At 42.0% G+C, this 576716-nt stretch overlaps 5 protein-coding genes, 3 long non-coding RNA genes and 1 pseudogene across 17 annotated transcripts; 6 read left to right on the top strand and 3 right to left on the bottom strand.

Moving 5' to 3' along the window:
- The first annotated feature begins 132132 nt into the window (after positions 1-132132).
- On the top strand, positions 132133-138250 carry LOC120408978 (annotated as a pseudogene).
- Positions 138251-242680: 104430 nt separating this feature from the next.
- On the bottom strand, positions 242681-282829 carry LOC120409244 (SEC23 interacting protein). Its single transcript, XM_039546973.1, has 19 exons — positions 282404-282829; positions 272255-272793; positions 271112-271328; positions 268153-268346; positions 267292-267381; positions 265867-265987; positions 264880-264969; positions 264077-264218; positions 262904-263112; positions 262087-262205; positions 261134-261304; positions 260697-260792; positions 257290-257487; positions 256492-256647; positions 255531-255633; positions 254288-254473; positions 253130-253292; positions 247776-247876; positions 242681-244289 (listed from the first exon to the last, which is right to left on the bottom strand). The coding sequence occupies exons 1-18, from the start codon at positions 282807-282809 to the stop codon at positions 247795-247797; spliced, it is 3282 nt and encodes a 1093-aa protein (XP_039402907.1). The 5' UTR covers positions 282810-282829; the 3' UTR covers positions 242681-244289; positions 247776-247794.
- Positions 246411-277959, top strand: LOC120409246. Its single transcript, XR_005601225.1, has 3 exons — positions 246411-246486; positions 273306-273381; positions 277697-277959. It is a non-coding gene; the product is annotated as an uncharacterized LOC120409246 (long non-coding RNA).
- Positions 282792-321333, top strand: LOC120409245 (minichromosome maintenance complex binding protein). Of its 4 annotated transcripts, none has more exons than XM_039546976.1 (16): positions 282792-282920; positions 284981-285066; positions 288663-288803; positions 289217-289258; positions 290975-291093; positions 291337-291455; positions 292484-292635; positions 293427-293527; positions 297468-297640; positions 303080-303203; positions 310805-310922; positions 311500-311665; positions 316975-317108; positions 317937-318101; positions 319731-319819; positions 320400-321332. In XM_039546976.1, the coding sequence occupies exons 1-16, from the start codon at positions 282863-282865 to the stop codon at positions 320524-320526; spliced, it is 1914 nt and encodes a 637-aa protein (XP_039402910.1). In that variant the 5' UTR covers positions 282792-282862; the 3' UTR covers positions 320527-321332. The 4 variants fall into 4 exon arrangements, with proteins under 4 accessions (XP_039402910.1, XP_039402911.1, XP_039402908.1 ...); XM_039546977.1 differs by having other exon boundaries at positions 290975-291076; positions 291326-291455; positions 320400-321239; XM_039546974.1 differs by having other exon boundaries at positions 282817-282920; positions 284969-285066; positions 320400-321333.
- Positions 321334-329154: 7821 nt separating this feature from the next.
- Positions 329155-427308, bottom strand: INPP5F (inositol polyphosphate-5-phosphatase F). Its single transcript, XM_039481809.1, has 20 exons — positions 426977-427308; positions 405315-405395; positions 381234-381370; positions 369102-369230; positions 364132-364299; positions 363711-363767; positions 360505-360703; positions 358815-358994; positions 356608-356675; positions 355974-356098; positions 354677-354754; positions 352858-352978; positions 349892-350020; positions 347207-347324; positions 345800-345998; positions 344125-344196; positions 343877-343950; positions 340218-340346; positions 339331-339418; positions 329155-331870 (listed from the first exon to the last, which is right to left on the bottom strand). The coding sequence occupies exons 1-20, from the start codon at positions 427071-427073 to the stop codon at positions 330721-330723; spliced, it is 3399 nt and encodes a 1132-aa protein (XP_039337743.1). The 5' UTR covers positions 427074-427308; the 3' UTR covers positions 329155-330720.
- Positions 427309-427316: 8 nt separating this feature from the next.
- On the top strand, positions 427317-483394 carry LOC120368985. 2 transcript variants are annotated; one of them, XR_005582872.1, is made up of 4 exons: positions 427317-427809; positions 434222-434284; positions 482477-482653; positions 482810-483394. It is a non-coding gene; the product is annotated as an uncharacterized LOC120368985 (long non-coding RNA). The 2 variants fall into 2 exon arrangements; XR_005582871.1 differs by lacking the exon at positions 427317-427809 and adding an exon at positions 429323-429844.
- A 14146-nt stretch (positions 483395-497540) lies between these two features.
- On the top strand, positions 497541-507279 carry LOC120409204. The gene is made up of 3 exons (XR_005601196.1): positions 497541-497564; positions 498495-498604; positions 507087-507279. It is a non-coding gene; the product is annotated as an uncharacterized LOC120409204 (long non-coding RNA).
- BAG3 (BAG cochaperone 3) lies at positions 498725-520951 on the bottom strand. Its single transcript, XM_039546841.1, has 4 exons — positions 520529-520951; positions 506391-506747; positions 504055-504441; positions 498725-500012 (listed from the first exon to the last, which is right to left on the bottom strand). Exons 1-4 carry the CDS (start codon positions 520703-520705, stop codon positions 499254-499256), a joined length of 1680 nt encoding a protein of 559 aa, XP_039402775.1. The 5' UTR covers positions 520706-520951; the 3' UTR covers positions 498725-499253.
- Positions 517349-576501, top strand: TIAL1 (TIA1 cytotoxic granule associated RNA binding protein like 1). 6 transcript variants are annotated; one of them, XM_039546844.1, is made up of 14 exons: positions 517349-517447; positions 529921-530076; positions 530173-530385; positions 558383-558479; positions 562369-562518; positions 562776-562830; positions 564693-564780; positions 566737-566812; positions 569568-569676; positions 569985-570080; positions 570185-570269; positions 570930-571053; positions 571851-571990; positions 573180-576501. In XM_039546844.1, exons 4-14 carry the CDS (start codon positions 558468-558470, stop codon positions 573295-573297), a joined length of 1053 nt encoding a protein of 350 aa, XP_039402778.1. In that variant the 5' UTR covers positions 517349-517447; positions 529921-530076; positions 530173-530385; positions 558383-558467; the 3' UTR covers positions 573298-576501. The 6 variants fall into 6 exon arrangements, 5 of the variants coding, with proteins under 5 accessions (XP_039402778.1, XP_039402777.1, XP_039402776.1 ...); XR_005601195.1 differs by lacking the exons at positions 517349-517447; positions 529921-530076; positions 530173-530385 and adding an exon at positions 548888-549386 and having other exon boundaries at positions 573180-575259; positions 576141-576501; XM_039546843.1 differs by lacking the exons at positions 517349-517447; positions 529921-530076; positions 530173-530385 and adding an exon at positions 548887-549386 and having other exon boundaries at positions 562420-562518.
- The last annotated feature ends 215 nt before the right edge of the window (positions 576502-576716 follow it).

Raw genomic sequence — 576716 nt, 5'->3', positions numbered from 1 at the left:
GATGTACAATCAAATGTCATCCTCATAAATATTTATAAAATCTTTACCAGACAAATCCTATTTGAGCCTTAATTGTTTATGAATATTAAACCCCCACCTTAATAGAAGTCATGCAACTTCTGAATTCTCTTGGTATACTAGCTTCCAAACTCTGTACTTGAAAAACCTGATGGCAATAATGGGTTTTCCATCATGGGGTTACAGGGGTTAGCAAATGTAATTTTCCAGGCTCATCCAAAATATCATTAATTATGTTCCCTGCATACAAAGTGATTTGAATCATCACATTCACCATTTGTTTAACCTATAAGGGAGGTGATTGTGACACCCAACTTTTAAAAAAATTTGTTCTTTGGGACAACTTCGGGAAGTGTTTTTAAGGAATTAAACTGGAACAATATAGAAATGAATTGGGAAGATATACATAAAACCAAAATGGGAGTTAATACCCTATCAAACTAATGTGATGATGATGATTATTATGAACCACATTCTGTCTTATACTGAACCCATAACAATGTTGTTGGGGCCAGTCCTTTATCTGGTGTAAACAGATGTAGCTCCATTGAAGTCAATTTACAGCAGATGAGGATCTGCTCCCTGAAAGCCAGTGCACACAGTGTTAGTTTAAGTCCTGCCTGTCTATTTTCATTTGTTTTCTCCATTTGGACTAGACGGAAAGAAGCTGTGCTATGGATGCTTTGTTTAATTTGGACCTGTGGCTAAAGGAAGCCATTCTGTGACTTTTGTTTTCCTGTGGCTAAGATTAGAAGTTTTGTTCTCTTTTTTTTGGGACCTGACTTAGAGGGGCTGTGACTCCCAAACTGGTGGTCCCATTAGAGTGAGCCAGAGTAGCACACAACTTTCTCCCCCTTTCTGTGTTGGCTCTGCAGTGCTAAGAGGAATGAAATGTAGTAAACACTTACTTTAGTCAGTAGTGACAGGTTTCAGAGTGGTAGCTGTGTTAGTCTGTATCAGCAAAAACAACAAGGAGTCCTTGTGGCACCTTAGAGACTAACAAATTTATTTGGGCATAAGCTTTCGTGGGCTAGAACCCACTTCATCAGATGCATGGAATGAAAAATATAGGAGCAGGTATAATTACATGAAAGGATGGGGGTGCTTTACCAAGTGTGAGGTCAGTCTAATGAGATAAATCAATTAACAGCAGGATACCAAGAGAGGAAAAATAACTATTGACAAGAATACAGACCGTTACAAGAAGGTGTAAGTAACAGTAGGGAGAAATTAGTATTGGGGAAATTAAGTTTAGGTTTTGTAATGATCGACCACTCCCAGTCTTTATTCAGGCCTAATCTGATGGTATCCAATTAACAATTTAATTCCAGTTCTGCAGCTTCACATTGGAACCAGTAGGAGAACACTTCAATCTCTCTGGTCACTCAATAACAGACCTAAAAGTGGCAATTCTTCAACAACAAAAACTTCAAAAACCTACTCCAACGTGATTATTTCTAATCTCTTACCACTTCAATAGTTATTTTTCTTCCCTTGGGTATCCTGCTGTTAATTGATTTCTCTCGTTAGATTGACCTCACTCTTGGTAAAGCACCCCCATCCTTTCATGTATTTATACCTGCTTCTGTATTTTTCAATCCATGCATCTGATGAAGTGGGTTCTAGCCCACAAAAGCTTATGCCCAAATAAATTTGTCAGTCTCTAAGGTGCCACAAGGACTCCCCGTTGTTTTAGTCAGTAATGTCACTGAAGGAACAATGTATACCTTGTTGATTTTCAGAGCAGGACTGCACTTTTAAAAAGCATGATTTCCGCTGGCATGTTTGTCCTGTGAAACTCAGGATGTTCTAGATTATTTTGAAACACTATGAAAAGCTGCAGTTGTGGCCCCTGCCACTGATTTGCAATATTATTATTGAGCAAAACCATCCTTTCTCAACTAGGGCTCCCATTGTTCTTCATGGACATTTTGTCTTGAGTACATCACAGAGGACCAGACTACGTCCTCTTAAAAATCCCAGGGAGGGTAGGAAAAATGAGGAAAATGCACTCCAAAAATGAAGTACAATCTATCGTCGGAAAAGGGAATGTAACTGAAGTAGCATCATCTACCAGCCCTCTCCTTATTGAAGTCCCCTCTGTGAATTTGGTCTTTGTAAGTCTGTGAGGTGAGACAGTAAAGGCAATGGTTGCTTTTCACTGTAACATCTCTCCTGGACCCATGGAGCATTTCTAGCACAAGGCAGAGTAGATCCTGTCACAGCTTAATGGGTTTTTTTTTCCATCCTAAGCATCCTCAAGGGAGTTTCAGGGTAGCTACTGCTAGGGAAAGCATGGGGAGCAGTCAGTGCTCCTGAGAAAGCCCTTTTACCATGGGTGAGGGAGGAAGGCAGTGAATGGTGCTTGGGAACTCGACCACCATGCATATGCCCCAGCCTCTGCAGAGATCCCAAGACCTCCAACTTTTCCCATGTATTCACCGGCTTGGTGAGCCATGCCACATGTCTGTTCTGTTGCCAAAGATGACATTTTGGCAACATGGCTTTTCCAAAGGGTTTTCTTCCTGGATGGATGATCCAACTCTGAGTAAGAAGACTTTGCCCGTTAGCGATTCCTGGACAAGCTGGAGCAGGAGGTCGAGGCTGCCCGGGCCCAGGTTGCCAAGACCCCAGTGAACTGAGACCCTGAGCAGGCTGGAGCTGCTCCCCACTTGGAATGAATCCAACTGGAACTGACGAATGTGCCAGGGACCCTCATCAGCCCGACTCCTCTTGGGTTGCATCTGCCTTTGACATGCCAGGCACTCCCTAGGGTGGGCTGAGTCCCCGCTCAGTGGAAGGTGGGGAGGCTCCTGCTACTTCCAGTTAAACCTTCAGGTTGCAGTTGCAGACTCTGGTGGAACACCACCAGGTTTGTTTCCTGACATGCTCATCTGCTATTCACCCCCTGCAGCAGGTGGACCAGGGCCTCAATAAACCTGCCTAAATGATTTAAAAAAAAAGGCAATAATAAAGATAAAATGGTGCAGACTATCAGCCATAATTACTTTAACAGAACAGCTCCAATAGATGTGTGCACTAGCTGGGAGTGTATAATTTAGATGTATGGGATTGACTACATTTGGAAATTTCCCAAAATAATTAGCTATTGGTAAATTTCCAAACACACCCGAGCCCAAGGATTCAATCCAAAAAGGATTAAATTTATAACAAGAGTGTCCAGACGGGGTCTTACACTAAAATAACTATTCCAGAAAATTATTATGGAACAGCTATTTTGGTCAGTTTCTAAGTGTGAAAGCCCTTATTACATTGTGGGGCTCTCTTATTATTAAGAAGAAGCATCAGGCAATAAACATCCCATCCTTCAAGTATCTCTAATCTGTTACAGATTGGGCATTCAAATATTAATACATCTTTCACAATTACTAGTGTTTGAGGAGAATACACCTATAGCCAGACTAAAAAAACCATGGAATTGTTCTCTTCACAGGTCTTTCAATAGACTCCTAGAAAGTATGAGTTTTTGTTTCCTTACACTTGCAGTTGCTAGAGTTTCTTCATTAATCTTTGATAATTAAATTGAACTGACAAATGACTTCATGTTGTTTGTTCTCCCTTTACTTCATTTATTAAATTACAATCCATTTCTCAGGATGTGTTATTAATTCAGTCAATAGGAAACTTGATGGTGAGGGGGTAGGTTAAGGCCATTTTTTTTTTTTTGCAGAAATAGAGGAACATCTCTGACAATTAAAGAGATCTCTTGCTTTCTAGAAAATGATTTGATAGTTCTGAGGTCATGTGATCTGCACCATAACTATAGATATTATTGTTTATTATTATTTTATGGGGGCCCCAAAGTGTGTTAGACTCATCATAATACAGGTAAGAAGGCATGTTTCACCTGCCCTGAACATTTTGCAACCAGTGGCCTTGACCCTTCTGATACTTATGGATGTGTTTATCTTCACATGCAAATAACACACAAGAAGGTTGTGGGTAACACACAAGAGGGTTGTGCCCATGGAAATCAGCTCTGGGAGGGTGTACAATGCATACACACTGCATAGAAAAATGGTTTGTGATGGTTGTAGGGGAAGGGAGCAAACAGACCACTTAGGGTGGCATTATTGGTGAGCAGTAACAGTGGGACACCATGATAATGCTGGGTAATCTCTTAGGAAGAGATAAGTAGGGAAGGGCACAGTTCTGCCAATATTGTCAGCATTCAGGAGCATTAGACTTTCACCAGTGTAGCACCAATCCATTGGGATGTAATTTTATTGACCCTTTGTTATTGTTGTGAGGAGCTGTAAGGAAGTAACAGTGTTAATGGTAGAAGGTGTGGTATGAAGTGAGATGGAATATTGTCTCCTGTACATTGTCCCCCTCACCCCATGCTCTGGCTGTTCCTAAACCTCTGACTGGCAGAAGCTGGGACCGGATGACAGGGGATGAATGACTCAATAATTGCCCTGTTCTGTGCATTCCCTCTGAAGCATCTGGCACCAGCCACTGTCAGAAGACAGGATACTGGGCCAGATGAACCGTTGTTCTGATCCAATATGGCCTTTCTTATGTTCTTACAGACTAATGACTTATCACATTGGTTCAAGGGCAATAGCCCATGCTAGGTTTAGTTAGGTGACTGATTTTGACTCAACTGCAATGCTTCAGAAAAGACAAATGGCTAATGAGTCCACCCACTGCCTATTATACACCAAGGCAAGTTTGACACTTGGAGGAGGCTGGCCAGTGCAGTTTAAAACTGAAGGTAAGTTGATGAAATTAGTCTAGTCCCCAATAGGAATTTTGGATGCAAATTTATCTCTTCTATATTAAGGGTCAATGACAGTAGTTACTCATACAGTTATACGACCTAATGCTAATAAAATCCCCTTTGAATAAGTTGGCTGACCTACAACAGGCCAGCCAGGTGCTGCTTAATCTCTTCTCTGTGAGTCTATGCAGTGAGAAGTAATTGTCTCCTCTTTTTCTTCAGTGCTTGTGTTTTTCTCTTGCTCTTGGGTAAAAAAAATAGTTGGCCCCTCTGGTAGCCAAAACGGGGAGTTCCAGCTATGTTGGGAAATGGAATTTCAGAATCAAGATCCACTGTGCAGAGCTGACAGCAGAGTTTTGCCCCAGATACGGAAGTCAATGCAAGCTCCTCAAGCTCAGTCCATTCCTGACTACAATTGCTCACTTTTCACTGTAATGCTTTATCTCACTGCAAACACCTTTTGCAGAATCATAAAAAAGCCCTGGCTGTCTAGTTTTTAATGGTCAGGAAAATGAGACTTTGCATAGAAAGATCCTGATAAAGCACAGGGAATGATACTCGGCTGTGTAAATCAGTGTCACTCCATAGAAGACAATGGAGCTATGTTGATTTACACCAGCTGAGGACCTGGCTCAGTTTTCATTCATGTGGATCCTGTCCTATGGATCTATTTAGAATTCTTTGTAAAGCTGCTAATTCCCAGAAGCTTGTTTTCTGGTTGTTATACATAAAGTGTTGTTTTCCCAACATGCGGATGGAGCAATTGGTCAAAGTTTAAATTTCTAATCCAACATAAATCTCAGTATCATCTCTGCATATTACCCACATTTTTTTAAAAAATTGCCTGTAAAAAACTAACTGTATTATCTTAACAATTCCCTTGGAATACTAACATTTTGGAAAACACAAGGGTCACATGACACTGTCAGGTCATTTCAGTTCATTCCAATAACTGGCTGATTTTTGTCTATGTGTCAAAAGAGTGGATGTGGGTGTGTGGTGTACTATTGTCATTTATGAGTTCTATGGCCTCTACTTCCAGGTGACCTGATATAACAGAAGAATACAACTCTTCAAATTCAGCAGCAGTATATTTTCTGTGAACCATCTATCCCTTAATCTTTCTCTCTAACATGTGTCTTCCAGACTCCATACATCCTCCGAGTCAAGTTTAATGAGTGGCACCAGAAATGTTGAATGGCAGATTTTTGAGGACTGTTTGTTTGTCATTATTTTCACGTAGCAAGATCACTGCCATTTAAGTTAGACCAGAGATACAATGTCCCACAGATTTTTCTGGCCCATATCTTCAGTCTTTAAGGAAACAGTAAGAGGTTTACCTTCATAGGAACTGCAGTTAGGTTCTTATAATTATTATTATTTGCATTGCACTACTACCTAGATCCCCTCAACCAAGATCAGGGTCTCATTATTCTTGACACTGCTCAAATACAAAGTGCCCCCAGGGGCTTACATTCTGATTAGACAAGACAGATAAAAGGTAGGAGGGGAAACAAAGGCACAGAGATGAGAAGTCACTTGCATAAGGTAACAGAAAAGCTCACTTGCAGATCTAGGATTAGAATCTAGGTGTCCACAATCCAATGCCCTGATTACTAGACCATACAACAACACAGAATGGCCAAATGTTACTCTGCATGTGATAGGATTACAGCTGGTAAGACCTGATTTCTATTTAACTGCTTTAGTACTAAAACTAGTGCTGCTTTAAATACTGCACATAGTTGGGATCTGAAGTCAGATCTTCTGTAGTAGTCAGCAGTCTTGTCTGCAAGGAGGGTGAATGATCCTGCTTTCAAAGTGGTTCCTCAGATCAACCCAATGGTTTATAGTGCAGATTTTATTCTGATTGATTATTTTTATGTTGGTAATAAATGCTATTTAGTAAATTATCAAATGGACTGGATTCTCTGACCTGCTGAACAAGAAGCTCAAAGAGAGCACCAACTGGTTGATTCTCTCTACTTGTCTCTGTAGCATGGAGGAATCCCCAGTCAGCCTAGACCTGCAGTAGCCAGAGCCTACACCACCTCAGCTACAGGTCTGGCATGAGGGACATGCCAGGGGTGAGAAAGGGCATGGAGAAGGCATGATGCATTCAGTTATCAGCTGGAAGATGGCTCTATGAGGACTGTGGCCAACTGTTGAGTTTAGTGCAGACCCAGAACTCTAAACTTCCTCAGCAGCTGAGGCTAACCCAAAGAAACAGGGGCCTGTAACAAAATCCTTGAGAGCCTTCCTTCTCTCTGGGCACAGTAGGCAATCTGGGGCAAATGAGTGTAGTAGTCTCACCTCTTCTATTTCTTTATAATTTTTTATTAATTCCTCCAAATACAACAAATATACCCTCACCTATTCTAAAATTACAGTCTTGAGGTCGATACCAGCATGTGTCTGGCCATCACAGAAGTTAAAAGGCTCTTTCTCTTTCAAACCTCCTTTCCCCTGACTTTCCCCACCGTGTCCTTAAGGGCCAAAATATAGCTCCTGCTTTGACTGGCGACCCGAGGGTAATGTAGTTGATGTAGTTCCATTGTGCAGGGGGAGGTGGCTGATGTCAAAGGGTGGCATAGAAGGTGCATATCCTCAGCCCTCTGCTGAACTCCAGCTGAGGTAGGGTGACCAGATGTCCCGATTTTATAGGGACAGTCCTGATTTTTGGGTCTTTTTCTTATATAGGCTCCTATTACCCCCCACCCCTGTCCTGATTTTTCACACTTGATGTCTGGTCATCCTAAACTGAAGTGAGATATGGGAGGCAAGGTGAGCCATAAGGGTAGCCTTGAGAGATGAACTCTTGCATGAATCCTTCTCCCCAGCCCTTCTCTGGGGGGAGATGGCAGAAGAGTAGGCTCTGCAGAACACTTGCACAAGCAGATTCCTCCCTCCCTTGTCCCCTGCCCAGTGCGTAGGTGTGTTATACAGGCTTCTGGGCAGTGTATTTAGCCTAAGGCCTAAAAAAATGTATTTTACTGTAACTCAGTATAAACGCTCAGCCAGTTATAGTACAATACATTCTTTTCCCACAGCCCTCTGGCTTTGTCTGTGAATTTGTTACATATAAATAGGGGCGTGTTGTTTATATTGCAGAACGTGGTGATGCTTGAGGGAATTAACAAGAAAAGGCATTCCCACTGAAGAGAAGCACATGTCATGGATTCACTGGCCAGAAGGGACCATTGTGAACATCTAGTCTGACCTCCTGTAAAACATAGGCCAGAGAACTTCCCCAGAATAATTCCCAGAGCATATCTTTTACTAAAACATCCAGTATTGATTTTAAAATTGTCAGCAATGGATTATGTCTTTTCAAGGACAGAGCTGAACATTCTATGCATACCAAGGGGCATGATTAAAAATATTGGACTTAGCTACAGACACGGAGGTGTTTTAGGAATCTACCCCAAAATAATTGTTGTATTTGCAGCATTTCCTAGCTTGGAACAAGGTGGTTAACTCTGATAGCAACAGGAGTTCTATCAAGAAAGTTTGTTTCTTTATTCCCTTGTCTTCTCCAGACTGGGTATTAACATACAGGCTCTTGGCAGGGCTGCAGTGATTGTCATTCAGAATTTACTTTTGAGCCAAAGGAGACTCAACATGATGTCAAAACTTTGACCCCAGCACTACAGTCTGAAAGAAATAATAAGCAAAATGCCATCTGCTGATCACATCAACCCCTCTCCCATTGTATAATTTCTAATTATCTGGAGTGCTTGTTGTTGAGTTTCTAACTGCACTGTGTGTGCAAATAAGATGCTGAACATTAGGAATATGTGGTCCTGAAAACATTGTCTATTTCATGATTCTGTCCATGGCTCTGGGCTTGATTGGCATCTCGCAATATACCATGAGCAGGAATGCAATCCCTCACTGCACCACCCCAGTAATAAAGCAGGGATGAAATTGTAACCTCAGTTTCATAAAAAACACCCTAGCACTCTAACTGCCTAATTCCACACCCACTGGAGTCATTGGCAGAACTTCCATTGATTCCTATAGTATAGGACCAAGCCCTAACTCAGAATTAAATGGTCAGGCTTACAGCATGTCTACACTTTGAGCAGGAGTAAAACCCAGCTTGAGGAACATACCCACATTATCTCTGATCCAGCTAGCACACTAAAAATAAAAATGCAGTTTTGGCGGTGCAAACAGCTATCTGCTCAGCGTCTCTAATGGGATTGTATTTAGCTCACCAGCTCGATGAAAGGTGCAGCAGGATGGATAGCCTTTTCTGAGTAAAATCGCATTTGAGACCTTGGTGCATATTTGCATGGCTAGATCCTCATGCCATCCTGGCTACACTTCTATTTTTAGTGTGCTAGCTCAATCAGAGCTAGCGTGGGTATGTCAGAATTGACACCTCCAGCTCGAAGTGTAGACATACTGTAAGAATCACAATTCAACCCCTGCTTCCTCTTGTCATGCCAGCTCAGATACCTTGGCTGGAGTAGTGGGAGACAGAGCCAAGGGTTTACCTGCTCCCAAACCCTGCCTATACTCCTGCACGGGGGAGTTAGCATTAGAACTAGTCAGGACACTTTCAATTAAACGTTTTGTCAAAATATGCTGTTTTGTCAAAGCTGAAATGTTTTGCAAAGATGTACTGATTTTTTTATAACATTTTTTATGAGAAGGTTTCTGAGGTCCAGTGTGAACTAACCATTTCCGGGGATGGGGGGGGGCGGGGGAGAGAGAGAGAGAGAACAAAGAAAAAAATGAACTTTTACAATCCAAAAACAACTGTTTTGATTCTGTGATGAGGTGTTTGCCCCACACTTGCCTGGAAAGGGTTAATGCAGAGTGAGAAAGGGATTAATTAATCCAACAAGCCACAGCAGAGGCGAATCAGGTGACTAAGTAATTCCCTGACTGAGGGAGCCCAGCAGAAGACCAATGAGCTGGGCTGGGACTAGGAAGACAGGAAATTGGAAGCAGACAGAGGGAAGTCTGCAGTCACTCCTTGGGAAAAGAGAGGAGTGTTTGAAGGCTATGGGAACTGATAGCCTGCAGTTACTCCCTGGGTTGAGAGAAATTAGGAAGATGACAAACCCAGAGATGGGGGAGTGCCAAATGGTAAGTCAAAGACTCATGGAAAGGCAGTAAGGTACCTGAGCTGGAACCTATAGTAGATGGTGGGCCTGGGTTCCCCTGCCAGCCATGGAGGAAGTGAATGGGAAGAGTGCCTGAGACTGATAGGGAGAAACCCTTTGGTACCTCAGAAAGTGAAAACATGTGTAGTGACCTGGCCAGAGGACTGAGTCATGGAGAGACAGTAGCAGACTGGAGCAAGAAAGAGCCTGCCAACCCAGAATTAGAGAGGCAAAGGATGGCATGCAACTGTGGAAAGAAGTGTTGACCTCACAAGCTAGAAGAAGGTTCCATCCTGATGGTGACTGGACCACTCCATCACGGACTTTATTTCATGTTTGCAAATTGCTAGAAAGATTTTGTTTTTATTCCAGTGCAGAATGAAAACAAACTTCAAAAGTTGTGAAACAGAATTGTCATTTTCTGAGCATATTTTCTTTATGCCATATCACAATTTGGCCTCATGTGTCTTTCAGTTGGACTCATGCCATTATCTTTTGTCATGCTGTCTCTTAGTAATTGACTTTGGTGACTCCACAATATGGCACATCAAATGCACATTATGTGTGCATTGTCACAGCCTCAATGTGTGGAATTTTTATAGTGAGGGTTCTTGGCTTCCCTTTGTCTTTATCGGTTTATACAGGAGTGCAAGATTCATGTACATAAAATTGTGCTGACAGGATTACTCATGAGTGACAGAAGGCAATGGAGCCACAAGTGATCATCCCAGATGAATGTAAATAAATGTAAGATTTTGAGACAGATACTGTGCACGAGAGGCATAAATCAAGCATAAATATGCTAGGCATTTTCAATTATTTTAGTCTGATCTTGTCAGAGAATGTCAGTACTCAAGTATCAGAGTAGCAGCCGTGTTAGTCTGTATCCGCAAAAAAAACAGGAGTACTTGTGGCACCTTAAAGACTAACAAATTTATTTAAGCATGAGCTTTCGTGAGCTACAGCTCACTTCTTCGGATAGTACTCAAGTAGAACAACAAACCCTAGTTTTTCTTCATGCAGACATTTACACTGGTGAGTAGGCCTTGCTCATTGAAATACATGGGAAAACTCATGTAGTAAAGGGTTCTTGAACTTTCTTTAAATTGTGTCCTCTCTCACCTGCACTCTGCTCTCTAATCTCTCCGGGGAGTTGAGCTAACATCAGGCTCTCTCCAGCAACCACCACTCTTTCTTTAAATAGGTTTAACAAAAAATGCAGGGCTGACAAATTTCAGTGGCCAGTGATCTCTTTAAGGTCAATATTTAGTGAACTGTCAAGGCTGGAAGCAAGTGGTGTCACCCATGGTAGAGATGAGAATCCAGTCTTTTCAGGGGTTCACGATGATGAGCTGTAGGGCCTTTAAACCAGAACAGCCTGACTTGTAGATTGTTGCTGAAAACATTCAAATTTCCCAGCACTCATTCTTTTGGCATGTGAGAGCATGGTATTAAAGGCTCTGGGAGTATGGTGAGAAAAAATGTTGCCAAATAAATTTTTCAAATAAAATGATGTAGCTGTTCCTCAGAATTCAGCAATGTTTACATAGCGAACACATGCAGAAACATGCGTTTTCAAATATGTTGACTTAAAAGCCATTCTGGTGGGAAAATAGTCCTATTCTGCATGAAAATAGGCTTGCTTGCAAAGGAAAGTGGGTCTTTAATCCTCTCTGGAGTAATGTAGTCTTCTCATATGTATGCTTTATTGCACCCAATGGTGCAGTTCCCATCTCGCCTATGGATGACACCAGCTGTTTCTAGCCTTGACAAATTATTTATGCCACATCTTTTGCAGAAAGATTGTTTTAGCAACATTTTAGAGGATTTTTTTTAAAGAAACTGCTAGTGTTCTGACAAAGGACGAATAAAGTTATAATTAATACAATTCAGAAACTGATAAAAATTATTGCACGCAGCCTTCTGACAGATTTTGCAATTTTAGGGTCTAGCACCTGCCAGAACTAGTGCTGCAACTCCTGGAAAAACAGGGTCCTGATCCCCAGTGGAGCTGGTTACAAAAGTCAAAAAATAATTTCAATGAGATTTTTTTTCCTTACAGTTTTGAATTTCAATTTTTAAAACAAATTAAACAAAATTGTCACTAAACTTTTGATTAGCTTTTCAAACACCTCTAACTTGTACTGCTATAAACTAAGTATGGGAATGGCTACATTGCCTAGGTCTCACCACCCCCAAACTTCTGCATGTCTGTGTATGTACCCAGAATCAATGCTAATTTTTGGATCCTTATTTCCTGGATGGTCTTGGTAGCTGAGCTACTTTAAAGAACTCAAACGCTGGATCCAAATCTTGCAGCATAGGTCCCTTTCTAGGATAAAATCTTGGGGCTAGATCCTGATCCCCATTCCATGCGCTTTGTGCTTCCAGGGTAGGTAGAAAGCTATCTTGACTAATCAGCTAGGGATTCTCCCTGTGCTAGATTCTCCCTGTGAGCAGAAGGGACGTGGATACTAGGGATCTATGAAGTTAAAGCCAGGTTTTTCTGCATGACAGTAGAGAGTAATCTCCGGAAAGAAGTCCTCATAGATACTGACTCAAAAGTCTCCTGTGATTTTTAAATACAGGGTTAGAAAATCTGGTCCTATGAAATTGATTAATGAAAAGTACTAATCAAATGCTAAGTATTATCATTGTAGCTTTGGCTTGTAGTGAAAAGAAATTGGGGAGAATCCCACAATGTTTGAATCACAAAAAATATACCCCCAGTATAGTATAATATAACACTATAATAGTAATTTTACATTTCAATTCTGCATTGCCAATAAGTTCTGTAAACTATTAGGTAATCAATGGTGGCGGGTTTCATCCTATCCTTTGGGAACTCCCTCTGTGGAAAATCACTCTATGGACAAATTTAGAGCAATGAATTAGCCTCTCAAACAGGGAACAAATTGACTGGGATTAGCTTGAGGGTCAGTGCATGCCAAAATATTTTGCATCTCAGCAAGAATAAAAATCAGCTGTTGACCCAAGACCCTAATTAGGATTTGGCCTGTAGAACTTCCCCAGTCAAATTCAGAGCTAGCATGGTGAGTCCATCCTAATATGTATATATTGTAAAATCTTAAGTCTGCATATTCACCTGTTTCACAAGGTATAATTTTCCCCACATTTATAGCTAAATTTACATCAGCGAGCAACATTATTGTTGCACAAGGGGAGGTGGGGGAAGCTATGTTTTAAAAGGTACGCAAGAGAGAAATTAGATAATGACCCAGTTGTGGTTTTGACTAAGAACTTGAAAGCTGTTGGCTTTGTTTTAGTTGTTTATGGCGGTTATAATTAATATCAGGGTTAGTTATGAGCAGATTGTAATGTAACTAATTTTTGTTGGGTGACACAAACAGCCCTGGAAATAAGTCATTAAATAGCTGCAGTAAAAATACAATGTTACTTTTGCACCAGTTATAAAGCAGACATGAATAATTAATAAATTATACTTTTAGTCTTACTAGCATATATTATATAATACATTTTAGGCATAAATATTTTATTTCTTTATGGATATACATAGTGTAAAATCACCAAAATTGGGGTTGGAGGATCATCTTTTCCATCTCCTCTCCACTAAAGAATTATTCCCCACAGTATATTTTCTCATGATTTGTTTAGTCTAGTGTTAGATGTCTCTAGTGACGTCTTTTCCTTTAGGAGACTATTCTTCAGTCCAATAGATTGCACTGGTGAGAAACAACTTCTGATAGCTACATTTTCCTTTTCTCAATTTCATCTGATTATTCCTGGCGCTATCCCTACTTCAAAGGGAAAACTACTGTGCTTGAGGTTGGGGGGGGTCTGGGGTGAAAGGTAATATCCCTATGCTGTCATCCATTCTAGAGCACTTTCAGTCATATTTTCAACCCTGGGGCCAATAATTTTCTCCTATAAGGATCAGCTCCCATTGGTACACTGTAATATACTAGCAAAGACATAGGCACAGATTTTTTGTGCTGGAAGCAGGGACGTAGCACTTTATCTAGATAATGTTCCCATTTGGGAGAGAGTCTACCAATTACTATTATTTATTTGTATTGCAGTAGTGCCTAATTACCTCAATGGAGATTGGGACCCTATTATGCCAGGTGCTGTACAAATACAAAGTAAGAGACCATTCCTGATCCAATTAGTATTAATATGTATCACTTGTATTGCAATAGCACCTAGCAGCTCCGGTCATGAACCAAGACCCCATTGTATCAGGTGCTGTTCAAACGCAGAACAAAAAGGGTCCAGGCTCCAAAGAGTTTACAATCTAAATAGATAAGACAGAGTGGGAAGGGAAATGGAGCACAAAGAAGTAAAATGGCCTGTCCATGATCACACAGTAGGTCAGTGGCACAACCCAGGATAGGACACAAGTTTCCTGACTCCTAGTCTTGTTCCTGAGGGCTGCTGCCTCCCAATAACTTTCCACATTTCCAGCTTTTCTATGCATCTGAGTTCTGGATTCTTAGTTATTTTTAACTGGCTTATTCCATATTTACATAGACCGAAACATCAGTAAATCATATGGAATAGGGGACATGAAAGTAATTGGGATAAATGATCCTTTGGATTAGTGAGCGAGATTTTTTTTAATATAAATGATGCATGTTGGGCGAGCCGGGACCACAAGGGAGCTTCCCTGATTCATGCCAGCTGAGAATCTGGCTCCAGAAGGTTGAGACAACTGTGGTTGTAGATCACCAGAGTGAGTCACATCTATGCCCCCCAACAGTCCTACAATATGGGATTCAGAATATATTTAGCCCAATGAGAAAGAAGACTGAGAAAATAGCGTCTTTGCATCAATCTCTCAGACATTCTAGTTTGATGGTCGAGGGGAAATATATATGTGAAAACTCTTAAATTTTTAAAATCTGCTCTCTCCTCCACACACAAAACATTTATACTAGTAAATAATTAATTACTTCAGAGGTTCCTGGCAACTTTAATTATAAAAATCATGATTAAATTATATTTCATTTCCCAGTTAATACCAAAGAGTTAATCAAGGTCAAGCCAAGCTTCAGCGAGTTTGGAAGGAAACTTGTCTCCTATTTGCTAGCTAACAGTTATATGAAAGTAAATCGATGGTTATATCTACACAGCAAAGCTGTGCATGGGCTAGTCTACCCATGCCAGCTAGCGCAGATAGCTATAGTAGAGAAAACAGTGTAGTGTGGAAGTACAAGCTTGGGGTACATACTTGGCTCACTAGCCTATTCTGCTGCCCATGCTACACTGTCTTCACTGCTACTGTTACCAATACTAGTTGGGTCCAAGCTAGCCCAAATAGGCTAGCTTTTTGCTGTGAAGACCTAATCAGTGTCAGTCAGTCAAATTCTCCTCAGTGATAGAAAGTAAAACTACAAGTATCACCTAGTCAGAAATCAGCCCATTCATAGAAACATGGGAGTTGGAGGAAGTGAATAGCAGAAGCCTCTGTGCTTCCAGCACTTTCATGATGTACAGAAAGCAGTCACATGACCATGAGCGTTCTAGTAGCTGGGCCATTGAGATGCTGCTGTTTGATGCTTCCTTGAGGGTTTTGGTTTAACTTCTCTGCTGAAGGGATATTTTAATCTATATTTAATGTCTTGGGTCCCTGACTATCCTTAGTATTTGGCATTTGCTGATGATGTACCCCTGGGGTTACTCAGGTCTTCCAAGAGGCGCATCCGCGCATCTAGATATTTGCCTAGTTTTACAACAGGTTACATAAAAACACTAGCGAAATCAGTGCAAACTAAAATTTCATACAATGACTTCATTATATTGGCCTATATACTATACACTGAAATGTAAGTACAATATTTATATTCCAATTGATTTATTTTATAATGATATGGTAAAAATGGGAAAGTAAGCAATTTTTCAGTAATAGTGCTGTGACACTTTTGTATTTTTGTCTGATTTTGTAAGCAAGTAGTTTTTCAGTGAGATGAAACTTGGGGTACAAAGACAAATCAGATTCCTGAAAGGGATACAGTATTTTGGAAAGGTTGAAAGCCACTGGACTAAATGACGTGGGGTAGAGGCGAGGTTGAATTAAGGCAATTTGGGCCTCTAGGAAAAATGCACAAAGCACCATACAAAGCTTCAACCCAGGGCTGTGGTCCTGCAGCTGAGTTGTCGACCCAGATGCACTTTGGGTGCAACAGGTTTCATTGATTAACAAGACAGTTCCCACCTCTTGGAGCTATTGTTTCAGGCTCTCTGCAGACTCGGACAGGTTATACTTTGGTTATACTTGATCACACTTTCAGTCTCTTCTTTGCATTCTTGAGGGTTAGAAATATAATTTTTTAAAATTAAAAGTGAGAGTCTGATCTCATCATGTGACTCCAGGAACTGGAGGCCTGGCTGTACATTAATCCAGCCCTGGGTGGAGGCTGGGACTCTGGGACAATTCTGAGGTGCTGATAGCACTACAAGAGTAATGATAGAAGCAAGGCAAGGAGATTACTGGAGTAATCTCATGGTACCTTTGGGCTACCAAATTGCTACTGACCTATTGGTTAAGTAGCACAAGCTGCTTGTCTACTGGACATCTTAAGGCTTTTTTTGGGGTGGGGGGTGTATGCTTCTCTTTACTCAAGTAAATAAACATATATGGGAGCTCCCTGGTAGCATTCTCTGAAATGCTTCCAATTCCACACGCAGGGATGGAAAGACAGGCAGAAATGCAGAGACTGAGTGCATGGATGAGACAATGGTGTAGGGAGCAGGCTTTTAGGTTTATTAGGAACTGGGGAACCTTTAGGGGAAAAGAGGAGCCTCTACAGGAATGATGGGCTCCACCTAAACTAAAATGGAACCTGACTGCTGGCATATAACATTAAAAAGGTTGGAGAGGATTTTTTTATATAAAGGGCTGGAGGAAAGCCAACAGGTGTGGATGAGTTTATGGTTCAGGCAAGACATCCCTTAGGAATTAATTAACTAAAGGGGGAACTCTCTATCCTCATAAAGAGGATAGGAAAGAAGCTGGTAAAGCTCCAGGTAGGAGCTAATGAGGAACAGTCAAACTCAAGAGTCCCATTGAACTAGAACATGAGAAGGTAAACAACTGAATATTGACAAAATGTACAAATGCCAGAAGTCTAAATACTAAGAAGGATGAACTAGACTAGAGTGCCTGGCATTAAATGAGGATATTTATGCAATCGGCATCATGAAAACTTGGTGGAAAGAGGATAATCAATAGGACATAGTAATATGAGGGTACAAAATATATAGGAACGACAGAGTAGGCATGCTGGTGGAGTGGCGCTTTATGTGAAAGAAAGCCTAGCCAAATAAGGTAAAAATCTGAAATTACTCCAACTGTTTCATAGAATCTCTATGTATAGAAGCTTGAACAATGAAAGTACAGCAGCAGGATTATATTACTGACCACCTGACCAGGATGGGGACAGTGATTGTCAGATGTTCAGGGAGATTAGAGAGGCAGAAAAAACAATAATAGGGGATTTCAATTATCCTCATATTGACTGGATATATGTCACCTCAGGAAGGGATGCAGAGATAAAATTTCTAGACACAATAAATGACTGCTTCTTGGAACAGCTTGTCCTGGGATAGCCAGTTCTTGATTTAGTCCTAAGTGCACTAGAGGATCTGGTCCTAGAGTTGAATATAGCTGAACTGGTCAGTAATAGCAACCATAATGTAATTAAATTTAACATCCTTGTGGGGGAGGGGGGAAATCCCAAGGAAACCCACCACAGTAGCATTTAACTTCAAAAATGAGAACTACATAAAAATGAGGAAGCTAATTAAACAGCAATTAAAAGGAACAGTCACAAGGGTGAAATGCCTGCAAACTGTATGGAGACTATTTAAAAATACCATAATAGAAACTCAAACTAAATGTATACCCCAGCCTTAAAAAAAGAGGAGCAAAAAATGTTAGGATGGCTAAACAGCAGAGAAAAAGAGGTGGTTAGACACACAAGATTTCCTTTAAAAATTGGAAGTCAAATCCTAGTGAGGAAAATAGAAAAAAGCATAAACTCTGGCACTTTAAGTGTAAAAGTATAATAAGGCAGGCCAAGAAAGTATTGAAGAGCAACTAGCTAAAGACACAAACTATAACAGCAAAAAAAATTAAGTACATCAGAGGCAGAAAGCCTGCCAATCAGTGGAATCACTGGACATTTGAGATCCTAAAAGAGCACTCAAGAAGACAAAGCTGTTGTGGAGAAGCTAAATTAATTCTTTGCAGTGGTCTTCACTGCAGAGGACGTGGGAGAGATCCCCACAAGCAAGATACTCAGAGGAACTGTCCCAGATGGAGGTGTCATTATAAGAGGTTTTGGAACAAATTGATACGGATTAAGTCACCAGGACTAGATGGTATTCACCCAAGAGTTGTGAAGGAACTCAGATATGAAATTGCAGAACTACTAATTCTAGTACATAACCTGTTTCTTAAATCGGCCTCTGTACCAGATGCCTGAAGAGGTAGCTAATGTAATGCCAATTTTTAAGAGGGGCTACAGAGGCAATCCTGGATATTACAGACCAGTAAGCCTAACTTCAGTACGAGGTAAACTGGCCGAACAGAGTGAAGAACAGAAAAGAATTATCAGACATAGGTAAGCAGGATAAGTTCAGGAAGAGACAACAAGCCTTTTATAAAAGGAAACCATACCTCAGCAATTTATTAAGTTTCCTTGAGGGTGTCAACAAGCGTGTGGACAAAGGTGATCCAGTCAATATAGTGTACTTGGACTTTCACAAAAGCCTTTGACAAGGTCCCTTATCAAAGGCTCTTTAGCAAACTAAGCAGTCATGAGATAAGAAGGTCCTGTCCCGGATCAGTAACTGATTAAAAGATAGGAAACAAAGGATAGGAATCAATGGTCAGTTTTCACAATGAAGAGATCCCTCAGTGATCTATACTGGAACCTGTGCTGTTTAACATTCCTTAATGATCTGGAAAGGAGATAAACGGTGAGGTGGCAAAATTTGCAGATGATACAAAATCACACAAGATAGTTAAATCCAAAACTGACACTGGGGAGTTACAAAGGGATCTCACTAAACTGGGTGACTGGGCAACAAAATGGCAGATGAAATTTTGTGTTGACAAGTGCAAAATAATAAATTCCAATTATACATACCAAATGATGGGGTCTAAATTAGGTGGTACCACTTAAGAAAGATCTTGGAGTCATTATTGGTAGTTCTCTGAGAGCATCCACTCAATGTGCAGTAGTAGTCAAAAAAGTGAACAATGTTAGGAAACATTAGGAAAGGGATAGATAATAAAACAGAAAATATCACAATGCTACTATATAAGTCCATAGTGAACCTACATCTTAAGTTCTGTGTCCAGTTCTAGTTGCCGCCATCTCAAAAAGATGTATTAGAATTGGAAAAGGTACAGAGAAGGGCAACAAAAATGATGAGGGGTATGGAACAGCTTCCATATGAGGAGAGATTAAAAAGACTGGGACTGTTCAGTTTAGAAAAGATGACTGAGTGGGTTGGGATATGATGAAGCTCTATAAAATCATGAATAGTGTGGAGAAAGTGAATAGGAAAGTATTATTTACCCATTCATATAGCACACAGAACTAGGGACCACCCAATGAAATTAATAGGCAACAGGTTTAAAACATACAAAAGGAAGTACTTTTTCACACAATCTGTGGAACTTTTTGTCAGGGGATGTTATGAAGGCCAAAAGAAAAACTGGGTTCTAAAAAGAATTAGCTAAGTTCATGAAGGATAGATCCATCAATGGCTATTAGTTATGTGCCAGGTGTCCCTAAAACTCCAACTGGTAGAAGCTGGGACTTGACCTCAGGGAATGCATCTCGAGAAATTTCCCTGTTCTGTTCATTTCCTCTGGGGCACCAGCCACTGGCCACTGTCAGAGACAGGAGACTGGGGCAGATGGGCCACTGAGCTGACCCAGTATGGCCCTTTTTATAGTCTTATATAACTACTATCAAGGAACAGGAACGGCTTACCAAGTTTATACAGGGACTGCCAGCTTGATTACAGATTTGGAGGAATCATGGTTCCCAAAAAGAGAAACAAAGTCCCCAGAGAAGTTCTGAAGGTAGCCAAGATTTTATGGCCATTATTTCTAATCAGGACAATGCTGTTAAGGGGTAACATCCTCCTGCTTTGGGTATAGGCCCCTCTGAAGGGATCATAGCTGCTGCTATTAAAACACTGGCCTGCTAAACCCAGGGTTGAGAGTTCAGCCCTTGAGGGGGCCATTTAAGGATCTGGGGCAAAAATCTGTCTGGGGATTGATTCTGCTCTTAGCAGGGGTTTGGACTAGATGACTTCCTGAGATCCCTTCCAACCCTGATAGTCTATGATACTTTAATGGCTTTTACTGTGATGGATAATCACATTACTTCAACTTCTGCTCTATGTGATACTGGTGTAAATCTTGAGTAATTCAGAGCAGATTTACACTGGCATAGCTGAGAGAATAATTTAGCACATGGACAAAAGGAGATTTAGGTCCTGGAATTTTGTCTTTGGAACCACCACTGGACAAAGACAAAGATGGACTTTCTGTAAGACCCATTATATCATAAAATCTGAAATTGATTATCTGAGATCAGTTTCTTCTGTCATTGTTAAAGGAAATGCTATGTTAACTCAAATTGGTAAATGAAAAGTCATAGGAGATTTAGGAGTCTCCATATCCTACATGTCAAAAAGAGAATGGGCGCGGGGGCAAATGTACAATTTGGGATTTAACCTCAACACTATCTGCAATTATTTACATACAATAATTATCAGATGTGCTCAAGCAACACAACTACAGAACTGGGAAGGGGGATGCAGAACTTTGGCTCACAATTAGAGAAACAGGAGGCAGGAGGCTGGATCAACATTTGGATTCTGAACTGCTCTAACATACAAAGATGTCCAGATCCAGAATTTGGGTTCAAGCCCATTTGCACTCTGCATACATGATTATGAAGGATATCAACTAGGATCATCTGTTATAAAGTCACTTCTGAACTGCATTGCTGTTCCAGTGCCAACTGTCAGAAGAACTGAGTGTCTCTTGACCACTGTAAAGAAAAGTGGCAACTTTTTCCCTTCAGCTTTCTGCCGTATTAAACTGTAAGTGCCTCACATGTCAGAAGGATTCATTCCAGATCAAGTCTCTGATATCATATCAATGTTTGATGCTAGACTAATGCTGCACTTTAAATAACTGAGCTTTATCAAAATGTATATCTGTGGTACAAGAGGCAATGCATAATTAAAGACATGACTCCCCATCAAGAATGCTTAGCTTCAGTTCAGGCTTCGTTGTTATGTTTCATACCCTAACTTCCTTATTTTCCTGAATGTTTTGCTTGCCATTTCCGTACTTGCTGTGACTAGTAGTTGGACTTGTTACTAATGTTGAATTTTACTTGTTTTTTAACTTTTCATCGCAGCCTAGACCGTATGGGTTATTAATATTCTCTCTCTTTTCCAGCCCAAGGAGAGGATTTCAAGGCAGCTGAACAATGGTGCTTTGATTTAAATGGCTCTTATTTTCAGCTCCCATTGGGATCTACTTTGCATTTTCTGTTGGTTATTATATTGCTGACACCTTCACTGGTTGCTCTTTTTGCTCCATATCATTGTTTTAAAAATCCATGCCAGCTCAAGTTTCCAGCACTGGCACTCTGGTTTGTTCACTTTTAGAAGGGCTTGTGCAAAAATGCATAATATAAAGAAGTCTGTTTCCATCTTCAGAAAATGTTTTCAAGTTTTCATATCGCTTCTTACTAAGCTGTCCTATAGTAATTAGTTTTCTCTATTTGTACTGTAGGTCTTGCCTTTGAATGTGTTCTCCTTTATGACATCAATTCCCACTCACTCATTTTGTGTATATCTTCCTGAGTCCACCAACAAATCTAGGGGGTGGATTCATGGATAATACCAATATATTGCACTGAGTTCAGACATTATCAGGGCCAGTTTAGTGGATAGGCTCTATACGTCCATTCTTAGGCCCCCAACTTCTGGAGTCCCATAGTGTGATCTTAGATTTCATTTATTTTAATTGTTTCTAGGACTCATGGTTGCAAAGACAAGCTTGAAAATGTGGCCCAAGTGTAACCGATGCCTCTGAGTCTACAAAGAGCCTAAAACAATAGTTCCCAAACATGTGGACAGCTCTGTTCCTCTTAACTCTAAAAGTTGCTGCCACCTCCAAGCAGGAGTGAGACCTACCATGGGAGTGAAGCTATAGGAGCCTCATGTGGATTGTGCCTAGCCCCCCAGATTGCTTTAACTGCCTTGGTTATTACAGCTGTAGTTGAGATGTAACTTCATGTAAGCCATTGGTGTTTTATTGATGTAAAACCAGTGTAAGTGATGGGAATAATACCATTAAAATATTCTGGCTTGCATACATGAGGCTACACCCATTTTTAAGCTTCTGTGCCAATACTGTCTCAACTGCTACCACTGATCAGCATTCAAACTGTGTTCACTGCCCACCCGATCCAGAAATTTGTTTTGTTTCAGCTTACTCTGTTTGCTGCAGCCACAGTATCTACTGTAAATTCATTGTCTTAGCTAGCAAAACTATTTATTGTGTTTCTGTAGAAATGCAGGGGCCTGATATGCCTCTCCATCACTGCCAGATTCAAAACAGCCCTTGAACCTCGCTCTTCAATATCCCAGGTGAGTACTCTAGCATTGGGTTATAGAGTCTCTCTCTCTCTCTCTCAAGTATATTTAATTATTTATTCAAGGTGGAATAGTTCCAAGCGGAGGGGAGGATCGGGGGGAGGAGAGAGAGTGTGTGTGACTGACTGGATAGCCCAGAGGTTATGGCCCTCATTGCCAAACGGTGAAATTTTCACTGAACTAGAATTCCTGTTTTCCAGCCATACCTACTGGAATTTGCCATTTTGGCTTTAAACATTTAAACTTACATGCTTAGAAGCTAAACAAACACAATTGCCAAGGCAGTATCCAATCTCCATTGAACATGGTCAAAATACAGTAGTCCAGACTTCATGTTACTTTTATTTTTGGACTAAAGCATTAGTCAGTGAATTATTAGACATCCCACTGTATAATGAGAACTTTTTATTATACATGTGAATGAAGCTAAGCTAGTTTCTACAGGGGAAACATAGTGTTTGCTTGGAAAACTTTCATTATTTCTGCCCATTTAATTCACGTGATCAAAATACGGCTATTTAGAGAGAGATTTTTCATAGCTTAGGGGGAAAATTACCCAAAGAGTAGCTTGTAAAAACAATACACACAGTAAAATGCATAATGGCAAGCACATTGCTGGGCCAAGGGACATACAGCACGTCACCAAATACCAGCTCAGTAATGATGGAAATTATAATGCATGGCCTCTTTGCATTTACAGAGCTGAGCCAAAGAGGTGGTACTTAATTTTAACCATCATAGCAGAGTTGCAAAAATTCTCATGAAAGTAATATCTAGTACAGTTCACTATAAACCAGCTAATGTGTCTGAGGTGAAGATCCATTTTGAATTACCTCCCTACATGATAAGAGGTTTGTTTAGCTCTCCAAGGGCTTTGCTTACCTCTTCTAACCATTTTCTGCTGGAAAATATGATATAGGGCTAGAGGATAAAGATGAAAAATTTCCTTAAAGGAGCTTAAAATCTTGATCCCCTTCTAGTGTTTCCCATGCACGTCCCCTTCCATTAGCCCTCCCATATATGTACCTGTGTGACCGGACAAGCCAGGGGATGAGAACCAAATCATTGATCATTCTCCCATTGCTCTTACTTCAAAGGTGTAGGCCCTCCAACCCATACAGCAGAGGTATGGTGCAGTGATTTGAGGACAGACCTGGGAATCAAGAACTCCCAAAATTTAATCTCAGCTCTGACCACGAGGGCCAACTCCTTATAATTATTTAGGTACATAACTCCCATTGATTTTACTGGGAGTGAGCCACCGAAACACCTTTGAGGACCTAAAGGTCAGTGACTTGCCACAGATCTCTCCATCTCAGTCTCTCTGAAAGGTGGGTTTCCTATTCCTCTACCTTCCTCTGAATCGATGAAGTCCAAGTAAATGAGCTTCATGAACATTTGCTGCATTGGAGCATATATATATTGAATATATAATTATAATTCATCCCCCCTCAGTGGCTACTATTGTTGCCTATAATCTAAGATTGTGGCAACATTCACTAGACATAGTTTTCCATTCATTGAATCTGCCTAAGTATGGATCCCATTTCTCCATTCCTTGCTCATGCTGCCCTATTCACTGGCAGAGTGGAGCTCACCTTTTTAGCATGGAAAAGGAGAGAGAAAATATTTTTAAAAGCTATGCTAATTTGTCAGATTTGATTTACCTTCAGGATTTCATTAATTGGCTTAATTTCTAGTAGTGCTTGTGCCTCTCCCTTCTGCAGGGGAATCATGGGGTATCCAGAGTACATAGTGCCTAACGGGTGCCCTCCATGAAGTGGTGGATTTTATCCTTAATTTGTATTAAAAGTAATTGTTTTCAGGTTGTCAGAGACATATAACCAAGTTATCTGATCAGCTTATTATTTCCCTGTGCGGTCTCAAACCATGTGCTACTGCTTAGTTTGAAGTACTCCAGGAAGGTATCTCATAGTTTCCTTAATAAGCAAGACAGGCATCTAATCTAGTCCTCTGTGAGATGCCTGGAATAGCAATATTTAGGACAGGCACCTGTGGCCTCACTGAGCTGTGAAATGAATCAGGCATGGATAGCAGCTTTTCTATCATCCTGGTGTAAGTCAAAAATACTCAGTCCCACATCATGCTGACAGTCGTAATTTATTCTTTTCGAGTTTGGGAGAAGAGGGTCACTGAGCAGTTAGCATTCTATTAGGAATTATAACACAACCGCCAAATATTCAGAGTCCAGAATATTAAACTTCCCATTCCAGATGCTGCTTCTGCAAACAGAGAGAAAAAGAAACTTTGAAGTTTAACCTTTAGGGAATTGAGAAAGTTGTTTCCATATCACTGCTCTTTTATAACAGCTGCTGGAACAATGCAATTCTATCTTACATTTTAGTACTTCAGTACCATATGTCATCCTGCTAATTCCTTCAAACAGCAGTGGCTGGAGTGCACAACTGTTCTTAGAGTGAATAATTCAGCCAGTCTATTTAAAGTGGGTTTGATCAAAATTAGCCATATGTTAATGATAATAACGGTGGGGTGTTTTATTGAGTTTACCTTAACAAATTTAAAATTTGATTCCCAGAGTTTCCTCTCCTATTATCTGTGGCTGTGTGATGTTTTAATAGCTTTTTATTTTGTAAGGCGTGGTATTGGAAGTCACTAAATGAAGGGGAAATGAGACTACTACTCTGAGAGAATAGTGTGGTTAGGAAAAGGTGGACTTCATGATATGATTATGGATCCCAGAAACACAGAAAATGAATCGCCAATCAAGAGAAGCTTCAATTGCAAGGGAATGATAAGAAACCAAGAAGAAGAAGAAAAAAAGTTAGTGTTTTGAAGTGTTACTATGTGAACTGAAATCAATTGAAGCCACTGAAAATGCTAAAAAGGCACTATTGGAAATTAAGCCAATTAAAGATGTCCTGAAGGTAAGTAAATTTTGATAAATTAGCATAGCTTTCTACAACAATATTGCCAAACAAGTACAGTCATAGGGTGATTGTTGTCAGAGAAGAAAATTAGCATCAGCAAAACACACAAATTTACAAGTGTTACAATTCAACTGCTATGAACTGTGGTGGAAATGGGATACAGTGAATACTATTATGATAGCTTTGTTTTTCAAACAGTATATGCAAATCAATTGTATTGCCTTGAACACTAGGTATTATATTTATACTATTGCACTTTGATTACCCAGAGTAGAAAATGACCTTTTTTGGCTCAGCTGAAAAGTGTAACATTCATACATTGTATCACTTTCAGTGGTCGCTTAATACAGAGTGAATCTCTGCTGACTAAGGCCTGATTTAAAGCCCAATGAAATCTATGGAAAGATTCCCACTGAAGACCTGATCCAATACCCTTTGAAGTCAGAGTGAGAGATAATAGCTCAGAAATAGCTTCCTACCAGTTTAAGCGTTCAGCTTTTATATTTTAACATACACTTGCCTACAGAGGCGGCTCCAGGCACCAGCACGCCAAGCACGTGCCTGGGGCGGCAAGCCACAGGGGGCGCTCTGCCGGTCGCCGCGAGGGCAGCAGGCAGGTTGCCTTCGGCGGCATGCCTGCATAGGGTCCGCTGGTCCTGCGGCTTCGGCGGACATTCCGCAGGCGTGCCGCCGAATCTGCGGGACTGGGGACCTCCCACAGGCAAGCCGCCAAAGGCAGCCTGCCTGCCATGCTTGGGGCGGCAAAATACCTAGAGCCGCACCCTGCTTGCCTAGCAGGATTGCCATTTGCAGTATCAGCAGAAAGGTCAAGGACTAAATGGGCATGAAGACTGATTTACCCTTTCACCAGCAGAGGTGGCCTTTCCAAAGGCCTGATCTTGTTTGCAATGAAATAAATGGAAAATTTGCCAATGATTTCAGAAGGAGCAGAATTATCAACAGGCCAGGCCTGAAGTAGTGCAGAGAAACTTGCACTTGTGACTGACTTGTTCTGTAGATAAATATAAGACTTCAGTCTCTGTCCATCCGGTAATTTTCAAGATGAAATAAAGAATTTAAACAGGGGGTAGACTGCCAACGAGTGCTACACAATGGTTGCAGTTACAGGCGGCCCCATCAGCTGAAAAACGTATCAAACTTGCACAAAGGGCTGGGATTCCTACTACTCCCTCTGCCAAGACTCCCAAAGGTTCCAGCAAGAGTTTCAACAATAGTAAATGCTTGTTTAAGTTTGGATTTGGTCCACAGGAGCCTGGATTTATGTATGCTTTGGGACTACATTCAAACGTTAGTCACTTCAATCATATCTGTGTTCACTAGTTTCAATCCTAACACAATTCACTTTGTGCAAACAGTATCTTTCTTACTCAGTAGCTATTCTTACCTTGTTCAGAGGGAAGATTTAAGAGCTCCCCACTTTTAGCTCTACTAGTTATAAATGTGTCCAGTTGGTGATGCTAAAGTTAATAATGAGCTACCAGGGGAGGAGTAATAATCTTCTAATCTTGTGAACTTCACCAGCAATTAGCTGGGGGGAGAAATAGTTAATGAGTTGATTAATGGTCCAAGAAGAAGGGTTAAAAGATGGGCACACTCTACTGATTTCTAAGAACATTTAATTAAAATAAATTACTTAACTCCCTTGTAAACAGGGTAGATCAATCTGAGCTGCAGTCAATATTCTCCCTGACCGTGCAATGAAAGAAAAAGAAAGATAGTGATCTCAATGGCTTCGTGAAGCCTTAATATTGGATACAACAGATCATCTTTTCCTTAATCGCAGACATAAGAAAATAAAAGCAAGGGCAAAAACTAAATCTTAAACAGTAAAGAGATACATTCATTACACAGGAAAAGGCCTCACTCTACTTATCACAAGGAGAGCAGAATTATGTTACTTAAAGTTTGGTCAAATGCCCACCTATATTTTACAGCATTAATTGGTTACTTTGATACATATGGGGGAGGAGGGATAGCTCAGTGGATTGCGCATTGGCTTGCTTAAACCCAGCATTGTGAGTTCAATCCTTGAAGGGAGCCATTTAGGGATCTGGGGCAAAAATGTGTCCAGGGATTGGTCCTGCTTTGAGCAGGGGGTTGGACTAGATGACCTCCTGAGGTCCCTTCTAACCCTGATATTCTATAAGAGGTTCCTTTCCCCTGCCACCCACTATAAATAAGGTCTATTTTAAATAGATCATTAAAACAGGACTATTGAGTCCATTGATAGATTATGGAGCAAGTACTAAAGTACATCACTTATGTGATTTCACTTAGATTTTGATTTATGTGGCTGAGTTAGAGTCTGAACAAAAGCCCAATAAAGGCAATGGAAAGATTCCCATCTATTTAAATAAGCTTTGGATCAGACCCAACACAATTAGACTTACAAGTACCACATTAATAGCTAAAGTACATGACAGAGTTCCTCAAAACGGAACCTACAGAGCCAAAGAATGCTGCTTAGTGAAACCCTCTCCAGATAAAGAGCACCCTAAATATGGCCCCCACAGCACTAGGGCCTTGAGGTTTCCTTTTGGATTTGGGTGAATACCATTTTTTTCTGCAAAATTTAACACTTCCTTTTAAAAAAAATTCTTTTAGCTCCCTTCTGGCCTATACGCAGAGATATCATCATCATCATCATCATCATCATATTCCCATTACACCTCTGGCGTTTAGGGCAGCGATGAAGCTTCTCCACTCCTGTCTGTTTCTGGCAAGTCTTTCAGTTGGTCCGCAGCTGTGCCCCAGGTTTTTCAGCTTGGCTTCCACAGCTCTTCGCCATGTTGTTTTCGGCAGCCTCATTTTTGCTTGCCTTCAGGAGTCCATCTTATTGCTACTCTGGTGATAGAATCAGTTTCCATCCAAAGCACATGGCCAATTGATCTCCTATGCCTCCTGGTAATGATGGTACTCATATCCTCTTGGCTGCGGTGTGTGAATAGGTCTTGGTTTGAGATTGTTCTGGGCCAAAAGATATGGAGGATTTTTCTGAGGCAGGTTGTATGGAAGTAAGACAGTTTGGACATGTCATACTTTTTTCATTCCCCAGCATTCTGCACTATAAAGTAATATTGAAATATGTAGCTCTGGTAAATCTTGAGTTTGGTTTTGGTGTATTTTGATGATTTCCAGACTGTATTTAAGCTCCTGAAGGTGTGCCTGGCTTTATTGATTTTGTTCGGGATGTCCTGGTTTGTTCCACCATCCTGGCTGATGGTGCTGCCCAAGTATGTGAATGTTTTTACATTGGTGAGAACACGATCCTCTATCCATACTGGTGATGGTGAGGCAATATTAATGGTCATGATAGCTGTCTTATTGCGATTGATTTTCAGTCCAATTTGATAGCTGAATGTGTTGAGTCGAGTTTGTTTTTTCTTGTATATGGTGTTGAGTATGTGATAGGAGAGCGAGATCATCTGTGAAATCCAGGTCTTCAAACAACGAGAGAGGTGTTCATTGAATGCCTCTTGGCATATCTTTTGTTGTACGCCACATTACCCAGTCAATGGCAATGTTGAGGAGGATTGCAGAGATGACACACCCCTGACATACTCCTGTTTTGACTTCAAAACAGAGTTCACTGTAATCGACACTGCATGTAAAGTTGAACTAAAAGCTTAAGATGTTGATTATATGGAGAGGGATTCCATATGCCCGCAGAATGCGTCATAGGCTGCTCCTGTGAATGCTATCAAAAGCCTTCTCAAAGTCTATGAAGTTTATGTAGAACTGCTGTTGCCATTCTAAGCATTGTTCATTTATGTTTCGTAGAGTGAAGATCTGGTCTGTACATCCACGCCTTTTCTGAAAACCGAATTGCTCTTTTCTGAGAACCCTATCAACTGCCTTTGATATACACTGGACTATGATCTTACACAATACTTTGCTTGGCACAGATAAAAGTGTGATACCACGCCAGTTATTACAATCACTGAGAGTTCCTTTTTTTGGTATCTTCACTATAACCCCATTGGTCCACTCATCTGGTACTTTTTCCCTTTCCCAGACTGATGTAAATAGAGGGGCCAGGATAGATGCTGCTAACTCAGGATTTACCTTGAACAATTCTGCATTCAAGTTATCCTTACCAGAAGCTTTCCCATTTTTTAAGGATGTGATGGCTTCCTTAGGTGAGGTATCTGTATTGGTATCAAGATCTTCTTCTGCCTCCTGGATGTTTGCTTCCTCTTTAGGTGGCTCTCTGTTCAGCAATTCTTTGAAATGCTCCCTCCAGCATATTTCTTGTCCTTTTTCTGTTGTTAGTAGGTGGCCTTGTTTCTCCCGGATGAGAGTGTTTGTTGGTGTCTGCCGTTTACCACTGATAAGCTGCGTCATTTTGTAGACGGTTCCTTGGTCACCATGAGCAGCTGCATCCTCTGCTCGTGTTGCCAGATTATCAATATAATGTCGTTTGTCTGCTCTCACAAGGTGTTTAATTTCCTGGTGTGCCTTGCTACGCTGCTCGCGGTATTTGTCCTTTAGCTTCTGGAATTTTGTGTCTAAAACTTTTTTCTTCAGGGCTCATCCAGTTTCTATGGCGTTCTGTGTGCTGGGTGTAATCCGCTGCTTCCCTCTCTTCTGCCTGTAGCCTGGACAGGCTTCACTGCTCTGTTTATAAATTCCTGTTACTTTGTCCCATTTCTTGTTGATCTCCTCATCTGCATTCCCCTCCTCTTCATCATGGTCTGCAAGTGCCTGAAACCTGTTCTTTAACTGTAGAGTGAAGGCTTTCTGTATTGTAGGGGACTTTAGCTTGTCAATGTCCTAACATCTCTGTCCCTTGTTTGATGGATCCACACTTCTCAGTTTTAGCTTGATGGACGCTGTCACAAGGTGGTGGTCACTGCCAACATCCGCACCTCTTCTCACTTTCACATCTATCACTGAGCGTTGCCATTTGCCATTGATCATCACATGGTCAATCTGGTTCTTATCTCTGCCATTTGGAGAACACCATGTCAGCTTGTGGATTTCACGATGTTGGAAGAGGGTTCCACCAATGACTAGGTCATTCTTATTATAGAACTCATCAAGCCTCTCTCCGTTTTCATTCATGGTGCCGCACCTATGTCTTCCCATTGCTCTGTCATTGTTTGTGTTGTCCTTACCGACCTTGGCATTCAGGTCTCCCATGACAACAGTTAAATCATGGCATGGTGCTCTCTCTAACTCTGCCTGTAGTGTAAGGTGGAATTTGTCCTTTACTTCTTCATCACTGTCATTTATCGGAGCATAGCACTGAATCAGGATGATATTATTGTATTTCCCTTTCAGTCTGGCTCACATAAGTCTGCTGCCGATGGACTTCCATTCAAGCAGGGAATGCTCCACTCCCTTTTTCAAAAGGATGGCAACACCCTCATGGTGTTGTCCATCATCCCATCCAGAAAACAGCAAAGTTTCTCCCAAGTCTGATGTTAATCTGCCTAATCCTATCCATATGCTCTCGCTGATGCCCAGGATGTGTAAACTGTGGTGTCTCATCTCTGCCATGACCTGAACTAGCTTCCCTGTTTCGTACATTGTCCCTATGTTCCAAAAACCAAGTTTGGTTTTTGTCTTGGGGTTGAGCACTTCAGTCTTTATTCCAGTGGCTTCCTTTTGGCTTTCACCACTGGCAGTCATATGGGTCATTGATTCCTGAAGGCCATCACACACAGTAATGGTAGATTTCTCCGTCGCTGTTTCTGTAACATATTTTGTTTTTTAAGGGACAGGGTTGTTAACCTTGTGCCTAACCCCCAACCTTGAGGACCAGGGTGTCTGTTTTGTCTGGCCCCTCCCCCACAGACCAGTCCGGCATGGTTGAACCTACCAGGAGCTAAAAGCCCCCGCCGACACAAACTCTGGGGATCGTTAGAGCCCACAAGCTATCCCGCCACGACAAGGCACGGACATCATAGGACAGATAACTGGGGACACAGAGATATGGGGGGGGATGCAGAGATATGGGGACACTGTTAAAGTTGATATTGGAATCTTAACTGCAGATTCTGGAGTTTCTAGTAATTAGGTTTTCTCTAACTCCTACTGCTGTTTTAAAAGGCAATATATTCTTACCCCTCTCAATCGCAATTAAGTTCTTTTCCCCCTCTGTGAATAAAATTCTGAACGCTGTTCTTTTTCTCCTCTCAGTTGCTAGAGGGTATATTATGGATCATACTGCTGCTCATAACTAAAGCATACAACTCCTAACGGTGAATGAGACTAAATAAATTTTGTTCTTTGCCTGCACAGCACAGACTATGCACACTATGTTCTTTTCATTTGTACCTTTCTAGGGCTTCTGTGGGAGCTGCTGCTCCCTTACTTTGGTTAGCTGCAATTTATAGTTATGAAACTATTAGGTAATTGTAAATAAAGTGGGTTTTTTTCTTATCCTGAAGAATGTGCTTTGTAACATGGAAGAGGGGAATGGTACTTCATTTGAATAGCAAATTCATTTTGCTTTAATATATTCTGTTTCGGTATTTAATATGATAGCTGTGTATTTATGCTGGAAAGGTATCTCTGTTTTACAAGGAAGCAGAGGGGAAGTGCCTTTTGGAATGAGGAGTGAGTGACAGAAATAGAAATTAGAGTTGGGAAAGATGGAATACAGGCCAAATCCAGCTTGCCGTACTTGCATGAATTTTCCTCACTGACTAATCAACAGAATAAGGGACTAGGATCAAATTCTGCTCTCATTTGTTGCCAGCCAGCCAGTTCAGGATTCTTCCCCATACTATATTCTTCAGTCTCTCATGTATTCTAATTTTAAACCACTCAAGTGGTGGCACTTTTACCAAATCTCTTGGGAGACTCTTCTACAGTCACAGGCCTCACGGTAACAAAGCATTTCCCTACCTGGACCTAGAGAACTCACTTTCCCCTTTATTTTCACAAGCTATTTGTGCTTTTAAATCCTTGGCATCTGAGAGGTTTGCACTTAGTTTTGATTGCACAAAATTGGTCTCATTTTTTTTAAAGCCTATACAGTTTTGCTTAAAAAAATCTGATTTTGTTTAGCGTAAAAAAATAGCCTATCCACTCATAAATGGTCCTGGGTTCAAGGGAAAAGCTGACATTACGAAATACATTTTTTTTTTTACTTACATGCCCCCTGTTACCATAATAACAGAGACTTTGCCATCTTTACTGTACTTATTTATTCTCACAACACAAAATATGGACATTCTATTATCCCCATTTTATAGACAGGGACTGAGGCACAAAGGGACAATTTCAAAGGTATTAAGGTTCCTTCAGATACTTGTGGTTGAAGGGAATTTTCCTCCATGATAAAGGGCAAGAGTATCTCATCCAATACACCCACAGGGGAGTAAGGGGGCTCATTCGCCTACACTGGCCACCCATATCATGAGTAGAAGCACAAGGGAAGAGCAACCTCTGTGGGGATGTTATGCCTGCCTGACCAGGCAGGCAGAGGCACTAAAAGGATTTGGCAGTAAACTTCCAAGGGACCAGCCAGTGCTGCGGGGAAGCAATCTGCACCAGGTGTATGGCTGGCACAGACTACTAGCACGTTGCTACTAGAAGGGAATCAGAGACCAGCTATTGGGTCTCTAAATCACAATACATTTCCTTTTCTGTGCTGGGCAGGGCAACAACACTGCACCCCTTACGGATGATCCAGCTGAGCCCCAGGTGACTGCTTGTAATTCACATCGATCTTTCCAGCACATTGGTGTTCAAGAACTTCAGGGATCGCAGAGAAAAGGGGAGTTTCTTTCTCACTTGATTCATGACTGTCAGAGACAAAGATAAACTTCCCTTCCCCCGTGCAGCTCAGCAGTGAAAAGACAGATGAGGAGAAACCAATTGCAGGGAGGGAAGACATATCATTCAGACTTTATTACTGAAAAGCAAGCGGAAGGCGAGGTGGATCGTTTAATACATACTAGGCTGAAACACACCATGTACAGGAGCAGGCTGTAATCCAGCTGGCTTTGGTTGGTTAGCTATCATTTACACTGGGGGCACTGGTTTCAGAGTGGTAACCATGTTAGTCTATATCAGCAAAAAGAACAAGGAGTACTTGTGGCACCTTAGAGACTAACAAATTTATTTGAGCATAAGCTTTCATGGGCTAAAGCCCACTTCATCAGATGCATGCAGTGGAAAATACAGTAGGAATATATATATTTATATATATATATATATATATACAGAGAACATGAAAAAATGGGGGTTGCCATACCAACTCTAATGAGACTAATCAGTTAAGGTGGGCTATTATCAGCAGGAGAAAAAAACCTTTTGTAGCGATAATCAGGATGGCCCATTTCAAACAGTGTGAGTAACAGTAGGGGGAAAATTAACATGGGGAAATAATTTTTAGTTTGTGTAATGACTCATCCACTCCCTGTCTTTATTCAAGCCTAATTTAATTGTGTCCATTTTGCAAATTAACTATTTCCCCATGCTAATTTCCCCCCTACTGTTACTCACACCTTCTTCTCAACTGTTTGAAATGGGCCATCCTGATTATTACTACAAACGTTTTTTTTCTCCTGCTGATAATATCCCACCTTAATCAATTAGTCTCATTAGAGTTGGTATGGCAACCCCCATTTTTTTCACGTTCTCTCTGGATGTATATCTATATCTATATCTTCCTACTGTATTTTCCACTGCATGCATCTGATGATGTGGGCTTTAGCCCACGAAAGCTTATGCTCAAATAAATTTGTTAGTCTCTAAGGTGCCACAAGAATTGGGGGCACTGTACATCTTAGTTTTCTTTTGATGTCTATTAAAAATGGAACCCGCAGATGTAAAAAGTATGGTAAGAGTGCTCGGAAAGTTACAGCTTATAGTAGAACTCCTACTGTAGGCAGAACCTTAACATTTATCTGGGAGTATTCCTGCTTCAGTATCTGCTTTGTGGTTGAACTCAGTCTGTCTAGCATTAAGGATTACCTTGAGAGGTGTATTGAGAGCAGGGTTGTTACTTGAGCAACATGCCTGCATTCAGCAGTAAGTGGGCATAATATACCAGGTGGTGGAGAGAGCAAGCATTACCAGCTGCTATTTCCCCACACCTTATTGAATGAGAATGCCACATCTGGGGTCAGAGACACTCAGGTTTATTAATTCAACCCTTTATTTGCACTAATAGCATGCCTTGCAATTAGTGCAATTATTATTAAAGTGAGAAATGACAGACATTTAGAAAAAGTCAATGGCCAATTTCCTTCTCCTGGGGTGTAAGTGGGTCACAATAGATTTCTCTTACTGTATTCTGTCCACCTCTTAATCTCCCACAAATTATACACATCCAAAGTACATATTCATTAGTTCTCTTCCAATCAACATTAAGAATTGTGTCTTGTGCAACTATGCATGAGTAAACTTCAATTGCCAGGACTGTTGCTGTCCTTGCTATTTTCACATTTTCTCTTATCTAATTCGTTTGTTACCACTGATTGCACACTGGTGTTGCATGCTTGACCAGGCCATTGTTACCCTTTACCTGCTATTAGGGACTTGGGTTTTTTTAATTGCTTTTTCCCTAATTGCCTTTTGGACTCACTTCATCAGTCGTCTTCTTGACATTATGCCAAGTAAGATGGCTGCTGCTGCCTCCACCCATTACTCCACTGCAAGAAGGTGCTGGTTACTGAACTGTTTCTGAAGGTTTGCATTCACCATTACAGTTTTGGATATGCAGTTATAATTATTTAATAATACTGAAATAACCCCACCACTAGGTGACTTGCACAAACAAATATGGTAATTTAACAGTGTCCAAGAGAGCTGTTGAGTGGTTTCTTTTACAGAACGTTCAAAAAAATGAGTAATTGGTGATCATTATAAAACATTGCCAAAGCTGAGTGATTGAGTTTGGGGCAGGGAAGAGGTGGTGCCCCACTGGAAGAGTTTTGTGTCAACTTCAGAAACAGAGCTGAAAAGTAAGTCAGGGACAACTATAATCAGACTGCTCAAGGAGTGTTTGTGTGTGTGGCTTTGTGGCTCTGTGTGTGTACGCACACATGTGTGCATGGTGGATGCATGTGTGCCTGTGCAGCCAGACAATACTGAGTATTGGTAGGGAACAGGGAATTCTAGGCATTTGTGACTAAATCCTGTTCCCATGGAAGTCAGTCTCCATTGCTCCAAGGTTACTTTAATGAATATTGCATATTTCAAGGTTGTATGAAAGGTTATATGAAGGCAGCAATAAATCAAGTCTTGTGTATTATGTCAGACTGAGTCTGTTTAAAGGCATGCAAATTGATTATTGTTTAATTTTATTTTCTTAGAGGTAATCCCAGCCCTTTATCCAGCCATGGAGGGCTCCAGAAATGGTGCAACCTCAGGAGTATTTGGGGAGTCTGTGCAGGGATCCCCACCCAGGTGCTCCACAGATCACTGCTCTATTGGGAATCCAAGACTCCAAGCATGAAGGAGCTTTTGGGAGTGTGATAAGACAGGTCAGGGGAGTGGGGATGGTTGGTCGTCGATTATGTGGCTCCACAAGCCAATCCTTCCCTTACCCAACGTATAGAGGCCCTAAGGAATTTTGAAACCCTTATTCTGCAGCATTAACCATGGAGGGGAATGGCCTATTGGGAGCATTCCTTCCCACCAGAGACTCCGATGGAGATCTTCAAAGCACAACCAGATATGTATGCTGAGGTTAGGCTTCAGCCCTGGTAAATATTCTGTTCATTCAGCTGGTGTAAATTGGTATCGTTTCATTGACTGCACTGGTGCTACACCAAATTACAGCACTGAGGAACCGGCCCTTCAAGGGTTACTCTTTTGGGGGAACGTTTTGTAGATATTACTGCTTCTTAATTTAGGTTTTATTGCTGGTTGTTAAATAACAGTTGGATAATGTCTCTGAGCCCAGGAAGAGAGGAGGGGTAGACTGCCCCTTGTGTGACCTACATATGGGCAGAGCAGAACTCCAGTCCTCCCTGAGTCAACACAGTGTTTTAAAGATGGTGGAAACGAGGTAGAGCCATAACTTTTCCCAGCCTTCCCTGCCCCAACCATTGGAACTGACCATCGGCATGGGAAGTAGAGTGAGAATTTTGCATGGCAGGAAGAGGAATAGTAGTGTACATGCTCCCCTTGCAGACTGGGGAGCATTCAGGTTCCCTGACGCAGAGTGCCTCATAGTGCTCCCTGTGAGGCAGTGCAGCTCTGCACTGGCCCTTGCTATGTGCAATTTGCAGCATCTATCCCCAAAGAGTCAAAACAATAAAAATGAGCCTGGGCGGGCTCATTTTGTTTCATTTGCACTGTTGGTATTTTGTCCATCCAATTTCTTCCTCTTTTCCCTGTGGAAAGAGATTCAATTTCTCCTTCTCCCACTGCCCAAAGTGAGACAAATCACCTAGCCCACCCACGCTTGACTTTCAGTGGCCAGGTTTGTAATTACTCTTTCCATTTTCTTCCCTCGCCACTTTGGAGGGGGAGTTTGTATCATTTTATTTGCATGGCTGACGCGCCAATACTCCCTCCCCTGCCATGCACCTGCATTTTCAGTGTAAAAACAAAACAGAATCAAAAAGAGTCAAACGAGGAAATAAAAAGTGGCCCAGAGCCTGATGCCACATTTCACACACAAACACTAGACCTGGACATTTTTCTTACTAACAGAGGCTGAAAGTGAAATGTCAAAACTATGGCTCAGTCTCCATAGCTGACCTTAAGCATGTTTCAGTCCCAGCATCACCACCTGGGGGTGAATCCACTACAGCATTAATTAATGACAAGTGCAACTGCCAAGTGAACCCACTGCCAATTGCAACAGCACAATTGCATGTTGATACATCTCTTTTCCCACTGTGTGGATCCATCACAAGTTATTAGGTTTGTCCACACAAATCACAGTGGTGCCACTATTTCAAAGGAACAGGTGGGCTGACTGGGAGTCAGGTAGCTTGGGAAGCCATCCACTCAGGGAAGCTGGGCAGCCAGAAATCCAGACAGCCCAGCAGCCCACCAAGTAGGTTTCTGTCAAAAGTTTTGACAGAATTGACATATTCCAGCAAAATGTTTCCAGTCCATCAAAATTAAGATTTTTCTGCTGGAAAACTGTTCTACTACTGCACTTCCTGGATCAATGTTGCTCCAGCAGCAATTTCTTCTACTCCTGATTCTGTTCTGCTAGAACAATGCCAAGGAAAGCAAGTCTTTTGCTGACTGGAGGTGCCAGAGACACTGATACATTCCTAGGTGTGCGCAAATGGTTTGGTGAAAAAGTTTCAGTGATATTGGTATCATAAATTACAGTACCTGATAGTAAAATAATATGACTTGCTCTAAAAAAGATGCAGTCCAATATTTGGTATCTGTTTACAACCTTTTATTCTCAGGGATTTTGCTTGGCATGAGGGCATAAATTCAGGAATTAGAATTTCAAAGCTCTGATCTCTTAATCCAGCATTAATTCACATCAGTTTATGACAGTAACCACTGTGATCCATTTCCCAGTGGATATATATGGTTGCTATCTTCACAATATGTAAGTCTTTTAAGCTGCAGCAATTATGATTCGGCATACCCTTTCAATATGAACAAATACATTCTTATCTTGAAGCCAAAACCATATTGTACAAACGGCTCATTGAAAACACATTCCAGCTTTAGATGCTCTTCATTTTATCTGACACTAATGTATGCATGGATTCAATGTTTTCCATACTGAGGCACAGCAGTCCTTGCTTCCTTTACTTTTCTAAGATAACCTGTTGCTACTGCAGAATATAAACACAGGGCCTGAATCTGCATAAATCAAGAAAGCCTCCATGAATGTCAAATGGTGTACAGTCAATGTGGAAGGAGAACAAGGCCTACAGTGTATTGTCAGACACTACACCAAGAGTCCAAGTTGCATTCTTATCTTTGCAGCTTCAGGTTAATGGCTTCTGAGACATACCTAATTTCTATCACAGCCGGCCTTTTTTATAACCTGCTCTCTTGAGACTAAAGGGCTGATCCAAAGCCCTCTGAAGTCAAACTGGACTCGAAACTGACTGCCACTCATTGCAGACTAGGTCTAGACTAGAGTTTAACCTAACTTGCATTCAAGAGCACAGTTGAGTGCAGTCTACATGTAGGTGCAAAAGTCAAGCACTCTCAGCTGTACACTGGACAAGGACTTGCAGGAGACTGGATGGTTTAGGAATCCTGCTTACAATGGAAGCATAAGGGACCGGGGAATAGACAATCTGGCCTAGCAGTCAGAGCTGGGCTGAGGTCTGCCCAGCAGGGACAGGAATCACCAAGCAGTAGATGGAGGAATCACAAAGCCTGGTCCAGTAAACGAGAGTCAGAGTCTGAGTCAGGAGATCAGAGGTAGTATCAGGTTAGAATCAAGAGGCAGGAATCAGGATCAAAGTCAGGCTGGAGTCAGATACTGGAGATCAGGAGACAAGGCGAAGTCTGGCATTACAGCAGGCCAAAGTCTATGTGGTTGCCCAGACATCTTTGTGGTACAACCTGTGGGGTTAAGTATGGGCACTTGGCCAATCAGAGGGCCACAGGGTACTGTCACTCTGGGTCTCTTGGGAGGTACTTCCTGTGCATTCTACTCTCCACATTGCTCCCTTGCTGTGCCTCTACATGACTTCCTAGTGGCATTCTGGGACTATCAGCCACCGCAGGCTCTACAGACTCAGGTTCTAGTCCTTGGGCTCTTACAAGAGGTTACCAAAAGTCATTACTAACTGCTGGATATTTGTTAGCCAGTGTAAAATAAGTCAGCAGTCTTGGGCCAGCTATATCACAAAACCTATCATCACGGTTGGCATTATTTGGTTGGTTGGCCCGGAGAGAGACCAAAGGTTGGATGAATATAGAAACTGAACTACCTATCCTCTAGAGTATCAGAGGGGTAGCCGTGTTAGTCTGGATCTGTAAAAGCAGCAAAGAGTCCTGTGGCACCTTATAGACTAACAGACGTATTGGAGCATGAGCTTTCATGGGTGAATACCAACATGCATCCGACGAAGTGAGTATTCACCCACGAAAGCTCATGCTCCAATACGTCTGTTAGTCTATAAGGTGCCACAGGACTCTTTGCTGCTATCCTCTAGAGATGGTTCTTTTAGTGCAGATGTAACCCATGCTAACACAGTGTGACCCTCAGTCTCCCTCTGATGGCTAGATCATGTGTAGGAGTTTATGAACAAGGCTGGTCAGAAAATAAGGGGCTTTTTTCTGAGTAAATTATTTACTTTTTGATGGAATATCAAAAACTGAAATATCCTGGCCATAATCCAAAATATTTTGATTCAAAATGGCACCTCTGTGCCTCATAAAAGTTATAGTTTCAGTAACTTATGCTCCCATTCACCTTTGTGGACTGGGTTCTGAACCTCTCCCATGATGCATCACTTTCTCCCCCTGTTGATGATAGAAGGGGGTGCATCATAGGAGTCCCTGGTCATACTGCATCATGGGAGATGTAGTCTTACCAAATAGCCCAGCTGATAGACAAGAATCGAAGCATCAGACACCTGAATTATAATGCTGAGAAGGCAGTGTGGTGCCATTTTGAATTGAAATGTTTCATTTTTTTGGGCCAAACTGAAAAACTTTCTGATTTTCAGGCATTCTAGGTGTGGGGTATTTTTGTGTTTGTTTTGGGGAAATACTGAAATTTTCCACTAGAAGCAGACATTAGTGGAAAAACATTTGTTCAGTTGAAAAAACAATTTTCCATCACTAAACAGTTTTGACAGAAAAATTTCAACCAGTGCCACTTATGAATTTGTTATTGGCTTCAAGCTAGCATGCCAGTGTCCTTAGTTCCAGGAGTAACGTCTCTGCTTTTAGATCGAGATGGCATGGGTTCCATCCTGACAGATGACCATCCAACATTACTAAGGTTATAAAAAACATTTGCAGAGAAGTATGGGATTCTCTGGCATTTTGTGGGCATAGAGGATTTTAGTACCCAGTCTAATCAATACAGTGCCATTCCTGCTCCAAATGGAACTACATTTGAAAACAAAAATCCACTATGTTTACTCCATAATTTAAAAGCTTAAAGTTTCATATTTTATTAGGAAGCATCTTAAGAACCATTATGGAAGTCTGTTATTTAATATGCAGGTCACAATAAACCGTTAAACTACTGTTAATTTAAAAACTGGTGCAAAAGCAATTTGTTACCCTTTGACTGATGTCATAAATCTGTCCGCTATTAACGAAATGAAACACTTCACATACACTAGGCAGTAGAAAATTATGTATTACAGTACTTAACTAATATTAACCATTATATAATACACTTCTCCGCGTCCCTCCCCCCAACCCCTACAGCACAAATACTGCAAGATTTTTGTGGGTAGAAAATAAATAAATCTTCTGTGTTTACTTTTTGCAGAAAAAATGTACCGAACTCAATTCTCCTCTCACTTACACTTGTGTAACCTCATGGATGTCAGCTGAGTTAATCCTGATTTACACCAGTGTGAGTGAAAGGAGACCAAGCTCATTATCCTGAAGATGCTTCAGCTCTGTCTGTGGGAGAATTCACAGTTCAGACAGCAGTGGAAGATTTACTGCTGCTGCAGATCAGCCTTTAAAAACTTAAGAAAACCTTTGTTGTGATTTGTTGTTTTTAATGTGGACATTTTTAAAGTTTGTAGGTGGAACGCTCACCATGAATTATCTGGAGAAAATACACAAACAATAGAGAACTGCACCTGTCTTGCCTTCCACTTACAGTGGGTCTGCAGAGAGTTTTGACAACACACATACAAAATGGCCATGATTAAGCCCTAAAGCCTACCTTAACTTTCACTCTAGTGGCAATGGACTCTATGTTCTGTTGTACCCCCATGGAAGAAAAGAGCCACAAGAATGATTTAAGTCTTACTGCACATGCCTTATAGTGATAGACTCAAGAAGTTCAACCTATTTAGCTAAATAAAAACAATGTTGGGGGTGACTTGGTTACAGTCTATAAGTACCTACATGGGGAACAAATATTTAATAATGGGCTCTTCAGGCTAGCAGAAAAGGTATAGCAAAATCCAATGGCTGAAAGTTGAAGACAGACAGATTAAGACTGGAAGGCATAAATTTTTAATGGTGAGAGTAATTAGCCATATGGAACAATTTACCAAGGGTCATGGCAGCTTCTCCATCCCTGACATTTTTTAAATCAAGCTTGGATGTTTTTCTGAAAGCTCTGCCCTAGGAATTATTGTAGGGAAGTTCTATGGCCTGTGCTATATAGCAGGCCAGACTAGATGATCACAATGGCCCCTTCTGGTCTTAGAATCTGTGAATCTATGAATAGCTGAGCCATGGGAATGCTTTAGCCACCATCCTTCCTACCATTGGCCCATTTGAAACATGCCCCCTGAGCCAGGGGCAGCTATAGAGGTGGCATTTAGCAGACTAAGTAAGCTCTGCACTTGTCAGTGAATCTCTTTACCCTGAGGGTTTTTCTGAGGTCCCTTATGACAGGGCAAAGAAGCTTCAGGGTATGTGACATTATTGATATAAATGGGAACCATATGGAACATGGGTTGCAACCAAGGTCCTGTGGTGGCACCAAATCCTAAGTAAAGGGGGTCATATAAGGTGTCTAAGACCAGGTTCTGGGTTGCTGGTTATGATTATGCTGTCTGTATGTCTGTGTATCATTTTGTAGTTTAAGTATAAGTATTGGCTCTGTATCTGGTATTATGCTCTGCCTCTGGGAAGTGTCCCAGACAAAGCTGATGTTAGCCCGGCATAGCTGGCTTGATGGCCCATTAAAGGGCCATCAGCTACACAATTGACCCATGGAGAGAAGGCAGACACGCCTTGTGACTCAGCAAAGTATGCAGGGACTGGCCCATGTGACTCCAGACTCCATATTTTTGCTGTAAGTTTCCACCGTGAGGACAAAGGGATTCTTACACCTGGAAAAGTCTATATAAGGCTAATGCCTCATCTCCATCTGGTCTTCAATCCTGCTTCTGACCTCTGGAGGGACTTTGCTACAAACTGAAGCTCTGCACGAAGGACTGAAGGACCCATCCCAGTGGGGGATGTTTTCCAGAGACTTAATCTGAACCTGCAGTTTACTCCAGCACTGCTGCAAGCCTGAACTAAGAACTTTGCCATTACTGTATGTAATTGATTCCATTTAACCAATTCTATCTCTCTTCTCTACCTTTTTCCCTTTGTAAATAAACCTTTAGATTTTAGATTCTAAAGGATTGGCAACAGCGTGATTTGTGGGTAAGATCTGATGTGTATATTGACCTGGGTCTGGGGCTTGGTCCTTTGGGATTGAGAGAACCTTTTTCTTTTATTGGGGTGTTGGTTTTCATAACCATTTATCCCCAGGACGAGTGCACTGGTGGTGATATTGGGAGACTGGAGTGTCTAAGGAAATTGCTTGTGTGACTTGTGGTTAGCCAGTGGGGTGAGACCAAAGTCCTTTTGTCTGGCTGGTTTGGTTTGCCTTAGAGGTGGAAAAACCCCAGCCTAGGGCTGTGACTGCCCTGTTTGAGCAATTGGTCCTGATTTGGCACTCTCAGTTGGGTCCCGCCAGAACAGCTCCGTCACAGTGGCGTAGTCGGCAGGATCCACAGAACCAGGTCAATTAAGCTTTGGGTCAGAACCCCACGCTATCCAAATTTTAACTGTGGGATTGAGAGTTTGGTTGGTTAAAGATCAGTGACCATGAGACAGAAAGCATCAGGAAAAGCAAGGAAACTGCAAGCCTTGAGAGACAGCCTGCAGTTTGATTATGAGCAAGAACTGTCAGAAATTCGAATGGAGAAAGAGGCTGATGAGAGAAAGAAAGAAGTTGCTAAGAGAGAAGAAAAAGCTCGTAAGAGGCGTCTGGAGCTGCTGGCTGCTGAGGAGACAGCTAGACTCCAACCCCAAGTCAAAAAAGCAATGGAAGAACAGCAGAGACTGTAACCTCTTGAAAGTCCAGTTTGTAACAATGTTGGTATGTTGTATAAATCTGAGCAGTTGTCTGGGGGTAACCAAATGTACCCCAACAATGCCACCTTTTATGTCAATGCTGTTACTGTGTGTTCAGTAGGGGGTGGCCCCATAAATTGTGCCAGTGCTATGGATGGGAATGGTAATGGAAAATTCATAGAGTGTGTAAAAGTCAATGGTAAAAGCTGTTTAGGGCAAATTATGGCTTCTAACATCACTCTTGTTAAAGCAGATCTGGTCAAAGAGGAAGATTATTTACCAAATCAGAGTGTGAATGTTGTGATACTCTGTGAGTTTACTGTCCGTGTGCCTTTAGCTAGAATCCACCTTGAGTGGAAAGGGGCTCAGCATGAAGTGATAGCTGGCGTCAGGAAGTTATTGCCTAAAGATCTTTTGATTGGGGAGAATGTTAAAGCTTTGTTCAGTCCAGGTAGCCAGTCACAGGAGAGGAATGATCTTAAACCTGTGTCTATTGTGGGCAATGATTTGCCTGAGGAGGGTTGCTCCAAAGGTTTGTCTGTGCAAAAAAGCAGTATTTCTGGGAATGAAGTTTCTGAATGTCTGATGTCTCAGAAGGAAATCTGGAGTTAGATCAAGAGCAGAAAGATCTCATTGGTGAGGAAAAGGTTTCTCAGGAGCAGATTAAAGTAAATGGTCAGGTTAAAGCCCTAACTGAGGAAGGAAAGGGTAAATTTGTAATGGGTAATGGATTAGTGGCTAGTGCAGCTTGTAGAAGTAAACCTGAAATGGGTAACTGTGATTTGCTAAAAGTAGCTCAGTGTAGTGAAAAGAGCAGCAGCTTATCTGTTGGGAGAGGCAATGTGCCTGGTAGGGAAGGTTTGGAGGAGCCTAGGCAGCCTTGTGAGCTGATGGCTTTGTCTAATCAGCAGTTTGGGAAGGGAGGGATCGTGGAAGATGAGTGTCCATATCCCTTACCTGTTTCCTGTGTGGAGAAATGTGACAGTGAAGGGAATGTGCCTGTCTCTGTCAGGGGTATTGACTTTCCTATGAAGGGAGCTACCTCGGTCTCCAAGCAGTTGTCTGTGAACAGCCCTGTGTGCTGGGACAAGGGAAATGAGATCCCAAGCTGTGTGTCTGGTAAAGGAGAATGTGTCTCCGGCTCTTCTGTGTCAGTGGAGCAAACAGAAGGGGCCTTTCAGCCTGTGATGGTTGAGGGTGATTCAGTTGTCTCGGAGTTGGTTGTAAATACAGCTAAAGCCCAGGAAGGGAATAGTCCTGAGTTTGTGTCTGCTGGGGAGAATGGCACTGTGACTAGGTTGCATCCAGTTAGTTTCATAGCAAGGTCCCAAAGACCAGACAGTTCTGGTGCTTGTAGTTTGCCAGTTGCTAATGTGTGGTTGGAAAAGGGTGCAGCAACTCTGTCTGATCAGGGTAATACCCTAGCCAGGGCACAAGGAGAGCATGAAGGTGATTTAAGTGTGTTACCTACTGACAGTTTGACAACTTGTAGAAAAGAAGGAAAAGATTCCTGAACTTGTTCATGGCCAAGGGAAGGAGACTGCTTCTGACCTGTTATCTAGAAAGTCTGTAGGTGTGCCTAAAAGGGGATTGTGTAGAAATCCGCCTGTGGGGCCTGAAGTGAGTCTAAGTGTAAGTGAGACCCAGAAAGTGGCTGTGGTTGCTCAGGGAAGTGTTCCTGTAAAGCAAGCCCTAGGTGGAGAAGGGAAGGGCAGAATTTCTGTGAGGGGTGAATTGCTGCTTAGAGAAGCTCCTAGGGAAAGGAATCCTCATGGTAGCCTGTGCAAGCAGTTTACTGCAACTGAAGGGTGTAAAAGTGATTTAATCAGGGAAGTTTCAGTTCCTAACAGCCAGAAATTTTCTGTTGTGAATGGATCCACTGACTTTCCTTTTGAAAGATCCAGTGTGGGCAGCTTTGAAAAGGTCTCAGGTGGAGTAGAAGCTGTTAAGGAAGTTGAGCAGCCCTATAACCACCTGGCTGTGTGTAGCCAGCTTGTTGGGGAGACAATGCTGTTGGGACAGGAATGTCTCCATGCTGAATCGGTAAGTGAGCAGTCTGTGCTTCAGGATCTGAGGACAGATTCAGTTACTGGTATTTCAAAGCAGAACAGTTTTATGGCTGAATGCTTAAGGAGGCAGGGGAGAGCAAGCCAGCTCTCACCCTCAGACTCTTTGGATTGGTGTGGTATCTCTGTAAGACAAAGTCCAGCCTTGGAATCCATAGCAGCTAAGAAGTTAAAAGCTAGTGTCTGTGTTGATGCGAATTACTTGGCTGGCAGGGAGAAGAAAGACTTGGTAATAGCTGTTAGCACAGAGGGCCCACCCCATCAGCCAGTGAATTCTGTTAAGCAAGAGAAATCAGGGTTTAATCCAGAAGGAAAGAGAAGACTGAATTTTGCAAAGGGAAGCCACAGGTTAACCCTAAAATGCCCAAACTCCAATGGTATTGAGCCAAGGGTGTGGCATGACAAATATGATTGTAAATGGACACTTGCAACGAATTTGTTATTACTAATGCTAAATTTTGTAACTAATGTGTTGCTATTGCCAAGAACTGTAACAATGTACAATGTGCCTAATCTTTTGGGAAGTCCCTGGAACATGTTGAAAGGAATACATGAAAACACACTTTATGTTAAAGGGCCTTGCTATACTGATGTTTCACAGTTAATGCATGTAAACAGTGTTGGAACGTTTCACAGGGGAAAATACATTCCAGACCTGATGTGCTGTATGAAAGGGGAAACTGAGGCACACTACCATATTGCTTTCATGGCTAAATGCCAAGAGTCCTGTACTATGAACAATATCAATATCTACATTGGTTTAATGTTAATTGGGTTCAAAACATTGGCCAAAGCTGGTATGGATAAAGTAGCTGTTTTCTTTAGCTCTTGGCAAGATCACATGAAACATACAGGAACCATGCTGCAAAAGCTAACCAAGTTATACCTTAAGTTTGTAAAGAGATCCATTCATGTTATTGAACATGACTTTGATAAACCATTTCGGTTATACACTGGTGCGGCCTCTAGCCCAACACTAGCTGTAGTGAGACAGACCCAAGGAAAGGGGGCTCTTGGGATGCAGTCAGCGATGTTTTGTCATCCCTTCCTGCATCAATTTTGCGTTGGGGGTGTGACGTTATTGATATAAATGGGAACCATATGGAACATGGGTTGCAACCAAGGTCCTGTGGTGGCACCAAATCCTAAGTAAAGGGGGTCATATAAGGTGTCTAAGACCAGGTTCTGGGTTGCTGGTTATGATTATGCTGTCTGTATGTCTGTGTATCATTTTGTAGTTTAAGTATAAGTATTGGCTCTGTATCTGGTATTATGCTCTGCCTCTGGGAAGTGTCCCAGACAAAGCTGATGTTAGCCCGGCATAGCTGGCTTGATGGCCCATTAAAGGGCCATCAGCTACACAATTGACCCATGGAGAGAAGGCAGACATGCCTTGTGACTCAGCAAAGTATGCAGGAACTGGCCCATGTGACTCCAGACTCCATATTTTTGCTGTAAGTTTCCACCGTGAGGACAAAGGGATTCTTACACCTGGAAAAGTCTATATAAGGCTAATGCCTCATCTCCATCTGGTCTTCAATCCTGCTTCTGACCTCTGGAGGGACTTTGCTACAAACTGAAGCTCTGCACGAAGGACTGAAGGACCCATCCCAGTGGGGGATGTTTTCCAGAGACTTAATCTGAACCTGCAGTTTACTCCAGCACTGCTGCAAGCCTGAACTAAGAACTTTGCCATTACTGTATGTAATTGATTCCATTTAACCAATTCTATCTCTCTTCTCTACCTTTTTCCCTTTGTAAATAAACCTTTAGATTTTAGATTCTAAAGGATTGGCAACAGCGTGATTTGTGGGTAAGATCAGATGTGTATATTGACCTGGGTCTGGGGCTTGGTCCTTTGGGATTGAGAGAACCTTTTTCTTTTATTGGGGTGTTGGTTTTCATAACCATTTATCCCCAGGACGAGTGCACTGGTGGTGATATTGGGAGACTGGAGTGTCTAAGGAAATTGCTTGTGTGACTTATGGTTAGCCAGTGGGGTGAGACCAAAGTCCTTTTGTCTGGCTGGTTTGGTTTGCCTTAGAAGTGGAAAAACCCCAGCCTAGGGCTGTGACTGCCCTGTTTGAGCAATTGGTCCTGATTTGGCACTCTCAGTTGGGTCCCGCCAGAACAGCTCCGTCACAGGGTAATAATGGGCCTAATGCAGCAAGATGATGTGTAAGTCACATGCTTGGTATTAATGGAGCACCTGAGGTCAAAATCTAGATAGTATCTGTGTGTTTATTTGACATAGATTTATTGTTTGCTAAACACACTGAACATAAACTAAGATTCAAAAATAAATCTTTGCCTATACTTCCAATTACAAATGAGTGAAGAGCTTTTAAAACATTAATCGCTTTTTAGATTATAATATATATAATATATATATATTAGAGCTAAAAAGCTCTATATATATAGAGCTGTGTATTCGTTAGGCCTGTTGCATCACAGAGTAACATAATCCATTCTGGGTAGGATTATGTTACTCTGTGATGCAACAGGCCTAACTAATACACATCTTTGCCATAGTGAATTGTCTAGCTCAGTGGGTTGGACAGTGCTGACAACAAACCCATTATTGTTTAGTTACTCCATAAAAGTAGTTGAACTGCATGCCCAGCATGTTTAACAGAGATAATACACTTATGATATTTAAATATACCTATAAATCAAGTTATAGCTGCATTTATCTATCTTGTCTTCTGAAGGGCAGGCAAGTAATACAAACCAAGCTTAAAGGGCTTCTCTAAAACAAAAAGATCAAAAAAGGGGTTAACAAGACTCAGACACTACAGAGATGGGCACCAGTATAAAACCATACAGATAGATTCCTTCCTGGATACTTTATTTCCATCATGTTATGGTGCTTAGCGCATCTGTCATCCTGCTAAGGCTAGATTAGTAATCCAAAGTGAGGGAAACAAAACATACACTAATTCAGGACGTTTAGATTGGGATTTTCCAGAGCACTCAGCATAGGCTTAATTATACTTCACTGAAGTCAGGCATTTTATCATGGACTTCAGTGGAATCAGACTTTGGCCAACACTGAACACTTTTGAAAATCCCACCCTTAAAATGATGTGAGATCAATTTAAAAAACAAACAAACAAACACAAGTAATATTTTCTAGCCTTCAGATTTCATGATTCAGCATCCTGGAGAATGAAAAAATAAGAATGAAAAAACACTGATTGTGTGCGGTGGAGGTAAGTTTGACATCCAAATAACACGTATTTCCCAGTAAAAAGTGATTTCATTCTATAGTCCATGGACTGCACGTGGATGGTCATCACAGCCCTCCTCTTTGGTAGTCCATAGAATGAAAATTTTGAGAACCAAGCAGTGAGGCTCTGGGAGAACTGGGAGAGGATCATGTGCACTTTGAAGCATTCAGTAGGCACCATACTTCTAAGACAGTGGTTCTCAAATTCTTTCAAAGAAAATATTGTAAGAGTGAGATCTTCTGATTGACCAATTCCCTGAGAGCTCCAGTAATTCATTCCCACTACCAGAGAGGACTCTGCTGGCTACTAGTATCCATTTGAAATAGAGCAACACTTTGGTAGGTAAAATGTTCACACAAATTGGAATTTGAACAGGAAGGAGGAGCTAACACCATTGTTCTTACCACAGGTTATTTAATAACCACAAGTGGTCCAGGACAATGGTTTGGTTTTCTATCTCCTATGAAAGACAGCACCTTCAGTAAGACCCCTGTAACAAATGTGTGACACACCAGAGTGCTGAGAAAATACTGGTCTTTATATCCAGTAAAGATGGTGATTACAAAAGATTGATACCCCAGTTGCATGGCAAGGGTCATTATCCACTGACTGAAGTGGCTGCTGTTAACAGCAAGAGCTGGTTGGAAAATACTAAATATTTTTCACAAAAAAATGTTGTCAAAAATTCACAAAGGTTCTAGTTACAGCAATGCCCCCTAATCTTTTGCTTTGTAGCATTGGTACACAACTATAGCGATGCAAAATTCTACATTTTTCTCCCAGGAAATTTCCCAGGAAAATTTTTCACCTTTTTATTTCCAATTTCCTAAATTTGGCTTTATTTGCAATTTTGACAAAATGACTATTTCTACTTGAAAGCAAACAACATTTTAAATTGTCAGATGCTTGTGATGCTAATGTAATTTTTAGTAGAAAATTGATTCATTTTAACTTCAAAAGGTTCCATTCAGTTTATTTGCAGTTTTGCATTCAATTATGAATATTTCACACATCTCTATTCTGGTTACTCAGTGACCAGCAACACTATCAGTAGAAGCTGGCTTTTCCCTGGAGATTTCTGATCCAAATACTAAATCTGTCCCCATGGTGCTTAGTTTATAAGATCTGAGGCTAGAACAGCCAGAAGATGCATGGCTGCAAACCAAATAGCTCTTTTCCTGAGCTAACTCTCTTTGCTTAAATAAAAAAAAAAAAAGAAAGAAAAAGAAAGATTAACCACTTTGATAATAAAACTTTCCAGCTAGTATTCTGACATTTCACAACTGGTTCTAAATGCCTAATGCAAAACATATCTTGGGAATTGAATAGAGAAAATATTTTCATTCCAAGCATTCTGAGGCTGGAAAACTGAATAGCTGCTGCTAAAACTTACATATATATGGTCTGATGAATAAGCTGACACTTTGTCAGTTTTCAGTTGTTTATTTTCCCCCTAAAATGTTCATGATGCTGTCTAGCACAGCTGCAGCACAATCACTGGGCCTGATTCTGAGCTCAAATTATACCCAATCTATGCCAGGCTAGATACAGTGACCTCAATAGACACCAAGGTAAGTGAGATCAGAATCTGGACCATTACTTTACTATTAAGTCTGCCAATTACGTACCCCTTATCAGTGCCTTTGAAATTTGAAATACCAGAGCAGCAGTATATTATGTTTATTTTATACTTCAAAAATATACTGAAATACATTAAATCTTAATTTAATGTTATCTGTTTTATGGCCATATCAAGCTTGGGCCCAGATCAACAGAGATATTTAGGTGCCTAACTCCCATTGGTTTCCTTTGAGGATCTGGGCCTCAGACCTTAGGGCTTATCTGCACTTAAAAATTTTACTGGCATAACTATGGACTGGTCTACACTACTGCTTAAGCTGATGTAATTTATGTCATTCGGGGGTGTGAAAAAGACACTCCCCTAAGTGACATAAGTTACATCAACCTACGCACTGTTCACACCAGCACTACGTCTTCACCAGATAAGCTACAGCGGTGCAGCTGCATCGGTGTAGCTGCACCAATGTAGCGCTTTAGTGTATGCCAACAAAGTGACAACACAGTTATGCTGTAAAAGCCATAGGGTAGATTCAGTTATACCAGCATAAGACATTTTATACTGCTATAGTTCATTTCGGTTCCCAAACTAGAAAAAGATATACAGATATTAGCCCTCTTATATTGATATAACTGCATCTACATGAGTGTGGTTTGGGGATACAATTAAAGCAACAAAACGTTTAAGTATAGACAAAGCCTTATATTTGGTAAAGGAGCATGGCAATTGGTGAGCTTTCTTGTGCTAATGAAAAGGAATGGGGTTCAGAGGATTGCTCTTTCTCCAAATAACCTTAATTTAGCCTGTAAATTATTATTTTAACACCAGAAATGCTGAACTTTAATCTCCAGTTATTATCTGTACGCTTTATTCAAGCAACTAGCACTGCAAATAGCACCATTGTACCAAGAGACTCTACACGGGTTATGAATTAAAGTGTGATCTATCTAGAAGGGAGATTCAGATCTCCATCCTTCTCTTTGCTTGAGTTGTTGGCTTGCTGACTACCAAGATAGTTATTTTTTATTTTCCTTGATCCATTATTTGGGGATTGCTTTGGCAAAGAGGTGAGTCTTGCAATGCACCATGAATCCAGTGAATGTCAGACTCATCCTGTCCTTCTGTTGGAAAGAATTCCAGGGACTTGGGTTTGTTATTGAGAAGGCCAAGAGATTTCAAAGGCCTGATACTCAAGACATACAGACAAACAAAGTGAGAGCAGGAGCCAGCACAATCCACACTCACTCCTAGAACCACTCACTGGAATAAGGTGACCAGATATCCCAATTTTACAGGAACAGTCCCAATATTCAGGGCTTTGTCTTATATAGGTGTCTATTACCCCCACCCCCTGTCCTGATTTTTCACACCTGCTGTTGGGTCATCGAATGCTGGAGCTATAAATCCTAGAAGCCATGAGTGGCTTGGGGGAGTGGCAGCCAGATCTAACAACCCAAGCACAGAGGCAGTGATGGAGGATAGTCACCTAGGATCCCCTGTAGAGCTTTGGAAGGCCTGTTGGTTTTGAGGGGGCGGGTTGAAGTAAGATGGAGTCTAATTTCCTTTCCAAACCCCAGAAGTAGATATTGGCCTTTTACATATTTTAGATCTGGTTAGATCTAAAATGCTGACAAAGATAGATCTGGCATACTGGATCTGACTGAACACTCCAAAGATCCAGTGTCTGGGTTTCAAACCCATCCCTAATAAAAATAAGATGGAAGATTAAACATTTTCAGATTCAAGTGATGAGCACATGACATCTGTTTAAATGTCATAGATAACCATGATCCTCACCTACTGCCATCTCAATTTAAGCCAGTGCATCTCAACCTTTTCCATACCGTGACCCCATCTGACACCAGAAAAATTAGTTTTTGGACCCTTATCACACCTAGCCATAAACAAAAGGGCAAATGGCTGCAACTCCAAAGTTGGGAACCCACGATTTAAACTATACCTCTTGATACTCCCCTTAATATACTTGGGACCTGATCCAAAGCCTATTGAAATCAATTGAAAGACTTCCATTGATTTCAGTGACCACTGGAACAGGCCTCTGGTCATCACACCATTGTGTTTCACTTGACAACCTGCAGAGGCATGGCTCACCTATCCAACGTACAGTCTGATGTCATTCGCCATTCCCATGTTTAATTTTACATTTCCAATAACAGATGGATGGAGATTTCTCTACAAATGGCTGATGTGCATGCCCCTGCTTTGACAGAAGTGATGAGAGGGGGAGTCAGGGGCACTGAAGACTTCCCAGAACTGAGCTCTTTGCTTAGGGTTATTTATGTATTTGACGTTCCTCTGCATTTCCTGGTGGCAGGCATGGTTTGAAGAATAAGTGCTGCAGGAAATACAATCTAATGAGATTTCAGACCCACCCAGAAGCAGTAAATATAAAAAGTCTTAAAGGAAAGCCTATTCTTATGAGATTTTTCCAGCCCAGTATCTAGACCAAATAGATTCAGTGCAGATAAGTATTTCAGTAGTTATTTAGATGACTTAGTTAATGTCGGCACTGCACTTTGAAGTTGAAAAATGTATACACAGGATGCAGTGAACATAATGGCCTAATTCTGCTGTCAGTGTCTACCAGGAGTAATTATGCCAGGATAAATGAGAGCAGAATTTGGCTAAGTGTATGTACATTTAGTAAAGCTTTCTGATTCTACAGTAATAAAAATATTAATCTGAATAAATAATAATATATGATGATGTATGAGATTCACTTAAAAATCTGAAAGAAATCTGGATAAAATATATCTATGGTATACAACGAAGGGTATTAGTCCATAGACAAAGAATAGCTAAAGTCTTCAAACCACATTTAGGTGAAAGGGGTATTCCACTTGTATCTGTTAAGGGAACAATACTGCATAGTACCATCATAAATAATCTGGAAAATTTAGGTTACTGTACAGTAATTAGTACATTAATCCAATCTGAAAATGATACCGAATGATGAGGGATTGTAAATAAAGTGGGAAGATAGTGTGAAATTCCAGAAGGACCTGAAAAAGTTTAGAAAATTGTGCAAAGCCAATTGGATGAAAGTCAGTGTGAATTAAATGTAAAGAAAACAATATCAAGCAAACAAAATGGGACAAACTTGGCTGGAGATCAGCATTGCTGTATGTTATTGCTGAATCAGAGTGGAATTCTTAGTACTCTATCCCACATTAGGGGAGAAAGAAGAGATAAGCAAATCTGCCTTTCCTAAGGATTACAACATAATAACTAGAAATGTGTTTACCTGTTACACTTGAAGTTTTTTGATGTTGTAGAACATGTATTCACCAAATTGGGATTTGCTTCACTCCTCTCATATGTCACATCATTATTTTAATTGCTCCAAGAAGCACACTGCAGAGAGGAGAGAAATGAATGGCCACATTTGCACTAGAGAAAAGTAACAAAAAAATTACCATCATACCTGGTTAAATATTTGCATTGACTGACTTTATTTTGAACGTCATTGCAATGTGCTCATTGATTTGACATAAAAAACTGTGCTCAGTGATTCTGACTTCATATTATCCTTGCTTCATTAGAATGAATACTGTACTTTCATTAAGAAGGTTGGGATCATTGGCTTCAGACCTACTGTGTGGATTTGAACCGTTCTACCTAATGCATGTCCATATTTTATGGTAATGATACATAATAAATGTTTGATATCCCAACAACATCTATTATTATAAGTTACTAGTTTACCTTGGAGACTTTTAATAAATTATATATACTATACATGTAAAAAATTACTTTAAAAGAATGTCTGCAACCTAAATAACAAACACTCAAATGTTAGGAAAAGCCAGATTTATGGTTGTCCACGCAACCTTAGGTTCTGCCATTTTATGCATTCATCCTGTGCATAGAAAAAAAAGTGTGTGATCATGTAATAAAAGAGTGTATCATAATGTACATGCACAAGGGGGTGAATTAAGATTGCACTGCCAACTGAAAGTCTGGCATTTCCTATCTTTTTAGTACTTGACTTTGGGACCTAAATAATGTTTCTTTAAGGTAATTTTTTGTGTGTATTTGTCCTCGGGTGTGTGATTTTGTTGTTTTGGGAAAAGATTATATTCCCTATTATTTATTTGCAGCTGTAACCACCACCTCACCCACATTGTGAACCTTTAGCAGGGTTTGAATCCTGAACCTTCAGCATTATAGTACAGACAGATACTACTTGAACTTCAGGACTAACAATATTAGCTGTCAGCGGAAGAGATGGGGATAGGTTGTTGGATCCAGGTTCTAGGTCCAGAGAGTGGCTGTGGGGAAGTAGCCTGGACTGGCGGTCTCTTGTTCCCATCCCCCAAGCTGGGGAAGCTCTTACCTCATTTTTCGACTGAGGTACTGGCTGTGGATGCTATGTGGGTGGGGAGGGCCAGCAATTTACAGAGGTGCAGAGAGTCCAGAACAGCTATCTTCTCTGCATCCTGCTACAGCTGCTATAGCAGCTCTCTAGTGTTCCCAAGGCAGTGTGTGCTGCTGCTGCTGATTTGGTGGTGGCCTGAGCCCAGGATCAGAATGTTCAGTGATTTTCTCATGCTGCCAAAAATTCTTCCAAGGACTGCAAGCGAGAGACAGGAAAGCAAATCAGTCAAATCTGAATGGAATTACAAGGGACAAAGAAAATGTGCTTCTCAACCTGAGGGGTACCTCCTGGACATCAAAGGTCTGCTGCAAACAATGGAGGTATTGCAAAGAAAAGATGCACGAAGCCTTTATAATGGAACATGTTAGGCATCCTAAATAGAGGGGTTTACCCTGAAACCTCCCAGCTCCCCCTCTAATACCCTTCTGAAGTTATCTAGATACAAAATAATATTAGGCAAAAGAACTATAGTTTTTAGACCTGATCCAAAGCTTGTTGAAATAAATAGACTCCCATTTTTTATTTTCCTCCAGGAGCCACGTGCAATCTGTAAAGCCCTGTTGTGATGGGGTGCAGCTAATCAGAGCTCTCAGCAGGCTCAGTTAAAAGGAACTACAGGGCCTGGGCTGATCAGTTGCTGGCTGGGACCAAAAAGGTGAAGAAGGATTAAATGGGAGGCTGCGGAGAAAGCCTGGTCAAGTAGGATAGGACTAAGAAGCTTTCTAGGCACAGAAGCCTGGGATGAAGACTCCTGACTAAAATGGGGCAGAGACAGTTACAAGTGCTTCAGACAAAGAGGCCTGAGAGAAGACCCTGAGAAATCAGGACAGAGAATGAGAAACTCTCCAAGAAAGGAGGCCCGAGTAATAGCCTGCTTAAACAGAGAACAGACAGAGAACCCAAGAAGGTGGTGAACAGAGTGGGAAGTAGCTCAAGGAATGCAGCAATAGCACCTAGTAAAGAAAGCAGCGCATGGCTTCTACTTGTTGGGACCCAGAGTAGCAGCCAGGCCCAGGTCCTCCCACCAGCCACTGGTGGAGTGGCCAGAGCCCCGAGAAGGGAATAAGTTTAGTTTTGGAGCCCGAGAAAGGAGCTAGAGTTTAAACAGGCCCAGAGACGGAGCAGAAGACCCCGGAGAGTGCCAGCTGTTTGTTGGACTGTGTTATCTCGGAAGGGGGTTCCTTCCTGTGTCTTTAGACTATGTGTGACTTAGCTGGAGGGCTGAGCCACTGAAGACCCGCCTGAGGAAGGGAACTGCCAACAGAAAGCACCAGGAACAGAAAAAGGGAAGAGTGCAGGATCACACCCAGCTGACAGGAGGCACCCGGGAGAGCTGAGTGCGTCCCGTCACAACCGTATACACAGGGCTGTGAAGCATGTTTGAAATCAAGCTAAGCGCAGTTTGAAGTAAAATGGTTTCAAACATGGTTTAGCTGCCTGTGTGTTCAGAAGACAGTTTAAATACAATTTTCATGAGCCATTCCTGAGCCTTGCATTCCATCCACACTTCAAAATACTGGGGAGCAACCATGTTGTCACCTGACATGGTTGCATTTGCAGAATAGATAGTGCCTTAACCTTCAAAGACACTTCTGCTGTAATACCATTCCTTACAATGGTAATAGCATGACCACATAGGCAAGAAAAAATTGGGGCACAGTCATATTTCAACATGATTATTGTTAGTGGGTGCAGGGGGGTTAGTTATTCAGGAATCTGAGGCATAAGGAAGACCCCCCACACACACACTCCTTTGATGAATGTTAAGAATCCAGTGGCTGAAGAGGGAAGTGGCTGTGTTGATAGCTATGTCCAGAGAGCCTGAAAAATCACACTACAGGGTGAAGAGAAGCCTCACCTATAGCAGGTAAGCAAGTTCTAGCTGTATTATTGTAGGCTTGAGGGAAAGCGGATTTGCTGTTGATATATTTGCTTTCAGGATGCATGTGACTCTCTAATCCTGTTAAATAGCAGTGGGGAAAATATGTGTAGGGGGATTGGAATAAGAGACAAAACAGGACAATTGGAGGGAAAAGTAATTTAAAATGCCTAACGCCTGGCCCCATTCACAATTCTCTCCAGTCTCAGACAAGTTGATGATTGTCACTTCCTAAGTATCTAACATCATAATTCATGTAACTAAATCAATACCTGTCTTGTACCACAAAACACCTGTATGGCCAAGGGAAGTACAGGAATTTCTGTTTTTGAAGTTAGCTTGTTATGTGGTGATAAAGATGGATTCACCCATGTATTCTGCCTGCACTACAGTGAAAAAATCTTGCACTGTCCTAAATTTCTCATGAGTTGTTGTCTGTGTGAAGATCTCCTACATGAGAAGCAAGGTGACCCATTCTCCCTCCCTGCATTATTTCCCCTCCCCTTGGACAGACCAGCTATAATTCCAAGGTTATGTGCAATGTGGAGATGGGGGACTGAGGGAAGGGTAGAACGGAAACAGGAGGGAGCAAACTTGCATTATCAGTCCCCAAGCCCCACAGGGGAATTTGCTGAAAAGGTAAGACAGCCCCACACAGCTATAGTACTTCTTCTCCCTCTATCTAGGAGGGCTTTCCCCAAGCTGACATCTTGTGTGAGATCCCCCTGGAGCCACACCGAATGGGACCCAGACACAAGAGCAGGTTGCCTTGGAGCTGATGCAAAGAGAATCTGTACAGGTGGCCTTTTGCCTTTGACAGATGTCGAAATCTGGGGGTTTGGGGACCAGCCCTTCTTCACGTATTTCTCCCCCACCCCAACATAATAATCCAGAGGGAACTCAGTGAGGGGGGATGTTGTGGAGCTTTAGACCCCTCTACACCTCCTCCAAAGGATTTTTCCAAGGGAGAGGATGATCTGGCCCTTGGCTACTTCCTGTCTCATGGAAGACATAGATTTGTCTTTGTCATGCAAGTAGCCATAAATGGATCAATACATTTTAACGTAGTAGACTAACAACTGTTTTGCCTTTTATAAATTGTAGGAAGAAGTATTCTAAAGCAGTTAGTTAAATTTTATCAAGAAAATTATGGTTTCTATTGGTTTAATTTCTCAAGTTTCCCCACATGGATTTTGGAATAGTCTGATTATTGCAAAATACTTGCTCTTCAATGAGATCAAGAAAACTATGTCTGTTTCTACAAATCCTTAGACAGTTAGTTACACAAATGAAACTTATTCAAATGGCTGAAAAGGACAAGGGGTTGCTTTCCTGCACAGTGTTGCAAAAAAACAAAATAAAGTTTCTGAGAGAAACTGATTCCTTCTAGAGGAAAAAGTCTTTCTGCAGAACCTGAATGACAGTAAACTAGTTCTGATTAAATCTTCTTTTTCTAAATCCAGATTGGTGAATCAGCACTTTCTTGTGCCTCAGTCAAATTCAAATTTTAAAAGTAAAAAAGGTAAAAACAAAATACTGGTCCCTGGGCGTACTCATTTCTTTTTGCAATGAGTAAATCACAGAAATCATAGAAATGTAGGACTGGAAGGGACCTTGAGAAGTCATCTAGTTCAATCCCCTACACTCAGGCAGGACTAAGTCTAGACCGTCCCTGATGGGTGTTTGTCTAATCTGTTCTTAAAAACCTCCAATGATGGAGATTCCACAACCTCCATAGATATTATTGCAGTGCATATCTCCTCTGACATGACGTTTAACCTAAAGCTCCCTTGCTGCAATATAAGCCCATTCCTTCGTGCGCTGTCCTCAGTGGTTAAGGAGAATAATTTATCCTCCTCCTCAGGGCTTACATTCTCAGATTATTTCCTAGAGCCCTCCCCACCTCCCCCACACACACTCCTTCCCATTTGGGGCTCAGGACATTAGCCCTGTGGGTCGCGGGGGAGGGTTGGGGTGGTGCCAGGGCTCCCACGGTTTTGAAAATATTTACCGGAGCTCTGCTTTGGATGGCTCTGGCTCAATTTAAATCCTGACCTCTCCTCTTCATAAGAATATTTTATGTACTTGAAGACTGCTATCCTGTCCCCGCTCTCAGTCTTCTCTTCCCCAGACAAAACAAACCCAGTTTTTTCAGTTGTAGGTCATGTTTTCTAGACCTTTAATTATTTTTGTTGCTCTCCTCTGGACTTGCTCCAATTTGTCCACATTTTCTGAAGTATGGTGCCCAGGACTGGACACAGTACTCCAGTTGAGGCCTTATCGGTTTTGTCTTGCTTACGACACTCCTGCTAATACATCCCAGAATGATGTATTTTTTGCAGGGGTGGCTCCAGGTATTTTGCCGCCCCAAACACAGCAGACAGGCTGCCTTCAGTGGCTTGCCTGTCGGAGGTCCCCTGTCCTGCGGATTCAGCGGCACACCTGCGGGAGGTCCGCCGAAGCCGTGGGACCAGCGGACCCTCCGCAGGCATGCTGCCGAAGGCAACCTGCCTGCCACCCTCGCAGCGACCAGCAGAGCGCCCCCCCGCAGCTTGCCGCCCCAAGCACGCGCTTGGCGTGCTGGTGCCTGGTGCCGTCCCTGATTTTTTGGCAACAGTTTTATATTGACTCATCTTTAATTTGTGGTCCAATATAACCCCAGGTCCTTTTCTGCCATACTCCTTCCTAGGAAGTCATTTCCCATTTTGTATTTGTGCAACTGGTTACTCCTTCCTCAGTGTAGTAACTTACATTTGTCCCTACTGAATTTCATCCTGTTTCTTTCAGACCATTTCTCAAGTTTGTCAAGATCATTTTGAATTCTAATCCTATCCTCCAAAATGTTTGCAACCCCTCCCAGGTTGGTATCATCCACAAAGAGTACTCTCCATGCCATTTTCCAAATCGTTTATGAAGATATTGAATAGAACCAGACCCAGGACAGATGCTTGTGAGACTCCACTCGATATGCCCTTCCAGCTTGACTGTGAACCATTGATAACTACTCTCTGAATACAGTTTACCAGTCAGTTTGTGCACCTACCATATTGTAGATTCATCTAGGCTGTTTCCCGGGTTTATTTATGAGAAGGTCAAGTGAGACAGTATCAAATTCCCTTTTAAAGCCAAGATGTAGTACATTTGCTGTTTCCCCCTATCCACAAGGCTTGTTACCCAATCAAAAAAGGATATTCGGTTGTTTTGACATGACTTGTTCTTGACAAATCTATGTTGACTGTTATTTATCACCTTATTATCTTCTAAGTGCTTACAGATTGATTATTTGCTCCATTATCTTTCTGTACTGATGTTAAACTAAACTAAGGGGTTAAGTATCAGAGGGGTAGCCGTGTTAGTCTGGATCTGTAAAAGCAACAAAGAATCCTGTGGCACCTTATAGACTAACAGACGTTTTGCAGCATGAAAGGGGTTGTCCTTATTCCCCTTTTTATAGATAGGTACTATATTTGCCCTCTTCCAGTCGTCTGGGATCTCTCCTGTGTTCCATGAGTTCTCAAAGATAATGGCTAATGACTCAAAATATCTCTTCAGCCAGTTCCTTAAGTATTCTACAATGTATTTTGTCAGGTCCTGCTGACTTAAAGATATCTAACTTGTCTAAGTAATTCTTAACTTGTTCTTTCCATTATTTTAGCTTTGGATCCTACCACATTTACACTGATATTCACTATGGCAGTCGTCCAATCATTGCTAGCCTTTTTAATGAAAATGAATAATGAAACACTGGACTAACATGGCATTCAATGACTACCTCACACACACAGGCACCAACATTTTTCTGTGCCGGTGGTTACTCACGCCCCTAACCCCGCCCCGACTCCACTCCTGCCCCAAAGTCCCTGTCCTGACTTTGCCCCTCCCTAAACCCTATTGAACCCCTCCCCAAATCCCTGCCCTGGCCCCGCCTCCTCCCCTGAGCGCACCATCGCGTCCTGCTTCTCTCCCCTCCCTCCCAGTGCTTGCGCCATGAAACAGCTGTTTTGCAGCACAGGCACTGGGAGGGAGAGGGGAGAAGCAGGACTCGGTGGCGTGCTCAAGGAAGGAGGCGGAGCGGAGGAGGAGGTGAGCCAGGATAGGGCAGGGAGCTGCCGGTGGGTGCAGAGCACCCACCAATTTTTCCCAGTGGATGCTCCAGCTCCGGAGCACCCACAGAGTTAGCGCCTATGCACCCACTACCCCGGGTGAAATCCTGGCTCCTTTGAAGTCAATAGCAATATTTCCATTGACTTCAATAGGGTCAAGATTTCATCCCCAATTTACATCAGGTCCAGGATCTGTCTTGATTTTACATCATTGCCAGTGTAATCAGTGCCTCTGAGAGTGTCATCCTTCTGTACACTATAGTGTGTGCATTCCACTGCCATCTACTATGTTGGATGTCAGACCTGCACAGGAGTTGGTTACCATCTCACTCGCTCTAGTGTCTAGATAGGATAAAAGGCTTATTATTGCTACCACTAATGGAAATTCTCCTTTAGCTTATGTGGTAGGACCCATTTTATTTTATTTATTGAGCAAAATGTCCCAAGTTTTATCCCTACTGTCAAACACAAAGTCCATGTGACCATGGTGAATGGTGGAGCTGATGGCTAAGAACTCCATGAAGGGGTTATTGTTACAGAGTCTGGGTCTGATTCTGCTGACCACTCCTCGATTCACATGGGGGTTGTGTGCACCCTGTAGCATCTTCTATTAGGTAAGCTATTAGTCTGTCATTAGCACACAGTCACTCTTTGTTTGAAGCATCCTGTTATTTAGTAATGTTCATATCATTGTAGGATTAAAAGATGGTTAAAAATAGAAAAAAGGAAAATGAAAGAAAGGTGAAATAGGGTTCAAGCAGTAAAAGACTTCATTGGCTAAACTTCTCCTTGGTCTGATCATTAGTTAAGTATGTTCCTATCCATTAATTGTGAGGAAAATTTAATTCATGAGCCATAAATAATTAATATAAATCAGCTGGCGCCTCACTGACTGTAATTATCCAAGGAAAACCCCCATCATGGCTAAATCTTGACAATGAAAAAACAAATATAAACTTAAACAGTGCTCTGATACGGCCTGGCTGACTCATAGCCTATTGAGATCTATGGGAGTCTCTCAGAACTGTACTTAAAAGCTTTAAGTTCTTTTATTCATACAGTGATTGCAAATGTTTCATGCAACTATGTACAATCCACAAAATCGAAGCTACGTTAACACTTCAACACTTGAATAGCATATCCATTTAGCCTAGCTCTCCTGCTGTCAAGTTTTTTTTTAAAGCCTTTTCACATTTTCTCCATTTCTGTTCATTCCACATTGTATTCTATTCAACATTGCAACTGTACCACACATCTAAACTCCAAGAATAATATGACAATTCCATTTACAACAGAAACCTGGGGCCTTTTGTAATCTGTCACTTTGTCACAGTAGATGTAAACCATACCTGCATGGTGTGGTGCTCTATCCCCCTCTAGAGATGGCGAGGTCAACTCGAGAGTGATGAGCCTGCTATCTCCACGGCTAGTAGAGACTCATGCATTAAGATCCAGCAGTCCCAGGTTCGGTCCCCATTACTGACAACCCACCCTGGGGTGTCGGCATTACAAGTGCTAACCTTACAAGAAATTGAACTAGGAAGCCTCTTGAAGCTGGCCCCCTCCACTGGTGGCTTAACTAACAAGAGAGTAATGAGATTATTACAGCCCTGGCTGAGAAAATTGGGCTGTTTAGTTCAGGCAGTAGAGGTGCATGCATTAAGGTCCAGGTCCAATTTCCTTTACCGATAACCCACGCAGGGGTGTCAGCGCTACATAGAGAACGCATTTCACTGATTTTAGGGAAAATAGTCAGTGCTGACTATGTTCTATAAATATGATATTCTATCCAAATTACAGTATTTGTGCATTCTAAGTCTCAGTGTAAAAGAACTGTAACTAAAAAGAGGTTAATTACAAAGCAAGTATAAAGTAGTATAATGTAACTGAAGACTGTGTGCAGGGCCGCCCGGCTGGGGGGGCAAGTGGGGCACTTTGCCCTGGGCCCAGCAGGAGCCCCCACGAGAGGCTTTCAGGGCCCCTAGAGCACTTGCTCCGGGGGCCCTGGAAAACTCTCTCGGGGCCTGGGCCCCCAGAACTTCTTCCGCTCCAGGTCTTTGGCGGCAATTCAGCGGCGGGGGGTCCTTCCGCTCTGGGACCTGCCGCCGAAGTGCCCCGAAGACCCGTGGCAGGGGGTCCTTCCGCCCCAGGACCCGCCGCCGAAGTGCTGCGTCTTCGGCGGCAATTCAGTGGTGGGGCCCCTGCCACCGAAGACCCCAGGCCTCCTGAATCCTCTGGGCGGACTTGACAGTGTGACAAAGCTGAGAAAAACAAAGAAAATCAGAAATGAGCAGATAAGAATCATGAACCTCTAACATTCAACAAGATCCTGGATCAAAATAATCAGAGACAGAAAGAGAAATCTATATTCACTCATTGTCAGGATAAATAGCTCCGGCAATGGTTTAAATTACAAACCAAACCTGGAAACTCTGGTGATATGACTTTAATAGAATAAACACAGTGATCATTTCTCATAATTACCCCTCATTTAGTTCTCTCTGACTCCATGGACTACTAAAATTATTTATTAATGAAACATTCCATACGCTTCTCAGCTATGCCAGCACAGCATTTATTTTATCTGCCTGACTACAAAAGCTCTGGAGTTTAGCTGCAACACAAATCACCTCAGCCATGGTGCTCAAGAGATTCTCTTCAGATTTTCTAGCTGACATTGCCCGTGGCTGTTATTTTGCTAGATGCCTGGGGCTGCCTTGAATCCTTCTTTTTATTTGCAAGAGCTGACTGCTGTCTAGGTATAAAATCATTGTGTATTTCACTTCCTTTACTCCTCACCTCTCCTGTTCAACAATTTCTTTCTTCTTTAACTCACATTTAAAATAGTCCCAAACCAAACCCCATGATCTGGATACCCCCAAACATTTAGAAGTTATGAGCCAAGGCTGGAATTTTCAAAAGTGCCGAAGGGAGTTAGGCAGCAGGCCAGAATTACAGTATATTTCATCTTATGTCCTAAGGTACTTATATGGCCTCCTTTACCATAGAGTCTGAGCACCTCACATTCTGTCATGTATTTTATCCTCACAACATCCCTCTGAAGTAGGGCAGTACTATTATTCCCATCTGTCATATAAGGAACTGAGACAGCAAGAGGTTAAGAGACTTGACCATGGTCACAGGGGAATTCTCGAGCAGGGAAGGTCAATGGAATGGGAGTTTGGCACCAGGGAATGCCTGGTTAGGCACTTTTGAAAATTTCACCAGGTGCCTATCTGTGTCTTTTGGTGCCTAAATATCTTTTTTTATATCTGGGCCTCAATTTCTATTGAATTTCAATGGGATTTGGGTGCCTAACTCCAGAACTGAGCTGTGTGGCTTGGACCCATCTATACCTACGGTACGTTGAGCAAAAACTTTACCTGGGAGACTAGCCTGCTGTTATAGTGATTTATGGCAGAAAGAATTGAATTCTCTAGCATTTGTATTTTATACAGGTTTTGTATTTCATATTTAGAGCAGTCCTCAGGCCTCATGAACAGTTCATTCGGTCTCTGCTGAGCCTCGGCCAGATATATCATCCTCCAGTGGATGTATCCGGACAATAAAGGATGGGGTATGCCTACTGTCACAATTCACTTCACCATTCTGCACTCACCTTTACCTTGCACTTGGGACCTAATGCTGCAGGCCTCGCGCAAGCAAAGCTCTGGCTGCTTTCATTGGAATCTGTGTTCAAAAGAGCTACAGAATTAAGTTCAAGTGATTTAGGGAGCAGAGACTACATGTAGTCTGAGACTGACAGAGAACACTGAGGGGGAAGGGTTAAATAGATTTCTATACCTCTAGCATTACTTCTAGCTGATAATATGTATATGTAAAAATCTAAGGTGGAGGCCCCATTATAGGAGGTCAAAAGGCCGAATAACCCCCAAAGGCCTGAGAACTCAGTTTATGCCAGGACAAATGTCCATCAGCTGATACTTTGAGAAACAGGAAGAAAAAAAGATAAAAGCATTTACTTGTTGTCTTCTAGGTGCTAGAACATGCAATGATGATTATAAAGAGGACAGTGTTTAGTCCTCATTTCATTCTCTTTCCTCCTAAATCCACAGCTGTTCCTGAGGATCACAGCCTTCTTCTCCGCAAAATCCATATACCTCTCCCCTCCCAGGAAAAGAATGTACCTTAAATAGTACTTGTGAAGTCCTTGGCAAAAGGCTTCTTCCCAGAAGTCCCCTGCCTTTATAGTGTATCAGGACATTACCAAAATCCATATCTGCCAGAGCATTTCAGGATCGCTCCTACCTTCAGGAAAATAAAGCAAGAGGCTTAAGAATATTGTACTCGCATACTCAGAGGAGGCTGCCAATATAAAGAGAGAGAGGGAGAGATCTTCTGGGTGCTGTGCTGGTGCTGAAAAATGAGGCATTATCTCCAGTTTCTTCTCATGGATAACTGAATAGAAAGAAAGAAGCAGCATACATTAGTCAGTGGCAAAGCGTAATTCCTTCAGACAAGGATGATTAAGAAATGAACCAACAGTTGGGCACTATAGTCTGTCTGATCTTTCCACAGCAACATACATGCTGCCAAGCGGGAAGTATATTAATAGCTTGAGTGCTAGGCTTTCTGAGGCATTGGCCACAGCTCATAAGAATCCTATATTGATTGGCATGTAGCTGGGAACTTTCTATGAAACATGGCTGTATGTCCCTTTTTATCCCCAGCAGACCCTTCTAAACTAGAGATGAAACAATATGGAGCACTGTTGCCCCATCCCTGCCACTCCAATATAGCAGAACCACTCCGGTTGTGCTGCATAGGAGGTAAGGCCATTTCAGGGAAGGTACTCAAGGGGATTCTATACTTCCACATACAGCAGAGCTGAATTCACATGTAAATCTTAGCACAGAGCGGAGTTTGGAGAAGGGCCTGAATGGATTGTGACTATCGAGACAATAATTATGGAATCCAGCAGCCGCAAAGCCACAGGGTCAACTCATTGCATGAGTCAGCACAGAAACTTAGTCTGTTGCCCTGCATAGACACTGTCCATCTACTCTGCTTTATTTCCCAGATGGCAGTCCAGAACAGCTTCTGATTTGATTGCTTTTAAAAACAAGCAAACAAAAATATCTAACTTTCCATCTTTAGTGTTTTTTATTCCTTTACTAGTCAGTGTCAGAGCAAATTACCTCAAATCCCTGTGAATAATGTTCCTGACTTTGTAATGCCAGCTCTCATTTGCACAGACACTTCCTTATCTAATTTCTCATTTTGTGTTGGAGAAGTGGAACAATTTCTGTGTCTAGTTTATAATTGCCATCATTCAACTTAGTCTAAAACAACCTGTGTGACGATAATCATAAGTACAGGACCCGACTGGACTCTCACTGACACTGGTGCAAGTCAGGAATTCCACCAGTGAAGTCAACTGAGTTACACAGATATAAACATGGTCTGAAAAAAGAATCAGACCCAGTGTCTCATTTGCTGCTGTCTATATATCACACCAGAAGGATGTCGTGTCACATAATAATGAAGAGAGGGTTGGGTCTGCAGAAGACCATTGTGATGAGTAGAATTTGGATCTTGGCAAACACTAATGTATGTGTTGAGTGGGATCACATGTCTTGATACAAAGTCAAACAATCTGTTAGTCAAGAGGGGTAACCCAATTCCCCCTCCCCCAACTATGCAGCAACTGAAAGGTTCTGGAAAACAGCTTCTGAATGGAAGCTGAAGAAATATTAGGCTAGAGCGTGCTGAGAAGAATGTGAGCACCTGTGAGGTCAGAATGATAGCGCCAGTCACATGACAGTGGCTAGCCAATCGACAATTGTCACACTGTGTCTGCACCTACATTCTAATTTTAACAGATGTGACCATATAGTTAAAATGGCCTCTGATTCTTAGAGAAGGGGATACAAGCACCTATGACTAGAAACTCTGTTATTCCTTACTGGCACTGGACACAGGAAAAGGAGGAGTGAAGATGGCTTTAAGTCACCTTTGTGACTTCTGAATTCTGTTCTGGGCTGGGGGAAGGCGGCCTCTCCACCCTGTGGTACAACTTTGAGTAGCTCCAAGGCTACTCTAAAATGCACACACGCATGCTGCAGTCAAAGACCTGCAGCACCAAGCTTCAGGGCCAGTTGACTCTGGCTCATGGGGGGAGGGGCAGTGTGACGGTGCTGCCCGTGGGAGCCAGCTGAGGTCACTCAATCAGGGTGAACTGCAAACCAAACGGGGCAGACAAACCCCAAACGCTGGTGGTTATTCCAATACTTAGATTTACCAACCAGCACAAAACAGCTTCTACAGTACCTCACTGGTTACTTAGAAGTCCAAACCACGCAGTTCCCTTAAAGTGCCCAGCCTCAGGCCTCTGTCCAGACACACCTGTCAGATATGATGATGATTCCTGAGAATCTTACTTCATCATATAAAAGAAAAGGTTCTTCCAATCCCAAAGGATCAGCCACATACCCAGGTTCAATTATAACTTAGATCTTACCCAAAATACACGCTATAGCCAATTCTTATTAACTAAGCTAAAATTTATTAAAAAAGAAAAGAGAGAGAGTGTTGGTTAAAAGATTAATCTACAGACAGACTTGAATTCAATTTTTGAGGTTCAGATACATAGCAGAGATGAACTTGTAGTTGCCAAAAGTCCTTTTAGAAATAGTCCATAGGTTATAGTCCAATGTCCATATTCAGGGTGGCTCCAGTCAATGACTGGGGATCTCAATCCTTATGGCTTAAGGTTCCCCTTGACCAAAGCAGATCTGAGATGAAGAAGGATCGGGTCCCAGGGTTTTTATACATTTCCAGCAGCCTTTCGGCCTGAGAAAACAATAGGCTCAACTCCTTCTCCCAAACATCCTGGCAATTAGCACAGAGTAATTTATCCATTAAACAGTTCAGATACAGGTTAGCATAACCTTCAAAGAGACACATAGACAATAATACTGTTTCACTCAAGTATCATCATAAATGTTAATATTCCTTTTTTGATCTTTGAATTAAAACTATAGCAATAGACAAGACTTGTTTGCTGACATCACAAGACATGAGCAAACATCTCCCCTTCTACCTCTAACAATGCAGACTTGCATTTCAAAGCTCTAGTCATTTACATATCTTTCTAACCAGTCCTCAAGGTTCACCCATGGGTTAGGTCAGTCTATGAGTTAATTAACTCTTTCTGGCCCTGTCACCTTTCAATGAGATATTATATCACACTCATAACGTCACAGGCAGGATGTGGGGCTAAAAATAACAGTATAGACATTCTAGTTCAGGCTGGAGCCTAGGCTCTGAAACCCAGCAAGGTGTGTGGGGGTAGGGGTGGCTTGGAGCCCAAGCTTAGCCCAAGTGGGAACAATCGACCCTGCTGTTTTAAGCACCCAGCCTGAGCCCTGGTCAATTGATTGGCGTTCTGAGACTTGGTGTTGTGGATTTTTCTTTGCAGTGTGGATAGACCCAGAGAGCCTTTTTAGCAGTGCAGAATATTCAGGCACACTACTCCAGACACATAGCCTCTGGTTCCCTCCCTCTGGTCGTTTCCCCACACCCAGCACATTCACTAGTTTGGAGCTTGCATGGGGACTTGCATAAGCTATTACACTGGCAGGAGCATTGTGTAGTAGCTCCCTTATAATCTGTAGGTGGTATTTCCAGACTAGGGTTGTGGGATAATGTGCTGGGAAGTTTATACTGCACTTGCCAATGCCTTTCCCATTCTGTGGAGGGTTTCATTTTCAGAGGGGTCAATCTGGCACATTGTCTATAGCTGAATTTTTTTGAGTGAAGTTATTTTGTGATCTTGTAGTGGGGTGCTTACCCTGCTCCTGTCCTGAAGGGCTTAAAACAGCCCTGGGAGAAGGCTGTGGCAGGGAAAGCAGCTACTAGGCTGATTGGGGAAGCAGCCGCAGCTGGGCCACGCCCCAATCAGGCCTCAGCTGGCCCTATATAAGAGGCTGGGAGCCAGGAGCTCAACAGTCTCTTTCTGTATTCAGAGAAAGAAGGGCTAGGCTGCAGGGAGGTTAACCGGCTATCTGGAGTGGAGCAGGGCTGGAGGAAGGCCAATGGCGTCAGGGAGCTCCAGCCTAGGAAAGCCGAAGGCGGTAGGCCTGATAAGGCCTATTAGGTACTGGGTCGCAGAGGAAAACCCCTTTGCCTTTGATGAGTGCCTTCCTTGCAGTCTGCCCCAGTGAATGGGGGCTAGATGGAGACTGTGCAGTAGCCAAGACTGAGGTGAAGTGGGGATAGTGGGTGAGGGTTTCCCTGGGAGGGGGAGACCCAGAACTGTGGTGGTACTGCCAGGGGCAGCACCCAGTTAAAGGGGCACCGGGGTCCTGGGAGGGACACGGTAGCCCAGCGGTAGCGGGTCACTGGCTGGCAGAGGGTGCGCCAGAGGGCTGGTGAGCTAATTCCCAAGGACAACCGGCAGGAGGCACCGCAGCGTGAGTCCACTCGCTGACAGATCTGAATACTGTGCTTTCGAGTGAGGTCCATAACTCCAAGAGTTTTCCCAGTATTTGCAATAAAACTTATTTGCCCATTTCTACTATTAGGGCTCAAACAAACATGTTTGATGAGATGAAGCAGCATCAGGCTGAAAAACCGCAACAGAACAATAAACCTGTCACCTACAAAAAGTAAGATGTGAATCCACTCATAAGATCGAATGCATACAAACAGAAAATAACTCAGAGCCAGGGCCAGTAGTCAGTGGGGCACTGGCAATAACAGATAAGGAGCTTGGATAAAAAAATGAGAAGTATGTGATTGACTGGATAAATAATAATACTGATGCCAACACAGAAAAGAGTTATGAGAAATGCATAGAACAAAGCTGACCAGACTTGAATGGTGATGGATCTGTTGAGTAGCTGTATTATGAAGGGAAAGAGTTGCCAGGAACAAAGAAATCACACCTGCTTCAAATCATCTTAAGATAGATTTAAATCACACATCAAAGCAGTTTCATTTGAGTGCAACATGCTTTCCTACGTTCAGACTGATTTATGAGACAGCCAGCTACACATTGTAATAGCTAAAACAGCCGAGACACCACAACATAGTGAAGGATGCTTGAGGTAAATAGGAGATTGACGACAGGCTTGTTGTTAACTAGCGCCAAAGTAACGCTACCAAGAAAGTAAATTACTGTTTTTCCCAGACTAATCAATGCTTTCCTGTCATCAGTAATTATGTACCCTATACTTTAAAATATGCTGTAAAGAGCAAACAGAAGCTAGAATAATAAGTTAATAGATGTTTACGATCAAAAGCATTAGCAGCGCTTTCCACAATTCATATGCATTTCAACAAATTCAGCATGTCTCATATGTCGAACTAGCACAAGACCCCTTTCTGCCATGCTATTTACCAAACATACTGCACCATCTCTGCAAATGTTTCCATAAATTAAACTCAGTTAAATTGGGCTGTTGGATAATGAACCAAATATCAGGTATCAGCAATGTTTCGGTGTCAGCGGAGCTGGAATTATGATTTAATAGATCAAATAAATAATGTACATCATCTTACTCAGGTTTTCAGATTCCTGAGACTGAAACCTGACAAATGCCAATCTAGTAATTTTACTGGAGCTGAAGGGAACAAATGGCAGATTCCCCTCACACTACTAAATTGAAGCTTTGAGCACATTAGCTGCACTGCAGGCCAGATTTGCCAGAAAGTTCAGCTCCAACAATGAAGGCCAGATTTCCAAAATAGCTCATTTCTAGAGCGGGTCCAAATTTTTTGATTAAACTTGTTTTCTGTAGAAAATTGTCATTTCAACAAAACCGAAAATGCTTGGATGAAATGCTTGCTAGGAAGGTTTCTCAGGTTCAGGGTGGAGTTTCTGGTCTAAAAAAGAGACAGCAACTCTACAGCCAGTGTCTAGGGCAATGGTTCTCAACCAAGGGTCCGGGGCTCCCTGGGAGGACCGTGAGCAGGTTTCAGGGGGGGTCTGTCAAAATAAACTAGAGAGCGGGGCCAACGTTTGACTGGCTGGCCTCAGGGCAAAAAGCTGAAGCCTGAGCCCTGCCACCCAGGGCTAAAGCCGAAGCCTATGCCCCTCTTCCCAGGGTTGAAGCTGAAGCCTGAGCAACTTAGTTTCATGGGGCTGCCTGTGGTGTCAGACCCCGGGCCATTGCCCTGATTGCTACTCCATAGTGTTGGTCCTGGCTTTTAATCTACTGGATATGCAGGAAAAACAGTTGTGGCAAAGATGAGCCGAGGAGCTTTTATAGCATGTTGTGGGAGGCCTCAGAAAGAAAAAGGTTGAGAACCCCTGGTCTAGGGTGCTTAGCTGGGCTGTGAGACACCCAGGTTCAAGGCCCTGAACCTAATCAGGCAGAGCAAGGACTTGAATCTGAGCATCCCACAGCCCAGGTGTGTGTCTTAACCAGCTGGGTGTTCTGGGGTTAGGGGTCACATTCTTCCTTTTGTTTTTCACAGAAAGGGTTTTTTCATTTGCATTGGAATGAAAACAAATTTTGAAACATGAACATTTTTTGCTACATGGAATTGTTGTTTTCCAGCCAGCCGTACTCATTTCTCATTTAAGCCCCTAAGTAGCCGGGCAGTTTTTCAAAAGATCTCAGAACATTGGGTTCTGAGCTGTTTTGAAAATCTGACCATCGAGGTTACAATGGGATCTGCTGGGTGCTGAGCTCTTTTGAAAATCTGGACCCAACTGTAGCTTCTGAGAACAGGAAAATCTGGCCCAAGGGTTATTGCAATAGCTGAGATGACACGTGAAACAGGCCTGAGATATTCTGAGGCATCGGCTGGGGCATGCAGTGCAATTTTTACCTGCAACTAATTTGACTTGAACCAAATGCAGCAACTTAACCTGAAATTTGGAAATTAAACCAAAAATACAGTAATAAAAGCATCAGGTGCATCCCCGTGTATATACAATACCCAGTATATATAAAATACTGGAAATAGACTCGTTTGGGTCTCTTAGGACGAATCAGATTGCCACTTTAACTTGTAGACAGAGATCTGGTTTGCAACTCAACAGATTTTTTCCTTAACTGAGCAAATTAGCTGCACTGGGAGCCATATTTGCCAGAAAGTTCAGCTTCCACAATCAAGGCCAGATTTCCAAAATAGCTCATTTCTAGAGCTGGTCAAAACTTTTTGACCAGGAAAAGTTTTTGGGAGCATCCTGAAGATGCTAAGGAACCCTCTCATTATTGCCCTTCCATTTCTTCTTAGCAGAGGGTCTGAAATTATTATTGAGCCTTAGCACTGCTGTTCATGTCAGAAATAATGAGTGTCCTTTTGTTTTTAGTTTTAATCTCTAAAATTAGTCTATTCCATATTACTTTGATCTTTGTATAAATGACACGTCATTTTAGGTACAGGAACTGATATGATGACTCTTACCATTTAACTGGAAAATAAACAGCCTACTCTCTACAATGTTCTTTCGTGAGAAAGAAAATATCCCAAGGGATACTTTGACTGCAACCAAGAAAGTTGCTTTAATATCTAATTTGTGACTTCTAGTTGTCCTACTTATTTTCAATAGGTCAATTCCAAATAGTTTCACACTGCCTGGAATGCCACTCATGGAATATTATCAGGTCTGTAAGCTTCGCCATTTGCCTTCTCTCAGCACTTTTGTTAACAATATCTCATTATTTAGGAGAATGAAACACTTGTAATTTTCTTTTGTTAGTATTTTCAATAAATACAACTCAGTGCATGGATACAAAATCCACACATGACAAAATTGTGTTCTTGAGACAATTCTCTGTCTCCATTCATGGACTAGAGAAGCCTTTTGCTATTTAAATCCCTCTGAACTTTAAAGAACTTCTGCAGTAAAGTATCTCTCAGAAGAATTCTTCATTGCCCCTTCCCAGTGAATATTGCTCTAACTGACTGTGGGAGCCAGGAGTGCTGTATTACATGGTGGAGGGAGTTATAATTCTATGGCACTGACAATAACAATAAATTCCTGTAGAGGAGGAAGCACTGGCAGACCTGTAGCATAATGAGGAAAAAGCACACACGCACAATCCTTCCAGCGGCATCACAGATGGACAATGACTCCAGGAACCATTACTGCATTCTCGTTCCAAATCTGATCAGCTGCCTCAATCCTGAATCACACCTAAATTAGGGCAGATGTCAGTTTAAGGGCTTGATCTGATAATGTGTTGAGCACCCATTGGTCAACCCTTATTCATATGAATAGCCCCCACTAACATCTATAGGTGCACTTGCCTAGGTAAACATTCACTTAATAAGGGTTCCACAACTGGATCCTGAGAGAAGTAATAATCAGCTAGATTTTTATTGGGAGTGGAAGGCTCCTCACCAGAGCTGTGGAGCCCCCTTGCAGGATCAGGTCCAGTGAAAATCTGTTCCGATACATCTTGGCATCTCAGCTCAATAGTTCTTAATAGAGTAAATTGATAGCTTTGAGTCTACAGAAACTCAATAATTGAATGTGAAAATGTATAGGATGAGTATCAAAGTTATAATGTGAACTGCTGGAGTGGAATATTTATCTGAAGCCAAAATCCTAGGACTCAACATCAACAGAGTAACTTAATTGATCCTGTTAAAAGAGAGACATGAATTCAAAAGCCCATTTTTAAAAGTGAAAAGGACTAAATGGCTGTCTGAAGGATTTATTCTCCTGTTCCAGGAACTACTATGAAACATTAAGAGGAGGCACTCCAAACAACTGCCCATTCCAATGAAAAGGAGGAGTTATATCAGCACTTCCTAAAACTTTCAGTGTCTCAAATGAAGTGACACAAATAAAGGAGAGAGGGAAGCTGTCATTTTGATTTGAGTATAAGTATTGTGGAAGACACTCTCCTTCTGACAAAGAGGGCTTTGCTTTACAGAGTTCAAAGATACTTTATAGTCTCTTTTTTATCTGTGACAACATTCATCTTTGATTTTGATCTCATGCTAGTTTTTTACCAGTATAACTCAGCCGAGAGCAATGAAGTTACTCTTGAAATATACCAGTATATGAGAGTGCAGAATCAGGCTCATCGACTCATTATTGGACATGCTCTGTGTACTTGAAAAGGAAGAATGTTGCTTAATCTGTATTTGTAGCTGTTGGACTCAAAATCCTGAACTTGGACATGAGAGGGACCGCTTAAAACTTTAAATGGAGTGGAGATTAGGGATAATCTTGGAATGGCACAATATCTATCTGAATACTTTTTGCCTCTTTTCTTAATGAGGCTAATATGAAGGAGAAAAAGTATAGAGGGAGACCGATGGAAAAAAGAAGATATGGGGAGACATATACGTGGTAGCTAGAAGCCAAACTGGAACAGCTTAACGGAAGAAAATGGGATCCGGATAATCTAATCAGAAGGAAATTAAAGGGATATTGGAGGATATTGCTGCCCGTAATCGATAATAATCTATAATAAATCCCTAAATTGCGACTGACTGACTGATACTGATTAGCTCTTGTGTAGTTCAGAAGGGGAAGGGGGAGAAAAAAAAACCGGAATTAGTCTAGCATTAGTAGTGTACATCTATAGTAAAAAAAAAGAGAGAAAAAAAAAAAGAAAGAGAGAGATGAGTGGATGGCATGAGGCGGCATGGATGGATGGGATGGATAGATAGATTAGAGATCGTGCCAAACAGATCGTGCCAAATTTGAGAGAGTAACAGTTTTTTAACAGATTTTTTTTATTTGGATGAATGGGTGGATCTCATATATCTGGTTTGTTTCAAGATGCGTTTGATGAAGAATCATTGAAAGAAAAGAAAAAGGGGATTGAGGAAAAAGATGGATCGGATGCTGAGAGCTGGTTAGGGAGCAGACTGTAGGGTTGGAGGGGGGGGTATGAGGTAGGGGAGGGGGAGGTTGTTTGGGTTCCCAGTGGTTTGTTGTTGGGTCGATTTTCAAGATTATTTTTATTGCTGATGGGGATTTATGAGTATGGTGGGCTGATAAGGGTGGAGTGGGTTTGGGGAGGATTTGAGGTTTTTCAAGGAGGGTGGATGGGGAGGGAAGAGGATCGTATTGATAACAGGGAGATTTAGACAGGATGAGTAAACTGGAGATGCATTACAGGATGAAATGAGAGGGTATGTTTAAAGATGGGGTAGTTATAAGCTGGGACAAGTAGGAAGGGAAGTAGTTGAGAGCTGGGGGAGTGGAGAGTTGGAGTTGGAGGGAGTGGTTGATGGTAGAAGATGACTATGTAACAAGATGATGTGGGTGGTAAAAAAATGTGATTGGTCTTAGGTTGTTAGTAGGCGTATTTCTAGTTCTTAGTTGGGAGTGGGAGTAGTGATTTTATAGTGTAGAGTGAGTGAGAATTTTGGTGTTATTGTGTGCAGTTTGAGACCCACTGTTAGAAGGGCCACTAGAATGAACCGAGAAATGAAAGGAGGATGAAAGAGGAGGAGAAGAAAGGGGAATGAGAGGTTGTTTGTTTGAAAGAAAGAAGGATGAGAGGAGATATGATTACAGGATTAGAAGGATATCAGAGGATAAATACCAGGAAGGAGAAAGGATAAGAGGAATAATACTAAAATGGGAGTATCAAGGAATAAGGGATAGGAACTGTCAGTCAGGAAATTCAGAGAGAGAGAGAGGTTGGCAAAAAACAGCAATAAACAATGCAATTGCTGGGATGGGGAGGCAGAAAGTAGCAGAGGCAGCAGTGATGAAGTTTATTGGGTACTGAAGAATCCCTCCCAGTTTTTCAATAGCACGGACTTTCCCTAGTGTACAGAATGGCACTTGCCATAGTACTGCACTCAATACCTCCTCCTTACTCGCATGTAGGTCAGGCTGTCTGTTTCTGCTCAGGCTTTACTATGCTTCCTCTTGACAGCTGCACTAGCTAACTCACACTCCTCTCCTTCCTTCTCAGCTCTCATACATTGCTTGAGGGTTGTCTCAGGCAGCCTGTGGAGCACAACAGCAGAGGAGGTGGGAGAGAAGCACAGATATCAAGAGGGAGTTAGCTCTCAGCTAGTGCTGGATGAATACAAAATAGGTTTCCCCCTTTTGTTTTTGCTTTCCACAAAATAATTGAACAGTTGAGTTTTACTTGCGCAAGTGCTGGCAGAAAACCTAATTGAAGCTTACATGCTCACAATAGAAAAGAGAGATTTATATGCGAAGGGAACAGAGGTAGGGGAGAGGGTTCCCAGAACTCCGGGCCAGAGTCCTAGCAAGAGGCAGTCTCATGTAACCCTCATTTGGCAGGCTGCATCCTTCACAGATAAGGACGTGCATGGAATTATTATGTATGAATGTGCTGAGAGAACATGTCATTTAAACTCTGCAACCTGTCACAGTTCAGGGCAATTGCACCTGTATTTCCCCTCAGCAGTCCAGCCAGGACACCCACTCTTAGACTTCCAGCTTCCTAGCCATTGTCCTGCTCAGGTCGAAACTGTATCTCTCTCCCTTCTGACTGGGGTACCTCTATGCTGAACAGTTCCCTGCTTTTTTAGTGTGTTGTTCCCAGCCTAAGCAGACCAGCTTGCTTTCTCTTCAGAGACTAATAACAGTGTAACTACCCACAGATAAGCTATTGCACAGTTCTTCCAAGAAAGCCTCTTTTATTCTTAAGGTAAAAGCATTACAAATGAAATACATTAAAAACAATAAGAGCCATCACACATGCTAATAATCTTACCAGATATCACCCCTCCAACATGGGGTCTGGCAGGATCAGTCCTTGAGCATCTCACCCTGGGGCTTCCCCATGGTTTCAAGTTCATCACGCTCTTTGCTCCAAACAAAAATACTCATTTATCCAGTTTGATTCTTTAAAGTGACCCCAAAAAGGTAATCACCCAGACAGTGGGTCCCTGCTCAAAGTGTAGCTTCAAAAAGATGGATTGGGGGTGGGTGCATTTCTGTCAGTCCCCCACCCACCAATTATTTCCTAGGAAATACACTTCACACATATGTCCCCCAAACGTCCTTTGAAGTCCCTAATATCTTCAAAAGATTGCATTAATCATGTCCTGCCTCCTAAAGAAGTTCCATACAGTCCCACAATGGTACATAAACATTTACATGTTCAATACAATTGAGTCCCAAACTGCTTAAACTTAATTCAATATGGTTTGTCCAGGATATTGCAGGATTGTCACCAGCCAATCAACACATCTTGGAATAGTTTAATTGTTATTGCAGTCATGCCTAAGAAGTCTCCACGGCCTAGAAAGGAAAGGTTTAACATCTTCTAAAATCTCAAATCTGGCTTCCATGTTCCCCTTCCCTAAACTGCTGCTTCTCCTTGAGAAAGTCAAGTGGTTTCTTCAAACCCAACTCCTAAATAGAAGAGTTATGCTTAGGCTTGGCAGAATTTTATTTTTTATATATCATTTTGACTGATAATATTGACGCTTATTTTTAAGCACTTATTCCCATTTGTATTGGTTTAAATTTTCACAGTTGTGCAAAATAATGGGTTTTAAGCATTTTTTTTTATTTTTCTGATTTAAATTTTCACAGTTGTGGGACATTATGTGGGACTCAAACACTAATTATGTAATTACTGTAGATGTTGAGATTCCAAAAGTTAAAGTTTTATAACTGTTAAAACATAAATTTTAAACATCACATGTCAAACTATACAAAGTAAACCTCCTTAAATCAAAATCTAAAGTTCTCAAGCAGCATTTTTCTTACTTTGTCTATCTGTAAATTTTGATTATTGATGGAATTATTTTTTCATCTGTTTGTGTCTGTACAGTTAAATCAAGGTTTACCAACATATACCCATAAAAATCTAATCCTTCCAAGCCTAGTTATCCGCATCATATAAGAGAACAGACACTATCATGTGACTTATTTGACCAATCACAACTAACTAATAAAGATCACATTTTAAATGTAGAGAATTAAATAGTTTCAAGCAGCTGTTCACAATCAACATATCAAGAGGAAAAAATCATGCCAAAAGTCTGAGTAAATTCAAGTGACAGATAAATTGAAGGACATTCCAACAGACTGAGACATTAAACAACCTGTTAAGGAGGCTGAATTCATCAAGTAAATTATTCATTGCACATTGTTCTCTCAGTTCTGTCAGCCTCCCCTGTCTTGTTACTGGTCTAGAAATTATAAAGGAAGATGACAAATGTTGGGGCCCCAGGAACCTCAGTCACGAGCCCTCCCAAGAAAGATCCCATTACAGTTTGGAGAAACACCCCTGGTTGGCTTCATATGGAAAACATCAGGGTTCTGGTCACCAGTAAGAGAAGGTTAGAATGGCTTGTGGAAGGAGGAAAAAATGTTACTACCTGCCTAACTGGTCTGGGCCCAGCATGAGTCCACTTGATCGAAAACCAGCAAGAAACTTTCTTCCTCCAACTACTTTGGAAATCCTTTCATACAGGTTGTACTCACTTGTTCAGGCTGGCCTCAAGTTACCCTTATCCCCAAAAGGGGAGAAGCTGTGCACTTTACAGGGAACCTTCTTTGACAAGGTTTTGTGTCTTGTCATGAATGAAAATAAGCTCCGGATTTGATATAACATAATCAAAAGTAATTACAGTGGATGAGCACTTTTTCCATATTAATGTCTAAGACATATTAGACTATTAATAGCACAGAGAAATCAATCTTGATTTCCCCACTAAATATTAACAGAGAGTCCTGTGGCACCTTATAGACTAACAGATGTATTGGAGCATAATCTTTCGTGGGTGAATACCCACTTCGTCAGACACCTGACATGCGTCTGACGAAGTGAGTGTTCACTCACAAAAGCTTATGCTCCAATACATCTGTTAGTCTATAAGGTGCCACAGGACTCTTTGTTGCTTTTTACAGATCCAGACTAACACGGCTACCCCTCTGATACATGCCACTAAATATTTTTACTCTGGGAATCCCACAAGGTGTATTTTAGGCCCAATAATATTTTTCATGTATTTTATATTTCATATCTTTCATATCTATGATCAATAAACTGTACACTCAGTATAGGTAGCTGGAAACTTAAGTTTATCTTCATGCCGATAATACCTTTTCATATTCTGTAGAGATTTCTTTGTCCTGTTATGAATAAATTGCAACACAATTTTAATAATATTCAAGACTTGTATCTGCTAATACATGCAAAGAAAGCAAATTGTATGTCCAAGTCCTCAAATATGGCCATGTAAAGCAAAAGTGTCTTTATGCCACTTTTGCGCTCCCCCAGCATCACCAGAGTTGCCATGGACCAATTCAACCCCTGCCTGGTATTAATCGCTGCTGACAGATCTGAAATAATCAGTGTGAACACTTGAACTTCGTGTATCACCAGAAGGAGATTATTAGACCTATCCATGCCTGAAAGATTATTAATTGAGGTCAAGGGAAAGGGGTGTGTCAAAGTTACAGGGCTAGCTGCACCTCCTACCCCTGGTTGCGCTCTCCTGACTGCACACCCTTATACCTTTCCTGGGGTGGAATCACACGATTGTGTCACTCTTAGACCAACCCTTAGTCTACTGTACCCTGTGGATCAGCCATGCTTACCCCCAGCAGATCTATCTGGGCTCAGTACTTATGGTTCTTCCTTTTGGAAGTCTCAATGGATTACAATGATCCAGAACTGCCTTCTTAAAACAAAGTATTGTTTAATCATAACAGTAAGAATAAGGCATATGAGAAAAATGGTTTAAAAACAAAAAAGTCTATATGTGTCTATCTTACCTAGAATCTAACCATGCTCTTAAAGGGGACCCCAGCAGTTCTAACTTTCCCCAGGCCTCTTGTAGCCAATTCTGAGTTCTCCGCCTCAGAAAAATTGTTTCTGTCCTTGCGGGAGTGTATGTCTCTTTAAACCCTTCTGGATTCTTTGATCCCTCACCTCCCAACAGGGACTGAGTAATTTCTGGAGAAACCTGTCTGACAGGCCCAGCAGTGAACCAAGCTGGGCATCAAAGTAAACAGTGCTTACATTATCCCTCAAGTGTTTGCTGAGAATTGTACATTAGGATCCGACTGCCACTTCCTGGGAGCATTTCCTGATAGCCGTGCTATTGAATTAACTCAATACATGCATGCAGTAAACATCAAAATAACCAGGTCAAGATACAGTATTCTTAAAATATTACACATAGCTCCAAAACCCTTATAGGGCTCCCATTTAATTAATTACTGTGTTTATTATGATGTGTAAAGATAAATGTTAATTGTTCAAACAATAGGCAACTGCCCTACACTATTGTTATCACACAGTTCAAACTGACACATAAAATTTTCATATAAATATCACATAGTAACATAATAGAGTGCTCTCGGTCCTCCACAAAGAAATAGGATCCAGAACAAATATCCCTATCCCAGATAAAATGCCCTAATCCTTCTGACACCATATTTCCCAGCAGCATGATCCAGTCCTCGTTGAACTCAATGGAAAGATTTCAACTGACCAGTGAGAGTTGGATCAGGACCAAAATGCCTGGGAGGAGAGATGGGATTTGCAGTGTGTACCGTGTTACTATAATATTCATTTATCAGACTTGGTGTGTCAAAGCATCAACTTACCTTCAGAATTCACTCCAGTTCTTCTGATCCATGCTTCACTTATGATCGACTGTAGTTATTATCCTGGTTGTTCCAAAAGTCTCATTAGCAGATAAAGATCTTTGAATTTTCTGCACTGACATTCTAGACATAGATTGATCACGTTTTGATATAGACATGTTGCTATTATTAAAGACCTGTCTGGTAGTGTAATGAGTTTTTCTATCTTATGTCTGACTGATCTTATATAATTGGTTTTGTGAATAGTAAGATGTTGCGACTTAGAGGCCATTTCTCCCGTGCTGCCATTGTAAATTAGAAGGTGTTCTGAGTTTTTACTTGTCCAATTACTTTTTTTATTAATTATTTATTATTATGGAACACATTTCATTTCCTAGAGGTCACTTGCATTGGGGTGAATCAGAAAGCAATTAATGTGTTTTTAAAAATTAAAAAGAAATTAAATTACTATTACAATATTAGAAAAAAAATCTCTAAAATGGCTGAGTTTGAGCCATTGGATGCCAGGTTTGAGCTTTGAAGGAATTTTTGAGCAATAAGGGCCTGATTTAAAACCTACGACTCCCCATTGGTTTATAATGGAAGACTTGACACAACCTTGAAGATTTAGTGCAATCATTACTTCAAGAATCCACACAGGACTACCCACATCAGACTAAGTGGGAAATAGATATCTTTCAAAATGCAGGCAACTAAGGTGACTAGACATTCCATTTTTGTTTGAAAGAGACACCATATTGTTTGTGGCAAGTGTTTTATGCCAAGGGCAATACTATTTTTAAGCATCTACTGCAGTTACTCTGACTTCTGTCCTCTTAATACTGCCATAATTTACAAGCTATAAATGATGTCTGGCTTACAGCTAGAATTGCTTTTTAAAATATTGTGGCATTCTACAACAATAGTCTGAAACACTGTCACTTACAGTAGTACCTATAATGAATCATAGAATATCAGGGTTGGAAGGGAACTCAGGAGGTCATCTAGTCCAACCCCCTGCTCAAAGCAGGACCAATCACCAACCAAATCATCCAAGCCAGGGCTTTGTCTAGCCTGACCTTTAAAACCTCTAAGGATGGAGATTCCACCACCTCCTTAGGTAACCCATTCCAGTGCTTCACCACCCTCTTAGTGAAAAAGTTTTTCCTAATATCCAACCTAAACCTCTCCCACTGCAACTTGAGACCATTACTCCTTGTTCTGTCAGTGGTTTGGTTTGGATCGTTACTGTAGAATATTGCTGTAATTTTTTCTCCATAAGAGGATACCTTTCTGTTACATAGGTATTTATTGTTACTACTAAATGCAATCAAACAGCAATTTATTTGAATCTTCTTTTGAATCATGCCTTTTGGAACAGATTATTTGTATTCAGTAGATTTCATTCAGTCATTGTCGTCACTATGAAGATAAGAAAGTAAAGTAAAAAACAAAGAGAAGATGGTGAAGCTCTAAAGAATTCAACTCATTTGAACAAGAAATTCAGAGTAACAAATTGTGAGGTATGCGAGTGCACTAGGGAACTTTTAGTGCACTGTAGCCATGTCTCCACTAGATATTACTGTGCAGAAAGCTAGTGTGCTGTAGATTCACACCCTGGCTTGCCACACTCTGATGTCCAACGTAGACATGATCTTAATAGGAGAAGGATTTGAGAGAGCTAGAATGGGGCTTTGCCATAAGCCATGAGCAAGGGGAAGTACATAGTTGTTCTACCCCAACCGCAAACCAGGAACTCAGAGAATAACAGTCTGTTCCAGGTTCTCCCCTTGTTTGGATGGGTGGAAAATAATCTACACCAGTCCTGTCCCAGGGGTACATTACTTCCCCCCCTGCTGTAGCTCAGCACATTGGAAGCAGAACCAAGGATTCATCCCTCTCTTGCCCTTGTCACCCATTTCCTGCCTATCTGCACAGGAGAGACAACAGTGGCCACAAAGGAAATTCTCACTCCCACACGCTTCACTCAGTACAGGTAATGCAAGATTGTAAAGATACATTTTTCACCTCCTTAAATCCACAGCATGGGCACAATATGTGCCCATGTTGATTTTTAAGTGTCCTAACCAGCACGCCCATGCTTGGGGACCTGCTCCCTGAAAGGCAGTCATCTGGCATTTGAAACATTTACATTCCTTATTCACACGTGTTATTCTCAAGGCAGAATTAAAGAACCTTTTGAGTCCAATCTGGATATTTATTCCAAAAAACATGAGCTCTGAGAAACCTTGCAGCCAAATTTGCATATTTCATTTGAACAATAAGCTTAAGGGCAGCTTTTTAAAAATGTCAGGATTTTATCTTGTGCAATCCTCTGCATTTTTTTTCCAAATCTGTTACATCCAGCAAGGCTTTATGGCTTTGTTTGTATCTTATTAAAAATAACCAACAACATCCAAATTCTTGGTATTGTCCTGCAAGCATAGTGAGCCCTCTGAGAGAGGCTGAGTGACTTCGATGCCCATTGACTTTGCTGGGAGTTGAGGGTACTTAGGACTTGTTAGGAGCTGATGAGAACCTTGCAGGATTCAGCCCTCAGTAAATTTAAACTTAATTCCAAATTGGTGCATGGTGCATTTTGTTTAGCTCCCTGATATGGTTGTGGGGGTAGAAGTTGGGAAACTGAGTCACAACTCCACCCCATTTGGGCTTAATCAATTTTTGCCTTTATTTACAGAATTTCAGACAGAATTATTGTCACGTATAGTGGCTGGACGTACATTTATGCCAGACAACTAACAACAGACAAGACAGAATTGGTGAATAAGCCCAAGTCACCACATTCCAGGTCATTGGGAAGTCGTTTCACCTTCCAGGATAGTCACTGCTTTGTTTGATCCCCCCGTGGGGTCCTTAAGTCCAATCCTTCAGTTTCTGCTCCAGAGCTTCTCCAGTTTGGGCCCATGTTCACTTGGGTCTTATACATTTCTACATTACAGATTACTTACTGTTTATCCAATTGGCTTTTAACACATTAATCTTTTGGGTTTAAGTAACCCAAACATTATGCATGTGCAAGCTTCTGCATTTCTTCTAGTTTTGCAGTTTCTGGTTTGTCTCATTTTATGTCACCTTGCCCTGGTCTTCCCAGAAAAAGAGCTTTTTGTTGTTACAGGTTTGTGTGTTTTTTATCTCATAACTTCCAGCACAATGTTACCTTGGGTTCTGCCAGCATTAGCTTCGTTTTAAGCAGGCTGGCAATGCAATGGAAGAGGAATTAGCAAAACCTCACTTATGCCACCAAGGCCTTGGCCTAAGTGTTACCTCATCTGTACTCTTGCACTGTACATAATTACGAATCATTAAAACTTAGCTAACAAAGATCTTAATCTTAACATTTAACAATTCCTCATTTTATATTTCAATGTTATAAATCAGTTCGTTATTCCCTGAATCAATTCGGGAGTTAGGAGAGCACGCTATGATTCTTTAATGTCAATATTTCTTATCTTCTTTAAATATGGGTATTTCATTCAAAGTGCCATTTTGTTTGTGAATATTTACAAAGAAACTTCATTAGATATTTTCCTGTGAATGCATTTTGAGGAATGTCTCAGTTTTAGGACCTTAATATTTAGTTGGTAGCCCAACAGGTAGGGTGGGTTTTTTTAAAGTCAGAATGCAGTCTGTTGTGGCTGTCAAAGGCTGTACTTAGATCTTACATGGAAGGCCTGCCTTTCTCAAGTCCTTAGGGCATGTCCATACTGCCCCGCGTATTGGACTACGGGGGTGTGAATTGCAGGGTGCACTGAAGTGCTGGACTGGAATTCCCCCCAGGTGGCTGCTGCAGAAACAAAGTAAAAGGTGGGGCAGGGATTGTCTCTTCCTATGTGTTTATAGGATGCTTAGGACAATGGGGCACTGATATTAGTTAGGGCTTGTAGGTACTACCATAATAATAATTATATTCCAGTTTAAATGACATCAGAAGGTATTAGATGATTTTCTTTAACCTGCCTTAAGAAATTTCATATTGCACTTAAACCCAGCTGAAGTCGTATAGCTGAAAAAAACACCTTCAAAACAGACCCTGAAGCACTGTTTTAATAGCATCAGAAGACCAGGGTCAACCAAAAATGAGTCAGGACAGTAGCTGAATTCATAGTATGGACAATTTCCCTAGGAAAATGCACAGAACCAGCCTCTAAACTCACAGTCCACTGAAGATATACAGCCTGAGCTAGCCAGGATCAGCTAGGCTAGTGGCTCATTGGGAAACACCGCCCATATTCATTCAATTGACACAGACCCCTGAGTGGGGGCTCGAAGTGCTACTGATCGATAAATAGTAAAATGAAATGAGACTAATGATCTGTGCCTGACAAATGACATGTGCCAAATGCTGCATGAGTTCAAGCTATGTAATATTTCTCAGTGACCAAAGTATGACTGGATCTCCAAACCTCTTGACTCACCACCTATGGTTAAACCACTGGACCACATAGTGTTTCAGTTCCCCATAATTGCATGCACACACACACCACACCCCTTTCTAGCCCTCAAACAGCTTGTTTAAAATTCACAAGTTTGTATGTTTGTGCAGAAGTGATTTTTCACAAGCATTCAAAGACTCCGACAAAATTTCCACGCAACGTATTATAGAAAAAATGTCAAAATTTCATATAATTGCTCCAGTTTTGCAGAAGCTTCATGATCTCAGAAACAGGCATAGAACGTAGAAGAATTTACCAAATAGATGCTAGGTGTGGATCATAAAATCAGAACAGTAAAAATAATACCCTGGGCTATGAATCCTAAACCACAGCTGAAATAGGCTTCATGTGATTAATTTGCCAGACAGTTGAGTTTGGGTTTACTGAAGTCTATCTAGGAAAGCTGAGGAAGAAAGCTGCAATGCTAGGGTCTGGGATATGGTAAAATTCAGAGTAAGATCAATCATAGCTTGAGTCTGAGAGAGGTCCCTGGAGAAATCATTTGCTTTTGTAATATTTTACTCTCCTGTAGATTTATACACCTAGCACATAGCCAAAATTAACCAAATCCAGCAAATGCAGCTAAAAGACCCCACCACAGAGACCTCACTCTAAATGGTAGGTACTTTTGATATGTGACTCAAACCCGGTCCAGTTGAAATCAATGGTAGCTGAGATACTCAAAGAGCTGTAAGTGCATCTGGTGTTTTGAAAACCTCAACTACATGCAAATGGCTGGACTCCACCATCTTGAGATATCATCTGTGACAGAGTATCAAGACACTGGTAGCACCTAATAATTCCAACTGAGATCATGGCCTTGTGCTAGGCACTGTACAAACTCATAGTGAAAGAGAGACCCTGCTTCAAAGAGCGGACAATCTTAAAGAGGTCGATGGACAAAGGGTCGGAGAAGGGAAGTAATAGAGCCCCATTTTACAGACAAGGAATTGTGGCACAGAGAGATTAAGTGCTTTGCCCAGGATCACACAAGTAGTCTATGGTAGGGCCAGGAATCAAACCTGTATTTCCTGTCTCCGTTCCTTAACCCCAAAACCCTCTCTGTCTTTCTCTCGCTCTCTCTTTAGAAGCACTATTGCTAGGGGTAACTAAAAGTATAAGGACCCTGGCCTACAGCTCAAGTAATAAAGGCAGCAAGAGGAAGATATTGCTAGATGGGTATTTTAATAACAGCCCTAGTTTGTAGTCTGAAGAAAACCAATTATGATGTAGGAATCCTGGAGGATTACAAGACTCCTTGTACTAATCTGGGGGAAAGAATCACTTTACTAATTAATTAAAACTTTGGTTTTTAATATAAAATGCTGCTTAAAAGATCCTTAGCATTGGGTAGCTGCGGTATAGGAAAATCAATGTACAGTTCTTGCACATGGTTCATTAAACCTGAGGCTGCACTCAAATTATTTTTTCAAATAAAATGTCCATTACAACACTACATGTTAACTTAGCCAGTGAAGTGATGTATTAAGACCTGTAATAACAGCTCTGCTGCAGAGTGACAGTAATTGCCTGTACTGCAATAAAAGTTCAGAAATAATCCCAGGCATAACACATTAAGGAAGTCTTTAGCATTGTGAAACAAAATTACTCTGTAATGTTTGCAAGCCTTATATATTTGGATGCATGTTCTTTGTGATACACTAAGCCTTTTCCTCCACACACCAAGGAGACACTTTTTCATTCAGCAAAAAGGTGGGGAAAATTTTGTTCTTCAAAAGGTCCTCACATCTGCTCCATTAAGAGACAGGTGAAGCAGGGTGCCTGGTGTATTCTTGAGTATCCTGACCTCCAGAATGCCCTCCTAGTCTGTGCTTATTTCACAGCAGTGCAGGCCCAAACCCAGAGCACTGGATGTGCATAGGTTTACAGTGTGTTGTACTGTGCACTTTACAACAAAACAGGGTCGAACACTGGTTCCCATCTTCCCACAAAGCTCAACCAAACAATCTTTGTCTATAGTACCGATACTGAGAATCTTCCCCACATGCCTCATATGTGAGGCTTAAAGCTAGTGGATCTGTGTAATCTGAAAATACACTATCCCATCTTCATGCTACCTGCACTCCCTTTACAACTCCTACAGCTGCCACAGAGCTCAGCTCCATGGCACATAAGGAGTGAAATGCAACCACTGCCTTGTGACTTCTTTCTGTGCAGTGGAATCTCTCCAGTTAAGCCATTTCAATCTTTCCACATGCCCATGGCCAGGGAAGCAGCATTTGTCCCACAAAACGTTACTAGCTGTATTTCCAACAGGCCTTCCTAACAGTACCCACAATGCTTACAGTTCTGCATTTGTATGTACAAAGGAGCATTTTCCTGTTGTCCACCTCTTATACCACAGTGCCCTTCACCGTGTGTCTTGCTGCCTTGGCTTTCTGCTTTTTCAGACTTCAGTCTATTAATTATCCAGCCCAGCTAGATAAATGCTATTCCTTAGCCACTCTCTGTTTGCATAGTGCTTTGTTTGTTTCCTTCTTTGTTTTACACTATACAAATCTTTAATTTGCTGAAAAATCCTTTGATATCTGTAGCATCCATCTTCCCCTCAGGTGTCTGTAGGGTGTCATAAACCTCTCAAGGAGCCACTCTCTGCTCATCCTAAATCAAATGAGTGAGCAGGGTGATCTGATGATGTCACCTGGTACAAAGTACCACCTTGGACACTGCTGTTATGTTTCCATTGGAAACCAAGAGTTCCTGCCTTATGTAAATCCTACTTAAGGCAAGGAAATAAGGCAAACAGGACTCTCCTCTATTGCCTGCCCAGGAAGGAAGATTGCTAAAAACACCTGAAGGGAAAGGCAGGGTTGAGTCCAGGCTGACACAGGTGTAAAGAAATACAGAAATTCTGCAACTTGCCTAAAACAACATTTAGGGTGAGAAATTACATTCTGTAATCTGTTTCTTGAGTGTATTAGTTTAGTTTGCGTGTTTTATTTTATTTGCTCAGTAATCCGCTTTGTTCTGTTTGCTATCCCTTATAATCACTTAAAATTTACCTTTGGTAGTTAGTAAACTTATTTCTTGTTCATTTCAAAACCCAGTTTGTGCAATTCATATCGGGGGGAGGGGGCAAAAAGCTGTAATTATCTCTTTACACACTGAGGGAGAAGGCGATTTTTATGAGCTTGTGCTGCGTAGATTTTTCTATACAGCACAAGACAATATTATTTTGGGTTTACTCCCCAAAGGGGTGTGAATCTCCAAGCTGATTCATCCCACACAGAGCTGATCTCAGTGTCTCTGTGTCCATTTGCAGCTGGGTGGAATGGGCGGAACCAGTGGGACCCCAGCACATCAGGTGGCATCCCGGATGGGTGGTCCAACCCGTCACAGATGAGCCAGTGTTACACGTGATTTAGCTGCAAACCCAAAAATTTACATTCATACATGTCCATCCACCTAGCTTTTGAATAACAATTCAAGTTGCATTTTCACATGTTTTCTTTGTTTGGGTGTGGGGCAGACTGCAGTATCAGCCCACTCATCACAGGCAAGGGGGTTTGGACCTGCCTGCCTTGTCCTACCCTGGCTGCCCTCTGCAGCCCACAGTACTATACATAAGCCCCAGGGCTCAGTTTGGGCGTGGCCTCTCCTCTGCAGCCACCCCAATCAGTCCATCATTTGGAGCAGCCTGCTTGCCTCTCAATTGTCTGGGGTCCCCACATAGACTTCTTCCCTCTATGTGGGTTCCCCATCAGCTTTTATGTGGGCCTGGTGTGGCAGTGGAAGCAACTGTCTTTAGGCCTCGGCACTGGCCTCCAGCCTAAGGTGCCTGGCCCCCATTGAGGTAATAGTCTCGGTTCTTCATTTTTCCAGTCTCTCTCAAGTCTCAAAGTCCAGGCAATCGTCCCGTCCTCTGGGCAACTGTCCCCCCAGTTTGCCCAGGCCCGCTGTATCAGGGGCGTTCCTATCCCCTTGCCTCAGTAGTGGCTACTGTCAGTCATGGTCTAGCCCCACACCCTGGGGGGAGACTTATCAGCCCACCCCTCATCACAGGCCTGCCCTCTGCAACCACACAGGCTGGAGCTTCCCAGCCTCGGCCTGTTTTCCAGCCCTGCTTCACCTCAGTACCTTGTCTTTAAGCCCTAGCCAGCCCCATCCCTCTCTCTCTCTAGAGAGAGAGAGACTCTGTGGGCTCTGGCTGCCTGCCTCCTGCCCAGCCCCAGCTTTTTTTTGGGGCCGGGGCTCCAGCTGCAGCCACCACCCCCAATGGGTGTTTTAAATGATGTAGTTTTCTCCACCCTTTTATGAAGACTGTTTAATTCTTTCTCAAGAATGAGTTGCTTACTTTAGAGAGGATTTTTATAATTTGACTCAAATGTAATATTAGTGTCCCTCATTTCTCTAATCCCCCATAGCAGGGGAGGATCAACTCTTAAATGTTCTGTATTACATCCTATACATTTTAGCTAAAATTTTAAAATCTTTTTATTACTCTAGATTTTCTAAAAATCATCACATTTCATAGATATTTTGAGTATTGTTAACCAAATTATACTTCTTTGATTTTCTCTGACTGATCCATAGAAATAGCGGAGTCCTCTGTCTTAACTGTCGACCATGAAAATGTTACTTAGAATGAAACACATCAGTTCTGAAATTCATGTGATGCCTAGAGAAATAAGGTGAAAAACCCTCCTTTATCCATGTTGATTACAATAACGTGAGCAAATTTGGTGGAATAAAATAAGAAGTAACCTGAAGATTTGGGCAAAATGCAAACTGAGCATTTTCTGAGGTTTGGAAAAATTGATGAAACACTTGCTTTCAATGTATGATTGCACTCAAAGAGTATGGTCAAAATCAAGCTTGCAACAGTGCCACTCAGAGCATCAGATAAAGATGCTGTATCAGAGGCAAAATAATAGCATCCTACATTGGTGTTTGTGAGGTGCACAAGTACTGGTACTACAGTGATAGGTGCTATAGAAAACCATGCCTTTTCCTATGGCAAAGATAGGGTCCAACTGCAGAACAGAGGTCTGATTCTGATTCCAGGACAGAAGAAGAATATTTGTGGAAAGGAGCTTTTGCAAAGGGGATTTGGGGTTCAAGCACATATCTAGTCTAGACAAGCCTTCAAACTTTGGAATGCATCAGAATTGAACCTTTTTAGCACTGCCCAGGACTGCTCACAGCCGGACAAATTGGGGCCACAGTCCACTGCACACTTACTTTACGAATGGGAATAGTCATACTGATGCCAAAAAGGGGAATATAGGCTTAAGGCCTTGGTTTAACTGTTCATTTATTATCCTGATATCTGAAGAAATGTTCTATCTAAGCTTCTGTTTCAAAAGGGTGTTAATTAAAATCTTCATCACTTTTTCATTGAAAATGATCAGCTACTTTGGATATGCTTGAGCTCAACCTTAACCTTCATTTAAAAAGGGATAATAACATGAGAGAGAATTCTGAACCAGTTGCCTATTTGAATATGGTGGGCAGGACAGAAATCAAGAGAACACATAATTGGAGTGGAATTGGAAAATGCTTGGAGACTGGCTTGGATACGACCTCAGTAAATTCTGAGCACTTCAGTTGTGGGAGGAGAGCTTGCATGGCAGCTTTTTCGCTGTGCCATAACTTTCATTTCAGATAAATGAGAATTCCTCATATCTGATTAAAAAACAATCCCTCCGCCATCACGGCCAGTTTGTGCTTTAATGAACAACCATCTGTTCTTCTTATTGTCTTTCCTCTTGACTATTTGTGACCCTTGCTTGTAAAGGGTCATGTCATATCAAAAATCCCTTGTGGCAAGGACCTTGTCTTTACTTGTTTGCCTTACATGTTTCTGGTAGCTCAAAAATAGTTAAGAATGCCACCGTATTATGAGGAGGAAGCAATCTCAAGGAATTGATAGACTGACCCCAATCCTCCAGCTGGATTGATTATTTATTCCTGTGACACAGCTCCTACATCAAGCCAAAGATTGGTATGGGGGTATGCCCAGGACTCCCTTACCCCCAGCTGATCCCTAGCTGATGGAATGACCCTTTGGCAAACAGGTATAAGTTAGAACCGCCCCTTTGACTCTTCTAATTCACACCTGGAACCTGCCCAGCCGCAGGATGCCACTAAGATAGGGAGATATAAAGAAGTGTGTGAGTCTATGACCAGTAAACTAAGATGTGAGATGGTTTGTAAATGAAGGAGCAGTTTGCTAACTGCACACAGGCAGGGTTGAAGCAGGCATAAGTAGTTTAATGATTTTAGTTAAGAAGAAAATATTTTATGAATCTACTGCCTCATATATTTGAAGCAAAAATCAGTAGGAAAAAAAGGTGAGAGAAAGCAAAATTATGGGTAGGAATGTATTTGATCTGCAGGGGGTGATAGAGATACTTTTACATCAACAAAAACTGAAGTGATCAGAAACATTAAGAGCCTCAGTACAGAAGTCTCACAAGGCAGACTTGTGATCTCTGGAGAAAGAACCTTCCTAGTACTATGGAACTCACTGCCTCATACAATAAGAATAATCATGCAGCTTGCTGCCTTCAGGCCAAATGTGCGCACACACACACACACACACACCCTCTCCCTGCTTCCTGCCAACAAGGAGGAAGAGAAACACATAACTGTTCCTGGAGCAAGAGTGAGATTAAAAGAGCAACAGTAAGTTTGGGGAAATCACTTGAGATAAAGAATTTTTGCCTGGGCAGTTCCAACCAAAAGGAAAAATAAAAATAGAAGAGTGTGCTACTGCTAATTCCTTTCTCGCTGTCAGGACCAAGCGAATACAACTCAGAATTCATGCTCACATGAGATGTATTAGTGAAAGAAAATGTATGCAAAGATAATACACAGTTTGCACATTTCTCAGAAAAACAAGAGACCTGAGCAAGTAAAGGGGAAAAAAAACAAAACAGTGACATACTTCTCCTCATCCTAGCCCTAAATAAATTACACACATCACTAGATCAGCAACAAGAACGAGGTATGAGTGACACACCATCCAGCCTATTTGTGGAGCATTTCCATTCAGAGTTCACACCTAGATGTGGCCTGATCGTCATGATATATGAGCTCTTGGACAAAACGAGGTGCAAGAATGTGCAAAGATACAACCAAGTCTCCAGGAGACAAGCTCATTTTGCCCCAACCCTTGCACAGGTGGTCAAGAGAACGGCTACAGTGGAAAGCACTGAAAAATAAGCTCTTATTAATTAAATGAATGCTGCTCCTTAATTCAACTTGATACAAAGTGTAGAGATATGGATATAGATACCAGAAAGTCAAAGTCTCTGGGATCATTCACAGACTCTTTGGTGGATGTCTTCACAGATGAAGTGGGGAGATGCCAGCATTTACCCTGCCTGCTCTCGTTCCACGTAGGGAAGAGAAGCAGTGTCATACAACTTTGCACCTTTATTCATTCTTCTTCAGCCATCCAGTGCGTTAGAGGCTACTTTCTACCAAATTCATGAGACTCGCTGCTGTTGAAGTTAGTGCCCAACTCTGAACTAATTCTCCTGACCCTATGGTCACTTACACCACCACCACTACCACCCAAAAAACCTTCACAGAATGCATATCTCAGTTGCCTTGGAGACAGTTGTAGAGATTCTACAGTGTACATCTGGAGACCACTTGCATCCAAGAATACCTGACAAGAAATAAGTAAAACTTTAATTTCATGCTGGGATGATACTGGAAGCCAGCACCAGGGATTCTAAGCAAGATACTACATGCTGCAAAAAAATGAAAGAAATTAGCACACGAATAAGAAATGCAATGGCTAATTGGTTCAAGGACTTTCAGTAATACATCTCCATTTTCTTCAGTCAATTTAAAATAAATGTTCTAATTTATTCCTCATTCTTATGAAACAAGAGTTGTAACAGAGCTGTTTAAAAAAAATCAATGCAATTACTATAACTAAAATTGCTATGTTCAATATAGATGTTTCTGTTAATCTGAAATTTGTCCTATATTTATATCTAGTGGGACTATATGTACAGCACCATTTATATCATTATATCTGTTTTCATGTCAGTACTTTGCAGAGCAACAGAACTACAACTCGAAGAGCATTCGGAAGAACAGTAATAGTGTCTATTAACAACTTTGCTGTCAATGTTTGTGGAAAAGTTCATGATTTTTAACATAAATAATACAGTCAAAGAGAGTGATCGCCTCATACATTCCAAATCCAAACTATACACCAAATCATGGCCTTGGGTCAGCAAAGTACTTACACATAGGCCTAACTTTAAGCTGTCTGTCCCTTTGATTTTACTTATATGTTTAAGGTTAGGCATATAGCTAAGTACGTTTCTGAAATGGGGCCTGTAGCTGTAAACCCAATGGTTATACATCAGACTCCTGAGTGAATACCAAGGTGAATCAGGAGAGGTTCCATTGATATTTATAGGTACCTTCACAGGATGAAAATATCTGTTACTGACTCACTCTTTAATCTAGCGGACAAAGCTCCAGTGGCTGGAAGTTGAAGCTAGACACACTCAAACTGCAAGTAAGGTGCCTATTTTTAATAACGAGGGAAGAAATTACCAAGGAAAGTGTCAGATTCACCATCACATGAACTCTTTAAATCAAGGCAGGAAGTCTTTCTAAAAGATCTGTTCCAGTTCAGCCACAAATTATTGGGCTTGATGCATGACTTTCTGAGTGAAATTCTATGGTTTTTGTTATGCAGGAAACGATAGAATCATAGACATGTAGAGTGGAAGGGACCTGGAGAGGTCATCTAGACCAACACCCTGAGCTGAGGCAGGACCAGGTAAACCAAGACTACCCCTGACAGATGTTTGTCTAGTTGGTTCTTAAAAACCTGCAATGGGATGGGATGTGGGGGGGGGGGGGGAATTCCACAACCTCCCTTCTCCAGAAATTAACTATCCTTATAGTTACAAAGTTTTCCCTAACCTAAATCTAACCTAAATCTCCCTTGCTGCAGATTAAGCAGATTACTTCCTGTCCTACCTTCAGAGAACATGGAGAGCAAATGATCGCCATCCTCTTTATAAAAACTGTTGTGAATTTCCACACTCAGTCTTGTTTTCGCAAGACTGAACACGCCCAGTTTTTTCTTTTAACCTTTCCTCATAGGTAAGATTTCCTAAGCCTTTTATCATTTTAGTTGCTCTCCTCCGGACTCTCTCCAATTTGTCCACATCCTTCCTAAAGTGTGGGGCCCAGAATTGGATACAGTACCCCAGATGAGGCCTCACCACTGCTGAGTACAGTGCGACAATTACATCCTGTGTCTTACCTGTGATTCTACTGTTAATACCCTCCAGAATATTAGTCTTTTTAGCAACTGAATCACATTGTTGACTCATATTCAATTTGTGATGCACTATAACCCCCAGAACCTTTTCAACCCTACTACTGAAACAAAAATCTAGACCCCATTCCATTCCCAGAAATTACTAGACATTTTGTGTTTCGCCATATTAATTTTCCAACAGATGTCTGGGTAGTTAAAATCCCAGTTCTTATGTTTTGGATATTTCTGTTATATATTCTAGAAATGCCTCATCCACCTTCTCCTCCTGAGTGGTGGTTTATAGTATTCCAGTCATGAGATCTATCCCACAAAGTCTTTCTGATGCCAATTAAGTCATAATTTAGCTTATGCACTAAACCTTCATAACAATCCCTTCTGGCCTTAAAAATCTATTAATCTATCAAATTATGGGGCAGTGGGAGGCACGGGAATGTGTCAAGGGAGGCGCAAGCTGTGGGTTTTTTGTTTTTTTGTTGTTTTTTTTAAGGGCTCTGGCTGGGGCTCATGCAGAAAGGCTGTGCACACCTGAGTGGCAGGGATAAAAAAGACAACCAGAGCCCTGCTGCCCAGGCTCGCCTTTCTCCCCCCCTTCAATTCCTCACCATGAGGCAGCCCGGGCTCAGGCTCTCCTTTCCCCCTCCCCCACCAATCCCTCACCCAGAGGTGGCGAGGCTCCAGCTGTCAGCCCCAGGGGGGCAGCAGCAGCATAGAAGTAAGGGTGGCAATGGGGCACTAAGGCCTGGTCTACACTGGGGAGGGGGGAGTCGATCTAAGATATGCAACTTCAGCTACGAGAATAATGTAACTGAAGTCGACGTATCTTAGATCAACTTAGAATGACTTACTTTGTGTCCTCGTGGTGCAGGATCAAGGGCCGCCGCTCCCCCGTCGACTTTGCTTCAGCCTCTCACCGAGCTGGAGTTCAGCAGTCGACAGGAGAGCGATTGGGGATCGATTTATCGTGTCTACACTACACGCGATAAATCAATCCCCAATAGATTGATCGCTACCCGCACTGCATCCTACTCATATACTTACCATGCTTAGAAATTGATATTCCCAGTATAGAATAACTTGTGGGCTATTCGTTATAATGATACATTATAAGATATTTAATAAATGCTTTTTTCTAAACCTAAATATTTTAAGCTATGTATTGAAATGATTTACCTGTGAGTTATAATGAAGTTATCTTACTTAATGAAGCAGGTGTTTGTCTGGGCTTTACCAGCTGTTAAAGCAGCAAGGAGAAAGTAAATTTAATTTCTAAATGGATTTTAGCTCCCTTACCTCCTCCTAAAATACAGGAGTTAAAACACGTATCTTTAGACTGCAGGGTTAGTGACATCTTATTTATTCTCTACATGCTATATTTTTTCCCAACTATATTTTTTCAGCACAACATTCCATCTTTTAAATGGTATAAAATGTGTGCTCTTCAAGTGTGTATAATTAAACTGATCAACTGCTGATACGTCTTTCAAGCTGACAGATGTATTGAGGGAGTTTGACTGGTCAAGGTGACTTGCTTTTTTCAAGTGAGTAATGTTTAAATTGATAAAGTAACCAAAAAGATCTAGTGAAAGGGAGAGACTATTATATAACATTCAAAGCAATACAGATAATAGTCCCTAAAATGTTTCCCTAGCAAACCCAGTCTTATCTATTACAAGCAATAGCATGTTTTTCACAGTGTAACGCACAAGGCTGTTCCCAATATGAGTACTTTCCAAGCAACTCATCCCAGACGAGGGTTGGTTTACAGGTTAGGATATTCACAAGTAAAAGGGCTCTAGGGGTGATCCTGGCAATTACAGACCAGTAAGTCTAATGTCGGTACCGGGCAAATTAGTTGAAACAATAGTTAAGAATAAAATTGTCACACACATAGAAAAACATAAACTGTAGAGCAATAGTCAACATGGTTTCTGTAAAGGGAAATTGTGTCTTACTAATCTATTAGAGTTCTTTGAAGGGGTCAACAAACATGTGGACAAGGGGGATCTGGTGGACATAGTGTACTTAGATTTCCATAAGCCTTTGACAAGGTCCCTCACCAAAGGCTCGTACGTAAATTAAGCTGTCATGGGATAAAAGGGAAGGTCCTTTCATGGATTGAGAACTGGTTAAAGGACAGGGAACAAAGGGTAGGAATTAATGGTAAATTCTTAGAATGGAGACGGGTAACTAGTGGTGTTCCCCCAGGGTCAGTCCTAGGACCAATCCTATTCAATTTATTCATAAATGATCTGGAGAAAGGGGTAAACAGTGAGGTGGCAAAGTTTGCAGATGATACTAAACTACTCAAGATAGTTAAGACCAAAGCAGATTGTGAAGAACTTCAAAAAGATCTCACAAAACTAAGTGATTGGGCAACAAAATGGCAAATGAAATTTAATGTGGATAAATGTAAAGTAATGCACATTGGAAAAAATAACCCCAACTATACATACAACATGATGGGGGCTAATTTAGCTACAACGAGTCAGGAAAAAGATCTTGGAGTCATCGTGGATAGTTCTCTGAAGATGTCCACGCAGTGTGCAGAGGTGGTCAAAAAAGCAAACAGGATGTTAGGAATCATTAAAAAGGGGATAGAGAATAAGACTGAGAATATATTATTGCCCTTATATAAATCCATGGTACGCCCACATCTCAAATACTGTGTACAGATGTGGTCTCCTCACCTCAAAAAAGATATTCTAGCACTAGAAAAGGTTCAGAAAAGGGCAACTAAAATGATTAGGGGTTTAGAGAGGGTCCCATACGAGGAAAGATTAAAGAGGCTAGGACTCTTCAGCTTGGAAAAGAGAAGACTAAGGGGGGATATGATAGAGGTATATAAAATCATGAGTGATGTTGAGAAAGTGGATAAGGAAAAGTTATTTACTTATTCCCATAATACAAGAACTAGGGGTCACCAAATGAAATTAATAGGCAGCAGGTTTAAAACAAATAAAAAGAAGTTCTTCTTCACGCAGCGCACAGTCAACTTGTGGAACTCCTTACCTGAGGAGGTTGTGAAGGCTAGAACTATAACAATGTTTAAAAGGGGACTGGATAAATTCATGGTGGCTAAGTCCATAAATGGCTATTAGCTAGGATGGGTAAGAATGGTGTCCCTAGCCTCTGTTCGTCAGAGGATGGAGATGGATGGCAGGAGAGATATCACTTGATCATTGCCTGTTAGGTTCACTCCCTCTGGGGCACCTGGCATTGGCCACTGTCGGTAGACAGATACTGGGCTAGATGGACCTTTGGTCTGACCTGGTACGGACGTTCTTATGTTCTTATGTTCTTAAGTACTCAGATCGCTGTTGTGTATTCATGAAAAGGCTATACATCCAAACAGTTTCATATATGTTAGCGCAAACAATCATTCGCACAAAAATTCATATGGAAATACATATTTTCAGTTCCCTAAATAAGGGGTAATGTTTGTTTGTAGACAAATACCCATTTTCCTTTGTTTCTTTTTCTCTAGGGTAGGCATTTGTGATACCTTTTTCTATCTTTCACTCTAGACTTCTGTTATACAGAGTCGGATTATGCTCACCTTACTCATGTTGAAAAGGACCTTACACCATGAGCTGCTCTACTAAAAATCAGTGGAACTATTACAGAATAAGGTACTATTCAACGTCAGTAAGGTTTTCACAATCTTCCACATAGATTTTTTTAATGTTAATCTTTAAATTAATTAGAGCTGGATAATAAATTTCATACAAGAAGGTTTGGCCAAGTCGTGATGAAATTGCCATTAAAGTCATGAATTTGAGTGGCCTTTTCAAGATGGTGATAGAAACAAAAAATGCAGCATGTGAGCAGCGACTATACAGTACAATGTTAGCTCATTTGTAAATGGATTGAAGTAGTGAAAAGAGATGATGAAAATTGATTTATCACTGGGAAGATAATCAGCACATCTAACTTTGCATAAGAAGAGATCGCCAAAGTTCTCAGTTACAAGCATAGGAATTGCCTGACCAGTGATCCATCCATTCCAGCATCCTGCCTTCAACAAGGGCCTGTACTAGATGTTGCAGAAGAAGATGGAAGAAATTCCACAGTAGGATGTTATAACTGCCCCTAGGAAATGTTTCATCCTTACCCTCTAAGAATTAGTGATTGGCTTATGCCATGAAATATGAGGGTTTACATTCCTTCCAAAATTCTTGTTTAATTTTTTTTTAATACTCAGTATTATAACTCTATTTCTGGAACCAACACAGCTACAGTATATTAGAGAGACAAGGTAATATCTTTTATTGGACCAACTTCAGTTGGTGTGTGTGTGTGAGAGAGAGAAGCTTTTGAACTCTGTGTAAACTGATTTACACTAGCTTAGCATCAGGCCCATGGAATTCCAGTTTAAGTCATATTTAAGGCAACAGGCTTACTGGCAGCTAGTATTATATAATATGTACATACTGTTTATGAAAGGCCATACTGCGTGTTGGTGTAGAACGAAGTATGGTGCATCACGTTTTGAAGCTTTACAGCATTTTAGGGTTTCATTTCTGTTCTGTTCTCAGTTTGTTAACCTCCAGCTTGCTAGTGATGACACACACAGCTCATCTTCCTCCTAGCATCCAAAGGAGAGGAATGCTGCAGCTCAGGTTGCCAGGTGTCTGGTTTTCGACTGGAACACCCAGTCAAAAAGGGACCCTAGCAGCTCCATTCAGCGGAGCTGCGGGTCTAAGGCAGGCTAGTCTCTACCTGTCCTGTCACTGCTCTGCGCCCAGGAAGCAGCCAGCAGGTCCACCTCCTATGTGGAGGTCCCACAGGGCTCCGCGTGCTGCCCCCACCCTGAGCACCAGCTCCGCACTCCTATTGGCTGGCAACCGTGGCCAATAGGATCTGGGGAGGAGGGTGGTGCCTGTGGACAAGAGCAGCACGTGGAGTCTCCTGCCCCCTTCTCCCTTCCCTCACCTGGGAGCCGGACCTTCTGGCTGCTTCTGGGGCACAGCGTGAAGCCAGGACAGGCAGGGAACCTGCCTTAGCCCTGCTGCACCACTGACCAGGAGCTACCTGAGGTAAGTCTGAGCCCCAACTCGGAGCTCCTACCTCCTGCCCCAGCCCTGAGCCCCCCCAAACTTGGAGCCCTCTTCTGCACCCCAAACCTCTCATCCCTAGCCCCACCCCAGAGCCCACACTCCCAGCTGGAGCCCTCACCCCCTTCACCCCAACCCCCTGCCCCAGCACCATCCTACATCCCAAACCCTTTATCCCTGGCCCCACCCTAGAGTCTGCACCCCCAGCCCATACCCTCTCCCGCACCTCAACCCCCCACCCCAGCCCAATGAAAGTGAGTGAGGGTGGGAAAGAGTGAGTGACAGAGAGCGGGGGGATGGAGCGAGTCGGGGCGGGGCCTCAAAGAAGGGGTGGGGCATGGGCAGGGCCTTGGAGAAGGGGCGGGGCAGACGGCAGGGCAGGGGTGTTTGGTTTTGTGTGATTAGAAAGTTGGCAACCCTACCACTGTAGGCCATGGTGATGGAAACCAGCAACTTTCAGGTCTTGGTTACTCAGGGCCTAGATTTCTAACTACATGTAATGGTAATTGTAAGTTTCTGGCAGCTCAGTAGATGCTTCCAAAGGAAAACTGTCCTCTGGCTGCACTGTGGGTGCCTTGGAAATCCTAGGGTAAAAGGAGCTATGAAAAATGCAAAGAATTGTTCTTTTAATTTCTAAATTTTACAAAATCTCTTACTTGGATGGGCAATAGGAACCTCCCTACTGCAGCCTGGCCCTTTGCACCTCAGAGGCATTCACTCCTGAGGCAGGGTAAGCAATGTGTGCAACTTTGTCGTCATGCAAGGGAATTCCACTGTGGAAGGGGAGCTTTAGATCTCAATGGGAACTCCATTAGTAGAGACAAATGAGGGGACATGATGAAGCACAGCATCACCCAATCACCCTGGCCACACTTCCCCCCATGCCAGTACTTTTGGCATGCACTGGGCAGCTATAGACCAGCTAGCAAGGGGATGGTGTGGGCACCTTGTACCACTATAATTTCTTACTAAAGCCTACTTTCTGCAGCCAGCCCTCCTCCCCGCCCCCCAAAAGAATTTAGCACTGTGACTAAACCTGCAAGTTGACTGTTTGCAATCACATGTTAATTGTGTCAAGTATCAGAGGGGTAGCCGTGTTAGTCTGGATCTGTAAAAGCAGCAAAGAATCCTGTGGCACCTTATAGACAGACGTTTTGCAGCATGAGCTTTCATGGGTGAATACCCACTTCGTTAATTGTGTTAGTTCTAAGGTAAGTGAGCAGTACATTGCCCCTGTAAGATAAAGACTCTGTGCCATTGCCATAGATCTATCTGCTGGGTTGCAGTAAAGCATTTGGGTCTCTAGTGTGTGTGACAAGAAAACTCTGATTCCTCAAAACCAAATGTTTCCTCGAAGTGTATTAGTAGGGTGACCATATGTCCTGTGAGGGAGGTTCATGCAAGCATCTCGGGCCAGCCCCACACAGGGGTCGGGGGAGGGCTCAGGCTAGCCCCACCCAGTGTCCCATTTTCCCTTTGGGAAGCATGGTCACCCTATGTATTAGTTTTGATAAACTTCTGATGAACCAGAGGGAGGGTTCTGTCAGAAACCTGCCTGGTTTCCAGCCAGCTCACCTGGCGGGCTGCTGGGGAACCCTCACTTCCAGGGTCCATGGCATTTGGGCAGCCCTGCCATGCAGTCTACCCCAGGGGTTCCAGGGAGCCTGGGAGATCACAGGCACCAAGACTCCAGGCTCACTCATGGCTCCCAGGGCTGCTATTTTTTCAGATTTTTCCTTCAAAATTTCTACTTTTCATTCTGAAACTGAACAATTTTTTTCAGAATTTTGGAATTTCCTGGAGACCAGAAATTCTGACTTTCAACCTGCTCTAACAGTAAGTAGCAATAACATCCCCCTATGAACTCATAATATGACCTCTAAATCTCCTGTGTGATGGTTCCCAAAAGTTTTATTTGCCTGTGTAGTCCCACTTTGTTAATTCAATTTGGATGCCCGTGAATTGCTGAGCACTTGACATAACAGAGATGGACCTGAGTCATGATGTTCAGATCCAAACTTCCCAGTGTTTTGGGGAAATGAGGGACATTTGCATCTGAAGCTCTGGCACAAGTCCATCTGTAACCAGTCAGCACTGGACAGGGGTAGTGCCTAGTGGTTATGGGATAGTAGGGGAGCCCAGGTGTTCCCGCTCCATCGGACCCTGACCCAGGGCCCTTTGGGGATAGCCAGGGTCAGGCACCCAGGAGCACCTTAAGACAGTCCTCTCACTTCCTACCCCTCCCCTCTCTAGTTCAAGCCTTTGCCGTCTTTGACCAATAGTCTTTGACCAGGTAATAAGTAACAACTACTGTCCCTTCTGTCAGTCTGGGTTCTAGCAGATTGGTTCTGTTCTTCTCAAAGCAGCAGCTTCCACGTCCTTCTCCCTGCATGGTCAGCCCCCTTCTGAGCTGTATGGGTGTCTTAAGCCCGCGTCCACCTGGAGCATGCTCTGCAGGGCAGCTGGGTGGGGTTGTTCCTTAACCCTTTCACTCCCAGTGTAGGGTTTATACACCCCATCACAGCATCTTTAAGGCAGTCATGAAGGCTAGATCTAAGAAAACTTCCCCCAAACCACTTCAGCAATTCACTATAACCCCAATTTGCAATGCCCTGTTGTCCCAGTGATCTGAATGTACCACTCATACCAAATGATGTGACAGTTTTAAGATCTGAGCAGATATATTGTAGGAAGGTATTGGAATGTCTGACCTATTTATACTGTTTAGAGATCAGTATGGAACCAGACGATACCTCTGAATTACAGGAAACCCTTCAATGTGACTTTATAAGCATCAACATTTATTTATCTACAATAGTACATATCAAGAATCTCTGGATTTTAAAAGCAAATTGACAGGCTGGGACAAGCATTATATTTCAGTGTCTCACTAGTATTAGATGAAGTGTCACACACAGACAAGCTTTCAAAGGTGCCTCTCTACAGACTCAGCACTTACATGTCTTGATGTGCAGATGGCAACTTAGTGAAAGCAGATGATTACATACACTGTCATCCATCTTTGTGATGCTGTTGGAGAAAACTGTAGCGCTTGGTAAAGATATTGACAATCTGTCCTCCAAGCGCAGCAGCTTGACCTTGCAAAGTGAAGAGCAGCAGTGGTGATCTCCAGACATTCCCTGAATGATTATAAAAATAGGCAAAAAGCTCCGAGGTCTATTTAGCCTCCGTGAAATTTGTATCTACCTATTATATACAGCTTTCAAAAAACTGAATGAGATTCATCTTCTCTACAGGGTCTCTAAAATATTAACTGATGGTGCAAGGCTGATTGTCGTGGAGTGGAAAAAGGATGGAAATGAAACGGCTGCCTCCTTCCATAACAATAGATATTACCCAGCACTTAGCTGCATGGGTCCAGAAATGGAACATAGCTCTTCAGCCAAATACAATCCTGCTGATGAAAAGGAGAGTGCTAACTTGTATACCTTTGAAGGTCAGGCTTCCCCCTGTGATCCAGACCTACAGCCATTTTATATGTATATATATATATATATATATATATATACACACACACACACACACACTGTGGAGCAGCTTTCTTTCTTTTGAACATCTCACAGTATTATACATTACCCAGGATTTCTATCAAGTATTTGTCCACAGCTGGTTTTGTTGCTTAGGATGTGCACAGAGACTGGATACCACAGAAAGCTTCATTTTTGCAAATTAATTCATATCTTCATTTTTATTTTAAATTTTTCCTATACCACCCCACTTTCTCTGGCTCTGTCAGAAACCAGTCCTAAGTATTCCATGTAATCATCTAACATATTGCAATATCATTATTGTACATGGTCACATTGGGCACTTTATCTGCAGAATATTGTGGTACTTTCTTATAAGTGCTCCTTACATCACTATTATCAGTGTTTTATATAACAGTAGTGCCTAAAACTACCAACTAAGATCAGGGCCTCGTTGCACTAACAGCTCTATGCACACATAGTAAGAGACAGATCCTGCCCTGAAGAGCTTATAAATACAACCAACATGGACAAGAGAAAAGGGGTGGGGGAAATGAAGTATCATTATGTACTACTTATGGAAAATTGAAGTTATGTGTCTCATGCAAGGTCACACAGGAAGTCTATGGCAAAGCCAAGAATAAAACCAGTGCCTTAACCATAGTGCCATCATTCGCCTTTACCCTCGTCTCTTTTTGCCCCAGCTCAACAGAAATGTTTCATTTAAAATTACTAAGGCCAACCTGTCCTCGTCTCTTCCAAGATTTTCCTTTGCACTGATTTCTGTTGATTTTCCTGGTACGTGGTCAGACCAGAGTATTTAATGATCCACATTCAAAACACCCAATGGGAGTTTCACATGGCAGAATCAGGTGTCACAATTACTTCAAATTAAGTAATGTTAAATGTATGCAGCAGAAGATGATCAAAGAGATTGTATTGTTGTCAAAACCTCCAAAAGTTTTGGATAGTCTTCTTCTTATTCTAAGTCTGGCTTTCTACATCTCCAGCCAGTGCTTTTCAGCTCCTTCAGTGCCTCACTGGACCCCAATCACATGCAACTATATCCTAGAGGTGAGAAGATTGAAAACTGACTCTGAGTTTCTGCAGGTCCCTTAGAGCTGACAGAACAATGCACTGTAATAGAGATGTTCAAAAGATTCTGCAAACCTTTTCCTGCAACATTCCACAGAAAAACATCTCTTGCAAAACATCTCTTCACTGTACACTTGTTTAGGTATATTCTAATTTAAAAATCTTATCTCGGGGTGAATGCTTAACTCCTTTCAATGAGACACAAATACTTGAAACCAAAAGGGCAGTGATTGAAAACAGAGTATTAGCATTCCTACAGAACTCCAGTTCTTATAGAAATACAGCTAAGAAAGCATAAACAGAGATGTGGGTCATGAAATATGACTTTGCTACTGAAACCATAATCTAATGGCAGTTCTGCCAAAGTAGCAAAAGCCTGCTGATAAGGAGGCACAAATACTCAGGGCCAGCAAACTTTTTATCAGATAGTTTCTATACCTTTCAGTGGGAAAGAAATGAAGAGCTAATCTTGAAATCAATAAATAAAGTCAATGCCAGTTCTCTTGCCTGATCCGACAGACATTAATTCAAGCCAGTTCCTAAAGAAATAAATCCAGTCGCTAAGGTGATGAGTAGAAACTCAAAATAGATTAGGCAAATTTAAATCTATTTGCTGTTTGGAAGTACATAGCAGATAGAGTAAGCTGTAAATAACAGAAGGTACCATGATAGAACCTAAAGAGAAACAAGGAATCTTGTTTTATTATATTTGTGTCTGTCTTCTAGATTCTTGGGTCAGGCTTGTCTTCATTTTCATCCTGTACAGTGCTCAGCACATCCTCAGTGTTTAAGAAATAATAAATAGTGACAGTATTCCCAAAATATATGTCAGGTAGTTGATACCAGGATCTAATAAGCACCAGCAAAAAGCTCCCACTGAAAATGGTCAGTGTGTGACTGTGAGAAAGATAATTCCTAGCCTTCAGCAGTGCTCTTAGTGCATTTATGTGCATCCTCCAATAAACTTTTCTTACTCATTCCACATAGTATACACAATAATTTTACACAAAGATAAAAATCCTCTAGAAAGCCAACTATGGACAATGGCATAGAAATCTAATTACAACTGGTCAAAATCTAGCGCTGTGACCTAAACCCCATTGTCATGAATGGAAAGACTCCACTGATTTCAATGAGGGACAGACAGACATTTATTTTTTTAGAGAAACCTTTTGAAAGGTCATGCATCATAATTTCCTCACGTGAAAGAAATGTGATGTCTGCAAAGTGTGTTTGTGGAGTTTTTGCCCCATTCTATAGAAGCCTGTGTCACCTTCTCAGTGATATAAACAACATCTCAAATATATTACCATGTGCTGAATACAAATACCTGTCTGTCATGTCAGATGAGGGTGGCAAAATGTTGTTTGGAGGGTAAGTCAAAGACTCAAGAATCTCCAAGTTTACTAACAACCTACTTAGAAACATAGAATGTTGGGGTTGGAAGGGACCTCAAGAGATCATTGAGTCCAACCTGCTGCTCAAAACAGGACCAATCCCCAGGCAGATTTTTGCCCCTAATCCCTAAATGGTCCCCTCAAGGATTGAGTTCACAACCCTGGGTTTAGCAAACCAATGCTCAAACCACTGAGCTGTCCCTCACCTCCCTCTTCCTACTCTGTTCCATCCTGGCCTTCAAACTCACACTTCCACCTCCATTGTTATGGTGGCAGGTTAATGTTCATGTCTGGGTTATAAGACAAAACACACGAGAAATCTGGTTGGCCGAAGCTCAAGGTTTTTCTCTTTTCACTTTCAATATTTTCTTTCTTAATTTTTAGGTGAGGTTATTTCTGATGAGAGATGGTGGCTCGACAGCTCTGAAGAATGGGTTCCTCTTTTTTTCCAGCCAACAGGAACAATAAAAGCAACTAAAGGACAAGTTTCCCCATAGTGCCCTGCCAATTTGCATTAACTCTGCTTTAAAGGGACCCTTTTGGGATGAAAGGATAGTTAAGTCTCTGTGTTGGTTATTTTATTGAGACGATCAACAAGGGGGTGAGTTATTGCCAACTAAGAAAGTGGTTTTTATGGCTGTCAGGAATTGTACTGGGCCCATCTACCCATTTCACACAAACAATTTAAACTCATCAAACAGTAACAGCTTTCAGTCATTACTAACTTAGCATTGATTCAGTTCAATCAGCTAACAGAAAATGTACTACCACTTATCTCTAGAGGCATTTTATCTTCTTCCAAATGAAGTATATTTAAAATAAACACAATCAGATTTACAAGTATGTTGCATTTTGGAATTTCCCATGCTGTAAGTGCATTACTAAGTATACCGCCTGAAGACATGAAAAATATGATTGCAAGCAGCATAAATGATTGTTCTACACCCATGCAACACAAGATCAGGCCTGCAGAAACTGCAAGAAACTGCTGATCACGACCAGCTACTCAGGGTTGACAAGGTTTCTTTCACATATCTGTACCTTTAATTAGGAACGAAACGAAAAGGCAATCTAGAAATCAATAAATATATAAAGCCAATGCTAAAACCATCAACCAGTCCTGCAATCAGTAATTCACTTCCTAATATGAATGCTGGATATTAAAGACAAGAAAGTAAACAGAGGGGAAGGAGACATGTATTAATGAATGAACAGGGCAGCATGCTCAGTGGCTCTCAGCAGTGGAACAACAGGTAAATACTTTGTTTCAAAAAATTAATAAATAAATTTCATTCCTGAAAAACCTCATGAAAGAAAGTCTGATCTTCTGATGTTTCCAGCATGATATTCAAAATAAAGAAGCTTTGATAAACTATGAAAAGCACAAACTTTTGAATGCTTATCCAACCTGAAACAAATGGCCAGAACATTTGAACTTACCCATCACTGCGGTAAGTTACTCATATAGTTATCAGTGTTTCATTACAAATGCCAAAGGTCTAATTCTACATCTCTCACACATATTGAGTAGTAATCTGTATGCACACCTTTTTGTATTATCATTAGAGATATAGTCTATTTATTAATGATTATTTTATTACTTTTCCAGAACTATACACATGAATAGCCACAATTAATTTTGTATGCAGTGTTGTTGTACCCATGTTGGTCCCAGGATATTAGAGAGCCAATGTGGGTGAGGCACTAGATTGTATTGGACCAAAATCTATTGATGAGAGAGAGAAAGCAGCTTTTGAGCATACACAGAGCTCTTCTTCCGGTCTGAGAAAATAGCTCAGAGTGCCACTGCTAAATACACATTTTCTCTACCTTGTATTTAGCAGTGACACTATGAGTTAGTTTCCTAGACCTGAAGAAAAGCTCTGTGTAAGCTCAGATATTCGCGTAGCTGAAGTTGAAGTATCTTAGTTTGACTTACCTGTCCATCCTCACGGCGGCAAGTCGACTGCCGCAGCTCCCCATCGACTTCGCTTACTTCTGTCGAGGTGGCGTATGGGGGTCGATTCAGGGATTGATTTATCGCATCTAGATGAGACGCGATAAATCGATCCCTGATAGATCGATTACTACCCACCGATCCAGCGGGTATCACCTCAACAAGGGAAGAACTTGAGAACATGCTTACTGCCCTGAACAATGCCAGAAAGAAATATGGAATGACGATTAACATTAGAAAGACAAAAAGTATGATAATAAGTAAACAAAGTAATGCACAAGATAGGTAACACCTATTTCTTGACAGTCAAATGGTGAAACAAGTGAATAGTTTCCCCCTATTTAGGGACTCTAATAATATCAGACAGATGATGCAATGAAGAAATCAAGAGAAGAATACAGCTTGCAAAAAATGCATTCGACAACTTCCAAAGACTTCTGTGTTGTCAAAAGATAAAACTACACATCCTCATTAGATTGCTGAAGTGATACATATGGTCACCCCTCCTGTACATGTGTGAGAGCTGAACGCTTAGAAATGAAACAGATGATTCAGATGATGTTCACGTTTTGTTGTTATGGAAGAATGTTAAAAATTAGCTGGATAACCAAAACTATGAATGATGAGGTGATATGAAGTATTATTAAAGAGCACAATTATTTTAGGCTCTAGATAAGAGAATAGCATCTTTCTGTGGTTGCTGATCGCAGAGTAACTTTATTCCAGCACTCATACTATCAGGCAAAATCACAGGCAACCCAGGAAGGGAAAGGAAGAGAGCCAGCTACACCAGATACACTGCCAGATGGACTGGTATCCAAAAGAAAGTGGCAGTTTTATACCTCTTTCATGATTGTGAAAGATGAAAGGTGGTTGTTGACAGCCTTTAAATTGTATCACTTGAAAGACGTCCCATTAAAGGGAATAGCACTAATCACATGAGTAATAATTATAGTGTGTGAGTAAGGCCTGCAGAATTAAGTCTTCAGTTATTTCGGCCGTGATTCATGCAAAACTTTAAGCAATGTGATCAATTGTTTTGATAGACAGAGATGTATTTAAGCACACATGTAAGTACTTTGTTGAATAAGGACCTTAATGCAGTATCCTGGAACCTGGAAGCCTGAGATGAAATTTGAGTTAGGACATTAGACAAAATTCACAGAAGACGCAAAATTCAGTGGTACACAAATTGTTGTAACCTAGGTATCTGGAATATAGTCATCTGACAAGACATTAACCCAGTGAGAACTCAGATCTGCACATTATCACCCCTTTCCCATTAACAGTAGAGGGAGAATGATAATTCAATCTAATTATACATACAAAAGGTAGTAATTAATAGCACAAATTAGCTATTAAATGATTCAGAAATTCTTAAGTGGGGAAATGACCTTTTCATTTTTTATCTGGAAGTGATACATTGGCTGCTGATTTGGGAAAGAAACAAAGAGCAATATAACTTGATACAGATCTTCCTTAGTCTTAGGCAGGCTCAGTGCCAACCTAATTAAAAATCTGGTAGAAACACTTTATTTCATGATGTACCTTGGCATCTCACTGTTACACAACCAGTTCTGAGGGTCACTTTCTTCATCTACTGAACCATGAAGCTTTCCTAATACTCCCAGTGGAAAAATAAAAATGAAGTTTTAATACTTAATATCGACTATAATTAACTTAGAATCATTAGAAATTTCTATATTCTGATTAAGTATTACCTACTGTAGATCAAACTATATATTATTCATTACTTGGTTTAACAAATAATTACATTACAGAGTTCCGCATTTCCACTCTTGATGGCTTCAATTTACAAAATGCTACAAGTTTATTCACACGTATTTAATATTGTGCCTGCCTGCTGAGGCGTGTAATATACAGAACATAATATCTAATGTTACTTATGCTGTAATATTAGCTCTTACTCTTATTGTTAAATTAATTTTAGTACCATGATAAAGATTTTTAACACTGAATTTCTCCTTTCTCAGGAAAAGAACTTCAGATTTTTTATTTGTAAATAAGTTTTATAATTAATTTCTGACCTGGTATGATAGCGGATAGTCAAATAATAATTCTTTTATGCATAATATATATATATATATATATATATATATATAGGGCAGATCGTCAGTTGGTTTAAAGCAGCAAAGCACCACTGAAGTCAGTGCAGCTAAACCTATTTACACCAGCTGAGGGGCTGGCCTACAAATTCTCCTTAATAAATAAAGTAAAATAATAATGGCAATGAGCTTGAATAGCAATTTACATTTGCCATCTCATACTTTTTCATGAACATAAACTAAGTGCTTTTCTGGATGGGGATTAAACATAGTTCATCAGTTTTATTGTGATAGCTGCAGCTGTTACCTCTTGGTTTTTTTTTTTCTTTGATCTTCCTGACTTAGAAGCTACCCATGAACACCTCTGAACCTTCTGATAGTCGGGTAATTAAGCATACAACTTTGCACTTTTCTAATACTAGTTATCTTCAAAGGCACTTTACAAATATGAGCTACACCTCACGATAAGCCCTTTGAGCTAGGTGGAAGAGAATGATGTTCCTCATTTTAAAGATAAAGAAAGTGAGACACACTTGTTACCTCCCCGATTCAGCAGTCCATCCCTACTGAGCATGTGCTTAACTTTAGGCACATGCTTAAGCTCCACTGAAGTCAAAGGGACAGATCCCCTGCAGTTGTAATTTGTCATAGCGCCGCACTGGAGCTGTGGCAATTTACACCAGCTGAGGGTCTGCCACATACAGCCTAACTATGCTACCTTTGAAGTCAATGGGACCTAAGCATAAAGAGAAGCGCATATGCAAGTGCTTTTACTCACTGGGGATGGCATTAAGTATGTTCTTAAATTCTTTGGTGACTTGCGCAAGGCAATAGAGAGAAAGGCAATGTCAGAGCTGATAATAATGTGAGCACCAGAGCCAGAAGCTTAGAGGATGGAACGCTCTTACTCTCTCTAGAGTAGGAAAGCCAGCTCTGGACAGCTTCATTTCCATGAAATAAAATGTTGCTTACCCTTGTGGTTTCACATACTGTGTTTTATTGCTTCAGCCGGAATTTATAGTCGGATTCTGTAAGTAGTAATAGATTGTTCCTGTGACTGTACTCATGAAAGAGCACAGAGATTGTGCAGGATATTGTTAGGGGATCTCCCGAACTTCGCAGAGAACTAGGAACAGGACGGAAGGTGGTAGAGGGCTAGCTCCCACAGACCAGCAGCTCTCTCCCAGGGAGCAGGAACTCTGTCCAAAGACTCTGTTCTGCTCCAGGTTCTCCACCTGGAGACTCTGAATGCCCTGAGTGGACTGATTCTTTGGAACTGGACTGGACCGGACCAACTGAACCAGTAGCAGCACCAAGCTGACTTCATAGTGACAGCCAGCTTCACTGGTGACAGTTGTACCCCCAACAGGTGATGGCTGCACAAAGGTCACCTCGAAGACAGCCCCTACCAGACCAGCAGTGGCACAGCTGATGTCCCATAACTGTACCAGAAATCTGCACATCAGAGCAGGTCTTGGTGATGCAGACTTCTCCAGACTGGACCAGCCAGGTAGAGGACAGCCATCCCCTTACGCCTCTCCTAGTACCACTGCATGCAATTGGACCAGTTGGTATGTATCTAGGTAGGTGGGGATTGCTTTGAGACTGAGTCATACTCCTGACTCAGCAGGTGAGTTTTGCTCATCTTATTATAGATATAGATACAAACACACATACACACAGAGAGAGAGCGTTATCTTGTTTCTAGTGTTTGGTTTTCCTTTTCCCCAAACAAAAGGTATTTATGGTTCCATATTCCAAAGACTTCTGGGTGCTGATAAGTAGGGAGGAACAACGTAGAAAGGTGACCAGGGAGTTTATATTTTAATTTCCCAGAGCCAGAAATAAGAGTACAGCTCGGGGGGAGGGGGGGAGGTGCTCAAGCCATAGTTTTATTTATTCTAGAAAAGGACCCTGAGACAGACTGAACCCAGCCCTTGTTGCTGCCATTGGCAACTGGCAGAATTGTCATTAGAATTCAGGAGATCCTGACTCAGAATCCTGTGCTCAGACCACTTTTCTATCTATACCCATCACTCTAGTGCAGGGTTTCTCAAACAGGGGTCGCCGCTTGTGTAGGGAAAGCCCCTGGCAGGCCGGGCCAGTGTGTTTACCTGCCCCGTCCACAGGTCCAGCCAATCGTGGCTCCCACTCCCTGCTCTAGTGGACAATGTCTCTCTTTTCTCCTCCCTGTTCCTCTGGGGATGGTAGGAAGAAAGGAAGGAAAAGTTATCTAATATATTACTATACAGTACTTTTGTGCTCAAAAGTATTTCAAAGCACCTGAGAGTTACTGTATATATAGTTCAGCAATTTAAAAATTAGCAGTGGGGGGTAGATATTAAGAGACAAAGAAAGGAAATAGATATATATATAATTATGGCAGAGGTTTGAAATGGAGAATATCAAGGTTGTAAGGGACTTCAGGAGGTCATCTAGTCCAACCTCTTGCTCAAAGCAGGACCAATCCCCAGACAGATTTTTACCCCAGCCTCCTGAAAGATTGAACTCATGACCCTGGGTTTAGCAAGCCAATGCTCAAACCACTGAGCTATCCCTCCAATTGAAAAGGTTGAAAGATGCCAGAAGATAGTTGTCATGGGATCTCACCCCCACTTTGAGCTTGTGGGTTCAAAGATGGGGACCCGCAGGTATTCTCCCCCCACCCTAACCCTTAGGGTAGGATTCCTTCTCGCTGCCACCACCCGATTATTCGGTGAATCGGGACACCCCTCTGTTCCCCCCTGTCTCCCTTCAAAGACACTCCCTGGGAACACAGATCCACTCACAGAGGAGGAACCTTCCCCCTCCCTTCTCCCTCCCTTCTCTTCCCTCTCCTGCTCTCTCTCTGCTTGGAGACAACCCTTGTCTCCACAGAGTGGCGCCTAGCTTCCTTCCCCTGAATCCACAGGTAAGGAACTTAACCAAGTCCTGAACTTAAAAGAGTTTATTAAAAGAATAAAAAAAAAGAAGAGAAAAAATACACAATCTCTATGAATCCAAGATAGACATTCATAGGGTCTAATCTTATTAATGCCTGGAGAAATTTCTCCCTTTTCCTCAGTACAAACAATACAGGCAAAATTACGAATAATCAATACAAATACACAGAATTGCAGACACAGGATTCTTAATTGAAATTACCCAGTACTTCTAATACTCACTAGCTTGAATAGAAGAAATTAGTTCAGAGAGATGAGCAGACTTGATTAAGCGTCTGGTCTGGTGTAGGTCCAGACGGCTAAGAACTCAGAACAAAGAACACAGAGACCCAAGTTCCCGCTCTCTGGGATTTTCAAATTCTCTTCCCTGATTGGTCCTTTGGTCAGGTGTTTCACCAGGTCTGTGTTAACCCTTTACAGGTAGACCTTAACCCTTACCTAACTACTTATGACAATAGTTCTAGATGGCAAGACCAGAGGAGGAGACGGCAAGATTCTGTGAATGGACAGAGCCTCTAGCCAGTGTTAGCTTAGCAGAGGAAACAAGGAGAGGAGCAGAGAGATTCAGAAAATCAAGGGCAATTTTGAATAGTATCTTGAACTGGATAAGGCAGCAATGAGGTTATCTGAGGTTGGGCCAATGGGGTTGTACTTTGTATTCTTGAGAAGGCAGGGTACAGCTTCCCACAACTGCTGACCTCTGGAGAGTTGCTATTTTAGGATGTAATCACAAAGGGAATTGCAATAACCTAGATAGCAGGCAATGAAGGCACAGGTAAAGACTGTGAGAGTGGTGGGGGCATGCCAGGCACTGATAACCACTTGGTGATATGGAGATTTACAAGTGCGGTCAATTTGGGAGAAAAAACTTTCAGCATTAAGGTTATCACTGCAGCTTCACATTGTGGAGGTAAGTGGAAGGCCTGTGTCACGCAGGAGATAGAAGAGGGCATTCCCACTTGAGAGGATCACTACGACATGTAAGATATTTAATAGAAGAAGTTTGAGATAAAGCCAGAAGTTCGCAAACTTAAGGCAGGCAGAGAAAGGCAATAGTAAAGAAGTCATCAAATAGGGACAAGTTAGGATAACCCCATAACTCCAGTAGCTATGGCAAAAAATCACCCAATCCTCTGGTTCCCTCTTGTAGCACAAAGAAACTGTAACCCCAATTTAAATGGCCCTGGGAGTATCCATCTCCCTTGTGCAGGGAGCATGCAGGATCTTTCCCGCCTCAACACAAGTTAGCAGAAATGAAGGGGAAGCATGCTGCATGCACCGCCTTAAAGCCTTGGGCATACCCCACTGTCCACTGGAGACCTCTATGGGTGCTGGAGCACAACCCATCCCAGAGCTCCTCCTGAGGCAGCTCTGCCCACCCCTTGCTCAACTCTGTGCCTACGGGACCCAGCTGAAAGGGATTCAGTATTTGCGCCAATGGAATATACCCCACAAGTTGTTTCCCAAAGTCAGATTTTGGTGAATTAAACACTGGCCTTTAACAAAGCGACTGTTGAGCCATATGATTCATCCATGTGCTTGATCACACATTAAAACCAGAGACAGCTTTTCTGTCCCCCCAGTGCCAGAATTATAGCTTTCTGCTCCAATGTATTCCACCTGAGACAATAACTACTGCAACTGAGGATGCTGTAAATTGTGCATCATCAATCCTTACCTCCTCTGCAACAAGGAAGTCCTGAACAGAAATTTGCCACCAGACAAAGCATCAGAAGCTTGGAGGGAAAACACTAGTTTAAAGAAAAGAAAAGAAGAGAGAAAAGTAAACACAAGCTCTTTGGTCTCACAAGTCTAATGCTTAGTTAAATGTAATAGAGGATTGTGGTATCCAGACTCAGGCTGAGTAGTGCCTCACGCTGAGAGTAATCTCATAGATTTACATGAGACTATTCACTGAATAAATTGCTACACTCTGAAACTGCAGAACAATCTAGCCATGAATGCAATTACCAGCAGCTTTTGGACTTTATTTTTCAACACAAACCTAGGACTGAACTGTGCCTCTTAAGCACTATATGGGGCAGTGTGAAGACGCATTGTTCCATGGGGAGCACTCATTGACAATGTGTTTCAGAAAGGAACGTCTAGCTGCGCGACCTGATTGCAAACTGGCCGGCGGAGAGCAAGGAGTGAAGCCACAGCTCCATCTACTCTTCACCCTCTTTCCATCATGGTAGCCATGCCTACTCCACCCACTGGCAGAGGCTTTGATTTTTGGCTGCCTTCGAACAGGCCAAGCAAAGGTTCTGAAGGCTTCTTCCTCTCTGCTTCTCTACTATATGCAGCTGTGTGAGGAAACCACAATCTAATTTGACATGAAACAGACGGCAGTTTTACTGAGAGTCGTGAGTACAGCTGACTAAAATTTTTTTGACTGAAACATTTTCCCATTGAAAAATGTAGTTTCATTGACATTTTCCACAGAAAAATATCAATTTTGATTTTTAAAAATTTTCAATAGAAAAATTCAAAAACAAATTTTTAGTATAATTTCGGCTTAAACTGTAATTTAGTTTCTCACAATTCTTGCCTTTCACCCTGGTAAAAAAGGGAAGAAAATTTTAGAAAGAGAAGAGTGGGGTGGGGGAATCCTGAAAAATCCAAAACTGACGATGATTTAAGAATGGTTAAAGTTTCCATCTCAGCTGGCACCATGCTAATATCTACTCTGTGAGCTTGATTCTGTGGCAGCTTACTCCATGAGTCATCCTTTTGCTTTCAGTTGATCAGAAAGCAAGAGTCCTGTACGTTTTGATAGCCTGTCTCACCACAAGAACAGAGCAAACAGGCAGAGATGCAGACTACATGCCCTGAAGTCACATGCACACACCAAACCAAACTGTGAACCAAACCAAAACTGGCTGATCTAATTTTATACCTCCTACCCTTCCCCCCACCCCATTCCTCTCATTACAAAAACTGAAGGGACACATGACTTTCTCACAAACTGCTGAGTTGTATTTTGCCAGTTAAGTGTGATTACAAATTCAGACTTTAGATAAATTATTTCTTCCAATGCATCTGTCAGGTAGGACATGTACAGCACAGTATATTTTAAATTAACAGCTGTTCCTCAGCAAAGCATAGGAAAAGAGGGTAAATTATAAAATGTGTGATGATTTGCTGCTGTATGTTCAGGGCTAGATTGTGACTTTAAACACAGCCCCAAGTAGGGGTGTGCATAAGCTCCATCAATGCAGGCGAGCTCCAGGAGGTGTTATGACTCCGAGACACCCCTCTGAGTCACAATACACCACCTGCTACCCCTTGCTCCTGGGAGCTAGCAATTTACTGCTGACCCAGACTAGCAGAAATCATCACCCACCCTGCACTGGCTCAGTTAATGTACCCAGTGAGTAGGGGAGGAGGCTGAGGCCAGGGCTTTGCCTATTCCCTAACTTTCCCTGCCCACCTGCTCCAAGGGGAATAGCCCCACTTACACTGAGATTCCTGGACCCAAGATCTAGGTCGCTCACATTTGGGAAGGGGAATTCTTACTCTTACTCCTTTATTCAGGCACATAGCCTGAGTCACAGCCATTCCCTCAATAATTAGTTGCACCGACAGCTTCAAGCTTCTCTTGAATATGGTTCTCTGACACTGCTACAAAAAACAGGATCAGAGAATTGTATTCAAGAGAATCTAACTGAAACTCTGTAGAATTCCCAGACCAACTGAAGGCAGGGTTCTGCCAGGCCCTATCACACGTGCACAAAGGGAGGGTGGAGGGAAATCAAAAGGGACAAGCAGCTTCCTCAGCCACTTGCAAGGCCTGCATAAGGGCCAGGCAGAATTTCTGTCAAGATGCAACGTCTGTTGTCCTCCATACTCATCCAGGAGCAGTGCCTCCAAAGGGAGCAGGAAGAGATGGGGAGGTAAGAAACCCCGGACGGCTTCCCCCTGCTCCCGGTGGGGAATGGGGTGGGGGGAAGAAGCTCCAGGCAGCTTCCCCCGCCCCTGTGGGGAATGGGGAGTAAAGGGAGGGAAGCCTGGCAGGAATCTGGGAGCCTGTTGGGTGGTGCTGCCAGCAGAGCTGATAGGCCAGGCCCTCAGCTCCCCACACTGCCCCTCTTAGGTCAGTGCAAGTGCAAGTGCTCGTGGTGAGGATGCTCACCGCCAACCCAAAGAGGGTAGTATGGACATGCACCACCACACTAATTACTGTGTTGGTTGTAAATCGACCTAATATCGGTTGACTTAAGTTTGTAGTGTAGACATATTCATAGTTTGTAATTCCAGACAGTGGCAGTGATGTCCCTAAACTGACTGTTTCCCAACAGTCCTTTCAGGGTTCCCAGATTGAATTTGGGGATCTGCGCTATGCATCTGGTACACTTCCTTGTAAGAGTCCAAACAGTCCGGAGATGCAGGATCTTTCCTTGAATCCATACTTACAGCTTCTGCTCACAGAAAACAAGCTGAGAGTGTCACTGCCCACGCGGGCTTTTCCTTTGCTGACGGAGAATGAGGATTGCATGTTGAGTCTTTGACCTCCGAACATCACACACAATGACCACTCGCTTTGAAGTTAGCACTTTTCTGTTAAAGTTCTTCATTTGCGTTCCACAAGGCTTCTTTCTTGTTTGATGGATTATTTTGTTACCGGGGTACACACAATGTAAATGTTTGATACTACATTATAAGGGGATACAGATAAGTGAAAACAATGCAAGTAACATCCCACTAGTTTTCATGAAGTTTAAACACCAAATACAGTCTCATACATTTAACAATCACTTTGATCTGTACTAATACACAAATGAATTGGCCTGGGGCTCTGGCATGAGCTGGCACCTGGTCTGCCAGCATCACACACCCCATCTAGTATTTACTAGAGGTGTTAACTTCCTACAACATGAAGGTTAACGCTTCTTCACACTGTAGCATTTCCACATAATACATTTAGTTTGCTGTACTTAGGGACAGAACATCAATAATACATAAAAATAACAGGACAGGAATCTCAACCAATTCTCACTTGCTGTGTATCTTCCACATGTTTCCATCAAGAGAGCATAGAGCACCTGAACCTGTGGTTCCTGCCAGATTTGCATGGATGTTGAGAGATTTGCAATGGTCAGGGCCATGGAGAGCACTTTTCTTCCACCAGATCTATTCCCTTGGCCTCCTTAGCAGCACGTCTCCTGCAGGGACAGGTCTCCTTTGGGCTGGACACCAGCAGGTAGATGAGATCATTACAGTACTTGTCTGTCTCTTGTAACCTTCTGAAAGTAAAGGAGTCTAGAGACTGTTTTAAATAAAGTAGCTCACAAATTTCTAGCTCTGGCAAACAGTATCTTCCCCAGTTAAACAGTGTATGATGTCAAGTGGCTGTCCTGTGTGCCTTCACAGTCATTGCACTACAGGCATTTAACTCATAACTATGCTTTGTAAAGCACTCCTGTATTCCAAGAGCATGAAAAGCCCTGTGTAAATGCGAGTCCATCCGTTGTGTGACTATCACTCACAGATTATCTCATTTGTGACAGGATCTATTGCTTTTTTTCTTTGATTTTTCTTTGATTTTCCTAATCAAACCTATTAAGTAAACAAATAAATAAAACCCATACTCATTAGAACACATTAACTTTCCCACTAGACCTCAGAGCAAAAAAGCCTGTGTATGGAGACACAGCAGGAGGAGGAAAAAAACAAGACAGGAGCTACAGTAGATGTCTAAAGAAGGGCAGGGGGGAGGACTGAAAGCTTTCAAAAAAGGGAAACATTAAAGATACTTAAAGATGTGTGTACAAATACTAAATTAAACCTGACAGCACCCAGCAACTTTGAAATGGAGAAATACTAAAGTTGATTTCAGGTTGGCAACTTCAAAGGGCAGGGAGAGGGCAAAAGCAATCACCTTTTAAATAAGAGATGTCTGGGAGGAAGCAATAAGCAATCAAATTTCAAATAGAGGCCTGGGAGGAAGATAGTACAAAGCGTTGAGTGTATAATGGAAAGTGAAGGGTGAGGGAGGGAAGTTGAAGAAAGAACATACCATGCTGAAGCATATGTGGAAGCCCAGGCACAAAGATGCACATTATTGGTGTTTCTAGGCATTGCTGCAGTGTTGCAGAAAGTAAGTGAATTTGGGTGTTTTATGGGTTTTATGGTGGAAATCCATATTGTTATAAATACAGTGTAGTTGTGTTGGATTGTTGATATCTGAGGGCTTTTGAAATTACATTGCTATCACCTAGATACATCAGTGGAAGGTCAGTTGTGGATTACTGTGCCGTAGTATGCTCGCACTTGAGCCATGCACACAAAATTGCTATTGAACTAAATCAGTCCAGGAGGACCATCAGAGGGACTTTGAAACCGACTTCCACACTGTCACTATACTGCCTCATAGGGATTGCACAACCATTAGTAAGGTAGGATGCCTTCAGTAAAAGAGAGAGACAAAAACAGGTGCATGATCCAGGACATCGACTGCATGGACACATGCAAAGCACATTGTCAACATCCGGTACTCCCAAGGAACTATTCAAGATAAATGATAACACCAGGTCTTGGCTGCCTTTTTTTAATGACAAGCTGTGGTGGTGACGATGATGATCAATGATGGAAGGTCCATGGCCCCAAGACAGCAAAGTTCTTCACAAATACTTAATCTTAAGCATGTGAATAATGTCACTGAAGTCTGAGAACTGCCATCATGCCAGTGATCCAAAGCCCACTGACTTACACAGATGTTAATCAAGAGTAACTCTACTGAAGCCAATGGAATTGCCCAAGTGCTTAATTCTAAGCACACCTGCATAACACCACTGAATTCAGTAGAGTTGCTCTGGATTTACACCAGTGTTAGTCATTGGGAGGCTTTCCGCTGATTTCAATGGGCTTTGGATCAGGTTCTGAGGACACAAAACAAGGATTTTCAAAGTTGCCTAAAGCGTTTGTTTATCCAGTTCCCATTAAATTTACTTGGAACTGGGCACCCAAACTCTTCTAGGTGTTTTTCCAAGACTCAGCCTATGGCTGCTTCATTTCTTACTGCTATTGGAATTTTCAACCCAAAACATGAAACCTGAAGAGAAAGAATTTGATTTGTGGACACCTAATCTGGCACAATGGTCACATCAGTGTAACACCGGTGTAAGCGAGATGAGAATCAGTTCTATAGCTTTCCAAGTTGCTGTAGCACTATATTAAATAACAAAGGTCCCAAACACCACTCACTCATGAAACCTTATAATCCTTCAGAGGAATAAATTTATGGCTTTGGTATATTCAGTGCAGCATCCAAATGACATTGTAAAATAGAAGGGGCTTGATTCTCTCACAGCATTTTTCCATAACTTCACTGGTGTAACAGTGGAATTACTTCTGATTTACTGCAGTGCAATAAGAGATTTAGGCATACGATGTCAAAAAAGCATGTTTCTCCCAATAAAGTATGGAAATAAACTTATGCTCATTTGGGTTAGAAGATCTGCTTTTAAAGAATTTTAGCATTAAAAAGAGAGTTGCCAATTTCAAAAGGATATATGATCTCAAAAAGAGGCTATTATGGAGCATTTTCACAACACTGCTGCTTTCTGACACTGTTATAAAGAATTTGCAAGAACTGTGCTGCATTTCTTACACTGCTATAAAGCTAACATGGGCTCTTAATTCATACTGTGATAACCCGAGAGCTTGCAAAATAAATGTTTTTAGCCACATGATGTCCGCGAAGCTTCCAGCAATTTGTAATTAAGTGTTCACTAATGAAAATTGAATTTGACATACAAATGCCATGTATTCAAGATTATTTACCTTAATTAGTGAGTCTATTTACTAATTAGCAATTAATAACGACTAACAAATGCTAATTAGTAGTAAATTAGTGATTGCTAATACCTTCACTATTAAATTAATATGATTGTGTTAAAATTATAGTTTCAAATAATTCTTTACTGGCAACAACACTTTCGATGTTTTCAAGATTAAGAATTTTAATAAGGAATTTAAGCACACACTTAATGTAGAGTGTGTGCTTATGTGCTTTTCTGTATCAGTGCCCAACACATTGCAGGACTGAACTCTAATTGCACAAATTATCTGCTGGGTTTGTTTTGTGGACAAATACTCCCTCCAGGCAAGGTTAAGACCACAGAAACGACCTGCAAACCTAGATCTCCAGAGGTGAAAGACTATTTCATTACTACACCTACTATCTCTGTGTTGTTTCTGTCTGGCTATCTGAAGAAGCCTCGGTAAATGTATATTTTAGGGGACTTTCTGAGCAGCATATGTAGAGCGATAATTTGCCTGCTGCATTGCACCATACGAATCTGGCTCAGTGCACAAGGTCTTCTTAGGCTGTATCAAATGAAATAAGTGTTGTATTGATCTCACTTACAGAGCAGTGACATTTATTCTATTACGCAAAGCACTTTAGAGAGATTTTAGCTTCCTTCTAATTACTTAACTGTCAAGTCTGAGCAGGTTTGGGAAACAGAGCCTGGCATCATTCTCTGGATAGTAACAGATAGGGGTCTTAGAGTGTCTTTAGACTGTAGAGGAAGTAAACCTACTACAGCCAAAGAGAATTTATTCATGTATCAGGCACTGAAACCAGCCTGTATTTTTGATTACAAGGAATTAAGATAATCACAAACTAAATCCTATATTCTTATTAGGCCGTTGGCATTAAGAGTAGGGATTTAATAATGCTAACCTCTGGGGTAATAGCACTGGGTAGTCTGCATTACTGGGTAGCTCAAGGGCTAATTTTCTAGTCCCAATGAGTTAATTATTTCAATGAAACATCTTTTACTTCTCCCTATGCACGCACAGTATGTGTCTTGGCCAAATAAGTATCAGCCAGGCAAAATAACTACTGATATCCTACAACACAGAATCAAATGAAGAGAACCTTCCACAGCAGCACATCTTTTCTGAAAGAGAATCATTTGCAGCAACAAAAACAGAAGCCACATCATTTAGTTCTTATCCCTAAAACCTGCTGTCTTGTTGGAAAAAATCAAGTCAACACAGAAATCAAATAAATTAAATAATGTTTAAAAAATCTCCTCTTCTGTGTCATAAACCCTGTGTTCAGATATTGACTGCTTAGATTATTAATTCTTAGGCAGTAAACTCTCTAAGTCCCTGATTCTGCAAACTTATGAATGTACTTAACTTTAGACTGGTGAGTCATCCCATGGAATTCAAGGGGCCTGCACATGGCAGTAAATTAATCATGAGCATATTTCCAGGATCAGGCCTTAGAATGCAAACAATTTAGGGCAGGGACCATCATGTCTTTATATGTGTTTACAGCACTTAGCCCCACAGAGCCCCAGTCCCTCACCAGGACCTTTAGGTGCTATACATAAAATATTAATACTCAGAAAATTCAGTCAGTACTCAAACAGTAAATGCTGTAATTTTAGGATGGATACACACTATTTTTAAGTACCAAACTCAGCTTTAATTATGGAGCTGCTACCAGTACTGCCATAATACTTATAATAACACTAACTCTAACACTAATGACGTTCAGAATGAGATCTTACTTATTCCAAAGCTCTATGAAATTCCCAGTATATGTTTTTATTTAGTTTGGTCACATTATCCAAAAATCAAATCATTCCAATTCCAGAACATAGCTCTGCTATACCTTATGTGTCAAACAGGATTAAGTGTGCTTGTTTTTAAAGTCTGCAGTTCCAGGCCAATGGGGGCTGCAGGAAGCAGCTGCGGCCAGCCCATTCCTCAGCCCGCGCTGCTTCCTGCAGCTCCCATTGGCCGAGAACGGCGAACCGTGGACCCTGGGAGCTGTGATCAGCTGAACTTGCAGACGTGGCAAGTAAACAAATTGGCCCGGCCCGCCAGGCGCTTAACCTGAATGAGCCACGTGCCCCTAGTTTGGGAACCACTGATTTAAAAGTTGAAAAAATACTTAAAACTTACCATGTGAACCTTCAAAGAAAAAAGTTTGCTGCTTAAATTAGAGAACAAATTGGGGTCAAATTGGGTACTCCTTGCCCTGGTTTTTAACAGAAGACTGACCACTTTGTATTAGCAAAAGCCACTGAGCATATCCCAGTTTAATTGGCTCCATCAAGTGAAGTTTTACTTCATTAAACCTCTAGCTTAGAGATGGTAATATTCCATTCACATCCTGCCATGATCCTTCCCCACTCCACCATGCACACGAGACATGCAACTATGTAACCTTTAGGTTTCTTAAATTCATAGTCTTTAGCAAATATTTTTCCATGCAGTTGAAGAAGGTGAAGTCAAGTCCTGCTCATTTTAAACATGGGAAATAACTTCAGTGGGACTAGTCAAGGCAAGCAGGATTTGGCCACTGTTCTGCTTCAGCTTTGCATCCAAGTTCATAAACAAGATTATATTTCAATATTACATCTGTTGCATCAAATAAAAGCAACCATTGGGGACTACCTATGTACTCAAGTCACTAGGATTACTTGTGTAAGCAACCTTTTCTTTTTAGTCCAACTCTTTAGCAAGCTGCCAGTCTGACTCGGGCATTTAGAGTAACCTTAGTCATGTCTCATCTTCCAGGATTTAGAGTGTACAAATATTTGATTTAAATATGTCGAGCCTTGCAGCTGTCTTTATAACAGTCAATTCCTGGTCTCACTGAAGTCACTACAAGATTTGCTGTTACCGTCAATAGGATCGGGATTTGCTATATATAAGCATTGCTTGGTAATACAAGTATGGCTAATCTGCTGTACTATCATGCCTACCTACTTGTAATATTCTTACATAAAAGTTACCTTTTCTTGGAAGTGCATACTATATTTTGGGCACTAATTAACTTTTTTGAATTTAAATGGACCAAATTCTAAGTAGAGTTACTCCAGTTTAACCCAACTGAAGTCAATGAGGTTGCACTGATATCACTGGGAGAAGAAATTGGCCCACTGGGACTTAAATCATTGTAAATAACCACCTTGTAAATAACTTGGATTTTTAAAATTCTTCACATTGTAACAATCAGAAAAGTTAAACCTATGACCCTGGTCCGCAGGCCCATCTGAACTGCACTCAGGATTGGATGTCTTTCTGAAAGACAGACTCTAGTTTGACTACACGTATTTGGGCTTGAAAGACAGAACCCAAGGTCAGCTTACCAACTAACTGAGTTAGTATGGCTTTTCTAGCACTACCTGCACATTCTCTGGGGATAGAGAATAGACTAGGAATGGCTCTGAATTACCTGCAAATAAGCTCAAGTCATTTTTTTTATAAATGAGCTGCATTCGTTTTTGTTTTTATAGGTACATTTTCGGGTTTTTTTATTTTTGTCTTCGCATGTCACAGTTGCAGCATCCTAGAACGTGTTGCTGGGGCCAGATGGTTGTCAGGGAAATGTTGCAAAGCTTGCACATAACTTTCATAAAGGTTTATTCATGAGAAAGTCTTTAGCTTTCCTTTTATTATACCACTTCTGACTCAAGTCCTACATGGATTAACCCAGGTGAATGATGCATTTCTTTGCATGCGTGGGAGAGTTTACTGAAAAAGAAAAGGTCAGAAAACTTTTTTTAGGAGATTACATGCAGAAATATTGACCTCTTTGCTATCCACCACTCCCAAAGAGAGCAGAGGCAGCTTGGAAGAGGGTTACAGTCTGGGGCCAAGATTTTCAGAAGTGATTAGTGATTTGGGGGACCTCCATTTTTGGGTGTCCAACTTGAGACACCTTAAAGAACCCCCATATTCAGAAGGCACTGAGCCCCTCCCTCTGAAAATTAGGCCCCTTTTTTATAATGATTGTTACTTAGTCAGAGCAGAAGCACCTTTATCTCTTAAAGGTTGAACTTTTCTGTGTCAATCAGATCACAATCTAAATGTCCCTGTTGTAGGGATAACAGCATAATTGTATGGCTTTATAGCAAATACCACTTGCAGTACAGCCTAGATTCTCCCGCAATGAGTTGATTTTATGAGTCTGCAGTGCACTAAACGTAATTGTCAGCTAATTTTCCTAAATGAACACTATGAATTCAACCTACTGAAGCACAGTGAAATGTCATCTGCATCCCAACTTGCAAAAGCTGACCTCACCATATACATCAAATAGCAGCACTTCGTTCTAATTGCACCTTAAGTAATGATGATAAAGCAACATGTGATTCCACGTAACTATCAAATGACCACATTCTAATCAGTGTCTATGAATATAAATTATAGTTTAAAAGATTATTACATACATTAAACAGCCGCTGTCAGGTCAAGTCTGGCTCCAAATGCATGTTTTGTAGAAATAAGCTTTTACAAAAGTTAAGCCATTAGAAGTGGTTTCATAGTGTTTGTTTGTTTTTTATTTCCACTGCAAACAGGTTTTTAAACAAATAAGCATTCACTGGAAGTGTTTGCCACGTAGGGCTTCATCGTCTGAACATGCACCTGCTTAACTTTGCTAATGATGCAATCTCTGAGATTGCATCTATGAGGGAAGGAGGCAGAGATAGCTCAGCAGTTTGAGCATTAGCCTGCTTAAACCCAGGGTTGTGAGTTCAATCCTTGAGGGGGCCATCTGGGGCAAAAATTGGTCCTGCTAGTGAAGGCAGGGGGCTGGACTCAATGACCTTTCAAGGTCTCCAGTTCTAGGAGATTGGTATATCTCCAATTATTACCTTTAATTACTCTCTATTTGCACCCATATAACTGAGATCAGTAGTTGGGGCCAGTGAAAGTCCATTGAAGTAAAACTGATCAGACGTGGTGGACCATATCCACAGCTGATAGATCATTAATAAAGTTCATAGATGCCAAAATGGGCCACATTCTCCTCTCTTACACACAGGTGTAAATCAGGTGTAATTATGTTGCCATTGACAGATTTGCAGCAGTGTAAAACTGGTGTAACTGGGGGCAAATCAGGCTTACTAGTCTACATAATGTATCAATCTTCAGTAAGTATAAATACTCTTAACTTATTCTGTGCATTTCCCTGAAACTGCATGTATCAGTTCAACAGATGAGTCTATGATGTATTTCATTTCATAGGGTGTGTGATTTGGTAAAGTACTGTATGCATTTGTAACTTTAGCTTTTAAAAAGTGGGAGAGTTACTATATACATACTTCTTAGCTACTTTAATTGGGTTTGTATTTAATTATGCTCACGCAAAGCAAGCACACTCCCATAGCAGCAGCAAGAAATTTTTTTACAAGTTAAGAAATAGAATTAAAATCTTCTCTTCACAAGTAGGTGAGTTATCTGGCAATCAGGCTCTTGGGGATGATGTCAAGGGAATCCACTGAAAATGCATAGGGAGTTCACTGATATCCTAATAGGAAAGATGGGGTGTTCTCATTCAGTGGACCATGAATCAGTTGAAGAAGAAGCTTAAAAGACCCATGAGGAACTAGGTACCAGGGGGTCCATGCCTGAGAGGAACCATCCAGTGGGTTGTGACCCAAAATCTGAAATAAAGCTATAAATGATTAGGAATGAAGAGATCTTACTATAGCAGTCCTCAGAATCTGGCAGACCCAGCAGCGCTCTGAAGATACAAAAGCCAGGAGCCCTCAGCCCCAGTTCCAAAAGTCACTAGTTCTTTAAAGAAACAAAACAAAACTTAGTTCATAGGGTGGGACCTTAGAGCCAAACTGCTCTGGCCCCACTAGGCTGTTCTTACAACCTCTTCAATTAAAATAATATCACTTTGACCTTATATATGTGTGTCATAGGTCTCACCCCCACTTAGAGCTGTTGGGTTCCAAAATGGGGACCTGCATGGACTCTTCTAAACTAAAATCCTAGTTTAGATCTGGTAAAAGCTGCCACCACCCAATAATGTACGTGTATTGGGACACAGTCCTTCCCCAAAATCCTTGGGGATCCCAAGAGCCCCAAATCCATGGAGTTCTTACACCTAGGAGAAATAAACCATTCCCCCCTGCTTCCTCCCCCCTCCCTTTTCCTAGGAGAGATACCGGGCTCCAACTACAGAGGGATGCCGTCCTCCTCCCTCCTCCCCTTTCCCTGAGAATTCACCCAAGGAAAGATCAACCAAGTCCTTAACAGAAAAGATTTATTAAAGAATAAAAAGAAAGTAACTGTCTCTGTAATACCAAGATGGAACAATACACAGGGTCTAAACTTATCAATCTCTGGAGAGAATCCCCCCTCCTTTCTTTCTCAGTAAAAGCAATAACAGTACAGAATTAAAGAAATTCTATAGCAAAACACAGAATTGCAAATACAGAAATAAAAGTATAAGAATACTAGTTCCTTGCTAATACTCACTAGCTTGAATAGAAGAATTTATTGCAGAAACCTGGGAGGACTTGATTAAGATGTCTGGACTCCCTTAACTCCCAAGAGAGACTCTCTAACACAAAGGATACAGGAAAAAAAACTTCCCTCCACAGGGATTTGAAAATCTCTTGTCCCTGATTGGTCCTCTGGTCAGGTGTCCACAGGTACTGCTTGTTAACCCTTTACAGGTAAAAACAAACCTTAACCCTTAACTGTTTATGACAATGTGAAATATGGAGTTCCTGTCCCTCAGCATTAAACCTTAGGTACACATTGACTTGTCCAAAAGGTTCCTAGCATCTAATTTGTTGTGAAGAGTTCTAAGCGTGGTCTACCCTTAAAATTTATATTGTCATAGTTATGTCGGTCAGGGGTGTGGAAAGCCACACCTCTGAGTGACACAGCTATGCTGACAAAAACTCCAGTGTCAACACAGCTATGTTGATGGAAGAGTGCTTCTGTCGGCATCACTAACATCATTCATATATCAGCATTTCTAGATCAGCAGAAAATCGCCTTCTGTCAGTATATACTGTCGCTACTCAGTGGCGATGCCAGCATAGTTATGCCAACATAGCCCTAGTCACTCACCTTCCATTAAAACAAGTGGAAGTCCCAAAGCAAAAGCCATGCGTAAGTCTTTGAAAGTTTACCAGCAAGTATTCAACTCAAATATTAACTCTAAAGAGAGGGAAGATTTGTAACTCTTTTGTTAATGAAAAATCAGCAGAAATTGCTTTTTTCCCAATAAGTTAATCTGACATGTTATAACATGCTGTAGAGACAGGAAAGCATCATTTAATGCATTGGCATTTGTACTACGTTTTGTTACAGGTCCTATCACAGGAACTGCTCAGTATATTAAAGTCACTGTGCCTGATCCCTACAATGTGTTAGGCAATACAACTCCTAATAAGTTATTGAAAACAAAAGCAATTACTATTTGTCATATATTATCGTTAAACTATTTATAGACTTGCAAGTGTTGCCACCATCTTGTTTTTGGCTTTGAGAGCAATGTGTATGGTATGTTGTGATGCATCATGGTAGCTTCCGGAAACAATTCAACATGACAAATCATACATTAGAGTGAGGCTGCAATGGAAAGCTGGAGCATGCACATTAACACATCACTTTTCTGGTTATGGGAATCTAAGCAAAAATGAAACTATCTAAAAGTTAAGCTGCCAGAATTTATTCAGAAAGTAGCAGTATGAATGGCTGGGTGAAGAAAAAAGGATACAAACCCACTGGAAAGTAGCTATGGAAGTATCGATCCTGGCTTGCCACACAGTAACTCCCCACATAGACAAATCTTAAAGGTCTGGAAAAGGATCATGAAGAAACCCCTGGGAAAAATCCTATACCCACTGAAGTCAATGGCAAAACTCCTGTTGATTACAGTGGGATCAGGATTTCACCTCCTATGTTTTAAATATTTGTGCTCAATGGGTTAAATTAAAAATTAATGGATGATGGAAACAAAAGGACAGATTATGTGTGTTTGCTTTTGGGGTAGGCAATGAGTTTGCACAGAAATCCTCTTCCCCTTCTACCTTCTGCCAATGCCAGAATTCTCTATGAGAAATTATTTCTAATTTTCCAAGATAGTAACATAATTACTGTCAACAGTGACCTTAATTCCAGTTTTGTCCTGCTTCAGACTAGATTGCGAGGCATAATACACCAGCCAGATACTAATAGTTATCTACAGACGTGGAAACCACTGTTACACAATGTTCAACTTATTTCCCTGACAGACATCCCTTGTTTTTCAAACATTCAAAGTAGCTTCTCCATCATTTTTAAAGGTGATTAATCCCACCTTTTATCTCATGCCCCTCAGCAGAATCCATTTGCTTTGGACACAGCCTTTCTCTGGGACGTATTTGTCCCTTTCTTCTGACTGTTGCATTATTTAGGTCAAGTTCCAAATACCTATAGCGCTTTCTGGTTTATTAAGTTGTTGCTGCTGGCAGCCTTTCAAGAACTAGCTGAAGGAAGTAGTTATACAATGGCGATATAGATTTCCTTATCTTGATTATTTAATTTTAATTACTGCCAGAAAGAGCTCTCCTTTGAACTCATTTTATACCAACCTTAAAGTCAAATCACCTATCGCCTTAGTCTCTACTGTCACAAACTTTAAATTCAAAACAGATATCCTGCTGCTTTCTCTGAAATAAACATTGGAAATGAGACATTAAAAGAAAAGAAATGTCAAGCTGCTACACTTTGATGGCTAGTTTATTTGTTCCGTAGGAAGCTGATGGCTTCTCCTAATAATATTCAAAAGCAGTTGTAGCTTCTTGTTTCCTTACAGGCAATTTCTAATTTGTAGAATAAGAATTGAGTTTGCAGTAAAAAAGAAAGATGCAGTTTTCACAGTGATTTTCAACCATAGAGAAAATTGTAGTGATCTTTCTGGAGGCTTTACACAGTCCTCCTTTTATCAGCACACCATATGAATTACCCAGTGGCTCCATCCTAACCCTACACAATACCTGTGCATGGTCACCCAGTTTGATACATTTTACTTTTCTTCTGGGATAAAAAAGAACTATCCAATCATAATTATTTATTCTTTTGAACTTGCCTGCACTGATCCTCAACACATTGCCCTTCTGTCCAGGGCAGGATGAATGCCTCAGTGCAGCACCATCCAAATGTAACTGACTTAGCCAAAATGCAGTCATGAAAGTCACACAAAGTTACCACTTGATTTTCATCTCTTTGGCATAGCTGCTGTTTATTGATATCCATTCTCTTATAAGAGTTGTCAATATTTTCTCTTTTCCTGCCAATCCATAGCTATTATCATTCCTCCAGTGTTCAGTATCTCCTTCACCATGATTTACTCTATTTTTGAGTTGTCCGCCCCACTGGGCCAGATCTTTCATCTATTTCCTGGAATGATTTAGCCCTCCATGTGTTATTCACCATATTATCCTTCAGCCCATGGGTTCTCCAACTGTAGATCCAACAGCATCACAAACACTGGCCCTTTTTTATGGCTAGAGCAGAGAAAAGTCCTGAAACTATGTGGGTCCGTCCCCAAACACAGTTTTTATTGTTGTTGTTGCTGCAAAATGGGGTCCTGGCATGGCAAAGGTTTAGAATTGCAATAGTTCATACTTGGCTAGCCAGCCATTAGCTTCTATCCCATCTTCTCTCAATGTCCATTTTCTTTCCCATATAGTCTGTACAATGTGTTAAAGCATCGGCAGTAGATCATTTGTGTTTCAGTATGAGATGTGGTCATCAATTCATTCAGATGCTTTTGTTTTATTCACACACTAAATGAAATCATGCACTATTTTTATTTAAGTTCAGTTTTGTAAAAATCAAAAACTTTCATGCTCATAGTCTAGCCAGCATTTCTGACTCAAAGATATCTTTGCATCTACTCTCTGAGAACCCACCATGCAAGCTGTACATTTTTAACATTAGGGAAACATAAGAGACCGCTCACAGAGTAAGGTACCATTCGATGTAAGCAAAGGTGGCAGAATCTGGCTCTTAGAGAGAATGTTTGCTTTGGTATTGTCCTGATTCTAACTGGTAGACACTGAGAATTATGTAAGTACAGAAAAGAAATGCCACTATTTTGGGATTCATATTTCAGAAACCTCTTTCTGTGTTGCACAGTTTGTGTGGTTAAAACTAAAATATCCCAATAGGAAAGAGATCTATAATGTTACTAAGACATAATTTCTGTTGACTTCGTGGAAAGTGTAATTTGCTTTTTGTTTTTTTAAGTGAAGTAGTATATACCCTTCTTACAAACCATGGCTAGATTCTCAGTTAGTATAAACCACTGTAGCTTTCCCAAAGGCAGTGACGCTAAGCTGATTTACACTGGTGGAGAATACAGCTCCCTTTCTATAGAAGACAATAGCTATGGTATGAATATACAGAAAAACAAACAAGTAGCTCTAGATTCACACAATTTTATTATAATAGAATTTAGCACCAGGCTAGATACAACATGAATTCCAATAAAAAGTCTCATTTTGGAAGCATGGGTTGGCTGATTTTCATTAGTAAGTTATAGATTTGCAACTTTGCTCTGATTGGGCAATAAAATGAGGAATAAATTATAATGGTATGAAACTCAGCCAGCCTCAGTTGATATGCGCTCTGAATAATTATTATAAATGAAGCAGCCATGGTAAGTAGTTAGTTTCTCTCTAAGACTTGATTCACTCATGTTGTACCAACTAAGTGCCTCTTTTGCACTTTCTTTTACACTTTACTTGTATTTATTTATTTATTTATTGTTTTGCAGCATGAAGGAAAGTATTTTAAAACATTAAGTACTATGTGTATTATCCCGTACTAGGATAGCACATTATTCTTCTGACAATCAGGTTGGAGTTCCTGTAATGACAGTATTGAAAAGCTCCAAGTTTTCTTATGCAGGGTCAGGCCCCAGTCCTACATCAGGATCCATTAGCATAGATCAGGGGTATCCAATAGGCAGACCACAGGCCAAATCTGGACTGGCAAATGGTTTTGAATGGACCTCAAAATCTTTTTATTTACTTATTATTATCAGAGAATCATAGAAGATCAGGGTTGGAAGGGAACCTCAGGAGGTCAACTAGTCCAACCCCCTGCTCAAATGACCAATCCCCAACTAAATCATCCGATAAATCATTATAAATTAATCATATAAATCATCCGATAAATAAATCATTTATTGTTGTTGTTGTTTTTCTATTATGTATTAATACCTGGGGGAGCAAACAACTGTGCATCTCTCTCTATCAGTATTATAGAGGGTGAACAATTTATGAGTTTACCCTGTATAAGCTTTATACAGAGTAAAACGGATTTATTTGGGTTTAGACCCCATTGGGAGTTGGGCATCTGAGTGTTAAAGACAGGAACACTTCTGTTAGCTGCTTTGAGGTAAACCTGCAGCTTTGGGGCAAGTAATTCAGACCCTGGGTCTTTCTTGGAGCAGACGAGAGTGTCTGGCTCAGCAAGACAGGGTGCTGGGGTCCTGAGCTGGCCGGGAAAGCAGGGGTAGAAGTCTCAGACATCGGGTGGCAGCTTCCAAGGGGGTTCTGTGATCCAACCCGTCACAGCAGCATATAGGCTGAGTCTCTGGCTCTAGTTACACCTTCTTGTATGCTCTGAAACATTTACTCAAGTGATTAACATTACACACTTCAATAGTATGTAAGGGCCTAACAGTTTGCAGTATTAGAGTCATGTGAGTATGCAGGAAAATGCATCTTCCAGCTTGTGAGGATTAAAAAAGTCATGCAGGGCAAAATGGGAGCAGCTGTCCATTATGTTTCCTAAAAAAAAAAGGATAAATTCAGTTAGAATCTTACCACTACAATTAATGACATTTATTCTCCTAACTAACCACCAACCTTTAAGGTGTTAATTTACTACTGAATGTACACTGCATAAAATATAGGAAAAAGCCCTTCTGATATTTAGCAGCATCACAGACTAACTACAACTGATACGTCCCATCCAAATTAAAAATGTTTAGCAGTACGTTCCAAGAACCCTTCAGGAATTTCCCGCCACACAGCTCAAGATAGGGACAAGTGGGACAAGTTCTCATTACTCCCCATTCCAAATTCTGCTCTGGGCACTGGAAAGGGCTCTGCTTGCCTGCAGATTACTTACTACAGGCTGAGAGAAGATCAATTAACTGACGCAGCTGTGAATGGGCATGGGGTATAAAGGGATTCGGAGCAACAACCTTTGTGTATGGTGCAATTGCTCGGGTGAAATAGTCAGAATGGGTGAAAGTAGGAAGCGGATCTTTCTGCTCCTGATAATTAATACAGTACCGTACATTGTTCTAACCTCTGGGATTTGTCTCAGAGTGTTTTAGCAGGGTTGGAGACTCTCAAACAGAGTTAATATTTCCCCAAGACGGTCCTATGTGCCATCACCTGCTCCATCCCTTCTGTGGGCTCTAGCTAGAGCTGTGCCCTCATGACAATCTGTTACCTTGCAATGCCAAAAGTCTCAGATGGTAGCAACTGTGCACCAGGGCCTCTTTGGAACAGGCCACCTGGTCAAAGCTACTGATCTGAGCCTTGGCCCAGCTGCTTGCCAGCACTCTGCTTTGAATGCTGCAGCCAACAGGGTTATCTTTCAGATGGGGCTGCATGAATGTGGCAGTGTTCTACAGGTAAGGACTGGATTTGCTCTCTCAAAATTAAACTGTTCAACTCTAGTCCGCTTGCATGGTCAGTATCTAATGACTCCCCCCTTAGATCTGTCTAGCTGTGGATAACCAGAAAACTCTTCTGGCTTGCGTAATGCTGACATCTCTAAAACAACAGAACCTGGAGGTATTATTGGTGTGGCAGGGTTCTCAGCACAAGTGCAGTCACAGTGCTAGCTGACCCGTGCAAGGTGGAACAGGAAGCACAGTACAGACAGTCTGTGCCCTTTGTTTACTCCTCCTGTGAAGGTGAGAGAAGCTGCTGGGATTCTGCTTCTCCCTACAGGCAGCAGGGAGTCCAGCTGTTGTGCCACCGCGTTCTGACTAGGGTGACTGTACGTCCCATTTTGGCTGGGACAGTCCCTTTTTTGAGCCCTGTCCCACCCATCCTGATTTTTTTTTTCAAAAGTGGGCATTTGTCCTATTTGCTCTTGCCAACTTGATCAGTGCCCACTTTTGCCAAAAAGCTGGAGAGCAGAGGAATATGGGGGTGAGTGGCAAACTCAGCCCTGCACAGAGAGGGAGGCAGGGTTTGAGCGAGCAGCGACGCCAACCTCGTGCAGGGAGGGGGAGACGTGGCTTAGGTAAGTGGCTCACCCTAGTTCTGAGAGTGCACTGCATTGTGATGTGACTTCAGTACGTGACACTGGAGTGAGATAGACACTTTAATGGGTATTAGGGGTGGGATCCTCAAAGGGACTTAGGGGTTGCAACGTTGGGTGTTGTGGCACGTAACTTTTAGGCACCTTGAAAATCACGGGAACATCACTGCAATCCACAAAGCTGCACTGGGTGTCTAGGTTCACTGTACACTGCATGCGGAGGGACAGGCGCCTTACAATGTGATCCAAAGAAGCCAGCATGCTAGTTGGGGAGGCTTTTTAGCTAATCAATGGGAGATGCCCAATGACTATTCCACTGTGGATAAATCATTAAATGGTGGTTGGGCCAGCGAGAGACAGGGACTAATTCTGTAGTCTGGTGGTTACGGCATCCACCTAGGAAGTGGGAGACTCCTGCTCCACTTCCTCTGCTCCAGTCCCTCCTTCATTATTTATCCACATTGGAACAGCTTCTACAGAAGAGATGGGAGCCCCATACCAGAATATCCCATAGCTCAGTGGGTAGAGCACTCTCCTGCAAGGTGGAAGCCGTCTGTCCAAATACTTTCATGCCCTCAGGTGGAGTGGGGTGAACTGCACCTCCCAGCTGAGTGCTTTAACCACTGAGCTAAAAGTTATAAGGCGAGAACCACCAACACTGTCTCCTCCAGCCAGATTTTGAATGGGACCCAACCCAGTAGGCATAGTCAGAGGCCACCTGCTGGATCATCCCTGCCCTCCCCCTCCCCCCCATGAAATAATAGCTAAATGCTTATCTTCCCCTGGTTTTGCAATTTGCTCTGAGACTTAGGCTGGAAAGAGGCATCCAGACACCTAGAGGGAGGCAGCAGTGCACATGCTAGAGGCAGAAATGTAGGTGCTGCAGCTGAGGGAACCTTTACCTTGAAAACTTAGGTGCCAAGCGAGTCTAGGTGGCTACAATGTTCAGTGGAGGGTTGGCAGATCACAGTGGAGCCAAAACTGGGACTTGGGTACCTAAACCAAAACCTTAGGTATCTAAGTACCTCTGTGGATCCCACCCTCAGTCTGCATCACATCTACCTTTTGGTTCTCAAACTAATTAAAATACTCTGTTACTTCTATAACATTCCTAAAGACTACAACTTTATACAAACCAATCTGCTTAGGGAAATGAATAGGGGTCTCATTTATCTAATTCCTTCTAACTGGTGCCTGTCCTTGTTAAAGCAGGTTAGGTGTGAATTCATGTAAAGCTGCTGGGATGAAGTCCTCATCCACTTCACACGGCCATCCAAAATCCAGATCAGAGTTTACTAGGGACTTTCTCAAGTGTCAGAGTAGCAGCCGTGTTAGTCTGTATCCGCAAAAAAAAACAGGAGTACTTGTGGCACCTTAAAGACTAACAAATTTAAGCATGAGCTTTCGTGAGCATCCGAAGAAGTGAGCTGTAGCTCACGAAAGCTCATGCTTAAATACATTTGTTAGTCTTTAAGGTGCCACAAGTACTCCTGTTTTTTTTTCTCAAGTGTGTCATGCTTGAGAATGAAGAGGCCTCCCATATCTGAGATGGGGATCAATTGACTAACAAATTCACTTAAAATGAAATTGTGCCACCCTATACTGGCTCAGGTACATCTCTGAAAAGAAGTCTTGGTGGTAGTTGCATGTCTATTCTCCCACTTGCAATCCAGAGTATTAAAGTAACTTCTTCCCACAACTGAAAACTGGAGTAACTAGTAAATGGGACCTTTAAAACTGCCAAAGGAGCATTTACTACATTGGTGACTACCTGGGCACCTTTCCTTTGCTTTGGGGTAAAAAGACAATCTCTGAGGGTGACCTGATTCCAAACAGTTGTGGGTCTACAATTTGGGGAAAAGAACCTGACTATCACTATTTCTAATACTTCCATAGAAGGCAGAAGAAACTACTGAATGCAGTTTATAATCTCCTCAGGGAGCTTCAGATTTCCATGGCATATTGTGACAAATGTTTCTGCAGGAGTTACCCTGCCATGGAGCTAACACTTAAGGCCAAAACATAGCCTGAGTGCTAGATGCCTTGCTGATTTGATAGTCTTTAAATGAAGGATTAATTATACTAGATTCTCTCCCTTCAATATGTGAATCTTTCCAGATGACACCAGACAGCACAAACCTTTTTTACAAGCCATCCCCTGAAAACAACTCTATTATCTTAAGAACAAATCCAGCTGTGATTCCTATTGAGTGTTGTTATCTAAGGTGAGTCAGGCACTTTAATCTCATCTTTCACATTTCACTTGCCAGTCTTGGTTCTGCTTTAGCAACTGGCGGGGGGAGCGGATCTAGACGTGGGCATTGCAACATTGAGTGTCTTGGTGTCTAACTTTTATGGCTAGAAAGTCACAGGAACAAAATTTCAAACAACCCAAGTTAGGGAGCCTAGGCGCCTAGACAATGACCCTGCCGCCTCTTGGGGAGCTGGAGTATGTCAACGGGAAAAGCCCTTTTGTCAACATAGTTCTGTCTGCACGGGAGGCTGTCAGTATAACTGTCACTTGAGGGTGTGGATTTTCCACACCCCCGAGTGACGTAGTTATACTGACATAGGTTGGTAGCATAGACCAAGCCTCATAAGTCTGGGCTGCAGGAAGGTGCCTATCTCTGCTAGTGTTCCACAAACAGGAACCCGCTGCCTGGAGTCAGACAGCTTAAGCACCTAAAGTGTTCCTTGCAGGAACAAGTTCAGCACCTGCCTTGCTCCACACACAACCTTCAGAGGAGGAGATGGTAGTGCTGGTGCTGTTCTGGGCCAGAGAGAGAGAGAGTGTCTATAGTCCAGTTGCTAGGGCTCCCACCTGGGAGGTGGGAGACCCTAGGTCCCATCCCTCTGCTCCAATCACTCTTTCATTACTTAACCAGCTTCAGCAGGACAGATTGAGGGAGCCCCACATCAGACTATCCCATGGCTCAGTGGTTAGAGTACTCACCTGGGATATGGGAGACCAGATTCAATTTCCCCTTCCCTGCCTGAGGTGGGGGAGGATTTGAATAGAGACTCTATCTCTTTTCTTCCAGTCAGGCAGAGAGGGGGAAATTGAACCAGGGTTTCCCACATCCCAAGTGAGTGCTCTAACCACTGGGCTAAAAGTTAAGGTTGGCATCACCATCTCCTCCAATCAAATTTTGAATGAGATCTCTGAGCTCATCTACTGGATTTGCCCCTGCATGCATCTTAGGTGGCTACATGCCTATCTGCCCCCTGTTTGTGAATTGCTCTGTAGCTTAGGCGGGAGATAGGTGTCCAGATGCCCAGAGGGAGGCAGAAGTATGCATGCCCCAGAATTTCCTAGGCAAATTTTGCAGTGGCAAGTTAGGTCCTGAGTTTAGTGCCTACAGGGTTAGGCGACAGCCATGCAGGAGCCTAATAGATCCCAATGGTGATGCACATGGGGGACTCTGGGTTTCTATATTTCAGGAGAAACAATGTGAGCAGAAAGCAATCAAGCCAACATGGATTCCCTTCAGGCCTATGCTATCTGCAGAAGAGAGGCTGGGCTTTTCCTTGCATCTGATGAATGGTAGGTGATATGAAAAATGTGGGGACTTCCTTGGCAGTAGCCAAAATCATAGCAGCATAAGGCAGATGACATGCAAAAAAGACTCCTTACTGGGTGTCTTAAAGGCAGAGGAGTCTAGTATGTGTGTGTACACATTTGGGTTTCCAGTTCAAGTTACTTTCTATGTGGGGGAGTGATGAAAGCTTCCTGGGGGAGTAGCTCAGTAGGGACCAGCACTTATCCTGGAGCATGCACTGCTTCTTGCTCCTGATATGTCTGGCTAGAATGCATGGGCTTTCTTCTGGAAAGAGAAGATGCTGCATCTTGTAATGATCACTGTAGTAAATACCCCCACTCTCCTCCTCCAACACAATAATAGCTGGAAACACTTTCCCTTGATTCACCTTTGTTAAATCTAAGCACACAGCTTGTCGGGCTTTTGCAGATGACTGGGCAGCTGAGAGGACCTCCAGTGGATTCCACCTGGGGATATGATTCACATTCAAGCTGATGTCAGTACTGGAAGTCATGTTGTACTAAAGTGCTTTACTGACAGTTGTGTAGCTACGCTAATTCCACAGCGGGACTCCACTCTCCAATATGTGATCAACTTCAATGGGTAGGATCTCGGCGGGAGGGGCTTTCGTGGCCTGACATACCTTGTAAAGAGCTAATGAGTAAAGGATTGCTCTAACCAGGATCTTTTCAACCTAGCTATCTAGTAGATGGGAGATCAGATGATACATCCTCAACTTTCCTATCCCCATGGCCTCAGCAAGATACCCTTCAGTTCACAGTTGACATTTTCAGGTTTGCTGGAGATACTAGAAGATCTATTTCCTTTACTCCAGACTAGAGGCCTAAGTTCCACAACATTGTAGTGTTACCTTGTCCCACTCTGACAGTTTTGATCCCTCTATTCACAATTGCGCCTAGATCTATATTACATGCCATATAAAGGTCACTGCAGCCGACCAAGCTCCAGATTCTCTGAACAAGGCTTGTTACTTCAACAAAGCAAACAATACATGAGTAAACTTTTTGGGGGTGGATGGGGATGGGAGAGGGAAATGGAAGAGCAGTTGAAAAGCCAAGGTTTCTCCCTGTAAATGTTGCCATCTCTCCCCCTGCAGCTGGTCACCTGTGGAAGGCCCCAGGAATATCTGTAGCTCCTGTGAAACTGGGAACTGTGGGTCACCTGGAGGACAGAAGACTTACCCCTCTGCATAGACTCTGGAAGAGAGATGTGCCTTCTAGTCATGGTATGTGTGTTGCATGCATCTAATCAACAAACAGGGAGCATGTTTATCTTCAGGCAGAGCCTGTAAAGCTTTCACTTGGTCTGATTAAGTGAACTATCAGGTCTCGCAAACATGTCTGATGCACGAGTGGACTAACTCATAACAAGCTCCCTAATACTGTACCTCTTTCAGTGAAGCAGCACCTACTTTCAGGGATGCTGAGGCTGATAGTGTGGTGGGACCTCTTTCCATCCTTGATGCAGATCAACACTCCAGGAATTTTCCAGAAAACATAACCAAAATGGCAAAGATGGGATCACAAGGAATGAATTTGACTGTGTGACATGGCTGCCAAACTCATGACTCAAGTCCTAAACCTGTGTTTTCTCCTACAAGTCTAGCAGAGAAGCTCTGATGGTGCTGTGGTTATCATTGCTTGTTGAAGCCATTCACTTGCCTTCACTTTCCTGGGAATTTTTCATGTGTACAAGAAATACAGGGATTATTGGTCTGTCTTTCCTAGTCTGTACAATAAACAGGAAACTATATTTCAATCTCTCTGGTCAATCCAGATCTTCTAACGGGGCAGAAGTGTCGCTGTGTGTTCTAGTGGGCACTCTGATTCAGTAGTTATCTCTTGGTTGAAGACTGTGGGTAAGAAACACCTAGACTGAAAGAAGGATGGAAACTATCACCGTAATGATTAATTGGCACTAGCCTGGATCTTAAAGCCCAGCTGTTGCCTTCTTTGGGTAGAAAAATTCAAATAGTCTCTAGTGAATAAGTACTTTCACCAGAAAGTACTTATTCACTACAAAGCTACAGAAAGTACAAAGCTGTTCTCCTGGACAGTATTTCCTTTCATATGGGAGTCCCTAATACCCAAGAGTAGGTATGAATGGTGGCTGTGTACATAGGAATAGAGCTGGTTGCAACACTTACAATTCAATGAAATGTCAAAATGGGCTGGTTTGTCTAAAAGTTGGGGGAGGGCAGGGAGGTTGAGAGTCTGAGCCTGGTCATTAGCATATGGGCCTAGGATGTGGGAAACCAAAGTTCAAGTCCCTGCTCTTCCTGATTCAGAGTGATCTGGGATCTACTGGATGCCAGCAGAAAGCCAAGCACTCAGTTGATATATTCAACAGAAATCAGAGGATGGCCCTCCCCAAGGATTCCTGAGATCAGAGTATGTAGAACCAAGGCCACCCTGTGGAACCCTAGAGTTGACTGAACCCAGTAAGAAGCTGGAGAATCCAAAGTGCACCAGTCTCTTAGAACAGCTGTGCAGAAAGGACTCTTCCCCCATCCCAAATGCTGAGATCTCATTTGAAAGATTGTATTTCCCCTTATATTCTTTAATATAAGTAACTGTAGGTTATCTTGCTAAGTCTATGCTCTCTAGTCTGACCTCAAGTAACCATATTCTAGATTTTAACTCCTTATTAAGTCCAAGCAAATTGGCCTAAGCGATTTGAATCATAACTTTAAGCAAGTGCTTTGGATATTCTAAAAACTTGTCCCTTTTCGACCAATCCATTGAAACAGAAGGGACCAAACACTCAAAAGTGCCTTAAAAAACACTTTGGCTTCCTTTGCTTTTATTTGGCTAGTACATCCTTCCTCCCTGGAAAAATTCTGCAAGGGTGATAAATGTGTTAGGTATTAAAGAATTGATTATCATAAATAAATTTAACAAGAAATCTTGGTGATTGGCATTGTTCTGAGGTGTAACTGCTGAGCCTCAAACTTAGTTATGGACAAGTGCTCACACTGGTTTGTTCTAGCACCTAGAATATTGGTTGCATGAATTTTTAATTTTCCATTTAAAAACCCAACCAATGGCATTTGCTATGTTTCTTTTTCCCTCTCTTCCTTTCTCTCTAGCCCCTCTTCAAGGGCAAAATGGAAAAGGGAGGGGAAAACTAATTTTTTTGTGGAATAAATGAAAAAAAATCACTTTTATAAAAGCTGGAGAACAAAAAAAATTCAAAATTTTGTGAAAAATCTTTTCAATGCAGGGCTGCCCAGAGGATTCAGGGGGCCTGGGTCAAAGCAATTTTGGGGGCCCCTTCCATAAAAAAAAGTTGCAATACTATAGAATACTATAGAATTCTCGTGGGAACCCCTGTGGGGCCCGGGGCTGGGGCAAATTGCCTCACTTGCTGCCCCCCCCCGGGCAGCCCTGTTTCAATGTTTTGAGTAGCTCGAATAGAAACCCTACTAATCTAAGGATATGTCTACACTCTAATCAGAGGTGTGACTGCAACTCATGTAGTCAAACCTTCATAGCCGTGAAGACATGGTGGCACAGATCCTGGCACAGGCAATCAATGTAAGTACGTACCCAGAGTCCTGGATGGACTTATACAATCCATGCTGGAGCTCATGCCACAAGCTAGATTAAAGCCAGCATGGGTATGCCTACCTAAACTGCAATCATATCACCAATTGCAGTGTGGACATAACATAAGTGAGCCTGATCTAAATAGCCTTTTAAAGCACAAAATATCCCCCAGATGTATCCATATCATAGCAGGATATTCCTCTATAATGTGCTGCATTAAGCGCTACAAAAAACAGATTGCCAATTGTGAATGTCCATTGAGGTGTGTCTGTAAAGGCCCTGAAAAGAACAGCATGAACACGTGGCTGCTAAAATAAAAATCAACGTTGCTACACAGAGCACTCTGCATTGCAGTCTGTGCTTATGAAAAGCTCAGAGCTAGACTGGAAGTGTATGGCGGAGGAGGCCAGAAGACTGGAGGGTGCCTGTCCATGTTATGCCTGGCTGAAACTTCACATTTTCATGAACAGTGAGGGTGGGGCTTTCAAAAGTGTCTGTGATTTAGGAGTATAAATCCTATTGAAAGTGCTTTTGAAAATCCCACCCTCAATCCAGCCAAAAGCATTTAAAGAAAGAAAACCTAGCAAATCCTTGATTTTTTTTCTCTCATCTTTTCATCATAATGTTTGAGCTAAAGGACTTTTAAAATTAGGTATATAAAAGCCATTCCTTATAGCTCACTGTAGTAAACTATGTTGAAGGCAGTTGCAGGAAATGTATTTAGTCTCCCAAAGTATTTGTCTTTCTCAAGACTTTCCATTTGTTTTCTTCTGGGGGGCAAAAAACCCCAGATAAAATGACGCTGACTTATTTTTATAAATACAGGGAGTTGTATATAATGCGATGGAAAACCTGAAAGCTATCTGGTGTATTTATCTATCATCTCACTGCAGTTCTCCAAGACTTCGCTGAAGCACAGAAAATTATTGCCCTAAAGCAAAACTAGATCTGTGCAGCAATGACAAATGATATAGGGACCCGGGACTCTCCTGAATCAAGTTTTTCCAAAGATTAAAAAGACAAACAAAAAACCAAACACTTAGCAAAGACAGTGCTGCTCCATAAGGAAAAACAATTATCTCCCAGATTGATAGGAAACTCTCTTGGTGAGGGCAATGATCCTTCTGAACAGGAGTCTTTTCTGCAGCTATGAAGATCCTTATAGGTTGTCCTTTTCCTAACCGGCACACAATGCCATGCGTCAGTAGTAATTTATCTTATAATAAAAAGGATTTGTTATTATTTCCAACCAAAGTGCTGAGCATTAATTAATTATGTTGAGATGAAAGTATTTGCTGTATTTGGGGAAAAAAAATCTTCTGTGCAATGTTTAAAAGATCATCTGAAAAAGGAAGCGAATCAGTTTGTATAATCAGTTTGGGACATTGTTTTGTAGCTAACATCATATTAATTAAAGCACAAATCACACAGAAATTAGAAAAAGAGTTCTTGGCTTATAAAGGATAGAGTATTTTAGAGCTTTGAGCAAATTTATTTTGGGCTGTTTCATTAATGCGCTGATTTTTCTTCCAAATGTCACGAACACTGCCCTTATGTCTGCTTTTGCCTTCCTTTGTCTCTGTCCGTGTCCCTGCATAGACCATTCCTGGGGCCAACCGATAACAGTAATGACTTTATAAAGGCCAGTAGTCCTGGCTACATTTCTTGCACTTTTCATTATCATCATTATTATTCAGGCCCCGAAGTTACATAAAAAATAATTCCTAATCCCATCGCCTGCAAACAGTCTTTCCGGCACCCAATGTAAAACTAATGGAGCACAAAATAGCACTTTTTAAACACCATGCCAATGTTGCGTTTTGGCTGAACGACGTGAGGCTGCGACAATGGATTAAAACAGCAAGCATCCAAAAAGTTTAATTGTTAGGAGCTAGGGAAAGTGTACAAGATTCACATTTTAATTTAGTTGCAAAGACTTTCATTATTGACATTAATGGAAGTTCAGCAATTTACACTGCTTGAGGATCTGGCCAAGGTAGGGTGACCAGACAGCAAATGTGAAAAATGGGGTGGGGGGTGGGGGGTAATAGGAGCCTATATAAGAAAAGGACCCAAAAATCAGGACTGTCCCTATAAAATCGGGACATCTGGTCACCCTAGGCCAAGGAAGACCAAGAAGCCTTTATTATGAAGAGAAACATTGGGCTTGATACTTTTTTGGAAAACACATATGCATACACTTAACTTTAAGCATGTGCTTAAAACTCAGTGAACTCAAAAGGGACTTGCATCAGAATGTTTTCCTGAATTGGAGCCTAAATCAGGAGTAACTTTATTGAGTCCAATAGCTACACCACTGTAAAACCAGTGTAAGTGAGAGAAGATGCAAGTCCAGTATTCATAAATAAGGCTGTGAGCCTTTCACAGAGGTCATGGAAGTCACGGATTTTGTGACTTTTTGGGACCTCCGGGACTTCTGCAGCGGCTGATGCGACTGACCCCAGAGCTGCCCACACAGCTGGGGTGGCCCTGGGGCCAGCTGCACTGGCTGCTGCTCAGGCAGCTCCAGGAAGCTGACTCCAGGTGCTGCCCCAGAGCAGTGGTCTGGGAGCAGCAGTGGCGGCCTGGGCCACTACCCCCGCCTGGAGCAGCAACAGCAGTGGCATCGGGGGGAACCTGGGCTGCCACCCCCTGCCTGGACCAGCAGCGGGGGGACCTTGGGTTGCCTCCTTCTGCCCCCCACCCAAAGCAGCAGCAGCAGGGCCCCAGGCCGCCCCCCGCCCCCAGCAGCAGCTTCGGGGCCCTGGGCTGCCCACCCCCAGAAGCAGCAGCAGGGCGCCAGGATGCCCTCCTCCCCAGCAGCAGCGGTGCTGGGGCCCCGGGCTGCCACCCCCAGGAGCGGTGGTGGTGAGTCCCCAGGACCATCTCCCTCCGCAGCAGCAGCAGCGTCCCCTGGAACCACCCCCAGTACAGCAGCATACATGGGAGCGCGCTCCCCCACCCTCAGAACCGAAGATTTAGTTAGGGGTATTTTTAATAAAAGTCATGGACAAGTCACAGGTCATGACTTTTTGGTTATTGCCCGTGTCCTGTCTATGATTTTTACTAAAAATACCCGTGACTATAAATACCCGTAGAAGGAACAGAAAGTTGATTACATCATGTGAATCCAGAGGGTACCAGAGAGAGTTGCATGCCCAAAACCTCACTTGTGATCTCAAGCAATAATGTGCCTTTTACAGTTAAACTACTCTCTGAATCAGGGCAGCATAGCATCCCATAAAATGCTGATGAACTGTTCCTTAAGGCTGCTTGATTGCAAGTGACTAGCAGCAGAAGGTATAATGCATGCTAATGAATAGATCGTTGCTTTTTTTAAAAAGCTATTGTATACATATAAGTACCTATTCTGAAGCCAACTGCTGATGTGGAAGCTAATTATTTTATGTGCAAGAAGATTGACATTTATTTTATATTTGGATTTGATTAAGTTATATATTGTCTACAGTAAAACAGAAGTCCAATAAAGCACAACTAGGGTTAGGACTAGATTAAAAAAACTAATTAATCAGAGACAAATTATTGTGGTCAGATTATATGCAAAGTTTGGAAAGGTGACCAGAGTTGTCAATGTGGGGCATTATGGGACAGCTCCTGGAGGCAAGTGACAGTTGACGGAGGTAACACAGTGTCTACACTATCACTGCATTGACCTAACTACCTCGACCTTGACTTTATGCCTTATGTGGAGGTGATGTTATTAAGCTGGCATAGTGGGCAGCAATGAAATTTAAGCATGGTAGACACATACACAGCTAGGTTGACATAGGCTGCCTTTCTTTGACCTAACCGTGTAGTGTAGACCAGGCCTTAGACAAGTTAGATGTCTTCAAGCTGGCAGGGCCTCCACAAAATACAGCCTAGAATATTTAAGGAACTGGCTGAAGATATCTCTGAGCCATTGAGAGAACTCATGGAGGAAGGGAGAGATCCAAGACTATTGGAAAAGGGCAAATATAGTACCGAGCTATAAAAAGGGGAATAAGGACAACCAGGGCATTATAGGCCAGTCTGTTTAACTTCAGTACCCAGAAAGATAACGGAGCAAATAAAATCAATGTATAAGTTCCTAGAAGATAATAAGCCTATAAGTAACAGTCAACATGGATTTGTCAAGAACTAATCATGTCAAACTGAGCTAATCGTCTTCTTTGAAAGGATAACAAGGCTTGTGGATGGGAGAAGCAACAGACATGAAATATCTCAACCTTAGTATCAAAAACCTTACTGTCTCATGTGACCTTCTCATAAGCAAACTAGGGAAATATACCCTAGACAAACTTACTCAAAGGTGGGTGCACAACTAGTTGGAAAACTGTACTCAGAATAGTTATCAATGGTTGATAGTCAAGCTGGAAGGGCATGTCAAGTAGGGTTCTGCAGGGATCTGTCCTGGGTTCAGTTCTAATCAATAACCTCATAAGTGATTTGGATAATGGCATAGAGAGCACACGCAGCTGATACCAAGCTGGGTGGGGTTGCAAGTGCTTTACAGGATTAGAATTCAAAATGATCTTGACAAACTAGAGAGGTGGCTTTGTGTTCCTGTGAAAATCTGCTGAAATTTGGGGTTTGTGATTGAAGGTGTGAGAAAAAGAAGTATGGGCCCAGGTAGTAAGCCCCTTTGAGCTAGGACCCTCTTTTAGTTCTGTGTGTACAGTGCCATCCAGAACGGGGTCCTGCTGCATGACTGGGGCTCCTAGAGGGCTACTACAGTAGAAATAATAAACAAATAATATTGTGCCATTATTTTTAAGTGAAACTGTACAATATGAGCCATAGTTAAGGTTGTGTTCTGTTATTTAAGAAGTTTCAGCTATAGTTTTTGCTCTTTGCGGAAGAGTGCATCTCCTTGTGGTTAATATTTCCATGCTTAGATTCAGAAAAGTCGTTTTCGTTATATATTTACCTAAACTTGTTCCTCTGGGTGGCCTGTAATGAGAAATGTTATCATATTCTCATGTATATTAATTTTTCTTCCAAGGATATGTTTTCTGATAGTCCTCATCAGTGGATACCCTGTAGGCATTTTAACATTTAAACTGAGGGACTTTGAAATGCCCCTGCTAAAAGTTAATACATTTTGTATGAAGTCTAACTATTCTTAGTCATAGGAATGAGAACCAACACCTGGAGGAAGCGACCTATAGATAATCTAGAATGCAGTGGTTCATCTGTTCATTTATGCAGTTTACTGGGACCACATTACCACCTAATCACGGCTCCTATGGTGGCTCCATCTGAATAGGGAGTCCAGTTCAAGGTCATTGTACAAAACCTCTGCATCGGATTGGCCCTAGATACCTGAGAAATCATCTCTCCTTCCATGATGATGACCTCACATGGCAGCTGCGCTACACTACAAAATGATGCTGTCAACAAACAAGGAAAAACTCTCATCCACAGGAGGTAGGCCAAGATTATGAAACTCACTGTCAGATGAAAGGAGAATGACCATGTGCAAAACTCACATCTTCAATTCAGTCTTTTCCCCACAAAAAGCCCTCACCAGCTGAGAAACTGGCACTATATATTTTTAAAAAAATCTTAACAATAAACTTTAAATTTTCTCTTGCCAGCAGAGCTGAACGTGGGAGTTTGTGTTCACTTTCTGTGCCAGGAACTGAGATACCTTATCAAACCTAGATACATGCTCAGTGGTTTTTAATTCATCTAAATGTGCCTGGTCAGAAATGGAAATTGCAAACAAAAACATTTATAGAAAAATATTACATTTAAATAGCCATGTTCTTAGAACTCTAACTCTCTCCCACTTCCAAGGAGTACAGAACAAGTCAAGCACATATATGTAGTCTGAGTTTAAATCTATCACGCACAATATATTGGACAGCCAGGTGTGTGCACAGCCACCTAGAGTTTTGTTTTGTTTTGTTTTGTTTTTAAACATATGCATGGCAGCAGGCAACATTTTGAAAACCTAACCCACAATTGTCATGCTGAGACTAAATCTCTGAACCTAATTACAGGAAACGCAGCTCAGGATTGTTTTAAAACATTCAGATTACCCTATTTTTCTAGGACATTGCCTATAGGATTTTAAATAGCATCATACTGTATGAAGATGACTCACTTACACTGTGCATAACTTTTCCTAAACATGTCACAAAGACCAAGTAATTCCTAAGTGAGCACTCCAATGGTCTCCTGTTCTTCAAAAATACTTCAACTCACACTTTACTTTTTAAAAAAGGCAAAGCCATTAAAATAACATATAATCTGGGAATGACTGACAGGGAATGGATCACTTGATGGATCACCTGTTCTGTTCATTCCTACTGAGGCACCTGGCATTGGCCACTGTTGGAGGACAGGATACTGGGCTAAATGGCCCTTTGGTCTGACCCTGTATGGCTGTTCTTATTTTCTTAATAATTTAAATTGATTTAACCATTTTAAAAATTAACATGTTAAAAGATGTAAAAAGAAAAACCTTCTGGGGCCAAATCTTCAGCTAGTAAAATCTGTGTAGCTCCATTGGTTTCAATGGGGCTACATCTTATTACACCAGTGAGGATCTGCCATGTGGTGTACAATAAATTGAAGCAAAACTTTCGGGTTACAAAAATCTGTGGAAGAGACTGACCAATCTTGCACTTTACAACAGATAAGCTAGATATCTTTTTTCACCTCTACTGTAATTAATTACAATGCACAACATTGAAATTAGCACTAGCACAGTACTAGTTATAATTATAGTATAGCATAGTACTAGTTATAATTATTGTGTAGAGTCAGTCCATCTCTTCTACAGATTTCTGCATCTAGAAAGGCCATGCAAGAGATGTTTGTGGGTGTGTGCGAGACCCATCCGTTGGGTAGGGCGAATTGGGGCAACCGCTCCAGGCCCCGTGCTTTGGAGGGCCCTATAGGCCAGAGCAATTGGCTAGCGCAGTCGGTCCCGGAAGACATAGGCACGGAAACTATGGGTGTGGGGGGTGCTGCAGCATCCCCCCGGCTCCTGGCTGCCACCCTACACACCCGGGGCTCTGCCCAGCTGCCGATGCAGAGCAGGGGCCCAAGCTGCAGAAGCTGATTTGTCCCGAGCCCCGCACCCCCCAGAGAACAGCCCTGGCGTGTGCATATGTGTGTGTGAGAACTCATGAAGAAACATGCAGATCATGTCTAGGACAGGGGTTCTCAATCTTTTTTCTTTCTGAGCACTCCCCTCCCCAACATGCTATAAAAAAACTCCACAGTCCACCTGTGCCACAAGTGTTTTTCTGCATATCCAGTAAGAAAAACAGCAGTGCAGTAGCAGGAGAGACAGGCACAACCGGACAGTGGTAGTAGTACAAGGAGCATTAAATTGTCTCGTAGTTCTGGAGTGTTTAGATTGGAGAGACTGGCTAGGCCCATGTAGAAAAATAAAAGGGGCCATCTGCAAACTTTAGATTTCAATCCAGACCTCCTCAGTGTTGCATGGTGTATAGATCTAGGGTCTTAGTGCAGGGCCAGCTGTGATCAGGAGGCATATGAATAGCTGTTTTCAAGCAGCACACATCAGATCATGGTCTAGAGATGAAGGTGCGGTAGGCCAGAAGAAAGAGCAACTAGAGTAATAGGGGGTCTGAAATCCAAGCAACGCAAAACAGAGAAAATGTTGACACAGCCTGAGAAATACATCGTCATTATGTATGTGACACAGATGGAAATAAACTTTAACTTAATGTCAGTTCAGTCAAATATGCTCAACTATAAAATCTCTGGAGTTGGTGCTGAACAGAGACCTAAAAAGTTAAGGAAGCAATTTGTGAAAAGTTTAAAGGAAAACTCCAGTCATCGATCACTAACCATTTAATAGATATTTCCTAAATACATCAATCAAATGCCTCAATACGAAATAATATGTAAAGGATACCTGCTGAAGAGTGGGGATCCCTGTGGCTGTGCCCTTAGAGCATGAAGGACACCATCAGAGTGTCTGATGATACACTAAATTAGAATATGACGAAACACAGCGTCTGCTAGAAGCAGAGAAGTGAAAGAGAATCTTGGGTCCTGTTCTGAGGAAATCTGGTATCCGTATTAAATTTGTATAATATTTTTAGGACTAAATTCTGCTCAAACTAACACAGATTATATAAGGGACTTAGATAGCCTCCATTACCATCGCATTGAGCACCTCACAATCGTTAATGTATTTACCCTCACAAGCATCCCTGTGAGGTAGAGGAGTGCTATTATCCCGACTTTAGAAATGGGCAATAGAGAAGCTAAGTCACTTACACAAGGTCACAGAGAAAGTTTTTGCAAAGCACAGATTTGAGCCCAGGCCTCCCCAATGTAGTCTAGTGATTTATCCACCAGACCATCCATTCTCTCACAAACCTTGCCAAATCTGGGGCAGCACCATTGAAATCAGCAGATTTACTGCGGATTGGTACCTGGTTAGGCAAAAGCAAACGCTTCTCTATGGAGTTTTGTTTTCCCTTTCTAGTGAGGTAAATGCTATGCAAAATCCAGCTATCATCATTTTGTCAATCTTTTATAAGGGAGTGGGCTAGCGTGTGTACAACCTTCTGACACATTTTATTTCTGTATGCACCTGTTCATCATCCCAAAGCTCCCTTCATAGGCTACTATTCTGAGCAGCAGTTCAAAACATCCATGCCCCCCCTGTGCTGGTTGCAGTTCCCACAGTCACTGGTGGGTAGAAGGTATTCTGGCCTTATAACCGTTAACTTTATGATACTGTTCTTCTCCCCACGTCATCTTCCCCCTTAATTTCTATTGCAATGAAGAATGATTTTTGACATCCTGCCTCATGTGTCCTGGAGTTGATTTATGGGTTTAAGATTCAGGAGAGAAGGCAGGCTTTCAAAATCAGATGAACAAGAAGAAGAGGGGACATTTTTAACATCCTGACAAAAATAATTAGGTGACATCAAGCCGTTCCGTTCAAAGCCAGCATTGTCTCAGTCAAACCAGCATGTCCAGCCTCCCAACGGGCTATACGAGGGGTGGCCAAACTGTGGCTCTCAAGCCACATGAAGCTCTTTTACAGTTAAAGTGCGGCTTGCGGAGCCCCTTTGATGCCTCCCCCCCATTCTCCACCTATCAGACTGCAGTGTGGGGAGCTTGGGACATCTGCCTTGCAGCGGGGTGGTGGGGTAGGGGTTTCTGCCCAGCAGGGAGGGGGTTCTCGAGGCTTCAGCCCGGCCCCTGCAGACAGGTGAAAGTAAGCCAGTACGCCCCAGTGTGCCCTACTGGGGCAGGCCAGCTTCCTCAGGTGGCAATTTGAAAGGCCTGGGGTTCCCAGCAGCAGCTGGAGCCCCAGGCCCTTTAAATTGCCACCAGAGCCCCACTGCTGGAGCCCTGGGGTAGCGGCAGTGGGGCTCTGGGGGTATTTAAAGGGCCAGGGTAGTTGAAGCAGGGGAGTCCTGGGCCCTTTAAATAGCCCCTGGAGCCAGAGCCCTGGGGTAGCAGCAGCAGCAGCCTGGAGCTCTGGCAGTGGTTTAAAGAGCCCAGGGTGGTAGCGGCAGCTGAGCCGTGGGCCCTTTAACCTGCTGCCAGAGCCCCCGGTTGCTGCTGCTACCCTGGCAGGGGAGGGCACTTACCGGTACAGGGCAGGCCAGGACTGGTTCTGACCCCCCACATCCCATCTGCCCGAGGCCCCGCCCCTTCCAGGGGCCAGAGCCGGCCCCAACCCAGCCCCGTACCGGTAAGTCCCTATTTCTACTTACATCCCTGCCTGCGGAGTGCGCCTGCCAGGGCTTGAAGTCCTGCTGAAACCCTGAGCCCCAGCAAGTGCCTCAGAGCACCTGGCAGGTGTGCCCCAGCTCTCGAACTTCTGAAGATTGTTGTAGGTGGCTTTGTGGGTCAGCAAGTTTGGCCACCCTTGAACTATACACAGGTTATTTTCAAAAGACCCATTACTGCAAAAGTAGAAAAAGCTCCATGTTATCATCTCCTAGCTTTGCAAACATTCCAGTAACATCTGGTATTTCATAATAACTGCTGCAGTCAGAGCCTATTGCAGGGACATCTAGTGGTTATTGAGGAAGACCTGGTCTTTGTTCTACAGCGATAGTACTTCTGCTCTAATTTTGTGCCACAACAGTGCTGGAGAGAAGAGTATAACAGAGCAATAAAGCAAAATGAGCCTATTATCCCAAGAAGAACAGTTATTTCACATATGTTTGTTTAATTATGAAAGATGGCAGGTGAGTAGGGAGCCATCTTCTACACTCTTATCGCCTTCATCAGAACACTGAGCACTTACAGTGCTTTTCATCTTCCAAGCACTTCAGACACATTAACCAATTAATCCTCACAGCATGGGTGTGAGGTAAGTGACTACTACAGTCATCAGCATGGTTCTTAAGTAATATGCCAGAACACAGAAGCTTCTTTTAAGGAGTTATCTGGAGACTAAGGATTTAATGTTGATCTCACTTATTCTGATATAATTCTGCTGACAGGAATATTCCTGATTGACCCTGATGTAATAATTTTCCATCAGAAAATGCAGACTTCAAATCTAAATGTTTTGCAGAACTACGTTCATTTCATTAAAAAAAAAAAGTATATTTTATTAAAGTCAAAATGAAGCTCTTCATCCTTATGGAATGTTTTGGCTTTGTGCTTATGGAAATGAAATGTTTTGATAAAATGATTTTGATATTTCCACAATGAAATTTTTCAGTAAGTTTGTTTTATGGGAAATTTTGAAATTTGACTTTTTGAGCCAATTTGGGATTAAAGTAAAATTTCAAAATATCTGAACTTCCCATGAAACAGAAATTCCAAATTTCAGCCTCCCACTTAAGAGCAACTGAGCTAACATATCACCTCAGAAATTATTCAATGAGTCACATTAAGATGTACATAACTGTCTCTTACACACTGGTAACTGGGAACCACCAATTTTGAGGATGTCTGCTCTATTTCTTGCAGTCTGCCATGAGTGAGCAAGTCACAGCATACCCCTGTGTTACTGGAGGATTTCAGCAGGGCACTGCAGGAAGAGGGTGTTTCCACACACAGATTGCTTTACAGAGAAGGATCAGGCTGCTGCCTAGAATTTATGGGGATTGATCCTAACCCAGCAGATCCTCAAGTGTCTATTATTACTAAAACAAGGGCTTTATAATTTTGTCTTTTGAACAGCCATAGTATCATTTCAATTGTGGTTTAACTTACGTGGCCTTATCATATTGATGATTAGATGATCGAATAAAAAATGATCAGTATTGTTTATTTAGAATTTTGCAGGAAGCATAAAGTCAGGGATTCTTTTTTGCGTTATTCATTTACAATCACCTACACCTTCATCAACTTTAAGTTTTACTCATCATACAATTTTTAGCAGGACACAATTTCTCTGAGGGTGAAAGAACTGGAAAAGCAATGTCAGTTGATTCAAACAACTAACTTCTGTTTGCCTCTAAACTATAGAGAAGGCAAACATGGGCTCTTTGTTATAGTGTTTATCTCTCCCACTGGCTTTCAATGGGATTTGGGTGCTTAACTCACAAGGGTTCCTTTGAAGATCTCAGATGTAGCTATGTTGTGAAATCTATGATCTCTCATTACTTTGGTCTGAAGCAGGGCCAGCTCCAGGCACTAGCGAAGGAAGCAGGTGCTTGGGGTGGCCAATACAAAGGGGCGGCACTCCAGCTGCTATTGGGGCGGCATGTCCGGGTCTTTGGCAGGAATTCGGCGGCGGGTCCCTCAATCCCTCTCATCCTCTTTGAGTTGCTGCCAAAGTGCCACCAAAGAGGAAGAAAGGGAGTGAAGGACTCGCCGCCAAGCTGCCACCAAAGTGCCACCGATTAGCTTATTTTTTTTCCGACGTTTGGGGCGGCTGAAAACCTGGAGCCGGCCCTGGTCTGAAGTGAAAAATAAAGCAGCCAGTATGCTGCACAATTTTGTAGTTGGTTTTTATTATCCTCCTTAGTTCCTTGGGGCCTGATACAGTGACATGCTGTGAAACTTGCAGTTTCCACTGAAATCAGCGGGAGCTAAGGATGATCATATTGTGAATTTGGGCCATTAAGGCAAAGATAACAAGGTCCAATATATATGGGGCACTGGACTGGCACCCATGAGTGGCATTCCTGGCTCTGCCACTGGCTTGGTGTATGATCTGGTTCAGGACATAAAGGCCTGGTCTACACTACAGAGTTCGGTCATCATAAAGCAGCTTACCAAACTCTCTAAGCATCTACACTGAAATGTAGCTCTCACCAACATAACTCGCCCACTAAACCGACTTAATAACTCCACCTCTGTGTAGTGCTTAGTTAGGTCAACGTGGTGTCAATGTAGACAGTGCATTGCTTATATTGACTATTGCTGCCTTTCAGAAACTTCCCCATACTGGCAGTTAAATCAGTGCAAGTGCTACTGGTGAGGATGCACTCCACTGACTCAAGGCATATAGTGTGGACATGTAAAACCAATTCAGTTACTGTGGTGGCCGTACGTCGACTTAATTTTGTCGTGTAGACTTGCCCTTAATCTCTCTGGGTGAAATCCTAGTCCCATTGACATCTATGGGGTTTAAAAGGAACTTTCTCCAGAAGCAAGTTCTCATTACTATCTCCTGCAGGGTTTCTTGTGCCTTTCTCAGAAGCTTATGGAACTGGACATTATTAGTGAATAAATATGAGTAGCTGGACCACCGATTTGATATAGAATGGCAATTGCTATCTTCAGAATCAAAATTCCCTGTTGTCTCCTATCTTCATAGCAGGCTAAACCAAGGAATCCCCATCCCTGGAGGTTTTTAAGAATAGATTAAACAAACATCTGTCAGGGACAGTCCTGCCTCAGCATAGGGGGCTGGAATAGATGACCTCCTGAGGTCCCTTCCAGCCACACAGTTCTATGATTCTAAAACTCCTAATACAAACACTTCCCAAATTTACCACACAGGGGTTCGACAGCAGGATCTAAGTGGTCCTGAGTCCATCTCTAATTGACCATCATTATGTTAAAGCAGCAAATAACTTGAAACCTAAAACCTAACATAAGAAGTCCAATATTTGAACAAAACATCCAAACTGCATGTGCGAATAATTCTGCACAAGCACATTTCATTGCTTCTCATATTCAGATCTAAGATGATTTCTCTTCTTGTGAATTCAGACAGCCAGACCAGTGTGCTGAGATGTAAAATATTCATAAAATATACAGGCTATTTAGAGACCCAAAAAAACCCTCATAACCATAAAGAATTATACATTATCCTCATTTCATTCCCATGGGATCACTACAGCCCATCCATAGAGATAGCCTGTTTCTTCTTCTTACTCTGAATGCCGTGAAAGCATGTTTGAGAAGGAAGAACTCTGTGTGTATATGAAAGAAGACAGGCAGGGGGGCGTGTGCATATGCATATTGGAGCTGTCTTACTCACAGGAAAACATCTGAGATCTCACTAGCATGGTAGGAAATCTGTTTATAGGATAACTTAAGCTTCCTAAGATTTTACTCATCTCAAATAAGAAAGGAAATGATCACTGCAGCAAAGTATTAGAGCACCAAAAAGAAGTTCTAGACAAAATCATTTTGGTGCGTAAAGTACTACACTGCAGTTAGAGCTTTTCAAATAATAATTACCCAATAATGTATTTAGCAAGTGTCATGATATTTTTCAAATAAATTATTATTTTATTTTTTCAAGTTATTCTCACAGTTAAGATCTGGACTGATATTTTGATGAGCAGATTCACAAATAGGCCTTTGACCAGTCATGCTGTTTTTCCAGTCATTTTTATACACTTTTTTAAAATTAGTCACCCGACTCTAGTTGTAGTACAGATTAAAGCAAAAAACAAATTTGCCTGTATTTTTTTAGTGAAAGTGCTAATTGCTTTTTCTGCATAGCAAATATACACCTGTATAATTACACATACACTGTCTTTTATCTAATGCCTCCCAGTTTACTTACCTTTCTATAAAATTTTGTAAGCCTAAATATACACTAGTAAAAATATCAGTTAAATTGGGCAAAATGTGTCAATGGTGTATCCATCATTGATATCGATGGTGTTACATCAGAGAATACTTTGCCTCAAGGAGCTGTCCTTTGCAGAGACAAAACATCTAAAACTATATTCTTGAAAACTTTTATGGAGGAAGTGAATTTGCTTTTTATGGCTGCATATAAGGAGCTGTGATACATTTTATATTGTCTGACCTTCTGGAGCAGACAATACAACATTTATCCTAGATCCTGGGAGAGCGGGGGCAAGGATCAGCGTTGACGTCGCACTCCCCATCAATACACAGACCGAGCCGGGGAAGCTGATGATCCAACCAGTGGACCAAGTTCAGTGACGAATCCTGGTCATGTGCCACCTGAAGCACGTTATGTATATGCTAAGAAGAAGATGACCTTCTGGAGCAATAAAAATAGATGAATCAGATAGCATTTTGCATACTGTAATTTGCTAGGCAGGTTCTCACTCCAAACCACAAAGCAGCAGACTTAGTTGAACTTATTTCCCTGGAGCATATTGACTGCTGGGTGACACTAGGTACTAACTAGTTGTGAGTGCACTACAAAAGCAATGGTTTTATAAGGATAACCATTTGCAGAATTGGTGTATTAGCGGTTGGATTCAGTACAATCTTGTCCTTCTTTTCCTTGAATGCAGAGGGCCAATCTCAGGGCAGTTGGCCAAAGTCAGCGGACTTATTTCTCACTCCAGCACTGCACTTGGCACATCGGACACAAAATAATACTGGCACATCCCTATACAGAGCCTTACAAATTGTCAATGTTTCTAACAAAGAAATAGGGACACATTTTCTTTTGGTGTGAATCTATTAATGACAGTGGGATCAGCTGGTGAATAATAGAGCCCTATTTTTTTTGATTCATTGTGGTGTCATTTATAACAACTTCTTGGACCTTAGTAATTTTGTTATATCTCACACCAAGTTTATCATGCTTACTAAACATGGGCTACAGCAATATCCACTACTGAGTTACTGCAGTATCAGTGTGTTGATATCAATGGAGTTACTGCTGTACAAAAGTGGAATAACAGTAGTAAATCAAGCCCATAGTTTCACAGGGGAAAACTGCTAAGAAGCATTATATTTTGCAATTAAAAAGTTGTTATAAAAGGCATTAGGTTCCTAAATATGGAGATCTGAAAGCCTGCAAACAGTTCAGAAACCATAATAAGTTTTGGCTTATAGTACAATTCCTATGGACTCACATCTTGCAGTGTTATTTATTTAACCGTTAGATGTACCATGATTCCCTCATTATCTAAGAAATGAAGATATACAGGATACGTCTGAATTGTTTCACTGATTAGAAAAACAGACCAATGTTATGAATGACAGGATGGGCTAGGTCTGTCACAGTATCAAGTTTGAAATGGCCTGTTATTTGAAAATAGGGAATTACCAAGGAAATACGATCCCGGTAATTTTAAGCCTATGACTGAAAGAGACACACCTACAGTCTCAGAATTAAGCAGGGGATGAAGAGGAGGACATCACTATGCAAACAAAGCTGAATCTGACCAGCAATAAGCTAAGGAAGGCTATGCATAATTAACCAACGATTCCAGCTTTGGAATTATTTGAGCTGGTCCAAAAAGTCGGGGGGAGACAATTTTTTTCCACAGAAGTGTCCTTTTTATCAAAAACATTTGAATTTTGAAAATATCTGACCAATTCTAGAAATTAATCTGGGAGGAGTCAGAATGTGACTCCCAGTTTACTCTGGGAAACAGGTGCCATAGGTATTGCTTGAAACTAGGCGACTATAGATGTTGGAGCCCACAATCTTTTTAGACATGTGCACAACTATCTTTGTCAGCATGCTAACTACAGAGGCTCCCTGCACGATACTGAGGTACGAAAAGAGAGAAGGAGGATAGCGGATGATTGCAGAGGAAATGGGTTTTAAACCCCTTCTCCATGATGCATAAGTATCTAACATGGTGAAAGTTTCACAGACAAGAAATGAGTGTGAAAGGCCAAGGTAATAACAATATTTAGACTCTGTAAAGACATTGACCAGCCAGTGAGAGAAGATGGCAACCGAATGTACTGTCGGTAAAAACCTAAGAAAGTGTGTTATTGACATATTTTGTGCATCTCATTATATAGCCTGGCTCACAGAATGATGGCATGTGCATCTGAAATGCTGCACTGAAAGTTGCTCTGACTTGTTCCAAACACTGGTTATTTACAAGCTTTGCAGAGTTTATTTTGGTCATTGACATCTATTCATATGAAACAGTGATAAAGATTAAAAAACAAATTACAATTAGTGTTGCTTCAGCAAGCAAAAACACAAAGGCTTAACAGCAAAGTCTGACTGTTGCTAATTAACGATGGCTTCTGAACTTTTTTCACTGTGACGCATTAAGGAGCTGCTGATGCTTCACTGAAATTTTGAAAAACATTCTACTTGTAAACAGCTAGGAATGAAGCCAACTCTAGAGAGTTTATAGTTTTCAAAACCTTAATAACAATTTCCTTGGACAGAGCTCCCATCTGAGTAAAAACTGAATAAAGAATTCAGGATTGTCAAGTGCAAATAAGTTTATTTTATATACATCTCTACCCACCGATCATCACTGCTAGGAGTATTACTAAATCTAACTATGATGCATAGATTAGATGTGGTAGTATCCCCAGCAATGATTATACAGCCTGAGACTATACTATCTTTTCCATTAAGCTTCTACCTGGGTGTCCCAAATGCAGCTGTGGCCAGGGAGCTATGGGAGTCATGAAGGGTCAGAGCAGGTGGCCTTTGCCTCCCAGAGATCCCCCAAGATCCATATAACTTTCCAAAGATCTGCCATGTTTTGGGTTTAAGCCCATCAAAACAGGGCCTTCAGTGGGATTTAAGTGGTGCTTGGGCCTTCTGCTGAGAATCTTTATGCCAGGTTCTGATGGCAAAATTTAATAAGGTTAGAGAAAGTAATGGAGGGAGTTAACATGGCCCAGTTACCTTTGCTGTGTACATATGCCAGGTAAGCAATACCACACCACAGAGAATGCATTGTAATCTGATCATGGCCCATGTGAATTTAATATGAACCAGCTCAATAGCTAATTATACCTTTCTCTTTGACCCTGATGGGCGATATCTATCTCCAGTAATATACTGGCTGGTATACTTTTCTATTACAATTTGACAGATCATAACCTGTAGTTAGTTCCACTGAGCCAACAAATAACCAATTTGTGCTGTATATAATGACACAATTTGTCTTATACAAGAAAATGTGATGACAAGCAGGAAGACTTCTTTTCACACATTACACTACAATAATTCTTTTAAAGCCCTAACGTGAAAAACTAACAAATGCACTAAAACTGAACTTGGGATGTCTGCAGATTGCAGTACAATATTAATTGGTGTCCTTGTGCAAATCCATTTACAGCCCGACTGACTCATCACAAGAGGCACCCGTGTTCCTTTTTATACAATTAAAAGACAGTCCATTTCTGGGGCAAAAGTACACGCAGGAATGTTGATGACTTGCCCCAAAACAACAAACCACTCAATCTTACAACATTAAAATTTATAACAGCCCAAGAGTCTTCCACTCAAAAATCCTTAAAAGACATCAGCATTCTATTACAAGCCAGCAAAGTGTAAATCAGATCTGACCGCCAACTTTATGGCTCAAAGGTACCTGGAGAGCAGAACCCACAGATAACAGAGTTGAGAATAGAAATAAAAAAAGCCACTGACTGTCAGTAGGAAAACAAAAGGAAAGCCTGTTGGTACTTGCATAAAAGTAATAACGCAGTAACTAGCAGTCTCCTGTGGCTGAAGGCACACATCCACAAGTGGTCAATTCAGTCGGCAGTATAGAAGTACTCAGATTCCTCGCTGATCAGTAGTGAAAGTAGGATGGTACTCTCCAGTATGCAGTACCGGCAAGTGATTTTTAGGGGGTACCGCAAGGACTTGCGGCTTGCCACCCCCCACCCAGGGGTAGGGTGGGGCTGCGCTCTGGAGCTTAAAGGAGCAGAACACGGCTAGGGAGAGCATTCATTCTTTTATATGGCTTTAATAGCACAATGCATATGCTAACACACTTAAACAAAGGCTTTGTTTAGGTTTGTTAGCATAATGTATTGTGCTGTTAAATTGGTCAGGAGTCCTCAAGAGGGAAAGGGTGGGTTGAGGGGACGGAAGATGTTTAAACATGTTTTTGATTCAGTTTCTCCCTATTGGTCTGAATTATCCAAGACATTCATACTGCATCACATCAAGTCCAAATCATTAGAGGAATGCCTCTGCTTGCACCGACCAGAAGATGTTTGGATTCTGATGTCAGCCCAGTTCTGCAGCCTGACAGGAATCAGATGTTGTCCCCAGTGTACACAGAATTCTTCTTTGCAGCCAAACTAGTCTAACATGCACTTTGCTAACTGGAATTGGAGCAGCAAAACAAAGAAAACATATGCCTCATTTTCCAGCTTTGTGGGTGAGAGAACTACAAGTGAAGATTATAATGCCAGACACTGACGACCTTAAACCAGCTGCCTCAGGAATCTGCCAGGAACTTTGCTGAAAATATGTTCCTCATCTCAGGGCCGCCCAGAGGGGGGGGCAAGAGGGGCAATTTGCCCCAGGCCCCGCGTCCCGCAGGGGCCCCCACGAGTGTTTTCCGGGGCCCCTGGAGTGTTTCCCGTCTTCCCGCGGCTCCGGTTGAGCTCCCGCAGGCATGCGTGCGGCAGGTCCACCGGAGCCCCCGGGACGAGTGAACCTGCCGCAGGCATGACTGCGGAGGGGGCGCTCGTCCCGCGGCTCGGGTGCACCTGCCGCAGTCACTCGTCCCGGGCTCCAGTCGACCTGCCGCAGGCATGCCTGCGGGAGCTCAACCGGAGCCAAATGCCACCCCCCAGGGAAAGGGCCGCCCCACGCGCCTGCTTGGTGCGCTGGGGTCTAGAGCCGCCCCTGAGCGGGGGCCCCCCGCCGCCGAAGACCCCGGGCCCCCGGAATTCTCTGGGCGGCCCTGCCTCATCTTAGCAAAGGAGCTAAGACTTATCACACGTCTGCCCACCTTTATTCGAATGACCTTCCTTCTGATCTGACAGCTCAAGCATTGTCAGTTTCATCTAGAACAATTTACAAACTTGGAACCTAATCCTGTAAACCCTTCATCATTTGATCAATACCATTGAAGACAATGGGACTATTTGCATGTCTACAGACCACTTTTGTGGTAAGAGTTTCAGGAGTCTATTCTGTTCCTATAAAGGAAGTTGAATCTCCCATTGAAATGCAATGTTTGGGTATGATACCATAATGCAGTTTAGGATACGGTTCTACTTAAAATTTGTCTTTTAATAAGTCATACATATGCTGAAATGGCTCCTCACCAAACTCCCAAATTCCATATAAACAGACTGAAATACTTCATATTTTGGGGGAAAGTGAGTAGCTAAGTATGTTGATGTTTGTATATACAAACATCCATTTCATCAGTGTACTGGAAAATATAGCTGAATTTAATCTATGGACTCAGCCCTCCAGCCAAGTCACACCCACAGTCTGTATGTGAAACAAAACAGACCTCTTCCAGAGTATACACTACACTGGGGACATTTCCCAGTACCCCTCCACTGGCAACATCACTGTAGCCCTCCCCAGGCTCAGTCTTTAAATAGTGCTGGCCCTGGCATGGAGCCATACCCTCAGGGCTTCATTCCTGGAGACTCTTCACCTTTTCTGGGCCTTTCAGGCCACATGTTTCCAGTTCAGTTCTATATCCCAGTTCAATATTCAGGCCACTTCCCCGGTAGCTAATGGGGGGAGGACATGGGCCCACACTACTCCAGGTTCCAGCCCAAGGACCCTACAGATAGCAGCCACCCATTGTATCCCTTTAACTATATAGTGTTTCTGTTGGTTGGGCCACTTTCCCATGGTTCCAGCACCTTTTCAAAACCTTTACCCTTACCACAGGGCTGAAGTCCCAGGAGCCAGCCAAAAGCTCCTTCTTGCTCCCCCAGTCCTTGCCAGCAACTGCTTTGTCTGAGGTCCTGCGAGTCCTTCAGCCAGCCAGGAGCACCACTTCCACTCCTTTGGCTCCAGGCAGCAACTGACTATCCTCAGGTAATACAGCTCCTTGTATATGGCCTTCTGGGCCCTGACTGACTGCTCCTTGCAGCCTCTCTCCAATTGGTTGCTTCCCACATAGCCTCTCTAGGCCATTTGGAGAACTCAGCTCCTCTGCTCCTTTCTGGGATGGGTTATGGTAGGACAACAAGCCCTCCAGCAGGGAGCCTCAGGGACTGCAACACCCCATCACATATGGTCATTCTGAAAATCAATATAAGCAAGTTAATTAATAAATGCCTTCTTTCTTTCTGCTTGTTGTAATGTCATGTTGACTTACCGTATTATGGTACCTAATAGAAAACAGTAATTTGCAATTCCTTTTTCTGCAGTGGTTGCAAAGACTGACAAAATTATTTATATGGACTTATTACATTTTCACTTTATTTTTAAAATAGTTGTGATTCTACCGTGCAGAGATCTGAGCACTAACCCACACAAGTCCACCATTTGATGGGAGGGAAATCCTGTCTCATTCAGACGACAGCTAGTATTGTCTTTCCAGTCTACTTTTTGAATGGTAATAAATCCTAAGATTCTTGCTGGTTCAGTCATAAGTGGAACAAAAGGAATAAAATCCACATTCCAGATGCAAGCCATCAAGGGGTAAAGGAATTATTATGAGGATGTAGACTAGCAAGGCAAGACATGACTGTACAGCTTGCCACTTAGGGCACTCTCTTACCTAGGGGTGCGGTAGATGTGCTCACGTATCAGAGGGGGTAGCCGTGTTAGTCTGGATCTGTAAAAAGTGACAAAGAGTCCTGTGGCACCTTATAGATTAACAGACGTATTGGAGCATGAGCTTTTGTGGGTGAATATCCACTTCGTCAGATGCATGTCAGATGTAGACGCTTGTAGATGCTCTGTAACTTGAAGTCTTTATGTCAAGATTGGGTGTCTTTTTAAAACTATATGGTCTAGCTCAAGATATGGGCTTGAAGCAGGAACCCATTAGTGAAACCAGTGCCCAGGGAACTACTTGTATTTTAGCAGCTTTATCATTTTGTTAGTTTGTACAGATGGTGACCTTTCCAAGTCAGAGGACTGCTGTGACACTTATTATACTGCTGTGAAGCTAATTTAACAGGAAGAAGTCTGAAATGACTCTTTGATTAGAGTTTTTCTATAACAATCATGCTTTTTTTTGGAGGTGGTTTATTTAGTTACTCTTATTAATTTGAATTCTATGTTATGTGAATTAAAACTCTGTACTCCTTTTATTATCACTAGCTCTGGAATTTATGGTTTAATAATAGTAGTTTCATGGAAGACGCTTCATATGCTTCCAATAAGGATTTTCAAGTACAAAATTAATCTCCTAGTCTTTTCTCTTGAGTTTAACTCATCTTTCCAGAGATTGGAGTGGATACCATCAAAAAGGACATATGTGCATATAGGTGTAAGATTACTGCATGCCAATCTGGTGGAAACTTCTATTAAGATATTGAACTAAGACCAATGATTGAATAGTATTTGAGTTTAATGGGGAGACTAAAAAAAAAAAATCGAAGCCCTGAATTAAAACTAGTTTGCTAATGGGCTTTTTGAAGTATTGATCATATGGTTAGGTTATGCTATTATAAGCATATATTAAAACCTGTTGAGAAATTCATACATGTAACGAAGTGTATACATCACATATAGTAAAATGATTGCACAGGATTGCATATCAATAGCCTGATTCACTGCTATCCTGAGCCTCATATATTCATTTACACCTTTGCAAAGTGGGTGTAAAACACTACTGTGACAGGCTTTGCTTCTGGGAAGCATTGCCTAGTGGTCAGGGGCGTAGTCTCTTGACCTGCAGACAGGGCCAGATTATGACATTCTGAGGGCCTAAACTATGTCACGTGTAAGAGGCCCCATACCATAAAAAACATTAATTTATTATTTTCACAGAAAGGACATTGAATATATAAACACAAAAGCTTTGCATATATACAAAGGCAAAGTTGTAAAAATAGAATAATAATTTAACTAAAACACGTCTTGCAATATGCCTATTTGCATTATGAAATAGTTTCAAATTAACATATTTTCAGCTATGATTTCTTAATTAGTAGATATGAAAACTTTATATCTACAGCAACACAAAAGCAGTTACAGGTACACAGACCAGCTTACTTAATGGAAGCTGTACAACCTGCAGTATATCTGTTTGCACATCACATTAATTTTAACACTGAAATTTAAAACATTTTCTTTTGTGATTTTTGGAGAGCAGTCATTGATGTCCTCAAATGATAAGCTACAGTGTTCGTCACTTTCGATGCACAGAATGCTTAGGGCAGATAGCTTTTCTTGCAGCAATTTCTAGGCAGACATCTCTCTTTGTGTTCGCTTCTCTATCATGTGTGCACCCCAGAACCACATATTAATCTCAAGTAAACACCTCGGACACACATAGTGACAACAAGGTATGTGCGTGAAAGAAATAATTTACCAGAAAAAAGACTAGTAATCTCTAGGCAGGCAATGAGAAAGTGAGAAAAAATAGCCTATAGTCAAGCAAATACATGAATATTATAGGCTTTAATAGCCTATAAATCACATATGCACATAGTTTGAAATTACTTGCTCACCAAGTACTCAGAATATTTTGATATATATGTATATCTTCCTTCACTTCTCTCAAAACCCTCTATTTATCCTTTCATCAGCACTCTCTGATATTTACCGGGAAGGTTCCCGAAACTGATGGAGGGAAGCCAACACAGATTTATCTTTCTCAAGATCCATTCAACCCAAGTCCATAAGATGATCACCTGCAAACTCAGTCATGTGAAGCATGGACAGCACATGAAGCAGAAAGCGGCATGTGCAATAAAATACAGAATTGTACGTATGTACAGATCAAAAGAAGAAAGAACACACTAACACTTAAGAAAAGGAATAAAAACAGGAGCAAAGGCACTATACACTGAGCGTGCTGGATTGTAAACAAAGGATGGTGGCCTTCTGGCTATTACATGACGTCACTCCTAGGACGAATCCCATACGAGTATGAGCTTGTCAGGATTCCTTCACAACACTGCCATCTCTGACCTCACATTTCCCCCCGATTTTATCAGCAGTGAGATTATTTAAATGTAAGTTATAAAGGCACGGTCAGAATTTTACCAGCAGCAGCTGGCCAACAAAACACTGCCTTAGGAAACCGATAGACTTATTCGTAGAAATACTAATTTTACAAATGCAATTATCGGGTTTTTTCTCAGCCCTGGCCTCCCATCTGTCCATAATGAACAATTAGTGAAGGGTAAGAACAGGGTAAGGGGATTTGTGTAGCCCAGATGTGTATATTTGTAATATCTGAACGAAAATGTCTATATTTAGAGAGAATCTTCTTTTTCCCATATCGCCTTTATTTATCAACCAGTTTTGATAAAATTTGAAATGGAGTCCGTTTTTTTTTCTTTTTTAGATGACCCTCATATTGCAAGGCCCTTAGCTGTAGTTTAGTTCGTTTATATCTTAATCTGGCACTGGGGCCATAAACGACTTGGGCTCTAGCCTGCAACCGGTAGTACTTATGAAGGCCGGGGCCCATTCAGAACCACTAATTCCCTCTTTGTTTTTTAATTCCTTTGGGAGAATACTCTAGCAGACCAAACTACGAGGAGGCATGACAGTGTCAGTAACTCCACATTGCCCAGTGAGAGATTTGTATACCCCATTACAGCTCCATTTGACTGGAATGGCAGCCACAGAGCAGCAACACACCCATTTGCACCCATCCTGAGGATTTTAGCCTGAATGAATGGAGGACAAATCCACTCCAATTTCCCCCAAAACTGCTCTCTGCTCAGCAGAAGGGATGGCAATATGTTCCATTTTGATAGAGAACAGCGGATAATCTGAAGTAGGTTATTGGAAGTATTCCTAATCAGTTCATTTTATTTAGGACCCAAGATCTACAATCTGGGGACTCCTTGCCAATAGTACATTTGAAACACAGCCCTTATAAGAATCCCATAGTACTGATTAAAGTTTGTGCAAAGAAACGAAGTTTTGTGTAATTTAAGGAAAATTAGCCATATATGCCATAGAGATTACAGCAATATGTTGCTGTTTCCTTGTGTACTTTAAATATTCTTTGTGAACCAAGGATCTACCAGGCAGAACAATGTAATATATACCAGTGAAGGTGCAAACCCGTCAGCAATTAATGGTTTTTTTAATAGTCATTATGCCTTTTCTGCAACAATAAAACCTTTTGAATATTATGTCTCACAGCAGATTGCAGTGCATCTCATCTGTAAATTCCCCAACGTGTCAGTTTGAATCTGTGCATGGTATTGCAATTATAATGAGGAATGTTCTGAATTTATAAGCATCTACCTTCAACCATCTGGACTGGATCCTTTATTAAATTTGTTTTCTGTATTTATATAGTCTCATGGTAATTAATTTAAGATATAAAAGAAATTTATCACTGTGTGCAGAAGCCTGTCATTCTTCCATTTAATGGCAGTGTGAAAAATTAAGGACTAAGCAGGATGTATCATTACCAGACACACTGCTGCAGATAGATGCCAAAGCTTTTACCTAGAAGAACTGGCACTGTGAGAAACTCCTGATGCTTGATACACAGAAAAGAGACATAATATAATTTATCCTTGTTAGCAAGGAGCTTTGAACCAGATCTCAGCACCAAGTGAGGTCATTCAGAAACTAGCACTACTGCCATATTGTGAGGATTATGATTTGTGGGCATAATGTAGGAACATTGGACACACCATAATGGAATACCCAAGTGGTTCATCTAGTCTAGGTTCATATTTCCAGCCGAAGCTGATGCCATTAGGTGAAACTCACCCCTGTGTAGAGGCTCGATACCAGGCCTATGCAACACTGATTCCCACTTAACTCCACAAAGTAGGGCTAGCATTAATATTAGGTATTTGTATAGTGTAGTGACTAAAGGCCCCAAACAAGCTCCAGGGCCCCATTATGCTAGGCACTGTGCACACAAACAGAAAGATGGTCCCTGCTGCAAAGATCTTACAGAGCCTGAATAAGGAAGAGTTAAGCAGTGTATAGGCTCGGGCAGGTCTTCTGCCTAAGAGTGAATTGTATCTATCCAAAAAAAAGGTGTAAAAACCCACAAAATGCATGGAATTACTCAATAGTACGCACTGTCTGTGTGGGGCAGATTTCTTTTATAATCCTGGCTAGTGATTACTGAAGTATTAATAGCTTTGGTAATTTTAGTCATTTGCATTAGTTTGTCTTTGCATTCTTGCCTACAAGCAGGGGCGGCTCTAGGATTTGCGCCACCCCAAGCAGGGCAGCACGCCGCGGGGGGCGCTCTGGCAGTCGCCGGTCCTGCGGCTCTCGTGGACCTCCTGCAGACGTGCCTGCGGAGGGTCCGCTGGTCCCGCGGCTGCGGTGGACCTCCCGCAGGCACGCCTGCGGATGCTCCACCGGAGCCGCGGGACCAGCGGACCCTCCGCAGGCATGCCTGCGGGAGGTCCACCGGAGCTGCCTGCCACCCTCCCGCGGGACGCCGCCCCAAGCGTGCGCTTGGCGCGCTGGGGTCTGGAGCCGGCCCTGCCTACAAGAGTCTAAATAAATTTCACTAAACTCCTTCCTCTAGATACTAGAATTGATCCATCTAGCTGTAAGGAATACTATTCACTTTGAATGTAGTCCCTACTTTGGTTAATGAATCCTTCCTGAACCCATACCAGATTAAGTGAATGTAAGTGCTCACCAAGTAGGCTGGGTGAATAGTTTTCAGACTATGTTTTGTTCTCTATTCCTTGTTTGCATTGTAGGCTTAGTCAGTTGAGTCGCAAGGTATTGTTTCTGCTTCTTAATCCTATCTGAAACATCTTAAACCAGAGAATAACAAAGAGCAAATACTGAATAATGCCATTTCCATTACACATTTTCAGACAATTGTTGGGTTAAAATTAAGGAAATTTACTAGATTTGCATGAGTTTTCATGAATAAATATTTATAACTAACATGATCCCTAGATCACAGTAAAATGAACTGGGGACTTCTAGGTCACAAAAATGTTGATGTTTGCCAGCTGTACTAGATGGCCAGGACTAGATCTTCAGCTAATTTAAAATCAACATACAATCCGGCATGCTGGGGGAATAGGTGTTGCGGGTTAGTCAAAAATTCCGGTTAACTAAGAGTTGTACTCACTAATGGAGGAAGTTTGGCTGCAGGAGGGGGCTCAGAGCTGAGGTTTTGGGTGTGGGAGAGGTCTTGGGGAAAGAGGTTGGGGTGCAGGAGGGGTTTCGGGGTGCTGGATCTGGGCAGCACTGACCTCAGGTGGCTCCTCGTAAACAGCGACATGTCCCTGCTGCTCCTAGGTGGAGGAGCGGCCAGGCGGCTCTGTGCACTGCCTCCACCCACAGGCGCAGGCACCACAGCTCCCATTGGCTGCAGTTCCTGACCAATGGGATCTGCGGAGCCAGGGCTCAGGACAGAACAGGGGCAGCGCACGGAGCCCCCATGGCTGTTCCTCTGCCTAGGAGTAGCAGGGACATATCGTTGCTTCCAGGGAGCCATGCAGAGTCAGGTAGGGAGCCTACCAGCCCCGTACCAACCAGACTTTTAATGGATATCAGAAATGCTGATTTCTAGAGCTTTCTGGTTGGTCAAGGGCCGGATAACACAGCTTGGCCTCCACTGAATATGAAGAGTAGACAAGAGAGAATCCAGATTGTTTCTTGTTGGAAAAACTCACTTATTGAGCTCAAGGGAGAGGGATAGCTCAGTGGTTTGAGCATTGTCCTCCTAAACCCTGTGTTGTGAGTTCAATCCCCATTTAGGGATCTGGGGCAAAAACCTGTCTGGGGATTGGTCCTGCTTTGAGCAGGGGATTGGACTAGATGACCTCCTAAGGTCCCTTCCAGCCCTGATATTCTATGATCAAGTTATTTCCCTTTGAGGCTCAGATAAAAGCTGGGTTTGGCATGTTTGTCCTGAGTGGGGGAATTTAGAAGCATTGCCCAACCCCTTCTCTAGTGCACCTCCCACCCTTTCTATACTCCCACTTCCTATAGCAGCTAGGTGAGATAATGAGGAGAAAGGCAAGAGGAGCAGCTTCCTCTGAAGTCAGCATCAGTGCTGTGTACTGGATCAGTGAGCAGGGTGCCATGCCCACTCAGAACCAGTCCAATGAGCAAGAACGATGGTCAGCAGTAAAGTCTTACAAAGAACAAATCCATTTCAGTCATGATTACATTAGCAAGTAACTAACCTTGCATGAAAGCAGAACACACACTGTTGTGATATAAGGATGTGTGTCATCACACCAGAAATCCTGCTCTTTACAAGGGGAGCACCATCCTTCATAGGCATTTTCACACCTCTGGAATATTGTTCAGTCACGAGGAGCCCAATCCTGCAAACCTCTGAGCATCCTCATCCACAATTAACTTTTATGGGAGTTGAAAGCACTCTGCCTTCCACAACCAAATCCTAATGTGTCCTACCACATCTCCACATTTTCAGGATAGTTCAGGTCATGTATTCTGCCATTACATTTTTGTTTCATCCTTCTGTAGCGAAGAGTAGCTCACTGACGGCTGTTATCTGAGATCAGAAGGTACTGAGGGCACACAGCACCTCACAGGATCAGGCCTTTAATAGTTTCTTTTTAACGTATCTGCAAACACCGTTTGTGAGAAGCTGACTTCACAGAATAGAGTTTCTATTCAGTATTCTCTTTTCAATAGAAGATTTGAAACTATAAGCACTATATAAAAACATTCATAAAAAATAACCTCAGATTTCAGCTGCTTTGTTCTCAACCATGTTTCAAAAAACACAAATACTTTTGTTTATCCTGTGGCTGCCTCTTAGCTAGACCAATACAGCAGCTGTAAGTAAAGTAATTATACTGACTCTTCATTACAATAGAGTGAAATGAAGATTTAAAAAAATTCCCAGCAGAATACCTAGGCCAGAAATCTCCTGAAAACTTTGAGTGTGTTAACTTGCAAAGAGAGATCCGTCATTTGGTCTTTTTTTAATGAGTGGTATAAAGCTGTAGAAGCGTTTCTCTATGCTACAGGGTGCTAGTTGAAGTGTTGTTATAATAATATATAAAGATGTGACTATCTCATAGAACTGGAAGGGACCTTGAAAGGTCATTGAGTCCAGTCCCCTACTTCACTAGCAGGACCAAAGCTCAAACCACTGAGCTATCCCTCCTGCCCATTCTCTCAGAGCTGACGGATTTAAAATCCATTTACTTTTCTTTTTTTTTTACTTTGTCTTAGCAGCCAGTCTTTGCTATTGGCCCAGAACCCTGGAAAGGAATTCATTGCCATCTGAAATCAGACTGTGCTTATTTAACACTATGAGAGACATCAGTATGCTATGGAGTTGCTCAGGTGAACTCTGTATGCCACATAGAGTGTATGTAACTCACAAAATGTAGTGCATTATTAAAACATTTCCATCAGACTGGATTGTATTGGAATTTCCATCAGACTGGAATGCACTCAAAAGTATACTCCAAGTAACCCACATTCGCTGAGGTTATGTCTACACTGAAGTTGGGAGTACACCACCCAGCACGGATAGACAGACTCATGCTAGCACTCTAAAAATAGCTGTGTGCACATTGTGGCATTGGTAGCAGCTCAGGCCAGCAGGCTGAGCTCAGGCCTGTCCTACCCCTGACTCCAAGTTCAGGTAGCTAGCCCAATCCTCCACCACTGCTGCAACGTACACAGTTATTTTTAGGGCAAATCCCACTAGTGCCAGTCTGTTTACCTGCACTGGTCAGCTCACTCCCAACTGCGGAGTAGAGCTAATGTGAGGCAGAATCCTGCTTCCAGGAACGTCAGAGGCAAAACCCTTTTTAACTTCAGTGGGAGCATGACTGAGGGTCTATGTACACTGCAGACGGAGACATGGTTGAGCTAGTTTTAACCTAGCTAAGATACTGATAACGATGAAGCTGCAGCAGCAAGGTCTTCAGTCCCTGAATAAGTATCCAGCCTGCGCTGCCACAGCTTCACTGCTCTTGGTACCTGCACTAGCTAGATCAAAGCTAGCCCCGGTATGTCTACATGTGCCCTAATCACACCCCGCATCTGCAGTAAGGACCCACCCTGAGCCTATAATGGCTGCTGTCTGCTTTACAAACAGAGGGGACAGATTCCAAATTGAAACTGCAGGCTATTAAGTCCATGGGAGAAGAGGGCACTCATCGCTTTTCAAGATCAAGCCTTCTATGACCATGACTTTCATAAACAAAACATACAAAATGAGCCTTTAAATCATAATATCTTTTTAACATGAAGAAAAGAGGAAATGCAGTGTGAGACATTGTGCTATTTAAAATTAAAGACATTCCCATCCATCAGACTGACTTGCATAGACTGTTTATTAGATATTTTAAAAGTAACGAGTCATAACAATGTAAGGGAAAAGCTGCCCAAGCCAGCAATCAAGGAAGATGCAGCAAGAAATATCAGATCTGTAGACTGGAGTGTGTCATCTCATGCTCTAGAAGATTTGTGTTGATTACAGCACATTTGATATTTGCCAGAAAAGTACCACATATTTTGAATATTTAATATTATACTCAATAGGGCCTGGGTTGGTTTGTGTGGGGATTTTATTTTGCTTTGCTTTTGTACAGTTGTAAATGAACATCGTGGCCCTAAATGATATGAAGAGAGAGACATGGATAATTATTTGACTCTTAGATTTAAGTGTTGTGTAATTGAGCTTTTCCCCATTAACCAAACCCCTGAAAGGAGAAATACAGTGTAAATAGGTGTGTAGCTCCATTAAAGATGATAGGATCTTGTCCCTATGTTTTGTTTCGATTAATTATTATTATTGTTTCAGGGTAGCAACTATATGCCTCAGTCAGGAATTGGGACCCAAGAGTTCTAGGCACTCTACATATGTATGACAAAAAGACAGTCCCATCCTCCAAGGAGCTTACTCTTCAGGTTCAACTTACGTGCGTGTAGTCTGTCTAAAAGTAAAATTGCCATCTTCTCATACAGTTGCGTGGAAGATAAATCAACTGTCAACTAATTTCATTTTTTCTATTGAAAATAAAATTACTCTGACTACAGCAGTAGCATCAGGATGAAATCCAGCCCCATACAGCGGGCCAATGCAAGGACTATTCATCACTTAAGGCGTATTTTGGTGAGCATTCATGTGAGTAAAATGTGACCCCTTAAATATCTGAAGAGAGCAACCAAAAGGTGGGGAGCAAACATTTCTTTATGCCACCAGAGAGGCTCAAAGGGGCCATACCTCAGCTTCTGAATCTGCTCCATAATGCTTACTTCCTTTTCCTTTCGTTTATACTTTTTGATCAGCTTAAGCTCACTCATCAACAAAAGCAATCTATTTCTTTAGGTGCTTGATAATATTTTCCACAAACTCTCAGATTTCTAAATTATCCTGCAATTTAGAATCTGATCTATTAGAGGGGAAATCCACATTTTTTTATTGCTGCTGGCCAAGCAGCCTTCATTATGCTTTTTGGTTACTCATGGTGCTAATAATGCGGCATTGATATGTTTTAGATTTACTGGTTTGGGGAAATAATGCACTGTTCATTTAGGATCTGATCCAAAACCTAATGAAATCAGTGAGAGTTTTCCCGTTGACTTCAGTGGGCTTCGGATCAGGCCCTTAAGCTATTTGTTAGTACCAGTCGATGGATGGAACAGAAATTGTGAAATTAGTTAACCGATGCTTGCTAGATGCCTCCAGCCAGGGGAGCTACAAGGAGTGCAAGTATAAGTATGTTCCTACAACCCTTTCATGTAGTTTTAGTATGCACTCCCAAGTACCAAGCCAGGTATCACAGCCGCATAAAAGGCAAGGATATTGCCCCATCCTTTTTTGGGACATCTAGTGCTGCAGGTAGCAATGGAGCATCTCGGGTGCTTGGGTTCAGCGAATGCAAGCACCAGTGTTCTAGCTGCCCTCAGCCTGGGTATGCACATAGCCAGAGATGACTCCCTCTGCTCCCTCCCATTTTGGGCACCCGTGTAATCTGAACCTTAGTCTGATGATAGGGAATGTGTAGCTTTGATACCACTTTCCCACAAGTGTGAAATACAAGGCACTTCCGTGAAGACAATGGAGTAAAATTCATGAAAATGAAAGGAGAATCAGGCTAAGTATGTGTTTGTCACATCATAGAAAATAAAATAGAATTCAGAGTTTGAGTAGAAATACACTGTTTTTAAAAACACATAAATATAGTGATCTGCATGGAACCTGGAGGGAGGAACACAGAATGTGTGTGGGGGGATGGAGGTTGGAGTCAGCTGTGTGTATATGGCTAAAATGCTCAACTGCAGTAGCTCTGTAAATAGTTGCTTTAACAAAGAGACAGTTTAGTTTAGGAAGAGTGGAGTACTCTCATGTGATCACTGAGCATGCAGTATATGAAACAATAAGGACAAATTCTGTTCTTTACACATGTAACTAAAGATGATGAAGATGTGCAAATTAGAGCAGACTGCTGTCCATTAACCTTACCTTATGGCAATTTGTGTACATTTTTGTGACTGAAACAGCCCAGTAGAATATAATTGAGAATAATAATCCTTCTCTAGATGTTTCAATCCCAGCTCTAGAATTCCATAGCACAGATCTCATTCTCTGTTAAATTATCTGTGTTTTACAGTAATTTCCATAGAACCTCATTTACTTTCTGTAGAACCTCATTTGTTTCATCCCTGTTCAACTCTAAAGACTCTTTTTCTAATAAGGAAAGTCTGAGGAACTCTCACTCATACTGATGAGCACATAATGAGCATATTGATGACCACATGAAAGTGCTCACCATCAGTAGCTACACTTGTAGTGGCTACACCAAGCACAACAGAGTCCAGCCCCTAATTGAGGTTCTGGATGCTGTTGAAATACAAATATTAAATAATTTTCTCCTGCCATTCTGGGCCACATCTTGTAAAATGCTGAGTGCCATCAAGTCTCATTGACATCAGTGAGAGATGAGGTACTTAGCACCTTGTAGGATTTGGTGATATAAAGACACCTTATGGAAAAGTCCCATTGCATTGAATAAGGATGAAACCAACAGGATTTGATAGAGAATGGTAATCTGTAGAAATCTATAGGATTTTTTTAAAATAAAATAGCAGTGGCATAATTCTCTTGTTTTAATGCTACGAGATAGTCCAAAATACTATAGAAATGTTACCATTTTCTATTAAAAGCTATCAGAGTTTTCCATAAGGGTAATTCTCCACAAGACTCTCTATAAAAATGTCTTTCTGCAAGTTTTCCTTTGGTTTTTAGCTTATCATGTATTTAGCAGGCAGCCTCAAAAGGAAAACTATTTTCAGTGCTATTGATAGTTCTAAGATGATTCATTTCCAAATCACCTGCAATTTTTCCAATATGTAGTTCTGCATTAGAAAGCTAAAATTACAGCAGTTTCTCAATAGTGTTGTTGTGGGGGTAATGCAGTCAAACAACCACTGAAAGTTATCTGTTGATAAAAAAAAAAGGAAGGCATGACATCAGGCCATCTGGTAGTCTATGAACACTCCCCACAAAAAATTGTATTACTTGTTTAGGTGCAAACGAACAGCTGTTTATTTCACTGAAAATCTAAACACCGTCTGCACCAAAAGACTGCAGCCCTACAAAATGAGAGGTGTATATAAAACACATAAGAAAAGAAATCACTAGCAAAGTGGAGATAACAATAGAAGAACTTTAGGATAAGTTGAAAAGGCCCCCCCAGCTTTATCGGCACTGCTCGGAAGAGGTTCAGCTTGCCATCTCTCCCGTTCGTGTTCTCTTCACTCTATGAAGATTGAGTGGTCTCCTGTTCTCCTCACCCCTCATCTTACCTTGACACAGATAGTCTATTATGGATGGTAGCCCTGTTTGGGGCCTATATTTTCCAGCCTGCCTTGTCACAGGAGGGCCTACCAAGAGGATAGTCATGCCGGACTACTCTTCCCAGCCTCTCTTGCTTAAGGAAGAGGCCATTTCCTCAACCATGAAGGAAGAGAGGAGTTCCAACACATGCTACTTCCAAAATGCTGGTCTTTGCTGCTAAAAGCAGGAACAGGATAGATTTCTATTCTACACACACTCTACTGCTTACCTGAGACCACTTCCAACCCCTCAGTGGCAATGCCTTCCTGTCACAGAGCAACTTCCTCTCATTGCTGTAATTGGAATTGAAATTGCTTCTGCCAGCCCTTGCCACCAGGCTATCTTTGGCTCATATCCTCCAGCCCCTGCATGAAATTCTCAGAAATTGCAATGGGAGTTGCAACTGAGAATAGATTGTATGCTTTGGCCCTAGCGCAGGACAATAATATAATGTTATTTTATATTGCATTAACAGAGCTAGATAAACAGTATATAAAGTTGTAAAAAAAAAAATCAGGTTACTTCCTCCTTTAGCCCCCGCCAAAAAAAAATAATCCTAGGAATAGCTTCCATATTTGGTTATTTGAGGAAAGTCCTACAGAATTCAGGTGCCCATGGCAAGGGATCTTAAAATTCTTTTGTCATGTGGATCACATTTTAAACAGACAGATTATTTTGATCACCAGCTCCCCACCTATTCAAACTGTATGGACCACTTGTTCTCCCATTCCTGATCAATCTAACATTGCTGTGGCAACAACAGATGTTACTTACATGACAAAGTGATAAGAGGAAAGTGCAAATGTATTTTTAGCTGTCTTTTAAGGTAATTTAGCAAATGGAACCAAGGAAGAGGAACCAGCATTCCACAAAGGTCAAGATGTGTTACTTCCTAGCCTGCTTTTCATCTCCATCACTGCCTTGCTTATCTCACCTCTACTTTAGCTGTTAGTTTACAGTATCTATCTTCTGACACCACTGAAGACGCCTCCTTGAGCACTCACTCTCTACCCCTTGACCAAGTACATTTGTAGCTTCTTCTCAACTTGGTTCAAATAAATGTATCAAAGCAGGGCCAGCTCCAGGGTTTTTGCTGCCCCAAGCAGCAAAACAAAAACAAAAAAAACCATGATCACAATCTGCTTTACCTCCACTGCTTCAGTGTTTGGCGTCAATTCAGCGGGGGTCCTTCCCTCCAAGAGGGACTGAGGGACCCGCCGCTGAAGAGCCGGACGTGCTGCCCCTCTCCATTGGCTGCCCCAAGCACCTGCTTGCTGGGCTGGTGCCTGCAGCCGGCCCTGTCTCAAGGACAGGAGTTCTCCCCTTTGACAAGAGGACTATCTTAAAAACACAATTCCATCCTATTCCTCTCCTTGAATCCAGTCTCTCATTTGCCAGCATTGCCTATAACCATGGTGTTCTTCTTGAACCATAATTTCCTTTTCCTCACATATCTGTTGCCTCTATACACCACTGCCTTGGTGACGCCAGTTTTGAACCCTCGTCCATACGTTTATCTCCTCTTACCTTTACTATTCTAATGGTTGTTAAAATTACAAGCATTTATTGGGTGCCCATCACTGCATTATGAGACTATTGCTGTGCTCTTTAACATGGGCAGCCCAAATCCCCCAGCTCTCCAGGTTTCAGTACATGCTGAATGATGCTGCTTGTCTCATTATACATACAAAAATCCACATCATCCCTTCCTCAAAATATTCTACTGACTCCTGAATTCAGTTCAGATCCAGTTCAAAATGACCATCCTTATTCAAAAATAAAATACCCCACTAGTGATAATTTCCAGTTATCTCAGAGACTTTGTCGCTTTCCCCTCTTCTCCACTGACCTCATCTGTCTCTGCACACTACTTTTTTCTCCTCTGCTTCTGCTATCTGGAACAGCCTTCTCAAATCTCTCTGCATCATTCACTTTCCATCTATTTTTTAAATCTCTCCTGAAAGAACCTTCTGACCTTCCTTATGGCTCTTCATTTTGCTCTCCCTTCTGCTATTGCCATCTTTGCAACTCCACAAGGTGCTTTGGGATTCGGTGTGTATAAAATGTGTACAAAATAAAGCTTCATTGTACTTTTGTCATTTAGTAAAAGGGGCTGTGTTTGAATGAAAGGGATCGCTCGCCTCCTTATTATGACCTACTGCATGAAAAACACATTTCAAAATTAATATATGGACTTAACATAAATCTTATTCTGCTTTTATTGCTTTCATTTAAGATCAGTGTAGACAGACTAAGCAGCACATGATTAGTTATACGGGTTATATAATTCTACTTCCCCATGAACTCAAAGACACAAGGAATTGCTGTCCCAAGAAAGGCTGATTTTTACTAAAATGTTCTTGGAAAAGACTATAATTTAGATGAAGACTACTCTTTAGTCTAACATAAATAAGTATTTGGGATTGATGTAAAGATTACTCCAAAAAAAGAGGCCTGATTTTGCAGAATCCCCTGCTGTGTAGGTACTACAGGTACACATCAAAGCTGCATTTGAGAATCAATGTTCCTTCTCTCTGCTTATTCATGCCCTTTTGAACCTACATACCTTCTACAGTATGCAACAGGAGCATCATGTTAAGCGGTGATCAATCCACCCCAGTGGATACTGCTCTCTAATCTATTAGGCACAGGGCGGGCTTCTTCAGCATTAGCTATGCTTCTCCTCCTCCTATTCCAACCCTTTCCCCTCCCTTAGATTAATTCACTCACTCTGGCACATACAGGGAGATGTTCATTCTTTTTTGTGGCTCAGCTGCCCTGTGTCTCTATTACAGTGCCGCAGGTTATTACAAAAGAACATCCAACGCACTTGGATCTTTAGTTAGACTTCAGTGCAATGGAACAACTTGTGCTTAGCAAACCTTTGTAACAGTGCCAGCATGGGAAAATTTAAACTGATTTGACTACTTGTCTAATGTGCACATCGGGAGTGATTTCTGTCATACTTTTGCCCATGCAGGTTCAACTTTTCCAGCCACGGAGGAGACAGCCGCTCTTCACAAGCTTCAGCAAAGGAACCATCAAGTGTAAGTGAATTGTGCTACAGCAGTTCTACAAGTGTATGTTATGCACCTGTTTCTATGCACCACATATGGATAGCCTCTGCCTCTTTTCTCTGCCATCATATTGCTGACAACTATACTCAGCTGAGCAGTAAGCTTTCACTGATCACGGTATCAAGGAAAGTTGGGGCTAAGGGCAGATTGCTCATTAAGAGGGAGTCTTGTCTGCTGGGTAAAGTAGGGAGTCACGTTTCCCTTTCTGGCTCAGTCACAGACTTGCTCTGTGACCTTACTTGAATCATTAAACAGCTCAGTGCCTCAGTTTCCCCTTCTGTAAATTATAACATGTCTAAAAATAGCTAATTATACTTATCTACCTCACAGGACAGTTGTGAGACTTAATGAATGTTTGCAAAGCACGGACAGATCTTCACATGGAAGGCACTGTATCAAGAAGAACCTGGAATGAGAGTAGGTTTGAACAATAACTCCAGCATGTATATAACAGGCTGTTGGGATGTCTACTAGAGAGCACCAATTAAGGGATACGAACACTCCTCTGTCCTACTCCCCTTAGTATTTTTAAATGTAATTCACGAAGAAAAGGCAGAAAAGAAGGCGAGCCGATAAATGTTTTCTTTGCAAGCCCTGACAACACTAAGGAAATCTATCAGATTTCTCATAAGCACCATTACTTGCCAACTGTTTTAGAAGCTAACTGCCTTCTTGTAATTCAGGTAGAATTGCAGAGCAGCTGGTAATTACCTAGAGTGTGTATTTTTAATAGAAACATGCACAATAGGAATGCATCAAACCATCATATTGATCTCAAAGGCCACCTGCTTTCCTCAGCTGAGCAGGGCAGAGGAGAGCAAAGGAACGGGAAAATTATAGATTCACAGACGGCAGAAGGAGCCAGTCTGACCTCCTGCACATTGCAAGCCACAAACTTTCCCCATCCTGTAATAGACCCATAACCTCTGGCTGAGTTCTGAAGCCCTCAGGACATGATTTAAAGACTTCAAGTTACAGAGAATCCACCATTTACTCTAAACCATCATTTACAGTTTAAACCTGCAACTGACCCATGCCCCATCCTGTAGAGAAAGGCAAAAAAAAAAAAACCACCAGGGTCTCTGCCCATCTGACCTATTGGGAAATTCCTTCCTGACCCAAAATATGACAGTCAGTTGAACCCTGAGATATTGGCAAGACCCACCGGCCAGACACTTGGGAAAGAGTTCAATATGGTAACTAAGCCCTAACCATCTAGTGCCCTATCTCTGGCTGTTGGGGATTTTTGCTACTAGCAGCCACAGATGGACCACATGCCATTGTAGGCGATCTCATTCATAAACTTATCAAGCTCAGTCTTGAAGTCAGTTAGGGTTTTTTTGCCCTCACTGGTCCCATTGGAAGGCTATTCCAGAACTTTACTCCTCTTATGGTTAGAAATCTTTGTCTAATTTTAAGCCTAAACTTGCTGATGGCCAGTCTATATCCATGTGTTCTTGTGTCAACATTGGCACATACTTTAAATAACTCCTCTCCCTCCATGGCATTTATCCCTCTAATGTATTTATAGGGAGCAATCATGTCACCCCTGAGCCTTCATTTGGTTAGGCTAAACAAGCCAAGCTCCTCAATACCTCTCATAAGGAAGTTTTCCATCCCTCTGATCACCCTAGTAGCCTAGTAGCTCTTCTCTGCACCTGTTCCAGTTTGAATTCATCTTTCTTAAACATGGGAGACCAGAATTGTACCAGATGAGTTCTCACCTCCGCCTTGTATGATTGCAAGAGCACTTCCCTATCTCTGCTGGAAATACTTCACTCAATGTATCCTAGGACTGCATTAGTCTTTTTTCATGGCCACATCACATTGGTGGCTCATCGTCATCCTGTGATCAACCAATACACCCAGGTCTTTCTCCTCCTCTGTCACTTATTATGATTACCTGAGTGTGCTAGGAGCTTTATAGGTGGGAATGGAAGGTATGCACCCTGAAGAGCTTACAGTCTGAACAGGCAAAGTACAAAAATAGTCAAAATGGGGCCATGGGGGCTGAAGGTCATGGAACAAGAACATGGAGTCTCCACACCATCCCTCCCCCTGCCACCAAGCCCACAGAATCTCTCTGCACAATCACCACCATAGTTGTAGGGGGCTGTGCTGGGTCAGGAAGCAGAGGCAGAAACCAGCCACCCTTTGTGGTATGCTCCATTAGCCAAACAAAGGAAATTAATTCTGCTCCTCACAGCATTTAGTACTCCCTGACGTCCATGCCCTCCAGAAAGAGGGGGCGGGTTGTGCAGCCCTGATGTGGAGCCTGGCATTCTAAGTGAGAAGAAGCCACCAGTGGACAGAATATGGGAGCAAGAACTGTGGGGCTGGAACTAGATATACTTACAGACCCTCACACGCCACAGCCTGCCCTCTCAGCCTTTCTTCCTGACGGGAGAATCCAGCTGCAGCTCAGTGTGTTTATAATCGGAGTCTTTTTTCCCCACTTCCCAAGAGAATAGCACGTTTGACCATAAAACATGTTCAGAGATGGAGCTCATTTCATAGATCTAAGGCAAGAGGGATCATTATACTTATATAGTCTGCCCACCTGCATCAGAGGCTGTGGAATTTCACCCGGTGACGTCCAATCCTGATTTAAAGACTCCGCGTAATGGAGAATTTGCCACGTCCCTTGGTAATCCATTCCACTAGCTAATCACCCTCACTGTTTAAAATGTGCAACTTATTTCCAACTTGAACTTACCTGGCTTCCATTTCCAGACATGTAGCCTTTGTCTGCTAGATTAAATAAGCCTGTGGAATCAGATATCATCTCCCTGCCTAGGAGGTACTTATTGATCATGATCAAGTCACCTTTTAACCTACTTTTCAAAACCATTTGTTTTCCATCCCCCTGGGCGGTAGCTCCGCTAGTGAACTAAAGGAGTGATTCTAGGTTATCTAGGCAGCAACAGCCATACATTTGATGCAATTTGAAGAGCTCCCCTTTATTTCTGCCAGTGACTAAAAACAGCTAATTCCTTTAAAACCACAGGAATTGGGAATGTTATTGATGAAATCTGACTACTGCTTTTAGAAGCACAGGTCCTCTGAAAGCAAAGAAGAAAGATATCAATAGAACTAGTAGCATTAGAAAAATAGATTAAAAGGGATTTAATTGATGCTTCTCGCATGTTTGACATTGAAGACACGCTGCTTCTTAAATCTGATTCTGACATCTGTTCAAAGGAGTTTGTTGATAAATGAACTAGAATGGAGTGATTCTGTGTTTTGTTTTGTTTGTTAAATAAAAATGTAACAAAAACAGCCCTCAAGTTACGATTTATTTCATCATGCTATTAGCTGTCAGCTTTCTATGGTGTCAATCATTTGGAAATTGAAATAATTGGGACCAAATTCTATTGGATAGAATCAATTGGCTTGCACAGATGTAACTGAGGGCAGAAGCTGATCTATAGCAAACAATAATTGCATGAAATCACTCAAAGTTTAAAGCATCATATTTCTGTAGTTGGTCAAAATAAACCAGAAAATGATCCTAAGAAAAAATTCAACATTTCAAAGTTGTTTGTATTTTTCAAAGTTCAGATGGATCCATTTTCCATTGTTGCTGATTTCTTTAACCAACTTTTTCATTGAAATAGCTTCAAAAATTTTGTTTACCAAAACCTAGTAAGAAAACACATTTTATTGTAAATGAAAATGTTTTAAAATGATTTTGTGTTAATTATCACAGAAAATTGCATGAAAAACAAAACATATTGATAATGTTGACAATTTTGAAAAGCCACATTTTTGAAAATAGGCCATTAAAAAAAAGTTTTCTGATGATCTACTTGCACCACCACAGTAACTGACTGGCATGTAAACAGTGATGAATTTATCCTCATAAAAGCATTGTTGGATAGGGAAGCATTTACCTCCATTACAGATAGAGAATGGAAGGTCAAAGAGATAAAATGACTTGCCCATGGTCCACAAAACTTCCAGCAGAGCTGGGAAAGGAACCGCGGTCTGTGGCATTCCACTCCTATAGCTTAACCACAAGCCTATCCTAAGTGTGGCCACAGCTATATGCTGAATGAAAAGAGTTGGTATTTTAACAGCACCAAGTACCTAATCAACCAGGCTGTGAGTTCTTCTCTGGCCAGTTGCCTTTATACCCTTTGCAAATGCACTGAGTAATTCTGGTGATCTTCTGCATGCTTTCCATGCTGTATGCTTACAACTATTTTGACATCTTTTCTTTCTGATCTTGCTCTTTACTATTTTCCCAGTTTCCCAAAGATACTTAAACATACTAGAATGGTTTAATTAATGACCAAGAAAGCTTAGCTTTTGGCCTTTTGTTTTAATATTGGCAGATAGTCACAATTATCCTGAATTTATGGGAGTTAATTTACATTTTTATTTGCAGATAAAAAAAAAAGATTCATTTATACTCTCTGCATTAACATACCAGATAGGGATGACAACAAGAAAAGAAAATTACCACCATTGGGTCTTCTGCTCTAGACAGTTTCATTGGCACCAGCAAGATTTATCTTATATGGCAGCAGCATGGTTGGCAAGAGCTTCCACGTCATGTGTGGAGTGGCGGTCTCTCCAACCGTGATAATGAAATGAGCAAGATCATAAGAGCTCCTCTAGGATTGTTTTGATCTCTGATTACCCCATATTTTTTTTAAATCTACAATATATCCAAAATGCCAGTAAATTCCTATATAAGAATTTATGTTCTGTCTTGAACCTTTAATATAAACCTTGAGAGCAAGTCCTAGGTCCTTTCTAAGTTCCCTTTGCACTGCTACAACAACTCAAAGGACACTTAAAACTACCTTATAGTAACTCTTCGGGATTTCTCTAGTTCAGAGGAAGATCCAACTGCCAAAAGCTGGGCCTGGACGACCAGAGAAGGATCACTCGATAATCGCCCTGTTCTATTCATTCTCACTGAAGCATCTGGCACCGGCCACAGTCAGAAGACAGATGATCAGGCTACATGGACCATTAGTCTGACCCAGTATGGGCATTCTTATGATCTTAAACTCTAGGGCTGGTGGAAGGACAGGAAGGGTGCATGTCAGGCTCAGGAGGGGCTGGGGCCACAGCAGCTCCAGTCTTGGCTGGCAGATCAGCTACTGTTTAAATCCCAGCAACCTTTTGGACTGGGGAAGAGGGAACAGCAAGGTGGCACCTGCATGCACCAATCACTGGCATTGAGACTTTTGATCATGAGAGAGGGACATTAATAATGTGGAGATTTTTAAAAGAGTTTTATTATAATGGTAACCAAATCCATATTTTTTAGGTATATCTAGACCAGGGGTCGGCAACCGGTGGCTCGCGGCTCGCCAAGGTAAGCACCCTGGCGGGCCGGCCCGGTTTGTTTATCTGCCGCGTCGGCAAGTTCGGCCGATCGCGGCTCCCACTGGCCGCGGTTCGCGGTCCCAGGCCAATGCGGGAGGCAGGAAGCCGCGGCCAGAACATCCCTCGGCTCGTGCCGCTTCCTGCCTCCCGCATTGGCCTGGGACCGCGAACCGCAGCCAGTGGGAGCCGCGATTGGCCGAACTTGCCGACGCGGCAGATAAACAAACCGGGCCGGCCCGCCAGGGTGCTTACCCTGGCGAGCCGAGAGCCATCGGTTGCTGACCCCTGATCTAGACACACTTCATTCCTCCCCAACCTGTAGGCTAAGAGTAAAAAAATTCTAGTGCTGCAAGAAAAATTTTCTTCATTTTGAATCCTTGTTTCATTCTTTTCCCTGGACAAACTATATCTTATTAAGGATGCTTTAAAAAAAAGTATCTCATGATTATGATGAAGCACTGAATTTCTTGAATAGCCAAATTAAGGAAGAAGTGTTGTGATAATTAGGCCTAAAAATTACCCTAATTGTGAGCTCAACTGTAAAAAGTATGTGAAGGTTTATGAAGTGTCACAATAACCAATATCAATTTTGATGGAAAAAGTGCAAAAGGGAGACAGATTAATACAATCAGCAAGGCCTACATGATATCACTCAAGCACTGTGTTAAGATACAGTACACAAGAAAAGTGTGGAACCAGAAATCAGTCAAAATTGGTATGTTGGATATTAAGCCTAATTAGCAGACAAAATAATGAGGGATTGGGCTGTTCAACCAATCATTCCCTTTTGGGTTCTTAAAGACACTTTGGGAGAAAAATTGTTTACTGGAGCAAGTTTCATCATCATGGTTGCCACACCTATTGCCTCTTGGGACCCTAGATTTTCTTCATCCCAATCTTGAAGATATCCTGACCAAACCGAGCCAGACAGAGAGAAAGAGGCAGATGACATCGCCGCCTGTGTAATGCCCAGGGTACAATCCAGACTACTGAGTAGCTGTGTCATCCATGTCCTCTAACCAGGGGTGCCTTTACACTGCCTTGCTTCTGTAGCCTCCAGTCTGGATTGCTCACAGTCTCCAGTGTGCAAGTCACTCCCAGCTATATCTATGTGTGCGCTGCAGCCAGCCACACCTTGGCTGTTACCTGCCTTGGTTATACTGCATGGAGGGTGACCCAGCCACACCTCCAGTCTTAGATTTCCCCCAAAAAATGTATATCTTGTATTGCCCGGCCCTCTCCTAGGCAATACGAATGCATATAAAATCCATATTTATTTAATAGGAATAATATGCACATACATTGTTACCTCAAATGGAATTTCACAGGCAGTTCAATTTAAGCAAACTGGATTAAATAAAAAGAAAATCTCTTTGCAGACAGTTAACAAACTTGTTTTATTGTGAGATCCATTCTGTGCTAGCAACATTCACTAGACTATTTTTAGCTACAAAAATGAAGCCTGGGAACGACTTACATCTCTGAACTGTTTGGACTAACAGGAGGAATGGTAAGCGATTGGACAGAGGTCCTCAAAGCCATTTTGGGAAATCCTGAGGGACTTATGGGGAACTAGCAGATATTACATCTCTGCATCACTTGGACTACAAACTCTGATCCACCTGTAATGTATTTTATCTGCTTTAACCTCTCAATAACTCTCACTTCCTTTCTTAGCTAATAAATCTTTAGCTAGTTTACTAGAGAAACTGACTTCAGCGTTGTCTTTGGTGAGATCTGAAATGTATCTTGACCGGGGGTAAGTGACTAGCCCTTTGGGGCTGGAAGAATCAAATGTGTGGTGAATATTGATGTTAATAACCTTTTATCATTAAGTCCAGTTTGCCTGGGTGGCAAGTTTGGCTGATGTGCCTAAGGGGTCTGCCTGTGTTCCCTGCTGAGTCTGATATAGTAATCCAGGAGCACACATTTGTTACTTGGTGAAATCTAATTATAGAATATACCACCAGTTTGGGATGTCTGCCCTGTTTTCTGACAGTCTGACCTGAGATTGGCCTCTCAGTTGTGAGCCACATACCAGGCAGCGTGACACTGTTCAAACTTTACTTAATTACTTTACATTTCAAATGTTTTTCCTTCTCTTCTATATCTTTACTAAAAAGATTTAAAGGATTTTTAATGGTGTATTTGCCACAGTACTAAGCAGACTGAGGTCTCTGTATACCAAACCCCAAGTCTTGTTTAACGGTATCACTTTGAGCCATATATTCCATCTAAATGAATACAACGGAAGATAGGGTGGGGTAGACCTGAAGCTAGGGATGAAGAACTGAATGGTTCAGATGAGGATCATTTACTGGATTCACTTTTGCCAAAATATGAATAAAATAGTTGCTACTTAGTTTAATTTTTTTTTCTCTGAAACTCTGATCTGGAAAGTGACGTACTCATATTTACGTACCAACACATCAGTAGGGGCCTACATTTGTGGGCTTTCTTTTTGAACAATCTGCTTTGATTTAGTTGGAATTTGCCTGAAATAAAAACCAACTTTGACTTCATTTTCTGCAGTATTAAAGTATTGCAGTCTGGAAAATAATAGTTTAATTACTTATCATCTCAATTCCACCTCTGAATAACCCGGTGAATATAAAAAACAGTTTTGACTTACTGACTTTTTATGTTTAAAGTCTATGGGTCATATGCGGGACCATGAGAGAGCCTGTTGGTGCCCCTTCACCAGCACAAAGGAGTTGTGAAGCTTCCCTCATGGGTAGAAGAAGATTACGCTGGCATGGCAAAATCTCTGGTTGGCACAGAGACAGCCACATTGGCTCTATGTGATCCCATCCTAGCATCTCTTGCAGAGGAGGACCAGGGTGGGGTTGTTTTCTTCCAGATGAAATACTGCAAAATCAGTTATTGCTTTAAATGTAAAAATATTATTAGAACTATTTGAAAGTTTTTAGGATAAACCAGACAGAGCTTGTGAAGTTTATGCTAGACATTAAATTAGGTACAAATGCAAGTGTAGCCCATAAATGAAAAAATGAAAATCAGGCAAACCCATTTTAGACAGTAAATGAACATCAATTACATATGCAGATGTCCTTTCCTCAGTCATTTTTATTAGGCAGACCACATTCATCGTACTGTTTGAAATAAACAATATCTATGACTGTTTTTTTCTTGAGATAGATGGGGAATGGCACAACATGTTTGTAACCTACATACAAACAATATTTACTCATTTCCCACGACAGAACGAGCAAAATTTTAATCTATAGCAAATTAATCAGAATTGTAGGACTGGAAGGGACCTCAAGAGGTCATCTAGTCCAGTCCCCTGTGCCGGGGGAGCTGAGAGGTTCCCGCCACCCTGCAGGGCAGGGGAGCTGAGAGGGGCCCCCAACTGCAGCAGTGGGGAAATCTTCCATTACCCTAGCCACTGGCCTACTGTGGGAGGGTCCCCCACTGCCAGCAGTGGCTGGGCTGCTATGAGGCCCCAATCTCATGGAGGTCTCTGGAAGCCATAGACTCCGTGACATACTCGTAGCCTTAACTATGACCCCCAGATCCCTTTCCACAGTACTGCTTCTGAGGCAGTCATTTCTCATCTTGTATGTGTGAAACTGATTGTTCCCTCCTAAGTGGAGTACTCATAGAGCTGTATAATTGTTTTTCCATAGGAAAAGCAATGTTTCCAATCTGCCAGTACAAGGTCATTTCCATTTGAATTGTCATCTAGCACAACTTTGCTTTGTTAAGCAATATGGTATTTATTAGCCATCATGCAGGAGTAACAACAGTTAGGGCTGACAAGGTTAAGATGATGACAAGTTAGGAACTGTAACAGTTAAGGTTCTCACCCAGGATAACCCAGGAACCTATCCCCTCTGCCATGTACTTTGGCCAAACTGGACAGTCTCTACGTAAAAGAATAAATGGACACAAATCAGATGTCAAGAATTATAACATTCAAAAACCAGTTGGTGAACACTTCAGTCTCCTTGGCCACTTGATTACAGACCTAAAAGTCGCAATATTACAACAAAAAAACTTCAAAAACAGACTCCAACGAGAGACTGCTGAATTGGAATTAATTTGCAAATTGGACACCATTAAATTAGGCTTGAATAAAGACTGGGAGTGGATGAATTATTTCCCCATGCTTATTTCCCCTTTTTCCGGTTTTGCGGATACAGACTTACATGGCTGCTACTCTGAAACAAAGAAGTATGTTTGAGTGCCCTAACTGGATAATATTAATTTTGATGCCCCTTCAGATGTCAGGGCTCAGTAGCCTTCTAAACAAAATATGCCTTTGCGGTGCAAATGAAGTGAAGCACCTTGAACATTACATATTTCAATGTAGCTTTTACTCATTGAAAAATGAGATTTCTTAAATCTTTTCAAGATCATTGATTTGTGTATCAAAGAGCAAACAACTGGTTGCTGCTTTCAGACTGAAGTAACATTCTCAGTTTGCATATCTACAGTCTCATCCGATTTACATACATGTAAATGAGGAGTAACTTTCCGGAGGCCAATGGAGCTACCCCAGTGTAAACGAGATCAGAATCAGGCCCTTTGGAACTCAGCATTTGTGCTGAACTACAAAGTTTTTCTATTTATTTTGACTCAGATCTATTAATAGGTCTATTTTATTTTTCATGTTATTATTTTAACTTGACCTCCCGTAGCAAAAGGAGCTGAAAAGCTGGTGGATCTCCCCAGCTGGGCATTCCCTGAGTGTAGTAGAATTCCTGGTTGTCACAGAGCCAATGTAGGGGGCATTCTGGGGAAAGGGTAAGCATGGCCATAGCACACTATGATCCCTAGCTGGTGAATCTGCCCCTGCATGCCATGGCCAGCTGTGTGTAGTTTAGAGCAGTCTCAAGGAGTGAAACAAATCCTCACTGAGTGCCAGGATCAGGAAGTTGCACATGGATCCAAATAAGCAGCTAAAACTAGTAGATACTGGCTGCAGCTGAGGATGAGGCGAAGATGTTTATTTGGTATGTGCTAAAAATGATAATGTACTTGTTAACTGAAATGTCTAATAAATAAATAGAACTTTGCACTTCTATATTTCTTTGCATTCAAAGATCTCAAAGCACTTTACTGATATTAAACTTTAAACACCCACAATGTGCACATATTACTAACAATCAGTACAGATCAAATGCTCTGAACCTACTTCCAGATATCTCATATGCACTGAAGAGAGTTGACAATAGATCCCTAAAATCAAGTAGGCCTCAGAATCATTAAATACAAAATAGCAAGGTGCACCCTTTGTCCTAAGTACTATTGAATGGTGTAAGCGGCTTGCAATGAAACCTGAAGCCAACTATTATTATTCATCTGCTTTCTGGTTTTGTTATAAACTCAAAAGGCAGCTGAGACTCATCTAAAGGAAAGCAAAGGCTCTCAAACCTTTTGGATGAATGTGACCCAGGTTCAAGGAAGTTCAGCTTTGCATCAATTCGTGAGATGCAGGGATATTCTCATGCTTTTCCATGTAACACAGTTCAAAATGCAGAGTTTTGCAGTAAGATTTTGGGGATCAGTCGAACCCAAAATTCATAGTGAAACAAGAGGAGCTATAGAATCAGAGAAAAGGAAATGGAGTGAGGCAGGATTTGATAGCCGCCCTCAACTATCTGAAGGGGGGGTTCCAAAGAGCTGTTCTCAGTGGTGGCAGATGACAGAATAAGGAGCAATAGTCTCAAGTTGCAGTGGGGGAGGTCTAGGTTGGATATTAGGAAAAACTATTTCACTAGGAGGGTGGTGAAGCACTGGAATGGGTTACTTAGGGAAGTGGTGGAATCTCCATCCTTAGAGATTTCTAAGGCCTGGCCTGACAAAGCCCTGACTGGGGTGATTTAGCTGGGGTTGGTCCTGCTTTGAGCAGGGAGTTGGACTAGATGACCTCCTGAGGTCTCTTCCAACCCTAATCTTCTATGATTCTATGAAATGTTTGCATGTGGAGTGACTCTGCCAAGCTTTGCACAGATCTCATTCTAAAAGGGGCACATTAGAAATCAGTCAGTAGAAAGAAACAAGAACCAAAAAAAGGCTCTGATATGTCATGAGAAGATATTGGGGGTAGTTTAATTGGATCAATTCTTCCAACTTTTGTCTAGGGTAGTGGTCCTCAACCATAATCCTGAAGGCTCCTGAAAGTATTTTTTAGTGTATTGGACAGATGATACAAGATAACATATGTCCATTTGTTATCCTTGTTGTGCTAAGCTCAGAGAACTAAGTATTTGTCTTGTCTCACAGCAACAACAATTTTTAAATGACCTGATTAGAGATTCTCATCAGTTCAGTTATAGTTTGTAGTATCAATGTACAACTAATCTGTTTGGAGGATACAAGAACCTTGTGCATCAAACCTCCTTGAACTTAATGTACAAGTCCCTTCAGTATGCACAGGACATAGTACTTTGAGCTTAATGACATTTAAAACCTGGGACTCCCCAGGCTTCCTTTATAAATAAAGGCTATAAAAATTAAACTGTTTTATATGCCAATAAAACAGCTTCAGATCCATACAAATTTATGCAATGAAAAGTGAAATGTGTCTGTTTATAAGCGCTCCAGGCCTATGACCGAGAACAAAGGTCTGGGGAAAGAAAAATACAGCAGGTGATTTTGTATCTCTTTGCTAAGTGAAAATCCTCATATAAGATTTAATAGAATCTGTTTTATAAGCACACAAATGTGACCAACCTCAGTGGCAATGTAATGGACTGACTTTGCATGCATGAATGAAATGTGGGTCTGGTTCAGAGAGTAGTTATTGGACCTACTAGAAGGCATTTCCTTAGCATAGGTGGGGAACTCTGTTTCTTGAGTGAAAGCACCTGGGTTCTAGTCTGTGCTCCTCATGTGTGTGTGATTTATATAGTGATTTTATCTGTGTGCAGCACATGAATTAATTATAGTAGTTCTCTTCCCAGAAGGAGATCCAGGATTCAGTTTTCCCTTCCCGACACCAGCACGAGTATCATCCATTGCTCAGGAAGTATTGCTTTAAGTTGCTAAGCAGTGAGCCCCTTGTCTGATACCCTCCCAAGCGGCTCTGTTCAGTCATTCTCAACCAAGGGAGATGGCAGCTGTCATGTGGGAACTTAAGCTGGAGGAAAATGGTAATCTTAGCACTCTCTTGGTAATACAGTTGCCAACCCAGAGAGGAAGGAAGGAAGGATAGCCATATAGTGATGAATGTCTCCTTTCTATTTCTTTAGCTCCTTTTGTGGAAGCCACATATGGAGAAAATCATTACAATGATGCTGAGTGAAAAAACTAGATACTTACAACCACAGAGTAGCATAAAATAACCTCCAGTGTCCTTCCTGAATATTTCCACAAAGTGTCTTAACTAAATTGTTTATTGATAGATTATTCTTTCCAATATAGTGTCTGTTGATAACCCAGATGAGACTGGTTTGTCAGCCCCTCCCCTGCACAAACACTCTAGGAGATTCCTTGCTATTTAGAATAGCAGCACAAGTTCCACTATTGATTACAAAGTCATATCAAGTGAGGTATGAAATACTCCCAGAGGTTACCCACCTAGAAAACATTGACACCACATAGAAAAGCTTTCTGTCACACTGCTAAAAGAAAAAGCTAAATTAACTGAAATCAGTCGCTGAGTTTAAAGAGGAAATATATAATCTATAGAATTTAATACATATGTATAGATCCATGTTCTGTATGTGTGTGTAATAAAAAACATATCAGAAAATAAATTTATATGGCAAAGTCCTTCCAGTACAAATGTTGAACCCTAAAAGTTCACCACCAGATGATCCAAAGTTTGCTATTTCGAATGCATAACACCACAATGGTTTTTAGGGTCTGATCCAAAGACAGCTGAAGTTAATTAGAATCTGCACTGACTTTAAAGGACTTGGAATCATCCCCTTTAAACATGATTACCAAGTTGGTTTAGTTTCATGAATGACACACTACAGTCACAAACACTCTGTGATTATATTAATGTATGCAACTTCCACTCACAGCTCAGTGGGGTGCATGTACATGTGAAAGTGATGGAGAGAGAGAAAGACATTTCCTTGTGGTTACATGGTGTAGTGATTATTAATGTAAATTGCTGTTATCTCCACATAAGAAGATGCAAGACAGTTTCCAGGCTTTCCATGCACAAGAGCAGTCAAACATGAGGGGATATTAACAAAGCCTTTTATCTCCTGCATATATCAGGCACTCACCATGTGTTTTTCCTTTATTAGCATACTCCTAACAACGGTACCAGAATGTGGAACGAATTAAATACTTTTTTCAGTCTGTGTGTTTATTGAGCTTTGGTAAACTGGAAAGTTTTATACACAAAAGACCTAATCCCTCAAATGCAAGCTTTGAATGAGCTTTGAAGTTTTCAAAAGGCTCAGATTCTCTATTGAGCTGTTTTTCTCTATATATTCAAAAATAAAATATTATAGTTAGTCGCTAACTGACAGCACCTACTGTGCTGTGTTAATTGCTGAACCTCAAGAGTGATTTAGAACAAATCATATGAAAATAAGTTATATACATAACATTACATGTCATTCTACAAGACAGTCAATGTGGCAAGAAATATGATGTAAAAAGTTGTTAAAGTGTTGACATTCATTATTTAAAACTCTGAAAAGTTTCTCACAGAGAAAACAAATTTTTAAATATTGAAACTATGTGGAAAACACACAGATGGGAGATGTAAAAAAAGCAAATGGAACCATGGATGAGCAAACCTAAAATCTGCAATAAAATTGAAAGTGAAACTCCTAACTGCATCACTGCAGCTGAATTGAATTTCTATATATGTCTCCCTTAAAACAGTTTCCCATTGTTTCCTCATTTCTCTTCATCTGTTGTCATTGTTTGTTTATGAATACAGATGAGTATGAACCAAAACTCTACAGCTATGTGCACCCAAAGTTGGGAAATCTGGATCCAGGTCTGAATTTAGGACTTGGACCCAAATCAGGTTCTGGTCATCTACCTGGGTCCACAGCTACCTTTCCCCTTCTAAAAGCAGGAAAGAGGACCCAGTCCCCTCCCTCATGAATACCACCCCCAAATTGCTCCCCATTCTTCTTGGCCAATCCACCTCCTGCATCAGTCTACTTTAACCACTGATCTGCCTAATGCAGGCTGCAATCCTTCAGTGGGACCTTAAATAAGCATCCCGTTGAAACTGATCCCTGTGTAAGACGGGTCCTCAGACTGCAAGCTCCTTAGGTTTGAGACAGTTTGTTCTCAATTACATGGCTGTAAATCCAGAGTAACTACTTTAACTTCAATGGAAGAGGTGTAGCCAAGAAAAAAGAGTAGATAAGAAAGGAGAGTGGTAGAGATGAGCCATAGGTACCATAGTGTCCCAAGGTGGGAGCACAGCACAGGTGGCAGCATGAAGAAAAGAGAAGGAAGGGGAGGGAAATGTGACACAGCAGGTAGAGAATGAGAATGTAAATTCTGAGCAGCTGCTGTTTCTACTGCACCCCACCTAAAAGAGATAAAGCAGTGAGGGGCAAGAGTATGAATTCCAACAATGATAATAAGTTCAATGCCTCCTTATGTGTATTTCCTTAGAAATAAGAAACAGTGGGATTTCTACAGTGATCCTATAAAACACAACATTGAGCCAGTGGTAACTAAAGAATCAGAACTTGTAATGTATACATCAGGAAAAGAAAAAGGGAACCTAGTACAAATAACTAAATAAAGCTAAATAAAAAAAATTCATAGGCCAAAACCCCTTAAACATGACATGAAAGGGTTAAATTATGATGAAAAGTCAGATGTGTATGAGCTGGCACAGAGGTTTGTGAATGGGATACTAGCTTTTTATCTCCAAGGACCAAATCCTGGCCTATCCTTCTGTGCAACAGGGTGTCAGTCAGAATCATGTAACTCGGTCAGGGTCTGGCACCACACAGCCTGTGTGAAGTCTGTGGAAGAGGAGAAATCTCTGGGGAGTGGAGGCCATAATTTGGCCCCTCACACATACACACTTCTACAGGCCATATATGGCTGTGAGGATGCTGGAGAACATCATGCCAAGCAGAGAGGTAGGGTACTGCTTAGTTAATTGACATAGAGGACCATGGGGACCAAAGCTAATGTCTCATTGGAGCTGTCCACCAGAAAGAAGAATGGGTTCCCTGGGACAGAGATCAACCACCTCCCATCATGGCAATGGCGAACAGAAATAGACAGCCTCCCACATGGCCCTGCTACCCTCTGCCCAAAAGACGCATTTTAAAAAATATGCCGTGGGCCCCAGTCCTGACTCCTCTTGTTCCCCTCCTGTCAGTGACATTCGGGAGAGAGGGGAGACAGAATGTGCAAACAAGGAGAACCTCTGTGGGACTAAGCCCTGCTTAGGAGCAGGTGCTGAGCCTCTCTCTGCTGCTTTCTGATAAGGGTCCAAGTGCCCTCTGGATAAGGAGAGTCAGGCTGCAGCCTGTGGACCTGGTGTCCCATGCTCCTTAGGGTTTCAGTAGCAGCCCTCCTGGTTTGGTCCTGAGGAACCAGTTCAAATCTGGCTCAGTTTAGTAGTGGCTGGAAGTCATTGACCTCTGATGAGTGTTAGGTGGCCTCTGTCAGATAAACTAATTTCTTAGTCTAGCGGGCCTATGTACAGCTGGGACCTAGGACGGGAGTCTTAGTTGTGAGGCCATAGACACAGAAATGATGACAAGGTTATTGCTTTTCATTTACAGGGCTCCTCTATGTTCGGATCAACTTCCATTGAAATCAATAGTTGTCTTCCTATTGAGTTGACTAAGAGGTCTTAGGGTGAAAGGCCATTGATACAGCAATGTGGGCAGCTTTCACGGCCGTTGCTTGTGCCCTCCCCATTCTGTGAATATATAAAAGACCTCACTCTCCAAAGCTGTCAGATTTGAGCCTTACTCTTTCAAAAAGTAACATAAGTTTGTGCAATACTTAGGCTACGTTATGGTCCATGACTGGAATGAAATTGCAACCTTTATTTTGAACATCCTCAATGTTATATTGGAGTGGTTTTTTGCTTTTGAACTGCCAATTACTTCTCTTCCCACACCCAAGACTAGAACACTTGCATCTGGAATCCATTATATCCAGAGTACCTTGAAAATTTTGATTCTCTAAGTAGTGACTGAAGTAAGCTCAGTTTGTCGTGGCTCTCAAGTGCTCCTGAGCTCAGTCAGCTATGCAAAACTGCTATAAGCTACAAGGTGTTTTATTAATCAAAAACTGAAAGATAAAATATGAACAGAACAATTTATGTGCAGAACATAGTTTGTTTCCCTAGCCTCTCTTCCTTTATTTATATTAGTTCCAAGTCTAACCTTTCCTCCTGGTGAAAAATTCCAATTACACCTATAAAAAAACATAATCCTTTTAAGTTTAATTGAATTGAAATAAACTGAATTATTTTAACATATTCCCAAAAATAATTTTAATATGACCTTGACATGACATCTTTGCCTTAAATTGCATTAACATCAAACTGCAAACTGCAGCAGAACACTTATCTCAGACAAGTAATTCAAGGCAGGAGTGGCAAGCAGCACTGCTGTGTTCAAAGAACTTATTTCAGTGCTGGCTTTGCTCCAGTGTGAATTTAACTCTATGGACTCGATTCTTAAATGAATGCTGCATCCACTAGGAGGTTTCTTTCCCCAAAATTGAACTCATAAGTACTGCAAGGGTCAAATTTTGTTCTCAGTTACATCAGTGTTAATCTGGACTAATTTTTCTGAAGTGACTCCAGATTTATACCTGTGCAAAGGAGATCAGAATTTTGCCCAATATCTGACTGTGTTCACAAGTGAAGTGCGTTTGGTGGTCTGTTTCCAACCCCCATGTGGACATTCATTCACAAAAGATCTACTCCCGCTCTTCATTTTTAGAAAAGTCATCAAAATAAGCAATCTCGGCTCAGTATAAAGTCAGCATTGGAAAAATAAGAATGCCCAAGCACATCAGCACATGTACTGGCAAAACTGTCTGGGGATCACTATAGTCAGTGTCAGTGTTCTCTTCTTTCATGAGATGAGTCAGAGAATAAAAAGTTACAATGCAAATTTACTCAATGTTCTCCTTGTGCACGGTGGATGAAATTCACCCAGCACAGGGCTTACATGCTATTTAGGCCTATGTTCTGTATAGGGGTGAATGCTCCCTGCACATGTAAGCTGTGCAGAGTTTGGGTAGGATAGAATCTAAGGAATCTGGGTGTATCTCACAGCTTCTGCTGCATCCTTGCCACCAGAAATCTCCCCCACATCCGTACACATGGATGTGCCTCCATGAGAGGTCTTCTACCCTCATCCCCAACACTTCCCCCCACTAGGACAAAGGAAACCACAATGGAACAATGTCCCACATCGCACATGGGTACCCTGCATGGGCTCCCCATACTTTGCCCCCGTCCTGTGCAGTAGGGACCTACAACTGTTCTGTTTCACTTAGAGCCTTACATCGTCCTTAGTAGGATTAGGCCCTAACTGAGTCATAGCAGTTTTCTCCCAAGCATGAGGTGTAATTGGTTCTAGGTGTGTCCATCCCCAAGGAGGGCAAGGGTAAATTACTGCCTCAGATAAATAAAAGACACCTATACAATAGAAACTCCTGCCTAGCTGTGCAATGGAGGCTTATATGGCAAATGGACCCAGAGGCTGCTCCCATGTCTACTACAGCCACTTCCATGCGTTTTACATCCATTAGTCGTTCCTGTGTTCAGTACACAAGAAACTTACATAGCAAACCCTTGCAAGATCTAGATTTTCGTGGATCACGTGAACTCTTATGGCTTTTACCTTGCTCTAAAGAAAAGCATTTCCCAGTTTCCTTGATTGTTCAGGGGCTAGCACATTGTATGATCAGTTGTTTAATTTGTCCTTGATTAACCAGGACAGATCTTTGCTACAGGAAACTGGAGCCAGCCATCCTACAGGCAGATACCATGCAAGTGTTCTGATCTATTTTGGCTCTCGTTTCTGATCTGTCTCTTCGTTCTCTCTTCTCAGACCACCTAGTGTTTCCTCTTCAGAGAATTCAAGCTGTGCTAAACTACATGGCAGCTTGCAGGTGTGTGCTCATGCATTCACTGGAGTCTACGCAGAGACCAGAAATATATTTCACTTGCCACCTAGTTCTAATTTGAACCCAGATTTCCACAGACCAGATCATTACCTCACGGAGATACAGAACCAGGCCCCCAGATCTGATTATTTTTAATTGTTCTTTCCTGTCTTTCAGCCAGGCCTGCTGACAGCAACTCCAGGCCCCAGGGCAGAACAGTCAATAGGCCCCCAGGCACACAGAAGCCGCACCCACGCAGATGTGGTCCGCCTGACATTTGGGCGGTGCTGTGGCTGTGCTGCTGGTGGCCAGCAAGCTGCTGGCTGCACTGATAGGCGCGCTCCTCTGGCACGGCCAGGACTTTCACATGCCCGCTCGGAAGGATTGGCAACTGTCTAATCACTCAAACCCAAAGACTCTTGCCCCGTCCCTTCCCTGAGACCACGCCCCTGTCCCACCCTTTCTATGAGGCCCCACCCCCTGCTCACTTCATCCCCCCTCCCGCTGTTGCTCACTCTCCCCCACCCTCACTCACTTTCACCAGTCTGGGGCAGGGGGTTGGAGTGCAGGAGGGGGTGCAGGATGCAGGATCTGGGAGGGAGTTTGGGTGCAGGGTGCAGGCTCTGGGAGGGAGTTTGGGCATGGCTCTGAGCTGGCACATACAGGAGAGGGTCAGGGGGCTGGCACATACTTTGGGCGGCTCCTGAAAGCGACCAGAACACCCCTCTTACAACAGCTCCTAAGCAGCGGATCCAGGGGGTCTCCACGCGCCGCTGCCCACAAGCACCGCCTCCACAGCTCCCATTGACCGCAGTTCCCAGCCAATGAGAGCATTGGAGTCAGCACTCGGGGCAGGGGTAGCACCCAGAAACCCCCTCCTCAGGGGCAGCAGCAACATGCCGGCTGCTTGCAGGAGCAGTGCGGAGCGAGGGCGGCCAGGAAGCCTGCCTTATCCCTCTCCCCCCATCAGCAAGCCTGCTTTCAGCAATGGGGGCTGGGACACAGAAAGATGGAAAGTACTGCAGAAGTTCATTTATACAATGGCATTTAGCTATTTATTTATCTGCAGTATCTCTGACGAATGTAACAAGTTGGGTAGCGCAGTCTAAATGCCCAAACTGAACTTGAAGTAATAGCACAAATATCTTTTGTGAAGACTCTCCCTTGCCTTGTCCTGGTCAAACCCTATTTAAAATCACTATAAAACCTGAGAGCAGTCAGTTTGGATAATCTGTAAGTTAATGGACAACAGTGGGAGTTCAGCACCTAGCTGTTTTTGAAAATCTGCATCTTTAGGCACCAAAATACCTTTGAATACATTTCCCCTAAGTGCCTAAGCCACTTTTGAAAATAGGACTTAGCTGTCTAAGTCACTTAGGCCTTGCAATGCTCAGCAAAGAAACACCTACATGCCTTTAAAAATCAGGGCTTCTGTGCCTCTATTCCCCATCTGTACAATGGGGATAATACTTCCCTACCTCACATATGTGTTGTCATTGAAAGATTGATATATGCTCAGGTATTATGGTAAGGGGAGCCATGAGATGCCGAAGATAGAAAGAACAGTCCCAGCTCCGTTGAAGTCAATGGATGTAGGTTGATTTACACAAGCTGAGGATCTGACTCTGTGTTTATAGTAGCAGGTGGAATGAAATGGAGCAAATAAAATATCCACACAAGTTGAAAGTTGTTTTATTTCTTAAATTAAAGGGACATAATCTGGTTAAATTTGGCCCAACTATTAGCTGTTGTAAAAACAAACTTTTACTACATCTTTCGAAATGTTTTCAAGCTTTTTTTTGTTTTACAAAATATAATGGAAGCATTTTTTTAAACAAAGTCTCATTCAGCATTTGGAACCCAAACATTACAGCACAGTGCTACCCCCTGAGAACAGACAGATTGGATTAGTTAGAACAGGGGTAGGCAACCTATGGCACGGGTGCCAAAGGCGGCACGCAAACTGATTTTCAGTGGCACTCACACTGCCCGGGTCCTGGCCACCGGTCCGGGGGGCTCTGCATTTTAATTTAATTTTAAATGAAGCTTCTTAAATATTTTGAAACCTTATTTACTTTACATACAACAATAGTTTAGTTATATATTATAGACTTATAGAAAGAGACCTTCTAAAAATATTAAAATGTATTACTGGCATGTGAAATCTTAAATTAGAGTGAATAAATGAAGACTCGGCACAGCAAAAGGTTGCTGACCCCTGAGTTAAAAGTTGATCAAAGTGAAACATCAGAGTCTATTTATGTTGTAGGTACCAAGAGAAATGCAAAATGAGAAGAGATATAGTATAAATGGTAAAAGTTAAGTAGAATTCTAAGAGAGTACCTTAATAACCAGAATGGTTATCTGTGATAGCTGATCAAATATTATTTCAACAATATATTGCTGAATAAATTATTTGAGAAACATTTATTAACCAGCTCTATTTGTTGTAGCACATAAGGAATTATTTTCTCATATCTCTTTTTTTAACCTAGCAGTGTCCCTTTAAGCAGTAGGCACTTTAGAATAGCCCTGCAGCAAAATACTGGGGAGTTATTAGAACGAAAGCAAAAAGCTTTTAGATTGCAGGTGTGTGCTGAACTTGCATTGTGCTTAATATGCTGATAAATGTATCTTGTTAGGGATAGTTTTCTCTAGATAGGTATTGACCTTTCCTTGGTTTTTTTAGCAGCAGCTTCAGAGATAATGCACAAGATAATTAATGGCACAACTAATCACACAAGACATTGCATGGGAAGTATAGAGGATAAAGGAATTAGGGCTAGAGTAAGTACAAATAAGTACCCTGCAGCCTTGTATATTGCAAACATTGTGCTGGACTGACAGTAAAATTTGAAAGATCCTTGGTGGAAAAAGACAACTTTGTTTGAAAACCAGATGTAATTACAGAGTTATTTCAGCAGAGTGCCCAATCCAGAAAGACCCATAGTGAGTGACCCCCTAGGGAGGCCCCTACGAGTTAGGTTTGAGATGCTCACAGGACAGTATGATCAGTGTTGTTTGTACTGATGTTGCTCATGTTGTGGATCTAGCTCTTGGGTTTCCAGGATACCAGTCTGCCACCTTCTTACTAAATTCACTTAAAATTAGAGCTGGTCAAAAACTGCAGAAAAAAAACATGAATTTTTTTTTTTAAGTTTCCATGTCTATAAGTTCCTAGGGGACTGTGTGGGAAGCCATCAATTCTTTTCATGGGCAGCTTTGAAAAACTTTTGCAAACAATTTTAGTTGACATTTCAAAAACTTTTGACCAGCTCTATTTAAAAATGTTTTCTTTCAAACCTAGTTAAATGTATGTTCAACAAGGTTTGGTCATCAAAAATCTATCACTTAAAAAGACCAAGCTATGAATCTTCAACTCAAATGTTATTACTAGAGCCGGTTGGGAATTTTCCATCGGAATGGTTTTCCAGAGGAAAATGCCCTTTTCATAAAAATAAAAAAAAAATTCTGTGGAAAATTAATTTTGCTAGAAAAATTTGATTTTCCCATAGGAAAATTGAAATGAGAGCTCCCTGGCTGCCTACCTGCAAGGCTTTTATCAATTTCAATTTCTGCCTGCAGAGGGAGAGTGAAATTGACAAGACTCTTCCAGGCTGGCAAGCTGAAAAATTCCATTTCTGTTCTCCCCAAAGTGACATTTTCTGGAAATCCCTTTCCATTAAAAATTTTGCATTTTTGACTTTTCATCATGATCTGAGATGAATAAATTAAAAAAAAATTCTCAGAAGGGATTTCCATTTTCTGGCCAGCACTAGTTATTTCCGTTATAACATGTGGATGTAAAAACTGGATATCCACAAGAGGAGTAGACAGGCATCTACATATCTTTGAAAGCAAATGCCTCATGAAAATAACTAGCTATTAAACTGAATACATGTATAACAAATGCTGAGATCCATGGTATCTCAAAAGTTGAAAATAAGATGAAACTATCTGGACCTCATGTTAAAAATAAAGCTAGAGCACTTCTCATGGCAGAGATGCCATTGGGCAGCTGGAGAAATACATAGAAGGGACCAACCAAAAGAATCCCTCCATCAAACAGAAAGGGAAAACTTATGGGACTTGACATAGAACACATGAGAACAGTGGCCTAGGATAGACAGGGATGGAAGAGTCTTGTTTGTGCAGGAAGGATTCAAAAACATGTTGCTAGTATTTTAGCCAGGGTCTTCCAAAAAAAAAAATACCATACCATTCTCCCCCCCCCCAACAACAACTTAGCTTGTGATAAGCCTGTGTACAAATGAAAAACAAAAGAAACACACATAATCAAGGAGAGATGCAACACTACTTGGCCAAATAACTTATATTATCCTGCAGTTTACTTAACTTATTTATACTTTGTTGCTGGGTATATTAATAATTTTTTTGCTGAAAAATATGCTGGTTACATTAGCAGTGGTGCAACTCCTGTACCTTAGTGACAAAGCTGGTGGCAAAGAGGTATTATACAGAGGTATCTTCCACAGGTTTCTTTTTTAAAAAATCTGTCATTTAGTGCAACAACTTCATTGGAAAATATTTGCTCTTCTGAAATATTTTTAAAATCCCCCAAGGATAAGTTCTGTCTAGCAAGGAAGATTTAGCAACATCCGGAGGGGGGAAGACTCTAACAGAGGAAGAGAAATCAGACAATTGGTCCCTTCTCTTGTGTCGGAGAATTTTAACAAGGATCTTCCACTTGCCGCCTCCAGCACTTCAGTGAGTTAAAATTAAATTAAAAACTTGAGGCTAAATTCTGTGCTAGCATATACTGGTGTAGCTCCATTGATGTTTGTAGAGCTGCACCAATTTACACCAACAGTGAATATGGACCTTGCATTCTTTCTGGCAATACTCTCCCTCAGCTTTCCATCCAAAGTTTTAATGTGAGAATATTGTACCTGGAGATTCAGCAGTATTATTGATTCAGTTAACCTGTCATTGTTAATATACACAAGAGATTGACTGGCAATCATTGCTAAAAGCAAACTCAGCATAATGACAACACTGCTTGTCATTCACACAAGTTCATTGTCACAGTTTACCAAAAAAGGCCCTGATACTGAAAATGCTCAGGAATATGCTGACTTCTTGAGTTCAGCGGGACTATTTCCAGGAGCAAAGTGTAGCTCACTGGATTGCACCCAATGCATTTCAAAACCAAAAGTCATATTCTGAACCCTATGGAATAAATCCCATTCTCCTTTATAAACAATAATTGCATCTATGGAATAAGCCCTTATCAAAAACAATTAGTTGCATGTGTGAAAAGTTGTGAGGCTCAATCAGTATTATTACTATATTATGCCCTGTCAAATAGAGAGATTTGATGATTATATTACTGCATAATGTTTCTCTAAACAAAAAAATAAGTTCACTGTTGTAATTATTACAGATTTGTTTCTGATATTTATATATGATTTATAAACCTTATAAAACTTCCTAACTAAATAGTTATTTTAAAAAAATCTCAACTAATGACTGAGAAGTTAGGGGCTGCCCCTGCAAACATGGCCTAGCCAAAGCATTTGTATCCCCACAGAATTCCCCACTGGGGATTTGCTCAGAGTAGTGAGCTAACACCCACTAAGAAGTGATTGAAGGATGGGCCCTTAGTCATTTGGTGATGAAGAGAGAATTGCAGATATATATAATCTGGAATATTTTTCTGCTTCTTAAAGGTACCTGGGCAATTAGCCGTCATGTCAGCCATCCCTGATGCCTGAGAGAAAAGGTGATCAGTGACAGGGACTAGCTATTTATTTCCCTCCACGCCCCCCAACAGAAACAAAGTGACAGGTCCATAAATGAGAAATGGGAAAGTCACATCTGGTCAGTCTGTGCAAAGAATCTCATTAAGAATCTCGTGCAAAGTAGGGAAATATTTCTCAACTTTCCCAGCCTGTATTATAAGTGGCTTTTCAAAAGGAGGAGAAATACATGCCGCAATTACGCATTTCCCTCTGTTATGTGTTATTTATTATGCATCTGCTTTGTTGCAAAGTGGTGGAGGGGAGAAGTAATTTGATGCAGAATGTCAACCAAGCATAAGGAAATAATTAGTAGGAAATAAGTGCAGCTATAAGACTCATACTCCAAAATACAGTTACAGATACAGAAATACAGAACAGGCTCTGAAACAAAGCTGACAGACTCAATGGCCAGATTCTCAGCTGCGTAAATTACACCAGTTTACTGGAACCAAGACCCTCCTTCACTGTTTGTCCCATTTTTCTTGTACAAAATAAAATATGGCAGTTCCTCACCCACTTTATCAGCACCTTTTCTTTGCATGCAGCAAACACAGTAAAAAGGGGAAGTTGTAAAAAGGGGGACCTTGTAGTTTGACAGCTAGATGGCTGAGAAGTTCATTATTTATTGATAAATTTCAGGCCTGGTTGGCATCTCCTTGAGGGACCATTTCTAGGGATGTGCTTATAGTCCTGTTTCCATGATGTATGCAGTCCATCACCAGTCTGATTAGGTGTCCAAACTGGACAGTCTCTAAGGAAAAGGATAAATGGACACAAATCAGATATTTAGGAATGGCAATATACAAAAACCTGTAGGAGAACACTTCAACCTCCCTGGCCACACAATAGCAGATCTTAAGGTGGCCATCCTCCAGCAAAAAAACTTTAGGACCAGACTTCTAAGAGAAACTGCTGAGCTTCAGTTCATTTGCAAATTTGACACCATCAGTTTAGGATTAAACAAAGACTGTGAATGGCTTGCCAACTACAGAACCAGTTTCTCCTCCCTTGGTTTTCACACCTCATCTGCTAGAACAGGGCCTCATCCTCCCTGATTGATCTAACCTCGTTATCTCTAGCTTGCTTCTTGCTTGCTTATATTTACCTGCCCTTGAAATTTCCACTCTCGCATCCGACGAAGTGGGCATTCACCCACGAAAGCTCATGCTGCAAAACGTCTGTTAGTCTATAAGGTGCCACAGGATTCTTTGCTGCTTTTACAGAACCAGACTAACACGGCTACCTCTCTGATACTTTATTAGGCATGTCACAGGGGAGAATGGTTCCATAGGCCATTGGGGAGTTCATAGACCAAGCAAAGCTCAGAGTGAATTAACTTTTCAGTGGATTCCTCACAGGTCTGGTGGGGGGAGAGAGGGATGTTACAATTGGTGTCTCCCCATACTGGAGAGGCACAAGCTAAAAGGGAGGTGTGACACTGCACCCCATATTCTTCATAACTGTATGATTCTAATATAATTATGATGCATCTGGTACAAGATATGTCTTTTGAGGTGTCATTGGAAAAGTTATGATTTACTGAATATGGTTATCCTATTTGTATGCATGTATCATTTTTGTATCTGAAGTTATAAATATTGACTATGTATTTGTATTTCAAATGTGCTTACTCTGGAAAACACCCACAACTAGCCTTTCAGATACAACAATGAAGAAGCTAGACAGTGCTGATGGTCCATCAGCAAAGACAATGGACCATGGAAGAACTTAGCCTTCCTGTAAAGATTTCAGCCAGCCTGTAAGTAATGGCTGTATGACTCAGCAGGACATTCAAGGGCATGTGAGCAGACCACATGACACTAAACTCCATTATGGTATCTGTATTTTTCCACAACCTGGACTGGGAACTAAGATTGGAACAAAGGGTTCTTGCCATATGGAGAAGTTATATAAGGTGAGGTGTGACATCATCTCAGGGCCTCACTCCCACACAAGAGACCTCCTGGAAACACCTGAGGAACAAAGATTGAACTGGAAGAAGTGTTGGTCCCAGGCTAAAGGGATTTCTAGCCTGTGGATGGAAACTTGGTGGACTGCTTGTATCATCAGTCAGGGTGATAAATAGGATTTGAATTAACAATTTATCTAATATGTTACACTTAATTTGGGGTTCTTTTTGTTTATTTGCTAGGTAATCTGCTTCGATCTGTTTGCTATCACTTATAATCACTTAAAATCTATCTTTTTGTAGTTAATAAACTTGTTTTATGCTTTATCTTAACCAGTGTATTTTGAGCGAAGTATCTGGGAAAAATCTCAGCTCAGCTAACAAGGGCTGGTGTGCATATTCCTCTCCACATTGAGGAAGGGGACAATTGGGCAATTAATTCATACTGGTTGGGTTTTTGATCAGGGCAAGAAAGTACAGCACTGGGATCCTAGGCTGGAGAACTGGGAATATTTTGGCTGTAGTTTCTCTATTGTTGGCTCATGCAACTGCAGCTGGGTGTGTGTCTGCCTGTGTGGATGCTGGTGGGAGTGTAGAACCAGGAGCAGTCTTCAGCTTGTCACATCAGCACTGTGTGAGAGGGAGCCCAGGCTAGTGAATCAGAGGGTTCAGTGGTATCCCAGTTCCAGGTGGTATCCCAGGAGTAGAACCCATCACTGGAGGACACATGATCTCCCCACGTCTCCTCCCCTCCCAGCCTAGGACCCTGTGCTCTCCTGGTCCTGACCCCATGTTACTGGTGAGGAGGGGCTCTATCATCCTGCTGCACTGGCTCTCGCTCCCCCCGCTTCTCCCCCCCCACACACACACACACATTCAGCAACTCTCCCTGGCAGCCAGGCCCGGGCAGGGAGCAGGACAGAGCCGCTCCCAGTCACTGCTCTGTGCAGAGTAGCCAGCTGCCTAGGAGAGACCCTGGATGGGGAGGGGCAGCGGCTGGGTCCCTGCCTGGCCTTGGTTTCCAGGGACAGGGACTGAGCATGCTGGGGTGGGGGAGGACTGCGGCTTGCTCGGCTGCTGTCCACAGAAGCCAAGCCTGGGAGGGAGGCAGCCCAATTGCCAATAAGGTCTCAATTAGCTTTTGTTCCTTTTTCTAGTGGCTGTTCCAAGAACGTGATGGCATTAGCCATAACACCACCACATGACACTGTCTTCCCCAGCACAGGGAAATAAGCTGTGCAACCTCCCAGTCTGACAGAGCTGGAGTTTATTGATTTACAGGGCGAGTATAAGGCCCGCATGTTCATTCAGGCTTTTCCTAATGGGGTAGGTTGAGTGGAGAGGGTCTTAGTCTGTGGTGGTGGTGGACCTGGATGGGCCCAGTATGTAGTATGGCTGTTGAAATTGATTTTGTGTGTGCTGTACGTGTGCTTTAATTTTTAGTGTGAGTTACACTGCCATAAGAACATTGAAGAAATAGAATATATTCATCCGAATCAATGTGGGTGGATAAGACTGATCACAGGCCTCTTGTCATGGAGCTTAATGGGTTTGTGAGAGTCTATGTGAAGACCCCTGCTGCGACTTCCTACAGCCCTATGCCAACTTCCTTTTATACAGAAAAGAGAGATCCCTTCACAGAAATCTACGATCATCCATCTTGTAGTGCAATATCTCTTTGAATGCTCTGCCTTAGTTTTGGAGATAAAATGTCCCCGTGGCCTGGCCAGCCTTCCATAGCTACATCTAAATTGACATCAGACCATTTTTTTGTTCCCATCAAGATGCACAGAAATAAGGAAAGGAAAAGCAAGAACCATGTCAAAATGCAATTCACTCATCCCTCTTGTCAACCCTGTGCAATCAGGATCTCTCACATTTCTGTAGGCAGCATGAGAGCCATTTTATCCCTCGAAAGAAAAAGGTGATGAGCCAGAAAATGGATAAATTATAAGCAGGTGCAGACAATCCATGGGAGAACAATAGATGTGATGTGGTTCCTGCCATCCGACTGTGTGTGTGTGATGAGAAAAATATCAAACTTTTTGGTTGATATTTTTCTTCCCCTTCACTTTTAACTCCAAAAAGGAAAGAGCTGCAAGTTCAGAATTGATTAAAAATGGCCTATTTAGGGGTAGCTTTCCACAGCCTACCCTCTGAGCACACACAGCATCCATTAACATTTTATAAGGAAACAGGCCTGAATTAATGTTAAGAAAATTAAATATGATCTTCCAGGTTGACTTTTTAAAAAATGGTGGCACCCATTTGACTTTTGCTGCTATCTCATTGTTAACCCCCTTTTCCTACTTGAGTCTGTCTTGTCTATTGTAAATTGTCTACTACTCTGTGTTTGTATAATGCTTAGTGCAATGGGTTGCCATTCTTGGTCATTCTCTAGGCAACACTGTAATAAATATGATTATCAATAATAATTTAGGCTGCACTTTCCAAAAGACCCTAAAAAAGTGAGGCACCCATTGAAATTCAATAGGAGTTGAATACCTCCTACTTATCAACTCCATTGAAAATCTCATCCTTAATTTGGTAGCCATAATAGTCCATATGGACTATTTTCAATGCTGTGTGTGTATTCATCAGATACATATAAATACCAAATGTGCTCATACAGTTCAAACCACTGAACATGGCTAGTTTGATGATTAAGGGCTCAATCCTGCAGCTGGATTCACTTCACCGGACCCTATTGGCCAGGCAGTATAGCACTGAAGTTAGGGGTCCACCCCTGTGGATCTGATTCCAAAATCAGGGTCTATCTTGCTATGTGTGCCATAAATATTTATTACCATGTAGACTGCATATTTTCACACATAACATAGGCACATTCAATTGAATGGACATAATTGCAAATGCTAAACTGTGATCATCCGACCTAATATACGGGCCATTTGATTGACTAAAATCCTATTACCGAATCACGATTTTAAAAGATTTCTTTGTCTACCATTCACCAATTATCTTTATTTAGGAACATTGCTTTTCTTAAAGAACTAAAAGTAATCATTACTAAAAGCATGCATCGATGTTTTAAAAGAATTTGATATATATACAGGATGCATGTAATGATATAAAACATATAGCAGAATAAGTGATTTGACACTTGGATATACTGACGTTTGTCTACACAGAGAAATTTACTGGCATAATTATACTGCTATAATTACACTGATATAAACCTCCCTTTGTGGACACTTTTACTCCAGAATAAGAGTCTCTATATGGGGAGTTATATCCATATAATTATAGCAGTATTTTTTGCTGGTATGCTTCTCTGCTTTGACAAACCCTTACTAAATATTGTTGGTTTTTTGTTTGGTTTGGTTTTGTTAGAGATTAACCAGATTGCTTTGGTTTGGAATATAAAATGAGGCCAGCAGATGTCAAAATTATGTGCCTGTTGTGGGCACCACTCTATTATGAGTTTCTTACAGTGACCACTGGATAAGTGTCAGGTTTTAAGAGAGAAGAAATAACTGACTGTCTGGTTTACAGATACATGTGGAAGTGCTTGGAGGGGTTATCTAGGCATTGGCACATAAACATTTTCTTTTGGGCTCATCTAAAGTTCTAGTACAGTGTGTGATAAGATATTATAGTATCATGCTTGTGATGCCATCAGACCTTCCTATAAAACCCATTTTTTAAGTGTTCGCCTCTCAAACTTTTCAAATTGGCTCCACTGAATTGTAAATTGTAAGTGGTCCTTAAAGGGACCCTAACAGCTCATTTAAGTTTTCTGAAAACACCTGATTTACACCTTTCATTGAAAACTCTTTTTCTGTTTGGACTTCAAATGCCCCTTCCACTTCTGCAACCCAAATATTGCAACACTCTGCTAATGCAGGACAACCAGAAAGTGAAACTGACTACGGTTATTTTTATTATCCAAGACAAAGAATGTGTGATAAAATTATTTCAGATTTAATAACATAGGGTATTAACAGTATATGTAAGGATTTTGTTTTAATGAGATTTTTCACCTGACAGTTAAAAAACAATTTACAGATAGGGAATTAAATTTTCTGTTTGAAATGATAATACGTATTTCATTTTTAGACCCATCCTTAGTAATGCTTAATTAAAACAAACATTCTTCTCTTGATTACAACTTATCAGTTAACCATAAAATATTTCCCCTTCATGAATCTGAGACTCTTTTGTCATGTTGTGTAACTGCTATTATTCACTGAAAACTCAGCACAGTTATGTGCCCATCAATCACTGCTTTTTATTCTTGATTTTCCCCCCTTCCTTCTCCAGGATTATTGGTTTCTTAGTGGATGTGGAATATTGCATGACAGTTTCGTTTATATCTGATGTGTAACATAAAAATGTGAAATTTCTATTCTCTTGTAAGGCTTAAGGTACAGTACTTGCTACATATTCTTGCAGGACCAATACAACTAAACCCAGCTTCTTTCCAAACACTTATATGGAAAAAATGTAGCTGATCTAATTAAGAGAACAAATTGAATTAATCTTAAAATTTGATACATTTATTAGATTTTAGCTAGAAAAGCTTGAGCAAAATCCTCAAACCACCCAAACTATTCACCAATATACCACTGCTGCAATGAGACAACCACAGGGTATGTCTACATTATGAAATTAGGTTGATTTTATAGAAGTCGATTTTTAGAAATCGATTTTATACAGTCGATTGTGTGTCCCCCCACTAAGCACATTAATTCGGCGGAGTGCGTCCACAGTACTGAGGTAGCATCGACTTTCGGAGCGTTGCACTGTGGGTAGCTATCCCACAGTTCCCACAGTCTCCACCGCCCATTGGAATTCTGAGTTGAGCTCCCAATGCCTGATGGGGCAAAAACATTGTCGCAGGTGGTTCTGGGTACATGTCGTCAGGCCCCCCTCCTTCCCTCCCTCCATGAAAGCAACGGCAAAAAATCGTTTCTTGCCTTTTTTCCTGGGTTACCCATGCAGACGACATACTACAGCAAGCACAGAGCCCGCTCAGTTCACCGTCACCATACGTCTCCTGAGTGCTGCTGACAGATACAGAACTGCATTGCTACACAGCAGCAGCTCCTTGCCTTTGCAAGTTAGCAAAGATAGTTAGCAGTCGTACTGCACCGTCTGCTGCCATCTCCTGGTTGCTCCTGGCCGACCTCGGTGATATCGGTCAGGGGCGCCTGGGCAGACATGGGTGCACCTGGCTGACCTCTGTGAGGTTGGTCGGGTGCACCTAGAAAAAAAAGGAAATGACTCCAGGTCATTCTCTTCTTTAAGTTTCGTCTAATGGAAATTCAGTCCTGCCTGGAATATCATGCCAGCTGGAGGCTTCTGCCTCAGGCTGCTCACCCAGACGGCAGCACTACGCGGTCGCACCTACCCCAGCCTATCCCTTGCTCCCATGGCTCATGAAGCCTGGACAGTAGTAAGGAGCAGTTCAACTATAGGCTGAACAAGTGCAGAATGGTGGTAGAATGTGCCTTTGGATGTTTAAACGCTCGCTGGCGCTGTTTGCTGACTAGGCTATTTGCAATTAGATTAGAAGAGCACAGCAAGGAGCGCTGCACATCACAGAGGCTTTGAAAACCAGTTTCATGACTGGCCAGGCTTCGGTGTGACAATTGTGTGTGTTTCTCCTTGATACAAACCCGCACCCTTTGTTGATTTTAAATCCCTGTAAGCCAATCCCGTAAGCCATGTCGTGAGTCGCCCTCCCCCCATGAAATCAATGGCAGACACTCATTTTGTGCCTTTTTTCTGCGGAAAAAATACCAAGGCAAGCATAGAGCCCACTCAGATCACCGCGGCAGTTATGAGGACTGTAAACACAACGTGCATTATCCTGAAGTATATGCAGCACGAGAAACTTCAAAAGCAGGTGAGGATGTGACAGCAGCCCGGCGACAAGAGTGATGAGGACATGGACACAGTTCTCTCAAAGCATGAGCCCTGGCAATTTGGACATCATGGTGCTAGCGCGGCAGGTTCATGCCATGGAACACCAATTCTGGGCCTGGGAAACAAGCACAGACTGGTGGGACCGCATAGTGTTGCAGGTGAGAGATGATTCCCAGTGGCTGCAAAACTTTCGCATGCATAAGGGCACTTTCATGGAACTTTGTGACTTGCTTTCCCCGCCCTGAAGCACAAGAATACCAAGATGAGAGCAGCCCTCATAGTTCATAAGTGAGTGGCGATAGCCCTCTGAAAGCTTGCAATGCCAGACAGCTACCGATCAGTTGGGAATCAATTTGGAGTGGGTAAATCTACTGTGGGGGCTGCTGTGATTCAAGTAGCCAATGCAATCACTGAGCTGCTGCTATCAAGGATAGTGTCTCTGGAAAATGTGCAGGTCATAGTGGATGGCTTTGCTGCAATGGGATTTCCTAACTGTGGTGGTGCGATAGACGGAATGCATATCCCTATCTTGGGACCGGACCACCAAGGTAGCCAGTACATAAACTGAAAGGGGTACTTTTCAATGGTGCTGCAAGCACTGGGGGATCACAAGGGACGTTTCACCAACATCAACGTAGGATGTCCGGAAAAGGTACATGATACTAGCATCTTTAGGAACTCTTGTCTGTGTGGACGGCTGCAGCAAGGGACTTACTTTCCAGACCAGAAAATAACCGTTGGGGATGTTGAAATGCCTATAGTTATCCTTGGGAACCGAGCCTACCCCTTAATGCCATGGCTCATGAAGCCGTACACAAGCACTCTGGACAGTAGTCAGGAGCTGTTCAACTATAGGCTGAGCAAGTGCAGAATGGTGGTAGAATGTGCATTGGGATGTTTAAAAGCGCGCTGGTGCAGTTTACTGACTCAGTTAGACCTCAGCGAAACCAATATTCCCATCGTTATTACTGCTTGCTGTGCGCGCCACAATATCTGTGAGAGTAAGGGAGAGACATTTATGGCGGGGTGGGAGGTTGAGGCAAATCGCCTGACCACTGATTACACGCAGCCAGACACCAGGGCAGTTAGAAGAGCACAGCAGGGCATGCTGCGCATCAGAGAAGCTTTTAAAACCAGTTTCATCACTGGCCAGGCTATGGTGTGAAAGTTCTGTTTGTTTCTCCTTGATGAAAACCCAACCACTTGGTTCACTCTACTTCCCTGTAAGCCAACCGCTCTCCTCTCCTGCCTTTGATCTCTGCTTGCAGAGACAATAAAGTCATTGTTTCAAATTCATGGATTCTTTATTAACTCGTCACACAAATGGGGGGATAACTGCCAAGGTAGCCCGGGAGGGGTGGGGAAGGAGTGAAGCACCGGGTGGCGTGGCAGAGGAGGGAAGGACAAGGCCACACTACATTTCAAAACGTATTGAATATCAGATTTCTGTTGCTTTGGCAGTCCTCTGGGGTGGAGTGGTTGGGTGGCTGGAGGCACAGCATTCTTGGGCGTCTGGGTGAGGAGGCTATGGAACTTGGGGAAGAGGGTGGTTGGTTACACAGGGGCTACAGCGATGGTCTGTACTCCTGCTGCCTTTCCTGCACCTCAACAATACGCCGGAGAATATCAGTTTGATCCTCCAGTAGCTTAAGCATTGCTTCTTGTCTCCTCTCATCATGCTAACGCCACTGATCATCTTGCTCCCACCATCTCTCCTCTTGCTCCCAGCACCTGTCCTCACATTCATTTTGTGCTTTCCTGCACTCTGACAATGTCTGCCTCCAGGCATTCTGCTGGGCTCTTTCAGTGTGGGAGGATTGCATGAGGTCAGAGAACAGTTAGTCACGAGTGAGATTTTTTTTTGCCTTCTAATCTTCGCCAGCCTCTGGGACGGAGATGATACGGGGAGCATTGAAACATTTGCAGTTGCAGGAGGAAAAAAAGGGAGAGTAGTATTTAAAAAGACATTTTAGAGTACAATGGTTAGACTCTTTCACGGTGAACCAAGCTGTTAACATTACATAGCACATGTGCTTTCTTTACAAGGTCGCATTTTGCCTCTTATATTGGAGGGCTTGCCAGTTTGGTGTGAGAGATCACACATGCAGGGCCGGCAGGCAACAGAATTCGGCTTGAAGGCAGACATGGTAAGCCACAGTCTTTTGGCTTCTTTAACCTTCATAATATGTGGGGATGGTTTCAAACAGAAGCGCCCTCATTTCCCATACCAAGCACCCGTTAGGTTGGCCATTTAAAAGGAGGGTCTGCGGTTTTCAGGTTAACATGCAGCACAAACCCAACTAAACCCGCCCCCACACACACACACACCCTATTCTCTGGGATGATCGCTTCACCCCTCTCCCCACCGCGTGGCTAACAGCGGGGATGATTTCTGTTCAGCCACAGGCAAACAGCACAGCAGGAACGACCACCTCTGAATGTCCCCTTAATAAAATTCCCCTATTTCAACTAGGCATCCCCATACACGTTAACAGACTTTTCCAGTAGCTGTACTGGCCGCCAATGCATCCCAAGTCTTCAAGGCAAATTAATCATTAAACACGCTTGCTTTTAAACCATGTATTATATTTACAAAGCTACACTCACCAGAGGTCCCTTCTCTGCCTTCAAGGTCTGGCAGCCCATCTTGGGTGGGTTGGGAGGGTACTAGATCCAGGGTGAAAAACAGTTCCTGGCCATTGGGTAAAATGGTTTCTCCGTTTGCTTGCTGTGCGCTATCTTCCTCATCCCTGTTGCGTGAGAATCCATTGACAGAGTCCATGCACAGGGGTGGGGTAGTTGTAGGGGCATTCCCTAGAACGGCATGCAGCTCATCATAGAAGTGACATGTCGGGGCTCTGACCCAGAATGGCCATTTGCCTCTCTGGTTCTTTGGTAGGCTTGCCTGAGTTCCTTAAGTTTCACATGGCACTGCTGCAGGTCCCTGTTATAGCCTCTGTCCTTCACGCTCTTGGAGATTTTTTCAAATATTCTGGCATTTCATCTTTTGGAACGGAATTCTGATAGCACGGATTCATCTCCCCATACAGCGATCAGATCCAGTACCTCCCGTTTGATCCATGCTGGAGCTCTTTTGCGATTCTGGGACTCCATGGTCACCTGGGCTGATGAGCTCTGCATGGTCACCTGTGCTGATCAGCTCACCACGTTGGCCAAACAGGAAATGAAATTCAAAAGTTCGTGAGGCTTTTCCTGTCTACCTGGCCAGTGCATCTGAGTTGAGAGTGCTGTCCAGAGCAGTCACAATGGAGCACTCCGGGATAGCTCTCGGAGGCCAATACCGTCAAATTGCATCCACACTACCCCAAATTCGACCCAGCAAGGTTGATTTCAGTGCTAATCTCCTCGTCGGGGAGGAGTACAGAAATCTATTTTAAGAGCCCTTTAAGTCAACAAAAATGGCTTCGTCATGTGGACGGATGCAGGGTTAAATCGATTGAACCTACATTCGACCTAAACTTGTAGTGTAGATCAGGGCACAGATTCTACTAGTACCAACAAGGTCAGTAAATTTTCACTCTACTACTGGTTGGCTCATACCTATGAACTTCTCTGTGCTAAGTAACTGTGACAAAACTCACTTTCTAAACTGTCCAAATATTGTGATTGGATCTAGAAAATGGCTAGATAATTTTATTACTAATAGCAAAATGTGTAGTAAATCAAGCTCCAGTAATAAGGGCTAACCAAAATGCATTCTTCAATTAAGTCAACTGCCTATAAGGGATTGGGGGATCAGGAAGGAATTGTTTCCTGTCCCATGTTCAGTATTGAACTACTGACTAGATGTGTTGGAGTGGGACACTGGGCGGGATGGACCAGTGGTCTGATCCACCACAGAAACGTCTTTTAAAAGCAGAATAGTATCAGTGTAGAATGGGTATATTAGAGCCAAAGACAGCTGTTTGTGCAGGCTATGTAAATGTTCTTTTCTAATGAATGGGTCACTCCTAGAACTGGCCAGATAGTTAAAAGCATCAGGTATTTAAGTTAGGAGCACCTTTGTCTTGCAAACCAAACAGCCAAACAAGATAGCTAAACAGGTCAGACAAAGTACTCAAGCTGGTCTTTGCAAAAAACAAAACCAAAAAACCATCACTACCATCCCCGTTAATACCAATAACCTGTTCCTTTATTTTCTCTCTGATTTTCAGCATCATGAAAATTATCAACGACTAAGCTACAGTTCATTATGCTCTTAAATTGTTAGGACTGGCAGGAATTTTCTTGCAAAATCTTAAAAGTTAGTAAAAGATCTTCATCGAGCTGGAATAACGAGAACCTTGACCCTGCGTCTTCTGTCCCCTGTGTTAGCAACCTTCCGCAATGTTAGAAACAGCTGGTTGGCAGAGCTGCTATGGTGCTTTCAGGGTAATTGTGTATTCTGTGGCTATCTTTAAGCTACAGCTGGGATACTTTTTCTTGTCCTTTTTCTCCCAATTAATGTAACAAATCATCTTTGTGACTCTCCTCTGATCATTCATGTCCTTGCTATAACTATTAAAAGTTGAAATCTCTCATCATTGTCTCCGTGGTATGGGCAGAATTCCTGGTAGAAAAGAGGTAAAACAGGTATGGATCTACTGGAATCTGTCTTATTCTCCCTTCTTCCTCCCCCTGCTTTTGAATATGGCTGAAATATATTAAAATTCTAATAATATGCTTACATCCTCATTTCTGGTTTTCTAGACGAGACAAATTAATATAATGGACCAAATCTTCAGCTGGTGTAAATCGGTGTAACTCACAGAGCTATGCTGATTTACACCAGATGAAGGATCCTGACCCAGATAGTAAGAGGAGAACAAACCTCCTAACTCCACCTGCATTCTTACAGCAAGTTTCCTTTTCTGCAAGGAAATGCAATCTAAGGTCATATAACCAGCAATACACTATTCTTCCAGCACTGCACTATTCATTCAGATGCTGTGGAAAAAAAACCATTTATTTCAATGGCTACAGTGAACATTTTAGCATAATTGATACCCTTGAGTGTATTTACAGAAGGCCCATTGAGCTAGGCAATATGGCCTAGTGGATAGAGCACTGGACAAAGACTCAGGATGCCTGCGTTCTACTGCTGGATTGCTGGGTGACCTTGGCAAGTCATTTCACCTCCCCATGCCTCAGTTTCCAGGTCTTTATGAAGGGAATAATAATGCTGGCCTCCTTTGTAAAGCCCTTTGAGATCTATGTATGACAATTACTATATGAGAGTTACGTATTTTTATTGTTATTATCCAAACCTTAGACTCAAGAGAGACCAGCTTGATAGCACTACTATGTGAAAATACCCACTTGGCAATTAAAGCCTCACTAATGAATGAGGTATTGACAGAATCTCTCACCACTGACAGCAAAATAAGGAGCCTAAATCCTAGATTAGGGCGGCCAACCTGAGCCTGAGAAGGAGCCAGAATTTACCAAAGTTCATTGCCAAAGAGCCACACTAATATGTCAGCAGCCCCCCATCAACTCCCCCCACTCCAACCTGCAGGACCTCCTGCCCACTGGCAGCCCCACCAATCAGTGCCTCCCTCCCCACACCTCTCACCTGCCGTGATCAGCTGTTACACGGTGCGCAGGAAGCTCTGATGGGGTGGGGGAAAGAGCGAGGGCATGGCAGGCTTGGGGGAAGGGGTGGAGTGGGGGCAGGGCCTGGGGCAGAGCAGGGGGTTGAGTACTGAGCACTCCCTGGCACATTGGAAATTTAGCATCTATAGGTTCAGCCCTGAAGTCAGCACCTATGCAAGGAGCCGCATATTAACCTATGAAGAGCCACAGGTTGGCCACCCATGTCCTAGATTTTACCAACAAATTAATCCTAGCCTAATTCCAACATAAATAATAACCAGGAGCTAGAATATGCCTAGCCATAGAGGAAGACACTGTCAAAAGCAGGAAACACTATGAGTGTCACCTGGCATAGCTTCAGGCTCCCAAAGGAAGGAGTTTGGGGACTTGCAGCACCCAAAGGAGCCTTAAGTGACACCCAGATCTATGAAGGCTGGAACCATCCTACAGGGACAGATCTCCTCTTGGGCTTTGACCCACCTCACCCTTGGCATCACAGCTCCTTCAGCAGGATGGAGCCTCCCAGTCTCTGTGGGGTTGGCAGGGGACGATGCCATGGAGAACACTGGTGCTCTGTTTCTGGCCCTCCCCTACAGCTCTGCACAGAAAGATTCCATGGAGCACCAGTGCAGAGGCTTCCTCAATGGGAATGATGCTGCTCAAGAGAGACCGTCCTCCACTGAGGGTTCTGCCTAGCTAGGATTCCCCCTTTGTGTAAGTCCCAGGGAGGATCAAAGTCCATGTAATGATCACGCACCTTCATCATTCACTGTGAACCAGACTGTGATACGTTTACACGCAATAGGCAGCACCTTCCTCCACACGTAGCCCTGTTGATTCGGTGGGATTGCTTGTGATGTAAAGTAGTATTCATCACAAGTACAGATGCTACAAACTGGTCCTGTTAGTGTGTTTTTCCTGTGTTCTCTTCCCTTCCTAAACCTGGCACCCTTATAAGGAAGCACTGAGAAATATCATATCCATGCAGTATCAGGGCTAATGAGCATGATGCATTGAGATATAGAAGTAACTGCACTCCAACCATTTCTTTAATCTACGTAGCACCTGTTCCAAAACTGGCTCCCAGTAAAGTCAGTGGCAAAAACTCCCATCAACTTCGGCAGGGGTAGCATTTTCCCCAGTGTTGGGAACTCTTTCCACCTCTCATTTCAAAGAGCCCTATTATACTGCCGTAGCTGCTCTTGTGCAGCTACTTTAGATACAATTCCCACGGGTCAGCTGAATGTTGAGCGTTAGAAAAAGCATAAAAGTGTCAAAACCCATGAAGCTACTCCAATGGCTGGTGATACTAGAAGAGATTAAAACCAAGCAGAACATCCTGGTTAAATATGCTGATGCATCATCATGTCAATAAAACTGAAAAAATGTAGGAGGCTAGCAAATTGCTAAAAGGCATGTTTGTCACATCCGTAGCAACACACACACACCATCAGTGATGGCTCATTTTAAGTTCAATCTCTAAAATTCCTTCTAAACTCATCATAAAGTATATGCTCTGCTGCTGACATTTAAACCAGAGCAGCATACTAATAAGTCCAGGAAGAGACACAAGTTTTCAGTATCAGATTTGAAGCTTCTGTAGATTTAGCAAGAGAAACAACACTGATTTAATAGCCAGCTGCTTTGCCAACCTGTAGTCATAGAAGAATCTAGCAATCTGATTACTGGCACGGAGTTTGAAAAACAACTGTGTGGTGGCTCAGTTCCAAAATCATTTCATGATTGTTTTTTTTCTATTGCTTCCTTTAACAAAATTGGCTATTAGGCAAATAATACATGATTAAAAACAGATTGGGCCAGATTCTCAGCTAGTTTAAGTCAGCATAACTCCAGTGATGTCAAAGCAGCTACACTAATTTGCACCTGAATCAGAATCTCTAGTTAGTTCATTTGCCTTATTTATTGACAAATTCCATACACACGCATGGCAAAGCATGCAGAATTGTAATTCCATGAGCAGGTGGTTTCTGTGTCTCCTCCAAGCCCACAAATGTCTCATTTGCAACAATTAACCACCTAAACCAAATCTAATGTTCCTTAACAGCTGAAACTAATACAGGGTCTGGTGCAGGCTATGTATTACCACATTGCTTAAATAGAATATATAAATGGGTCTCTGTTGTGTCATGTAGGTCCAGCCCTACAAGGGAAGTTGGTTGGAGCTGCACCACCACAGGAAGAGTTTTGCCCCCACCCCACCCCGACCTGGGGCAGTGGGGCTCGGGCTGGCTCAGGCTTCGGTCCCCCCTTCTGGGGTCATGAAGTAATTTTTGTCAGAAGGGGGTCGCGGTGCAATGAAGTTAGAGAACCCCTGTGCGAGACACTATACAAACACGGAACAAAAGGGATGTTAATAGAGACGATACCCCCGATCACATTCCCTTCCTAGCACCACACTACTGACAACTACAACAGACTCCAAAACAACAGTACTAAGCTCCCTCAATCAACCACAGACACCCACCACCAAATAATCTTTCACTCCCGGGAAAAGCCTGGGAGACCATACAGGGCTTGCAGTGTGAACAGATGTGGACTCCGGAGGAAGCAAATTCTGCAGTTGAAGGTCCTTCACTCTTCAAAAATTCCCTGGCTTCATCAATCTCATGATTAAACTAGTAGAGTTAAAGGGATTGCACAAGAACGTTCAAAATGATTTCAACTGCTGCAGAAGCACCCAGGCCATCCCTGGGGTAACCATAGACCAAACCCACTTAATGGCCTAGAGGGTAGCACCAAATCCATGGCCCTCTGAACTTGGGGAAGTTTCATGTATGGATGTGGGGTCGTAGCTCAAGCCATTTTCTCATGGTAAACACCTGGTCTCAGTGTTGGCCGGATTAGCTCTTGCTTCCTGATATCTAGATTGTAGACGCATGGGCCTCATTAAAATATCAGCACACACCATAACTTGACTTTAACATAATATTTGTGATATTCCTTATATGTAGAATGGGTAATACCACAAATATATTGTTGGTAAGCTTAACTACCACAGTTGGCAAATATTGATTTTTATAGTAGTCACTGCAACTGTTGTTCATTTTAAAAATATGATACATCTTTGTTTTCTAAAAAGACTTGGTCATGGGGCATTTGGTTCCCCAGCACAAGTGATTCAGGACCACAGAAGTAAATATTAAGTATGGATGTGGAAAATGGACTTTGCACATAGGAAACGCAGCAGAAACAGCTATGTATGAAGTTATCTTCATGGTTTGCAGGAAAGTGCCAAAAATCAAGTATAAATGGAGCAAATGAAAAAAGTGCTGATACTTAACACTACAGCTCCACCAACAAAATAGATTAGAAGTCCAGTCCTGAATTTTGACTTTAATGAGTTTCTCTATTTTGCACTGAAATGCCTTTTTACCTTGTTTCCCCCTAAAACAGAAATAATGTCCCTTACTATAGTTATATAGACCCATGGGCCTAAAGCTGAATGCTGTATTTACCCAAACAACCATAGGGTTTTTATCTGGGAAATCAGCCAAAAGCCAAATGTCTAGTGTTATTTCTAAATTGCATATAAATAACTCCTATAACTGCTTTAATAATGTTAATGTTGCTGCCCCTGCCAGGATTGTTGTTATTTCAAGGTTGGTGTTTGATTGGATATGTTTCAATGTAAATCAGGAGCATCTGCCTTGTAGTTACTGGAGCTACTATAAATTTACACTCCCATAAGTGAGATCAGAATCTTGCCCCTTACATTTTTTGTAATTTACAGAGTTCTTCTGCAAATTACTTCCATTACCTTATCAAGACCCAGGAACCAAAATTCACAAACCACCCACTCTTATCGTTATATCAGAAACTAGGTAATTCTTATCATCATAAAAGTGAATAAAGCAAAATTAACATTCTAATTCTGGGGCTACAGCCAATCACAAAAATAATTACCATGCACTTGTGTCCAATTTGTGAGGAACAGGAAAGGATTTAAAACTATATATGCCAGTGTCCTAAATCCCAGAGCAAGATACTGTTATGTGATCCCCCACATTCCTCTGCTTTTTTACATTTTCTTATTAACATCCAATTTTCTTTCCAGTATGTTCCTCCTTATGCCAGCCTTGCACTTAGGTAACCCCTGTTGCAGGAGGAAAAGAGTGGATTTAATTCTATGGGTTTCTAATTGCCAGCTTACAAACAGTGCAATGGATGGAAGTACACTGGCCTCTGGGTAGATAAACCCATTTTTTACTCAGATGTGGGACTAAACTATTAATCTTTCTAACCACAGAGCATAAAACACTCATCATCAACTGAGACTAATCTCTCTTGACTGTATTCAGGGCACCTCAGCTACTTGTGCTCAGGCTTCAGGATCAAAAACTGGTATGTTGTAGCTGCCAAGTTGGGATGTTAGCAGTGACTCTGCGCTGCTTAAATCATCCCTCTGTCTGCTCTGGGAGCCTCTATCTGCCCTTTCACTCATGAGATCTCGCTGCAGAACTCTGAGACCAGAACAGTGCCAAGATTCTAGAGCAAGCAGCTCAGCGGCGATCTACAGAAATGAAGGGGAAAGGGGACTGAGACCCCTGCTGATGCTTGGGGGATCTCGCCCTAAACATCTGCAGAGCTACCTCAATATCCTCCTTCAAAACCCTCTTTAAAAAACTGTCCTTTGCCATGATACCTACAAAAAAATTGACAATGGTGAGGCTGCCTATGCCGTGAGGCCATTGCCCTACCATTCTGACCAATAATGTCTCATTGTTTTCTCATTTTCCCCCATCTTTCTGTCTGTGTCCATTGGTTATCTCGTCTTATATTTAGATTTAAGCTCTTTGGGGCAGGGACTACATTTTTGTACATCACCTAGCACAGCGGGTCCTTAGTCCATAGCTGGGGCTCCTAGGCACTGTGGTAACACAACTACATAGTAATAATGAGACTTAAAGAAGAACAAAAGCACAGCAGGTGACAGAGACAGGAGACAAAAGTAATAGTTTCTATGTGTTCATACACCAATAGGGGCCCCACACTCCCCGTTATACAAGCAGGTCTGCATGCTGAGTAGCACTATTTTACAAGGAGCGCACAGGGCAGTGGTAGAACTAAAATTGGAGTCCTCAGCAGTCCCAGATACTTCATCTTACAAGGTGCCAGGTGCCCTCAAATGCCGCTGAAGTCAGGAGCTGCATCTTGTAAAATTCAGCTCTCAATCTGCCAGGGAGACAATTCTTACACATTGGCTGAGGAAAAGGAGCATGCGCTTCACTAAGGTAAATACAACTGAGGGGAAGAGAGAGGGCAGCTGTTACAAGGTCATTTCGGTTAGTATCCAGTAAAAGTCCAGGAGCCAAGAATTTCACCTGGGGCAGCAAAAACACTAATGAAATCCAGGCAAAACTTGCTCTGCTTAGTTAATATAGGGAGTAAGCCCACAGGAGAAACTATTAGAAGTATCCAAGGAGTTGGATATACATATTTAATGAGAAAAAACAGGGTGAAAATGCACTTATTCTATTTAAAAAAGGGCTGTACTCATCTGGGTCTTCTGAGCTTCCTTCAGTTCAGTGGGCCTAAGCTAAAGCCCATTAAATTTAATGAGACACTTTCCATTGACTTTAGTGGAGCTGGATTGAACCACGTATTCCTTGGATGAAAGGTTTGTACAGTAATTTAGGCAGAGTTTGTTCTGAAGTCCCATGTCTATTTTCCCCCTTTAAAAAAATTAATTGTTTTCTTCTTAATCAAATTCTTATTCTTGTGGGGAAATTATTCACACTTGGAGGAACACAGGTACACCTCTCCTAATCAAAAGACCCAAGCACACAGCAAACCAATATTTTGGCCCTTCTTCAATGTCTACATTTCTGTTTCTATAGCTTAAAATGAATATACTATGATGTGTCCTTTCTGTGCCGATGGGCTAGCCCTTAGTTGTGTCCTCTTGTGATTGTTCTCAGGAGAATGGGGGAATTCCTGCCAGTGTAGCTTCATATTTATTAGCACTGAAAGACAGCTACTTTCAATAAAGTCAAAGTATCTGGTCTTTGATGCACTTTAAATGGAGAGCTAATTAAAAGTTCTCTAGCAGACAGTTTTGGTTATAGTCAATCTCTATCTACTTTAAAATGCCCTTTTTTAGTATGGTCTTTTGCAAATTGATTGGTTTTGTTTTATCTTGCTTTTTGCTTGCAGAGTAAATCCATTTAGACATTTTTAAAGATATAGTGACATTTTTGACAACACTGTGCACCTGAGCTTTACTACTGAATGGCAACTTTGCTTGGAGGGGGGAAAGAATCTTTATTGCACATCATTTTAACATTCACTATTTTATAAAAGGTGCATAAAAAAGTTAATGTCATTTTTACTTTGAGTTGCCAGCTCTGAGAGATGGGCCCAGTTTGCAAAGCTCAGATCCAGAACCAGCACTGATGGTGTTCAGGTCTAGGGTTTTGGTTTGGGCCCTTCATCTCTAGGATGTTTTGATTGAAAATACATTTATTTTACACATCTAGCTGATGAAGATCTTGGGAAGGGATTGTCTCTGCCTATTTTTCACTCATTAAAAAATTAAGGTTAACTTTGTGTCATAAATACTATGTATTACTCCTCTATTTCACCTGTGGGCACATTCAGCATTAGCTATTTGGACCCGCTCCTGCGAAGTGCTGCTGAATGAATGACTTCTTCCAGGTGCTATTGACTTCCTGTGACCCTCCAGTCTGCTTGGTATCTTGTAGGTTCAGGGCTTTGTAGCTTCATTGAGGGGGCATGATTCTGACCTCACTTGCACTGGTTTTACTCCATTGTCATCATTGGAGTTACTCCTGATTTACATCAGCATCAGTGCCATCAGAATCAGGCAAGTTCTATCCTTTTTTTTTCTTCCTTCAGACGCTTAAAGAAAGGGTCTGTTGTAGCAATTTACATTTTAAATCCCTATGCTTCAGGGTTACGCTAATTGATTCCAAAGATCTCACTAACAGAAAGCTCGACTCCCACATCAAACTGGGGAAAACTTTGATGCGCACTCTCTTTCATTATTTTCTTTGTCACAAGACTCTTATGCAACTTTTGCCTGGCTACTGGGTCAAGAGAGAGAGAGGAGTGACTATACGGAGAGCAGAGACAAAACATTCATGGAATAGGAAAATGACTAATAGGGAAATAGAAAACCACTCAAGATGACAAGAAAATAACTACCACAGTCCCTGAAGCCTAACTGAAAAGAAAAAGAGATGAAGTGTATAAGTTATTGTTCTGATTATGGCAGGGAACGCTGGTATTTAGCAACTAAACTATTTTTAATTATGTTTACATAACTAACACAGGGCCGGTGCAACCATTTAGGCGACCTAGGCGGTCGCCTAGGGCACTAGGATTTGGGGGGCACCATTTTCTTCAGCAGCGACCACGGCTGCCAGATCTTCGGCCACCCCGGTCGCCACTGGCATTTAGGCGGAGCAAGCTGGGGTAGGGGAGAGCGGGGAGGGCCGCCTGCAGCAAGTAAAGGGGGGGGCACTCAGGGGAACTCCCCACCCCAGCTCACCCCTGCCCTGCCTCCTCCCCGAGCACTCCATGGCTGCTTCAGCTGATTGGCACCACAAGCCTGAGAGGCGGGAGAAGTGAAGCAGCCACAGCGTGCTTGGGGAGGAGGTGGGACAGGGGTGAGCTCCTTCACTTCTCCTGCCTCCCAGGCTTGCGGCACCAATCAGCTTAGGTGCCGCAAGCCTGGGAGGTGGGAGAAGTGAAGCAGCGACGGTGTTCTCTGGGTGCTCGTGCACAGAGTAGAAGTGAGCTGGGGCACGGGGGGGTGCCTCAGGGCGGAGGGATGGGGAGCTGCAGCAGGAGGGGCGCCTCAGGGTGGGGTCTCAGGGATAGGGGAGGGCGCAAGGTGGAAGTTTCGCCTAGGGCGCGAAACATCCTCGCACCGGCCCTGAACTAACATAATAGCAACCAGCTCCATAATCTCCCCAGTTCAGAAGCCTGGCTTACAAAATGAAGAGTGATCTTTGGCCTCTGTAGCCATTACCGCCATCCTTATATAACAATAATAGCAGGCCTCAAATACGTATCAGCAACAGCATCTCCTTTTTCTATTAACGGGCAGCTTTCTTATTTCCCTATCCCTTTTGAACAACAATTATTTACTGGTCTTATTGTGGGAGCCTAGATGCTGCCCTGAAAGTGGAGCCCCACTGTGCTTGGCACAGCACAAACACACAGTAGGAGACCGTATCTGACCCCAATAATTTTACCCTCTCAATAGACGAGGCAAAGGCTGGGAGGGGAGAGAGAGAGGCACAGAGAAGTGAGGTATCTTACCCAGAGTCAGAGAGAAGGGCAATTGCTGAGTCAGGAATACAACCCATTTTCCTGAGTCCTAATCTAGTGCTCTATCCACTAGACCACACTGCCTCTCATAAGTAATGTCACTACCCATTATCAACGAGGTGAAGGAGAAACTCAACCATTTAGCTGATGCCCAAGGTGAATTTAGTGGTTACACTGCACAGCAGTGAACTGCTGGGGTAAAGTGGAATGACTTGCAAGCACCACCAACATAATGTCTTAGCCTTGCTGTACAAACTTGTGTTGATATTACTATGCTGCTCAGGGATCTGGAAAATCCACACCCCTGAGTGACACAAGTATACCGAGATCCCAGCATAGACAGCGCTGTCATCACTGTGTCACAACAGGAGGGCTTCTCCGGTCGACAAAGCTACCGCCTCTCGGAGAGGTGGAGTACCTACACTGATGGAAAAACCTCTCCTATCAGCATACGTAGTGTCTTCACTAAGCACTAGAGCACCTTAGAGAAGGTGACCAGCTATATTTATGTCTAAGGTTCCCCTTTTCTCTTCAAGGTGCCCGAGTACCAAGGAGGAAGAGAACAACAAAGATCTCAATACCCTATGCGCTTCCGATTCAAAAGCAATTGGTCAGTAAGGCCAGGGAAATCCATACTGTGACACTGACCATAGCAGAGCCACATGGAGAAGGCAAGTAAGCAAGCCTCAGAGAGAAGGCAAAATTCTATAAAAGCCTCATTCTTGCGCAACACCTTGTGTCCTCTCACAGGGTGGAAGCTAGTGTAAAATTATGTAGAAGTGATGCCTGTATAAACAGTTTCTTCTGTGGCCAAGGCAATGTTTAGTTTCTCTTCAGCTGGAAGCCCTCAGTGCTGCCTTACCAAGCAATGGGGTACAACTCACTTTACAGAGGTAAGCAGCCCTAACAGCCACCCTGACAGTACAAGATGGAAAAGGTACTCATCCTGCATTCAGGTTGACAGGCGGTTCTGCTGAATTCAGTTTGAATTCAAACAGTTTCCAATAGGCTGTTACCTTTTAGAATCCCCTTAGGCTTTAAAGGGCACTAACATCACCTTGGGCATTTGCTTCAACTCATTTTCCCTTCTTGCCATGCCAGCCTTGGGCTGACCTCCTGTCATGGGTTAAAGATTCCACACTAAGAGTTGCTCGCTATTTATTGCATGGGTGAGCTTAGAATGTTAAAGCTTATTTCACTACTTAACTTTGAAACAATGGCTTCTTATTCGTCTCAGGATGCTTTGCTTTTCTTCATAAATAATCAAAAGGGAATATTTCTGGTCTCTGCAAGGAATTGTTTGACATGCCTGGTCAGACTTCAGTAACTTTGTGTCAGGTTCTTACTTGGGAGCTTTCCAACTCTAGTAGACAAGATTCACATGCGGCTTTGTGACCTTCCAAACACAAAAGCCCAGACTTTTCTCTGAGCTTCTCTCCCTGGGTCGGGTTTAATTGGTCTCTACAGTAGCTGTCACTGAATGCAGCGAGGAGGGCTACCAGGGAGATTACTCATATGTGTTCATTAGCATGTGTGGAGAAAAAATCCTTTAGATACAAAAGTAACAAATAGACACACTTGAAACATTTAGTACACATGCCTTTTGAGGGCCTAATTTTTTTAGCCTGTTGAAATCAATGGGCGTCCTTCCATTGACTTGGATGGATGTTGGATCAGGTCATTGGTTCCTTACTATACGCTCAACCAGCTCTGCGTAGTTTAAAAAAATAAATGAGTGTGACCCTAAGAATCCCTCAGTGCCAACTGGCAATAGGTTCACTCTTTTGTAACAGTAACCTGTGACAGTCCTAACTCACTACTCCCAATACATTGCTTTCATAGTATTTATCCAAAGAGGGTCAAGTGACATCTCAAATGAAAGCTTATATTGTTACCCAGCTCTGGAAATGCATCTTTGGAGATCAAAGTCAAGCTATGCTCTTCATGACTTATGCAGAACCCAAAGCAGTGGTAACGTCACTGTTTTTCTCCAGATGGTGTTAGGAATAAATCAATGGGGACATAGTTCCTCCGTCTGATATATGATTGATACAAACCAGAGTGCTCTTACCTAAAATTACTTTTTATTAGATCTTAAGCACTCTCACACACACATGCTATCACAGTAGGTTCAGAGCACCTTATACCTTTATATTTACCAAAGTTAAGATGGTTTCAAGGAGTCAACAGCCAGGCTTCCCCCTCCTTCCATCTAGCTGCTGGGGAACGTAGGTGTCAAATCCTTGCCCAAAGAAAGCTTCCCCGGACTGCTCCAAAACACATGTTCTAACTAAACTTTTTATAAATTTTCTCCAAACAAAGCGCATAACTCATAAAATCCCCTAATAGGCTAACAATTTCCCTAGCAACATCCAATAACAATTCATTATTTTACTTATCAGCAAAGCATTTCTAGTCATAACAATAGTAAAACTTACATGTCAAAGGCACTTAAAACCAAGGCTGTGCAAACATTCCTTCTGTTTTCATGAAACCTTAATTCCCTGTCCTAACCTCCCATCCTGATAGCAAAACTGCAAACATGCAGTTGCCTGGCCTTGCCTTCACAGGGTCCTAAAAAGATTGCTAGCTATGTGATGTTTGACTTTCAGCTGGCTGTGATTGAACATACAAAATGGCTGACTGCAGCCCTGTCAAATTCTGGGGTACATGCAGGAATGTCAAATTCAGGGGCGACAATGTCCCACTGATCCTCATAATCATTGTGAGATGGATGGATGATATTTAAGCAGTTGTGTAAATACTTGTTAAGGGGCTTATTCTTTCACCCTCTCACTTTCCTGGTCCTTCTCGCATGAACAGAGAGCAACATTACCCAAAGTCCAGAGGCGAAACAATTTGATGTTTATTGGGGTGAACTTTTAGCAAGCATGATTCTAGTTTCCTTCCTCAGTGTCCTCCTTCCCAGCTCTGATACCACAGACCCTTGCCTGTGTCCCTGTTTCTGTTCCCATCCCCTGTTCCCATTCCCCCCTTTAGCAAAACATGATCCCAATTCCCACATCCCCATCCCCAGTCCCTGTTCCCATCCCCCTTACTTCCCAATTAACCGCAGACTATATAGTAAAACTTGAGTTCTGCTTAGCTATACCTTAACCAATCATTTTACTGAAATTTAACTAACACATTGGTTATTTAACCAATTATATCCCACCACCTTAATTGGTTTACACCCAACAAAATTAATTATACAGCAGACAGAAACAATCACAGAACCAGACAGGAGCTTATACCGACAAACAATAGGGAAGTGGAGACTACAGTGATAGAACAATACAGAAATGAGGATTTCACATCCCAGCTATTGATAAGTGTGAGTTCTTGCCAGACAGGATGCTAGTAAACTAAGTTTCCTTTTACATCTTTCAGGCTCTTCCCTTTCTTTGGAGGTGATAGGAATACAATCCTGTCCTGATATTCCTAACATCCTAATAGTACCTTATTTCAATGTGACTAGTTTGGAATGTGAGGATGTGACCATACATTTCCCAGTTTATGGCTGGCCTCTGCTGCTTAGCTGAAGAACCAGGCCTTAGACTGTCACAAGTAAGAGAAGGCCATTACACAGACAGACAGTGATTTTTGATTCTTTCTTTTATACCTCTATAACTAGCTAAGTGACAAGAATACACCTAAATTCTTAAAGTATAGGCCTTTGCAGACAGGCCTGAATATCTATATCCTAACAATACTTTGGAAAATATGTTTTAAAATCTGAATCAAAGCAGGATTGTCACGCAGGTTTTGACCAGACAGAGGATGTATAGTCACATGTCTGCCTTGGTTCACATGTAAAATAGGTACTGTAAACCAACACAATGGACGGCTATTTGCATACGATGTCAACATAAGAACATGAAGGCAACATGGAGCCAGCACACCAGGAAATAAAGCACAGGGTCTTCCTGACTCTGGGGACAACAAAAAACTTTCAGGGATATAAGAAGAAGGCAAAAGAACACATCTTTGTCCTTCACTGAGGAAGGAAAAAGAACAGCACTTTTGCATTCTGGAAAGAGGGATCCCAGCCATGTTGGTTGGAGATGCTGGCAGATTGCTGTAGGTGACTACTTCACAGGCTAAACCTTGTTTAATTCAGTTTCGGCTCTAGGAAGCGTTATACTTTTTGTTTTATATGTAACTTTTTCTGTTTCCATTGTTATCTTTACTCAGTACCTCTTAAACGTTAGCCTTTGATAACACATTTTCTCTGTAAATATCTCAGAGTTCTGATGTTATATTGGCGCTGATCCTCAATGGACTCACACAAGCTGGTGTGTGAATGGTTCAATTGGGGACTGCTTATATAATTTCTGGGAGCGTCCAGTAGTTAGGAGCTAGACACTGCAGAGGAACACTTCAAGGGAGCTCATAGATTATGATGCACTTGTATAGGCAACATAATGACTGGCAGAGCCCTGAGAGTGTCTGGGTAGCTAACAGACTGGTGGTATTAGGAATCTGACCTCTGGTTAAGCATAAGCAAGTCTGTATCATTAAGGCGGGGTGGGAGGCAACAAGATGACTTTCAGTCCCAGGTACCCTGATAAAGTGTCACAATGAGCAACCCATTTAGAGCAGGAATTAAATCACAGGATTTAATATGTGGTACTTGGCAGAGTTACTGTATGTTTAAAGTATGGTTCTTCTCTGAAAAGTCGTGCTGTACATCTGGCATTGTGAAAGGACATATGTATTGTCTCAGATACTCCCAAGCAAATTTGCTTAGTTTACAAGCAAAAGGAGTTTCTTTTGCCTAGTTACCAGCTCTGCAAATGCATCTTTGGAGATCAAATTCAAGCTATGGTCTTCATGACTTACACAGCTTGGCAGTGACCCTGGCCACACTGAGGTGTATCATAGGTATAGTTAAAAGTGACATGTACCCCTCTGTTAACCCTGAGTTAAAGATTTGCAAATGGAAGTGAAACAGGATTCTTTCCATTTACTTCAATAGCCTTCAGGTCAGGCATTTAGACCCCAGTCCTGCAGACATGTATACACATGCGTAGCTTCAGTGAGTTGTCCTATCAATAGCTAAATGTCCCACCTAGCTTTAACATTTCAACTTTTGAATTTCTCTGTTGATTTTACAGCCTTTGACTGGAGAAACCACTCCATTTAACAAAAATCATCCCAATTTTTATATATTAGGGCTGTTAAGCGATTAAAAAAAATAATCGTGATTAATTGCACTGTTAAACAATAATAGAATACCATTTATTTAAATATTTTTGGATGTTTATTACAATTTCAAATATATTGATTTCAATTATAACAGAATACAAAGTGTACAGTGTTCACTTTATATTTTTATTACAAATATTTGCACTGTAAAAAACAAAAGAAATAGCTTTTTTCAATTCACCTAATACAAGTACTATAGTGCAATCTCTTTATCATGAAAATTGAACTTACAAATGTAGAATTATGTACAAAAACACTGCATTCAAAAATAAAAAAATGTATAACTGTAGAGCCTACAAGTCCACTCAGTCCTATTTCTTGTTTAGCCAATTGCTCAAACAAACAAGTTTGTTTACATTTGCAGGAGATAATGCTGCCCACTTCTTGTTTACAATATTACCTGACAGTGAGCCCAGGTGTTCGCATAGCAGTATTGTATAGCCAGTGTCACAAGATATTTACCAGATACGCTAAATATGCCAGATACACTAAAGATTCATATGTCCCTTCATGCTTCAACCATGTAGCAGGGTAGACCCCTGCTCCTGCCCTGAAGGGGTTAAAAACAGCCCTGGGAAGGGGCTGTGGCTGGAGAGAAGCAGCCTTTAGGCTGGGGCAAGAAGCTTGGGCTGATTGGGGAAAGTAGGCTCAGCTGGGGCCATGCTCCAATCAGGCCCAGCTGGCCCCTATAAGAGGCTGTGAGCCAGAAGCCAAGGCAGTCTCTCTCTAGCTATAGAGGGAGATGGGTCTGGCTGCAGGGAGCTGGACACAGGGTACCTGAGTGAAGCAGGGCTGGGGAAAGGCAGAGGAGCTGGGGAGCTCTAGCCTGGAAAGCCCCAGGCTGTGGCCTAGCATTCGGCTAATAGGTGCTGGGGTTGCAGAGGGGCAGCCCAGGGGTAGGCCAAGGCAGCAGGTCCAAACCCTCCTTGCCAGTGACGAGTAGGCTGATACTGCAGTCTGCCCTAGGGTGTGGGGCTAGACAATGACTGGCAGTAGCCATATACTGAGGCAAGGTGGGGATAGAGGGTGGGGGTTCCCTGGGGAGGGGAGACCCTGAGAGAAAGGGTCCAGGGGGAAGCACCCCATGTAAAAGGGCACCGGGTCCAGGGAGGGACACAGGGAGCCAGCAGAGGACAGGCGGATCACTGGCCTGCAGAGGGCGCTCCTGGCTGGAAGTGAGCTAATTCCCGAGGATGACCAGCAGGAGGCACCGCAGGGGTAAGTCCGGCCCATCTACACCACCATTCCAGAGGACATGAGTCCATGCTGATGATGGGTTCTGCTTGATAACGATCCAGAGCCGTGCAGACCAACACATGTTCATTTTCATCATCTGAGTCAGATGTCACCAGCAGAAGGTTGATTTTCTCTTTTGGTGGTTTGGGTTCTGTAGCTTCCACATCAGAGTGTTGCTCTTTTAAGACTTCTGAAAGCATGATCCACAATTCGTCCCTCTCAGACTTTGGAAGGCACTTCAGATTCTTAAACCTTGGTTCGAATGCTGTAGCTATCTTTAGAAATCTCACGTTGATATTTTCTTTGAGTTTTGTCAAATTTGCAGTGAAAGTGTTCTTAAAATGAACATGTGCTAAGTCATCATCCAAGACTACTATAACATGAAATATATGGCAGAATGCAGATAAATACAGCCGGAGACATACAATTCTCCCCCAAGGAGTTCTGTCACAAATGTAATTAATGCATTATTTTTTTAACTAGCATCATCAGCATGGAAGCATATCCTCTGCAATGGTGGTCGAAGCATGAAGGGGCATATCTGGCACGTAAATACCTTGCAATGCCAGCTACATAAGTCCCATGTGAATGTCTATTCTCACTTTCTGGTGACATTTTGAATAAGAAGTGGGCAGCATTATTTCCTGCAAATGTAAACAAACTGGTTTGTCTTAACGATTGGCTGAACAAGAAGTAGGACTGAGTGGACTTGTAGGCGCTGAAGTTTTGCATTGTTTTGTTTTTTAGTGCAGTTATGTAACAAAAAAATCTACATTTGTAAATTGCACTTTCACATTAGACTGCACTACAGTACTTGTATGAGCTGAATTGAAAAATACTGTTTCTTTTGTTTATCATTTTTTACAATAAATATTTGTAATAAAAATATAAATTGAGCAGTGTACACTTTGTATTCTGTGTTGTAATTGAAATCAATATTTGAAAATGTAGAAAAACATCCAAAATATTAAACAATAGAATACCAATTGAAATTTAACAGTGCAATTAAAAATGTGATTAATCACAATTAATTTTTTTTGAGTTAATCATGTGAGTTAACTGCGATTAATCAACAGCCCATATATAATTTCCCAGCTGTGAACAACATTGTGGAAAGAGGGGAAGGAAAGGGAGTGATGCATACTGTAAATGCAGACTCATAGCATGGCTTATTTTGTCCATTCTATTGCAGTATCTTGGTCTCTTCATGAACATTAAAGGCTTGATCTAATGATCATTGGAGCCTCAACACAGCATGCCTCCCACAAGTTTTGTATGGGACATAGAAATTCTTGATCATAATCCCAGCAGGGAATAGCTATGGAATGGTGAAAAACAGTCAGTCAGTTACTGAACTGCAATAAAATTTAGAGAAAGGTAAACTGCTGCTACTCTCTATGGTTGGGGCACTGCAACAGTTATTGTTCTCGTACTATTAATTACTGTAAGCCATTTGACTTAGTACTCCACATTTTGATTAAAAAACTAAAATGATACAAAAATTAACATGGCACATATTAAACAGATTAAAAACTGGCTAAATGATAGCTCTCTAAAGGTAACTGCAAACAAAGAATCATCAAACAGATGCATTTCTAGTGGGGTCCCACAGGGATTGGTTCTTGACCCTATGTTAGTTAACATTTTTATCAATGACTTGGAAGAAAATATAAAACCATCACTGATCAAGTTTGCAGATAGTACAAAGATTGGGGGAGTGATAAATAGTGAAGAGGACAGGTCATTAATACAGAGCAATCTGGATTACTTGGTGCAAGCAGATAAAATGTGTTTTAATATGGCCAAATATAAAATCAGACATCTAGGAACAAAGAATAATTACAGGATGGGGGACTCTAGTGACTGGAAAAAAAAGTGGGCATCATGGTGAATAATCAGCTGTGCTCCCATTGTGACACTGTGGCCAAACACAGCTAATGCAATCCTTGGGGATTAAATAGGGAAATCCTGAGTAGGAGTAGAGAGGTTATTTTACCTCTGTATTTGGCACTGGTGTGACCTCTGCTGGAATGCCATATCCAGTTCTAGTGTCCCCACAAGGATATTTTAAAATGGAAGAGGGTTCAGAGAACCACAAGAATGATTAAAGGATTAGAAAATATGCCTCATACTGATAGGTTCAGCTCCTTGAGTCATTCTAGTTTAACAAAGAGATCACAGTCCATAAGTACCCTTCATGGGGAGCAGAAATTTGATAATAGAGGGCCCTTCAGCTAGCAGACAAAGGTACAGCAAGATCCACTGGCTGAAAGTTGAAGGTAGACAACTTAGACTATCAGTAAGGCACACATTTTTAACAGTGAGGGTAATTAACCATTAGAACTATTTCAGGAAATTCTATGGCCTGTGTTATGCAGGAGGTCAGACTAAATGATCACCATTGTCCCCCTAGTTTTATAACCTGTCTTACAAATTGGTTGTAATTACTTGCAAGACATAAAATTCCCTTGGTATTTTATTTTAAAGAGAAGGCATAAATCTCACTCATTCAGCAACATCATAAATTCTTATAGACCAATCTGAGGGTCTCAAAAAAATTAATGTTAATAAATTAAGTCTCAGAACACGCAAGTGTGGTTAAGTATTACCCACAGTTTATAGGTGAAAAAATTGAAGCTGGAGCTTTGGGTGACTTAACCAAGATGACCTAGTCTGTTGCAGAGCAGAGAACATAGCCAACTCCTGGTGAGTCCCTCGTAAGAACGCTCATCTTCCCCTTCCTCTTTATTAACAGAGTCAACTTAATAGTAATTCCAGATAAACAGCACTATTTGTTATGTCTTTGTACAGTGCATAGCCCAATGGGGTCCTGGCCTATGGCTGGGGGTCCCGGCCTATGGCTGGGGGTCCCATACACTATCGTAAAACAAATAATACCTTTATTTGTATTTATTATTTGTTTCTGATGTTATACTGTGCTGATCTCATCACCTGATAGGGGTTGTCAGGGTTTCCTCCCCACTCTGAACTCTGGGGTACAGATGTGGAGACCCGCATGAAAGACCCCCTAAGATTATATTCCACCAGTTTAGGTTAAAAACTTCCCCAAGGCACAAATTCCTTGCCCTGGGATGGTATCGCTGCCACCACCAAGTGAGTTAGACAAAGATTCAGGAAAAGGACCACTTGGAGTTCATGTTTCCCCAAAAATATCCCCCAAGTCCCTTCACCTCCTTTTCTAGGGAGGCTTGAGAATAATATACCAACCAAATAGGTACCCAAGGTGAGCACAGACCAGACCCTTGGGTTTTTAGGACACTAACAACCCAATCAGATTCTTAAAAAGAGAACTTTATAATAAAGAAAAAGGTAAAAGGAACACCTCTGTAAAATCAGGATGGAAGGTAATTTTACAGGGTAATCAGATTCAAAACACAGAGAATTCCCCTCTAGGCAAAATTTTAAAGTTACCAAAAAACAAACAAACAAAAACAAAAAACGGAATAAACCTCCCTCTGAGCCTAGGGAAAATTCACAAGCTAAAATACGAGATAATCTAATGCATTTCCTTCCTATTACTTACAATTTGTAATCTTAGATGCTTAGTTCAGGTATGGCTTTAAGAGAGATATTTTTGCTGCCCTGGTTCCTCGCTGACCCAGAGAGAACAACAAAGAGACAAAACAAAAACCTTCCCCCACAGATTTGAAAGTATCTTCTCCCCTCATTGGTCCTTTTGGTCAGGTGCCAACCAGGTTATTTGAGCTTCTTAACCCTTTACAGATAAAGGAGGGATTTCATGCTACCCTTAGTTGTATGTTTATGATGGGTAGAAATTAGTATTTAACGAGTATTTAGGAGGCTCCCAACTTCCACTGAAATCCCTGGAAGTATTTAGACTCCTGAGAATCTGGGCCCTTGGCACTATTTCTGCCATCATTACCTCTTTCATTTCTCTCATCACAAGACAATGAAAATCAGTTAAAGTCAACTTCACCTTTGACATTATTCAGTTTTACTTTCAGGTTTTCAGCCCTGCCATCCTTAGATTATAGATCTGACAAGGAGAAGCCAGTTTAGAATTAAAATGCATCAGCACATTTCTATTGAGCTATGGTTTTGTAAAAACTTGTTAAGACCAAAGTTTAAAGAAACAATGTTCCCTTAAGCTGAACTCCGCAATTTGAAGAGAGCAAAATAGAGAGACATGACAAATCTTTGAGGCATTTAGTTATAGAACCTTCACAAGCTTTTTATTCATCTAGAACAGTGAGACTGAGACTCACGAGCAACAAGTGGTTCTTTGCAGCACATGATATTAAAACACGGTGTGATTTAATTATTAACCAATCTAAGTGATTAAAAAATTTGGATGCTTTTACTATGTTATTAACCAATTACAGTTGATAAAATAACGATGCTTGGGCAGTCATTTTGCTGTGCGAATAATATATACACACACTAAACATTTCCCGTTGTATTGTTTAAGTATGAATATATAGTACTATAGTAGAAACAATGAGTTCACACTACTGCAGCTTTTTGGGGTAATGTGGTTCACTAATTAGGCTCCTGAACCACGGAGTGTGAGTAAAACAGATCTAAACATACTCTGTATTGCCCTCTTCACCTAAACAAAATGCAGATAGTTTTACTGTGGCTATTGTACTGTTCGGGGATACTTAGCACTACTGGAATTAAACAAAGTAGAAAAATGTCCATTTATTAAAAACAAAAGAATTTCTCATTCTTCAACTTCAAAAGGCATGCCGCTTAGAGAACTTAAAATTGGCTCCCTGATCAATAGAGAGGAGTACACCTGCTGTCTGACCAAAGAAACCAATTACACAGTGGCTGTGCAGAAGCCACAGGAAGAATTGGGAATGACACACACTAATCAGCTCATTTCCCCTCTACTATTTACCTGCCAATCAAGAGGAGTTAGTGTTGCTAATTCTGAGAACCCATCCTCCACAAAAGCCAGAGCCGGTTGAGAACTATGGCACAAATGATATCTGGACACAGCAATAATGAGCAAAGCAGAGAAAGAAAAGAAAGAGGCAATTAGTTTTAATAGTACCAAAGGTGTAGGAGGAACTACAACCCCAGCAGTTATTAGCGCAATTATTAAATTAAAGCTTCAAGAGGCAGCACGATCAAATAAATAGAGTACTGGACTGGGACCCAGGATTGCTGGTTCCATTCTCAGTTCTACCACAGACTTCTTGGCTAGCCTTGGGCACCTCACTGTCCCTCTCTGAATGAAAAAAACAGAGAATAGGTGGGAGAGGAAATGGGCACAAACTGCAAGCTCTTTAGGGCAGGGGCGTGCTCTCTCTCTGGGTTTGTACCGTGCTTAGCATCATGGGGCGGGGGGAGGGAGAGAGAGATTGATTTATTCTACAGCCTTAGCTAACAGCCAGGGGCAATTGGCTTTTAGCTCATGCACTAAGCTCCAGATGCCCCAGGTACCACTTACGAACAACCTTACTCTGAATATTTTGATTATTCCACTGTATGGCCAAGATTTCATCAGAGCAGACAAATAAATTATAAATTGATGCATAGTATTTTGGCATCTGCTGTAAATTCAGATGGGATCTTCCATGATGGTTTTCCAAAAGGCTGTTGCACCAATAAAATTAGACAGGATGCCAGCCATTAACAACATGTTGCACTGATTGAGGGGATTAGAACTATATTCCTAATTCAAGTGAAACAATATCAACAGCTATTGCTGAGGCAGCACAACAGCACATCCCATAGGGGATAAATTATTCTGAGACTTTCACTGAATTTCAATTTGATTGTGTGCACAACCCTTATTGATGGCTTCCTAGGGTGAATAATCAAATTTTACTTGCATGAATTGTCATGAAATGCAGATTTAAGTCTGATGACTCAAATATTCAATACAAATAAACGTTGAACTGTGCATTCAATTGGGATACTTGAAATGTATGCTGTGCTGATTAGTTATGTATGTCATCTGGAAACAAAACCAAATACCGTTGTTACAATTTACTGTATGTTACTAACCAACAGTGCAAATTTCAAAATCTAAATGCTGAATATCTAATTAAGTAAATAAATACTTACATTACAGGAATGCCCAAATCTTCAGACTACAAACTATTTCCAAACTATTTTTATTGGGGATGGGGGTAGAGGGGAAGAAGACACCATCAAAAGTTAGAAAATTATTTTAAATAATAGATTCCAGAATTTCACAGGCTTTTTTAGTGTGAGTTCTTAGCTCTAACCAATAGTTTCTCTTAATACTAAAAATCCTTGTAGAATTCCAGCCATGCATACCGAGAAAAACTGGTGGAATCTTACTGTCATTAAAAGTGTTTAGCTTGTAAACTTCTTGGTTCAGGGACCTTCTTTACAAACTTCTCTTTAAACCATCATTCACATGCTTAGCACTAGAGGCTACCAACTGTTCCACATCTGATTGTTCCCTCCCGCCTCCCCAACATCGTCATTTCACATAGTCATTTGCCAGTTATTTTGTTCCAGTTGTCTTTTTTCTGGAACTGAAAATAAAGTTGGTTATACCTCCAGTGAACATTTTCAGCAATTTCTCCTTTCAGTTCAAGTTACAGATTTAAGTTCACTGAATTCTTTTTGGTTAGTCTTCTGCATTTCATTCCTTTTAAAAAATATTCTCTCACCTTCCCCGCTTAAATTCTTTATTGCTGAATGCCAATACCACCCATATGGCAGCTGTCTCTGAAATCATCCCTTTATTTCAGTACTGGGTTTCTTACATTGAATGCACTAATTGGCTTTTTACCATCTGACTTTCAACTCTGCATGATAGATCTTGCTCCATTAAACCATCTTCTTCACTTTCGCCCCTTTTCCCATTTCTTCTGCCTAATGTATTTCCTTCTCATTAGCTTTTTTCCCCATTTTGGTTTACCCTAGGCTGCCCATATAGATGGAAGAGTATTTCAAAGTAACATTTCACCCAACTTTATTTGCTATCTGGGGAAGCACCTTTCAAGACTGGTTGCCAGATCCTCAGTTGCTGTAAATTTGCTCTTAACTCCAAATGAGCTATGCAGATTTACACCACATGAGGATCTGGCCCATGAATGCACTTTCAGTTAACTCTGTGCTTGCTGTACACTTCCCGCATTTATTTAGCATCTATCCTATTCACAGCCATTAACATCCACTCAGGCTATTGTTTTTTAAAGCGTGAGCTCATAAGTAATAATTTGTATTTGAAACGGTCAGATTCATTATCTAAGAGCAACCGTAGGAATTTTTCAGCTGCTGAAAAAAAGCATCAGAGGTTTCATAAACAGTCTCCTTTGAATGATAAAAACACACTTGTAAAGGAAATAAGTGCCACTTTCAAATTAGTCACGTCACATCTTGCACGTTTGAGACTTACGTGTCAGGGGTAAAGACATAACCCTTTTCTGAATATTTGTGAGCAATGATTCATTAGTGATTTAGACCTACTCCCACCTCCCAGTTTACTGAAGTAAGATGTGCATTTCATAGTGAGCATTTCAGACTATATAATCTGTTGATAGAAAGTAACATCATATGGATCTCATTATTTTTAAAGTACATATCCATTTCCCTGGGTGCTTTCACAATAATTTAAAATGCAGAATATTAAAAAAATCAAGTTGTTAATAAGGAAACATCCACACTTAATAATTGTGACATATTGGCTGGATCCTGCAATATCTGGAACAAACCTTATGGAATTAACTTTACTGAATTAAGTTAAATCTTATTGAATTTGGATTACATTGTATTAAAGATGCAGTTGTGTATGCATCTTCTCTAGGACGAGAGAGATGCTAATGTACTTCATCCCTTATCAGCCACTGGAAGCCATCCCCCTGGAGTACACAGTACTAGTTCAAAATGGATTCTCCAGAGATCGACAGACAAAGAAAGGGTTTTGGGATAAAACCACCTGGTTTGAAATTGGCTCAATGTTTTTTTCCTGTTCCAGCAAACAGATAGGACATCTGGTCCACAGAGGGCCCAATCCCTACGGTAGGGTCAGAAGAACTGGACCTGCTGAGGCCCCATAAGACTGGATGCTTTTTGTGAGCTGAAGTTGTGATGAACTTCTGACCACAAAGGAACACCCCGCCCTTTGGGTTTCAAGGACTGCTCCTGCTGAGCTGTTAGATTTGGGGTGATCTCCGGTAAGGTTAAGTAGCATGTGTGTAGGTTATTTTATTTATAATGTTTTCTCTGTAGTGTTTTTACCTTAATAAAACAGGCTTGCACAGAAAGAGCTATGTGCTAACTTATAACTGTTGACAATCACTTTCTCAGTCTCTGAAGGGAAAGCAAGTAGGTATGCTTGGGCAACCTTTCTCTGCTGGGAAGAACACAGTGAAGGCAGAGAACTGTGCAGTCTGGAAATACCTCAGTCAGAAGGGAGCGAGACACGGGTCTCCACCCAAGAAAGGCAACATCTGCGGAGCTGGAAGCCTGAAAGTGAGTGCCCTTGCTGGACCACAGAGAGGGGAAACAGGTGCAGATGCCCTGAATTCTGATAATAGTATTAATCTTAAAATCCAGATCTCTTACTATCCACTTACCTTTAACTCACCTCCTTCCTCAAATGCCTGAATAAAAATACAGGCAGGCTTGACGGTTAACAAATCTGGGTTTCATCCCACTCCCCAAAGCATCCTTCCTTTCAATCCCCTTGGGGGAAACAAAACAAACCACCACACACATTGCTATTTACCATTACCCTTTATTAGAGGCTTAAACTGGGTTTCGGTCCAGACTACTGTTGCTACTCAACTAAATCGGAATTAATTTTCCCCAGCTAGGATTGTGATACAGTTAAATCTGCATATAATACATCCACTGCATTCATCCCAACCACTAGTTTTGCAAATCTATCAGAAAAAAGCAATGCAGTTTTCCTGGTTATTGATAGGGCCACTCTTTTCATTTTTGAAAATCAGGATTGCATGCGTTTCCCCTCAGTCTTCTGGTTTCTCCTCCAGTTGTCAGAGACTTTCCCTATGAATATTTGTCAGCAGTTCAATAAATTTATTAGCCAACACCCTTAACAATATGCCCTTTTTCTCTGTAGCTATTTTAAAAAGGTCTTTTAATTTTTCAGATTTCTATTCTGTTTTTCTGGTCAAGCACAGACCAATGTGCTGGTGGTTGAACCCATGAACTGTGTGCTTGGGTGGGTTTTGTAGATCCAGGGGACTTACGGTTTGCAATTTTATATTGGAGATGTCACATGTGGTTTGACCTAATAAAATTGATGGTAGATAGCCTACCCATTGCTGCACAGATAAAGTTGTCTGTGGAACCTTACCTATGCATTTCCTGGCATTCAAATGTTTATTTTAAAAGTAACTACAATATTCTTAGATACACACTTGGTTACTATGGTAATCAGTGGCAATCAAAAACCCTACAATAGAGTTTATTTTTCTTCCTTAAATTGATAAGACTTTACAAGCCTTAAAATTTGTCTGGGAAATACCATAAAATTAATTATTTCTATTTTTCCCCCAACACTATTTTTTAAATAAAAAAATTTGGTTACTTTTGAAATAGTACTCACTCAGAAGCCAGCACCACCCTAATTTGGGTGAAGAAAAAACCCAATTAATGATTAGGCTTAGACACAAGTATATACTGTAGGAATGTGCTGGTGCAGAACAAAGACAGGACACGCCCGTAGCATTTTAGGAAACTTTTATAACAAGTCATCTCTCTATTTTTTTTAATTTATCTCACACTTGCCTTATTCAGCTCTCCATGACTGCACGGTAGTATAAGTCATTGAAAGCATATTATACCAGTTCATCGAGGTAGTGATTTCCTATTCACTTCTAGGTGCAATAGAAAGTGCTGACTTGTAATCTCTTAGATAGCCAGGAAGGTTAAGTAAACTGTGTGCTGCCAGGATTATTGAGGGCACATAAAATGCTTTAGGTAGCAAGCCTCCCTTTTAAAAAATTCCAGGGCGTGGTGACCACACATTCATTGTGGAGGACCCTGGCCTCTAGAATTCAATTCCTCCAGCAGTTTGACAGCATTTTTTTTTACAAAATAAAAGCTGTAAGAGTGTTGCCTAGGGACTCAGGAGACCTTGGTTCTTTCCTAGCTCTGCCAATGGCCTGCTGGGTGATCTTGGGAAAGTCACATCACCACATTGCCTCAGTTTACCCATGTATAACAGGGATACTGACACTGACCTCCTTTGTAAAGCACTTTGAAATCTTCCAATGAAAAACACATTATAAGTGCTAGATACTAAGTTCTGTACTTTCATCCATGATGTTGGTAATGGACAAATTCAAAATAAAAGAATCTAGGGACTTAAGGGCCAGATTTTCAAATAAATTACGTATGCAAATTTGTCACATTTGCATGGACAAGTTACCATGACTGAGCATGCCAGTGTGACTACTGCTTGGTTTGCATACAAAATTAAATGCCTAACTCATTGGAAAATCTGGACTAAGAATTTTAACAAAGTTTATCACAGCAAGGCACCTGCTGTAGTGTTTTGGCCAAGATTTTAGCACTGTAAACCCCTGTGATTTAGAACCTACGGCTATATAGATTGGCCTGTTTAATCCATTAGGTTGATATTTATATAAAAAAGACTCAAAAGGATCATGTGATAAGGAGGGATTGAAGAAATCCACCATATGCTGTTTGTAACAGCAGAGAAACAGTCAAGGTCACTGATAATGGATAAGTAAACAAGAATATCATCCCTCGAAAGCTGAATATTTGTGCATTGTGAGGAGGAGGTTAATCAGAAAGTGTTTTTGTAGATAAAGGAGGCCCAAAATAAATAGAAGATTGATCACAGCATATTTAAATTATTTAGACATGAAGTGAAATAATAATGGACAGTTTTTAAAGAAGGAAACTACTTGAGAGTGGCAGAGAGCTGGATTTCTTAATCTGTTGATCAACGCACAAGATCAGAAGATGTTTTAGGTTTAAGCTCAAGAAAGAACAGGAAGAAATAAGAGTAAATTTTCAGTACTATGTGAGACTCAGTAGTAACTCTCTGTTAGAGTTTAGCTACATGGACACTAATCCAAGTCACAGTGTTAGCTCTCTCCATTACTTGCCCTGGCAGTGGATTCTATATGCTGTGAACAGGTGGGACTGAGGCTACGTCTACACTACCCGCCGTATCGGCGGGTAGCGATCGATTTTTCAGGGATCGATATATCGCGTCTCATCTAGACGCGATATATCGATCCCCGAACGCGCTTCTATCGATTCCGGAACTCCACCGCCGCGAACGGCGGTGGCGGCATCGACATGGAGAGCCCCGGACATCGATCCCGCGCCGTGAGGACGGGTAAGTTATCGATATAAGATACTTCGACTTCAGCTACGTTATTCACGTAGCTGAAGTTGCGTATCTTATATCGATTTTTCCCCTTAGTGTAGACCAGCCCTGAGTGATTAGAGTATCGCACAAATGGAACCTTTTTGCAGCTGCATTTATAATAGTAGGAAATGGTGAACACTAGACAGCAGACTAAAGGAACATTCGTACTATGCATGAAAAGAAATTGACTGGAATTGACTATTTTTCAAAAAAATTATTTAAAAAGTGGTGTTAAAGAAATATATCTGATTACAGAGCAGAGCTGTTCAGCAAAGATAGTAACAACAGAGAAGCAGCATGCATTACCTGGAAACTGGGAAAAAAAATTGAGAATGGAGTCTTGGCATTCCTTGTATCCTTTTCCTTGGGATTTTCAGAGTAAAAATTGGGTATTTTAAAAAATGTGCTGCAAAACTAGTGATTTTTGCATTTTTGCTCCATTTTTCAACATCTTTGGAGACGGGAAATTATACAATTATATCATCACTTCAATATTAGGGCTCATATCCTCGATACTTACATTCAAATTATTAAAGCTAATTTTTCCTCCCTTCTCTTTTTGCAAAAATCCATGTCACCTTTTGTATTTTTAAACAAGTGCCTCAATAATCTTTAATCCACCCTCTATTTTCAATGTCTCCTTGCCAACACACCCAGCATTCAGGACCAATTTTAAGAAAATAAAACATGGACACACAGTAAGGAAAAAAAAAATCTATAAAGGAAACTTTACAGTTCCTGCTTCCAAGTGAAAAGATATGTTAGTATCGTCAGAAAAGCCTCAAAAGTCAATAAGTCACCAAAACCAGACCAAATACTTCCAAGTCTCTTACCAGCATTAAGGTTATTTCTAAGGAAAATTGCAACAGACAAGTTCACACAGGTCAGATAAGATAGCTGAAAACTATACAGAGACCAACAGGCTTCATATGACCCCAGAGGAGTGTCAAGAAATTAAAGCCCAATTAGTTACAAAGCCTATTTCTCCAACTTTCTGTTTGACATCATCAAATGCTGTAATAAGCCCAGAAGCGGAGTGAGAAAAAAAACCCATAATTTAGAAGGGTTGACATCATACCTTACTTAGTAAAATTGAGACACAGTACAGCCATAGGAAAGGGCTTTAATGAACTAAACGCTAGGAAACAGAGACCAGTAAAAATAAGCAATTAGTAATCCCTAAGCCTTTTTAATTATCAAGTATTCTAATATTAAAGTTTCAATATTACATGCTTTTGTGCCCTTTCTTGGTGCTAAATTATTTCTAAATTTAAGTAATGGTGCCCAGATACTTTGGTGATGGCCAGCTTAGAAGTGTGTGTGATTTCTGTATCCTTGTCAGAAGCAAATGGTGCTTTCATCAGAAGACAATAAATACAGAATTAGGGAAACATTACTGAAATAGGTTATTAGGTTAAATAATACTTTCAGATTACAATGACAACCTTTGAATTATTAGATGGGTAGTTCAGTTCAAAGCTGATAATGGGATTTGAAGAAGTGAGAGAATAGGAATCTAGTTCAGACTGACAAAACAAGTGATGTAATATGCTGAACTGGAGAATATTAGGAAGGGATTATGAGGTGGCAGTTGTGCGTGTGAGCCGACTATGTAGATATAAAAAAGCAGTGAGGTGGTATAGTAGCAGTGCACTAGGCTGCACGAAAGAAAAGAAAATCAATATTACAAGGTGAAGATGAATTTTATTCCATTGGGTAAAATATTTTGGAACAATAGTAGTGGAAAAGCAAACTGTTTTTTATTTAAAGAAAAGTAAATACATGGAGCCCAATCCCTATCTCCATTTAAGTCCATGGAGTTTTGCCCTAGATGTAAATGGGAGAAGGACGAAGTCCATAATATAGGGTGCACCAAATATATTGTCTTGCGGAGAACACTTTTATAATATTTATATAAACTTTTTAAGTGGTTATATGTTTATTATTATTCTGAAGGAGATTTTCTATTTCAACAACTGTGGTAGGCACCATATACAGTCCCCACAAAAACGCCCCAGAAAGCTTACAGCTTATGTAGCTAATAATCCAGAGTTCTAAAGGAAAAACGAATATTACAGGAGTCAGTTATAAGGTAATATAACACACTCTTGCCAGTGCCCTTTGCTCCCCATAGTGCATTTTCTAGTGCTCTGTTTCTGCCTAGATTTAAATGGCTGTTCTTCTCTGACATTATGGGGTTCCATGTTTATTGTGTCTCTGACTTGCAGATCTTTGTCCTTGGTTTACTAGAAAGGAGATTTTTGCCTCTAGAGTGTAACTCTGAAAATTGGATTGGAAAAATCAAGCTAGGTTTTCTCTCTTCTTCTACATGATTAAAGTTTCTGCTGGCCAAATTATATCCCACTCCCTCAAAAGGTTTGTACTGTTGTGCATCACTAACAGAAATGTTTACTAAGTTACAAGTTACAAGATGGAACAGAATCCAGCTTGCTATTTCAGCAGAGCAAACAGGATTTAAAAGCAGAAACATCTGTCACTGCAGTAAGCAGAAATGACTGAATACATACAAAAGAAAGCATACATACAAGATTAATGTGCAACTTTTGAAACAGTCACTTTTCAGAATATAATTCACATTTTAGGTGGTTCAAATGGTGGCGATTCCACATAAATCTAAGATCCCAGTCAGAATATTTTCCCCTGAAATAATTGCTTATCTCAGACTACCATGACAAAAGTGTTACATTCCTTGGAATTAAAAATATTTAATGGATTTAAAATATCCAAGTTCAAAAAATAAGATATCTATTTTAAGTGACTAACTGCTTAATCCGTTTTCAACAGTAATTTCCTTTCACAGTAATGAACAAATAATATACAAGCAAAAAGCAAGCTGAATTCCCAAAAGCATCTTCCCTTAGATTCAGAGTGACAAGTCATATCAAACACTCTGTGGACATTTTTTTCATTAAATTTATTTAGTTTGCCTTTATGTACTCACTTCAACACAATGTACACATTCATCATTGTTGTAGATTCTTGAAAACCGATACATCTTTCATTCTTTGGTATTTTATCCAGCACTATAGGCTACATGATCTGAATACCAATTATAGGGGTCTGAAATCTGTTGGGAAACTTATCTTTAATACAGGATTTACTGAAGGGCTTGGGCTTTTCCACTCATTGTGCCATCAGCCAAGAGATCGGTCCATCTGACATAGCTCGACAAAATTTATTCTACCTTAACAAAAAAAATTGAAGGGAAACTATTGTACTAAGTGTAATCCTGAATATTCAGAATGGGAGAAGTGACACCAAAAGCATACAAGATCCTTCTCATTAAGTGAAAGAAGGAAACATTCACTGTTGAGATAAGTACAAAAGCTTGCAGTAAAGATTCATTGGTATTACAGTATCTTTTAATTAACCAAAATATACACACAAAAATGTGTATTTTACATATACTCAAAAAAGTCACTGTGTTCCATAAGAACTTAGTATGTAAACATTAGCTAAATGTCCTTACTGCAGTAACAGAAGCAAATATTGTCAGCACTATAGGTTAGGTAATTGCATTAAAGATGCTGCCAGAAGAAAGCTACAGAAGCCCAGCGTTCAGAGACACTAATCCAGAAGACCTCACCCCATACAACTCCACTGATTTCACTAGATGAAAACAGAATATGGATCACAGATCTTGGCACTGGCTGTTACATTTAACTCCAATAAGTTTGAAAGAGGCTCTACATTCACATACCACCTGAGTGAGAGAACTTAATTTTCCGAGGTCAATGTCATGATTTTAGCTCTCAGGTAGAGCAGCCACCAGGCTACATGAACAGTTAATTACCAAAATGAAATGTTGTTTAACTCATCCCTCTTTGTTCGCTACATCAGTTACATTCCAAGAGATGTGAATGCTGAACTAGCTGTAACAAATCTCTATGTTTTCTATAACAAAAGATCATTTTATCTCCAATGCAAAGAAGTCAGAGGGTTAAAAAGCTTTTATAAAATCTCAGCACTGAACTCACAGTAGTAAGAAAGTCATTCTGGCTGCTGGTTTTAGCAAATACAAAAGGCTTGATGTAAAGCAGCTTATAACTAAAATTCACATTTTGTTTTTAAAAGTGGAAACGCATTTTTTTAAAAAAAGCAGATTATTGCTGTGTCTCAACAAGTCCTTTCTTTAATAAAGAACATACTGCCTTCATAGAAAATACATGTTTGACACCTAACAGACAAGGTAGCTCGAGAAGAAAAATAATAATTTGCATGCCACGAATATTTCTTCATTGGTCAAAGCTTGGCAACAGTACAACTAAATTTCAGTAAGAAGGTTAAATGGTGTCATTCCAATTATGCTTCCCAAACTGTGGTGCTGATAATTTTAAAACCATGAAACAATCTTGAGTGAAACAAGAAGGCATTATCTAAATCAAAGAGCTCTGGACTGAAGAAAAAAATGCTGTTGTAATTCAGATTCTTGTCATGTGTGACTAGAGAAATACTGGAGGTTCCTCAAAATGTGTTGTCAGCAAGCCTGTTGGAACATTAGATATGCTGTGCAGAGAAAACAAAAACAAAAACAGGAAAGGTGAAACTGAACTTCCTTGCAGTAGTACTACTATGTTAAAACTAAACACGCTAACGTTCATTTTAAAAGAGAAAAAGATTAAAAAACCCCACCCGCCTCTCATCATTTTATAAAAATGTAATACCCTACGGTCTATTTCCCCATCCCCCCGCCCCCCAAAGACCACCACCACCACCACGAACAGGGTTCATTCTGATGATGGGAGTTATGATTGCAAATTGGGGTGATGGGAGTACTGCAACGTTGCACTAATGGGAGATTTATGTTAATCCCCCACAATGATGATTGAATTTATTCCTAAATATCAATAAAATTGAGCCCTTGATACTGGATCTTGATTTTTGATCAGTACAGTTGGACTAGCTACTGTGCCCATATGTGTAGACATACCTTTTAACTCATTTTATAGGATGTGTGGGGGCAGCTGAATACAAAGGTATATTAACTTAAGTATCATGCACTTTGGAGGACCCATTACAAAAGAACTAAAAATACAAGTAGGGCATAAAGTTGCCTGCAAGAACTCTCTGATTACAAATATTTAGAGGGCACAAAAATGACAAGCAAGTGCAAACAAACACCAAGCATACAAAGTAACAGATTATGTAAAAATGATTAAATTTTAATGTAACATACATTTCTATTCAACCAGGCCATACCGGCTATACTTCTGTTATTCTAAGCATGCAAACATCCTACAAAAAATCCTGTGAACTTTACAATATTGTTTACCAAAGTGTAACTTCAAGAAGACAAAGCAGAATAGTCATGCTAGATGAGAGGGCTGGAAGATTTTTTCCCATGGTTTAGATGACTTTGGTCACAGCTGACTGCCAGATCTTGGAAGCTACTCACTGATTATTATGGCAACCAATCCCAATCATAGCTAATTTTTTTTTTTTTTAAATCACCAGCCCAGATGAAAAAAACAAACAAACAAACAAAAAACCCCACCACTGGCCCAGCCTTGTCAAATAACATCTCACACAACTACACTCATGCCTCCTTGGACACTTCATACCAAGTGCTCTCTTTCTACTCTCACAAACACTTCACACCAGCTTCTGTATTGCACTGATCAATTCGTAATTCACTTAATAATCACCTTCCTCAATCACCAACATTCTAAATTTAATTCACCCCCATTCATCCCTCTACCCACTGAGCATCATTCCACTTAATTCATCACTCTTTGCTCTCTCCATCTCTAGCAGTATCTTCTCTAATTTCCCCCCACCACAATTCAGTTTCCCAAATCTATTGTCATTCAGCAGAGACTTTTTAAAACTATACTGGCCATCTCAGCCCCTCAGGCTCCTCAGAGCTGCCTCAGCACGTTTCCCTAACATTGCGCTACAGCACCAGTTGCTGTTTTAAGGAGAGGTGTTTTTTTTTTGTTTGTTTGTTTGTTTTTTTTGTTTTGCAACTATGAGAAGAATAACTGCTTAGATTCTGCAGAGCATGACTGGTCATGCTGGCCTAGGAAAAATGCTTACTTTTCCTTGAGGAGCAGGATTTTGCAAAGACTTTTTAGATAGTGCATGCAGGGAGATATTTCTTGTCTCTGACATAAAAATAACAAATGTACCAAAGGGCCTGGATTGTTTTGCCATCCAGGACATTACTATTTGAAATGTGGTTTCATATGTTTGCTGGCTAGCCAAGCAAGGGATGAGAGAGCTCTGAGCAACTCCTGAAGCTGCAACTGTACAGACACTCTTGACTTGCTCATTAGCAAACAGCAATAGACTGTGATATACTGTACATCCATGCTCTTTCCCATGAGCAATACTGTGCGTGCATCTTAATGAAAGAGTGTTCCAGCCTGTACACCAGAAACTCAGAAACCAGGAATGAGTTTGTTGTAGAATGATTTGCCACGAAACAAACAAAATTATGTAGGGTTTAAAAACAACCATTGTGTAGCGAGAACAGGTGAGTAAGAATTTTAACCTATAAGAATATATTATAAGAGACAAAAGCCAAGAGTGCAGCATTATAACTATGATGATGTGAGATGCTGTCGATGGAATCTTGACAATTGACATAAGCAGTTATGTTGCTAGGCGATAGTTTCAAGTGTGTTTTTCCTGTTCACTTTGATACACTTAAAGTGCAGTCAATCAGCAATGACATACTTCAGTGGAGCAGGACTGACATTAGGTAGGTACACTAGCCAGTTTAACTGATTGCCGGTGGGGGTATTTAGTACACTAGCAGCAGGAACATTCTGTAACAAAAATCTATTAAGATTGTCTAGCAGCAATACAGGCATTTGGGATACTCCTATAAAAGTTCATATACTCTCCCACAGATGGAGTATTTTGATCCCCATCTGTGCTTTTAATAAGGAAGGATACTGTCCTCTCTTGATTTTCGAGCACTTCTGAGAATGAGGAAAGCATCAAAAACTGCTGTCTAAAGGGGGTAACTTTCCAGAACATTAACGCAGAATGTCAGCAAGTTTTCTGTGAGCAAAGATGATTTCTCTATATATATTTTAATACCTCCATGTCCATAATAGTCAGTGCCTGACAATGGTAGCATGTACTGCTACAGCTGCGTCGTTGTACGTTTTCCTGTGTAGCCACTCTATGCTGACGGAAGACTGTTCTCCTGTTGGCATAATTATACTATCCCCAACGACCAGCGGTAGCTATATTGGCAGGACAGCGTCATCCACCAACATCGCGCTGTCCACACTGGTGCTTTTGTCAGTGAAACATATGTCAGTAAGGGGAGTGGTTTTTTTCACAACCCTGACCAAAAAAAGCTTTTCCAACAAAAGTGCCAGTGTAGACAGTCTGAGTCACTGCCAAAGAGAAAGAAACTATTTGTTTAATTAATTTCTACAGCTCTGTTATATCTTTGTTGCTTTGATTTTAACAATTAACACAAAACCCAGGAAAAACAACAGGATGCTAATGAGATTTCCATTATCACCTTGAATTCACACTCTGGCTCCTAGTGCTCAGTGGAAGAAACTCTCAGAATGAGGACCCTCATTTGGGATACTTACTACTTTAAAACTGCCATGTACTAAAGATATTTTTATTCTGAGATGCACAATATGCAGTTCATTATTTTGATTCCTTTTAAAATGAGCTAGTGTCTTTTGGGGAAATTATTTATGCTGCAATTCTCAAGCTATATTGCTTGTATGTCTATATTATGTATTTGCCTGGGCAGAACTCTTTAGAATGTAAGTAATTCTACTCTCCCTATCCTCTCCATACTACACACATGCACAACTTTCATCAGTTGGTGGACGATCATTATAGCCAGAACCACAATTCACACATTGCAACAACATTACACATTTTGCAACTGCCTTTTTTACACTGTAAGCTTTGATGGGGGAAAAAAAAAAAAAGAAAATGGTCTCCAAAATCATGTTCACCAAATTATGCTGGGATTTAAGTGCATGCAGTTTATATGAGGGCAAAACTTACAAATTCAGGTATCTCCACATCAGTGTTGCGGCTGTTCCGGACTGATATTCATAGTCCTATATATTTCTTTGAGAAGTAGCAAAGCTGTGTCTTCAGATTCCCTATGAATAAAAAGGGCCTGTTAGTTTTTTTTATAGCCAACATTCTGTTGCTTGAGGCAAGTCCTAAGAGTTGTTCAAATATTGCACAAGCCCCTCTCAGATCTTTTCAAACATGCCAGAAGGCAGCTGAGTGAGAGAGAGGTGTAATTATGACTATGATTATGATCTATATTAAAGGATGTTGTTTATACATTGCCAATACACAGTTAAAAATACAACAGAAATGATGTGATTGCTCAAATATTTACAAAGAGATCCAGCATACAGGTAATAACCACATTATACCCTGATAAAATAAGCAACAAACTTTCAGGCAAAGGGTTCAATGCCAGGATTTCCTCCTCCTGAAGGTTTGGCTCATTTCACTGATGTCTTCCTGAGAAAACTTTTTAATATGAATTCTTGGGTATTACCCGCTATCTGCTGCGCTGATTAGGTACTTTAATATGGTTTAGTCTATTAGAGTAACAAATCTTTAGATAGAAAAAATAACTACAGACTGCCACCTTGTGGAGAACACAAACTACACACAAATACTATTAAACATAAAGATAAAAAATCCAGAGAATGAGGGCTTGTGCAGAAGAACTCACCACTAGAATTTATTATTGATTAGATTAGGGAAATTGAACCTCCAGAGCAAACTGTTGATACAACTGGCATACATCAGGTTTGGAGCCTTGATAAGAACACCTCCTATGCAATCAACTATCAATTCACCACCATGTAAACATTATCAACATTAAAAAGCCCCATGAGATATTACTTAGAGTCCTGTGGTTTAACCACTGGACAACATTGCCTATTTCTAGACACAATTTACATTATTTCTATAGAGTTTTTACTTTCCAATAGTCAGAAGACATTTCAGTGTAGGGTGACCAGATGTCCCGATTTTATAGGGACAGTCCCGATTTTGGGGTCTTTTTCTTATATAGGCTCCTATTGCCCCCCACCCCCATCCCAATTTTTCATTTGCTGTCTGGTCACCCTATTTCAGTGGCACCTGATAACTAGTGCAGTAAGCTACTTGTGCTTCTACTATTATGAAAATTATAGTAAAACCAAACAGTACTAGTTTCGCTCAGCAAAAAAAAGGCCAATGTTTTGAAGGAACAATTTTAGTATACTTTTGTTTTTCCAAATACTAACTGGTCTTTGCAACAAGAGAAAAAGATAGTTAACTAATAATTTGGATGTTTGAGGATCAGTTGTTGTTCATGTTGTACACAAGTCATGTTAGCTATCACATGCTGTTTACATACATGTCAATGTCATCCCACACCCCATGTCTATTCAAACATACTGTTTGTACTGTGGTAATAAAATGCACAAATCTAAGATACACAAAAGTGAGAAATTAAATATGCGTAAGAGTGAACATAGATTGGCAGCTTTTTCCTTTCAACAGGTTATTGCTTCTCATGCAAGTCACTCTATATCCTGTACCATATGAAATGCATGAAATTAGTTTTTGTTTTGTTTTAACTATTTTTTTACATTCAAAATCCAGATAAAGTAATGGTGTTTTGCATGGTCAATTACACGATGGAATTGAAATTTCCCTTTTTATATCCAAAAAACCAGCTTTGAAACCATTATGTACGTCAGCAGTAAAAATCATAACAAATATCAAAGCTTTGAAGGAAGATCCATTTGTGGCAATTCTTTTTCTTTATGTTAAAATCAGATGACCGAGCATTAATATCCTGCAATTTCATTCCCATACAAAGTACAATCCTCCTTACTGTGCTCTTTCATCATCTCTTCAGGAATGGTTTCATTTTGAAAGCTGTAGCTGTCAAAACAAATATGGTGTCCTTGCCTACCCTTGAAAATAATCTTTGCTACATTTATCTTTTTTGTGCACCAAGTTCAGAATAGGGAGAAAGTCAAGGCAAAGCATCTTATGAAAAATAAGAATGTACATTTGTTTCTTTGCAGAAAAATAGCAGTTATTTCAGAAAAAAAATGATAATGCTACCTAGATAGGTACATACACTTTTGAGAGTGACATTCCAAGATAACCCCAGAGAAAAAGATTGGTTTCTAAAGAACTGGATGATTTCAGAATGCCAGGGATCTCACACACATTCTAATATATCAGCTGAAACTCTAGGTGTAGTCAGTACAAAACATGTCACCTGAAAAATAAGTCATACTAGAAATAGTACTATTCATCCAGGTACAACATGATGTCCAGAAAAAGTAGTGTTGGCCATTTAAATAGCAATGAAAACCATTCTCGGCTTGTGCAGGATCCGGGGTGAGTGGAGGCCCATGGTGGCAGATGATTAAGGATGCTGTTATAAAAAGTTGAAGCTAAATTCATGCCATGAGATTCAACTGAAGTAGTAACGTCTTCAGAGAGACTAGCTAGATGACCTAGCAGCTGGATAACCTAAGTAGAACGTCTCTAAGCAATGTGTACAGAACTTCATGTGGCTGAATGCAGCCAATACTCTAGGTTAGAAGAGTCTGAGGCTTGAAACAGAGGCTGATGCACCTCTGCTAAGGTGCTGATTAACAGGACCTGGAAGTTGTGGGTCAGCCAAGAAGTAGCATTTAGACATGGCTCTCTTGGACGCAGCCTGATCTAACACCAGTGTCAAAAGAAACAAGAAGCTGATCTGAACGGTGGTTTAGTCAGCTTTAGATAAAATCCAAAGGACCTTTTAATATTGAGTTTGATACAAAAGATCTTGCTAGTCACAAGGAGAGAGAGGTTTGATTAAGTGTGGAATACTATGAGTGAACAACTTATACTTCCAAGAAAGTGTAAGGTGGAAGTTATTCTGAGTCTCCTCAGGAATACAATTTCTGAGTGCTAGTTGCCACACACATGATAAACTCTGTCTCCTTCACATAACAAGCAAAGAACGTGTTCACTCTAATGGTTTTCTTTTCCACAAGGCTGCAAAATTTGGAGAATTAGAGGAATATTTCTTCCCAAAAGGCAAGATGATCTACATTACATAGCTGCTACTTGCTGGCTATCTTAGGTACTAAAATGACCCCAATGGAAGAGGGCAAATATAGTGCCAATTTATAAAAAGGGGAATAACAATACCCCAGGGAATTACAGACCACTCAGTTTAACTTCAGTACCTGGAGAGATAATGGAGCAAATAATCAAGCAATCAATTTGCAAACACCTAGAAGACAATACAGTAGAACCTCAGAATTATGAACACCTCAGGAATGGATGTTGTTCATAATTCTGAAATGTTCGTAACTGAACAACGTTATGATTATTCTTTCAAAAGTTTACAACTGAACACTGACTTAATACAGCTTTGAAACTTTACTATGCAGAAGAAAAATGCTGCTTTCCACTTTTTTTTAAGTTGTTTACTTTTAACACAGTACTGTACTCTTTATATTTTGGTCTCTGCTGCTGCCTGATTGCATACTTCCGGTTCCAAATGAGGTGTGTGGTTGACCGGTCAATTCATAACTCTGGTGTTCATAACTCTGAAGTTCTACTGTAAACTGATAAGTAACAGTCAACACTGATTTGTCAAGAACAAATCATGTCAAAGCAACCTAACAGCTTTCTTTGAAAGGGTAACAAGCCTTGTGGATGGGGTAAAGCAGTAGATGTGATATATCTTGACTTAGTAAGACTTTTGATACTGTCCTACATGAACTTCTCATAAATAAAATAAGGAAATACAGCCTAGTTAAAGCGACTATAAAGTGGGTGCATATCTGGTTGGAAAACCGTTCCCAGAAAGTAATCATCAGTGCTGGAAGGGCATATTGAGTGGGGTTCTGCAGGGATTGGGCCTGGGTCTGTTCAATACCTTCATAAATGATTTAGATAATGGCACAGAGAGTACACTTACAAAGTTTGCAGGTGATACCAAGCTGGGAGAGGTTGAAAGTGCTTTGCGGGATAGGTTTAAAATTCAAAATGATCTGGACAAACTGGAGAAATGGTCTGAAGTAAATAGAATGAAATTCAATAAGGACACATGCAAAGAATTCCACTTAGGACGGACCAATCAATTGCACAGATACAAAATGGGAAATGACTCGCTAGAAAGGATTAAAGATATAGAAAATATGACCTACGAGGAAAGATTGAAAAATTTGGGTTTGTTTCGTCTGGAGAAGAGAAGACAGAGGGGACATAACAGTTTAAGTACATAAAAAGTTGTTACAAAGAGGAGGGAGAAAAATTGTTCTCCTTAACCTTTCAGGCTAGGACGAGAAACACTGAGCCTAAAATTGCAGCAAGAGAGGTTTAGGTTGGACATTAGGAAAAACTTCTGTCAGGGTAGTTAAGCACTGGAACAAACTGCCTAGGGAGGTTATGGAGTTTTCGTCACTGGAGGATTTTAAGAACAGATTAGACAAAAACACCCGTCAGGAATGGTTTAGTTATTACTTAGTCCTGCCTTGACATCAGGGGATTGGACTAGATGACCTACTGAGGTCCTTTCCAGTCCTTCACTTCTACAATTTTACTGTATTATCTGAGTACTGCATAATTTTTATTCCTCTTCACAACACTCCCTATAAGGCACAGAAATGCTATTATCCCCATTAGACAAATGAGGAACTGAGGCAGAGACTAAGGGTAAAATTTTTAAAAGCACTTAACTGACTTCAGAGCCTAAGCTAATTTGTAAGAATCCCTTTGAGTTTGGTTTTGAAAATGGTTCTTTGGGACTTGCCCAGGTTGATAGGAGCCTGTATAGATTCACCAAACCCAGGTCCTCCCAAGTGCCAGGTTAGACTTAACAACTGGGCCATTTCTCCTCTTTGTAGTACTGTATCAAAGGCAACCTTTCTTTAACCACTGTGCACCAGCAAACCCATGCCAAAATTGAAGGTGAGTACTCATTAGTAAAAATCCAGCATAGCTTGTATGGTTTCTAACCTACTCCAACAGATATCCCCCTTTCTACCACACCTGGTCAGGATTTTTCCTCAGTATGATACTGTGTAGAACACTGCTATTTCTGTCAAAACTAAAAAATAAAATAAAATAAAAATAAAATAAAATAAAAAGCCTGGAAAATTAAGCTCTAGAGCATGACATTTGTAAGAGTGATCCTCCGAATTTTCATAAAGAAAATGCTAGAAACAAACAGCAGCATTCTTGTTATGGTCACGCTGGTTACAGATAAATTATACAAAATAAGAGGAAGAGAACTGGTAATTAAGTAAACTGAATTAAATAAATATAACTACATTGGAAAAGCAAAATTTATGGAATTACAGAAAAGAATATGTAATTCTTACCAATAACACAAGTGACTCTGTAGAGCAAAAAGGTATTCATTGAAACTTTCTATTGGTTTTTCCTGTAGAACATAGTCAATACGACGTCCTCCATTTAGCATCCCGACCTTTACTAAGAAATCCTCATCCTTTGAAAGATCTGGACTCTCGGCAGTCTTTTCAGCTAGAATTGATAGTTTTAATGTTAAAGTCAGTCACAAGCTCAACCCTTTATTACTGCTTGATTCTATGACTATAAATGGATGTCACCATTTTCTACATAAGTTTCTGGGAAAAGAGTAGTAGCCTCAACTCAACTGTGGAATAAAACACAAATAAGTCCTTCGCTGTTTTCTGTGTGGCTTATTATTACCGATGGGGGGTCTCAGTTTCTTTTTATTATAAATTTAAATAATAGTGCAACCTTGAAGCACAGAGTCTCTGCAAGACATTAGATAGGTAATTAAGAACTACGTCTCACTATCCATTCATATGGTTTCATTCTATCATGCAGCAATATGGCTAATAACCATAAAAATGAATTGTTTCAATCTGTTTCTGCAGCAGCAATGACCATCCTTAATTGATTGTGAGAGACCAAGGAAGTGTTTCTTCATTCTACCCAGAAATAAAAAAGCATACAGTGGTAAATAATTCCTGCCTGCTATCACTTTTCTGACAGGTATCAAGCCTCCAACCTCCCATGAGATTAATGTTTGTAGAAGTCAATATCTATTACTTAGACACAGTGTTCATTTCAGTTTCTCCACATCCACTCTGACTCTTGTCTTATTACTCAGCTTGGCCTTCTAGACAGAGCTTAATTAAAAAGCAGAAATCCCACAGATGTTAAATATTTGTTTACTCATTTTTCTTACAGAAGAGTGAAGGCAAGACATTTAGAAACTTGCTCTTGACATCAAGCTCAATTGTAAGATTACACTAATCAAAGACTCTTTTGAAGTAGATGCTGTTAAAATTTAATTTAATAAAAGGCAAGGAAATACAGTACCAAATACAAAGTATAACATATTAAGAATCTGGAAAGTATGTTTTCCTAGACAAGATCAAATTGTAATTAACTAAATATCTAACATTTCTAACGTTCATTTGAGCTTTGATGTTTCCAAAAATCTGAGATTAGCGTACTAAGAAAATATCTGTCAAATGTCAACCTACCTTCTACCACTTGTTTTTCTTCTTCCTCTTTAATTTGATTAGCTACCTTCTCCAGTTCTGCTTGTAGCTGAGTTGAAGAGGTGTGAGCACGTGCAAATTCATTAAGAGTCTGCCAAGCACTCTTCAAAGAGCTGATAAAACCCTGTTTTAGATCTGATCCCATACGAGAGAGAGAATCTTTCAACTCTAAAAAGATTACAATATCAGAAGGATTATTAGTGAAAATGTTAAGTGAACACAAACACAATTTTTTTCTTTTTAGTACTAGCCAAAGGCACCAATTATTGATGCATATATGCCCAGTCCTCTTATTCCTCTTGATTAAAAGACAACATAGAACACAGCATCTTCACTATGAAAGCGGTATTTTGCCACCCATATTTGAAGCAGATGCTGTTAAAGTTTAATTTAATAAAAAGGCAAGGAAATACAGTACCAAATACAAAGTATAACATGTTAAGAATCTGAAAAAGTATGTTGGAAATGGCCACTTCATCCCAACCAGATGATTTCTTCCTAGAGCTCCACAGGATGTCAGAACTCCCTCCAGGTCTCTGACAACCTAACTTGGGAAAAGTGCCTTACAATCCTGAAATGTGTCAGTTTAACCAAGAGCATGTGAGTTAGACACAAGAGTCAAGACTCCAATCCGAATGACACCCCAGATATTACTACTGTCTCAGTAAGTACTGTATCTGTTCTTGACTACTCCACAATGACACCAAGCAGAAAGGCTGGCTAGCTCAGTAGCATGAGGATCAACGTCAACCCAGGATAGGTCTAATTTTTCAACTATATGTGGGAGTGGCAGAGTTGCAGGCACTGGGGGACAGAGTTGGGGATCCAGTTAACTTGGCTACTACTACTTATCCTCAGAATCTTAAGAAGTTAATATTAACAGGACAATTACCTGCAACTATTAAAAATACACCTCCCATTAGTAAAGTTACTAGTTGATGACTGTTAGACAGCCTTAATTAACAAAAGGGCTAATATTTCCAAAACTAAACAAAGACTGTGGGTGCTCAATTTGAGACACTTTAAAACAGCCTGATTTCAGAAAGTGCTGAGAACCTGCCCTTTGAAATTCAGCCCCTTTAAAGCATCTCAAGTTGGGTCCACAAGAAGTAAGACACCAAAAATCATTAGTCCCTTTTGAAAATCTTGACCTACAATATTTGATGCATTAGAAAATCATAGAATATACATATACAGTAAAATATACATATAAAAAATATTTTACCGAGATGAAGTCTTTTTCTGCCTTTGTGGTGTGGAATGAGAACTGGTTTTATGTCCAAGTCTGGAATAATCATAGGTTCTACCCTATAAGCCACTGGGTCAAGCTGCAAATAAAGAGAAAGCCAGAGTAACTAAAATTATTTGACGTTTAACAATCCAAAATTTTAGTGACATTTCAGTTAAAGAAACCTGTTGACAATTAGTGAAGATAATTTGTAGATTCTCTCTTTTTCCGTTAACTCAACTGAACTAATATTTAGTTAAACTGTAAATCACTGCTGGTTCATTAATACGAGTGTTTTTTCTCTTCGAGTCTGAGACTCTAGGAGAGGGACATGATAGCAGACATGAGCAGTATTTTGCCCCAGCTCTTTAACATAATACATCCATTGCACAAAGGATCTCTCTTCCTACAGAATTAACAAATATCCGTAATTATTCAAATCACCACCAAATCTTGCAATACACTACTCAACTGTGTTGAAAGCAACATAGAGTCAAGATAAAAACTCAAATTTTCCCTCGTTTTCAGTATTTCACATAGCTGGTATATGACAGTATTTCATATAGTTGGTAACATGACAAGACGGGGATGAAGAGAAGGATAAATCTACTGTATTTTACAACAACAATAAAGCATTTCCAAATCTCGATGTGAACATCAGAACTGGAGGAAGACGAAGAGCACTCTAAAAGTCAGATGATAGAAAACAGATTCTCAATAAGATTATTATTTTGGATTTGGAAAGCGAAGAGGGCAGGTGGCAAGGTAATCGGGCTAGGTATTAAGTACATCACTTGCAACCAGCTACTTATTTTCTGTAGAGGTTCAGAAATAACCAAGGGTAATTGCAACTGTTTTAAAATTACTTTTTTTGTGTTAAGAAGTTCGAATACAGTTTTCCCATCTTCCTTTCATCTAAATTACTAGAAATACAATCTCACAGGTACTTCTCACTCACTGGATGATAAATATTGAAGAATCCTTTGCAGGTAGGAAGTCTATAGTTCTCATCAATCTTCTCCACTCCTCGTACAGAAAGAAACACACCAATTGGAGAACCCAGGGCAAAGAAATTCTCTGGTTCGAAGTCTAGCACACTGTAAGCCACAGAAACCTAGCAGCACAAAGTAATCAAATAAAATAAACGTCACCTCAAATGTCAGGAAATTCACCTTAAGCCTAACTAAAAAGGAAAGATGGTGACTGACTCACCAAACACCCAACAACCCACTAGTTTACACTGCAGGGTGGCAGATATTTGCTGGGATATTCTACCCACATGGCTTACAGGGAGAAGCCTTACAAAGGCACCTTAAAAAACATACAGGAAAGTACATGAGGATAAGTCAAACTAACAGAAAACATTTCAGTGTATTTTTTTTAAATAAAACTTTAGATTAAGAACAGACCATTCAAATTTCAGGTCTACAATGATGCAAAACAAAGGTAATGTGTGAGCATCCAAAGAAAACCCAAATGACCATTCAACACCATGGCAGTCCATGATGCTGTGATTTAACGTAGGAGACCTTGATTTGGGAATGGAGTCAGCCCTAGCCACTCTGAAGGTGTGAAATTAATTGCGGTGGCCACATTACTGAAAGCAAAACCTAACGGTAACTTTAACAAGCCCTCCCACACTTATAATGAAAAACAAGAAATACCCAAGTTCTTTTGCATGACTAGAATTAAATGGGATGTTTGTTTTAGTATATAGCACTATTCTCAAATAAGATGTTTTAATTAACAATCTTACCTGGCCAGTACCAACTTCAAAATATTCATAGTCAACATTCACAGAAGAAACCAAGGCACCAACAGGAAGTTTTCTCTTTGACCGCTCATGCAGGCTATCAGATTCTGAAGTGGCCACAGAAGTAACTGCTTCTTTTGCTTTCTGTGCAGCTTCCTGAGTTTGCACTGCTTTTTTTTCTGCTAATGCTTTTTTCTTTTCCTATTGAAACAAAGTTATCAAAACCAGAAAAAGTTTATTGCTTTTATTGGCAACTTTTCTCAGTCCCTATCTTGAGCTTTCAGATGTACCTTATGCATTTACAATTGGTCTGTTTCAGATGCCAGAAGCACACCCCCACCCCCACCCCACACACCCCTGTTTGTTTTTTGCCTCTTTCTACCAACCTTCCTTATGGAGCATTGTGCGAACCTGCACAGAGGATTCTAGGGCACAACTAGCATGAACGCTTGCATGTAGCCAAATAAAGTACCACAGCATGAAAACTCAGAATATGTGCCATATTACCCTATGAAGCAAACACCACATTCTTTGATTCTTCTAGTTGATGGTAACTGATTGCCAAGCCACTGAATGTGTTAACATTTATTTTAAGTTTATGTTAGGAAGAGTGAGAGAAAACTGATGGATGGAGGAATGCTTTCATCTATCTTCAAAACAAGTATTGTTTATAGCATGAAATCAGTTAAATATTTGAACAAATGAGGCAGTTTTGTTCATTCTCATTTATAAAAAGCACAGAAAGCGATTACTATGACAATACCAGCTTATAGTAGATGTGATGGAAAACCTGAGAGTCTAAGTTAAAAATGATTCAATTGCAGACCACCTCATTCTGAATTAAGTGCTGTAAGAACTGATACCAATACTGAGCTACCTAGAATTAGTTGTTGGTAGCAATCTAGAATATTGTACTATAAATGGATTTTCACACTGATGACCAAGAGCTATTCTCAAGAGTTGAAAATCAACCATTTAAAGAAGGAAGTCATTTGGCATTGCTATTGAAATGAAACATTTTTTACAAGCACCAATTAAAACACAATCAGTAAATTAGGTTATATTTAGAACTAGTATAAAAAAATTGAATAGCGAACAAGCAAAAAAGATATAAGCATTAATCAGGGAAAGGACTAGGGTAGAGAGAGAAACTTTCACCTCTAAGTCATACTTTCAAATCTAGCTCAGACCAATAGTGACCACAAGACACTATCTGACTGCTGTTGGGAACCTGAATTCTATTGGACTTTCAATTGGACTTAGGCACTTCTGAATATTTTACCTGTAATGACTAACATATTTCATATACCTTTTCTGACAGTATAAAATATAGGGTTGCCAAGTGATTAAAAAAAGTAATCGCAATTAATTATAGTGTTAAACAATAATAGAATACCATTTATTTAAATGTTTTTGGATGTTTTCTACATTTTCAAATATATTGATTTCAATTACAACACAGAATACAACGTGCACAGTGCTCACTTTTTATTTTGTTTTGTGCAAATATTTGTAATAAAAAAATATATAGTATTTTTCAATTCACCTAATACAGGTACTGCAGTGCAATCTCTTTATCATGAAATCTGAACTTACAAACATAGAATTATGTACAAAAAGTAACTGCATTCAAAAATAAAACAATGTAAAACTTTGGTACCTACAAGTCCACTCAGTCCTACTTCTTGTTCAGCCAGTCGCTCAGACAAACGAGTTTGTTTACATTTGCAGGAGATAATGCTGCCCATGTCTTGTTTATGTCACCTGAAAATGAGAACAAGTGTTCGCATGCCACTGTAGCCGGCATCGAAAGATATTTATGTGCCAGATGTGCTAAAGATTCATAACCACCATTCTAGAGGACATGTGTCCATGCTGATGACAGGTTTTGCTTGATAACGATCCAAAGCAGTGCGTACCAGCGCATGTTCATTTTCATCATCTGAGTAAGATGTCACCAGCGGGCTGATTTCCTTTTTTGGTGGTTGGGGTTCTGTAGTTTCCGCATTGGAATGTTGCTCTTTTAAGACATCTGAAAGCATGCTCCACACCTCGTCCCTCTCAGATTTTGGAAGGCACTTCAGATTAGTCAGAAACCTTGGGCTGAGTGCTCTAGCTATCTTTAGAAATCTCACATTGGTACCTTCTTTGCATTTTTTCAAATCATTTTAAGAACACTTTCACAACAGAACAACATGTGCTGGGTCATCCAAGATTGCTATAACATGAAATATATGGCAGAATGCAGGTAAAACAGTGCAGAACACATACACTTCTCCCCCAAGGAGTTCTGTCACAAATTTAATTAACACATTTTTTTTTTTAAACTAGCATCATCAGCATGGAAACATGTTCTGGAATGGTGGCCGAAGCATGAAAGGGCATATGAATGTTTAGCATTTCTGGCATGTAAGTATCTTGCAATGCTGGCTACAGAAGTGCCATAAGAACACCTGTTCTTTCTTTCAGGTGACACTATAAATACGAAGCAGGGTAGCATTATCACTCATAAATGCAAACAAACTTGTTTGTCTTAGCAATTGGCTGAACAAGAAGTAGGACTGAGTGGACTTGTAGGCTCTAACATTTTACATTGTTTTGTTTTTGAGTGCAGTTATGTAACAAAGAAAAATCTACATTTGTAAATTGCACTTTCATGATAAAGAGATTGCACTACAGTACTTATATGAGGTGAACTGAAAAATACTATTTCTTTTATCATTTTTACAGTGCAAATATCTGCAATAAAAAATAATACAAAGTGAGCACTGTACACTTTGTATTCTGTGCTGTAATTGAAATCAATATATTTGAAAATGTAGAACAACACCCAAAAATATTCAATAAATTTCAATGGGTATTCTATTGTTTAACAATGCGATTAAAACTGCAATTAATTGCAACAATTTTTTAAAATCGCAATTTTTTTTTTTAGTTAATCATGTGAGTTAATTGTGATTAATCGACAGCCCTAAAAAAATATTGTTTGGCTCTAACTTTGCCTAGCATAGTACCTTTGGAAAGAAAGTTACTATACCTGCGTGAAGTATGGAATTAAAAAAAAATTGTCATACCTACTGAGTTAAGCAGTTTTAAAGCAGAGACTGGTTTTATACTATGCAGTATTGCAGTGAAAGGTTCATTAATATTGCCCACAATGTCCTTCACATAGCTTTTAGGTATTTAATAGTTGAAGCAGAAGACTGTTTTTAGTGACATGCTGCATAACCCTTCTATATGCAGAGAGCTTCTGACAATCTCTGATGTGGCAATTTTATGCACGCTATATAGAGAAGTATTGAAATCATTTGGGCCATTACATAACAGTAGAGAATGGTACGTAATAGTAGAAAAACAAATAACGTTAAGTAATGCCAATATAAATGCATTATAAAACCATGCACATTTACCTGTTTGGCTGCTCTGTCTTTTACAAAGCTGGCAATTTTCTTTCTTGGTCCAAGAGGTATACCCATTTCCTTCAGGTCATCAACTGTACACATCAGCTGGAAAAAAAAAAAATAGAGAGAGAGAGAGCGCGCACTTTTTACTTCTTAGTGACTTACAGAAAATATGTCTTAAAAATTAGTGAAGTAAACTCAAATAGTGCAGATTAAGATTTACACAGAATTAAATAAAGATCAAAGAGAGTGTAGGACAACAACAAACATACATAACAGGAGACCAACCTACTTAACTGGAAGTGTTATGGATTCACATAATATTTAATCTTAAGTATACAAGACATACAATTAAAGTTTCAATTTTTAAAAAAGCTATTTAGACTAATCTCTAAAGCAAAAAAGATTGTCTGGCTCCCAATGTCAACTTAAACTGTTAAATGTACCAGAGATTCCATATCAATTCTCTCCTTTTCAAATGTGTCGATATATTCTGAGACACTGAGCATTTCCAGAGCCTTTTGTAAGGTTGGAACTTCATCCTCTACATCAGGGTCACAGGGCTCCTCACCAGAAGGAGTAATCATGGGCGCCAAGGAGTTGGTATTCTCTGTCACCTTGAGAGAAGATTAAAGCAGCACAATGAGATTGACAAAGTGAGGAGTTAATAGCAAGCTTCAGTGAACAAATATATGCTAAACCGTATTTTTAAAATATCAGTAACATCTGAGCATTTTTAATCATCCTAGCCTCAGGGTTTTAAAGAAAACAAATATTAAATATCAACATCAAATTTTCAACTAATAAGAATGGACTGATCCTAAATGAAAATATTTAAAGGGAGACTAAAAGTGACAATGGGGTTCCAGGAGTTTTGAATCTCCAAGGTTTACACATCAAATGCCCTTAAGGTTTACCAAAAAAAAAAAAAAAAAAATCTACCTGCCCTCACTCTCAATCTGAGACCTGAGAACTAAAGTAACCGGACTCCTCCTCATGTACATCCATCATTACTCACAAAAAGTTCTTCAAGCCACTATTTTACTTCTCTTTTGCAGACAGCTTTACCTCACTTTCCCTACTTGCTCAATGCCATAGAATCTGTAACAGAGCCAATGTTTAGAACTTAAAAGTTTCTGGGTCTTGGCCCAATGCTTAAATCCACTAGACAGAACCTCCACAGACCTTTAAATTTATAAGGTACAAGAAACCTCAAATATAGAGACTACAGACACACATAGACTGACTATTCTTAGATTGCATTTTTCCATTAGTCAATTAAAATTTACTATCACATCAGGTACTGTGTTAAACTGATAAAAGTTCTGACAGCTTGAGAAACATCTCCAAAAAACCATCAGAGTGAATTCACCTCAAAATTCAGGTATGCAAGTAATACCTGCTTGTCACGAACAACCGAATCATTCACAAGCCCATTAGCAGCAGTGGGAGGTCCAGAGTTTCCTGATGAAGTCAAGTCTTTCTGGTTGGACAATATGTCAAATAAAATTAAGGCACCTGGAGATATAAATTGTTTTGAGTAAATATTCCAGTTTTCTTGATCCAAAAATCTTAAATAGGACTTCTTGGGGATGGCAGTGGCTGGAGGTAGGGCGCAAGAAAGTTCACTTACATAATTTTACAGAAAAATTAAAAAACAAAAAGAAACAATGTTCAGATAGTACACTTATGTGAGAATTCCTAGCGTACAGGACTTGCTTAAAGCTGGTTCACTTGATCAGCACTTACAATAGCCAACATCACCTTTACTCATTACCTCAGGTTATGGACTCTTCCTAGACGCAGGACTGGAGAAGCAGAGCCCAGACAACACAGCCAGGAATTCATAGCTTCATAATACCCATAAGGCACGCATAGTAGGATAGTATTATCCCCATTTTACAACTGGGGAAAGCAGGCACGGAAGATAAATGACTAACCCATTGTCATATGTCAAATTGCTTTTTTAAGACTAGACTAGAATCCAAGTCTTTTGACTCCCATCTCTATGCTCTAACCTCTAGAACATAATGCCTCTTAAGAATTGAGTATTAACCTGACTATATTGACATTTTGCATGAGTAGCCAACACCACTCCAGAAAACCATTAGAGTCTATCAGGCCAGCTTTCCCCATGTTTAAACGTAGTTTGCATTTTTCTCTACCTAGCAACGCTATTTTGTCCCAGAAAGTAAACAGATATATTAGTAGATTACCTAAACTGTGCCCAGCAACAGAGACTCCTCCTTTAAAGTCTGGGTTGCGACTCATGAAAAGTGCATGTAGGCGGTTCATTTCCAGGCCTACTTTATCCACAATGGTCTGACAGTAGGTTGGGCTGTTGTAAAACAGTATATCAAGCAAGGTCTCATTGGTGAAGTGCCGCAGACGTCCAATGCTTGGCAAAGTGATTTTTTTAATATTCCTGGTGGTGCAAAAATTTTAGATGTAGAATGATTATTTTAAAAGTCTTTATAAGAGCTTTGCAATTCCATTTTTCCGTAGTTTTGAAGGTTTAACCATCTGGCAATTAATTCAGAGTACCCTAACCATAGCAGTCATGTTCTCCACACTGCTCAAACCAAAGTAAAACTTTCTGGTCTCATATCAAACTCATACATTAGTGCCAATACCTTCTCTTTAAATTGTTAGTGTATTTATTTCGACGTTAAGGAACTTATATGTCTCTCAACCTTTTATGCCATGTATAGGTTTAAGGGAAAACCTGTGATATTACTTCATTATAGTTTTGCCCTGTTGCCAAGGGTGTGGGGATGGGGAGAAACGACTGTGTATAAAAATAGGAGGTGAAATGAAGTACAGCCTCCTGACAGCCTGCACCAGAAAGGAAAGAGAATACAGCAAACAGGGAGGGAAGAGACAATAAGAATGGGACTACAAATAGGGAGGCTACAAATGAAGGACAAGCAGTGACAAGAGGAGAAGTTAATATTTGAAAAGACAATACATATTAGCCCTCTTTACCGCACTCAGCTGTAGAAATGATGAGTGAAAGATAATTTATTCATTATCTTCCCTCCTATTTGTGATCATGTAACATCTCTAACAACAACTAACACAATTGCTTATGTGGAAAAGAAACGTCAGGAAAATATTTAATCTATTATCTCTTAATGAAGTCTAGCAGCTGGAAATAAGGGAAGTCAGCACTATGTGATCATCCAGTTTGTTCTATCACCCACTGTTTAGAAACTTCTCAACTAAAACATTACAGAAGAATCATTCTATTGTTATCAGACCATGTTTATCTACCTTGCCTTTATGGTATGTAGTAATTTCTCATTCATTTTCCTTAACTCTATTAAGTACTGGATTATGCAATTTGTATGAGAGATGCTGTGCATAGTGGTACCGTACTGTATACAGACCTGTCTACACCTGTCGCATCCCCATGTAGAGAGCTATGCCAGTGAACCGGTAGGAATTCAACTCTGCTCACTTTAAGTTCCTCTAAAGACTTCTTAAAATGAGTCTGCAACAGTTTCAGAGACACGGTCCTAAAATCATCAACTTGGGGGGTGGTGGTGGGAGGGAAGTAATGGAAATCAGATATTAATGTTAATCAAACAAAGGCCTAACACATGATTTCAAATACGTTTCTCAACTATACTGAACATTTTTAAAGTTCTCTTTCCCCATTTAATCATTTTTCTTAAAGAGTTACAACATTTCACAAAAAAACTGCTTATGTAGGTATAAGAAAACTGTCAGGAAATAGTTAAATATCTAGTTCAAGGTTGTATTTAGTGTATCCCTAAGTAAAACCATATTTAGTTCCATGATCAAATATATTTTTGTGGGGTGTTTTTTGTTTTGATTAGAATAAATACGGCATATAAATTTATTAGGCAAAAGTCTTACCCTAAATGTTTAAGTTGTTTCAATAGTTATACAGGAACTTATAAAAATATGAGTTTAGTGTTGAGGGACTCATAGCAATAGCTAAAATTATCAATGACTGTTGAGAGGAAAAACCAATACTATTTTCCATTTTTTGGCTTCTTTCTCAAAATAAGGAAATATTTGCAGTTCTTAAAATTAACACATCGTTCAAATAACAATTCAAAAGCAACATAAAAACTGTCTATACCACATTAAAGAATTCAATTAATGAAGAGAACTATAACCCAAGTTTAAATACTTAAGAATAAATCTATGATTAAAGACTTACCACATTCAACAATGCTTCTAAATCGTAAATCACACACAGGACCTATGCCATGAACCATGAATACTAAATGGTCTATTTGAGACATCTCCCCTATAAAAAGCAAAAGAACAAATAGTATTAGTATCTGATTATGCTCACAGTGAGGCAGTTTAGTCATGTAGTTTTATATAACAAGTATTTAGGGGTTTAGGACAGGACAGTAATAATGTGGGCCAGGATACAATTTCACCTACAAATTTTCTTTTATAATTAAGAAAATCCATTTCTTGCCACCATTCCAATTTTACTTAACGTTTCCTGTCTATATTATTTACTACAATGCCAGTGTCATTCCACATGCAAGAAAGTGTGGAATTACACAGTTTATATATATATATAAACTGCCTCAGAGCCTGCCCATCTATGGAAGTACAGTGCAAGTTCAAAAAAGTGAACACTTAAAAGCAATTCAAGCACCTCAAACTGATGACCATGCTGGGTCTTTTGTTCAAATGTGAAGGAAAAGCTGTAGTTTCAGACAAAGCAGTCTAAGATTTATACAATTAGCACAACACTACTAGTCAGATTATATTCTCACACTGTCTACATCTATTAGCAGAAAACTAAGTACTGTTAATTTTCAAAAAACTTTTCAGAATTATGGGACGGAGTAGCCTAAAAATCCCAGAGGCAGATTTAGGAAGCCGATTTAACTGTGAAAATGGAAGATTTATTTGTAGGCAAGGAGCAACTGACTGACCCTTACAAAAGCAAACAATGTTCTCCAATAATATGCAATGATGGTTGCACTGATAACACTTGCTTGCCTCTTGGTTGTAAGAATGGAACTCTCCTGGAAACACTGTCTGCCTGACAAATATATTGGGGCAGAGAGCGATTGTTTTGCAAAGCTTTGATCAATCTGATTTATAAACCACAGGCAAAAAAAAAAAAAGAGGGACTCTGGAGGACTCTCCCACTGCAGTCCACATGTGCCCTGTCACATACCATCAGGAATTTCATCATGATCATCATCAATGCCACGCTTTACCACCCTTGGCCTTGTCTGACCATCTTGTGTGGTCCCCCATTCATCTGGTACTGCAGAAGGTTGGAACTGAACTATAACCTGAAAAGAAATATATCGTCTAACTTTAAACAAGGAAAACTCATTTTCTAGTCTGTTTATCTGAAAATTCTGGCCTTGGAATGTACGAAGGTACTGTATGTTTTAATATACCTCTTCTCATTCACTAAATGTATCTCTTGTGACTGACTCCAATACATTTTCTGCTCTTGGCTACTATTATTTCTATGCTTTATTGGGTGAGTGGCTAGCCAACTAAAACTAAACTAAAACAAGACTTAAGTAATTCTTGTTGGTTTGGGGGAAGTAACTAGACAAAGTAACCTTTGCCAAGTTGTCTTCCATAACTGGGGGAAGTTGGCCTGCTGATTGGTTCAGGTTTGCAATGCCCAAGAGTACCTTTCATACTTCGTCATGTCCACACTTGGTTATAGCAGGTTAGATATTTTTTTGTCAGATCTGTCTCCTGACAGTAAATCAGTCTCAAAGTGACAACATTATATATACTTTTTTCACATGGGGCAATATCTTAAGTCAATTCAGAAACCTCAGCTAGCACAGAATTCAGCCATCTGCCTACTTACCTGAATTTTCAGCTAGAAGCATGTTACACCTGCATTCCACAATCTACACTGGTTTGGTGCAATTTAAGGTACAGGTTTTAAACTAAACAGCCCATAACGGTTTGAGTGCTGCCTAACTGAAGGATTTACTAGCTGAAACGTCATAGCTTGTGTTATATGCAGTGTTGTAGCCGTGTTGATCCCAGGATATTAGAGAGACATGGTGGGTGAGATAATATCTTTTATTGGACCAACTTCTGCTGATGAGAAAGACAAGCTTACAAGTTCACACAGAGCTCTTCTTCTAGCCTGTGTTATGCAGGAGTTCAAAGTACATGATGACAGTGGTCCCTTCTGGCCTTAAAATCTATTGACTATCTCCTCACATGATACCACAATAGCCATGGTCAGCTGAGCTGACAATCCCTCATTTAACCACTAGGGAGCTGCTGGCAAGTATTCACAGCAAAAGGCCTTCGACTTTAAAAGTTGTCCCACCTCCCCAGTAGCCTAAGAACACTCAAGTGTATTGACTTTGTGGTTATATTGCAAAATCTCTCAGGTTTTAGAAGAGAGGATGATTTTTATTATTTCTGATAGTTTGTTGAGGTAAGGAGAGTTTATAAACATTATTTTGAACGTACACATACCAAAGCAATGGATAAGTGCAGTTTTAAAACTCCACATGCTAAATTTGCATTCAAGTTATGCTTTAGCTGTACATAAAAGCACTCAACTCCATGCTACACTGCAAAAACCTAAAAACCAGATAGTTAGCATTACCTTAGGATTATGCATAACAATTGTTTCCCCATTTGGAAATTCAAGTCGCCGGTGCCACTGATTCGTAGTTACAGCTTTTTTATATTCTGCCTGCAACAATAGACAAGTTATGTAAAACCAGTATGTCTGTTTAGACTAACTACATGTAACATGCCAATTCAAAAGCTAGGGCTTGCCTACGTGATGCACTAGGGCACTCCAGCTGGGGTGTATATTCTCATGTGCACCAGTGTGTCACACATGACCTGGATGTGTAAACCCCGCTGGCACACACTAAAAGTTCCCTAGTGCACGGTGATGTAATCCTGTTTCAAACAGCACTATGTCAATGTGCACTAGGAAACTTTTAGTGCATGATATGCTGGTGCACCACCAGAATTTACAACCGAGTTGGTGTGCACTAATGCAGTATTTTTCAATTACTGGTCTGTGGACTGGTGCCCGTTCCTGAGATCTCCCTGACACAGTTTAGGAAAGCAGAAAGCTAGTCCCTGGTATCAAAAAGGTTGAGAAACACTGCACCAATGCACCAGGTTGACAAGCATTTGGAATATGCTAGGTCACTACTCGCATAATTTTATTTACAGTAGGGAAAATGATAAGGATATACAGCACTATAATGTGACTCAAGTTATAATCTGGCAAATGCATAAATATATTTTAGGTCAAAAGCACAAGGGGACAAAAGTGAGTCTTAAAGTATCTTACAAAGCCCCACTCTGTGCATTAGAAAACACTAATTTAGCCCCTTTCTGTAATACAATTTCAACCAGGAATGTAAAAGCTCTCCTAGAAGAGAAGTAATAGCTCAGAATTGTTAGGTTAAGTTCTTAGTTATGTTTACTTAAAAGTAATACTGACCTCTAGCTTCTCACTGAAATCCTCAGTATAAGGAATAAACCTGCTATCTTTGTCTCCCTTATAAAACCATGTACATCGTCTGACTTCAGATGGCTCTTCTTCCCAATATACAGCTTTTCTTAGTCTGTCATACAGGTAAACATCATAGCGCCCCCCATCAGTGCTCAAAACCACGCTCTCAGGATCAGGTTGGACTAGAATACAAAATTCATGCTTTGTCACAATAGTAACGTGTGCTTTCCTCTTTTAAAGCTGTGAAAGTGATTAGCATCCTGACTGACATTAACCAATTAAAACAGTAACCTATGCTGTTTTGAACTCTGTTCAAAACCCCTGCCTTTATCTCTTTCCTTATAATTTATGTACCTCTCCACACTTTTAGATAAAGGAGTGAAAACATTTTCAGGAGTGACAGCTTGGAGGTACTTATTTTTTCCGTTGAACAAAGGATGTTAATGAAACACTAGTAGGGAAAGACCTGTTTACACATACTGTGGTGTGCCACTTTCTCCAGTTGCAGGGGCAGTCCGTGCGCCATTAGGGCGGCAGGCGCGTTTCCGCGGCGGCGGCAATTCGCCGACAGCTTCTATGTTTAGCTGAAGCCGCCGCTGACAGCTAAACATAGAAGCTGCCACCGAATTGCCGCCACCGCGGAAACGCGCCTGCCACCCTAAGGGCACAGGGACTGCCCCCGTGGCGGCAATTTGGCGCGCTGCTTGGGGCGGCGAAAACTGTAGAGCTGTCCCTGATCAGAGATGCTTAGTTTTGCAGTTCTCAACCTGTGGATTTGTGTCTCCAAAGATAACATTTTTGTTAACAGCAAAAATGTTTTTAAATAAATTAAATAAATAATACGTAGAGGTGAGAAATAACAAATCTGCAAATTTGTGTGCACAGAGTCAATCCCTTACCTCTCTCAAAGTGCAAAGTTTCAAAAAGTTCAATGAAAAGAAGATTGTTGGGGACGGAATAGATCTGGACAAGAAGTCTGGAGATAAATGTGAGAAGGGAGGGACAGGCAGTAGAAACAAAAGTGAAACTTTCCGAGTGTAGCGTTCATTGATTTGAGATCTACCATACCATTCTCTCACTAAAAGGGAAAACCTATAATGGCAGTGGGCCGTAAAAGAGATCCAGTTTGGGAATAAGAACCATTCAAGAACTATATGTTTATTGATGATGTTTTAAGGAAAGTCACATCAATGAACTGATGGAAGTCACTTAAGCACTTGGATTCAGAGACTGTTAAAGTGATAATCTCACTTAACAGCAGTAGCTTCTTCTTCCAGTGTAGAAAGAATATTTTCTTCCTTTGGACTAATTCATTCCAAATTGAGAAATCGTTTGGGCCTGAAAAAGCAGGAAAGCTTGTTTTTTCTCTTCTAGATTATGAACAAACAGGAAAACGAAGGTGAAGACAACTGAGTTAGCTGCAGAAGCCAATATTTTAAGTTTCTCATGTTCACCTGGCTGACAGTCTATTTAATTTTTGTGGTTTTTTTTAAATATTTCATTTAAAATTGTTTTTAACTAAAATAGTTGTTAAAAACAAAACTGATTTTAAAAAACCTGAATGTTTAACTAAATTAAAAAATTCATATGCTTGTTTTGTTAAAATATTATGTGTTTGCTGTTGAAGAAAAAATCCAAAATACATAACGTTGTTCTTTTAGTTAAATAAAACAATTTAAATGTCTGTCTGGTGATGTTCTCCTCCTAATACAGCATGGCAAGAAAATCCTCCAAATATTAATGATTAACCTGTTGAATTGGAGATTGTTCACCTCCCAGTAACTTCATAAATATCTGCTTCAATTACCTTTGGTAAATAAAATAACCAAACAATCATTTATTTTCTGATATAGCTGTAAAACTAATCTGAAAAGTTTTCAAAATAAATCACTTTAAAAAAAAATGTATAGTGTGTACCTTCTAAAAATGAAACCTACATCTATCTCTGAGTTGTGAAGAATATGTATTAAGGTTATAACAACCAACAAGAATGCACTTTTATGTAGAAATCCATCATTAAATTGAGTCTTCCTGACTAGTGATTTAAATAATGATTTACCATATATACTCTTTCATAAGCCGAATATTTTTGTTAAAAAATTACGCATCAAAGAGCGGGGGTCGGCTTATAAACGGGACTACACCAAAATTTGATGATTTTAAACTCTATGGAATTATTGAGTTGAATATCCAATCCATGGTTGTTTTGTTTACCTGGAGTGTCTGCAGGCATGGAGCCCCTCAGCTCCCTGTGGCCGCGGTTGTCGTTCCCAGTCACTTCCACTTGCCACTTCCCCCAGCTCCCATTGGCTAGGAATGGCAAACTGTGGCCACAGGAAGCTGAGGGGCTCCATGCCTGTGAACGCTCCAGGTAAGCAAAACAGCCCGACCCGGCGGCTTAACCTGATGCACTGGGAGCCAAAGTTTTCCAACCCCTGAAATATAGGGTCAGCTTATGAAAGGTCATACAGTTTTTCCAATTTTTACTTATCCATCTTGGGGGGTCGACTTATAAACAAACGGGCTAATGAATGAATATATACAATAAAGCAAATCCACCCTGATCTTCAACCCAAAAAGACTGATATTTTGCCCACCCACAAGAATGAAGATGTAAGGCAGAGCTAAGAAAAATATAGTGCATACAATCACAGAGAAATGCAGCACAGCAAGTTTGTTATTGTGGGATGGTTACTTATATATTAGACCTCTAAGCCTCAATAGTAATGATGCCAAGTAGCAAACATCCAACCTAGTAAACCTCTGGATTAGTAAAAAAAAGATTGGTTCAAGTTTATTTTCTCAATATAAGCCAATACCCAACATTCTCACAGCATTCCTTCTTCATCTTTATAAATGAGCCGCGGAACCCTTGCATCTATCTTCACATTCAATGGCAAGCAGCCACAATATAAGAATAAGATGTAAAGAAAGTTTCATTGCTTACCAGAGTTATAAACTTCTTCTAGTGTTACAGAATCTAGAATGCTGAATGGCATCCATATTTGCTTGTATTCCACCTCCTTGCAGTAAAACCAGTGAGGCTGAACTGGTTCATACTGGTTCTGTAGCAAAACAGGTGGCGCCTGCACCAGTGGACCTGCTGGTCTGGAAGTTTGCAGTGGTTGTGATGGTGATGGTAGTGCCGGCTGTGAATGAGGAAACTGAAAATACACTAGTTTTATTACAGATGATTCAAGTATCTCAGTCTCAAATTATGTTTATTGAATATATTTTATATTTCATTTAGGAGGTTATTCTCACTTGTCATTCTCACATGCTCCCCTCTTTCCAAAATATTACATTTTTGGCATACAACTTTTATATACAGGATCTCCACCTGTTGGTGTTTGGTGTTGGCTGCTCACTTAGACATGGATACACCAATGCAAGCGTTCACAGCTAACTTCAGTGAGTGGATTGTACTTGTTGGGTTCAAAGAACACACAATCTGTGTCCCCAATCCTGCAAATGAATCTGGACAAGTGGATCCTTACCCCAGTGACTCAGGAAATTTAAGTCCTGATTCTGAGAAGCACTATGACTCTAAACTCGATTTAGACTTCATAGGAGTTGTGGATTCTGATGACCTCTACATATACTCATAGACACATACCTTTCTATTCCTCTTTCCCTAGTGAGCAACAGAGGCAGGAAAATTTATGTAAAATATGTTTAACCTAACATCATCCCTTTAAAACTGAAATCATTCTGACTACCAGCTTGTCCTCCAAAACCAAAGGATTTTTTAAAAAAGCTATCTTGAGAATCACAAGAGCTAGAAACTAATGCTTTTCACCATATGAAACCCCGGAATTCAGGATTTTATCTGTTACATAGTCTAGCTGTTAAAATCATGTGGCTTTGAAGATGTCACTTAGTAGATCAGTAAACTTTCCCAAAGCACTGGTCCTAGATCAGTGAAGACATTTTGATATCAGAGGTCAAAAGGACTCAAGATTCTCTTACTCTGTTAAAGGGTAACATGAAGCAGAACTAAAACAGAAAATTAAGACTATGGTTAGGGAAAAATAGAACAATCTGAAATAATTCTATATTAACACCAAGAAATCAAAGATCATTCGCATACCGGTGACAATGATCCTGGAGGGGTCGGATACATGTGGATAGGTGGTACAGAGGGTGGTGTCTGACCAAGCTGGCTTGGTGTCTGACTCTGCTGCAGCTGCGGTGGAGTTATGTAAGGATTAGCTCTACTGCTTAAGGTGGTATGGCGATATGGGTTATATCCTTGCTGCGATGTTCCATGAGGTGGAGTAGAAAAGTTTCCAAGTGGGGGACAACTCTCTGGAGGAGTCTGGTAAGCACTGATTCCCACCAGGGAAGTAGGTGGTACACTAAAAGATGACTGTGACTTCGGAACACTTGCCGAAAAAGCATTCTGCCCCTCCTGTGATCCAGGCAAGAGTGGGAGAGAAGTTAGAGCCTTGGAGAAGCCTGATGGCCCAACAGGTGGTGTCACTGCTGTTAAGGGTGGCTGTCCTATGCTTCCAAATGGATCATTGCTAGTAGGTACCTGGGAGAAATAGCTAAAAGTCTGTGGTGGATTAGGAGTAGCAGAAGTCTGACCCAAGAAGCTGTCTTCTTCTCCAACGTCTGTGGAATCATCTGCAATGAAACATACAGCAATGGTTAATGGAAATATTCTAAGGAATTTTATCATTTGCTCTATAGTCAGAAACTGTTCCATAACAATATAAACTATTTCCAATATTTTGCTTATCTTAAGTGTTTTGGCAGAATTTAGGCACCACATTCATGAAGGTTAAACATGCCATGCAGTAGAAGGTAGTAAATCTCCAACAACATTTGATTAATTTTATAGTCCATTTTAGAAACACACAAAGCAATCTGAGTTAATTAAAAATCCTAGCTTGTTAGCCTTAGATCTGAATTCCTCTTATTTACAACATGCTTATCATACCAACCCAGGTGTACTTGCACAATACAAAAAATTTTAATCAAGTAGTAAAAAAAATGACATAAAAACTTCACTCCCTTTTATTTTCCTCCACCTGCAAAAAGAGGACCATTTGAACTCATTCCACCTCCTAAGAAAAGTCCAGTATAAACAGATGTGCATGGAAGGATGACTTACTCCGAACTTTATTGTATTCCAGGGGGAAGCAGGTTCAAAAGTACATGAACATTTTGGAGCAGCTTGGCAAAAGCTCCCCCTTGCCACAAGTCAACAAGGTAACTTTGAGACAAGTTTCTAAACAATTAGTGACATGGTTGGCTCTAAATATGTTTAGTGTCCACACCACAACATAGTTTACACTCGATTAATGGAAGTTGCTGCTAATTGCATGACGCCCCTACCAATGTCCAATTGTTTTCCTGCAGCCAGGTCATAACATTTATTTTATTACATTAGACAAGTTGCTTAACAGAGCTTGTATAACTGATTGGCTAGTCCTCCATCCTCCCAGCTTTCAACATAATGTTGATGGTGTTGCTTGGCCTCTGTGCACATAGCACAAGTCCATTCTTTCCCATAAGCACGGATGCAAACTTGATTATGTAGCCAAGTAGCTGTGGATGTGGAAAAAGGTCAATGTAGGGTAGTCTTGTGAAACATTATGGCACAGATACAATTTAGCCATAATGAACATGCCAGAGCCTCATTACAAAAAGAACTGTAACACTACTGTAGTCATAGCCTAATCTGGGGGGTGATGAACTCAATCCTCCCAGTCTCCCAACTTTCTTTCAAGTAGCACTACAGACCAGAAGATTATTCCCACCTTTATTCATTACTCTGCTGCAGACTTTGCTTGCCTCTGACTGATTTTTTGGAAAAGGCAAGGCTGCTAAACCCACCAAAGCAATTGCATAGTGTGTGGTTCTCTTCTGAAATGCTACACACTTTTTTAAAAAAACACCCTTTACTTCATTGGCTGTAGGGAGCAACCCCTTTGATGGTAGCTCCTTAGCTGTTTGCACACTTTTCTTGATTTCTTTAACACATATTATATAAGTTGGTATCTTATACTTTGGATTTTGGACATCACAATCTGCAACTAAAAACTCCCTATTCCAATAAAAATCCAGACCTTGCCTTTTCCGAATTTCCACAGAAAAATATTGATTATTTTAAAAAAGAAGGCCCATGCATCAGATATGCCCTTTGCCACTGAGATATGGCAATGTACTACTCGCCCTTGGACTAAGCTATGCAATAGCTAGGGAAGGTGAGAGAAACTTTAGATTTTTAAATATCAAAAGTCTTTAAAGTAACAGTACAACAATACTAAGAGATGAAGCAGAACACCACTCTGCAGAAGAATGATCATGCCAATACCCCATCTGATCTTTAGATTTTTCCCATTTCCCAGCTGATCAACGTCAGCATCCTGGCAGCTTCTCATCGGGGACAGGGCCCCCATGCACTCTGCTTTGTGCAAGTACCCAAGGGATAAATGTGAGCATGCCTCAGATAGATAAAACTTATAAGACAAGTAAGTATATAAAGAACCTACAGTGAAAGACCACAGTAACCACCATACCAGATCAGGGCAGTTGGTCCACTTATTCAAGTATCTTATCTCTGACAGTGACCAATGCCAGTTAATTCTGAGGAAAGAACAAGGAACCTCACAATAGCCAGTTAGAGAATAAAGTATGACTGTGAAATCTTGCCTCTAGCTTCCTTATCTCCATGCTTGCTGCAAACAGAATAATTAATTTAGTTGCCTTTTCCTTCACTGTATGGCACTGACCTTCAACCAAAGGCCACTTTTTTCCCCTCATTGGTAGGGTTTCAAGATCAACTCCAAAAGTAGCATTTAGGGACATTCCCTTAGAACAGGCCATGCCAGAAATTCATTCTGTCCCTGCCTTAAATACAAATCCTGAAGGGCTCCCACATAACAAGTTAGTGTGTACAAAACTCACCAGTAAAAGTCATTCAGTGCGTGACTGCATTTGCATAACACCTAAGCCATCTGGTTTTATGTGGGAGTTTGAGAAGATGGGAAGCAAAATCTCCTCGCCACCACACCCAAACACAGAGACAGAATGCAGGTCTGTCTCTCCACCCCATCAGTGCAGTGCAGTGAGGGCCCCAGTTCTGTTTAAACCTTCTATGCAAGACTGGTGCAGAAATGAGTGCTATGTTACAAAGGGAGTACAGGAGCCCCCACTCTGGGCAGCCCTAGCAGAAGGCTTAAGTGGCATGGAACCTTGTGCTGATGCTCTGCATCACGTTAGTTTCACCTGCAGTGAGTACATAATAACTTGGACACTGAAAACAATTATAAATCAAAGGCCTTCGTCCCCCATAGCTCCTGCTTTGCAATGCTCCAGCAACACAAAACAGGGGAAGACCAGACACCTCAGAGCCAGCTTAGCTAGCCCTCACATGTGTGGAGAACATCTAGGGCATGGTCTCAGCATTGTTGCACTTCAGCAATCCCTGGCTCGTAGAACAGCCCCTTGAAGGCTGTTAGCAGCCAACACAATTTAGAGAAACAAAGAGACTGTTCTAAGTTACACTGGGAGCTAAAAATGACCCCCCAGGCTATGAGGAAAAATCATTCCATAAGGCCACTTTTGCTTCCGCTCCATTCAACCATAGACAAGAATGCAGCTCATATATCGGCAGCTGTTTGCAACCTCTAATAACAGATCTATTTGCAGCCAAGATAGGTCACAATATGACAGAGCACTGACGGAATGGAGGGGAATCCACTGATATCCAAAGAGAAAAGACTGGTTCTCAAAGGCAGCTGCCCTAATAATTTTTTTTTAAATATACTACACAGTAACACAACCAATTGCCATCACTAAGGTAGGCTGTACTGAAATGAGTTTCTTCCCCTTATACAAGAGTGACATTATGTATTGTGGTTCCAGGCGACTTCATCTGCATTTGTGAGTTTCTCTCACCTTCGTCCATTATATTATGCACTTCCAAAATGGAATTAAAAACCAACCAAGTATGTCAACCCCTATGTGGCGAAGGCCAAACTGCATTTTTAATTAAGGCGTTAAGTCACGAAGTTATGCTTATATACTACTCTCAAACCATAAGACAATACCCACTTACGCCAAATGAAGTTTACCAAAAGATCCAGGCCCTTAGTTACTAAACCTAACCATTACATTTAGCGTCACTAAATCTCAATGGACAAAGTGGTGCAGGGCACCTTCAAGTATGCCTTTCTATTCTTTCCATCCTCTTCTCCTCTGTTTTTCATCTCTTCTGCCTCAATTTGTGTGTCTGTCTCCTTTATTATGCTGTACTCTTGAATTTTTATCCCTGTTTGTTAGCAAAGAAATGAAATTGAAAAATTCAATCCATGAGTTTCCCAGTAACTAGTACAGATTAGAAAATTTCGCCTGTAATTTCCTGTTTTCCTCTAGCACTTTACAAGCATTGTCAATGAAGTGGATTCAGTATATTAACTTCCAATCCAGCCAAAAGGAACCAGGAACTCAACTATGATTACCAAGATAAGCACTATTTATGTGCAGTCTGTAGACGTGTAACTTTTTCTTTGAAAACTCCCATAACCGCTACATTTTTGATCTCTAGGTTATATTTTGAATTCTTTATCACAGGGGTGGGCAAACTTTTTGGCCTGAGGCCCACATCAGGGAACAGAAATTGTATGGTGGGCCATGAATGCTCACAAAATTGGGGTTGGGGTGCAGGAGGGGCTGCGGACTCTGGGGATGAGGAGTTTGGGGTGTAGGAGGATGTTCTGGACTGGGACCGAGGGGCTCGGAGGGCAGGAGGGGGATCAGGGCTGGGGCAGGGGTGCAGGTTCCAGCTGGGGGTGCGGGCTCTGGGGTGGGGCTGGGGCTCAGAGGTTTGGGATGCAGGAGGGTGCTCCAGGCTGGGATTGAGGGGTTTGGAGAGCGGGAGGGGGATCAGGGCTGGGGCAGGGGCATAGGGAGAGGCTCAGGCATGCAGGCTCTGAGCAACATTTATCTCAAGAGTGGTGCAGCCCTGACCCAGCACCCCGGCAAGAGCGGGGCTGAGCTGTGTGGTGCGGCCCCGACGCAGTGCTCCAGCCGGAGCGGGGCCAAGCCACATGGTCCAGCCCTGACCCAGTGCAGGGCTGAGACGCATTGTACAGTTTGCGGGCCATAGCTTGTCCACCCCTGCCTTATCACATGTAAAATATAGACTATTATGAACTATAATAATTACTGATATTGAAGAAAAGACAAAGACATTTCAAACTTTTTACCAAATACCTACAAGTAAAACACCCGACTATTATTCCTTCCAAACAACGCTGTAGATGAGATCTAACACGTTTCCCATCTTTCATAGAAAGACAAGTTCCTGGTGGAAGGTTTGGGGGTTTTTTAAGCAAAAAATTGTTTTCATTTAGCTTTACTAAACACTAAATTGGTGTGTAAAGACAGGCTGGCATTTTATATAATATGCAAATAATATGTTAAAAGAAAAAGGCACTGACCACAGGTTCAATTTTGTTCACATATTTTATATAAAACTATACTGCATATTAACTACACATTTCCTTTTCATTTGCAGTCTTCATTGTTTAACAGAAGCCATGGCCACATCCTCAACCAAGGCCATCTGCTCAACAATAGCAAAAGAATTGCCCCATCTTGGGATCTTGTTGAACTCATCTCTGCTCCCAATGAAGACACAGATTCTTTTATCTGCAGCTGGCCAAGAATCCCTATTTACAAACTAATTGAGGAGTTCATAAAATTTAACACCTCAGAATTACAGCAGGCACAGTTTAAAAGTTGCAGTATCACACACTGCATTGCTTTCTTCTTGTCCTCCATACCACCACGAAGTGATTTCCAATGCATCAAAGGCAATGGAACATAAAAGAGATGTTGACTTGTTTTTAATCAATATCACTTTTGTTATATGCTTTTTTTTTTTCCTGTGAGGGAAAATGCTCTGCATAACTGGTCATTCATAAGACTGCTGCTCATAAAAATAGAGATTCTACTGTATAGCCTTTCCTCTCAGATGTGGACAACAAAACACAACTGCTGGCCTTTGAAGGTGTGATAGATTTATGAAAATATGTTACTTCCAGCATTAGCTGTCAATTCACTTAGTGCAATTCCAGAAGTTCATTACCAACTATAATAACCTAGATGGTTTAGGACCTCAAAGGTTTCCTCTCTCGTATATCTTGCTGTGAAAATTAAGGCTCTAACTCGGAAGCTGTTCTGTGTACGTGGATCCCTGTGTGACAACCCAGCACAGCCTTATTCATCCCTGTTACATAATTAGGATATGTTTTGCACAAGGTATGCCTTGTGACATATCACTCTAAAAGTCTTAATCTGCGAGACATTAATATCAGGTTGGATTGTATGTGTTATCATAGTATGTGAAGATAAGCTAGGTTATGTGTCACTGAAACATGTTGTGAGGTTGAAAACACCCACAAGCAGCTTTTCAAGTACAACAGTAAAAAGGCCAAACAATGTTTATAGTTAATTGAGGAAATGCACATAAGCATAAGGATTACCCCAGGAACTGTGTACAACAGAAACTTCTCAGAGATAGCACTACACACTGGGAACGTTTGACCCAGGTCACAGCAAAAGAGCTTTCCAGCAAGGGGAAGAAGATATAAAAGGGGGAAAATGACATCATGATGGTACCACCCTCTCCCTACAACAATACACCTGGAAACACCTGAGGAACAAAGACTGAACTGGGGGAAGTGATGGTCCCAGCCTAAAGGGATTTCTAGCCTGTGTATGAAAACCTGGGAAACCCAAGCTGCAAAGCCAAGGCAGCTTGCGCCTTAAGAACCTGCCAGACTATTTATCAGTCAGGGTGAGAATTTGTTGATTCATATCCTATCTACCTAGTATGTTAAATTCAGTTTGTGGTTTTGTTTATTTACTAGGTAATCTGCTTTGATCTGTTTGCGATCACTTATAATCACTTAAAATCTATCCTTTTGTAGTTAATACACTTATTTTATCTTTTAATCCAAACCAGTGTGCGTTTGACTAAGGTGTCTGGGGAAAATCTCAGCTTGGTTACCACAAATGTGCACGGTCCTTTTCACATTGAGGGAGAGGCGAACCAGGTGTTAAACCCATATACTGGCCAGATTTGTCCACGGCAGGACGGTACTGCTCTGGGGTCCTGCACTGGGAGGCTGGTGGTTAGAGAACCTGCACGTGACTGCAGCTGGGTGTGTCCCTATCTGTGTGAATGCTGGTGAAAGTGCAAGCCTGGAGGGCTTTGCAGCTTGTCACAGCAGCACAGTGCGAGAGGGAGCCCAGGCTGGTGGGTCAGAGGGCTCAGTGGTACCCCAGTTCCAGGTGGCACCCTGGGGGGAACTCGTCACACCCTGTGATGTCAACAGGACTATGCATAGGTTCCAGGGTCCATGCAGGCAGGGCAGCAATGCAGTATCCATCAATTCCCAAGGTTGAGCATGCAGAAGTCAGCCAATAATATGCACCCTCACTAGTAACTCCTTGCTTTGGAATTCATTCCAGCTGGAAATCTGTGTCTGACCAACTTTTAGAGCAAAATATAAAGTGCATCTTTGATCAGGCTTGTAGGTTGGAAACTCATTATTAGTTAGATTCCTGGGTGGTGAGCTTCAAAAATCTTACCCTTTTAGGCAAAGTGGTTCAGTAGCTTGCGGTCCACCTGCAAATTTACTTGCACGACTGGGATATCAAAAGCGGCTGGTGCTTCAGAGGAAAACTTTGTGTAGCTGCACTGAAGTCAATAAGTATTGCACAGATGCAAGAGCCTGTCCACATGGATATGCTTAGAGCACCAGGACCTTAGAAATGTTTGTATCCTCAGTTTGTTCACACAACTCCTTATGATGGCTGAGAGGGTGTGGACCTCTTCAATATAAAAAAATTATTAGAGTTTATGTTTAAATTATATAATACACAGGTTAAGAAAGGAGTGTCTATACATCTGTGTATAGTGCTTAAATTGTCCAAAAGTACAAAATTTGGTTTGGAAGTCATAAGATACATATAGTATGTAATCTGCAGTATCCCAAATTAAGATCAATAAATTCAGCAATACAGTTAAAGTATTAGCATCTAAATATTTGGGTACATCACTTATAGAAGGTTATACTAAGAGTAGCTTGTGGAAAGCAAATATAGCAATGAGTGAAGATTGTCCCTCACTAATTGAGAACTTAGGATAGGTTGTCCCTTAGAAAATACAATCCATCAGGGAAGTACACCTCTACCCCGATATAACATGATCCGATATAACACGAAATCGGATACAACGCGGTAAAGCAGCGCTCCAGGGGGGGCGGGGCTGCACGCTCTGGCGGGTCAAAGCAAGTTCGATATAATGTGGTTTCACCTGTAATGCGGTAAGATTTTTTGGCTCCCGAGGACAGCGTTATATCACGGTAGAGGTGTATTTCAGTTACTTTCCTGACTTTGCTGCTCTCCAACAAAAAGAGAGGACAGTACGTTGTCTGTTAAAGGAGTATGTGCAAGCCTGTCATATATATAAAATTCGTCTAAACCATACCTAGGGCAAACCTCTTTCATAGAGAGTGGGGTTTTTCTAGTTCGTGAACATATGGTATTAACTTTAATACATTAATAAATATAGTGAGCTGTAGTACTGTTGGAGCCAAATCTTAATCTTCTAACCTAAGTGTGCTTAAACCAATCACAACACTGCATGAATGTAATTTACAAATATTGATTTCCAGGGTATTTTTTTTAAAGAAAAGAATTAGTTTTGATTGATGACACTTTCAGAAGATCCATATACTACTGAAGTTATTTGAAAACAAGATTTAAAAATCAAATAAATGCACTAAAAGCAATTGATTGTGCCAGACGAATATCTGCGCACTTTCAGGAGGCTATATAGGTAATAATAAAAAAACTACAGCTCTCATGCAGTTAATTTTGCAAGGAAATTAAAGTGTACATGCTGAGTGCGCTATTTGCACTGGTTTATAGCTTATTTCTCAACTGATTACATTCACACTTGTGGAGAAAGAGAAGATATGGGACAAGTGCCTGAGGACTTCTTGTTGTACAAAGCTGGAACTTTTAAAGTAAAAACATTAGTTAGTCTTGTGCATGAAAGCACCCAAACAATTTGTAATAGCTCAAACAAGCACTATTATTTTTAAATAGGTAACTGACAAAAGGGAAAAAATGTTTCTTCCTCAAAGAGCACCCTCCCAAAGCTACAGCAAAATGACACACTCCAGGGATGAGAACATGCATAAGACATTTCAGCCCAAAGATAACTTTTCCATAAAGTTTTTTAAGAAACTGAAAAAAGGGGCTTGAAATAAAAGTTAGCACTGCAGCTCTACTACAACATAGAGAACCCCACTATGAGAAGGAGGTTAAGGCCAAACAACTCAGTTTACACCAGGGAAAGTTTTCTTTGAGCAGATCTGAAATATAGTGATTGAAGTCTGCCTTCTTGTTGCCCCTGAGGAAAGAGCAGGACATACAGTTCCGGGAACTACTACCACAGACAGACTAAGTAGAAAAACGAAAGGAGAAATGGTGTCTCCCCTCTGATCACATATAAAGTGGTGCAATTTACCCTGAGTTCAGGATCATCCAGGAAGGCTTCCAGAACTGATGTAACAGTAGGAGGCCCTTTCAACTGAAATACATACCCCCCCATTTAATTTCTGCTCCTGGTGCTAACCCTAGCTAACACGGTAAACACATATCTCTGAAGGAAATGAAGATCATCAAAATGAAAGATCCAGAGCAATTTTTAGGTAGCAGCTCTCCACAGGGTTTTTATTCATGGCACAAAAATCACATCTGTGTGTCTGTCACAGCACTGGATGCTGCAGGACATCACTGCTGAACTAGGGGGAAAGGGCAGCAACCTGTACCAACATGACACTAGACAACAAAAAAAGGGAGCTGAGTGGTCACCTCCCCACTGTGCTGCACCCCTGAGTCCATCAACCACAACCCCACCTACCCCCGACACTTTCCCACATCTCCTACTCCCCACCACCACCCCGACACCATTTCTCCCACACGGGGCCCATCTCATTCCCCCTTCCCACCAGCTACCCCCACCTCCGTGTTCCCCCCACCAGGGCCGCCATCTCTTCCCTGCTCCCACCAGCTACCCCCACCTCCGTGTTCCCCCCCCAGAGCCCCCATCTCACCCCTACTGCAGCTATCCCCGACACTTCCCCCCCCAGCATCCCCCGGCCGGCTGCTCCTGGCAGCCCCACAGCCGACAGGCCCCGCGTACCTGCGCCGAGGAGAGCGGGCCCCGGGGGCGCAGCGGGGGCCTGGCTGACCGGGATGAAGGGCACAGTGAAATTGAACTCGGTAGCCGAGGAGGAGAAGAGCAGGTTGGTGCCGCTAGCGGAACCAGGCCCGGGCGGTTTCGCGGCGGCCATAGCTGCGGCTCTTCCACGTCTCCTCCCGGAGCAGCGGGAGCAGCCAACACGGCCCTCTCCGCCCTTAGCGCTGCCCGGCTCCAAAATGGCGGCGCCGGGACCCGCCCGCACCTCACGCCGCAGCGTCAGGGTGAGAGGGGAGGGGCCGGCCGGGCCGCCGCCATTGCCGCCGCGGGAGGCAGCCTGGGCAGGAAGTTCGGGACCCATCTCCGGGAGCGGGCGAGCGCGTGGCTGCGGCGGGGCGCAGGGCCCCATCTCCGGGAGCGGCAGGGCTGGGAGTCCCGCCTCGCGCCCGCCTCGTCCGCAAGATGCCGTGCGTGGCCGACTGGCTGAACAGCCCCCTCAGCATCGTGCAGGGCATCTTCGGTGAGAGCGGGGCAGCCGGGCGGGGATACGGCGGGGCAGCCGGGCGGGGCTGCGCTCGCGGGGGGGCGGGGAGCGCTGAATGGCGGGGCGCGCAGGGCGGCTGTGGGGAGGGAGTGGGGGAGCTGGGCCCTGAGGGTGCCATGGTCTCCATGGGTGAGGGGGGGGGGGCGAGCTGCGGGGCGGGTTGTCGGCGCACGGAAGGAGTCGAGTAACCCAGCAAGGGAGGGCGGGGGCCAAGCCGGCTGCAGCCGTGGGTGTTTCTGGTGCAAGACCGAGTCTGGAAGCGGCCACACTGAGGTGCAGACTCGCGGTGGGGGCTGTGTTGTGCCTTAAAATAACCAGACATAGAGAAGTTGGGCAAGGGGCATGTTGGGGGAGGGGTGTGAAAAGTGCCGGGCTAGAAATGTTGTGTGGGAGAGTTGCTGTCTGTAACTTACGGGGCTGTCAGGCAGCCGAGACAGCCTGCGCGGGACAGATTTCCAAAAGGTCTCGTAACACAGCAAAATTATTTTCTCACCAAAGACTTTAAATACTACTTTCAATGAAGGAGTCTCCTTCCTAATGGGAGACCTGACAGGGCAAGACATGCACATTCACTTGTGCCCAAGATGTGAATACATCATTACTTACAACAGTCTGTTCCTTTTGCATTAATAATCCCACTTTGCGACAATTCCTCCTCAAACTTACTCTGAAAAGATGCATTTGGAATGCAGTTTCTTCATGTTTAGATGTCTCGAATGAAACCTTTATAATGTTGAAAAAAAGTATTGCAAGAGTAAGACAGTTCATGGGTGATGTGAGGAAGCGGTGGCTGAAGTTCCTGAATCTGAGTCTGGTGTAATACTTTCCAAATTCTACCGTGGGCTCGTCTAGTGGGGAAGGAGGAGGGCTGCCTCACCATACAGGAAAAATAGGGCTATGCATTATCAAACTTTGCTGAAGAAGCAACTCAGGAAATCATTGGATGCTAGGAGATATTTCGACTGTGAGGAGGTGAGGGCAGCTAGAAGTAAAAAGGAATAATGAAGGTGGACTAGAAAGGATCTAATTTCAAGGACTTCCTAATGAGGTGCATGTACATTATGTATAATCTGGGACCCTGTCAACACTGGACTCCAGTTTAAGAAGTTATGCTTTTACTTATGTCCCAGCTAAGAAGATATGTGTAACAGTTGAGTGAGCTAGTATGGACAGAGCCAAAGCATGTTAGCTGTTTCTTAAAATGTATTCTTGTCCAGAATTATAAACATTGTTCTAATAAGCTCTAGCACCAGCCAGTCAGTGTTAGAAGCTGCATTTTGAAAAATGATACTTAAACTCTCTTTGATGCCCAGCACTGCAAAGACCTTATATGAATACCCTAGAACTGGAAGGGACCTCGAAAGGTCATCGAGTCCAGCCCCCTGCTTTCACTAGCAGGACCATTTTTTGCCCCAGGTCCCTAAGTGGCCTCCTCAAGGATGCCAATTGAACTCACAACCCTGGGTTTAGCAGGCCAATGCTCAAACCACTGAACTACCCTTCTTCCCCCTTAAAATGAGGCAAAATTCCTGTGAGGTTATATCCCCCTGCTGGTACCAGGTATATAGTTCTCAACTACCAGTACCACTACTTAAGGACATACCAATGAAGCTCTTGATTTTAACCAAAACATAATTCCTGATTTCTTAATGACTGGAATAGGAGCTTGTGCAGAAATAAACACTTCCCAAAAATATGATCATACATGCGCAGTAAGTAGAAAGGGTAACAGATAATCCCCCGGCTCTTCCTAGTGGTCTCTAGTGTATTTGAAATCCATCTGAGCTTTTCCCCACCTACACAGTAGCTATATTTTCCTTCTCTCTCTGTTAAGGTTGTAACAGAAGGATGAGAGGAGACAAATGGCATCAAGGTTGTTATAATATACATCTGTGTAGGGATAAAGTCCCATTAAAAATCAGTTCACATCAGCATATTCAAAATGAGTGTCAAATTGCTCATAGTGCTGGTCAGAGTGCTGAATAAAAGTCCAGTGTACTGTACTATTGCTATTATTAATGCAGTTTGTTTTCTAGCTCAAAATGGTCCAAGTCCTGACTGGGAGAAGAAAGTAACTGAATACTTTACAGAGAAGCTAAAAGAAAATAATGCAACTAACTGGGTAAAGTTGATTGAATTGTTTGGAGTTTTTTCCATCCTTCCAAATCCTGCCGTCTTGTTCCTCTATTATAGTTTTTTGGGAAGTGTCCCCTTTAGAAATGCGTTCATGGAACTTACTCATACTTATCTGAAAGGGACACTGAGATTCTAGGCCAAAAAATTGGTTTATATTAAAGTTATTTAAATGTGAAAAACTGGTTCACAAAGCAAAATATGTAAAGGTCTGATCCACAGTGTGTTGAAGTCAATGGAAGTATTTCAGTGCACTTTGACTCAGGACCTAAACTCCTGAATGCCACCTAAATGTGCTCCATTAGGTGGCAGTAGCTGACAAATGCTATCCTCTCTTGTATTTGTATAGGCATTAAAATCTGCCCTGGCTACTTGTAAATTGGAGATACATTTTTGTACTCCAAATGTTTGTGGTTTCCTGCAACATAGCATCTGATTGGAGAACCAGTTGTTATGACCACTGCCTTTCAGTTCAGTTAGGAAAATAATTCACACCTCCCACTAACTGCACCCTCTTGTGCCATCCAAATTCCTATGCTGTATTTGGAAATGGGATTACTACATTCTCATCTGCAAATGTAAGGTGCAATACAACTTGATTTCTCAGAGTATGGTTCTACTCTGAAAGATGACTACAATTGACACTACTTCTATATTTATTGGCCCTCAGGAACTTTCAGGTCAAATCTGCCCACTTAATGATAGAAAAGATACTTTTCCCAGCCTGGAATCTGAAAATAGTTACTTTACTGTCTTATGCATCAAAAGATTTTTGCAATTGAAAGTTAGTGAACAATTTTGTTGATAATACACAAGAAGGAATAGAATTTTCTCCCTCTTGTTCTGTGTTGGTCCAGTAGAGTGAATAGTAGTAAAAGGATTAAAAGTAGTAAAACCTTATTTGCTTATTTTAAAGCAAGCAGATCTGATTCAAAATAAACACCAGGCTTGATGTTTAGTACCATGTTTTACATGGTAACTTTTCTGATTATCACCATATTTTAATATGGTTACTTTTCTCCAATCTGGCAATCCATCCAAGACCTGATTTTTTTCAAAATCAAATAGACTTCCCCTATAGCTTGTGCTCCTGTCATTCAAGTCATGTGGAATTTGGTTTGCCTGGACAACCCATGTTCTTCTATTTCCCATTGTCATGTCATCCCATATGGAAAAGCCTCCCTTACCTTAAAGGAACCCTGCATTTTGGCTGCCTTTTCTTAGCCATTTGGAATTGTGGATGTTTTGATAATCAGAAGTGTTGTATGCAGTATCTTACTTGTTTTTGCAGTGACATGGCTGTATTCCCTTCATGTTTCCCATTACTCAGAGTTGTGCTGTTCCCCTATGAAAATGAATAAAAATTAAGATTTTTTTTAAAAACCTTCTGTGTGATAGGCGCATTCCGCAGTATGTGAAACTTTGCACTTGTGTTGCTTAAAAAAAAAAAAAGGCAGCCAGACCTGATGAGATTGGAAAAAAGTCACTGCCTCATGGCATGGGGTGGCCCTGGAGTGTTTCTACATCAGCTTACCTCTTTTCAGGGCTCCTCAGTAATTGTACTAAGGCTTTCTTGCAGCCAGTAACTCTTACCAGCCTACCTTCTTATCATAAACAAGTCCAAAATCAAGTCCTCGAAGTCTAAAAGTTAAGTCAGTATATTGAAAGTTCATATATTAAAGTTTATGTATTCATCCTTTCCCATACTTCATCAGTCCACTCCCAGGCCTTTCTACCTGGAGTCTTCCCTGCTTTGGCAAGCCACTCCCAGCTCTACCTAACTGGAGTCTTTTCTCCCTTGGTGTCTCAGGGTCTCCTACAGAATTCTTCTACTCTCTGCATCCCTCAGCCTCTGCTTCAGTCTGTCTCTCCTCCTGGTCTCTTGCTACTGAGGCTGCTCCCTTGTCTATCTCACAGCCTGGTTGGGTCACATGACCTTCATTTCCCCAACCTAGGGAGGAGAGTTAGCTGTGTCACAGGTAGGGTAGAGACCCCATCTCCTTCTAAAGGGCCAGCCTTCCTGTGACAGTGACTTTTTACTATTTTAATTTTCTTATTAAATAACATTCATAAAGTATGATGCTTCAAAGGAGCTTTTACAAAGGATAGGTGATTGAAGATAGTGCAGGTATGGAATTAGTGTTATTCCTGAGGGCATTCTGTGCCAAAAAAGTAAAAATACTGTACATCATATTTTAAAATTCTGCAAAATTTTTGAAATTTTATTTGTCAAATAAATGTGGCGGCTCCAGCATGGCATTGGGGAGCACAGGCCTTGGCTGCACAGGGATGGGAGATCACTGCAGCTTCCTCCTGCTAAGGACATGGACTCAGCAGTGAGGCTGCACAGAACAAGGACCGGGCCTGCCCCAGAAACATCCCAGGGCCCTGCACTTCCCTGCCGGGTGCACCAGGTGTGAGAAAGCAGGATCCAAGTGTGGAGGGATCCAGGTGCAGAGAGAGGATCTGGGTGCACGGAGGCTTGTTGGGGGGGTTCTGGGTGCAATGGTAATGGGACTACATGTGGATGCAGGGAAGCAAAGAAATTTGCAAGGGATATAAATTCTGCTCATGCACAGTGGCTCAGAATTCTACCAGGAGTAATAGTGTCAAGTGTATCAAAAAGAGACATCAGTTGATAGTGTTTCTTGAACCAGATTTCACTTTCAACTTGAATTTTTTTATTTTAATTCAACAGTTTTAAAAAAAGGTTTTCTGACAAAATGCCCTTTAAACAGCATGTCTTTAAATTCTGTAAAGTATTCGTACAGTGTTTTTCCTACGCCCCTGTTAAGGTCCAAGAGCAGCGCTACTAAAAATAGGCCCACCTCCAATGCTTCCTTCCTTCTTGTTCAGCTTCACTTTCAACTTTGCTCTTTCCCAGGCTTTGATGTAACAGCAGCAGGATATAAGTGCAACTGACCCTCACCAAATCTGTTAAACTAATTATACACAAAGCTGTCAAATGGCCAAAGTAAACGAACTGGAACAACATACAGAAATATCAGAGGGGTAGCCGTGTTAGTCTGGATCTGTAAAAGCAGCAAAGAATCCTGTGGCACCTTATAGACTAACAGACGTTTTGCAGCATGAGCTTTCGTGGGTGAATACCCACTTCTTCGGATGCAAGTCATCCGAAGAAGTGGGTATTCACCCACGAAAGCTCATGCTGCAAAACGTCTGTTAGTCTATAAGGTGCCACAGGATTCTTAGCATATTTCTGTATAAGCAGCATTCTCTAATCTTTTAATTACAGTAATCTCAACTGTTACCTGTAACAACGGTAGGTACAAAAATTTCAGATGGAAATATGATTTACACAGGTTAGGTTAGGACAGATAAGCCAAAAAATAAGTCTCATAACTGACTACCTAGTGAGCAGACCAGGGTGATTAATCTTGCTCACAATAATGAAGCGATTGAGGTGAATAATAAGGGGTGCTGGATGATCTGAGGATAATGACAAAAATATTGGATGGTATCTCTGCATTATCTGATTTCCTTTATGGTGCTTAGGAATATTTTATATATGATATTTAAAATAAGGTCTAATATTAATTTGATGTTTGTTTGTACTTTTTAAAGGTACCATCATTGAATGATGTCCCCCTACATTATCTGAAGCCCAACAGTTTAGTGAAATTCCGCTGCATGGTTCAAGATATGTTTGATCCTGAATTTTACATGGGAGTTTATGAAACAATTGACCCAAATACTAAAACACGTGTAAGTAAAATACTGATGAACTGTTAGGGTAAATGTTTGGGGTGAACTAACTTTTCTTCATTCATGTCTTTACCCTTCACTGTCTACTGAACTGAACCTCTTGAGTATTCAAAGGCTGCACAACATCATTAGTTCAGTTTCAACAGACTCAAGTGACATTAGGGACATAACATTTTACTATATTTTTGGTTCTGATCTGCCACAAGTAGATAAAATTGTGGAAATTATAACAAGCTGTTTTGTGAGATCTGTGGGAATTGAAATGAATCCCTTCTCTGTTTAAATTCTACACACAGTAAAGTTTGCGTAGTTATGTTTTAGGAAGGACTTTAGCCTAATGACTTAGTTTCTGTTATCAATAAGAATTCAAGATTTTGAAAAGAACAGAATTATCATATTGCTTTTTTTGGCAGGTTTTGCATTTTGGTAAATACAGAGATGTAGCAGAATGTGGGGTAAGTTGTGCAAATGCTGTACAATGTAAGAACTAGCACTTAATTTCGTATATTAAATTTGAGCTTTTCATTCTCTTCTCCTCCTCCTACTCCTCCCTACAATGACCTCCAAGAAAATATGCAGTGAGCCTTAAAATTAATTAAATCAGTTGATTTCCCTTTCCTTGTCAACAAGGTATCATATCTACCACTTTCAGTGTTATTATTAAAGAGCAATGTGGACAAGACTTGTACCTACCTCTTTGTCCTTCCCTTCTCTACTTCCATTTTTCTGTCTTTAAAATTGTGTAAACCAGGAATGTTGTAAAGATTGCTTGTCTGGAAAATGCAGTTAATATGAAAAGTATTGTATATGTCAAAGTTAGACTCAGGACTCACAGTTTGTCAGACCACTCTGTTTTATTAGCACAGCGCTCTGCTAATAACACCCAGATAATGTGAGTGGCCATGCAAGACCCAAACAGTCTTATTTTTACAGATAAAAGAGCAGGAATTAAACAAAGGGACACAGAGAGCAAAACAGTAAAATTCACTTGGGGCACAGCATGCATATCCTACTTCCTTACTAACTCTTATCATCTAATGCTTCACCAATTGCCCTTAAATGGTGCAATTGTTCTATGTTAATGTCTGTATTCCTGACACCTGGATTGCAGCATTCCAGCAATTTTGCTTAAAGGTACAGACAGCATTTCTTTAATCCTTTCTATTTTTACAATATAATTCATTCTACTTTCACATATAAGTGCAGTATTAATAATTTTTTCAACGCTTCAGCTAAATTCCTGGAAATATACAACTCTTGGGATTCAAAGTGAATCCAAGGTTTGGGGAGCATTCCTTGCTACTCATAGGTCTTGAGCCATCTCCATGCCACTTAAAATTAGTTTTGTACAGATGTTGTTAATTGTGCCCAAGAATTAAATTTTGGCCAGTAATCTCGTCAAGAAGTTAGAGCACTGGCAAAGCACGTTTCCTAAATGAATATACTCTTAGAACATTGATAGTGAAGTCAGTTTCATTTTTTTTTAAATAGAAGAACTTTATTAGTACTAGAATTGCAATCTGTTACAAAGCATTGAAAAAAAATTGAGGCTTACATTTTGTAAAGTAGAATGGATCTGAATTTGTGGTTATAAGCAGGTTCTGCAGATTTAAGCCACTCTTACTGTTGAGGCACACAAGTGTGGTAGAGATATTCCTAGGGGAATTCTGCACCACTGTGCATGAGCAGAAAATGACTTTCTAACTGGGAAGCAAAGGGAATCCACAAGAGCAGTGATTCGACCCTCCTCAGCAGTTTCAGGTGCTCAGGGAAGAAGACAGAGAAGTAAATCACTGTGGGGCAGAGGGTGAGACTGGGAAGACCCGGCTAGTGGCTCCTTCCTTGCACCAGGCTCAGCTGCTAGTCATGGCTAGGCTGGGAAGGACAAGACTTCCTCTTCCCCTGCACGACATCTGGGGCTGGGTCAGACCCTCCACGAGTTGCAGGAAACTTGTATGGAGTGCAGTTTAAAATTATCAGTGGATTGTGTTTAGGTTTTCATAGTCTTAGTTTTTGTGCTTTAGATAGTAAATTGTTTAATTAGGAAGCTACTTCTTGTAACTCATTATGGCTAAGTTCATAATTCTGCTGACAAAGTAAGGTAATGACTTAAAAACAAATATGTTCAATGTTAAAAACCTGAACCTCATGATTTATTATTGTTATCCTAGCCTCAGCAGGAAATTGATTTAAACTCCTCACAAATGGTCACTTCAGAGAGACAGACCTTCTACTGTGTGCCAGTGCCTGGAGAGTCAGCGTGGGTGAAAGAAATATCCTTTGTTCAACCGTGAGATATATTAATTATGAAAAATGTTTTTAAAGTACTTTGTACTTTGAGGGGATGAGAGGGTAATTCCTTAACTTAGATATGCCTCATCGAAGGACAGTACCATAGTACAATTTGCACACCTATTGTAATAGTATCTTATCCAACAAGATAGCCAGGCTAATAATATTTGAATAATGCTACTTGTGCTGGTTCAAATTAGTATGATGATGTCCTTAATTCTTAATCTTACGCATATCTTAGTGCGAGTCAGGCTCGAGTTAGCCCTTCAACATCCTACACTCCAAGTCGCCACAAGAGGAGTTATGAGGAAGATGAAGATATGGAGCTGCATCCATCTAAACAGAAAGAGCAGCATATGGGTAACATTTGATATATTGATAACTGGTCATTTCATTACCATTACGAACTATTTATGTATCAGGGTGAGTCAATAGTGTTATCCCAGTCTTGATCACTATGCTGATTGAACTATGAATGGAAACAAATGGGGAAAACCAGCAGTTTAACTTGTAAATTAGCACAGGATAAATGTTGCATATGTAACATTCAATTTGTTTTCTACTGCTTTACAAAATGCTAGTATTTTTTGGTTGCTGTAGTAGCTGCTGTGTGAATGGCTCCAGGCACTGAATTTAATTTCTAGCTCTGTCACAAACTTCCTGTGTGACCTTCAGAAAGTCACCTCATCTCAGTCTCTATTCCCTATCCATAGAAAGGGGATAAAACAGACAATGAAATTGTCAGTTTAAATTGTAAACTCTTTGGGGATAGGGATTGTCTCTTATTACATGTAGCACTTAGCAAAATGAGGCCTAAATATCTGTTGGGTCTGCTTTACTACGAACAATAATTTAGGTCTCAAGAACTATCCCACCTTGCCTCTCTATCTCCAGTGACAGCCCACCCCTCACCCCACCTTTTAAAGGAATATAATTGACTTGCATTACCTGGAACTGTCTTTTGCCCTCCAAGGTTGGAAGGGAAAATGAGGAATACCAGGCATTTGTAGTCCTCTGAAAAAAGACCTAAAATCCTTTGATTTTCTGAAAGGGTGGTATTTCCAAACTGGCAATGTGATGCTTAAAGATAGATTGAGTCATGACAAACCTCCTTGGCTATATTTAGGTCTCCAAGATCAACAGATTTTCATGCCTAAAATCCTACATATTCATCATGATGTTAATTTTTGGCAGTAGATATACAAATCTTTTATTTTTGTGAGGAACAATAAAGTAATAGTTGGTAGAAACTACTGCTTTGTTGTTCTTCCAGGATCCCTTTTTAATTCAGCATGCTTCTGTATTGCTTTCTGAAGGAAGGAAAATTGTTTGGATTTGCTGTTATGCTTAAGTAAGCTGTAGAAGGCTGTCATTCCTTTATGTTGCAGGGAATATAGGTGATATCCATGGGTGTGGCGAGCCAAAGCGATTAGAAACTGAAGCTTCTTCAGGACATCAGCTAATCTCCCCAAACTGCTCCCCTCCACTTGATCTAAACTTTCCACTGCCGGGAGAGAAGGGTCCTGCATGTCTCGTAAAGGTAACCAGACTATGGAGATGATGACGACCAAAGTATGATTGCCTCACTGAGGAGATAGATTAGGGGTGAGAGGGAGAATCCTGAACCCAGAGCAGTTACAGTAAAACCTATATTATCTTGAATGTGTCCTCAAATGACAGCTGTCCTGTTTTCCTCGTCACTGCCCATGGGGGATATTAGAATTGCTAACATCAGTGCTAGTAGATGTTAAAGCATATATATCCATAGCTGCACTTGGCAAAAAGGGTTCTGTCAGTTCAAGACACCCAAGTGTAAGGATGATGTTGACTCATGGACTCTTGAGTAAGTTAAGATGTGCTCTTTTAGCAGAAGAAGGTGTGATGAAGCAAGAGGGAAACAATGCAATGTTTGTTCTCACTTCATATTTGAAATAGTTTCCTGTTGATTAATACCTAATGCTGACTAGGAAACTGAAAGCAAGTAAAATGCTCGTCTATTCTGTTTCTGTATTTAATATCCCATTCTTCAGCAATCTGATTCTACATTTAGAATTTCATCCTTTAATGAACAAGTGTAGAATATGGTTGTTTACCACTTTGTCAGAAGAAGGCAGATAATATAAATCCTACAAAAGTAACCAGTAATTTTTCCAATCTCAGCGTCTTAAAATTTTATTTGGACAGCCTTCCGGCACAGAATCTCTTTAATCGACAGTTGTCTACTGAGATTTATGCTCTTGTCTGATGAATGACAATCCATGCTGTCCTTGTTCTTGCAGTAGATCATTCTGTTCTGTCTGCCTCCCTTTTATCATGCTATCTCTGTGGCAGGTCTATGAGAGATGGGATAGTTTCAAAGTCAATGATACTCTTGAGGTGTATGGCATTTTGTCTGTGGATCCAGTGCTCAGCATAGTGAACAATGAAGAGAGGTAAGGCTTATGCTGTGATTCTGATCTGCAGGGATTTATGAAGTTAAAAAGCAAAATGCTTGAATGGTTGTGCCCTAAAAATTAAGAAAGTGTCTAACCATTTGTCTGAGCATTATTTTAAAAATGCTTTTTGCCTAAATCAAAGGTAATGCTTGTGAAAGGTACTGGATTGACAGGCCTGGCACTTGAAGTCCTTTGTCCACAGAACAGGTACCGCATGAGCAATGGCTGTACATATTTCCCAGACTGCCCCAGTATCAAACAGAGGTATCAAGTGTTAGTACTGAAAGAAATGTATAAAGAGGACAGGACCAAGAGATTTGAAGGAACTTCAGAATGATGTGTGGGAGTTAATGACACATTACAGTTAGCTTCTATAACAAAGGGACAGCAAATGTACCTTTTTTTTTTTTTTTTTTTCTTCCCTCAAGTGCTGGATAATTCTTGGAATTAGACTAGACAAACTTACTTCAGGACCAGGTAAATAGACTTCCTATAAAAGTATAGCCAAAGGAGAGATGGTCCTGTAGACAGGCAGTGAAAATGATTGGTGTTGTGTCTTCCATATGAGAATATGAAATTAGGACTGTTTACTTTACAGAGGAAATAAATAGGGGCATGAAAGATGTATAGAAAATACTGAATGGTGTAAAGAAGTGGTATCAGATGTTCTTATTTACCATCTCAGAAAACAAGAACAAGGGAACCTCCAATTAAATTAAAACAGGTTCAAAACTGATAAAGGAAAATACTTTCTTTTAATGTAATGCACCATTAATCTGTACATATCACTGCCACAGATTAGATAGGTAGAGAGACCAAGAGGTTAGTAAAATCTAAAAAATTGATTAGACATCTATATAAAAAATGTTGTTACATTATATAACTTTTTTTTTAAAATAGAAGGTATATAAAGCCTGGTATCATGGTGCAAGCCAACCACTAACTGATGAGATTTAGGAGGAACTTCCCTAAAGGGCATGTTATTTTATGATTGTCCACGTGGGTTCCTAGTGCCTTTCTTTGAATTATACTGTATTAGCCAATTTTGGAGAGAAGATATTTTTTTCCTGGGGGAATTCTGTGCCAAAAAAGTAAAATTCTGTGCACAATGTTGTAAAATTTTGCAGAATTTTATATATATTATTTGTCAAAATAACGCAATATAATTATGCCCCTTTCAATTATTTTGATAATTTATTTCAAAATATCTGTCAGCATGTATGTCTGTAACAATACAGACAACACACAAGATTCAGGAAATCTTTTTTGACAAATAGATTCCGTACTAAGCATATTAATACAGAAATTTGAGTAATAAGTAATTTAAACGACAATACTGAAACGAATTTCTGCACCCCTCCGAAGCAGCCCAAAAGCTTGGGGGAGTCTGGGGTAATGGAGGAGCTGAGGGAGAAGGAAGTAATTGCTGGGAAGGAGCCTGGGAGTGACCCTCGAGGGTTGTTGGGTGTAGATGGGAGAAGCATAGAACAGTTTTGTTTTGTTTTTGCAGGGGAGGGAAAGGTGGAGAGGGATTGTTAAGGATTTGGGGAGCCTCCCCCCCCCATATCAACTCTGGCTGATCCTTAGCCCCTCCCATTCATTCAAGCACATGTGCCCCCATGATTCCCTTCACTCTCACTCCCCGTTCAGCCAGGCATATCTGCATGTCCCCATGTTGCCCTGCACCCCAATTCCCCTGTTACCATGTGGCCCTGCATCTCCCACTCTCCATTCAGCCAGGCATAGCTGCCCCATCCCCATGTGTCCTGCACCCCCACCCCCCACTCCCATTCAACCCCTGGTTCAATGTTGTCATGCCACTAGTTCCTGTGCTTCCGCCCCAGTCTGTCCCCGCATTAGCCCTTCTAAACCCCAGTCTGTGACACTCCCCCACACCCCGCAGCCCCATGTACCCCGCTCTGTCCATCCCCTCACCCCCACCCGTATCCTATGCTTCCTCACCTGGCCACAAAGCAGGGTGCTGTGAGGAAGGCATCCTCTTTCCCCCTCCCTCTCTGTGGCTGCTGCTCTTCTGGTGCCACATAAGCCCCTGGTGTAATTGCAGCTTCCCTTCATCTCCCCATCAGAATCAATTATTTGGCCGGGGGAGGTGTGGGGCAATCTCTGGTGAAAATTAATTCTGTGCTTGCGCAGCGCACAGAATTGCCCAAGGATTAGATATTGGAGTGCATGGATCACAGGCTTCATCCAATATGTCAGTTCGTGTAGTATTGATGCAAGTGTTCGGAATCTTGATCCTTTGAAATTTTTCTTTTTGGTATGTTACAGCCTTGATGTCTGAATCCTTGTGTAGAGCCAGACAGGCTTGTAAAGGTAACCCAGCAAAGCCAGCTGTTTTTGCTTATAATCTGCCCAACAGTAGGCTAGGCCAGAGTGGTGGCTCAATATGCCTAATCAAATGTATTTGACTGTTGACAGTCATATTATGTATAGAGAAAATGGTGGAATTCAGCAAGGATTTTGAACTTTAAAGTTATTGTATGAAGTAGAAAGAGAAAAGGATGGTTACAGTCCTTTTAATGAAGAACAGATATTGCCCAAAAGAAGGAGGAGGGGCTTAGAAGATTAGTAGGACCCTACCAAATTCACGGCTGTGAAAAACATGTCGGGGACCGTGAAATCAGACCACCCCTGTTAAATCTAGCTATTGGAGGGGTGGGGAAGAGTCAGGGTTGGGGCTGCCTCAGCCAGGGGTTCCTGCTGTTCAGTGGGCTCCAGCTGCTAGTCTGCTGGACTGGAGAGGGACTTGACTTCCTCTTCTCCTACACAGCCTCTCTCGGGGGAAGGGAAGGGGGCGCCAAGGAGAGATCAGACCCACCTCCAGGTACCTCCCCAGGCTGCAGGAAGCTCCGCGGCTGTGCTGCCTTCAGAGTGGCAATCCTGTGACCCTTCTTCCCCCCTCCCCCCCCGCAACAGCTTTGTGACCCCCTACAACCTTCTTTTGTGTCGGGACCCCCACGCTTGCAAGACCATCTGAAAATGTTAAATTGACCAATTTTAAAACCCTCTGGCCATGAAATTGATTAAAATGGACTGTGAATTTGGTAGGGTTCTAAAGATTAATAATAGATTATAGAGCCTTTCACTTCTGTCTCTGGTGCAAATCCAGTCCAAGTCAGTAGTGACTGAAGTTTGTTGCCATCTAATGTCTGTCTCTTTGTTCCAGTGTCCATATCAAAATAAAAAAACTAAAATAAAAAACCTGGGGCTACTTTTGGAAGGCCTCAGAAACTGAGAATTGAATAGTCATGAGGTCTGACCTGTTTTCTCACCTCAAAGGGTGGTTTCTCCAAGTTAGGGTCGAGGCACACTAATGGGAATTTTTGACTGCATCTGCACTACATGTTCTGTGGCTATATAGAAAATTTAAGTGTCTAAGACTGATGATCTGGCAACCTTCTGGAACTCTGTATCCACACAGGATAGACTTTGTAAAGTAAAGTTGCTTTATTTTCTCAAATGTTACAATGTCTACATTGAATACCTGCTGAACGAAACCTGTTACCACAAAAAATACTTAAGATCTCTCATTTAAATGGTGGAATGATTTAGGGATTTGCTTCCTTTACCAAATTAAAGCCTGTATACTCCAAATATTTTCAGAAATATAGACAACAGCCTATATTGTGTAAATCCAATTTAGTAGTTTTATATTGTCAGTGTATAGGATTTTCATGTATTTTGTATTTCTAGTCTTTTTATAAATACCTAAAATCTTTCAATTAAGCTTTTATAATTAAAATTGATAATAAATTGAATTAGTTTAAATGTAGTCTTAAGTAAACTGAAGCCGGGAAGGGATGTTGCTTGTGTTTATGTGTAACATTATTGGAATAGATTCCAGATTCATTTTGACAACAGCAGGGGAATTTGCATAAAATGTCTTCAAGCTCAGTTTAATTATGACATTTACTAGGGAGAACGCATCACCACTTGATCCTATGGAGTGTATGGACACAGTAGAAGAACAGAGAGTACGCAGTCCTCCTGCCTCATTAGTCCCCAGAATCCATGTGATTTTGGCACAGAAATTACAGCACATTAATCCATTATTGCCTGCCTGCCTTAATGAAGAGGAGAGTAAAAGCTGTAAGTATCTGCACTGGTGAATGGAACCTTACATTATCACAGATTAGTTCACTCTAGACTGCATTGTACTACTCATTACTATAAAAAAAAGTAATTGTTGGCAGGAAAATGCAGCAATAGTAGAGTCTGTTTAAAGCAGACTCAGGCTTTGGCTACACTTGTAGCGGCAGCGCTTTGAAGTACAAGTGTAGTCAAAGCGCCAGCGCTGGGAGAGAGCTCTCCCAGCGCTGTCCATACTCCACCTCCCTGTGGGGAATAACGTACAGCGCTGGGAGCCGCGACCACACTGGCGCTTTGCAGCGCCGCAATTTGCAGCGCTGGAGAGGGTGTGTTTTCACACCCTGCTGCAGCGCTGCAAATTTGCAAGTGTAGCCAAGGCCTCAGAAGGGATCGGGCAGCTGCATTACTTTATACTCAGCTGCCTCAGACATGGTGATAAGTGTTTTAGGAAGAGTTACTTCTGAAGTAGTCATGATTAGAGACTTCATTCCGTAAGTCTCAAAACCCAATCTACTATTGTACAAATTGCAAGATTTATTCATTTTCAAATGAGGAATCGTTTTATTTTTGAACATTTTACTTTTATTAAAGCTTAGCTAAGCAGGTAAATCTGAAGTATGTAGACACAGGATTACCTTGTGGATATAAAATATATAATGAATGTCTGTACTATCAAGGAGCTTAAAGGGAGATAAGTTTAAAAAAAAAATTATGCAACTAGTTGCCCATTTGATTGTTTTTAAACATTCACCAAAAACTGTGGCACATGCGTCTGTTTTTCTCTTGTTGGTATTTTTCCTCTCCATCTGTGTGTGTCTCTTGGACTCTATCTGTGAACTTCCACAGCTTCTAAAATGACTGTCAAGTGGAGTCCTGTATAGATATTATGTTTGACTCACCTTAAACCTTTAGGAAGTTGTAGAAGGCAGTTTGTTTTGGAACCAAATGTATAATACCATTTTCAATTAAAAATCTGAAGGGGTTTCTAAGGGAATGTTGAGCAGATCATACTATTCCCAAGTCAGCAGTTATTCAACAAATGGATGAGTGGGTTTTTAATTCCTACTCATATTGACATTTTAATTTTTAAAAATCCTACTTTTGTTATGCAGCTGCTATGTTGCATCCATCTGAGATGGAGGGAAGCTTCTTAACCATCATTAATAATAAAACTCTTGCTCGTTTCCTAATAATGTTTGAGAGTAAACTGGCATTTCTATCCAGAGCTAATTTTTCTTAGGCTTTGTTTTATGAACTATATTTTCTTCTGCATAGACCACTTTTCTATTTTATCATTAAAAATCTTGGCATTCCATGAAATTAACATGCAAAATAAGTTACTTAAATATTTATATAAAGGTGGCAATTAACATTATTGAACATAATTGAACATTAAATGTTATATCAGAAAAACAGTGTGGGGTTAGAGCAAAGAAGCAGTGGGGAGCTAAATTGGATCATCCTTTGAATTACCACATTTCAGTTTTTGTTTGACAGAATATAGCTCCTGTTCTTATTTTCATTATCTTCTCCTCCAGGAGTCTGTGGCAGGGATTGGAGGAGGGTTTTCTTTATGATCATATTGAAATAGTTGCACTGAACTTGTGAACTGGGCTGGAAAGAAAATGCATAATTCTGCAAGACACACTTACTAAAATGAGTATGTGAATGTAACAGCAGCATAGATCTATGAATCAATTTGCTGAGTAACTGCTGATTCAGAGAGTATGATCTGCTCAGCATCATCTTGTAAACCCTTTCATATTTTTTAATTGAAAGGTGTATTGTACGTGTGGGCTTCAAAACCTGAAGCCTTCCACAGCTTTCAGAGTGTTTAAGATGTCATGTATGTCTATATAGAACTCCACTTGATAGTAATTTGAAGAGCTGTGGAAACTCTCTGATGGCAGAGTCCAAGGAATAAACAGAATACATACAGATTGGAGCCCAAAAAACAAACAGAACACACAACACAGTAGAGCCCATAGATATATGTATCTGTTGCTGCTACATTCACTTACTAATTTTGGTAAGTGTCTTGAGATTTGTCTATTGTTTTTTTCCAGCCCAGTTTACATGTGGGAAAGCTGTGGAAATAACTTTCCGTTTGCCGAAGGTGGCAGCGTTATTTTGTTTTGAGTCACTATAATGGAATTAAAAAAAAAAAGCCATGAAAGCTCATAGACTCATGGTTTAAAACCAAAAAATAAGAGTTGGGGAGTCAACTGGTCCAGGAGCCTGGCAGCCTTGAGGGTTCTCAGGGTCTAGGCTCTGTGGCAGGGAGCCTGGCAGCCCAGGCTTGAGCAGGCTTCTCAGGGTCTAGGCTCCTAGCTCTGCAGCAGAGAACCTGCAAGCCCTAAGAGCACCCAGTTGGGTCCAGGGAACCAGCTGCCCTGAGTTAGAGAGCCCAGGAACCAGCTGGCCTGGGATTCTGGAAGCCCTGGAGTCCCCTATCCTGGGTCACTCAGCATGGCAAGGCAGGCAGCATAACTGCCTTGGAGCCGCAGACCCTGGAAGTCCTGGGTTTCTGACTCTAAGGAAATCAGCATATTGGGGGAAATCAGCACATTCCCCAGTCCTGGAAGTTTAGCTGCTGATGGCTAAAATTGACATTCCTGTCAGTTTTACCTATGAAATTTACCAGACTGGTCAGTTTTATGGCTGCTGCCAGATCCTGAGGAGCACATGGTGAACACTTCAATCTCCCTGGTCATTCTATAACAGATTTAAAAGTCACTATTCTTGAACAAAAAAACTTCAGAAACAGACTTCAAAGAGAAAAAGCAGAACTAAAATTCATTTGCAAATTTAACACCATTAATCTGGGCTTGAATAGGGACTGGGAGTGGCTGGCTCATTACAGAAGCAGCTTTGCCTCTCCTGGAATTGACACCTCCTCATCTATTATTGGGAGTGGACTACATCCACCCTGATTGAATTGGTTCTCCACTTGCGAGGTAACTCCCTTCTCTTCATGTGTCAGTATATAATGCCTGCATTTGTAACTTTCACTCCATGCATCTGAAAAAGTGAGGTTTTTTTACCCATGAAAGCTTTTGCCCAAATAAATCTGTTAGTCTTTAAGGTGCCACCGGACTCCTTGTTGTTTTTGTGGATACAGACTAACACGGCTACCCGCTGATACTTGATAAACTCCAAATGTTCATGTGGTGCCAAAATGAACACCTTATGGAATTTGTGTCCTGGGTAAATTTCAAAACAGCTGTCTTTTGGGGTGTTTTTGGAATGAAATCAAATATTGAAATTTCCCCACAATATGGAAATTCTGAGTTGTGACCAGCTCTGCTTATGGCCAACCCTGGTATGCCTGTGACTTGCTTTCTTGGCTGGTCGACTTTGGAGATCTATTGCAAAGCTGCTTAATTTGGTCTTTTGGGAGAGTCTTTACAGCTTTGTCTCCCCTTAAATCCTGATCCTTAAAGGACTGTCATCTCCAGTCCTGAGAGGCTGGGTACACCACATGTTTGGCTGGAGTGAAGGCATACGGAAGGGAAATGGGAATGAACCGCATCTTTAGAGTAGTGAAGTGAAAGGAGAATTTTGTGTTCCCAATTCTTGCCGAGGGGCTATACTTGGATACACTGGTGCTTGCTGCAAAAATTGTAAGAAGCAGAAATATTAAAATTTTCCATTGACTGGTATATTTGGTAACACTTTAAAACATAGCTTTGGCCTCTGCATTGAGAGGATTGTGGATTGGTAAATGATTACTTATCTCCCTTTGATTTTGAGTATTCTTTAATGTTTAAAATCGCCTTTGATTCCTTATTTGTTGAAAATAGCTTGTTCCATATTGGTAAGCATAGTAAACCCAGGAGTGCAAATGCTGCCAGAGGAGATTAGACAGCATTCAAGCCAAACTCTGTTTGTATCAGTGTGAGAGAAACCTTGATAAAATAAAAATAACTTTCTCTGAATGTGAGAATTTATATGCTCCTGTAATTCCCAAGGAGCAAGGAGATAATATACCACTTCCTCTCAACTCACTTTTTTCATAACTGTTATGAGCTTTAGGTACCTTTTAAATACTTCAAATGGAAAATAACAGTCAAACATTTTGGTTGTGATGCAGGAATACACTATAATAATTCAGAATTAGTCTTTTGTAATTGGGCACATGTAACAGAGGCTGACAATGTCAGGTGGAACTTCTGTATATGTTAGCTCTCAATTTTTATAATATACCTTAGAATCTTCTAAATAAAATGTTCAAAATAAAATCAAGTAATGGCATTCAGATATTAAAGTGTGTGTGAGGGGGAAGATAGGCATGCCATAGAAATCTGTATAATAAGTGAGGCAATAGTTTAGCTCTTCGTATCCCTGATGTGACTGTTTCTATTGCAAGCAAGGATAACCGAGATCATTAATGTCTCATTTATTGTTATCCAAATGACAAAAGACTTGAGCCAAGACTTTCAAAAATCAGGAGTCTAAAAGTCAATGAGTTGCTGTTTACTTGGCTCTACGGATAGTCGGCCAACTTGTTTAGGAACCTTATTTCAGATTTCAGCTTTTGAAAATTTTGGCCCAAACTTGTAAATTGTGCATATAGCTGGTATCTGTTACTATACTATTGCCTTCCTACTTCCCCATCCCCTTATTCAGGTTAATTTAGATTGCTAAGGCAGGAGCTGTCTTAGCACTGTATAAGTGTGCTCTGCTCTGATGGAGGCCTCAGGGCACCACTCTAAGACAAAACAATTAAGTTGCATGAAGTTATGGTCACCAGAGTTCAGGAATGGTGTGGCAAAAAGCAAGATACAAAAAAGTACAACAATGGAGCATAAAACAACATAGTGAAGAAGACTGAATTGAATTTGTGTAGTCTAGGAAAGAAGACCCATTTGGGTAAGATCACTCTAATTAGATACATTAAGGCCTGGTCTACACTATCGGGGATCGATCTAAGATACGCAACTTCAGCTACGAGACTAGCGTAGCTGAAGTTGATGTATCTTAGATCGACTTACAATCACTTACTTTGTGTCCTCGTGGTACGGGATCGACGGCCACCGCTCCCCCGTCAGCTTTGCTTTCGCCTCTTGCCGAGCTGGAGTTCAGCAGTCGATGGGAGAGTGATCAGGGATCGATTTATCGCATCTACACTACAAACAATAAATTGATCCCCAATAGATTGATCACTACCTGCCGAACCGGCAGATAGTGTAGATATACCCTAAGTCTAAATAGAGGGAATTATTCCATCTCAAATCTGCAGAGCAAGGAATAGTGTCCTGAATCTGAAAAAGGTAGGAAAAGTCTAGTAAATGAGGAAACTTCACTCACAGAGTAGAGTGCTGTTCTTTTCCACTCACCATTCCCAATGTGTGATATTGCAACATAAGGTAAGCCTCATTTGAAGAGGAGGGGAAACAGATGCAGGGTATTTCTGACATTTGTCTTTTGCTTTGTCAGTTGTGTCTAGTTTTATGATGGAACTTTCGCCACTTAGAGCAGAACTGCTTGGATTCCTCACTCATGCACTCTTAGGAGACAGCTTGGCTGCTGAGTACCTTATATTGCATCTCATCTCCACAGTGTAAGTATGTAGATGCCTGCTGAGAACACCTAATGTATTTGTTTTAAAAAATATTACCTGCTTATTTTTGCCAGTCTATCAGAGTCTATGAATAACTTTTTCAGCAGAGATGGTATAAGTGTTTATATTCCAGTAGTGCCCAGGGAGGCTCCAACTGAGGGGCCCCATTGTATTAGGCACAAATGCAGAGATTATTGTCCATAGTCCAAATAGATTTTAAAGAAGGCTAATTTCAAAGCTTAGTATCTTCCTAGCATTTGAGTTGACACAGTCCCTCCCACTTCTGTTCGTTCTCCACCTTTTTTTTTAATTCTGTCCTTAGATTAGACTAAAATCTTCAAGCGATATATATGAAACCAATGCAGATGTCATGTTTCCTATCTAATCTCTTCTCTGTGTGTGAGCAGGACACACTATTACTACATTTCCATTAATAATTTAGAGCTGTGGTTCTCAACCTGTTTACCACTGTGGGCCGCATATGCAGCTCTGTGTGTTATGTGGGCCACATCCATACAATACATATACTACTTGTACATCTATTTTTTAAAAAAATAAATAAATAAGGTTTAGGATTTGTTATATGACGGCAATACCATTCAAATCGATATAGTACCTTTCATTTCAACACTGGCAAATGTCTACCAAGAGCATTTTAAATTAGCAAAATAAGTCAAAACATTAACTGTTAAAATTAATTAATTTACTGTAAGGTAGGCATGGCATATTGCCACCCTCATTTCCATGCTGCTGTGGAGCCTGTCTGCAAAGATGGGTAGCCCTGCCTGGTGTGGGATGCCTCCTCAGCCAGGGACTGTCTCCCATTCACACGGTCCCTTCTCTTACTACCCCCCCTCCCCGCACACACACACACAACACTGGACTGGCCCTATCTAGGGAAGAAAGACCCACACAGGGACTGTTCCCCATGCTCCCAGTCCCCTATCCAGGGACTGCACCCAGTCCCCCTACCTAGATTCTGTCTCCCATGCACTGGCAGCATCCCCCTCCTAGAGTTGCCAGGTGTCCGGTTTTCAACCGGAAAGTCCGTTTGAAAAGGTAGCCTGGCAGTGTCTGGTCAGCACTGCTGACTGGACACTAAGAATCCAGCTACCAGCCTCCACCACCAGGGGGCAGGAAGAGCAGCAGCTGCTGTTACAGCCTAGAGCAGTGATTCTCAACCTATTTACCACTGTGGGCTGCATATGCAGCTCTCTGTGTTAAGTGGGTCGCATCCATGCAATATACAACCTGTATGGCCCTGAGGATGTCATATGGGCAGCAGCTGTGTGCTGACTAGGCCACAAGCAGCCCATGGGCTGCAGGTTGAGAACCATTGGCCTAGAGGAACTGCTCTCTGCTCAGCTGCTGACTCCTTATGGAGAGAACTGGCTGGCTCTGGAACCTGGCTCCAGACTCTCCAGTGAAGAAGTAGGTGGGGGGGAGGGGAGTGGGAATCCTGTCTGCCCCCTCTACCCCACTGTGCTCCAATTTCCCCCAGCCCCTTGCTCCGGGGACCAGTCAACCCCCTCAACCCTGTTATGCTCCAATTGCCCCTGTCTCCTCACTCTATGGACCAACCCTCCCCTCCCGCCGCCCCCCCCCATCCCTTCTGTGTCCAGATTTGGGCAGGCAGGCTCCGCATCAGCTCCTCCCAGCCTGGTTCTGCAGGTGGCAAGTGAGTCCTGGGATGGGGAGTGAGTGATGGGTTGGGGGGAGAGGAGCAGGCAGTGCCTGGGGAAGAGGTGGAGCTGGTGGCAGGGCCTCTGGGAAGGGGCAGTGCAGAGGTGTCCTGTTTTCAGCAATTAGAAAGTTGGCAAACCTCCATGTGCCCCAGGCCCCTGCACCTCCCTCCCTGCAGCCCTAGCCCCCTGCACCCTCCTCCCCATGCCCACTGGTCTCCTACTTCGGCTGCACTAGCTCAGCCATTCAGCCTGCCCTGCCCGCCTGCCTCTGTGGCCCTAGTGCCAGGGATCCTGCTGCAGCCGGTGTCACTGGACCACGATCCTGCAGGGTGGGGGAGCACTGAGCACCCTAGTCTCCTGATGATGCTGCAGGGCCCAATCCTGCTGGGGGGAGGGGGCTGATGTCACTGGGCCTAATCCTGCACCACCCCATTTTTGCGCAAACACACCCCTCCGCTGACTCTGTGCCCAGCACAGGTACCCCTCCCGCCTTGCCCTAGTTACAGTGCTAAGGATGTCAGAGGTCTGTGCTGATTGGGCCGCAAGTGGCCCATGGGTTGAGAACCATTACTTTACAGAATGACTGACATTTTTCTTCTCTGATTTATTCTTGTTCATTAAAAAGTTATCTACATTTTCAAAAACCGCTAGTGATCTTAATAGCCCAACTTAAGATGCCTTAAAAAAGAACCTGAACACCAGCCCTCTAAAAGTCAGACCCCTGTAAGGTATGTCCAGTTGAACTCCCAAAATCATGAGTCACCCTGGAAAATGTGAACCTATATACATACACCTGAGAGAGTTTGCGTGTAGCTGTCAGGTATGTTGCACTGAACAGCCAACAGTGTTGCGGGTGTGATACCTGCCCAATGACCTGGCCAATTTTCAAATAGCTTATTTGAAGATCAGGAATTTCATCCTAGTACCCAGCATATGGGAAACCTGAATATATGGTAGGCCTAGTAAACTTCATAATGGCACAAAGAATGCTTGTGTAAATAGGACATTTTATGGTCTAAGTGGAAATCTGTTTTCATTGTTATTCTAATGACTCTTTACCATTCATAGAATATCAGGGTTGGAAGAGACCTCAGGAAGTCATCTAGTCCAACCCCTGCTCAAAGCAGGCCCAATCCCCAACTAAATCATCCCAGCCAGGGCTTTGTCAAGCCTGACCTTAAAAACTGCTAAGGAAGGAGATTCTACCACCTCCCTAGGTAACCCATTCCAGTGCTTCACCACACTCCTAGTGAAAAAATTTTTCCTAATATCCAACCTAAACCTCCCACAGTGCAACTTGCGACCCTTACTCCTTGTTCTGTCATCTGCTACCACTGAGAACAGTCTAGATCCATCCTCTTTGGGAACCCCTTTTCAGGTAGTTGAAAGCAGCTATCAAATCCCCCCTCATTCTTCTCTTCTGCAGACTAAACAATCCCAGTTCCCTCAGCCTCTCTTCATAAGTCATGTGCTCCACCCCCTTAATCATTTTTGTTGCCCTCCACTGGACTCTTTCCAATTTTTCCACATCCTTCTTGTAAATGTGGGGCCCAAAACTGGACACAGTACTCCAGATGAGGCCTCACCAATGCCGAATAGAGGGGAATGATCACATCCCTCAGTCTGCTGACAATGCTCCTACTTATACAGCCCAAAATGCCGTTAATCTTCTTGACAACAAGGGCACACTGACTCATATCCAGCTTCTTGTCCACTGTAACTCCTAGGTCCTTTTCTGCAGGACTGCTGCCTAGCAACTCGGTCCCTAGTCTGTTGCAGTGCATGGGATTCTTCCCTCCTAAGTGCCAGATGCTGTACTTGTCCTTGTTGAACCTCATCAGATTTCTTTTGGCCCAATCCTCTAATTTGTCTAGGTCCCTCTGTAGCCTCTCTCTATCTGCCAACATATCTACCACTCCTCCCAGTTTAGTGTCATATGCAAACTTGCTGAAGGTGCAGTCCACGCCATCCTCCAGATCATGAATGAAGATATTGAACAAAACCAGCTCTAGGACGGTCCTTGGGGCACTCTGCTTAATACCGGCTGCCAACTAGACATGGAGCCATTGATCACTACCCATTGAACCCAATGATCTAGCCAGCTTTCTATCCACCTTTATAGTCCATTCATCCAGCCCATACTTCTTTAACTTGCTGGCAAGAATACTGTGGGAAACCCCATCAAAAGCTTTGCTGAAGTCAAGGAATAACATGTCCAATGCTTTCCCCTCATGCACAGAGCCAGTTATCTCATCATAGAAGGCAATTGGGTTAGTCAGGCATGACTTGCCTTTGGTGAATCCATGCTGACGGTTCCTGATCACTTTCTTCTCCTTGAAGTGCTTCAAAATTGATTCCTTGAGGACCTTCTCCGTGATTTTTCGAGCGACTGAGGTGAGGCTGATTGGCCTATAGTTCCCCGGATCCTCCTCCTTCCCTTTTTTAAAGATGGGCACTACATTAGCCTTTTTCCAGTCATCTGGGACTGCTCCCAATTGCCATGAGTTTTCAAAGATCATGGCCAATGGCTCAGCCATCACATCCGCCAACTCCTTTAGCACCCTCAGATGCAGTGCATCTGGCCCCATGGACTTGTGCTCATCCAGCTTTTCTAAATAGTTCTGAACCACTTTTTTCTCCACAGAGGACTGGTCACCTTCCCCCACCCCCCACTATGCTGCCCAGTGCAGTAGTCTGGGAGCTGACCTTGTTCATGAAGACAGAGGCAAAAAAAGCATTGAGTATATTAGCTTTTTCCACATCCTCTGTCACTAGGTTGCCTCCCCCAGTGAGTAAAGGGCCCACACTTTCCTTGACCACCTTCTTGTTGCTAACATACCTGTAGAAACCCTTCTTGTTATTCTTAACATCCCTTGTTAGCTGCAACTCCAAGTGTGTTTTAGCCTTCCTGATTTCACTTCTGCATGCCTGAGCAAAATTTTTATACTCCTCCCTGGTCATTTGTCCAATCTTCCACTTCTTGTAAGCTTCTTTTTTGTGTATAAGATCAGCAAGGATTTCACTGGTAAGCCAAGCTGGTCGCCTGTCATATTTACTATTATTTCTGTACATCAGGGTGGTTTGTTCCTTCAACCTCAATAAGGATTCTTTAAAATACAGCCAGTTTTCCTGGACTCCTTCCCCCTCATGTTCCCCCCATATTCTCCCAGGGGATCCTGCCCATCAGCTCCCTGAGGGAGTCAAAGTCTGCTTTTCTGAAGTCCAGGGTCCGTATTCTGCTGCTCTCCTTTCTTCCTTGTGTCCGGATCCTGAACTCGACCATCTCATGGTCACTGCCTCCCAGGTTCCCATCCACTTTTGCTTCCCCTACTAATTCTTCTCTGTTTGTGAGCAGCAGGTCAAGAAGAGCTCTGCCCCTGGTTGGTTCCTCCAGCACTTGCACCAGGAAATTGTCTCCTACACTTTCCAAAAACTTCCTGGATTGCCTGTGCACTGCTGTATTTCTTTCCCAGTAGATATCTGGGTGGTTGAATTCCCCCATGACAACCAGGGCCCATGATCTAGTAACTGCTGTTAGTTGCCTGAAGAATGCCTCGTCCACCTCATCACCCTGGTCTGGTGGTCTATAGCAGACTCCCACCACGACATCACCCTTGTTGCTCACGCTTCTAAACTTAATCCAGAGACTCAGGTTTTTCTGCAGTTTCATACTGAAGCTCTGAGCAGTCATACTGCTCTCTTACATAAAACGCAACTCTCCCACCTTTTCTGTCCTGCCTGTTCTTCCTGAACAGTTTATATCCATCCATGACAGTACTCCAGTCATATGAGTTATCCCACCAGGTCTCTGTTATTACAACAACAACAACATAATTCCTTGACTGTGCCAGGACTTCCAGTTCTCTCTGCTTGTTTCCCAGGCTTCTTGTATTTGTGTATAGGCACTTAAGATAACTCGCTGATTGTCCTGCTTTCTCAGTATGAGGCAGGAGTCCTCCCTTCTTGCACTCTCCTGCTCATGCTTCCTCCTGGTATCCCACTTCTCCACTTAGCTCCAGGCTTTGGTCTTCTTCCCCCAGTGAACCTAGTTCAAAGGCCTCCTCACTAGCTTGCGAAGATGCTCTTCCCTCTCTTTGTTAGGTGGCGCCCATTTCTGTCTAGCAGTCCTTCTTGGAACACCTTCCCATGGTCAAAGAATCCAAAGCCTTCTCTCTGTCACCACCTGCATAGCCATTCGTTGACTTCCAGGATTCGATAGTCTCTAACTGGGCGTTTTCCTTCCACAGGGAGGATGGACAAGAATACCACTTGCACCTCAAACTCCTTTTTCCTTCTTCCCAGAGTCACGTAGTCTGCAGTGATCTGCTTAAGGTCATTCTTGGCAGTATAATTGGTGCCCACGTGCAGAAGCAGGAAGGCGTAGTGATCCGAGGACTTGATGAGTCTCGGCAGTCTCTCCGTCACATCGTGAATCCTAGCTCCTGGCAAGCAGCACACTTCTCCGTTTTCCTGATCAGGCAGCAGATAGATGACTCAGTCCCCCTTAGGAGGGGGTCCCCGACCACCACCACCCGCCTCCTTCTCTTGGGAATGGCGGTCATGGAACCACCATCCCTAGGACAGTGCATCTCATGCCTTCTGCTCCCTTCTCCATCTCAGTGGAGTCTCCTTCTGCTCCCTTCCCTCAGATATATCATCTAATCCACTCTCCGCATTAGTACCTTAGAAAGGATATGAAAACGGTTGCTCACCTGTATCTGCATTGCTGGTACATGGATGCTCCTCTTTCTTCTTCTGGAGGTTACATGCTGCCAATTTTCTTCACTGTCCTTCTGTCGCCGCTGTGCAGCCTGCTCTGATTCCTCAGAATATTGTGCCCGTAGAAGCATACCCTGATGTCCGTCCAGGAAATCTTCATTTTCTCTTATGCAATGCAGGGTTGACACTTGTTTCTCCAGACCTTGAACCTTCTCTTCCAATATGGAGACCAGCTTGCTCTTTGTACAGACAAAGTCGCTTCTGTCCTGTGGAAGAAAGACAAACATCCTGTGCTGGTCACAACAGCTGATTGCTCACTCTCCATATTACCTTCCTTCTAAGAGCGTCCTCAGCTGTTGCAGTAACTACTCAGAGAAGCCTGCAAGATGAAAGCTTCAGTGGTTTCTCCCCAGGCGAACTCCCTCTGTTAGCCTCTCTGCTGTTCGCCGCTCAGCTGGTTCACAACTGGCTGCCTTTCTGTAACAATCAGGCCCCTCAAGGCCCACCTGGAATAAAGCACTCCCAATTCACACTTTTCAAACAATCAAGCACACGGTCAAACTGACAAATTGTCTCCGCAACAGACACTCAGATACTCACCAACACAGCCCCCTCAGTGCACCCCTTTGTGATGTTTTGTAGTCAAGCAGGCATTCAGCCTCAGTTTTCCAGCCAGTCTGCTGATGATCTGCCCAGCCTGCAGTGCCTTCTGAGTTGCAGAAACGACTACTACATCTGCTGTCTCTGCCTGTCATTTCCAACTGGGCAGGACTCCTTTTTAAGCTCCTTAAGCCCCTTTCTGCCTTGCTGGAAGAGTGTGTGCCCCATGACATTAGTCATAATTAGTCCAATTTCTCATGGTTCGGTCACTGATCTAGTGTTAAAGGTCATAGATAAGTTGATTATGAGATTCATTTTTACATGTGCGAGCTACCATCTGTGTATAGTGCCGTAGCACCCATATGTTCTAATCCTGTGTAGACATGCAGGAAGACAGTTACGGACGGTCCCCAAGAAAGAAAACAAAGATGTGAGAAAAGGAATGACGTATAAGCAAAGTGATGAGGGTTATGGTTCACGCACAGCTTGGGGCTCTTTTTTATGGGTGTATTTTGATTATAGAATGTTTTTCGGACTTACCGGGGTGCAGTCCCTGTATCAAGTGTTCAGCTGATAGATCTTTTTTTTTTCTTCTAGCTATGCGAGAAGAGATGTGCTTCCTCTGGGAAAATTCACAGTCAACTTGAGTGGCTGTCCAAGAAATAGTATCTTCACAGAGCACATATACCGCATTATCCAGCAGCTTGTTCCAGCAGTAAGAATGGCATTAATATGCTTTAATGGATTTATGATTGTGCAGTGATTTTGGCTGTAATGTTAACTGTATTTTTTAAACAAAAATTAAGTTCAGTTTGAGGCAGGTTCCTGATACCTGGTTAAAGGATAGCCCAACAACTAAAATGAGAGTGGAACTTTCATCCTAGAGAGAACCTAGATTTCTCCCTCCTCCCTCCCCCCAGTGACCACAAATTCCTGAAAGTTTTTCTGCAGAGAAAACACAGTAATTTGAACAGGGACCATATAGTAGTACTGCAGCACATTGTACTGCAGCACATTGTACTGATATTCCCATAGCTATATATAACTATTTAAAAAACTTAACTCATCATAAAATTGTTTTGCCTTTGAAATCCTCTTTCCCTTTAAGAGCTTTGGAACTTGTGATTACATAAGTCTACTGTGTATTTCATTTAATTGTCCTTATAATTTTGTACGTATTTTGGAATTCTAAACTTAATGATCCTATTAAAGCAGGATACTTTTACCTAACAAGGCAGGTGGAGGAGTGGGGATTTGCCTACTTAGCTAATAATTTTCCTTGTTCTTGGCAGTCCTATCGTCTGCAGATGACCATAGAAAACATGAATCGCTCACGATTTATCCCACACAAGGACTACACAGCTAACCGCCTAGTCAGTGGAGTATTGCAACTGGCCAGTAACACTTCCCTTGTGATAGACGAGACACTGCTTGAGCAAGGACAGCTGGACACAACAGGTAGGCAACGCTTTGTGTTCCTGTCCTCCCTGTAAGACTTTGCCCTAATACATTATAGTGGACTAAATTAGTACATTTCAAGACACAGTGATGTTAATTATGTGCCAATAGATAAACCTTTTAATACATTTTAAGCTATGTGGGGAAAAACCACTTTGTCCATCCTACAAAGTGGGTATTCACCCACGAAAGCTCATGTGCCAGTACGTCTGTTAGTCTGTAAGGTGCCACAGGACTCTTTGCTGCTTTTACAGATCCAGACTAACACGGCTACCCCTCTGATACTTGACACTTTGTCCATGGATATCACAACTGATTCACGTCCCAGACTAGCTTGCTGTCAGTCTGTGGCCTTGTTATGTGGAGTTGCGTGCCTGATCACTGTTCAACAAGGCAGTTGTATTTTATTTCTCTTATTACTGCTTTATTGTCAGGAAGCATCTGGATATTTTGTTTTAGTTAAAATATTAAATTTAAAATATGCTAGGTTTCAGGTGAAAACTGGTAGCTCTAGATAGAGCTCCTAGAGAGTGAGAAGAGGTAGGTAATTAGGAATCTTTTCACCTGTAGGTGAGCAGTTAAAATCTAGGAGAGGGTGCAAATGACCATTGTGAAATGAGCTGGTACTGCTCAGTCTGATTTCTTAGTTCATCGGTACTTGCATTGCAAAGAACACCTGGACAACTGACTTCTTTGGCTCTCTCAATAGAAAAGGCCAGAAATTAAATGAAGCTGTAGTCTGAGGCTATGGTCCGGCCCCGTAAGGAGTGGCCTTTTCAGGTCTTGGGTTAGTCACAAGTGGGGCGGCGTGGGGAACCTTACGTTTCTGCCCTTTGTATAGCACCTTTCCTATAGAAAACAGAACAACCCCTGGCTGCATAGCTGACACCTTTGAGCACTGAAGTCACTTAAGGTTTTTCTTTTCTTTTTCTTTTTCTTTTCCCATTTGAAAAGTGAATGCTGTGTGGGAACAAGTAGTTTTCATTTGTGTATTATGGATTTCCAAAATTCATCTTGTAAACAGTGACTTGTTCTGTGTATCAAAGAAATGTAGGACTGGAAGGGACCTTAATAAGTCATTTAGTCCAGTCCCCTGCACTGAGGCAGGACTAAGTATTATCTAGACCATCCTGACAGGTATTTGTCTAACCCAGTGGTCCCCAACCTTTTTGTGGCCAGTAGCACATTCATGTTTTCAGAGGAGTGTGGCGGGCACCAACAATTTTTCAAGGCTTATTTTGTATTTGTACATCATATTTAATATTCTTCCCACTCTGGGTTGAAATAATACGTACGTTGTCTCTTATTTGAACCACTCATTTTGGAGCAAAATGTTAAAAAAAAATAATAATAATAATAAATTGCAAAGGACAAGAAAACAGCAGTATCAGTGCAGGAAGAATGAACAGAATCAGTGCAGCGGAGCAAGCAGGTGCCTGTGTCAGCACATGCTACAGGGCAGCATTCGGTCCATTCTGCAAAGGCGGAATGTTTCTTGGGGGTTTTTTGGTGGCAGTTCTGGGCAGTGCAGCGAGAAGCCTGAGAGAAGCTGCGCAGCCTGCAACCCCGAAGTACTCTGTCTCCAGCAGGCAGGGGGCCCTGGCATCTCTCCCCTGCTGGGCACTAGGCGGGCCCTGCACCTGCCGGGGACAGAGAACACTGGCGCCTGCAGCCCTGGAGTTCTCTGTGCCCAGCCAGCGCGGGTCCGTGACTTCTCTGCAGCCTCTGAGTTCTCTGTGCCCGGCGGGTGCAGGGCCGCGGCTTCTCTTCTTGAAGCCAGAGAGAAGCCGCGGCCCCGCGCCTGCCGGGTACAGAGAGTGCTGGCGCCTGCAGCCCTGGAGTTCTCTGTCCCTGCCAGGGGTGGGGCCGCGGCTTCTTTCCCCTGCTGAGCACCAGGTGGGCGCACATAAATGCCCCGGCGGGCGCCTGCGGGCACCACGTTGGGGACCACTGGTCTAATCTGTCCTTAAAATCCTCCAGTGATGGAGATTCCACAGGCAATTTGTTCCAGTGCTTAATTACCCTGACAGGAAGTTTTTCCTAATCTCTAATTTAAATCTCCCTTGATGCAATTTAAGACCATTACTACTTGTCCTGTCCTCAGTGACTAAGGAGAAAAACTTATAAAAGGCTGTTATCAGCCTCTTTATGTATCTGAAGACTGTGATCATGTCCCCCTTCAGTCTTCTCTTCTTCAGACTAAACAAACCCAATTTTTTCTTCACAGATCATATTTTCTAGACCTTTAAATCCTTTTTGTTGCTCTCCTCTGGACTTTCTCCAATTTGTCCACATCTTTCCTGAAGTGTGGTGCCCAGAGCTGGACACAATATTCCAGTTGAGGCTGAGTAGAGTGGAAGAACTATTTCTTGTGTCTTGCTTACAACACTCCTTTTGTATAAAGCAATGAATCATAACCTAGACTGAGAGGGAAGACTTAAGGTGAGCTTTGAAGAAAAGTAATTTGATAGCGGGGAGTGAGGCAGGTGAATAAGGGTTCAGGTAGCTGGGACATATACTTGGGGTGCTTATTCACTTTTCTCCCCCCTCCATCTTCCAGGTTCAGGTAGGGGACATCAGATTGGAACACAAGGTCAGATAAGTGAAGCGAGCAAAAGCAATGTGTCTACAAACCCAAGGGGGCCAATTTTGAATTGAAACACAGATGAATAGGAAGCCAGTGAAGGTGATTAAAATAAAAGAAGCATCCTAATCAGCCTTGTATAACAAGGGTACCTTGTCCCTCCTGGAGCTTGACACATCAAAAACAGTCCTGATGCATGATCTTAAGTTCCACTGTTAAGAGATGCTCTGAGTCCATACCTATTGTAGACCTCTTTTCATCTTCTTTACAAGCATTAACAGTGGAATAACCAGGAACCTTAAGTATTAATTTGTATATTTTGAACAGTTGAGACCAAAGGCCAGACACAATGTAGACAATTTTAAAACTGTACAGAAGTAGCCAATTTTAGATTTCAAGTTGATACTGTGTTGCTGTAATTAACTAAGGAATTGAGAGGGGAAGGAGTCCCAAAAGAAGGAAATTATACACAGCTTGCCAGCCTTTTTAAAGAGTTGTTAATGACTGTCTGCTGGGCTGAAAGATACAAAGCATTTGGCACAGGTGTTGTTCAGGAGAAATCTGATTTTTATCACCTAGATTTCACTATTTCAACAAACTATCTTTAAACTAGAAGTTTCAATTCCATTTTTTTTTTACTTAGTCTTTTCTGGTGGTGTGGGGTTTTTTTTGTTTTGTTTTTTGTTTGTTTTTTTTGGAAGGAACTTGCTGTAATTTTTAAAATAAATGGGTTTGTTTGATTTTAATGACTCTAGCAGAAGTCTGGGATAACTAAAGATTTTAGTCAGTTCCTCTCTCCCATTTAATCTTTCTGCTGTTCCTCATTTTAGTTGGCCAGCCTAATACACCTTTTACACAATGAGGCGTTCTTCTCTGCTTGGATTCCAAAAGTGATTTGGTTCCCTTATCCCCAAATGTAAAGTGTCAGTGTAGTGCCATTTTAAAAGTAATGTACAAACAGACAGAGGGGAGTGCTGTAGAGAATCTGTCAAAAGCTGGTTTGTTTTTTAATTTAAATGCGTAGTGCTGGTTTGACAGCCCTGCAGAGTCAAGTTGTACTTAGAATTGGAGCAACAGGGTCAGCTACAGTGGAAGCTATCCCACATCGACAAATGGGCCGAGTACAAAAGAGTATTCCACTTTAGGGTGAGAGAATAGTTCATGCCTGGTGAGTTGTGGTAGTGTGTTTTATGATGTGATATCAGTTCTCTAGGATCTGGTCCAAAATCACCAGTTATTTCATGTAAGCCCTTGGATCTGTGTTTTCACACTGAACTACTCCTCATGGTATCTGAAGATCTTTACTATTCTGGTCACTATAGACCTTCAGGTGTAGAATCTAACCATCGACAGAGTAAAAAGGCTCTTAAAGCTCATCACCAATCCCCTAACCTATGTGGTCTTCCAGAACTTCCCAAGAGACAATAACACCATCATGCTAGGCTTCTCTAATTGACTTTTTCATTTTAGAGAGTGGTTTGTAATAATAGATTAACATTGTTTCCCATTTCATTTGGCAAAACATGGATTATTCTGTGGTTCCTAATGCAGTTTAAAAGTAACATGATGACTTAGTTTGAGCAGCAGCAATATCAGAGATACCTACTTACTTATAGCTTACTGCAGTTATACAGCCAGTTGTGGAGAACAAATTGTGGTTTATGAATTACATGAAAAGGTTTGTTAAATTCACTCACCAGCTCAGCTGTTTAGGGCCAGTGCAAGTGCACTATGATGCACATGATCAGCCTTTGGATCCCGAAGCTTGCTGGGTTTCCTTGATGCTATGAAATGTCACTCCAGCAAACACTGCAACCTCCTTCCATGCTAAAAGCTTCTTCTGTCTGGCTAATACCATATTCATGAATGTTAGAAAGGAACTTATTCCATCTAAACCTGCTGGAGAGGGTAGCCTCAGCATATGGCCTTTTGAAGCTAGGAAAAATGGGTGTGTCTCAGCCAGTTCAATTATTTCTGTATATTAAAAGTCCAGTATCTCACCTCTCCTTGGCTAGAAACTGGAGCTTTATGCCTTTGCCAGTGGTGCTGGAAAAGCACTCCTGGTCTTGCATGATCCTGCGATATGACTTGAAAGATTTGTGTGTGTGTGTGTGTGGTTTATTTGGGGGGTGGGGGAACAGGTTGGTACAGAAAAGGTATGGTTCTGAGGCTTGTATATTTAAACTCCAGGGCCCTGATCCTGCACCCTTCAAGTCAATCCATTGGAGAGCTGAGCCAGCAGTGTCTATGGTCTCTAGACTTTATAGCCATAAGGATACCAAAAAGTCAGAACTTGAAAGCACATTTCTAAACTATACAGAATGCACGCTAGTGCGGTTTGGAATAAAGCGTTAGCCATATTCATTTGGGATGGCCTGAATTACTCACTTGAGTAAGGTACCCATTCCAATCTCATGCTTAACTCTTTCTGATAACCACAGCCTTATTCCCTCTAGCAAATTTTGCATAAATATTTTTACATGTTTATAATCTGACCTTTCCCATAAACTACACTAATATTAGGGCAGGTCATCTTTATACCTGAAATCCTTCAAAGGCGCTGATTTTGTTTAGCACCTCAGGTTATTTTAGTAACTAAGCTGTTTCCACTGTGACCAAGTAATAGTTTCTGCTAACTGCTAATTAAAACCTGACTGAAAAATCTATTTCAACTCTGGCGATTGTTTACATCCAGCTGTCAGCATCTGTTTTCTTGCTTTTCTAGGTGTACATAATGTGACAGCACTGGGTAACCTGATAACTTGGCAGAAGGTGGATTATGACTTCAGTTACCACCAGATGGAATTCCCGTGCAATATTAATGTACTTATCACTTCAGAAGGCAGATCACTCCTACCGGTATGGCAAGGTCTTCTTGAATTGGGGGATAATTACAGTTGATAGCTGCTTAATGAAAACCGAGCATGCCATTTCCAGAGATGAGTGATGTCCGGGAAATGATCTTGTTGCCCTGAGCTGCATAGACAAACTGCTGGGGACATGGGTTAGTGTTCCAGCTAGTGCATCTAGAAAACCTGTATTTAGTGACACTGGCCTGCAAAAAAAAATATTCAGTGAAAGGAAAAACTGACATTTCTCTCTCTCAGTGGCTGCAGCTGTAGAAATGATAGCAAGAGGATGAAAAATGATTAGAGTATATCGGTATTTCTGGTAATGGAAAAAGATTGTAGATGCAGATTTATTATAAAGCAATCTCATTCCAGCGCAATAACTATCCTTTCCTGGCTATGGTGGAGAGAGATCCCTCTCACATTCATACTGAAAAGAATATGACTTCGGCTTGTATTTATGTATGATGGATTATGTAGATGTCTCCAGCTGTTTGAACAACTAATCATACTGTGTACTACTAGTCTTCACCCTCTATGTACTGAGCCTTTGCTCTCTTGGCTGTTTTAAAATTGTGAAATTGATTCCTGTTCAAAGCTCCCTTCCAAAGAAGATTAAAACAGCAGTAGTGAGATTTCAGACCGGGGGGGGGTTCTTCAGGAAAGAGGTTTTTCATTTCTTAGTAAATTGTTATTAAACTGATTTTATCCCGTCTTCATCAATAACATTGGGTGACACTGATGTCCACCATTGTAGTGGAATCATAAGTGTGTCTGACTGGAATAGAACAGCTGTGAATGGGGAAAGGGATGATGTGCAACCCTTCTTGTTTCTCAGTCAGATTGCCAGGTCCACTTACAGCCACAGATAATTCCCCCAAACATGGAGGAGTACATGAACAGCCTTCTCACAGCAGTGCTGCCATCCATGCTGAACAAATTCCGCATCTACTTAAGCTTGCTGAGGCTGTTGGATTACAGCATATCTGATGAAGTGACCAAGGTATGGAAGGCTTCTCTTATACCAGGGGTCTCAAACATGCGGCCCGCAGAGCTCTTCCCTGCGGCCCGCGGAGCTCCCCAGGGCCGCCCGGGGGGGGGCAAAGGGGGCAATTTGCCCCGGGCCCCGGGCTCCACAGGGGCCCCCAAGAGAAAAGCGGAGGCTCCCGCCTCCGCCCCTCTCCTGGAGCCTCGGCGCATAGAGCGCCGAGTCTCCGTCCGAGCGCCTGAGCCCCGCCCCGATCCGAGCTGCGTGGGGAGGGGGCGGGGCTGGGAGCTCTGGGCTGAGCGCTGCGCTCGGCGTGGAGCTCCCAGCCCGCCTCACCACGCGGCTCTGAGCGGGACGGCTCAGGCCTCGCCGAGACGCGCTCGGGTAAGGGAAGGGAGCGGACCTGCCGGGGCCGGGCCGTGGGGAAGGAAGCGAGACCCGCCGGGCCGGGCCGGGGGGTGGGAGAGGGAAGCGAGACCTGCCAGGGCCGGGCCGGGCCGGGGGGGGGAGAAGGGAAGCGAGACCGGCCGGGGTGGGGAAAAGAGGGACCCGCCGCCGCCGAAGCGCAGCCCGGTCTTCGGCGGTGGGGGGCCCCTTCTGTTCCGGGACCCGCCGCCAAGCCACCAAACAGCTGTTGGTGGCGCTTAGCACTTTCCAGGAGGGAGGGGGGAGGAGCGGGGAGCTGTGCACTTAGGGGAGGAGGTGGAGAAGAGACAGGGCAGGGGTGGGGCCAGGGGCAGCAAGGGGGCGTGTCAGTGATGCGGCCCTCGGGGTCATTTGAGTTTGAGACCCCTGTCTTATACTAACACATGATATCAACTTGTCCCTCCACAAGGGAGAAGTAATTGTGTAGCGGTTGGAACAGCTGAAGTACTACTTTCCTATCAGTAATTGTACTTAACTCCATGTGGTATTGGACTCCTTTGCAAAGGACAGGGGCTGCATTTTCTTTTGGGTGGACTTCTATCCCTAAGAAGGGTTGCTGATGCTCAGAGCACTTCAGCAAAAGGCACAAAACTCTGACTTATAAAATTGGTAATTGTAAAGCTTTACCTGCTTTGAAAGATCAGAGACTTGATGCTAAGGCAGGGGGGTTCTCAACCTTTTCCTTTGAGGCCCCCCCCAACATGCTTTAAAAACTCCACGGCCCACCAGTGCCACAACAACTGTTCTTCCGCATATAAAAAACAGGACGGGCATTAGGGGGTAGCAAGCAGGGCAATTGCCCAGGGCCTCACAAAGCTAAATTGCCCAGGCTTTGGCTTGAGCTCTGGGTGGTGAGGTTCAGGGCCCTCGAGAGTCTAACAGATTTGCTTGGCAGACCCCCTGAAATCTGCTCAGAGCGCCCCAGGGAGCCCTAACCCCCTGGTTGAGAACTGCTGTTGTAAGGCACCTTCTGAAGTACAGAGAGCAACCATTTTAGTGCCTTTCAGGCAGAAGTAGCGCTGTAGCTTCCCCAGCAAGCAAGGCTGAACCTAGCCTCCCTACCTGGAGTTATCCAAGTCTTGCCAGAATTTTAGAATCTCAGGAAAATAGGATTCTTCTTCATGTAGCCCTAGTGCTGTAACTCCTCTATTGCAATATGTTGTATTCACTGCAAGAAGCTAAATCCCAACTACCCACCAATGTATTGTCTTAATTCAGGCAGTAGAGGAAGACTTCGTAGAAATGCGTAAGAATGACCCTGAGAGCATAACAGCTGATGACCTTCACAGAACTCTGCTTGTAGCAAGGTGAGTAGCCTTATAACTAATGAATCTGCTTTTTCATTAGTGATAGCTGCATGTAATCGCCTCCCAATGACACTTGTATAATTGTTTGCCTGCCTCTCTTCAAACAATTGCAGTATGTGGGAGTGTTAAAGAAAATACCATAGGCAGGAAGAGCAGGGACAAGTTACGTCCATTCCCATAGATGGAATGGTCACTTATACAGCCAGAACTGTTCTATAGCTACTGAAGGACTTCTGCTTACTGCGCAGTGGGGCTTTGCCACTTTTGAGTGCCCCAGCCTGCTCCCAGTACCTCACTGGAAAGTTGAAATGAGAATGTGGGAGACTTTACTGCCAGTAAGAGAAATTATTAAATACCTCTTCCTATTTTTAGCTTAATAAGTTCTAAAGCACTGACTGCTGGGATAAAGTGTGGGGGGGGGGGCGCGATGGGTGTTAGTGCATAACAGTTGCTGACAGCTGCTTGACAGTTCTGTAACTTCCTGTTGTAGTAGGGTTATTCCCTCTTACCTTCTGTCTCATGCCAAAGCTTATCTGTATGAATTCTGCTATTTAACTTTGTACTACTTTTGCCTACCCAGGTTTCTCTCTCTCAGTGCTGGGCAGACAACACTGTCAAGAGAGCGGTGGCTAAGAGCAAAACAGCTGGAAGCATTACGTAAAGCCAGGCTCCAGCAACAGAAGTGTGTCAATGGAAATGAACTTTAATAATTCCTCCTACTATTTTGCTTACTTGTGACTATGAAAATGAGGTTTGTCCTAATCCTAAGTGGAGCCAGCACTAAGAATGGGATACTGTTTATACCACAGTTTCTTGTAGATAATTTATACCAAAAAATTATGGACACTTACCCTTGAAACCTGAACCCATTTAGTTTATATGGGGTTCAGAGAGCTAATGCTGAAACTTACTGATTTTATGAAACTTTTTGGAGCTTGTTTTGTAATTAAGAATTAATAACAACGAGCAAATGTTTGATATTAAAAGTTTAATACTGAAATTGTGTAAACTCATTTCCTTATGTGTAAAGACAAGTCTGATCACATGTTCTAGAGCTACAGTAGGGTTGACTACTTCTCCTTACTTTACAAGATGCAGGTTGTTCTTCTACTCACGGCCTTGGCTCTTGCACTGCAGCAGGCTTATATATTTAAATCATGTGACAAGAACAAACCACTATTTTCTACACCCAGAGGAAAAAACCCTCAGATGTTGCTTGCAACTACCGTGGTTGCTGCCTGAACTAATTCTCTGATAAATATTTGTAAAACACCCTCCAAAGGAGAGTAAGAACTTTCAGAAGATGACTACTACTGAATAATACTGTATTTCAACCTTTACATAACTCACCTGACTCAAGCACATCCTGTAAAAATGGCAATGTTAAAAGCAAATGGTAGAACAGAGCAGTGAAGAGGTAGTATGCCCTTTCCATTTTCTGCTGATAAAGACAGCATTACGTTCTAGTCCACCTGGAGAAGCCAGAACCCCTTGCTCCCTCTGGACTTAGTAATAAACTTCTAATTTTTGCAAAGGGCATATCAAATGCATGACACCCAGATGGTGGTGCAAGTTACACTTTTTATTCTTGCAAAACCAATCCAGTGTTTAAAAAAATTGGCATGACTACCTCACAGATCATCTTACAAGATGGGACAGGACTTCATTTTGAAACCCTAACTGGCTAATTGGGGTCTCTTGTAGCACTCATGAGGGACAGATTAATTCAAAGGGCTGCTTTTCACTTAACTACACTTGTAAGCACCACTCAACCATGATTAAGTGCTAAATTTCATGAAGTTGAACAAGTGTGGCTAGTACTGACCAAGAAGTATATGCTACATCATCCATTTGCCTTTGGGAATACAAAGAATGAAACATACTTTAACTGCAGTGCTACTGCTAATGTATATAAAGAATAACTTTATACCTAATCTATAACTCTGAGTTTAACCATGAAGCTTCCAAACTATGAGATGAAGGGATTGGGGGTCTGGATGGAGGCAACCATGGTCCTGTGTGATCAGAGCTGGGTAAAGTGGCAGTGCTAGCAGGGTGTCCATAGACCTCTCCAGAAGCATGGAGTACCAATGTTGTTGTGGCCACTCTGGGGCCAGCATGATCACATCTGCTCTGTCTCTGCAGCTCTTGAGCAGCACCTTGTAGACGAGTGGGACTAGCAGGAAGGCTAGATGAGGTGGTTCCCCCCAACGTAGCTGGAAAGTGTCCAAGAGCCTGGACTTCCTGTTGGTGAATAGGTCCACCTAGGGAAAGCCCCATCTTTGGAAGATGGAATGTAAGATGTCCAGACAGACTGACCGCTCATGGTTGAGAAATGACCTGCTGAGACAGTCTGCCATCTCATTCTGCAGGCCTGGGAGATAGGATGCCTCCAGGTGAATAGAGTGGGTTATATAGAGATACCAAACCTGGAGAGCTTCCTGAGAGAGAGTGGAGGAGCAGGCTCAACCCTGTTTATGTAAAACATGGCAGTGGTATTGTTGGGTAACACCACCATGCAGTGACCTTGAAGTCTGTCCTTGAAGGTCTGGCAGACTAGTCTCACTGCTCTGAGCTCCTTTATATTGCTGTGGAGCAGGATCTCTGACTACAACCACCTGCCCTGCATCTGTAGATCTCCTAGGTGAGCCCCCCAACCCAGGTCTGATGTATCCGTCACCAAGGTCACGGACCGCTGAGGAGCACTGAATGGGACTCCCTCGCAGTCCAGCCACCAGTGTAGAGTGTCTAGGACTCATCCCAGCACTGTTACTACCAAGTCCAAACAGTGTCCAGCTGGGTGATAAACTAAAGCAAGCCAAGCCTGGAGTGGCCTATGTCTCACGCTGGCATGTCTGACCACATAGGTGCATGCGGCCATGTGTCTAAGGAGACTCAGTCATACCCATGGAATTGTGCTGGGGTATTGCTTTAGAGTCTGAGTCCTGGTAGTATGGCTCTCACCTGAACAGAGTCTAGCGCTGCCCCCATTGAATTCTGTTCTTTGGGTTGGTGACAGTGTCAACTTGTCCATATAGAGCAGGAGAAGGTATTTGTGACTAAATGGACTTGAGACTCCACCTGCTCCCTGGAACACCCCCGTAACAGCCAATCATCAAGGTAGGAATACACCTGTCTGCCTTTTGCAGCAAGAGGCCAAGACCACCGACATGCACTTGATCAACATTCAGGGGGCTGTCGAGAAACCAAATGGGAGCACCGTGAACTGGTAGTTCCTGTGATTGACCACCTCAGGAAACGTCTGTGGGCTGGAAAAATGGCTATGTGGAAGTACATATCTTTCATGTCAAGAGTGGTGTACCAGTTTCCCAGATCCAGGGAAGGAATGATCAAAGGGAGACCATGGGGAACTTCAACTTTACCATAAACTGGTTGAGTCCTCACAGGTCTAAGATGGATCTGAGCCCTCCTTTTGCTAGGGGGATTAGGAAGTAACAGGAGTAGAACCCCTTAGCTCCTGAGGAACAACCTACACTGCCCCTAAGGTGAGGAGCAATTGCACCTCCTATTCAAGGAGTTGCTCATGAGAAGGGTTCCCTGAAGGGCATGGGGCAGGGGGGAAGAATTTGAGAGAATATCCCACTTCTACTATGCAAAGGACCCAACGGTCCAATGTTATAAGCAACCACGCACAGTACAAGTGGGATAAGGTAGTTCAGAAAATGGAGAGGGCTCTGGTGTGGAGTGTGGCATGCCGTCCTCAGGCATCCCCTCAAAACCCTTGTTTGGATCCTAACTGTGGCTTAGTCGGGCCCTGGCTTGATGACTGGTTAGACAGCCTATGCCAGGGATCAGCAATCTTTGGCATGTGGCTCACCAGGGTAAGCAACGTGGCGGGCCAGGGCAGTTTGTTTACCTGCCACATCCCCAGGTTCAGCTGATTGCGGCACCCACTGGCCGCTGTTTGCCACTCCAGGCCAGTGGGGGCTTCAGGATGTGCTGGCTGCTGCTTCCCGACGCCCCCATTGGCCGAATCTGCGGACGTGGCAAGTAAACAAACTGGCCCAGCCTGCCACGGTGCTTACCCTGACAGGCCCTGTACCAAAGGTTGCCGATCCCTGGCCTACGCCTATTGTTCCCACTTTGGGCAGGGTTGATATTGCCTCTGCTGGGGTTGAGGCTTGAAAGGTTTTCTCTGGGTGGCAGGTATGTGCATCCCCAGAGACTTCAGTGTTGTCCTTGAATCTTTGAGGCTATGGAGCCTCGAGTCTGTCAGGTCTGAAAACAGCCCAGTGCCCTCAAAGGGAAGATCCTGCAGGGGCTGTTGGACCTCTGGGGGAAGACCCGGAGCCAGGAGGTTCTCCTCATGACCACTCCTGAGGTGATGGTTCATGCTGCCAAGTCAGCCGCGTCAAGGGAGGCCTGAAGTGATGTCCTGGCCACCGCCTTCCCTTCCTTGACCAGAGCTGAGAACTCCGCTCTTGCCTCCACAGGGAACACCTCTTTATATTTGGACGTAGCATCCCAAGAGTTAGTCATACCTGCTGAGGATAGCTTGCTGGTTGGCTATCCTCAGCTGTAGGCCCCCAGCAGCATAAACTTTCCTGCCAAAGAGGTCCATATGTTTGGCCTCCTTAGCCTTGGGAGCTGGCGCTTATTGCCCCTGGCACTCTTTCATTCACTGCCGAGACCACCAGGGAGCAGGGATATGGGTGAGAATAAAAACTCATATCCCTTGGAGAGGACAAAGTACTTTCTTCCACGCCCCTGGTGGTGGGCAGAATGGAGTCTGCCACGGGGTGGTCTTGTTGTTCTGGATAATTTTAATTATTGGCAGTGCCAGTCTGGAAGGACCCTCCAGAGCGAGGTTGTCTACCATTGGATCCTCCGATTCAGTTACCTCCTCCACCTGTAGACCCATATTACAGGCAATATGTTGGAATAGGTCTTGGTGAGCCCTGTGGTCAATGGGCAGAGGACCTGAGGCTGACGCTCCTGTCACTGCTTCATCAGGTGAGGATGATAATGAGGCAATCAGGGGTACAGGGTCCTCATAGCCCTCAAGCTGCCCTGGTTGTTCCTGGACTGTGCTAGTCTTCCCGCCTGATCAGGAATGTCCTGGGCTACAGGTGGCACTGGAGCCACATCCCCGACTGCGCTGCAGTTTGAGGAGGCAGCCTGGCGAGAGTTGCTTCCGTCACCGGAGGGGCAGGGGTGACGTCCTGAGGCCACCGACCTGGAAGCCCTCGACAGGGTACCCTAGGCCTGGTGGTAAACCCAGGGGGCGGCCACTGCGGTTGCCAGGCCATTTGGATGTGTCTCTGGCACTTCCCAGACCTATGCCTACTGCGCCTTGAATAAAACGATTTGGCCTCAGAGTCCGAGGGCAACAACCAAAGCAGTGCTGGCGATCGGTGTTGTGAAGAAGAGGTTGGGGATCGGTGTCACAACCAAAGTCGAGGATCAGTAGCGGCTGTCCCTTGATCGAGACCAGTGCTGCACATATGGGGCCAGGGAATGGCTGCTGGGGATTTTCCGGTGCTCCGGGTCTCTCCTGTCAGAGTCCTTCCTCAGCATAGAGTCGTGGACTGAGGCTGGGGTACTCCACACCCTGAACTCGGGCCCAGGGCTGGGCAGTCCACTGCTGCGGGACGGAGTGCGGCTTCCATCAATAGTTGTTTTAAATGAAGTCCCGCTCCTCCTTGGTTCTAGGCTTGAAAGCCTTGCAAATCTTACAATGCTCCGATTGATGCACCTAAGACAGCAGTCGTGAGGGTCACTATTGTGTATAGGCTTCCGGCAAACACCTCAACACTTAAACCCCTGGGCTTGCAGCATGCCCCGCAGCCCAAGGTGCGTGACTGGATACAATCGATCCCGGTTCCCAATCACTACTACTAACAACAAACAAACTACGAAGAACTAGACTCTAGGCTAAGGGAGCACTTGCAAGCAAGTGAACGCAGTTCCAACGCTGCCACGGACAGTAAGAAGGAACTGAAGGGGGGCCGGGTCCATGGTGCTCAATATGACCCTGCAAAGGCACCACTCCAGGGGGCTCCCTAGCCAACCCAACGGGAACTGCTAAGGGAAAAGTTTCCAACGACCGTGCACGCAGCGTGCGCACACTTGATTGGAATCTATTTGAACAAGCACTCGAAGAACTACACTTCTCAGGAAAGAGACTACCGGACTTCATTGCAACCTCCCATAAAGGGGTAAATACTGCCCATTCTATCTGCATTACCCTGAACACAAACTTTCACTAACTGCATGTTTTCTAGGTAGTTTGACTCCAGCCTCCTCACCCCCGTTACTTTTGTTGTTGATCTAATTTAAATTGACTCCTCAGTGACAAACATCTTTCCTTACAAAGGATTATGCTGTGGTTCAGTTGCTGAAGGCAGGCGATCAAAGCACATCCAATCTAAGCAGAGCTGGTTATCCTTAGGACAAACGAGTTTCAATTGCAGCCCTTTTAATTCAAGCTGATCCATGGAGCTTGCACAGCAATGGTGTAACCTACATTCAATTAAAGTTCGGGTTGTACAGTAAAGGTAAGTACTGAACAGACAGGTTGACAGCATGCAGCTATTCAAGAATGACAACAATTTACATAGCTCTAATATGCAGTAAGTATAAGGGTAGGTCTATACGTACCTGCCGGGTCAACGCGTAGCGTTCGACTTCTCGGAGTTCGAACTATCGCGTCTAATCTAGACACGATCGGAGTTCGAACTCCGAACGCGCTCCCGTCGACTCCGGAACTCCACCACCACGAACGGCGGTGGCGGAGTCGACGGGGGAGCCGCGGACTTCGATCCCGCGGCGTCTGGACGGGTGAGTAACTCGAACTAAGGTAGTTCGACTTCAGCTACGCTGTTCGTGTAGCTGAAGTCGCGTACCTTAGTTCGACCCCCCCACCCTAGTGTAGACCAGGCCTAAGAGAGGCTAAGCTCTCTTACTGTGTATCTACAGAGATATGTAGCAATACACCCTCTGTAAGCAAGAGCTTTTCAGGAGAAGCAACTGTAACAATGCAGAATTTACTCAAGCCACCTCTTGAGAAGGAGAAATGCTACTTAGCACATTTACTCTCCATGTTTCTAAAACCATGTACATCTCGTGCAGCAAGTTTAACAAAAGGTCCTTTTTCCTCTTAAGGGAAATGATACTTCTCCCCGACATTTTCTTTACGACTGCTATGTCACACTCTTTGATGGCTGTATTTCAGTTTCAATTTAGCTATTATTTCTAAGAAATTTGCTATTGTAGAAATACTATTCTCAATTATTCTGGACACATTGTTCTTGGAATACTGTCTGCAGCTGCACTTAACCTTTTTATGTTTTAGCCCTGTTTAACAACATTAAGCCTAACGTTCTATTTCTGAGAGAAAAACACATTCCTTCTAAGCTAGCTGAGAAATAAGTTGTTCTGATGATGCTTTTGCCAGTCTAACTAAAGACATTTTAGATAGCAAAAGTTCTGAACAAACCTTGTTGAGTGTCAAGGGGGGATGGGGACTAGCTAGACAGGGAGCCTTCAGCTGTTTTCCTGACAGCACAATGAGGTCATTCTTATTCCATTGGGCTAATACATACTCAAGTCTTCACAAAAAGGCTTAATACAATCAGTTCGGTTATGAGCAGCTCAAGCATTTCACAATATATACATACCATGTAATCAAACAAACTCGTCTTGAATTCTCTGCTCAGAGATGACCCAGCTTTAGACCACTGAACATGCTATAATTCTGAATGAAGTGCAGCTGGCAGTGCTCAGAAGAAAAGATTGTACAACACCTAGACCAGGAGTCCCCAACGCAGTGCCCACGGGCGCCAAAGTGCGCCCGCGTATTAGCCAGGGGATGAGCATCCACCGAAATGCCACCAACAAGCTGCATCATCCAGAGGCGTCGCCACTGAAATGCCACCTATTTTTGGTGGTATTTCAGCGGCGACGCCTCTGGATGACGCTGCTTGTCGGCGGCATTTCGGCAGCGATGCCTATTGACGTTGCCGCTTGTCAGCGGAATTTTGGCGGATGCTCGTCCGCCATCATGGTCCTCCGTGGCTCGTGCCAGACGAAAAAGGTTGGGTAACACTGACCTAGACTGTACCTACCAAGTAATGCTGTTCATTCAGAGCTCTTCATCTGAAATCCCTGAGCTTTAAAGTGGCTTGCCAGGGTCACTAGGGGATTCCTGCCAGGTAGCTGACAGTAACATTCTTCAAGTTGCATGATGTAAGCATTTATTACTGTTTGCACAAAGCACTTTGAAAAGTTAAGTCATGAGTAATATACAAGTCTTCTAAAAGGGGAAAACCCTGATGAACAACAGATCTTCAGTGTTTCACTCCTTCCCCCACCCTCCCAAACTCTAAATATGCATCTGCTCTTTATACACATAAGCATCAGAAGCTTATTGATCCCTCCAAATTTCACAAGATCATTCTGTCTAACATGGGTGGCAATGCTTTGTCCCTTACTACACACATTAAACACACTTACTTGTTATTGGGTGTGTCTCTCTTTGTAAATTAGTTCCTCCTTCGCTTTGTACCAAGGCCATAGCATGGCATCCTGAAGGCATCCTGCACTCCTTGCATTGCTTGCAGTGTTACTGATTTTTTCAAATGTTGCAGGAAAATTTAGAACCTTGATAGGCAGAGTAACTGATGATTCATGATCTGACCTGTATAACACAGGCTAGAGCAGGGGTCCCCAACGCGGTGCCCGCGAGCATCATGGTGCCCGCCGGGGCGTCTAAGTGTGCCCGCGTACTGGCCGACAGACTAGCATCTGCCAAAATGCTGCTGATAAGCAGTGTCATCCAGTGGCATTGCTGCCGAAATGCCGCCATTTTCAGCAGCATTTCGGCGGCAACACCTCTGGATGATGATGCTTGTCGGCGGTATTTCGGCAGCAATGCCTATTGACGTTGCCGCTTCTCAGCGGCATTTCGGCAGATGCTTGTCCTCTGCCACGGTCCTCCATGGCTTGTCATCTGGCACCCGCCAGACGAAAAAGGTTGGGGACCATTGGGCTAGAAAATAGCATCCAGTTACTCCTGTGTTGAGCCTAGTAACTTGTTTGGCTCAAGCATATTTTCAAGGAGATGGAGAATCCACCACTCCCCCTGGTGAAGGAATTAGGGTTTTTTAGACATCTTACTGAAAGCACTTACACAACTAAAACCTGGAAGCCAAGGAGTAGACAGTACAGTTCAGGAAAAGGAGATGAAAAGGAGGCATAAAACACTGCCTTCCCTGACCCTGGGCCAAATTGGTAAGATGGCTCCTTTGGCTTGAAACTTGAACTGAAGTCCAATATCCTTTCAAATATCAAGAACCAGAAAGCCTATTTGGGTTCTTTAATTTTTTTTTTAATTAAAATATTTCTCATGTTCATCCCTCACCTTAAAATACAATGTATTTTATTTTTAAATATAGTCACAAATGTATATAGACACACTCCACAAAACAAACCGCATCACTGTAATAAAACAAATAAATAACAAAGTTGAAATTATTTATCGAAGTCCAGACAATAATTACTTCGGTTACACTAGAGAGGTTCTAAGACACCTTGCTACCATCATGACACTTGTTAATTGCTTAGAACACCACGTGTGATCTATCTACAGTACATGTACTAAAACACAGAGGCACTGGCTCTAGAATAGTGGTGGTTATAGTTATGAACCACTGTATCGCAAGATCCTGCGTTATGCTATAGTTTCTATAGATGACATCCTACAACAGAACAGTGTTGGAAGGCCAATTCTGGGAAAAATCAAGAATCTAAAGATTTAATTCCTTACACATACATTTATTGGTACCCCAGTTCCCTGCACAAGTATAAGTTCAGCCTCATCCATGCGAATATCACGAAGGTTGAGTTGGTTTAAAACTAAATTAACTGTTTTGATACGTGTTACTATAATCTGATTTTAAAAATCACCAGACTAACCTCATGAAATGAGTACACTTTCCTTCTATGGTTTGCTAGTTTAATCACTTGCTGCTTTTGGCTAAAGGACAGTTAAATTTTCTAATCAAATGAACAGAACATCAGGATGTACCCTGATACACTAAGCACTTAGTTCTGGATGTAGAGTACCCTGTTTGTTTTACCTTATTACAGGGGACAAAGAAATTATAGAGCAGTGTGTTTAGTAGAACAGAATGGGGAAAAGGATAACTAACACCGGCAAGATAATTAAAAGAACATTAGTTCCCATTGGTTTTACACAAAACCCTCACACAAACTTTAAGAAGTTGCACTTCAAGCAATTAGATATTATAGATTGTTGCAGCCTGTCTTATCCTTTAATTGAGGTAGGACAGACAAGAGTGGTGGTAGGGAAGAGTCTAAACTTCCAGTTAATGTAACTATATGTATAGCAAAATTTATCAATTTCCATTGCAAAGACACCATTTCTTGAGGAATGTGTCGAGAATTCAATGGAAACCACACACAAAAAATTAAGTAAAAAAAACTAGTTCAAAAATAAATAGAATAAATGTAATTTGTCAGTAAAATATGTTGCTGGTGCAGTGCAAGATTAGCAAGGTAACAAAAGAAGTGCAGTACCAGCCCCTTTTACTATAAATATTCTACACAAATCAGAAGACCTACAAAATCTGTCTCAAAAAGATAACTGTGCAATCTATTTAAAATGAACAGCGTGCTTACTAAATACCAGTGTATAGGCTACCTGTTCAGTATGGTATGTCTTTCTATCATCTCGGCTGCTTGAGGGAATTCTGAAACCTATTCAGAACCAAAATCAACTTGCATCAAAAACACTTCCTGTAAACATAATTATTGGTATTTTATCCCAGTGTTCAGTGGCAATTCACGTTACATGGGTCTTCCAGTATGAATTTAAGAATATGTACAAGCCACAACAAGAGTATTTTCTAAGTTAGCAACTAAATCTGAATAATTCGGGTCTGGCACTGTGTAAACATTTCTATCAGTTCATTTTGTTGGACTTCATTTACAACCTCCGGTTCTGCTGGGCTCTTCTGCACCTTTGCCACTGCAAAGTTTATCCCTTGGGTCAATCCAGCTTGTGTAATATTAGCAACTTGGACCATAGAACTGCGGATCTTAGCAAAGGGAGAGACTGCTCTGCTGCCGTTACTGTCTGCTGGAGAAGGAGTCATATGAAGTCCTGTCTCAACTTCAAGAATACTGGATGCAGATCCTGGGCTCTTATGAGATCTATTGGCGTAAACTTCCTCAACAGCTAAGAACTGAGAACCTGACTCAGAAAATGGTACATCCAATTTAGATGGCCTTGAAGGGATGTCTCTGTTTGTTTCAGACCAGGTTTCTGTTTTCTGAGAAGCATTATTGCTGGTTTGATCTACTCCTTGGCAGGGCTTTTGAGGAGCAGTCTCTGCCACTGAAGCTTCTGTCATCTTATTTTGAGCATCTTGTACAAATCTGTGGCAGTACGCATCGATGGGTTTAATGAACTCCATCGCCACATTGTCAGCAAAAGGATTTCCCTGCATAGGTCTGTCTTCACACTCAGGCCTGCTAGCCTGGGTAACATGGATCTCTGAAGGAATGTGAATGCTAATGTTGATGTCAGTGCTATTTATAGACTGGGACCGGCTACCCAGTCGAGGAGCAGATGCAATGATACCACAGCTGGGCAAAACATAGTCTATCTGTCCCACATTCTCTAAAGAGCCAGTTAACTGATGGTCCTCATCAGATTTAGAATTTGTCAGGAAGTCATCGGAATGAAAAGAGTCATCATCTGATATTTCAATATCTGATTCAGCACGAACTTTAGTATCTGCCATTGGATTTTCCAAAGTTTCAAGGCTACTGTCTGATTTCCAAAGATTAACTTTCAAGTTGGGTTTTAAAAAATTGACCTTCATTTCAGGCTTGGTAAAATTCCCTAACTTGCGAAGACTGCCAATGTTAACATTGGATTTGGTTTGTTTGACTTTCTGATTAAGAGATGAAAACTTGCTCATTAAGAAATTCTTGCCTTGGGCCAGGGATCCTCGATTCTGGGATCTAATGCCAATGATGTCCTCATGAGGTTTACTGCTCTTCCTGAAAAATTAAAGAGAAAATAATGTCTTTTCTTGTACAGTTAAGCAAGTAGTTATACTTCTAAATCACAAGTTTCACAATATCCCAGTTAATAATGTTTTAATATTTTAACAGATGCAGATACAAGCAAATGAAATGTTTCAGTGTAGCAGCCGTGTTAGTCTGTATCCGCAAAAAGAACGAGGAGTACTTGTGGCACCTTAGGCCTGGTCTACACTACGGGGGGGGGGGTCGAACTAAGGTACATGACTTCAGCTACGCAAATAGCGTAGCTGAAGTCGAACTACCTTAGTTCGAATTTCCTACCTGTCCAGACGCTGCGGGATCGAACTCCGCGGCTCCCCCGTTGACTCCGCCACCGCCGTTCGCGGTGGTGGAGTTCCGGAGTCGACGGGAGCGTGTTCGGAGTTCGAACTAGATTAGACGCGATAGTTCGAACTCCGAGAAGTCGAACTCTCCGCGTCGACCCGGCGGGTAAGTATGGACCTACCCTTAGAGACTAACCAATTTATTTGAGTATAATCTTTCGTGGGCTACAGCCCACCTCTTTGGATGCATCTGAAAGCTTATGCTCAAATAAATTGGTTAGTCTCTAAGGTGCCACAAGTACTCCTCGTTCTTTAAGCAAATGAAATGTATTTTTAGAACCATTCCAAAAGAATGACCAATGAGATATTATGACAAACTGTTCACTTAGTATAATCTGACCAAACCAAAAAACCTTAAGATTTGAAAGTCATTGTTTTTCTGCTGATCTTTAAATAACTGGGATTAATCAAGGGAAAAAGGGTAACATTTACTGAAGAGACTAAATTTACCCAAGACTATTTCAATAATACAGCTATTACAGGCAAGTTTATGACCACAGATTGAAATCAGTACCTAGACTTCTGTTCATGACAGAATGACATCATGACATGACATCTCATGTAACTCTAAAAAACAAACAACAATACAATTTTATAAAGTTTGTTTAGCAAAATAACATAACTATATATATAAATAGGAGAGGGAGAGGAAGAGCAGACAGGAGAAACAGATAGTAGGTGAACTGATCTCTCTCTCTCCTCTCAAAGTAGGAAATAGGATTGTTCTATAGGATATATGGAAAAGTCCTAGACCTATGGGAGACCTCAGGTTTTTTTTTCTGTTTTTTTTTTTCTTCTTCTCTTTTCTTTTTTTCTTATTTTTACTCTATCCTATATTATATACATATATATTTATCCTTAAATAACTTACCTAGTTTCAATATTTTTATTATATTTGCATTTTGCTTAGCCAAACTATTCATATTTATTTCTGAGTATTATATTAATCTCGTCTGTCCTTGATTATTTTTTCTTTTTTTTTTTCAGTCTGATGTGCCATCTTCTTTATGGTATGATGAATTTCCATGACTGAATGAAACAACATTACAACAGCAGCTTAGCCTACAGAACAGCATTATTACTTTTTATTATTTCCTTTCTTTTGAGCCAATTTTTATTTAAACTCAATATAATTAGTTGTCCATCCATTGTCCATCATCTCTTCAGCATTTCTTTTTTATTTTTTTTTTTTTTTTATTTTTTTTTTACAGATGGTTTCAATCCTTCCAAATCCCCATTTCAGGAATTTTGCATTTTTTCCATTTTTTTTTTTTCAATCTCTGTCCTTGTTTCCTTCCTTTTCTTCTCCTTTCCTTCCTTCTGTCCTCTCTCCTTCCCTCTCCAATCAATTCTATTCTCATATTCTCTACAGACTACTATTACTTAGTTCTCTTCTAGATTTTAGCTAACTTTAAATACAACTAAATACTACTACTTGATCACCTCCCTTCCCATCAACCCCCCTCCTCCACTTCTCTCTTTACCATCCACCATTACCTTTTTTCATTTCATTCTTCTTTTTTTTTTTTTTCTTTCTCTGTTGTACTGTTGTTTTTGCTGCCTTTAGAATTCTTCCTTTTTAGAATTCTTTCTTTTTCCTCTCTCTTCTTCTTGATCTGCTTGCTCTCTATGGATCTGCTTCTATGATACACATGTATTCTATTCATCTGTGTTCCTGGTACCATTGTGGAGTGTAGTGGAAGTTCATTGTTAGTTCTGTTTCTTCTCTGTTCTTCATCAATCTCTCCTGTCATCATCTTCTCTCACTCACATTCTTGTTTATTTTTCTGCATACTTTTTAAGTTTGTTGCTTTGTTTTTTTTCTTTTGTTCCTTTGCTTATCTGATTATTAAAAATATCTGATAATTTCTGATCTTATTAAACAGTGCATTGAATTTACATAATTCCTGCTCTTATATCCTGTCCTGGTCTTCCTGTCCTGGTGGTATATAAACAAATGTCTACATAAGTTCCTTGTTTAATTATTCATCACACCCATCCTCCTATGTGCCACTCAATCTCTGCAATCTGTCCTCTAAAATAGCACAACCAATAAATAAACTGAAATATCTCTCTTCTCTATTCTCCTTTTATTCTACTTCCTTCTATTACAGAATAACCTGTCCATAGGCAAGTGTCTTCTTTACTCCTTCAGTACAAGACTGACTTACACTTTACACCTGCCAGAACTATACATTAATTATACTAATTATAATTTTATACTAAATATTGATCCCCAATTCCATCATACTGTTCTTTGTTCCCATCATCTATCCCTTTCTTGATGAGAAAAAAAAAATGATGAAGAAAAGTAAATAAAATTTTACAAATGGAAACAAAAAAAACAATAAAACAAACAGTAAAAACAACAGTACAAACAATAAAAATGAATAATAAAAGATTATATTTACAAGTACAACTCAACAACTTCAAGTATTAGAAAACTAAGAAAGAAAAAAATAAAGACAATAAAAAAAAAATAACAAAAAAGAGATTGGGAAAAAAACAGATTTGTGAGAGATATTGATGCATCTAGTTTAAATATTAAATCATTATAAATTTTAAAAAATAAAATAATTTTAAATTTAAAATATCCTGAAACAAGATTATCTTGAAATCCTGAAAACAAGATTATCTGAAGTCTATTAAATGCAGGACCTAAATCTGCACCTGACCTGAAAACAACCTCGAAGAGGACTCTTTCTTATCCCACATTCAGTCTCTAATCTTTGTGAGAAAACTCTTCTGAAATGAAAAAATATGAATCTCTGTGATCTTTTCTTAGGATTTTTATTTTTTTTTTTAAATAATTTTTAATTTAATTTTAATTTTTTCTTTTTCTCAACATTTTTTTTTTCCCACATTCTTCATAACAAACATTCATTCCCATATAATATACCATTACCTCTTTTACCATATATTAAAATCATATATTTAATAAAATAAATTAATAATATATTATTAAATTATTTTTAAAGTGCCTTTTGAACAATTTGGCAGCAGTATTGCAGAATCTAGGTTCAGGCAACAGACCAAAGACTGCAGAATACAAGTAGAGGATGTGAGTCAACAGCTGAGGGGAGCCCTGGGACAGAAGCCTTGGTGGCTAGTGGCTGCTGTAAATATTTGGCTGTTTAGGCTGGATCCATTTAGGGATCATTCTGACGTGGCATTTGTGGCCTCTGATCATGGGAGATGTGTTGGGTCCAGTTTTGGCCCCATGGGTTCTCCAGAGAGTCCAGTGGAAAAGGGGAGGGCAGTGGAGGAGAGAAAAAAGTGAGAGGGGCAGAGGGGAGAGGGGGAGAGAAGCAAGAGGCACTTATGAGGAGGAAGAAATTGAGGGGAGAGGGGAAGTCTGCAGGGCAGAAGGTCTGGGGGAGAGAGATGATTAGATTCAGAAACCTGGTGGAGGGGTTGAGAGGTAAGGGGATGGGTCTAGAGGATCAGGGAGGAGAGTACAGAACAGAGGTTTAAGTGTTCAGAGGGGGGGTGGTGAAGCACTGGGAGGGGGCACTGAGGAGGGGAATTAGGAGAGGGGTAGGAAGGTTTTTTCAGGGGAAGGGGCTTGTTAGGGGTGGAATGGGCTTTTAGGGGGTGCTGGTGGCTTTGAGCTGGGATTGGCTTGATGATTGGGCCTGCTTTTTGGGATGGGCTATGATTCTTGGAATGGTAAAGATTCAATTCTACGACCATGAAGATAGATTGATTGATTCTATGAAACCATAAAATGATTACAAATAAAAACAGATTTCCACAAAGAGTTTTTGTGCCATTCATTGAAATCAGGTTTCTTTTATTAGGGGTACTATAGTTTACCCATACTACCAAATAAGCTATATGAAAATCTGGGGTTCTAAATTGCTGGGTGAGTAATCACAACACTGATTGGTTGGCAGTCACACATACCTGACAGCCACACCCACACTGCTTACTCTCCTTACAGTGCACATACACAACACTTTAACACACCACTGCTTTTTTTTCACAGGGTGACTTATGTAGGGTTTTTTTTTTTCAGGTGTGGTTTTGTGGGGTGTCTTCAACTGATCTTTCTACAGGGGTCTGACTTTAGGGTTTTTTTGGAGAAGATTTTAATTTTAATAAACAAGAATTTTAAGTTGGCAAGAAATTTTTTTTTTCACAAAAAATGTTTTTTCAAGAAAAAAAATCAATCAGAAAAATGACAGAAAGTCTCTCTAGTAATGGTTCTAAAATCAGGCCCACTAGGCCCAGGCAGCACAGACTACTCTGACATCAATCCAGGGCAGCATGCCTGCACAGGCAGGAGGGGGCCTCTGCAGTGGGAGCAGGAGAGAGTGGTGAGAGAGAGTGTTTGTGGTGCAGGAAGGGGGTCCAGGAACAGCGGGTGTAGCCCCATCCCCCTGCCCCAGCATCCTCAGGCAGTGACACATCTGCCAGTGCACTAGGGCCACAGAGGCAGGCGGGCAGGGCAGATCTGTATTAAAAATCCTAAAAGTAATCAAGAAAACTTAACAAAAATATCAAATATGGTTACTAAATTATTCCACCAATTACCAATTGCTCTGAAATACACACCACACAGGCACTTCTTGAGGGCTCTATACATTTTCTCCCATAGGCAAGATATTGTTCCCTTGCAAAATCTCTACCTTCTAGTTGTCTATTTTTGTTGATCCAAGGGAACCTCAATAATCTATGGGCTTTTGTGCCCCCCCAATTTCAATTGTTGTTTGCCTTTAATATTTCAGATGATCCTTTGTCTTTTCCCTCCTTTGTCTTTTTATAATAACTATGATTTACAAGGACTGTTTGTTCCAATACAGCTAAAACTTTAAACACACGCACAGGACATTCAACACTTATGGGTTCCATAGCAAGTGAAATTCTAGCAAATGTTGTAAGACAGAGATAAAGACAAGGTTATGTAATGAAAGTTTTACATAGGCGCAAGAGAAACAGTTATGATTGCTGTGACAATAGTCTTGAATTTTCTGATTTGTGCTTTTAAAGTATCTTCCATCAAGTTACCCCAAAGTTAATCACTTGCATTTAACTTCTTAATGGTTCTAGGTATTCTGTAAAATCAACTTTTTCCAAATAAAAAAAATCACTGATTTAACTACACTTGATGTCGCATCACCACCTTCACTAAGCTTGAGCGTATATTGGCTTCATTATGTATCTGCACTTTCTTCTAATTTACCACAACTATGTTTGTTGTGGGTAGCAAGCAATGCAGAATCAACAGCCTGGAGCAATTAGCCATATTTCAGAGATAATTTAGAACCACTTTCCCATTGTTTATTGGGTACACAGTATGTTGCTTTTCTAATGAATTATGTTTTAAGTTTATTTTGCTAGGCCTTCAGAGGCATGGACTTTCCTAGAAATAAATTTAAATTCATCCTATCCATCAATCTATTATAAAATAAAGCTGTTTATCTTGTTTAGCTTGGCTGTTTTAATACAATATTCATATCTGTTCTTGAGTATTATGTCAATATAGAGTAAATTTATCTAAGACCTTTTTTGCATGATGAAACTAGAGTCCTATCATTTAATTATTTTTGACAGTTCTTTCATAGATAGGAGACATGAATTATAACTTTTGTATAAACTTCTTGCCCTTAACATGTCTTGGGGCGGTAAGATTGGATGCATGAATCTTCTAGACATGTCAGACACCAGGAAAAAAAAAAATCAAACTGACAGAGCACTTAAGTGATAGTTTAGGGTCCAATAGCACATACACAAAAATCATTCACTTGAAGAAATACTAAAGTTGATTTTAAGAGTCCATTCCCTATCTCCCAATAGCATTTTTAATGAAGTCTATCTGAGTAAGCATAAATTGTTTCTTGTTTATCAGATTAAAATTTCTGTAAAATTGAGATGAATTTAGAAGCAGTTTTTCAATCAATATAGCAACATACATATGTTGACTGTCTAGCTTCACACAAACACCTTTCTCCTCATTCCTGCAGAGTAGCTTCTAGAAGGTTTCAACAGATTATAGCTCTCTCTCAGGAGTTTCATGCAGAACACAGTGTGGCAATGTTTTCTTCCCAGGATATTGCTCTTCAAGATTTCAACTTAAATTGTCAGATACAAACATTGTGTCTAATGGTCATATGCCACATTTTTTAAAAAATAGAGGGGAATATAGCATTCAATGCCCCTCATATGCCTTAGAGTATTTCAGCATGTCACTTTAAGGTACCTTCAAGCTTTTGTATTTTGTGAAGTTTAGTCCCTTGCCATCAATGAGAGATGTCCCATCAGTCTGCTGAGATGAAGTAGGACTCTTCCCCAACCCATACTGAGTGGTTCCATAAAGGTTACCTTTAATATTATCTTGTGTTTTATAGCATATAAAATACTGAACACATTTCAGAACCACTGAATACTGGGAGAGGGAACAGAACCATGCCTGCATTACTCTACGCTGTTTTCCTACTCTAGTACCGAAAAGTGGGCATTAAAATAAGGGAAAGGTCAAATGATGTTTTAATACACGTTGCAAAATACTACTTATTTTTAGTTGTTAAAGGAACAAACAGCATGGCACCAGTGTCAAGAGGGGCTTTCATTTTAAAGACAGCCTATATGAACACAGTACATGCGTGTGTTCAAACATAAGATAACAAAGGACACCTGAAAAGGGATATCAGAGATGAACACAGTCTTATATTCAAATAGTGTCCTTAAAAGAAAAGCAGTTGCCATCTTGGAAGACCTTGTGTAGCAAGGATTCATGGCTCCCAAGATGGTCTCACTTTTAAAGTGATAGTGCTATATGCATGTGTACAAACAAGGCCAGACCCCAACTCCACTGGAATCACTGGAAATCTTTCCATTGACTTTAATGGGCTTTGTTCAGTCCCATACACTAACAGACAGGGAGAAACGATTTTAAATTCTATCCTTAGATAAATGTTTACAGAGTGTAGGTGCTGAGAGCAGTATAGAAATCAGGTCATTCTTAGCATAGTAGCTAAAATGGGGACACAGTTGCTGTGAGAATCCCATGCAGAAATAACTTGGTGTCTCTAAAAAGAGTTATTTAAATTGTGGCTTTGAGGATTCAAACAAACAAAAAATATCACTCACCTCTCCAGCTTTTTTTCAATAATGGGCACATCTAATCCCATAGCTTGCTTCGTGATTCGCAGCATCTCTGCAATACACTGAAGGGTGTCTGAAATCCAGTTAGCAGACTGTCAGATTCTCCCAAATATAAACTTTTTTAAATCCCATATTTTAGCAAATCTAATTTTAGAGGCAGTTTGTCAATTAATTAAATGTGTTAAATCTCTCAATTTTTTTAAAAAAGTTGTGATTTCCTGATGTAAAGCTCAAAGTGGGAGTAGACGATCCTCTTCCCTTCCCATGTCCTGGTACTGATAGGTTAGAAAAGCATTCAGAAAGGAATCTTTACTGTAACTACTCAATTTAGGGAGAGGGAGGGAAGGGGAAAAAGTATATGGATTATATTGACAGACAAGGATATTTATTTTAATTCTCATTGACATCACATTTGGAGTTTCAGGTAGGAAGTAAGATTTTTGGCTGATAAATTTTCTGTTAACCAAGTAAAACAAAATACCAGGGACTTTAGTCATGGATTACACTGATTTAATCCATACTCATCAGCATCAGTGACCTTGTTTAACATTCATCCTACCCTAAACGTGAATAGCAGAACAAACTCAGACAGCCATCGTCCAGACCCTAGAAGGAAAATTGCTGTTTTAAGCTAATCAAATCTGAATTTACCCTGTAATTTTTTAGTAAGTGAGGTGCCATCACAATTTAGTATCCACACAGTGAGCCACTGTAAGACACATTCTCTCTTTCCACCTGAAAAATGGGAATATAATTAAACTTACCCTGCTTTGGAAAGTGGTCTGAGATCGATAGATTAAAAGGGTTATATCAAAGATAAGCTTTAGTATATTGAACATGATCATGTGTTATGGAAAATGTATATTTGTTACCTTTTCCATCTTCTTCAGGGTTGCGCATCACAGCTCTGAGAGTATGAAAATATCCACTTGTTTCATTGTATTTATAATGCAACCTCATGCAAGAGAACTTGGGCTTTCCAAAAAGGGTGGGTTCAGGACCTGAGAAATAAGCCAGACATCCACATTTTGGGGAGGGCGAGGAGTGTTCTTTCATGAATTAGTGGAACAAATATTGCAAAATTGTCAGCCAGTATACATATATATTATAAATATCCATTAGCTACTCTATCTCTGGGATATAAAGAAGAGAATTTGGTTCTAGGTGAAGATACTATCTGGAATATTTTTTTATGGTAGAATGATGGAAAAGCAGCAGGTTTTCTATAGAGATAGAGATAACTTGCTGCTTTTCCATCATTCTACCAGAAAAATTATTCCAGATACACCTCTACCCTGATATAACGCGACCCGATATAACACGAATTCGGATATAACCGTGGTAAAGCAGCACTTCGGGGAGGGGTGAGGGGTGGCTGCACACTCCGGCGGATCAAAGCAAGTTTGATATAACGTGGTTTCACCTATAACGCAGTAAGATTTTTTGGTTCCCGAGGACAGTGTTATATCGAGGTAGAGGTGTAGTATTTTCACCTAGAACCAAATTCTCCTCTTAATATCCATTAGCTACTCTATCTCTAGGACGAATACGAGTGAGTATGAAAGGGAAGAGAAAAACTTAACCCTATCCCAAATCACTCAGCAAAAACATGCATTTTAAGAATACAAGTCTCTGGTTCCAGTAAGAATGTAAGAAATTTTAATGTATTGCATTGTGGTTCATCAACACTAAACCCTGCCTTTGCAAAGATGTGGCTAAAACAAAGCCATTTTATCCAGAGTTCTAATTAAACCTTGCAAATATTGAGTCTCAACCCAAACCATCTCACTCTTCAGATCCACATTTTACAATAGGCTCTGGAAAAAGTTCCTCCCGAGATGTGCATATTATATGAGCCTATGAAAGTTCACAGAAATTACAGTATATGCTCATATAAAGAATGGAAACTCAGAATCACGATAAACAGAAACTAGCATCCTCATGAAGAATGAGATTGCTGGTCAGGTCACTGGTGCAAAAGAACATTCATATATCTCCTTCACATCATATATCTGCCTCCACACTGAAGATGAAGCGATGAAATGACAATAAGCAAAAGAGCACAATACAGGACTTAAAGTCAAGGTGACTGAATCTATCCTACTACATGATGCCTCCTGATCTCATTCTCTCCAGGGAAACAACAATATAAAAAGACCTCAGCAACTATGGTGAAAATACAGATAACATTTAGACTAGTGGCATCCATAACTAGAAACTCTGGATTCCGTCCTTTAGACATTACTTCCTTTAGCAGCCAACTAAATTCTCATGTAACTGTTTACTTAGTGCTCTAATCTGGCCAACTCTTAGAGACGGGGATTACATTTTCAGCCAACAACTTCAAAAAGCAAAAGAACAATAATAAAAAGCTGGATAGATATTATTATGTCTATAGAGCACAGTTTTGGAAGATGTCCAATTGTGAGCAGTCCCAACCAATTACAGTGAATACCTTTAAAAAGAGTTTCTACCATTTTGAAAGAAAACTAAATGATTTTAACAATATTCCCCTTTTAAGTAGAAGGAATCTCTCTCGAATTGTTGAAATCTTTCAAAACAGAAGAGACTTTTTGAAGTGCAACCATTGTATCTCTGCTATTTACCACAGGCCTTATGAAAGGGAGAATACAAGAGCACAAACGTGAACCTGAAAACTCTGCAGAAAGGCATCTAATCAAGCAGTCCTCTCAAAACAGACCATGACACCTTTGAAACTTTTCAGCATGTGATGAAACTGACCATAGAATATATTTTGTTTTTTATTTGGTTCAGACACGTAATTGCTGTAATAATTTGACAAAATTAAGCCAATACTTACATTTATTTCAATAAAGTTTCTTTGAAAACCATGTACTCAAAAAATTGTTCCCTTTCTACTATGCATTATTATGTGAGCTAACTGGAACAGAGAGAGGTATACCCTGGAATTGACTATTATTGTAAACTCAGAGGAATCTGAGTATGGCACAGAGAGGTTATGATCTGAAATCCTGACCAGCACTAGAGAGACTGCCATTTTCCTTTTCAAATAGTACTGCAGGTAATCTGACAGAATCCAGGGTGGGCAAAGGGAAGAGAAAAACTACTTAATGGATGCTCAGTCTGGTCATACACCACCAGCGAGACAGCAAACTTCTGCTAGAGTCCTAACTACATGAAAGTTTTAAAAACCATCTGACAGATATTGCAACTGCATGCATTATCTGTGGGGACCATTTTGTGTTGAGCATAGTAATGCTTTATGTAACACTGTGCGATGGGGATTATAGAATCATAAAAATGGAAGGCCAGAAGGGACCTCAAGAAGTCATCTAGTCCAGTCCTCTGAACTCAAGGCAAGACTAAGTAATAACAAGACCATTCCTAACAGGTGTTTGTCCAATCTGTTCTTAAAATCCTTCATTGATGGAGATTCTATTCCAGGAGAAACCTATTCCAGAGCTTAACTATCCTTATAATTAGATTTTTTTCCTAATATCTGACCTAGATCCCCCATGCTGCAGATTAAGCCCATTACTTCTTGTTCTATCTTCAATGGACATGGAGAACAATTAATCATAGTCTTCTTTATAACAGCCCTTAACATATCTGAAGTCTTATTAAGTCCCCTCTCAGCCTTCTTTTCTAAAGACGAAACATGTCCAGTTTTTTTTAACCTTTCCTTATAAGTCTGGTTTTCTAAACCTCTTATTTTCGTTGCCTCCTCTGGACTTTCTTTTCAACTTGTCCACACCTTTCCTAAAGTGTGGTGCCCAGAGTTGGACACAGTACTCCAGAAGAGGCCTCACCAGTGCCAAGTAGAACAGGACAATTACCTCCTGTGTCCAACATACAACATTCCTGTCAATAATCTCCAGAATGTATTTCACAACTGCATCACACTGCTAACTCATTCACACTGCTGGATCCTCAGATCCATTTAATCAATATTACCACCTAGCTAGTTATTCCTATTTGTAGCTGTGCATTTGATTTTTCCTTCCTAAGTGAAGTACTTTGCACTTGCCATTATTGAATTTCATTCTAGTTAATTTCAGATCAATTCTCCAAATTTGTCCAGATCGTTTTGAATTCTAATCCTCTCCTCTAAAGTGCTTGCAACCCCACCTAGCTTGGTGTTATCCACAAATTTAATAAGCATACTCTCCACTCCATTATCCAAGACATTAATGTGAAACTGGCTTGTTAGGGACGTCACAGTGAAGACAGGGAATTGTGCAGCCTTAAAAACCCCTCAATCAAATGGGGGCAAGACAAGGGCCCCTACCCAGAGACAGTTGATGACTGGAGACCTGACTTGACAATTCTGGAGAGGGCCACAGGAAGGGGTGGTGGGGGATGGGGGAGGAATATATAGATGCAATTACCCTGAAACTGACACCCCATCTAGAGATACCTACTGTACAGTGAGGAAATAGCCTTGTTACTCATAGCATCGTTTGGCAACAAGTGTGGAACACTACTTAAGAGAGTACCTTCAAGGAACAGGGATAGCATGTAATGAAGTGTAGTGTCTTTCAATTCTTACCTATTTCTATTTTCTCCAAGGCTTCGAGGCTTAGTCTTTGATACTGATTTACTTTGTCAACTTCATCATCATAACTAGACAGAGAAAACAGTCAATGTCCAAAGTTAGATATCTATTTACTCACAGCTAAAAAACAATTATTGTGTAGCACAAAGCTGTTAAAAGTAAAGTGATTCTACATATAAATAGGGTATGTTTATTAACAGAATACAGCACATGAAGAATGAAGGAAAAAAACAGTGACTTACTACGCCACATAGTAGGAAGAGTTCGAAAGCAGCAATAGAACATCCACATCTTTGTGAGTAGCATCAATGAGGCTACAAAACAAGTAGTCAAATATACACAATTGTTTAGTGATACAGCTGCAACTGATAGGCATTTTGCAGACATTATGTTTTAGACAGAAAAAGACATAACCACAATACCAAAATAAAAAAGGAATTCAAGTAATTATAACTGTGAATGGGATAGATTTAATTGCTGCATAATGTGCTGTGTGTTTATATCTGTCCATGTTACAGTTTTCAATAAAAATACACCAGCACAATGCAAATATAATTTTGAAGAGCAAAATATTCTGTGAGGTATATAAATAAAGTGCATCAATAACACCAAGACAAATTTGCCTGGCTGAAGCTACAAATTGGTTGGGTTGGGTAGGATCATGCAACTGGGATTGTGGAAGAGGCAATGTTCATTTCCACGTGAAGGTGCTGGACATTTCTAAGGATTGGAAGCTTTCACCTTGAGGTCAGCAGTAAATCATGTCCACATATTTATTAATGTTAGACTGCTGTTTCATGGCTTTTTTAACAAAGCTGTGACAGTCCAAAGTTAATTTCTTTTGTAGACTCAGCTCAGTTCCTAGGGGATAGTTATCCACAGCAAAAAAAAAAAAAAAAGTATCATAATTGAATTGACTTTTTCCTGACAGTCTCAGAGGCTAAAAGTTAACCTAGTAGGAGACAGAACCACCCTTTTATATTTATAGGTCACCTCACCTGAACAAGTTTGAGGCACATTGGCACAATGGAAGTCTGCACTCCTATCGTCCTTGTGTGCCTGCTCTGTGGTTAACAGGACAACAGGCTTTCACAAATCTTAAATTCACTTAATCAGATATAGCTCCATTACACTACAAGTTATAGGTATGCAGCATACCTCAGCTTGAGAGCAGTAAGGGTAACATACCTACTCTCAATGTCCACAAATGGCTGAGAATTCTCTTTATGGTGCCTGCCACACCTAAAAATCGAAGAAACTTAGGGCTTGTCTACATTACCCACTGGATTGACAAGCAGCAATCGAGCCAGCGGGGGTCAATTTATCGCATCTACTCTAGACACAATAAATCGACCACAATAAATCGACCACTCTCCCGTCGACTCCGGTACTCTACCAGGGCGAGAGGCACAGGCGGAGTCAATGGGAGAGTGTCAGCCATCGACTTACCGCAGTGAAGATACCACAGTAAATAGATCTAAGTACATCAACTTCACGTAGCTGAAGTTGCATAACTTAGATCAATCCCGCTCCAGTGCAGACCAGGCCTAAGAATGGCTGTATGGCCAGGTGATGTCTCCCAGAACTAGTTATATTACGCACCCATTTTTAGGGTACTTAAGAGAATACGTTTAAGAAATCATCACCACATTAATCCCCTCCTGCATTCAGTACAAATCACATTTTAAAAGTGATTTGTAGGATACACATATTATCTGAGGACATAGTCACTTTCTTTAAAAGTCTTCATTTGCAACATGCTTAGAGTATGTATGTATCAACTATCAAAGCTACAAATAAATTTAAGTAATTTAACAGGTTATTATTTAATAATTGTATAATTTAATAATTGTGGAAGACTCCTTGTTGGCAGATGACCAACAGAAAATCAATAAATTGTAATCTTGTTCTGCACACCTTGGGTCACAATCAATAAGTGCCCATCCACCATGGAATTTTTCATCATCTGGTAAGAGTAGTTTCATGTAACTTTGCAATAGCTGGCTGATCAGTTCCTGATGGCTTCTCACTGTCTCCTTGTGCAGTGCTTCATGTTCTTTCTCTTTTGTAAATATGGAATAAAGATCCTCAGTCACAGGGATACCTTGCATCAAATCTAGACAGCAAATATAGAGGATAAATATGAGGAACAGACAAATATAAATGAGATCAATAACTAGAGAAATACATACAGAAGCAGTCTCTCAACACCTTAGCATATGGCTTTGAATAAGCTTTATGCTCCAAAACTTGCGGGGTTACAACACAGTAGAACCCTTATTTTACACGCTAATTGGGGACTAAGAAGTTCATAAATTTAAGAAGTTCATAAAGTTGAACATCTCAAAATGACAGGAGGCAGGGTGTATGACACTTTCTTCTTGTCCTCCAAACCATTGCAAAGTGATTTCCAATGTACTGAAGGCATCAGAATGTGAAAGGATATTGACTTGTTCTTTACAGACATCACTTAAGTTCAGGAGCGGCTCCAGGCACCACCGCAGCAAGCGCATGCCTGGGGCGGCAAGACATGGGGGGAAGCCTGCCGGTTGCCATGAGGGCAGCAATCAGGCTGCCTTCAACAGCGCAGTCCTGCGGCTTCGGTAGCAATTCGCCGGCGGGTACGCTGAAGGTGTAGGACCAACAGATCATCAGCAGAAACGCCGCCAAATCCGCGTGACCAGTGGATTGCCTGCAGCCGTGCTGCCGAAGGCGGCCTGACTGCCGTGCTTGGGGCAGCAAAAAACATAGAGCTGCCCCTGCTTAAGATATGTGATTTTTAACCCCATTGAAAAAACTGGTTTGTATAACTGGCTGTTCAGAGGGTTGGTATGTATAAAAATCGAGGTTATACTGTATGGTGGATCTGAAGGTCTGTATGGTCACTCAACATCTCCTAATTATATGCTTGTCTTAATATCATATAATGAAGTATCAACAAGGTTATTTTGCTCAGAAAAATTTAGCTATAACCATTTCTTAAAAAACAAAAATTACTAGAAACAGCTTCCAAGAAGAAAGTTTATTCTAATTATATTGTACGTATAGGATAAATGGATAAAGTCAAACTGTTGGTACATCTCTAGTTACCTAGACAAAATGAGGTTATGGCTATATAATCCTACTGAGTGAACTGGCATCTACTACAATGCACTTAAGCCATGTTGCATAAAGTATAAGTCACACACAAATTGTGATAACATATATTTGCTTACCCTTTTGAAGGCACAAGTCACAGGAAGACAAGATATTTTCACAAACATTCACAAAAGCAGACAAATGTGAAATGATTCAGCTGAAAATAGATTTATACTTTCCCCTTACCTATGACTGCTTGCCTGTAAGCATCCCTGAAGCGATTCAAGTAGTATCTATTTGCAGAATTGACTCCATCTTTCATTACTCCTGCCAGTTTCCTTTCGCCAGTTCTTGTGAAGTCACCCTGTTACACAGAAACACTCTTTTGAACATTTAATTAGCCAAGCGTGTGGCATTTAAATAACAACCCTCTCAGTTCTCAAAAGGCTGTTTTGGAGGTTAGTGTACATACTGCATAACTGAATGAGTGAAATTTCAGGAAATTAAATTTAAGTTGCTATTCTGTATATACAAAATAAAGATATATTAAGAATAATAGAAAGAGTATTTCCTTTACCTGCAAAACATAAAAACAGATTTACAAATATAGTTCAAGAAACGTTTGAATCTGGAGAATCTTAAAAAATGCTGTTGACAACCAGGTCCACAGCGTTTTAACATAAATTACACCTACCACGAAATCATTTCTATCAATTCATAGAATAAATGTCTCGGACACAAGTTCAAAGTAATATGAATCAAGGTCGCACTTAGACTGCATGGACTGTACATGCACAACAATAAGTTTCAAGTCTTAAGAAAGACTAAAGAAAGAAATCAATAGCCTGAATATTTATCCTATCTGTTAATATTAGGATAGGTCACACAGGATTTTTTTTTAATTAAAATCAATAAAGATATCACTATTCTTCAGGCTTGTTTGACATGCACCATTCTCCATCATTGGAGATTTTTAAGAGCAGGTTAGACAAACGCTGGTCAGGGATAGTCTAGATAATACTTAGTCCTGCCATGAGTGAAGGGGACTGAACTAGATGACCCCTTGAAGTACCTTCCCAGGGGCGGCTCCAGGCACCAGCATGCCAAGCGCATGCCTAGGGTGGCAAGCCACGGGGGGCGGCCTGCCGGTCGCCGTGAGGGCAGCAGTCAGGCAGCTTTCAGCAGCATGCCTGTGGGAGGTCCACCAGTCCCACGGCTTCGGCGGCAATTCGGCGGCAGGTACACCGAAGGCGCAGGACCGGCGGACCTCCCGCAGGCATGCTGCTGAATCCGCATTACCAGTGGACCTCCTGTAGGCATGCCACTGAAAGCCGCCTGACTGCTGTGCTTGGGGCGGCAATACACACAGAGCCACCCCTGTACCTTCCAGTCCTATGATTCTAGGATTCTTTTTTTGGGCATTGCTCAAAAGGAGGCTTAGAATCTTTTGGCTTTATTGTTAATATGAGCCAAGCACCATTCACAGAGGGACAATAAGCACCCTTTCAGTCAGTCATCTATCTTCAAATAGCAGCCCTCATAACCATGATCCTCAGTAAGCCGTCGACTTGTCTAGGGCCTGCAGCATCAGGAGTCAAAATTCTTTAGAGCAAAGGGTTTTGCCAGTGTCATTCCTAGATCTTACTTCATGAGAGGATCCTAGCAGAAAACTGCCCCGATTTTCAGAGCTGCTGTGCACCCACAAAGCCAACAGGAACTACTGGTGTGCTGCACCTCTGAAAATCAGGTCAGTTATCATTAAAGAAAAATATGTTTCAAGAGTATTTAATTTTAAGAAATGTATCCATTGGAAGATTGCTTAAATTGGTTTCCAGGTGAATAACTTGGACTGTCAAAATACAAGCATCTTTGTGTAAACAAACTGAAAACAAACCAATCTTTGTACTTTAATCTATTTGCTTGACAGGCACAAATTAAAGATATGATGGAGGGAAAAAACAAATCAATAGTTTATTCAATGAAGGCTCTAGCCAGGCAGCCTTATTAATTTGTTAAATGACTACAAAGTGCTGTAGCAAACAAAAATAAAGACCATTCCTACCCTGAGGCGCGTACAATTACAAAAGATTGTCTAATAACAGTGCAATCTGCTGACAACATACAGGCCCTGCAACACCAGGGGCTGGGAGCTCTGGAAAAATTTCACCAATGTGTGTGTGTATTAAGAGCAATTTGTTTAGCTCTTTAATGATCCCTTGTAAAAATAAATGGAGCAGCCTCTACCAGAGGAAAGGGTCACAGCTGTGAGAAGTACAGAACCCTCAATTCTAGTCTTGGCAGGTAAATAACATTTGAAGTTCACCTGCAACATTAAAAAACAAATATTGTATGGATTATTTTTCCATTATTTAATGATAGTTGGTTGATTCTTCTCACGGTAGCTAGAAAGGCAGATTATCATCTGCTATCTATCAAGGTCTTCAGCACATGTGTTTTGAAATACTATGAATGTATTCTGCTGAAATGTAACTCAAAAGGTTGTTAAAACAGATCTTTAGTTTCAATATTAATTCAATTCTTACACTTTTCTTCTCTTTAAAACAGAGTCGAGCTATTTAACAACAGCAGTGTCATGAGCTGAAGAACGCTGGCAACTTGGGCAAAACTAGACACTCACTCCATGGGTCCAAAAAGCATTTATCCAATTGTCTAATGTCATTCTGTAGAAATCCCCCAAGAGTCCACAGGTCTCTAAGAATTGTATAGAAGGAATCAAACTTCAGCTGATTTTAGTGTCATTTTTATGTGCATCTTTTAAAACCAATCAACTAAATGACTCCCACTGCATACTGCATAATAATTCAGATCACGAAACTTAACAAGGTGCGCATTACACTGTTTTTGTTTGGCTGGTTTGGGGAGGGGTTATTTTTTAGGTTTTGTTTCTTTTTTTTGTTTGTTTGTTTTTACCTTTAAAGCTGCTGTTCCAGCATACTGTCTGCTTATGGAATCTCCATTGTTTGCCCACATTATCTGGTAGATTCTGTTGCATTTCATTGGCAAAGGCTGTTCTGGTGGCATCACACCCAACTTTTTCAGCTGGAATTTGATACATTTATTAGTGGATAAGGTCAAAGTGACATTCATTCTCAAACTATATAAATCCAAGAAAGAAAAAAGTAACATGGTACACATCATTTTAGTAATAACACCATTTACTAAATTTTCTTAGTTATTTCATTTTACAATCAGAACCAAAGGTTATATTGTAAAAACAAACATCCTTAATTTTTAGGATGCATCCTTAAATATTTGCAGATATCAAATATTCTTTCTATTTAGTTTGTCTTCAAAGATGACTTTTTTTTTAGCACAAAAAACTACCAGGTTTATTTTTTAGTGATCTAAGCAGCGAAAACTCCTAATTTTTACCCCAGGCAGCCAGCAAGAGGTCATGTTTTTGTTTTTCCTCCTCTGAGCATGCCATGAGGAAAGCCAAAAGGCACAAAGGAGAAAGACCGCTTCTATATAGAGGTCTTACACTGAACCAAAGGAACAGCTGACTGGAATACTGCTAATCCAATGTAATTAGCAGGTGCCACATGGAAAAGAAATGCATTTGTTGAGCCAGGTGGAAGCTACTGACCTAGCATTAATGAGAAAGTAAGGAACTAGTAAAGCAAGAAAAACAAAGAAGCAAGCGTTAAGATTTCAAGCTAGTTGGCTAAAGATGGTCTCAGAAAGGAGCTGTTTTTCAGCCCAGTACCCATTAAGATAGCTCTGGTACTGGTGAGGATTTTGTTTTAGGCCATTTTCTGACATTTTGAAGAAAAGAATAGTTACTCACTCGTAACTTGTTCTTTGAGATGCATGCATATGTCCATTACACTATGTGCGCACATGTCTTGTGTGCTACTGTGAGAGTTTTCCCTAGTGATACCTACAGGGCACTGATGCCTGAGCCTTAAGCGCCTCATGTTCGAATAGGAAAGTATAAAATGTGGAACTGCCCTGCCCTTCCTTCAGTTCCTTCAAACCAGACCCCATGATGGGGAAGGAGGGTGAGTCACGTAATGGACATATGCAACACACCTCAAAGAGCAACTGAGATAATAATTCTGGTGACCCTAATGTCAGTCTCTTCTCCCAAAAATGTTAAGGGCATGCCTCCCAATCCAAGAACTATTCAGAAGTTTAAACATTTAGGGGCATATGCACATTCCCAGGCTCCAGAAGATCCTGTTACCTTCATAACTTAACAAGTTCTAGGTTATTTTCCAATGAGTTTCACTGGGTTAAATCACAAGTGTGACTTTTCCTTCAGACTATTTTCTTACAGTCTAAATGCTAAAACATCATTTGTGGACAAGAATAGAATTTGTATTAAAAACTATTGATTTGAGAAGTGTTATCAAATTTCCAGCATAAAGAGAATGAGTCATTTGCTCCTGGGAAGTGTGACAATTTTACAGGCAACTGGTGTTCTCCGAAGACCATGCTTCTGCTGGTCTGTATTGTAGGAGTCATACCATGCCTAACAACCGTAGAACAATTCTAAAGTAGATTAACCGTGGGGTGGGATGGAATGGGGGGATAGTCTCACAGATCTACTGTTCCAATGTTATTGCAGAATGCCCCACTCCGTAACTCAATCTCAAGCAGTACGTCTACACTGCAATTAGACACCCGCAGCTGGCTCATGCCAGCTGACTCAGGCTCATGAGGCTCGGACTAAGGGACTGTTTAGTTGCAGTGTAGATGTTAGGGGTAGGGCTTCAGCCTGATCCCAGGACCCTCCCACTTCGCAGGGTCCTAGAGCCCATGCTCCAGCCCAAGCCAGAATGCCTACACCACAATTAAACAGCCCTTAGCCCAAGCTCCACAAGCCAAAGTTAACTGTCATGGATCAGCTACACGTTTTTAATTGCAGCACAGACATATCCCAGGACTAAGGTTTCATGAAAGATTATCTTGCTTTGATTATTCGGAGGCAGAAGAGTCCAAGAATCAGAGGCAAGATGCTAGAAGGAAAAATCAAATCAATCCTTGTTGCACAGCCAGAATCATATGGTCAGGATTCCTTGCTGAAGATGACATTGGAACTTGGCAGCACCTGTTTTCATAGTCAGATCAATTCATTATTTATACGAAGGGCCAGCTTGCCTTTATCCTTTATCTCAAGCACATCACAGCGCTTTTTCACCTCTTCCTGCACTGCATGTTGAATTTTCAAGGCTACATGCACCATCATCTACTTAATATCCTCTTCAGGCAGAAGATATAACCAAGGCTGAGGTTCCAAAGGAGGAAGCAGATGATTGTTGAACTATAAGAAAGCTCCTTAATCATCTCCTCCTCCTCCTATTTGGAAATGCCATCTCTGCAAGGGACAGATTCATTCCAGAAGAGAATGATCTGTCAACTATCTGTTTAGGATATCTGGAAAGATGGAGAATGATTGTCTCTCTATGGTCAAGGGGAATGATCTCTCAGGCATAGCAAGCACTTAATATGCTGGTTGATGTGATATTTTATTCTCAAGTGCCTGAAACTAAAGTGCATCTCTGGACCCACTCATTTTTCTACCTATACCTAATTTTGTAAAAGAAAAAAAGTATACACCAGCGATAATCACTGCCTATGAATTAATGAACAACTACAAATCTACATAATAAAACTGAAATAATAGTTCTGGTGACCCTAATGCCAGTCTCTTCTCCCAAAAATGTTAAGGACATGCCTCCCGATCCAAGAACTATTCAGAAGTTTAAACATTGGGAATGTGAATATGCCCCCCAAGTCTCAAGAAGATCCCGTTACCTTCATAACTTAACAAGTTCTAGGTTATTTTCACTCACAACGATGCTGATTATCTTTTCATAAATAAAAAAAAATCTCAGATATTTATCACTTTAAAATTTACAAGTCATACATGCCTGCTGTTCCATGACCACTCTTGCAATAGCAGCCTGGACTACATTGGTCCGATCCAGACAGTCCATACAATTAACACGAAAAATTCCTTCTTGTTTACAAATCACACCAGCTTGATCAACCCTTTCAAAGGTGGTAAAAAAAACAGAAGAGGTAAAATGCTTATTGAGAGATCTTAAAATAACTGATCAGTCCATGCAAATAAAATAGAAAATTTAAGTTAGAAAACATGTTTCTACTAGACTAAACCATGGAATATTCATGTCAGTTTCATTCAGCATCCCAGCTACACTCCATTAGAACTGCATGAAGTTTTTCAGATGAATAGTTTATTTGCTGAAAAATGCAGTTTCTGTCTACCTAAAGCTTCCTGCAAAGTTGTCAAAAAGTTTGGGTCGGGGGAGGAACATACGAACCATTCATAAAACAAAACAGTCAGAGGAGATGGTAGTGGTGGTGTCCACCTTAACTTTTAGCCCAGTAGTTAGGGCACTTGCCTGGGATGTGGGAGACCCAGACTCAATTCTCCCTTCTGCTTCATGTGGAAGTAGAAACCTGAACTTGGTTAGGTCTCTCACATTACAGGAATGTGCCCTAACCACCAGGCTATAGTCACTCACTTCTCTCTCTAGCCCAATGGATTATTCAAGTATTTTATACATAGGTGAGAGCAAGAGATTCACCCCAGAATATCCCATAGTCTACTGGATAAGGCACTCTCTTGCAGCAGGGGAGACCCATGTTCAAATTCCTGCTCCACATCAGACAGAGGGGATGAACAGAACCCGTCTCCCATAAGCCAGATGAATGCCCTAACTATTTGGCTAACAGTTAGAAGGTGAGCACCGGCACTATCACTATCACCTCCACCCATTCTAGACCTTTATTTCTTTTAATGTGAAAGAGTGCAAGTTTCATTCAACCCAAAACGTAATTCATCCACTTTTTTGATTCATCAAAACTTTTTGGAATTTTCAGATTCTGTTTGAGACAAACCAATTTTTTTCTTTCAATTTTTCAGAACTACCAGCAACCCAAATCAGACCAGCTGACAAGAGCCCCCTTTTCAGAATAGCTACCTCCCACTCCATTCCCCTTCACTCACATTTCTCCCCCATTATCCTGAACATGAAAGGCAGCCCATTTATACTAAAAGTTCAATATTCTAGTACATGCATACAAATTTAATTCTTTAATTTCAATATAAAAACAATGCCAGCTTTAGAACAATCACTAACATATAGGGCAATAATTCACAAAATTTCCTAAGTGTTGCAGAAAAACATCTCCCAGACACCAGTGACTATATGATAGCACACTTCATTTTATCTACACACACCAATACGAAACAATGTACTGAACCATATACAATGTAATTCATGAAAGCCACATCAACCATATATCAAAATGCATAAACATATAACCAATATACCTGGCTGAAGGTCAAGGGTTTTCATTGGCTGTTCAGGGTAAGGTTGGAGCTCTATGGGTGGGGGAAATGCATGATATTTCATACATAATTTCTTTATTTTATTTTATTTTTCAAATTAACAGCAGTGAACCTCAGGGAAGGGACAATGTTATTGGGAATTCTTTTGTTGTTAAAAGGATAGAACCATAAAGTAGAATACATCACAACATTGACTCCAAGATGTTGATTTGCTAATGTTCAAGACAGGATAAGACTGGAGGGAAAAGATAATCAGTAAGGCCATAAAAATCCATCTAAACAAAGATTGTTTAAACTGTTTTTCCCCCTACTCTTTTATTCAAATGTTTCTATAAACAATTGCATACTACCTTGAGCATGCTAATACCTACCAACACCACTTCATATCAAGGATGATATCATGAATGGCATCAGTTAATGTTTGAACATTTTCAAACTTCATTCCTCTGCTAAAATAAAAGAGTTCACAAAAGTAAATTAAGTTTCAACTAGAAAAATGATGCAACACCACACAAGTCAAGTACAGACAAATATAAACTGATATCTAGCTAAATTTGAAGCAGAATTTATTCACAGCAGTTCTCGGGCAATGTACAAAGTTTAGGAAAATCTTTTCAAATGTCAGTGGCAAATTAAACCATTTAAAATATACTCAAACAGCTACATTGTAGCCATGCCTATCTTCCCTCCAGCATCTCAAGAATTCTCTTTCGATGCGTTCACCTATAAATGAGAGAGGATTTGGGGGGCAATTATAGTAGGGTGCTAAAGCATGAACCAAAAGCAAAACAAAAAAGTGACAAGTGATAAAATCTTTACATTCGTGTCATTTTCATCCTGAGGGTGCTCAACAAGCCTGACAGACAATATATGTAGAGATCATATTACCCATCACCAGAATGCAGCCACCTCAGTACTGAAATGTAGTAGGCAATCTGCTCCAGCAACATCATAATAGGATCTAACATCCTCCTGTGTGCCCCCTGCCCTTCCCCAGCCATGTGATCCAGAAAAGGGGACCAGATGAGTTATTATTAATCATATTTATTATGAAGGTGCTTAAGGGCCAACCAAGAACAGGATCACATTGTGCTAGGCACTGTATAAGGTAGTAGACAGTTCCTGCCCTGAAGAACTTACAATTTAAATGGACAATACAGACAAGGGGTGCGGGGAACTCTATAACACAAAGGCAGAGTGAACAATGTGATGGCAAAAACAGCCCTGTTATTTCCATGATTTTGTGGGGGGGGGGGTGGATTAGTTCAGAGGGAATGAGCTAAATGGAAAGAAAAGGGAAGGGTAAGGGGGCGCTGAAAGAAACAGGGTTAGGGGAACAGAGCAGGGAAGGACAGATTACAAGAGGCAGGTGTGGCATGAAGTTTAGTTGAAGAAACTGTGAGGAAAGAGCAAAGGGAGAATTGGAGCAAACAACCAAAACACTAATGATGTTTTTTGAAACACCCAAACTGTCCAGTAGAAAACAATGGCAAGCTAAGCTATGAAAAACCCAAGTTATTACCTTTGTTTACAAAAAGCAATATTTCTCTCTCTCTGTGAAAGTCAATGCATTTCACACACTATTAGAGAATAGTTTCCCCTCCACTCAAGAACATTTCTCTCATTTTAGCAAATACTACAACATGACATTTTAGAAAGTCTTCTTACCAGTGCTCATGGAAGTCAAAGGAAACATAAGTAAGGTTTGAATTGTTGTATAATAGCACTTGTTTAAGGTAAGCATCTCCAATAATCTTCTCTCGTCCAGTCTGATCCACCAAATTAATAATAACCTGTTCAAAAATTAAATGGATTTAATAGTTTGGTAATCTTAGTGAAGATACTTGCAGAATTACACTCTCTCTAGAAGGCAATGTACAAAACAAATTACAAAAACATGAAACAGTAAAAAAATAAAATAAAAAAAAAAAAAAAAGATGTATAAGTAATTGTGCTTAGCTTATCCAACACAAGGTTCTCTTCAGACACCATTTTTCCCCATTTTTGTTTTGGAACCCAAGTGATCAGGTTAACTGCTATAGTTAATCTCATCTCCAATAAAAAACAAATGCTGATTTGACAAGCCCAATCAAAAAATTACCAAAAAGGTGGGTTTAATTACTATTTCTGTAAACTGCTGTATAATTCAGGAAAGTCAAGTGCTATACCTAAATTTCTAATTTTTTGATTGTCCTTTTAAAGTACTCAGATTGTTTATAAAGTATTTTTAAACTATTCACACTAGTTAGTTAAGTTTTAGTAATAAATACACTCATAAAAGAAGTGCAGGCCTAAAACACACCTGTTTCTTGTAAATTTTCAGTTGTTCTTCAAAGTGTGCACAGAAATAGGGTATAGTTTCCTTTTCACCTACAACATAGAAGGACACTGTGAAGAACTAATCATTTCCTTTCACTTGATTCATATTTAAGGTATTAACTCATATTCAAGTTCATCATAGTGCAGAGGTGAGTATCTTAAACTAAAACATTCTCTTTTATACTTTGGATGCAAGCCAATCTACTCTTTCCTTTTCTTATTTAAAAACCTCTTCAACCTTTCTATGCCAGTTCCATACTTCATATGAACCTCTTTCACCTCAGAAGTATCTTAAATGTTTAAGTAATCTTGTAAAAGTATGTAGAGCTGGTTTAAATGTAAACGTTAGAATAGGATAGCACAGAGCCTGCTAAAGAAAAAAAAGTTCACAAAGTGTCCAAGGCTGAAAGTAAAACTATATTCTTAAAGATGTAATGGCACACACTAGGAGAAACTATCTGGAATACATTTAACTAATGGAGGTAGGATTTTATATCTCTGACATCAAAACTGATCCTGACAGATGCTATAACCTACCTATAAATCTTCCAAATTAATTGAAATCCTCTTCGAATTTCCCACCAATTTTACTAGGAATTCAGACGCTCCGATCACCACAGTACTGAATTGCACAGCCCCATGAACCAATGCCACACACAGAGTGTCTTTAGCATTTCAAACTGTTGTGATATGATTTGGGGGGCGGAGATTTTGCTATGTTTTTATTGCTCACTGTTTTTTCTCATCTTTAAAGTGTAAATGAATTTGCACTACTCTTCTAGGATCTGGCAAGAGATCCTTTTTCAGCTATTTCAAGGGTGTTAGCAAACTCTTCACAAGACATCAGAATCTGTTAGTGCTTTATGAGAACTTGAACCTGACAGGATTATGCTGGCAAAAATACTAACCTTCACCACTCTACTAACACAGCCAAAAGCTAAGCATTACCATAAAGATATACCTTTAATTTTTGTTTTATGGTAGCATTAAGGACAAGTCTAGACATGTCCTTAATGCTACCATAAAACAAAAATTAAAGGTAGTTTAGACTCTGGGTGCAGTTTAGACTCTGGAGGTGCGAACAGCACTGTGCATCAAAATGCTATGCTATAACTCCCCTGTGTGGATGCTGCAGCCACAAACTAAAAAGTTCCTACTTCAAATAAATGGAGCCTTGTCTGAAGAGAACTATGTTAATGTGAAGTAGAAAACTTTGTTTGCATCCACAGCATTCACATGGAGGAGTTACAGTGCAACACTTTGGTGTGCACCAATATTCATGCCCCTCCAGTCCAAAGTGCAGGACAGTGCAGACATGTCCCTAGAGACCCAATCAGGATCAAGGCCCCATTTAGCTAGATAAGGAGTTGGGAACCTATGGCATGCGTGCAAGCTGATTTACTGTGGCACACTGCTGCTGGCCAGGGGTCCCTGCCGCCGGTCTGGATGGACAGAACCCCGGGCTGGCAGCGGGCTGAGCAGGGCCGGAGGCTGGGACCCCGCCTGGCAGGGGCTGGCATACAGAACCCCAGACCGGCAGCGGGCTGAGCTGGGCCAGTGGCCAGGACCCCAGCTGGCAGGGGCCGGCAAACAGAACCCCAGACCGGCAGCAGGCTGAGCAGCTCAATCTGCTGCCGGCCTGGGGTCCCAGCCGCCAGTCCGCTCAGCCCACTGCCAGTCTGGGGTTCCATCCGCCGGACCCTGTAAATGTAAAATTTATTACTGGCACGTGAAACCTTAAATTACCGCGAATAAATGAAGACTTGGCTGCCAGCCTGAGCTAGATGCTGTGCAAACATATAGAAAAAGACAATCCTGCCTTTAAGAGAAAACACCTAAAACAAAATAAGAAAGTCCCTCTCCTGAAGAGTTTACAGTCTGACATAAAGTTAGTTGCTGATTTAGGACTAAAAGTGAAAGTGCAGATTCTTCAAAATAGTCTGTATTATCAGAAATATGTTGGGAACTCAATTATTCTCCTGTATCTGGGAGATATGGGGACTCCTTAAGTATTGAGTTCAACTCAAGGACAGAGAAGTTATTTTAAAATTGGATCAACTCACCATCACTACTTTAAGTTAAAAAAAAAAGTGTTGATCAGAGGTTAATAGAATAACTAAACGTTCAAAGTCAATTATTTTTAAGTGATCTGGGTACATTTTACAAACTCCACAGATTACCAATACTTACTCTTGTCCAGTCGTGGTCGTGGGTTGTACCTGTATCCAATCTGACTCCAGAACACTGGCACAGAGCCTCGTGTTTGAATAAATGAGAGAGTATGATTATGGACATGAATCAATTGCTCTGTCTCCACATAATTTGCCACATTCCCATTTTTATCAACACCTCTTCGCTTATACCGCATCCCTAGAAGACAAAGAGAAAGATATTGATCAGTTTATTCAAGCAAGTTGTGTAATTTTTTAAAAATTAATCCTAAATATGGATATTCTGTACATTTCTGGAAAGTGTTTTTGGTGGTAAGGAAGTAGATTATGTGAAATACAAGACAAATCAGCTAGGCTATCCCAACACTGATGTCTGGTTCCTTTTCTGGCTCCCATCTCCCATTTTATTTTAATTTGGCAGAGATGGAACAAGGCTTTGGTTTTAGTCCTTATCCTCCCCTGCAACTATTCCCAAGGGTTGCTTTTGTCTATACAGCTATACAACTGTACTGAAGCAGGATCTTAGTTGTAAGAACAGTACTACCATTAGGACAGTACTTCCTGGACAAACCACAGTGGTAACGTCACTTTAATAACATCACTTTCATTCTTCCCTTCTCCTTCTATTCCTAAACACTGCTGCAGTGAGCGTTACCTTCATATTAGCACAGGAACAAGATTAAGAGTCATGTTCTGATTTGTGAGTGTTATGTGCTACTACTGGAGCAGCCCCATAGCAGGAGTTAACTATATGAAAAAAATAGAAATAAAAAAGTAAGGGTGGGAGGGGCAGAGGGGTCTGACGGTAATCCAAATCACACCATTTAGTTATCACAAATCTATAAAGTAATTAATCCGTTCCAAAAGGCATCTAGCCTTGATAAAGCAGATTTCTACCAAATGAACATGTACAAGCAAAACCTGAACACTAAAAACCAAAATACTAAATTGAAAGTCAAACTACAGATCATCTTTGACTGATCGATGTTCCAGTTTACAGTACAGTAATGAAGAATGCTCCATGAGCAGCTTCAAGATTTGGAATATGGGCAGAATGGTTCATTAACAAATGAAGCAATTAAATTTCCATCTATATACCTAGTTCTGTGTATTTTAAATATTTCTTGCTGCTGTGGCTATCATACTTTGTTTTTCCATCCAGGGTCCTCTGGCCTGATTACCAAGTACAGTAGTTTGGAAAAGTTTATAAGGGTTTACATCAGTATTCCAAAGGCAAGAAAGTTAGTAAGTTCATGTAATTACACTCATATTAAATAGGAAACTCATTGTATATAAAACATGGAAATGTGATTCCACAATATTAGAATAAGAATAAATCCCTGAAGCAGCACTGAACTTCTGAACTACAGAGCATTAGCTAAACAATACTGCGTGGTGGGTGCGTGGGGGTGTCGGAAGGACGTTATGTAACTAACAGTATCTAAACTTTAAATCACCACTTTTTCCTCAAAATTTCTAAGGCACCTAGAGGATGGCAAGGTCTAAAAACAAAGCTTAAGTTTATTTTTATATACTGATTTGGAGCAACTAATTTTACAAAACATTTGAGGTTAGTGCTTCAGTTGTTTCTCACTTATCAGTGAATTTTGGAGTGTGGTTCTGGACTGTGCCATGGAGCACTATTATTTTTGAAGTTTTATCCTTCACATCCCTTTTAACATGGTTAATATCTTGGACACTCTGCTTACCAGCTCTGTGCCGACTTCGGCGTGAGATAAGTGCTACCAGAAATCGCGGGTGAATATCATCTACGCAAATTGGCTCCTGAGGAGGCGTCTCTGGACTGCTTTTCTCATCATCAGATGCATCATTGTAATTAACTACAAGTTCTTCAATCTGTACAAATCCCTGGATGATGGGTATAATCCAAGAGTCCACTTCTGCGTTCTGTAAATTACAAAAAAATATTTACATCTATACCAGTTTTAACAGTTACTTTAAACTATCTACAGAGGTTTCTGATATTATTGCTATTTCTGCAGGTGTGCTTGGTGTTACTCTGGCTTTTAGAGAAGCCTTCTCAAAACTCAGGTCCAATCCCACAAAAATTCCCAGAATGCCCTGCCTCGTCATTCTGTATAAACACCTTTTTTACCTTCTCTTCTGATAGTGATGGTGCTTTTATTTTAACCAGTGGAGCCAGAGGGTTTTTTGGGGGGGGAGGATTGGTGAAAAATAAAACCAAAGGAGCTCCCTTGGTGCATTACAATGTAACCTAAAAGTTTCATCATACTGCTCACTTTATTAATTAAAAAAAGTTACATTCTTTAAGGATTTCATTTGTGTTTTACAGACAGCATCCAAATAAATGGAAAGTATCAGAAGGGTAGCCATGTTAGTCTGGATCTGTAAAAGCAGCAAAGAGTCCTGTGGCACCTTATAGACTAACAGACGTTTTGGAGCATGAGCTTTCGTGGGTGAATACCCACTTGGTCGGATCCATGTAGTGGATGACATGTATCCAATGAAGTGGGTATTCACCCACGAAAGCTCATGCTCCAAAACGTCTGTTAGTCTATAAGGTGCCACAGGACTCTTTGCTGCTTTTAAATAAATGGATGAGATCTGTTGGGTGAATAATATCCTTCCAGAAAAGAAGCAAAGAGCTTTAAAAAAAAAAATCCAATCTGAATATTCTGAACATCCACAATAAGTATCCCTGTTGTAATGCTGAAAGATTAAATCATCCTTGCTAAAATGTCAGATCAGTACCAAAGTCTACTCACTTAAGAATTTCTAGAAGGCTTTCAGAAAAGAACTCTCTCTTTTATCAGTCTTTTCAGGAGGGAGAAAGCAGTTCTTTCCTTCTTTGTGGAATTCTCCTCTAGCTGCATTTTATGTTACACTGCTTTTTGTCTGGCTCATCAGAATCTCTGTTCAAGTCACTTTCAAAATAGTGCAAGTAAAGAATGTTGCCGGGATCGGGTGCACTATCGTGCCACAATAATTACACATTCCATTTAACTTTTTTAACTAGTTGCCATAAATGGAAGAAGTTCATCAGATCACATGCACAGAGATCAAAATTAATGTCAGAGATAACCTCTACTTCTACTTTAAAGAGCTTCACATATTCGTGGAAAGTCAAGCATCACACAGGCAGCAATTAACCACACAGTATAAAAGAATAACCAAAATGGTCAAATCTTAAATGATGCATATATGGTTTAAGATCAGTTTCCCCTTAAATATAAATGTTAAACAGAAATAAACTTCTTATATTCTAAATGTACACATAAAACAAGAAAACGTAATAAAGATAAGAGACATATACTATGCTTGATATTAGTTGTATTCTCTAAAACAGTTGTCCCTACCCCGTAGGAGGACATGGAGGAACGTGGAGGGGAGAGGAGGGGCACAGCAGGATCCGGGCCAGCCCCGATTGGAGGGGGAGGAGACAAAGCACCACCCAGTCCTGCTCTGCCCCCAGCCCCAACTCCACCCCACCCTGGCCCCAACCGCAACTCTGCGCCCTGCTCTGCCCACACCCGCAGCTTCACTCTGCCCCCAGCTTCACCCCCAGCCCAGCTCTGTCCTCATTCCTTCTCCACCCCCAGGCCAGGGCCACCTCCAGCCCCTCCCCCATCCCCAGTTCTGCCCCAAGCTCTGCCTTCAGCTCAAACTCCTCTGCTGAGTCAACTGTGCAGTAATGGAAGGGGGGGGGCATGGACAGATTCCATTACTGGTAAAGAGTGGGGTGACAGGAAAAGTTTGGGCACCACGGCTCTAAAAGGAAACCTCTACTGAAATTAGCTGAGAGTTGTGTCATAAGTCATCAAGTTTCTTATACTCCTACAAATTGTCATGTGAATTTGCCCCAAACTATCCTCTTTTTGGCTCAAAAACAGAAGCTGTCATATTTGTCATATTTCCATTAGTTGTAAAACTAATTTTCTAAATTTTTCACCTTGTGGACAGAACCTTTATATACACCACTCGATATAAGAGTGGAACGCCACCAATACAACATGAATTCGGATATAACACGGGAAAGCAGTGCTCTGGGGTGGGGGATGCTGCGCACTCCGGTGGATCAAAGCAAGTTCGATATAACGCCGTTTCACCTATAACGCGGTAAGATTTTTTGGCTCCCAAGGACAGCGTTATATTGAGGTAGAGGTGCATTTAGGCCCTCGTCTTGCAATTCTCAACAAATGAGAAGACTCCCACAGAAAGATGTCACATTTAATGGCCAAGTTTTATTTTTTAAAACCACAAATGACAGAAGGCAAGTGTTAAACTTTATTTTGAAGTTTCTAGTGAGGCCAGCTGGTTAGTTTTAACCTTTAAATCATTGTGATATATTACCCTATGTTCATCTATGAGCTTGAAAATTTAGAAAAGACAGTCTTAATGAAGCATTTCTAATTCATATTTATATTTAAGGAAAAGTTAAAGTGGGTTGTTTGCTGCTTTATCACTTCTATATCAGCCATACATACTGTACTAACAAAAGCTCAGGATACTTTGATGCACAGTACCACTTTGTACACTGAATAGTATTACTATTACTTAGTTGTATTACTATAGCACAAAGGAGCCATAAAGGGCCAGGATGCCACTGTGCTAAGTATTGCACAGACATAGGCAACCTGGGCAGCCAGCCAACCAGGGGAAGAGGCACCCCTTTCCTGCCAAGATGCCTAGAAGTCCCCTACCAGGCAGGCGGTCAAGGTGCTGAGGAGCCTAGCACATGAGCTACCAGGAAAACAGGCAGGTTTCTGTGGAAAGTTTAGTTAAAACTAACATAATCCCACAGAATATTTCCATTGCAACAAACCTGCATTTTTTTCCTTTGGACAACTACGTTAGAAAATTTCTGACCACCTCTACTGAATTGTGCTCAGCTTTAACAAATTTAAGACGCACTTTTTAGAAAACAATTACTCACATCAGTATTGATGAGATCTTGAATCATGTGTTTGTTCCAAAAGAATCTGTCATCAACCTATAAGAGAATAAAAATGGCAGTATTTTAAACAAGGTTTTTCAGAGCCTCTCAGTAAAGATCCCAAACATGAACTAACTACCCAGTAACTCCAACTGGTTATCCAACCCTTCACTGCTCGCGCTCTCCTTTTTTTTTTTAAATCCAAAAAACATTTAAAAATCTCAGTTCCAAGACATGTTTTTGGTAGTTTTTAATTTTGTTTCCATTATGTAGAAACCTAATGTAGGGCCAGTTGATGTATTATACCAGCTGATGATCTGGCCTTTAAAGGTTTCAAAATCAATATCACTGGGACTCAGAACAAATACAGTATGTTGAAAAGACAGACTAGGCAGTCATCTGCTGACATATAAATACTTACTTTCCTCCACAGCGGAAAGTTAGCCTTCTCACATGAGCTTTGCTTCTGGACAGAGTTTGTTAGGTCATAAGTCAGACTGTAGTAAAAGGAGTCTGAATCCATGAACATTTTGAAGAGTTCTTCTAATAATCTCCTCTCCAGTTTCTCCTTCTCCTTACTTTCTTTTATCTGCAAGACAAAAGATTATTATTACCTTTTCAGTGGAGCTCAATAAAAATCAAGTAAGGACACTTGCAGACCAGCATGCACACACAAGGAAAACAAGTTTCAGAGTAGCAGCCGTGTTAGTCTGTATCAGGAAAAAGAACAGGAGTCCTTGTGGCCCCTTTAGAGACTAACCTCTAAGGTGCCACAAGTAGTCTTGTTCTTTTTAAGAAAAACAAATTTTCCTGATGAAGAGGCCCATGTAGATGTAGGCAAGATCAAATTTAATATAAAACAGTAGTAGTAGTAGTAGTAGATTCTTAGAGGTGCTGGGCACAAATGAAACTTTCCTCGTGCATCTCATGTACTGCAAAGCATTTTTTCCCTAAGAACAGTATCCAGACGGTGGTGCAAGCAAGCTGGACATGAACATATTTTATAGACCATTTGGAGAATTTTATGAAAACTATTGGCCTAACAAAATGTTTTGCTAAATTACTCAGGTTTATTCAATTTAACTTCATTCAAGATGTCCACCTACTGAATATTACCATGGAGATTTCAATCTAGAATTGAAGACTAATAGAAGAATTTTGGTAGAGTCTTTCTCTGAGAAGACTTGCCAAGTCTTCTTTTTAATTTCAACACTATGAAGACACAACCACAGCCACTTATCAAGCAAGCAGTCACATGTATAGAAGTTGGGGATCTCACCTGGAATAATTTTGGTGATTTAAGCTATTTTATTAGTGATTCTTCAGAAGAGTGTTCAAAGACAAAACTGACTGAGGGAGAGAGATACATGTGAAAGATTCTACCTCTCATGATCATGAACAGAAGAAAAATAAACGGATAGGATGAATAAGCATCTCATGCGCTTAGAAAGGCCTTGTTGCTACAGCAAAATGCTGCAGATGTTGAGGTAATATTACATTGCTGTAATAAAACCAGCAAGTTAGAAGTGACTATAGTAAATGAAAATGCCTTGTGCCCCTTGGATTTATTCAGCAGAGCTAAACTGGATTCTGAGCCAAAGTGGGAATCATTCCAACATATTTCAGCTGAAATGTAAATTCTTAACAATGTTAACAATTCTTAACAATGTCTATTATTATCTTTGTAAGAGAGGAATGCTACTCCAATCTGGGTGCCTTTTTGGGCTGTGTGGCCACATGGGGGGAACAAATTGTGCTAAAAGAACTTTCTTGAGAACACGAGAAAGCAGTTTTCAGCTGAGGTCTTTAAATCATGAAGAAACAGATGAGTTTAGGGCCACACACAGCAGCCATCTTTCACTCTTACTGCAGAGTTCCCTAAGCCATGCAGAAGTAGTAGATGGCAACCATCTCCACTTTAGCCTCTTCTGCCCACACTTCTGAGGACCAGTTGAGCAGGTCACTCATTTTTGCTACGTTGAATTGCCAGCGAAGTCCCTCTTGCTGCCTCCCATTCTCAAGAAATGTATGCATGTAAAGCTGCTTGCCAAACTATGGAAGCTCCAGGATAGGTGCAGCTCTGATATGGTTTCAGGAGAGAAGACACTCACTTGTCACCTTAACAGGTAGCATACCCAGGAAAAGGAAGTCAAGAAAATGACTGAAGAAACTTCTTAACCTGTAATTAGGCTTGGCAGAATTTGATTTTCATTTTGTTAAAATTTTGACGCTAACATACATAAAAAAGCTTAAAAATAAACATTTATCAATTTAAGTTTTCACAGTTGCTGGAAATTATCAGGGTCAGACAATTATTTAATCATAGTAGACTTAAGAAGTTAAAGCTTCATAACTGTTAAGACACAAACTGTCAACATCAAATGTCAAAGGAAATAGCCTTACATCAAACTCTAGCAAGTTCTCAGGCCGCATTTTTCTTACTTTGCTTACCTGTAAATTGCAGTCATCCTCCAGGGGAATATTTTTGTTTGTGTATATAGTGAAATCGACATTTACCAATAAAAAAAAATTGAATCCTTCCAAGCCTACCTATAATGGTGACACTGAAGTCTTGGGCCCTAATGCATGTGACCACAGAGGTAAATTAAATGCAACACCTGAATGGACTTATTTAGAAATGCTACTGATTGGCTGCTTGCTAGAGCTTCCTCCTCGTCCCCCCACACACACACGCGCGCGCAGTCTCTTAACCCCACTTCCCTCCATGCCACTCTCAGTCCTTCCCTCCCTCTATATGTGGGTTTTATATTGCCACACATCACCACAGTATCCAAGCATCTTCCGTATAAAACCAAACAGTAGCAAAAACCCTTGCAGATTTCATGGAATTCCCCACTCCTCTTCTTCTTGCTTCCCCTTCCTTTGCCTTTCTGTTTAGGTATTCCACTCCTACCATCCTCTGCCCAACTCTACCTCCAACATTTTTTTTTTCTATTATGGAACTAACTCAAGGCTTGTAAACCTTCCCCTTCTCCCCATCCTCTTTACTTTTCTTGTCTATTTAGATTGGCCATGAGTAAATTTAGGCTGGAAATTAGAAGACGGTTTCTAACCATCAACAGAGTGAGGTTCTGGAACATAGGAGTCATGAGGGCCCAAAATCTAACCTGTTTTAAGATGGAGCTTAATATGTTTATGAACAGGCTTATACAACATGGTTGCCTGCGATAGCAGGGGACTGAACTTGATAATCCAGGGGTCCCTTCCAGTCCTATGTTCTTATTGTTAACTATTTGGGGCAACCGGTTGCAAGCTGTTGGGGCTACCAGATACTACAGCAACACAAAACTAATAATATTTGAAGTATATCCCAATCAGTATCAAGAATGAAAAGTGTATTAAAAAGAGGTATTTAACTTTACTGGAAAAAATGCACAAGGGAGGAAAAGGTAGAGGACATTATAGATAAAATGCCATAGTATAAAACTATGATTGTATATCAAACATCTTCAGAAATAAACTTTTATAAAAATCAAACACTGTCAACTCATCTGTTCTTTGAAAAAACATTTCTCTATTTTACATGTGACAACTGTTTAACTTACATAACATCATCCATGAATCAACCAGTTCTCCATTGATGCCTCAAAAATGCTACCCCCCCAAAAATATCAAGTAGAGTACTTTCAAAAGCACAGTCTGCCACAAGGAAAATCTTCCTAGAGATCACACTCAAAACATCATTTTTAATGAAAAGTTTCTTCTTTTATTTGCTCTTTACGTATTGTTACTATCAATAACTGGCTGATTACATTATCAAGCTTCAAAGTGCTAATAGCTTGTTCAATAGAAGTGATAAAAAATACCAACCCCATAGATTCAAGTGCCAAACCAAAATCTTTAATAGAAAAAAAGTGGCTTAGAGGTATTTGTATGAAAAAGTGAACACATACCATAAGCTAAAAAAAATTTAAATATTGATTCAAGATTAAGCCTCCATCTAGTTCCCCTAAAAAATGTTGGATGTGTATATACACTTCATTACAGGACAGAATTCAACCGAACATTCTTTGTAGCACTATCTCTATGAGAGTTTAACATCAGCATCAGCCTAAAAGCATATCTCCAACTATCACAAAACATTGTTCTGCAATCTCCTCAAAATATTTTAAAAAATGGAAGCACTTGTTTTTAAATCAAAAGTTTTCAAGTTATCAAAATTTATCAGTAACACGTGAGGACTTGGGCACACCTACCACAAATACATAGGGGAACCTCCCTTTAAGTCAATCCTATCATCTGGGTTCTATGGAAGGACCCCAACATTTAGGAAGAATTATTGGCAGAAACCACATAACAGGTCAGACTGCAGAGACCTTGCAATAAATAACAGGTGGTCACAAAAATAAATGCATTAATAACCACGCTGTCCCTTTAGACTGTACAAGTTATTTAAAAGCATAAAGAAGGTATTTTACTTTGTGTGAGGTAAGTCTACTTTTTAAAGCGTCTCAAACTAATTCAGCATTGGTTTATTCTACTCCATTGAGGATTTAAAAACAAAACTAAAAAGCACCAGATACAACAGTGGATGTAGAAATTACAGTTTTAGTAGATCATGGGGATCATCTAGAGAAGGGTTCTGAAGTGCTGAAATTATTGCAACTAGCTTGTTTGTATAGCATACAGTATGTACACATGTGCTACTGTTTGTTAGATTTAGCTCCTCAGTGTCACTTCAGATTTCTTTCTACAGAGTTTGGAGAAACCTTCATCTCTCATCCACTAGGTACACAAATCCAAAAATAATTTGAAGTGTTTGTATCTTTTTCAGGCTACTTTCCAGGTGAAAAGTTGAATTGTTTTTCTACTTTGCTGGAAACTGAAATTAGTCCTGAAATTAATTAGGCAATATCTACAGATCTCTGCTCTGTTCCAGCCTTGTGGATTTTGTTTCAAGATGTTGACTTTGTGATTAGGGGTATAAGAAAGAAGAATGTTTTGTATGCACAATGTTTCCCCTTATTACAGAGTTAGCAACTAGTATTGTTTTATAAAGATGAAAAATATCTCTATTAACTCCACTTCATCAGGAGAACTCTTCAAATGTACTTTGCATTTCAAGTGAATATAATTCTGTAACAGTTGAACATTTAATGCTATGGGCCCATCTTCTGCAAATCTGTATTACATACACTCAAACGAACAAGCATGAGGACTAAAATGAAATACTCAGGATTGAAGTCAGCTTGTTTTCTCCATGTTACATAATACATAATTCTTGGTCTTTTACTGGTTTTCTTTACAGGGCATAAAAACTATTATTATTTTAGGGCATATTATGTTACTCTGGTTATTCACCACAGCCTTCAAATCACTAAATCAAAAATGCTTTGAAAAACCACACAAATTTAAATAGTAAATCCTCACCTTCTTTTTATTTGATGCAGACACATTTGATTTAATTTGAGTAAAGGTCTTGAGTAGAAATTTAGAGTCATCTGGAGACTGTGTAATCTTCTCTGGCTTATTTATCCCAAAGTGATGCTTTTTACAGAGCTAAATAATAAAAATACTGTGTCAGTTAAAGTTGATACTTAACATTTATCCCAACAGCAATTTTTATTTACTACCTTTTAAATAAAATTAGATTTCATTAACATGTACTTAAACTCTCAGTAAGATTAAAAATAATGCTAATATCTTCATCAGAGTTTAATAAAAAGTATTTACATCTCTCCATCTACTTCTTGCTGTGTTAATTGCATGCTTTATAATGTGTTCTTTATTCACTGCAGTAACTACTTATACATAATAAAAAACAGGTGACAAAAATCAAACCAAGTATTTTGACATGTACAGTACAAGCATGCTCCGCCAAAGAATGCTTGTCAATACTGAACTGCCACTAAACGATACAAATGTGGATTATGAAAAGCTCTCTTAATTGTTATGCTAGTCTTTGGAAGTCACATTGATATTTTAAATTGCTGAATAAATTCTTGTTTTAAAGAGAGAATTACAGGTTAGTAGCAGTACTTCCATAGATAATTCTGCAAGATTCAAATCATTCACTCCAAAGCTCAATCTTACTTACTTATGACCATACCAGTGCACAATTCTACAGTTCTGTCCTAATTTCTCTTGTCTTTGGTAGATAAAGCAGAAGTCACTTTTTTTTCCTATTAAGTGCACTCACCTTTTCAGATTGTGTCTTCAGAAAAGACTTCAGATAATGTCTTATTTTTAAAATGATACAGTTAAAGAATTGTGAATACAGTACATGAGAGTTTCATTTTCTATTTATACACAAATATTTGTAATCCTAAAATACCAATGTATATCAATAAGGAAAGGAATTACACTTATGGTGTCTTGTACACCTTGGTTCCTTCATCCACCACTGAACCATTCTGAGACACTCTCCCCTCTCTGCCCTCATCTTTGCCTTTCACATGGCACACCAGCAATTACTTTTACTTCTCTCTGCCTCCCCAAAGGGCAGAATGTAAATCCGTCCATAGGCATCAGTAAGTAATTACCAAAGATTTGTTAAAGCAACAAAGAATCCTGTGGCACCTTATAGACTAACAGACGTTCTGCAGCATGAGCTTTCGTGGGTGAATACCCACTTCTTCAGATGCAAGATTTGTTAGTTCAGATCTTCAATTCTATTTACCTTGAACAAACCAAAAGGTACTAACCACCATGTTACAGAAAGAGAAAAAGCAGAAAGTAAAAGGACGGTAAGTTCATACACCTTCTAGCATATCGGTTCAATTGTATTAATTGGCAATAAATTTAAAGTTATAAAATTCCAAGATTATCTAGATTTACAGCATTATTATAATTAGTTGGCTTTTTCCCAACCTCCTACAGGGAAAATAATGTGACAGTACTGATCGGTTGTGTGCTAGAGAAGCTCCCTTATGGCTAAATGATGGGGTTTTTACCTGTACACAGGGCCGGCTCCAGGCACCAGCTTATCAAGCAGGTGCTTGGGGCGGCAACTCAGAGCGGGGCGGCATTTTCAGCTATTCGGCAGCAATTCGGCAGAGGGTCCCTCACTCCCGCTTGGAGTGAAGGACCTCCCACTGAATTGCCGCAGATCGCGGCTTTTTTTGGGGGGGGGCTGCTTGGGGCGGCAAAACCCCTGGAGCCGGCCCTGCCTGTACATAGGTATATACAGTATTACATGTTCATCATGTGCTGCAATGTTGTCAAGTCTTGCTATTTCATCAAAAGTCATGATATTTGATCTTTTTTCTGAAGCCCCAGTTCCCCATTTAGAGTCAGGTGATGAAAGCTGAGATTCTCACATAATTTGTAAAAAAACTTTTACACCTCTATGAATGTGAAGAGAGACTGAGAACATGAACCTTAAAGGCACAAAAATATAGAAGACGAATAAAAATACAACTTTAAAAATCTTGTGATTTTTAAACCAAATAATGATTTTGGGGGCCTGATTCATGTTTACTGAAGAGTCAGGTTTGGCAATACTGAGGCACTAACTATTGGAAAAAACTGCAAGGGCAGACTAAGGCAGTGCCACATGAGCCCTGCAATCAAGAACTAAATTAAGGCCCTCCAAGTTAGTGATAAGGTACACATTAGCATTGTTTACCCTTTGGGCAAAGTACAAGTATATCTTCCTTGTGATCAAGTGACATTGTCTAGAATTTATTCCAAATATGCCACAATATGTAATTCCCCTTCCTTCCATGTGTTAATATAGGGTATATTCGTCTGTCTTTTCAGAAATAATTCAAGTCTGCCTCCCCATTTCAAGTTAGTCACACTCAGGGGCAGCTCTAGCCATTTCGCCGCCCCAAGCACGGCGGCACGCAGCGGGGGGCGCTCTGCCGGTCGCCGGAGCCACCTGCTGCCCTCCCGGCGACCGGCAGAGTGCCCTCCACGCGCTTGGTGTGCTGGGTCCTGGAGCCGCCCCTGGTCACACTTAAGATTGGAAAAAGATGCTAAATGAGCATGTTTGACCATTATTACACAACACCACTAAATTTGTAGCCCATAAACATATGTTGCTCTGGTTTTCCGCATCATTCTCTTTTAGCGAGTAACTTTGGAATCACGCACCAATGACAAACTATAGCATCTGTTAAATCTCATTGTGAGGATAGAATACCAATGCAAAGTAATCAAGCTATACACATTTCACTGAAGTCATTTCAATTTACTGGGGCTATAATAATTACACTATTTCACATGCTGTAATTTGTTTTCTCACTATGATCTCTGTATACCTAGTTTACACTTCCAGAGTAGCGTGCCTTGGCAGGGTGTTTTTTCCTTTTTGTTGTTGTTTTGGGGTAGTTTTTTTAAAGTTTTAAATTAACTTAATTCACTGATCATCACGTCTCCCTGTGCTGTTAGATCCTCTAGCCCCAGATCAGACACTGGCATTACATGCTGCCTTACAGCTCCGACTGATATGCCTCAGCCATGACTCTGAGAGGTCATCACCTCTCCAGGATGAATGCTCTTCTTTCATTAGATTACTTGAATAGAAACGGTGTAAGATTTTTTTAAGGGCCACTGTTCCAAAGTTTCAGACTCCTGAGGAACAGGTTATGAAGTTTCAATAGATAAGCTAAAATCCAGGTCCACCAAGAACTAAAGCAACTTAGTTTAATGAGCTAAAATACTCTCCCCTTGGGTCTTAGTGATAGTGGATAGTAAAATATACTAGGGTCAAATAAAACTGACATTCAAATCTGCAAAAATCCTACAGAGTTGGGAAACTTTTCTAGCAGCTTTGTATTTTGCTCTCTTACAAGTGGAAACTGGCTTACAATTCTAGATTGACGTGCATACAACAGAATGGTGAACAAATTCATTTCAGCAATACTTTTATGATATCAAATAAAATATCATAACGTTCATAATACTTTTATATCAAATGAAATATCATGAGTTACACAGATGATCTCTTCTAATACATTCTGAAGTAGTTCTGCAAATTTAGTATTTTGAAACTTCAGAGTTAATCACAATTTCATTGTCATCCCATATCCTCTCTACTATAAGAGAGCATTATATGGGAAGGAAAGAAGTAAAGGATTTTACACTTAGCCCTGGTCTACCCCAGGAGAGTGATCGACCAAAGATTCGCAACTTCATCTACGAAAATAGCGTAGCTGAAGTCGACATATCTTAGGTTGACTTACACAAACAATGTATGTGTTTGAGGTAATGTCATTAACATGTCGCTTCTAAGGGTACGTCTGTGCTACCCGCCGGATCGGTGGGTAGTGATCGATCCCTGATTGCTCTGCTGTCGACTCCTGTACTCCACTGCGGTGAGAGGTGGAAGTGGAGTTGATGGGGGAGCGGCAGAAGTCAACCCCACGCCGTGAGGATGTGATGTATGTGTGAGAGTGAGAGAGATAAAACAACAGCAATACGCCACGTCTTACTATCTTTACAAAAGGTTTACCGCTGAACTAAAGTTCAAGAATGCTCCATAAAAATTTGCAATCTATAAATTCTTCTCTCAATCACTGGGCAATCAGTAAGAGAGATTATTTATTAGACTTTTTCCACAACTCTCCCCAGTTGCTTAAGCACATCCCCTCTAGCGCTCTACTCTTGTGTGCACTAAGGTTCACAGCTGAAACCTTTGGGAACACTGTGACAGAACAAGTAACAGATTTTGTGAAGGCACTTCTGAACTACAAATACTTTACTCTGACAAAACATAAGCAATATACAGATCTATGGACAACTAATACTTGCTTGTAAGACACTCCCTTGGTTTTCTCAGCCCTCCTGAGAGCCCTTTGGGTCTTAGCATCCTTCCAGGAAGTCTAGTCCTTCACCCCTGTGACAGGTTGTCCTCCGCCTTTAAAATGCCACCTGATGTGCTGAGATAACACTGAGCCAGCTGAAGTTGTATAATTTAGATCCATCCCCCTCCCCCAGTGTAGACCAGGCCCGAGAAGACTCAGCTTAAGTGATTTGCCCCAGCACTCAGGTGTCCACCTCCCTTAGAATGCCCACCTAAAGGTACATTATGAAATCCGGCGCCTCCCTCAACGTGGGGGAAGGTATGCACAGCCTCTTTACCCCGCGTCCCAAATTATAAATTGCACAAACTGGGTTATATTATAAACAAGAAATAAGTTTATTAACTACAAAAGGTGAATTTTAAATGAATATAAAAGAGATAACAGACAGAACAAAGCTGAGTTTTGAGCAAATAAAACAAAATATGGAAGCTAAGCTCAATATACTTAAGAAACAGTTTACAAAATGTAATTTCTTACCCTAAATGTTATTTTAGGCAGGTTGCATTTAGAGTTCTCATTTCTTTTCAGACTGGACCCCCGTCTCAGTCTGGACTCCCCGCTTGCCTGCCCTTTCAGGTGTCTTTAGCAGTTTTTCTTCTTGGGCAGCCAGGCCATGGAGTAGAGTCCCCTTTGCCTTCCTCCCCACCCTTAAATAAGATTTACATAAGGCGAGGATCCTTTGTTTCCCAAACCTGACATCCCCCCTTCCTTTTAGTTTCAAGTTACAAGAAGTCACAACCCCTACCACCACCCTCCCCCTGTAAAAAAGTTTCTTTTTAACAGCAGATTCTAAACACCTTGTCTATTCCTGTCCTTCCCCAGGGTTTTTTCCATTCTCTACTCCTCTGCGTTCATTACAGCAGTTAAGAATCATTAGCAAGCCCACAGCCTTTAGCCAATAGTCTCCTCTGTCCCCCCCTTGGACAGGGACAAAAACCTGGTGTCTTGACACCCATATTGTTTAAGCATCAGTGATTAGGCTATCTAGAACTATTGCCTGCCTTCCTGCATGTGTGTAAAAACCTCCAGGACTACGTTAACTCTTGGCACCCGTGTAGCAGACAATATGATAGTAATTTAATAGAGCTACACATCATAATAAAAAAAATACAGCTGTCCCCCAAGTTCATCACAAAGTTGTTTCCCCGTTAGATGATTGGTGAGCCGTTTCACTGGGACAGAGATATTTTGTATAGGGGTTTTCAAACAAATTTTCTCTCATCACAGCTTACACTTGTATCTCTACATCATGGTAAGGCAAAGAGGATATCTACAGTACCTCATGAAAGCTAGTGGACTATTGCTTTGGGTAGCATGTTGCAGAATTACATTTCAAAGCCACCTTTTTCTAAGCATTTGAATAATCAACATCCAAACTGAAATTAAACATTTATGTCTGACAGAGGTAGTTACAACTGAATCAAAGGGCTTGTCTACACTACAGGACTATTTCGAATCTACTTAAGTCGAATTTGTGGATTCGACCTTAATAAGTCGAATTTGTGTATCCATACTAAATACACAAATTCGAACTTCTGAGTCCACATTCACGGGGCCAGCTTCGACTTTGGAAGCGGTGCACTGTGGGAAGCTATCCCACAGTTCCCGCACTCCCGCTGCCCATTGAATGTGGGATTTCCCCAATGCATGCTGGGGAAAAATGTGTCGTCATTGAACCGTCAATCCCGCCCTCCCTCTCTTCCTTGAAAGCGCCGGCGGGAAATCTGTTCGCGCCCTTCTCTGGTCGGTTACAGCGCGGACGCCACAGCACTGCGAGCATGGAGCCCGCTGCGATCATCGCTGCACTTATGGCCGTTGTCAACTCCTCGCACGTTATCGTCCACCTCTTCCACAGTCAGATGCTGAGAAACCGGGCGAGGAGGCTCCGGCAGCACGGTGAGAGAGTGGCGCAGACCTCTCAGAAAGCAGGGTACGCCGGGCAGTGGAGATCATGGTGGCAATGGGTCAAGTTCATGGTGTGGAACAGCGATTCTGGGCCCGGAAACAAGCACAGACTGGTGGGACCGCATAGTGCTGCAGGTCTGGGATGACACAGAGTGGCTGCGAAACTTCAGGATGCGTAAGGACACTTTCCTTGAACTGTGTGACTTGCTGTCCCCTGCCCTGAAGCGCCAGGACACAAGGATGCGAGCAGCCCTGACTGTGCAGAAGCGAGTGGCCATAGCCCTCTGGAAACTTGCCACGCCAGACAGCTACCGGTCAGTAGCGAACCACTTTGGCGTGGGCAAATCTACCGTGGGGATTGCTGTCATTCAAGTAGCCCACGCAATCGTTGAGCAACTGCTCTCAAAGGTAGTGACTGTCGGAAATGTCCAGGTCATCATAGATGGCTTCGCCGCGCGATGGGATTCCCAAACTGCGGTGGGGCTATAGATGGGACTCACATCCCTATCCTGGCACCAGCCCACCAGGCCAGCGAGTACATTAACCGAAGGGCTACTTTTCAATGGTGCTGCAAGCTGTGGTGGACCATAGGGGACGTTTACCAACATCAACGTCGGGTGGGCGGGCAAGGTTCATGACGCGCGTGTGTTCAGGAACTCTGGTCTGTTTAGACGCCTCCAGGCAGGCACTTTCTTCCCGGACCACAAAATAACGGTTGGGGATGTGCAGATGCCTACAGTGATCCTCGGGGACCCGGCCTACCCGCTAATGCCCTGGCTCATGAAGCCCTATACAGGCGCCTTGGACACTGAAAAGGAACTCTTCAACTACCGGCTGAGCAAGTGCAGAATGGTGGTGGAGTGTGCTTTCGGACGTCTCAAGGGAGATGGCGGACCTTACTGACTCGCTCGGACATCAGCGAAAAGAATATCCCGTAGTTATTGCTGCTTGCTGTGTGCTCCACAATCTCTGTGAGAGCAAGGCGAGACCTTTTGGCCGCTTGGGAGGTTGAGGCAAATCGCCTGGCTGCTGTTTATGATCAGCCAGACACCCGTGCTGAGAGAATATCCCAGCGGGAAGCGATATGCATCAGGAGGCTTTGAAAGCGAGTTTCCTCGCAGAGCAGGGTAACCTGTGACTGTCCACTTGATTTTAAGAGAGCCTGATCATAAACCAAGTTTTCCCCACTTCCCAAGGACGTTTTAAAACTAAGGACATGTTTTAGTAATTAATAATAAATCTTTCGTTGACTTTGCATTTCTGTTTCTTCGTTGAAACATGGAAGCATTCTGTGCTGGTTAAGGTGTGCACTGATGGGTGGGTTTGCAGGAAGGCGAGGGTGCCGTCCTTGGATAGGGGTTACCATGACGGCTGTGGGTTTGGGCGTTGGAAGGGGTGAGGGGTGTGGGGGAAGGGTGAGTATCTGCCCCTGGATGAGGTCTCTTTTTGGGGCTCGGGGCACCGGGGAGGATCGTGACTACGGTCCAAATGCATGTGAAGGGAAGCCTGCCTTTACATTCGGGGATGTCAGGCACCAGGACCCTACACATCAAGGAAAGACCCGGGGCAGCATACACCACACAGACTGTCCCTGGTGCCTAGTGACTGCAGTCTGTGTGTGCCCTGCAGTTGACCCTGCCCCAAGTCTGTACCCTGGTAATGTGGGCTATGCACTGTAATTAAAAATCCCCCCCCCCCACAAAGTCTTCTGACACGAGAAACGTGACGGAAACAGAGAGTAACAGCAAACCGCTTTTAATAATGTTATACACAGTGGGGGGTTGAAACTTGGATTTGGGACTGGGTGATCCTGTAAGGGAAGAACTTCTACAAATTTACAGCGCGAGAGGTGTCTTGTACATTAGCGCTCTGCTGCGGTGCAGTGACAGTTCTCACGGCCCCTACCGCCCCTCCTTCTTGTCACTTTGGGTGAGGGGACAGAACTTCTTGGCGTTGGAGGCGGTTGCAGATGCACTGCAGGGGGCTCTCTCCTCCTGCCTGTGGTCTTGCAGAACATCTACAAGGCGCCGGGCGTGTCCGTTTGCTCCTCATTAGACCAAGCAGCGTTTGAGTCGCCTGCTGGTCTTCCTGCCGCCACCTATCCTCCCGTTCCAGGTGTGTGCGATGCTGCTGACACAGGCTCTCCTCGACTGTCTCTGCTCTGCCGCCTCCGCTCTGGAGCTGGCCATCAGTTCCTGGAACATGTCGTCCCTTGTCTTTTCTTTCGGCGTCTAATCTGAGCCAGCCTCTGCGTGGGATGGCGGGGCAGTCCGTGAAGGAGCCGAAGCTGTGTGATGCGAAAAAGTAGGTGATTTCCTTGAACAAATACATGTTTGCCAACAGTAAACACAGTCTAGTCATTTTCAGTTAAGAAGACCAAACAGGGAACCAAGTCTCAGGAGATCTCGGAACTAGTCCGAGATTTGAATACGCTCTCATTGGCGGCGCGATTGCACTGGATAGCGCACAAGCGAGAGAGACAGCTGCATCCCTCTTGCACAAAGTCCTGGTAAGCCTTACAGTACAGACTGCTTATCAGATAGTGCTTAGCTGTGCTCTCCTGCTGGAGGCAATGTGCAAAGCAGAAAAGATGAGCGTTATGCGGCATCTCCCGCCAGTGACCGCGAAAGACCCTGTATGCTTTTCCTCTGATGCCTTCAACACGTGGCTGTTAAGCGAGGTCATTCTTATGCAAAGTAAAACTCTGTTAAGCGAGGTCATTCTTATGCAAAGTAAAACTCTGTTAAGCGAGGGTCATTCTTATGCAAAGTAAAAGTCTACCATGCACAATAGTAACAGTACACTAATTCCACTAATTAGATGCAGCACTTCCACAACGACATCACCCTGAGGCGTGTCAGGCGCACACAGAGAGAGCGGATGTTAATAGAAGCCCTGCACAGACCAGGACCCTACGCTGCCATGCTCGTAGAGGCGATGGTCCCCCTCTACCTGAGGATGGCATGGCGCGGAAGAGTGTGCTTCAACGGAGCACCCAATAAAGCACCTCTCCCAAGAAACCTCTTGCTGAGGCTTTTCCAGCTGCTCTCTGAGAGCTTTTTGAAATATCCCCAGAGGACTATTGCTCCATTGCTGTTTGTGTAGACCTGCTGTTTGTTTAGTTTCATATTTAAAAATGTTTATATAGTATTTCTATTTTTATATAAATCCCTGTTTCTTAAAAAATAAATGTTTCCCTGTTTGTAGCACTTACCGCCTGATCCTTCCCTGATTCCGAGTCCTGGTTAACGGGCGGGGACGGTTGGTAGGGGATCTCTGTGAGGGTGATGAAGAGATCCTGGCTGTCAGGAAAGCGGGAGTGGGTTCGATGTCGCCTGCGCCGTCCTCTAAAGACCCTTCCTCATCTTCCCCATCGGCGAACAGGAGGGGAACTGTCCCGGTACACTATTCCGTCCTCGGAGTCCACCGTCACTGGTGGGGCACTGGTGGCAGACCCACCTAGAATGGCATGCAGTGCCTCGTAGAAGCGGCATGTCTGGGGCTGGGCTCCGGGCGTCCGTTTGCCGCTCTGACTTTTTGATACCCTTGTCTTAGGTCCTTCACTTTCACGCGGCACTGCATCGCATCCCGGCTGTATCCTTTGTCTTTCATGGCTTTAGAGACCTTCTCGAAGGTCTTCGCGTTCCGCTTGTTGGAGCGCAGCTCCGAGCACAGACTCCTCGCCCACACAGCGATCAGATCCTGGACTTCCCGGTCACTCCATGCTGGGGACCTCTTTCTATTCTGGGATTGCCCGGACTCCTCTGCTGGAGAGCTCTGCATCGTTGCAGGTGCTGCGGAGCTCGCCCCGATGTGCAACCAGAACGTCAGATTCAAACCGCCCAGACAGGAAAATGAATTCAAATTTTCGCGGGTCATTTCCTGTGTGGCTGGCCAGAGAATCCAAGCTCGGAATGCTGTCCAGAGCGTCAACAGAGTGGTGAACTGTGGGATAGCTCCCGGAGCTGCTAAGTTCGATTAGCATCCACACCAAGCCTAATTCGAGCTAGCAAGTGCGAATTTAGCGTTACTCCACCTGCCGGGGTGGAGTACCAAATTCGAACTAAAGAGCCCTCTAGTTCGAATTAAATGGCTTCCTGGTGTGGACGGTTGAGCGGTTAGTTCGAATTAACGCTGATAAATTCGAATTAAAGTCCTAGTGTAGACCAGGCCAAAGGCTTACAAACTCAGTCCTTTATTTTGCAGAGCATAAAATTACCATCTGTTAACTGTCATCCATGCACTAATTATTCATGCTACAAGTCAGAATGAAATCACTAAACCTCAGATTATTTCAGAGAATTGTTATTGTACTGAACGTTTCTGTAGAAATCCTAATTTAAACATCAGGAAGGCCAAAAAAAAAAAAGGTTTTCATAACTAGATGTGAGAGCAATATCACTTATTCAAGTAGGAACATAAAAACCATAGTTTAATTTCCAGTTGACATAAGCCATTTTGCTGCTCAGTGATTAGTGACCTCTGCCAGATTAAAACCCTGTCCTAAATATGAAAGGCTCCATATATTTCAATGAGCCATCCAGCCCATCCACTTTTTTTTTTTTAAACAAACAAGCATCCTGGTCCTGTTTATGTAGACTAGGTCTTGTAAAATTCAGTAAATCTGTGTCTTTTCAGGGATTTTCTGCTAGTTAGCAATTAGATATTTCCATAATCTCTTGTTTAGAATGGAGGTAAATAACATGATCATCTTGTTTCTAATGCAAGTTCATCAAGGAGAAAAAAGAAGACTATAGAGTTTTATTATTAATCTTCAAGTCTCCACTACAGATTACCAAGAAACTGAATAAACTACATAGATGCCTTGACAATTATCTGTCTGTTTTCTTCCACAAATTTTTGTGACAGAAGAGTGAAAATTTGATTTTTGATGTCTGATTATTAATAGTATAGTTACCAGATACTATCCTAGTGGGAGGTTTGTCAACAACACTGGACGCAGATATTCATGCAGTTCTACTCCTATTCCTGCATAACTTGCTATAAGACCGTGGGCAGGCAGGAGCTAATGTTGTAGAAGTAGCACACTCAGACCCCAAAAGAGGGTCTGCCAGAAAGAGTACTGCCACACAACAGCAACTTCCCATAATTGTTGAATGAATAATTCTTTAAAAGATTTCATCTCCCAGTTAGTTATAAACCTAGTCACACCTTAATTGTATTGACATTTAAAGAATACATTCTGGATTTGTTAGACTGGAGCATTTCTTACTAACAAGATCAGCTCTATAGTCCTGAAAATATCCTGTTGAAAACCACAAAATAAGCATGAATATACACACTAAATAAAAGTGTGGGTCAGTCATTTCACACTGAAGCTCCTGATGGTCTTACCTTTATAGGCACTACCCTCCCCTCTGAATCTCTGCAGTGAGGGTCGCCTGAGCCTAAAGGCGGTGTGAATTTCCCCTCTCTGGCTTACACAAAAGCCCCCACAATAGCTTCAGCCTCTGCAGAATTTGAAGAGACTGACAATCTGATCAGATTACTCTGTATTCTTTTCCTCCCAACCTACAGTGAAAGTTAATACAGTCTGAGGGTGTATTTAATTTGTACAGTTTTCCCTCATTTCTGTGAAGTCCCCTTTAGAAAAGTCCTGGGGCAGCCATAATAAGAGAAGTTTGTGTATGAAGGACTCCTACAGGAGTCATGATTACAAAAGCAAGTAGGACTGCATGTCAGAGTGGAGGCAATTGGCATCTACGCCAACATCTGTCACCTCCTATGCATCCCAGGGGATATGTTAATCCAATAAAAGATAATATCTCACATACCTTGTCTCTCTAAGACTTTCAAATTAGAAGTTTTCAAGATTTTAAAATCATACCTCCAACTCCAGATCCTGAGGGTCCGTTTCAGAGAGTGGAATCACTGCAATTTTGGTTATTTTGCATACTTCATGGCCTTCTGGAAGCTTTCCAATCAATGCTTTCTGGCGAATGAGAAGTAGCCACCACGGTAGATCTGGAAAACATCAGCAAAATCTGTTAGCGTCACAAGAGAAAATAATTAAATCATATTCACTGAGAGGACACTTAATCATATTAAACCCAAAACCTTACTCCTACCTTAAAAATGTTATAATCTCATAGGCCAATTCCCTCCAGATTATCCTGATCTTTGTGGGAAGAAAAAAACCCTCTGCTACTCTATCACTGAAATATTAAGGAAAGTCACCATGTTGTGGGATAAGCTATTAAGAGAGAGGGCACCACTGCTTCACCGACAGCAATAAAATGATCCCAGAGTTATGCACGTTCCTGCCAACATCAATAACGTTAGTGCACATTCAAAACAAGGTCAGCCAATTTGATTTCTGTATCATTAGAAACAGAAAAGGAAGAAAATTAGAGTTCACCACATGGAAAAGTCAGCCAGCAGGGAAAAACTCTCCCACGAGGCTGTATCACACAAAAATGCAAAGTAAATAAAACATTTAAACCCAGCTGCTGTGTCCATTTTAAATGGTCATAATGTGAACAGATCATTTCAGTACACAGACAAGAACACTATGTCCTAAAATCAGGTTTAATCAAATTACAGAGCCTGTATTTTTAATGTGCATGTTAAGCATGTGGATTAAGAGACAAAAGCTTAGTTTTGTAACGAGGGACATGTTAGTTATACTGGCACCTAAATAATCTTTGTAACAAGGAACTGTGTAATACCCGACACCTACGTGAAGCAGACAGGTTTATCATACCCTCAACAATTCAAAAAGAGATCGGGAACTAGACAGAAGTTAAGTGGCATACCCAGGCCTCCTAAATTCCTGTCCATGGTTAATCCATAAAACTATATTGTCACTGTTTTAACAACAAACCAAAAATTTCAGACTAATTCCATTCTCTTGTCCAATATGCTGGGTTTTGTTGTTTGTTTTTTTTAAAAACACACACCCTCGCTATTCGCTGGACTCAGCAATCTCTAGTTCTTAAACGCAACAGTTAGCAATAGTAACAAGACCAGAAAAGGCAAAGTATCATACACAACAACATAGAAACGTTAAAGACCCATTATTGTAAATGGACAGCTCCACATTTGGAAAACATAATCCTGAATGCTGGCAACCTGTTTAGCAACTTTATTGCTATTGCATTTCTTTCCTTTCTTAGATATATTTGTAATCGCCCATGTTTTCTCCTTAGCTAAACAGCTACTTTTTTTTTTTTTAAGCACTATGGAACAAAAAGGATACATCAAAATTAAACAAGAAGATTATCAACGGTATTTTTTTCTGGTTTCTATAGCATGTTTTCAATGCAGAATTCAGGATTTATTCCAGAGCTGTGTGGAGTTTTCCAGTAGCTGCCATTAAAAAAAAACCCTACCACATCCCAAAACCAGGATGATATATCTAACCCCTATATCTGAATGGTCGGGGAAGAACTTAAGTAAAATCCCCTGAAGTTTATTAAAGTTAACCTTAAATGGGAATCAAGTGTCTAGGTTCCTTCTCCTACTATTGCATTATCTCCTGTGCCATAGTAGTGTTTAATAGACAAAGCACTTGGGAATGTTCTGTAGTAAAAACTTTCTGGGAAGGGATGATCCAACTGGGGTTTTTTTGTTTCTTCTGTAAGGAAGTGAAGTTTTCCTTTTAAAAGACCATGTAGTAACCCTCTCCCCCATACACATAAAAACATAGAACAATTAAGGTATTGCATTTAATGAATGTGCCCATTACCAAAAAGATGGTAGAGGTTTTTCTGTTATTTTTAAAAATTTGGCTTGGTCAGCTCAGTGTTTTAAAAGAAGGATTGAGTGGTTAGAAACAGACTTAAGGAAGTTGAGCTTGCTTAAGACAACATTAATAAATCCTATGTAATACCCAAGAGAACAAGATATACTGCTGAATTTAAAATTATATCCTGATCACAATGATATGCACCTCACTTTGAAGGTTATAAAACTAGAGGCTGTGTACGGCATCTCCTAAGTAAACACACTGACTAACAAAACAGCAGGAACAGATTATTTAATGACAGACCACAGCAGACAAAAGTAGAAATTGTTTTGATGGAATTTCCACTTAAAATGGAAGCTTGTGTCTCCAGTGTACAGCTTTTTTACTAGAGTGACAAAGCCAGGCCAGATCTTAGAAATAGATCTGCATTGTAATTGATAGCCCTGCACCACCTTAGTCTCTGGGCAGCTGTACATGCAGCCATGCCCGCAGCAGCACTCCCCTACCCATGCACACAGTGCGTCACACCCGCAGCTCCCACCCACGCATACGCCTGAGCGCCCCCTGGAGTCACACCTTCACGGCGCCCAATATAGGGCCCTGCCAACCCACCACCCCCTCAGTTCCTTCTTGCTGGCTACTCCGACAGAGGGGTGGGAGGGTAGGTATTGGAATGGACATGAACAACACATCTTGAAGAACCACAGTTACGAGAAGGTGAGTAATCATATTTTCTTCTTCGAGTGTTTGTTCATTTCAATTCCAAATCAGGTGACTCACAAGCCCAAGTTCAGGAGGTGGGGTCGGAGTCCTCAACTGATTGGAGCACCGCTCTTCCAAAGGCTGCATCATCTCTGGCCTGCATACTCTGTGGTGAAAATGTGCATGGAGGACCATGTTGCTGCTCTGCAGATTTCCTGGGTGGGAACCTGTGCCAGGAATGCCATTGAAAAGGCTGAGCCCTGGTGACGTGTGCAGTGATCAAAGGAGTAGGCACCCTTGCCAAGTTGTAGCACTCACGAATGCAGGATGTGGTCCATGACGAGATACGTTGAGAGGAGACAGGAAGACCTTTCTGTCCGCCACTGCCATGAATATCTGGACGGACTTTCGGAACAGTTTCGTTCTCTCGATGTAGAAGTCTAGCACTCTGCGGACATCCAGTGAGTGAAGCCTTTGCTCCCTGCCACTCAAGTGCAGCTTAGGGTACAATACAGGGAGGAAGATGTCCTGGTTGATGTGGAACTGGGAGACAACCTTCAGGAGAAAAGCCAGGTGAGGCCTAAGCTGAACCTTGTCCTTATGGAATACAGTGTAAGAGGGCTCTGATGTTAGGGCCCTGAGCTCAGAAAACCTCCAGCTGAGGTTATCGTTACCAGAAACGTCACCTTGTATGAGAGAGAGAGAGAGCAGGGAGCACATCACCCCTCTGCTCCTGGATGGAAGGCAGAGATGGCAGTCCAGTGAACTCTTACTGATGACACAGACTGTCCCTTCCGCTTGAGGTGGCAAAAATAATCCAGTATTAGTGGCACTGAGATGAACACTGGCGCTGAGCCAACCAGACTGAAAATCTCTTCCACTTGGCAAAGTAGATAGCTCTTGTGGAGGGTTTCCTGCTGCCCAGAAGAACTTTTCTGACTTGATCAGAGCAAGAAAGTGCCATGGGTTGAGCCACGGTGTTATCATGGCGGGTGGAGCAACTTGAGGTTGGAATGTTGGAGATGACCGTGATCCTGAGTTATTAAGTCCAGGAAGAGCGGCAGGTGACTGGAACTTCCATGGACATTTCCAGGTGTGACGTGTATCAGTGCGGGCGAGGACAGGCTGGAGCTATCAATATCATATCACCAAACGTCATTCCCTCCAAATCTTGAGGAGCATCTTGTGAACGAGAGGGACAGGCAGGAACGTGTATAGGAGACAGCCTCCCCATGGGACAAGGAATGCACCAGTGATGGAGCCCAGGCTGTGATTCAGGAAGGAGCAGAACAACTGACACTTCCTGTTGTATCGTGTGGCAAACAGGTCTATCTGGGGAAAGCCCCACTGATGAAAGACTGTGTTCACTATGTCCAGGTGAAGAGACCAGTCATGGAACAAACTGCTGAGATGGTCCGCCAACTCATTCTATACTCCAGGGAGGTATAATGCTTGCAGGTGTATTGAGTGCTCTACACAGAAGTCCCACAGCATGAGGGCTTCCTGGCAAAGGGGAGAGGAGCTTGCGCCCCCCGTTTGTTGATATAGAACATCACCATGGAGTTGTCTGTCATGACTGATACATACTTCCCTGCTAGGTGGGCTCGGAAAGTCTGGCATGCCAGGCATACTGCTCTCGGCTCTCTGATATTGATGTGCAGAGCAAGATCCGCCTGAGACCAGAGGCCTTGCATTCTGAGGTCTCCCAAATGTACCCCCTAGCCCAAGTCTGAAGTGTCTGTCACTAGCAAGAGGGATGGCTGAGGGCTGGTGAAGGGGATCCCTGCACATACTACCTGCAGGTTGAGCCACCACTGGAGGGAGTTGAGTAGCGGACAAGGCCAAACTGTCCCAGGCTGGCCGATACACTGACACTAGCCATGACTGAAGCGGTCAAGGTCTGAGTCTGGAACGCTATACTACGTAAGTACAAGTAGCTATGTGTCCTAGAAGTTACAGGCAGTTCCATGCTGCAGTGGCAGGGAACTGCCTGAAACCTTGAATGATGTCGCCGAGGGCTCGAAATCACGCTTCGGGAAGGAACGTCCTGGCCTGTGTTGAGTCCAGTACCGTCTTTTCGGAAAATAATGCCTGAACTTCAAAGGGCAGGTCTTGGATGGTCTGCTGGACTTCATGAGGTAGTCCAGAGACCTGGAGCCAAGAGGACCTCCTCATGGTCACCCCCATAGCCATTGTACGGGGGGCCGCATCTGCACCATCAAAAGCCACCTGCAAGGAGGCCCTAGAAATGAGTTTGCCTTCCTCCACTAAGGCCTTAAATTCAGAATGAGAGTCTGATGGTAGCAGGTCGGAAAACTTGGCCATTGCTCCGCAGGTGTTGAAGTAGTATCTGCTAATGATGGCCTGCTGGCTTGCAATTCGTAGCTACAAATCACTGGTGGAGTAGACTTTCCTCCTGAATAAGTCAAGCTTTTTGGCCTTCCAGTTTTTAGGGGAGGGTCCCTAAAACCCCTGGCGCTCCCTGTGGTTCGCAGCATCCACCACCAGGGAGTCGGATGGAGGGTGAGTGTACAAGTGCTCAGACCCCTTTGAAGGGGACAAAATAGCATCTTTCATTCCTCCTTGCTGGGGGGGGGGGGGGGGAAAGGAGGCTGGAGTCTGCCACAAAGTTTTTGTGGTTTCACTTATATTTTTAATAAGTGGCAGTGTAATATGCGAGGGTCCAGAGGGGGCAAGGATGTCCATCATGGGATCCACATCCTCTACCACCTCCTCTGCCTGGATCCCCAGGTTCTGAGCCACCCTGCGCAACAACTGCTGCAAGGCTCTGCTGTCCTCCAAGGCCGTGGCCATTAACATGCCCGTAACAGCCTCATCTGGGGAGGACAAAGACGAAAACACCGGCCCATGACCCTGGTTACTGCCCTCGGCGCCCAGGGGGTTAGGGTTGCTCATGGAGCTGGCATGCCGAGATACTGAGGCTGCTAGTGCTGGGATTGTCAGCGCAGACCCCAAAGCAGCAGGCGGGGTTGCAGGAGTCATTGCCGGAGATGGATCCGGTGTCAGTAGCTGCACATGGGCGACGGATGCTGATGCAATCGACACAGATCTGGATCTCGATGCCTGGCTCTGACTCTGGGCCTGATGGTAAGCCCAAGGAGTCCAAAAGGGCCACTGAGTTGGTGGCTGCCACTGAGGTGGCCACGGCACTGGAGGAGGCTGGGGGTGTTGCCTAGATCTAGACCTCCTGCTGCTGGACCTATCCAAACAATAGGACTCTGCTTCAGACTCCGAGGTCTCTGAAAAAGAAGACCATGGAGGAGTGGTGGTGCCGCCGAGCCTCTGGAAACTGATACAGTTCCCCCCCTTGGACGGTTTGCGCTGGGGAGTGGCGCGCCAGAGATAGGGAGCAGCACGACATCATCGCCGGCTTGCTCCTAGATGGAATAGGTGGCGTGGCTAACACCAGTGCCTCTTCCCTCCTTGGGGAAGGCGGAGCCGTCAAGTGGATATGATCCTGCGCTGCCTCAGAAGTTTCTGGAGTGGAGAGGAGTTGAACGTCCTGGCCATGACGGTCCAGAGAGCTGTAGTGGGCCAGACTTGACTGGACCCCTTGTGGGGCAGGAGTCTATGAGCCCCTTGGAGCTGCCGGGCCGGAAGTAGGCTGAGTGGGTTGAGGTCTCCCTGCTCCTGTCTCCTTAGACTTGGAGGGGGCGGGGGAGCACCCTCTCTCCTGTCTCTTTTTCTTCTGGGGCACCGGAGATACAGATCAGTGCCTACCAGAAGTCTTACGCATGGCGCCATGTCAGTGCTGGGAGTCCTTAGTCTCCTTTCTAGGAACCAACCCGCATGCCGTCAGCACCGGTGCACTGCACATGGAGGAGGCAGTGATCAACCGGGGTCAGATTGTGAGCAGAGGGATGTCTCTATGACAATAAGCCTGAATCTCTGCTCACAATCCTTAAGGCTCTTCGGCCGAAACCCTTTATAAATGCGGCACTTGTCCTTTTGGTGACTCTTGCCAAGGCACTTCAAACAAGAAGTGTGTGGGTCACTTTTTGGCAACAACTTTCCGCAGCCTTCACATGATTGAACCCCAGCAACCGAGGCATGCCCCCAAGGCCAGGGAGAAAAGGGGGGAGGAACCCCACAATTAACTAGTAGTAGTAGGCTAAGTTTTCAGACAAAAACTACTAACTATATACAAATTACAACTGGACACTGCTAAAGGCGTTTGCAAAAGCTAGAGCGCGGGAAGTTCCAGCTAGGCATCACTGGCGGTAAGAAGGAACTAAAGGGGTGGCAGGTCAGCAGGGCCCTATATTGGGCACCATGAAGGCGCGACTCCACAGGGCACCCAGGCTGACCTTATGGATGCTGTTAGGGGAAAAATCTTCTGGCTGTCGTGCACGTGGCACGCACACCACTGATTGGAATTGACATGAACAAGCACTCAAAGAAGCAGCAAGTTTAATGAAGTCAAGAGAGATATTTTTGGCCATTCCCCATTCCATTTACCCCACAATGGAGTATAAAACCTCCTATAATGCTGAACAAGAACTAAAGAGATTCATTTACTTATTATTAAATGCAAGATTGCAAAACGTGTACAGAAAACATGCTTGAGTGCATTAAAAAAAATGCTTGTATTGTAATTCTGATCCCTGAGCCAAAATAATAAATCTCAGAGCAGGATGAGAATGCAGATCAGGAAGTGATTATGCAGATAAAGTATGACCTGGAGGAAAAACTAGAACAATGGCCAGGAAAGGCGCTTAATTATTCAGATATTGCTTGCAACTGTAATAAGGAATCCCTAAATTGGATGTGTGCTCTTATGGATAAGGTAAGAACAGTTTCCTAAAACGGCTTTTGGACAACACATTCAATTGGAATTTTTTCCTACTCATGTAAGCACGCTAACTTCCGCCTTCAGGGAAATCACAGCTTCTTCTATTTTAGAAGTGTACATTCTAGTCGTCTGCCTCATTTTTCACTGATTTAATTATTGTGTTTTTTCTGCATTATAAGCTAGGGAAGAACAGATGGCAACAGCTAATTTAAAGCACTGTATCTGTTAAAATAACCTACCACTTCAGATTCTTCACTATAACAGGAATTTAGTTCAGATTTTTGCTCCAACTACCACCCAGTACCACTTAAGTGTTTTTCTAACACTTCTTAAAACACTCAGTGTACAGCAACATCTCAAGTAACACATTATGCATACTGTTGCGTCACACTTTTCTCCCCTTGACAAGGTGACATTGCTATAGTATTACAAGTTCTAAACCTGCAATCACATGGCCTACCTCTATAAACACTGCTGCTTGAGTTTGCTCAGAAATAGACCAGAAAACATTGCCACTTCCTTATTTTTGTCACACTGGGATTGTCGTCTGAGCTAAATAGCAAATTCCTTGTTAAGTGCCAAAATGATGCATATTTTATTTCTTGCAAATTTCTACCTATGCTTTTGATTGGGTGGTGGTAGAGGCAGATAGCCCATATCTTCCATAGGACATGACTATCTACTTTCAAGTTTTTTGGTTTCAACAAATCGACATTTTCCAAACAAACAAAACAAAAAGAAGCATTCCTTCAAAAAATTTTCTCAACCCACTCTGCTAATGAGATGTACAGCATTAACTCAAAATGCTTTCTGGCACTTCATCCATCTTATCTTATGGGGCACCCTTCCCAAGCCATGCCTACTTCAACTTTTATATATTCTCATCTTCTAACATGAATACCAGAAACACTACTAGGTTCAGCTATTAACTTTCAGTGAAAGCAGGCAACATGAACCTTCACATCTGATGGGATAATTATTCTGCTGCATTCAGCTGGTTAGCTATTTATATACAATAAAGACTATGCCATGGCTTATTACAATTTTATCTTGACTGGTAGCACTGAGGGATATTTGATACATCTTTTCATTGACTGTAGACTTCCTTCAGATGCAAGTCGAGGTATGTTCAACATTAGTGAAACCTGCACATCACTGGTGTAGTGTGCTGCCTATGATCAGCCTTTCCACCTAAGCAGGCCACTATACCATCTTCTAACTACAGTTTCCAAGTGGTCTTCAAGGGAAGCCCCAAGTAAAGTGTATTAAAATAATCCACTCTGGCAATCAGAGCACATGGATAAGCATAGCAAAATTCACATCAGAGAAGTAGTCAGATGAATTAAAGGATGCTTCTATCCACCAAAACCATCTGGTATTCCAGAAATAGCTTGGGAGGGGCAGGTAGGTACTGGGCTTCAGAAACTGCAAACGTTACTCTCCTCCCTACAGGGCCAACCCACATAAAGTAATTAAGGTCACAGACAAAATCCTCTACAAGTCTAGGATAAGTCAATACAAGCTCTATTACCCCAATCCCCACCATAAATCAAAAGAGTCTTCCCATATCTTCCCCACCTTTCTCCCCAGAAATACAGATAGAAACCCTTAAATCAAACCAGAGAGATCGCTGTCCAATAGGAGAACTGGATTTAAACAGCTCCTCCAACCCCACATGATTGTACTAAAAGATGGGCTCAGCTCTTATGTTGAAATGGCCAGCTGCACACAATAGAATATTCAAAGCAACATACCCTGCTATATCAGAAAAAACTTCATTTTTTATCCACATTTCAGCTCCCTCTAGCCATTTACTTTTTTTTCCTCCTTCATTCTACTGGTTTTCTCTACAGCAACTCATACATATTCTATACTACAGAAGCTATTTCTGAAAACACAGGTGATTAAGGATTGCACAGAAAAGTGTAATGGAGACCTGGTTAAAGAATCTCTAAAAGGTAAACGCTCTGGGATGGTAGGGGGTGTGAGTGTCTGGGTTGTGGAGGGGACCGGACCTGCAGCTGGCTTTTGGGGGATAATGGGTGTGAGTGTCTGGGCTGGGGGGGGGTCATGGCTGGGCTGTGGGGGCGAGGTGAGGGGTGAGAGTGTCTGGCCACCCGGCTGTGCGTTGTGGGGCAGGGGAGCAGAGAAACAGGAACTGGGTTGTCATAGGGGTTTAACTCTCTACTCCGGGGGGAATTTTTGTATGTGTCTGTATTGTTACAGACATACTTGCTGACAGGTATTTTGAAATAAAGTACCAAAATAATTGAAACTGGCATGGTTATATAGTGTGATTTTGAGAAAGAAAATGTGCAGAATTTTAAAATATTGTTCACGTAATTTTTAATTTTTTGGTGCAGAATTCCTCCAGGAGTAACATGCAAAGCAGGGGATGCTCACTGAAGCATCCAGTGCAAAGGAAATTTTGTATCATGAAAGGATGAAGCACCAACACATGCAAGATCACAAAACATATATATAATGTGAAATGGTTATCTGCCAACATTTTCAAGGTTATCAGAATTTATATTCATATCCTTGAATATGCATATGAGATTACTTGTCACAAACCCTCCCCTGGCTTTTAATGAGACTTTCTACAACCTCTTCTCCCCACTACCTGCTCAGTGACACTCAATGTTTTAGTTTCTCTTTTACTAAAAGGACAAAGAAATACACTACCAAGAAACATGACAGAAACAGAGCCCAAAACCGCAGAGACAAAGACCATTTTACCAAGAGTTTTAAAGTGTGAAAGGATTTCAGCAAAACAGGAAAACATAAACCTCTCGAACAAATAGTGAGTGAGACATTCCCCAGGGTACAATCCGGACTGTTGAACAGCATTGAACAGCAGTGTCCCTTTAACTCTATGGCACCCTAGGGCCTAGCATGCCTTTTACACTGCTTTGCTGTCAGAACAGCCACACCTGGCCTGCTCACACAGCCTTCAGCATGCAAATTCACTCCCAGCTAAATACATAAGCACTCTGACCAGTCACTCATGAATTACATACAGGACAACACCCACAAATTCTTAGTCTCAGCCTTGTTCCCCCAGAAATGCACATCTTGTACTGACCAGCACACTACTGAACAATACAAGCTCATAGAAATTCCGGCATTTAATTAAAGGAAATGATATATTCACCAGCCTTGTTATCCTAAAGGGAGTTTCCAACACACTTTAATCCAAACACAGAGGTTAAGATAAAACTATAAGATAAAATCTATATTTCTGTAGTTAATAAACTTAAGTGATTATAAATTATGATCCATAAAAATCAGGATTGGTTACAAAAGAAAATGAGTAATACGCAAATTAATACCTACTTAACAAGCTAAGTGAACTTAAACACACCATACATTGTCTCACCATACATTGTTGCGGAGTAGCACCGCGTTAGTCTGTATCCACAAAAAGAACAGGAGTACTTGTGGCACCTTAGGCCTGGTCTACACTAAGGGGGGGGGGGGGGAGTCGAACTAAGGTACGCAAGTTCAGCTACGCGAATAGCATAGCTGAACTCGAACTACCTTAGTTCGAAGTACTCACTCGTCCAGATGCCACGGGATCGAAGTCCACGGCTCCCCCGTCGACTCCGCCACCGCCGTTTGCGGTGGTGGAGTTCCGGAGTCGACGGGAGCGCGTTCGGAGTTCGATATATCGCGTCTAGATTAGACGCGATATATCGAACTCCGAGAAGTCGAACGCTAGCCGCCGACCCGGACGGTAAGTATAGACATACCCTTAGAGACTAACAAATTTATTTCAGCATAAGCTTTTTCCCAGGGAATGCCTTACTGCTAAATGATGAACTAGCACTCTGCATTTGTTCCGTTCTATGGATCTGCAGAAGTGAGCTGTAGCCCACGAAAGCTTATGCTGAAATAAATTTGTTAGTCTCTAAGGGCTTGGCTACACCTGAAAGTTGCAGCGCTGGGCGTCACAGCGCTGGTCGTGCAGCTGTGTAGGGACAGCGCTGGTGTGTGGCCACACTGACAGCTAACAGTGCTGCAGTGTGGCCACACTTGCAGCATTTGCAGCGCTGTATTGAGAGGTGCATTGCGGGCAGCTATCCCACAGAGCACCTCATCCCATTTTGGCGCTGTGGGTTGTGGGAAGGAGATGGAACGGTGCGGGTCATTCCGCTTCCTGTCCCAATGCCCCGTGGTGCATTGCTTCACATCCCAGCAGTCACAGCTTTTCCGGCCACGTTTGGCGCCATTGTGAGTCTCTTGCTGTGTTTTACTCTCTGTCTGTGAATCGTGATTTCTGTGGGAAATGGAGCCCGAGCTGCTGAGGACTGTGCTGATGACTGTCGCCAGCACAACACATTTGGCAGTTGAGCTCTTCCTTCAGCTCCAAAGTGAGTGAGGAGTCCGACGATGATATCGAGTCGCCTGCCGCGTGTGACACTACATTGCTTGTGGCATTCACGGAAATGCTCAGCACCGTTGAACGCTGCTTTGGGGCTCGGGAAACAAGCACTGCGTGGTGGGATCACATCATCATGGAAGTCTGGGATGACGAGCAGTGGCTGCAGAACTTTCGGATGAGAAAAGCCACTTTCATGGGACTGTGTGCTGAGCTCTCCCCCACCCTGCGGCGCAAGGACACAAGATTGAGAGCTGCCATGATGGTGGAAAAGCGGGTGGCTATTGCAATCTGGAAGCTGGCAACTCCAGACAGCTACCGGTCGGTCGGGAACCAGTTTGGAGTGGGAAAGTCGACTGTTGGAATCGTGTTGATGCAAGTTTGCAGGGCCATTAATCGCATCCTGCTAAGAAGAACCGTGACTCTGGGGAACGTGCAGGACATTGTGGATGGCTTTGCACAAATGGGTTTCCCTAACTGTGGAGGGGCGATAGATGGGATGCATATTCCTAATCTGGCACCCCCCCCCAAGCATCTGAGTATGTTAATCGGAAGGGGTATTTCTTTATGGTTCTCCAGGCGCTTGTGGATCACCGTGGGCGTTTCATTGACATTTACACAGGCTGGCCTGGAAAGGTGCATGATGCACGCATCTTTCGGAACAGTGGCCTGTTCAGGAAGATGCAGGCAGGGACTCATTTCCCAGACAGGAAGATCACAGTAGGGGATGTCAAAATGCCCATTGTGATCCTTGGAGGCCCCGCTTACCCGTTACTGCCTTGGCTCATGAAACCCTATACAGGGAAGCTTGACAGGAGCAAGGACCAGTTCAACTACAGGCTGAGCCGGTGCCGAATGACTGTGGAGTGTGCTTTTGGCCGTTTAAAAGCTCGCTGGAGGTCTCTGTATGGGAAGCTAGACTTGGGGGAAAGCAGCATCCCCGCGGTTATATCCGCATGCTGTATCCATAATATTTGTGAAGGGAAGGGTGAAACATTCAGTCAGGCATGGACCTCTAAGGTTCAATGCCTGGAGGCTGAATTTGCACAGCCAGAGAGCAGGGCTACTAGAGAGATCCAGCACAGGGCTACAAGGATTAGGGATGCCTTGAGGGAAGAATTTGAGGCTGAAAGCCAACAGTAATGTTTGCTGCCTTGCATGGGAGTGAAGTGCAGTGGTTACACTATTAGGATTCTATTATCCCTAAAATGATTTGCAGTGCCTGTTTCTTTACTGGGCTAAGGTATCTTTCACTATCTGCAATAATAAAGACTGTTTTCAAAGCAAAGAATTATTTTATTGAAAAGAAAAAAACTTCCTTGACAGACACACAACATTTCAGGAACCTACAAGGGCAGGGGGGTGGGTTGGTGAACTGTACAGTCACAAGTTTGCATACGTCCTGTCTGGACTGCTGTGCAATGACTTCTGCACTTCAGGGTGCATATACTGCATGGTGATGGGGGTTGAGTGCAGAGGGTAAGGGTCGTAGTTCTCAGGGCTGGTTGGTGAACGTACAGGTGTTGGAGACAGCTGGTGGTGGTAAGAACCTGGATGCTGGGGAAGGGGGTTTGGAGCTGACATTGGGGCAGAAGGGAAAAAGCTTTGGGACGGTGGGGGGGTGGGGCGGGGGGCAGCACGGGACTGCTCTGCCTGCATGGCTACGAGTGACTGGATAGAGTCCTCTTGGCGCACCAGGATGCCTAGCAGCTGCTTTGTGCTTTTCCTCTTAGCCACTGCGTTTCTCCACCAATTTCTCTGGCGGATCCTGCTTTCACTTTCTCTCCAGTCCTGCAGGTTTTTACTCTCTCTAGCAGAGTGATCAATAACTGTTTTCAGCATGTCTTCCTTGGTTTTTCGCGGCTTCTTCCACAGATTTTGTAGTCTTTGTGCAGTGGTGGAGCCAGGCAGTCCAGCAGTCAAGGTCGCTTTTTGAAAGGCAAAAATGGCAACAGTTAACAGCGTAGCATTGTTCATTATCTCATCCAGACAGTAATTCCCACACACTCAAGGAGTTTACAGTCTTCACTTTAGCATACTTTTCCCATACCAAAAGAGAGCACACATAACACAACAGGAGCCACGAAATGGTGAGTAAGGGGTACTGATTGCTTCAGGGCTGTGCAGGGGTTTCTGTGTGTTGGGGACAGCAAACAGCTACAGGGGGGATCTGCACTGAACAGTCTCCCAACATTTTCCACAGGAGTTACTCCTGGAAGATATCTTACTGCTGCGGGTCACCAGGGAAGAGTGGGAAGGTCTTCTACAGCAATGCGGATTCCGCCCTGGCCCCTATGCAGCTTGCCTGTGTGCAGCAATGGTCCCCCCACCCCTCGCGGCACAGTGGCGCGGACACGTTAGCCTGACTGGGACAAGGACCACAGTGGCTCTCCCTATAAACCTGCGCAGGCACATTGCCCACGCTCTGGCTGAAACTTTTGAGGAGATTACTGCAGCCGATTACCGCGACGTGATAGACCACATCAATGAGCTATTCCACATCTAGGCATGCATGCATGCAGCCCTAAACCCCCCTCCTCTCCCGAAACATTTCCACCCTGAAAATAAAAGCCGCTTACCAGCAACCCGCTCCTCTGCTTGTCCTTCAGCAAGTGCTGGCTGCTGTGATTGGCTACCTTCCTCCTGGCTTGAGAAGAGCTCCTGGCTGCATGCCTCCTGGGACTCTGGGGTGTCTTCCCCCATCCCAGTAGCTTCACTCGTGGTTTCCTCCACCCACCCTCCTCCTCCTCTTCCTGCTGCTCCTTTCCCCCATCCTGCTCAGAAGTGTCCATCGTGGTCGTCGGATTGGCAGTGGGGTCACCCCCAAGTATCGCGTCCATCTCCCTGTAAAAACGGCAGGTCGTGGGGGCAGCGCCGGAGCGGCGGTTTCCCTCACGGGCTTTGTAATAGGCACTCCGCAGCTCCTTTACTTTAACCCTGCATTGCAGCGCGTCCCGCTCATGGCCCCTATCCAGCATGGACCTTGATACCTGCCCAAAGGTATCATAATTCCTACGGCTGGAGCACAGCTGGGACTGCACAGCTTCCTCCCCCCAAACACTAATGAGGTCCAGCAACTCGCCATTGCTCCATGCTGGGGCTCGTTTGCCACGTGGAGGCATGGTCACCTGGAAAGATTAACTGATTGCACTCCACACCTGGCTGCAGCAAACAGGAAGGGGATTTTTAAAATTCCTGGGGCATTTAAAGGGCGGGTCATCTGAGGCCAGAGCAGTAGAGTGCAAACTGATGAGCAGAGTGGCTGAATAGGAATTCTGGGATATCTCCTAATACCCTGGAGGCCAATTACAGTGCTGTTGTGTGTCCACACCTGATGAGCAGCGCTGGATCACCAGCGCTGCACTCGCTACACCCCAAGCAGACCAGGTGTTCAGCCAGCGCTGCACCCAGGGAGTTGCAGCGCTGGATGTGCCTTGCAGGTGTGGACGGTTACTAATTGCAGCGCTGGAAAGCCTCCACCGGCGCTGCAACTCTCAAGTGTAGCCAAGCCCTAAGGTGCCACAATTTCTTTTTGCATACATTGTTGGAAATTTCACAGGCTGGGTCTCCTTCCAGCCTGGGACCACTCCCCCTTTAGTAGTTCTTTGAGAGCAGTTGATGTCAGGAGCAGAGACATGGGAGGATGAGAGGTGAGTTGGAGGTCACCGTCTCTCATATTTATATTCCTCTCCCTTCAAGGATTACCCCCTGCTGGGATGTAGGCAACAAGCTGTCTCTTGTGGATGTGAGGTTTGCAACATTCCTGGGACGTAATGTAAATTTCTTGTTTACATCTCCCCCTTGCTGGGGGATGTCCACTTAAGTAGGTGATGGCCCTTTAACACCTGTCTGGGATGCTAGTGTGCCTCTCTCTCTGAAAAACTGTTTTGTGGATGTCACCCAGAATTACAACACAGTTCAGTAACAATCATGTAGTAGAAGCTTATAATTTTGCACGAAGTGTCACTACACATATTTTAACAGGATAATTATATTCAGCAGATTATAACTTTTCAGATGATACCTCACAACGTGTACTTTGTACAAAATTTATCATAGTCTCGTAGAAGTGGTGATCATAATAGTATAGTCTGAATCAAATCAATATGGACAATGCTGAGACTGGTTATATGACTCATTTCCTGATGAAGTCATTTCATTCCTTCTCAGTGTATGCCAAAAGTTTATTCCCTTCACTCCCCTCTGAGCACCCAATCCTTCCAAAAGAAACTGCAAGTGCTCAACACCTCTGAAAATTAATTAATGTAGTTATGTTCCTGAAAAAAATCTACTTTAAGCGAGATGATGTTAAGCGAATCCAATTTCCCCATAAGAACTAATGTAAATGGGGTGGGGCTAGATTCCAGGGAAATTTTTTTCACCAGACAAAAGACTATATATATGTGTGTGTGTACACACACACTTTTATATACATACATATATACACACACACACACAATAAGTTTTAAGCAAACAATTTAATACTGTACACAGCAATGATTGTGAAGCTTGGTTGGGGTGGTGGAGTCAGAGGGTGGAAGAGGGAGGGATATTTCCCAGGGAATGCCTTACTGCTAAATGATAAACTAGCACTCTGCTGAGTTCTCAAGGGTTAACAAGTTGTTAATGTCACCTCACACTCTACAAGGCAGCATGAACGGAGGGAGGGGAGACAGCATGGCAGAGAGAGACAGACTCTGTGTGTGTGTGTGTGTGTGTGCGTGTGTGTGTGTGCGCGCGTGTGCGTGCTTTAAGTACGCTGACCCCACTAAGTACACTGCCTTTGTAAGTAGATCAGCAAGTTGAGACAGCAGCTGCTGCCAGCAAGCTCCCTCCGTCCTGAGCCCTGTCCCTGGGGAGATAGGGTAAAGGAGTGGGGGGGAGGGGGGGGGGAAGGGACACCCTGACATTAGCACCTCTCTCCACCCCCCCTTGCACAGCAAGCAGGAGGCTCCCCCGAGCAGCTCCAAAGCAAACGGTAGGAGCAGCACATGGCAGTGGGGGGAGGAACAGCTGAGCTGCCCAGCAATGGATAGCCTGCTTGGCAGCTGCCTCACAGGGAACTTAGGAGAGCCGGGGAGCTGATGTGGGGGGGCTGCCAGTCCACCCTGGTTCCAAGTCCCCACCAGCTAGCTCTTCCTGCAAGCAGTGGACAAAGCAGGTGGCTGCCAAACAACATTATAAGGGAGCATTGCACAACTTTAAATGAGCATGTTCTCTAAATGATCAGCAATGTAACAACAAAACATCGTTAACGGTGACAACTTTAAGTGAGAAGTTACCGTATTATATTCCTCTAGAGATATCTCTGAAAGCAGCTAAGAGGGATTTTTTAAAGTAATATGCATTTACAGTCCAGGAACTTATGACTATTTCCCTCCTAACCTCAACTCCTATACAGATGCAGTTGCCCTGAATTGTGACAATACCCATCTGATTGTTTGCTGATGTGAAGCTTACTAGTTGTCAGTCTAGCTCCCAGTAGACAGGGCAGCCATGTACAAAACACCAGAGTTGGACCCTTGTATGCCTATGCAAATACTAATGCATTGCAGTAATTCTGATATAGAAAAACTTTTTATGATGCTTTTTTATTTGGCACAAAATATTTAACTAGTCATAGGTTTACTGTAAAAAAGGAAGCTATAACAGGATAATTGTTTGCCAAGACAGAATGTAATGTGTGAAAGTCAGTCTCTGAAGTTAAAGGTAAGAGAGCCTTTTTCCTCTCAAATCTCACTATACCACATTTTCACTAAAATTAGCGTAATTTATACTACAATGAACATGTAGATCTTAGATGATAGATGACATTTGCTCTCATTTATTTCTTCATGTTTATGAAAGCACACACCTAATACTCCGTGCTTTCGTACACATTAAAATGAAGTCAGACTGTGAAGTCCATTCCTTTATTTGAAGACTTGTATTTTCACATTAACCTATCTATCCTGCAGTCAACTGCAACTTAACTTTGAAATTTTATTATTTTACAGCTGAGAGAAGGGAAAAGGACTGCATCTACAGTACTTGTTTGTATAGTGCATAATACAGTAGCTCTCAATCCATGGGCCACTTGCAGCCCAATCAGCACAGAGCTTTGGCCCATGTGACATTCTCAGGGCCATACAGGTAGTATTGGATGCGGCCCACAATGTTAAATAGGTTGAGAACCGCTGGCCTAATACAATGGAGCTAGTGCCTCTAGGTGATACAGCTGTACATATTTGTTACAAATTGGAATTGCCCTTCATTTGGAAACCAAAAAGAAAAAGGCACACGAATAGCCTGTCATAGGACTAGCTAAGTCTTAGCAGAACCAATGATTCTTTAGCATCTTTGTGAAATAAGAGCACAGGAGAATTTTGCTGATACTGGGAAATACCGCTTTTCAGTTGCAGAAGAAAGGACAAAATACTTATGAACATGGTAAACTGTAAGTGCTGATATTCTGATAAGAATTGCTGGAATATTATAACCACTAAAACACAGTGTTAACATTTTCCCCATTTTTAACATTTTAAAATACTGAACTGTAGACTGAAATAGAAGCCTTCTGAAAACAGACCTACACAAGAGAGAAGCAAAGCATAAAGAAAAGGACAAAAGAAGCAACGGGACACTATTGGTTCAAATTTATACTTTGAAATGTACATTCAGAATCCCTTTTCTATGATCTCACACCTATAATCATTTTTTTAATTTGCTCTGAAATGTGGGGGGGTTGAGGGGACAGGGAAAAGTCAAGTAAACATATCACTTATCTTTTGGCAGCCTTGACACATGCATATGCACATGGAGCATGCCCCATGGCAGCATTCTTAAGACGACCTTCTACTGGCAGGTTGCTTCAGGTGTGAAGAGGTTACTTACTAATAAAAGCGAAAAATATTACATTTTCATATTCACTTACAAGGTGCACTTCCTCAATGCCACTGATCTTCAGGAACATACCGGTATTAGAAAAGCAAGCCCATTGGGACTGCACAAATGTCTCCACACAGCACATCACTTTTGGAGCAGAGGTTATAAGAGACCACGATGTCCTCCCAACTGCCTTAGTTCCTTCCACTAAACCCCAGCATCTTTAAGAGATCAGAACACTTAGGAAGAGGAGACAGTAGGCAGGTGAACATGCTGAGCAACAGCATTTACTGATAAGTAATCTCTTAGAAGCGGATTCCGCATGTTCCCACTTGTGGATTCTGGCTAGTACAACTTCCAGGGAAGTGGACTGAGGAGTCCCAATTAAACAAGGATTACAGAACTGCTCTCCCAAACCCAACAACAGATTTAGATACCATATGCAGAGTAGGGCTGCATAACAGACATGAAAAAGTAGCAGCCCTCAGACTTCTCTGATGGAAATTTTACAGATCAGGTCATCAATGCAGTCTTCATCTTAAAACTTCCAGATTATCCTAGCTGTAGTTTACCCTAATCCATTCTGACAGGCTTCCAATGGAAGGACCAATCTGCTTACACTGATTGCCAAAACTTACAAAAAGCTTAGGTTAGTTTATAAATGCCTTAGTTCTGCTCAAACACATGCTCAAAGCCCAAGGTCCAGGGTATGAAACTTCGTTTCCCCATCACAAGAATGAGGTTTTGGAAAGAAGACAAAAGATTAATAACCTACTTTGAGTAAAAATCAGACATTCAAGGGGGAAAAAAATTGGATGAGGATACATAACAACTTTGTTCCTGAGGAAATAAAAAGCACTCTTCCAAAGGATCAAAAGGTGTATCCATTAACCTTTTCAGCACTGGGTTAAAATATTACACTGGAACAGGTTCTTTGACTAGAGACAGATTATTCTATCTTTTAAAGACTCTCACGATAGTGAAATTGCTGCAGATTTTACAGTCGTCAACTGGAAGGTGGAATCAGATTGCAGAAAGGTATACTTTCATAGCAATATGGAAAGGGTGAGCGTCTTCGTGTATCATAAATAGCCCATAATGGATGAAAGGACAGAGTGCACAGACATATTGTTATCTTCTGCCCATAGGGAAAAGGCATCTTTAGCTCTAGACGCGTTATTTTATTGTCGTCATTTCCTGGACTGCAGCAAGATGCTCTGCATTCTTGCAGAACATGTCAAGTCAGAAGTAGTTATGTCCTATAATCAAAATAAGGAGGCAAAATTACTCTGGATTTAGACAGTCTTCGCTTAATGATCACCAGCAGAAGATGACTGATTGAAAAGCTTATATTAGATCTCTGCTCCAGTCCAATAGGAGTATACCTGATGGAGACTGTTCATACCTGTCCGTAGTTTGTGGCAGAGCTCTAAGAAAAGAACGTTCTGAACGAAAGGTCCATCACAGACAGCTTCAGAAATTTCTGATGCTGGTTTTGTGGCTTCTGACTTAAGTTACCAGCAAAGAAAGCACTTTGTTTGACAAGGTTAGGGGCCACAGATTGCATCCAACAAAGCCAGACATCAGTCCTATAGGGATTTCACTTCAACAGAGCAACTGAGAGCGAGAGCACCATTCTGCTTGTTTAGAGAGAACTCTGATGATATGTTGCCCCTCACCAATTTCACAAAACACCTCTTAAGTAGCAGCAAAAATGACTTTAGAGCACATTTAATGGCCTGCAGTTTCAAAATGTTTGTATAATGAAGGGCTTGATAGTTTCTATGCTGGTCTATACAGACAGCAAACACCAGAAGGTCCCAACTAGCTCAAGCTGCATAAGAATCAGCCTATGAAAAGGTTGCAAAACTAAAAGGAATCCCCTTTGGAAAATTACTACTACTTAGGGATGTTTAAGCTATTAGTGATGTTACTATTAAATACAATAAACAAGTGTATGCTGCTATTTTAAATGCATGTCAAATCCTAGAAATGAAGGCTGGGTGTCACATTGAAGTTCTCCTAACTCTTTTTATAATCATATACAGTTAATGTACAACATTGCTAATTAGTTAAATATTAAACCAAAGATAATGAAATAGAGCTTGAAATATCTATTAGTTACAGCAGGTACTAAAGGACAGATTTTGAGAAGGACATTTATTCTCACCATTAAAGAATTTACTGGAAGCATCCCAACTGAAAAAACAAAACAAGGCAGCATCTCTGTCACAGTTCCATCATTTACAGCTTTGACTTGTGATGGGGGCTAGAAATTTACAGCTACTGAGTTGCACACCCACATTAGCACCAACAGCACAATTACCAAACATCAACCGCAATCAAAATTATGGCATTTCGAATCCTTTATAAAGCACTACTCAACTCTTATATGGCAAGTAATACTTCAATTTCAGCCACACATGGGTATCAAGCCATAAGCTAATTATCCATGAGCCCAAGAATAGAATTCCACAGGTTAGTTAGTATAAGATAGAGACAAGCTAGTACAAGTTAAATCTTTTGTTTCAAATTTACAATAAAAGCAATGTTTTATTTAAAACCCACCATGGGTGTTAACAACATGCTGAGGAATTCTTTGAACTGATCATTGCAGTAATTCTTAAGCAATGGCTAATCCTCTTAACATGGCTCACTAACTTCTCAACCCATTATTATTAACGTTGTTTAACGTTACCTTCACTTTCTTTGTCAGAGGCTAGTTACAACTTCCATCTTCATATTCTATGTCACTTTTGGAGAGACTGGAGATTAAAACTCTTGCACTTGTTGCCATTCTACTTCCAAATTTTTCCTTTGAAGTGATTGGTGCTTTTTCTAACTTTGTTCATTAGTCACATACCAAATCTGGTCATCTGTATTGCTTTTTTGTCGAGAAATATGTTCTTCTTGATAAAGAAAGCTTAACACAAATATTGTGCTTTGGGATAAGTGTATTCTCACCTCAAAATTTATACATAGGATTGGTGAACCTCACAAACTCATTTCCTTTTTGTATAAATAAGGAATTAAAAGTAGGATTTCAGCTGTCCAGCAACAATGCAACATGCTGTTATGCCATTCTGGGCTGTTCAGAATCCACCCTTGGACATATGCTTGAAGCAGAGGCAGCACACTCAACCCCTCTCTGGCCTCTGTTTACTTGTTCCAGAGAGAGCGCCATTTGCTAAGGCTTAGCAACAATGCAAGATCCTTAAGGGAGGCCAGAAACTCCATGACAAAAGATCTTTGAGTTGTACAAGAGGTTCAACTGTCAAAGACATCCCCCTCTCATATTGTCAGCCAATATTTTATAATATATCTAACTTCCTTGGATACATATAAATGCAAACATTAAGCACAAATAAAAATAAGCCAGCCTGAAATGATAGCATGAAGATGGCATTTTGTGCCTTAATATACCAAACATCAATCCAAAATAATTCAAACAAATAGGCAATAACTATTTTGATCCCTACCTCATTGTTTTGCCCAGTTTAAAGGAAAATTGATTTAGTTAATTTTTAAGGAAAATAAAAGTCAAGAATATTTATCTGAAGTAGGCATTAGAGATTTCTTTACTCACTCTCCATAGCTGTGCATCCATTATCACAATGCAGGCAGCAGCATTTCCTGTGCTCTGCCCTATAACAGCACTGGCAGTGCTCTATTTCAGCATCTCTAATATTGCAGCGTATCCATTTCTTATTTTGACAGGCAGCAAGAGTCTGATCCATTTTACCACTTAATCTATCCTAGTGTCCTGTAACTTGTTTGAAACTTTACCTACATAGACCATGTTGCCAAAAAATCACTCTTTTAAATGCTGTGTTAAGCACTCATGAAAATTTAAAAATAGCATTGAGAACAAGAAATAATGTAAACAGAGGTTATGCAAGCTTTCCTAGTTTTAACAATGCACTTTTATGTAGACCTCTGTCAGCACAGAGACTCTCCTAAACAGAGAATAGAGTGCAGTCAGAACACACACTCATTGTGATGTTTTTGCATTTTAAGTTATAATCTGCATTACACTGTCCAGACTGTTAAGAATCTGCAACAGCACCATGGAGTTGGTGAGGTACTAGTTTTCATTCATGGTTCAGGTATTTGTAGGAAAGTCATGTTCTGTGTTTCCACCAAAAGGAGGAAATGACATAAGGAACTTTAACCAGAAGTTGCAATTATCCATTATTTGTTGCTTTCCTAAGAAAACAGTTAAGAAAACTATCCTACTGGGAAAGGAATTTGCAAGTCTTGTGTCAACTGGTCGTCAGTGGAGATAAATTAAAATAATTCACAGCCACTTCACCATTTCATAATATTTTTATGGGGTATGACACACTGCTTCACTGGGAAAAAGTTTTGATGGACAACAACTAGATGACAAGGATTACTACTACAAAGCTAGCAGGAAAAAAGAAATTATCAGGAACCTAATTAAAAGCTGATCTGAATTTTGTATTACTATACCACATAGCTGGCAGTCTGTGTCCATGGGAGACATTCCACTGAGGGAGCCAGCTTGCCTAAATTCTCCTATATTGGCTTGCAAAAGCAAGCATTTGAAGGAGGAACATGAGAAGAAAGGAGTTTTGGAATTCACTCGGAAAAAATTTACTGAAAAGGGAATTCCTCCCCATTCCCCCCACCTAATTTTCATTCCATCAGCCTCATTCATGAACCAACAGTAACGCCTTAACTACCACAACTTTCTCAGGGCTTGTCTACACAAACCTTCCATATGGCTTAGATTTTAAGATGTCTGAACAACTTCCTCATCTTACATATTTCCTAATTGTTACGTAAAGTTTTCTGATGCTATTCATTTCACTCAATCACACTAGAATAGCATTTATCAGATATGCCTAGAGTACCATAGGTGCCAGTGGATCCGTGTATTTTTATGATCAAACTCTTACACATATTTTTGACAGAATAAAGTGATTACATTAATCATTCTGAGAGAAGCACTTCTCCAACTGATTGCAGATGAGGTACTACAATCTGATGCTTCCCCCCTCCACTCCCATCCCACAAAAAGCACATATTGTAGCCAAGGTCAACTTAGCTACACCAAGAACCTAGGTCTGACAGCCATTTTTAGCTTTCTGATAGCAACTCTAGTTGACATATTCTGAATATGGTAAACCAGACAACAGAACAGCCAGTGAGCTTAGAAACCTAGACAAGAATCTGTTTCCATACAGCCCCAATTCTTGGACTATAATCTGCCACCTTCATCACAATTTACAGAAAACTCTACCAGGACTATTCTTCCCACCCAGAGAGAAACTAGACCAGGAAAAGAGGACAAAGCAGCACAGTCCAGATCCTCTTTTCTACCCACTAGTGATACGGAGGATCGATCATTTCAGATTGGTGCACAGAACACTACACAAAGCTTCTTTTTTAATATGCAATCACATTACAATATAAAACATGTTTAAACAAATCATACCTGTATGAAGCTGAACTTTCCCAATCACTCCCTCCACCAGACCCAGACAGACGGGATTCCAGGCCAGAAGAAGATCCGTGGCTGCAAGAAAAATTGAGGCTTATAAGAAAATCTGAAATGTAACAATAGACGCACTGACACTAAAAACAAAACACTTTACTTTTTAGGAATTTCTGATGCACTGTGTAAAGAGTTGTTTTCATCATCATAATCTGAAAGTATTCTAGAAGACATAAATTACTAACCCTTGACAGCTTAATCAGCACTAGTAATTACTGTTCTGAATGAAACTCAGTTTTGTGACTTCTATCCAAGCCTCATGGATTCCCAGTAAATCTCAAGTTAATGAGACAAGCTTAGTGTAAAAACTAGTCCTGTTCACTACAGCATATTTATCATTTGAAAGATGCCTCATCCAAGTGTCCAAGAGAGGGGAATGCCATGGCAGTTACTGGTGCTCTTTAGTCTCAATCATGTAATAGCAAAAATTATCACCCTCCCTCGCAACACACATCCAAGCTATGCTTTGATACAGACTATGAAATAAAATCCAATTCATCCAATAGGGACATGGTGCAGAAAGAATATAATGAGATTACCATTTGGGGGTAGGCATATCACCCTGAATTGTATGATCAGCGTTAGAATGATGCAGAGCCAGCTCCTTCCAAAAGGTGTCCAAAAGGTGTCATTGTCACAAGCCAGCACAGTACAGTAATAAGTATGAAGGTTAGTTTGTCCCTCGAGTGAGATGCTCAAGATGCATGCTTACTAACACTTTCCTGAAGTTTAGAAAACATCCTTTGAAACCATTTCTACCTCATAGAAGTGAAATTATTCCCAGGGTTTTATAGACAAGGAAAAACTCCACAAATCCTCATCATGGTAGAACAAAGCAACGTGTGTTAGATGTTTTATTCAAGTCTCCACTTACAGCTTCAAAATGTATCTGATAATAATAATGGATCACAATAATACTATATGTACTAAATCATCCAGAAATAAGGTTTGGCATTTCTGTTTTCTATAGTAAGTTTTTTATTCCAATATGGTTTCCTCCCCACTTCAGAGGTCTACAGTTTAATCATCAAGTCGTCACGGTCTTTTGTGTTCCCAGTTAAAACAGTCATATTTGTGTCCATTTATTCTTTTGCGTGGACACATATCTGACATCATGAATCATAACATTCAGAAACCAATAGGAGAACACTTCAACCTCTCTGGTCACTTTGCAACAGAAAAGCTTCAAAACAGACTCAACGAGAAACTGCTGAACTGGAATTAATTTGCAAAATAGATACCATTAACTTGGCAAATTGAATCTATTTCCCCATGTTAGTATCCCACACACTTTCTGTCCATCTTGATTATCACTACAGAAGTTTTTTTCTCTGCTGATAATAGCTCATCTTAATTAATTAGCCTCTTCGAGTTGTTCCATTCTATGCATCTGATGAAGTGGGCTGTAGCCCACGAAAGCTTATGCTCAAATAAATTTGTTAGTCTCTAAGGTGCCATAAGGACTCCTGTTCTTTTTGTAGATTCACTGAGAGATTCTCATATACTTTCCTTAGCAGCTACCACAAAGACATGTCAATCAGTTCTACCATATCTTTTAAATAAGCTTCTCTCTAGGAGCGGATTACTCCCAAAATAGAAGAATATACTTTAAAAACTAAAAGAACATACTATAATAGTGATACATAATAAATCTTAATAATGCAAAAAAAGTTTAATAGAAAATAAACAGTGTTTACTACAAATCATTAAGTTTGGCGTTTGCAGCTGACAACTTAATGTCAAACTGATACTTAAATTACTCTTTTCCCCACTCAGTTTTCCTCAATTTTAAATTATCATAAAAAAAAAAATGGATTTTTTTTTTTTCAATATATAATATTTACAAAACTGTAACTGGTACTGAAACAGTGAACCAAACATCACCAACCTATATCGGGGGTGTGTGTGGGTGTGTGTCCACAGCATGCTAGAAAATATACAGTGCAGGAGGTAGCTCATGGCTGGAACTCGTGAATGGCTCAGCGTCTTTCTTGGACCTGGAAGAAGACTTACTGCCATTCTTATGTGCATGCTTCGTGACTCATGGCTAGGCCCCAGCGCAGGGTCCACAGCACTGGTAACGGCGGAGCCAGACTGTCGGGCGGGGGGAGAGAGAGTCCCTGGCCAGGATTCGACTGTGGCCCCATGACAACCTCAATGAGGTGCTTCTTACGATGGAAGACTCTTCCTTCCCGTGTACAAGCAGGGAAGGAGAGGCAGATACTTGTGGACATGGTGTGTGTCCCCCAAAACCACAGAGACAGCATTGCTGCATGCTCTCATCTGAGAAAAAAATGGCAGGAAGCAGGAGCGCAGACTTTGAATCATTTCAACTTCATCATAATCCCACACAGACTTGGGGGGGGGATTGATGATTGGATTGTTTTGGCGGAAACTGCTGCCCAGAGTCCCCACCAACCTAAAAAAATAAAAAAAAAAAAAAACTTAAAAAAAAAAAAAAAAAAAAGCAACACACAAAAAAAAAAAAAATTTCTGAAAAAAGTTCAAAAAAATCAAAAAGGAAAAAAAGATGACAAAGCACAAAGAACACTGGACATAAGCATCAGTGAAAAAAGGAAGTAAAGACCAGGCTGCTCACTACCCTAAAACCTGAAACCCTGAGGCAGAGCAAGGGTGGCAGGAGCCACTACTTTGAAACGTTCCAGGCACATGGGGTGCAGCCTGCAGTGGAAATATAGGGACCCCATCTCAAAGAAGAAGAAGCTGCTGCAGCCATCAACTCTTTAGTAATTATCTTTGAGAACTCGTGGGGGACTGGAGAGGTTCCAGAAGATTGGAAAAAGGCAAACATAGTACTTCTCTTTAAAGAGGGGAACAAAGAGGACCTGGGAATTGTAGACCAGTCAACCTAACTTCGATACCTGGAAAGATACTGAAACAAATTATTAAATAATGAATTTCTAAGTACCTAGAGGATAACAGGGTCATAAGGAATAGTCACCATGGATTTGTCAAGAACAGATCATGCCAAAACAACCTAATTTCTGTCTTTGACTAAGTCACTGGCCTACTGGATGGTGGGGAAGCAGTAGATGTGACATATCTTATTTTAATAAGGCTTTTGACACATTCCCACTTCACATATGCAAACTAAAAAAAAGGAAATGAGAGAAATTGATGGTGGGTTTCAATGGTTTGCTGTCAAACTGGGAGGAGTTATCTGCAGGGGTCAGTCCTGGGTCCAGTATTACTCAATTTTTTTGATGATGACTGAAACAAGAGAGAGGAGAGTATAAAAAAAAAAAGATAAATAACAGCAAGCTGGGAGGGTTGCAATTTTTTGGAGACAGAGGGAATTCAAAAAAAAATGCCCTTGACAAATGGAGAAATGGAAATTCAAAAAGATGAAATTCAATAAAGAAAGTGCAAAAGTACTTCACTTAGAAAAAAAAAAAAAAAAAAAAACTACAAACTGGGCAATAACTGGGCTGGCTGTAGTGCTGCTGCTGAAAGGATTGGGGAGGGGGGGGGGGGGGGGTGTCAATTGAATCAATGATGCAGCAGCAGCTAAAGTTGGGTATTTTAACAGGATTGCTCTAAGACAGACACAGGAGGTAACTGTCCCACTCGATTTACTGCTGGCAAAGCCTGAGCTGGAGTATTGTGTCCAGTTCTTAAACTTTTGGAAACATAGAATATAGATAAAAAATGAAGTCTGTATTAAATAGAAGAAGGTTTATATATAACATGGTTGAATGAAAAAAATGATATATTGTGAAATGATTTGTTTATATTAGAAGTAAATGTGATTCCCAAGATTTAGCCTCTAACCTGCAAGCCACCAGTGTGTGTGGTGTGAAGCCTGCTCAAAAATACTTTTGTATAAAAACTTGTTAAACATTAAAACTCTAAGTAAGCAAAACAGTAGCTGTTATTTTCATCTCACTTTATTTTTTATTGTTAAGAGACAGGAGTCTCAACATAAATTGTATCAGAGGGGTAGTAGTTAGTCTCTGTAGAAAAGAGAAGCAGCAAAGACCTGTAGCACCTTATAGACTAACAGATGTTTTGCAGCATGAATGCAGACTGGAAATGCAGCTGAAGAAGTGGGAAGAAGGGTATTCACCACCATCATGTGTTAGGTGCCACAGGATTCTTTGCTGCTTTCATAAATTGGTACACCCCCAAAAGGTACAGAGAGACAGAATAGATGTGATTTAGATAGAGAGAAATGTAATGTGATGAGTGCCCTGTTTTAATGAATGAATGATGGTTTAGAGTTTACAGCTGAAGAAAATTCAGTCAGCCAAAGAGTGTCAAGTGGGAATCACAAGATGATGCCCCCGAGAGGGCAAACTGGACTCCACCCCACCACCTCAAAGGAAGGAAAAACAAACATCTGACAACATGGAGCCAGCCACCTGCTGATTGATTTAGCAATAACAGAATGAAGCAACTCTCATGGACTGACATAGGAATAAATTCCTATAAAACTGGACTCTGAAGACTAAGGACTTTGAGTCTATGGTTCTGCTGCCAGCCTCCAGCAGCATCAGGTGCATCTGACACAGACTCGGCTCCATCCTCATGACCAAGATACCTGGCCAGTAACTTGGAATGAGCAACGTCTAGGCTGGTAACTATAACACCTATACAGAACCTGAATGAATGAATGAATATATGTGTGTGTGTAAGAAATAAGTAGTGATAGAAATAAGTAGTAAAACAACGTTGTTTGCTTTACTATTATATTTACAATAAATGTGGCATCTTTGCCTTATCCCTCTTAATAAGATCCTGCTGGTTTTTATTATATTGGTATAACAAGTCCAGAGGAGAACAAAAAAAAAATGATAAAAGGTTTAGGAAACCTGACCTATGAGGAAAAGGTTAAAAAACTAGGCATATTTATTCTTCAGAGAAAATGCCTGAGGGGGGGGACGACAAGAAGAGAGTCTTCAAAGATGTTAAGGACCGTTATAAAGAGGATTGTGATCTATTGTTCTCCATGTCCACTGAAGATAAAACAAGAAGAAATAAGCTCAATCTGCAGCAAAGAAGATTTAGGTTAGATATTAGGGGGGAAAGATTTAACTAATAGGATAGTTAAGCTCTGAAAAGGCTTCCAAGGGAGACTGAAATCCCCATCACTGGAGATTTTTAAAGCCAGATTAGACCATCTCTGATGGGTATATGTCCAAGTTTACTTGGTCCTGCCACAGTACAGTGGGCTGGACTAGGACTTCTTGAAGCCAGTCTTACATTTCTATGGTTCTTTGGAGTCTATAATAAAAATAGAACTCTGTAAAGAAGAAATTACCAATAACTTATAGAAAATATTAATGAGAAATAGAATTTAACTCAGCTGATGTCATATTTACTGTTAACATTCCAGTTATTAAAGAAATGGCAATTACTGTAGATAATTTTTTTTCCAAAAATTTCATCAATAAGCTGTTTCACAAAAAGTTAGTTTACTTAGATAAAACAACAAGATCTAATTGACTATTAAGGTCATTTGAACCTGCTATTTCCCTTGAAAACCCACAAAAGGAAGAGTCTACTTTTCAGTTTCAGTCCATTTCAGCTCCTTCTTTAAAGATGTTATGCATGACTGAGAACTACAGCTGAACCAGGATGAATCAGACGTATTGCCCTTTTTATTTCCTATGAAAGAATAAAATGAATGCCTGCAGCAAATGTAATATGCCACTTTTAAACTGGATCTTAAGTGCAGGTTTTGTAACCTATATACGTGTTGCTCTTTTGCCCCTGCTTGCTTCAGTCTGGACACCATTAAAAGTTATTTTAACTATAAACCTAATCTAACTTTACTTAGCAGCAGCAATAGATACAACTGAGGTTGTGAACTACTAACCTCTTTCATGGGCTCTTTACTTTCTACAAGATTCATTTTGCAAGCTCTCTCTCTGCCCAAAGTAGAGTTTGGTTTTTTTAAAAGATGGAAATGGAGTATGTACAAATTCAAAATGTGCCAATGTTGAAAACATTTTGAGGGTACTGTAATAAAAATAGGAATCACTTTGTAAAAGCAGGCTCAAAAGTATCAGAGTTTTGAAAAGTAATACATACACCAACCCAAAACTAGGGTTCCAGAAAAAAAGTATGTGATCATGTAATTAAAGACCACGTTAAAGCAGATGTACAATGAGAATGCTTCACAAGCATAACTGACATTTTTTTTAAAGTATCCAAAATAATATATGAATACCTGTAATTGCCATCATGCAGGAGTAGTATTTTTCAGTCACTTGCATCAAACTACAACAGAAAAATTGCTTACGTTTAAAATAAAAAATGTTCAAGTTGTGATAATAAATGCGGAGACTAGGATTCCTTCCAGTTATTTTTAACTTCACTTTCCATTCTTAATACTATTTAGTTTTGCATTTCTTAGCTTAGTAACAAAAGTAGGTCAGTCAGCCACAGTCACTTGTCTCTAGTTAATTTGACTTTGCAGTAGTCACACAATAATTCAATACTTGGGTTCCAGGCACTACCAACAAAACACTGGCTTTAAAAGCTTTCCATCATGTGCGGGTTTTTTTTAATTATTTTTTTTAAAGGGGACAAATATTTTTAGTCCCAGGTTTTGTTAAAAAAAAAATTACTTTTCATTGAGCTTAAAACTGGGGCCTGTTATCACCCAAGTGTTCTTATGTCCTAGAGATATTTTTAAAAGTATCCTTGACCTGGTTAGCTACAATTTTGCCTTCTCCTTCTTGACTTTCTATTGAAAAAGGCATTTCCTTCAAAGACTACAAACCTAGCTGCCCCTCTTCATCCTGAGTGAGGTGGGTTAGCTAATGAAAGCCACAACTGCAGAAACTCTAATAGTGTAAAGAAGAAGCTGTGGAAGTAATATGCATATTTAACCCCACTATTTGTCCACTTCTTTGTTGCCTCCAATCTTCCCTCATCTGTACACTATTTAGACTAAAACTATTTCCAGTGGGGCCCTTTCTTCATTCTGTAATGTACCTAGCAAACTATTAGCACAATGACAGGTTTCAGAGTAGCAGCCATGTTAGTCTGTATCCGCAAAAAGAACAGGAGTACTTGTGGCACCTTTGAGACTAACACATTTATTTCAGCATGAGCTTTCGTGAGCTACAGCTCACTTCTTCGAAGAAGTGAGCTGTAGCTCACGAAAGCTCATGCTGAAATAAGTGAGCTGTAGCTCACGAAAGCTCATGCTGAAATAAATTTGTTAGTCTCAAAGGTGCCACAAGTACTCCTGTTCTTTTTATTAGCACAATGCAAATAGTTCAGATTAAAAAAAAGCTATTTCCAAAAGCACTTAAGTCAGTGGAAGTTTCCCTTGACTAAGGAGTGCTGACAAGAGCCCCTAGAGAAGGAACATTGACTTCTGCTTATTTCATTGCTAACTACAGCCCTTTTTAATTTCGGGGTAAGCAGGGAGAGAAGAGAAACAAGCCAACTAACATGGTAAAATAGAAATACAACCATTTCCATTTTCTTGGGTGTGGCTGAGCAAGCTCTCTATAGAAGCACAGAACACAAGCAGGTACACATACTCACAGTCTGTATTTAAGCAAGTGACAGTATTAACTAAGTGCAATTCTTTTATAACCCAACTAGGATTGTTACTTGTGGAATTTTCCTTCAGTATTTGAGATGTGAAGCCTTTAGATGAAAAGCATATATTTAAAATAATCTTATTACATACAAACTCATAATGGGTGAGAGTGAACAGGGATTTCTTTAATTTGCAGCAGCAGGAACATATTAAATCCACCAATAAGATTTTAAGTTTCCTTGTTACTAAAACCTATATTCAAATCTCAAAGCAACTAATTCTCCAGAAAAAATTATGAACCTTTTCCTGATCATGCATCACTGTTCGTTTTTCCCCACTAGTTACAGTTTCTTGCAGGAGTCTTAATATCCTTTGTACACAGTAATGAAATGAAGCTTTGCAGCTTGCACTGAAACAAAGGAATGCAATCTATTGTGGCAATAAAGGTTCCCTCCAAGTTGGCAAGGTACAACACAACTCAAACTGAGCTTACAGAGAGTAACAGAGGAGGAGAAGAACCTCGGAGTATTGGTTGATCACAGGATGACTATGAGTCGCCAATGTGATATGGCCGTAAAAAGGCTAATGCAGTTTTAGGATGCATCAGGCGAGGTATTTCCAGCAAAGATAAGGAGGTGTTAGTACCGTTATATAAGGCACTGGTGAGAGCTCATCTGGAATACTGTGTGCAGTTCTGGTCCCCCATGTTTAAGAAGGATGAATTCAAACTGGAACAGGTTCAGAGACGGGCTACTAGGATGATCCAAGGAATGGAAAACCTGTCTTATGAAAGGAGACTTGAAGAGCTTGGCTTGTTTAGCCTAACCAAAAGAAGGTTGAGAGGGGATATGATTGCTCTTTATAAATATATCAGAGGGATTAATATCAGGGAGGGAGAGGAATTATTTAAGCTTAGTACCAATGTGGAGACAAGAACAAATGGGTATAAACTGGACACTAGGAAGTTTAAACTTGAAATCAGACGAAGGTTTCTAATCATTAGAGGAGTGAAGTTCTGGAACAGCCTTCCAAAGGGAGTAGGGGGTGCAAAAGACATATCTGGCTTTAAGACTAAGCTTGATAAGTTTATGGAAGGGATGGTATGATGGGATAGCCTAATTTTGGCAATTGATCTTTGATTATCAGCAGGTAAGTATGCCCAGTGGTCTGTGATGGGATGTTAGATGGGATGGGATCTGAGTTACTGCAGAGAATTCTTTCCTGGGTGCTGGCGGGTGAGTCTTGCCCACATGCTCTGGGTTTAACTGATCGCCATATTTGGGGTCGGGAAGGAATTTTCCTCCAGGGCAGATTGGCAGAGGCCTTGGAGGTTTTTCGCCTTCCTCTGCAGCGTGGGGCATGAGTCACTTGCTGGAGGATTCTCTGCAGCTTGAGGTCTTCAAACCACAATTTGAGGACTTCAGTGACTCAGACATAGGCTAGGGGTTTGTTGTAGAAGTGGATGGGTGAGATTCTGTGGCCTGCGTTGTGCAGGAGAGGTCAGACTAGATCATAGTGGTCCCTTCTGACCTTAGAGTCTATGAGAGTATATCATAATTACCATTTGTGGCAGAACCCGGGTCTAAAGCAGCAGAAAATTCACAGGAGGCCCAATTAAGCAACAATTCTTTAAGGATGCCAGTTTAATTTCCAGAGCTCTTACTGAGCACACACCACTACCAGAGAAGCATCTGGCCATACTCCCTTCATACATACATCTTACCAAGCCATCCCAACACAAAAGACAACCCTTAGGTCTGTACAGTTCCCTATCTTCATCTTACAAAAGTATGCTAGCCCTCTTTAAATGTTACAAGCTTTCAAAGGTGCAGATACATACTAATGGCTTCATTTCAAGGAAGCACTCCCTCCCAACAAAAATAGTGGGGAGTGGGGGGATTTGGCGGGGCAAAGTCCTAGCAGTAATAATAAGGCATAAAGCAAGAGGCTGAAAGAATCCCTTCAGGAGTCACGACCAAAGTGTAGTACACATCAAACCCTTTATGGCAAGAAATAGAACAGAAATTTTACATGCATCTTCCCCATTCCTGACCAGTCCTAACATCCTCTGAACACAAAAGGCTCAGAAATACTTTGTTAATTTACTCCTTAATGAAATTAATATAATTACATCAAGAGGTATTTACCATCTTATATATAAATTTGCTTGGAATAGGAAGACAATTACATTTCTCAAGGAAGAGACTAGGTTTCAAATATGCATCTGCACCAATTCAGGTAGCAAGACTAGTAAAGAATCTTGTGTGCTCACTTTGTATTCCCAAACAGTTTCTACCACTAAAAAAATTCAAATAGCAAAGCCATATAAGAACACAGACTGCATCACAAATACATATAAAAATCAAAATTCTGAGTTGTAGACAACTTTATTTTGTAAAGAATCCTACATACAAACTGCATAATGATAAAAGACAGCACGTGGTTTAAGTAACTGAAAGCAATAAGGTAAAATGACACTGATGAATAAATTAAAGCAATCATAAGATGGAGAAAGGAAAAGAAAACAGCATAGGAAAATTAGCTTTTTACAAATAAGTGAGTCAGAAAGAGAGCAACTCAGACAGCTAAAGGAAGGATGCGCTTGATAGCAGAATCTACATAGGAAGAGTCAAGGGTGGCAAGAAAAAGGGAAGGGTTTTTTTTTTTTTTTTTAAAGCTGGACATAGAGAAGAGAGAGGCAATTACAGAAAAACAGTGTGTATGAGGTAGTTCACACACTATTTTGAACCAAATCCTATGAAAGTGGGCAGCCAGAGTAGCCTTAGGATAGAACGGGGTCGGCAACCTCTGGCACATGGCGGGAAGCGGCGCAGGTGAGGGAGGCGTTGGCCACGGCTTCCCGCCAGCCCCCCTGACCTGGGACGGCGAACCGTGGCCAGTGGGAGCCACGGTCAGTCGAACCTGCTGACGCAGCAGATAAACTGGCCCAGCCCGCCAGGGTGCTTACCCTGGCAAGCCGCGTGTCAGAGGTTGCCGACCCCTGGGATAAAGTAATAGTTATCTTTCTTAAAGTTAAGAGCAGTATTTTCCATACGCAATCTAGGACACTGGATGTTTGAGTCCACAATGAAGGAAGCTGAAGATATTGGCTTGGTGCAGAAAGCTGCTCACTTCCAGACCACTGCAGGCCTCACCTAGCCCATGGAACAGATATTTCAGTCTCTGTAGTGGCTTCTTTATTGCTTCGAGATGTAATCGGAGATGCAAGTGATTATATAAGAAAACATAGGGTTGGGCATTTGACCAGACCAAAAATAATTGTTCAACTGACCTGTCATATTATGAAATATTTTAAAATACTAATTTATTACAACAGTAACAAAAAATAGCAAGACTTTATGGCCTCCCACAAACTTATCCTGACAGACACTTATGCCTGATTATAAAAAACAAGTTACTTAACTGAGTTGTTTTAACTCAGAACAATGTGAAACAGTGAAATGAAGTTCTAAAAATAAAAATTATTGCTACCAACTTTTTTTTGTGCATTGTTCGGTTAGCATTAAAGTGAGAATGTTATTCAGGATTGAACTGTTACAAAATAAAAATGAAATGAAACAGATATAAAATAAACAGCAACTATATAAGAAAAAATATTTTTTTAAATACCACTTATGCTAAGTAGGCATCAGGCCAACTCTGGAAGCAGCTTATTGGCTTTGCATCTTTTCCCTTTGTGTTGGTGAAGGAGAATGATTGAACTTTCCTCCCCCACCCCTACTCCCTGAGTTACTTTCTGTATGTTTGTCTAGTCAGTTTAGATTGTAAACTCTTTGGGGCACAGACCAGGTCTTTTAACTTGATTAATATGCTTTGTAAAACTGTCACATACATTGATGGCCTGGTATACAAATAAAGATATACATACAATGTTTGTTCAAGAAGATTCTAGCCAATCAAGATGCTCAACTTTCAATTAGTTCACCTTTGTCCCAATAGGTGGCAATATCATATAGTAAAAAGGGAGTGATCAAAACATTTAAGTAGGAGTGCTAACAGATGACACCATGATGCAACCAAAAAGGTAGGCTGTGGCCTAAATCAGGCCCCAGACACTCTTGCTGCAATATCTGAAAATATTTGACCAAGGTCAAATAGGCAGTCAATTGACTGGCTTGCCAAGTCTAAACAGGCATTATACTTTTAATATTATTCTCTATCCCTTTACTTCTATATCCTAACATCATATTTGCTCTTTTAAGCACAGCTGCACATTGAGCAGCCCTGGATGACCTGGGAGAGACAGTTATCTGACCTCAGTAGTAGCAGTTAAGATCAGTTAGGAGACTACTATACAAGTCTGTCGCATCTTAGGCGCATTTAACATGCGCGATTTCAGCTTTACGCAATCGGCAAAAACAAGAAAAAAAAACAGAGAAAAACAACAATTTAAATACTGTTTCTGTAGTGTGGGCGATTCTGCCCGCCATTACACTCAATGAAATTTTGACTATACACGATTTTCGCTTTACATGCTGACTGCGGAACGTAACCCCAGCGTAAGATGAGACAGACCTGTAGTCAGTTCTTCGTCTGACCACTGACTTCAGGGCTCTCTCAATAGGAGCCAGTCTTTGTTTCCCCCCACCCGCCACAACAGCAGTCCAGACAACCTAGACAGTAATGAACTTCCAAATTAACAGAGCTCTGACTTTTCATTTTGTTCCCTCCCCCACCCAGCACAAGCACATCCAGTTTTTAATTTAATCGTTAATTACAGCAGCTACTACAGGAATTAATAGCCATAATATACTAATATAGCATGCTATTTTCATTAATCTACGCTTGTGAAGAATCAATATTCAAAAATCATTCCTGTACTTGATACATGTTAATTTGTATTTGTATTAGATGTCAGATTGCACACTGATAATGAGCAGTTTTTTAAACAATGAACAAATTTTTGTTTCAAGTACATTTTTATTTTTCAGTCTGGGTGCCTGAATTTGGCAGAAAGTCCTGGGTATCCTGCATTTTCCAGGTCCCTCTATATGTCGGAATTCTCTAGAGATAATCCTATCTATAGCACTGCTCTTGTGCATACTGTTTGCACAGTAACATAATAGGAGCAGCAAGGTGAAGCTGATTAAATCTTTATCATTTTCAGCCTTTTACATTTCCTGGTAGCACTGTCTGGCACATGCTGTGTTCTTGGGGAAGAGGAAAGTGATGAAAATGGAGACAGGAAAAGGAGAACTTGTCTAGCTAAAGTGCAGTTCAAACACAGATATGGTCCCTTTGAGGAAGGGGAAGTAAAAAAAGGAAGGGATGGGAAGAGAGAACCAATGTGTCACTGTAAAAGAATTCTTGAAGAATACATTTAAAATATTTTGAACACAAGTTTGAAAGTTGCACTCTGCATGCGAAGATGTAGGTTTTATACATAACAGCATATTTGTAATGCATCAAAAACAAGTTATGTTGATATGCTAGAATTATTTTGCCTTTCAATAAGTTGATATGAGATGTAATTCACAGATTTTTTTTTTTTTTAAACAGAACCAAAAGTGTGCATGGAACTTAGTCACCAAGTATAGCCTTTAAACATAAAGTAAGTTAACTTGGTTTAAAAATTCCCGTACTGTCCTGCTATGCAGTGGCAAGACAGCTTCTCCTTTAAACTTGCATAAAGCATGAGTCATTCATCTCAAGTTCATGATTAACTTATAGGTGTCACACCCTGAACCAAGCATGTACAGCACATTATTCTTTAGCTCTGAGGAAATAATTTCATCATATTTGGGAAATGCATTTTTGTATATCCAAGTCAAACTCTAGAAGAGTATACTGTGAATGCAGAAAGGTCCAATGCTGCAAGAATTAAAACACTAAACATAGCATCAGAAGTATACTAGGAACTATAAAGACAGTGAGACTATTATACCTTCACCCCAGAGATGAAGGGGATATGAGATACTAAGTAATAGCAGTGAAGTTTGGCATACATCATTAGCTCTACAATTTTAATGCAGTTTTAATCCATTTGGCAGTAGCATTTTTATGCTCCTGGGAGATACGTTATAAAGTCTTGAAAGGGAGGCAGTACTAGTAGAATATTAATTTTCATATTCAAACGTACCAAGATTCCCATTGTCAGGGTCAATTCCAAAGTGTGGGATTATGCCACTGACTCAGTATCCCACAATTATGTTCCATCTCCTCACAAGCTGGCATGTCCACACTTAGGGCTTGTCTACACCAGTGGTTCTCAACCAGGAGTACATGTATCCCTGGGGATACTCCGAGGTCTTCCGGGGGTATATCAACTCATCTAGATATTTGCCTAGTTTTACAACAGGCTACATAAAAAGCACTAACAAAGTTAGTGCAAACTAAAATTTCATACAGACAAAATAAGAAAGTAAGCAATTTTATGCCAACAATAAAGTGCTCTCCCATTGGCATAGCGTGTCTTCACCAGACGCAACGCAGTTGCACCGACGTAATGCATTAGTGTAGACTACCGCTCACTGTCATTGGCACACAGCACTTCCTGCACTGTGGCAGTGAACAGAGGATGCATCTGGAGAAAGGAGTGAAGGGGGGCACAATATTAACAACTGAATCCTCTGGGTTTTGCTGATAATCATTGTTGCCAACAAGGTAAGTCTGCATAACTGTCTGTTACCAACCTCTATTTTCAGACTTCTAACTTTCACCTTTCAGGATGAAAGGTTACAAGACTTCGCTTAAATGATATAAATATGGCCTAACTAAGATATATTTTATGCAAGATGGGTCTTGTAAGGTATCATTGGAAAGGTTATAATTTACTGAATGTGATTATCCAATTTGTATGCATGTATCAATTTTGTATCTAAAGTTAGGAATATTGACTATGTGACAACAACAACTGTGTGTATTTGGGAGACACCCACTAGACAACAGGCCACCAGCTTTGATGCGCCATTAGGAAGAAACAATAAGACTTGGAAGATACTAATCTCTCTTCTTCCTGAGAGGTGTTCTGGGATGTAGGTCAGGTAGTCCTGTCACCTGGGAATAAACACCTAAGCTCCTCCTAAGGCTGAAGGGCAGCATGGAAGAAACCATGAAGGTGCCTGTGAAAATTTCACAAGGGGGCAATGAAAGCTGGCATTATTGGCCAGAGATGGAAATTTACTATCAAGATTTCAACACGAGATGATAGGTAGGGTGGGAGTAGGCCATGAAGGGCCTTGAAAGTGAAGACAAGTACCTTATATTTGATGTGACAGAGAAAGGGGAGCCAGTGGAGGAATGCAAATGAGTGACATGGTCAAAGCAATGAGTGTCCCGGCACACCAGCAACTGGTGGGGAAATTTTTTTGGGAAGCTGGGAGTCAGGGGAGTAACCCCTGTGACCACCCTCCACATGACCCCACCCCTAGCCCGGGACCCCCACACTCTCCCCATCCCATCCCTTCCCACCTTATCTGGGGAGAGAGCCAGCGGAGGATGTCTCTGACCTGGCTGGAGCTGCTCTGGCGGGCCAGACCGGGCGGAGCAGCCGCAGTATGTTCCAGCGGGCTGGGCTGGGCGGCCACCTCTTCCCTTCTGTCTCTGCTGGCTGTGCTGCCTCTCCTTGCTCCCTCTGTTGGGGGGAGGGGCTGTGTCCCACCTCTCCCTCTCTATACCCATTCATAAGCCAACCCCCGTCTCCAGTGCCTCCCTTTTTTACTAAAAAAATCTGGCTTATGAATGAGTATATACGGTAGTTTGTTTCCTAGGAAACAGCCCTTTTTTGTTAATTCACATTTGCGCCTATAGATTCAATTACAGGGTAGTTCTAAAAACACCTCTGCTCTTGAAAAAAGGCATGGGGTCTTTGGTGACACCAGTTAGAAGTTGTGTTAGACTGAATGTTTTCTGAGTGAAATGTAAGACATTTTATATTTATCCTGAAAATACTGGCTCAGTACTAACAGCAGGAAAAATATCACCTAAAGTCAAAACCCTTTTTGGACACCCGTTTCTCCCCTCACAAGTGTCCGATCCAAGAAGTAACTACAATCAATCTTGTTCGGTTTGAGAGATCACAGTCCAAAACATTATGATTGCAGGTGGCGTGTGTATTTTATCCTTCAAAAATTTTGGTCACACAATTCCTCTTAGCTTAAAGAGCTCTTTATTGCTTTCTCTCCCCCCCCCCCCCCTTGAAGAAGACCACCTGGTTAAAAATGTGAGATGACAAGAGAATCTTAACTGATCAGTTAGTACCAAGGAGTTGCTCAGTTTCTATTAAGATATATCATTGTAGTAAGAGTCAATAAATCCATATTTGTAATCTGCATGGTGATACATGCCGGGAAATCCTAGGTAAGATGTAAACAAGAACTGCTAACAATTTATTCTAGAACAAGTCAAAACATATTTACAACATATTAAAGCAAAGTATGTTTTGATCACCCAGTAAGATTTTCATGCTGCAGACATACCATGGACAGTTAAGAATCTAGTATATAGTGCCAGAGTAATCTAAAGATTCTATATACAGATTCAATAACGCTTTAAGTCCACAAACAAGGAAACAGCTACGATTAGAGAAAGCCTGTGTAAACACAAGCAGATATCCCTCAAATTAGGGCATAATGTCAGCCTTCTTGTGAAGTCAAACGACTGGGATACATTCATTGTAATAAAGCCAATCCAGTTAAGTTGTTTTCTCCACTATCTAGGAGATTAGTCAGGAATTTAAATGTTCTATTGGTCCAAAACTTGCTATATATTCAATCCTGAAGAAATATCAAAAAGACATTTACTCTTAATACCTCATGCCCTGACAGTTTTAGGAACACTTTCACACACAATACAGCTGTTTTGAAGCTCCACCTCTCATCTCCACAAATTTACTGGTCCAGGACCAGTAACAAGTTTTGTTTCCTGCTAATGGATATACATTTTTAGACATTCTTTAAAAAAAAAAAATAAAAAAAAAATTAAGGAGCCAATTTTAATTTTTAAAATTGTAATAGATTTCCTTTACCAAGTCTACATACCAAGTTACATAATTCACTGTTTAAAATCAATTCATTTTGATATCAAGTACTACACTTGACCTGAGTGTCTCTGCTGCTTTGGGCTTTTCATGTTTCTTTCCCTGTTGCTGTGTGCAAAAACATACACACAACAGAAACTGAATGCAGTTAAAAAAAAATGAATATACTCAAGAGGGCTGTCAAATGCACAGAGTAAGAGACATATTGCTGGCCATGCCTGGGACCCAGTCTTTCACTTAAAGTAATCCCAAGTATAACTTTCAACAATGGTAGGAAAGAGTTTCTAACATATGGCTGTGTTTCTTTAAATACCTCGATATAACGCGACTGATACAACACAAATTCGGATATAAAGTGGTAAAGCAGTGCTGCGGGGCGGGGCAGGGCTGCGCACTCCAGTGGATCAAAGCAAGTTCGATATAACACGGTTTCACCTATACGCGGTAAGATTTTTTGGCTCCCGAGGACCGCGTTATATCGAGGTAGAGGTATATATGAAATAGAGAAATCATTGTTTACTTGTAAAGGAACTCGGTATTTGAGAGCAGAATTCTAATAAAAGCCCTCCCACAGGACTTGTGTGATTTTGACCTGAGACACTGTCTCAATTTCCTTCATCCATAAAACGGAGAGAATACTTACCTATCTCTAAGGATGTCAAGAGGCTTACATTCAGTAGTGTTGGCAAATTAATTTGAGCTCTTCAAATGGAAGGCCTCAGATACATACACATTAATATTTTGCATGGCTTACCACCCACCTGAGATTCAGTACAAACCATACACATGTATTGTTTAAACAGAATGAAACTGAAGCATCTTAAAAAAAAAAAGGAGCAATACATATTCTACCTGTAACATTTTGACAACTTATACAATTATGAAACATTTCAGTGCACGTAGATTATAGCTCTACTGTTTACTAACTGATAAAACACTGACATATAATCTGATCATTCATGTCATTGGGGAAAACAGACCATTATAATGGCCATGGAACAAAGCAAACTATCAACTTTAAAAAAATTCAGACAAGTGCAGTGTTTTTTGTAAATGTATTATTACTAAAAGAAAAAGCTAGTTACAGAAATACACTTCTTTTTTTCAGATTTACTTTACACATTTCAAAGTACTTTGTGTATGATCAGTTTCACTAGGTCTTTTACACAGCAAGAGACAGGAAAGACAAAAACCATTTAAAAATAAGGAATGCGGCTGTAACCACAACAAAAATTGGCAAGAAGGCAAAGGGGCAGATGTAGCATCAAATTACTTTTCACTTACTCATTATTTTAAACTGAGTAGAGTTCATATTTACAGCATTCCTTTAAATTTTCAGTCAGTAAGAATCCAATCCTGCAATTGTCAGAGTGCAAACAGACTGCTACACCCTCACAAGGCCTCCCTGAAGTAAATGGGTTCCACAAGACCACAGTAATCCCTGCAACGGACAGCATACAGATGATTAAAAGCCTTTAGGCCCCAAGAATGTCAATCTCAAAGACTAATGTGTGCAAGTTTGTTATTTTACTACTCATGTGCAGAGTAATAGCTTTCTACCCATCTGTAGAAAATTATAACTATATCAAGTTAAAATTAGATTTATGAACATTTATTCAACTAATAAACTATCCTGTAGACCAGCTTTTGTCAGCAGACATTTTATAAGTGGTAGTTATAAGCTAGTTATAATGTGGTTTGTAAATTAAAATGGTCAGACCCTAAACTATAAATAAAGCTCCTGTAATAAATAAATGATGCTAGAACAACATTAGAACCCATCTCAAGTGAGCTGAAGCATGCAAATTAAAATGGCAAGAGGGACACACTTTAATGCAGGGGTAGGCAACCTATGGCACGAGTGCCAAAGGCGGCACATGAGCTGATTTTCAGTGGCACTCACACTGCCCTGGTCCTGGCCATCGGTCTGGGGGGCTCTGCATTTTAATTTAATTTTAAATGAAGCTTCTTAAACATTTTAAAAACCTTATTTACTTTACATACAATAATAGGTTAGTTATATATTGTAGACTTACAGTAAGATCTTCTAAAAACGATAAAATGTATTACTGGCACACAAATGCTTAAATCAGAGTGAATAATTGAAGACTCGGCACACCACTTCTGAAAGGTTGCCGACCCCTGCTTTAATGGATACACACATAAGCCTGTCCAAATATTAAAGTTGTTTGGGGTGGATTTTATTTAAATGAGAATATGAGAGAATAATTATTTTGATACATAAAGATTGATAGTATTTAAGATTACGTATTTTGTTGCTAGAAATACTCTAGACATTTTTACATCTTTACAGACTAGGGTACTCAAGAGATGGTAACAGATTTGATTATACTCATGCTTATAACATTTTTCCTGAGTTTTCCTTGGACTCACATTTTAGACAGGTATAGGTAGTAAGACTGAGAAGTAGCTAGAGTCCATGAGCAGCTGCCAGACTCTTCAGCAGAATATCCCAGCTATTTTAAAGTACCCAAAAGTTTTTATACCATACTACAAACTAGTCAGGGGCCAAATATTTCCTTAATTTTAAGCCTATGTCTATTACTCAAGGGTAGAAGGTTACTTCTTAGAATAGTACTGTATTTAGTAATATCCAAAATGACTACCCTATTGCTGGGGGAAAGGGGTGTTTCCTTTTTTTTGTTTATTTTTCTTTTCTCAGTATTTGAGTCTGAGTCCTTGTTTATAACCCTATGTTACTTTACTTTTTTGGACTGTATCTTTGAATATGATTAAGTGACACAAAACAAGTTGGTACTTGCTTCAAAATAGACTCAGTCATCACAGAAGTGAGTCTGATGAGAACATGCACAAAAATACAAACCTGCCTGATTGCTCATAAAAAGAAAATCAGGAGAAGGGGGAGGGAATTGTTTGCCCTATGTAACAGATAATGTGCCAGATAACCAGCCTGTATTAAGATCAATAGCAAAGAACTGCTTATTTTGCACACAGTTTCAGTCACACAAGATGGCCTTCCTCATTTTCATAATGGTCCAAGAGGGACAGGAATCATACACCAGTCTATTTCAATGACACGCATACAATTTAAAGAGAGAACACAATCTATTAACAGCAGGCAGTCACACTTTCAGTTTATTTTTACAGGGGGAAAAAATTCACAGGAAAACAAAGACAGCTTTTAAACTGATTTAGACTATTAGTGACACCTCAACACCATCATGTGTCTGAACTGATGCATGATGTTTTACCCTGCCTATACTAAATTATATACACTGGGACAAGTGTTCTGTCGTGTTCTATATTTTGTGACTGACTAGTTCTCTAAAACCATTGTTGAAGCTGCTACTCTAATAATTTATCAACAGCAAAACCTGACTGAAGCCAATTCTGTCAGCAGCAGGAAGGATTAAGAAATTCACCACTGGAATGAGATATATCCTTGATGTACAATCCTTCATCAGTACAAGAATAAAAAATATGTTGTAGAGACTATCAGTGACCACACAGCCATTTCAGCATAAGTCCCACCTTCTAATGACCAGATGACAAAGCCCCCACTTCACTGGGCAATCAGCAGAGGACTACATGCCCTGTACCCACAACCACACATATCCCAGACCCCCAGGTACAGGGCTGTATATCCAGCTCCCCTCATGGTGCTTGGATTCAGACTCCTGGCTGCAGCAACATAATGAGGAAAGGTGACTGTAAATATTGGGTTATATTTTGCTAAGCGGGGGTAGCAAACCATCACAACCCCATTGCTTCAGGCTGCAGAGGAAAGACGGAATGAAAACTCATGTTTCATTACTAGGCATAAACAGACTAAGCAATTTCTTAGGGCCCTGAACAGGTCAACAGGACCCCCTATTCACTTTTCATTGTGTGTTGGGGGGGGGGGGAGATATTCCTGCTTAGGGCCCCCAATGGACTAGCACCACTTCTGTGTTTATTAGTGCCTCGAGGCTTTCAAGATTCTCATCCCCACCCTGTAAGCCCTCCAGCACTCAAAAGTACTAGCAGTCTACCTGAATGGGTCTCCTGCCATCCTCTGTCACCTCTCCACCCACTCCAGCCCACCTGCCTGCCCCTAGTGGGTCTGTCATCCTCCTCATCACCTCCACACTCACCAGCCTACCCCAGTGGGTCAGCTACCCGCTTTGTACTCATCACCACCACCCTGCATGTGCCCAAGTGGATCTGCCATCCTCAAACACCTCCCCATAACCCCCACTCACCATCCCGTCTGCCCTTGCAGAACATCTGCCAACCTCCCCATCAGCTCACTCGCTATCCTACCCCCCCACATCCTCATCATCCCCCACTCGTCAACCTGCTCCCCCACACAGCGCTGTCTTTCCTCTTGTCACTCCCCCCCCACCACCCTACCTGCCTCCCCAGTGGGCCCAACATCCCCCTCACCACCGCCGTCGCCCCCATCAGTGTGCCCACCATCCCCTGCTCTCCATCACCCCCACTCTCCAGCCTGCCTCCCAAGTGGGTCCACACTCCACCCCCGCTCTCCAGCCTGTCCCCGCCTGTCCACCATCCTCCATCAGGTCACCCCCTCCCCACTCACCACCCTTCTCCCTCAGCGGCTCGATCCACCATCCTCATCACTAGCCCCACTCACCACGCTGCCCCCCCCAGCAGGTCCGCCCCCCCTACTCATCACCCCCCGTTCACCACTCCCTGCGGGTCCGCCGCCAGGGGATCCGCCATTCCCCCCCGTCACACACACCCCCGCTTGCCACCCCACCCACCCACCCTTCTCCTCCCCACCCCTGCGGGTCCGCCATCCCCCTGCTCACTCCCCGCGCGTCCCGCCGCCAGGGGATCCGCCCTCCCCGCCACACACACCCCGCTTGCCACCCCACCCACCCACCCTTCTCCTCCCCTCCCCTGCGGGTCCGCCATCCCCCTGCTCACTCCCCACCCTGCCCACCCCATGCCCTAGCCCGAGCGGGTCTGTCGGCCATGTCCTTCCACTGCCCGCCCCCCCCCGCCGGTCTCCTCAGGCGGGTGAGCGCACCCCGCCTGCCCCCGCGTGCGGGAGACTCGCCCCGCCAAGCCGCCGAGCGCCCGCGCCGGACTCACCGGGTCGCAGCTGCAGGGCACCGTCCCTCCGGCTGCACCAGAGCGCCCGCTCCCCGCGCTGCAGGATGTAGTGATCCTTGGCTTGGAACAGCTCCATCCTCCGGAGCCCGGCGGCGGCGGCGGGGCGGGCGGGAGCGGCAAGGAACGCGGCCCCGGGCAGGGGACCACGGACTCCGGCTCCGAGCTGGGGCTCCACAGCCCGGCGGCGCGCGAGACGGCCGGGAGGGAGGGGGAGCGCGCGCGCAACCCCTGCCTCACTGGTCCGCGCTCTACAGCCTCGCAGCTGTCTGACGCTTCCCAGCCCGGCCGGGTTCCGGCTCCAGCCGCGGGCCACGTGATCCGCCCCGTCAGCCGCTCACCGGCCTCTTAAAGGGGCCGCGCGGTCTCACCCAGCGTCGGGGGAAGCCCCCGTAGTCCTGTATCACCGCCCCCGTGCGCGTGGCCCGCACCCCTCCGCCAGCCACGGCCGGGTCGCGCCCCCTCCCCGCCTCAACGGTGAGGGCAAAGAGCCCGGCTGCGGGTGGGGCCACCCCCTCAGCCACAGCAGCCGCCAGCCCCTGCCCTGCAGCATAGTCTGGCCCTCCCTCCCGCAGCTCAGCGGGCAGCAGCTCCGAGCCCCTGCGGAGGGAGCAGCAGCCCACCGGCGAGCGAGGCTGGGTGCTGAGGGACACCTCCAGCAGCACGACCGTAAGCCCGAAACGCGGCTCGCTGCAACCCAGGCTGCTAAACATCCCCAGCGGCGGCAGATGACGGGAGCGCGATGCAAAGCACATCTCGGCAGCAGCCGCCCACCAAACACAGAACCAGTGACCTCAAGCTAGAGGTGGAAACAGGTAGACACAAGCCAGCCCAAACGTAACCGTAAGGATAAATTCATCACAGCCCCCCATATAAAACAAAAGGGTTATGTAATCCCGCCCAGGAGTTTTGAGCTATGTAGATGGAAGGTTTTTGCTTGTTAGTGTTTCCTCTGAGTATTGTAATTTTTTGGGTAAGAGAAAGAAAAAGAGTGCATGGAAGGCAGAACAGAGAACCAGAGACAGAGAGAGAGAGAAACAGCCTGAAAAAAAAAATCCAAGCAGAAGCAAAGTGTGACTCTGAGAAAAACCTAGAGAAAGGTTCTGGGTTGGGGCTGGCTGAAAAGAAGCATAAGAACAGCCATACTGGGTCAGACCAAAGGTCCATGCAGCCCAGTAGCCTGTCTTCTGCCAGTGGCCAATGCCAGGTGCCCCAGAGGGAATGAACAGAACAGGTTATCATCAAGTCATCCATCCCCTGTCGCCCATTCCCAGCTTCTGGCAAACAGATTAGGGACACCATTCCTGCCCATCCTGGCTAATGGCTATTGATGGACCTATCCTCTATGAACTTATCTAGTTCTTTTTTGAACCCTGTTATAGTCAATACTTCCTTTTGTTTGTTTTAAACCTGCTGCTGTTAATTTCATTTGGTGACCCCCTAGTTATGTGAAGGAATAAATAACACTTCCTTATTTACTTTCTCCACACCACTCATGATTTCATAGACCTTTATCATATCCCTCCTTAGTCGTCTCTTTTCCAAGCTGAAAAGTCCCAGTCTTATTAATCTCCTCAGACGGAAGCAGCTCCATACCCTTAAGCTTGGGCCTATTAACTAAGAAACTACTTCTTTTGCCTTTGATTCCTCCTGCATTTGGAGAAACAGGATTCTGTACATTTATTTTTAAAAAAATAAGGAAAATAAACCAAAGAAAAAAGCAGACTCCATCATCAGTTTCTGCTCCCAATTGGAACATTTCCAGACCATGAATTTTGACTAGCTGCTGAGGTCGAAAATGGGTAACACTAGTGTGAAAGTAGGATCTAGTGTCCAAGGAGAGAGACTGTAAGCTGGTATTCCTGTTGAACCAAGATGGAACTGTGAAAGAATGTAATGGGTAAAAAAAAAGGTACTACCCCTTTAAGGGTCAGGCTGGTGCCTACAACCTGCAGACTAGTATAATCAAGGAGAACTTGATCCCTCCTGGAGGTGAACCAGGTAAATAGGAACAGGAAATAGAGTGGAGAAGAGAAGGCAGGTAGATTGCAGTGGGGTAAGCTAATTGTTTTGTCAGATAACAGATGAACCTTCTGAGTCAGAGACTTAGGTGTGGACTGTAAGTTTGGGAGGCCTGGTCCAGAGTCCTGATGATTTGTTTGTTACAATGATTCCTGTCTTGAAGTGTAATTTTAAAAGAGTTTATGGTATTTTATGAACATATGTTGGTGTCTCTGTGCTCTGGATGGTTAAAGTGAATCTATTGCTGTTCTACTTGAAGAAATTAAGGTGGGGGCACACCTGTAGTATCACCCTAGGGCTCTAGGAGTGTGTGGTGACTGCATATACCTTTTAGGAACAAGTAATGGAGGTCCTTGCAGAAATCAAAAATAGCCAGCAGTTAAAACTAAATGGAATTAAAACATGACTTAAAACAAGAGCTGAAGGTGTCCTAAAAGGAACTAAAGCAGCATCTAGAGGCTTCCCAGAAAGAGCTAAGGACTGACTTGCAGGGAGAAGTCAAATCTCTGTTAGAACAGCAACTACAAAGTGTCTGAATAGTTTGGGGAAACTCAACTGCAAAACTCCCAGGCTAGAATGATAAAATGAATTGATGAGGTGGCCATAAATCTGACTGCTGGAAACTAGAAGTTCCTCCATGAAAGACTAGAGATTAAGCAAGCTTTAGTCAACTTGGAGCTTGCCAACAGAGATGAGCTGCAGCAAGGACTTAAATTGCTGAAAATTTAGCTCCAGAAGGAAAGGTCACAGACTACAGGGGAAAGCAGCTACCTGGATGAGGAGTTGAACCAGCCAGAGTAAGAAAGGAATTGAACCAGCCAGCTTTGGGTAAGACTGGGCACTTAACAACAGTTTTCTACTCTGTAACCCCACAGAGGGAAGAGGTTGGGTTGTTCCAGCTCAAATAATACAAAAGCCCACTGTCTCCTTGTGAGGCTTATTTGGATCAATTTAACATTATAGCTCAACTGAATGCCTGGGAAGAAAAACAGAAAGGGCTGTTAACAAGAAGCTAATGTGGTGGCCCAGCTGTGATTGTATTGCAGAATTTACTGACTAAAAAGAGACTGAGTTATCCAGACCTGATACAAGCCTTTGACATGTGGTTTGGAGCTAGCCATCAATCTGAACTGGACAGGGTACAGCTAAGAGCTAGAAGGAGAGGGAAAGAAGAAACCTCACCTGAACTGGCAGTGGACCTGCAGAGACTTGTGTTCCTGAAATACCCAGATACCACTGCCTTGTGAGCAGTGGTGTATATGTGCATTCGGTGCAATCAGCTCATGACTCTCTGAGACCAGTGACAGGCTGTTGGGTCAGCATGGCTGAACTGGAGCAGCTAAGGGGGACCAAGATACATAGATGAGACTTTCCAGGCACAGTAGAATGGTAACACCCTAATTCTGACAGCCTCTCTGTTACTGAGGAGGACGAAAGTGGAGCTAAGGGAAATGATCCCATAGTTGGGACCCTGCTTCCAGATGTTGTGGTATCTTCTCACTCTGAGAATACCTCTCTGGGGGAGGGATCCCCACTTATTAGGAAGGGACAAGTAATAGTGATGGGGGATATAATTATTAGAGATATAGATAGTTGGATTTGTGATGACAGGAAGAACTGCATGGTGAATTACCTATGGGGGAGGGGGGCAGAGGGAAGGTTGCAGATCTCCTGAGACATCTAGACAGACTTATTGCTGTGCTGGGGAGGACTTGGTGGTCATAGTGCATATAGGTACCAGTGACATAGGAAAAGGTAAGGGAGAGATCCTGGAGGCCTAATTTAGACTACTAAGTAAGATTAAAGTCCAGGACCTCCATGGTAGCATTCACCAAAATGCTTCTATTTCCACCCACAGGACCAGTTAGGCAGAACTGCAGGGTCCCAATAAGTGGATGACATGGTGATGTAGGGAGGAGGGTTTTAGGTTTATTAGGAACTGGGGAACTTTTGGGGAAAGGAGAAGCCTATACAGAAAGAATGGGCTCCACCTAAACCAAAACAGAAGTCAATTGCTGGCATGTACAATTAAAAAGGTCACAGAGGAGTTTTTAAGCTAAGAGCAGGGAAAAGCTGTGGGAAAGCAGGACAGAGAAATCCTTTAGGGGAGGCTCTATTAATGGCAATTCTCTGTATCCTAAGAGAGGTTAAAAGCACAGGTAGGAGCTGAAGAGAAACAGTCAAATGAAAGAGAGTCCCATTCAGGTACATCACATGAAGGCAGACAATTAAATATTGACAAATTTTATAAGTGCTTGTATACAACTGCTAGAAGTCTAAATACTAAGATGAGTGAACTTGAATGCCTGGCATTAAATGAGGCTATTGATATACTAGGCATCATAGAAACTTGTTGGAACAATGATAATCAATGGGACACGATAGTGCCAGGGTACAAAATATATACCAATGACTGAGTAGGTTGTGCTGGTGGGAGAGTGGCACTATATGTAAAAGAAAGCATAGAGTCAAATCTTGAATCAAGTAAACTGCACCATACAATCTCTACGACTAGACATTCTGTGCTTGAACAATAAGAATACAGGAGTAGGAATATACTACCAACCACTTGACCAGGATGGTGATGGTGATTGTGAAATGCTCAGGAGATTAGAGAGGCTACAAAAGCAGAAAATGTAATAATAATCCATTCTCATATTGACTGGGTATACAACACTTCAGGAAGGGATGCAGAGATAAAATTTCTAGACATCATTAATGACTGCTTCTTGGAGCATCTAGTCCTGGAACCCACAAAGGGAGAGGCAATTTTTGATTTAGTACTAAGTGGTGCATAGGATTTGGTCCAAGAGGTGAATATACTTGGTAATAGCTCCCATAATGTCATTAAATTTAACATCCTTTGGGGGGGGATACCAAAGAAGCACACCATAGTAGCATTTAACATCAAAAGGGGGAACTACACAAAAATGAGGAAGTTTAAGCTAGTTGAACAGAAATTAAAAGGAACTGTCACAAGAGTAAAATGCCTGCAAGCTGCATGGAAACTTTTTAAAAACACCGTAATAGAGGTTCAAATTGAAAGTATAACCCAAATGAAAAAATACTAAGGGGGCAAAAAAGAGTCATCATTGTAAAAGAGGTTGGTAGAGGCAAAAAGGAATTCTTTAAAAATTGGAAGTCAAATCCTACTGAGGAAAATAGAAAGGAACATAAACTCTAGCAAATCAAGTGTAAGAGCATAATTAGGCCAAAAAGGAATGTGAGGAGCACCTAGCAAAGGAGACAAAAATTAACATAAAAAAATGTAAGCACATCAGGAGCAGGAAGCCTGCCAAACAATCAGAGCGGGCCACTGGATGATCGAGGTGCTAAAGGAGCACTCCAGAAAGACAAGACCATTGAGGAGAAGCTAAATGAACCCTCTGCGTCGGTCTTCACTGTAGAGAATGTGAGGGAGATTCCCACACCTGAGCCATTCTTTTTAGGTGACATATGAGGAACTGTCCCAGATTGAGGTGTGGATAGAGGAGGTCTTGGAACAAATTGATAAACTAAACAGTAATAAGTCACCAGGACCAAATGGGTTTCACCCAAGAGTTCTGAAGGAACTCAGGTATGAAATTGCAGAACTACTAACTGTGGTATGTAACCTATCACTTTAAATCAGCCTCTGTTCCAGATGACAGGAGGATAGCTAATATAACGCTGTTGTAGGGAGGGTTTTTTTGTTTGTTTGTTTTTTGGGGGTTTTTTTGTTTGTTTTTTTTAAAGCCTCCAGAGGTGATCCTGGCACTTACCAGGCTGGTAAGCCTAACTTCAGTACTAGGCAAATTGCTCTTTACTATAGTTTCTATCAGAATTATCAGACACATAGATGAACATGATTTGTTGGGGGAAGAATCAACATGGCTTTCGTTAGAATCTGTTAGAATTCCTTGAGGAGGGCCAAACACGAGTAGAAGGGTAATTCAGTTGATATAGCATACACAGACTTTCAGAAAGCCGTTGAAAAGGTCCTACCCCAAAGGCTCATAAGCAAAGTAAGGAGTTATGGAATAAAAGAGAAGGTCCTCTCATGGATCAGTAACTGTTAAGAGACAGGAAACAAAGGGTAGGAAATAATGGTCAGTTTTCACAGTGGTGAGAGGTAGCTAGCAGGGTCCTCCAAGTACTGCTCAACCTTCATAAATGATCTAGAAAAAGGGGTGTACAGTGAGGTGACAAAGTTTGCGGACCATACAAAATTATTCAAGATAGTTAAGCCTAAAGCAGGCTGTGAAGAGTTATAAAAGGATTTCACCAAAATGGGTGATTGGACAATACAATGGCAGATGAAATTGTGTTGATAAGGGCAAAGTAATGCACCCTGGAAAACATAATCTCAACTATACATACAAAATGTTGGGGTCTCAATTAGCTGTTACCACTCCAGAAAGAGATGTTTAAGTAATTCTAGATAGTACTCTGAAAACATCTGTTCAATGTGCAGCGGCAGTCAAAAGAGCTAACAGGATGTTAGGAACCATTAGGAAAGGGATAGATAATAAGACAGAAAAATCATAATGTCACTATATAAATCCATGGTATGCCCCCACTTTGAATACTGATTTCCCCCTCTCAAAAAAGATACATGAGAATTGGAAAAGGTACATAGAAGGTCAACACAAAATGATAAGGTGAATGGAACAGCTTCCATGTAAGGAGAGAGTAAAAAGGTTGGGACTTGTTCAGCTTGGCAAAGAGACAATGAAGGGTGGCTATGGTAGAGGTCCACAAAATCATGAATGGTGTGGAGAAAGTGAATAAGGAAGTGTTATGTGAAGGGGTAAATAACACAAGAACCAGTGGTCACCTGATGAAATTAATAGACATCAGGTTTAAAACAAACAAAAGGCAGCACTTCACAAAACACAAACTCAACCTGTGGAACTCATTGCCTGGGGATGTTTTGAATGCCAAAAGCAAAAAAGAATGAAATAAGTTCATTGAGGATAGGGTCTATCAATGGATGTTAGCCAAGATGGCTAAGTCTCTGACTGCTAGGTGGATCATTGGGAGATGGACCATTGGCCTGACCCACTATGGCCATTCTCTTGTATTCACTCCAGGATAAGTTGGAAATGAACCAATTTGTACAGGCTCAGCAGGATTTGAACTTGCAGCTCAAGATCAGTGGAAGGAGACCATATACATGCAGAGAGGGTGTGCATTCTGTCACAGAACTTGAATCTTTCCTTGCAGCAGTGTACCAGAATAGGAAGCAGCCACTAGCAAGAAGGATGGAGCCTGATCACCAGGGGTTTTGTAAGTACAGCTCTGCATCTAATATATACAAGAGAAAGGGGGATTCTAGTCTGATTCATGACCTTTATTGAACAATTAGACAAACTGATACAAACTGATCAGTTTGTAAAACAAGGGAAGCTGACTATACAGGATATTCAGATTTATCCAAAACCCTGTTATCCAAACCTCTGCATTAGCCACATCCCTTTCCTGTCCCTCAGGTATCTCATGCTGGGGAACAAGAAAGGAATCTGGATAACATAGAAGTTCTGATAATAAAGAAGAAATGCCTGGGCAGGACTACAAAGAGGAGTATGAGCCCCTGGCTTCAGGGGGGGCACACCCCCTGCACCCCACCCCGACTTGGGAGTGAGGCCATGACAGCAGAGCTGGGACATCCAAGTCCATTCAGGGGCAAGATGCTGGTGAGGGCTGCAGTCCTGATGGGGCAGAGCAGAGACACTCAGCCAAGCTTCTGCTCTGCCCTGCCAAGCCATCATCTGTGCCTCTAAGGATTGGGTGTGACCAGCCCTGTGACAGCATAGGGAGCCCTCTGCAGCCCCACTGTCATGGGAGTAAGTGAGTGGGGCAGAGACCACTGGCCAGGACTGGGAGGAAGATGAGACCCGTCTGCAGGGGAGGCTACCTCGTTGATGAATGGCTGCTACCCTCTTGATTATTGAAACTCCTGATTATCCAACTAAAATCAATGTCCCCCATGCTATTTGGATAATCGGTAGTATACTATAATGCAGAAATTAAAGGAAACAGTTTAGTTAAATGCAGGTACTGTGACAAAATTGGCACAAAAAGGATTGCTATAAACTTAGTGCAGGCCAAGACAACAGGTCACATGTGTCTGGTGAAAGCCCCTCTCCCAGTTTAGGAAATGGGGGAACACCAAGCTGAGGGGGCAAAGTTTGGTGGAGGTACAAGGAGCAGCTCCACAGTATTGGTGTAGATCTGGGTAATTAAGTAAGATTAATGGGTGTTTGGCTATTGAGTGTGTAATAGAATTTGGTAAAATGCTCAGCAGTGACTAACACTAGCTTGAACACAACAGTTATTAAATTATACAGGCTAAAAAAACTAGGAAATCAGGGTTCCCAAATTGAACCACCTACTATATCTCATTTCAAGTGGAGACAATGACTGGGGCAAGAGCACCTGTCCGAAAATGAGGTTTAAAGACTGGACTTCCTGGAATTTGCATAAGAAGTCTGGGTGGCTGCAAGAGGGGATGAACTGATAATTGGTCTGGATTTTCTTATGGCTAATAACTGTGTAGTTAATGCCAGGAAAGGTGTCTTACAAATTCAGTCTCTGGACATTCCTGTTAAAAATATGACCTGCATGAGACAAATGGTTTGTAGACAATTAGTTTGCAGTAAATGAGTTCTGCCTTCAGGGGCAGAAACCATTGTAACAACTATATGCTATGGAAGGGAAAGGTGGGGAGAGGTTCAAAACTCTTTTCAGACCTAGGATGGGAGGGGAAGGGGATTTTATCTGCTAAAGTTTTTGTGGATCTGAAACAAGAACTGATACCTGTTCATTTGCTCAATGTTTCTGACTGGTAGCAAATACTTAAAAGGAACCACAGTTGCAAAATATGAACCAGTATATCTGGCATATGCTGGCACACAGGAAAACTGACAAAAAGAAACTTGAGGCTATACAGAAAAGGTCAACTACATAGACATCCCCTGACGGGCTGTGTTCCTATTATAGAAGATTTATTTGTGGGTTTGTAAAAAACGCTATAGATTGGATGAGAAAGGGAAACCATTTCAGCAGTGAGGCAAAGTATGATATAATATTCTCAGAGCTGAAAAAGGCCCTTCTGACTTTCCCTATATTTGTGTGTGTTTCAAAACCCCTTTCATATTGGCCACAGATGCTATTGCTTATGGTGTGGGGGGCAGTATTGACACAAAAACACAAAGGACTTTACATATTGGTGGCTTATTACTGCAAAAGTTTAGGTTGTCTTGAGAGAAATTATTGAAAAAGCTGTATAATGTAATGTCACATAGGGACACTCTTAAAACAGGTGATCTGATATGGTTCCACAAACCTACGGAGGTATCCAGGGTATGGGATTTCAGCATGGTTTCCCCCCAAATCTGAGAACATAGCTGTGTAAGATGAGGCTGCAAAAGTTGTTGCAGAGCTGAATTCCCCATTTCCCAAATGGGCAAAGTCTGCCTCAGCCAGCAAATTCTACAGAAACAATAGGCATTTCTCAGGGGCAGATTGAAAGGGATCCCTCCTTGGTGACTGATAGAAAGTCTATTAGAGAGCACAAACTTCCACAAAGGTTTGGGTGGGAATAAAAATCTATTTGGGATGGTGATGCAAAAACATCTTGACAGACACTGCATATATGTAAATAGTTAGCCAGGTATCATTTTAATTTGTTTGATTTGTCAAATTATTTCTTTTCTGTGAGGAATGGGGTGTTGGATGCCACCATTTTTTAGGCCTCATTTGGGATGAAGAGTGAAACGGAGTTTGGGGGGTGGGTGTTACGTTCTGGGTGAAACCTTGTGATGTGTTGGGTTAAAATCTAATTGAGAATTTAAGGGTATGTATGCACCCTTCAATTAACATAATTGTAAGGATAAATTCATCACAGTGCCTCACCTATGACAAACGTGTAATGCGAACTGCCCAGGACTATGTGAGCAGTGGGATTTTTGCTGTGAGTGGGGGTGTGAACATGAGCAGAACAGATAGATAGACAGGCAGCCTGAGGAAATCCAAGCAGAATCCTGTAAGCACAGTCTGACTCTGAGAGAAACCTACAGAGAGGTCAGGGATGCTGACTGAAAAGAAGGTTGGCCTGTAACCAGTGATGAGCTCCCAAAATCCTAAGAACCGGTTCCCTACCGGGTCCTCGGTGGTAGGGGGGCCTTCACTCGCTTCGGGGTTTCGGCAGCAGGTCCTTCACCCGGAGCAAGTGAAGGACCCACCACCGAAGTGCCGCTGAAGACCCAGTAGGGAACTGCGTGGTGAGTACAAGCCCCACGTGCCTGTCTCCACCCCCACCCTCCCGCCACCCACCCATCCAACCCCAACCCACGTCCTGCCCCCAACTGCCCCCCTCAGAACATGCAACCCATCATCCCCCCCCTTGTCCAATGACCACTCCCTCCCAAGACCCCCACCCTAACTGCTCCCCAAGACCCCACCCCTACCCAACTTTCCCCACTCCCTGTCCCCTGACCACCCCGACAGACCCCTGGGACTCCCACATCTACTCAACCCCCCCCATTCCCCATCCCTGACCACCCTCCCATAACCTCCACCCCCTCCAACTGCTCCCTACCCCACCTTATCCAACCCCTCATCCCAGCCCCGTCAGGCCCCCTTCCCATGCTGCTGTGTAAGGATGCCGCACAGCCGCTGGAGCTTGCAGCCCCACCCCCTTACCTAGAGGTGAAAGTAAGCCGGTACGCCCCCGTACGGTGTACTGGCAAGCGCTGGTGCGCCGTACCAGGGTGGCCCGGCTTCCCCAGGGGGCAATTTAAAGAGCCTGGGGCTCCCAGCAGGGGCTGGAGCCCCAGGCTCTTTAAATTGCCACCAGAGCCCTGCTGTTGGAGCCCTGGGGTAGCAGCAGCAGGACTCTAGGGGGCTATTTAAAAAGTCCAGGGCTCCCGCTGCTTCTACCGCCCCGGCCCTTTAAATAGCCACTGAAGCCCCGCCACCACTACTCCAGGGCTCCGGCGGCTATTTAAAGGGCCAGGGCAGTAGAAGCAGGGGAGCCCTGGGCCCTTTAAATAGCCCCCAGAGTCCTGGGGTAGCGGGAGGCTCCAGCTGCCTCTGCCGCCCCGGTTCTTTAAATAGCCGCTGGAGCCCTGCCGCTTCCCCAGGGCTCTGGCGGCTATTTAAAGGACGGGGTGGTAGAAGCCAGGGAGCCCCGTGCCCTTTAAATAGCCCCCGGAGCCCTGGGGTAGCGGGGGGCTCCAGGGGCTATTTAAGGGGCTGGGGCACCAGCTGCCTCTGCCACCGCAGTCCTTTAAATAGCCGCAGGAGCCTCGCTGCTTCCCCCAGGGCTCCAGCGGCTCGGCGGGGGAGAGTGGGGGATGGGCCAGGGGAACCTCAGCCTCCCCAGCTGGGAGTTCAGGTGGACCAGACAGGACGGTCCTGTGGGCTGGATGTGGCCCACAGACTGGAGTTTGCCCGCCCGCCCGTTTAGGAATCAGTTCTACACCGGCTTTTAAATTTAGCAACCAGTTCTTGCAAACCGGTGCGAACTGGCTCCAGCTCACCATTGCCTATAAGCTAAGAGACTACCCCTTTTGCCTTTGGTTCCTCCTGCATTTGGAGAAGCAGGATTCTTTGTTCCTTGTTTAAAATAAAAAACACATTAAAGAAAATAACATATTCCATCATCAGTTTCTGCTCCTAAATGAAACATCCCCAGAGCTCTGAAAAGGTGCAACAATATTATTGAACTGAATGCTTTTTCAGCTGACACACTCTGAATCTGAGTGCTCCCTCACTGACACACACTACCAAACATCAGACCCAGTCCTGCTCCCGCTAAAGGCTGGATCAGACTTTTTTTTTTCTCTTTTTTTCAATTTGTCCTAGGCCCCACAAGGGTGTCAGCATAGGCCTCAAGGTTGCAACTGGTTATTCTCAGTCACCACTAATTAAATGAATGGGAACTGTATTCAGAACAAAACTATATTTAAATACATAATTTAAATTGCTAGACACTGGGAATGGGTGACAGGGGATGGATCACTTGATGATTACCTGTTCTGTTCATTCCCTCTGAAGCACCTGGCATTGACCACTGTCAGAGGACAGGATACTGAGCTAGATGGATCTTTGGTCTGACCGAATATGGCCGTTCTTATGTTCTATGTTCTTACCATTCCCCACACTCCTTCCTCCCCAAAAGTATGTGAAGAAACGTTTGACGGATCAGGCATTAGTTGGAATATTATATCAAGGGGTGGCTTAAGGGAAATTTTCAAAGAAACTTTGATTTCAGTTGATACCATAACTCAGTTTTCATTTATACTCTACATTAGACCAGAGCTGGCAGTTGCTGAGTTGATGCGTTTGGGGTGCTGTCTGTGTCTACCCCAGACTGGATGTAATCCTGAGGGCTTGTGTACACTGAAATGCTACAGCGGTGCAGCTGCATTGTAAATGCTACTTATACCAATGAGGGGGTTCTCCTAGCAGTGTAACTAATCCACCTCTGTAAGAGGCACTAGCTAGGTTGAGGGAAGAATTCTTCTGTCAACCGAGCAGTGTCTGCACGAGGAGTTAGGTCGGCTTAATGAGATTTTTCACACCCTTGAGTGACATAGCTATGTCAACCTAACTTTTTAGTGTAGACCAGAACTCAGAAGTGTCAGATGGAACTGTCAAACTCCAGCTGTCAGAACCTTCTCACCCCAGCATTCTCTAACTGCCTCTATCTGTCATAGGCTTGAAAGTTTTCATTTTCTATTTAAAAGGTTACATGGAACCCCAAATCTCTGAACTGAAACCACTGCTTCCTATACCAATTAAATGAAATCCCATGTCCAGGCTTTGCTGAAGCTTGGCTTCTGATCTGAACTCTACCTGTGGTATACTTCTAAAATTGATGATGCATATAATTCCTGATAATTCCTTTGAGGTCCACATCCACTAATGTGGAATCAGGCTCTGGCTGGTCCCATGAGGTCAGGGAGGATGACAAAGATTCCAGCTTGAAACCCTGAGGCCTCATATAAAGAACTTTCAAGTGGTTAAAATGCTGTGTCTCTGCGGAGACAGGAGACAGAGAGTCTGCAAAAAATCAGGCTGCAACTTGGTTCCTAAGAGGATGGGGGGCTAAGTCAGACCTACCTCCTTCCAGGAGGCAAACGTGACAACATGCATTTAGGCTTTTGTTACTTTAATCCCTTTTCTCTCTGCTTGTGATATTCTTATGGGTACATAAATACGTTGTTTTGAACAAACTATTCTGTCAGTATATTTTCAAACTGGTCACAATTCCCAGAGAGAAGTCAATAGCAGGGTTCAAAGCCACTTGCACCTGCTTAGGTCATACAGCTGGTAAATGGAGGTACTGTAGCCTGCAGATCAGTGTAAAAGTGGAGGGACTCCTAGGATTCCACTCAGAGAAATACAGGCACAGGCCTGTCACTTGGAAAGTGAGCCCATGGAGACACTGGGTGAGTATTCAAAAGTACAGCTTACTCTGAACCATAACAGATCCCAATCAGAGATGAGGCCCGCTTGTGCTAAGTACTGCAGAAATTGGGAGTCAGGTACCAAAAGGTCAGAGTCTGAGATGAGTGAGTGGGCAGACCAAGAATCAAGCATCAGGAGGCATGGTTAGGTTACCAGGTGATCAGGGTTGGGCACCAGGTTACAGACCGCAATCAGATAGTGAAATCAAGGACAAACCAAGGTCAGAAGCCAGAATCTAGTATATAGTTCCTGGAGGATAAGTCCACCAATGGCTATTAGTCAGGAGGGGCAGGGCTGCAATATCATGCTCTGAGTGTCCCTAGCCTCTGTTTGCCAGAAGTTGGGAGTGGATGGATCATTTGATGATTAGCTGTTCTGTTCATTCCATCTGAAGCACCTGACAATGTCAGAAGACAGGATACTGGGCTAGATGGACTATTGGTCTGACCCAGTATGGCAGTTTGTATGGCCTTATTGCAAGCAGGGTCAGGAGCAGAGATAGTCTGTGTTGTTGCTGAGACAACTTTCCTTCACTTCTTCCTGGTTTAAGTACTAGTACTAGTACTGGTCAATCGGTGGGCTGTGAGGGACTGCCACTCAGGTCCTGCTGGGCAGTACTTCCTGCCGAGCCCAGCCTTGGTGGGTCCTCCCATGGAAGTCCAGCCTAGGCCTCCAGCAACAATGTGGAGGTGTCAGTGGCCCAGAACCCCCATGGTCCCAGGTTCTAGCCTTGCAGAGTCTCACAATACATATAAGAATTGATAGGTTGGGTGGGCCCATACGATAAAGAGCCGTGAATGTGAGTACTTCGTGTTTGATGGAATGCAGGATGAGGAACCAGCAGATAGACCAGGGATCTCAAACTCAAATCACCACGAGGACCACATGAGGACCAGTACATTGGCCCGAGGGCCGCGCCACTGACACCTTTTCATATAAAGATACAAAAGCCCCCTACTCTGCCCCTGGCCCTGCCCTCACTCCACCTCTTCCATGAGGCCCTGCCTCTTTCCGCTCCTATTCCAACCCCTTCCCCAAATCCCTGCCCCTGCCCTGCCTTTTCTCCACCTCGTCCCCTGAGCACGTGGCTCCCTGCTCCTCCCCCCCCCTCCATCCTGGAAAGCGCTAAGCGACGCCAAACAGCTGTTTGGTGTTGGAAGTGCCTGGAGGTAGGCAGGGGAGTGGGGATGCGGCGCGCTGGGGGGAGGGCAGCGGTGAGGGGAGCTTGGCAGCCACAAGAAGTAACTCCAGTGGGGCGGGGAGCTTGGCAGGCCACAGCAAATAACTTGTTTAGATCAAAAAATTGATATACCTTATAAATAGTCTGTTAAGAAAAGTCATGCATACTTTCACCACTCCAGCAAGGAAGACAGGCAGACAAACAAGAAAGTCAGCATTTATATACTATTCATAGATTCTTGCAAAGAATCCTCTGTCCTTGGCTCCTCTATACCCTGTCTCTGGATGATCTCATTTACATTGTGTTAACTATAATCTTCATGCTATTGACTTGCAGATCTCTCGCTCCATTCCAGATCTATCTTCTCCCAGATAGACTAAAATCTCAGCCTATCTCTCTGACATTGTCACATGGATAGCCAGCTTATGTTCAATATGGCCAAAACTGAGCTCTTAATCTTTCTCTCCAAGACCTATCCCCTTAATGAATCATGGGACATAATCACCATCTTTCCTGTAACCTGGATGTTGTCTTTGACTCAACCCTCTCTCTTGACCAATGTCTAAATTTTACTACTACTTCCTGCACAACATCTCTGAGATCTGGCCGTTCCTCTCCATCCACACAGCTACATCTCTGGGTCTGGGTCTTAATCTCACATCTCAACTAATGAAACCTCCTCCCCACCAGCTTTGACAAAACCCATTTCAGCCCACTTTATATTTGTTCAGAAGACTGCTGTAAATATCATCTTTCTGGCTTGTCACTTTGACCACACCATCCTTTTTTTAATACATATCTCAGGGGTCTCGAACACGTGGCCTGATTATTATTAATAGATGATATTCATATACATCACCTTTCATTCCTGTGATGTGAGTTCTCTTGTGTATTTTTTTCTCTTTATATCTATATGTGAAAAGAAAATAATACAGAGGATGGAAATGAATCTGAACTCTGTTACATTTGATACAATAGACTTTACTAGCTCTCAATGTTTCACTTGTGGCAATTGTATAAAGAAGACTTGCTATGCTTTCTTGGCCACACATCCTTCAAAAATATTAAGCTACTATTTTTTAACTATACCATTCTACCTTTTTCAGCTGAACTCCTCTCTTGACAGATCCCTAGATGCAGAGCTCAATGTCACAGGCACTGTGCTATTAATTTGTCACCCCTGCAGATACCAGGCAAAAGAGTTTAAGTGGCTACTCAGCATTTTCATGAATGTGATATCTTTCTCAACTTCCTTCTCATCACTTTTACCATAAGCACATAGTCATTTTCAAAGGCATATCAGATGTGCACAGAAATGCAGTACAATCATGGTTTTTTCCATATAGGTAATATTAGAAGTCCTGTCTTCGAAGGGATAGGTCCAAAAGAATAAATGTAAAGATACATAAACAATCTAAAGCTCCTCTCAGTGTAACCCACACACCAGTACTACCGAGGACAGAGTATGTGACTGTCAAACTTGTTATAATACAGTACTACCCTTTCATTTCACTAGATATCAAATTTACACAGTACTTCATTCTTTCTTAAAAAAGATTATTTTATGTTGATGTCAATTGTTGTACCAATATAACTACTTCACAGGGGTGTTGTGAAAATTGGATAGTATTTATGTAGTGTTTTGAAGATATAAGGCCTGATTCTCCATAGTGATACACCAGTATGATTCCCTTGACCATGATGTCTTAAAAGAGAGATGGGGTATTTTTGAAGCAAAAGGAATCCAAACCCACGATTTGCATACATTGGTAGAAGTTATTGGGTTCTTTGGCTGAAAGGTGATATAGATGAATATTATCTATTAATAATAACCAGATTGTAAGAAAATGAAATGTAATCACATCTGATTTTTCTGAAATATTAAAAAATTACAGCAAGTGCTACTATGGATATTGAATATAAGAACAATTTAAAAGCAGAAAATAATTGAACTTTCATAATTGTTACTGTATTTGATGGAAAGTGTTGAAACACTTTCCTTTTGTTACCACAAATAACAATATTAGTTTATGGGCCTACAATTACAGAGGTATTTTTAATTGGAATGTAGTTACTCAACTGGACCTTACCCAGGAAACCAGTGCTAACATCACTAGTCTTGCAAAAAGTACGATGGGATTTTTTTAAAATAACCACAAATGGTTAAAAAAAAACAGGAGTACTTGTGGCACCTTAAAGACTAACAAATTTATTTTAGCATGAGCTTTCGTGAGCTAAAGCTCACTTCTTCGGATGCATAGAATGGCACACACAGACAGGAGATATTTATACATACAGAGAACATGAAAAGGTGGAAGTATGCATACCAACAGACAGAGTCTAATCAATTGAGATGAGCTATCGTTAGCAGGAGGAAAAAAAACTTTTTGAAGTGATAATTAAGATGGCCCATAGAAGGTGTGAGGAGAACTTAACATAGGGAAATAGATTCAATTGGTGTAATGACCCAACCATTCCCAGTCTTTGTTTAGACCACAGTTAATAGTATCTAGTTTGCATATTAATTCAAGTTCAGCAGTCTCTCTTTGGAGTCTGTTTTTGAAGTTTTTTTGTTGCAAAATTGCCACCTTCAAGTCTGTCACTGAGTGGTTAGAAAGGTTGAAGTGTTCTCCCACTGGTTTTTGAATGTTATGATTCCTGATGTCAGATTTGTGTCCATTTATTCTTTTGCGTAGAGACTGTCCGGTTTGGCCAATGTATATGGCAGAGGGGCATTGCTGGCACATGATGGCATATATCACGTTGGTAGATGTGCAGGTGTACGAGCCCCTGATGGTGTGTCTGATGTGATTAGGTCCTGTGATGGTGTCACTTGAATGGATATGTGGACAGAGCTGGCCTCGGGCTTTATTGCAAGGATAGGTTCCTGGGTTAGTGTTTATGTTGTATGGTGTGCGGTTGCTGGTGAGTATTTGCTTCAGGTTGGGAGGCTGTCTATAAGCGAGGACTGGCCTGTCTCCCAAGATCTGTGAGAGTGAGGGATCATCTTTAAGGATAGGTTGTAAATCTTTGATGATGCGCTGGAGAGGTTTTAGTTGGGGGCTGTAGGTGATGGCTAGTGGTGTTCTGTTATTTTCTTTTTTAGGCCTGTCCTGTAGTAGGTGGCTTCTGGGTACTCTTCTGGCTCTGTCAATCTGTTTTTTCACTTCAGCAGGTGGGTATTGTAGGTTTAAGAATGCTTGATAGAGATCTTGTAGGTGTTTATCTCTGTCCGAGGGATTGGAGCAAATACGGTTGTATCTTAGAGCTTGGCTGTAGACAATGGATCGTGTGGTGTGTCCGGGATGGAAGCTGGAGGCATGTAAGTAAGTATAGCGGTCAGTGGGTTTCCGGTATAGGGTGGTATTTATGTGACCATCGTTTATTAGCACAGTAGTGTCTAGGAAATGGACCGCTTGTGTGGATTGGTCTAGGCTGAGGTTGATGGTGGGATGGAAATTGTTAAAATCTCGGTGGAATTCCTCGAGGGCTTCTTTTCCATGAGTCCAGATGATGAAGATGTCATCAATGTAGCGCAAGTAGAGTAGGGGTGTTAGGGAACGAGAGTTAAGGAAGCGTTGTTCTAAGTCAGCCATAAAGATGTTGGCATACTGAGGGGCCATGCGGGTACCCATAGCAGTGCCACTGACTTGAAGATATATATTGTCCCCAAATGTGAAATAGTTGTGGATGAGGACAAAGTCACAAAGTTCAGCCACCAGGTTAGCCGTGAAATTATCGGGGATACTGTTCCTGATGGCTTGTAGTCCATCTTCGTGTGGAATGTTAGTGTAGAGGGCTTCCACATCCATAGTGGCCAGAATGGTGTTTTCTGGAAGATCACTGATGGATTGTAGTTTCCTCAGGAAGTCAGTGGTGTCTCGAAGATAGCTGGGAGTGCTGGTAGCATAGGGCCTGAGGAGAGAGTCCACATAGCCAGACAATCCTGCTGTTAAAGTACCAATGCTTGAGATGATGGGGCGTCCAGGATTTCCAGGTTTATGGATCTTGGGTAGCAAATAGAATACACCTGGTCAGGGTTCCAGGCATGTGTCTGTATAGATCTGTTCCTGTGCTTTCTCAGGGAGTTTTTTGAGCAGATGGTGTAGTTTCTTTTGGTAATCATCAGTGGGATCAGAGGGTAATGGCTTGTAGAATGTGGAGTTAGAGAGTTGCCTGGTTAGAATCTCTGTTGAAAGACAGCAGCCCAGTGCTCAATAAGGCCCCTAGTTCAGTAAACCACTTCAGGACTTACTTCACTGTAATCAGTCCATTTGTGTTAAGCAACACACTTAAATACATGTTTAAGTCCCTGTGATGCAGTGTTCACCCCACACCAGCCCTGACAGGGATAAGGTGACTCAGAAGGGGCCAGTTAACCTTATAGGCTGCAGCTGGAGGAGAGTCAGGTTTGATTGAGATTCACTAACTGAAGATGAAGCCAGACTGGGCTTGTTTAAAGCCAGGCAACTGAAAGCAGTAAAGGGCTATAGGGAGAGAGTCTGCATTTGCTGTCTGTGCCAGAGAGCTGCGTAGGAGGAAACCCATGGTGGTAGCAAAAGTCCTGAGATCCTGTCCCTGATGGAAGAGGTTTACCCAGAGGAGTTGCAGGGAAGAAAGCATGTGGAAGGCAGAGTAGGAAGAAGCCCAGGGAAAATGCAGTGAGGGTTGAGAATGTATAGACCTTGGCTGCTGATTATAGGGTTCTTAGGGCATGGTTACACTTGCAGATGTAGAGCGCTGTGAGTTAAACCTGCCTTCATAGATCACAGTAGGGAAAGCGCTGCAGTCTGTTCACACTGACAGCTTCAAGTGCCTTGGCATGGCCACATTTGCAGCACTTGCAGCAGCATTGGGAGCGGTGCATCATGGGCGGCAATCCTAGCATGCAAGTGACTGCATCGTGCTTTTCAAATGGGGGGTGGGGTGGAGTGTGACAGAGAGTGTGTTGTGTATATGTAGGGGGAAAGCGAGTGAGTTTTTTGGAGTGCTGAGAGTGTGTCAGCATGCTGTCTTGTAAGTTCAGACCCCCCTACCCCGTCGCCTCTCTCTCACTTACTCAAAGCAAACAGTAAATGTTTGCTTTTTCTCAGAGCTGATAAGCAACGGGCTTCTCCAAAAGGGAGCTTTGAAAGGGCATTTCCGCATTCTTGCAGCCAATTTCACAACAATGAAAAGAGTGGCCACTTGATTTAAGGGAATTATGGAACATTTCTGGAGGCTGATCACAGCGCAGTAACGCAACACCTCGTTCACACTGGTGCCTCAGCACTCCAGCGGGGGCGCAGCAAACGTTATTCCACTCGGTGAGGTGGAGTACCAGCAGCGCTGTAGCTGTGCAGTCAGAGCACTCTACGTGCCTTGCCAGTGTGGCTGGGGAGTGAGCTAGGGCGCCCGGGGCTGCTTTATTGCGCTGTAACTCGCAAGTGTAGCCAAGGCCTTAGGCTGGAACCAGGAGTAGTGGGAGGGCCTGAGTTCCCCTACCAGCCAGTAGGGAAGTGGCACAGACTGGGAATTCACTCAGAGGACTGTCTGGGATAGTGTATAGACAATTGGTCTGGAAAGCCTTTGATACCCTGGAAGGGAAAGACTACATAGTGAGTTAGCTGACGGGCTGAGTCATAAAGAGGGAGTGCTGTGAAGTACAGGAGGACAGGCCACTGCAGTGATTGAGTGGCCACTGGAAGGAGGTGCCAAACTGGTCCTTCTTGGATACGAGTATTATAAAAAAATCTATAAAAAGTAACCTATTTTTATGAACAAAAGTAATGTTAGGCACAGTTACAGTATGTTGTTCATGTTCTTCAGAAAGCAACTGGAGCAGTAGCTGTCTTAGGTCCTGGCTCATTTGAGAGTGGCAAGTAATCTGACTACCAAACATAAGTAGCATTTTCTTCACAGTTTCCAGAGACCAGGAAGCTAGAGACATCTATCCAATTTACGTTCACTCTTCATCAACTGTAGCAAATGAAGACAAACATATTTGTGGAAGACATTGAACTGATCATTATCAATGCTTGTCATTAATGTGGAAAGCACTGTCTTGGTGATGGAGAAGGTTGATTGACTAGTTTTATAATTAAGCTTTTTCTGCACGAGAGGCTAAAGTATGATTTCCTCAAAGATAACCAGTCCCTTCCCAATTGCAGTTTTCTCTTCTTTGATGAGCTCTCAGGATCTCCCAAGCGTCAGCTGCAGTGTTAGCATCATTAAGCAAACACTCCAAGATATCTTTTGAATAGAGATTTTGGACTTCCATAACTAGGCATAGAATATTTTCTTCAAAAGTATTGAAGTATTGCTATTCAGGGGCATTTGAAGAATGTGCCTCGCTCAACTGAAAATCCATAAAAACAGCAGCACCTTGAAGCTTTGGTTACAAATTTTAAAACTGGCGACATTCAGAGGATGAACTAGTTAGTGCTGAGAATCTTTGTAAAGCAACATATAAGGCATCAATCCTTCTGTTTTGACACAAGCAAGGTAGTTTATACAACAGCTTAATATATTTATTTAAACATGCTCTAAGTGTTATGAAATCTGTGGTCTTTCCAGACAAATTTAGTGCTGCTTTTGACAAGTTCAGTTACTTTGTTAATTTGGATAGTGATTTCAGCATCTACAGTACATCATTTGTTATAACACACACTCCCAACATAAGTAAATGGTGACACTACTGGATACATTTGGCCACAGATAAATATTGCTGGTTTAGCATAAGGGTGCGAGGAGGACGTCAGCAGAGAATGTTTATCTTGTTTATTCCGTCAGTGAGACCCATGTCCATGGCTACTATTCAGACTGTAGCTCCTACAGCAGTGATTCACGCGTTCGGGGGGCAACTGTAACAATTTACCAGGCTACAAGTACAGCTGTACCAGCTAGTGTCAGCCAAATCATTCAGTTTTGTGCTTTCTTTGTGCTTTCTTCAGTCAAAGGAAGGGTTCTTCTTCCTCTCTTTAATCTCTCTCCTTTATTTTTCTTTTTTTCCCCTAATTTACCTGCTTTCCCTTCCATATGTATCTCTTTAGAAAATATGCAGGAATATGATACTTGGGCTGAAATATTTGCATTTCATACCATATGTTCAGTTTATTATACAGAAGCTAAGCTGCAATTGCTCACTGTTGGGCTAAAGAATATATTTCTTTTATTTATCATTCTTCTTAATTTCCCATTTTCTTGACTCCTTTTTGCCAGCTTCTTCCTCTCTTTTCTCCTCTTCTTTCTGTTTTTCCTCCCCCATTCTCTCTTGCCTGTTTTGTCTGGATTCAGGAAGTATCTCCTCAGCCTATTTTTGGTCATTTCTTTCTTTTGTTGCTGAGCAAGGAGAGACTCAGGGCATGGTGCCACTGCAGCTGTAAAAGGAAAAATGTTTGGAAGAGTGAACATTTTATTTCTGGTGCCTGAATATTATACATAGTGGTGTTTATGCAGGGGGCTTATGGAACGTCACTACATTCAAGCTCCACTTGGAGCGGGGGAGGTGTTCAAGGAGCTGATTACATCTTCCTGATTCTGTGAGGGGGGAGTGGCAAGGAGTAAGTTACAGCCTCAAACTATGGGCCATTATGCTACTCTTGGCCTCAACAACATTAGTTAGAGCAGCATTAGTTAGGGGCTGCTCTAATTTATGCCACATGTGTATTGTCCTTCTAGAATATCATGGCAGTAGAAGATTAGCAGAATGGCACTCCACCACACCCCTTCCTAATACTGCCTCTTTCCGTCCCTCTTTTGACAGGGCCCTTATACTGGGCTGGTGCAGGAGCTAGCTCCTCTGGCATTACACTAGCCAGGGGTGGCTCCAGGCACCAGCACACCAAGCGCGTGCCTGGGGGGGCAAGCCACGGGGGGCGCTCTGCCGGTCGCCGCGAGGGCGGCAGGCAGGTTGCCTTTGGCGGCATGCCTGCAGAGGGTCCGCTGGTCCCGCGGCTTCGGTGGACCTCCCGCAGGCTGCCGCCGAATCCGCGAGACAGGGGACCTCTTGCAGGCAAGCCGCCGAAGGCAGCCTGCCTGCCGTGCTTGGGGCGGCAAAATACCTAGAGCCACCCCTGACACTAGCACTGCCACTTGTGCAATTCTCCCCTGGTCAGTGGCTGCTGGAATCATTCTGACCTGTTTTTGCTGATTGAATGATGCAAAGGAACAGGTTGTGATTTAAAATGAGAAAAATGTCTCTACATAATGTGGCTTTGCAAAGGTGAATTTCATTAAGTGAGTGTGACGTTGCACTCCATATGTTTATAGAAATATGCTTATGAGTGTGAATATAATGTAACTGGAATATGCTTTATGCAAAAGGTACTCTTGTAAGGTATCATTACAAAGCTTATAATATACTGAGTGTGTTCATCCTATTTGTATGTATGTATCACTCTTGTATCTAAAGCTAGAAATATGAAGTTTTACTCTGAAGTCCTAATGTAACTATGCAAAGTGTGGGGCATTGATGGTGGCTTGAAATCTTGATGGCTCCCATTAACTAGGACCATTGGTTGTAAATGGCTCTGTTTACTTGTAAGCCTTCCTGTATACGTGTGTGCCTGCCAGCGGGTAATGAAGTCTCACAGGACATGTGAACATGTCACATGATACTGGAATCCATCTTAAACCTGATGCTTTTCCATTTAGAAGGAGGGGTGGGACCCAGAAAGACAAAAGATTCCTGCCTTGGGCCAAAGCTATAAAATGGGATGGAACAGAACAAAGGGGGCTGCCAGTCCTGAGAGATCCCCTAGTTACCACCTGAGCTGGAACTAACAAGAACTGTACCGGGGAAAGGATTGGGCCCAGAGTAGGAAGGAATCTAGTCTGTGAAAGAAGCTTATTGGAACATCTCTGAGGGTGAGAGTTACCTGTATTCAGTTTCTTAATGTGTTAGGCTTAAACATGTGTGGTTTTGCTTTATTTTGCTTGGTAACTTACTTTGTTCTGTCTGTTATTACTTGAAACCACTTAAATCCTACTTTGTATTCTTAATAAAATCGCTTTTCTTTATTATTAAACCCAGAGTAAGTGATTAATATCTTGGGGACCAAACATCTGTGCATATCTCTCTATCAGTGTTGTAATGAGTGGACAATTTATAAGTTTACCCTGTATAATTTTATACAGAGTAAAATGGATTTATTTGGGGTTTGAATTCCATTGGGAACTGGGTGTCTAGGTGCTGGAGACAGGAGTACTTGCTGAGCTGTTTTCAGTTAAGTCTTCAGCTTTGGGGATGTGGTTCGACCCTGGGTCTGTGTTGCAGCAAGCTAGTGTGTCTGGCTCAACAAGACAGGATTCTGGAGTCCCAAGATGGCAAAGAAAATGGGCTCAGAGGTAGTTTCAGCACATCAGGTGTCTGTCCTAAGGGGGTCTCTGTGACTGAACCCGTCGCAATGAGGATAAAATTAAATAAAAATAGAAGGCAAGACAGGAGATTCTGGTAAAGTACAGCAAAATCTGAATTCAATCAGAGCGAAGGAAGGAAGTGAATCAGCTATCATAAAAATCATGGATGAGCTATTACTTGTATTTTTGCTTCATTAATACACAATGATCTGAAATAAAATACAGAAGGCAAGCAAATAAATAGATGCAGTCAGTTGGGATGGGGGGAGGGATGGAAAGAGACAGACTGAAAGATGCATACAGCTTCAGTGCAGTAGAACAAGGGTACCGCTAGCAACATTCTCACTTGTACTTGTTTCACTCAATCAACAGCAGAGAGATGAACTGTGAAACTTAAAATAGACAGTAGAGCCATGATTAGAGGGGGTGGAGAGACACCTCCCTCCCCCCCAGCAGAAAGTTGTGCAGGACAATCAGGGCCATCCTTAGGATTTATGGGTCCCTATGCAGTATTATTAAACTGGTGTCTCTATGCCTGACAGCAACCTAGGCTTGCAGCCTGGGGTCGGGGAGGGATGAGGCAGCAAAGGATAACGAGCCGCCCAACCCACCTCACGGCGGTGGAGAGTCACAGTTCCCCGCAGAGAGCCCCGTACGCTCTCCCTCACACAGAATGCGCGGCACCGGCACATTCGGCTCTGTAAATATGGCCCTTGCCTAAGGACACTGCAGCGTGTGCTGGGTGTGCGGGAGCCGACCCACTCTTACCTGCTGTCATGGGTGGTGGGTGAAGCAGCCGCTTAAGGAGGTTAGTGCCACAGCCCACCCGCCCATACTCCACCCCTGCTTTGCTCCAGGCCCTGCCGGCACTCTGCCCAGGCCCCGTCCTCTACCCACTGTCTCCCTCCTCTCTGATTACCCCCTTCCAGCCAAATCCCTGAACCCAAATGAAGCAAATGACATTTGAAAAAACCACTCTTCTGCAATTTCTTTCTCAAGAAAATGGAGCATATTTTCCACTGCATGCTAGAAGGTGAAGACTGGACATACAGAGGGTACCTAATTAAAAGCACTAAACTTGGGAATAAAAAATGTCAGTCACAGGTTTTTTTGATATATCCTGAAGTTTGTCAGAGATTTATTTGCAAAAACTTTGTCGTAAGGGCAAGTCAGCTGTCCTACTGAATGCAACATTAAATATTATGGAATACATGATGCAGCTCTTCTCTGTTTTACATTTTCTTAATCAGTATTTCTAAGCTGATTTTATATTTTAAATGTACTCTTAAACCTTCATAAAGTAATCATTCCAGATTACTACATATTTAACTCATTGAAACAAAGACATAATTTAAATTAATCAGTCACACAGGTTTTGTGTGTTCATAACAATGTTCATTGCTTTTAGAAAAAAGGGAACACTATTTACATCTCTACCTCGATATAACGCTGTCCTCGGGAGCCAAAAAATCTTACTGTGTCATAGGTGAAACCGCATTATATCAAACTTGCTTTGATCCACTGGAGTGTGCAGCCCTGCCCCGCCGGAGCGCTGCTTTACTGTGTTATAGCTGAATTCGTGTTATATTGGGTTGCGTTATACCGGGGGATAGGTGTACTTTGTGTGATCTCCATAATAATAGACATGTTTATGAAATTTCACCAACTTTAAATATATGTTTCCAAACATTTTAGGCATAACAAAGGATTTTATATCTTACTAAGGTACTGATTTTGCCAGAGGTTCTCTTAAAACTAGTTCATCAAATAGTCAGAAGTAAAGAAAGGGAAACTCATTTGTCCAGCTATCTGGCTGGAAAGGAGTGTTATCCCTTTAAGGGCTCTCTTCAAGGATTTTTTAGAGATGTGATTTTATCATCTTCAGCAACACACTAATGAAATATTTTTAAAGCAAATTTTAAACTAAGGTCCTGCAGACTAACATGTTCTGAGTAAATATTACAGTCCTGCACAACTGTTTTTGTCAATAAATTCAGAAACTGACATTATATACCTGGAGGTTGGCAAATGCCTGTTAAATGGCTTCATTACCTCTTGAAGAACAGGAGTACTTGTGGCACCTTAGAGATTAACAAATTTATTTGAGCATAAGCTTTTGTGGGCTACAGCCCACTTCTTCGGATGCATAGAATGGAACATATATTGAGGAGATATATATACATATACAGAGAGCATGAAAAAGTGGGAGTTGTCTTACCAACTCTGAGAGGCCAATTAAGTAAGAGAAAAAAACTTTTGAAGTGATAATCAAGATAGCCCAGTACAGACAGTTTGATAAGAAGTGTGAGAATACTTACAAGGGGAGATATATTCAATGTTTGTAATGGCTCAGCCATTCCCAGTCCCTATTCAAGCCTAAGTTGATTGTATCTAGTTTGCATATCAATTCCAGCTCAGCAGTTTCTCCTTGGAGTCTGTTTTTGAAGCTTTTCTGTTGCAAAATTGCCACCCGCAGGTCTGTCATTGAATGACCAGACAGGTAGGAGAACACTTTAACCTGTTAAATGGTGAAACAGTCACATACATACAAAGACTTCAAAGTCCATCAGGTTCCTACCAGTACTGGTGAGTTTGCTGGCTTGAAAGTCCCTCTGGAACACATCCACAGTTTGGATGGGTCATTCAGTCCTTTTTTCATAGCTTCAGTTTGTAGCAAAGTTCCTCCAGAGATAAGAAGCAGGACTGAAGACAAAATAGAGAAGATGCAGCTGTCTCTTATAGTCTTTTGCCATGTGGCTTGGAGGAAGTTTGTTTCAAACACAAGCTGCCCAGCACATGGCTTGGAAGCCTTTTTGTCCATAGGCATGCCCCTGCATGCCTTGCTGAGTCATAAGGTGTATCACTTGCCTTCTCTCAGTGGGTCAGTTGCATAGCCCATGGTCCTTAATGGGCCATCAAGCAGGCTAGGCAATGCTGATGCCAAACTGTCTGGGGGGTGTCACCCAGAAGCATAGCATAGGTTTTGTAATACAGACATCCATACATATCTATAACCCAAAATACAAAGGTGTTACAAATATATAAATGAGATTATCATATCTGGCAAATTATAACATTTTTTCAGATATCTTACCTGGCATATCTGGCATAACTCACTGCAATTTTACAATATTGGTATTCATAATATCCTAAAGTGTCCCCCAGATTCCATACAGTGTCACACCATTTTATATGGTTTTAGAATAACTTCCATGGAATCTTTTTATTTTTCTTTAGAGCCCTATTGTCTTAATTTATATTAAATTCTATGAGGCTCACAAACATCCCAATTGCTGTGTGATTCTGGACCTGACTCTTATCTCACTTTCACTGGTGGTGTAAAACAGGATTAACTCTACCAAAATTAATGGAGCTATGCTGCTCCAAAACAGATGTGAGATAAGCATTAAACCTGTTGGGTCTTAATTTCAGCTGAAAGTATTTTTAAATCCATTTCTAAAAGCTAGTGCCTGGGCTGTCATTCAAAGCCACCACTCCCAAGCATCTGACCAGGTGTTATTCAAAATCCCTTCACCCCCAATCTGTTGGCTGCTAAACTACATGGGGTAGCCTGACTACCCAAAAAGGTACTATTTGTAGCTCAAACAAAAACCATTCTCCATTCTGCTGATTACATCTTAAAGAACCTCTGTTTTTCAGACAATTAGTGCAAGTAAACACCTGATCCTGCTGTAATACTGGAGTAGTCTATACTGCAGTCAAAGGTGTGATTGCAGCTCAGGTAGGCATAATCTAGTTAGCACGGCTAGCAATAGCAGCATGGACCCCAGCATGGGCTAGCAATACATATCCAGTGTGCCGGGTGGATATGTACAGCCTACATTGAACCTGCGCTGCCCCAATTTCACTGCTATTTTTAGCCCTGCTAGCTAAATTAAAGCTAGTTGGGAGGCGGAGGGAGGAAGGCAGTATGCCTACCCAAGCTGCACTCACACCTCTGATTGGGTAGACATACCAATTGTGCCTCATTGAAATAAATGTAAGCATTTGCCCATCTTAGTTGGCTGGGAGGCCTGCAGTGATTTTTTTTTCACCTTTTCTCTGAAGAGACTGAAATAGCTCAAATTTAGTATCTCTCCATTAATGCACTACATTAATATTTTAATGTTGGTATTTGTTCTATGGTACATGTGATAGGAAAGTCAGAGGGGGAAATCTCCTTGTTAAATATTACCATTCACAACCTGGTTAAGGATCTGGTCCTGAAAAGTACTGAGTACCCAGCAAAGCACTTAAGCCCATGCTTAACTTTTAGCTCATTAAAAAGAACAGGAGTACTTGTGGCACTTTAGAGACTAACAAATGTATTTGAGCATAAGCTTTCGTGGGCTACAGTCCACTTCATCGGATGCATGTAGTGGAAAATACAGTAGGAAGATACATTTATACACAGAGAACATGAAACAATGGGTGTTACCATACACACTATAAGAAGAGTGATCAGTTAAGGTGAGCTATTATCAGCAGGAGAGAAAAAGAGCTGTTTGTAATGGTAATGAAAATGGCCTATATCCAGCAATTGACAAGGAGATGTAAGGAACTGTAAGGGGAGGGCGGGGAGGGAGACCAGGGAAATAAGCATGGGGAAATAGTTTTACTTTGTGTAATGGCCCATCCACTCCCAGGCTGTGGCTACACGGCGCTTCAAGCGCGCTGCGTAGTGCTGCGCGGCAGCGCAGCGCCAGAAGCACTGTCAAGCGTCAGCGCGCTGGGAGGAGCTCTCCCCTGCCCTCCCCGTCCCTCCCTCCCCTGGAGGCGGACACGACAGGCTGGGGCGCTCCAGGCGCTGGCTGCTGCTGCCACACTGACACGCTGCAGCTGCAATTTTTTGGCGCTGGTAGAGATTTTGTGTTTTCACACCCTGCTGCAGCGCTGCAAATTTGTAAGTGTAGCCAAGCCCCCAGTCTTTATTCAAGCCTAGTTTGATGGTGTCCAATTTGCAAATTAATTCCAATTCAGCAGTCTCTTGTTGGAGTCTGTTTTTTAAGTTTTTTTGTTGTAATATTGTGACTTTTAATTCTTTAATCAAGCTCATTGACATCCAGAGGGCTATTCAACTGTTTCAAGTTAAGTACATGTTTCAGTGCTTTCCCGGGCTAGGGACAATGTTCAGAACCGTCTTATGTCCTGCTTCCTATTTTCTCAGCTAGGATTTTGTGTATTTTCCCTCTTCTATGTTTTTCCATCATTTGCACTAAGATCTGCCACATATGTTATGAGGTGCTACATACCTGTGTCAATAGCTTCATCTTTGTTGTATGGCTTCCCTCATCTATGAATGTTACAAACAATTAACTGATTTACTGCAATATGCACAAGTAGCTCTCCGATAGAAGTAATTCAGTGCTCCACACATGCATTCAAGAACAGAACTTGTTCTGATCTTTAGTGTTCAGGGGCCCCACCCCACCCCCTTGGGTATTTCTCTATTGACTTTCACTGTGCTCTCCTTGGATTCACAGTTTGGCAGGGTTTTCATGGTCCTGTCAGCTCTAGTTAGCACAAAAACAGGGCATTTTTGCACTTCATTGACAGTGGCTGGCGGAGAGGAAGTGTGTGGGCGAATAATATGCAAATACTGCTGCGGTATAGTTATTCATTCTTTCGAAATATAACCTGATAGCTTCGTTTTTGATTTTCAATTCATATTTTGACTAATGTGAAGTGGTTCGATCTGATTTAGCAGCAGCTTTTGGATAGATGTGTGGCTCTAGCTAAGGTGAATAATGTCATTAAAATAAAATGCTGACAGTGTAAAAACCATGGGAACATCTTTACTTGTATTTTCTGATAACTAAGAAACAATATTATTTGCTTATGAAATGTTCTGGCTTGACAGCCCGGGAAACAAGTCCTCTATCTGCAGATAAAGTAGAGCACAGAAAGATCAGAGCAAACTTCTTCACACCACTGCCTGGCCAATGTGACTCTACCGTCTTTCCAGGCAGCCCCCTTTACGGGTGTAAGGTTTCCTCGCTTTTCCTGAATGGGTATTAGTGCTGAACGTGATGGCAGTTTTGTTTACCTCCTCTGAACTGAGAATGCAAGTTAGGTTTTCATAGACACCAAACAACCATAAGGTGGAAGTAATTTTTGGTCACCAAACTACTGACTTAGGGTACATTTATATTGGTACTGTAATGTAGAGGTAAAATGCCATATATCTCATTGCCCATCTGTGACACTGGCAGACCAGGTGCCACCTCTTGCCAAAGCTTCAGGCCTCAGCCGAGCACGAACAAATTCATTGCTGGAAACCAGTCTATTTCACCTATGTGTTAGTATGGTTAAGAGGAGTATTGAACTTACACCAATGTGTTTAGTGTTTTGATTTTATGAAATGTATGTAAGATGCTGCATGCATTAATCTCACTTATAATACCTTTATCGCGTGCTATAAGGTAATATTTCAGTTTTTGCTTTGTATCTTTAAAAAATGTTTGCTCTGAAACTGTGAACCTAGGAGGAGGGATCATGTCCTGCCCATCAAGAAGGCCTGTCTAAACTAAAGGGGCCACTGTGGCACATCACAATACAAAGACTTTGTTAATTACCCATTTGGTCCCATGAAGAGGCTATATGTCAAAGTGCTCCTCCCATCAGCTTGAATTCTGAGAGAAGGAAATAAAAATAGCTGACAACAAACTTTTTCATCTGTTTTGCTGGATTCTCACAGGGCTGGAGCTATGAAACAGAAACAGAGATCCCTAGAGTCAAGCTGGGTTAGCCCTATAGGACATTCAGAGCTAACAGATTATGACAACTCCATTATCTTTTGAAACCAAAGACTGTAACTCATTTGTGTGTGTGCCAGCTTTAACCTAGTAATCACTCATTTCTTTTCTTAATTAATAAATCCAGAGATAGGATTGGCTACAAACATTGTCTTTGGTCTGAGACCTAGGGTGCAAATTGACCTGGGCACCAGCATTCCCTGTCTTTCTCCATGGCTCCCTGCAGTGAATCCAGCCAATCCAAACTCCTGCAGGAAGCTTGTACTGTGCCCCTTCAAGGCAGGATGTTCTGTGGGTATTTACAGCGATACAAGCTGTCTCTTCAAAACAAGGTAACCATTTATTAGTCACCTGGCACACAGACTCTGAGAGTCTTTAGGTGAGCCCAGAGAGGCAGGAGTTAAGCCTCTTGGTGCATCTTGATCAAACCAGTGCCCTGATGGATCAGCTAACTGTAATCGACTCCATCTCTGGCACTTACTCTCTTCCTCCACCCCCAGTCCTGGCTCCTCAGTTCTTCCAAAAAGCCCCTGTCATAAATATACACAGGGCAGCGGTACTGAATTGCCTTACCTGTAAGGGGTTAATCAATTCAATTAACCTAGTTGGCACCTGACCAGAAGGACCAATGAGGAAAGAAGATGCTTTCAAATCTGGGAGGTGGTGTGGGGGAGGTTTTATTTATGCTCTCTCTGTTTGTTTCCTGTCTGGACGGAGAGAGGGACCAGGCAGGAAAAACATCTCCTGAAAACATACCTGAAATGAGCATCTAAGGTTACAAAAATTGTAAATAAGGCAAGGAAATGCATTAGATTATCTTTTGTTTTAGCTTGTGAATTTTCCCTATGCTAAGAGGTAATTTCATTCCTGTTTTGTAACTGGAAAGCAGAGTCAGAGGGGAATCCTCTGTGTTTTAAATCTTTTTATTTACCCTCTAAAGTTACCTTCCATCCTGATTTTGCAGGTGTGATTCTTTTACTTTTTTTTTTAAATAAAATTATTCTTTTAAGAACCTGATTGATTGTCAGTGCCCTAAACACCAAGAGTTTTGGTCTGTGCTCACATTGTAACCAATTGTTTGGTATATTATTCTCAAGCCTCCCCAGGAAATGGGGTGAAGGGGTTTAGGGGAATATTTGGGGGAAACAGGGACTCCAAGTGGCCCTTTTTCCTGTATTTTTGTCTAAATCACTTGGTGGTGGTAGCAATACCATCCAAAGATAAGAAAAGGATTTGTGAATTAGAGAAAGTTTTCACCTAAGATGGTAGCAATAAGCTTAGGGGGTCTTTCATGCGGGTCGCCACATCTGTACCCCAGAGTTCAGAGTGGGGAGGGAACACTGATAGTCCCCTTCTTCCAGACGTCTGACAACTCTGCTTTGCAGCAGCTCATGAATCCTGCCTGCTGAGGTTTCCTGCTCTTAGCTGTTGATAGTTCAGTCTTCGAGTTTCCTTGTGTCTTGCAGGACCCTCTGTTGACTTTGGCCAGTTTCAGTCTGTTCTTTAATGATCCTATACCTCCCCCACCTCCCTCAGCAAGGTTACACACACACCCACACCCCTCCTGCTTCCTCTGCTGTTCCAGGAGTAGTGTTAACTCATTTGCACCCACTGGTTAGCAATGCCATGTTCAGAGGGAAACTGAGGCATGGATTTGTACAAATATTGCAGAAAATTCCCCCTTTGTCACATATGCATTAAATAGACATTCTGCAAAGTCTGTCTTTAAACAAGAACCTCCTGTGAAGAAAAGTAACACTGTAGGCTGTCCTGATTAACAAATTTCCTCTGCTTGCTTGTCAAAGTTATTCAAAGTATTTAGGTTACAGCAATAGAACATACTTTTGAAGCATTTGTAATAGCTTAAATATTTAATTTGTGAATAATATCTGTTGAATTTCAATGTTTTATATCAGAATAATATTAAAGCATTAGTAACAACATGAGCACTTGACAACAACACAAAACCTTGCTCAACAAATGGAGACAAGTGCTAGATGTGAGACACTTGCTCTGAAGTTTATCTGTTCCTTATTTCCACTTAAATGTTTTGAAATATCAGGGATCAGAAACATTATTAAATAAAGCTAAAAAATCCACATTTTTCCTTCCTTCCTCCCTCCCTCTCTACCAAACCTTTTTCATGTCTCCACTCAAAGCCAATGGGAGTTTCCATTGTCTTCAGAGGGCTTTGGATCAATGCCTAGAAAAACAAGGTCACTTTCACATATAGGAAATGACTTGCCCAACTATTTTATTCCTTAAAAGTAATATGCATTTGTGGAGTATTGTGTGGATTGGTTTCCATGTGTTGCATTCAGTTACTCAAATATTATTTCAAAGGAAAACATATAATATTAAGCTTAAGTCAATGTGTCAGTTTACATGAATAAGTGAGAAGGATTTGGCCCTGTATGATCTGCTTCATGCTGTCTTACCACAGTCTAAAATTACCAGACACTTGCAAACTCTGCTATCCAGTGTATTCACAGGCATAATGATTACTTGGTTTAATGATGAATATTGGTCTTAGTTCGGCCAGGGCCGGTTCCAGGCACCAGCTTATCAAGCAGGTGCTTGGGGCGGCCCTCCGGAGTGGGGCAGCACTTTCAGGTATTCGGCAGCAATTCGGCGGAGGGTCGGAGTGAAGGACCTCCTGCTGAATTGCTGCAGATCACGATCGCAATCGCGATCGCGGCGTTTGTTTGGGTTTTTTTGGCTGCTTGGGGCGGCAAAACCCCTGGAGCCGGCCCTGAGTTCGGCATCCTTGACACACACACAAAGGACCACTGGCAGGAGTAAGATACTGCCAGCAGTACTTGAGGGACTACGCATGTGTGGAAGGGTTTCAGGATTGGTCCTTTATCTGGATGATGGAATGTACTACTGGGCAGGAAAAGATGCAAATAACTTATCTCACGAAAAAAGATTCAACAATGTAGTTTCATATGGTACAGTAAGGCCAGAGCAGCTGGCATTTTTGCAGCTTGATGTCAACTTTAATTGACTTCATAGGGCTGGGTTTAAGAACATAAGAACAGCCGTACCGGGTCAGACCAAAGGTCCATCTAGCCCAGTATCTGTCTACCGACAGTGGCCAATGCCAGGTGCCCCAGAGGGAGTGAACCTAACAGGCAATGATCAAGTGATCTCTCTCCTGCCATCCATCTCCATCCTCTGACGAACAAAGGCTAGGGACACCATTCTTACCCATCCTGGCTAATAGCCATTTATGGACTTAGCCACCATGAATTTATCCAGTTCCCTTTTAAACATTGTTATAGTCCTAGCCTTCACAACCTCCTCAGGTAAGGAGTTCCACAAGTTGACTGTGCGCTGCGTGAAGAACTTCCTTTTATTTGTTTTAAACCTGCTGCCTATTAATTTCATTTGGTGACCCCTAGTTCTTGTATTATGGGAATAAGTAAATAAGGAAAAGTTATCCACTTTTTCTTCAGTCTTACTGCAATAAAGTTCACAGAGAATTTACACCAGAAAGTCATCTGTTTTTCCTAAAAGTGTTACCCAGGGAATACAAAATACTACAATACAAAACAGTAAGCTGATGAGTAGCTCATCTTGTCTAGCAGTGAACACAAAGTCCTTTATGAAGTGAGAACTAATTGTTTGAGCCATAGCCCTGCTTCATTATTCTTTCTTTAACACCTGCCTGAGGGTTGAGTAGGGCATTCATGCCTTGATTATTGCTGGAAATCAAGTAGAGCCTCTGCACCCTTTCATAGAGACATCCAGGGTTTAATAGTAGCTCTGTAACCGCTTCTCCCTACACTATAAAGAACAGGAGTACTTGTGGCACCTTAGAGACTAACACATTTATTTGGGCATAAGCTTTCATGGACTACAGCCCACTTCTTCAGATGCATAGAATAAAACATATAGGGCTTGGCTACACTTACAAGTTGCAGCGCTGGGAGTTACAGCGCTGCTCATGCTGTGTGTGGGGCCAGCGCTGTGTGGTGTGGCCACACACACTAGCGCTGCAGTGTGGGCACACTTGCACTTGCAGCGCTGTATTGTGTATTTGCAGTGCATTGTGGGCAGCCAGAACACCACCCCCACTTGGCGGTTTTTTTGCTTTGGCGCTGAGGCTGAGTATGGGAAGGGGAAGGAAGGAAGGTCATTCCGTGCCTCCGCCCCCCTGTGCCAGCAGCACGGTGCATCAGCTTTCATTCATTCATTCCATTTATTGTGGCGTTCTGTGCTTCTCTTCTCTTCTTCTCTGTGAATCGCGATTCGCGCGGGAAATGGGAGATCTGCTGCTGATGCTGCTGACTGTGTCACCAGCCAGCACAACACGTTTGGCAGTCCTTCAGTTCCTTCAGCTCCAAAGAGAGTGAATCGTCCATGATATGTCTATGGATTATATCAATATGGTTGTGCGTGCTGAGCACCTACAGTGCGCAAAATGTCAGCAGCGCTGAATGCTCGCAACGGCTCGCGGCTCGGGGTGGGATCTGGGGGGGGTGGTCGGATCGGGATGGACAGATGGGTGGAAGTGCAGGCAGCACTGAATGGGAAAATTCAAGAAACTGAAGCCACTTTCATGGGACTGTGTGCTGACCTCGCGCCCGCTCAGGACACAAGATTGAGCAAGAAGAGGTGGTGGAAAAGCGGGTGGAAATGCAATTGGGAAGGGGCATGGGGGAGCCAGTTACCGAGGGAGGGTCGGTCAGTTTTGGTGTGGATGCGTGAAAGTCGACCGTTTTGATGCATGCTGCTAAGCAAGGCAAAGCATCTAATCCTGCTGAGACTCTGGGGACTCTGATGGGGGGGCGTGGAGGACATTGTGGGGGGGGTTTGGTAAAAATGGTTTTCACTCCTAAGGGGCCATGGCATTCATATTCTGGCCCCCCACCCCCCATCTGCCATCGGGCATTATCGTAAATCTAGGGGGGGTTCATGGTACTCTCCACAGGGGGCACAGGCTGCGCATGCTTGGCGCTATACAGGCAGGCCAGGAAAGGTGCATGATGATGCAGGGAGGGACATGCAGCAGGAGGAAGAGGAAGGAGGAGGCAGGCAGGGACCACCCAGAGAGGATCATGAGATGGGGAAATACCCACTGCACTGTGCCCACTGTGATCCCCATACATTACCCATACCAGCAAGGACTTGAAACCCTATACAGGAAGGCTGGAGCAGTGGACAGAGGGAACTGGGCTGAGGGCCTGGGGCTGAGCGTTTGAATGAGTGTGTGGTGTGCTTTTGGGGCTCTAAAGAGCTGTTTGAGCTGTTTGTGGGGGGTATAAGCTTGGGGAAAGCATATAAGCGCTTGCTATAAGCGCTATGAATGTACCAGGAATATGAAGAGTGAGGAAAAAGGCCTGGACCACGAGGGTGCAAGTTCAGAAGGAGGGGCTGGAGGAGAGGCTGAGCAGGGGAGCCAGAGCAGAGGGGAGGCTGAGAGGCCAGGGGCAGGGCTTCAAGGGATAGGGAGGAATGCTTTGGGGCTGAATTGTGCCTGTAAATGCTGCCTGTTGCACTATTATGCATAATAATATTTTACACTGTTACTATTCTTATCTCTATTAATATAATTTTAAGTGCCTCTTTCTTTTCTCTTCTTTGTTTGTCTTTAACTAAAAGCTGTAAAAGAAAGAAAAAAAGACAGACAGGTGTTTTTTGACAAAGAAAAAAATTTTGAACACAAGACACACACACACACAACACATCACACACACAATTAACACAAGGGTGCAGTTGGGTGTGCTGACAACAGTGGGGCATGCATATGTGCCATGTGGTGCTTGGTAATGAATGAATGAATGGTGTGTGGGCATATGTGTTGGTGGTGGGGGGCAGAGGTAAGGGTGGTGTAGGTGGTAGGGGTGGTGGTGGGGGGTGGTTGGGGGGGGTGGGGTGGGGTGGTGGGTGGGGCTGGTGGTGGGGGGGTTGTGGGGAAAGGTGGTTGGGGGTACAAGGGGCACGGTGGCACAAGGGGGGGGCGGGTGGGAGTGGGCAGTGTGCTCTGCTTAGCAGCAGTGCATGCTTGACCTCCATTCCACTGCACTCTTTTCGCTTAGCAGCCTGCTTTTTTCCCTTCCATGCTTTCTCTCTTTCTGCTCTCCTCTTTTCTTCTCTTCTCTCTTTTTTCTTTCTTTCTTCTTCAATTCTTTTCTCTTTTTTTCAGCTTTTTTTCTTTTCTCTTTTTTTTCTTCCTCTCTTTTTCTCTCAATTTTTTTCTGTTTTGAAGTTGTGAACACACACAGAGTCACTGGGCAGTCTGTACACACAGAAATGACACAGGGTTCCACTATCAGTTCTCATTCTTGAGTTTGTCTCCACTGAACAACTACATTGCAAGTTCTCACTGCAAGTTCTCTTGAAAGTTCTTTTATCCAGAAAGGAAAAAAGTAAGGAAGGAAAGGAGAGCTGTAGAGGAGGAGGAGGAGAGGAGGAGAGGTGAGTGAGAGGGCTGCTGTTGGGCTCTCCCATCTCCTTCACAGAGATGCAGAAGTCTCTTTTCAGATCATCTACTCTTCATCTCCTCACTCTCCCTTAACACTTCACAGGACTTAATCCTGGAAGATGTTTCTGACTCTAGGTCACTAGGGAATTTAGAAATGGTCCTGAGAGCGGGGAGCAATGGGCTCCGCTGTGGCTGGGGTGGCGTGCCTGTGTTTGGGGCCTGCCTGGCCCGAGGAGTGGCACACGGCTGCCACCGCCACACACACAAGCTGCACAGATAACTCCGCAGATGAAAATGTTGCCCGCGATACACATAGCAGATGCTGAAGCAGCTGAGATAGATTATCTAGGCAGATTACCCCATGCATCCATAACAGCTATCATCATTATATTCCTGCTGCCATCTTCCAATCCAGAAACCCCCAACCCACATTTCCTCCCAGCTGCTTTCCACTCTGCTTGCTGCCTGCTCCTGCTGCTTGCTGCTGCTGGCTGCCTTCTGGCTCTGCTGGCTGCTGCTGCATGCCCCTTTCATCTCTGCCCTTTCCCCCCTCCTGGCTGCCCTCTCCCAATCTCTCCCTCCTTCCCAGCCTCCTCTCCTCGTCCATCAGCCTCCCCCCCTCTCCCCCTTCCTCCTCCTGTCCCCCTGTGTCCCCTGGTGTTTGTTGTCCATCAGTACCTCGCAATTCCCGTCGTGGGGCGGATCGGATCACTCGTATGGGCGGATCGGAGCGGTGCGGGCTGGATCATTGTGCTGCTGCAGCTCTCTAACTTTCCTCTCCGTCTGTGATAGCTCCTGCTTTGTAGTGCGCCTGCATTGTGGCCCGTTGATCTGATGGCCCCAGGACAGCTACTGTCCCTTGCAGAGAGGTCCTGCATATCGTAAACTCCAGCTGCTGGCTGCAATTCTGCGCGCTGGAACTGCTCAAACACTGATGCTGTAGCACCTGTACTGGCACCCAGGGCTGTGGGCTGGTGATTGGCTCAGTGCAGGATTTCCTGGCTGCAGCAAACAGGAGGGACCTGAGGAAGAGCAGTACAGTATTTGGCAGGTTGGTAAAGGAAGGTAGAGTAAAGGGCGGGCAACCTGAGGCAAGCAGGAAGCAGGAGAGGAGTAGAGCGCTGGTGGGCTGGGCAGGGAGGAGAGCTAGTGGTGAGGGTCCACATTGCCTGAGCAGCGCTGCCAGTGGGCCAAGCCTGCACTTGCAACCCCCTGAGTGGCGCCACCAGCGCTGCCCCCAGCACCAGGAGTTTGGCACTGGGCCAGCCGGTGTGCGCCTCAGCCAGCGCTGCAAGCTGCAGCTGCCCATAGTAAGGAGATATGTATACATACAGAACATGAGAAGGTGGAAGTAGCCATATCAACTCTAAGAGGCTATTTAATTGAGCTATAATCAGCAGGAGAAAAAACCTTTTGTAGTGATAATCAAGATGGCCCATTTCAGACAGCTGACAAGAGGTGTGAGGTTACTTAACATGGGGAAATAGATTCAATCCGTGTAATGACTCATCCATTCCCAGTCTCTATTCAAGCCTAAATTAATTGTATCTAGTTTGCATATTAATTCAAGATCAGCAGTTTTTCATTGGAGTCTGTCTTTGAAGCTTTTCTGTTGAAAATTGCCACCTTTAAGTCTGTTACTGAGTGACTAGAGAGGTTGAAGTGTTCTCCTACTGGTTTTTGAATGTTACGATTCCTGATGTCAGCTTTGTGTAGAGACTGTCCGGTTTGGCCAATATACATGGCAGAGGGACATTGCTGGCACATGATGGCATATATCACTTTGATAGATGTGCAGGTGAACGAGCCCCTGATGATATGGCTGATGTGATTCGGTCCTATGATGGTGTCACTTGAATAGATATGTGGACAGAGTTGGCATCGGGCTTTGTTGCAAGGATAGGTTCCTGGGTTAGTGTTTTTGCTGTGTGGTATGTGGTTGCTGGAATGTATACCCTTACACACTTGCCTGATTAACGTACCTTTGTACCAAGAGCCTCACACACACCACCTCTTCTACATTAAAGGCCTGAGGGTTTGTCTACACTACCAAGTTTTGTTGACAAAACTTATGTCGACACCCAAAAGTCGACAAAACCAAAATCGCCAAAGGGTGTTCACACTTGCTCCCTCTGTCGACAGATCATGTCCACATTGGGGACACCATCATTGACAGGATGAGCAATAAATACACCGTGGGTATGTATCCCACAGTGCAGTGTTGTGGGAAAGAAGAGCTGATCGCTGCACGAGTTCTCCCACAGCCCCCCAGCTGCCGAGAGCAGCATTATGAGTAGCTGTGTGAGCTCTCCCTGCTGAAGAACGGCAAAGCAGCACAGCAGTCTGTCCCTCTCCCCCTGCAGCAGCAGCCTGCCTGCTGCTGTGTTCCTAGTGCAGGGCAGAACAGGAGCATTCCAATGAGTTGCTCTTTGTGAGTTATGAGTTATCTCTAGCCTGCTTCTTGCTGGCTTATATATACACACCTGAAACATCTGTTAGTCTATAAGGTGCCACAGGATTCTTTGCTGCTTCTACAGAACCAGACTAACAGGGCTACCCCTCTGATACTTGCTCTTTGTTGTTCTCCAAATGGAGCACACACAGATACTTCCCAGAACTTTGAAAGGGGAGGGGCGCATGCCTGCAGGGCAGCAGAGATCAAAACACGGAGCAGAGCAATCAGGGCAGGCATTGTGGGATACTGGCAGAAGCCAGTTCTGTGGACAAAAAAATCAGCAGTATCTACACAGCCTCTTTTTTGAAAATAAAGGGAGGGGAAAAGACAAAAGTCTCTCATAGGAGTGGAAGTTTTTTGTCGCCAAAACTGGGCATTTTTCGCGACAAAAGTCCCATTGTAGAGTGAACGCGCTTGCTGTTTTGTCGTAAAAAGGCAGTTTTGGGCGACAAAACTTGGTAGTGTAGACAAGGCCTGAGTTTAACTAGTGCAGGTCCTTCTGCGGAGAAGGTGTGTCCACAGTTACGTCTCTCTTTAGTGGGGTTACACTGAGATAGCTACGGTCAGAATTTGTCCTTTTATTAGTAAATAAAATGCTCCAAAGCTTTTTAGATGATTGGGTCTGGCTGTGAAAGCCTGGTGAAACTTGAACAATATGTATCAAGATATTTTTCATCGCTGTTGCTAGTTGTTTTCCTTGGACTTTAAAGTACTTCAGAGCTTCTGTTTATCTATTATTAGTTTGATTAACAAGAATAATTGATAGTTTCAAGCAGTCTAGGGGCTCTAGGGAAGTACAAGACACCATAAATATAAAACTGTGTGTGTATTTCCTTTCTTGGCAGAAAATTCCTGTCTTTAAGTGCCATGAGTTCTGTTGGGACTTGGCATAAAATACCTCTCAAAAAACAGCACAGGTTGCCAAAAACTGGAGCAACGTCACAGCTCTCTTCATCGGTTGTTTACAATTATGTTGGCTGCTTAGCCAGTGCCAAAATGTCCCTGGTGGAACATGATGTAAACAACCATCAAGAAATTCTAATCTTGCTTCCTTTCTTTCTTGTCACTTTTCTCCTGTTTCCCCTTCTCGAGCCACGCTTAACTGGGTCTTTCCTATGATATGAGCATTTTCCAGTCCCGCTGACATATATCAATGTACTCGTGTATTCTGTGAAAATACTTAAATTAGTCTATAGAATACTTTATACCTTTTCCCCAGCTAACACTTATTCATATCCTGATATTGAGCAGGGTTGTCAAAAGTTTTAACATCTGTAGATAGTGGTAGCAGTAACCTGTGTCACGAGTTAATTTAGGGTCAGAGTCTCATACCCTTACTTATACTGAGTAGTACTTTACTCAGTGAGTGGCCCCACTGAAATTGGTGGGACTTTGTTGAGTAAGATACTGTATGTGTAATGGTATCAGAATCTGGACCTCAATGAATAGAAGGGGCCTGGTTTTCTGGTGTTCTGCACCTAGTGTAATCATCGACATCAGTGCAAAATGAGTGTAAAACACTACCATTCTGATCTGGTAATATTTTACATGCATTTGGCACTCACTTGGTATGGTGTGCGTGCGTGACTACACAAGGTGAAGGGCAACAGAATCAGGCTGAGGAGCTGCTCAGAAGATTATGAGGCAAGGTCCGTGCTTTGCTGAGCCTGCCTCATACACACACACACACTGCCCTCTAGCAGAAGTCACAGTTACAGTACATTCATTTAGCAAACAAACACACCAACATTTGGCAAGACAAATACAGACTGTATAAAAGTTCCAAGAGGAACACTAGACCTCCTCTCTAAAAGTGGAATCTCTACAGCTGTAAGTGCTGTTTAACGTCCATTGTTTTCCATCAGCTTTTTCCCCCATAGTGCATAAGAAGCCATGTATGAGAGCTGTGACTGTTGGAACACTTGCTGCAGAATTGAGTCAAAGGACTAAACCAAAAGATTAAAAGAACAGTGTTTTCCTCAGAGATGAAATGTTTTATACTTGCATAATTAGAATAGAGGATCATTGCTATATGGAGGCTAACATTATTTGTTGCTGGCCTCTGCATTTCTTGTGCTATTATATGTAAGTCATTATGCAATATAGGGAAAGAAAATGGTCTTGTGTTTAAGATGGAGGGCTGAGGGTCAAAAAATTTTAGTTCTATTCCTGGCTGTGTGACCTTGGACAAGTCACTTAACTGCTCTGTACATCAGTTTCCATAGTACACGAGATAAAAACCATGGGTATCCTTTATGGACATGAACAGATCCCTTCACCCACACAGAGCCTCCTGGAAGTCAGTGGTACTAGACATAGGTGCAGAAGACTGCCTGCAGGGAGCCAGTTAAAGAATCAAGGCCTGTATAACACTTCTGTTTAAATATATAAATGACAGTCTCTTGCCTTATGCCTATTGTCAGGCAGTCTAGAGTCGCTCACAACTGAGAGTGCCAGTCTCGGGTCAGGCTGTCAGAAAACAGGGCAGACACCCTAAACTGGAGATATTCTATAATTAAATTTTACCAAGACAGTAACAAATGTGTGCTCCTGGATTACTATAGTCTCCAGGAGCTACAAACAGTCCACTTAGGCTTTCCAGTGCATCTTGCTGTCCAGACAAACTGGACTTTGATGAGAGGTTATTAAAATCAAAATCACTTCACATTAGGTTACTCTCAATCCCAAAAGATCAGTCACTTACCCCAGTCAATGGATACTCTTGATCTTAGACCAAAAACAACACTGGCAGCCAATTTCTCTAGTAAATTAGAGTTTATTAGCTCAGACAAAGAAATGAGGTAAGGTTTATTAGTAAGAAAAAGAAATGTGAGTTAGAGAGGTTAAAGCAGGTAAAATATATCAACAGATGAATCCAGGTTTGTAAATCCAAAGTGGTAGCAGAGATATAATAATCTGCTAAAAGAACAGAAGTACTTGTGGTACCTTACAGACTAACAAATGTATTTGATCATAAGCTTCCGTGGGCTAAAACCCACTACATCGGATGCATGCAGTGGAAAATACAGTAGGAAGATATATATATATATACACACACACACAGAGAACATGAAACACTGTGTTACCATACACACTCTAATGAGAGTGATCAGTTAAGGTGAGCTATTATCAGCAGGATTACCACTACAAAAAGTTTTTTTTCTTTCCTGCTGGTAATAGCTCACCTTAACTGATCGCTCTCGTTAGAGTGTGTATAGTAACACCCATTATTTCATGTTCTCTTTGTATATCTATCTATCTATCTATCTTCCTACTGTGTTTTTCCACTGCATGCATCCGATGAAGTGGGTTTTAGCCCACGAAAGCTTGTGCTCAAATAAATTTGTTAGTCTCTAAGGTGCCACAAGTACTCCTGTTCTTTTTGTGGATACAGATGAACACAGCTGCTACTCTGAAACCAATAACCTGCTAGTTTTCCATAAATCTCTCAGGATTTCCTAAAATAACTTTTGGGATCTCTGTCTTACATCTGGAATGCTTCCTGAAAGTGTCCAAACAACTCAGAGATACAGGATTGATCCCTGGATCCATTCTGATAGCTGCTTTCCATGGAAAGCAGGCTGGCAAGTGTTTTCATCACAGCATAGGCTCTTCCTTTGTTGATTAAATGCAAACTGAGTTTGTGAAATTCCATTGTCGAACACAGTGACCTATGCTTTGAAGTTAGCAACCTTCTTCATTTACATTTCCAAGGCTTCTCTTGCATTTGATGGGCAAATGTAAATTGTAATTCTTCTTCGAGTGATTGCTCATATCCATTCCAGTTAGGTGTGTGCACGCCACGTGCACTTTCGTCGGAAGACTTTTACCCTAGCAACCCCAGTGGGTCGGCTGAGCACCCCCTGGAGTGGCGCCATAACGGCACCGCATATATACCTCAGCCGACCCACTCGACCCTCAGTTCCTTCTTACCGCCCGTGTCGGTCGTTGGAACAGCGGAGTGCAGCTTGTCTGACCTCCGCTTCCCTAGCTTCCTCATAGTTTTCTCTGTAAAAAATTGTACATAGTTCTTATTTTAGCTTAGGTTTTCTTATTTTTGATAGTTTGAAATCAGTTTAGTGTAGATAGTTAGCGGGTTCGAGGGTTAGCCCCACCCGCACCCGGGACCGGAGCGTATGCCCAGCTCCCCGGGTTTCAAGCCGTGCTCGGCCTGCCGCAGGCCTATGCCTACAGGAGATCCTCATAGCTCCTGTTTAAAGTGCTTAGGAGAGTCGCACTTATCTACTAAGTGCCCAATTTGCAAGGCTTTTAAGCCTCGCACTAAGAGGGAGAGAGACATTAGGCTGAAACAGCTCCTAATGGAGGCAGCCTTAACCCCTCCAGCCGCGGCACCGCCCGCTGCCCCGAAGGACTCTCGCAGCACCGCCACGGCGCCGGACCACTCTGCGGTGCCACCGAAAACGCCATCGGCACCGAAACCGGCCCAAAGACGTTCTCTCTCGCCGAGGGCGAAGAAAGGAAAGGCCGCTGCCTCCATGGCACCGCCGGCTCCGAAGCCACAGAGTGCGCCCTGTCCGGACTGCCCGGCACTAAAACCTGCTGCGGCACCGGTTCCTCTGCCACAGACGCTTCTGCTGGCACCGGCGACTCCGGCCCCTGAGAGGCCGTCGAGCCCGGCACCTGTACCCTCCCCGGCTCCGGCCGCAGTTGAGATGCCACTGCCATCGACTCCTGAGATCTTCGAGGCGGCACGGGACCTCATTGCGCTGACAGAACCGGTTGTGCCACTGCCCCCGGCGCCGCCGGTGCGGGCGCCCCGCTCCATGGGCAAGCCGTCCATGTTTAGGCCACCTGCTGGCTCTGACTCTGACCGGCACCGAACCCGTTCCCGTTCTCGACGCCGATCCCACTCCCGCTCTCGGCGCTGATCCCGATCTGGCCGTCGATCGCACCGCCGCTCGCAGTCCTGGCACCGCTCAACCACGCGGCACCGGTCGGACTCGCGGCACCGGTCGTTCTCTCGATCTCCGACCCATCACTCCCGGCACCGATCAAGCTCTCAGTACCGATATGGCCGCCGCTACTCGCGGAGTCGCTCCCGGCACCGATCGTGGAGATCCCGCTCGACCTCCCGGCACCGCACCGGTGGCAGGTCTCATTCTCATTCCTGCTTTCGGTACCAAGAAGCCTCCCGGCACTGTTCACCACAAAGGCGGGAAATGAGATCTGTGGGCACTTCGGCGCAAGACTTATCTGCTCCTCCTTGGCCCTCTCGACACGCTTCGGCCTCCTCACACGCCGACAGCTACTATGTCGATGACCACGACTCTCAGGTCCCTTCGGGAGTTTTCCGGCAATCCCATCCTGCGGACCAGGACCCAAATCAGTGGGGGGTTATTGGACTCCTTGGGCCTACCACCAAAGCCAAGGCCCTTCTGTGCCTCCTATGCGCACTGTATCGCATGAGCCACGCGTCCCAGAGGCTACCGTAAGCCGCCCCCCAGTTGACACTGAGGTACCATCCGGTGCGGACGAAGGGGCTCAGCCTGCCCAGGAACCTCTGGGGCAGGAACCTTTACAGGGGCCGGATGCTGACCAAGACGCCATTCTGCCCGGCACTTCTTCCTCCTCCTCTCCCCCAGATGAGGCGGTGGCAGGCTCATCATCAGCGGGTCCCCCGCCAATTGACTTACGGGCGCACCAAGAGCTCCTTCGCAGGGTGGCACTGCGAATGGATCTCCAGGCTGAGGAGGTATCGGAAGTCAGTGACCCGATAGTGACCATTTTGTCCGCGGACGCTCCAACCCGCATAGCTCTTCCCTTCATAAGGACTATCCAGGCAAACGCTGATACCTTGTGGCAGACTCCGTCGTCTATTGCGCCCACAGCCCGAGGGGTGGAACGTAGATACATGGTCCCTTCCAGGGGATACGAACATTTGTATGTGCACCCTGCCCCCTCGTCCTTAGTAGTGCAGTCGGTCAACGACAAAGAGCCAACGGCCAGCAGGGCCCGGCTCCTAAGTCAAAGGAGGCCAAGCGCATGGACTTGCTTGGTCGCAAGGTCTACTCTGCCAGTGCCCTAAAGATCCGTGTGGCTAACCAGCAGGCCTTGCTCAGCCGCTACGGCCATGACACTTGGGCTGAGGTAGAAAAATATAAAGAGCTCCTGCCTCAGGATTCCCGACAGGAGTTTGCGGCCTTTGTAGAAGAAGGCAAAAAGGTAACACGCACCTCCTTACAGGCCTCCTTAGACGTGGCTGACTCGGCGGCATGTACTGTAGCCTCGGGCGTTACCATGCGCCGGATCTCTTGGCTTCAGAGTTCGACGCTTCCCCCGGAGGTTCAATATACCATTCAGGACCTTCCTTTTGATTCGAAGGAGCTCTTTTCAGAAAAGACGGACTCCAAGCTTCAAAATCTAAAGGACAACAGGGTTATCATCCGCACTTTGGGGATGCATACCCCGGCTACCCAGAGGCGTCCGTTCCGTCCCCAATTTAACCGGCCTTACTATATGCCTCGCTACAGGCAAGACTCTGGTCGACGGCGGGGTCGTGGCGGCTGTGGGCAACGGCCTGGCAACCAACCGTCCCAAGGGCGAGCCCCCTCTAAACCACCGGGGCCTAAACCATCTTTTTGAAGAGGCGCCCGGGGACGACATACCAGTTCTTCCTCCCAATTCCTCCCTGCTTTTTTCCAACCGCCTTTCCTATTTCTTCCCGGCGTGGGCCCGGCTGACCACTGATGCCTGGGTCCTGCGCACGGTGGAATGTGGTTACCAACTCCAATTCGTTTCACCTCCACCTTCCCACCCTCCTTCCCGGTCCCTCTTCAGGGACCCCTCTCACGAGCAACTCCTCTTACAAGAGGTGCACTCGCTCCTAGCCATCGGAGCGGTCGAGAGGGTTCCGGACGCGGAACGGGGCAAGGGGTTTTATTCCCGTTATTTTTTGATCCCCAAGTCCAAAGGAGGCCTCCGACCCATTCTCGACCTGCGAGGACTCAACGCATACATGCTGAAGTTGAAGTTCCGCATGGTATCCCTCGGAGTCATTATCCCTACTTTGGATTCAGGAGACTGCTATGCCGCCCTCGATATGAAGGACGCTTATTTTCATATCGCCATCTTCCCACCGCACAGACGCTTCCTCCGTTTCACGATCGCTCACCTACACTTCCAGTTTACGGTACTCCCCTTCGGCCTCTCCACGGCCCCAAGGGTGTTCACAAAGTGCATGGCCGTTGTCGCCGCCCACCTCTGTCGACGCGCCATCTCCGTTTTTCCCTACCTGGACGACTGGCTCATCAGGGGGGACTCGCAGGCCACGGTCCAGCAACATGTCACAGAGATCAAGGACTTATTCACGCGCCTAGGCCTACTTCTCAACATAGAGAAGTCCACCTTAGTTCCAACTCAGAGGTTGGATTTTATTGGCGCGACCCTGGACTCCTCTCTAGCCAGAGCCTTCCTTCCGCAGCTCCGGTTCCAGGCCCTTACGCAGCTGATCCGCGACCTTCAGGCCTCTCGCATGACCTCGGCCCATGCTTGCCTCCGCCTCCTCGGTCATATGGCGGCTTGCACACACGTCACCCCGTTTGCCAGGCTCCGCCTCCGCCTGCTTCAGCTGTGGCTCCATTCCAGGTACCGCCCACACAGGGACCCCCTGGATACCATACTCACCATCCCAGCGGGTGTCCTTCAATCCCTGGATTGGTGGCTGACCCCGTCCAACGTATGTGCGGGCGTCCCATTCCAGGCTCCTCAACCTTCCCTGTCTCTGACAATGGACGCCTCGTCCCTTGGATGGGGAGCCCATCTCGGCGATCTTCAGACTCAAGGTCTTTGGTCGCTGCCGGAATTAAACATGCACATCAATGTCAGGGAGCTCCGGGCAGTACGCCTGGCCTGCCAAGCATTCCAGACTCGCCTCCACGGCCGTTGTGTCTCAGTCTTTACGGACAACACATCGGCCATGTACTATATCAACAAGCAAGGTGGGACCCGCTCATCCCCCCTCTGCGATGAGGCGATGCTACTGTGGGAATTCTGCATAGCCCACTCGATACATCTAGTAGCGTCATTCCTTCCTGGCGTCAAGAACACCATCGCGGATCGCCTGAGCAGGTCCTTTCTCTGCCACGAGTGGTCGCTGAGAGCAGACATCGCTCATGCCATTTTCCGGCAGTGGGGATTTCCCCGCGTAGACTTGTTTGCATCCCGATTGAACCGCAAATGCCAGAAGTTTTGCTCCTTTCAAGATCTGGCACCGGGCTCTCTGTCGGACGCGTTTCTCCTTCTATGGACTCGTCACCTGTTCTACGCCTTTCCTCCGTTTCCCCTCATACACAAGGTCCTGCTGAAGCTCCGAGGGGACAAGGCACGTCTCATCTTAATTGCCAGCGTGGCCCAGGCAACACTGGTTCACCACGCTGCTCCGTCTGTCGGTAGCCAGCCCAATTCCTCTGCCGCTTCACCCGGATCTGATAACACAAGATCACGGCACTCTCCGTCACCCGGACCTGCCGGCCCTCCACCTCACGGCGTGGCTCCTTAGTGGCTAGACCAGACGGAGTTGCGCTGCTCTGCCCCCGTGCAGCACGTTTTATTGAGCAGCAGAAAGCCTTCCACTCGATCTACCTACCTGGCCAAGTGGAAGCGCTTCGCTTGCTGGGCTCAAGCGCGTGACGCTATTCCTTTGGAACTCCCGCTTCCGATGGTCCTGGACTATCTCTGGTCGCTAAAACAACAAGGTCTTGCGCTGTCCTCCATCAAAGTGCACTTAGCGGCCATCTCCGCTTTCCACCCTGGTGAAGAGGGATATACGCTGTTCTCTCACCCGCTGACTACTCGCTTCAGAAAGGGTCTTGATCGTCTCTACCCCCAGGTTCGTCATCCGACTCCCACCTGGGACCTCAATCTGGTCCTCAACAGGCTCATGTATCCGCCCTTCGAGCCGCTGGCCACCTGCTCCTTGCTGTACCTCTCATGAAAGACGGTTTTCCTCGTGGCTATCACATTCGCCAGACGAGTCTCTGAGCTCAAGGCGCTCATGGCGGACCTGCCATACACCGTTTTCCATAAGGACAAGGTACAGCTACGCCCACATCCGGCGTTTCTCCCGAAGGTAGTGTCCGCCTTCCACATTAACCAGGATATCTTCCTGCCAGTTTTCTTTCCAAAGCCTCACGCATCTCCGAGAGAACAACGACTTCACTCCCTCGATGTTCGCAGGGCGTTGGCTTTCTATGTTGATCGGACAAGACCGTTCCACAAATCCCCACAACTGTTTGTGGCAATTGCTGACTGGATGAAAGGTCTTCCTGTCTCATCGCAGCGAATCTCCTCGTGGCTCAGAGAGTGCATTCGCACCTGCCATACCTTGGCTAATGTCCCCTTGGGCCATCTCACCGCCCACTCTACCAGGGCCCAGGCGTCCTCCGCTGCCTTTCTGGTGCAAGTACCCATACAAGAGATATGCAGAGCGGCGACCTGGTCATCCGTCCATACTTTTGCCTCACACTACGCCCTGGTCCAACAGTCAAGAGGTGACGCAGCCTTTGGCTCTGCGGTCCTGCATACCGCCACGTCTCACTCCGACCCCACCGCCTAGGTAAGGCTTGGGATTCACCTAACTGGAATGGATATGAGCAATCACTCGAAGAAGAAAAAACGGTTACTTACCTTTGTAACTGTTGTTCTTCGAGATGTGTTGCTCATATCCATTCCACACCCACCCTCCTTCCCCACTGTCGGAGTAGCCGGCAAGAAGGAACTGAGGGTCGGGTGGGTCGGCTGAGGTATATATGCGGTGCCGTTATGGCGCCACTCCAGGGGGCGCTCAGCTGACCCACTGGGGTTGCTAGGGTAAAAGTCTTCCGACGAAAGTGCACGCGGCGCGCACACACCTAACTGGAATGGATATGAGCAACACATCTCGAAGAACAGTTACAAAGGTAAGTAACCGTTTTTTACATTTGCCCATAACATATATCCCAGTAATTCACCCATGAAAGCTTATGCTCTAATACGTCTGTTAGTCTATAAGGTGCCACAGGACTCTTTGTCGCTTTATCTCAGTAATGTAACCACATACAACAATCCTTCATTAGTTTTCATGAAGTTCACACATCAAGTAAATTTTCATCTTCATGCTAACACACATTTTTGATCTGGGATTAATTAAGTACAGGGATATATATAATGTAAATCGATAGCAGTCAACAGGTTGAGACAATATATTTGCATTTCCTTTGAACTAAATTAACACAAGTGAACTAGTACACTTAACATTCCTTTGATATGCACACACAAGTTAATTGACCTGTTGCTCTGACCTGAGCTGGCCTGTCAGTGTCACACCTATTTTTTAGCATACCTTTCCCTCCATCTATCACTTCAATTAGGCCACCATACCACCCATCTACATTACCTATACCTCCCAGATCCATCACACAGAAACTAGAGGTAATTATAAAACCTGATTGTCTCTACAGTCTGTGTGATAAAGCTGGGAGTACTTTGTAGTGCTTTTTAGCAGCCTGAGTCAACATTACCATGGAGGATGTTTTAGAGACAAGGTCAAAGACATCCCTGAGCAAAATTTAAAAGATATGAATAGACTTGTTTGTCCAATAAACTATTGATAAATTGTCATTTTCTTCCTGGGAAAGAGCAAGACAAAGTATTTAGCGACAAAGAGTCTTGTGACACCTTATAGACTAACAGATGTATTGGAGCATAAGCTTTCGTGGGTGAATAACCACTTCGTCAGACGCAAGTATTTAGGTTACAGCCATAAAACATACTTTTGAAGCATTTGTAATATCTTAAATATTTAATGCTGTGAATAATATCTGTTGAATTTCAATGTTTTATATCAGAATAATACTAAAGCATTAGTATCAACATCAGCACTTGACAACAACACAAAACCTTGCTCAACAAAAGGAGAAAAGTGTTAGATGTGAGACTCTTGCTCTGAAATTTATCTGTTGCTTATGATGTTTTGAAATGTCAGGGATCAGAAACATTATTAAATAAAGGTGAAAAATCCACATCCTTCCTTCCTCCCTCCTTCCCTCTCTACCAAACCTTTTTAGCATCCCCACTCAAAACCAATGGGAGTTTCCATTGTCTTCAGGCAGCTTTGGATCAATGCCTAGAGAAACAAGGTAACTTTTACATATAGGAAATGACTTGCCCAACTATTTTATTAAATATAATTTAAAACCCCCTTTACAGTTCCCTGTTCCTCAGGCTACCAAGCATCTTTTATTAGGTACAAGCTAGGATTCCTTTAAGCAGAATGGCCGGATCAATCTAATGAGCTCCCATAACCCCAACATTTTGTGTGCTTTTCCTTCCACATGTTCTCTCTGAATATGCTCCAACCTTCTCATCTGACAGAGCTCTCTCTTTGTCCAGTCCAACTCTGCTTCTCCTCCCGCATCCACCTCTCCCCAATCTACTTCTTTGTTCCCCTCCCACCAGATCACACCCCTCTCCTCCACTGTGCATAGCCAGCAAATAGAAACAGCTCCTCCCTTAGGCAGACCAATGCACTTAGAGTGGCTAAATACCACTCATGCTGCAAAACGTCTGTTAGTCTATAAGGTGCCACAGGATTCTTTGCTGCTTCTACAGAAACAGAACCAGACTAACACGGCTACCCCTCTGATACTAAATACCTGCTAGCCAGCCAGATGCTCAAGGTCCTTCTGCCTAGAAGGCAGGCAGCCTAATTACTCTTGTTTCTGCTACTTGCTTGCCTGCTTGACTGACTCTAAAATGTTCTTCCTAACATCATAGGCCCAGGACTTTTGAGGTTGACTTGGACATGATAGGTGTTTCTAGCATATGATCTATTTATAGACCAAAAGATGCAAACTTGCGTGCCTGAAGTTAGGCAGCCAAATCAGTGGCCTGATTTTCAGAAGAGCTGAAATCAGTGAAATTTGCTACTGCTGAGTACTTCTGAAAATCAGACAAGTTCTTAAAGCCTTTACATATGAATTTAGCTATTTAATTCATAAGTACCTAGTTTTAAAATTTGGGCCATGTTGTCTTAATTTATTGACCTCTTTCAAGCCTTCATGAAAGTTATATTTATTGCTGAGCTCAGTTCACTGGCCCTTTCTTTTTGGCCATCTGTTTTTCAGACACTTGACTTTAAACAGATTTTTTTTTCAAGACTATTTTGTCCAAAAAGCAATGATTAAGCAGTGCAAAGAAAAATGTTCACATCCAAACCACACAGGAAATAATAGTTGTCATCCTGTTTCTCCATGCAGCCAGCCCGACAGCATATCAGAAGTGCTATCTATGAAGATGTCAAAAAAGGAAACAAATGTACAAGCCACCAAGTAGTATTTCTCTTCTGCAAATAAAAAATTCTAAAATGAGGTTTCTGAATCTCTTTAGCTTGGGCATTATCCACTGAAATTTTCTGCTTATCTAATAACTCAGCCTCAGGCCTCCAGTGTTAATTAAAGTTAAAAGGATAAATACAGATTCAGTATTGAAAATATGCTAAGAATATTATAAACAGATACCACTGCCCTATGTTTATACAAATTAATTCAAGCACAATATCTGCATGCTTGTTCATTTTAACTCTGACCAAAGCAGGAGAGGTCATGAATTAGATCCTCAGTTGGTGTAAATCAGTGTAGCACCGTTAGCCCCGTATGCTTTGTTCAGTCTGCATTTGCTGCCTCTGGAAAGTAAAAGACAATGATTTTCAGTCACTGTGGTGTGGTTGATTTATAGGGCTGGGAGTCAGCTCTGCTGGGTTCTGTTCCTGACTCTGCCAATGAGTTACTGAAAAGCTCTGTCTTTACACGTCTGCAAAATTGGAATAATGTGTCCCCCCACATGGTACCTGTGTGATGTTTCGGGGCTTAGTTCATTCAAGTTTGTAAAGTGGTTTGAAATCATAAAGTCAAAAATGCTATGCAAGTACAAAGTACAGCCCGTCAATTACATGGCACAGCAGGAGAACTGCTGAGGAATAATTCATTTAACTGGGATGAGAAGGGGAATTTTGGGTGGACATTGCTTAATTACCTCCAGTTGGAATGGTGATAGGACACCAAAATGCCATGGGACCAGCTGCGTAGGGCTTCAGTTTTATGTCTCATCTGAACTGTGAAGTCAAAATTTAAAACTTCTACAAACAGGATGAGTGGAATGGCTTCAAAAATGATTATTAGGCTGATGGAAATATGACCTTGTAATTGTTGTACTATTTTCCAGTCTCTTTGACTATTGATTCACTCCTTTGACCTTGTCTAACACTAACCTGTCCTCTATTTACAACCCCATCCCTTTGAGGAAGGGTCACATCAGCTATTCAATCAAAAAAGAATGGAGCAGTGTCATGGGCTTGCTGGCCCTGCAAGGGGAATCTGGACCCAGGCCACCCATGACAAGCTAATTTAAGAGAAGGAGCCTAACTGGGCTGCTAATTGAAGACAAGCACCTGGGCCTGAGAAAAGGCCATCAGGGATCAGTTGCCAATAGCTGAGCTCTGATGGCCTTTTATAAGGCTCAGGTGCTGTTATGCTGTTCAGACTTCGGGTTAGTGGGGTGACTTGGAAGCTGACATGGAAACAGTTTGGCTCCAAGAAAAATGTGCCAATTGTGGACAATGAACTGGCCTTGGTAAATCATGATAGTGACAAAATACCATAATTCTAAAGGGATAACTACATAATTGATTGTGCTTTTATAGTGTCAGGGGAATAAACAGGTTGTTCTGCTCAGTGCCGTGCTTCAGAGGAGTCTGTCATACTCCCAGCTGTCATTGTGTATGACGATACGACTGCCGTGCATGTCTTCCTCCTACATATTAAGAGTGATGTTTGGCAGTGCTCTACTACACATGCCTATTTTAAGAGGGTACTTGCAGGAAATTAAAATATAGAAACATGAGTGAAGAAAGCTGGAATCCTACGCTCCCATGGGTCCTCTGCAGCATGCAAGAATCATTCCAGCTCATTAGGGGAAAAATTGACCCCTGTGCAGAGTGCCAGAACATGGCCTATGCGCTAGTTAAGTTCTGCTTGTTTTATTTTTGTGGGCTAATGGGGTTCATAGGCCTTGTGCTGACCCTCTGCCCAAGGGTGAATTTCACCTGCAATGAGCTGAGAATGATGCTTGGATTCTACTACGGGTAGCGGTGTAAACATCACTTGCTCTGCCCTGGGAGTGGATGCATCTGGTATCATAATTGCTTTCACGGGTCTCAAGATGAGATGATTCAAATCTTCAGGCAGCTAGATAAGAGTAAGATCCCATATTGTTGAGAGTTATAATGGATGTGAGTAAGGTAGGAGAAACAAATGGGTTTTGCTTGTTTCAAGAGAATCCTCCATCATAGCAATGGTAGGCTGTGGAGGTGAAATTCTGAGGCTGCTGGCAAGTTTCTCCAACATGGAAACATAACATGGTATCAGCACAAATTACTTGTATTATGTCACTGATCATTAAAGCGGTTGTGGAGCAGAATTACGCTTTGAACCCATCATGTTTCCTTACAATATATGTGTTTAAAAAGCTGCCCTTGACACAGATGAAGCTAACCTGGCCTCATAATAGCTCCTCCAAAGCAGCTCTTAATGAGTAAGGACCCCAGAGGTTAACCCAACAAACATTCATCCTTCATTTTGTCTACTCTGAAGTGAGACACTCAAGCTCTCTCCAGAGAACAATCTGAAGAGAAAAAAGTTGAGGGGCAGGGTCAGAGTAGTGAAAGGAAGAAGTCTCTTCCAAACAGAAATGCACGTTACAGAATATTAGTGGTAATAAATTGCCCTCTGCTGGTTACAATGGTGCAATTCTCCCTTCCCACATTCAGACTTGTTATTAATGTCTTAAATACATTGTAGGAGCCACACGATGGCTAAGGATGCGAGACAAACTCTAAATCTTCCATGAACAGAATGGGTAATGATTTACAAGCATCTTATTCAAATCAGATTTAAGAGGGTAAAAATTGTATGTGAAATATTACTTGATGCCTTACGGCATAAGTACTATGCCTTAAAAATTACAAACCGATCGGCGGGTTTTACATCACTTTGCCCAGCAACGCCAACTCTCGGGTTTTTCCCCAAAACACCACCTCAAACTTTACAATACAGATAATTAATACAAGGAGTTGAAACCCCCTGTGATGTCTGCCGAGAAGGGGATTTTTTGGACTCTGCGCTTGGGGCCCAAACCCAGAATGTTAGCTAGAAAAGGGCAACTAAAATGATTAGGGGTTTAGAGAGGGTCCCATACGAGGAAAGATTAAAGAGGCTAGGACTCTTCGGCTTGGAAAAGAGGAGACTAAGGGGGGATATGATAGAGGTATATAAAATCATGAGTGATGTTGAGAAAGTGGATAAGGAAAAGTTATTTACTTATTCCCATAATACAAGAACTAGGGGTCACCAAATGAAATTAATAGACAGCAGGTTTAAAACAAAAAAAAGGAAGTTCTTCTTCACACAGCGCACAGTCAACTTGTGGAACTCCTTACCTGAGGAGGTTGTGAAGGCTAGGACTATAACAATGTTTAAAAGGGGACTGGATAAATTCATGGTGGCTAAGTCCATAAATGGCTATTAGCCAGGATGGGTAAGAATGGTGTCCCTAGCCTCTGTTGGTCAGAGGATGGAGATGGATGGCAGGAGAGAGATCACTTGATCGTTGCCTGTTAGGTTCATTCTCTCTGGGGCACCTGGCATTGGCCACTGTCGGTAGACAGATACTGGGCTAGATGGACCTTTGGTCTGACCCGGTACGGCTGTTCTTATGTTCTTATGTAGCTCCCTGCTGGTAGAAAACATATAAGTAAATTTGGCGGATTTAAGTCTAACTTTTCTATCCACAGGGTCGTAGTTCATGATCACCTCAGGCGGTCCAGGATGACAAGTCACAGTTCTGTTCATGTGATCCAATAATTCAGGTATGGACGAGTAATTACCTCGTCATAGGATGAAACTCCACGCCATATCTCCAAAGGTGATTTCAAAAGGGTGTCTTCGTTGATAGTATTCCAGCTGTGCAGGTATTGTATTTCCACTAACCCCACCTCCCAGGCCCCCGTGAGATCGAAGGGCTTAATTAGCCATATTGTAAAGTTCAGTAAAAACTCCAGAGCTGGCGTTGCTGGGCAAAGTGATGTAAAACCCACTGTCGCTCATTTCTCTCTCTCTTTTTGCAGGAGGAATCATTTTCATTCGTGTCTAAATGTCACAGAGTCGAGAAGCTTCCACCCAGCTGTTAAACTTATCTGGCCACTCCAACCATTTCACCAGTAGCTGCTTTTTTCTCTCTTTTCCTTTCTCCGCTAGAACTTTTTCAATCCTGTAAATTCTGTCTCGTTTGGGGTTTACTTTGTGTAATTCTTCAGGGTAAAAAGATCCAATAACTGTCTCACCCTCGTAATCTTTTAATCAGTATACAGGTCTCTGGCTCCTGGATAACACTTCATCCACTATGAATATCTCATCAGTAAATGTTTGTTCATAACCTTTTTCAAAAGCTCCTTTGGTTTTAGATAGTCTCATGTGCTCACCTTTTCTAAAAGGGGAAACAACCAGTTTTATTTTAGAACTGTCTTCATAAACCATTTTCATACCTTCAGAGAATTTGAAGGGTTAACATCAGCGGGTCTGGTACGTATAGTTCTGTGAAAGCTCCGGCTGTAACTCTTTATAAAGTCAGATAACACGTTGATGTAGCGAAAGGTATTATGGGCTGTAAAATATCTCCATATCCTAGTTTTTAAAGTTCTGTTAAATCGCTCCACAACCCCTGCTTTGACTTCGTTATTAGTAACAAAATGGTGAATGCCACGCCGCTTTAACAATCTGCTTAAAGGTTTGTTTAAAAATTCTTTCCCCTGATTGGTTTGTAATTTTTGAGGCACGCGACCTTTGTAAAAGACAATACAAGTAACAGTCATGTCTATGTAGATACCTCACCACCCGTCTTGTCTTTTAGGCCTAAGGCCCAGGCATATTTAGACAGAATGTCTATCACTGTTAAGATGTACTTAAAACCACTGTTGGTTTTGGAGAACTGGTGCATAACCCACCAAATCTGCCTGCCATTGTGCCTCCACATCTGAAACAACGATCTTGTTTCTTTTAAAATGTATTTGAGCCAGTTGGTGTAAAGCGTAAGCATCCTGATCTGAAATCCAAGCTCTTACCTGTCTTCTATTCAACATTTTATTATGCTTTTTGGCCATTTGAAAAAGAGGGTTAACCCCGCCATAGCTCCTAAGTTCCCCAGGGGTATAATATATTTTCTTTAACAGAGTCATCTACATAGACATGACTGTTACTTGTATTGTCTTTTACTAATACATGTATGGAGGGGCCACATTCATATTGACAAATTTAAACACATTTTATTAATTGCCTGGTTTAACACACTCTTTTACAGCCGCCTGTGAAAATGGACGCCATGACCCCTACCATTAGGGAAGCTGAGCTGGTTCATTCTTCCGTTTTGTCCTTTTCTGGATTTACTCTTCATCTGTGTCTCAGACATGAGCAAAAACAGCTGATGCATGATAGATTTACTCCCACAGGGCTACCGATGTGTAAGTTCTCAAAGGCCTCTAGAAAGGCATCATCGAGCTGTCGAGAGATTTTCAGAAAAGACACAGCGTAAGCTGCCCACTGCTTGTTTTTAGATTTACACAACTCTGGATTGGTTCCTAACCTCATTACACCCCATCCTCGACCATCAATTCTTAATTGTTCATTTACCTGAGTGACGTCTTTTCCAATCACCTTGTCCACCAGTGACTCCCATGAGCCACGGTCGCCTTCCCCCATAGGGGTGGACAACGAGAGGCCGTCATGCTCGTTGGGCTGCCTCACGAGTGCTTGGGTTTCAGGATCAGATTCCAGCATATCCATTAACAGCTGGGTCAAAGGGCTCCCCATGGCCACTCCCTCCTCCTTTTTGGAACTATCGCTGATGTAGTGCTTCCTCCCCAGGTGGTCAAAGGCCCTCAGAGCTAAAACAAAGTCTGAAGTTCTCACTGGGGTGGTGAAGGAGTCCATGTTTCCTTTCAGTGTTTCCATGATTTCTTAAGCACACATTCTTGGAATAAAATGGCCTCTTCCATATGGCGCTGGGACTTCCGGGGGTGGTGCTGCACTCTGATTGGTAGAGGGCAGTAGAGGGAGCTCTTAGAGGGGTCACACAACCCTCTTCTAGACGGGTCACCCCACCCTGGAACTCCCTCCGATTGGTCAAATCCCCTCTCAGGGAGGTCCTTTGTGGCTGAAACACATCCTGATTGGTAGAGGGTGATTGGAGGATTTCTTAGAGGGGTCACATGACCCACTTCCGGATGGCTCACTCCACTTCCGCATGGATCACAGATCTCCCCCTGTTTGGTCAAATCTCCTCTCAGGGCAGTTCTACGAGGGGTGACACCCATCCAGATTGGTAGAGAGCGGTGGGAGGAGTTCTTAGAGAGGTAATTTGACATCATTTGCTTCCAGTCATGTGTCCATCTTGATCCTGGAGGTAATATCCAAGTCCCAGGGCTTGTCTACATCATGCAGCTTTTAGCAACAAAGCTTTGTCAACACAACCTTGTCGCTAAAAGTCAGCATGTAAAAATGCTCTTTGTTGGTACTTTGTCGGCACTTTTGCCAACAAAAATACTTCCAGGCCCACGTGCGGCATTAGTTTCCAGTCCCGTGAGCAGCACTCCTGCCGACAAAGCCTCGTTCACACTGTCACTTACATGGGCAAAAATTTTGTCTTTTATGCGGGGGGCTTTTTAAGTACCCATGAAAAACAAAAGTTTTGTCGACAGCATCTCAGTGTAGACAAGGTGGGAGGGATCTGAGAGGTGAGGGGACGGTGAATACGTTTGATTGATGGTAGGCCCGATATACTACTAGCATAATTATTAAGCACTCACTGATTTATAAGGACAAAGGGCCATATTCTCCACTCAGTTACACTAGTGCAATCTCATTGAAGTTAATGGGGTTGCAATGGCATAACTGAAAAGAGGATTTTTGTCCATTGTATACAATTATCTAGAAGACATTTGTTATAGTCAATTGTTCTTTATTTAACTGTTGGCTAGACATGAATACTGAATTGAATACATCATAGTAATCTTCTCTCACTGTTTAGCTGCTGCCCTAAGTGTCTGCATTGTCAGGGTAACCTGAAGCAAATAAAGTGCTCTAGAAATATGCTACTTTGCTCACACACACGACTGACTTTCAGTTTTTTAGGAGGTTTTGAACGGGAAAGCCCAGGAACTGATTTGCCAAGATATATCTGAAGCACATCATCCACTTACAGACTCACACTCAAATGGCAATAAGTGCTCTCACTAAAAACCGTCTCCACTCTGCTTTACTGGCAGGTCAATAAATTTACGTCAGGTCAATGCCAGCATCTGCCAACATAGACAGTTTCTGCTACAGGACAATGGAGGCAGAAAATCTGCAGGCGTAGGGCCAGGAGCAAGATGAGAGATTATAGTAGTAGAAAGTGATCGTGACCTCCCTTCTACTGAGTGGGAGGGGAGCAGGCCTTACGCAGCCAGGGCAACCCAGAAAGTGGGTGGTGCTAGTCAGCCAACAAGGGATATATCAAGTGTGGCAAAGGATGCATTGATTTGGTGCACTGTTGCAGCAATTTCTGTTGGTAGGATCCTGTGGAGTCCCCAGCAGAAAACCTGTTGGAGAATACCACCTGCTCCCTCTAGGGGAGCACTCACACTCCAGTGTAAGGGGCTATAGGGAGGGGTACCCAAACCCTATCAAAACAAAACACTCCACTGCACACGCAATGCTGTCCCTGGGCAGAGGATCAGAGAGACAAGCTACATGTGACAGATATTAGTCACATCCCTTAATGCACTAGAGGAAGGTACTTGGATATGATGGTGATAAGGGGGTTAAAAAAGCCTATATATAACAGAATAGGGTCAGAAATAAGGGATAATGTTGGCACAGCTGTAGTGTGTGATGAATCCTAGACTTACTTGTTTGGATGGCTGTGATATCTGTGAAACTGAAGCACAGTAAGAAACAGATTTGTATTCAAAATATAACTTTGGAATGCTCACTAGTTATAATTAAATGATTATTGTGAGAGTCTGGTGCATGACTCCTGCTTCAATTTAGCAGCTCTGACTTGGTGAGTGTGCAGTATGGTGTCTTCCTGAAAGATGCTGGGATATGAAGACTGGGTGGCACTTAAGGAGGGAAGATGCCAGGAGCAAGGTCATTAACTTCAACTTTCCTTTTATGCAGATTTATATTTATTTTTTATGTTAACCTGAAACAGGTGAGGAGGCAGCATTGGAGAAGAGAGAAAAGAGCTGGAGAACAAGCCAATAAATGTGATGTTTTCTTCCATATTTTATGCATATATTAGGGATAAGCAAAAGGAGAGAGAGTTTTGATTCTGTTGAATCAGAACCAGCAGTGGTTTGGATCCAGGTCCCATTTTATCAGAACCACCAAAGTTCAAGGGCAGTTTGGGAATTATATAACAATTTTTAATGTTTGTAAAGTGCTTTGGAGAAGGGCACTGCTTATAAAAACCATAGCTTATTCTTAGTGAATATAATATATTTTAGGGAAGAATCACTTAAATGAATGGAACTGACTTATTGAGAAAGCACATTATTCATGGTAAATAAATACATTGTTGGCTTATCATGAGATGGCCCCCATATAAAATTATGTTTTATTCTGAGTCTATTATAATATCTTTGTCTTACACCTTTTGCACATCAAATTGAGGCCTGTCTCCTGGTATGTGTATGGCAGTGCTTCCACCCTAGAAACCACACCACAAGAGTAGTAATGGAATCCAATAAAAGCCTGGGGACTGGCCCTGTTGATTTATGGGACATCACAGAGTGGTAACAACATAATCCCACTCAGCATGTTTAAGAGGCTTACTCCTGTGGATCCTTTGAAATGACACACTATGGCAATGGGAAATGCTGGAGCTGAATTCATTTAGTAATATGTTCAGTCAGTAGACATTTGCTTACAGGGAGTGAGTAGATAGTTATCACTGTTACAGGATGACATCTGCAAGCATAGGGGCACATCAGCACTAGAGAGTAACTAGTCATAGGGCATTTTGATAATAGTGAATGCTTTTCTGTATAAGACGTAGGTGCAATCTCCATCCTTATGGATGAATTGACATTGGGCAGTCAAAACACACTAGCCCTTTATAATATCAGTTGCCAACCCAGTATGTTGTCAAGCTATATCGAAAGGACAGAAGACACTTGATATGGTTTTAATCAGGCCACAACTTCACTTGCATCCGAAGAAGTGGGTATTCACCCATGAAAGCTCATGCTGCAAAACGTCTGTTAGTCTATAAGGTGCCACAGGATTCTTTGCTGCTTCTACAGAACCAGACTAACACGGCTACTCCTCTGAAACTTTATTATTAGATGTCTGGGAGTACCCAACAGATAAAAGTGTAAAGTGCAGGTAACTCCATGTTCATTCAATAACTATCTTGGTGGTTTCTGCCAGCCCCCGCTTTTTTTCTATCCACATGCCCCAGCCAACCTACTGCTGGGACCGTACCATCCATCCCCACCTCGTACAAGGGTTAAGGTGGGCTATAAGAAAGAGGGGTAGGCTCCCTGCCATACCATTCATTGGAGCCCTGAAACACTCTCTTTCCTTTAACCAACACCTCCTTTAAAAGTCCTTTACCAAGCCATTTATCTGGTCACTGTATCCCTTCCCTAAGGAGTATCTGCACTGCATATCCACCCCACACTTACATCATGAGTTGCTATGTATAGCCTAACTCCCTTCACTCCTCACCACAACAAAGCCCGTCCAGAACCTGCTGTGGAGAAGGCGAACCCCCCCACCCTCAATCCACCTAGGCCAATCTGGTGGTGAGGGAAAAATTCCTTCCCAGCCCCTCTAAAAGAAGCAGGTAGCGCAATGCCCACAGCAGTTTCTGACCAAACTCACGGGGTGGGAGGGAGGGGAGGATGGGGGGGTGTTGCCTCACTTGCTCCATGGAAATTGCCAATCCAATATATTATTCTGTTATGTATACCAGACAAACTTTCTCTGTTTAGCTCCTATCTGGTGGAATGTCCTCATGTTTAATAATGGTCCAAATCTTACAGAACTTATTCCGTAAAGTCTCTAATTCAAGTGACTGAGTAAGGACTATAGGCTTTGGCCCAGTAAGCATTTATATAGGGCCTGATTTTCAGAAGTATTGATCACCTTCCCCTTGTATTTATTTCCATAGGCGGTATGGGGGCTCAGCATTTCTAAACATTAGGCCCACTGTGCTTTATTTTTCCAAAGCACCATGTAAATGTTAACTAGTCCTCACAACACTTTTGTAAGGGTTATAAGCAGGCATTATTATCCATTTAATAATAATGAGGAACCTGAAACAGAACGTTGCTCAATATTTTTCAATTTATATTTGCCATTTTTCACCCTCGTCACTCTGAAATGTGCCTTTTAATTGCTGCTATAGGCTTCCCGGAAGGCTCCTTGATACTTATGAATGCCATGATTTCATTCAGTTACTAATAATGCAATGTTGCATCAGAACTACATTTGCCACTTAATTGTGATTCTTCTTCTGGTAAATTAGACCTTGGCGCTTTGGAAGTTTCTGTGGCAATTTTAAGCTGGGATTTGAAAATTCCAGCCTTAATTCACCAGTGCCAGAGATCTTGGTTCCAAATATGCATTTAGAGACAAATGTCTAAGGAGACCTCAATTTGGCCTCTAATATCAATAGCTGTTTCAAACTGATTGCCATCTAACTATGGGCTAAATCTGAGAGGTGCTGAGTATCTGTGTCTTCCACTGGAGTCATCAGGAATTGCGGGTGCTTTGTAAGTTTAATACCTCTGAGACTTGTCCCCAAATGTACAGGTAGCTAGATATCTAGCTTGTATTATGATTATAATGGTGGCTGGTAAATATTGTTCACTGGCTTGTTGGGCAAACCATATTCATGTAGCCCACAAACAATACTGCCCCAGGCACTGGTGCTTGCATCAGATGAAGGTACTCAGCCAGGCATGTTCGTTGAACATACTTCCAGTTCCTAGTACAGACATGCACCTCAGAAGGTATTTACTTTGTCTGTAAGTGTAGATGGGGGCGGGACCTTCTTTCTGTTTGTACAGCACTTGACATTGTGGAATCCTGGTCCAGTGCTGGGGATTCTAGTTGCTATCACAGAACAAAATAATAATTTTGCCAGGTGGTTAGTATTATTTTTATCACTGTACCACATAGGAGCCCTAGTTATGGCCCAGGACTTCATTGTGGTAGGCATTGTACATACAGAACAAAAGTGTTATGCTGACTACAAAGGATTTGGGGACTGCCTACGCCCTTTAAATCCTTGTGTCATAGCACAGCGTACAGCAGGCTTCAGCTCTGTGTAGTTGCATCAGAATGGAATCGTCTACCTAATTTCTTAGTAATTATACTTGATGTTCCAAGAAGCTCAAAGATGCATCACCACAGACCTGGTAGTTTTAGATCTCAGGGACAGGTGTGGGTTTGGAAGGTATGATAATAACATTTGGTCTTATGGTGCCTTTCATCAATGACTCTCAAAGCACTTTACAAACACTAATTAAAACTTTCAACATGTCTGTGATGTAGCTGTATTAGCCCCATTTTACAAATAGGGTAAGGCCAGAATTTTCAAACTTGGATGTTTAAAGTTAGGCATGTACTGTAAATTTATGTTTAGGCACCTAAACAAAAGCAGCCTGCTTTTCAGCCACACACTGATGCCCGCTGAAGTCAGTGAGTGCCGTAGGTGATCTGCACCACTGAAAACCAGGAATTGGGATTCTGGTACCTAATTGTTGGCATGACAATTTAGACTTCAGTGAATTGCCTGAGGACACACGGTAATTCAGTGACAGAGCCAGAATGTAAATTCAGTGACTCTGACAGCATTTTCCTCTGTTTTAACCATTAGTCATGCTCCCACCCAAATATTTAATGTCATAGTCAGCACTTGTTGGTTTCTGTATGAGACTGTAAACTCTCCAAGACAGGGACTGTGGCTCCAGATGTGTTTGTAAAGTGCCTAGCACAATGAGGCCCTGAGCCTGATTGGGTGCTACTGTACTGAAAATATTATATAATGATAATTAGGGCTGCAGACATGCCATGGCATTATTTGTATAAAAATCACAGAAAAGCCACCTTGGCAAAAATCATGGGTGAGTAAATTTATTGTGACTTCTTTAAAAAGTGCCCTCCTCCTCGCCCGGCAGATTGGGCACTGACCACCCGCAGCAGCACCCTTTCCTGGCACTGCAACCCGAATGCTGGTTTTAGGTGGGGACGGGAGAGCAAGCCTTGGCATTGGTGGCTCCTGTCCCATGGGTCTGGGACTGGTGCCCTACTCTGGGTGTTGTGACCTGGTGCATGATGGAGGGATCATAACGGGGTGACTGGGCCAAACCTGAGTGCTGCTGTGACCTCATGTTCCAGGTCTCAATACCCAGAGCAGGACAGGCTTTGGGTCCAGCTCCCCGGGACAGGAAATGCGTGAGCTATCCATGACGTCTTTCCCACAATGACAAACCTGCAGCCCTAATAATAATGATTGTTGTTACATCTGCCTTCAAGTAAATACCATACACTCCCTTCCAAATGACTGGGAACTTGTGATTACATGACTAGTTTCTAAGGTACATTAAATATTTTAATATACCTATAACTGCAGTATCTAGGCAGCAGTATTTGTTTGTTATTATTATATAATCCTTTCTGCCCTGTAAATTAACGCAAAACTGAAATCCTTTGCCCAGCATAATAGAGATGGGGCATTCTGAGCGCTATGGATTTTTAATTTCCAGACCTGGTATTTTAAAATATAGAGATTACTTTTATATTTCCATAGTGTAGTGTGACTAATGCGATGTAATGATAATCTTCATAAAATATATGCTTCAGGTTGAAGATTTACTCTATGGTCAGACATCTTGTGCTGCTTTGCATGGTGCTATGGCATGTTTGAGGCTCAGACTATTGTGTGCTTTCTTTTGGGATGCTATCTCAATAGCCGATTCTGGTGAAACCTTAGGGCTGGGGGATGTTTACAGGAACCAGAATAAGGACTCGTTAAAATTGATCAGGTACATGTGCCGCTCCACTATATATTGCCAACGTTTTTCTCTCTCCTTTTTGGGACATTTAGTATGTGTGTGTGGTGTGTGCATTTAGTATGGGCGTGTGTGTGCAGAATGCAGAGTACAAAATTCTGGTGTCTTCGAGTAATTCAGCTGAGCATAAGGGCCGAAACCAGAATCCTGATTCTGAAACCCCTCTGTTGCTTCCCCCGTTGTCTCCAACCACCTCACTTCAAGCCCCAGGAGCAGCTCTGTTGCCCCTTTTCTGTTGCAGCTGCTTTGCTGGCTGCCTGCTACATCGCAGAAGAGGAAATAGAGAATAGCTCTAGCTGCTCCACTGCGGCTGCCTTGCTGGGCTGTGGGAGCCCCAAAGAGAGCAGGATAGGAACTCAACTGGCTCTGCCTAAGCCACGAGGAGTGCCTAGCAAAAGGTGGGGTTCCTCCCCAACATGGTCACCCAGAGCAACCAGGGGGAGATTGGGCAGGCTGGGGTGGGGTGTAGAAACTGAGAACCCACAACCAATTACAATTTCCTGATTGTCTGTCTCCGCCATGTTGCAGGTTAAAGCAGCCTGGGAGCTGAGGTAACTTGCACAGGTGTCTATGGCCACTCTCCCTTCCTGTCCCCTACATGTTCTCTTGCAGGGAGCGAGGCACAGAAGTGAACACTGCTGCTGGGGAGCTCCCAGCAAAGGAACCGTATGCAGATAGTCTCTCCTCCCTTTGCATGCCTGAACAGCACAGGACCGAAGCACTGATCGTGGATCCCTTAACCTTTTTGAAATAATATTGTGATAAATCTGCTGAGCAGTAATGGGTCAGCAAAGTGTTAGATTAAGGGTTCACTTACTCAGTAGATGGGTCTAACAAATATTTATTAAGGCAAAACACTCGGTGAGTAGTGATCACTTATTCACAAGTGGGAATCTCATTACAGTCCCCACCAGCATCGGACAATACAGCTTCAGCTTCCCTTTGTTGCACAAACTTACTTATAATTTTTTCATCTTTTCTTATACATATGTATTAGTCTCTCATTTCCATGTTAACTCTCCTCCCCTGTCAGTACAAGTTTAGTGTTAGTTCAAACCTATGTTTTCTAGCTTTTTAGCTACTTTGTCTTTTCTTGTTCTCACAAACATGATTACTCAGCAGTTTCTTACACATGCACAACACTAAATATGATTATCCTGCAATTTCTTACACATACACAGTTCTACTTATGCTTACGCTGTTAATTGTGATCAGAACAGACTCTTAAAATCCACAGCAAGCTTCTGTCAGGCCTAAATATGCCTTTGCTCTCAACACAAAGGGTCACTCGATGAGTCTGCTGTGGGTGGGGTGACAAAGGGTCACTTGCTGCATGATTCTCTGCACCTTGAAGTCTTTAAACCACAAGTTGAGGACTTCAATAGCTCAGACATAGGTCAGGGGTTTGTTACAGGAGTGGGTGGGTGCGATTTTGTGGTCTGCGTTGTGCAGGTCAGACTAGAAGATCATAATGGTCCCTTCTGACCTTAAAGTCTATGAGTCGATGAGATGTCTTGATTTTATAGGGACCGCCCCGATTTTTTGGGTCTTTTTCTTATATAGGCGCCTATTACCCCTTGCCCCCGTCCCGATTTTTCACATTTGCTGTCTGATCACCCTAGCTGTTGGTCTTCTCGCTTCTGACTGGAGGCTGGTGATCCAGGAGGGAGGGAAAGGTTCCACAGCAGTTGAGAAGACAGTTGGGAAGAATAGGTAGAAGAGGCAGGATGTCTTGGGGCAGAACGTGGCACCAATGGAAGTTGGTGTAGTGCTTCCTGGAGACCACCTAGTGTTAGTGCCTGAGGAAACATTTGTCTGAGTAGTGGTACGCCTAACAGGCTACTTAAGTTGTCGCATGACAGCTCTCCAGTAATCTGCAGGGAGCAACAGTTACAGTATGTCGGGCAGTTGATACCACTCTGTTTATGCTCAGTGCTTACTGAGGTAAAATTCAAAACTCCCACTGGTCCAAATCCTGTGGTCCTTACTACTGGCCAGATCTCTTCCCCCCAGATCTGTGTGTGGAGATGACCCTTGGCAAGTGAGATCTCCCTGTTTTCCAGGTAGAAGGGGGTCTCCAACCCCTCTTCATATATCTTGTCTGAGATCTGCAGGCATGGAGAGAACATGGTTGAGGGGGATGTAGGTTGTTTGCTTACCATCCCTGTGGGAAAATTTTCCCAAGAGAGTTAATGCAGCTGAGCTACCTTGACAAGATGGAAATGTTGGGAACCTGGAGTCTGCCAACTAATTAAAGCAATAAATCAGGGCTCTTATGCAAATAAGATCTATTGGTTGTTGAGTGCTGCTGGAAAATACCAACCAGGCATACAGTTCTAAGTCTTTTAGTTACTAAATATGAGTTTCTCCTTCTTGATTTAAGACTAAGATAAATTCCCATGAATTTTTAAAAATGACTTTTGTGAAGCCCTGGAGACTGTGATCCTTTATTTAGCCACTGAACAGATACAACACTGCAAGATTCTTCATACTGCCCTGCCCATGCACTTCAACCCTAAGTGGAGACACCATTTCTAAGGGTGAGTGGCTATTTCATTTTCAGGTCTGTTCATTCGGTGGCCTCTCAGCTGAGCCTGTCAACGAGGGTATCAATTAATGCAAATTCTAACTTTTTTTTTTGTGTGATGTGGAGTTGGAATCGGACCACTGACTCATTTCACAGAACACTGTACAACCACTGCATAGTGGTGATGGTAGGAGACTCTCATCCCAGGCAGGATTTGAACTCCTGACCAAATGTTCAAAAACTCCATAGTCCAAATCAATCCCAAATCACGCAGTACCCCTTTATAAATAGGATGTGGAGTGAGCATGGAAATAAGCGGTTTTTGTTCTCAGATGTAAAAGAAATGGAATATTAGGATCCTGTGCATTTGTTCAAAATGAATTGATAGTTGATGTGTAAAAACGTCTTCTGAACTCTCGGTTTGAGAGTGTCCATCCTTTGTTTTTCTGAAAACTGGTAATATCATAATAGTAACATTATTTGGAAGAAAAAAAAAGTGGTTCCAGTTCTGCAAAGGACTGTGGGTATTCAGCACCTAGCAGTACTGGGCTCCAGAAGATCAGGCCTGCTCCTACATTTTGCACATGCCCAAATTCCCAGTGGCCACAGTGTTAGTTTGTGTGTGCAAGAAATGCAGGACTAGCTCCCAAATTCTCTTTTTGAGTCTTTGAAATTACTGATTACTTTGAAACACTCTAGAACAAAGGAAGAAAAGTATTCGACAAGGGGAGTCAGTACATGTTCGCTGTTTTCCCACTAGGCTCCTGCCTTTCCTAAAATAACTCCCACTTGGGATTCCATTAGTTGGCATCTGACTACATTTGTATCTAGTGTTACAGAACAGTGGACAAACCGTTCAATTTGCACAGTGGCCTATGGGATGATACATGAATACAGTATTAAGAATGTGTTGCTTCTGTAAAGTTAACTGCCAAGAAATTCTAAAAATAATCTGATTTAAAGAGGTACAGCTTTCCGAGGCAGCACAAATAACATGTTTTATGGTGTTCATGTGTTCTTCATGCATAGGATCCCTTTTTAAGAGGAAAGTCTTTTGCATAGACTTTTTGTTTCATATGGATATGCTGAGATCTCTTGTCAATACAAATTGGAGGGAAAAGTGTTAATAGGATGGTTTTATTTGTGGCTAAAACTATTTTTAAATATAGTTTTAAATGCCAGCTACATTCAACTTTTTAAAAAAAAAATCCACGTGACTTCTACTTGAGTTATCACCTTAAAAAATACTAACTCATGACCCACGTTACGTCCTCAGGCAGGGAAGTAAGAAGATGTAAAGTGCTCCCCTTGGTCCCCTATGAAGGCTGCCCACATCCTGGGGCATAGCGTGGGGGAGAGAAAGCACTTTCTGTAGTAGACTGCCAGGCAGCTATGAGACTTCCCCTCCTTGTGGGTGAGGAGTGGAAGTAGTTTCCAAGCACAACCAAACAAACATGGAGGCAGGGAAATAATTGGCACTAAGAAAAGGGCTGGTGAAACTTACTTCCCCTCGGGAGTAAGGGGGAACTAGGCAATGAATTGTGTCACAATGTGCTCCCTCGTCTGCTCCTGGGCAGCATTAACTGCAGGCGGCCCCTGGTTCAGGGTAGATTGGGAGTATACGGCGTAGCCGTATGTAAATAGTCAAAAGGCTATGTTTATGAGAAACACAATGCCTGTCTGTGATGGTGGTTTAAATATAGAGAACAGGCCACTACTGGCATTTAAAACATCACTGGCTGGACAAGATAGTGCAATCAGAAAATAGCCCAAGCCTTGACTGTGATTCTGTCTACAGGTTTCATATATTCTTATCACTACTCTTTTGGGGGAGCGGGGGAGAAGCATACTGGAACTTCTCAGATTTTGGGGTCTGTTTTGGAGAGTATGGTTTTGTTTTTTAACAAAATTAAATGTAGTGGCCAGTAGTTGATAGTAAATACTAAGCAACTTTGTATTTGTTACTGAAAAACCTCTGGATATTTTCATTTTTGAAAATGACTAATGCACATGCAGAGTAACCCTTTAACATAAATAACCGCATACACTCTGCATTCCAAAGCACATTCCCAGTTTGTTGAGCATAGCACTACTTGGGAGTGTGCTGTGGATTGAGTGGCGAGGGCAAGTGTACGTGATACTGCTGCTTGTGGAAGTCAATAGCAAACTTCCATAACTAATCACTTAGCAGGGTCACACTCTGGCCCTAGTATGATAGCACAGTCATAATGGGATGTAAGGCACTCCCTCACTCTCCTGTGCTGGCTACCAACATCCTGGCTATTAACCCAGGAACTGAAGCAGGATCTGCAGAGCTGAAAGTGAGCAAGAGGGACAGAGTTTGACTTGGAATAGGTGACTTGGCCTCCTCCCCACCTCCTCCCATATGTTGGGTAGCTGGTATGTCAGGCTGCATATGCTCATGCTGGGTGCAGTTTACTCCCTCATTAAGCAGCAGGGGAACTGGGTGAGAGGTAGATGGCTACACATGGACAACACAATGCCCTCCCCCTCATTCAGGACAGATCCTTCTCTCACGATCTAGCCCAGGGATTTTGTCAGCCTTCACCACAAATCCCACTTTGCCTCCAGCATTTATAATAGCGTTAAATATATATAAAAAAGTGTTTTTAATTTATAAGGGGGGGGGTCACACTCAGAGGCTTGCTGTGTGAAAGGGGTCACCAGTACAAAAGTTTGAGAACCCCTGAGTACAGCCAGATGATCAATACCATTCTCCATGAATAGTGTTATTGACATTAATGGAATTGTGTGTGGAATAGAGTGCTAGTCATTGTGAATAGGGGAATCAAAGTCTGGCTCCTGCTCCACTTGTCAATATATTCGTCATGAAGTTTTGACTCTGCATACTCTGAATAATCTTAAATAGCATTACATGACTCATTACATGCTTGATAGGCAGTGTAATGCCTCTATTTCAAAGGTAATTATAACTTTAATGTATCTAACTTCCAGTGAAGAAATAATATGCTTCAGTAATGACAACAGCCTAAATTCTCAGATTACCTTCTCAGCTAGCTAATCAATGACATTTAATATCAAGATCTTTTTAATGTCCCACTGAGGGGAAAGAAAAAAAGGGGAGTCTAACTCAAAGGACTCTTGTTTATAGTTGATTTTCTAGAAGCATCCCTGATTTAAATATTTGTGTTTTATGATGTCAGAGGTATGTCTCCTCAGAGATGTAATCCGGCAGGAGGATGTGCCACTGAAGTGAGTTCCTGCAAGAATTATGCAGGCAGATTAATTTAATTTGCACCTCTTTTACCGGAATGACTACAGTGCTGGTCATAAAGCTAAGAATAGCAACTGGTTACAAATTGTTGTGCATATTTATGTGGTGGGGTTGATCATCAAAATGAAACTAAAGCAAACATCAACAATCTGCCTATAGATTAAAAAGTCAGTAGTCAGATCATAGACTTTAGCTTTCATTTTTCTAAGAGACCTGTTTACTGCAATTTACAGGCTATATAATTCTGTTGGAATAAATTATATAATGACAACTCCAAATTCTTAATGGCTACAAGCCTTTCATAACCAAGATTTGAAATCGATTTAATTTATGCCACAATTTCAATTGCCAATCTAATCCCCTTCCAACTTCGATCAACTGATTTCACACTAATCGTTTATACTAGATGAGGGTCTCACACACGGTAAATACAAAATGTTATCTTATAAAAAAAATTTCTTGTCCATTTTATAATTTGAAAGAACAAGTCATAGACAGTTTGAGAATAGACATCTGAAAACTCATTGGGCCTGAATCTCTTCTCACTTGCAGTGGTCGGAGTCTGCTGCCTTTAGTGGATTTACTTCCCATTCACATGGTTGTAGCTGAAAGAATAATTAGGCCCCTTGTTAAATTATAAAGGAAAGCTGATTGCTTGGAAAAGTGTTTGCATTGTATTGTTTTGCCAGATACAATGTGTGTACCTGGCCCTGAAATAAACTCGCTGAACAGAAGATGGATTCTTGTTGATCCCATTGATTTGCTGTTACAGAAATTGGATGTGAATACAGCGTGTGGAGTGATAGTGAACTTCAGTAGTGGAGATGACTGTATAGTTAGTGACATGATTTGCTTTGGCAAGGTTTCATATAAATATACTCTAAAAGCACTAACTCTGTTAATACCAGCAGGTCAAGCAGCAAATCTAATGTCTTCATACAACAAAAAGTACAGGCAGCTGATAAATACAGCAGAAAGAGGGAGTTGGGCAAAGGCAAATCATTGCCCTCATCAGAAAGTAGGTGTAAGCAGACATTACCTAAACCAGAATACGATATTAAAAAAAAAAATCTATTTTTAGAAGGCAGTAATTGTTTCCAAATACTCAGCTTTCTAGTTTATAAACCAAAAGACTAAGTCAGATTTCTATATTATTTTATTTCCCTTTTAAAATATAGCACTGAAGTCCTTCACACATATAAATAGCTCTACAATTTCTTACACACTTTCTATGCATCTTTACTTAAAGTGCCCATTTATGAACATTAAAAATAAAATATTCTTGCTAGAGTGGCTACACTTGTAGAAGGGTTTGGTATTCTGGTGAGGCAGGGCTTTGATTTTACAAAAATTACCTGCAGAAGAAACATTAAAATACAACACGTATCAATGTTAACCCGGAGGCATTTTTTGCATCCAGCTGGCACAAAAGTATCTTAAGAACAAGACTCGTTCTTGAAACATGTCTCTTTATAAAGTGTAAGAATATAGGATAAATGCATCAATTTCTGTATAGTCTCTCCCCTGCCCCGCAAGTGTGTGTCCCAAGCTGCTATGTTGATTTAAAAACCAATTGATGAAAAGCTTCTGAAATGCATGCAACTTAAAATTCACTTAAAACACACTTCAAGTTATAAAGTCTGAGAGCTTTAAAGTTCAGCATGTGGCTATGGTTCAGTTGGGTTATTAACTGTGTTTGTTGTGCTGGCAAGATTGGTAAATACTTCTTCCTTAGTTTCAGGTTGATGCATTTCCATTTTGGTTTGCTCTTTGGCATCTTTGTTACTTGTATCTTTCCTGGTTTTGTCCGCCACAGGATCAATCTCCATGATTTCCTGTGGTGGCTTATTATTCTCCATCAAGGTTGACTGAAGTCCATAAACTTGAACTACCTCTGGGACGTCTTCTGCTTTCTGTTCAAGTCTTTCCAAAATATTCTGGACCTTCCTTACACCATCTCTCCTGGCCTGGCGCACATCTGCACGTCCCTCTGGGTCCACTGAATCTAGGGCTAGCAACTCTTTGGTCAAATACTCTTCAATCATCAAGTATTTTTTGTCATTTTTCTTGCCTGTGAAAGATTCAACTGCCTGTTCAAGCATCTGAACATTCTCTAGAATTGCTTCTACTTTCAAGACACCAGGATGCTTCTGTGTCTCTTCCACTTCCATCATCTTCTGTGGTGAAGTTTCTTCAGAAGAAAGCCTCTCCTCTGGAGGTGCACTCTTAGCAGGACAGGGAATCTTTTCATCAACCTTTTCTGCAGTGGGTGGAGGTTTCTGTGGTGGTGGTTTAGAATCTGGTTCTTTGTGAATGACTTGAATTGGGATATAAGATGAAGGCATCTCAGTTCCTGATGGGCTTGCCTTGTTTTCAGGTACGCTTTCATGTAGTGTTTCTTGGGGTGGGATTTGTTGCTGAGAAGCCTGAAGAAGGAGGAAAGTTTATTATTGTGAGACATGAAAACAATCCTACTTCATTTGTAAACAAAAATTACAATTTTCAGGCCAAAAGATTTTCAAAGGTGACTAGTGATTTTGGCTGCCCAATTTGAGACACCTTAAACAGGCCTGATTTTCAGAATGTGATGAGCACCAATGCTCCGAAAAAATCAGGCCTTTTTAAGGTGTCTCAGGTCAGGTATCCAAAAAAAAACTCAGGCACCTAGTCCCTTGTGAAAAATCTAGGTCTCAAATCTTTTCCATCATACTGAGGCTTAATTGAAAGATGCTGCTTAAAATATTAGTATTAACACCAACTTCTTCATAGACAACTAGCACTGGTAGAATCCAGATTTGCAAACATTGCCATTACCAACCTAAGACTATTTCCAAATGTCATTAGCTTTAACTTCGTCTTTTCACTGGGAGATTTGTTCTCCTACTCAGATCCAGCCCCTTTGCATCATTCAGGAGGTGCAATGGGCCCAGACATGGACTGCAATGGGCCAGCACAGAGTCCCCCTATCCATTCTTCAAGATCTGGGCCATGCATCTACCCCCTAATCTCAACTCAGCATAGGGCCTGGGGGGGATGCACCAAGGGCAGGAAGGAATATGGTGGATCTCAGGTGCAAGAAATAAGTAAGCTCATATACTATAATTAAGGCTACGTTTTAGTCATGGGTATTTTTGGTAAAAGTCATGGACAGGTGACGGGCAGTAAACAAAAATTCATGGACTGTGACGGGGGGGGAGGGTTGTCCGGAGGCCCTGCGGGTGCTGGGGGAGGACAGCCCGGGTGCTGCGGGGGAGGGGTGTGGGTGGCAGCACGCGCCCCAGGACCCCCACTGGTGCTGGAGGAGGGGTGGGTTGGCGGGGCCAGCAGGCTCCTTACCTGCCTCCGCGTGTCCCCACCCCAGAAGCAGCAGAGTTTGAGTGTGGGAGGGGGCAGACAGTTGTGGCACAGGACGGGGTGAGGCAGCTCTGGGTGGTGCTTACCTGGGTGACTCCTCAAAAACAGCAACATCCCCCTCACTCAGCTCCTAGGCGGAGGTATGGCCAGGCAGCTCTGCACACTGCCTCTACCTGCAGGCACCGCCCCTGCAGCTCCCATTGGCCGTGGTTCCCAACCAATGGGAGCTGCGAAGCCAGTGCCTTGGGTGCAGGCAGCAGTCGGAGCTGCCTGGCCATGCCTCTGCCTAGCTTCTATCAAGTTATGATGCAAAACCGTGAATAGTTACAACACTAAAGTTACAATCCCTTACCATAGATTAGTGTTGACTATTTTATTTAGAACACTACTGTAGAATACTGTCATTTTTACAAGAGGAATCAGTGACTTATTCTATGTAGTCTCAATATTAAAACTTTTTATCTGCAAAGTTGAAATTCTTCCATTCTCTTGTGCCCTGCTTTTAGATGTTTTAGTCAAATTTTACCTAAAAATCTAGTTTCCTGTACTTTTAAAAACACTTTGAATGCAGTTTATCCTTTCAGAGGACTGCTGCATTTTGCTGTTTGAAAAATTCTACTCAAAGGACTGCCTTTCAAAGTAAAGTTGTTAGAGATTATTATACGAACCGGTTCGAAGATATTAAGGCCCAGTCCTACAAGCTTTCCTCATGCTGAACCCACGTTGAAATAGATTTCAATGAGAGGCCCTAGCAAGGTAGGGTTGCAGGATTGGGCTCTTAGACTGAAATCCTGACCCCACTGAAATCAGTGGGCGTTTTGTCACTGACTTCAATATAGTCAAAATGTCACTCTTAATTTCTAACAAACTGACGCTACGTGCACACTACCACTTACATCGGAATAAGCTGTGTCACTCAAGGTGTGAATAAGCCACCCCCCCTAAGTGACGTAAGTTACACTGAGCTAAGTGCTAGCGTGGACAGCGAAATAGCTACCACCCCTTGCAGGGGCTGGAGTAGTAAGTCGACAGGCGAGCTCTCTCTCATCGGCTTAGAGTGTAGGCGCTAGCCGTGCTACAGTGGCGCAGCTGCATCGGTGTGTACTGTTGCCACAGCCTGAGATAGTATTTTCTGGAAGTGCAGGAGTTGTCAGGTTTTAACAGTCTATGCCCTTTCTTGTCTCTGTTAATTTGACTTGAAAATAACCTTCCTAGATCTTTAACCTTTTGGTAACACTTATTTTATTGACAGCGTTTCTGCTGTGGAGTGCTTACAACAGGAGATTAAGATGCAAAACCTGTTACAATGTATCTATAAGGGAGATAGCACTACAAAGGTAGAATTGTCAGAATGAGACAAAAGGGCATCAAAACAAATTACAATGTATTGCCATAAAACCCAAAAGGTAGCAAGGCTTTGTGGTCTGGACACAGGATTGGGAGTCGCAAGAGCCAGAGTTCTTTTCCCCTTTCCTTCACTGATTCATGGTGTGGCACTGGGAAAGTCTCAGATCAATTATTTCAGATATAGGTGCCTAAAGTTAGGTGCTTAAATACTGATGTAGAGTCCCTAAGTAAATGGGCCAATTTTCAGAGCTCAGATACACTGAGGACAGTATTTTTGCCTGAGTAAAGACTGGATAAAATCTAATTAAGTGCCTTAAGGTTTGGCCCTAAAAAAAAGAAAGAAAGAAAAATAAGCAAGCAGTGAAACTTAGTACATGTCATTAATTCTGGGTTTTGATTCCCCCAACCCCTTAACTATTTTGTTCATGTTCTAGGTGGGGTTTTCAAAAGGGATCAGCGTTGACCTAATTCTGTTCCCTTTGACTTCAATGGGAAAAGCCCACCTTTGAGAAGTTTAGGGTTATCTTACAAATGTAAGTGATGGAAATCCTAGCATAAGTCAACCTGTGTTTAATGCTGAAGTCATATCGACTCAAAATGTCCTTGCTTTGTGGCCTCAGTAGGAAGCTTAATATTATTTTACATTTTGCATGTTAATTATATTCAGTGCAAGTGGCCTAATTCTATCTTCAGATATTGTGAGCAACTGTATCTGAGGGCAGAGTTTGACCCCAAGTATTGTTCCAGAATGGCTGACTATAAATCAAACAAATACAGCTCTTTTCAGGAAATGCATCTAATCAAAATGTAGTCCTTCCCTTCACTAAATCAGACACCACTCTGACTGACATGTGACTATGCTTCAGAAAAGCATGTAAAAAGCACTGTAGTCTAGTAAGCACTAATCTTGATCAGCACTCCTAGTTTCTATTCCTGTCTTGCTGTGCGAGTTTATCCATCTGTAAAATGGATATTATAATACCCACTTGACGTTAATTAGTGAATGTAACGTGTTGTGAAATCTTTTGGATGACAAGCACTAAATAGTATTATATTTTAGAGTTTGTCTAGGATACTATACACTGATACTACCTTATAGAAAATTCTGTCTGTATGGTGGAATTTCACTATCTTGAACAAACTACAGAACTGGACAATTTGTCCCTGACTGAATCAAGTTTAGTGAGAAAGTACTGTATGTAGAAACAGATTGTAGAGTAGATTTTACCAATCCCCTTTCATCATGATAAATAATGGTTACTTTCTGGATTTGCTGCTGTAATCAATGATGAATGTGACAAAGTTGCATTGTTATTATAAAGCCCATGGGCCTGATTCTTTTCTAACATGTACTTCCTTTACACCACTGACTGAGATTTACATAGGGTACAAGTGAAAAGAGAATCCAGTTCTGGGTTTCAATCAGAATTGATTTAGAGTATTCCTGAACTTTTCTTTTTCATTTAATCTCTAATTTTGACAGTTTCCCATGTGAGAATGAGGATTTTAGCACCCTATTGTGTGAAATGCTAGCCTTGATGAGAATATAGTGCCTCAGTAATATGGTGGCACTGTCAACAACAATACTGAAGGCCAGAGCCTCACAGCTGGTGTAAACTGGATTTACATGGGCTGAGGATCTGATGCTGGAATTACATTTGTGAAATTCTATGTGCTTATTAGCATAATCCAGATCTTTAACTTAAATATTTAACACAAAGCACAATTACTATAGAAAAATCAGATTTTGTGGATCATCTTGCATACCTGGGGTCTGTCCACAACTGTCTGTACTCTGATGGGAACTGGGGACTGTATCTGAGTGGTAACTCTGGCTGGTGAACTTTCACGACTTGACGAACCCTTCTGAGACATTCTGAATGGGGACTGCTCCCGTGCTGGCTTGGGCTCCCGTTCATCAGTTTGAATTTTGTGATACACTGGTTGGTGGACATGGTAATCACTTTGCTGGGCAGGGTAGTGTGTCTTCTGTGCTTGATGGTATACTTGTGATGGCTGCCTGAGGCCTTTTTCCTCATGGATCACAGGAATTGGAATATAACCTCGACGGACCTGATGGCTTCCTGCACTGGGTCTACCTGATGACTGAGGGGAACCTGACTGTGAGTCAGAAGTTGTAGGAGACTGAGGTTGCTGTAAAAACAAGATTATTAGTGTTAATTGTGTCACATTTTTATTTTATTAATATGTTGAAAGGCAGCCTCAACATTTGTTCCCGCCCCCCCAAAAATGGGGAGAGACAGTGGGGCGTAGTGGTGTCATCTGTTTGCACATCAGGATTTGGTTCCCCTGTTTTTTGCTAGGGGACCTGCTGGACAACCGCAGAACTAGTGAGAAAGCATCACTGTAATAGGTGAAACCTGAGCTGCAGCATTCCCTGAGGAGGGAGGGGACATTAAACAAGAACAAAGTTTCAGATAGTCTGATTAAAACTGGTTAGATGTGGGGCAAAAAATTAAGCAAAGGAAGGGGGGGGGGGAACAAACCCACAGTCACATAAACAATGTTGCCTTTGCCTCACTAGGACTTCTTCCTGTGGTTTTGTATCTTGTTAGGATAGGGTGTGAATGCTAGAATGACTTTCTTAATTTCCCAGTGGTGCAGCTCCACTGGTGGTAGCAATACTAATGTGCTCTTAGCATTATAACGCACTGTTGTCTGAACACTGCTCAGAATGAGTCTAAGTAACATGACAGTTAAAATGCTGGTGGCACCTTGTTTACCAGCACTTCCACCATTGGTACTATCCGTAGAGCTGCATATTTTAGGAAAATAAGGCCTTGGAGACATCATACTTAAAGGCACAGTTGCATTATCTTGTTACAGGTAACCCACTTTAGTTTGTGGCCACAATGTTTTTGTGTATCCCGAACAACTACTGTTTGTATCAAGGAATTCTGAGAATCTGGACAGCTGACCCAAAGTGCTTTGAGTGGCATCAACATTACATGGGGCAATATACTTTTGGAAGTTCTTTTGCACAAAGTACTGAGAGGAAAGAAGACTGGCCAAAGTGGTTACACAAATATGGCTTAGGGGTCCTGGCCACACTGAACAAAAAATAAAAAACAAAAACCCCAAAACCCAGTAGCTGGTTCATTATTCTATCATGTGCCACCCTGGGCTTCAGGGACAAAACACAGATTTTTAAAATCATGTGGTGTATGGGCCAATCCTATTAAGAGTGAATCCTGCCACTATTTGCATAAAAACCTCAGTTAAAAGCTGTCATATGGCTCAAATTCAACATTCACTCCCCACTCAACTCAGGGCTGGGAAAACACAAACTCAGATTTCAATCTGTTGTGAGGCTATTATCTCAACTCTAGCTCTCCAGAGAAAATAGGAAACCAAGGCCTGGTACTTCGGAGATACAAAGCAAGCAGAATCTTTTTTATGAACATGCTTTGATTATGAATATATAGTAACAAATTAGTAAAGGGCCTGGGCAGAAAAAATATTTCAGTTCATCTTTAAAGCTTTTTTTAAAATAAATTCAAGTGATATATACATTTAAAAATAATATGCACTTTAAAAACATTCAGCTGCAATTAGTGCAGTTTGGTGGATTGTAAAATGGTCTCATTTATTAACAATGAAACAATAGCAGCCTTTATTTTTTATCTGGTTTGGTTTGTTTTTAGCATTTTCACTTACATTGTTTCACAGTTATGTCACAGGACACCGTAGGCTCAGTTCTGCTCTCATTTACATTGGTGCAAATCAGGAATAACTCCATTAAGTCAACCAGTGTGAGAGGAGAATCGGGCTTTATGTGCCTCTGTTTCTGAGACAAGAGACAGAATCAATCTATGTGCAATTCTTTCTGCACAGTCATTTGTGAGTGAGACACTGTGATGCTAGATAAAATGTAAAGCATTTACAGTGAAGTGACTGTTTGCAGAACCATTAAAAAGTGCATTTTTGAGTTTGTATTAATACTTTGAAAGTATTGGGGGGGGGGGGAAGAGGGAGAAATGTAATTCTATGGTAATTTTGGACTTTGGCAGCTGTAATGCCATTCTAGGTCACAAATGTTGAAGAGTAATGCAAAACACACCCCAGCACTACTGACAAGTTACCTCAGGCCCATGTGAGGCTGGAGTTTGGGCTGTTGCAGCTGCTGTTGTCTGTCCACATTGTTTATCTGTCTGAGCAGCTTCAGCTGGTCCTCTAGCAGGGGAGTCCGAGTGGGCATAGGGCCCCCTTAAAGGTGACTCTGCCCGCTTTGTGGTGGGAACAGTTTCTGCTTTGTATCGTTGCATGCCAGGCTGATGAACAGAGTAATACGGGTGCTGCTGTCTGTTCTCAGCACCTTCATGCATAACTGGAATAGCGATGTAGCCAGCACGAAGTTGAGGATATCCCATGCTTCCTTCTCTTACTTGTGGCGGCCTTGGAGTATCCCGAGAAGGACCATTTGCTGATGACTGGCCCTCCTAAAAATTAAAAACACCACATGGGAAAAGTTTAGAAGTCAGGACCAATGCAACTCATAAGAACAAGTAATCTTAAACTTCCATCTTCAAAGCAATGAAGGAACTGTATGTCAGAACTTTAAAACTTCCTTTATTTCTAGTAAATTCCTTTGCATGAGCAACTGGTATCACATTCTAATGCAGAGGTTAACTACAGCTTCTAATCATTCAGAATTGTGTGCAGTAGGGAAAAAAAAGATGAATAAATTATTTGTCTAGGGATATTTTTAAGTTTTCACTTCTGATAGACAGCAACTTTAAGCTTAAACATATCCAATTTTTCCCATTTCATAATTGCAGTTCTGATCTGACACACAGAAGAAGCTTTATACTAGTGTAACTCCACTGACTTTAGTGGAGACATGTCTGATTTACAGCAGTGCGAGATCAGAAAGAAATCCCTCAGCAACTTTTCGAATCAAGCCCATTTATAGACAAAGAAATTCTCAAGAAAACAGGAGATTATCAGAAAAGCAATGTTCGTCAGTATTGTTCCTTCCACTGGCTATTAAAAGAGTGTTCTTGATGCTGGATACTGTATCTGCTTTCAGCTAAATGTGATTCAGTTGTAATAGCTGCTAAGGGGAGAATAACAAAAGAAGAGGGTAATAAAGGGAGGATACCAAAAGGAAATCTAACAAAGGGAATGGAAGATAAGTCTACGTGGTGCTGGATTATGCTTATACTAATACTCTGCATAAGATGGAAGTGGTTTGTACCAAGCTCCCTCATAAGTCCTCTAATAAAGTTCTTCCTGCAACTGTCATTCTATTTTGAGGCCCTCCTAAGGGCCAAGTTCCAGATGTATTTGAGTAAGATCATATAACAAGCACTCTACCACACAGAGGGTAGTGTCGTTATTCAGTAAAGGGAGAGTTTAATAAGAGGACATAATAGGATTTCTATCGTAGTATTAAGTGTTGTTGTAACCAGAAAAATTACTCGGTTATGTAGCAGAGTCGTCTGTAAGCAGACCAATTCACTAAATGAAAATTAATTATTTTCCAATCAGATACTGAGTGAACCTCCCATATGCCAGTGCCTCCTTAAAACAAAGAATATTGAGAAACTCAGCAAGCTATAAAATTAAATTCTATTATTTTAACAAAGTTAATGAGACCATATATATGAAGTGCTTCCAGAAGGGAATGGCTCGAGTTAGAGAGCCTGAATTTTCTTTCACTGGTGTAAATTAAGACAAACTCCACTGAAGTCAGAAAGGAAAACCAGGCCCAGAAAGTTCTCAGAGAAAAATAAATTTTAAGTTAGCTTCTGCATACAATTAAAGACTATGGGTCTGATTCTGATCTCACAATGGTTTTATATTAGTGTAACTATTTATTATTTCAGAATTAAACAGACGCAAGAACAGAATCAGCACCTGCATATGGATGGTCTTGGGGCTGCTGGACTCTTAGTACAAACAACTAAGTCCTCTTCACCAATTCACCCTCCCTGCTGTATCAATGTATTTACCCCTGCAAATATAAATCTAGATCAACACAGTATGTTCCTAGTGCTACTGGCAGCAATTCCCCTCTAGGCACTGGAGGGACATACGCTTATGTCGGCAAACTGATTTACCTGAAAAATCAAGAACAGTCAGCAAGTGGCAACTGAAGCCATGTGCAAAGCAGAATTTCTGCCAAGTGAGTGAAGCCAACCATGCTGCCTAGTAGTCGGGAAAATAGATGATTCAGTGCTCAGAAGAAACACCTTGCTGATCAGGCATGGAATCTAATGACTCAGCCTAGTTTACAGCAGCTGCTCCACGCAATCCTACTGGAAACTTCCCTTACCATAGAGCTGGGCTTCTCAAACTTCATTGGACTGTGACCCCCTTCTGACAACAAAAATTACTAAACGATCCTGGGAGGGGGAACTGAAGCCTGAGCCCCACTGCGCCGGGGGGGGAGGGGGGGAGGGGAAGGGGCAAAGACCATGGGCTTCAGCCCCAGGCAGGGAGCCTGTAACCTGAGCTCCACTACCCAGGGCTGAGGCCCTTGGGCTTTGGCTTCAATCCCGGGCTTCAGCTTTGGCTCCAGACAGTAGGGATCAGGCTTCAGCTTCAGCCCTGGGCCCCAGTAAGTCTAAGCCAGCCCTGGCAACCCCATTTTAATGGGGTCCTGACCCACAGTTTGAGAACCGCTGCCATAGAGAGATCTATGGGTAGCTAGATATATCTGCCTGAATTATACTACCCAGCTGGGATGACTCGTGCAGATCTCCCCACTCTAGCGTGGAAGGGAGGTTTGTCCACCTCTGTGGTATTGTCCTCTCCTCCTGTGAGCCTTGTAGAAGATGACCCACAGGGTATGAGATCACTGCTATGGAGAGGTTAGAGCCTGGGTAAGCCAGGAGGACCCCAAACAAGATGCTTTCTTAAGCTGCATTGGATCTTTCCCATGGAATATCTATGGCAGGGCAGTCCCTGTTGGCAAGGCTCCAATTGAGACACCCTATCAGGAAGCTGCTAGGGGACGGTACAGAGGCAAAATCTTCCTTGGAATCTCAGAAGTCTGCTAGGTTTGGGTGTGAGCCTTGCAACCTCAATTTCAACCCCCAGCAGAGCAATCTGGAATGAGGTGAATTCTTGTAAAGGTTTCCTCTACCACTACCACCCTCCATAGCATTTATCTCAACCTAGATGATCATGTTAGGGCCCTATAAATTTTATTTTCAGGCCCTTTAGACTGCCTAAATTTGTGAACCATCTCAGCTATCTGACAAATCCTGCCTCCATAGCTCAGACCTTGGTTGGAAATGCAAAACAACTAGCCTAACAACAAAGAGGCTGAGAGGCGTGTTTGTGTGGTTTTTTTTAAAATGCCAAGATTTGCCTGGAGTAAAATTTTATAGCACGCTTATAAACCCTGAAAATAGGGTTTATAATGGAAACATTGACACCACCTTAAACAGAACAGCATGAACTGTACCCCTGTAATCTCATTATATTTACAGCTGTAAATAAATATAAGTACATCCCGTGGAAAATTACAAATGTAGTTAGTCCCTGTACTCAAATTCTCTTCATGGTCAATTACAAAAACTGTAGCTAGGTATATGTATGTATGTATATCTATCTATCTATGAAGGTATTTATATGGCCTTCAACACTAATATCTGAGCACCTCCCACAAAAGCAACAAAATTCTCTGTTCCCGTCTGCCTCCAGAAGTAGCATGAATTATGAATTACATAGATCACAACAAACATAAGGAAGGTCATCCAATTACAACTATTTTTTATAAGCCTGATTATTCTTTTTAGCATTTAATTTATACTAATTTAAGTTTACTAGTCGGTGACACCTGGCTGGTCCACACTGGAAACTTCCATTGCATAGCTACATCTCTCAGGGGTATGAAAAATCCACATGCCTGAGACATGTAACTATGCTGACCTAACCCCCAGTTTAGACAGTGATTGGTCAATGGAAGAATTCTTCTGTTAAGCTAGCTACCACCTCTTAGGGAGCTGGATTACCTACACTGATGTGAGAAACAACCCTCCCGTCAGCATAGGATGTTCAGTCTCAGGGTTCAGCTTAGGAAGAAGTCATGCTTGTCAGTACTTTTTATATTCAGTTCTTATGTGCTATTTGCCTTACAATAAACAATGTCTGAACACGGATGTTTACACATGCCAGAGTCCATATTCAAGACACATGTATAAAAAGAAATGATTAAACAAAATACAATTAGATAAAAAACTTAGTCCATGACCCTCCTGGTTCAAATAAAGCAAGCAGAAATCCAAGTCGTATGCACCAATGCTGCATAATGGACTAAAAGGAATCACTCTCTCATCCCCCTGCTACAAAGGTAAAATGTGCCACAGAGTATGCAACTATTTTTAATAATAATATTGATAAAGTCCCCATCCCCAGTAGTGGATGGGCAGATTAACATTTAGTACTTTAAAAGAAATGAATATTATAATTTCAAAAAAAATCATCTGAAAACTGAAAAGAGAGGAGTTCAAGATAAATGAATAAAAGGGAAGGTTAAAAAGTAAGGTCCAACAGTGGTCTTAAAGGCATAGGATAAAGCTGACCATCTGTTGACTTATATGTGATGGGAGGGACCTGAAAAGCAGGTGAAATGTGAACGCAGAAATCCTTCAGAAAGTGGTTCAGAGATTTTAAATCTAGCCTACATCATAAATGGCTTTAAAATCAACAGTGACAATTTAGAGTCAATCCACCACTTTATAGGCAACCACATTAAAGAACATTGAGCAATCATGATCATATTATGCTTGCACTAACCAGCAAGGAAAATGTGCTGCCGCATTTCAAACAAGCTGCAAGTGAAAGAGATGCATAGTGCTGGTAGCTCTGCTAAAGGGCAATTACAATTATCACACCTCTTGGCGAAGAGGGCATATGCTGCTGTTGTGAGGTCATCACCAGGATAAATAAAAGTGCAGCCAGCACAAATGCTTCATGCCACCGCATCCTACTCTTGGCTTCTGATGGGGAGGGTATGGTCAGAAGTTACATCAAGATTCTCAATCTTAGGCTATGGCTACACTTGCACTTCAAAGCACTTTGAAGCGCTAAGTGTAGTCAAAGTGCCAGCGCTGGGAGAGAGCTCTCCCAGCGCTGTCCGTACTCCACCTCCCTGTGGGGAATAACGTACAGTGCTGGGAGCCACGCTCCCAGCGCTGGGGCTTTGACCACACTGGCGCTTTGCAGCGTCGCAATTTGCAGCGCTGGAGAGGGTGTGTTTTCACACCCTGCTGCAGCGCTGCAAATTTGCAAGTGTAGCCATGGCCTTACTCCCAGCTTTTAAATGAGTTCCCTCAGCAAGCAGGGCATGATGGAAGGGAAAGAATCCTTATGACGACAGCCTCTAAACACCAGCACTCTCTTCCTGGCGTGGAGGATGAGGTAAGGCCAACACATCGAGCTGCTTCCTCAGAGCATTCCTCAGAGGCCAAAATTATCATAATTAGTCAAATCCTGAGGTCATGCCTGAGCTTTCAGTCACTCCTTACTCTTCCATATTGTTCTATCAACAGATGTTGAAATTTTCCAGAATATGCTGGATGCAAACTATAACCCATGTCATTATAGCAGGTCTCTTAAATTGGGAACAATTTGCATGAGTAAGAAGAGTAGGACTGAACTCCAAAATGTACAATGCTACAAGGATCTACAGGAAAAAAGTTGAAAAGCAACATTTTTGCTTCTTGCAGAACACATGGCCAGTAACATTTTCTTAAGCTGTGTTCTGAAGAAGAGAGGTCCTCTAAGACTTACATATTAATTATAATACTTAGCTTTTCCATAGCTCTTACAGAGAGGTTGAAACAGATAGGCACTAAGGGGAAATGTATGTACTGTATGTGTCTGTGTTATATGAACGTTCACAGAAACCACTGGGATTTCTCTTATAGGGTCACCAAAGGAGAAAGTTTTAAGTTATGTTGCAGACCTCGAATCCACTCTGGTAACCCTCGCCACTGGCTTCAGGGAGACTACGGATTTGACTCTGCACCCACTGAAGCCCATGAACGCAGGATTAAGCTATATTTCACTGAGTGAGAGTTGCAGGATCTGGTCCCATGTTTTCAGGGAGCAAGGAGTCCCACAGGTCAGGAGAACGATATAAAATAAACTGAAAAGTGCCTGCCAAAATTGATTGTGACATTTTAGTAACCTAGTATTCTTTGTACATAGATCTATTCCACTTTCAAACAGAAGTGTCATTATATGATGAAAATAGTAGCTCATATTCTGAACTAAGGAGGCTGCACCAGTTCCATTTACATGAGACTATTTTTACCTTATAGGAAGTGGCTGCAACTCAAAAAAATCCTGACTGCTTGCCCTCTTGGAATTAAGTTATAGGCAAACCAATACCCGCCCCCCCCCAAATTGTATAACAATTGATCTAGCTAGCTAACTCATCAGTGTTAAGAGTCTTTATTAAAAGTAGAAATCAGTACACCCCAGACTGTCTACCCCAATGTTTACCAAACTTTGGCGTGTGCCACCATAGGGGGTGTGGCGGGGCCTGGGCCAGCCCTTTCGAAGCAAAAGTTTAGGCACTACTGGTCAACCGTAATTTACTTAAAATATTAATTAAAAGCTTTAATCTAACCAGTTTCCTCAGCGATGCTATCTTTCCATGGATTAATAAGAAGTATTTACAGAGTGCTTTTTATTCATAGTTCTCAAAGCATTTTAAAAAGGTGGGTAAGAGGGGCAGAGAGGTTAGTTGACTTCACCAAGGTCATATAGCCACTTAAGGGCAGAATTACCATCTCCTAGGTCCCAGTCCGATGCTCAATCCACTGGCGCATACTGCTTCTACTGCTGTAATTCAGAAGTTCACCTACTCAGGATTTTCATATTCTCTCACTCACTTACAGTCAGTGTTCATATATACCGAGTGAGGCATCATTAGCTAATGACTGAAGAAAGATAGGATAACTCATGAACGTGTTTAGTCTCATGAATTTGCCTTAATAAGGCATCAAATCAGTCACATAATTATTTATAAAACAGGCTGCTTGCTCTGATGTTTTATTTGTTTAATGCTGGGGTTTTATTTCATGCCTTTCACACATGCAGGCAAATACGGCTTATGGTTTGTTTTTCTGTTAACCAAAGTAGTTAATATATACCTTGTAAGTATTCCATTCATGTAGAGTCTACCTGATGGATAGTGACAATATGCTGATGTGGATCAAAAAAAAGTGAGGAACAATCTAACCACGAGTAAGTGCTATGTAGTTCAAGAGTAGAGATCCCTGCTTCTAGCTGTAAAGTCACAACTAGGCTGTAGGAATGACCTAAGCTTGTTTTAGGAATTAGAGCTATAATTTTCTTGCTCACCAAGCAGATTCCTCTTAGGCTATCACACCCTGGCCTTCCACAGAACATGCAGCCACTTGCCCTTTATGTCCATAAGTGGAAGTTGGCCCGCGTCAGTTGGGCTGAATTGAACATGTTCTGGGAAAACAATGACATCCACAAAGAGAGAGAGGGGGATAAATTTGAAGTAAAGCCCCCTAAGACTCTGCCAACAGGAATTTTCTTGCCAAAGATCATAAGAATGACAACGTGCTCTACCAAGCTACTTCTGTTCATTACGTGATTTTCCCTAAGAAGCAGGTGGCCAGTCTGTTTTCTGTGCTCCAAATACTGGCTGTGTCCCATGAACTCAGAGCACAAGTGACGGTATGAATCTCACGAAGCAGCAACATGCTGCCACTCATGAAAGGAAAGCAAATAGCGAACAAGTGACCAGTCAGTCATTCACGTCACAGGACATCGCTACTGCCTGAATTTTCATCTTGATTTAATTGTGCATAGGGTTGTCCTCTGGAATCACTTCCTAAAATAGCATTTCATCCACACAGATTATTTTTCCGCACTGTAAAAACACTTGTTATGCCACACCCTATTTACTGATAAGATTTCCCTAGCACCAGTTGAAAAAAAAAGCCTCTCTTTAGACATCTCTCGGGCTTGTAGCCCCTTTTATTTTTATATTTTCTTTGGAAGCAGAATCAGGAGGTGTAATTTGGGGTAAAAACGGCAAGAATGTAGTACTGATGCCACAGAAGAGGAGTGAAGATGGGGTTCATAACATAGAAGAATGGTACTGTTAGTCCATCAAAACTCATTTCCGATAGGTATCTATGTTTGTAAGAAACATAGGAATGTCAGGAACAGTCTAGGTATACTCGGTCCTGCCTCAGAGTGAGGGGATAGACTAATTATTCTCACAAGATCCCTTCCAGCCCAAACTTTTCTACACCTGGTTTACTATTGTCTAATCAAATACAATGCTGTTTATCACATAGGCATAATGAACAGTGATGTTTGTGTATCAGTTGTAGGTGTTAAGGACAAGACTCCTCACTAGGAGGAACACTGGCACAGATCTTTCTACACCTGGAGATAAGAGGGTATATCACTACTAACCAAGTTCCAAAATGTATAATTTAGGGATTTCAAAAAAATACAGCTTCTATACCCTTGGAGGGTGTGAATCTGTGTATCTTCACTGCCCTAATTCTCCACTGCCTTGTGTAGTCACTCACACCAGTGCAAACTTAGTGTAAAACGCTTGCAAAATAAAATTTGGTAGCATTTTACAATTACTGTGCATTTACCTTGACTGGAGTAAGAGATGGTATGAGGTGCAAGGTAACAGAGAAGCAGAACCAGTGGGTGGGATTTTCAAAACTGTTTACTACCGGCCAAATTATTTTCTTATTTTAGTCAGTGGGAATTTTACCATTGACTTGAATGGGAAAAGTGTTAGTTCAATGCTGAGCATTTTTTAAAAAAAAAAAACCACCCATGTGTGGGTATAGTGAACCAAGATTGGAGTTTGAACAGGAAGTGAAGGGAAAAAGGTAAATACAATCAGAAATTAATTATAGTGGTGGGGTGGGAAACTTTGGTAATTCGAGCACCTGGGGGATATCTGCACACACCTGTCGGACTTTCTAAGCAATGCAGACAGTTTATTTGCATCATTTCAAGTCAATCAGCATTGTCCAGTGATGTGAGATCTTTGCTAGAAGGGCCACTTTCAGAAGTGTTGCACTGAATGGCATCTGCCATAAAAGTGACAGGCGTCTAGCTGTGAAAGGTAGCCACAATCCCCAACCTACTATGCCTCTCAGCCACTGATGACCCTCACATCTGTTCAGTGAATGTATCTCCCCTGTTAACACGTGTGACCCATCTTTAGTTAAAATAAACATCAAAGGGGAGTAGTCCATGTAAAAAGAATATATAGGAGTGGAGGCATTATTTACGCCTTGTCTCTGTGTTCCCTTTCCTGAAAGGATTCAAGCCCTTCCCTGAAACCATCCTCCCCAGCTAAATCTGGTCCATTTCCATTTTCAAAAGTTCAGGGGCTCCAAGTCCCACTGAACAACTTAGTAAACTGACCCACCATTTCAAATAATCTTGGCAAAAGCCATGCTGAGTTGACATCAATTACTCAGAAAAACAAATGACATACATGCCCAAGGGAAGATGGTTATAACAAAGAAACTAAAGGAAAAGCAATGGCATTTGTTGGAAAACACTTCTCTAGAAGAAATGTAATAAGTTATGTGGTCCACACTATTGAAAGTACCAGCAAGTCACTCAATAAATTAGAAGTTAGTATCCTGGGAGAAAATAACTATTAAAGAACTTGTCTTAATACTCTAAATGCTCTTCAGTCATTACCAAAAACATTACTTCTGTTCACTTCAGTCTAGTTGGAGATTTTATATTCCTTGATCTCCGGACAATGTCCCGAATCCATTTTGACATTCCATTCCATACAAATTCCATGATTCCATACAAATAACTGGGCCATAAACTGTTAAAGTTGAGAAACTTACCTACAACCACCACTCCTCCCACAAAACCTAATAAACTGCATAAACATATTGTCTCTTCTTCATACATGTGGGGGAAGAGGGCAACAGTACATAATGAAAATAACCAGAACATCTTCACGTGGTTGCTGCCGTGTATTGTACTCCACAGTTAACTGGTAATTGAGGGCCTGATTCAGCTGACTTAAATGGGGCTTGGATTAGGGGTTTAAGGGACAATAGGTCCAGTACTCCATTGAAATCAATGAAGTAAGACCAGTGTAAAACCAGAATAAATGAAAGGAGAATCATGCCCAACATGACAGAAATAAGGGGGCTTCATTATCACTAATGGTCTCCCGAAAGTTGTTATTCAGTTAGCTAGAAAATCACTTCACACTTTGTGTTCCATTTCACTGCTGTAGTCCTTTAAATTAATTTCACTGCACAGGTCACTCAAAGGGATGAATTATCAAGAGGATGAGGATAATTTTAAACTGATGTTTTAACACCAATATCGGGGTGATCCACAGTCAGCGGTTTCACTGTCTGCCTTTATGAGCTTTCCAAAAGAACAGGGCATCACTGAAATCTCAGAAAACATTTTGTCTCTTTTGAATTATCCAAGTGTAGCAGGGTAAAGAATGAACATTTCAGCTCTTATACTCCTCAACTCATCCTTGAGAGCAAAACAAAACTTGTTCTTCTAGTTGAACTGTACTACGTAAATGAGGGAGAAAACAAGGAAGTTGTTTGAAAGTATTCCTCCTCCTGCCTGCATACAAAACCTGATCTCAGTCATTCATGAGCACAAGAATCATTAATTAATGCCCCTCCAGAAATATTTTTGTATTTACAGTTGAATGTGAAAGCCAGAGATTAATTATTTGTTCTCTTTGTTAAATTATGCCAACTAAATAGCAAATTTGACAGCTCAGAATTCTTATTTAGGGACACACAATATCTCTGAGGGCCAGAATTTAAAACCTTTATGACCTCACTCCACAAATAGTTCCAGTGAAGTCAATAGGACTACTAGTGAAACATAATGCTACTTAAACCAGAGTGAAGGTGCCAGAATCTGCCCCCTAATTTGAATAGGTAATTCTAAATTCAGGCCCAAACTCTAAGGGCCATTCATGCAAAACTTGTACTGAAATCAATCAGAATAGAGCATTAAATCAACAATTTTCCTTTCCTTCTCAGGAAGCATTAACCTTGACCTCGATAAGAAGTTCTAAAGCATGTAAATGCCTGTTTTGAGAGTATTTTCCAAGTTTTCCTATTAGGAAAATTTATTTCATAATATCTCTTCAAAGGTAGGTACAATTGTTTCTTCTTTTTATATAGAAGCTTGTACATTTCCCCCCAAAACTACTTCCAAACTGATTTGTAAGATAATCCTTTCCTGCCAGGCTTTAGGGAGTTACTTTCCATTACTACAGATTTCACATCAGATAAGGTTGGAATTTATTTTGTTTCAATCACAAAGGAAGAACTCTGATCCACTATACCGGTAATTCAAAATTTTCCTGTTTTCACATGATTATCAAAAGCAGCTTAAATCTGACTTTTTACCTTAAACAAGTAAGAGGAGGCATGTTAATTTCCCAAGAGATGGCAAATTTATAACAGAGGTCATTCAAAAATTGCACTCTTTATTCTTCAAGAAAGTGTTATGGTTATACAAAACATCTATCAATATTATTTGTTTATAGTAGTGTCAATCCTGACTGGGACCACATTACTCTATGCAGACAATCTGTCTGAAGATGAACTAAAGCTGTTTATATAGTATTTATTTAATACTGACCGATTTACATTTTTCTGAGATTTTCACAACAGTACCAAAATTACATAATTTACTGCATCTGAAGAAGTGAGGTTTTTTACCCACAAAAGCTTATGCCCAAATAAATCTGTTAGTCTTTAAGGTGCCACCAGACTTCTTGTTTTTGTGGATACAGACTAACACGGCTACCTCCTGATAATTTACTTTGTCATTAGGTTAAACAGTGCCCATCAAAGAATTTGAGATCATTTACAAAAATGAAGACAAATGAAAAATTGTTGTGTAAAAATCTGGATTAAATACAGACAGACAATCTCCTTTCACACTGGCTCTATACCCATGTAATTCCATTGACTTCTGTGGAGTTACTCCTGATTCACACCAGTGTGAGAGGAAAAAATCAGTCCCTCTGGCTTCCCATAAGTACTGTATTGCTTGTACTCTTGAGTTCTCAGTTGTGACCTGCATTCACAAACTGAGTAATAACAAATTTTATTTAATCATCATTCTAAAACTGAGGAATTTAAGAAGAGTATTCCCTGTTACATTTAGTGTTTGATGCTCCAATATTTACATTAATGAATAACGTTACAAGTGTCAGATTGCACACAAAATGGTTATTAGCCCAAAAAAACAACAAAAATCACTTTCCATGGGCTGGTTTATAAAAATGCATTCCAGACCTCTACAGAATTGTCTATTTTACATGTATTTCAAATATAATTCAAAAACAAATAAATGTTGTTACAGGGGGCTTCTGCTTATATATCAACACAGACAACAATACTGTCACTAACAAGGCCCTAAGTCTTCCCAGTGTGCTGATAAAATGGTGAAACAATAGTTACCTGCAGGGTTAGTTTGAACTGAATGTTGTCCTGATGATCTAACTGCTTTGGTGCTCTACAATAACTTGCTACCTTTAAAGCTTCGGAACACCAGCACTGCACCATTTTTAAGGCAACAGTTGAAAGTTTTAGCTGATTTCTGAAGTGTCAGGAACCTTCCCTCACAGCTGAAGCAATCGAGTTCAGACTACCAGTTCAATATACAGTAACATAGAGCCCAACCAAACTTCTTTCAGCACTGGCCTGAACAGCACCTTCCATATTTTATTGGGAGCTTTCTTTCCTCTGATAGACTAACAGACGTTTTAGAGCATGAGCTTTCGTGAGTGAATACCCACTTCGTGGGATGCATGTCTTTTGTCATGACATGCATCCCACGAAGTGAGTATTCACCCATGAAAGCTCATGCTCCATAACATCTGTTAGTCTATAAGGTGCCACAGGACTCTTTGCTGCTGTTACAGATCCAGACTAACACGGCTACCCCTCTGATACTTTCCTCTGATGTGCTGCAGAGTTCTGTACAGCCCTGGTCTATGTAGGCCTAATTCTGGAACTCAATGTCTAAGGATAGCAGAATTGGGCCCTATGTTAGTCCTATGACAGTAATGTTTTATGATCATCAGTAATATGGTGTCATAAATGAAGGCAGGGACAAAGTTTAGCATGTCAGAACTTAAAAACAAAGTAAACAAACATCTGACAAACTCTATTTTCCACCAGGCTCTTAAAAACGTCCTAGTTTATCTACAGGGTTTCCAGCTCCGTCTCTCCTGGTTATTGCCTAAATCTAACAAAAAACACTAATTCTGATTAAATGTAGGGAGACTATAAATTCAGCATTTTTTTAAACTAAGACAGGTTTACTTTAAAGATCCACTTATGAGGGCACCTAGAAAAATCATGACTGCTCTCTAACTCTCAGCTGCTTCTCTTTACATGGACATATTTGGAGTGAGAGATGGGTTTCCTGTAAGCATGCTTTAAAACAAAACCAAACCAGAGCGCAAAATTACTGAGCCAGTGAGTAAGGAAAAAAACCCCTTGATGAGGAAGGTTTTTTTTTAAGTGATGTTCATTGTTTAAGCTATACACATCTGAAAAATAAATCAGAGTTTGTGTCTCCCCAGGCAGGCTGGGTGGACTTAACCAACTTTAAATAAACATTACAGGGCTAAGGTATCAAATGATTTAATGCACAAAAAAAGGACTGCAGTGCGTCAGAGACAAAAGGCAGCTCCTGGCCTCACTGCATTGCCATGTACTGAGGAGAGAAGAGGGCAGATGGCCCTGCCACTGCCCCTCACCCCCACTGCACTACCATGTACTGAGGAGAGGGCAGGCGGCTCTGCCACTGCCCCTCGATGTCCCCCGAAATTAGCACGTACCCAGGGGAGGGCCAGCTGGCCGAGCTCCCCACCCGCTTTTGCCATGTAGGGAGGGGAGGGACGTCTGCCCCCCCATTTCATGTACGGAGGGGAAGGCCTGTTGCCCCCCCTCCCTTTACAATGTACCGAGGGAAGCCCGGCTGCGCCTCCCCGCCCCCCGCAATTGTACCGAGAGGGGGAGGCTGCCCCCCTCCCCGCAATGGCCCCGTACCATGGGGAGGCTCCGCAGCCCGTCCCTTCGCCCCCCCCGCCCCGCCCCGCCCCCGGCCCTGCTCTGCCCTCTGCCGTGCTCGGCGCTGCGCAGGGAGCAAGCTCCGGGCCCTTCACCACCAAGTTCCCACCGCCGCCCCACCGTGGCTCCCCAGCGGTCACCTTGTGCGGCTCCGCCAGCAGCCGCGGGTCGCTCCAGGTGGTGGTGCGGCTGTTGTGATCCACAAAGAAGGGCCAGCCGGTCTGCGGGTCGATCTTCACCTCCCATCCCGGCGGCAGGGGCTCTCGCTCGGCGCTGCCCTCCATCTGCCCCACGGGCGAGTGAGCGGCGGTGCTCATGCTGCGGCCGCCCTGCCAGGCACTGTGGAGTCAAGCCGGGAAGCCGGCCAGGCCGGCACCTTTATCAATCAATGGGCGGAGGGAGGGGGCAGCGACGGGGGTGGAAGTGTCTGGAAATAGCCGCAAAGGGGCCAGGCGGAGGAGGAGCTCAAGGGGGGAGGAGAAGGAGGTGGAGAGACGGAGCAACTGGCCGGCTCGGCTGGAAACTTCTGGTTGCGTCGAGCAGAACTTGGTTGCGGCGGCTGGGCGGAGAGAGGCGGCTTGAGTCACTCAGGGGCAATGCGCGTTGTGCTGAGCGCCCGCCCGCCCTCAGCGCTGCCCTCCCCAGGCTGCCAGGGCCGGGGGGAAGGGCTGAACGCCTTTCCCACACTCGTAACTTCTTAGTCATGGGGTCGGGGGAACAGCCCCGCCTGGTCTCTGGGGGCTGCCTCCTCAAGTCTGTGCTTGCACAGTGCCCGGCACGGCCTGAGCAGGGGCTTTGGCAGAGGTGGCGCTGGCCTACAGGGGGCCATAAACAGGAATATTTTGCCACCCTCTGCCCCCTCCCCCAAACACTGACAGACGGGGCTGAAATCATATAGGTTATGTAAAAATCCCAGAATCCGCGACTGCTGTGATCAACTCCTAGCCTTGATAAAAAGCAAATAGAGGAACCCCTATTTGAGCCAGGGCTGCCCAGGGGGGCAAGTGAGGCAATTTGCCCCAGGCCCCGCAGGGGCCCCGACGAGAATATAGTATTCTATAGTATTACAATTTTTTTTATGGAAGGGGCCCCGAAATTGCTTTGCCCCAGGCCCCCTGAATCCTCTGGACGGGCCTGATTTGAGCTGCCCCAGGGCCCTAACAATTGCTTAGTCTGCTTATGCCTAGCACTGGCACTGGTCTTTGGGCATTACCATAATGTAAATGATTAATAATCTGGGTGCTGCCTGCCTTTGCATACAGTAATAAACCAGCAGTTTCTGATCTATCAAATGTTAACACATCTAAAACAGCCATATTCTCCTCTGAATCACACCCATGCAACCCCACTGGACCAACTGCATCCTAGGAGTAACTTCATTGTGGCCAGTGCACATGGGATGATGGTACTTGGCCTGATTCTTCTCTCATTTACAAGGTGTAACTTCATTCACTTCAGAGGAGCTACTGGGACCCTTATCCTGGAAATGCTTATGTGTATGCTTAAGTTTACTCTTTGAGCTGCCTTTGCCCACACATATTCCGCTGTGTATGCACCTCATGCATGCTGCAAGCCTGGAATGTTTTAGCCAGCTGTGTCCACTGGGGCTGTGCATACATACACCCTGCACACTCTTGCACCCGCTGTAGCAAAGGTATAAATTGTGGAGCAGCCCTAACCCCCACTCAATTCCTTCTCACCAACCACGGTAGCAAGTAGGATCCCACAGTGTCCTCCTGCTTCCTTGTAGCTCTTAGGTAGTTTAGGACTATAGTTAGTAAGGTAGCTTAGGGTACGTCTATACTACCCACCGGATCGGCGGGTAGTGTTCAATGTATCGTGGATTGATTTATCACGTCTCGTCTGGACGTGATAAATGGATCCCCAAATCGACGCCTGTACTCCACCTCGGCAGGAGGAGTAAGCGTAGTCGATGGGGAAGCTGCAGCAGTCGACGGGGAAGCTGCGGCAGTCGACTCGCTGCCGTGAGGATGGCCAGGTAAGTCGAACTAAGATACTTTGACTTCAGCTACACGAATAGCGTAGCTGAAGTTGCGTATCTTAGTTCAACCGCCCTCCCCGCCCCCCCGCCCCCCGCTAGTGTAGCCCAGGCCTTAGTATAGAGTTTGATAAGTTTTATTTAAGCCCATTGGCTAAAGACGAAAAAACCTTTTTAGTCTTGTCTTGGCACCAAGAAATAGGTCTGATGGTGCAGAGCAGGTCTCGGGACTTCAAAATCTGACCTGCCTCTGAGATTGCTGTGCCTGCTAATGATGCACACTTTAAGGAAGTGCTGATTGTTTGGGAGAATCACATATACCTAATAAGTGAGCCAGTTTTTGCTCCTTTTCTGAGTGCACACAGAGTACTTGTCATGCCTTTCTACAGTTATTTTTTATATAGAAGTCTTTGTGAAATAGGTCTGACTCCACAGTACCCTCCTCAAGGGCAACCATTTCTTCCTGTGAAGCCAATTTCTTCAAGTGCCCTGACTTCAAGAGATGTCACTACAGGACATGAGATCTGCTTTTAAGAGAGCACCTGCTGCTGGCAAACACTCAGAGCCTGCTTATCCCTACTCAGCCCTCCTCAGGTGAGTCAGTTGCTCCTACTACCCAAGACAGGAAGGGACAGAGCTCTATTGATGGGCTTGGGCTTGGCACCAAATGGGGACAAAGTTCTGCAACTATCTGAGGAACTTCCTTAGGAGACCAGAGATGAACTGAGAGAAGAGGCTTCAGAAGACCAATTTGTAACAAAAAATGCTTTGAAGACCTCATTGGATGCCTCTGACACTGCAGCCAGAACAATGGCCACTGCAGACTCTATGAGAAGAACATCTTTGTTGCAGTCATCAGGAATTCCTAAAGAGGTTTGGGCCACTATTTGGACACCTACCTTTTATGGTTATGATCTGTTTAATTCTCAAATGGATGAGGCGCTCTATGGTCTGAAGGATTCCAGGGCGATGCTCTGGTCTCTTTGTCCATAAGAGGAAGCAAGTAAGACTGTATTCATTTTCTAGGCAGAGGCCTCCATCTTTCTCATATCAATATTGTGACAGGGCGTTGGTCAACAGCAGGTGATCCAGCACTCACACCTGAATATGGGAACTGTGCCAACTTGATAGATTGAGGATAAACTGGAGAGAGTTAAAAGCTAATTACCTCATGAACTCAGAGGGTACAAAGGTACAGGAAGGAAGTGTGAAAGAAGAGAGAGAAAATGGAAGAGCTGTAGGCTGGGCTCAGGAAACCTTAGGGTATGTCTACACGGCAATAAAAAAACCTGCTGCACCGAATCTTCTGGACTGTTTGATGACAGTCATCAGCCAAACATATGCAACTATGGAAGTTTCTCACCACATCCTATCACCTCTTGTTTGGTAGACAGATCTTTTAAATGTCTACCAACATGTTCTGTTTCATAGAATATCAGGGTTTGAAGGGACCACAGGAAGTCATCTAGTCCAACCCCCTGCTCATGCAGGACCAATCCCCAGACAGATTTTTGCCCGAGATCCCTAAATGGCCCCCTCAAGGGTTGAACTCACAACCCTGGGTTCATCCACTGGCCACGTGTCACAGAGTCCCCAGGCGAGGCTCTGGAACTTCTCTTCTTACAAAGCCAGTCAGGACTCTGGTGAAGTCTCCTCTCTGTGAGCAGACTGTCTTCAGGGCAAGAAGCTCACATGGCTTCCACCTTCCTGGGTCTGACCTTTGGAGCATTCAGCATCCTCTGCCCCTCCGTGCACTTCCCACAGCGAGTCCGCCCAGGCGGGGTCCTGGGGAAGCCAGAGGGTCCTGCACCCCAACTTCACAGTCAGACGTGACTCTTAGCCAGCCAGTAAAACAGAGGTTTATTAGATGACAGGAACACGGTCTAAAACAGAGCTTGTAGGTACAGAGAACAGGACCCCTCAGCCGGGTCCATTTTGGGGGGCAGTGAGCCAGACAACCAAGTCTGCACCTCTCTCCACGTCCCCAGCCAGCCCCAAACTGACTCATCCTCCAGCCCCTCCTCCTCTGGGCTTTGTCCCTTTCCCGGGCCAGGAGGTCACCTGATTCCTTTGTTCTCCAACACCTTTAGCTATCATCTTGCAGGGGGGGAAGGGCCCAGGCCACTAGTTGCCAGGAGATAGAGTGTCAGCCATTTATGTATACTGGTCCTTTGCTCTGCACCACTTACACCCACTTACACCCCTTATCCCACCACATAGGGGAAACTGAGGCATCCCTACAGTATTCAGAGGAAACATTAAGAACAGTCTCACTTCATCACACCCCTCAAGGACTCTGGTGACAGATGTGTCCAAGATAGGTTGGGATGCTCATTTGGACTCTTTCTGAATTTAAGGCACGTGGTCCTGAGCATAGTTTCAATTGCACATAGATATACTAGAGTTCAGGGTCATTCATTTAGCCTGCCGGGCATTTCTTCCCCTCTTTGAGGGGATCACCATTCATATTCTGATAGACAATATGACTGTTATGCTCTATATAAACAGAGAAAAGCAAGCGAAATCATCCCTGTTATGTCACAAAGAAATATACCCCTGGGACTGGTGTACCCGACATCTGTTCAACCTAGTAGGTCTCCATCGGCCAGGTACCCAAAACAATTTAGTAGATCACCTCAGCAGAAAAAGCTCTGACAATCAAGAACTGGATCAGGTATTCAAAACTTGGGTCTTCATTTGAGACAACTGTTCACTGTCAACATGGATATGAAATATCCAGTGTTCTTATCCTGGGAGGAAGTAACCCCATGTTCTATCACAGATGCATTTCTGTTCCAAAGGGACAATGATCTGCTTTATGTTCCTCCTGTTCCTTTAGTTCCCAGAATTTTTAGGTAGATTTGCTAAGACAAAGCTCAGGTGGTAATGATAGCCCCAGTCTGGGTGCTAGTTCTGGTACTCCAATCTGAGGCAGCAGTCAGTCAGTTCCACTTTATAAATCTACTGGACATAATTTCCCAGAAACAAGGCCCGGTGCTTCAACTGAACCAGAATCTCAACACTTAGTAGCATGGAATCTGGCTGGCTGAATTCTGCCATGGGCCCGGATGCCCACCGTGCCCCACCCCTCTGCCTGCCTCTTCCCTTGTGGCTCCACCCCCATTCTGCCCTTTCCCCGCAGCCATGCCCCCACTCTGCCTCTTCCCCCCGAGGCTCCACCCCCACTCGCTCCTGCGCCCCAAGACTGGAAAAGCTCGGTGCCCCTGCCATGGCCGGGTCCGGGTCTTCGGTGGTACTTCGGCGGCGAAGGGTCCTTTACTCGCTCCAGGTCTTCCGTGGCACTGAAGGACCCCCCGCCGCCGAAATGCTGATGATGACCCGGACCGCCACCGGGTGAGTGAAAAAGTTAAAAAGGTGCCTGGTCCTCTTAGGTGCGGGCACGGGGCCTTCTTAGGCATGGGGCCCGATTCCAGAGAATCAGGGGAATCGGCCTAAAGCCGGCCCTGCTTGGACTATTTATTGTCTTTAAACTTTCTCTTGTGTTATTGTCTTTAGATTTTCAGCCGGGTCCACTTAGCTGCTATATCAGCATATCGTCCACTTGCAGACAGTCATTCAATTTTTTCTCACCCTGAAGTATCTAGATTTATAAAAGGTCTGATTCATGTGTTTCCACCAATTAAGGAATCATTGCCCCATTGGGACTTGAATGTAATACTCACATCGTTGATGGACCCTCCATTTGAGACAATGGCAACATGTTCTTTATTTCATCCTTCTGTTAAGACAGTGTTTCTAGTAGCTATTGGCCCACAGGGTGGGAGAAATTCAAGCATTAATGGCAGGGCCACCATATATTGTCTTTCATAAAGGCAGAGTCACACTCAAACCATAAACAGTGCTTTTTGGCAAAAATAGTCTTGGACTTTCATATGAACCAGTTTATATACCTTCTAGTGATTTCTCTTAAATCTCACAATTCTCCTGGGGAGATTAAACTCCACAGACCAGATGTATACATGACTATGTCCTTTTATCTTTCTCCGATGAAGTATTTTCATAAATCACCTAGACTTTTTGTGACTCTTACTAATAAGGCTAACGGGCAAGCTGTTTCCTCTCAAAATACTTTCTAAATGGATTACAGACTGCATTAAAGATTGCCTACTTTCTGCACAAACTTCCTATTCCAAGTTAGGGCTCATTCTACTAGGTACCAGTCAACAGCTGTGGTTTGTTTAAGAGAGGTTACTATTCCTGAAATCTGTAGAGCAGCTACCTGGAGTTAGGTACCTATGTTTTCCTGTCACTACTCCATTGTCACAGCTTGTAGATCAGATGCTCACTTTTGCAGAGCTGTTGTATAGTCATTATTTTAATAGGGATTCAATGAGCTACCTCCTTGGAAGGTAGTTGCTAGCCACTTACCTAGAGTGGGTCCGTGTGGACAAAAGCGTGAAGAAGAAAAATAGGTTACTTACCTTACAGTAACAAGTTCTTCTAGATGCCTTTTATACCTTCTCTGTGAGGGTAGCCCCAGTGGACGCTACTGGCTAAAAGATTTCCAGCTTGTTCTCGTGAGGTGCACACATATACAGTGGAATTTGTGAGGGCTAAGGCATATGGAAAAACTCCATTTACTGTAAAGTAAATAACCATCTTTTAAAATATTTGCAGAACCAGGCTGTTATGCTAGTGTAACAGAAAGTAAAATGTGGCCCCATGCTTGGGTTTGGCAATACTGCCACAGGCAGGGCCGGCTCCAGACCCCAGCACGCCAAGCGCGCGCTTGGGGTGGCATTTTGCCGGCAGGGCGGTAGCCGGCTCCGGCGGACCTTCCGCAGTCATGCCTGTGGGAGGTCCACCGGAGCCGCGGCTTCTGGGGACCTCCCGCAGGCATGACTGCGGAGCGTTCGCTGGTCCCGCGGCTCGGGTGGACCTCCCGCAGACGTGCCTGCGGAAGCTCCACCAGAGCCGCGGGACCAGCGGAACCTCCGCAGGCACGTCTGCCAGAGGTCCCCCAGAGCCGCAGGACCGGCACCACCAGAGCGCACCCCGCGGTGCGCCGCCCTGCTTGGGGCGGCGGGATTCCTAGAGCCGCCCCTGGCCACAGGAAGATGATTCAAGAAGGAGTAAAGTCAATAGGCCAAGCCTTTTGGTGGCTCATTGTAGGCAGGCCAGATCACATGGTGTTGGCTTCCCCGTCTTTCCTTCTGCTTCTACATGTATCCAGGTATCTAGTTTTATTACATTACCAGGGGCGGCTCTAGGAATCCCGCCGCCCCAAGCAGGGTGGCGCACCGCGGGGGGCGCGCTCTGGTGGTGCCGGTCCCGCGGCTATGGGGGACTTCTGGCAGACGTGCCTGCGGAGGTTCCGCTGGTCCCGCGGCTCCGGTGGAGCTTCCGCAGGCACGTCTGCGGGAGGTCCACCCGAGCCACGGGACCAGCGAACGCTCCACAGTCATGCCTGCGGGAGGTCCCCAGAAGCCGCGGCTCCGGTGGACCTCCTGCAGGCATGACTGCAGAAGGTCCGCCGGAGCCGGCTGCCGCCCTGCCGGCAAAATGCCGCCCCAAGCGCGCGCTTGGCGCGCTGGGGTCTGGAGCCGGCCCTGTACATTACTAATCTCTATTGAGAGCAGGAAAAGAGAGAGAGAGAGAAAAAACAGAACAGATGAAAGGGGAAGATGAAGCCATATTCACTATATTGATGGGTTTTGTCCTTTGCTAACTAAAGAAAGCTTAGAATCAGGTTTGGAAGATTAATCTGAATCTGATATCAGTCTGATGATCCAGTATGTCCCCAGAGGCTTACTGTGCTGGCCAGCTGAAAAGGAAGAGGGACAGTGCTCCTAGCCCCAAGGATGGACAGCTAAAGAGGAGTTGCTGTGCTTCCTGGAACTGAGGGGAACTCCAGGTAGGCTTCCTGGATTAACTGAACCACAGTTATCTGATGGTTTTGATTGTCCCCTGAAATCTTTAGCTAATCAGGATACTGCTGCATTGTCTACATCTAGGCATATTTTCCAGCCCCAGGAATACCATATATTGATGCTAGTAAGAGTTACACACTCATCGTGGAGAGAATAGACTTAAAGCTGTGCCCCATCAGTCCCATTTGCAGCATGATTTGAACCATAGGGTTCTACAGATAACACTTTACTTGGTGTGCTTTATAAGCAGGCCACTGAGAAAATTAAATCTCTTTAAAAATAGCTTCATAAAACATATGCAGAAAAGGTCAAAACTAGTTTTATTCCATTGCTAATCTCTATTGCTTCAACTCTTGTAACCTATTCCCTGGGCAGTCTCCATTCTGTCCTGAAAGAAGTTCCTGAGATATTAGGAACTACATATGATAAATCAAGACATATGGTCACTTTAAGAGGGTCCAAGTGGCAGCTATTGACATAGGGATACTGAAGATGCATGGTTCTATTGTCAGGCAGTAGGGTAGTGCAAAGCCAGTGCAGAAAGATGAGGCATTTGCATGAACAGCCCTGGTCCTTGCTGATTTAAGAGCTGGCTCTGTGGTTCATTCCATAGGGGCAAACCTTGCTTTCTAACACAATATTTGAGAAGGAAATACATGAAGGGTCTTCTTGGAGACTTCAAACCCCTTTAATCCCTTTCTACGGGGTTTTAAGAGGGAATCCAGCTCTACAATATACAAGTTATTCTTACATTTCTTTTTAAAGGGACATCAAGCTGATTTGTCCCTGCATTTTAAATAGCGTAAAAGATGCATAACTGTTCTAAATGTCTTCCTGGTCTACAGTAAAGGCCACATTTTGCCCCATTTGCACCCCAGGTAACCCCATTGTTCTCAGTAGTGTTCCTAAGAGCAGCGCAATTTGTCTTTAGTTGTTTATTTTTACAAAAACCACTGTAATGCTGAATAATCATGAATACAGATCACTACCTTTAGGGGGTCTGTTGTCACCATGGTGTTCTGTTGCAACATGTATATGGTGCCCCTCATTTGAAATACTAGTACTTTGAATCATGCTCCCAGTTCACAAGAGTAAAGCTGTAAAAGAATTAATGCCTGAACAGAACTCCCATTAACTTTCATGGGAACTGCACAAGGGGGACTAGACACCCAAGTATACATACTGTACTTCAGGCTGCATGTTGTAATCACAGCGCACGTACACAGCTTCCCCTAATAAAAGCGTACGGGGATTCACAAGGGACGCAGCTCAAATTTAGCCCCAAATTTCAGATTTTTTTTGTATAGTCAAGTTTTTCCAGTAGAAAATATCCCAAGAGCTGTACAAAATAGTTCCTATGTTTGTTTCCACTGCAATTTAAAAAACAAACAAACATGGTGTTGCAGCGTTTGCAGCCCACTCACTAGAGCACTCAGATAGTGAAAGCGAGCCTGCGAACAAAGTTAAAGCAACTGATTTATGAAGTCAAAGTGAAACTGACTGTCTAAACTCAGAGAAATGCAAAAAGTAAACAAACAGCACTGGCAGTGAAAAGTACTCTGGATTTTTGAAATTATTTCATTTTACTAATGTAAGGTGTTATTAATAACAGAGGTCAATTAATGTGTTTGTTTATTTTTAGGTTGACTGTGTCCCTTTCATCTTGGATAATTTGGGTTGCACTCTCTCAGTCAACTGTTGGCTTAGGAGGAGGTATTTGTGCCTACACAGAGATCAGGAAAATCTGCCATCGTTCATAAGAAATTGGAAGATGTAGGTAGCAGATTCCCAGCGTCAGGTTAGTGTTACAGGCCTCCACCTAGTGGATAGATTGATATTCTATACTCATATTGCAACTGGCTAAAATAATTAGGAATTGTTTTTGCCATCCCAGGAGACTACTGCACGTTTGGATTGTCCCAGCCAAAGCAAAAGAACTATTGTAGGAGCTCAGCATGCCCAATAGTGGTGATATCACTGCCTTAAGAAAGACGCCGGTCCAATAAAGAAAACCAGTTGAAAAGGGAAAGTGAGAGCTTTCTCTCAGCATCATTAAAAGTAGTGACAGCAGGAGGCCACATGTGGAAGCACAAGACCCAACAGTAATGTATGTGTCTTTCTCTCAACTTTTCCACCAAGTTCAAAATCCTGATCTACCTATTACTGCAGTAAATTTTAAAAACCTTTTTTCGGAAGCTGGCAGTGTCACTGCTATTGCTCTAGCCTCTGCTTTGCTGCTTTGGCACAGTTGTAAACAGTGACTTCTTTTTGTGAATGGATAAAAAGTGGTGCCTCTAGAAAGGCTGATCCAGAAAAATGCAGACCAGCATGTGACAGGGGCTCTGGGTGCCGAGCCAGGCCGCCCCTGTTGGCCCAGTGCAGGGTTGGTACACACTGTCTGCCATCTTTCATAAGATTCCTGCTACTACAGGGAGCTGCAGCAAGGTGGGCTCCGGCCCCGTGGTGGGGCTGCGTAAACAAATAATCCATGGCCCCTGAGCCTCTGGGCTGGGACCGACACTCACAACTGGAGTCCTGTCCCCCTTGGATGGGGCAGAACAATGATCCATCTGTAACCCCTGGACAGGGCAAAATGAACAAGCTGTCTATAGCCCCTAAGCCTCCTGGGTGGGGCGGATAGTAGTAATTGGGGAAATTGGACCTTTTGGGGCAGAACACACCAGCACACTGTCTGTAGCCCCTGGGCAGGGCAAAACAAACAGTCTATAGCCCCTATGCCTCAGAGCTGGGACATAGAGCAGATAGCAGTCACACCTGGTGGCCCGTGGAGGTGGTAGGGGAAATCTGACCTCGCCCTCTCCACCAGGTTCCAACCCAGGGCCCTATGAAGTCAGGGAACTCCCTGTTAGGGGTTCAGGCATAAGCTTCTACTACCTTTCCTGGGTCACTACCTACCACAAGTTGCGTGCTGGGCACCTCCTCAGCTGGCGGCCACCAGAGGCATGTTGTATATACGCTAAGACTCTCAGGGTTCTGTACAACTTCCCATCACTGTAGTATCTGAGTGCCGTTCACACAAAATCAATAGTGAAGTCCCTAGTTGACTTGTTGGAGTCTCTGAGACTCTTTTCAGGGTCAAAGCTCTGGCTGGGGTAGGATGGTGGTTTTCTTGGGCATGGGGTGGTTGTTTGGCTGAGGTTTGGAAATAGAAATGGTGTTCAAATGAGTCAGCTCCTGACTTGTTTCTGACAGAGCTGGGTCTTTAAGCTTAGGCAATAGAGGCGCATGTTTTTAGATCCAAATATAGGGTTCAGTTCCCACTGGTGACAAACTACCAAGGGACATCACATTACACTTTCATAAGTAGTCCCATTGAGCGTACCAGAGTGGATTCTAGCCCCTTTATGTTAACTCTGTGGGGTGAACATTTGGTAGACAGGTAGGTCAATCAACATTTTAAGCGTAGACCAGGCTGTAAAACAAAAAACAAAACAAAAAACAGATTTGCAGGCTCATAAATAAGTAATTATTATCAGTGACTTGTAATCAGGATCCTTCAGCAATTAGGGAATCCACACAAGAAATCTCAATCTACATAATCTTTAGAAACCAAAGTGGATGTGCTGTGGAAGAACTGCAAACCTAGTACTTGCAAAAGGCCCTCTGACCAGGGAAGGTCTGCCTCACCTACTCTTTAATCAGTTGCCCCTAGACTTTCTTGCCAATGGAACATAAGATGCCATACTGGATCAGACAAATGGTCCACTAAGGCCCACACCCTGTCTCTGGCAGTGACTAATACCCGGTGCTTCAGGGGCAGACTAAAGCTTTGCTAATTCCTGGCTGATTGTTCACTGCTGCACGCAGGGGAAGAATTCTTTTCTGACCCTAGTAATCAACTTACTCGCTGAAACATGCAGGTCAGATTACCCTTATCTTAGCTTTCAGAGCTACAGTTATTATAAATGGTGGTAACGTGATCCAGTCCTTTCTACAATCCAGTGCACAGTACAATTTCTCTTTGTTTTCAGTGTGTAACTGGCTTTTAATCCCCAACAAGACTGTTCCTTACGCAGTGATTATTTTTCTGAATAGTCTGTTATGATAGAATTTATCAGCTATTTACAATCCAAATACATTATGTTCCCCTATACTGACTGCAGCGGTCCCTCACTATCAGGCTAGGAGGGCAGCCACTCTGCCTTACTGTGTCAGAGAGCAAACAGCCAGGAAACGGTCTAGAGGTTTTGGCCCTCTGGGCAGGGTCAAGCAATACACAGTCTGTAGCCCAAGCCTCCTGGCAGGGGCAGACAGTAACACACAGAGTCTAGCTCTGGCCCCCTCTGGCCCCCACAGTCTCTATCTCTGGGGGTGAGCAAGGAGCAGTATTCAGCCCAAAGCAGGGCTGCCCATAGGATTTATTGGGCCTGGGGCAAAGCAATTTCAGAGGCCCCTTCCATAAAAAAAAGTTGCAATACTATAGAATACTGTATTCTTGTGGGGGCCCCTGTGGGGCCCGGGGCCTGGGGCAAATTGCCCCACTTGCACGCCCCCCCCCCCCGGGCCCAAAATCTTCTGGCTGGGGCAGACAGCAAGTAATAGTCTGGGGCTCTGACCTCTGTGTGGAGCATAGCAGCAAGCAGTCTTTAGACTCAGCTTTTGGGCTAGAGCAGACACAGTCTAGGGGCCCAGAGCCTCCTGGCTGGGATAGGCCACAAACAAGGCACAGGCCTTCTGGTCTAGGGGGAGTAGGTCAGATCCCCTGGTCAGACACCGAAACACGCTGACTCACTTCCTAGCAGCATGACTGGACTAATCTCTGCTTCCCCTGGGTTATTTCCTACTGCAGTCTGTTGTCACGGCTCCATTGGCCACACATCCTCAGTGGCTTACACAAAAACCATGCTGTTAGCCAATCCTTTAGTAAACTAAAAAATAAAGGTTTATTAATATAAAAAAGAGAAGAGAGCTATTAAAAGGTTAAAGTGAGTTATAAACATTACAGTTGATTTCAGGGTAACAGCAGTCATGGTAAATTTGCTAGCTTGCAGTAAGTTCCTCCTAAATATTGGGATCCTCAGTCCATTGTTCAAAGCTCCCTTTTGTTAGAAATCTCAGTCCAGAAATGTGGAGCAGGAATGAGGCAAGGAGGTGATGTCACCATCCCCAATTTATACTCCCAGAAAAGTACTGGCTCAAACATGGCGTCATAGGTCACATGTCTTGCATGCCTTGCTGAGTCACGGAGTATCCATTTTCTTTGTGCTTTCTGAGGCTACGTCTACACTGCAGTTTATGCCGGCATAATTTATGTCACTCAGGGGTGAATAAAGAACTCCCCATAGCAACATAAATTACACCAGCATAAGCGCTCATGTGCACAGCACTGTGTTGGCACGGAAGCTTCTCCCGTTGACATAGCTTCTGCCACTGGTGGAGATGTTTTTTTATGCTGACAGGAGAGCTCTCTCCCGTAGGCATAGAGCATCTTCACCACGTGTGCTGCAGTGTGCAGCTGTATTGGTACAGCTGTGCACTGCAGCTCTGTATGGCCTGAGGTGTCTTCGGGAGAGGCCCATTGGAAGAGTTGATTCTCCTTAATGGCCTATCAACACAGGGCTGGCTAGTTTGATGTAAATCTGCCTTGTGGGTGTACCCACGAATACAACATATTTAGTAACAAGCAAACAGTAAAATCTCATCACTTCATACCCAATGATGATATACCCATTTCAGCAAGATATCACTGTTCAACAGATCACAACTTTTCCAGTGATACCTTATATGGCATATTTTGTACAAGATTTAATGCAATTGTGTGATAGTGGTAACAATACTAGTGTAAATGGTCAACTTCCTTTTTATACAGTGTCACACTCTCTTGCTGCAGTTTGAGCCAATTACTTCTAGTCCTGTCCTCTGTGGTTAGGGAAAACAATTTATCACCCTCTTCATAACAACCTTTTCCGTACTTGAAGACTGTTATCATGTCCCCCCCTCAGTCTTCCTTTCTCCAAACTAAACCAACCCAATTTTTTCAGTCTTTCCTTGTAGGTCATGTTTGTGTTGCTCTCTTCTGGACTTTCTCCAATTTCTCCACATCTTTCCCAAAGTGTGGTGCCCAGAACTAGACACAGTGCTCCAGTTGAGGCCTTATCAGCGCTGAGTGGAAGAATTACTTCCTGTGTTTTGCTTACAACACTCCTGCTAATACCAGGGCCGGCTCCAGGGGTTTTGCCTCCCCAAGCAGCCAAAAAAAAAAAAAAAAGCCGAGATTGCGATCTGCGGCAATTCAGTGGGAGGTCCTTCACTCCAAGCGGGAGTGAGGGACCCTCCGCTGAATTGCCGCCGAATACCTAGACCTGCCACCCCTCTCCAGAGTGGCCGCCTCAAGCACCTGCTTGCTAAGTTGGTGCCTGGAGCCGGTCCTGGCTAATACATCCCAGTGAATGATGTTCACTTTTTTTTTTGCAACAGTATTATATTGTTGATTAATATTTAGTTTGTAATCCAGTATAACCCCCAGATCCTTTTCTGCAGTACTGTTTTCAAGGCAGTCATTTCTCATTTTGTATTTGTGCAATTGAGTATTCTTTCCTAAGTGTAATACTTTTCATTTGTCCGTATTGAATTTCATCCTATTTATGTCAGTCGAGGTCTTCAGTTTATTAAGATTGTTTTGACTAATGCAAACATTCATTCATTTTTTTCACTGCTTCATCCTCCTCTTTGAATTGCCCCGTTCTCAGAAAAATTGTGTTTAAAAACTGTACAGCAGTGCACAGCTCACTGACAGAGAACCCAGTCCTCATAGAGTTGAGGTAAATTAACTTTGCTGTATTGAACAAAATGGCAGTATACTGATTTACCACCAGGTGAGGATCTGCCCTAGAATATATTCAACATTACTTGTTCCACCAATTTCAGTTTCTTGGAGCTCGTCTACACTTACCGGAGGATCGGAGATCGTTGCATCGGCGGTCGATTTATTGGGAGACCCACTGATTGCTCTCCCGTCGACTCCTGTACACCACCTGATCGAGAAGAGTAAGGGGAGTTGACATTCCTGTCAACGTCACATAGTGTGGACCCTGCGGTAAGTAGATCTAAGCTACGTCAATTTGAGTTATGCTATTCATGTAACTCAAATTGCATAGTTTAGATCGACTTTTCCCTTCAGTGTAGACAAGGCCTTAGCCAATAACAAGGGAAGGAACCCAAAATATATTTAAGAGAAACTTCCACAAAAGGCCAAAGAGAATATTTGTTATAGTTGTAGCCCTAGTAACAGCTATAGTTAAAGCTGCTAAATATATCCATTGTATCTTTTCAGTCATTCATAATTTTCTAAAACTTTTGGCCAGAAGATTGAAATTTACCAAATTTTTTCTCTGCCTGAAGGTGATTTTTTTTATTTAAAGTTGGAGCCAAAAAGATTCAGCTGTTACAAAAGAAGTTACAAAATAATTTTCCTTGTTATAAATAAATAAAAATGGTAATTTTTTTAAAAAAAAAGCTCTTGCACCAAAATGGCTGGGAAGAAAATTAAGTTTGGCAGAGAAATAACCCAGTGTGAAGTATACATGGGTTGTAATACAACTGAATTATGAGCCTTTGAAAATTGCATGCCCAGTAATTTTTTTTTATGACAGTGATATTGGTAATGGTCACTGAGCACTAGGAAGGAAAGGGTGCTCTGTGTATGTGTGTGTGTGTGTGTGTGGCTAATTTAGCTGCATCCACAAGTATTCACAGAAGGCAGGCTCTATAACTGTGCATTTCCGAAGGTGTGCACTGAATGAAGTATTAGCTTGCATTGTTGAAAACCACGCATTAAGGCCCTGATTTTGCACCACTGAATCCATGAGAGTTTTGCTATTGACTTCAATGGGAACAGTATCAAGACTTTAAGGCCCCAATCCTGTAAGCTGTTCCATGTAACTTTACCCCTGTGCCTCTTCAGGGAGTAGTAAAGATGCTACACATGGATAACTAGAAGTTGTGGCTTTCCCTGACTTTCGAGTGCTTAGCTATGAAACCTGCATGCTTTCTTAACACAGCTGCTTTTATAGCATACACAGAACAATGCCAGAAACGTTTTGAGCTCCCATTTCTATTTTGTAAGCCATTGGGTTGTGTACATTTTAAAGCCTTTTCCCTCACAGCCCCGCTGTTCTTTCTGCCTGATCCAGCACTGAAATCATAAGGCCAGTACCTCAGCATGATTTTGGGGAATCATGGCTGATTTATGCCATCTTAGGATCTGGCCCAATATGTTGCATTTATAATATTACAGTACCTGCCCTTGTGGGAATAATGGGATCACCAGTTACTTTTTAACTGCAGGATTAATCAGGAAGGAGTATAGCTAAGGCAATTGAACTGAGTACAGCACTTTGGATGCTACAAACATTTTTCATAATTAACAAAAATGGCAAGAACAAATATGAAATACACATGATAGAAACAAATCCATTTGATAAATATTACATATTATACAAGTCTCCTTTTAAACTTATCTTGGTGTAAATCTGGGAGTTTGGGGAATGGTCCTGAACAGTGTAATAAAATCAAATAAGAGCATATCTGATTACAGTGCCATATCATACTATTGACTTCAATGGGGAGTTCTTAAAAATCAGTGTAACGATATATCCAAAGATATGGGAAAATTTCGAAGAGAAGGGCTAAGAAGATCAATATCCAGATCAAGTGTCAGGAGATTTTCAAAGGGATTGGGGTTACATCAGATGTACATTTTATGATCAGACTTGGAGAAATAATATGCCAGATGTTGGCACATGCGGCAAGGATTACTTGGAACTAGAGTCAAGAACATGAGGTTACAGCAGTCCACATCTAAGCGCTGAGCATATTAGAATTGGCCCATTCCATTAGGATTTTAGTAGCTGTACACTGAAATAAGAGATTTTATTTTGGATCTGGTCCATATTCCATTAATTGGAAATAGATCTGTAGTAATATTTCTGCAGATGTGCTGCTGAGAACCAAGATTTTCAGGGGATCATGTGCTGTGAGACTGTTTTAGTTGGGTTTAACAAAACAATAAATTAAAGAACTGTGAGCCTGCTAATATTTGAGACTAGGCTAATGCTACAGAAGGAGCCTGAAATCTGTTAAGGCAGAAACTCATCATGTGGTCCTGCAATTTTTTTTTCTTATGTTCAGGAAAGCAAAAGTGCACCAGTCTATTAATATACTTAGCTCACTGATTTTGGCAGATCACATTTTGGTCCTGTTAACTCTGCATCCAAGTTAATTTTTTTTCCAAATTGTAGGCTGTGTTCAAATGGGGACAACATTGCATCTCAAAAGGTATTGTGTAATTTGTGGGATCTGGGTCTTGGGGAGAGGGGTTGTTGTTATTGGAAGCAACAGATACCAAAGCACAGACAACTTTCATTTACACTGTCAAAATCATGATGTTTATTTTGGTGGAATGACCTTTAGAGGCATAAAGGCTCTAGAAGATGTTTCCTTATTAAATTATACTTCCTGTTGAATAACACTTTCAATGATGAGGAAATTGGTATTGGAAACAATAATGGAATTATAGAAATGTAGAGCTGAAAGGGACCTCAAGAGGTCACCTAGTCCAGCGCCCGACAATGTGGCAGGACCAAGTAAATCTAGACCATCTCTGACAGGTGTCTCTCTAACCTGTTCTTAAACTCCCAGTGATGGGGATTCTACAACCTCCCCTGGAAGCCTATTCCAGAGCTTAACTATCCTTATAATTAGAATTTCCCTCCTAATATTTAATCTAAATCTCCCTTGCTGCAGTTTAAGCCAATTATGTCAGATCTTACCTTCTAGACAGGGAGAACAATTGATCACCATCTTTTTATAACAGCCCTTAACATACTTGAAGACTTCTTTTCTCAAGACTAAACATGCCCAGTTTTTTAACCTTTCCTCATAGGTCAGGTTTTCTAAGCCTCTTATAATTTTTGTTGCTGTCTTCTGGACTCTCCCCAAGTTTGTCCACATCTTTCCTAAAGCGTGGCAATCAGAACTGGACACAGTGCTCCAGCTGAAACTTCACCAGTGCCAAGTAGAGTGGGACAATTACCACCCATGTCTTATATACAACACTCGCCTTAATATACCCCTGAACAACATTAGCCTTTTTTGCAACTGCATTGCATTATTGACTAATAGTCAATTTGTGATCTACTGTAACCCCCAGATCCTTTTCAGTTCTACCACCTAGCTAGTTATTCCCCAGTTTGTAGTTGTGCATTTTATTTTTTCCTTTGCATTTGTCTTTATTGAATGGCATTTTGTTCATTTAAGGCCAGTTTTCCAATTTATCAAGATTGTTTTGGATTCTAATCCTGTCCTCAAAGAGTGCTAGTAACCTGTCCCAGCTTGGTGCCATCCACAGATTTTATAAGTATACACTCCACTCCATTTTATCCAAATCGTTAATGAAAGTATTGAATAGTACCAGACTCAGGACATAGACAGAGAACCATTGATAACTACTCTTTGATTATAGTGTTTCAACCAGTTTTGCACATGCTTTAGAGTAATTTTATCTAGACCACATTCCCTCTCGTTTTCTTATAAGAATGTCACATGGGACTGTGTCAAAAGCTTTACTAAAATCAAGATGTAAGATATAACCAGGAGACAAAGATCCTGTGTCTTCTCCACAGACTCCTGATATGTATTGTGGGACGTCTGGAGGAACATGAACCTAAACCATAAGATCCAAAGGTAATTTTCTTTGTCCAAGTTGCAACTTTCATTGCTATCTGTCATCATGGCCAGATGACTTAGAAGAGTTATGATTCTTCTTGTTTTGGCCTTGCTCTATAGACAAGTTTCTTCCTCAAAGCAAAAGGTAACTGGTGGCCAAAGGAAAACAGTGCCTGCAGGCAGCAGTTTGGGTCCTTCTTGTGTTTTTAAATTTTTTAATCTTCAAACAGTTGCAAATTAATGTCCCCCTTTCTTGTGCACTAATGCTAATCAGCTCAGAATATTCAGTTCCATGTTCTGACCCAGCTGTGACTTCCTACATACCTGTGTTTAGGAAAGCAATTAGTTCAGAAGAAGTGTGTGTATCTGTGCGCGTACTGCAAAAGTGAAATATCACAGGCTACCGGCCCCAACTCTTTAGAGGAATGTCAGCCTTTAACTGGAATGACATATAATATAAATTTGATCTCAGAAGATATTTGATTTCAATCAAGCATTCTGATTTCTTAGTGTGATCAAGAAAAAGAGATAATTTTGTATGCAGTAGAGGAGGAGGAGGATGTGTGTACAGAGTTTAATTTTCTAATTAGGGATCAAGTCCAAGTTCCTTTCTGTTGTTACTCCATAGTTACTCTGGTAAACTCCCATTAGCTTCCATAGAAGTGTGTGTGAATAAGGACTAAGTAAAACCAATGTAAGGACTTCAGGCACTAGATTTTTTTTTTATTACTGTGAGATCTCACAGGCTATAAGAGCTTTGTTATATCTCATTGCACGTGGTGTCTTTTGAGAGGACTGTTCAGTTGGGAAGGGAATATCTACACAAGTAATTAGGTTTAAGAGAAGGGGCCAGATCCCCAGTTCCAGTCTAGTTTCAGTTGGTACAGGACTTAGGTTGAGGTGGAAGGAAAGGGGATTCTTGGATTAACCTGGTGTTGAATTAGTCCCCAGTTTGTCTTAGAATAGTCCTGCTACTATGCCCACTAGAGTGGTCCCTTACAGACCACTCCCCTGGATGGGGATCACAAGAGTGCACTACACTCTGACTCCACCCCTCCTACCTGCAGCTCACTCAATCTGCCTGAGGGGAAGTGGATGGTGTAGAGCAGGTGTAGGCAACCTATGGCACAGGTGCCGAAGGTGGCACGCGAGCTGATTTTCAGTGGCACTCACACTGCACAGGTCCTGGACATTGGTCTGGGGGATGCTGCATTTTAATTTAATTTTAAATGAAGCTTCTTAAACATTTTAAAAACCTTATTTACTTTACATACAACAATAGGTTAGTTATATATTATAGACTTATAGAAAGAGACCTTCTAAAAATGTTAAAATGTATTACTGGCACACGAAACCTTAAATTAGAGTGAATAAATGAAGACTCGGCACACCACTTCTGAAAGGTTGCGGACCCCTGGTGTAGAGGCTTTGCTAGCTTTGTGCCACCTGAGGATTTTCCTGACCAGAGGTGAAAGTAAGCCAGTACGGTCTGGTACGGCGTACCAGCAAGTGCCAATACGCTGTGCCAGATTGGACCAGCTTCCGCGGAGGTGATTTAAAGGGCCCAGGGCTCCAGCCCTGCGAGAAGCCACGGGCCCTTTAACGTGCCACTGGAGCTCCGGCAGACGGGCTCGGGCGAGGATTTAAAGGGCCCGGTGCTCCAGCCGCTGTGGGGAGCCCCAGGCCCTTTAAATCCCCGCCAGAGCTCCGGCAGCCGGCTCCCGCAGTGATTTAAAGGGCCTGGAGCTCCGCGGCGGCCGGAGCCCCAGGCCCTTTAATTCGCCCCTTAGCGCCAGGGCTCCCAGCCGCCTCTGCAGCTGGTAGCTCTGGGGTAATTTAAAGGCCCTGGGGCTCCCAGCCAGAGCTGGAGCCCTAGGGCCTTTAAATCTTGAACAGCCCCGCCTCTTCCAGCTGAGGCCACGCCTCTTCTGGTTGAGGCCACACCCCCGATCCGGACTCCAGCATACTGGAGCATACTCCAACATACTTTAAGTTACTTTCACCCCTGCCCCTGACATCAAGGGAATTCCAGGTTTCTCTCTTGGGGCATCTCTCTGTTCCCTTTGACTCAGCAGATCAGTGAAAACTGGACAATGTCAGGGCGGCAGCCTCCAGCCTGAGGTCTTGATCAAGACATTAACTCCTCACAGTGGGTCAGTTTCCTCCATAAACCAGAAATGTGTCTGTTTCATCAACAAACAACAAACATTTCACTTTTAGAGATGAGGTGAAAACTAAGAAGATATCAGAGCTGGGAAATCATCTCATCCCAAAGTTTCACAATTGCAAAGTAGCTTCCAGACCTGTCATGGGTAAGGATATAATTAAAAATGAGGGCGTAGAAGCCAAACAAGTTTTATAATCTAAACTGCACATATAAAGAGAGAAATCAAGAAGTTACTTCATAAGATTCCCCCAGTAGAGTCTATAACCAGTGAAGGTACCCCAAGTGGGCCTTATTGTGCTATCTGTAGAGCCCTGCTGGATACAATAATTTGGATCCACATCCACAATAATTAACTTCTGTCCGACCTGCGATCCTCACTCCACCTTTTATATGTATCTGCATCAGCACCCTTTCTATCTCACCGTTAGAGCCCTGCACAGATACAAACATTTGGATCTGCATCCGATCTGCAAAGATGGTAAACAATACAACCACATCTGCACACAGGGATATCTTTGGATTTGCAGGACTCTTAACTATCAGCTTTCCATTGGAATCAATGTGGAGTGGTGCTGGACAACTGATATTACAGTGTGGCCCAATGCATGCAGGACTGGATGACTGATACATTTCCAGGACTATGTTAACTACTTATTTAGTCCCAGAAACAGAACTAACTGACATGGATTAGTCAGAGTAGCTGATTCGTTGAAGCACTGGTCTGCTGACCACCAACTGAGCATCCTAGAAACTCAGCTTGCCTTCTGCTGCCGAAGGTTCAGCATGATACATTGATGATACATCCACCGTGGAAGAAGTCTTTCTCACAGATATCACCATTTAATTAGGAGATTAGAGACATTTCTGGATAAGGATCTCAATCACACAGAAGATTCTGTGCATCTGATTTTCAGTAGCTTTGTTCCAGCTAAAAGGGGGGAATGGAGAAAGAAACCACACCATACAAACTGATAATAATTTAAATAGAACAGCTGAATACATTCTGTGTTGTAGACCCATCTCTGGCACTGATTTGCTGCGTGAGCTCAGGTAATTCACTTAAGCCTTTTGTATGTTTCCCTAGCTGTAAAACAGAGTTAATTATACTTATTTACCTAATTGGAAGGAGTCTTGTTGGATTAATTAATGAGTGAATAGTGTTTTGAAGCCATAAAATGCTACGTGTTATGCAATGATTTTAAATGGCGACATGCAGCTGCGAAAATGCTCAGTGCGCAGTGCTGACGGTGACCTCAAGGCATTTCCTGGTCCCTGGGCTGTCCAGTTTGCACTGCTCCAGCAGCGCAAAGAAATCAGATGAATGGTGGTTACTAGATCCTGGTAAGTCTGACACCCATATGTTCAAAGTCAGCTTCTGGTTTTGTTTTTTTCCTGAAGTTTTATCTCCAAAATACCCCCCTCTACTCCCCGCGGTATTATTTTTAGACCTGCAGCCCAAGCCTTGCCAGCCCAAGACAGTTGACTTGGGCTCTGAGACTCACTGCCTCGGGTCTTTTATTGCAGCATAGACATACTCTAGAGGCCCAGAAAGGTTTATCTCTTCAAATTTACCATCTGCAAGAATAAGTTTGCAGAGAAAAGGGCCAGGATGTCTTTCCTTGTTGTGAGTGCCAAAATCATGAATCTTCACACACGAGAGATGCTCTCCTTCAAAAATAAAAAAGGCTTCAGTCACAATGAAATACAATTTCTCCCACAAATTTCCCTGTCTTGACTGAATAGAATGCCCCTAACTTGGGCTGTAACAGCCCTGACTGAGTTTCTGTGTTATGTTCAAATGGGCAACAGCTGAATTATAACGTTTTTATCACTCTTCAGTGTTAAAACGTAATAAAGTATAACTATTTAAGACAGGGCTCACGTTTTTGAGATACTGTATAGCAAGCTCAAGTGTATCTTGCCTAAACATGGCCTGCACACCCTTTGAATAGCTCATATTCACTGCTGTACCATCTACATTCAGGCCAACCAATGTTGATTGGAGTTCTTCTCTCCTGATCCTCACAACTCCGAAAGCTGCTGTTATTCTTATTTGATACTATCATCTGGCTCAGATCCCAAGTCTAATGTTTCAGTGAAGATAAGGGAAGTTTTCCCAGTCCATGTCTACAATTACAAGCTTGCAGCTGTACTGACACAGCTGTGGCACTGTAAAAGCGCTCATGTAGCCCCGTTATGCCGACGGGAGAGGGAGCTCTCCCATCGACATCATAAAACCAGCTCAGTGAGTGGCATAGCACTGTCACACTGTGCTTTTGTTGGTGAAACTTTTGTCGGTTAGGCAGGGGCAGCTCCAGGCACCAGCACACCAAGCGCGTGCCTGGGGCGGCAAGCCATGGGGGGCGCTCTGCTGGTTGCTGCGAGGGCGGCAGGCAGGTTGCCTTCGGCGGCATGCCTGTGGAGGGTCCGCTGGTCCCGTGGCTTCGGTGGACCTCCCACAGGCGTGCCGCCGAATCCGCGGGACCGGGGACCTCCCGCAGGCAAGCCACCGAAGGCAGCCTGCCTGCCGTGCTTGAGGCAGCAAAATACCTAGAGCCGCCCCTGCGGTTAGGGGCACAAGTGCTGACTTTCCAATGTGCTGGGGGTAGCTCGACCCCCAGCTCTGCCCAAAGCCCTGCCCCCACTCCACCCCTTCCTCCAAGGTCCCACCCCTGCCCCGCCTCTTCCTGTCCCCTCTCCTCCCCCACCTCCACCTCTTCCCTCCCCAAGCATGCCGCCTCTTCGCTCTTCCCCCTCCCTCCCAGCCTTCTACATGCTGCGAAACAACTGATTAAAGCCAAAGAGTATTTCAAAATCTCTAAAACTGAAGCCATTTTTAATGGCTGTACAAATGATGTTAAACAAGGTGGAAAACTTTTGGTTCTTCTTATGTTGTATTTTTTGGCAGAGTGCCTTTCAACTAAAAGTCTCCACCCCTTTCTTGGGCCCAGACTTCAGATTGTGCAGAGAGGTCTCTCTGCATGACCCTGCCATGATGTGAGAGAATTGGTGCTCGTAAGAAGAGAGATCTGGGTATGTAGGGTCTCATGGATGTGTGGATATAGGAGGCATGATGTGGTGCAGAATGTACAGGAAGTTTTTTCGAGATGGTTAATTTTGGATAATACAAATTACCTCAGCTCTTAGTAGAGTTCATAAATTCTCTCAAAGGTCCAGTTGAGTTAGTTTGGAAGCTCCAGGGGTGTATAAATGCACCATCATATTTGTCTGAGTCCAGGTTTCACAAACTACTTTAATGATCTCTTGTACACCTCTAGAAAAACTGCCCTCTCTAAGTGAATGGAAGCAAGGGGTCACCCCAGTATATACCTTGGAGAAGAACATCCCCTTAAGGAACAATAATCCAGTGAATCAATTTTCTTCTGGGAGCTTCCACAGGAGACCATATCCCATCAATATCACCTTCCAAGACATAGCTGCATCACTTCTTTTCATCTCTTTATGTATCCACTTTATTTTTTTTCCCTTCTATCTTTCTGTCTCATTCTCTCTTCCCCTGCTCATCCTCTCTCCTTCTTTTCCTTTCTTTATACTACTAGTATTTTATTTAACTTTCAACTTTGAAGTTTTAGGTATCAATTTAAGTAACCCACCAAAGTAGCAACAAAGTGTGGTGCATAATCCTTTTGGCTACTATGCTGATATTGGTTATCTTTCTACGCCATGACATTTTAATCCTTCAACGGGTGATCAGTGTTTTGGTTTTTTGTAGTTGTTTTGTAACCAAGTACTATTTCTGCATCTGTATTCTTCAATTTCTTTTTAAAAAAATCCTTATTTTGTAAATTTCCTGCTTTTTAAATGTTTATTTACTTCCTCGCGTTTGAATTTCCAGGCTTTAAAATGTTTTTTCTGTAACTACAATGTTCTCAACATGTGAGAATATTGTAGTTACAGAAAAAACGTTTTAAAGACTGGATGATAAATATAGGTTAAAGTTTTTTGCCTGAAGGTTTAAGGCTATGTCTATACCAAGGATCGGCAACTGGATTTTAGGTGTGTTGCAAGTAGGTAGCAGAAAATCAAAACTTTGGGGTACATACTACCCTCTGCTGGGAAGCTAAAAACAACGTGTGAGAAAATCCCTCAAATCTTCAGTGGGAGTGGGTGTGAACAGTGATTCTGCTGCATTTTCCATCCTGAATACCCAGTTGAGGAGTAGCTGCATTAGGTGACATGCTTCTCTCAAACCCTGATGGATTTCCAAGCATCAATTCACTTAGCAGTTACTGCTAGATAAAAGTAACTCCCCTTATATTAAAACACAAACCCATTGCTCCAAGTGTAGATTTCTGTGAAGCCCCAAGTTAAGGGTTGTATATTAGTATGTGCTGCAATGGGAGAGATTCAAGAGCAGGACACAGGCCATGGGCTTCTGCATGTATGCTCTGGGTCTTTGGAAATGTCCCAAAATCTGTGTGGATCTTGGCACATCTATGGGTTTTGTGGGTCAATCCCCTTTCTAGTTCCAGTGTTCCCTCAAATGGAACTATTCAGAAGAAACTTCATAAGATCCTTGCACAGTGTTCTACCTCCTATGTGGGAACACCTACACAAGAGTAGGATTTGGCTCAGTAATTCTAAGACCATTTTGACACACTAGTTGTTAAGTTCTATAAAAATGCCAGGACTCAACATAGCTGAATGGTACATAGAATTTGGTGAAACTAGTGAGTTAATTATCAGCTTAGTAATAAAACAGGGTTTTAATTAAATGGATGGTCTCACTTTCTTGACATGTAAGATTAAAGGCTAGGATATTTTGCTGAATGTATTTGTGATTCCTATGATATTGTATACAGTTATAGTATGTCATTTATATTTTCTTGTATTCTATTGCCTGTCATAGCTGTCATTTGTATCTTCCTTTTTCCCTGCTTCCCCATATCAAAAGTTTTCCATGGGATTTGGGATTACTACCCTCAATTCAGCATGCTGACAGTCTGTTCAATATTAGGAGGAAGATATGTAATATCTTATGTAATATTTTGAGATGGCAGAAAAAGAGATTCACACTGGGCTCTGTCACCTCTACCAATCTTTTAACATGTAATTAAACTTGACAGTACAGTATTTCTCCCCACTCCCTCCTGCCCCTGAAATGCTGCAAGCCATCTGATTGCCGCGGCGGGAGGAGGGAGAAGGCGCTGATCCTCGGGGTCTGCCGGCGGGTGGGAGGCACTGTGAGGGGGGGGGGCATAGAGAGGCTGCCAGCTGTGGAGAAAGCAAGCAGCCAAACAACATAAGAGTGGAGCATTGCACAATTTTAAATGAGCATGTTCCCTAATTGATTAGCAACATAACAACGAAACAATGTTAACCAGGATGACTTAAAGTGAGGCGTTACTGTACCACAATGTATGTAGCAGTAGCTAATTCTCCATAGTTGACATTTAAATAAGGCAATGCACTAAGTAAAAAGTGCTAGGAAAAATTGAATTAAAATATTGTTCAGATCTCAACTTCAACCGCCTTTTTTCCCCTCCCTTTTTACCGCATAATGTATTAAGCCTTCTGCTGTTAGTTATCTTTGTAACCATAGAATTTAATAATGTACAGCACTTTGAGGACATATAGTTTGGAGAAATATGCTATTCAAAATAAGAACCTGATCCTGCAACAGAACCAATGACACTTACTACTGTGACTTCAGCTAGATTGTAGAAAGCGCAATACTTGGTAGTACAATAAGCATTTACAGGATCAGGTCCTCAATTTGCATGTATTATTTTGTATTGTTAAGTATTCATACATACAAACTGGACTTGGTAGAGGCATTTGTTTTAGCAATGAAATGCTTCACTGCTTCAAGCACTTATATGAAGCCTTAGTTTCAACAATCCATCTACAAAATTGAAAATGTTCTTCGCCTTCAATTAGACCTTCTAGTCTTTGGCCATCCAGTAGACTATTTTTTCTGAACTGTTTTCTTTCTAACTATTGTCTGTTCAAGTTAAAGTGTAAGACAAAGGAATTTACGGTGTGTTTTGTATAGAGCCCAGGCGTACTGGTTAGCAACAAATTTATAAAAATAATCAATTATTGATTTCAGCTTATTGCATTCTTCTTCACCCACAAATCCAGGTCTGCCTAATTTTAGGTTGCTAAAACAGTAGACAGTAATAATATTTTACATTTGTCGAGCAGCTCAAAGAAGCCCAGAGCAGTTTTTTATAGACATGTAAAGTTACATGTGTAAACCTCAATGGTCTCTCTTACATGAGTAAAGTTACTTATATGTCTCTAGAGGATCAAGCCCTATATACTGCACAGTGGTGTTTTTCTTAAAAAAAAAAAACAACAACAACCCACGAGTGGTAGTAAAATTTATCTCCATTTTTGTTTACATTCTAAGAATAAGGAGTATCACACACACTGCAGCATAGCAAATGGCAACACTTTTTAATGGTTCTAATTGTGCTGGTACATGTAACAGCATTGAATAGATTTTTTAAAAAGATATGCTTTAGATCAAAAGGAGTTATTTGGGGGTAAATTCTATGGCCTGTTTATACAGGAGGTCAGATTAGATGATCACAATGGTCCCTTCAGGCTTTGGAGTCTATGAATCTATTAAATGCAACCATGTCTGGGGTGGAGGCAACAGTTAGGTGGAACAACTGATACACTGGGGAAAGATAGCAGCATCAGAGCAAATACCTTTTTACAGAAAGTGGGCTATGAGAGTTTAAACACACCATTAGAAAATTTCATGGATTTTAATCAACCTACACCTACTCTGTACTTTAGGACCTGGAAGTAAAAGATCAGGGTTTGGGGGGAGGCATAGCTCAGTGGTTTGAACATTAGCCTGCTAAACTCAGCATTCTAAGTTCAATTCTTAAGGGGGCCATTTAGGGAACTGAGGTAAAAATCTGTCTGGGGATTGGTCCTGCTTTGAGCAGGGGGTTGGACTAGGTGACCTCCTGAGGGCCCTTCCAACCCTGATACTCTATGATTATTGGTTGGGTGGTAACATGTACATGATAACTTTGCCAAGCTCACTTCAACGTCCATGCAGGGAGAGCAGAAGGTGTCTTTGCCTGTTTTCCAAAGCAACTGGTGATTTTGGGACGGGTGCCTAACATGAGACCTGCTTTCAGAGGACGGGGGCTCAGAAGCAGGCCCCTTTAGAGTGTAACAAGCTGGAACCCCAAATGCTTTACAAAATGTCGGTCCCTGCCCCCTGCTACTAACGCTTTCAGGATGGGCTGGGGTGGGCGCCTGCCTTGCCTGCCCCGTGGCTGGGGGGCGGGCGCTGCTGTGGGGCGCCTGAGTACTAACGCTACGTAGCTCCCCCCAGTCACAGACAAGAGCGCTTGGCCTCCTGACCATGTTCCTGGCCCAGCGGCACATCCGCCCCGCAGAGCAAAGGCCGACACGGGGTCTAGGGGAGCGAGTGAGGTCACCAGCTCCCCCGCCCTCCAGATTCTGGTCGCTGCGGCCCGGCTCCGCGGGTGAGGGAGGGGAGCAAGAAGTGGTGGCGTAAGCCCAGCGCTACCCTCGGATCTGGGCTTTCACCATACACTTGGCCTTTCGCTCCAGCAAAGAACAATCTGAAATTCAACAATATCGATGTTTATTCAGTCCAAGCAGGCCGAGTTACTCAAGGTTTTAAAAGACCGCAACTACACCCACCCAGGTTATCTGGGGCGAATCAGCTACTGCTAATTATCGCCCCGCTCAACGGGAACGAACTGTGGCACCGGGCATTTCAGAGAAGGGGCGAGAGATGCCCTATGTTCTCCCTAAAATGCCTGGTCCGTCCGCCGCTGGCCATGCTGGGAGTTATAGTCTTTTGCCTTCCCATCCCTTCCAGTTTTCTGGGGGTATTGAACTAGTCCCGCCTCCTAGAACTACAATTCCCAGAAGGCCGTGGGGTAACCCCGTCCACTACCCAAGTCTTATCCTCTGTGACTACGGCCCCCAGACGGCACCGCAGCGCTGTGGAGGGGAATGGGAAGGAGAATCCGGCCGGAGAGGGAGCGGGCTGCGGCTGCGCAGTTCGCGGCTTCCTGAGTGGCTGGCGGCGGCGGCCATTTTGTAGTGCTGCCTCCCTCTCTTGCTCGGACTGCGGTGTCGGGACCTGGCGCGGGGGCGAGGCGGAGCGAGGGGAGCTGGGGCCCTCACCTTCCCTTCTCATTGCGCGGCGGAGCCCCCCCAGCGCGCCCCCCGGAGACGGCTGCGGACGGCCCTCACGCCGTGATGGAAGACGACGGGCAGCCCAGGACCCTGTGAGTGAAGAGGGAGCGGGAGCCGGGCGGGGAGTGGGGGCCCAGGGGGCCTGGCCAGGAGCAGCCCCCGTGTGGACCCGGGGTTGGAGGACGCCGGGGACTAGCGTGGGGATATGGAGGGTGGGGAGGGAATTCAGAGCGTGGCGCGGGACGTGCTGCCACAGCGTGAGGGGCCTGGCCCGGGGAGGGAGGCGGATATTGACCGGGGCGAGGAGAAACCACAGACACTGGCGAGAGGAAGGGGAAGGTGGAAGATATGGACGGGAGTTGGGGGCGACCGAGATTGCAAGAGGAAGGGAACAGGAAACTACAGAAAGTGGGAAAGGGGGAAGGAGAATTTCGGGGGGAGAGAACATAACCTGGAGGGAGGCAGAGGATATGGGGGGGATGGTCCAGAAATTGTGAGGGGGGAGTAAAATATCGACTGGGGGGAGGATCCAGCAACTGAAAGGCAAAGTGCAAGAATTTAAGTGAGGTAGGAGGAGGAAACTAGTCAGGATGATACTGACTTTGGGAGGGAAGTGGAGAGTCAGAAGCCGTGTGAGTATAGAGGGAAGCCCTGGGGAGATCCAGAATCGTGAATGGGGTGCATAATCAATGGCTGACAGTTTCGAGGAAGGCATGCACCTTATTGTACTCTTAAGGCTAAGGGAAGAGCAGTAAGGTAGGCATGTACATATGCCTGCTTTGTTATTGTGACTAAACCCTCCCTTCACCCACCTGAATTGTATATGTGGCAGAAGAATACCCACAACTACTCCAAGGTAAATGGATTTTTCATGGTTCTAGTTTGTGGTGTCATGAAACAGATGTTCATTGTTTCATCTTCTTTCTTGGGGTGAGGTGAAGACCATTGTGAAAGAGGGGTTCTTTCCCTAAAACTGGGTGTTTAGAAAAGTCATTTTTTTCCTCCAGTACTTATATAGTATGTTTTTTGCTATACGCTGTCATAAGAAATCACTACATCTTGAGTTTTGTGTCAGTGTATGATGACTTACTAACAGCTTGAAGGTTTCCTTCTAAGCAAATGAGCTTAATCTTACAAAAATTCCTTAAAAATAAACGTGAGCTTTTGAGTCGCTTAGTTTGCTAATAGTCGTATTGAAATATGCTGTGTTTTAGTTATGTTGGAATATTTTGGAAAGTATAAATAGGCACTCTTTATATGCATTTTAAAAGGTCTATATATAAAATAAGTTTTGTTCAAACTATTTTCAATTAGTTTATAAAGTCAGCTCCCTCTGCCAGTTTTGTGAAGAGCAGTATCTACTATATCAGGGGTTCTCAAACTGGGGGTCAGGACCCTTCAGGGGGTTGTGAGCTGTCAGCCTCCACCCCAAACCCCGCTTGGCCTCCAGCATTAATAATGGTGTTAAATATATTAAAAAGTGTTTTTAATGTATAAGGGGGGTCGCACTCAGAGGCTTGCGGTGTGAAAGGGGTCACCAGTACAAAAGTCTGAGAACCCCTGTACTATATGAAATACAAAAGACTCAGACTGTGCATGTGGGCAAGAAAGAGGGTGCCCTTTTGCCTGCCTTGGGAAAATAGCTTTGAAATGGCCTTTGAGGGCTAATTTGGGCTGTTAATACACTTAAAAATGCAGACTGAGTTGGGAATAAAATTGGTCTCTAACCAATTTTATTTTTCTAGGTGATAGTCTGTCTCTTTCCCTCCTCTTCCCCAATCCACAAAAGTTGGATTTGATAATTCCTGATTTAGCATAACAATTACCTGGCCCGCCTTTGCTCTTTGAGGTGCATACTTTGAGTCCTTCTACCCAAATAACTTTTAGAAATGGATATTGACTGCCTAAAGGGACTTGGAATTCACTTATGACAATGGGGAATAATCTTAGGGATTTTTTTTTTAAAGTGAGGGAAGGAGAAAGAGTAAGGTGCACAGTGAGGTTTAATTTAGTTTATTTTTAATGAATTAGATATCCTCCTGACTTCCTCTCTAAAAACAAAAAAACTTCTGGGAAAGTTAGAACTAGGCTAAGTTTTAAATGTGCTCTGACTGCTGCTGCTGTCAAGTTCTGGTGTTGAGTTAATAGTTTATACTTTTGATTGAGGGATCAGGAAGTGAACTAGTTTAACCCTTAGCCATTTAATTACAAGATTACATTTGTGCTAAGATGTCTGAAATAGCACCTCAGAAGAGCTGCAGAAGAAGATTGAATAATCACATATGATTATATCTCTGCTTAATTTGTGAAGTTAATATACAGTAAGTGCTTTTCTTAAAATACAAAGAATTTTCTCTTGCATAATAATATCAAAAATCCTGCTGTAGAATTGCTTAGACATTCCAACACCTCTAGCTTCATCTGAAATACCAATAATGTTTTTAAATTTAGGATTCTCACTTAAATGCTCATCTTGTTTTTTGTTTTTTATGGTTACTGTATAACATTCATGCCTTTTCAGTTGAACAAGATGCTCACTGACATCTAGTACCAAATAGTAATGCACATTGAACTCTAATTGTTTTTAAAGTAAGTAGTAGGTATTTTATCTTTAAACCCAATTGATCAATTGTATAATCACGTGGTCAATAAAATAAGTCTCACGGTTCTGTGTCCATGTGGTATTTCAGTTATCAGAGAAAATAGATCTCAGGAGTTCTCTTCTATTGCCACATTGGAAAATACTGTACGTTACCATTTTTTCTTCTATAGACACCTGCAAGTTAGGGATCAAATGTTTTAATTGGGAAAAAACCCCAAAGGTATTAGGTCCTAAGTAATTGTTTTAAATATTAATTGCCTACAGTATTAACTTATTTTGCAGTATTTCAAGTGGTATTATATTACTTTCTGGTGTTTAATGACTTTTTTAATGGTTAAAAGTATCTGAAATACTAGAAATTTAAAGACCATTTAACCTCTCACAGCTCACAGGCGTTTATATAAATCTGAAAAAAATTATTGTTGGCTCACTTGTCAAAGGAAATGGTAGTATTTTGATAAATTGTCAGCTTATTTTTATAACTCAGCATAACATGGCAGTATGGTAAAGAAGAGAGAACTATGTTTACCTCTACAGTGCCTCATATAATGGTGTCTGGATTCTGATCAGAGTCTCTCCTTATTAACATTATATAGAAAGTAACAGCAAAAAAGTACTTTTGAATTGATCCTCAATGCCACATTGGTTGAGACTGAAATCAGTAATAAAATATATTAGACTAACAAAAAAATCAATACAGTTTTTGAGGCCTCAAAAGCTCTTTTGGTAAGAGTACTTTAGAACTTTCATATCAACAAGATGTGTTGTTAGTAAGTTTTAGTTGGAATCAAACTTACTCTTGTAAAGTCTGTCAGATCCTTATCCTTCACAAGCAATAGACATTGAAGTCTATTACTTTGATTCCCTGGGAAGCTAGAACGTGATTCCTGCCAATGATCTGTTCTCTGACTTGGGACTGCCCTTTTTGCACACTCAAGTTGTTAATTCTCCATATTAGCAGTCTTGGAATAGTCACCACTGTACACAAAGGTGTTATATCACCCACTATGCCAAATTATGTATTTTGGAATTTGGAATCTGATCCATGGGGCACTGAGCTAAAACTGTTAAACTTTGAATCTCAAACTTCACTTAAAGCCAAGTCTCATAGATAAAGGTAATTTCTTTTCAATTGAAATTTTTATAGTACAATATGGAATTTCTAAAGCATTTCCTCTTCTCCTGCTGCTCTCTAGCAGTATCTGTGAGATGATGCCATCTGACCAAGTCAAAGAGTTAGAATTTGTGAAAATTTCACCATATAACTCCCCCTTTTCTTACCCCTCCCCACAAACATTCAGTATCCTCCTTTAAGGTAGAACCTGGAAGAACTTTGACGGGCCAAAAAGAAATAGCTATAAACATAGCTGTCCTCACTTGCTTATTGTACAGTGATAAAAAACATGTCACCCTCATAGTCTTTTTGATCCTCAGCCTAGTTGATTGTTGTACTCTGCTGTTAGGATTTTTCTTCTGCTAGCTTAACAGGATCTGTGAACTCCAGATATTGTTTCTTGGGGCTGGTTTTCACTATGGGGAGATTCACACTGCTGCAATCGATGCATCGGGGTCGATTTAGTGGGTCTAGTGAAGACCCGCTAAATCGACCACAGAGCGCTCTCTGGTTGACCCTGTTACTCCAGCTCCCTGAGAAGATTAAAGTAAGTTGACGGGATGCAGTTCAGTGAAGACACCAGGGTAAATCTATCTAAGCTATGTCAACTCCAGCTATGTTATTCACATAGCTGGAGTAGCATAACTTAGGTTGACTTATCCCGGTAGTGAAGTGAAGTCCTTGGTCTGTAGACATTGTCAAAATCGTTCAGTAGTACAATGTCTTGGACTTCTGGTATCTGGTCTAGGTTTTTAAACTATGCCTATCAGTGTAGTATGTAAGTGCCACAGTTTTATAGAAGTGAAGACACCGTACAAATATGTCAGTGTGCATGAAGCCACAGCATATTGATGTCCCATGAATTAAGGAGACAGCCTAAAGAGATATAAGTGCCTTTCTCTATTGTATAATGTTTCAGTTTTGCAAAATCATACTACTATCCTGTGGGTTATAATAATATAAAAAGCTTGGAAGACTTTGAAAATGGTATTTTTAAAAGCACTTGCTTTGCTCGAAACATCATATTGCATAGTTATGCAAACTTAGTATTTTATAGTCTAAATACATAGTACAACTTTTAAACTATACATAATTGTATTAAAAAACCTTTCTAGGCTGGCTGCATGTTACAAGTAGCTGTTTCCCTGGCTGTTGTGAAGTCACAAGAATATTGGCTTGCCACTCAAGCCAAGCTGGTGTTTTGTGGCTTCATGGGGAGTGGATTTTGGTAACATAAGACTTCAATTCCAAAGGTGCTGAATGTCTTCCTTACCCTGGTTATTTGGGATAGACAAGTACTTTACACCAAAGTTGTTTGATATTTGTATTTTGTTTTAAGTCATCTTTGAATATATTGGGGGCAGTGCTAATATTAAGTACAAAGACTGCATAAAATATTAAAGCTAAATCTTGATCTTTAACTCCGACTGGCCCAAACTTGTATAAGTTTGTATGGCCAAATTGTTCATGTAGTTCTAGAAATCTGGACTCTGCAGATATTGCTATGCTTATGTTATTTAACAGTATATTACAGATTGGTCTGAGGGTACATCTACATTGCAAAAACAAAACCGTGACATTGATTCTTAGACCATGGGTCAGCTGACTTGAGGTAATGGGGCTTGTGCAAAAGGGCTAAAAATAGCACTATAGACGTTCCTGTTTGGGATGGAGCCTGGGCTCTGAAACCCAGCTCCAGCCCGAAAGGGAACATCTACACTGCTATTTTTAGCCGCATAGATTGAGCCTAAGTCAATCTAACTTGGCTCTGAGACTTGCTGCTGCAGGTTTTTTTTTTTTTGTAGTATAGATGTACTTGAGTCTACAGTACTGCAATTTCAGAATGGTAGCAATTTAAGAATAGTGTTAACTGCTTTTGTCTATTTTTCTTGTAACACTGAAAGTTTGAAGGAAAACACTACAATATAGAGTGATGCAATTATCTGATACGCATTTAGGGAATTTTAAAAAACTTGTTCTTAAGCCAATAAAGCAGTGGTTCCCAGCCTTTTTGGCTGGCGGGCGCCAGCCGAAGGACCACTGCGGCGGTGGCGCCAGCCGAAGGACCACTGCGGCGGTGGCCGAAATGCCGCCGAATACAAAAGAGATTCTATTTTGTATAGTTTTTGCACAGTATTAATATACACTTTGGAATGATGCTCTTTCTGATCTTTTATTATATTGCAAACGTCGTCTTCCCTCATTTCTTTGAGACAATAGAGATGAAGCCAACATGACTTAATTGTATTTACTATCATGTTTGTGCAGCACAGTTGATGAGTGTGGACTATGTACACCATTTGGGAATGTGTTAGCTTATACTGCTGCAGCGCTAGCAGAGGAAACACAAGTGCTCATTACGTAGGTCCTACAAAAATAATGATTATTTCTTGACAAGGATTATTTTATTTTATGGAGGTTTTTTTTTTTGGTCTGATTCTAATAACATCCTCGAAGGTTAAATTTTGTGTTCAGACTATGAATAGTCTGCAAGTTTTTTAAACATTAAGCATTGTTTAGTCCAGGGGTGGGCAAACTACGGCCTGCGGGCCACATCCGGCCCATGGGACCATCCTGACCGGCCCCTCCCCTGCTCTCCCCTCTCCCCCACAGCCTCAGCTCGCTCGCTCTGCCACCGCCGCCATGCTCTGGGCGGTGGGGCTGTGAGCTCCTAGGGCAGCGTAGCTGCAGAGCCTGGCCTGACCCGGTGCTCTGAGCTGGATGGTGGCAGTGAGGTGGCCCGACTCCAGCTGGGCGGTGCGGCTGTAGCACCGCCAGCCACTGGTGCTCCAGGCAGCATGGTAAGGGGGCAGGGAGAAGGGGGGGTTGGATAGAGGGCAGGGGAGTTTGGGGTGATGGGCAGGGTCTGGATAGCGGTCAGGGCGGTCAGTAGGGAAATGGGGCAGGGGTCCTGGGGGGCAGTCAGGAAGGAGGGGGTGTGGATGGAGTGGCATGGGGCAGTCAGGAGATAGGGAGAAGGGGTGGTTGGATGGGGCAGCGGCCCCGGGGAGGCTGTCAAGAATGAGAGGAGGGGTCGGATGGGGTGGCAGGGGTCAGGGGACAGGGAGCAGGGGTGTGTAGATGGGGCAGGGTTCCCAGAGGGGCTGTTAGGGGAGTGGGGTTGGATGGGGTAGGAGTCAGGGGGAGGGAGATAGGAGTTGAGGGCCGGGCCACGACCCCCCTCCCCTAACTGGCCCTCCATACAATTTACGAAACCCGATGCAGCCCTCAGGCCAAAAAGTTTGCCCACCCCTAATTTAGTAGCTTTTTTTTTTAATTAAACTAATTTTTGTATGGCATATACTTATGTACACCTCCACCTCGATATAACGCTGTCCTCGGGAGCCAAAAAATCTTACCGTGTTATAGGTGAAACTGCGTTATATCGAACTTGCTTTGATCCACCAGAGTGCGCAGCTCCCCCCCACCTCCCCCGGAGGACTGCTTTCCCATGTTATATCCGAATTCATGTTATATTGGGTTGTGTTATGTCGAGGTAGTGTTTGTGTAGCTGGCTGCTGTATATTTTTGTGTGTGTGTATATATATATATATATAAAATATGTAGCTGGTTTGTCTGGATATCTTTTTAAAAAAAGTTGTTTGTTCAGTGAAATTTATTCTAAAATGTTGTGAACCATTAGTTTCTGATAGTGAGTTTTCCCTACTATATATAGAATTGACTTTGTAAATATGCATGCATATTCTAAATGGGAAAGTTTATATCCAGGTGATACCTTAAAAAAGTTTTTCAGGACCCCAATTAAAATTTAAGACCTTGTTGAGAGATTAGAGAAACAAATACTTTACCTTCACAGAAACAGTAATTAACAAATGCTGTTTTGAAACCTAAAAGGTTTTCTTTTGATTTAGATGTGTGTGGTACTGGTGCAAAACCAGCTAAGTAAGTAGGGTTGATTTCAGCACCATTGGAGTAGAAGACTGACCAATAGGGAACTATAACATTGGCAGTTTATTTCAGGCTTTTCAAAGGTAATAAACAGACAAAAGGGAGTAAATATAAGTGTTTAAAAAGTGATTTTAAAGATAATTTGGTGTTTCTCATTTGTTAGTTGAAGGAAGCAACTTTTCAAACAGACTTTAAATGGCTTTCACTTAGTGTATTTCTGCCTTCATTTTTACCCATATGAATTGAACTTCATAGTGAAGTTTTTTGAAAGTGATATGTTAATGCGAAGTGTCTGTGATTTAACAGGCACATTTGAATACTTAAAGTTGGATGGTATTGTGATACTCTTAAGTTATAAATATACCTACATGATGTGAATGTTACTGTTCTCCATATTGGAGGCTTTATTGACAAACCAACACTGAATATCTCTGTACAATTTTTACATATAAATTCAGTTCCACACCTGTGCATTTAATTAATGAAATTTGATAATTCAAATTAGAAAATGTAGATTTTCAGCAGTTTTTCATGACATGGCTTTATCTTTTGTGGAGGTGAATTCTAGATTCTCTAATAGCTTTCAGTATTGAAGAAAGTAGATGAAGCTTCCTGTTGGAGTTTGAGTAGGAAACTTTTTTTGACCTGAAATTGACCAACCGATACACTTTTAAATTTGGAATTGTCATGAAGGTTGTGTAAGTACTAAAAAGTTCTTAAGTCTTAAAAAAAAATAAAAAAAAATTAAAAAATAAAAAAAAATAAAAAAAAATTGAAAAGGGCAGTGTAGTAGTTGGTATGAGAATGACTTTTGGTCAAAACTTGCAAGAGTGTATGGTGCATGTGTACTTTTTTTTAATACACTAACCCTCCCTCTAGAATTCCCAGTTACCACAACAGACGCCTGATGGAATACTCCTTGTCTATACTACCTTCTAAGTTACATTGCTTGTTTGTGGGTGTGTTGTTTTCTCCCAAATGACTAGATGCAATAGAACCAAAGAATTGAGCTCTCTAATTATGAGAACTTGTCATCTTCACATGTGGATGAGTTATATCAGTAAAATATTAAGGAATATGATGTTGGATATATAAAAGAATAATTTTTTTCCTACCCTCCAAAATGGTGTTAGTCAGTGGATACTAAAACTTGATTTTAAACATCGTTCCCAAATTGATTGCCTGTTCTCCCTTTTTGTTGCTGCTGACAAAAGTAATACTGCTATGTACTATTACATGAGTATTTCTAGTTTCATGATTCGGTTGCATTGCCAATCTTATAATTTAGGAAACATGTAAATTTAGTAACTGTGAATAAGTTCATATGCAAATATTGTAAAGTATTTTGTTCAGTGTGGGATATTTAAAAGGTTTTACATAGAAATCATATAATATGTTCAAATCTATTATAAACTTGAAGATAAAGTTGCTGGATTTAAAATGTTGTTTATTTCCTTGTGTAGCTATGTAGGAAACCTCTCCAGAGATGTGACTGAAGTACTTATACTTCAGTTATTCAGCCAGATTGGACCATGCAAAAGCTGTAAAATGATAACAGAGGTAAGGCCTTCCATTTCCAAATGGTATCAAATATAGCATACTGGTTTTGCATAAAAATGCAGAAAATCAGATTGGCAGCATATCTCTGCAACGCTGGTGTATGGTAGAATGTAGCTTCCGAAGCAAGCAGTATTTGTAAAGCCCTGCACAGATACAAATTTATACCCAAAGATCCAGATATAAATTGGTATCCATGGAACACTGGGCTCTCCCAGGAGCAGTAGTGGTGAAAGGAGCAGAACGTCGGGCTGCCACTCTCAGGACCCAACGCCCCGCGCCGGCAGCTCCTCTCCTCCTCCATACTGTCCCCAGCCCTGCCCCTGGCCCTTCCACGCAGCTGTCTGCGTCTCCTGTCTGGGGGTGTGCATGCCACTTGAACACAAGAGCGTGACCTGGAACAGCTGCCGGTGAGCCTGGTACCCGCCCCAGTAGGCATGGATAGGGGCAGTACAGCTGCGCTGAGCTGGCGCAAGGCGCTGGCTAATGGGAGCAGAAGCCCCATGTTCTGCTCCTTTCGCTGCTGCGGTTCCTGTGAGAGCTCTGCAGTTCTGAGGATACTCACTTATATCTGCGGATATCCGAATCCATGAGTATAATTTTGTATCTGCGCAGGGCTCTATCTATTTGGACTCAACACTATGCATGACTCAGCCGTTGACAGTCTTTGAGCACAAGCTGACATCTGATGCGACAGAGTTTTTGTTGCCATGTACTCTTTAGGAATAAGCTCCTTCCAAGACAATCTTCAGCTTGTATAATTGAGTATTGGCATCCTTTGGTTTCATGACAACTTAATGGGAATTTCTAGCACTGCAGACATCTTAACCCAATCTTTATAGTTCTACATTTTTAATAACCATGGATGGTTAAATGGAGTTATAGTAATATATCTACTGTAGATAAATTCTCAGTCATGTATGTTCACTTCCTTACCCAGTGACTTTAGCAGCTGTCAATAAATAATCTAGAATGGATGAAGGGTTGAGATATTCCAGCGTCTTTCACTGACCCAGTACTCTTCAGCCAGTCTACTAGTCTATCCTTGAGTTATCTGACATAGCTATCTAATATGAAAGAAAATAGCTCAATAAGAGTAGAATCAGTGCCATTTTCTTAGTCAAATTACAGGTTTCTCCTGTAATAAAGTATCCAAATGTGCGGGGCCCTTTTATGGCCTTTAAAGCGTGTGTGCATTCAAAGTTCACCCTGAAATTGGTGGCCTGTAGTAGTACCAAATATTAAATGCTTGCTTTTAGAAATTAACTGGCATCTTTGTTTTGTCTGAGTTTTCAGATTGAGAGAAAACAGAAAATGGAATGTATGATGTTTCTGTTAGGGTGGTTCACTACAAACAGCATAACACTTGTATTTTATATTGTATTTAATAGACTGCAAATATCTGAATGTCTGTGGAATTGCATCTCATTCAGATTTAGATTGAAATATTATGCTGGTGGTACAGTAGGTCAGTACAACAGCCATTAATTTGTGGAAATGCATTTCAAACCTAGTTTGAGTAATAGGTGCCTTAAAACACTTTTACTCCTTGTTCCCATTTGTACACCTTGAACATGAGTACATAATTCACATTCAACTGGCAGACTCTTTTCCAGAACTAGAATAGTGGGTGTATTGCAGGTGAAGACATATCAAAACTATACTTATGTATACAGGTTGAGCGGCACCTGCCTATCCTGTCCTTCTCTCTAAAATCGGTGTTTAGTTCTCATCTTTTCACGGGCACTAAACTAGCTCTCCTATTTAAGAGTATCTTGCTCAAGACCTAGTCACCAACTTATCTGTCATCTCCCCCAGTGGAAATAGTATTGAATGTGTCCATCTGTGATGGTGCATAGTTTCTTCCCCAGGACTAATTAGTATGCTACTTTCCTTTGCTCTCAGCCCTGTGCTTCCATTTTTGTTATCCCTCTTGTAGAAGACATGGACCAAATAGTCAAAAATGACTAGAGATGTTGGGTGCCCATATTGAGATGGCCTAAATGGGTCTGATTTTTTTCAGAGAGTGGATGCTCAGTAATTTTTGCAAATTGGGACCTTTAAAGGTATCTTGAATTGGACACCCGAAAACTGAGGTATCCCAAATCACTCCTTAAAAGGCCCTTTAATTGAAATGAGGGTGAAAATTGGGCAGGTTCTAATGGAAGAATAAACTCTAATACATGTACTATGGATCCTTAGTTTCCTCCATTCTTCCTCTTCATGTAACAGAAATGTGATGGGGGGAGAGAGAAAGGGGGCATTAAGCCTCACTTGTATCCGTGGTGTTCTGGGGCAGCTTACCCCACTCCTGGTGGTTAGTGAAGCCATGAGACTGTCCTAACTCTAAGATATGCTTCCCAAGGCCTCCAGCCACATCCTGTCCTCCTCCTGACATGTCCCTATCACAAGGGCTGAGAAGAGGGCCAGCGTAGAGACTACGTGGTGGCTCTGCACCAGTTGGCAGATGCCCTGTACTGAAGGTGTTTTGGAGGGCTATTTCTGCCCTCTTCACTGTCCCATAGCGCTACTTTAGGGCCAGACTATACTATCCAGTTCTCTTATGTCAATATCAGAGATGTGGGTGAGTGACTGCCTTCCTTTATATCCCTCTGGAAACTATATTTGAGCACATATTATCCCTTAAATAGGCATTTCTTTGTATCTGATACTTTGCATATGAACCAACAATTGGCTAATAATGGTTAAAGCAGTGTGAAATAAAGACCCAATCTCCACATTTTTGCTGGCATTACTGGAGAAAGTGCTGCTGTGCAAGAGCGCGGTGGGTTAGCAATTAATTTACAACAGAAATTTTCCTATACATCTGAAAGAAGGCAGAAGGGAAAATGAGGTTCTTACAGTGAACTGAATTTTGTTTTAAATTAGCTGTTTTTCAGAACTTGCTTTATGAGCTCTTTGGTCCTGGGTTTGTACATGCAATATCAATGCAGATATCCCAGTGTAAAACTCCAACTTTGTGAAAAATGTTTGCAGTGTGCACTAAGCTTAAAACCTAGTATTTGAATTTCATACTGTAATGATCATTACAATTTGATTGTCTTCTCAGAAGTCATTGACTTTCTTTACATTTAATGTCGCTGTTGTATTTAATAAAATTGTTTAGCAATTAGTATTATTTAAAAGTGACCTGAAGGGCAGATGGGGCTGTTTGTACCCTTCTTTTTCCCTGCTTCAAAAGGTCTAAAGAAAGTCCGACAGGTTTGTCTGCTTGATTTTACATTACAATTTCAGGTCTTTCCAACCCCAGCAGTTCGTAGCATACATCATGGATGATTGGAAACCATGTAGCATTATATCATCATGAGTATCGAGATTAAAGCTTGACCAGTTGCGAAGAGAGGATTTTTAGTCACTTTTACACTTTAGTATTGACTCCTTCAAAAGATATTTGCATCCAACTGTTGACAAGATTCAATATTTTCACTTGTTGGAGCTAAGAGATCTCCCACTCCAGTTTTCTGGTCTACCAAGGAGTCCTTTGGCAAATAAAGGAAAGATTTTTGTCAATCAGGAGGAGGAAGAAGAAAAACTTGGAGGGGATAGGAGAGGAATGATAAACCTTTCGGGCTTTCTTTGTATGTTTTAAAGATGCAGAATTTCCCAAACCCATTTTTCCCCTCTGAAGGTAACCTTAAGGTAAATTGGTATGTGTTAAGCTTAGTAGACTAATGCTAAATGAAGACTTAAAAATTGATTTAACCTTGATAAGAAATGTCCATATTTGAAATATCTTCAAAAAGAATTTAAAAAATTAGAGTTCAATGTATTATTCTTAATGTTATTTTAAAGGTTATATCTAATACTAATGAAATAACATTGTTAAAGTTTCTAGCTATAAGTAATATTTTTTCCTGGATTTTCTTCTCAGCAACCCGATAGCAGAAGGGTCAACTCTTCTGTTGGATTTTCTGTTTTGCAGCATACAAGCAATGACCCTTATTGCTTTGTGGAATTTTATGAACACAGAGATGCAGCTGCTGCATTAGCTGCTATGAATGGGAGAAAAATTTTGGGAAAGGTAAGTTGTATAAAAAAAAAAAGGCTAAGGTTTAAGAAATTAGATTTATGTAAAATATTTAAATTATGATGTGAAGAATTTCACTGAAAACGGTTAATCACAGTCTTGCTTAAAAAAAATACATCCTCTGATGCCTTAAAAAACTCTTTATCTTGCTATTGGAGGAGAACTTGTGTAGGTTAATATTTGTAAGTGGCCTTTGTGTACATTAATTTCTAGTTTTTATGAATTTTGCTAAATCTGACATTTATTTTCAGGAGGTCAAAGTAAACTGGGCAACAACACCGAGTAGCCAGAAAAAAGATACATCCAGTAAGTAATACCACAGTATTACATTGTGAAATATTTGTATAGAGATTAGTGTAAAAATAGGTTGCAGTGACAAATGTCTAAATATTATTGTATTTTACCTCTCATGCTGAGTTTTAATAGCAGAAATACCCACATTCGTGTTTACAGTTGAAGTCTTAAAACATTCCCTGTATTTTACAAATGGTGGAAACTAAAGAACATAAGAATGACCATCGTGGGTCAGACCAATGGTCCATGTAGCCTAGTATCCTGTCTTCTGACAATGGCCAATCCCAGATGCTTCAGAGGGAATGAACAAAACTGGGCAATTATTGAGTAATCCATCCTGTCTTGTCCAGACCCAGAATCTGGCAGTCAGAGGCTTAGGGACAGCCAGAACATAGGGTTGAATCCCGGACCATCTAGGCCAATAGCCATTAATGGACTTATCCTAACTCTTTTTTTAACCCAGTTATATTTTTGGCTTTTACAACATCCCCAGCAATGAGTTCCCACAGGCTGACGGTGCGTTGTGTGAAGTGCTTCCTTATATTTGTTTTAAATCTGCTACCTATTAAGTTCATCGTGTGACCCCAATTACTTCTGTTATGTGAAGGGGTAAATAACACTTTCACTTTCTCCACATGATTCATGATTTTATAGACCCCTATCATATCCCCCCTTAGTTGTCTCTGCTAAGTTGAACAGTCCTGAGTCTTTTTAACCTCTCCTCATATGGAAGCTATTCCATACCCCTATTACTTTGGTTGCCCTTCTCTGTACCTTTTCCAATTCAAATACATCTTTTTTTTGAGATGGGGCAACCAGAACTTCATGCACTATTCAAGGTGTGCATGTACCATGGATATATAGTCATTATGATATTTTCTGTCATCTGTCCCTTTCCTAATGGTGCTTAACATCCTGCTAGCTGTCTTGACTGCTGCTGCATATTGAGCACATTTTCAGAGAACTACAATTACTCCAAGATCTCTTTCTGGAGTTGTAATAGCTAATTTAGTTCCTGTCATTTTGTATTTATATTTGGGATTATGTTTTCCAATGTGCATAACTTTGCATTTATCAACATTGAATTTCATCTGCAATTTTGTTGCCCAGTCACCCAGTTTTGTGAGATCCCTTTTAGCTCTTCACAGTCAGCTTTGGGCTTAATTATCGTGAGTAATTTTGTATCATCTGCAAAGTTTGCCACCTCACTGTTCACACCTTTTTCCAGACCATTTATGAATATGTTGAAAACAGCTCTAGTCCCAGTACAAATTCTTGGGAGACCCTGCTATTTACCTCTCTTCACTGTGAAAACTGAACATTTATTCCTACCCTTTGTTTCCTGTTTTTCAACCAGTGACTGATCCAAGCGAAGACCTTTATCTCTTATCCTATGACTCCTTACTTTGCTTAAGAGCCTTTGGTGAGGGAACTTGTCAAAGTCTCTATGAAAGTCCAGGTACACTATATTCACTGGATCCCCCTTGTCCACATGTTTGACACCCTCAAAAAATTCTAATAGATTGGTGAGACACGATTTCTCTTTACAAAAGGCATGTTGACTTTTTCCCAACAAATCATGTTCATCCGTCTCTCTCATAATTCTGTTCTTTACTATAGTTTCTACCAATTTGCCTGGTACTGCAGTTAGACTTACTGGCCTGTAATCGACAGGATCATCTCTGGAGCCTTTTTAAAAATCTGAGGTGGAGAAGTTAAATTGCTGTTGAATGTCTGATGGAATCCTTGAATTAAATTTCTTGGGAGTTCCTGGATTCCAGTTCTTTGCTCAAACTCACTTTTTCAGAAGTATGCAAGGAGTTAAATTGCTAGATAGCAGTTAAATATTTGATTAGATAATGTTTTATTTGCAGATCACTTCCATGTGTTTGTTGGGGATTTAAGTCCAGAAATAACAACAGAAGACATCAAGTCAGCATTTGCTCCTTTTGGTAAAATATCGTAAGTATCATAATCAATATTGCAAACATCAGTTCAGGGAAAACTCTAGCATAAGTTTGTTTTTTGTCTGAAATAGTATTTCTTCATCTTTTTGCAGATTGTGTGATAAGGTTTTCATTATATTGGGGTGGATGGTGAGATGTCTTCAGTTCAGGTTGTGCATCACATGTTTATAAATACATTTAATGAATTCTGTTCTCCAATCTTGTTGAAAGCAGTATGCTTTTAACCTAATTTACATATAAAGGTCATTCCGGATTTTAATTGAATAACCAGAAAAATAACAAATCAACAGCTTTTGTTAGTGTGACTAATTTTTTTGCTTAGTGTTTGCGTGCAGAATAGTGATTTCAAAAATTACAAGTGGTGTGTATTCCATCAGACTTGCCTATAGGCAGTATAGGAAAGCAGGTAAATATCAAGGTGTAATTTTGTGATGCAGTAAGTGTAGCTAGTTGTAAAACTTAGCTAAGTTGTGAACATATCTTGTATAATGTAAGGTTTTTTTTCTGAAGTATGAAATAACTTTTCAATTAATAGAAGGGGGGTTAAGTTAAAAGTGCTATATTTCAATGAAAAAATGCTGTGTTTATATTTGTGCACACTTCTGCCAGTTAAGGGATAAATACCTATCTATATTACATATCTGAGGTTAGATTTCAAAACATCTATTGTGTTTTAATTGAACATGTTAAACATTACAAGAATTCTTGAAGTGCTAAAGCATGTATGTCTCTTTGAATAAGGTAGTGGCTTCAAAAAAGTACATTGATCTCATATAACTTTCTTTTTAAAATCCTTAAAAAAAAAAAAAAAGTTACACGTGAACTTTTTGTGCTACTTTACAGGACTATATTTCTGCTAAGAACAAAAATTCTCATTTTTCGTGCTCTGTACACTTTTAAATGAACCATAAACCTTATTTCTTATCTTCTGCTATTTTGTTGTATACTTTGCTTTTTATCTCTAAATGTGGTAAGTAATACTGTTTAAAAATCAATATAAAAAGAATACAGGTTTCTATTTCTCAGTCTATATTTATACCTGAGACCTGCAGTTTTTCTAAAGTCCAAGTCACAATTAAAAGTAATAGCATTCTGGTTATTTTGCAGAATTGCTCATAAGAATGGACAGGATCTTGAAGGCTAACTGCAAGGAACTGTGCACACTGGAACTCAGTTGTAGATTTTTTCTCATTTCTATTTATTCTTATTATACATTATTTATATATACATATTTTAGTATTTACATTTTAACATTCTATATTCAGTGCAGTTCTATATTTCCAATCATTTTAACTTACTCACTAAAAATTTCTGTGTAAATTTGTTGTTTTCGTACTGGTGTGCTTAGCATTGTTGTTAGTTTTATTATCCTTTCTTAAATTTCTGAAAATGTCAATTTTTCAAAATTTACAGCTGCCCAAACTCCAAAATGATGGTAGAGAATTGACCAAGAAAAATAAAGAAATCTGTTAACCAGGCCATGTATGCCTTTTAATTCCTATTTTTTTTCCTCTTTTTCAATTTTTTAATATTTCATATATTTTGTATCACTAGGCAGGAGACATTTATTTAGAAAATGCATGGTAAAGTAGATAGAACTGTTACAGTAATTTATAGAACAGTAAAACTTAGAGGACCGTAGCTAATAGAATTTTAGAAAAGGAAACTTTGTTCCTTTTTAAAACTTCGAGTTTGAACATTTTAGTTTTAGCCAGAAGAGGTTATGTGGATAGGTTGCATGTTTATTACATGTTATTTTTTTGTCCTACTGCTTTTTTCTAACAGGTAAAGAAGCAATAGGGAGAGTTCAGGAATGGCTATAGTTTTAGGGCTAACTGAATTTATAAAAAAAGAAACAAATATGCTCACAATACAGTGTGTGTGGTTCCTTTTAGTTTTTATTTTGAAGGTTAATAATAATTCCCTCATATAGCTGTGCTTCTTTTCACAGGGATGCACGGGTAGTTAAAGATATGGCAACTGGAAAATCAAAAGGCTATGGTTTTGTATCATTTTATAATAAACTGGTGAGTAACCACGCTGCAGGAATAATCTTTATACAGACTAGTATTTATGCAAAGCAGTGATTAAAGAGACTTTAAGTCATCTATATTGGGGGAGCGGGGGAGTCGAAAGTTTCAGGTACTAATCCTGCCAGAGTCATCCCACAAATTTTTGTAATTTTACAGATTTTTTTTCCCCCCTATTTTTTTTAAAAAAAAGTTTTTCCCTGCCTATCTTGCTATGATACCTTTACTAAGGATCCCTTTCCTAAGGGAAATGAATTGATCATTTAGGGGAAAATATTGAAATTGACTATAAACAAAGTACTGTCAAAGAAAAGGTAAAAGTGAAGAGATTCCTTCCCCTTCCCCCCCTCCTTGTAATCTTAAATATAGTAGTAATGGGTAAAAATATTCCAGACAGAAGTGACTTACATTGACTATCCCTTTAATAGGATAGCTAAAAATCTTGGTTTTTTTAGAATCATATTAAATAAATAGTGTCCATAGTTAATGGTACATCCTTACTATTTATGGCAACAAGGTGCTTTTTATAAAGAGTAATTTTATGTTGTACCATATGCTAACTAGAATATCTGAGAACATGTTGTGAAACGAATTACCCACACAAGGTAGCTATGAGAAACAGAGCTATTTTTATACAGAAGTACTTGAGGGATTGTTTACATAGCTCCTCCATATTGCCTTCCTAAGCTTGTTCTGTGTATTGAAAAAGAGACAAATGTACAAATATTTCAGGGGTTTGGGATTATAACAAACATACATCTAGTGCTTTGTTGTTGGAAGTATTTCACATAGTTTTTTCATTTTTGTAATGTTGAATGAAGTTCAGTGATTTCATCGTTAAAAGGACATTCCATGATGAAAATAATATTAAGAAACCTTGGTTTATTAAAATTGAAAACACAAACTCTAGTTTACATTTTACCACTTATGCTTTGTCTAATTGGCATTTCTTAATACAGACAGCAAAAGTAGAGATGTCTTTTTTTTTTTTTTTTCTGATTCTCTTGCATTATCATAAGTTGTTTCGGTTTCCAGCCCTGCGGAAAAAATGCTGAGACTGTTTGTTTATATTTATATAGAGCCTAAATTACCTGATTGTTCCTTTTTTAAGAGTGTACCAGTGAAAATACAGTTCAGTTTGGAACTTAGTATTTTCTTAGTGTCAAATAGGAGCACATAATTTTGTACCAGATACTTTAATTAAAAAAACAACAACAAAACTTTAACTGATAACAAACCCAGCCTTTTTTTGGTATTCTTACTTTCTTGTAGCTCAGCCGCTGCTTATTTTAAGTGTAAATAAGTGTTTTAAAAATTACTTCCTGCATGTGCCCGCCTGCTTTTCTCTGATATCCCTCCCTTTCTCTGTCATATTTGAGTCTTATTTTCTTCCATAAACATTAAACACTTAGAGCCAAACCTACAAAGTTCTGAGTGCTTTGTGCTGTTCAGTCCTGAAAGTGCTCAACACACTGTAGGACCAGGATCACTGTTATATCTCATCTGCTTCTGTTCCTGCTTTTGTCTTTAAGTTCCTCCCAATTTCCACTCACGTATTCTCAGCTTTGCACCTTGCAGTTCAGGGAGATGGAACCTGTCCTAGCCCCTATGACTTTGAAACAGTCTTCCAAACTGTGTGCCATATGACCCTGTCTCTCCTCCTTCAAAGTATCTGTATTCAGAGGTGCACTTGTGAATTATGTCTGAATTAAGCTGTTCAGGCTATTGGCTGTATTTATTTTCCATGTTTGTATGACGATGTTTGCTCTTATGGCTCTGTAAATATTGGACTGTGTTCAGAGGTGATGTAAGTTGAGTACCATGAAGGGGCAAACGGGAAGCTGTATCAGGGAAAAATGGGTGACATGAGGTTGTTAGGTTGGGTGGTAGAGAAGGTAGGGCCAATCTTAGCTTTGCAAATTCCTCTTACCTACAGTTCTGCCTTCCGAGAATGTAGTATTTCCTCTTATATCACCATTTACTACCAAAATTTAACCAATATGCAAACAAGTTGATAATGTTTTTGAACATGAAGATGCAATACCTTTTTGCAGGAATTCCTTCTTGATACATAATTTGTCACACTGGAAATCTGTGGGTCAGAAACGTATTCATTATGAATATTCTAGATAAAGCAATAAGATCAACCAAATTTATAATTGATTATGAAAGTTTTTCTATATCCAAGTATAATAGTTTCTTGTTACTTTCCATCTGTTTGTTAAATGCTTTTTTGCATACTATGTTCCCCATATAGTTGTTGGTAAGAGACTAATTATAGCATTATTTGAGCTTTGAAAACTAAACTCTTACGTTTTGGGTTAATTTATTTTAGTTAAGATTGCTTTTGGTAATCATGTGACCTTTGTATAACGTTAATCAGGAGACCACTGGATATTCAATTATAGGCTTTGTTTCTGTTTGCTTGTCTAGGTATAATATTCTTGCTATATACCTAGCTTCCATTGTCTTCTGTTGTGTATTCTGTGCATTGGAAATAGCAGTTCACTAGTGAAGTAATTTTTTCATTACTGGATTTTGATGTTACTGCAAAATTTTTTGATGTAGCTGCTTTTATATATTAAATGCCCGAAGTCTTGAAAACTGCAGTAACTTTATTAGTAACTGGTATTACTGCTATATGTAAATTAATCCCAATGACAAATTAATACATTCTCAAAAATAATAGGCTTACTTATCTTCTTTCCTTGTCCATGAACGTTGAATGAGTCTTAATTTTGATGTCCTTCAGGATGCAGAAAATGCAATTGTGCACATGGGAGGCCAGTGGTTGGGCGGCCGTCAAATCAGAACTAACTGGGCAACACGAAAACCACCTGCTCCTAAAAGTACACAAGAAAGTAAGATGCTTGTATTAAGCTTGTATTAGCTCTCCAGCACATGTACTGTTCTGCTGGATGTTACAATGTTCAGTTAGCAATACCCTTAAGCCATCAAATTTACTTAACCTGTAATTTAGTATGTGTTTGACTCCCACATATTAGGAATAAAAGGCCTAGTATATTAAATCATTATCATTCTTATTTTTCGTGTTGATTTGTCTTAAAATATTGAGCAGATTTGTCAAATGTATAATTTTGTAATTGTATAAAAATTATTGGAAAGCAAATCCTGTTTTAATGTTTAAAATGACCCTTTCCATGTATAGATAGCACGAAACAACTGAGATTTGAAGATGTAGTAAATCAGTCAAGTCCAAAAAATTGTACTGTTTACTGTGGAGGAATTGCCTCTGGACTAACAGGTATGAGTCACTTTTATTGGGGGTACGGGAGATGTGTTAAACAACTAATGCGTTTTCAGCCCCAAGGTTGCTAATGAATTGGTTGAAAATATCATCTGTTATAGATCAACTTATGAGGCAGACATTTTCACCATTTGGACAGATTATGGAAATAAGAGTTTTTCCAGAAAAAGGTTACTCATTTGTCAGGTAAGGCTGTTAAACTAAATCTACGATTGTTTAATATATTAGTATTTCATGTATTGTTCTGTAACGTGTACATGAATTAGCAGTGCTGTTAAATTAAAAGCTCTCACTGTTGCACTATATATTTGTAGGAGAAATTGAAGCTTTAAAGGTTATGGGCATTTGCTCCTCAGAAAATAAAGGCCTACAAAGGCAGCCAAAATTTGGTGTAAGATTTTTGCATTTCTTGTGATTAGAGTTGTCTGAATATCTTTCTTATTTGATTGATTGATTTTTTGATTTGCTGGTCATTGGGGGTAAGGTTGTGTCAACCCAAAACAAAACATTTTAAACTTTCAGCAAACTGAAAAGTGGAAAAAAAATAAATAAAACGTCAAAACTTGTTTAGATTTTGAGTTAATAAAAATGAAATTGAAGTAAATTTCTAAACAAAGTGTTTTGGACTTTTTTGTTTTAAACTAATTTGGCGAATTCAACACACATTCACAGATGTTTCGATTGACCCAAATCTGTATTTGGGGGGAAGAAGCGGAGGAGGGTCAGTCAGCAATTTTTCACCCAGTTCTACTTGTGATGCATGCATGCAGTCACAGTTCTTTAAAGTAATAGCACTATCAATTATAGTAAAACATAATGTTAATTTCATTTCTATCTTATCTCTAGGTTTTCAACCCATGAAAGTGCAGCACATGCTATTGTTTCAGTCAATGGAACTACAATTGAAGGACATGTTGTTAAATGCTATTGGGGTAAAGAATCCCCTGATATGACTAAAAACTTCCAACAGGTAATTACTAAAAACAGATTTTAAATTTAGTGTGTGTTTTTTGCATAAGCCAGCTGTGTTATGTGTAAGACCATTATCTCTCCCCATTGATAATTACTAATTTAATAATAATGTAAGACATTTAGTGAAATTGCATGGTGTGGTCTTTTTGGTAGTGCACATTGCAGTTCACTACCAGGTTGGGCTTGCGGCTTTGTAGGAACATAACTTCTTGTATGATTCAAGATGGGAAGCAGCTTTGGGAAATATCTAAATTCTAGCTAATTGGGCTACTGAAGACTAGCTCCATCCCGAGTCAATTATTTTATGGTGGTAATGAAACCTTAAATTCCTTATTGCAAAGGCAATTCTTTTTTCAATTAAAGCAAAAAATTGTAACTCCAGCAATATCATAACTCCATAGATTAAGGTTTTGCCCTTGCCAGAAACCTTAAATTTAATACGTCTGTAAGGGTACGTCCACACTACCCGCCGGATCGGTGGGTAGTGATCGATCTGTCAGGGACCGATATCTCACGTCTTGTCTGGACGCGATAAATCGATCCCTGAACGTGCTCCCGTCGACTCCGGAACTGCACCAGGGCAAGAAGCGGAGTCGACGGGGGAGCCACGGCCGTCGATCCTGTGCCATGAGGTCGGGAGGTAAGTCGAAATAAGATACGTCGACTTCAGCTACACTATTCCTGTAGCTGAAGTTGCGTATCTTACATCGACCCCCACCACCACCACACACACCCAGTGTAGACCAGGCCTAACAGTTGTACTATGAACTATTTTTTTTTTTTTTTTTTGCCTAGGTTGACTACAGTCAGTGGGGGCAATGGAGTCAAGTCTATGGAAATCCACAGCAGTACGGGCAATATATGGCCAACGGATGGCAAGTACCATCTTATGGAATGTATGGTCAAGCATGGAATCAACAGGGATTTGGAGTAGAGTAAGTGATTATACTTGTTTCAGATATTTTTAAAAAGGTGTGTTGCAGTTCTCCAGAAATGTTAAAACTCTTCAGTGATCCTCACTTCAGATTAATTTGGTATCAGGAGTGCTCTTGGCTTCAAGCCTTTCCGGCCAAACCCTCTGCACTATGAAGCTTAAGTCTGTTGAATTTCATTTACCTAAGTGGCATACTAACTCTGAAGAGCATGGATCGCGTAACTGATCATTCATCCGCTCTTAAGAGTATTTAAAATATATGTCCAGAACAGTTTTTTAAAAATTGTCTTAATTTTGTAATATTCTCCTGAGGATTTCACAGTAATATTTTTCACTGCTGACTTGTCAGCATGTTTCCCCTCTCCCACCCAGATGTGTCTCCATTATGCTTTCCTTTTTTATACATATGCATCAGTGATGTTGATAGAAGTTTGCACAGCTCTTGGAATAATGTTAACTCTTGCTGTAAAATCAGCTGAGAAGTTGATATTGTTTGTCTGTTCCCAAGTGTGTTTCTTCAATTAAGTGGCTTCAGACTGAGTATGTTGCATATATATTTCCATTTGAAATAAAGCCAGAGAAACTTGAGTATGGCTACAGCAAGAATTTATATTTAAGTACTACACAAAATCTGTTTAACTAGATTAACTTAGATTTAATTTTAATATTAAAGGCTTTCTTGCATTTGAATATTAATGGAAAAGGTGCAATACATATTGCTGAGTTTATAAAATTAAGTTGCTCCAAATGCTAACAAGTTGCCAAGGCATCAGCTCCTGTAGATAAGAAAACTGTATAGGGTCCGGAAAGCTCTTGAAACAAATGAAAGTTTCTTCTCCATCTGAGCGAAACCAAATTCTGTCTGTTTTTTGTTTCACTTGAATGGGGGCATGTAAAATTGATTTCCTTAATAATTCCCTTTTATGTATTTGAACAATACCTTTCTGCTTTGGAGATTGCTAGCCCGTGCAGCTAGTATGTAGGTTTCTTGGCTTGTGGTTTTTTCCAGAAGAAGGCATGTTTTAGGAGAAGAACCTGCTCTAAAATCTTCCTGAATGTGCATTATTTTTGTGAGAAGTTGGGAAGTTTTTGACCTTGGCAGGAGTAGAAGGTAACAGAAGCAATATCAGATTTTGCATCTCTTTGTAAATAACTTGATTGGCTTGCCTTTTTTTTGTTTGTTTTTAAAGCCAATCTCCATCTGCTGCCTGGATGGGTGGATTTGGTGCTCAGCCTGCCCAGGGACAAGGTGCTCCTGTAATACCTAACCAAGCTGGATATGGTATGGCAAGTTACCAAACACAGTGAGCTGGGACTCTGTTTAAATGTGTGTATTTCATGATAGGCTTCAGTTTCCAGTGATACTCTGAAGACTGGAATGTAGACACCGGAAGAAGAAAATATTTATTTTAAAAATGGAAATGTTTGGAACCTTTAGCACAGCTTTGCTTTGGTGAAGAACACACATGTCTTCTAGTTCTGCCTTTTTAAGTTTTTGTTCATGATGGATATGAACATGTTTTTCTTTGTGTACAAAAACTAAAATAAAGTCAATAAAGACAATTCTGACTACAAATTTTGATATAGTAGGATAAATGGCTAATGAATTTGAACCTTAGATTACCATTCCATTTTTTTGTTCTGTCTTCAGTGTTTTACATCCCTGTGCTTTTTAAGAGAAATGACATTTGAAATACAGTAAGTTGCTTTCAGTTAAACACAAATCCTGAAATTTAACTGTGGACCAATCATTACACCCTGTAAGACAGTAGTGTTTTTTCAACAAATATGAGGGCATCATTCAGAAAACATACATGCTCTTGGAAATATTTTTTTTAAATATTTAATTTTTCTATGTGCTTAAAGAAGCTGAAGTCTGGTATAAAATAAACTTTCAATCTAAGCTGAAAAACATTACTGTCTGAGTTATTTGAGCAAATTTTGCTGTCCACATTCAGGCACATACTAAAACTTTTCAAATCTCTGGTTTGCTTTTTAAAAATGTAGTAATTGCATTTAATTTTGAGAAGCAAAAATGTTTTTGCAAGTATGGTGTTTGTATTAGTCAGGCAGTCATACTTGTGCTTTTTACATAAAGTTTGAAGGCTACACATTGTAAATATTTAATAACTACAATGTTTCAAAAGCATGCTCAAACATAGAAGTAGCTTGTAATTATTCAAAGTAATACTTAATATACTCTACTGCTTTAAATGCAGTAGACTGACAAGAATGTGCAAGACTGACATTTCCAAAGTTGGCTATTATGTAAAGTTACATAAATTACTATACAAAGAGCCTTAATTTTAATTTCATAAATCTTTAATGCATCACATTTTGTCATTAGAAATCTGAATTTTTTGCTTTACATTATTGGGTATGTAAATACCTTCGTTAACAACCTTGTAAACCTATTTCAAGGTTATTATAAGTTGTATAGTATCTTGAGTGTTTTGAAAAATCTTGGGATGTTTTTTAAGTCTAGAATATTTTGCCCAAGAATTTTTTAACAAGATTGTTAAAAACATCTTATTTTACAGAATATTCAATGTGCCATTTGGTAAATGGAGATGCAGTTGAAACAGTATACTGAGTTGTGACTTATTTTTAACTAAAGTTTTTGTCTTTATGGGTGGTTTGCATGTGATGAACCTGTACAGAGGCTGGGTTGTTTGTGTACTGAGTGTGTAAATGGATAAATCATGAAGATGTTTAAATGGTAAACTTGGGTTATTTCTGAATTATTTTATGGATAAATTGATATAAACTGCCTCAATAAATTTGAAGTTGAAAATGAATGTAAGTTAGCTATAAGTACTGTGTTTTACCTGTGACAGCTAGGGGGTGCAAATGTTTCAGCTGTATATTTGAATACACTGAGACAAGCACTGATTTTTAAAAAAGCATATAGGACATGCTGTGGTAGTCCAGTGAAGTAAACTTGCATTAAAAATGGATGGTTGCATTTAAAGGGTTTACAATTCCAGAAGAAAGTCTCTGAGAATCTGGATTTTTTTAGTCTGTTCTATTTCTTTCATAGATATTATTTTAGTTTCAAGTTAGAATAGGATTTTGAAATGGAAAATTGCTTTAATATTACAAATCTAGCCAAGTAGTTAAAATGACTACACATCTTACTGTTTTAGAGAATCGAATGGTTTATTCATTCCTTTTGCAGCCAAATCACTTACAGAACCCTTATCTCTTGGATCAAGTTGAAAGGAAGGCATTCTAACAGAAACTAGACAGTGAGCTAAATTATAACTGCAGGTACATATCTGCAACTTTGATGCACACCTTATGCATGCAATAGTGTCTGGAGTCAATGTGGAACCGCAAGTGCTTGTGATGGCAGAAGTTGGCCCTTTATCTCTCTGTTTCTCTTTTACCTACTGTTCTGCTTAAGCTAGAAATTTGTCTAAATTTTGTATATATGTATATCTTTAAGCGAAGATCAGCTATTACATTGTAGTCTAAAAATTTCACAAATAAGTCTGACTTTTTATAACGTTTATCTGGTTAAAAAAATTTAATGAATCCTGAGTTATTTGAATTTGCAAGTTACTTTAAGGTTTGTTATTTGCTTCCATGTGAAGTGTGGGGGTTCTCCTTAAGGCTAGGTGTTGGAATATAACTAAAGCGGTAAAATTGTTGATGTGTTTTGAGTTTGTACTGTGACTTGAGCAGTATGTTCTTTCATGAGTTTACTCAATATTTGATGCTGCCGGTACATCACCACATAAACACCCAGTTGAAACTGGGAAGAAAACTAAGGCCTTGATCCTGCAAGATCTCAGCACACAGATCTTAGAAGTCTGATATGCCCACTGCAGGACAGGGCCCTAACTGATGTCTCTTTTCCTCCTCCTGAGAGCCACAGTACACCGCTACCTTGATATAACCTCACCCGATATAACACAAATTTGGATATAACATGGTAAAGCAGTGCTCCGGGGGGGCGGGGTTGCGCACTCCGGTGGATCAAAGCAAGTTCGATATAACACGGTTTCACCTATAATGCGGTAAGATTTTTCGGCTCCCAGGGACAGCGTTATATCGAGGTAGAGGTGTATTTGTCTTGCTCAGTTAATTAGTTTCTTCTAATGTTTTTTTTTATGCAGCTTTTCTTTAACACTGATATTTCTTTGCAGAATACTCAAGGTACAGGAGTCTCCAGTGTCTTTAGACTAATGATTCCATAGTACCGTGAGGAAGAGTTTATACTTTGATTGCTTTATTCTCAATAACATTCATAAATACACCAGTGACAGTTACCTTTCATTTTTTTGGCACCAAAGAGCCTCTTGCACCATTCTGTTTTTATGAATGACTATGTTGTAATCCACCATGCTCTCCAGTTGCCGAAGTCAACCACTACATTACCCCTTGCAACTAGGATTCTGGATTTCAAACAACATTGAGTTTTCGTGGCTGAAGTTGATGGGTGAACTTGAGGCAAGGTTGTAATCAATGTTTTCAGAAAACATTTAAATAAAAGCAAAAAGTTATAAATGGTTTATCCTGTATTGTCATTTAAGTTGTCATCCCTCTCCTCTTACTGTAAATTCTTAGCAATAATACAAGACTGACCTTGTAAAGTATGTGCATGCATTTATGTGTATAAGATATTTTCTATACATATAATTTAAAAATACTTATTTCATACAGATCACTGTTAAATATGTTAATGTCACAAAGTTTAAAGTTGCACATGAAACCTAACTCCT

The sequence above is a fragment of the Mauremys reevesii genome, linkage group 7, assembly GCF_016161935.1.
Source record: "Mauremys reevesii isolate NIE-2019 linkage group 7, ASM1616193v1, whole genome shotgun sequence".
NCBI lineage: Eukaryota > Metazoa > Chordata > Testudines > Geoemydidae > Mauremys > Mauremys reevesii.
Note: the sequence above shows the minus strand (reverse complement) of the source record. Positions and strands in the feature narration are given on the sequence as shown.

Coding starts and splice junctions, on each gene's coding strand:
- INPP5F (XM_039481809.1), bottom strand. CDS start 427,073: ATGGAGCTGTTCCAAGCCAAGGATCACTACATCCTGCAGCGCGGGGAG. Junction 405,396..426,976: donor TGCCCTGCAGCTGCGACCCG/GTGAGTCCGGCG, acceptor TTTTTCTTGCAG/CCACGGATCTTCTTCTGGCC. Junction 369,231..381,233: donor CTCAGGATCTGGAGTTGGAG/GTATGATTTTAA, acceptor TTTATTATTTAG/CTCTGTAAAAAGCATCACTT.
- LOC120409245 (XM_039546974.1), top strand. CDS start 282,863: ATGCCGTGCGTGGCCGACTGGCTGAACAGCCCCCTCAGCATCGTGCAG. Junction 303,204..310,804: donor TTGCATCTCATCTCCACAGT/GTAAGTATGTAG, acceptor TTTTTCTTCTAG/CTATGCGAGAAGAGATGTGC. Junction 318,102..319,730: donor TATCTGATGAAGTGACCAAG/GTATGGAAGGCT, acceptor GTCTTAATTCAG/GCAGTAGAGGAAGACTTCGT.
- BAG3 (XM_039546841.1), bottom strand. CDS start 520,705: ATGAGCACCGCCGCTCACTCGCCCGTGGGGCAGATGGAGGGCAGCGCC. Junction 504,442..506,390: donor CAGCCTCACATGGGCCTGAG/GTAACTTGTCAG, acceptor TTGTTTTTACAG/CAACCTCAGTCTCCTACAAC. Junction 500,013..504,054: donor CAGTTGTGGACAGACCCCAG/GTATGCAAGATG, acceptor CTCCTTCTTCAG/GCTTCTCAGCAACAAATCCC.
- LOC120409244 (XM_039546973.1), bottom strand. CDS start 282,809: ATGGGGCCCTGCGCCCCGCCGCAGCCACGCGCTCGCCCGCTCCCGGAG. Junction 262,206..262,903: donor TGTTGCTGGGCACAGTTTAG/GTAATCTACTAA, acceptor TTATATCTCCAG/GTGCCTTAATTTTATTTGAC. Junction 260,793..261,133: donor GAATTGATATGGAATCTCTG/GTACATTTAACA, acceptor TTTTTTTTCCAG/CTGATGTGTACAGTTGATGA.
- TIAL1 (XM_039546842.1), top strand. CDS start 549,358: ATGGAAGACGACGGGCAGCCCAGGACCCT. Junction 562,519..562,775: donor GGAGAAAAATTTTGGGAAAG/GTAAGTTGTATA, acceptor ATTTATTTTCAG/GAGGTCAAAGTAAACTGGGC. Junction 570,270..570,929: donor AAAGGTTACTCATTTGTCAG/GTAAGGCTGTTA, acceptor TCTTATCTCTAG/GTTTTCAACCCATGAAAGTG.